Source organism: Neoarius graeffei, chromosome 25 (assembly GCF_027579695.1).
Source record: "Neoarius graeffei isolate fNeoGra1 chromosome 25, fNeoGra1.pri, whole genome shotgun sequence".
Classification (NCBI taxonomy): domain Eukaryota; kingdom Metazoa; phylum Chordata; class Actinopteri; order Siluriformes; family Ariidae; genus Neoarius; species Neoarius graeffei.
In genome coordinates, this window is record NC_083593.1 from 35,853,093 (window position 1) to 36,401,602 (window position 548,510).

General features: G+C 42.4%; 4 protein-coding genes, 1 non-coding gene and 1 pseudogene across 12 annotated transcripts; 4 read left to right on the forward strand and 2 right to left on the reverse strand.

The window, feature by feature from the left end:
* The first annotated feature begins 1,392 nt into the window (after window positions 1-1,392).
* On the forward strand, window positions 1,393-30,178 carry LOC132873640 (long-chain fatty acid transport protein 6). 4 transcript variants are annotated; one of them, XM_060909388.1, is made up of 10 exons: window positions 1,393-1,957; window positions 5,546-5,752; window positions 10,060-10,218; window positions 12,698-12,822; window positions 12,972-13,166; window positions 15,018-15,108; window positions 15,839-16,037; window positions 25,925-26,022; window positions 28,953-29,083; window positions 29,317-30,178. In XM_060909388.1, exons 1-10 carry the CDS (start codon window positions 1,474-1,476, stop codon window positions 29,491-29,493), a joined length of 1,866 nt encoding a protein of 621 aa, XP_060765371.1. In that variant the 5' UTR covers window positions 1,393-1,473; the 3' UTR covers window positions 29,494-30,178. The 4 variants fall into 4 exon arrangements, 2 of the variants coding, with proteins under 2 accessions (XP_060765371.1, XP_060765373.1); XR_009651583.1 differs by lacking the exons at window positions 28,953-29,083; window positions 29,317-30,178 and adding an exon at window positions 16,203-16,448 and having other exon boundaries at window positions 25,925-26,010; XR_009651582.1 differs by lacking the exons at window positions 28,953-29,083; window positions 29,317-30,178 and adding an exon at window positions 16,203-16,471 and having other exon boundaries at window positions 25,925-25,988.
* Window positions 30,179-43,836: 13,658 nt separating this feature from the next.
* LOC132873115 (fibrillin-2) lies at window positions 43,837-214,068 on the forward strand. 5 transcript variants are annotated; one of them, XM_060908370.1, is made up of 65 exons: window positions 43,843-44,122; window positions 50,637-50,719; window positions 54,172-54,270; window positions 54,529-54,624; window positions 56,497-56,592; window positions 67,517-67,714; window positions 72,429-72,554; window positions 79,388-79,513; window positions 86,097-86,249; window positions 86,615-86,842; window positions 88,114-88,251; window positions 90,204-90,323; window positions 91,977-92,102; window positions 93,964-94,086; window positions 96,094-96,216; window positions 98,608-98,760; window positions 108,470-108,523; window positions 108,646-108,771; window positions 111,199-111,324; window positions 120,418-120,537; window positions 121,633-121,770; window positions 122,527-122,577; window positions 124,297-124,422; window positions 126,560-126,787; window positions 127,076-127,201; window positions 128,861-128,989; window positions 129,170-129,295; window positions 133,091-133,216; window positions 144,555-144,677; window positions 145,072-145,197; window positions 145,579-145,704; window positions 148,813-148,935; window positions 149,207-149,329; window positions 149,532-149,657; window positions 150,660-150,782; window positions 150,890-151,012; window positions 152,681-152,842; window positions 152,966-153,034; window positions 153,431-153,556; window positions 154,110-154,235; window positions 156,402-156,554; window positions 156,644-156,715; window positions 156,823-156,948; window positions 164,296-164,421; window positions 172,548-172,673; window positions 173,632-173,748; window positions 175,413-175,541; window positions 175,684-175,803; window positions 177,252-177,377; window positions 178,865-179,017; window positions 179,116-179,181; window positions 184,150-184,275; window positions 184,848-184,967; window positions 185,069-185,191; window positions 186,155-186,286; window positions 187,774-187,899; window positions 189,334-189,540; window positions 191,432-191,557; window positions 191,692-191,814; window positions 194,499-194,615; window positions 194,842-194,970; window positions 206,092-206,211; window positions 206,644-206,875; window positions 209,777-209,948; window positions 213,300-214,068. In XM_060908370.1, the coding sequence occupies exons 1-65, from the start codon at window positions 43,947-43,949 to the stop codon at window positions 213,672-213,674; spliced, it is 8,658 nt and encodes a 2,885-aa protein (XP_060764353.1). In that variant the 5' UTR covers window positions 43,843-43,946; the 3' UTR covers window positions 213,675-214,068. The 5 variants fall into 5 exon arrangements, 3 of the variants coding, with proteins under 3 accessions (XP_060764355.1, XP_060764353.1, XP_060764354.1); XM_060908372.1 differs by lacking the exon at window positions 213,300-214,068 and having other exon boundaries at window positions 43,839-44,122; window positions 206,644-206,900; window positions 209,777-209,849; XM_060908371.1 differs by lacking the exon at window positions 185,069-185,191.
* LOC132873890 (U1 spliceosomal RNA) lies at window positions 66,777-66,931 on the forward strand (annotated as a pseudogene).
* A 9,410-nt stretch (window positions 214,069-223,478) lies between the features above and the next one.
* slc12a2 (solute carrier family 12 member 2) lies at window positions 223,479-393,986 on the reverse strand. Its single transcript, XM_060908373.1, has 27 exons — window positions 393,077-393,986; window positions 305,688-305,807; window positions 302,694-302,769; window positions 297,710-297,805; window positions 290,690-290,829; window positions 288,035-288,145; window positions 287,820-287,928; window positions 287,599-287,723; window positions 287,420-287,504; window positions 284,668-284,828; window positions 284,470-284,577; window positions 280,265-280,388; window positions 280,060-280,161; window positions 267,633-267,788; window positions 265,402-265,501; window positions 255,205-255,316; window positions 252,715-252,852; window positions 252,395-252,501; window positions 251,696-251,775; window positions 251,108-251,230; window positions 244,378-244,425; window positions 240,931-241,053; window positions 240,697-240,808; window positions 236,000-236,086; window positions 233,562-233,697; window positions 233,019-233,086; window positions 223,479-226,585 (listed from the first exon to the last, which is right to left on the reverse strand). Exons 1-27 carry the CDS (start codon window positions 393,608-393,610, stop codon window positions 226,450-226,452), a joined length of 3,417 nt encoding a protein of 1,138 aa, XP_060764356.1. The 5' UTR covers window positions 393,611-393,986; the 3' UTR covers window positions 223,479-226,449.
* On the forward strand, window positions 249,145-249,216 carry trnae-cuc (transfer RNA glutamic acid (anticodon CUC)). Its single transcript has one exon. It is a non-coding gene; the product is annotated as a tRNA-Glu (tRNA).
* A 74,125-nt stretch (window positions 393,987-468,111) lies between the features above and the next one.
* On the reverse strand, window positions 468,112-497,475 carry LOC132872992 (cortexin-3). Its single transcript, XM_060908150.1, has 2 exons — window positions 497,297-497,475; window positions 468,112-470,044 (listed from the first exon to the last, which is right to left on the reverse strand). The coding sequence occupies exons 1-2, from the start codon at window positions 497,325-497,327 to the stop codon at window positions 469,710-469,712; spliced, it is 366 nt and encodes a 121-aa protein (XP_060764133.1). The 5' UTR covers window positions 497,328-497,475; the 3' UTR covers window positions 468,112-469,709.
* Between the last annotated feature and the right edge of the window lie 51,035 nt (window positions 497,476-548,510).

Below are 548,510 nucleotides of genomic sequence, written 5' to 3' on the forward strand. Positions count from 1 at the left end.
CTGTGGATCGCATATCAGCAACGCAGCGGAGAGAAATCAAATTTCATGGTAAGTGATATAATTTTCAGATATCAGTAAAACTGTATTTAGATAGCTGCTATTTCGTCAGATATCACAGCTGTGTATGTGGTATGAGTAGACAAGTCAGTACGTTAAAAAAAATACGTTAGGTATAAAAAGTTGAATCACATTTTGAAAGTAAGACCCTTTTTTGTAAAAGTGTAGTCTGTGGGGTAAAATGCCCCCTTAATGGCGGGGTAAATGGCCCCCAGGGGGCATCGTTTCCTTTTATCATAATTACTGTATTTCATACATTTCTGAATAGCAGATACATAGTTTTTAATAACATCTCGCTTACCTGGTTGAGTAAAGCAAGTAATTTGAACTTAATATTAAAAATAATTGAAATTAAAAAAAAATTGAAATTAAAATGCGAAATATAATAAAATAATGCATCTATTCATTAATTCAGGGATATTTTCTTGTTTCTTTCACATTATAGGCTTACGTAAACACTTTTGCTATCCAAACAGCTTTTTTTGAGTGAGGGGGTCTATTGCCCCACCTCAGGGGGCCTTTTACCCCACTGGGGGGGGGGGGGGGGGGGGGGTAAAAGGACCCCTTGGCACAATGTTTGGTTTTGTTAAAAAAAAAATAAGTATTAACTTTAGGCAGGGCGGCACAGTGGTGTAGTGGTTAGCGCTGTCGCCTCACAGCAAGAAGGTCCTGGGTTCGAGCCCCGTGGCCGGCGAGGGCCTTTCTGTGCGGAGTTTGCATGTTGTCCGCGTGGGTTTCCTCCGGGTGCTCCGGTTTCCCCCGCAGTCCAAAGACATGCAGGTTAGGTTAACTGGTGACTCTAAATTGAGTGTGAATGGTTGTATGTGTCAGCCCTGTGATGACCTGGCGACTTGTCCAGGGTGTACCCCGCCTTTTGCCCGTAGTCAGCTGGGATAGGCTCCAGCTTGCCTGCGACCCTGTAGAAGGATAAAGCGGCTAGAGATGATGAGATTAACTTTAGGTGGCATTATTGTTCATGTCACTGTTGTCAAAACTATGATTAAAACTATCACATGGTTCATTTCAACTTGGAGAAAAACTGAATTTTCCTTAAGGGGGGCTTTTTCCCCCACTCTACTCTATTTTTTTGCATGGTAAATAGAGCTATCACAGGGCTACAATAAACAACCAAGTTTATTTCGTCAAGCCTTTTGATATTGAAGATAATAAGTGTTAAATGTGATTTTTAGCTTGCGTACCCTGATTGTAAAACAACCCCTAATCTAATCTAAGGCTGGAATGTTTTACAGTGGACAGAATGCACACAATGTAACGAGCTCGGCTGTGCGCATGCGCCGTAGCGCGAGACGGCATTTAAATACTGTATACAAACGGGTTGTAACACTGTAACACTCTCTGCAACACAACACAGCAGTCCACTCCACTCCACGCCACTCCACGCCACTCTCTGCAAGGATGATCTCTTGCGCGTTTCTAATTTGGACACTTTTTGCCGGACTTGGCGCTTTGTTGTTCTACCAGAGCCTGTTCCACCCTTACTTTTGGAAGGATCTGATGTATTACTTAAAGGTCCGAAAGGTCGGGAAGGCGACGATGGCGGAGATGAGACGCGGGGTTCTCACCTTCCTCCACCGCTTCGTTGAACAGGCGAAACAGACTCCTGACAAGCCCTTCATCGTGTTCGAGGAGGAGGTGTTGACCTACATGGATGTGCACCTAAGGAGCAACAAGTTTGCGGAGGTTTTCCGCAGTGAGGTCGCAGTGAAACACGGCGACATTGTCGCGCTTTGGATGAGCAACGAGCCCGACTTCGTGTGCGCATGGTTCGGGCTGAGTAAAGTGGGCTGCGAGGTGGCCTTCCTCAACTCCAACATCAGACCCAAAGCTCTTCAGCACTGTCTGCACAGCTGTGGGGCCAAAGTTCTCATCGTGGGATCTGGTATTACAACGCTGAACCGTTTTACCCAGATGTTCAGGGCCAGCTGTCAGTCAGAGAAACACCAAAAATGAGTCCCTGTCTGAACTTCTAGTGCTGTCTGTTGTTGTGTTGTGTAGGGTCTAGGGAGCCATTTGGGTGTGAGTTCTAATCTAGACAGTCTGATTTTCCTTTTCCTACACCGAACAAGTCTGTATAGTCAGAGTTATTTGGACTGAGGATCTTGTTGTATCTTGTAGAGCACCACATGCCAAGCTGCGTCACATGCTTTTTCAACATTTTGTTGGCACTCGTCCATCTATATGGCTTAGAACCTGGGTTTTGACGTTCCCTTAGGATTTAACCCTTTGATGCAAAACATATGCGCACCCCTTCTAATGGGTCAAAAATGACCCGCATTCATTTTCCAGGTCATTTCATGCTGACTGAGTTTTTCTTTGCTCTATCTTTTGAATTCAATTTATTTTATGATTGAATATTCCAAGTATTCTTTAAATATCTTGTTTTTAATTACCACAAATCATTAATTTAATTTTTTCTTTCCTACTTTATGAACAGAAATACTTTTTATATTACTACACATGGGTCATCCAAGTGTGATTTAAAATTAAATGTCTTAATACTATAATAATTTGTTTCAAGTAATTACTTTAGCAGTGAATGGGGCCAGATATTTATTTATTAACTATGTAGTTAGCTAAGCCAACTACAATAAAATTAGCTAACTAAAGTAGAATATGTCAACAGTTCGGTAGCTAATAGTAATTACTTGTAACTTTCTGACAAGTAATCTACTCACTCTCAAGGTAACCTAAACATCATCAATTTTTTTCTAAGGTAATGTTAGAACAATTGAAAAACATTACTTCCATGTATTAGACGGGCAAAGGGCGCTGTGCTGAGCTGTGAAATGTCTGACACAAGCACAATTCACAGTTCCCACCAAACGCTGGAGTAAATGCATGCGGGTCGGTTCTGACCCATGTGTGTAAACTTGATGTAGAATTACAAAAGCTGTGCTTGTTCATAACTTAAGAAAGGAAAAATCAAAATGATGATTTGTGCTAAACAAAAACAAGATATTTACTGCATATTTGGAAAAGTAAATGACAAAATGAATTTATTTCAAAAGTATATCATAGAAACACTCAGCCATACATGAAATAACCTGGAAAATGAATGCAGGTCGTTTTTGACCCATGTTGTGCATTAGAAGGGTAGTGATACAAAAAGGGTCTTTATTCAAAAAGTAAGAAAGGAAAAAATAAAATAAGGATGTATGATGATCAAAAACAAGTTAATTGAGGAGGAATACCTTGAATACTGATTGATGGAATTAATTTATTGCAAAGATATAGAGGATAAAAACTCAGCCGGGTCACTTTTGACCCATGTTTTGCATCAAAGGGTTTTAAACGAGATACACAGAATCTTTTTTTTTTTTAAATATGTTTCTGAGTGGATAGTATCTCCATCCTTGACTCTTGTATGCTGCATAAATGGGAATTAAAAAAATATATTTTTGAGAGATAAAATCGACCGCAAAGTTGGCATTCGAGCTGCCCCGCTGAGCCAGCCAGCCCTGAGTGCGTGACGTCACAGCGGGAACTGTTTTAAGGCCAAGGCCTTTGACAGCTATAGACCAAAGTCATATAAATATTTTTTTTCTGCAGTCCGGTTTCCATCAAATCATACGCTTTGATTGGCTCGTGAGCGGTCTGGAATCCTATGATCCAGACCCCGGTTATGGACCTTTGGCAACTCGGTCATTCACAACAACACCAAACATAAATGCAAAAATAAATGTTGACACAAAATTGCTACTCTCGGTATAACAGCATTAATTTTACAGCATGGATAGCGATAACGACAGTGTTCACAGCAAAAGCGAGTTTTACTACCCTGATGAAGACGAAATGAAGGAAAACATTTCAGGAGAAAGCCGAAAACAAGGTTGTAGCAGGTTTGTTCTAAATATGGTTTCCCTTTCGGGCGCTCTCATTTTCTGTTAGAATTTGGTAAAGAAAAAAAAATTTACCAGCTTAAGGTCGGTCCGTATCGTGAAATACCGATTTTCAAGACCTCGGTCATGGTATTTCACGATACGGACCGACCTTAAGCTAGTAAATAATATATTTCATGAAAGTAAGAAATACCGTTACCGACTTGCTCAACTAAGACTGATTTGACTTCATTGATTGTGGGTTGACTCTCATTAAAACAGGACAGGTGTTATAACTTATGCATAAGTACATGTACATGCATGCATTTTCACTGATAAAACGTAAAAGACTAATTAAATAATCAGATGAACTGAGACAATCACATTCTCAAGCAAATTAAATAATCTTATACCGGTAACTTAAATACACAATACAAGTTACATGTATTAATCTAAATGCAGGTAAACAACGTGTCGGAGCTTACCCGTCTGTGTTCTCGCTTCTTGAAGGCCGATCTTGTGGTCGATTGTTTTGAAACAATCTGACTTTCAATTGTTCGTTCAGTTCTCTGTTCATTCACTTTTTCCATGTAAGGGTGAGATGGCAGCAATATCCAGTTTAGAAATCAGGCGGCTGGTCCACTCATTCTCCATTTTTTTCCATACTGAGTACTCCGCCATTACTGCTTGGCTCAGGCAATTACTAAAACCCAGGATGGGACAGAACGTCACCGGTTTTAGCAACAACCACGGGGAGGTCACTGCCCAAGCGATGATATGTTCCGTCCCAGGTTTTACCAACAGCCCTCAGCTCACACTCCAGGAGAACTGGTGCAACTGAACTCATGTTCCTTCTTTAAAATAAATAAATAAATAAATAAATAAATAAAATACTTTTCTTTTAGTTTTATTTAATTGTTGGTACTGCACCCTCTTTCAATACGGGCTTATAGCCAACGCTCCTCAACAGATCAGAGGTCTCATACGAGTCCTCAGTAAAATGTACGGAGCAGAGGAGAGACCACTTCGTAGGCGCCCAATTTGCCCATGAACTTCTTTCAAAAGGCGTCCAAATCTTTGCGGTTTGAACATTCTTGGGCCATGAATGCAACGTAAATCCACCTTCTGTCATGTTGCTGCACCGGCCAGCAACGCATCTACGTGGCATGGCAATAAATTGGCTCAAAATGGAGGATCGGAGTTGCAGTCAGCTCTGTGTTTTAGTATAGCGGAAATGGCGATGAGACTGATAGACTTCCTGCTGTGACGTTATGGACGTCAAGGTCATTCACTCAGACCGCTACCTATATAAATCGCTTTAATCGTAAAAATTACTATATTAGATTTATTGTTTACGCTTACAACTATTCCTATGCCATTCTTGAGGTCTCAAGGCATTTATAAACGAAAGTGAGACCATGGCTTTACATATCTCCTTTAAAGTTTCCACTCATATCTTTCCTGTAGAAAAATGTAGCACATCATAGGGTTAGAGTATGTTAGACTTTGTAACTACACATTTTAAAACCCAGAATTATACTTTTGCAAAATATAGGCCTATATTTGGGTTGTGCTTTTAGCCTGTATTGTCTAAATATACTGCCATTCTGTTGTGTTTAAAGTGGTGTGTGTGTGTGTTATTCCCATAGATTTAATCCCATTTTTAGATGATGTCCTGCCAGCTCTATTGGATCATGACATTAACGTGTGGGTAACAGAAAAGAGCTGCTCACATCACAGCGTCGGCACCTTGCTAGATAAAGTAGAGCTGGCCTCAGACGAAACACCACAAGTTGACTTTCCCCTGCCAAATCTCACGTCCAACTTTTTGTTCATCTTCACCTCAGGGACCACAGGTACTGCTCAGCTGCTATTCTGTTCATGGGTGGAGAAAGTGGTTAGTGGTGGTTTGGGTTCATGGAGTTTTGCATACTGAAATGTTTTCAGACAAGCTGAAAAATAGCCATGTAGTCGAGCCCACCCTAATCCAAAAAAAAAAAAAGCCTATAAACCTCCCTGCTTTTGTGTGTACTGTTTATATGGCTTTTAACTTATGTTTATTGGCTTATAACTGCACACTTTGTGTGTGTGTGTATGTGTGTGTGTGTGTGTGTGTGTGTGTGTATTCTTTACAAATGTGTTTGTAAGACAATCAGCTTGTATGAGTGTACTTGCACGTATAGTACTTACAGTCAATCATCAGCAATAAACCAAAACAACTTTTATGTTTGACTTTTATTTGCTCGGTAATTGAAGTGATTCTGACCATGTTTGTTGTTAAAGCTAATGAGGTCGATTTTAAGAAATTATAGAAGCAGGCGTTCTTCTATTTGTATCTGTTTAACCCTCATCCTACCATGCTATTTTACACCTTAATCTTACCATGTGGGGTCCGTTTGGACCCCAATACTTTTCTTTAAAATTAAAGCTTATAAAGACAAAATCACCAGATAAGTTTTGTTCAGAACATCTTGTATTAATAACAGCAATACACTAAAGGGCCCAAGGCATAAAGAACACACTTAACCTTCATCCTACCAGCCAATTTTACATACACAAACTACCAGGCGGGGTCCGTATGGACCCCAGGAGGGAATACCTTGAAATCAATGCAGTAAGAACCAATTCAATGCAGCAAACAGACATAACTTTATTGAAGAACAAAATCCACTATGGCTGAATATCAATGATGTATTATAAATGCAATAACATTGCAATAACTAGCATACATGTAGCAAATTATAGCGCCACAAAATAAATTGGCATTATATACATGATTTTTGCAGCTCATGCAGCTGTAAAACATTCTGGATTACAACTTAGGTCTTTTCTTACAGAATTTAAAACAAAAAAGTAATTGTAAAATAATTTCGGGCTTTTGTTTTGCAGCCTGTGCTTATTGCAGCAGTGGGGTCCACACGGACCCCAAGAAGGAATGCCTTGGTAGTTTCATTATGGAACATAAAAGAAATAAAAGAAGTTAACTTTCAGTGTGCTATTCAATTATAAAATGAAAGACAGATAAACTTTACTCTGGGGTCCGGTTGGACCCCAGTAACAAATTAATTATACCTTCACAATGCAAAAAGCTGATCTTCCGGTGCTTTAGTGTTTTAATTAAGACATAAATTCCGACAAATTCGTAAAACGGTGAGGCAGTATGTCACATATTTTTAAAATGGCAAACAAACATATAGGTGCGGGGTCCAGATGGACCCCACTTGGTAGGATGAAGGTTAATGTTTCGGATATATTTATCTGCATCTGTATTCGGATTAAAATCCAAAGTGGCCGTGGCCCAAGCCAGATTTTTATACTTTTTTTAAAATGAAGTAATCGTGGAAAACACTGGGAAAACCCTGAGACAGAATGCACACACTGTCCGCATGGCGTGTGAATTCAGACTTTGACAGTTTGTCAATCTCAGCTCCATCACTCGAGTTAATCAGTGTCAACTAGATTTTGTTTTGTTATGTTGTGCGCGATCCCAGTCCTACAACCAGATTCCCTGTGAACCGTTCTGACAAGCTTTCTTAAAAAAAAAAAGTGCATATTGTGTGGCCTGTTTGTAATTGTATTTATATCTGATTAGATCCGAATAATGTATTCATGTTCAGCAAGAAGGTCCGGGTTCGAGCCCCGTGGCCGGCGAGGGCCTTTCTGTGTGGAGTTTGCATGTTCTCCCCGTGTCCGCGTGGGTTTCCTCCGGGTGCTCCGGTTTCCCCCACAGTCCAAAGACATGCAGGTTAGGTTAACTGGTGACTCTAAATTGACCGTAGGTGTGAATGTGAGTGTGAATGGTTGTCTGTGTCTATGGTGGGGTTTACATTAGACCGTATCAGCGGATCATCAGATTAACGTTTTTAAAACGATTAGTGTGCACACAGCAACGCCAATACACGATTCGCGTGCACACAGCAACGCCAATACACTGATACACTCGGCTCCGCAGGCATCCTGCGCTCCAAATCACTCCGCCCTGAACAGCGAGTGCCCTCTGGAGGGTGCGCACTCCGGCCCTGCGCAGCTCACAGAGCGCGCGAGTGGAGCGCATGAGCAGTAATTCGGGACTGAGCCGCTGTGTGTGTGATCTCAGTGCATATCGGGCATGCGCGTCACTTACCACTTGCAAGTGGAAGGATGGCAAGCCTAAAGACAATCATAACTACACAATGGGCAGTATTTGCATCAGTATTTGCAGTATTTTCATACTTTTATACTCTTTAATGAAAGGTGATACAAGGCGGAAGTCCGCGCCGTTTTTCAGCAGTCGCGTCACATGACCAACGCCAGCGAATCAGGAAGGTGGATGTCACAGTGACGTTGTCCAATGACGACGCCAGCTAGAGCTCAGCACAGCGTATCCGCGTATTCTCAATGTTTACACAGCACCGGACCAGACACGATCTGGATTGAATACGTGGACCCTGGCGGATTCCCGTTTCCCGGCGTTTCCAGGCGTTTTAATGTAAACGGACAGTGCATCCGCGAAGAAAACAAGACAGATACGGTCTAATGTAAACTTGGCCTATGTGTCAGCCCTGTGATGACCTGGTGACTTGTCCAGGGTGTACCCCGCCTTTCGCCCGTAGTCAGCTGGGATAGGCTCCAGCTTGCCTGCAACCCTGTAGAATAGGATAAAGCGGCTAGAGATAATGAGATGAGATGAGATGTTCAGTTATATCCCTATTGTAAACAATTTTCTCTTTGTTTGCTCTTCAAACAGACTAACCTTATACTATCTGAATTAGGGAAAGAGATTAACAGAGATATTGAATTGCTGGGTTTCAGCGTGACGTCACATCCGCCTCATTAGATATTCAAAGCTTTAGCTGGTGGTCTACCAAAGCTCAGTTGACACAGTGTTTGTACGGAGAAGGTGCATTGCTCTCATGAAAAATGCCTTACGCTTGCGTTGTTTTAGGTTGTTTGAATCGATCAAACCGTGAAACTGATAAAAGTTTATTTGGGGTTCCATGTGAACTAATAAAAAATGGTGAACGAACACAGGATTTCATAAAAAGACGTTGAGAAAGGTGGCTTTTGAACCTCTCACTGAAATCAAAGCGAGCCGAGTCGAAGCATGCTCGAGTTTGCAGTGATCAATATCTCCCTCTCAGCTACATCCTTAGTGTTTTCCAAGTACCTTTCTTGCTATTTGTCGTTATTTTACAGCATTTTTTTTAATCACAAAGTGCTAGCTGTTTCTTTGTTTCCTCCTCACTCCTCACAAAGTCCATATGCATGAAGGTCGCGACAAAATTCTTCCCCAGCCGTACAGTTACAATGCGCCGTGATCTCTTCTCTGTCTTGTTTAACTAAGATTCAGGTCTTTAAAGGGGTTTCTGATGACCTTCGTGAATGATTTACCTGAGAGATAAGAGCCAACACAAGTGAGAATCAAGCGAACTGTTTGTTTACACTTCAACTTTCAGCACTTCGTTGTAAAGATGTGAATGAAAAGCTTAACCTCCTAAGGCCCAAGCTGGTTTTTTTACATGCATTTTTTTATTTCTCTTTGCTATTTGGGCTTATTAGAACTTGATTAGAATAAAAACTAAGCATCATCTTTTGATAAGATGTATTTTTAGAGAAAAAGTACGTCCACATATGTGGATTCTTGTTCCGAATTTCCATAAAGTGCTGTCCACGCATGTGACCGCTAAGCCCTAGGAGGTTAAAAAAAAAACATACTTACACGGGCAAAAACAATCCAGGATTCATTCGGCAGTGACTTGATAGCGAGGTCCTTTACCCAGCCACATACAAAAAAGTTGCATGCCTCCATACTCTTCCATGCTTTCATCAGTTTTGCGGTGTAGAAGGACGTCTGCAACACCAGATAGTTCGAGATGTCGGGGAACTCGACTGAAGGGTAGTTTTCGAGATCGTATGACAAATCCTTCTTTCCCAGACTGTAGGGGTCGATTCCATTGCACATAGCAATCTTGTGAATATATCTAAAGCCAGCAGTGGCTTCTAGATTACGAGCGTACTCTGATAACTTATCGCTAGTTGTTTGCACTACGGCAGCCGTTTAGACCACCAGCTATTCACTTCCGGTAAAACCGCTACGAAAAGTCACGTGACTGAAACCCAGCAACAGCATCTTATTGTTACTACTTGATGCCAACAGTATAATCATTTGTCCTCTTTGACACAGGGCTTCCAAAAGCTGCTCGGATCAGTCACATCAAGGCTGTGATGAGCATGGCCTTCTTCCGCATGTGTGGGGCTGATAAAAATGATACCATCTATCTCACCTTGCCACTCTACCACATGGCCGCCTCTCTACTGGGTATTGGCGGTTGCATTGCTCTCGGTATGGAATTTCAGGTTTACCATGTGAGAATGTGAATGACGTCGATGTGAAATAGATTTAGAAATGTATTTACTGTAATGTAATATAATTCTAATAAACAAGCCAAATAGCCCTTTTTAATCTGGACTAGATTTACTGATTTTTTATATATATTTTTTAATTTTTTAAATGTGTCTGGACTGTGTTCAGCATGAGCTATAGCAATACAATGGCGTGTGTAGTTTATGAGGTGTTTCGTTTGAGGCCTACAGGAAATACCTAGCCACGTTGCCCTCAGGAAATGCAGGTATTTATAAAGTGCACAATTCCTGGAAGTTTTTATCTTAAGTTTAGGAAAGGCTGTGAAAATAATTTAAAGTGATAGTTTAAAAAAAAAAAAACACACACACAACCTGAAATATACTCTTATATTGAAGTAATGTTATTAGTGGGTCTTTTGTAAAGGTTTGTACCATGGAATTGCATTTGATAGAAAGCATTAGCATTTGATCAGTTCAAGGTTTCTTTTATATGGGAGATCTCAGGGTAAAGTGGTGAATTTACAGGGCGGGATGAACCCAAATGTGTAGCTTAAAGGAAAACTCCAATAGAACAGGTTTAAGACAGCAGTCTCCTGTGTTGACAGGTTCTTGTACTTCTGAAGATGCATGAACTACTGTAGTTCACATCAGTCGTTTCAAGGACGAAGTCTGCAAACATTAGACTCTGTTCAAATGTTTACTCCAACGGGAAAAATACACAAATGTTTCAGCTTTAAATCTTCATCATTGTTTTGCCGTCTTGGATCACACTCCGCCTTTTTTAATATCCTGAAAGGCACCGCATGGCATCCTTTCTGTTTAGTCCATTTTCATTATCGACCACCACAAGTGCATGAATAGACGAGGCTAAAGTAAATAGATTCTGATTAAAATCATATCCTACATTCATATTATTGATTTAATGTTATAATTACTTTTAGTATAAATACACAGGTGATTATAGGAAATCGCGCACGCTGATTGGTCAAGAAATTCAGGCTATTTCTCGGTAATCACCTCGAGCGACTCGGCAAAATGGAGGCCGATCGATTTGTCACCGGAAGAATTACAAATGATGAAGGAAAATGCTGTTCCTAAAAGCACTAAAGATGCTACGAAGTTTGGTCTAAAACTATTCAAAGGTAAGGGGAATTGTGATTTTATTTTATCCATTTCAAAACAAAGTATTTTATGTGACTCAGCGTAGATAAGTGACAAGTCTGTGCCATGCCTTTATTACATTTGCATGCTGTTTTTGAAGTTTGAAATAAATTATTTTTAATACAACTTTTTTTTAAAAAATAATCGCCTGTGTATTTATACTAAAGCAATTATCCACCTCAGGCTCAGTGAATATCGGTGAATAATAACCTGGATGTCGTCTCGCCTATTATTCACTGATATTCACTTTGTCTTCGGTGAATAATTGTTAAATAACATGAACACCAGAAACACTACAGTCCACTTAATAATGATAAATATAGTGTGCATAGGTGATTCCCTGCATCAGATAACTGTTATTATTCTATACACATTCACTGGATATGAGCAATCGCATGCTCTGATTGGCTACTCTACTACTAGGATATCAGCTCATATACCGTGAGTAGAGAAAAACAAAATGGCGGCGCGTGTTGCTGAGCCAACCGAGGATGAAATAAAAACTACTTGAAAACAAAACCCCAAAAAATACACAAAAAAAAGCAACAAAATATGGAATAAAAGTATTTGATGGTAAGAACATACCTTTTTTAAAAAATTTTCAAGGATTATTATTATAGGATTTTTCACAAATTGCTACTGTCATTTCGCCAGTTTGTTTACATTCTAAGCGGAAATTATTTTGTTGGACGTTTTGTATAAAGTTTTTATTTATCGAATTTGCAAAAAAGCAAAATGCTCTGTTTCTCAAAATCCAGTGAATATGGATAGAATAAAACAGTTATTCCACTCAATCTAGTCGTACACGGCTTATAGCCAACTCAGCGCTCATGTACAACTCGATTTCGTGGAATAACTGTTAGTCAACAACTGAACATAAGTGGACATGTATCCATAAGTAAATATCCTTCTCCAAAGATCTAATTATAAAAATATCATTAGGTCCTCATTTAAGCTTTTCTTGGTGTTTATAAATCCAGATTGCTTCCTGTTTTAAGAGTTCATCAATATTTCTTTCCTTTCCAGATATTGTCATGATATTAATCATAGCATTCCCTAATTGGAATGCATAGGAATTAAATAAATAGTCATCAAACAAAGCAGAGTGAAAATAGACCAATGTGTTGAGGAAAAAAAAAGTTTCAACCAAAAAAGGGAACTCAAATTTGAATCATATAATAATTATTGTGTGTTACTGAAGATCACATGTTGATTATCAGCGTTAATATGCATGTTGTTCAGGACGTTGATTTCCTTTAATGTTACAAAACCTCTTCAGCTTACTTATTTGGTTACAGGAGCTACATGTGTTCTGAAGAAGAAATTTTCCGCCAGCCAGTTCTGGAAAGACTGCATCAAGCACGAGGTGACTGTGTTCCAGTATATTGGAGAACTCTGTCGATACTTGATCAGTCAACCCAAGGTAGATGCATTGCTTTTTTTTTCCTCCTCATTTGCTACCTTTGTTATCAATTCAGTTTTCTTTATTTTAAGACAGCAAGCTATATCTTCTGTTATATAAGAGCATACTCTGATGATGCGTACCTGTTGCTCTTGTTTAATTGTACACAGACTCCAGAGGAGAAGGCACATAAAGTGCGCATTGCTGCAGGAAGCGGCCTGAGAGCAGATGTCTGGAAGGAGTTTTCAAGACGCTTTGGGAAAATCCAGATTTGCGAGGCGTATGGTCTGACCGAGGCCAGCATTGGTTTTGTGAACTACACCACTGAAATAGGACCCATCGGTCGAGCTAGTTATTTCAATAAGGTTAATTTTGATTTTCAAGACTTTGAGGTTGACCATATTTTCCTGGAAAACGTCTTTAAATAAAGTCAGCGGCTTGTGCCTCGTAAATTATAGCATTGATTTATCTGCTGTGTTCATTATAATTTGTAAAATCTACAACCCCGATTCCAAAAAAGTTGGGACAAAGTACAAATTGTAAATAAAAACGAAATGCAATAATTTACAAATCTCAAAAACTGATATTGCATTCACAATAGAACATAGACAACATATCAAATGTCGAAAGTGAGACATTTTGAAATTTCATGCCAAATATTGGCTCATTTGAAATTTCATGACAGCAACACATCTCAAAAAAGTTGAGACAGGGGCAATAAGAGGCTGGAAAAGTTAAAGGTACAAAAAAGGAATAGCTGGAGGACCAAATTGCAACTCATTAGGTCAATTGGCAATAGGTCATTAACATGACTGGGTATAAAAAGAGCATCTTGGAGTGGCAGCGGCTCTCAGAAGTAAAGATGGGAAGAGGATCACCAATCCCCCTAATTCTGCGCCGACAAATAGTGGAGCAATATCAGAAAGGAGTTCGACAGTGTAAAATTGCAAAGAGTTTGAACATATCATCATCTACAGTGCATAATATCATCAAAAGATTCAGAGAATCTGGAAGAATCTCTGTGCATAAGAGTCAAGGCTGGAAAACCATGCCGGGTGCCCGTGATCTTCGGGCCTTTAGACGGCACTGCATCACATACAGGCATGCTTCTGTATTGGACATCACAAAATGGGCTCAGGAATATTTCCAGAGAACATTATCTGTGAACACAATTCACCGTGCCATCCGCCGTCGCCAGCTAAAACTCTATAGTTCAAAGAAGAAGCCATATCTAAACATGATCCAGAAGCGCAGACGTCTTCTCTGGGCCAAGGCTCATTTAAAATGGACTGTGGCAAAGTGGAAAACTGTTCTGTGGTCAGACGAATCAAAATGTGAAGTTCTTTATGGAAATCAGGGATGCCGTGTCATTCGGACTAAAGAGGAGAAGGACGACCCAAGTTGTTATCAGCGCTCAGTTCAGAAGCCTACATCTCTGATGGTATGGGGTTGCATTAGTGCGTGTGGCATGGGCAGCTTACACATCTGGAAAGACACCATCAATGCTGAAAGGTATATCCAGGTTATAGAGCAACATATGCTCCCATCCAGACGACGTCTCTTTCAGGGAAGACCTTGCATTTTCCAACATGACAATGCCAAACCACATACTGCATCAATTACAGCATCATGGCTGTGTAGAAGAAGGGTCCGGGTACTGAACTGGCCAGCCTGCAGTCCAGATCTTTCACCTACAGAAAACATTTGGTGCATCATAAAATGGAAGATACGACAAAAAAGACCTAAGACAGTTGAGCAACTAGAATCCTACATTAGACAAGAATGGGTTAACATTCCTATCCCTAAACTTGAGCAACTTGTCTCCTCAGTCCCCAGACGTTTACAGACTGTTGTAAAGAGAAAAGGGGATGTCTCACAGTGATAAACATGGCCTTGTCCCAACTTTTTTTAGATGTGTTGTTGTCATGAAATTTAAAATCACCTAATTTTTCTCTTTAAATGATACATTTTCTCAGTTTAAACATTTGATATGTTATCTATGTTCTATTCTGAATAAAATATGGAATTTTGAAACTTCCACATCATTGCATTCCGTTTTTATTTACAATTTGTACTTTGTCCCAACTTTTTTGGAATTGGGGTTGTAGAATAATAATTATGCCATTTGGCTGAACATTGGGATTGATTGCTGAGTGTTTAACGTTTATTGTGACTTTTATAACAACATCTTGTTTTTACCGTTTTCTGTATTGCAGCTTAGTTTACCATTCGAATTTTTGAAATGTGACCCGGAAACATATGAACCTATCCGAACAGATAAAGGGCGCTGCTTGAAAGTGAATAAAGGTGAGAAGTCTGGTGTTATGTAAAGAATAATTCCACGAAATCAAGTCGTACATGAGCTGATAGCCGTACGAGGTGTCTAGCGCCGAGTTGGCTGTAAGCCATGTACAACAAGATTGAGTGGAATAACTGCTTTATTCTATCCACATTCACTGGATTTTGAGAAACAGCAGGTTTTGTTTTTTTTTGCAAATTTCATAAATAAAAACTTTATTCAAAATGTCCGACAAAATCATTTCCACTTAGAAGGTAAACAAACCGGCGAAATGATGGTAGCAATTTACGAAAAATGATGGTAGCAATTTACGAAAAATCATAATTCTTGAAAAATAAAGTTACGTTCTTACCATCAAATATTTTTATTCCATATTTTGTTGCTTTTTATTGTATTTTTTTGGGATTTTGTTTTCGAGTAGTTTTTATTTCATCCTCGTTTGGTTCAGCAACACGCTCCGACATTTTGTTTTTCTCTACTCACGATATATAAGCTGATAGCCTAGTAGTAGAGTAGCCAATCAGAGCACATGATTGCTCATATCCAGTGAATGTGGATAGAATAACATGATAAATCATGCTGTTATGTGGAAATAATGCACACAAAGTTAATCTACACAGTCTGAACAGACAGATTCGAGAATGTAACAGTGCTGTGGTATAATAAGTATTTATCTGTAGTTGTTAGATTTTGTAATAAAAAGAAGTTGTATATTGTCGTTTGATTCTGTTGTTTCAGGTGAAGTTGGTTTGCTGGTTGCCCCGCTGTCTTTCACCAACCCTTTTCTTGGTTATGCGGGAAACAAAGCCATGTCGGAAAAGAAGTTGCTGAGAGATGTGTTTAAAGAGGGGGATGTTTATTTCAACACGGGAGATTTGATGCTTCAGGATCACAGAGACTTTGTCTACTTCAAAGACAGGATAGGAGACACATTCAGGTATTACATTACCGTGCATTTAGCTGCATTAGTTACGTGTTGTGTATCTTTCTGGTTGGTCACAATTTCATACAGCTATCAGGTCTAAGGGTAAGGGCCCGATCCCACAACACCTATAACTATACCTATAACTATGACTATCCCTCTGCCTGAATTTCGTTCCAGTCTGGAGCAGTCACACCACAACTATAATCTCGTCTCGTCTTCATCCGCTTATCCGGGGCCGGGTCGCGGAGGCAGCAGTCTGAGCATGGAAGCCCAAACTTCCCTTTCCCCAGACACCTCGGCCAGCTCCTTGGGGAGAACACCGAGGCGTTCCCAGGCCAGCCGAGAGACATAGTCCCTCCAGCGTGTCCTGGGTCTTCCCCGGGGCCTCCTCCCGGGGGGACATGCCTGGAACACCTCCCCAGGGTATAACTATACAACTATACAGGGTACAGCTATAATCCCGACTATATCACTTGGTCCTGCCACTCAGGGAAATAAACGCATGCAACATAGGAAGAGTCAGGGAAGTTTTTCCACGTAGTAGCACATTCTTCCAGGTTGTACTGTACAGCTTGGACTTCAAAACAACCCATGCACACTCTTCCGTGACTGGCAAAATATGTATAGTTCACAGACTACAGAAATATAGCAAAAAAGGATACAAAATACGGACTGGTTACAAATTTTAATACAGATGCATGACGGATGCTAATAATTTACCGATTGGTCACGGACGTTTCAGTATATTACAGATTGGTTACCGATTTCATACGGATAATGCATCATGGATAAAAAATTAAGTCTAAAACAATTAAATGTTTGGACTGCCGAAGTTCATGATTAAAATATCTTACCTGCTTTTATATGTTTATTGATATTTCATGGAAAATCACACACATCCGTGAATAAAAGATCCGTGCTTTGTATTATCTTTTTATTTGTTTGTTTTAAAATTTTCCGTGAATCTGTATTCCGTGATTTCATGATGCAACAAAGATGTACAAAGATGTCCAGGGAAAACAGCACGTGCTAAGACAATGTCACATGTAAACAGTTACCTGATTGGTCAGATGTTTTATCGGATCAGGTCCAGGCCTGGAAAAACTGCTCCTGAAGCAATCTCAGCGATACCAATAAACCCAGGCCTGGGCTAGAGGTATCGTTATTGGTCTGGTGTGACCACCAACCACACAAACTGCAGGGGAAAGATTTATTTATAGTTGTAGTTATATTTCTCGGTATTGTGGGACCAGGCCTTACGCCATGTCTATGACTTTTCTCATATTCTCTCACATTGGACATTTTTCTAAGTTGTTTTTTTTTTTCAAATCTTAGCACCTGGATTCATCTCATCTCATCTCATTATCTCTAGCCGCTTTATCCTGTTCTACAGGGTCGCAGGCGAGCTGTAGCCTATCCCAGCTGACTACGGGCGAAAGGCGGGGTACACCCTGGACAAGTCACCAGGTCATCACAGGGCTGACACATAGACACAGACAACCATTCACACTCACATTCACACCTACGGTCAATTTAGAGTCACCAGTTAACCTAACCTGCATGTCTTTGGACTGTGGGGGAAACCGGAGCACCCGGAGGAAACCCACGCGGACACGGGGAGAACATGGAAACTCCGCACAGAAAGGCCCTCGCCGGCCCCGGGGCTCGAACCCGGACCTTCTTGCTGTGAGGCGACAGTGCTAACCACTACACCACCATGCCGCCCGCACCCGGATTCAAATTCTCTCAATTGCAAGACAAGATTGGTTAATGCAAAAACAGCACACAAATAAATCTGATTTATCTGATCTCTATTGCAGTGTATGAAATGCTTTCTAAATTTAGCACTGGGGGTGGAAGCTTCCCACAACTGAAATCATCTGTTTCTAAGCAGTTAAGGAAGTACTTGGAGAATCACTTCTCAAATTGTGCCTTGTCTTGCTTCACTTTTTTCTGTCCTTGAATAGTTTCTGCACAAGCACACTAAATTATGTGTCATTTACTTTTTATCATTCAAATGAGTTTCTGAATTCAAGATTAATGTGCAGCCATTCATCAAAACAGGCATCAATGTAAATGCTAACACCCTGCTGCATTTGTAATGCTGCTGGTCCTTATGTTCACTGTCCCTGATTCTAGTCTTCATGTGAATGAACTCACCCTGCTGAGAATGCTTCGGCCCGAGCACCTCCCAACCCTCCTGCTTGAGTGGAAACCATGGCAGAGGCGAATAAACACTGGCAGTGTTTCTAAAGAGCCAGGCCAAAAACTAGGCAGCGTTCATTCATGAAAATGCCAGAAGTGACATAAGACTCCTCTTACAAAAGCCAGTTCTGGAGACGGCTTATCAATAGAGAGTAGTGTACTTTCGAAGTAGAGTAAATGAGATCAACCCCAAGGCTGGCTGGGAGATTAATGGAGAAAAAGCTACCATGACAGAAGGATAGGAGGACAATAGTCACATTAGCAAACATGCAATCAGGTCAAATGCTTGGACCCTGTATTGAGGACGGCAAGAAGCATGAGGGCACAAAGGAGCTGTTTGTCTTGCTTAGGTTTGGCAGGTCATGACAACACACTGTGCTAATGTATAAAATCCTGGCCAGAGTTATTGGATGTAGACCAGGCTGATCCTAGAGAGAGGAATTGTCTTATTGGGACCCCCCCAGTGGGAATCGTTTTAGTTCATTAGTAATTTTTCATTTAATTACTGTAGAGAGTGGAGATCGATTAACTAATTAACAGTTATTCCAAGAAATCAAGTCGTACATGAACTGATAGCCAAGTTGGCTGTAAGTCATGTACAACAAGACTGAGTGGAATAACTGTTTTATTCTATCCACATTCACTAGGTTTTGAGAAACAGAGCATTTGTATTTTAATTTTTTGCAAATTCGATAAATAAAAACTTTATACAAAACGTCCGACAAAATAATTTCCGCTTAGGCGGACTTCTTAAAAACCTATCGATGGCTGCACACATTGATTTTAGTGTTTTTTTTTTTTTTATAGAAAGTACTGCCGTGCCAAGCTATAGAATAGCTTTAGACTTTTTTTTTTTTAATTCTTCCTTGGACATTTCAGTTCTGTAATTTTCAAATTTCTTTGCGCTTTTGAACCAGTCTAAAAAAAAAATCAACAAGTTTTAATGCTTAAAGATGAAGAATGTAAACAAACCAGCAAAACGACGGTAGCAATTTGTGAAAAATACGATAATAATATCCATCCATTATCTGTAGCCGCTTATCCTGTTCTACAGGGTCGCGGGCAAGCTGGAGCCTATCCCAGCTGACTATGGGCAAGAACACCCTGGACAAGTCACCGTGTCATCATAGGGCTGACACAGAGACAAATAACCGCTCACATTCACACCTACGGTCGATTTAGAGCCACCAATTAGCCCAAGTCTTTGGACTGTGGGGGAAACCGGAGCACCCAGAGGAAACCCACACAGACACGGGGAGAACATGCAAACTCCGCACAGAAAGGCCCTCGCTGGCTGCTGGGCTCTGTAGGTGCATTTGGGTAATTGAGTGATCAATCTCATTAAATCTGAAGGTTAATAATTAAAATTGAATCAGTCTCATTTGAATCATACCATTGAATCATTAAAATTGAATCAGTCTCATATTATCATTAAATCACTCACGGAATCAGTCTCATTAATTAATACCATTAATTTTGGTGCTTAATAATAAATTACCAAACAGCTAAATTATGGTATATTCCAAATTATTATGATCACTTACCATGTTACATAAATCATATGCACCTTTGAATTCTTGGAGATTGGGGACTTCGAAGATATTGGAACACAAATAAACACACAGTTTCAATAATAAATGAATTTATTATAACAAAGATAAAAAATGGATAATGGCAGTTGAAATATATACAAACAGTGAGATGTGTGTGTGTGTGTGTGAGATGTATGTGTGAGTGAAAGGCCCTATGGCCTGAGCAGAAGGCTAGCGTGGGATGCTAGCTAGGTATGTTCGTGTGTATCCACGTGGTGTAGGGATCACCACGTGGGATTTGAGGAGAACAAAGGAATTAGCCTTGTGTGGCTAAGCTAAGACAAAGGGAAGCTAGCTAAGGTGGGTTTGTGAGACATGTGACCACGTGTGGAGGCCTAGATTAGCCTTGTGTTTAGCTAAGACAAAGGAATGCTAGCTAAGGTGTGTTTGTGTGTGGAGAGAGAGAGGCCTTGTGTGTGGCCTACAAAGCTAACTCCACGTGTGTTTGTGGGGGAGGAGTTGACCACGTGGTAAGGCCTATGGCCTGGCAAAAGAAAGAAGATAGCGTGGGATGCTAACTGAGGTGTGTTTGTGAGGCCAGGTGAGGCCTGGTGACCACGTGTTCGTGTAGGCCTAGATTAACCTCGTGTGGCTAAGCTAAGACAAAGGGAAGCTAGCTCGTAACACTACTAAATCCACTGAAATCTTGATGAGGTCAAGATGTGTGATAAGGAAATTAAAGTGTTAGTAGGAATAGAGAAGCATGCACAGCCTATCTATTAAACAATTGAGAGATTAAAAATAAAACAATAATCAATTCAACACGCTGCGTGTTTACAGTGTAACAAATTAAAACGTTCCGAGTTTAAATTCACACTAGTTCAATAAAAGCTAATTCCTAAGACTAGGTTTTTTGATTATGCCCCAAAATGCCAGTCTTACGCGAGATTATGAGAAGATGTCCCGAGACTTTTGGAGCTTTCACCGTTGTGGAGATCTCTGTGAAGCACAGGAGATTTCTTGGAGAGGCTTAGTTTCACAGGAGCTCGTGGAGCACGTCTGTGGAAAGCAGAGAATTCTTGGTCCGACGCTTCGTAGCTCGTGGGAAGGAAAACTCTGTAGAACAAGGTGTGCAGCGCTTTCAGTTAAGAAACAGAAAGGGTCCAGCCGCTTTCCTATAACTTTGAATTAAAACTGCTTGGGCGGCAGTCGTGAGGTCACTTCTAATACGAATAAAACCGGTTGTAACTCGACTGAGTTAAAGATCGCGCGACTCTGGAGTCTACCTTGGCCAAGGGTAAGAAAGAAATCACGCTAAATCGTGGATCTTGCAAGAAAGAGGTCTTTTTCTGGTTTGCTCGGGTGAGCAGGCGATTCCTCCTTGTGTCCGTGTTGAATTCACGGCGCCGAAAGAGGAGGAGCTAGGAGTTTCCGGGTTTCTTATGCTTTCATGGAGGATGTGACGTTGGTGATCCTGCCCACACGTGACGTAGGTCAACGCGGAAGTTGGCTGATGTGAAATGTAGTTTCTTAAAAGGGACTGTATTGTAGTTTTTAGACGGACTGTGTTACCTACAGCTTGAACCTACCTTCTTGCTGTGAGGCAACAGTGCTAACCACTACACCACTGTGCCACCCACGATAATAATAATTCTTGAAAAATAAAGATATGTTCTTGCCAACAGGTACAATCCTGATTCCAAAAAAGTTGGGAAAAAGTACAAATTGTAAATAAAAACGGAATGCAATGATGTGGAAGTTTCAAAATTCTGTATTTTATTCAGAATAGAACATAGATGACATATCAAATGTTTAAACTGAGAAAATGTATAATTTAAAGAGAAAAATTAGGTGATTTTAAATTTTATGACAACAACACATCTCAAAAAAATGTGGGATTCTAGTTGCTCAACTGTCTTAGGTCTTTTTTGTCGTATCTTCCGTTTTATGATGCGCCAAATGTTTTCTATGGGTGAAAGATCTGGACTGCAGGCTGGCCAGTTCAGTACCCGGACCCTTCTTCTACGCAGCCATGATGCTGTAATTGATGCAGTATGTGGTTTGGCATTGTCATGTTGGAAAATGCAAGGTCTTCCCTGAAAAAGATGTTGTCTGGATGGGAGCGTATGTTGCTCTAGAACCTGGGTATACCTTTCAGCATTAATGGTGTCTTTCCAGATGTGTAAGCTGCCCATGCCACACGCACTAATGCAACCCCATACCATCAGAGATGCAGGCTTCTGAACTGAGCGCTGATAACAACTCGGGTCGTCCTTCTCCTCTTTAGTCCGAATGACACGGCATCCCTGATTTCCATGAAGAACTTCAAATTTTGATTCGTCTGACCACAGAACAGTTTTCCACTTTGCCACAGTCCATTTTAAATGAGCCTTGGCCCAGAGAAAATGTCTGTACTTCTGGATCACGTTTAGATATGGCTTCTTCTTTGAACTATAGAGTTTTAGCTGGCAACGGCGGATGGCACGGTGAATTGTGTTCACAGATAATGTTCTCTGGAAAAATTCCTGAGCCCATTTTGTGATTTCCAATACAGAAGCATGCCTGTATGTGATTCAGTGCCGTCTCAGGGCCCGAAGATCACGGGCACCCAATATGGTTTTCCGGCCTTGACCCTTACGCATTCTTCCAGATTCTCTGAATCTTATGATGATATCATGCACTGTAGATGATGATATGTTCAAACTCTTTGCAATTTTACACTGTCGAACTCCTTTCTGATATTGCTCCACTATTTGTCGGCGCAGAATTAGGGGGATTGGTGATCCTCTTCCCATCTTTACTTCTGAGAGCCGCTGCCACTCCAAGATGCTCTTTTTATACCCAGTCATGTTAATGACCTATTGCTGATTGACCTAATGAGTTGCAATTTGGTCCTCCAGCTGTTCCTTTTTTGTACCTTTAACTTTTCCAGCCTCTTATTGCCCCTGTCCCAACTTTTTTGAGATGTGTTGCTGTCATGAAATTTCAAATGAGCCAGTATTTGGCATGAAGTTTCAAACTGTCTCACTTTGGACATTTGATATGTTGTCTATGTTCTATTGTGAATACAATATCAGTTTTTGAGATTTGTAAATTATTGCATTCCGTTTTTGTTTACAATTTGTACTTTGTCCCAACTTTTTTGGAATCAGGGTTGTACTTTCATTCCATATTTTGTTGCTTTTTTGTATGTTTTGGGGTTTTGTTTTCGAGTAGAATTTTTATTTCGTCCTCGGTTGGTTCAGCAGAACGCTCCACCATTTTGTTTTTCTCTACTCACAGTATATGAGCTGATAGCCTAGTAGTAGACTAGCCAATCAGAGCGTGCGATTGCTCATATCCAGTGAATGTGAATAGAATAATGGTAGTTGTCTAAAATGTTGTTTATTATTATTATTATTGAGATAATCATCAGTCCTGTAACATTTGATGCACTAACATCTCATCTCATTATCTCTCATCTCATTATCTCTAGCCGCTTTATCCTTCTACAGGGTCGCAGGCAAGCTGGAGCCTATCCCAGCTGACTACGGGAGAAAGGCGGGGGTACACCCTGGACAAGTCGCCAGGTCATCACAGGGCTGACACATAGACACAGACAACCATTCATACCTACGGTCAATTTAGAGTCACCAGTTAACCTAACCTGCATGTCTTTGGACTGTGGGGGAAACCGAAGCACCCAGAGGAAACCCACGCGGACATGGGGAGAACATGCAAACTCCACACAGAAAGGCCCTCACCAGCCACGGGGCTCGAACCCGGACCTTCTTGCTGTGGGGCGACAGCGCTAACCGCTACACCACCATGCCGCCCCTGCACTAACATTGCAATCAAAAATCTCTAGCCAAAGAGCCACCTTTATAGTAAGGGCAAAAACTTATTGGTGATTCCAAACTTTTACAAGCCAGTACAGCAAAAACGTGGTGGTGCAGTTGGTTAGCACTGTCGCCTCACAGCAAGAAGGTCCTGGGTTCAAGCCCAGCGGCTGGTGAGGGCCTTTCTCTGTGGAGTTTGCATGTTCTCCCCGTGTCTGCGTGGGTTTCCTCCGGGTGCTCCAGTTTTCCCCAGAGGCCTGTTAATTGGTGGCTCTAAATTGACCGTAGGTGTGAATGGTTGTTTGTCTCTGTGTCAGCCCTGCGATGATCTGGTGACTTGTCCAGGGTGTACCCCGCCTCTCGCCCATAGTCAGCTGGGATAGGTTCCAGCTTGCCTGTGACCCTGTAGGACAGGATAAGCGTCTACAGATAATGGATGGATGCAGCAAAAATGCACTTCTGCTTATTGATGTCGTCTGTGCAAAGGCTTAAATCACCAACATCCTTTTGTACAACTGCAGCTTACCTGACTCAATATATACTATATCACCAAAAGTGTCACTATATGGCCATATGTGAGCCTTCGCCAAACTTTTGCCACAAAGTTGAAGGCATATGGTTGTTTAGAATGTCTTTGTGTGCTGTATCATTACATTTTCCCTTCACTGGAACCATGGGGTCCAAACATGTTCCAGCATGCAGTGACCCTGAGCACAAAATGGGGTCCATAAAGACATGGTTTGCTAAAGTCAGAGTGGAAGAACACGAATGGTCTGCACAAACCCAGAACTCATTCCAACTGAACATCTTTGGGATGAACTGGAATGTTGAATGCACACCAGGCCAACCCCCCCCCCCCCCCCCCCCCCCCCCCCACACACACACACATCAGTGCCCAACCTGTTTTGGGGTTTTGTTTTCGAGTAGAGTTTTTATTTCGTCCTCGGTTGGTTCAGCAGAATGCTCCACCAATTTGTTTTTCTCTACTTGCTGTATATGGTTGTTTAGAATGTCTTTGTGTGCTGTATCATTACATTTTCCCTTCACTGGAACCATGGGGTCCAAACATGCTCCAGCATGCAGTGACCCTGAGCACAAAATGGGGTCCATAAAGACATGGCTCTTCTGGGTGGCACCAGATAGTGGGATTACAAATTGCTACATTATACATGTCAGAAAAAGTAAAGGAAAACTACAGCACCATACATACCGTAAGTGCGCTGAAGTGAACATTTTGTGAATAGGAGTCCTTGGATGATTATCGAAGAGACGTACAAATCTGCACTGTCTAGATGAACTTATCCACTGAAGCAAGGGAGAGCCTTGGGCATATGCTGGTTTTGTTTTGTTTTTTTCGTTCGGGGGAGATGCAAATTGACAGGGTTTTATTGTGGGATCATCCACATGGGTTCCTTATTTCAATGGAATGGCCCTTTTTTTTAAATTCATACTCAAATTTACTTGATGCCAAAAAGCATGTGTACATAAGTAAACAGAGAAATGACGTTTATACTGACACAGGATGAAATGGTTGTGTTTGAGTATCAGCTAGGAATGGGGGAAAAAAGTGCAGTATCCTTTATTATTATATACACAGGACGCTTTTTCGATGGAATAAAAATGTGTTCTATTCCCTTCTAGCAGGTTTCATTCATTTGGTTTGATAGCATGTGATATTGTTAGCATATCGCTTATCCTCTTGTGGCTGAACGGGCAAATCCCCAAGCAACGCTTCAAAATCTAGTGGAAATATTTCCCCAAAGTATGGAGGCTGTTCTAGCAGTAAAGAGGGCCCCGATATCATATTAATGCCATGCCTTTGGAATAGGATGTTCAACAAGCTCTTATGGGTGGCATGGTGAGGTGTCCACATACATTTGGCCATACAGTGTATAAGTCTATGCAGTCATTCCCTCGAACAAAATTCTTTCCAATTGAACCAAAATGCAACCTCATGTCACATAGATGCTTTGTTTAATTGGACACATTTTTCATAAAGTTCTTTGTGATCTTTTTGACTGACTCACAAGACTAATAAAACACACGTGAACACTAAATTTTAAACCACTGGTGTGTAATCAATCATGTTAACAACTCCTGCCATCTTACGTTTCTCATAGGGGTTACAAACTAACCTCAGTGATACAAAATTGTTGCACAGAGGGTATATTTGCTTATTTTGCACACACAAATAACTTAAAAATGATGCTTTCGGTTAATGTGCCAATAATAATAATAATAATAATAATAATAGGTTGTTTTTTCTATATATTTTTACCACTCATATTTTGTTTTTTAAATAATATCTTCATATAATTGTGTATATTTCATGTTTGATTGACAGATGGAAAGGAGAGAATGTGGCCACCACTGAAGTTTCTGAAGTTTTAGGCTGTTTGGAGTTCCTGCAGGATGTAAACGTCTACGGTGTCACAGTACCAGGTGTTTTTTTGTTTTTTTTTTTGCTATTTGACCTTATAATTATATGACTGTGTTCCTCTGAAGTTGAGACAAGCTTCCATACGGTTCTCTTTGACAATCTCCAAAATAATGTGGTTTATTTTAATTCAATTCGATTTTATTTGTATAGCACTTTGAACAATAGACATAGCCACAAAAAGCAGATTTACAGGAATCCAGATGGAGACTTGGATCTCCAACAAACAAGCCTGAAGTGCCAGTGGCAAGGAAAAACTCCTTGTGATGACATGAGAAGAACCAGGCTCTTCTGGGTGGCACCAGATAGTGGGATTACAAATCACTACATTATACATGTGTCAAAAAAAGTAAAGGAAAACTATAGCACCATACTGAAGTGCGCTGAAGTGAACATTTTGTGAATAGGAGTCCTGGGATGGGGGCGGCACGGTGGTGTAGTGGTTAGCGCTGTCGCCTCACAGCAAGAAGGTTCTGGGTTTGAGCCCAGTGGCTGACGAGGGCCTTTCTGTGTAGAGTTTGCATGCTTTCCCTGTGTCTGCGTGGGTTTCCCCCACAGTCCAAAGACATGCAGGTTAGGCTAATTGGTGGCTCTAAATTGACCGTAGGTGTGAATGTGAGTGTGAATGGTTGTTTGTCTCTGTGTCAGCCTTGCGATAACCTGGCGACTTGTCCAGGGTGTACCCCGCCTCTTGCCCATAGTCAGCTGGGATAGACTCCGGCTTGCCTACGACTCTGTAGAACAGGATAAGCGGCTACAGATAATGGATGGATGGAGTCCTGGGATGATTACAGAAGCAGATGTACAAATCTGCACTGTCTAGATGAACTTATCCACTGAAGCAAGGGAGAGCCTTGGGCATATGCTTTTTTTTGGGGGGGGGGTGCGCGCAAATCGTCAGGGTTTTATTGTGGAATCATCCACATGGGTTCCTTATTTCAATGGAATGGCCCTTTTTTTTTTTTTTAATTCATGCTCAAATTAACTCGATACCAAAAAGCATGTGTACATAAATAGACAGAGAAATGACATTTATGCTGACACAGGATGGAATGACTGTGTTTGAGTATCAGCTAGGAATGGGGGAAAAAAAATGTGCAGTATCTTTTTATTATACATACAGGACACGTTTTCGATGGAATAAAAACATGTGTTCTGTTCCCTTCTAGCAGACTGCATTCATTTGGTTTGATAGCATGCAATATTGTTAGCATATCGCTTATCCTACGTGTATTATGTCACTCTACCCAATGGAAAACGAGCATTGAATATGGTTTACGATATTGCATGGTTGTCAAGACAACATGACATCACACATCAGAGACATAAAACTTCCGTGCTAGCGAGCGACTGTGACAATTTGTAAACAAACATGGCCGCCAGGTTTGCTTCATTCAGTATGGAAGATTTTGAAAGATGCATTGAACACCCGAAAGGAATATACAGGGTGTTTCAAAAAAATTTGATATTTTTTGAGATGTAAATATCCCAGAAACTGCATAGTCTGGGCAAATGAAACTGAACAGGCTTAATGTTGAGCAATATAAGATTTCTTCCTCAAAATTTGAATGACTAATTTAAAGGCATGTGGATTCCATGAACGATTTCACAAATTTTCAATATGGGCACCATCTGAGACACGGCACACGTCAAGTCGGTAGTCCAGCTCTTGCCAAACACGCTGCAGCATGTCTTTGGTAACAGTCTTTTCTGGTAACAGTGCATTTTTAGAGAAATCTTTTTTGACTGTGTTCGAGCGTATTCTAACACACAGCACCTTTTCTTTTCCAGCGAATGGCATTTCTATACCTAAAAAAAAAAACAATAAACATAAAATTTTGACCTGTTTCCACACACGCTGTTAAAATTTGAGGTCAGTTGAACGAAAATTGGCAAAGTTATTAGATTGTGAAATGATATCTAATTTTTTGAAATACCCCACAGGGCTGCCGCCAGAAATTTTGGGCCCCATGAAAGATTAGAATTTTGGGCCCCCCAACTTTCCGTTATTAGCAACACTTTAATCTAGCAAACTGTATATGGCGCTCGCTCATTAAAAACTTCAATCCTAAAGCATTTATGGGTTGTATTGCTGCTTACCTCCTTCTCCAAAGGGGGGTTCAGTGGTTTGGTAGGGCGGAGGTCCCCCTGAGGCTGAATCTGTGCATATTTAGGGCACCCCATTAGTTATGAAACTGGTCATTAGCGCTAGTTATTAGCACCAGCATAACGTAATAGTTCATCTTGTTTATCACACAAGTCAGTTCAGTTATTAAAATGGAAAAAATGTCACTGTACAAACTGTAAAAGTGTTCTCTTGATAGGCTAATCCAACCACGTTCATACTGTTCATTTACCATTCGCTAATATTTTGAACACACGTGAGCGATAGCTACCTTTCTTTGGGAAAAACTGAGTGACCAGTTGCCTGCCTCTCCGGTCCCTCTCAGCTTTCAGCTGCCTTTCTTTACGTTTTTAACAGCCACTCTTCATATTTAGCGATCATAGACTGTACGCACTCCACTGCTGGCTGGCTGGCTGCTGCACCGCGACACAGCAGCAAGTAGCGTTGCACTGATCGGCACACAGATTTAATGCATCGCGCGTCTACCAGAACTGGACCGTAACCATTTCGCAAAAGGGGGAGGGTTAAATGACAATATGTTGAAGAACTCAAGAAATAGACAACCTTGTTCAATTAGCTCATTTTACCAGATGGAATATTGCATTGTTGTTATTTCAAAAGTCTTATTAAAATCATTAAAAGCATATTATCAGCCCCTTAAAGGGCCCCATGGCAGTGCTGGGCCCCTAGAATTGTTCTAACCTTTCCCCCCCTGGCGGCGCCCATGATACCCCATATAATGTATCTGTGTATAAGGTGTATATCAGATATATTTCATTCTCTCCATGAACAATCCTTGTTCTTACTCAGGTTACGAGGGAAAAGCAGGGATGGCAGCTGTGGTCTTAAAGGAAGGCCATGACTTGGATGGAAAAAGCCTTTACAGTCGTTTGGTACAGAGCCTTCCAGCATATGCCTGGCCATGGTTTTTAAGAGTCCAGGTAAGAAAATGATAAAGATTAATGCCTAATAGATCAGTGTCACGTTAGGAGTAATTCCTTTTTTTTTTTTTACACATGGTATAGCCTCGATTATCATATTGCGCTTTGCTACAGTTTTCATTTTCCAAGTTTCCACTGTCTTGTTGCTGTAGCTCGTGTAATTTATTATGTCAGGGTTTTTAATGGAGAGAAGACATCTGTTTCAGGACTCCTGCATTCTTTTTCATCCACAGACTTTCTTGGACGTGACCGAGACCTTTAAGCAGCAAAAGAAAAACCTAGTGGAGGACGGCTTCTGTCCTCAGGTTGTCCAAGCTCCACTTTACTTCCTGGATAACGCTAAGAAAACCTACATTCCCCTCTCTCAGAGCGTGTATGATGACATTGTCTCAGGCAAGATACGACTCTGAGCCTGTCATTTCAGGACAAGTGAAGGAATGTGCATCTGAGTTTGAACGCAGCACGTTGATCACCGTTTTGTTATTTTTGCAGGGAATGCTGTTCAGGGTTTGGATTTGAGAACTATTTTTTTTTTTTAAACAATATTTTAACTTTGAGGAAAACACTGGAAATTTCTCAAAAGCATTGTCACTTTTCAGTGTTTTAAAAGTTCTTTTTTCATTTTGTGGTAAATGTTGGAGAACACTGAATTATATTGAGAATATTCCACGTGGAAGCCTATGGGAAGTAATTTCTGCACTACGTCTTGCTTTAGGAGTGCACGTTTCACCTATCGAAATTTTCAAAAACATGAAAAAAAAATATTCAGAGATCCGATTGAAATTTTGAAACGCTGCCATTGTACAAGTCATTTATTGAAGGAAAACATTGGAACTTTCTGTGCATAAATATTTTAAATGTTGAATTCCCCCCCCTTTTTTTTTTAAAAATACAAAGCCAGAAATTAACTTTTTTTTCTTCTTTGTTTTAGGAAATCTATTATGTTGAACAACACTGCCCAGGAAACTGTATTTTACATAGCTAACTATGTAAAAACATGCCATGCTGGATTTCCTAACCCATTTTATTACTATATCATGTGTAGTATATGCTGTTATATAACTTATACAAGTTGTTTATTAAGAATGATGTTATACTGGTTTTTTTTTTTAGGATTTGTTCCTACAAACTTGAATAGTTCTGATGTTTTACATACTTGTAGTAGTAGAACCAAACTCATTTTAATAAAATATACATAATGCTCAAAGTGATAAATGTTGATTTAGTCTAGTATAGTAAGTGTATTTTATTATCACATTCATTCATCCATCCATTATCTCTAGCTGCTTTATCCTGTTCTACAGGGTCGCAGGCAAGCTGGAGCCTATCCCAGCTGACTACAGGCGAAAGGCGGGGTACACCCTGGACAAGTCGCCAGGTCATCACAGGGCTGACACATAGACACAGACAACCATCCACACTCACATTCACACCTACGGTCAATTTAGAGTCACCAGTTAACCTAACCTGCATGTCTTTGGACCAGGGCTTTGAACCAGAATTTTTTTCCTATTGGTTCGTTCCGAACAGAAACGGAATTTTAACGTTTCCGGTTTTGGGTTCCACCATTAAATAGACGTTCCCGAACCAGTTAGAACAAAAAAATTTCGTTCCCGGAACGGTTAATTACATTCCCTGTCAGCTGTTTAACAAATGACTATAAAATTATGTCTCTGTCTCATCCAGCTTAAGCCAAATGTAGGCTAATTCTATTACAACCTTCATTAAATAAGACAAGAAATAATTCAAAACAATTATTATTTCAAATGTTGGCGATTTGGATTCTCAGTATGTCTTCCCATCTACACAAACAGAAAAAGTGCCAAAAATGAAAGATAATTCGTTTAGTGTGTTACCAAAGGCTAGTCAGGCCCTATGCATTGATAGGCTAACAGAGGTTAACGTCATTTAATGTTCACGAGCCTCTCATTAACGTGGACAAATATATTGATATCGTGTTTGAAATTGACGTTTTTGAATAACGATAGACTGCAATATTTACCTCTTAAGATGTGGAGACGTGATAGTAGTCCACCCTCCCGCTCTCTCCATTCAGTCAGCGAACGTCACACAGGAAGTGAACCCCAGTGGGTCATAGAAACTTGCGCAGGAGAAGAATGACTTTTTTTATTTGTAGGCTACGGAAACTTTGAGGAACGAAATAAAAACCGGTATTAACCGGTTACCATTATTTTTAATAAGCGTTTCTGTTCCGGAACATAAAAAATAAAGTTTCTGGTTTCAAATCTGTTCCATGTGAAATAGAAAAAGTTCCTGGTTTTCGTTTCTTGAACCGGTTCAAAGCCCTGCTTTGGACTGTGGGGGAAACCAGAGCACCCGGAGGAAACCCACCCAGACAACATGCAAACTCCGCACAGAAAGGCCCTCACCAGCCACAGGGCTCGAACCCGGACCTTCTTGCTGTGAGGCGACAGTGCTAACCGCTACACCACCGTGCCGCCTAGTTTCATAACTTCCAGGATAAAGAAGAGCGAGATGAGAGAAGCAGAGCCATGTGTGTGTGTGAAAGAATGTAAATGAAAATAAAGTGTGCCCTTAAAAAAGTACCAAAGTCACAACACTGTTTAATCTCTTAAAAACTGAAATATTTTTAATACACTTAAATAATATCTTAAAAATACAGTCCTGGTCTCCATGTATCAAAGCAATAAAAGCTGTGCGAGTGTGAATAAAAATAAATAAAAGTTGTGAGAAGTGTGTAGTCGAATGTAACTGAGTATAAGTACATTTTTTAAAATTATAAACGTACTGAATAAGAGTAAGACGTATTATGTATTTAAACCTCTGGCAGGGATTAAAAGTAGACGGCCTTTCGATTTCATAAAATCGATGAAATTTAGTTCCCTCTGAAATTTGTTCATTGTGATATTTGTTTATTTCTGTAATAAATAAAAACACACAAAAAAACAGGCCGTTCTGTGGCTGGGAAGTTATTTAATTTGAGGGGATTCCCGAACAAATAATGTGCATGAAATTGCTCGCTTCGCGCAGTCAAGCAGACAGAGGAAGTCCAGGTGCACATGCGCAGGTTTACCTTTGACCATACACTGACCGTTACATCATTCTGTCACTAAACGAGCAGCTTATCTACACCGAGGTGCTCGCTGACTGCTGATATTTATTAGTTTAGTCCTGCGTTTCCTTTCCTTCGCAACGTAACGTCTTTTCTTCTCGCTTTCCATTACTGTAGTTGGGCTTTCACGTTTCATTCGTGTCCTCCATTTTCCTCTCCTGTTTCAAATTGTATCCCACAATGCCTTGCATGAAAGGGGAAAGCCCACCACATGATGCATGATATAATATCTTGAATTGGGTCATGGTGAAGCAGGAAAAAATAACGGATAATTTAGGCCACGTGGCCCTAAATTCATTAATTGTTCTATTAAAAAAAAAAAAAAACCTCATAAAATTGGAAGTCTGTGATTCAAATTCAGTAGCTTTCGGTCCACTAAATTAAAATAATTGGGTGTCAGTGAAAATTCTTTTTATGACCTACACTTGAAAAATCTGAAAGGCAGTCTACCTTTAAGCAAATGACAAAACTTCTTGGAAGAAAAATCAAACACTAAACAGGCAGTGCTGATACTGAGTCCATCCATCCATTTTCTACCACTTATCTGGAGCCAGGTTGTGGGGGTAGCAGCCTAAGCAGAGCAGCCCAGACTTCCCTCTCTCCGGCCACCTCCACCAGCTCTTCCGGGGGAATACCGAGGCATTCCCAGGCCAATCGAGAGATGTAATCTCTCCAGCGTGTCTTGGGTCTGCTCTGGGGTCTCCTCCTGGTGGGGCATGCCCAGAGAACCTCACTTGGGAGGCCTCCAGGGGGCATCCTAACAAGGTGCCCGAACCACCTCAACTGACTCCTTTCGATGCGGAGGAGCAGCAGTTCTACTCCAAGTCTCTCCCGAATGACCAAGCAGGAACTCTGGCAAGACTTCGCAAAGACACAGCATATATACAGTGAGAAATTGCTAATGTGAGTTAGTAGCCAGGTGATTGAGAACTGAGTAAAATCCAGACCAGATCACTTGAGGATCTGCGTGTTATAGTCAAAAAACTGCTATGAAGTAAAAGTGATCAAGATGAGTTCAAAAGTTTATGAAAACATCTCTGTGGCTAATTAGCTTGGAGGGGGGCACAGTGGTGTAGTGGTTAGCACTGTCGCCTCACAGCAAAACGGTTCTGGGTTCGAGCCCAGCGGCCGGCGAGGGCCTTTCTGTGTGGAGTTTGCATGTTCTCCCCATGTCTGTATGGGTTTCCTCCGTGTGCTTCGGTTTCCCCTACAGTTCAAAGACATGCAGGTTAGGCTAATTGGTGGCTCTAAATTGTCCATAGGTGTGAATGGTTGAGAGGAGAAAACCTCTATAATAATCCAGTAGAAGGCAATGGGAAACCACTACTATGCGTAATTCTTCCCTAGATACTTGGACCTGCTGTCAGGCAGAAAAATAAAAATTATCTTAGAGACGCAAACATAAAAACACCATTTTAAAAATGACTGGCACCTCTGCAGTTTGCACTTCATTCAACCTGTATTTGTCTTCTGTATAACCAGAGGTGGACAGTAAAGAAGTACATTTACTTGAGTACTGTACTTAAGTACACTTTTTGAGTATCTGTACTTTAAGGCCCGGTCCCACTGGCCAATGGATACAAAACGTATGCAAAAAGGACACAGCGGACGAGCAAAATTTCGGGGGTGGCTCTATCCGTTTTCATCCGCTCCAGAAATGGACAAAATTGGCGAAAATTTGCGAAAACAGAACGGAAAAGAACGGACGTGGGTAGTATATAGCAGGGATGTTAAACGCATGTTCATAGGAAGCCTAGCGGATGAAAGCGGATGGAAGTGGATGACAGCTCTGAAGGGGTTACCGGTGATAACTGAGAAGCGGACGCATAGCAGAAAGAGCGGATGCATAGCGGATGAAGGGGATGCATCACGTACGCCTAACGGAAACAAAGGGGATGTTGCGCGGATGTATATCGGATGCAGACCGTTCACTGCGCATGCGGGGGGTATGAATTGCGTCTGCTCCGTGGATATAAAGGGATGCAGCACGCACGCCGTCAGCATAAAGCGGAAAGACGTGCTGGCGGCTACATCGATACATCTCTACTACATCTCGTTTTTGAAGAAGGCTACTCCCCCTTTTTATACAAAATATCGATTGTCCGCTAGGTGTCCTTCTACATACTCTAGACATACTCCAGACATCCTAAATATACGAGATACATCCCAGATATAAACGCTTTGTCCGTTTTGAATACTTTATATACGAGATGCATACGCTTACATCCTTTCTATTTCCGTGCTACTAATGATGAATAGACGTTTCATGTACCTTATCTTTCCTCCCTCTTTCCGTTTTCAGCTGCAGCGGATGTGAGTTGCGAGGATGCCCAGAGGATGCAGAGAGGATACAGCAGACGTTTAACGGATGATAACGGACATAGAACGTTTGTTGCTCGTATATGTCGCGGATTTACATCGTACACGCCGGAAAGTTCATCCGTTCTAAAAGTTTTGTGCAGCTCAAAACTTTTTGCGCGGATGAAATCACAGTGGACGGATGCTCGATGGATAGAGCGTATGAAGCACGTATGCAATGAGTACACAACGGATGCATAGCATTTTCCAACGGATGGCAAAGATTTTTTTACGTTTTACATCCTCTTTGCATCCGTAAGTGCAGTGGGACCGGGCCTTTACTTGAGTATTCTTTTTTCTGGAAACTTATGACTTTAACTTCACTACATTTGAAAGGCAAATATCGTACTTTTCACTCCACTACATTTCTATCAAGCTCCTCGTTACTCGTTACTATGAAGCAGCTTTGAAAATGGATGTTTTTTTCTTTTCTTTTCTAAAACATGATTGTTTTTTTCCCAGGTGACACTGAGACAGTCTATCAGTAATCACTAGGGTCATGTCACATCCATAGACTGGATCAAATCAAGTTCAGTGATTTCTCAGTAGCATTATTTGAACTCGATCAGTTGATGGCAGAATGGAAGGAGGCGGTTCTTCTGGGGAATGCACGCACTCATGGCCCATGAACCCATGTTTCGGTTTTCTGAAAGGATTAAAGATTCATTTCATTTTAAATGTTTGCTTTGTTTGCCAAAAACGAACCACATCACGGCCTACACAACCCGCCGTCCGACCTGCGGAAGCTTGAGGTATATAAATGTTTTATTCCAAGAGAAAGCTTGCAATGAAGTTGTCTGTGCTTTAGAGCTAGCGATAACATTGCAAACGTAGCTATGCAGTCTGGTTAGTCAAATGACTTTCTATGGATTTTCCCACCAAGTTGCCACGGTCTTGTCCACGGCTAACGTTTACACATAGCTAGTTAACTTGGACACTGTTAGTTAGCATGTAAAAACGGAGTTACGCTAACATGAATAATGCTAACTTATCTGAAGTCCTTTCAGAAATGTTTCAGCATAATCTTGCCAAATAAACAGAATGTAGAAATCTTTCTTTTCTAGTAATGTTAGCTACCCAATATGATTTTGAGTTTGAAAAGAGTTTGCTCGCATGTCAGGTGGAGTTTCACTGACTAGCTAGCTTAACATTAAACCACCATGATGCACAGCATGCGTTCATTTTGTAAATCCAGTCAGTTGCTTCAGAGGCATTAGGTTTTGTAAGCGTTGTGGCAATAATACAACGATTTGTTGACAGAAAATGTACTTTTAATACGTAAGTATTTTTAAAAGCAAGTACTTCAGTACTTTAACTTAAGTAAAAATTTGACTGGACAACTTTCACTCGTATCGGAGTAAAGGCCAATTTATGCTGACAACGCAGTCATCGCAGATGGCGTCTGCGTAGCCCCCCCACCTTCGCAGACGCTCTGCGCGCACCTCCCAAAAATTGTGACCACCGCAGAAGCCTCGCAGACAGCGTCGCAGACAAGAGGGCTCTGACTGGTCCACTCTACATCCGCTGTACATGCGCTTCCCTACTTTCCCGGTTTGTTTTGTTTTCACGACCGCCATTTTTAAAAACACGAGCGAAGATGGAGCAGCACGAAAAGCGGTTGATCGAGGAAGTGAGGAAGTACGTACATCTATACGACTCCAGTTCTAGTCATTATAAGTAACCGGAGGATAAACACTCCACTAACCACACCCACCAACTACTCCTAGCGATTTCGCGACTTCGTGCCCCCTTGCGTTGTGGCGGTGAATAACATCGCGCACGCCTATTACTCCCCGCTCAACGATAAATTACAACTGTCTGCGAAAAGCTATCTGCGAAAGCCTTGTCGCAAGAGCATGCAGAGGCCCTAACATTTGACCAACGGGATCTGTACTTTGACTTAAGTAATGAAGTTGGGTACTTTGTCCATCTCTGTGTAGAAGTCCCATGATGAGCAGAAGCTCCTGGTTGTGTGAATCCTTTGGACAGAAGCCACTAGTTGGGCATAGCTCTGTGCACTGTCTGTAAACTCTAAAAATACCAGTGAAAATAGTACTTTTCCCTCACTAGAGGTCAGCAGAGATATACTGGTTTCTATGTAAACCATCTCGTCAGGCAGTCATGCAGATTTAAGCTTTAAAGTATGGAATGTGTTTAATTTTCTGGCCCCTAGACCCACAGAACTGTTCTTGGCAAGCAGGATGCAGCTTAACTGTTAGCATAATTCTGCAGGGCATCAGAGAGCGCTCAATGACAGATGAGGAAATTACAGATTACACTCTGACACACACACACACAAAACGATATACACTACCGTTCAAAAGTTTGGGGTCACCCAGACAATTTTGTGTTTTTTCCATGAAAAGTCACACTTTTATTTACCACCATAAGTTGTAAAATGAATAGAAAATATAGTCAAGACATTTTTCTGGCCATTTTGAGCATTTAATCGACCCCACAAATGTGATGCTCCAGAAACTCAATCTGCTCAAAGGAAGGTCAGTTTTATAGCTTCTCTAAAGAGCTCAACTGTTTTCAGCTGTGCTAACATGATTGTACAAGGGTTTTCTAATCATCCATTAGCCTTCTGAGGCAATGAGCAAACACATTGTACCATTAGAACACTGGAGTGAGAGTTGCTGGAAATGGGCCTCTATACACCTATGGAGATATTGCACCAAAAACCACACATTTGCAGCTAGAATAGTCATTTACCACATTAGCAATGTATAGAGTGCATTTCTGATTAGTTTAAAGTGATCTTCATTGAAAAGAACAGTGCTTTTCTTTCAAAAATAAGGACATTTCAAAGTGACCCCAAACTTTTGAACGGTAGTGTACATACCCCCTATTCTGTCTTACATTTATGAAAGCATATGTAGATAATAATCTACAATGCCAGTATAAGAGCTCCAGATGTATAGTGTGACAGAGCCAGGATGGATATGAACGTTATGGGGTTGTTGTTGTTGTTGTTTTGGACTTCATCTAAGCCATCTATCAAGGGAAAGGGAACACCATAGGAATATCCCTAATCAAATATTAATGGACAGTGATGTATGATAGTGGTATAGTAGCGTGTGTTGCATTGTTGTGAGTGTGTAATTTGTACTCAGAGTGCGATATTTGAACCTCAGAGAGAGTAAGATGTCAGCGCCCAGGGAGTTTTCTTTTAAACTAAAATCTGTATACAGTATACAGGTACAAATATGAACAAGTGAACACTCGAACATGTCTTATATGGATATTTACTATACCCTCTTACCACAATATTAGTTTTTCAGCTTGTCACATATACTGGTCTTCAGGCTTCACTTTTTCTGTTATCATTTTTTTTGTGGGGAGATATAAGACAGTGAGGAGAGATATGGGACATTATGCTGGGAGACTTGGGACATAGTGGGGAGACATGGAACAAAAATAAAATACCTAGGTCTACATGTTTCATTTTTATTTATTATCAAAACTTGTAACATATGAACTGTATGAACACACAGTGTAGATCTGGAGGGTCCTCAGGCATAGAGTGTTTTGGTAAACTGGGATGTATGGATGCTGTCAGTCCCCCACTCGCTTGCTCAGTCAAGTTTGTTGACGGTGTAGTGGCTGCTGCTTTATGTCCCGGGGCTCCCTCATGCTTGTGTTACCTTCTGGCTCTCCCCTTTTTAGTTATGCTGTCATAGTTCGTTTTGCCGGAGTCCCTGCTTGCACTCAGCGCAAAATGTATACTGTTCCTACTTATTCAGGTGACATTGGGCGTACTAACAACCTGTGTTTTCTCCCCCCCATCTGTCCCTCTGAGTTACATGTCAATCCTGAGATTGGACCTGCCTGATCCATCCTGATGCCCTATGTCTGGCTGGAGTCTCAGCACATCGCTCCTATGGAGGACGGCCCCATATGGACAGTTGAAAATCACACTTGGAGGACGCTCTGGACTCTTACAGTAATGCTTTTATGGCTAGGGACTAGAGTTGACTTGCTAACTTTAGGACTGCAGTTGTCATAAACAGTTTTGCACTCAAGTTTCCATTAATGAAGAGTTTATAACATCAACGAAACTGACTTCATGTTAAAACTGTTAATGTTATAGTCATGCTGTCTGTTGTTGCCCAAATGAGGATGGGTTCCCTTTTGAGTCTGGTTCCTCTTGCGGTTTCTTCCTCATGTCGTCTGGGAGTTTTCCTTGCCACCGTCGCCACAGGCTCGCTCATTGAGGATAGATTAGGGATAAAATTAGCTCATGTTTGAAGTCATTCAAATTCTGTAAAGCTGCTTTGCGACAGTATTTATTGTTAAAAGCGCTATAGAAATAAACTTGACTTGACTTGACAGTGCTGGTACAGTGATAGAAAAATGCCAGTTTACCCAAAATCTGACGAAACAAAACAGTTCCATTCTCAAGAAGGAACAAAATAAGTTTAATCCTCATGCAGGGACACGCCCACATTTTTAACAGATTTTCAAACAATTTTATATTTGTGAACCACAAGAAAAAACCTGCAACATGAACTGTCCTAACCCTCCATTTGGCTCATCTCATCTCATCTCATCTCATCTCATTATCTCTAGCCGCTTTATCCTGTTCTACAGGGTCGCAGGCAAGCTGGAGCCTATCCCAGCTGACTACGGGCGAAAGGCGGGGTACACCCTGGACAAGTCGCCAGGTCATCACAGGGCTGACACATAGACACAGACAACCATTCACACTCACATTCACACCTATGGTCAATTTAGAGTCACCAGTTAACCTAACCTGCATGTCTTTGGACTGTGGGGGAAACCGGAGCACCTGGAGGAAACCCACGCGGACACGGGGAGAACATGCAAACTCCACACAGAAGGGCCCTTGCCAGCCCCGGGGCTCGAACCCAGGACCTTCTTGCTGTGAGGCGACAGCGCTAACCACTACACCACCGTGCCGCCCCCTCCATTTGGCTATTTTGAAAAAATATCCTAAAATGGTGTTTCCCCAGAATTTAAGTTTAAGAAATAATATTATATATTATATGGACACAAGTGTTTTACTGGGAAATATACTGCTCGCATTCTTCATATGAACTACATCTGGGATATGGAGAACCAAAACCGGGCCATAAATCTCTATATGTCACTCGTGAGGATATCCTTGAATTGTTTTGATAAATTTGGGTACTTTTTGTTTGTGAATGTGTCTATATAATAAAAAGAAAATCACACATTGGCTTGAAGATATGAAGCTTATCTTCTTGTGTTGAAAAACTTGCATTTTTTATATGAAACACATTACGGATCTGAGTGACATATTTCACTCCGATGACATCACGCCCAATGTTTTCCTGCTGATTTCCTGCATTGTCAAAATGGTGAACGGGTTCAAAATTAAAATTCTTTTGATTAACTTGTGCATTTTTTGGAATGTGTCCATATAATATAAAGAACATTACACAGTTGCACAAAGATATGAAGTTTATCTTCTCGTGTTGAAAATATTTTCATTTGTTCATTTTGCTCACTCATGAATATGCTCACGACTCAAAGATAAACTTCATATCTTCGCGCAACTGTATAATATCCTCTATATGTTATGTAGACACAAGGGTTTTACTGGGAAATACGCCACTCATATTTTTCATAAGAACTACATCCAGGACATTGAGTGACATATTTAAATAATATTGGCTGGCTTTTTTCATGGTATATCAGATATATTCCATTCAGCAAGCATGATATTGAATGAGTCGAAGAAGAATAGCTGAATGGAATATATCTGATATACCATGAAAAAAGCCAGCCAATATTATTATTGTACATACACATTCAATGGAGCAATTATAGAGTTTACAAAACGTTAAGAACAGGAGGTGACTTACCAATATTGAATTCTGATTCTGATTGAATGTAATTCAATGTTCTGTCAATCCAATGTATATGTACAAAGTCAAAGTTCTAACAATAAAAATGGTACAAGTCCAAAAAGCCTGAACAACAACCCAACTTATATATAAGCTATATACAGGTTGACAGTTCAAGTTCACAGTTACTTTTGGTCGTAGTTAATTGTTACATTGCAGTACTTTGATAAGATAAGTGTAAATACGCATCCTCTTCATGGATTTCTTACACCTTACTCTATATATTCAACACAGCGCCTCCGCAGTAAACATATTGTAAGACCTATCACCAACACAGAACGTTTTAAGAACTGCTATTTTAATAGGCTTATTTTTAGATATAACTTGGGAGTATGATATATGTAAATAGCCACTTGTATATTTCTTGCCTAGCGCAGACGTTTTTTGTCCTATTAATTTTTAACTGTTATTTGTAATGCTTGAAATGTATTTTTTATCTTGCAAATAAAGACACAATCAATCAATCAATCAATCAATCAATCAATCAATCAATCAATCAATCAATCAATCAATCAATCAATCAGTTGTTCAAAACAAAAAGGGCTTTGCTAAGTGAAGTCCTCTTGTAAAAGTCTCCGTCACTTTTCCTCACCTCCAAGTAGAACTTTGACAATATTTCCGCTATTGCTCACTTTTCCAGTTTTTCAATGTCCGTTGGTATGTTTTTCTCTTGTAAATATGCATGAAGAATATCCAGTGAAGTTTTGGTAGACTTTCGGGTGTTCAGTGCGTCTTTCTCTTTCAAAATTCTCTTTCAAAGAAATCTGCTTTTAATCGTCTGCTTTAAATCTTCTGCTTTTAATGAAGCAAACCTTGCAGCCATGTTTGTGTACAAACTATCACAGTCACTCACTAGCGCAGAAGTTTTACATCTCCGACGTGTCTCTTTTCCAGCTTTTCCGTATATTTAACGTGGAAGATTAAATGTGTGAAGAATATCTAGTGAAGTTTTGGTAGCCTTTTGTTTGTTCAGCACGTCTTTCCCTTTCAAAATTCTCTCTAAACTTCCGCTTTTAATGAAACAAACCTCGTGGCCATGTTTTCGTACAAACTGTCACAGTCACTCGCTAGCAGAGAAATTTTACATCTCCGACGTGTCTCTTTTCCAGTTTTTCGATGTCCGTTGGTATGTTTTTCTCTTGTAAATATATGTGAAGAATATCTAATCAAGTTTTGGTAGCCTTTCAGCTGTTCAGCGCGTCTTTAGTTTCACTTGTCAGTTTATTTATTTAGTGCTTAATCTGAGCACTGGATTATCCTCGTCCTCCCTCTCTCCCGGCCAACAAAGAAATTATTGTGCGCATGTGCAGCAGAAAAATTTCGTCATTGGATTTTTGCATCAGTTTCGATATGTGATGTCGTGTTGTCTTGACAATGTGCAACATTGTAACAATATTGCATGCTCATTCTGCATTGGAGAGAGTGGCGTAATACATGTAGGGTAAATTATATGATAACAATATTGCATGCGATCAATAAACCCGCTAGAAGGGAATAGAATACATGTTTTTATTCCATGGAAAAAGTGGCCCGTATGTATAATAATTCCCAATATTTCACTCTGATGATGTCACTCCCTGTGTTTTCCCACTGACTTGATGTGCATTGCTCACTCATGAAATACATTCACCACTCAAAGATAAACTTCATATCTTCGCGCGACTGTTTAATCATGTAATAACACACACAATATATATATATATATATATATATATATATACACACACACAAGGGTAAGTCAAAAAGTTCTAAGCCACATTGAAAAAATCTTTATTTATGAAAATGACAAAGCTATTTCTCTACATATCCTCCATTTAAGTCAAAACACTTCTGCAAGCAGTGTTTCCATCAGAGAATTCCTTCTTTGTAGAATTCTGGGGGATGTCTTTCACACCTTTTGATATTACAACATCTGTCTTAGAACTTTTTGACTTACCCTCATATACATACATACATATATATACTGTATATTTGGGCGGCATGGTGGTGTAGTGGTTAGCACGGTTGCTTCACAGCAAGAAGGTTCTGGGTTCGAACCCAGCAGCTGGCGAGGGCCTTTCTGTGTGGAGTTTGCATGTTCTCCCTGTGTCTGCGTGGGTTTCCTCTGGGTGCTCTGGTTTCCCCCACAGCCCAAAGACATGTATACTTGGGCTGAAGTGCCCTTGAGCAAGGTACCTAACCCCTGACTGCTCCCCAGGCGCTCTAGTGTGGCTGCCCACTGCTCTGTGTGTGTTCACTGCTTCAGATGGGTTAAATGCAGAGGATGAATTTCACTCTGCTTGAAGTGTGCATGTGACAAATAAAGGTTTCTTCTTCTAAATATCCATCCATTATGTGTAGCCGCTTATCCTGTTCTACAGGGTCGCAGGCAAGCTGGAGCCTATCCCAGCTGACTATGGGCGAGAGACGGGGTACACCCTGGACAAGTCGCCAGATCATTGCAGGGCTGACGCAGAGACAAACAACCATTCACACTCATGGTCAATTTAGAGCCACCAATTAACATAACCTGCATGTCTTTGGACTGTGGTGGAAACCGGAGCACCCGGAAGAAACCCACACAGACATGGGGAGAACATGCAAACTCCACACAGAAAGGCCCTCGCTGGCTGCTGGGCTTGAACCCAGGACCTTCTTGCTGTGAGGCGACAGTGTTAACCCTGTGTAGATAAACTCTAGGCTACATACCTTAATTCCTAACTGATCCCGAATTCACCAGCGTACATTACATCATAGAATGGAGGTGGGCTGAAGCAGAAAATACAAGTTTTGGTTGACAAAAATATTGAACTGCTCAAACCTTACTGCAGTGTCCAGCTTAGTCGCTCCAGGTTACTGTAAGGGGCAACATCTAAGTTCTGATGTCATCTAAAACCGGACTGGTTGAAATTAATTTATACAAATGCAAACTGTCCTAAGTCTCCCCGCTCTCCCCTACCTTTAAAGGTTTATTCTAAAATGCATTTCCAGTCCAGGTTTCTGTGTGGAAGATTTTTAAAGGAAATGAAGGATGTACAGTTATTTTCTGGGTGTATGGTGTCTTTTCACTGATGAATGGGGTGGAAGGTGGTTTGAAGGTGAACCGCAGAGAAATCTGTGATCAATTAGTTTCAGCTATAAATTAAAAAACCGCTGGATTTAATGAGTGGGTTTAACCCCCCCCCCCCCGTGGGCGCTGCACGCGGACACCTCGCTCGCGCCGCAGTCCCCGGAGGAGCGCGAGACAGCTTTCAGTGAGGAGCTGCTGGCGGAACAACAAACAACCTCCACCGCTATTCCGCTCCACACCGCTATTCCGCTCCACACCGCCGCTTATCTTTCTTTCTGGGATGTTTGTTGCGGAGAGTTTCTCACTTCAGAGGAGCTGGGGAAGACGCGGAGCGTGAACTCGTTGCAGCCGCAGCATGAGCGCAGTCTAGCCGCTCCTCTCTCTCTCTCTCTCTCTCTCAGGGGCTTTCAGTGTTTTTGCCTCAGCGAAGGTGCGCGTGTGAGGATTTGTGTGAGGATTTGTGTGAGGATGTGCTGTAAGAGGAACTGGAGGTGTTTGGCTGCGTGTCTGGCTCTGCTGGGCGCTCTGCTGGGGAATTTAGCCGGAGAGATGCCCGGGAGAAGCCAGTTTCAGGTGGAGCGCAGCGCACAGCAAGCCGCCCAGACCCGCATCAGGAGACGCGGCAAGCAGGAGTCCCTCAGAGGGTGAGAGAGAGTGGTTAGTGAATGAGTGAGAGGGTGAGAGAGAGAGAGAGAGTGGTTAGTGAATGAGTGAGAGGGTGAGAGAGTGAGAGGGTGAGAGAGAGAGTGGGTAGTGAATGAGTGAGAGAGTGAGAGGGTTAGTGAATGAGTGAGAGGGTGAGAGAGTGAGAGGGTTAGTGAATGAGTGAGATGGTGAGAGAGTGAGAGGGTGAGTGAATGAGTGAGAGGGTGAGTGAGAGGGTTAGTGAGAGAGTGAGAGGGTGAGTGAATGAGTGAGAGGCTGAGAGAGTGAGAGGGTTAGTGAATGAGTGAGAGGGTGAGTGAGTGAGAGGGTTAGTGAGTGAGTGAGAGGGTTAGTGAATGAGTGAGAGGGTGAGAGAGGGAGAGGGTGAGTGAATGAGTGAGAGGGTGAGTGAGTGAGTGATTGAGAGGGTGAGTGAGTGAGTGAGTGAGAGGGTTAGTGAGTGAGAGTGAGTGAGAAAGAGTGAGTGATTGAGAGGTTGAGTGAATGAGTGAGAGGGTGAGTGAAAGAGAGGGTGAGTGAGTGAGTGAGTGAGTGACCGAAAGGGTGAGTGAGTGATTGAGAGGGTGAGTAATTGAGAGGATTAGTGAGTGAGAGAGAGAGTGAGTGAATGGGTGAGAGAGTGAGAGGATTAGTGAATGAGTGAGAGGGTGAGAGAGTGAGAGGGTTAGTGAATGAGAGAGGGTGAGTGAGTGAGAGGGTTAGTGAATGAGTGAGAGGGTGAGAGAGTGAGAGGGTTAGTGAGAGAGTGAGAGGGTGAGTGAATGAGTGAGAGGGTGATTGAGAGGGTGAGTGAGTGATTGAGAGGGTTAGTGAGTGAGAGAGAGTGAGTGAGAAAGAGTGAGTGATTGAGAGGTTGAGTGAATGAGTGAGATGGTGAGTGAGTGAGTGATTGAGAGGGTGAGTGAGTGAGTGATTGAGAGGGTTAGTGAGTGAGAGAGTGAGTGAGAAAGAGTGAGTGAATGAGTGAGAGAGTGAGTGATTGAGAGGTTGAGTGAATGAGTGAGAGGGTGAGTGAAAGAGAGGGTGAGTGAGTGATTGAGAGGGTGAGTGAGAGGGTTAGTGAATGCATGAGAGGGTGAGAGAGTGAGAGGGTTAGTGAATGAGTGAGAGGGTGAAAGATTGAGAGGGTGAGTGAGTGATTGAGAGGGTGAGTGAGTGATTGAGAGGGTGAGTGAGTGATTGAGAGGGTTAGTGAGTGAGTGAGAGTGAGTGAATGAGTGAGAGAGTGAGTGATTGAGAGGGTGAGTGAAAGAGAGGGTTAGTGAGTGAGTGACCCAAAGGGTGAGTGAGTGAGTGAGTGAGTGAGAGGGTGAGTGAGAGAGAGAGAGTGAGTTAGAAAGAGTGAGTGAATGAGTGAGAGTGAGTGATTGAGAGGGTTAGTGAGTGAATGAGTGAGAGAGTGAGTGATTGAGAGGGTTAGTGAGAGAGACTGAGTGAGAGAGAGTGATTGAGAGGTTGAGTGAATGAGTGAGAGGGTGAGTGAGTGATTGAGAGGGTTAGTGAGTGAATGAGTGAGAGAGTGAGTGATTGAGAGGGTGAGTGAGAGAGTGAGTGATTGAGAGGTTGAGTGAATGAGTGAGAGGGTGAGTGAGTGATTGAGAGGGTTAGTGAGTGAATGAGTGATAGAGTGAGTGATTGAGAGGGTGAGTGAGAGAGTGAGTGATTGAGAGGGTGAGTGAGTGAGTGAGTGAGAGAGAAGGTGGGTGGGTGAAAAAGAGAGGGTGAGTGAATGAGTGAGAGAAAGTGAGTGAATGAGTGAGTGAGTTATTGAGAGGGTGAGTAAGTGAGTGAGAGTGATTGAGAGGGTAAGTGAGAGAGTGAATGAGTGAGAGAGTGATTGAGAGGGTTAGTGAGTGAATGAGAGAGTGATAGAGAGTGAGAGAGTGATTGAGAGGGTGAGTGAGAGAGAGGGTGAGAGTGAGTGAATGAGTGAGAGAGTGATTGATTGAGAGGTTGAGTGAATGAGTGAGAGGGTGAGTGAGTGAGTGAATGAGTGAGTGAGTGATTGAGAGGGTTAGTGAGTGAGAGTGATTGAGAGAGTGAGAGAGTGAGTGAGAGGGTGAGTGAGAGGGTGAGAGTGAGTGAATGAGTGAGAGAGTGAGTGATTGAGAGGTTGAGTGAATGAGTGAGAGGGTGAGTGAGTGAGAGGGTGAGTGAGTGATTGAGAGGGTTAGTGAGTGAGTGAGTGAGTGAGTGAGTGAGTGAGTGAGAGAGAGTGAGTGAATGAGTGAGAGGGTGAGTGAGTGAGTGATTGAGAGGTTGAGTAAGTGAGTGAGAGTGATTGAGAGGGTAAGTGAGAGAGTGAATGAGTGAGTGAGTGATTGAGAGGGTTAGTGAGTGAGAGAGAGTGAATGAGAGAGTGATTGAGAGAGTGAGAGGGTGAGTGATTGAGAGGGTGAGTGAGAGAGAGGGTGAGAGTGAGTGAATGAGTGAGAGAATGAGTGATTGAGTGAGAGGGTGAGTGAGTGAGAGTGATTGAGAGGGTTAGTGAGTGAGTGAGTGAGTGAGTGAGTGAGTGAGTGAGTGAGACAGTGAGTGAGTGAGTGAGTGAGTGAGTGAGTGAGAGGGTTAGTGAGTGAATGAGTGAGAGAGTGAGTGATTGAGAGGGTGAGTGAGTGATTGAGAGGGTGAGAGAGTGAGTGAGAGAGAAGGTGGGTGGGTGAAAGAGAGAGGGTGAGTGAATGAGTGAGAGAAAGTGAGTGAGTGAGAGGGTGAGTAAGTGAGTGAGAGTGATTGAGAGGGTGAGAGAGTGAATGAGTGAGAGAGTGATTGAGAGGGTTAGTGAGTGAGTGAGTGAGATGGTGAGTGAGAGAGAGTGATTGAGAGGGTGAGAGAATGAGTGGGTGAGTGAGAGAGAGGGTGAGAGTGTGAGTGGGTGAGTGAGAGAGAGGGTGAGTGAGTGATTGAGAGGGTGAGTGAGAGGGTGAGTGAGAGAGAGGGTGAGTGAGAGAGAGGGTGAGTGAGTGACCTTCTAACGTCCGTTAAAGTGTCTCTGTCCCAAACTGCAGAAAGCATCCTAACTTAGTGCTGTGCTGTTACTATAGTAACGCCAGGTGTTGTTGTTATTACTATTATTATTATTTTAGTATGCGTGCAGGAAAAAGAAGAAAAAAGTAACCTACTCCTCTCTCAGGAGCACATTTTCCCCCTTTCCCTTTTTCTCTTTTCCTTCTTTTTTTTTTAAAAAAACCTTCAGTTAAAGGACTTACCTGTAACTTTTAAAGTATCTCTTGGTGCACATGAGCTACATTTAAAAGTAAATTTAAATAGTCTGTAGCTTGGGGAACATGTAAAGTCCCCCTGTTTCTGATTGTTCTCAGCCATGGAGTCGCACAGTGATTTAGTTTGGTTTAAGATGGAGCTGTCTTTCTTCAACTGTATTCCCAAAATTTCAGTGTACTGCTATCTTTTTGGAGAACCTCAACTTTCATAATTTAAAATGATGATTAATCTGATGGGCGGCACGGTGGTGTAGTGGTTAGCGCTGTCGCCTCACAGCAAGAAGGTCCTGGGTTCGAGCCCCGGGGCTGGCGAGGGCCTTTCTGTGTGGAGTTTGCATGTTCTCCCCGTGTCCGCGTGGGTTTCCTCCGGGTGCTCCGGTTTCCCCCACAGTCCAAAGACATGCAGGTTAGGTTAACTGGTGACTCTAAATTGAGCGTAGGTGTGAATGTGAGTGTGAATGGTTGTCTGTGTCTATGTGTCAGCCCTGTGATGACCTGGCGACTCGTCCATGGTGTACCCCGCCTTTCGCCCGTAGTCAGCTGGGATAGGCTCCAGCTTGCCTGCGACCCTGTAGAACAGGATAAAGCGGCTAGAGATAATGAGATGAGATTAATCTGATTATATACCCATACTGAACTTCTGTTTAATAGAATTCCTGTACTGATTGACCCCTTCCAAGTCCCAAGGCTTGCTTATTTATTTATTTACTTACATTTTTTTTTTCTTTTTTACAATATCGTCTTTTTGGGATTTGACTGATGTTAAAGTATGACAGAATGTGCTGTTATAAGAAAGTAAATCGACGACGGGCTGGTGTAATGTGGCCCAACACGAAGCGGGTGTTATAGTTCCCTATAAGATCACGTCCCCAAATCTTGTATTGTATTATTTGTGAACAGTTACAATTTTGTATTGATTAATAAATGACACATTTCACATTTTGCTTTTTCACTATTTATAGTGACATTTAATGTTGTGGCACATCTTGGAGACAAGATCAGTGTCCCAGGACAAAAATTTATCTTCCTGAGCAACAGGAAAGTGCTCTGCCCTGAACACTGTACTGTGGCAGCAACTCCCTGACATTTACAAAGCACCGACCCTGGAGACTCCTTCTGTAACTGATAAATAAACATCTCATTTGAGAAAGCTTTACCATTATGAACGATTATACGCCTTTGTTAGATGTTATTTTGGTAAATATTTCTAATGAAAAATGAATAAATTTTGTAAAAAACATTTTAAATCATTCGAATGACAGCCGTCGCTACTGTCAGAGCTGCTGTTGTAGCTCATTTGAATACTTGATTCTGATTGGTCAGTTATGGCATTCAGTTGTCTGTTATTTCTTTGTAACAGACTGTTGTTAAATCTAACAGACCGTTGCTATAGACCATGTCATTAGCGGAACCAATAAAATCATCTTTAAATCAATATTTATGGAGGCCACTTACTGCCCACATTACCAGTAAAACTCGATGCCTTTAACTAAGAAGGTCCAAGTTAACTAAGATGGGAGGAACACAAAGGTGCTGTGCCGTACTGTCCAAACCTAGAGTGATGTATTGCTGCTTTTTCATCCTGTGGAAAAGGAGTGGTAGTAAAGAGAAGAAATCTGACTTGATTTCAAGAGCAGTCACGCTATGACAGTGATTAGTACTCAAACACATTTGGATTCAGTTTGCCTTATTTGTTGCAGCAGCTGAGCGCACAGAAATAAACACTGGCCTTTATGGCGGCCTGTTGTCTTATTTCATCTTGAAGCAATTTTACATTCATTGATGTGTTTTTTTTTTTTTTTGCATGGTAGGTGACTAAATACTTGCTGTTGGGTTTCGCAAGGGGAGATCAAATGTTGTCAAACTAATTATTGCAATCTGGTTATTCGGTTTCTAGATATTTACCAACCTGATATTGACGTGCAGTTATTTTTACTGTCTGTACTAGGGTGCATCAGTTGCCCTCACTTTCATAAAATCTGATGCATTTTTGTTTGGGTGTTCCTTTTCACCAATAAAGACATCCTGTAAAATTTTTTGACCATATTCGAAAATCTAATGGTGGCATCATGAGGTTCATTTTTTACCAAAAAACGCTTATTTTATGTTTTCGCGTAAGGTTTGAATCACAATGTTGGACTCCATTTATTGATTTCTTGTGAGCCAGAGATCATGTTAAGAACCTTTGCAAGGGATTGAGAAGCATTAATGTGATTCATAATACATTTGTATTGTTTAAAAGTAGTTGAACAATGATTCATCTCATCTCATCTCATTATCTCTAGCCGCTTTATCCTGTTCTACAGGGTCGCGGGCAAGCTGGAGCCTATCCCAGCTGACTACGGGCGAAAGGCGGGGTACACCCTGGACAAGTCACCAGGTCATCACAGGGCTGACACACAGACACAGACAACCATTCACATTCACACCTACGGTCAATTTAGAGTCACCAGTTAACCTAACCTGCATGTCTTTGGACTGTGGGGGAAACCGGAGCACCTGGAGGAAACCCACGCAGACACGGGGAGAACATGCAAACTCCACACAGAAAGGCCCTCACCGGCCACGGGGGCTCGAACCCAGACCTTCTTGCTGTGAGGCGACAGCGCTAACCACTACACCACCGTGCCGCCACAATGATTCAATGAACAGCTAAAACTCAAACTGTGCTTGATAATATATTTAGAATATGTACTAAAAATGTGTATCTAAGATATTTGGTATACTCTATAAGGTGCCATAATGTTTCATGAAAAGTGATGGAAATTTTGTCATAAAAGTCATAAAATAGCAGCTTTTTCCATAACTTTGAGCTCCTGGTGCCACCATTAAACTTTTGAATTTTGTCAAAATATTTCACCCAGTGTGTTTTCTTACCAAAAGGAACATAAAAACAAAAATGCATCATGATCGGAGGAACTTTTCATTTTTAGAGGGCAACTGATGCACCCTCGTCTATACGACTGAGCATGGGGGATTTTTTAAACTGGTTTATTTATCCCAAGCATGGTCCTCGCATGTTATTCAAACAGTCATCCAACCTAATGCACACAGAAGCTTATAATCACAGGGCAGATTAATCAGAAGCCTGATTCATTTGTTTTAAAAGGATCTATGACTCAGACGAGTCTAATATGAATATGAGAAATATTACAGTACTTTGACACTCATCCGAGTTTTTACAAGTTTAAGTGAAATGCACTTGCCTAAGTGGGCTAACACTGGACTCCTAACCGTGATATTGAGGCAAGGTATGACCATTTTTCCACAGGCCAAATGTGTGTGGATCTCGTTTGCACTCCTACTGCTGTCCAGGTTGGAAGACTTTGCCCGGGGGCAACCAGTGTATTGTGCGTAAGTAATGCGCCAGATGTTACACACAGTAAACTTCTTCAGTAATCTTCTTCAGTCAGATAAAAACACAGATTTTCACTTCCAGTCTCCGAGCTGTTTAATGGAGGCTGCTGATAGCCTCTGGAGTGAAAGAGTAGCAAAGCGCATTTACAAATCACATTTAGAGGTAAACAAGAAGAGCAAATGACACTTAAGGTAGGCTGAAGACCAATATAGAAATACCTAAGGCAGCTGGGCCATAGAAGGTTTACGCTGCACGCTACATGTTCACGTGAAGAACCGGACCCTGGGCCATTAAACTTCATGCTTGGATGTTCACGTGTTGCGTCTGTTCTACTTTGACCGAGTAACCAACAATATGGACTCTTCGGATGACGACGATTGCCTCATTCTGCTTTTACTGAGACAGAGGAAGAGAAAAAGGAACAGAATTTGGAGCCGAGAACACTTCCTTCTGAGAGAAACCCATGGTGAATTTCAAGTCCTCCCAAACTTGTGCCTTCTGGTCCCTGTCTTTATAATCCACCGCACGCGGATCCCATAGCAGGGGCCTTTCTCGAACAAACTCGATCAACTTTTCTCGGTAGTCGTCCATTTTATCTCCCTAGACCCGTTCTGATTGGCTGGCGCGGCAGTGACCTTGGGGTTGTGCATGCATTGACTGGAATTTCCATCTTCACACCTAGAAAAAAGTGTGCATGTTCATTTCTCGCTTCACGTGTGAAGTGTGCAGCGTGCAACGTGAACGCCGTTCTATGGCCCAGAGCAAGTCATGCTACGTTTGTCCACTTTTCTTTACACGCGTGTAGCGTGCAGCATGCAGCGTGAACCTTCTATGGCCCAGCTGCCTAATATATAATATTTCGATATACCAACATTTCAGGACATTTTTATGATTGTCTAAATGACTGATATATTAATTTGCTCAACAGTTATTCTCATGGCTCAGTTCTTCATTCACAAATCTAAACGGACGCATAAATTACCTACTTTTGTCTCGTTTCATGCACCAGTATTTTTTTTTGCTTTTGGTATCTTACATAACAAGCCCTAAATCAACCAAATACCGTTGGAGAAATTCAGAAACTGAAGGTTCTATTATGCTAGTGTGTTAATTTTTCATAAAACGAGCTTGAGTATGCAAACAGTGACTTGTATATTACATTAGATTAATGGCATTTAGTAGACGCTCTTATCCAGAGCGAGGTCCAGCATACCCAGAGCAGCCTGGGGAGCAGGTGCCTTTCTCAAGGGCACTTCAGCTATTCCTGCTGGTCTAGGGAAAAGAACCAGGTTTCAAAGCTACTACTCTAACCATTAGACCATGGCTTCCCCCAGGATAGGCACATACTGTATCTACAGTGGTGTTTGAAAGTTTGAACCCTTTAGAATTTTCTATATTTCTGCATAAATATGACCTAAAACATCATCAGATTTTCACACAAGTCCTAAAAGTAGATAAAGAGAACCCAGTTAAACAAATGTGACAAAAATATTATACTTGGTCATTTATTTATTGAGGAAAATGATCCAATATTACATATCTGTGAGTGGCAAAAGTATGTGAACCTTTGATTTCAGTACCTGGTGTGACCCCCTTGTGCAGCAATAACTGCAACTAAACGTTTCCAGTAACTGTTGATCAGTCCTGCACACCGGCTTGGAGGAATTTTAGCCCGTTCCTCCGTACAGAACAGCTTCAACTCTGGGATGTTGGTGGGTTTCCTCACACGAACTGCTCGCTTCAGGTCCTTCCACAACATTTCGATTGGATTAAGGTCAGGACTTTGACTTGGCCATTCCAAAACATTAACTTCTTTAACCATTCTTTGGCAGAACGACTTGTGTGCTTAGGGTCGTTGTCTTGCTGCATGACCCACCTTCTCTTGAGATTCAGTTCATGGACAGATGTCCTGACATTTTCCTTTAGAATTTGCTGGTATAATTCAGAATTCACTGTTCCTTCAACGATGGCAAGCCGTCCTGGCCCAGATGCAGAAAACAGGCCCAAACCATGATACTACCACCACCATGTTTCACAGATGGGATAAGGTTCTTATGCTGGAATGCAGTGTTTTCCTTTCTCCAAACATAACGCTTCTCATTTAAACCAGAAAGTTCTATTTTCCAATAGCCTTCTGGCTTGTCCACGTGATCTTTAGCAAATTGCAGATGAGCAGCAATGTGCTTTTTGGAGAGCAGTGGCTTTCTCCTTGCAACCCTGCCATACACACCATTGTTGTTCAGTGTTCTCTTGATGGTGGACTCATGAACATTAACGTTAGCCAATATGAGAGAGGTCTTCAGTTGCTTAGAAGTTACCCTGGGGTCCTTTGTGACCTCGCCGACTATTACACGCCTTGCTCTTGGAGTGATCTTTGTTGGTCGACCTCTCCTGGGGAGGGTAACAGTGGTCTTGGATTTCCTCCATTTGTACACAATCTGTCTGACTGTGGATTGGTGGAGTCCAAACTCTTTAGAGATGGCTTTGTAACCTTTTCCAGCCTGATGAGCATCAACAACGCTTTTCTGAGGTCCTCAGAAATCTCCTTTGTTTGTGCCATGATACACTTCCACAAACATGTGTTGTGAAGATCAGACTTTGATAGATCCCTGTTCTTTAAATAAAACAGGGTGCCCACTCACATGTGGTTGTCATCCCATTGATTGAAAACTCCTGACTCTAATTTCACCTTCAAATTAAGTGCTAATCATAGAGGTTCACGTACTTTTGCCACTTGCAGATATGTAATATTGGATAATTTTCCTCAATAAATAAATGACCAAGTATCATATTTTTGTCTCATTTGTTTAACTGGGTTCTCTTTATTACCTCCGCCAAGGAGGTTATGTTTTCGGTAGCATTGGTTTGTTTGTTGGTTTGTCTGTTAGCAACATTACGGAAAAAGTAATGAACGGATTGCTCTGAAATTTTTTTCCAGAGGTGTGACTGGGCACAAGTAACAATCCATTAAATTTTGGCGGCGATCCGGATCACCTTCTGGATCCCGGATTTTTTTAAAGGATTCTTGGCAGAGGTCTGCGCTCTCCGAGTGCTTTTCTAGTCTACCTTTAGGACTTGTGTGAAAAACTGATGATGTTTTAGGTCATATTTATGCAGAAATGTGGAAAATTCTAAAGGGTTCACAAACTTTCAAGCACCACTGTATTTGAGTTAAAGAAACCTCCGAAACATTTTTCTATGATGAGTTTGCATATGCTCAGTAATTAGTTATGAATGGAATAATGTGACTAATCACAACTAATCAACTGTCCTCTGTAGATTCACAGTGCAAGAATGTATAAAGAAAACGATTCGTTAAACTTTCATGCCATACTCGAACTGCTGTGATTTCTACAGCCTACCTGTTTATTGTCGTACTGTTTTTCTTCCCATTTCAGTGAGTTGATGGTTACTGTACTAACACTGCCTCTTCTTGTTTCCACGACAGCTATATGCCGTAACAGCTGTGGTGAAGGCTACTGTTCCAGACCCAACATGTGCACATGCCCCACTGGTCAAATTGCTCCTTCTTGTACTGCCAAATCATGTAAATCTTACTAAATCAGTTCTTTATCCTGAGTGACTTCATGACTTTAGCTGCAGGTCTGAGATGGAAAGTTGTACGATGATTATTTCTCAAACAGCTTTATAATCTTGGCAGCGACAAAGTTTGCTTAATGGAACCACATCCCTTTGGGATCATAAATCGTCATGGAGTTTTAAGAGGGTGCAGAAAGATTTGTATACAGCATCATCAGCATGGATTTTCATGAGTTTACAGTGCTTCTTTTTTTCTGCGCTGCAGCTCAGCAGTGTAGCATCAGATGTATGAATGGAGGTGTGTGTGAGGGGGATCGCTGCCAGTGTCAGAAGGGTTACACAGGAAACTACTGTGGGCAACGTGAGTACATTTAAGGAGACATTTACATCTTGGTGTTTTTTTTTTGCCACTTGCCCATTTTAAAGAGGCTGGAATTTCTCTGTCATGCACTATATGGCCAAAAGTTAATGGACACCCGATCATGTCACCCATATGTGGGTTGACAGACAGTTTGAAGCACACAGTTCTACAGGATGTCTTTGTATGCTGTAGTATTTATGATCTCTCTCCACTGGAGCTTAGGGGCCCAAACATGTTCTAGCACGACAGTGCCCCTGTGCACAAAGCTCAGTCCAGGACAACATAGCTTGAGATTCCAAGGTTGGTCTGGAAGAAATTGAATGGCCTGCACAGAGCCCTGACCTCAACCCCACCGAACACCTTTGGAATGAACTGGAACACCAGCTGTGGCTGAATGAGCACAAATCCCCCCAGGCAGGCTCCAAAATCTAGTGGAACGCCTTCCCAGAAGCATAGAGGTTATCATAAGAGCAAAAGCAACTACATCTGGAATGGGATTTTTGAAAATCATATATGGGTGTGATGGTAAGGTGTCCGCAGACCTTTGGCCATATAGTGTACATTTATATCTGCTGGGCAGTTGTGAAAAGCTAGTACAACGGCGCAGAAAATCATTTCTGGTCTTGCAGCATCATGAATTGCGTCTCTCAACAAAGCCTTCCGGTGTTTACTAGCAGACATTCAGGGCGTGCTCAGTCTATTTCAGAGCTTTAACTTTTATATATCTGGTGAAAACCATCATGAAGATAAAAATGAACAAGAGGTTAAGGGTCTGCATGTTCAAATCTCTTAATGTCTTTCAACCATTCAATTAGATTTTTATGGAATTTGGTTTATGGAGTGGCTCTGTGTGATTTTTAAAGGTTGAAGTGATATAAAGTGAAATAAAACAACGTGTAAGAGGACGAGAAAACTGCCATTTCGTTAGAAATGCCACAGCTATTTATGACCTTTGGGAGGGAAGGATGATATATGGTGCCTCTTTTACACACACACAAATGCAAAACACTTCTAGCATATATAGATAATTATGTGCACTAGGGTGCATCAGTTGCCCTCGCTTTCATAAAATCTGATGCATTTTTGTTCGGGTGTTCCTTTTCACCAATAAAGACATCCTGTAAAATTTTTTGACCATATTCGAAAGTCTAATGGTGGCACCATGAGGTTCATTTTTTGCCAAAAAACGCTTATTTTATGTTTTCGCGTAAGGTTTGAATCACAATGTTGGACTCCATTTATTGATTTCTTGTGAGCCAGAGATCATGTTAAGAACCTTTGCGAGGGATTGAGAAGGATTAATGTGATTCATAATACATTTGTATTGTTTAAAAGTAGTTGAACAATGATTCAATGAACAGCTAAAACTCAAACTGTGCTTGATAATATATTTAGAATATGTACTAAAAATGCGTATCTAAGATATTTGGTATACTCTATAAGGTGCCGTAATGTTTCATGAAAAGTGATCGAAATTTTGTCATAAAAGTCATAAAATAGCAGCCTTTTCCATAAATTTGAGCTCCTGGTGCCACCATTAAACTTTTGAATTTTGTCAAAATATTTCACCCAGTGTGTTTTCTTACCAAAAGGAACATCAAAACAAAAATGCATCATGATCGGAGGAACTTTTCATTTTTAGGGGGCAACTGATGCACCCTAATGTGCACTTACAGTATGGAGACTGGCTAATGTCACTGCTTTTACAGTGATGAGACCTGCAAAATGTTATAAATAAACAGAATATTGACTGCAGGTGTTCTTAACATGACCCTGACCAGCCGCTATAACATTCCTAGGTAAACCCGACAGAAAGAGTTATTTCACCATAAATCATGCAACGACGATAACGCCTTTACGGTTGTGTTTCAGCCGTGTGTGAAAAGAAGTGCCAGAATGGAGGGCGTTGTATTGGACCCAACCGGTGTGCATGTGTGTATGGGTTCACAGGTCCACAGTGTGAAAGAGGTAAGCACAAGCAAACATTTATTCCTCTTTTTCCCCCCACTCATCTTGTCTACTACACTCGTTTGTACTGCGTACAATATGCTGCCCATGTCTGATGGGGACAGAGAATAGTTACCTGGGTGCACGACACAAATTCATCTCCATTCTTTTGCCCTGTTTCCCCAAATATACACTTTTTCACCATGCATATTTTGATAGTGAGCTGCTCTTATGTCAATATTCTGTCAATATCATATTTAAATACTGGCCCTTTTTCTGCTGATTATTTAACAAATATTCTCTGAAGGCGAGGCGAATATTGGTGAATAATAGCCGAGACGAAGTTGAGATTATTTTTCACCGATATTCACTGAGCCTGAGGCGAATAATTGTTTCAGGATAAATACACAGGTGATTATTTTAAAAAATCGTATTAAAAAATAATTTATCTCAAACTTTAAAAGCGGCAAGCAAACGTAATAGGCACAGGTTACATAAAATACTTTGTTTTGAGATAGATAAAATAAATCACAATTCCACCTTACGTTTGAATAGTTTTAGACTAAACTTCGTAGCATCCTTAGTGCTTTTAGGAACAGCGTTTTCCTTCATAATTTGTAATTCTTCCTCACTTACGGTGACAAATCAATTGGCCGCCATTTGCCAAGTCACATTATTAAATGTGAAGTAAGGGCTATGTAATTGCTAGAAATATAAACAAACAAATGGTTTTGATGTCCTGGAGGTTATACAGTCTTTTCTGAAAGTATTGGAACAGCAAGGTGAATTTGCTTGTCTTTGTTATCCACTGAAGACGTTTAGGTCTGATATCAAAAGATGACCGTGAGACAATAGATCACAATTTCAGCTTTTACTTCCTGATATTGACATCAGGATGTGTTTAACGACTTAGAACATGTCACATTTGGTGGCAGCACACCAAATTTTTTTGATGAGGAAAAAGTATTGGAACAGATAGCCTGAAAGTAAATAACACATTTTTTTTCGCAGTCCGGTTTCCCTCAAATCGTGCGCTCTGATTGGCTCACGAGCGGTCTGGAATCCTACGATCCGGACCCCGGTTACTGACCTTTGGTGATTCGCTCGTTCACAACAACAACAAACATAGTAGCAATTTTTTTGTCAACGTTTATTTTCGCATTTCTCAGTATAATAGCATTAATTTTACAGCATGGATAGCGATAACGACAGTGTTCACAGCAAAAGTGAGTTTTACTACCCTGATGAAGATGAAATAAAAGAAAACATTTCAGGAGAAAGACGAAAACCTGTAACTGTTGCTAACGCCGAGCAAAAACATGGCTGAATCCTGAATGACTCAATTTTGTATAAATAGAGGACTACATAAGCAGCAAAATGTAGTTTTTTTCCTGCCATGGAAGTGCACTTGTATACCGAGGAGGAAGCCATTTACGTTACAGCCATGAATGAGGATTCAAAATGCCGGCTCGCCTCTGCTTTGTTTTCCCTTTTGGGTGCTCTCGTTTTCTGTTAGAATTTGGGGGGGAAAAATTATTTACTAGCTTAAGGTCGGTCCGTCTCGTGAAATACCGTGACTTCAGCCTTGAAAAGTATTTTCAAGACCTCGGTCACGGTATTTCACGATACAGACCTCCCAGCTGGTAAATAATATATATACTGTATATTTGGTTGCAGATCCTTTGCTTGCAATAACCGCATCAATCTTGTGACCCACTGACATCACCAAACCATTGCAGTATTCTTTTGTGGTGGTTTTCCGGGCTTGTACCAAAGCTTCTTTCAGTTGTTTGTTTTGTGGGCTTTCTCCCTCCAGTCTCATGTTCTAAAGGTGAAATGCATGCTCAACTGGGTTAAGGTCTGTTGATTGACTTGGCCAGTCCAACACATTCCATTAAGTCCTTTGTTTTGTTTGGGGCCACCTGCTTTTTCTTGCTGTTCCTCCCAATGAAGTCCCTCCCGATTGGATTGGATTGGATGCATTTCTCTGTGAATTGGCAGAAAGAATGTTTCTGTAAAATTCTGAATTCATTCTGCCGCTACCATCATGAGTTACATCATCAATAAAGATTCTCTCTCACTCTGGCATGTCATGATAGTGATGTGGCCGCTCTGATGGCTTTTTCTTCCAGCCGTCAAGGTTTCTAGGGAAGTCAATAAAGCCCAAGTCATGGCACTACCTCTACCATGATTGACCAATGAGCTTGTATGTTTTGGATCATAAGCAGATCCTTCCTTATCCACACTTTGGCTTTTCCATCACTTTGGTGAAGATCAGTGTCTGTATTTGGCTCATCTCTGCATTTCTTTGCAGTTCTTGCCGCTGATGAGTTGTTTGCATCTTGTGATATGGCCTCTATATTTCTGTTCTCAACCTAAGTGGATGTTTGAATGATGGATTGTGATACCTTCACCTGGGTGGCACGGTGGTGCAGTGGTTAGCACTGTTACCTCACAGCAAGAAGGTTCTGGGTTCGAGCCCAGTGGCTGATGGGGGCCTTTCTGTGTGGAGCATGTGACTGTGTGGGTTTCCTCCGGGTGCTCTGGTTTCCCCCACAGTCCAAAGACATACAGGTTAGGCTAATTGGTGGCTCTAAATTGACCGTGAGTGTGTCAGCCCTGTGATGATCTGGTGACTTGTCCAGGGTGTACCCCGCCTCTTGCCCATAGTCAGCTGGGATAGGCTCCAGCTTGCCTGTGACCCTGCACAGAATAAGTGGTTATGGATGATGGATGGATACCTTCACCTCTGCCCTGTGGAGGTTGTTTTTGATGGCACTGATTATTGTATTTGGCTTTTTATTCACAGCTCTGTTTCTGTCATCAACTGCTGTTGTTTTTCTTGGCTGACCTGTTCGATGTCTGTTTGTTAGTACACCAGTGGCTTCTTTCTTTTTCAGGACATACTAAATTGTTGTATTGACTACACCCAATGCTTGTGCAATGGCTCTGATTGATTTTCCCCTCTTTGCTCAGCTTCAAATTAGCTTGCTTTTCTCCCAAAGATAGCTCTCTGGTCTTCATGTTGGTTTATGCTCTTTAATAACAAGTATAGTCTTCACAAGCAAAACCCAGCGCTCAAACCAAGAGTAGACATTCAAAGTAATTAATTGCTTAAACAGTTACAATTCTTGGGCAACAAGAAACCCCATGCTCCAATATTTTTGACCACTTGAAAAATGGGTGGGTTCAAACAAAAGGTACTATGTTCGAATTCGTTTAACACATCTAGATCAGGAAATGAAAACTGAAATACTGATCTATCATCTCTGAATACGGAAGCGTGGCAGGCAGGAAATGCTGTTAACACAGACTTTATTTTTCACTTCAGGCTTGTTTTTCAGCTTTATTAATCTTATTTGCTTGCTCGCTCAACAAACAAAAGAAGAACTGGCCTTGCCATTTCTATACGTTTGGAAGGGGCTGTATTTCCTTGAGGAGTACACGTATAGTTTAATACCTATTTAAAAACAATGTCACTGACAAACAGACACCCACATTCACTGGATATGAGCAATCGCGCGCTCTGATTGGCTACTCTACTACTAGAATATCAGCTCATATACCGCAAGTAGAGAAAAACAAAATGGCGGCGCATGTTGCTGAACCAACCGAGGACGAAATAAAAACTCTGCTCGAAAACAAAACCCCCCAAAAATTGAAAACAAACAAACAAAAAAAAAATCAACAACATATGGAATGAAAGTATTTGATGGTAAGAACGTATCATTTCTTATTCTTCAGGAATTATTATTATAGCATTTTTCACAAGTTGCTACGGTCATTTCGCCGCTTTGTTTCCATTCTAAGAGGAAATGATTTTGGTGGACGTTTTGTGTAAAGTTTTTATTCATCGGATTTGCAAAAATTTAAAATAAAAATGCTCTGTTTCTCAAAATCCAGTGAATGTGGATAGAATAAAACGGTTATTCCACTCAATCTCGTCGTACATGGCTGATGGCCAACTCGGTGCTATGTGCCTCGTGGGCTATCAGCTCATGTACAAGTTGATTTCATGGAATAATTGTATATATATACTGTATATATCTCAGTTATATGTTGAGTTGGATAATTCAGAGGTGTTGTCACTTCCTCAGCAGCAGTGTACCAGGCCTACTCGTGTAAATGATATTTATGTTTGTCAGTTCTCTCTGTGTGAGTGTGTATGTCTGGGAAAGACATCAAAAGTGTGGGGTGAGCGAGAGCAGATGGTGGTGAACTAAGCAGTGTTGAATTTTACAGTTCAGGGTGACGGTGGGAAAACCAGATTCCTGCTTCTTTTCAGGGCTCTGCTGTGCTCTATGTGACAGGTAAAACATTGTAAAGCATCGAAACCACAAATAACCTTTTGCTACAGTATTAATAACTGTCGATGCCAATCCTGTCCAGGCAGGTATATTACCCCATATGTAGAGGATGTCTGTTTTTGGGGTCAGATAATAAGTATCTTTGGCTGACAGGTTTCAGAGGAAGGGGAACAGAATCGTTTTAAAGTTGCACTGGGCTTCTGACCAATTCCAGCGTCTGTCATTAAAGCCCCTGTAATCAAAGACGCAGGAATGCTTTTCAAGTCACTCGCTGATTTGAACACCAGACTACAATCACTGGTGGTGTTTTCTGTTGACAACATTCAGTGTACACGAGTGTTTGAAAGTTTGTGGGAGGGGAAAGAAAAAAAAACAAACTGTGTGAGAGTGAGAACATTTGAAAGAGGTTAAAATAATAGCTTTTTTTTTCTTGATTGTTGAACGTCACTAAATAGTCTTTTTTTTTTTTTCCTGGAATTGATTATTGTCCAACACAAATGAAATACAATATGCTGATTTCAGAATTTAAACACAGGTTGTTTTAGAATCTCATCTCATTATCTGTAGCCGCTTTATCCTGTTCTACAGGGTCGCAGGCAAGCTGGAGCCTATCCCAGCTGACTACGGGCGAAAGGCGGGGTACACCCTGGACAAGTCGCCAGGTCATCACAGGGCTGACACATAGACACAGACAACCATTCACACTCACATTCACACCTACGGTCAATTTAGAGTCACCAGTTAACCTAACCTGCATGTCTTTGGACTGTGGGGGAAACCGGAGCACCCGGAGGAAACCCACGCGGACACGGGGAGAACATGCAAACTCCGCACAGAAAGGCCCTCGTCGGCCACGGGGCTCGAACCCGGGACCTTCTTGCTGTGAGGCGACAGCGCTAACCACTACACCACCATGCCGCCCCGGTGAAATAATGTGAAAACCAAAATGTTTTTAAATAAGTACATATTCTGCAAGGGCGGCACAGTGGTGTAGTGGTTAGCGCTGTCGCTTCACAGCAAGAAAGTCCGGGTTCGAGCCCCGTGGCCGGCGAGGGCCTTTCTGTGTGGAGTTTGCATGGTGTCCGCGTGGGTTTCCTCCGGGTGCTCCGGTTTCCCCCACAGTCCAAAGACATGCAGGTTAGGTTAACTGGTGACTCTAAATTGACCGTAGGTGTGAATGTGAGTGTGAATGGTTGTCTGTGTCTATGTGTCAGCCCTGTGATGACCTGGCGACTTGTCCAGGGTGTACCCCACCTTTCGCCCGTAGTCAGCTGGGATAGGCTCCAGCTTGCCTGCGACCCTGTAGAACAGGATAAAGCGGCTAGAGATAATGAGATGAGATGAGATACCACTACACCACCGTGCCGCCCTTGCAGAATATGTACTTATTTAAAAACATTTTGGTTTTCACATTATTTCACCGGGGCGGCACGGTGGTGTAGTGGTTAGCGTTGTCGCCTCACAGCAAGAAGGTCCGGGTTCGAGCCCCATGGCCGACAAGGGCCTTTCTGTGCGGAGTTTGCATGTTCTCCCCGTGTCTGCGTGGGTTTCCTCCGGGTGCTCCGGTTTCCCCCACAGTCCAAAGACATGCAGGTTAGGTTAACTGGTGACTCTAAATTGACCGTAGGTGTGAATGTGAATGGTTGTCTGTGTCTATATGTCAGCCCTGTGATGACCTGGCGACTTGTCCAGGGTGTACCCCGCCTTTCGCCCGTAGTCAGCTGGGATAGGCTCCAGCTTGCCTGCGACCCTGTAGAACAGAATAAAGCGGCTAGAGATAATGAGATGAGATGAGATAAAGGAACAGCAACGCGTTTCTGTTCTTTCCTGATTTCTCGTCATTGACACATTTGGCTTTGGTTCCGTGTTATTCAGTTCATAACGGTAAGTTCAAACTTAAGTAAATAATTCAAAAAGGATGCCCCTTTCAAAAAATTCCTGAGGCAAGATGGAGAGAAAAAGGATCTTTCAGCTGGAATTGGACTGGCCAGCTCTAGAACAACTCTAAAGACCAAGTTTTTAACGTTTAACATGTTATCAATTCAAATAACAATAGCCATACACAAATATTTTCTTTCCATTCCCTAACACCAACGTCATGCAACCTAATGCACAAAATGCACGCCTGCTAATTCTTATTAAGCAATGAAACCTTAGTCTTTCTAGCAGCTGTGGCTCTTTCTGAGTGACTTCCTGTCTTGGTTTCCAAGTTTTTCTGTAAATGTTTATAAAACAGTTTAAAAGTGGTCTCATAGTGGCAGTGCCTGGACGGTTGAATTATCCCAGTGCAGCTGTATGTCCCCTTACTTGTCATCTGTAAATGTGAATACATGCAGATGAGAAAGAGCTTAGAGATACTGTATGTTTATGCCGGCCCTTGGAGATGGAACCTCGAGAGTAACAGTGATGGATGTGAAGGAAACACGGTAACCAAAACACTCTGATCACATATACATGTACGTACTGTAAGGCTGTGTGTTATGCCAGGGAAAAACCTTTCTAACACAGATTTCAGTAAGTTTAAACTATCGAAGCTACAGTATACCGTCTTGTATTTAAGCTACACACTTTCTTCATTTCCAATATTTTCTACTATACTATTCAAAAAAAGTAGGGGATATTGGATTTACAAGTAGAATGAAATGCAGATCATGAGGTCAGGAAGGAAACAAATGACAGAAAAACATTAAGGAAACATTTGTCAATTTATTCGAAACCCTGTGTACAGTCAGTAAAGGACAGATTCTCCAGAATAAGGGTCAACACAAACACAGGGTCACACAGCAAATTTACCACCATTTTGAAACCGAGTCAGTAGCGGGTAAAACCCCCTCGGTTGGCTAGACAAGCTCGAATTCGGCGTGGCATACTCCTAACGAGACGTCCCAGGTCATTTTGGGGAATGTTATTCCATTCCTGTTGCAATGCTGCAGCAAGTTCTTGGACATTGGCAGGAGGTTGTTGACGTTGGCGTAGCCGCTGTCCAAGCATGTCCCAGACATGCTCGATGGGGGAAAGGTCCGGACTGAGTGCTGGCCATGGTAATCTGGTGATATTCTGCTGCTGGAGGTAATCTGTAACGATCCTGGCCCTATGACATCTGGCATTGTCATCTTGGAAAATGAAATGGCGGCCATAACGACGTGCAAACGGCACAACATGGGGTGCCAAGATGTTGTCCCGGTAGTACTGCCCTGTGACACGTCCAGCAACAACATGCAAGTCTGTTCTGCCGGCAGCAGTGATGCCTCCCCACACCATTACAGAGCCACCCCCATACGGATCATGTCTAATGACGTTAACGTCATGGAAACGTTCGTTACGTCGGCGCCAAACCCTCCTGCGTCTGTCCAGGAAGTCCACAGTGAACCTCGACTCATCTGAGAACATTACGTGGTTCCATCGGCGATTATCCCAGCGTTGATGATGACGACACCATTGGAGTCTGGCCCTAATGTGACGATCCCTCAAACAGGGAATGACACGAGGACGTCGGGCGTGTAAGTGAAATCTGTGCAGTCGATTCCTGATGGTCTGGCCACTCACTACCAAGCCAGTATCCCTTCGAAGTTGAGACCTTATCTGATTTGCTGTTACCATACGATTTCTCAAGGCAATAGTGCGGATGAATCTGTCCTGAGCCTGAGTTGTTGCCCTTGGTCGACCGGATCGTGGTCTATCCTGAACAGACCCTGTAGCACGATGTCTGGACCATGATCTGCTGATGACAGACTGGGAAACATTCAATGCTCTTGCCACAACGACCTGTCTTGTGCCAACCTGTAGCATGCCAAGGGCACGTAACCTCTCATCCTGTGTTAGACGGCGCATGGTCTCTGTTTAATTAACGACTTCAACCACTGATAATCTGATGCTTTCTCTTCAAAATCTTCCTTTGGAGTGGCTCTAACCTTCCAATTCAGAGTCATGCAAATTTGTGGCACGACCCCCTTGATCATCAGTAGCATCCCGTGCTGATCATGAGAGTGTCATTGATGTGTTTGGGTGATGAATTTCTTTGGAAATGCTTCCTCAGTAAGGAACTATACAACATGCTTTCGTATCCCTTTGTATATGTGAAAATTTGGATCTCAAAATAAAATATCCCCTACTTTTTTTGAATAGTATATTTTAGCGTAATACTGAAGATGTTAATGCCATGGACAAATAGTCTGCAGTCTGCAAAATATGCATTGGCCAATAAAAGTGTTAAATAAATCAAAAGTTGTTGGCTTTTTTTTTAAAATATCCATTAGTGTTCTGTCAGTGTTTATGATGGAGCTTTGCACACACTGGGCATTTTCTCAACCAGGATACTTACACTTGTGTTCAAAATAATAGCAGTCCAACACGACTAACCAGATCAGTCACTGTTTTTGGTGGAAATTATATTACTACATGGCAAATAATTTACCAGTAGGTGTAGTAGAGTCATAGAAAACCAACAGACCCAACATTCATGATATGCATGCTCCTGAGTCTGTGTAATCGAATAATTAAGTGAAAGGGACGTGTTCAAAATAATAGCAGTGTGAAGTTTAATTAGTGAGGTCATTCATTCTGTGAAAAAAGAGATGTCAGTCAGGTGGCCCTAATTTAAGGATGAAGCCAGCACATGTTGTACATCCATTTCTCTCTGAAAACCTGAGAAACATGGGTCGTTCCAGACATTGTTCAGAAGAACAGCGTGCTTTGATTAAAACGTTGATTGGAGAGGTAAAACGTATACTGTAAAGAAGTGCAGAAAATGATGGGCTGCTCGGCTAAAATGATCTCCAGTGCTTTAAAATGGACAGCAAAACCAGAGAGACGTGGAAGAAAATGGAAGACTACCATTCGAATGGATCGAAGAATAGCCAGAATGGCAAAGACTCAGCCAATGATCAGCTCCAGGGTGATCAAAGACGGTCTGAAGTTACCTGTGAGTACTGTGACAATTAGAAGATGCCTGTGTGAAGCTAATCTATCGGCAAGAAGCCCCCGCAAAGTTCCACTGTTAAAAAAAAGACGTGCTGAAGAGGATACAATTTGCCAAAGAACACATCGACTGGCCTAAAGAGAAATGGAAAAACATTTTGTGGACTGATGAAAGTAAAATTGTTCTTTTTGGGTCCAAGAGCCGCAGACAGTTTTTCAGACGACCCCCAAACACTGAATTCAAGCCACAGTACACTCTGAAGACAGTGAAGCATGGTGGTGCAAGCATCATGATATGGGAATGTTTCTCTTACTGTGGTGTTGGGCCCATTTATCGCATACCAGGGATCATGGATCAGTTTGCATATATCAAAATACTTGAGGAGGTCATGTTGCCTTATGCTGAAGAGGAAATGCCCTTGAAATGGGTGTTTCAAAAAGACAACGACCCCAAACACACCAGTAAGCGAGCAACATCAGGGTTCCAGACCAACAAAATGAAAGTTATGGAGTGGCCAGCCCAATCCCCGGACCTTAATCCGATAGAAAACTTGTGGGGTGACATCAAAAATGCTGTTTCTGAGGCAAAACCAAGAAATGCAGAGGAATTGTAGAATGTTGTCAAATCATCCTGGGCTGGAATACCTGTTCACAGGTGCCAGAAGTTCTCAGAAACCGTGGTTATACAACTAAATATTAGTTTAGTGATTCACAGGAATACTAAATCCTTAAGATTTTTTCAGTTTATACAGTCAATATTTGGAGTTTGTAATGAAAAATGCAGACACTGCTATTTTTTTGAACAGCCCAATGTTCATTTTTCTTCATTTTCTGTAAAGTAATTAAAATATTGATACATTTTTCTTCATGTTTTGATGTAGAATATAATGTGCAGTGTTCCCAATGCATGGAAATAAAAACTATTATAAGGATTTTGAGCTTTACTCACGTTTTTAAACACACTGCTATTATTTTGAACACAACTGTGCCTGGCAGGGGCAATACCATGATCAAGAAGGTGGTTTGCCCAAAGTGAGACCCAGCCATTACACTCAGGCCTTTGCGAATTCCTCAAATGCAGGAATCTCAACTGCACAATTTCTGATAGTGGGGGACTGCGTGCGCACTCTCCCCTTTCACACAACTCTTTTTGGGCGGCATGGTGGTGTAGTGGTTAGCACTGTCGCCTCACAGCGGCCGAAGGGGGCCTTTCTGTGTGGAGTTTGCATGTTCTCCCTGTGTCTGCGTGGGTTTCTTCCGGGTGCTCCGGTTTCCCCCACAGTCCAAAGACATGCAGGTTAGGTTAACATGGGACGGCCTTGAGCTGAAGTGCACTTGAGCAAGGCACCTAACCCCTAACTGCTCCCCGGGCACTGTAGCATAGCTGCCCACTGCTCTGGGTGTGTGTGCGTGTGTGTGTGTGTGTGTGTGTGTGTGTGTGCATGATTGTGTTCACTGCTTCAGATGGGTTAAATGCAGAGGACGAATTTCACTGTGCTTGAGTGTGCATGTGACAAATAAAGGCTTCATCTTCTTCTCTATTAGGGAGTTTCACCCAACAGGCTTTCAAGTTGGCTCAGCACTTGTTGGCGTCTTCTCCTCAGTTCTGAATGACAACTGTTTGCTTGGGGAAACAGTTTCGTAAATATTCTTTTTTTTTTTTTTTGGTTATGATTTCCAGTTTAGCCTGATGCTACAAACCAATCCACTTTTCTTCACAGATTACCGAACGGGTCCATGCTTCTCCCAGGTTGTCAACAAGATGTGCCAGAGCCAGGTGAGTGGCATTGTGTGCACTAAGATGCTATGCTGTGCCACCATTGGCCGAGCCTGGGGTCACCCGTGTGAGGAGTGCCCTGCTCAACCACAACCCTGCCGCAGAGGCTTCATCCCCAACATCCGCACCGGAGCCTGCCAAGGTCAGCACTTATCTCACAGTTATCATTTAGCATTCAGCTGTTATAGTCTAGTCTATACATTTAAATGGGGGTGGTGGGGTACTGTACTCCTCGTCTTAGAGATATCTCATCTCATCTCATCATCTCTAGCCGCTTTATCCTTCTACAGGGTCGCAGGCAAGCTGGAGCCTATCCCAGCTGACTACGGGCGAAAGGCGGGGTACACCCTGGACAAGTCGCCAGGTCATCACAGGGCTGACACATAGACACAGACAACCATTCACACTCACATTCACACCTACAGTCAATTTAGAGTCACCAGTTAACCTAACCTGCATGTCTTTGGACTGTGGGGGAAACCGGAGCACCCGGAGGAAACCCACGCGGACACGGGGAGAACATGCAAACTCCACACAGAAAGGCCCTCGCCGGCCCCAGGGCTCGAACCCAGGACCTTCTTGCTGTGAGGCGACAGAGCTAACCACTACACCACCGTGCCGCCTGTCTTAGAGATTTACATATAATTATAATTATTTACAGATAATTACTGCAGGGCGGCACGGTGGTGTAGTTTTGGTGGTGCATGTTTCGCCTTGAGCCTGGACTGGGCTTGGCAGCGACAACTGCAACTTGGCTGAATAATTACAAGAATGACTGACTGTTCTCATGCTGTAATATTAAACTGATCATGGTTATTGAAATTTAGAAATCAAATCATAAAGAGAGAAGTTTCTTTCATTCATTCATTCATTCATTCATTCATTCATTCATTCATTTTCAGTAGCTACTTTATCCTGGTCAGGGTTGAGTCTATCCTGGGAACACTTGGTGCAAGGCAGGGATACATCCCAGGGTATCGTGTTTATACACACACATTACATTTGCATGCATATTCATTCTTAATTAGGTGCAATTTATAGTGCCAGCCTAAATGTTTTACTTTGGCGATAAGAGAAGGAGATCCATGTGAACACGTGAGAACGTACAAAACTTCACACAGACAGTAAAGGATCAGACCGAGGACCCTGGAGCTGTGAGCCAGCACCACTACCTCCTGTAATACTATGCTGCCCACAAAGAGATTTTTTTTTAGGACAGGAAGCGTAATAGTTTACAGTAGTTTTGTCATTTTAGAAACAAGAAAACTGAGGATCGAGAGAACAGTTAGCATTATCTCATTTTTATGGATAAACATGCATATACAGTATGAGCAACATTTTTATGCAGTGAATTGATGTAATATATACACAGGCCCAGAATATTTCTGTGAAACCTCTTTAAAGCTTCCACTTGATTCGAGAGAAGGGGAATTCCTGTGTGGTAGCTTGCACCCGAGACATAAGCACAGGCCAGGCTTTGTGACTCCCCTGTGATTGTGCACAACTGGAGTAGGCAGCATGTTGGAGCGAGGCTTAAAAATGTGTCTGATCCTCTGTTGTGCTGGAATGAAGAGGGAGTATTCGCTGCAGTCACCCCACACACAGCACCTGATACAGAACAATCGCTCTATTTGTTGATTATATCTGCCTTCAAAGTGTCTGCCTTTATGCAATGGCCAGAAGGAAACAAACTTTTCGACTTTATGAGTTTTGCATCTGTGCCTGTCATGCTTCTAATGATTGCCTCCAATGAAAAGCCTGGACCTTTGATACCCCCATCTACAGCTTGGCTTGGGTTTCAAAGTGGATGCTCTGCATGCTGTAACGATTTAGCGTATGCTCTACTGCATCCACTGCGATGCTTTTTTCCTTTGCCAAGTCTCAACACCAACACTGGCACCACACGCCCATCTGGAATAAGTTTGTTTGACTTGCATCATATTCAAAAGGGTTAAAACAACCTACAAACAGCAAAAGGGTTTCAGACTCAGTCTATACATTTGCTTTTAATCTACTGTATTATATAGGCTAAATACTTTTACTTAAGCGACTTACGTACTTAAATCACCTTATTTCCATCTCTGCTGAATCCTCCAAAAGCACCTGGATGCCGTAACTTCGCGGAGCGATTCTGATTTGTGAGCTTCATCTTTGCATCTCAAAATATGTCCGAGTAGTGATCCTGCTACATCATGCCACTCTGGATATTTTGCTCTGAGAAACCGACTGACTTGAACGTTTAATTTATCGTTTTAGCACGTCTGGACAGCACATTTCTGAAGACTGAAGTTAAGGATCCAGACTATACAAAGTGAATTTTGAAATAACTCTGAATAATACGGTCTTCACAGAATCGTTCAGTCATCCTTCCTGTTATTTTTCCACTGACTTCATGTCTCTCCTCTTTCTGGTGATTAGAGTATAACTTTTTTTCACTTAGCAGTAGGATTCTGCGGGTGTCGACGTTTCTTTGTAGACAGATTAAAACTAAGCTACTCCCTGACATCCTCATCAGCCGCTATGCAGCTAGAAGTTTCTCTGCAGTCTGTCTACCCACGTTCCTGTACAAGGGACTCTTATTTAAAGGGTTTAGGCAGCAGGCGGATATGTGGGACATGAATGGTGCTACTGTCTCACGCAATATTGTCTCTCGATAGCTCGTATTCTGAATAGTTTGTACTGAAAACATCAATCTCTTTCCATTTAGGACAAACTGGAACCCTGGGTGATCAAATGAATCAAACTTAAGAAAATGTGCAGGTGAACACTATGTATAAGATGAAATAACAGTTAAAGGAACAGTCCACCGTACTTCCATAATGAAATATGCGGCTCGTCTGAATTAAGACGAGCTGCTCTGTACCTCTCCGAGCTTTGCGCGACCTCCCAGTCAGTCAGACGCAGTCAGACGCGCTGTCACTCCTGTTAGCAATGTAGCTAGGCTCAGCATGGCCAATGGTATTTTTTGGGGCTGTAGTTAGATGCGACCAAACTCTTCCGCGTTTTTCCTGTTTACATAGGTTTATATGACCAGTGATATGAAACAAGTTCAGTTACACAAATTGAAACGTAGCGATTTTCTATGCTATGGAAAGTCCGCACTATAATGACAGGCGTACTAACACCTTCTGTGCGCTTCGGCAGCGCATTGATATCTGAGCTCCGTATCAATGCGCTGCCGAAGCGCGCAGAAGGTGTTAGTACGCCTGTCATTATAGTGCGGACTTTCCATAGCATAGAAAATCACTACGTTTCAATTTGTGTAACTGAACTTGTTTCATATCACTGGTCATATAAACCTATGTAAACAGGAAAAACATGGAAGAGTTTGGTCGCATCTAACTACAGCCCCAAAAAATACCATTGGCCATGCTGAGCCTAGCTACATTGCTAACAGGAGTGACAGCGCGTCTGACTGCGTCTGACTGACTGGGAGGTCGCGCAAAGCTCGGAGAGGTACAGAGCACCTCGTCTCAATTCAGATAAGAGCATATTTCATTATGGAAGTACGGTGGACTGTTCCTTTAACATGCCAACAGAAACATAAGAGCAACTTGCAACACATTCAAATTAAGAAATTCAGCTGTGTACTTACAGTAGCATTGGAGTGATACGGGCGTTTAGCAGATGCTCTTATCCAAAGCAACATACAACAAGCACACAGGGCCTGGGTGCCTTACTCAAGGGCACTTCAGCCATGGATTTTCCTGCCGGTCCAGGGAATTGAACCAGCAACTCTTTGGGCCCAAGTCTGCTTCTGTAACCTTTAGGTCATGGCTATAAGTATGATGAGAAATCTTTTAAAATGCTCCCAACTGGCACAACAAGTGTTCACCCTGTCGGTGAGAGATCACAAGGTCGAATCCCAGCAATGTCACAGCCATCTGTAGTCAAGAGAGAGGGAGTAAAATTGGTCACACTGTTTGGGAAGGAGGCATGGCATACTCTCTTCCCTGTCAATCAAAGGAAGTCTGTGAGTCCATGTATACCGAAGAGGCCAACTTTCCTCGGAGTGTGTGATGGCTTGCTTTAGGTACCTTCACCCTCCCCTGTTGGTAGCTGTTGCATGATAGCAGTGAGCTGGCTGATGAATGGAAAATGGCAGGTGACCAAACAGAGAGAAGTATGGGGGGGAAGAACAACTTAGAAGGGAAGGGGTCAAGTGCATCAATTTCCTAAAAATATGTACTTGTTTGTTTGACTTGCTCTATGTCTCGATCCATCTATCCATCCATCCATGGCTCTGTCTGTCTACAACTTGTTTTAAATATTAAAAGGATCCGGGTATTGTGTGTCATTGGAGGAGGGAGACATCCATCCATCCATTATCTGTAGCCGCTTTATCCTGTTCTACAGGGTCGCAGGCAAGCTGGAGCTTATCCCAGCTGACTACGGGCGAAAGGCGGGGTACACCCTGGACAAGTCGCCAGGTCATCACAGGGCTGACACATAGACACAGACAACCATTCACACTCACATTCACACCTACGGTCAATTTAGAGTCACCAGTTAACCTAACCTGCATGTCTTTGGACTGTGGGGGAAACCGGAGCACCCGGAGGAAACCCACGCGGACACGGTGAGAACATGCAAACTCCGCACAGAAAGGCCCTCGTCGACCACTGGGCTCGAACCCAGAACCTTCTTGCTGTGAGGCGACAGTGCTAACCACTACACCACCGTGCCGCCTCAAAGCAGATTAAATATCTCTTATTTTTTGCCATGATCGCTACAACCATTTCACTTTTATTTAATTTCCACTACAGTCCTTTACATGACTTTTATATTATTGCGTGCTTTAATTGTGAAATTTGGAATGGGGCTTTTACACAGTTTAACTATAATTCTTTGTACAGATGTTGATGAATGCCAGGCTGTGCCAGGTCTCTGCCAAGGAGGAAAGTGCATGAACACAGTGGGCTCATTTGAGTGCAAGTGTCCTGCTGGGCATCGCCTGAATGACGGCACAAATAAGTGTGAAGGTAAGCAAATATGGTTTCTTCAGTGGGTTTCTTGTGTCAGGGAGCAGAGTTGAAGACGCGTGCAAGTGCAGATTTGGTTTATTTGCAGTGAAACACACTAAACGCAAAGACCACGAAACTAAAACGAGGACTAGTGAGGCAAGGTAACAGCTTCAGCATAACATGAGAAGGAGAGGGCGACAAATGACAACGAGAAAAGTGAGACAAAGACAGAACTTATGTACTTGCGCTCATTAAACATAAACGAGGATCAGGTGTCAGGATCGTAGTTCTGCGCCATATTCAGTGCAATCATGGCATCTTGTTTAACGCTTTGATGCAAAACATGGGTCAAAAGTGACCCGGGTGAGTTTTTATCCTCTATATCTTTGCAATAAATTAATTCCATCATTCAGTATTCAAGGTATTCCTCCTCAATTAACTTGTTTTTGATCATCATACATCCTTATTTAATTTTTTCCTTTCTTACTTTTTGAATAAAGACCCTTTTTGTATCACTACCCTTCTAATGCACAGCATGGGTCAAAAACGACCTGCATTCATTTTCCAGGTTATTTCATGTATGGCTGAGTGTTTCTATGATATACTTTTGAAATAAATTCATTTTGTCATTTACTTTTCCAAATATGCAGTAAATATCTTGTTTTTGTTTCGCACAAATCATCATTTTGATTTTTCCTTTCTTAAGTTATGAACAAGCACAGCTTTTGTAATTCTACATCAAGTTTACACACATGGGTCAGAACCGACCCGCATGCATTTACTCCAGCGTTTGGTGGGAACTGTGAATTGTGCTTGTGTCAGACATTTCACAGCTCAGCACAGCGCCCTTTGCCCGTCTAATACATGGAAGTAATGTTTTTCAATTGTTCTAACATTACCTTAGAAAAAAATTGATGATGTTTAGGTTCCCTTGAGAGTGAGTAGATTACTTGTCAGAAAGTTACAAGTAATTACTATTAGCTACCGAGCTGTTGACATATTCTACTTTAGTTAGCTAATTTTATTGTAGTTGGCTTAGCTAACTACATAGTTAATAAATAAATAACTGGCCCCATTCACTGCTAAAGTAATTACTTGAAACAAATTATTATTATAGTATTAAGACATTTAATTTTAAATCACACTTGGATGACCCATGTGTAGTAATATAAAAAGTATTTTTGTTCATGGGCGGCACGGTGGTGTAGTGGTTAGCACTGTCGCCTCACAGCAAGAAGGTCCGGGTTCGAGCCCCGTGACCGGCGAGGGCCTTTTCTGTGTGGAGTTTGCATGTTCTCCCCGTGTCCGCGTGGGTTTCCTCCGGGTGCTCCGGTTTCCCCCACAGTCCAAAGACATGCAGGTTAGGTTAACTGGTGACTCAATTGACCGTAGGTGTGAATGTGAGTGTGAATGGTTGTCTGTGTGTCAGCCCTGTGATGACCTGGCGACTTGTCCAGGGTGTACCCCGCCTTTCGCCCGTAGTCAGCTGGGATAGGCTCCAGCTTGCCCGCGACCCTGTAGAACAGGATAAAGCGGCTAGAGATAATGAGATGAGATATTTAAAGAATACTTGGAATATTCAATCATAAAATAAATTGATTTCAAAAGAAAGCGCAAAGAAAAACTCAGTCAGCATGAAATAACCTGGAAAATGAATGCGGGTCATTTTTCACCCATTAGAAGGGGTGTGCATATGTTTTGCATCAAAGGGTTAAATTGTGGGCCTTATGATGATTACTATTAGGACAATTTCAGGTAATGTAAACATGCCTATATAAGCAAGGTGTACATGTTAGTTTCTTGCATTGAAGACACAGAAACAATGTGTTTGCCTGTTAAAAACAAGCTGACGTCATTTATTAAATTATTCTACCTGAATCTAGTTATTATATTTATTTATTATTTGGTTCAGGGAACACTAGCGTAAATACGAACAGTATAGTTACTGTTTAATGCTGTGCTTTGTAATAGAGTACCACTCATTGTGTTTTTATTTGAGCAGTTGAGTTTGCATAACTGAAGTCTGACCCTGTGTCCGAAATCACTCCCTACTCACTATATAGTGAGTTCGCCATTTTGTAGTGCTGTCCGAATGTATAGTGAGAATTATTACACCCTATACAGTATAGTGCACTCAAAGTATCCCACAGTGCATCATGAAAAGTAGTGTACAACCGATGGTCACTAACCAGGCAGTATATCCCATCATGCATTGTGGTCACGCTGAAAGAATAATAATAAAAAATAATAAATTACATTTATATAGCGCCTTTCTCAAACTCAAGGTCGCGTTACATAGGTCAGAGAAAACATACACACAAAAAGAAGAGTTGCTGAAGAGTGGTGAGTTTATGCACTGGTGGAGAAATGTTCATGAAACAGAAAGGTTTTGAGATGAGATTTGAAGAAAGGAAGAGAAGAGCAATCACGGAGGGGTTGAGGAAGAGAATTCCATAGCTTAGGGGCCGTGGCACTGAAGGACCTGCCACCCAGGGTAGAGAGTCTAGTGCGAGGAACAGCAAGTCAAAAAATCAAATCAAAAGCCTCCAGTTTGATTTAATAACATGCAGCGGCAAAGAAGAAAGTATACAGCCTTGATTTAAAAGAACTGAAAGATGCAGGTACTTTGTATTTATTAATGTGGGAAATGTGCTCAGTATAATATGGATTTATCACAAAAATAATGCGTGTATTTATTATTTTGAAAACCCTCCAGCCGACTGATCTGGCACGTTTTAATTGTGCGACAGTAATGACGTAAATAACAGCGTGACAGAGTAGTGTCCGAAAGCGTTTTTTCATTTTATCAATGAGCTCATTATATACAGGTCCTTCTCAAAAAATTAGCATATTGTGATAAAGTTCATTATTTTCCATAATGTAATGATAAAAATTAAACTTTCATATATTTTAGATTCATTGCACACCAACTGAAATATTTCAGGTCTTTTATTGTTTTAATACTGATTATTTTGGCATACAGCTCATGAAAACCCAAAATTCCTATCTCAAAAAATTAGCATATCATGAAAAGGTACTCTAAACAAGCTATTAACCTAATCATCTGAATCAACGACTTAACTCTAAACACCTGCAAAAGATTCCTGAGGCTTTCAAAAACTCCCAGTCTGGTTCATTACTCAAAACCGCAATCATGGGTAAGACTGCCGACCTGACTGCTGTCCAGAAGGTCATCATTGACACCCTCAAGCAAGACGGTAAGACACAGAAAGAAATCTCTGAGCGAATAGGCTGTTCCCAGAGTGCTGTATCAAGGCACCTCAGTGGGACGTCTGTGGGAAGGAAAAAGTGTGGCAGAAAACGCTGCACAACCAGAAGAGGTGACCGGACCCTGAGGAAGATTGTGGAGAATGGCCGATTCCAGACCTTGGGGGACCTGTGGAAGCAGTGGACTGAGTCTGGAGTAGAAACATCCAGAGCCACCGTGCACAGGCGTGTGCAGGAAATGGGCTACAGAGAAGCAGCACTGGACTGTTGCTCAGTGGTCCAAAGTACTTTTTTCGGATGAAAGCAAATTTTGCATGTCATTCGGAAATCAAGGTGCCAGAGTCCGGAGGAAGACTGGGGAGAAGGAAATGCCAAAATGCCTGAAGTCCAATGTCAAGTACCCACAGTCAGTGATGGTCTGGGGTGCCATGTCAGCTGCTGGTGTTGGTCCACTGTGTTTTATCAAAGGCAGGGTCAATGCAGCTAGCTATCAGGAGATTTTGGAGCACTTCATGCTTCCATCTGCTGAAAAGCTTTATGGAGATGAAGATTTCATTTTTCAGCACGACCTGGCACCTGCTCACAGTGCCAAAACCACTGGTAAATGGTTTACTGACCATGGTATTACTGTGCTCAGTTGGCCTGCCAACTCTCCTGACCTCAACCCCATAGAGAATCTGTGGGGTATTGTGAAGAGGAAGTTGAGAGACACCAGACCCAACACTGTGGATGAGCTTAAGGCCGCTATCGAAGCATCCTGGGCCTCCGTAACACCTCAGCAGTGCCACAGGCTGATCGCCTCCATGCCACGTCGCATTGAAGCAGTCATTTCTGCCAAAGGATTCCCGACCAAGTATTGAGTGCATAACTGAACATAATTATTTGAAGGTTGACTTTTTTTGTATTAAAAACACTTTTTTTATTGGTCAGATGAAATATGCTAATTTTTTGAGATAGGGATTTTTGGTTTTCCTTTACTTTTTTGCCAAAATCATCAATATTAAAACAATAAAAGGCTTGAACTACTTCAGTTGTGTGTAATGAATCTAAAATATATTAAAGTCTAATGCTTATGAGTAGATTACAGAAAATAATGAACTTTATCACAATATGCTAATTTTTTGAGAAGGACCTGTAGTCCTCATCTCATCTCATCTCATCTCATCTCATCATCTCTAGCCGCTTTATCCTGTTCTACAGGGTCGCAGGCAAGCTGGAGCCTATCCCAGCTGACTACGGGTGAAAGGCGGGGTACACCCTGGACAAGTCGCCAGGTCATCACAGGGCTGACACATAGACACAGACAACCATTCACACTCACATTCACACCTACGGTCAATTTAGAGTCACCAGTTAACCTAACCTGCATGTCTTTGGACTGTGGGGGAAACCGGAGCACCCGGAGGAAACCCACGCGGACAACATGCAAACTCCGCACAGAAAGGCCCTCGCCGGCCAAGGGGCTCGAACCCAGGACCTTCTTGCTGTGAGGCGACAGCGCTAACCACTACACCACCGTGCCGCCCTATATAGTCCTCTATATACTGTAGTAATTCACTATATAGTGAGTAGGGCGTAGTGAACGAGTGAGCGATTTCAGACGATAACTCCACAAGATTTGCTGTTGAGAGATTTTTTTTCCCATTTTCTCTGGATGAGAACCACTGATATGCCCCTTTGTATAGTAAGTAATTATTGTGTAGTGTCATATTCCCTTTCCTGGCACCATAAACAATTGTCTTTATGAGTTAGTCATTACAACTAAATATGAGATTCACTATAAGTGGACTGAGTGAAATTAAATTTGGATTGTTCTGTATTCATTATAAAAAATAACTTTTTTTTTTTAATATCGTGCTGGCAAAATATCCTCATACACTTTGCCACTTTCCAAATGGACACTACAAGTTGCACGTAACCTCTCCGGGCAAGACTGTTTTAGCTTAGTGTGGTTAGATACTTTACTTTCTGGGAAGTGTTCTCCTTTTGGGGAATGCTGCATGCGAGTGCTGTTTACTTGTAGTTTACTCAGCTAACACTTCACTGCTGAGACCACAGTTCATATGACAAAGGTAAGTTCATTCCACTGCCAGTCTGCTATGTGTGCCAATTCCCAAACTCTCCCAAATTGTCCCAACATGCACCAGGTTTATTTTATTCTCACGCTATCAAAATACTTTTTTGTGTGTGTGGTTTATTTGACATAAACACGCTCATCAATTCCAAATGACACAACAATGAAAATGAAAATAAAACCTTGGATTTGTCTACTCTCAGGCAAAAGGGTTCATTGGATAATAATTGTTAGCTACCCCATTTTCCAAAAATAATAACAGTTATTATTATACCCCTGCTCCGAAGGGGAGGGGCGGGGAATACTGGTTTCCCTCCGTCCGTCCATCCATCCGTATCGCCGTATTTTTCAGTCCATCCGAAACACCCTTTTTCTCAGCTAGACCGTTTTCAGGTCTGTCGCACATCGACTTCCTGTTTACCGACTGAATGTATTTATGAAACATATAGCATGGATTTACACAATTTTCATAACACTTTTCTCAGCAACTACAAATCAGAACTGCTTGATATTTGGTACCGAGCTTCAGCTTGGGGTTCTATACCGTGTGTACCGTTTTCAGGTCTGTCGTACAACGACTTCCTGTTTACCGACTGAATGTATTTACGAAACATATAGCGTGGATTTACAAAATTTTCATAACACTTTTCTCAGCAACTACAAATCAGAACTGCTTGATATTTGGTACCGAGCTTCAGCTTGGGGTTCTATACCGTGTGTACCGTTTTCAGGTCTGTCGTACAACGACTTCCTGTTTACCGACTGAATGTATTTACGAAACATATAGCATGGATTTACACAATTTTCATAACACTTTTCTCAGCAACTACAAATCAGAACTGCTTGATATTTGGTACCGAGCTTCAGCTTGGGGTTCTATACCGTGTGTACCGTTTTCAGGTCTGTCGCACATCGACTTCCTGTTTACCAACTGAATGTATTTACGAAACATATCGGGTGGATTTTGACACTACTTCAAGAAGCAAAATGCTATTTCAAAATGACCGTTTACCAGGATGCGATTTGAAATCCCTGGGGAGAGACACTGCTCTTTACTTACTCGTTTCAGGGTTAATTATTTGTTCAAGTCAACGTTCATGATAAGTGTCCTATTCCTTCGATTGCTTGCATTCTGATATAAACGAGAGCGGGGGGATACGTAAGTGAGCAGTAGCTCATAGTTGATCTTGTTTTAAACAATGACTAATTATTAAACCAGCTGTTGCTGGTTTCCTTTTAACTTTAGGAGGACACACTGTGCTCTTGGTACTTGAATATGAGTAAAGTTTCTCTGTTTCTTTATTTTACATTTTTCTCAGAATTTAGGCAAGTACAATACAAATGTTCCGGTTATTTATTCATTCAAAATGCAGATGAGCTGTCACTAACAAACATCTGCTTGGAAACTCTAGCTCTCATGGTAACAGTGTAAGAATGGAATAAATGTACAGTACATATTATTAAATATGCATATTCCGATTCCAGTTTCATTAAGAAATGCTCAGCCCTGATCACAATACAGGAATCTCTCCTCTCCAATTCTCCCCAGATGTGGACGAATGCTCCACCATTCCACATGTATGTGAAGGAGGACAGTGCACCAACTCGGTCGGCAGCTTCTCCTGCGCGTGTCCATCTGGATATGTGCTGTCTGCAGACAAGACCCGATGCTTTGGTGAGTGTGTACTAGTGGTCGGAAGTTTGCTATGACTGAACCCTGCCCACTACACTAACCCTCTCCAAATGAAATGTCGTGTTTGCATGTGCACATTCACACCCTGTCAATTTCAGAAGTACAAAGTGGCTAGGAATGACTAGAGAGATGGCATGCAGTGTGAGAGTCACCTGCAAAGACTCGCCTGTAGGGTCACCAAATCTAAGCCTCAGACATCTTAAAGGACCCATGGCATGGTGGTTTGTTGATGCTTTAAACGGGCTCGTGGAGGTTTCCGGATGTTATATCCGCAGCCTTTCTCGAAATGAACCCTCGGCACGTAGATATAGCCTCCTGGGAGAAAGCCCCATTTCAGCCCTTTTCCCAGTGCGTCATTTTGCTAATGAGAAGCAGGAGGCGGGGAAGGGTAGAGGGTGGGGGCGGGCCATGGGGGGAGGGGGAGGGGCTTGACCAAGCTGCGCACACACATACTCGCTGCTATCAGCGCCTGTAGCCACACTGCTAAGACAAAACCCCGTTCTCCCTCGGACTCCTTTCGTAAACTCAACATGACACAGAGAACAGAGAGTGAGAGTGTTCGGAGTGGTAGTTTATGAACGTATAATACCCTAGGCTTGAACACGCACTCCATAACCAAAGAGGATAGAAGCAGCAACTACAGCAACATATCGCTTATCCAACAGAAGACATGCATTGCGGAGCAATAGTCAAACATAAGCTCATAAGTTACAGTCAATTTCCAGACTAAACTCAGTTTAACAGAGCATGCTGCATGCTTTTTGGTTTTGTAGCGCAGAGTACCTGGCTAACTGCAGGAAGTGGTTAGCTGCACAGCTAATGTAGCCATTGCAAGGCTAACGCACCGATTTTAAAACACGGCAAAACGACTTAACAGTTATACACTTACTTGTTCGGTGTTTGTGGCTGATGCGGCAGGGATGCTTGGTACGGACCCAGGCTTCAGTGACAGTTGATGTGCAAAACCTGCCCTGTACTGTCCCAAGTTGTGGAAACATTCATCAGGAAAATGCTTCCGACAAACATACACCGTCTTAGGTAGACTCGACGGCGTATTATTGGAGTAAATAAAATTAAGCCACTGCGTCTTCAGGGGCTCTCCCGTCGGCAGTAAAAACAGACTCCTTTCTGTGTTGTCACATCCATGTACAGCGCAATTTCCATGTTTTGCTCGCTTAGGTGGTGCCATGTTGTTGTGTCCTCTATGGTCTCCTCACTACAAAATTGAAGTGACGTATCTATGGTGGCAACTTTTGAGCTGGGCGGGCAATCCATACAGTGGGTGGGAATCCAGAGGGGGGGGCGTGGGGATCATCTCCCTTGCTGACGTAGTCAAAGGAAGAGCCTATCAACGCGCCATTTTGACGCGCCATTCTCAAATGTTGACAAAGGGTGGGCATAGTTTGGTTTACACATTATGACATTTCTAGCCACTGGGGTGACTTAAGAAGGTCAGAGGAACTCATTTTAACGTTAAAAAACCTCAGAAAGTGAAAATTTCATGCCATGGGACCTTTAATGTCATCTCAGCTAATTGAGTCTAATTTCAAAGCATTGATTTATTAACAGATCATGACCATTGGGAGCATAAATGTGTAAGAGTGGGTCAGATGGACCTCTTATGTCCAGCATTTAAAACTTTCCTCTAAATGTCTGTGCGTTGTGTGTGTAATGTGTTATATATTTATGTGCTGCTTGTTGAGACAAGCAGAGAATGCTCAGCTTTGATAGAATGCAATGAAGAAGATCATAGAGTGTCAGTGACTGGACCTCAACCTGCAATTACGTCTCCAAACATCTCTTCATTCCAGCCTGAAAGACAGAAAACATAAGAGAACTCACTGTCATCATACCATCAAGCGTAAATTAGTGTATGTGAAATCCAACCATATTAGTAGTTAGTACATTCACAGCAAGTCATTTTCCACTGAAATTAACACTTGAATTCTGAGCAGCCATCGGTGAAAAATACAACGCCAAACTACAGTATGTTCTCACTTAGAAAGCATTGTTCTTTCTCAAAAAGACATCTGAGATATGAGATAGGTGCAGGCAAGACAGTATCTCCTGAGACTTATTCTCGGTTTTTGTTGTTGGTGAGAGTGTACTGTGAAGTCAATCAATTAATGGTCTTTAATTAAATAAGATAAAATACATATCTTATTTTTAGGGCTGTCAAAGTTAACGCGATAATAACGCTTTAACGCGATCTCAATTTATCGCGATTTAAAAAAATAGTGCCGTTAACGCAAATTCTACTTTGGCCCTGCAAGTCACCCATAGTTCCTGTTGAGGCTTGTCGCGCGCTGCTTCTATTGAGGTATTTCACCTGACGTCACAGGGTCACGTGACGCCCCGGTGTCCGCCATTTTGAAGGTCAAGCTAGCTAATGTCAACAACATAGTAGCTAGTATGTTACTGTAGCAATGTTTACGTTCAGTCATTTGGATGACTGTTAAAACCTTTCAGTCTCAAGTTTTTCCTTTACTGTATTTACTAGTTTACTGTAATTATGATCCGGCAGCTATTTACACCGGATCCAGTGTAAATAGCTGCCGGAGCGCGCTCCGGCTTGCTCCCCCTCAAATTAAGCAGCGCGCTCCGGCTTGCTCCCGGAGTGCTCCGGCCGAGGTTCCGGAGCGCGCTCCGGCTTGCTCCCCCTCAAATTAAGCAGCGCGCTCCGGCTTGCTCCCGGAGTGCTCCGGCCGAGGTTCCGGAGCGTGCTCCGGCAGCTATTTACACTGGATCCAGTGTAAATAGCTGCCGGATCATAATTACAGTAAACTAGTAAATACAGTAAAGGAAAAACTTGAGACTGAAAGGTTTTAAGTCATCCAAATGACTGAACGTAAACATTGCCACAGTAACATACTAGCTATGTTGTTGACATTAGCTAGTGCTAACAGCTAGCTGCTAGTGCACTGCTACAACACAGACACCGACCCTAATAATACAGTTCTTGGTCATTGCCTGGTAACAGCAAATTTATAACGGGCCATGTCTCAACAGACTAAGAAGTTATTTCAATGACATTTAATAACATTTTGTTTATCCTGAGGACCGAAAGTAAATGAAAATGTGAACAAACCTTAGCTGTAATAAGATGGCGACCACCGGCTCCAGGGACGACCCGCTGATGTAGGCATGTTACCCAGCCTGATACAAAATATTTGTAGGCATCCAAACTCTTATACGCTTTCAGATCAATACCTGTGTATGGCGATGGGTTTTTAACGACATAGGTATACAGATCATGTGGGCCGAAGTCAGGTAAAGACGAGGGCTTCGTGTACTTCCGTACGTCAGTGAACAATCCTGGTGGAAGCAGGTAAACGTGGTTCTCTAAGCCTGCTAACCTCAATTTTTGCAAATACCTCTCCCTCTGCTCGCCCTGTAAATGCCCTACGTCGCTGGATAGTGAAGGTGTTTTCTGCATCTCGCTCCTTTTTCTTTTATGTTTTTCGTTTGTCGCCTTCCTCGCATTCAAACTGATTCGAGCCATGACCTCCAAAATGGCAGCCTAAGGATGCATCACATGACTTGGTCACGTGGGTGAAAAACCTCACTGTTAAACGGGAAGTTTCATTTCAAAAGAGGAGTGTGATTGAGTTGGTTTTGGTATGCACTTTGCAGTTCTAAAATACTTCTGTAAAGTGAGATTTCAGTACGCTGTAGCACTGTGATATGACACTAAATGTCTTTATTGAAGTCCAACTGCAATTTATTTTTGTTTGCACAGCACTGTGAAGTCCTATAGGCTGTGACTGAATACAACTCCAGCACAATTGAAGTTTTATTTCATTTTTATTTTCTTTTGTCACACACGTCTGAACTGAGACACAGTAGTATGTGACTCCATGTTTTATATTTGAGACTACAGCTCCCTAATCCATCGCAAAATCCAATTTTGTGTTTTGTATGTTCAGTACTGCCTAGTATGTGAGTGAATAAACTCCCTTACCATTTTTCTCTTGTCCCAGCAGTTTTTAACAAGTACTTTTAGCATAAAATGTGTTCACCATTTTAATTGTAACATTTCACTTTAAAAGCCTTATTCATTTACATAGATTTAAAAAAAATGCGATTAATTGAGATTAACTATATGAAATTCTGAGATTAATCGCGATTAAATTTTTTAATCGTTTGACAGCCCTACTTATTTTACATAGCAAAATGGAAGACGAAAAATATATAATAACAAGTGTTGCCAGGCTAAACAAACCTCGCCCGGTAGCAGTTATGATGAATATGAAGGAAGATATTGTGAAAAAAAATAGGTATCATATGGGTGCATGTGACTACTGCTTATAAATAATTTTCTGATACCATGTCCATACAGTAAATATAGCATATATATATATATATATATATATATATATATGTGTGTGTGTGTGTGTTATTTACCAGCTGGGAGGTCCATATGGTGAAATACCGTGACCGAGGTCTTGAAAGTACTGACCGAGGTCTTTGGACTGAGGTCTCTGGGCCGAGGTCAGTATTCAAGGCTGAGGTCATGGTATTTCACGATACGGACCGACCTTAAGCTGGTAAATAATATGTATATTTTTCTTTACCAAATTCTAACCGAAAACGAGAGCGCCCGAAAGGGAAAACCGAGCTGAGCCGCCATTTTGAATCCTCATTCACGGCTGTAATGCAAATGGCTTCCTCCTCGGTATACAAGTGCACTTCCATGGCAGGAAAAAAAAACTACATTTTGCCGCCTATGTAGTCCCCTATTTATACAAATAGGAATCATTCAGGATTCAGCCATGTTTTTGCTCGGCGTTAGCAAGTTACAGGTTTTTAGCTTTCTCCTGAAATGTTTTATTTTATTTCTTCTTCCTCAGGGTAGTAAAACTCGCTTTCGCTGTGAACACTGTCGTTATCGCTATCCATGCTGTAAAATTAATGCTATTCTCCTGAGAAATGCTGGCAAAAATTTACAAGATTTTTGATAAAAATCTTATAAATAAATCTTATAAAAAAGATAATTGTTGACAAAAATTGCGACTATGTCTGTTGTTATTGTGAACAAGCGAGTCGCCAGAGGTCCATAACCGGGGTCCGTAACCGGGGTCCGTATCGTAGGATACGGACCCCCTCACCAGCCAATCAGAGCGCAGGATTTGATGGAAACCGCACCGTGAAAAAAAATAAATATATTTACTCTATGAGGCAGCAGCCGCAAAAATGAAACGTAATCCAAAAATGAACAATTTAAAAATCAAGAAGTAAAATATACCAAGTGTCTGTACTTTTATATTATTCTACTCTTACCTCTTACAGTTTTCCAAACCGAAACCTCCGAACCGAGGCTGATATGCACACGCTGTCGCCGTGACCCAAACTCTTATTTCCCGGAAATGGCCCGGTGCTAGAGCTCACTTTCCCTCTGTAATAAGTATAAACATGTCTGAAAGCGATTTCTTTAGTCTAGTCTATTTATTTCGAACAGTGGACTGAATTGTATACACTCACCGGCCATTTTAATCGGAACACGTGTATGCACACGTGCAGTGTGCGATTGTTACACTCTTACATTCAATTATTATTTAAAATAAGCGCATGAATATGTAGCTACTAGATGTTGGAGTATCACAGATTAAGTCATATCCTGATGCAGCATGATAAATGGTTCAAGGGTGTTTCACTGCACTTTTCAGTTTGCTCACTTGGATTAAAGCTTGGACCTACAAATAGTCAGCTACATTTAGAAATTGATGTCACCTGCAAAAAAAACAAACCAAAAAAAACCCCCTTCCTTCCAGATCTATTAATATACAATATGTAGACAATAACAACGCTCTTTACACAATAGTCTATTTAGTACTTTTTGCCAATGCAGCACTAAAATTATTTTAGACCGAAGACCTGCTTTGTTTGCTCTTCCTCTTTCCCTTTTTCTCTTCCTTTTTAAATATCGCAATATCTCGTGGATTTGGCAAGGTATATTAGGTAAGGAATAAAGCACAAGAGAGAATTGTTAAGGAAATAATCACTGACAGCGTGGTGTGGTGTGTGAAGTTGATTATTTTCTCAGAGCAGTGCCTTGAAGGGTTGTATTCCTCTTATGCCGCCGCAATCCGCGATCAATTTTTCATTCATTAAAGAATGACAGATTGTACTTTTTATCTATTTATTGTTACATTTAATGTAGTCGAATGTCCTTAAACGAGGCCTAAAAAAAGCCTCTTTTTTTCCCTCTCTTGAAGTATAAAACAACACAGCTTGCCATGATACTGACAAACCACAAAGCTCGATGTACTCTATCAGAAAACTTTAAAGCTACAGCCTTACCTCTGACTGTTACAAAGTGCTGACACTGGAGACTCCTTCCAAGAATTCGAAATAAATGTCACCATAAATGCCTTAATTATGTTTATATGGAGCTTCCATTATACAAGTCCTTGTGTTAACTGTTACTACAGAGACCAATACATGTTAGGACAAGCTCATTAATATAAACCTGTGATTTCTCTTAAGGATTTGGTAAGGATTTAGAAATGAATATTCTCTTGTGATGATGTCAGTAGTGTGTTTAAACAAATTGTGTGTGTTTAAGGCCAGCACACAGGTGCCTGTTTTGTAGCTGTGTTAAGTGGGCGCTGTGCTCACGAGCTGTCTGGGCGCTACACTAAAGTGCAGTGCTGTTGCGACAGAGGCCACTGCTGGGCCCGAGGGACAGTGCCAGAGATATGTCCTACCCGCAGATCTGGTAAGCGCTTTCCCATTTCAATATATTGTTTGTTTGAAGGGGAATAGGGATTTTTGCATTCTTGTGGTCAAATGTTAATAAATGTAGCGTGCAGAATGTTCTGCATGGATGATCACGCTCATGCCGTGCAATACGCAGCCTGTGGACCTGCAGATAGAGTACCTTCCTGTTTTTTGTTTCTTTTTGCAATCACCATAACAAGACAGCTATCACAGATATCTGCATAAATGAGTAAAATAGAAAGAAATCAAGGATAGAGAAGACCTATGTGATAAATAAGAAAGAAGTGATTTAGAAGAATGAAAAGTGAACGCCAGTGTTTGTGTTAGTTATTCATAGGGACTGTATCTTTTTGTACCTCTCAGATGAATACCACAGGATGTGTTTGGAGGGAGGATATCCAGATGTTGATCCTGGCATTAGAGGGGACAGAGTTCCTCAGCAGCCCCATGGACACGATGGCCAACCACTTTATCCAACAAATGGGAACGGTCCTATATATCCAGAGTTTCCACAGAGTTTCCCTCAAATCCCTCATATTCCCATTAATGGACATGGAAATGGCAACGGACAAAGACCACAAGGACCTGTTGGTGAGCTAAAGATTGCAAAACAAAAGTATGACTTAACCCTTTGATGCAAAACATATGCGCACCCCTTCTAATGGGTGAAAAATGACCCGCATTCATTTTCCAGGTTATTTCATGCTGACTGAGTTTTTCTTTGCTCTATCTTTTGAAATCAATTTATGTTATGATTGAATATTCCAAGTATTCTTTAAATATCTTGTTTTTAATTACCACAAATCATTAATTTAATTTTTTCTTTCCTACTTTATGAACAAAAATACTTTCTATATTACTACACATGGGTCATCCAAGTGTGATTTAAAATTAAATGTCTTAATACTATAATAATAATTTGTTTCAAGTAATTACTTTAGCAGTGAATGGGGCCAGTTATTTATTTATTAACTATGTAGTTAGCTAAGCCAACTACAATAAAATTAGCTAACTAAAGTAGAATATGTCAACAGCTCGGTAGCTAATAGTAATTACTTGTAACTTTCTGACAAGTAATCTACTCACTCTCAAGGGAACCTAAACATCAATTTTTTTCTAAGGTAATGTTAGAACAATTGAAAAACATTACTTCCATGTATTAGACGGGCAAAGGGCGCTGTGCTGAGCTGTGAAATGTCTGACACAAGCACAATTCACAGTTCCCACCAAACGCTGGAGTAAATGCATGCGGGTCGGTTCTGACCCATGTGTGGAAACTTGATGTAGAATTACAAAAGCTGTGCTTGTTCATAACTTAAGAAAGGAAAAATCAAAATGATGATTTGTGCTAAACAAAAACAAGATATTTACTGCATATTTGGAAAAGTAAATGACAAAATGAATTTATTTCAAAAGTATATCATAGAAACACTCAGCCATACATGAAATAACCTGGAAAATGAATGCAGGTCGTTTTTGACCCATGCTGTGCATTAGAAGGGTAGTGATACAAAAAGGGTCTTTATTCAAAAAGTAAGAAAGGAAAAAATAAAATAAGGATGTATGATGATCAAAAACAAGTTAATTGAGGAGGAATACCTTGAATACTGAATGATGGAATTAATTTATTGCAAAGATATAGAAGATAAAAACTCAGCCGGGTCACTTTTGACCCATGTTTTGCATCAAAGGGTTAAGTACAGTACTTCGGAATATTTTTTCCTGATACGATGTAAACATGTCCTGGACATAAACTTTATTGATTTGTATTGAGATCAAAAACCTGTGTGTTAAAGCATTTTTATGGACAAATATAGGCTTTATATAAAAATACACTAACAGGCTGTGTGTTTATTTTCCAGTTAGTTTGAATCAGACGACAAACAAATGCCTGCTGATACCTAACTTGTGTCTTAATGGCCGCTGTGTCCCAGTGGGGTTTGGTCACCGCTGTGAGTGTAACACTGGCTACCAAGTGGATGGTCAAACAGAGTGCTCAGGTAATTCATGTTAGAGGATTTTAAATGTTTGAGGATGTTTTGTTTTTTTACACTGTTATGACAGCAGATTTTCTATTCAAATAAACATTCAGTAAGTGTAATGTTCTGTCCAAAATTGGAGAACATTTTGTTTGTGTTAGTGTGGTTAGCACTGTCGCCTCACAGCAAGAAGGTCCTGGGTTCGAGCCCAGCGGCCGGCGAGGGCCTTTCTGTGCGGAGTTTGCATGTTCTCCCCGTGTCCGCGTGGGTTTCCTCCGGGTGCTCCGGTTTCCCCTACAGTCCAAAGACATGCAGGTTAGGTTAACTGGTGGCTCTAAATTGACCGTGAGTGTGAATGGTTGTGTGTGTCTATGTGTCAGCCCTGTGATGACCTGGCGACTTGTCCAGGGTGTACCCCGCCTCTCGCCCATAGTCAGCTGGGTCAACAGGGCTCCAGCTTGCCTGCGACCCTGTAGGACAGGCTAAGCGGCTATAGATAATGGATGGATGGATGGATGGATGGATGGACTGGTAGTACTTACATTAAAGGTGGGGTATGAGATTTTTTTCAGGAGTATTTTTTACCATATTGCTTGAAAAGCTCCTCACACCCATGTTGCAAGCAGTACAATAGAAGGTTTGACCCAAAAACGAAATATTTTAATCCAGTCTACAGTGTAAAATAAAGGAAAAACGCCATCCAATCATATCGAGGTACCACCTCGAAATGATTGGATACTGACACGTCAATCAGACTGAAGCCCGCGAGCAGCCTGTCCCTTCTGTGTGTGTATGTGAGAGAGCGAGCAGAGTGTCACACAGAGCGCAGGATTTTCTCAGTGCGTTCCCTCCAAACAACGGGGATTTACACGAAAACAGAAGGAGATATTCACAAAATTCTTTCACAGTGAGTGCCACAAGGATCTCCTGAACACACTGATGTAATTTTCTTGTCTGTAGTGTAAAAAATGAGGTCACTAGAGCGAGTTAAAAACGAGTGACTTTTCTGTCAAGTTTATAATGGCAGTCTATGTGGCTGCGCGCCTGTCCTCTCCTCACTTTCAGGCTTCTCATTCAAAAACTGCAAGTCCTATCGTGTAGGTAGACACGTTGTGTGAATCAGGACAAGTGTGGCTACTACTTTTGAGAAAATTATGTGTGTGGAGTGAAAATTGGGGCTGAAAACACAGTTTAAATGAGAAAGTTTGAGCTATTTTTCCAAGCTCTCTACACTCTCCACTGGTGTGTAACGCAATAGACACCCATTATAAAGGCTGACTTTCTCAGGCTTTATAAGGGGGAGGAGGGGTGAAGATGCGGGGGGTGGGAGCATGGCGAGGGCAGGCGTGTTTCTTTTCAAAATATGGCTTGCGGGAACCGTTATTCCAAAATCGCATACCCCACCTTTAAGTAATATTTGTTCGCATACATTTATTGGCTTACCGGCCGTAGGGCAATGAGCTACTGACATCACGTGGTGTCCGTCCGTCCACAATTCACAAAAATTGTTACTCCTCCCTGAGTTTTCAGTGGATTTTGATTCTGATTGTTTTGTTTGGAAGATCTAATCAGTCTGCACAAAAGTTACTCCCTGGTTTTGTTGCTATAATTAGGCCGATTAACAAACTTTCAGGAAAATCGTTACTCCTCACTGAGTCTTCAATGGAGTTTGATTCTGATTGTTTTGTTTGGAAGATCAAATTGTTCTCATGAAGAGCAACTTTGGTAATTATAAACAAGTCTGGTTTCTCACGGTACGGCAGTGTGAGCTACTGCGTCGCTGACACTCTGCTTTGAACCGTGTACCTCTTTTCCTGTCCCAAAGGTAGGGGTTAAATGTGCAAAAAGATCCTAACCTCTTGCATTAAGTCATGGGAATTAAAAAAAAAATTCAAACCAAGTTGATTACTGTATAACTACATTTGTAGATTGATGAAATATTTCATTCAATCTGTTTTGTGTGTGTTTTTTAGATCTAGATGAATGTGCTTCTAATCCATGTGCAAATGGAGACTGTGTGAACACTGCTGGCTCTTACTACTGCAAGTGTCATACAGGCTTTCACAGGCCTCCAGGCAAGCAGGCCTGCTTCGGTGAGTCATAAATAGTGTAGCATACCTGCAGTATTAAATTAGATTGGGATGGATGAGGGGCTTTTAATATAAAGGGTTTAAATATTGCATATCTGAAAACAAAAGTCCTTAACTACAGGTTATATCCCAGGGAACCAATTTTGGTTAAAGGTCCCATGGCATGGTGGTTTGTTGATGCTTTAAACGGGCTCGTGGAGGCTTCCACATGTTATATCTGCAGCCTTTCTCGAAATGAACCCTCGGCACGTAAATGTAGCCTCCTGGGAGAAAGCCCCATTTCAGCGCTTTTCCCAGTGCGTCGTTTTGCTAATGAGAAGCAGGAGGCGGGGAAGGGTAGAGGGTGGGGGCGGGCCATGGGGGGAGGGGGAGGGGCTTGACCAAGCTGCGCGCACACATACTTGCTGCTATCAGCGCCTGTAGCCACGCTGCTAAGACAAAACCCCGTTCTCCCTCGGACTCCTTTCGTAAACTCGACGTGACACAGAGAACAGAGAGTGAGAGTGTTCGGAGTGGTAGTTTACGAACGTATAATACCCTAGGCTTGAACACGCACTCCATAACCAAAGAGGATAGAAGCAGCAACTACAGCAACATATCGCTTATCCAACAGAAGACATGCATTGCGGAGCAATAGTCAAACATAAGCTCATAAGTTAGTCAATTTCCAGATAAACTCAGTTTAACAGAGCATGCTGTATGCTCTTTAGTTTTGTAGCGCAGCTTACCTGGCTAACTGCAGGAAGCGGTTAGCTGCACAGCTAATGTAGCCATTGCAAGGCTAACGTGCCACCGATTTTAAAACACGGCAAAACGACTTAACAGTTATACACTTACTTGTTCGGTGTTTGTGGCTGATGCGGCAGGGATGCTTGGTACGGACCCAGGCTTCAGTGACAGTTGATGTGCAAAACCTGCCCTGTACTGTCCCAAGTTGTGGAAACATTCATCAGGAAAATGCTTCCGACAAACGTACACCGTCTTAGGTAGACTCGACGGCGTATTATTGGAGTAAATAAAATTAAGCCACTGCGTCTTCAGGGGCTCTCCCGTCGGCAGTAAAAACAGACTCCTTTCTGTGTTGTCACATCCATGTACAGCGCAATTTCCATGTTTCGCTTGCTTAGGTGGTGCCATGTTGTTGTGTCCTCCCTCTATGGTCTCCTCACTACAACTGGGCGGGGCAATCCATACAGTGGGTGGGAATCCAGGGGGGGGGGCGTGGGGATCATCTCCCTTGCTGACGTAGTAAAGGGAAGAGCTTATCAACGCGCTGTTTTGACGCGCCATTCTCAAATGTTGGGCATAGTTTGGTTTACACATTATGACATTTCTAGCCACTGGGGTGACTTAAGAAGGTCAGAGGAACTCATTTTAACGTTAAAAAACCTCAGAAAGTGAAAATTTCATGCCATGGGACCTTTAAGTGTGTGATAGATTTGAGTTTATTTATTTATTTTTTATTTTTTTTATAGTGCACTCAAATGAACTGAAATGAAGACAGATCTATTGTTTATCTGCTTATAGTAACAAAAATGAATTAAACCTCAACTATCAACTTAAAAAAACCTCACAAGTCTTTTATACCTATTGTCTTTGCACTTTGGTAGCCATGCACATCTTGCTGAAGCTGTGGTGTTGTGTGCTCCCTGACAGACACTGATGAATGCCTGCATAATGGAGTGCTTTGTCAGAATGGCCGCTGTCTGAACATGGTGGGTAGCTTCCGGTGCATCTGCAATGTAGGCTTCCAGCTAACATCTGATGGCAGGAACTGTATGGGTAAGACCTGAACCCCACAGTGTGCCCACATGAGTGTCTGCAGTGTCTGAGAGACTGGAATGAAGACATCAAGCATACATTCTGTTTTTTTTTTTTGTACATAACTACTGATTCTGTCATATGAGTATCACCCAAGGCTTTTGCTTGCATTATCTGGTCATAATTTACCTTATGGTCTCAGAAATTAACATTCCTCTTCTACAGTGGTGCTTGAAAGTTTGTGAACCCTTTAGAATTTTCTGTATTTCTGCATAAATATGACCTAAAACATCATTGGATTTTCACACAAGTCTTAAAAGTAGATAAAGAGAACCCAGTTAAACAAATGAAACAAAAATATTATACATGGCCATTTATTTATTGAGGAAAATGATCCAATATTACATATCTGTGAGTGGCAAAAGTATGTGATTAGCAGTTAATTTGAAGGTGAAATTAGAGTCAGGTGTTTTCAATCAATGGGATGACAATCAGGCGTGAGTGGGCACCCTGTTTTATTTAAAGAACAGGGATCTATCAAAGTCTGATCATGTTTGTGGAAGTGTATCATGGCACGAACAAAGGAGATTTCTGAGGACCTCAGAAAAAGCGTTGTTGATGCTCTTCAGGCTGGAAAAGGTTACAAAGCCATCTCTAAAGAGTTTGGACTCCACCAATCCACAGTCAGACAGATTGTGTACAAATGGAGGAAATTCAAGACCATTGTTACCCTCCCCAGGAGTGGTCGACCAACAAGGATCACTCCAAGAGCAAGGCGTGTAATAGTCGGCGACGTCACAAAGGACTCCAGGGTAACTTCTAAGCAACTGAAGGCCTCTCTCACATTGGCTAATGTTAATGTTCATGAGTCCACCATCAGGAGAACACTGAACAACAATGGTGTGCATGGCAGGGTTGCAAGGAGAAAGCCACTGCTCTCCAGAAAGAATATTGCTGCTCATCTGCAGTTTGCTAAAGATCATGTGGACAAGCCAGAAGCCTATTGGAAAAATGTTTTGTGGACGGATGAGACCAAAATAGAACTTTTTGGCTTAAAGTGTTATGAAGAGAAGTGTTATGTTTGGAGAAAGGAAAACACTGCATTCCAGCATAAGAACCTTATCCCATCTGTGAAACATGGTGGTGGTAGTATCATGGTTTGGGCCTGTTTGGCTGCGTCTGGGCCAGGATGGCTTGCCATCATTGATGGAACAACGAATTCTGAATTATTCCAGAGAATTGTAAAGAAAAATGTCAGGACATCTGTCCATGAACTGAATCTCAAGAGAAGGTGGGTCATGCAGCAAGACAACGACCCTAAGCACAGAAGTTTAACCAAAGAATGGTTAAAGAAGAATAAAGTTAATGTTTTGGAATGGCCAAGTCAAAGTCCTGACCTTAATCCAATCAAAATGTTGCGGAAGGACCTGAAGCGAGCAGTTCATGTGAGGAAACCCACCAACATCCCAGAGTTGAAGCTGTTCTGTATGGAGGAACGGGCTAAAATTCCTCCAAGCCGGTGTGCAGGACTGATCAACAGTTACCGGAAACGTTTAGTTGCAGTTATTGCTGCACAAGGGGGTCACACCAGATACTGACAGCAAAGGTTCACATACTTTTGCCACTCACAGATATGCAATATTGGATCATTTTCCTCAATAAATAAATTACCAAGTATAATATTTTTGTCTCGTTTGTTTAACTGGGTTCCCTTTATCTACTTTTAGGACTTGTGTGAAAATCTGATGATGTTTTAGGTCATATTTATGCAGAAATATAGAAAATTCTAAAGGGTTCACAAACTTTCAAGCACCACTGTACTTAAAAAAAAAAAAAAATCTTAGAACACCATGCAACATTTTTGATGCCTTTTTCCCTACAGACCATGACGAATGTTCCATAACAAACATGTGTTTAAATGGCATGTGCATCAATGAAGACGGCAGCTTTAAATGTGTATGCAAACCTGGTTTCACACTTGCCTCTAGTGGTCGCTACTGCTCAGGTGTGTATTGTTAACACACTTACAATCTTTTAACTCGGGGGTTCCCAAACTTTTCCATGCCAAGGCCCCCTAAACAGCATTAGCTTCTGGCCGGGGACCCCCTTTGCAAACCCACAGACAATGCTACAAAATATGTAAAGAAACATCAACTTTTAGAATGTTTTCTCTTACTTTTATTCAATATTCAATAATTGGTACATTTGTTTAGCATAAGAATATTATTAACTAACATGTTTTCAACACAAATATTTTCGCACTGAACAATAAACTGTATAACCTCCTGTAGTACCTGATTCAACTCTTTATCCATCCTTTTTGCGGCCAGTGCCTCGCGATGGAGCATGCAGTGTGTGGCCACTACATGCGGGGCCTTCTGCTTAATGAGCGCGGTCACTCCACTGATCTTCCCGGTCATTGCCGCGGCTCCGTCCGAACACCCCCCCACACAACGGGCCCAGTCCAATCCGTTAGACTCGATGTAATCGTCCAAAACTTGAAAAATGTCTTTCCCAGTAGTTCTTCTTTCAAGTGCTTTACAAAATAGTATTTCCTCCACAAATCTTTCCTGTGAAATAAATCTGATGTACACAAGCAGTTGGGCCTCGTTGGATAAATCTGTGCTGTCATCCAGCTGAAGTGCGAAGTATTCGCTGGCTCTCACCTGCTCCAACAGCTGAGCAGATACGTCTTGAGCCATGCCACCAATCCGTCGGCTCACGGTGTTATCAGAGAGTGGGACAGCATCGATTTTTTTTTTTGGCAGCATCCTCACCAAGCAATTCTCGGACAATGTCTTTGGTGGCTGGTAAAATCAAATCTTCTCCAATTGAGTGAGGTTTTTTAGCACGAGCAATGTGGTACGAGGCTAAAAATGATGCCTTCAGGGCCCGCTCGGGGACAGTAGCTTGCTGGGTGAATGCAGCAGATTGCCTGACCAAATGCTCTTCTTTGCGTCTGAAGAAATCTACTGTTTCTTCGGCGTCTGTCGGATGTTTTTGTACCAAGTGACGCTGAAGTTTCGAAGGTTTTAAGCACTCGTTTGACAGGGTCTCCAGACAGAGGACGCATTTCGGGCAATCATGGCCATTTTTCTGTATGGCTGTAAAGCCATACTTAATGCATGCTGCCTCATACTTTCGGATTTTAGTTGGCCAGGACTTCTTAGTTTTTTTCGCAGCAGTGTCCTCCACGGCAGGGCTGTTGGTTTGTTCCTTCGGTCTCTTCTTCAAAAACCTGTCCATTTTGCACTAGCAATATGCTAGTTTGAGGAGCAAAGCAGCTTGATAAATGGCGCAAACCGCAACGTCGCAGGCAATCGGAGAGATGAGAATGGCAAACAACGTTTCGATATGATGTATTATTATTAATAATTATATTTTATAATGGCGGCACGGTGGTGTAGTGGTTAGCGCTGTCGCCTCACAGCAAGAAGGTCCGGGTTCGAGCCCCGGGGCCGGCGAGGGCCTTTCTGTGCGGAGTTTGCATGTTCTCCCCGTGTCCGCGTGGGTTTCCTCCGGGTGCTCCGGTTTCCCCCACAGTCCAAAGACATGCAGGTTAGGTTAACTGGTGACTCTAAATTGACCGTAGGTGTGAATGTGAGTGTGAATGGTTGTCTGTGTCTATGTGTCAGCCCTGTGATGACCTGGCGACTTATCCAGGGTGTACCCCGCCTTTCACCCGTAGTCAGCTGGGATAGGCTCCAGCTTGCCTGCGACCCTGTAGAAGGATAAAGCGGCTAGAGATGATGAGATGATATATATTTTTTCACAATTTTTTTGTTATCGTCCCTCCAACTTTCTGAGGCTCCCCTAGCGCCCCCTGGCGGCCCCCCAGGGGGCCGCGGCCCCCACTTTGAAAACCACTGTTTTAACTCATACCAGGTGTACATTACTGATACTCAGGGTACAAAAGTTTGAGCATCAAAACTGTTGCTGAAGTTGTTGGATATGTGAGTTTGTTTTTGAGAAAATTATATACGTTCCAAATTATGTGTGCTCATTCTCATAGATATTGATGAGTGCTTGACCCCTGGTATCTGCATAAATGGGCGGTGTATAAACACAGAGGGGTCGTACAGGTGTGAGTGCTTGGCAGGACTGGCTGTTGGGCCTGACGGACGCTCATGTGTAGGTAAGGACAAAAAAAACCACACTTTTACAAACACTCAGAGAAGTGTAAACAATAGAGGCATGCTATTAAGCATCTGTGCCTGTCACAGGGCTTGTTGAATGAATTAGTTTATGCTTGCGTGGGTTTTGTGGCATCGAAGCTCTAAGTGTATTATATGTAAATACTAAATCATCCAGTTTACCATCAGACGCAACCTCAGCATGAGACATGTTTAAACTCACTATTGTACACGTCGTTGCTACAAACAGGATGATGCAATTAGCACACATGCACACAGTAACTCACTGTCGCTTACGGTACTTGAACCCTTTTTTTTTTTTTTTTACTCTCGAGAACTAGTGGGATATCAACAACCTGTTTTAAATTTAGGCTGAAAACTGAGCCAAGGCTTTTTATTGTCGGACTGCCTGTGTAGCTTTTCACTGTATGACTCACGCTCTCTCGCTGTCCTAATATGAAAGCATTCTCAGGATCCTGATTTTCAGGAAAGACAATCAAGACATTTGTGTGTGTGTGTGTGTGTGTGTGTGTGTGTGTGGGGTGTGTGTGTGTGGGGGGGGAATAAGTATTTGATACACTGCCGATTTTGCAAGTTTTCCCACTTACAAAGAATGGAGAGGTCTGTAATTTGTAGCGTAGGTACGCTTCAACTGTGCGAGACAGAATCTAAAAAAAATAAAATCCAGAAAATCACATTGTATGATTTTTTAAATAATTAATTTGCATTTTATGACATGAAATAAGTATTTGATACAATAGAAAAACAGAACTTAATATTTGGTACAGAAACCTTTGTTTACAATTACAGAGGTCAGACGTTTCCTGTAGCTCTTGACCAGGTTTGCACACGCTGCAGCAGGGATTTTGGCCCACTCCTCCATACAGATCTTCTCCAGATCTTTCAGGTTTTGGGGCTGTCGCTGGGCAACACGGCGTTTCAGCTCCCTCCGAAGATTTTCTATTGGGTTCAGGTCTGGAGACTGGCTAGGCCACTCCAGGACCTTGAAATGCTTCTTACGGAGCCACTCCTTAGTTGCCCTGGCTGTGTGTTTCGGGTCATTGTCATGCTGGAAGACCCAGCCATGACCCATCTTCAATGCTCTTACTGAGGGAAGGAGGTTGTTGCCCAAAATCTCGCGATACATGGCCCCATCCATCTTCCCCTCAATACGGTGCAGTCGTCCTGTCCCCTTTGCAGAAAAGCACCCCCAAAGTATGATGTTTCCACCTCCATGCTTCACGGTTGGGATGGTGTTCTTGGGGTTATACTCATCCTTCTTCTTCCTCCAAACACGGCGAGTGGAGTTTATACCAAAAAGCTCTATTTTGGTCTCATCTGACCACATGACCTTCTCCCATGCCTCCTCTGGATCATCCAGATGGTCATTGGCAAACTTCAGACGGGCCTGGAGATGTGCTGGCTTGAGCAGGGGGACCTTGCGTGCGCCGCAGGATTTTAATCCATGACGGCGTAGTGTGTTGCTAATGGTAATCTTTGAGACTGTGGTCCCAGCTCTCTTCAGGTCATTGACCAGGTCCTTCTGTGTAGTTCTGGGCTGATCCCTTACCTTTTTCATGATCATTGATACCCCACGAGGCGAGATCTTGCATGGAGCCCCAGACCGAGGGAGATTGACAGTCACCTTGAGTTTCTTCCATTTTCTAAAACTTGTGCCAACAGTTGTTGCCTTCTCACCAAGCTGCTCGCCTGTTGTCCTGTAGCCCATCCCAGCCTTGTGCAGGTCTACAGTTTTGTCCCTGGTGTCCTTAGACAGGTCTTTGGGTTTGCCCATGGTGGAGAGGTTGGAGTCTGATTGATTGAGTGTGTGGACAGGTGTCTTTTATACAGGTAACGGGTTCAAACAGGTGCAATTAATACAGGTAATGAGCGGAGAATAGGAGGGCTTCTTAAAGAAAAACTAACAGGTCTGTGAGAGCCAGAATTCTTCCTGGTTGGTAGGTGATCAAATACTTATTTCATGCAATAAAATGCAAATTAATAATTTAAAAATTTCTGGATTTTTTTTTTAGATTCTGTCTCTCACAGTTGAAGCATACCTACGCTAAAAATTACAGACCTCTCCATTTCTTTGTAAGTGGGAAAACTTGCAAAATCGGCAGTGTATCAAATACTTATTTTCCCCACTGTATATATATATATTGTATAATGTGAATTGCAGTGTGGAATTGTAGTGTTTCATTGAGCTAACTACATTGTCTTAAACACAATCCCTCATTGCACTCGCGAAAGCACTTTATACGCACAAAAATAATCACATATTAAACTTCTATAGATTTCACAATTAAAAAAAAATGTTTTCTTAATCAGACTTGTGGTATTGATCATTTTCTGCCGCATCACCTAATTTCTTCCCATCTTTTCATAACCAGACACACACATGCGTAGTACCTGCTATGGAGCTATTAAAAAGGGTGTGTGTGTTCACCCTTTCCATGGAGCAGTCACCAAATCGGTGTGCTGCTGTGCGAGCACAGACTACAGCTTTGGGGAGCCCTGCCAACCGTGCCCTGCCCTGAACTCAGGTACCGTACATCTGAAGGTTTTTTTTCTAAATTACGTAAAACACCCTGCCAAACCCCAAACATGCACAACTTATTACCGCCGTCTTTCTTGATCAAGTAATGCTATTGGTCTGTTTGCTATTTAGTGAGATTATACTGCTTGGAAAAAAGTGGATGGAATTAACATTTTCTTTTTTTTTTTTTAATAATTTGTTTTATTAGGACATAGTTTCAGTGTGCATATCACAAAACAGGAATGGGCATGTCCCATTTTTTCATAAACCATCAGACAACAAGCAAAAACTGACACTTGTACAGAAAAAAAGAAAAGAAACCCTACCCACCCACACTGGTCCATTCCCACACTAAAGCAAAGAGCATGAAGAGTGTTACTGTCTTAAGTTTGTTCTGGTCTAATGTTTTCTATTTGAAATTAAATACTGGAAGTTGTAGACACTTCATCAAAATAAGAGAGGAAAGGCTGCCACGTAATGTAAAACTTCTCAGTTCATCCTCTTTGAGAAAATTTTTATCTTTTCCAATTTCAGGAATGACATCATATTAGTTCTCCAAGCTTGTTGTCCTGGGGCAATTGGTGACTTCCAGTGTAGGAGGATACATCTACGGGCAATTAGAGAGGCAAATGATAGCACATTCAATTTTTGTATGCTGAATTTAGGATAATTCAAAAGGACTCCAAAAATAGCAATAAGTAGACAAGGTTCTATTTCAGTCTCTAAAACTTCAGACATGACTTTGAAAAAGTTCTTCCAAAAACCTGTCAACTTTGAGCCGGACCAAAAGGTATGGGCAAGATGTGATAGAACAGAGGCACATCTATTACAGGCTTCACTAGTACCAGGAAAGTATTTTGCCAATTTGGCTTTGCTTAAGTGCATCCTACAGTGGTGCTTGAAAGTTTGTGAACCCTTTAGAATTTTCTATATTTCTGCATAAATATGACCTAAAACATCATCAGATTTTCACACAAGTCCTAAAAGTAGATAAAGAGAACCCAGTTAAACAAATGAGACAAAAATATTATACTTGGTCATTTATTTATTGAGGAAAATGATCCAATATTACATATCTGTGAGTGGCAAAAGTATGTGAATCTCTAGGCTTAGCAGTTAATTTCAAGGTGAAATTAGAGTCAGGAGTTTTCAATTAATTGGATGACAATCAGGTGTGAGTGGGCACCCTGTTTTATTTCAAGAACAGGGATCTATCAAAGTCTGATCTTCACAACACACGTTTGCGGAAGTGTATCATGGCATGAACGAAGGAGATTTCTGAGGACCTCAGAAAAAGCATTGTTGATGCTCATCAGGCCGGAAAAGGTTACAAAACCATCTCTAAAGAGTTTGGACTCCACCAATCCACAGTCAGACAGATTGTGTACAAATGGGGGAAATTCAAGACCATTGTTACCCTCCCCAGGAGTGGTCGAGCAACAAAGATCACTCCAAGAGCAAGGTGTGTAATAGTCGGTGAGGTCACAAAGGACCCCAGGGTAACTTCTAAGCAACTGAAGGCCTCTCTCACATTGGCTAATGTTAATGTTCATGAGTCCACCATCAGGAGAACACTGAACAACAATGGTGTGCATGGCAAGGTTGCAAGGAGAAAGCCACTGCTCTCCAAAAAGAACATTGCTGCTCGTCTGCAGTTTGCTAAAGATCATGTGGACAAGCCAGAAGGCTATTGGAAAAATGTTTTGTGGACGGATGAGACCAAAATAGAACTTTTTGGTTTAAATGAGAAGCGTTATGTTTGGAGAAAGGAAAACACTGCATTCCAGCATAAGAACCTTATCCCATCTGTGAAACATGGTGGTGGTAGTATCATGGTTTGGGCCTGTTTTGCTGCATCTGGGCCAGGACGGCTTGCCATCATTGATGGAACAATGAATTCTGAATTATACCAGCGAATTCTAAAGGAAAATGTCAGGACATCTGTCCATGAACTGAATCTCAAGAGAAGGTGGGTCATGCAGCAAGACAACGACCCTAAGCACACAAGTCATTCTACCAAAGAATGGTTAAAGAAGAATAAAGTTAATGTTTTGGAATGGCCAAGTCAAAGTCCTGACCTTAATCCAATGGAAATGTTGTGGAAGGACCTGAAGCGAGCAGTTCATGTGAGGAAACCCACCAACATCCCGGAGTTGAAGCTGTTCTGTACGGAGGAACGGGCTAAAATTCCTCCAAGCCGGTGTGCAGGACTGATCAACAGTTACCACAAACGTTTAGTTGCAGTTATTGCTGCACAAGGGGGTCACACCAGATACTGACAGCAAAGGTTCACATACTTTTGCCACTCACAGATATGTAATATTGGATCATTTTCCTCAATAAATAAATGACCAAGTATAATATTTTTGTCTCATGTGTTTAACTGGGTTCTCTTTATCTACTTTTAGGAATTGTGTGAAAATCTGATGATGTTTTAGGTCATATTTATGCAGAAATATAAAAAATTCTAAAGGGTTCACAAACTTTCAAGCACCACTGTATGTAGCACCTTAAACTGTATTAGGTTGAGACGGGGGTGGCACGGTGGTGTAGTGGTTAGCGCTGTCGCCTCACAGCAAGAAGGTCTGGGTTCGAGCCCCGTGGCCGGCGAGGGTCTTTCTGTGTGGAGTTTGCATGTTCTCGCCGTGTCCGCGTGGGTTTCCTCTGGGTGCTCCGGTTTCCCCCACAGTCCAAAGACATGCAGGTTAGGTTAACTGGTGACTCTAAATTGACCGTAGGTGTGAATGTGAGTGTGAATGGTTGTCTGTGTCTATGTGTCAGCCCTGTGATGACCTGGCGACTTGTCCAGGGTGTACCCCGCCTTTCGCCCGTAGTCAGCTGGGATAGGCTCCAGCTTGCCTGCGACCCTGTAGAACAGGATAAAGCGGCTAGAGATAATGAGATGAGATGAGATGAGATGAGGTTGAGACGGGCACAGGATGAAGAATGATTGACTTGTAGTTTGGCTTTATCCCACCATTCATCATGAAACTGGACTTCCAGCTCAGTCTCCCATTCATGTTTGATTTTGTCAAGAGGTGAAGGGTCAGATTTCAGAATGAAAGTGTATAGCTTGGATGTTTGCCCCATCTGATTAAGTGGTTTATCTAGAATATGTGGTGATGTATCATCGGGCAGATATGGGAATGTAGTGCAGTGGTCTTTAACAAAACTGCAAAGCTGAAGATAACGGAAAAAATGGTTTTAGGGGAGATCATATTGGCATGATATGATTTTGAAATCTGCAAATGTGCCATTAAGAAATAATTCTCTGAATGACCTGATACCTTTGTAATTCCAATGTGTAAATGCAGAGTCAAGTTTGGAGGGCAAAAAGTAATGATTATTGCATAATGGTCCAAAGAGGGCAAGATCGTATCATTTAAAGTGTTTGTGAAACTGTGTCCATGTTTTCAAAGTTGACAAAACCACTGGATTCGAAGTATAATTTCTTGCTGGGATAGGTAAAGGGGAGCATGTCAAGGCTACAAGTGAGGTAGTGTGACGAGAGAGAAACTCCATTTTACACTAATCTAAATCCTCCTCATATCTCCAGCTGAGTATTTTATGTATATTTGCTGCCCAGTAAAAAAAAATAAAATTAGGGAGGCCCAGTCCCCCCTCCCATCTCACTGCCTGCAGAGCACTCCTCCTTATTCGGAATTAACATTTTCGCTGAACATAATTCATCTGGAGATCTCTCCAGTGCTGATATATCTATAGCTCAATGGGAAGCCAGATCATACAAAGTCATAAAGTCGTCTAAACATTTTACAGAAAGTTTGTATCAGCGTCTGGCGAACCCAGCAGTATTGTTCTGTTCTCACTTTTTATTTCACTTCAGGCCTGATGGTACTGTATGTTCACACTAAAATGCAGCGAGTGCATTAAAATGACCAGAAGTCTGTCAGGGTGCAGGCATTTACGGATGTATGTGCAGCGGAGAGCGGGGAAAGCAAACTGGAAACAAAGCCAAAACGCAAGACTAGACTCAAGGTCGTGGCACAGGCGAGGGTTGATCGATCGGTAGATGGGGCAATGCGGACAGGGCTAGAGAATAACGAGAAAGACACGAGAGCGAGGGTCGAGAACATAATAAAGCAGGCAGTAGAATAAAGGCTCCATATGATAGGAATGAACACTGAACAATACTTCGCATCGAGTGAGAGTGGGAGAGGTGTTTTATATAGCAGGGGCTGATGAACCAGGAAACGAGTGACAGGTGTATTTAATAAACAGGTGATAGAGGGCGCTGTGGTTCGTGGGTGTTGTAGTTCTGAGCAGCCATGTTTGTAGAAGGGTTCAAACTGGCGCTCTCGACAGCATTACTGACAAAGTCATTAATTTACTATGCGAACCAACATCTTTCCATGGCTAATAGTGGCATGACTGTTGGCAGTGTCTTAGGCAGTGGGAGCATCAGAATAAAATTGAAGTTCAGAATAAAGTTGAAGAATAACGTTAACGTTGAAAGGCAACTTTATGGTAATGAGCAGTCCAACAGCAACCAATCAGAATTTAGAGATGCTCCATTCTAAAGAATACTAGAAAACACAGTCGTCTAAATTTTTGTTCCATTAAAATCTTTCCTAAGTACAAAAGAGGAGAAATGAAAAATTGTGCTGGTGGGTTTCACCATTAATTATGACGTATCCCTGTTTCTGTTCAGGGACATACATTAAAAAAAAACAGACAAAAACCAAATAAACTGTATGTTGAAATTTGACTCAGCACTTAGCATCAACACAAAAGTCACACCGCACAAATGGATTTTAATTAAGCCTAGATTACAGTGGTGCTTGAAAGTTTGTGAACCCTTTAGAATTTTCTATATTTCTGCATAAATATGACCTAAAACATCATCCGATTTTCACACAAGTCCTAAAAGTAGAGAAAGAGAACCCAGTTAAACAAATGAGACAAAAATATCGTACTTGGTCATTTGTTTACTGAAGAAAATGATCCAATATTACATATCTGTGAGTGGCAAAAGTATGTGAACCTTTGCTGTCAGTACCTGGTGTGACCCCCTTGTGCAGCAATAACTGCAACTAAACGTTTGTGGTAACTGTTGATCAGTCCTGCACACCGGCTTGGAGGAATTTTAGCCCATTCCTCCATACAGAACAGCTTCAACTCTGGGATGTTGGTGGGTTTCCTCATATGAACTGCTCGCTTCAGGTCCTTCCACAACATTTCGATTGGATTAAGGTCAGGACTTTGACTTGGCCATTCCAAAAACATTAACTTTATTCTTCTTTAACCATTCTTTGGTAGAACGACTTGCGTGCTTAGGGTTGTTGTCTTGCTGCATGACCCACCTTCTCTTGAGATTCAGTTCATGGACAGATGTCCTGACATTTTCCTTTAGAATTCGCTGGTATAATTCAGAATTCATTGTTCCTTCAACGATGGCAAGCCGTCCTGGCCCAGATGCAGCAAAACAGGCCCAAACCACGATACTACCACCACCATGTTTCACAGATGGGATAAGGTTCTTATGCTGGAATGCAATGTTTTCCTTTCTCCAAACATAACGCTTCTCATTTAAACCAAAAAGTTCTATTTGGTCTCATCCGTCCAGAAAACATTTTTCCAATAGCCTTCTGGCTTGTCCACGTGATCTTTAGCAAACTGCAGATGAGCAGCAATGTGCTTTTTGGAGAGCAGTGGCTTTCTCCTTGCAACCCTGCCATGCACACCATTGTTGTTCAGTGTTCTCCTGATGGTGGACTCATGAACATTAACATTAGCCAATATGAGAGAGGCCTTCAGTTGCTTAGAAGTTACCCTGGGGTCCTTTGTGACCTTGCTGACTATTACAGACCTTGCTCTTGGAGTGATCTTTGTTGGTCGACCACTCCTGGGGAGGGTAACAATGGTCTTGAATTTCCTCCATTTGTACACAATCTGTCTGACTGTGGATTGGTGGAGTCCAAACTCTTTAGAGATGGTTTTGTAACCTTTTCCAGCCTGATGAGCATCAACAACGCTTTTTCTGAGGTCCTCAGAAATCTCCTTTGTTTGTGCCATGATACACTTCCACAAACATGTGTTGTGAAGATCAGACTTTGATAGATCCCTGTTCTTTAAATAAAACAGGGTGCCCACTCACACCTGATTGTCATCCCATTGATTGAAAACACCTGACTCTAATTTCACCTTCAAATTAACTGCTAATCCTAGAGGTTCACATACTTTTGCCACTGACAGATATGTAATATTGCATCATTTTCCTCAATAAATAAATGACCAAGTATAATATTTTTGTCTCATTTGTGTAACTGGGTTCTCTTTATCTACTTTTAGGACTTGTGTGAAAATCTGATGATGTTTTAGGTCATATTTATGCAGAAATATAGAAAATTCTAAAGGGTTCACAAACTTTCAAGCACCACTGTATATCATTTAGTTTCTTTTCTTACCAAACAATCATAATCATCATTGTTCATTATTTTCCTTTCATTTACCTTCACATTTAAAAGATTTAACGAGGTTATCTTATACCTTACTTGTGGTCAGTTGGTACTAAGAAACCGGTCGACGTGTGTTTGCTTTGCAGTTCTTAAAAAGTTTGCATAAAGTTTGTATGACGAAGCATTCTGAATGAACTTGTAGCCACCTATTTAATCTGGGTCACAGAGCGTCCACGAACTTCGACAGCGTCAATGGCAGGGCAGCCAAAGCAAATTTTTAACACTCTAGCCGCTTTTGGTGTGAATGTACCTTTATAGATATTATATAGCGTATAAGCTACTTGCTTTGCTCTTTCGTTCCACTGCACATATGAGAGAATTTGCAGGCAAAAATATGTAAACTCCATTTAACTTCATCAACGTATCTTAGGAATTTTCCTCATTTTTATCTCTTTCTGGCGTTATCCAGATGGACAGCTGTTCATGTCTGAGACTGATGTGATGAGGGGAGCCTTGTGTAGCTCATTGGATATGTTTATTCTCTGTATAAGAAAGTAAACCTTGTGCTATGGGTTGTTTGGAAATCCCGTTTTTTTTTTTTTCAAAATTTTGTATACAAATGCCTGCACATTTATCATTCATACATTGGATCACTGTATGAGCATATGCATTATTTTGGCAGAACAGCAACTGATACATTTTTCAGCAGCAACCTCACAAGCTTTTACCCACAAGACCCGTTTCCTTTTGGAATGGACTCCTGGCTTGTCTGGATTTCTAGCTGAAAGATTTTAACTCAATGCCTTGAATTTAAAACCTATTATTAATATCTATTTTTGTGCAATCCGGCATTTTGAGTTTAACAGTTTCTAATTTTATTGAATATGATAGATATCTATGAAGACAGCTTACACCACTGAGGGTAAAACTATGGTATGAGTATTATATATGAAGCTACGTGTGTTTTGTGGTTTAAGAGTGAATGTGTATTTTTCCAGTTGAGTATACACACTGTAAAAAAAAATCCGTTGTTTTTACGGAAAAACACTGGCAGCTGTGGTTGCCAGAATAATCCTGTTAAAAATACAGTGAAATGTAAACAACATTACAGAATAACTTGTACATTTCACTGGGATTCCATGTACAATTAATGATAACTAAATGTAAATTTTACAGGTATTCAATGTACAATAATCAATACACAACTGTTAATTTTACGGATATTCATTGTACAATAATGATTCAAAATGGTTACAAGCAATGATCTACTAGACAGATATTTTTGGGGGGGCTTTTTTTCACCTTTATTGGATAGGACAGTGTAGAGACAGGAAATGAGCTGGAGAGAGAGACGGGGAGGGATCGGGAAATGACCTTGGGTCGGAATCGAACCCGGGTCCCCAGATTCATGGTATGGTGCCTTAGTCGACTGAGCACTGGCCGTTTTTTTTATTTTTTTAACAGGGCAATGATGTAATTTTAACTATCACATTCTGTTTTAGTATTACAGTTTGTCTGTGTTTAAACTACAACAATTTGTAAATTCTACAAAAAAATATGATCAATTCAACATATTCTTACTGTTAAATTAACAGTGGTATTTGGTTAGGAGTTTTAGAGTATATTGATGTAAATTACACACTGCTTCATTGTTTTTGTATTTACAGTTTTTTTATGTCATGATTTTACATAAATTCACTGTTAATTCTACGGACATTTTTTACAGTGCATCATGTGCACATGCCAGATTATTATTATTTTTTTTTTTTACAAGTTTTTATCCTTCCTATCTATCTATCTATCTATCTATCTATCTATCTATCTATCTATCTATCTATCTATCTATCTACTTTTTTGATCTATTAAGCTGGTTTGGTTCAGAGGTGAAATCCATTTCTCCACTCATTGTGTCACTCTTACAGGCCCAAATTTTTTTTTTCCTGTGCTGTAATTCATCTGGCATTTGTTTGTAATTTAAAATAACAAAAATATATTTGTGACAGCTATGGATTAAAAGTAAAATCTGTTCTAGAGCTCTATCCCAAATATATCTTTTCTATCTATTGCTATTTGTAACCTTTTCGCTGCACTGTAATCTGATGGGTTTAGTCCTAAACTCAAATTTCTGTCTGCGTGGAGTTCATGTTCAGTGCATTTTCTCTCTGTGTTTACATGGGCTTTTTTTTTTCTGGGGTTTCTGGTTTTTGCCCCCATCTCCCAAAAACGGTTAGTAGGTGGATTAAGTGTAATGCCGGCGAGGGCCTTTCTGTGCGGAGTTTGCATGTTCTCCCCGTGTCCGCATGGGTTTCCTCCAGGTGCTCCGGTTTCCCCCACAGTCCAAAGACATGCAGGTTAGGTTAACTGGTGACTCTAAATTGACCGTAGGTGTGAATGGTTGTCTGTGTCAGCCCTGTGATGACCTGGCGACTTGTCCAGGGTGTACCCCTGGGATAGGCTCCAGCTTGCCTGCGACCCTGTAGAACAGGATAAAGCGAGTAGAGATAATGAGATGAGATTTATTTATATATATATATATATATATATATATATATATATATATATATATATATATAATGTGTGAGTGAATGAGTGATTGCATGGGGGATGCGTGGTGGACTGGTGTCCCATCCAGGGTACATTCCCACCCTTGCACAGTGTTCCCAAGATAGGCTCTGGATCCATTGCAATCCTGACCAGGATAAAGTGGTTAATGAAAAGGAATGAATGGATGTATTCTGACTGTAGACTAACACGCAACTCTTGCGTCTTGGAGCTCGTCATTGCTCATTATCCGAGTCTTCAGCTCAGATAGCAGTTAATTTTATTTATACAGTCTTAATAATAGTGCATCCATTGATATTTGCGAACTTTTTATCTCAGGAGTAGGCAGGGTCCTATTTCTTCAAAAAGTCAAAGTCCCTTCCACGCCAAGATCTGGTCTTCCCAGGCAGTCTTCTGTCCCAGTACTAACCAGCTCTTTAAGGTGTATGGGTGCGGCGCCGATGTCAGTTTCGATAGCCCTTGGCCTATCGCCTATACAGCTAGGGTTACAGTAGGGGGCTAGTCCTCTGGTAACTGCGAGAGTTTGGCTTCCGTACTCGCATCTGTATTGCAGCATGCCTTACCAGATGGTAGTAGGTACCATTTTTAGGATGATCTTTGGTATGACCTGACTGTGAGCAGAACTCGCGATCTCCCGGTCGAGAGGCAAACACACTAACCACTTACGGTGTCCTATTTCTTGATCACAATAAATTCATTTCACTGACGACTAAATAACATTTTCTTTCTGTTTCCTAGCGGAATTCAGTGCTTTGTGTCAAAGTGGGATTGGATTTTCAGTTGACGGAGCAGGTAATCTTCATTGCTGTAATTTATAGAATTGTACAGTATAGATTGGCTTGATCCTGCCAGTTCACCTGCACAGAATGTGAAAGTCTGTAAAAGTAATTTTGCAGCTGCTGTTTCACCCACAGATATTAATGAGTGTGCACTGGACCCTGACATCTGCCCTAATGGAGTATGTGAGAATCTGAGAGGAAGCTATCGCTGTGTCTGCAACACAGGCTACGAGACTGACCAGAGCGGCCGGGCCTGTTTTGGTGAGCGGGCATATCGGTCCAGTCACATTAGGAATATTATTTCATCATATTGCATTGATTTATTATAAAGTGTGAATAAACATCCACTGCATAGTGTGTGGATTTTTATTTTATTTTAATAATGTAGTAACTCCGGCTAAAACATGCTGGTTTTTTTATAGACTGATGAAATACTGCTTATTAGGGTTTCTTCTTTCTTCATGCTTGTATCTCTGTCAAAACCAAAGCTGTTCTTTCAGGTCCTTTAAAGTGCATATCACGGGTAAATTCAGGAGCAAGATCAATGGAATTCTCCTATTTTATATTAAACTTTGGTCAAATATCTGTCACATTCTGCATTCTCTGCAATTTTTTTTTACCTTGCGCAATACCAGAAGAATTCAGTTGAAATCAAGCCATTTGAGGCGAATTGGTCCGCCTCTGAAACAACTTGGCGTTTGGATTTCCCGGCAAACATTGATTTTCGTGACGTCGCGTGCGGGACGCCTCCTTCTGAATCCTACGTCAGCGCTGGTTTGTTTATGAGAAAACGACCTGGTGGTTTTCTGCAAATTTCTTCAACGTTATCGCGTGATTATTAAAATGGTTAACAGATGTATCGTAGGCAGGGGCGCCGCCAGAAATTTTGGGCCCCATGAAAGATTAGAATTTTGGGCCCCCCAACTTTGCCCACCCTCGTCACAATTGCACTATTGTCATTATTTGACTTTTGATAGCCCATGGACCTTGAGTTTGTGACTTTATTACATTTTACTGTATGTATTAACGTACCAGGGACTAGATGAAAACTGGTCAGTGACTAATTCTGGTGCATTTACAATCACAAATGAAAATTCAAGATTTTGCCACATGCCTTCTTGTGCTAGGACAATTGGTAGTGAAATGTGTGATGTGACTGCTAATAAATCATAGAAAAAGTTTTCTACCCAGCATCAAAATACCTATGTCAAACACTTGACTGGTGTCCGTTATTAGCAACACTTTAATCTAGCAAACTGTATATGGCGCTCGCTCATTAAAAACTTCAATCCTAAAGCATTTATGGGTTGTATTGCTGCTCACCTCCTTCTCCAAAGGGGGGTTCAGTGGTTTGGTAGGGCGGAGGTCCCCCTGAGGCTGAATCTGTGCATATTTAGGGCACCCCATTAGTTATGAAACTGGTTATTAGCACTAGTTATTAGCACCAGCATAACGTAATATTTCATCTTATCACACAAGTCAGTTCAGTTATTAAAATGGAAAAAATGTCACTGTACAAACTGTAAAAGTGTTCTCTTGATAGGCTAATCCAACCACGTTCATACTGTTCATTTACCATTCGCTAATATTTTGAACACACGTGAGCGATAGCTACCTTTCTTTGGGAAAAACTGAGTGACCAGTTGCCTGCCTCTCCGGTCCCTCTCAGCTTTCAGCTGCCTTTCTTTACGTTTTTAACAGCCACTCTTCATATTTAGCGATCATAGACTGTACGCACTCCACTGCTGGCTGGCTGGCTGCTGCACCGCGACACAGCAGCAAGTAGCGTTGCACTGATCAGCACACAGATTTAACGCATCGCGCTTCTACCAGAACTGGACCGTACCATTTCGCAAAAGGGGGAGGGTTAAATGGCAATATGTTGAAGAACTCAAGAAATAGACAACCTTGTTCAATTAGCTCATTTTACCAGATGGAATATTGCATTGTTGTTATTTCAAAAGTCTTATTAAAATCATTAAAAGTATATTATCAGCCCCTTAAAGGGCCCCATGGCAGTGCTGGGCCCCTAGAATTGTTCTAACCTTTCCCCCCCTGGTGGCGCCCATGATCGTAGGAGGGCGTAGCAACACCAATCTTGATGTGATTAGCACTCATCGTTTCCCACATCGTGCTCAGGTGACAATTCCATATTTCAATGCAAAATCGCTAGCTGCTAAACTTGGTCTACACAGGCTGTGCACTGAAACCGTGCAAGCTCGCGCAGCCTGCTGGCGCTTCCGCAGGTGACGTCACGAATCTGGCTCCAGACTCCCTTGGGATTTTTCCAGACGCGTTTTGTTGTTTTTTTTCTGCTGTAGACAGATGGTCTTGTGCAAAATTACCCTTCTGGATGAGTGTGTAAAGGGACATTCTTTCATATAAAAAAAAAAACAAATTTGTTCCAGGATATGCACTTTAATGGCAGGACATAATTTTCTTTACTGAAGCAGTGGATCTGCTACTTTTTGTTCTGTCTTTTATGGTTTCAAGAGATTCATTTCTAGAATATCAGTTCAATTCGGTGCATTTAGATCATGCTTTCCAAACTAGTTAATTTGAGTAGTTCTGTGTCTTTCTCAAAAAGTAATCGTTGTTTAGTGCCTATGTGGTGGCACTTCTCCGAACCTCTGCAATTTAGTGTCCAGCCGTCTAAATTGAGTGTTGTCACCTATATTTTCTTTGCAGATGTTGATGAGTGCCTGGTGAACAGACTGCTCTGTGATAATGGATTGTGCAGGAACATTCCAGGAAGCTACACCTGTACATGTCCCCTGGGTTATGTCTTCAGACAGGACACAGATACGTGCGAAGGTAAGCTTTAGAGGACACCTGGTGGTGCGCAGTTTCTGTGATAGGTTTCTCGACAGCAACGCTAGACAAGAGTCTTAACTCACCCTGCAGGAGGGCCAGTACTTCTGTGTTCGGCTTGCTCTTATCAAGTTTCCCAGTAAGTCTTGTAATGTCTTTGCCATAACATGTGTTTATTGGCTGCAAACAGTTGCTTTTGGCTGTCAGGGCTCTTATGGTAGCACTTATTAAGGTTGTATTATATACCTTTTTTGCAATTATCAATTCAGTAATCTCAATATAAGTAAATTAAACGTTATTTGCACAGCCCTTTTAACAGTAGACCCTGTCGCAGAGCAGTCTTTCAAAAAATCCAGATGGACAACCCTAATTCCAAAAAAAAGTTCGGAAGCTGTGTAAAACGTAAATTAAAAAACAGAATGTGATGATGTACAGTATGTAAATCATGGAAACCCACTGAAAGTAGTACAAAGACGACATGTCAAATGTTTAATCTGAAAAATCTTATTGTTTTTTGTTTGGGACGGGGCAACAAAAAACTGGAAAAGTTGTGCGTAATGTTACTGACCCGTTGCCGATTAACATGATTAGGTTTAAAAAGAATATCCCAGAGAAGCTGAGTCTCTCCAAAGTAAAGATGGGGAGTGGTTCACCGCTCTGTGAAAGAGTGCATGGGCAAATAATGCAAACAATTTTAGAATAACGTTCCTCAATGTAAAATTGCAACGAATTTGGGGATCACATCATCGATGGTATCATGGTATCATTAAAAGATTCTGAGAATCTGGAGAAATCTCTGAACATAAGGGACAAGACCAAAAACCAACATTGGATGCCTGTGATCTTTGGGCCCTCAGGCAGCACTGCATAAATGGCTGCATGGGCTCAGGAACACTCCCAAAAACCATCGTCTGTGAAAACGGTTCATCACTGCATCCACAAATGCAAGTTAAAACCGGATACAGTGGTGCTTGAAAGATTGTGAACCCTTTAGAATTGTCTACATTTCTGCATAAATATGACCTAAAACATCATCAGACTTTCACACAAGTCCTAAAAGTAGATAAAGAGAACCCAGTTACACAAATGAGACAAAAATATTATACTTGGTCATTTATTTCATTCATTCATTATCTCTAGCCGCTTTATCCTTCTACAGGGTCGCAGGCAAGCTGGAGCCTATCCCAGCTGACTACGGGCGAAAGGCGGGGTACACCCTGGACAAGTCGCCAGGTCATCACAGGGCTGACACATAGACACAGACAACCATTCACACTCACATTCACACCTACGGTCAATTTAGAGTCACCAGTTAACCTAACCTGCATGTCTTTGGACTGTGGGGGAAACCGGAGCACCCGGAGGAAACCCACGCGGACACGGGGAGAACATGCAAACTCCGCACAGAAAGGCCCTCGCCGGCCCCGGGGCTCGAACCCAGGACCTTCTTGCTGTGAGGCGACAGCGCTAACCACTACACCACCGTGCCGCCTGGTCATTTATTTATTGAGGAAAATGATCCAATGTTACATATCTGTGAGTGGCAAAAATATGTGAACCTCTAGGATTAGCAGTTAATTTGAAGGTGAAATGAGAGTCCGGTGTTTTCAATCAATGGGATGACAATCAGGTGTGAGTGGGCACCCTGTTTTATTTAAAGAACAGGGATCTATCAAAGTCTGATCTTCACAACACATGTTTGTGGAAGTGTATCATGGCACAAACAAAGGAGATTTCTGAGGACCTCAGAAAAAGCGTTGTTGATGCTCATCAGGCTGGAAAAGGTGACAAAACCATCTCTAAAGAGTTTGGACTCCACCAATCCACAGTCAGACAGATTGTGTACAAATGGAGGAAATTCAAGACCATTGTTACCCTCCCCAGGAGTGGTCGACCAACAAAGATCACTCCAAGAGTAAGGCGTGTAATAGTCAGCAAGGTCACAAAGGACCCCAGGGTAACTTCTAAGCAACTGAAGGCCTCTCTCACATTTGGCTAATGTTAAAGTGCATATTCTGGACCAATTTTGTGTTTTTTTTATATGAAAGTATGTCCCTTTACACATTCATCCAGAAGGGTAATTTTGCACAAGACCATCTGTCTACAGCAGAAAAAAATAAAAGAGCAAAACTCGTCTGGAAAAATCCCAAGGGAGTCTGGAGCCAGATTCGTGACGTTATCTGCGGAAGCGCCAGCAGGCTGTGCAAGCTTTGCACGGTTTCAGTGCACAGCCTGTGTAGCCCAAGCGCTCCCATTTCTCTCTCATTGTCTGGTCTTTTGGAAAATGACGAGTACTAATCCCATCAAGATTGGTGTTGCTATACCCTCCTACGATACATCTGTTAACCATTTTAATAATTACGCGATAACATTGAAGAAATTTGCAGAAAACCATCAGGTCGTTTTCTCATAAACAAACCAAAGCTGACATAGGATTCAGAGGGAGTCGTCCCACAGATGACGTCACAAAAATCAGTGTTAGTCGGGAAATTCAAATGCCAAGTTTTTTCAGAGGCGGACCAATTCACCTCAAATGGCTTGATTTCAACTGAATTTTTCTGGTATTGCACAAGGTAAAAAAAATTGCAGAGAATGCAGAATGTTACAGATATTTGACCAAAGTTTCATATAAAATAGGAGAATTTCATTGATCTTGCTCCTGAATTTACCCGTGATATGCACTTTAATGTTCATGAGTCCACCATCAGGAGAACACTGAACAACAATGGTGTGCATGGCAGGGTTGCAAGGTGAAAGCCACTGCTCTCCAAAAAGAGCAGTGCTGCTCGTCTGCAGTTTGCTAAAGATCACATGGACAAGGCTATTGGAAAAATGTTTTGTGGAGGGATGAGACCAAAATAGAACTTTTTGGTTTAAATGAGAAGCGTTATGTTTGGAGAAAGGAAAACACTGCATTCCAGCATAAGAACCTTATCCCATCTGTGAAACATGGTGGTGGTAGTATCATGGTTTGGGCCTGTTTTGCTGCATGTGGGCCAGGACAACTTGGAACAATGAATTCTGACTTATACCAACAAATTCTGAAGGAAAATGTCAGGACATCTGTCCATGAACTGAATCTCAAGAGAAGGTGGGTCATGCAGCAAGACAACGACCCTAAGCACACAAGTCGTTCTACCAAAGAATGGTTAAAGAAGAATAAAGTTAATGCTTTAGAATGGCCAAGTCAAAGTCCTGACCTTAATCCAATCGAAATGTTGTGGAAGGACCTGAAGCGAGCAGTTCATGTGAGGAAACCCACCAACATCCCGGAGTTGAAGCTGTTCTGTACGGAGGAACGGGCTAAAATTCCTCCAAGCCGGTGTGCAGGACTAATCAACAGTTACCAGAAACGTTTAGTTGCAGTTATTGCTGCACAAGGGGGTCACACCAGGTACTGAAAGCAAGGGTTCACATACTTTTGCCACTCAGATATGTAATATTGGATCATTTTCTTCAATAAATAAATGACCAAGTATAATATTTTTTTTCTCCTTTGTTTAACTGGGTTCTCTTTCTCTACTTTTAGGACTTGTGTGAAAATCTGATGATGTTTTAGGTCATATTTATGCAGAAATACAGAAAATTCTAAAGGGTTCACAAACTTTCAAGCACCACTGTATAAACAATATCCAAAAACACCGCCACCTTCTCTGGGCCCGAACTCTTTTACGATGGACTGCGGTGAAGTGGAAAACTGTCCTGTGGTCTGAAGAATTGAAAATTGAATTTATTTTTGGAAATCATGGACACCGCATCCTCCGGGCTAAAAAGTAGGGGGACCATCCAGCTTGTTATCAGTACACAGTTTAAAAGCCAGCATCTGTGATGGTATGGGGGCGTTATTGCACATGGCATGGTTAGCTTGCACATCTGTGAAGGCATCATTAACGCTGAATGAGAGCTAAAGGTTTTGGAGCAACATGCTGCCATCCAGATGACGTCTTTTTCAGGGAAAGCCTTGCTTCTTTCAGCAAGACAACGCCAAACCGCGTTCTGCACACATATTACAACTGCATGGCTCTGTAGTAAACGAGTCCAGGTGCTAAACTGGCCTGCCTGCAGTCCAGACCTGTCTCCGATTGAAAAGATTTGGTCTGTTATGAAGTGCAAAATATGACAAAGGAGACCCCGAACTGTTGAGCAACTGAAATTGTACATCAGGCAAAAATGTGACAATATTTCATTTTCAAACTACAGCACTTGGTCTCCTCAGTTCCCAAACATTTACAGAGTGTTGTTAAAAGTAGAGGTGATGCAACACAGTGCTAAATGCCCATGGCCTAACTTTTTTTGAAACGTGTTGCTGGCATCAATTCAAAATGAGCGTATATTTTTCAGAAAGCTATAAAAATTTTTAGTTTCAATTTAGTCTTTATCATTTTCATTGACATATAGGGTTTTCAGGGAACCCTATATTTCCAGCATCCTTTTTGGATTTAGTGCTGCAGATTTAGACTCCTAATGAGCAAGCCAGAGGTGACAATAAGAGCAAAAGCCCTCTGAGATGACATGAGGAAGAAACCTGAGGACCCAGCCTCAAAATGGAACCCATTCTCTTCTTGGCAACACAGATTATTACAAATCATTACAGTGTACAGCTGTTGAGGAGTAAAGGCAGACAGTATGAAGTGTTTTGAAACGATGTTCAGCATGAAGGTATTGTAGGAAGCTAGGTATCGTAGGTAGCTCCTCCAAGGGATAGAAGTCCTTGGATGAGCACAGGACAGTTTTTATGATCACAAGAGCAGTTCTTAGGTACAAACCTACAGTATAACAGTGAGAAGGAAGTGTGAGTGTTGGGCAGAAACTGTTAACTGGTGTCCATGTGGGATGAGCAGCAGCAACGGAAGGTGAGCATTAGGATGATGCACACCAGTAACGACGGCAAGAAGAATCACAGCAGTAGACGTGTGTTGATCTGTGCAGTAGTGGGACGTATCATGGAAACCTGCAGTATGCAGATGAGGAATCTTACAAACCATAGTTGTTTGTAATGTGATCTGTGAGCATCCTGGCTATGACAAAGGTCAAATTACGCAGATCAGTCTTTGAGTCTAACCGTCACTGATTTACCAGTTCCTTGAAGGGCATATCACAATCAATCAGTGTGTAACAGTATGCTACTATTATCCATATTATGAATTCCTGACACTAATAAAAACAGTTAAAAGAGATACGTAGAGCCTTTATTTTTAAATAAATTTCTGAGTGGATAGCATCTCCACCCTTGACTCTTGTATGCTGCATAAATGGGAATTTAAAAAAATATATTTTTGAGAGATAAACTCGACCGCAAAGTTGGCATTCGAGCTGCCCCGCTGAGCCAGCTAGCCCTGAGTACGTGACGTCACAGCGGGAACCGGTTTTAAGGCCGAGGCCTTTGACAGCTATAGACCAAAGTCATATAAATAAAAATTTAAGGTGAAAGTAAGAAATACCATTCCCGACTTGCTCAACTAAGACTGATTTGACTTCATTGATTGTGGGTTGACTCTCATTAAAACAGGATCGGTGTTATAACTTATGCAACATACATGTACATGCAGGCATTTTCACTGATAAAACGTAAAAGGCTAATTAAATAATCAGATGAACTGAGACAATCACATTCTGAAGCAAATTAAATAATCATACCGGTAACTTAAATACACAATACAAGCTACATGTATTAATCTAAATGCAGGTAAACAACGTGTTGTTTTTTTATCCAAATGAGAGTCGGAGTTTACCCGTCTGTGTTCTCGCTTCTTGAAGGCTGATCTTGTGGCCGATTTGTTTTGAAACAATCTGACTTTCAGTTGTTCGTTCAGTTCTCTGTTCATTTGCTTCTTCCATGTAAGGGCGAGATGGCAGGAATATCCAGCGGAGAAATCAGGCGGCTGGCCCACTCATTCTCCATTTTCTCCATACTGAGTACTCCGCCATTACTGCTTGGCTCAGGCAATTACTAAAACTCGGGACGGAACGGAACGTCACCGGTTTTAGCAACACCGGCGGGGAGGTCACTGCCCGAGCGATATGTCCTGTCCCATTCCGTCCCGGGTTTTACCAACAACCTTCGGCTCACACTCTGAGAGAACTGGTGCAACTGAACTCACTTTCCTTTTAAAAAATAAATAAATAAAATAAATGCTTTCCTTATCTTGTTTTATTTAATCGTTGATACTGCACCCTCTTTCAATACGGGCTTATAGCCGACGCTCCTCAACAGATCAGAGGTCTCGTACGAGTCCTCAGTAAAATGTGCAGAGCAGAGGAGAGACCACTTCATAGGCGCCCAATGTGCCCGTGAACTTCTCGCAAAATGCGTCCAAATCTTTGCAGTTTGAACATTCTTGGGCCATGAATGCAACGTAAATCCACCTTCTGTCGTGCCACTGGCAGATCTATGTGGCATAGCGATAAATTAGCTCAAAATGGAGGATCGGAGTTGCAGTCAGCTCTGTGTTTTAGTATAGCGGAAATGGCGATGAGACCGCTAGACTTCCTGCTGTGACGTTATGGACGTCAAGGTCATTCACTCAGATCACTACCTATATGAATCACTTTAATCATAAAAATGACTATTGTTAACGCTTAAAACTATTCCTGTGCCATTCTTGAGGTCTCAAGGCATTTATAAACGAAAGTGAGACCATGGCTCTGCGTATCTGCTTTAAGGTTTATTCTGACACTTTATTGGTGTTTTGCAATAAAGGAGTGGGGTACCTTCCCTGGCTGTACAAGCCTCTGGAGTATTATGTGTTATGTCCACTACATCCTGGTGTTTTACTGAGTAAGAAAATAATTTAGGAACTTTATGGTGCTGGCTAGTAGACCCATTGGAGCTCAAGCTTTGTCTAACTGTCACCAGCTGGAAGGAATCGGGTGCTTGTGCAGTGGCAGGAGGAGTGGGCTTTGGCAAGTATACTGGAGCCACAGGCAGAACAGCTGCATATAGTTTAGGATGAGATGAGTAAGTGCTTGCTAGCGACACAAATATGCAACCATGCATAGTTCTAGTGGCTGTTGTAGATTAAGCGTTTCTCCCAAAATACCCACAGCACAACACCACGTTAAATTTTACATTACCGTTCTCTTTATTTGCCAGTAAAAACACATTTAATTTTCTCTTCTTGTTTCTCGGTCACCTTTTGTAAGTGTCTATCTTGCTCCCATTCTGTCTTTATCTTTCACAATGTTTCACTCAGCAGCTGTGTGTGTGTGTGTGTGTGTGCAGGAGATAATTACTATCATCCGGCTACAAGCGGAATCGCAAAAACAGTTCTTTTTGAATCATGTGCACTTGAGTCACCAGATCTGATTCATCTATGTATCACTGCTACCTCACCAGTTCCCATAAATGTAATCCAGAAGTGTGTACTTTGTGCTGTGCTATTTTTTTTTTTGAGAGAGAGAGAGGGAGAGAGAATGAAATAACAGATAAAGATGTGACATTCTCCAGATAATGACGCTGACTGTTTTTTTTTTCCCTTTCTGGAATGGAGTGACACAATCTTTCCAGGAGTATTTTTAGTGAGGCATTATGGTTGGTTTGAATGTCTGTCCTACTGTTTATACTTTCTGTGCAGAAACTGTAAACTACACTCTACACTCACTGAATACTTTATTAGGAACTCTATACTCACACTGTGCAGAGCCTCCCTTTGCTCTCAAAACAAACTCAGTTCTTCATGGCACGACTTCCACAAGATGTTGGAAACGTTCTGTTGCATGTTGACATGATTGCGTCATACGATTCCTGCAGATTTTACAAGAATCTGAAGTTCTACCACATCCCCAAGGCGTTCTCTTGGATTAATATCCGGTAAATGAAGAACACTGAACTTGTTGTCATGTTCAGGAAACCAGTTTGAGACAACTTTTGCTTTGTAACATGGAACATTATCTTGCTGGAAGTCGCTATTACAAGATACTAAATTATGGCCATGAAGAGATGCAGAGGTCAGCAGCAATACTCAAATAGTCTGTGGCATTCAAGAAACGATTGATTGGTATAAACGGGCCCAAAGTTTGCCAAGAAAACATCCCCCACTCCATTATACAACGTTCACCATTCTGGACTGTTGACACAAGGGAAGCTGGGTTCATGGATTCATGCTGTTGGGGCCAAATTTTGACCCTACCAGCTGTGTGCCTCAGCAGAAATTCAGATTCTTCAGACCAGGCTACATTTTTCCAGTCTTCAACGGTCCAGTTTTGGTGAGCCTGTGCCCAGTGCTGCAGCGCTTTCTGTTCTTGGTTGACAGAAGTAGAACCCAACGTGGTCTTCTGCTGTTGGAGCCCATCTGCCCCGAGGTTCAACATTCTGGTTGTGCATTCTGAGATGCTTTTCTGCTCACCACAATTGTACAGAGTTGTTATCTGAGTTACTGTAGCCTTTCTATCAGCTCAGACCAGTCTGACCATTCACCATCGATCTCTCTCATCAACGAGGCATTTCTGTCTACAAGACTGCTGCTCACTGGAGGTTTTTTGTTTCTTCATTGCGCTGTTCTGAGTAAACTGTCGTGTGTGAAAATCCCAGGAGATTAGCAAGAACAGAAATACTAATGCCATGATCAAAATCACCGAGATCAAAAATTTTACACATTCTTTTTAAATATAATTTTTTGGGCTTTTTTTCACCTTTATTGGATAGGACAGTGTAGAGACAGGAAATGAGCGGGACAGGGAGGGATCGGGAAATTACCTCGGGTCGGAATCAAACCCGGCTCCCCGGGTTTATGGTCTGGTGCCTTAGCCACCTGAGCCACGACATCCCCCCAAAAAAATTTTTCCACATTCTGATGGTTGATGTGAACATTACCTGAAGCTGCTGGCCTGTATCTGATTTTATGCATTGCACTGCTACCATGTGATTGGCTAATGAGATCATTGCATGAATGAGTAGGTGTACATGTGTTCCTAATAAAGTTCTCGGTAAGTGTCTGACTCCATAATGCAAGATTATTTAACATTAAAAGAAACCTGTGTGCATTTAAAGAATAAAAAAAAATGTATATGTAAACACGTACTGTTGCTTTTTGCCTCATGAGCTGAGCGTATGGGCTCTCTGCTAATGTCTGTGACCCTCTGTCATTTTTGTTTCAGACGTGAATGAATGCGAGAGCAGTCCATGTATTAATGGAGTGTGTAAGAACAATGCAGGCTCTTTCTCATGTGTATGTTCTCCCGGCAGCACACTTGATCGGACGGATCTAATTTGCATCGGTAATTGTTTACAGATGTGCATATTACACACAGAAAACACAATGTGCAAATACTTTCATCACCATAGTTGTTTTATGGGGATTCATTTCTTATGTTGTCTAATCATTCACCAACCCCATAAAGTTCATCCATCCATTATCTCTAGCCGCTTTATCCTGTTCTACAGGGTCGCAGGCAAGCTGGAGCCTATCCCAGCTGACTATGGGCGAGAGGCGGGGTACACCCTGGACAAGTCATCACAGGGCTGACACATAGAGACAACCATTCACACTCACATTCACACCTACGGTCAATTTAGAGTCACCAGTTAACCTAACCTGCATGTCTTTGGACTGTGGGGGAAACCGGAGCACCCGGAGGAAACCCACACGGACACGGGGAGAACATGCAGACTCCTCACAGAAAGGCCCTTGTCAGCCGCTGGGCTTGAACCCAGAATCTTCTTGCTGTGAGGCAACAGTGCTAACCACTCCACCACCATGCCACTCCCCCATAAAGTCCTGGCTTATTATTCAGTTCTTCATCTCATTCAGTAACTACTACAAATTATTCAGTAACTACACTGGAACTAAATGGAAAGGAATGTAGTTTTACAAGTATAAAGATTTGCCAAGATGTCCTGGAAATTTAAATAGTTAATAGTAATTCTTTATTTAAACTGAACAATTAATTTTATTAAAATATGTCATAAATAAAGGGCAGCATGGTGGTGTAGTGGTTAGCACTGTTGCCTCACAGCAAGAAGGTCCTGGGTTTGAGCCCAGCGGCCGGCGAGGGCCTTTCTGTGTGGAGTTTGCATGTTCTCCGTGTGGGTTTCCTCCAGGTGCTCCGGTTTCCCCCACAGTCCAAAGACATGCAGGCTAGGCTAATTGGTGGCTCTAAAGTGAGTGTGAACGGTTGTTTTTTCTCTATGTGTCAGCCCTGCGATGATCTGGCGACTTGTCCAGGGTGTACCCCGCCTCTCGCCCATAGTCAGCTGGGATAGGCTCATTACAGATAATGGATGCATAGATGGATGGAGGTCATAAATAAATTGGCAAATGGAATTTTTTGACTTTGTGAATTATTTGCATTTATTGTGAGTGGTTTTTACAGACTCTCTGAAGGCGACATGCTGGATGAACATCCAAGAAGGCCGCTGTGAGATGAATATAAACGGTGCCACGTTGAGATCTGAGTGCTGTGCCACACTGGGAGCTGCATGGGGGAGTCCCTGCGAGCCCTGTGAGAGGGGTATGTCAACCACTGTGGCGATAATATCACTTCAAACATGCATTGATGCACTGATGCATTTTAAATATCCTCCTTTATCCTGCTTATGGGTGAATGTAATGTTTGTTATCTACAAACAGGCTTTTTATTAGTCTCAAGACAACCACAGTAGAAAAATATTTTTAGAATTAATTCCTTGTGGTACTGAGATTTATATAGCTGGAAAAACAACAACTATTATGTCATCCAGTGAACCAGAATGAATACAAACTGACAAGCCTTTGGCCTGGATTTAATCAGAAATGTTGGCACTGCTGTTTATAATTGAAATCGATGCCATCACTGACTGGAGTTGTGAAAAATTTTGGATCTCATTTTTCCTTCTTGTGTGGTCTGACATTGTTCCTGTTTTTCTAAACTTCTGTGTGTTCCTGCTTCTGTCACTTGTTTGAATTCACTCCATCCTATAGCCTCAGTGTTTTTCTGTTGCTTTAACGTTTTATCAGTAATGACAGCACAAAGATGCTCAAACCTACCTGAATTACCAACTTGGCTAGAGCAGTGAAACACCAGTGCAGTTGCTATCAGGACATTTCCAATCTGTGCCCAGAAGCACATCTGTGCAATCTATACGTAATGATTACAATGTTTTCTTAGTATAAAATCAAAAGCCTTAAATCTGGTATTAGCCTGTTTGTGGAATAGAAAATATCAGTACAGCTAGTTGTGTAGAGTTTCCTTTACTTTTAATGTCTTTCTAATAATCTACATTCCCAGATCTGATCTGTCAAAGAGGCTTCACACGACCAAGAGGGACCATTTGTGAAGGTATATCATTAGATCCTGGATTTCTCTTAAAATATGTCTTAAACTTTTAAACGTTTTAAATAATCGTATTCACTAACTACTAGTAATAACTATTTTTTTTTTTTCGCTGTCCGGTTTCCATCAAATCCTGCGCTCTGATTGGCTGGCGAGTGGGTCTGTATCCTATGGTACGGACCCCAGTTATGGACCCTGGTTACGGACCTCTGGCGACGCGCTCATTAACAACAACAAACAACATAGTAGCAATTTTTGTCAACATTTATTTTCGCATTTCTCAGGAGAATATCATTAATTTTACAGCATGGATAGCGATAACGACAGTGTTCTCAGCGAAAGTGAGTTTTACTACCCTGAGGAAGAAGAAATAAAAGAAAACATTGCAGGAGAAAGCTAAAAACCTGTAACTGTTGCTAACGCCGAGCAAGTACATGACTGAATCCTGAATGGCTCCTATTTGTATAAATAGGGGACTACATAGGCGGCAAAATGTAGTTTTTTTCCTGCCATGGAAGTGCACTTGAATACCGAGGAGGAAGCAATTTGCATTACAGCCATGAATGAGGATTCAAAATGGCGGCTCGCCTTGGTTTTCCCTTTCGGGCGCTCTCGTTTTCTGGTCCGTATGGTGAAATACTGTGACCTCGGCCTTGAATACTGACCTCGGCCCAGAGGGCCTCAGTCAGTACTTTCAAGACCTCGGTCACGGTATTTCACGATACGGACCTCCCAGCTGGTAAATTACATATTTATATATATATATATATATATATATATATATATATATATATATATATATATATATATATATATAAATGCAGTTACTAGAGTTAAGCAAACAGTATGTACAGGGTGTTTAAATTTTTTTTTATATCATTTCACAATCTAATAACTTTGCCAATTCTCGTTCAACTGACTTTAAATTTTGACAGCATGTGTGGAAACAGGTCAAAATTTTATGTTTAGTGTTTTTTGTTTTTATCTTTTTAGGTATAGAAATGGCGTTCACTGGAAATGAAAAGGCGTTTTGTGTGTTAAGCCTAGGTCACAACCAGACGTATGATTTTTTGGCCGTGCGATTTTGGCGTTTCCCAAATCGCTGCGTTTTTTTGTACGTGGAGAAAGACGCACATTGGCCGTAAGTTTGTCTTGCAACCTGAAAAAAACGTAAGCGCCCGTAGAGTTTGTTTGACATGACAAAGAACCTCTGCGGCCAGTCTACGGCTCGAAAATCAGCACGTCACACGTGTGCCCTCTGTGCGTTTCTTGCGTTTTTTGCACATAGACCGGCCATAGGAGCACGTACGGCCGGTTGTGACAGAGGCTTATGCTCGAACACAGTCGAACAAGAGAACGAGAGAATTCTCTAAAAATGCACCAACTGCAATGCAGATTTGGACATGGCACAGAAAGTTCAAAGAGGAAGGCTGTCTGTGTCTCAAGCGGCGCGCATATTGAAAATTTGTGAAATCGTTCCTGGAATCTACATATTTGAATTTCTCATTCAAATTTTATATTGTTCAAAATTAAGCCTGTTCAGTTTCATTTGCCTAGACTACGTAGTTTCTGGGATATTTACATCTCAAATAATATCACATTTTTTGAAACACCCTGTATATAGTTGGGGGAGGGGCTGGCAAAACTTCCTTTTCATTCTTAAGTAAATAAGATTAATCTAGAGTGTTGCATAATTCACACAAAATTTCCATTTCTTTCCATTAGATGTTAATGAATGTGAGGTGTTTCCTGGTGTGTGTCTGAATGGACGCTGTGTGAACACACAAGGCTCCTTTAAGTGCCACTGTCCAGAAGGACTGACACTGGATGCCACTGGACGTCTCTGTATTGGTGAGTCAGCTCCTCCCCTGCATGATGAGATGGTGCTTCCCCCCCTCCTTTTAAAGTGCATATCCTGGACCAATTTCGTTTTTTTTTTTTTATATGAAAGAATGTCCCTTTACACACTCATCCAGAAGGGTAATTTTGCACAAGGCCATCTGTCTACAGCAGAAAAAAATAAAATAATAAAACGCATCTGGAAAAATCCCAAGTGAGTCTGGAGCCAGATTCGTGACGTTACCTGAGGAAGCGCCAGCAGGCTGCGCGAGCTTTGCACGGTCTCAGTGCACAGCCTGTGTAGACCAAGCGCTCCCATTTCTCTCTCATTGTCCGGTCTTTTGGGAAACGATGAGTACTAATCCCATCAAGATTGGTGTTGCTACACCCTCCTATGATACATCTGTTAACCATTTTAATAATTACGCAATAACGTTGAAGAAATTTGCAGAAAACCACCAGGTCGTTTTCTCATAAACAAACCAGCGCTGACGTAGGATTCAGAGGGAGGCGTCCCGCACGTGACGTCACGAAAATCAATGTTTGTCGGGAAATTGAAATGCCAAGTTTTTTCAGAGGCGGACCAATTCGCCTCAGATGGCTTGATTTCAACTGAATTTCTCTGGTATTGCGCAAGGTAAAAAAATTGCACAAAATGAAAAATGTGACAGATATTTGACCAAAGTTTAATATAAAATACATTGATCTTGCTCCTGAATTTAGCCGTGATATGCACTTTAAGGGCACATTATGTTAAACCAATGCAGAGGTGAACCCTGTAGTGAGATCCAGTTTGAGGAGCAGTTTTGCTTTGACTCTCTTCCTGTAAAGATCAAGCTGTGTGAGGAGCCAATAACAACACGGTGATAAATGCAGTCAGTCTGCCTAAATATGCTTACACCCTTGCTAGCTGGGTGTGATTTCCTTAGTTACTGTCATGCTTTGATCAAATTATTTAATAGATACGCAGTAGGGTGCATCAGTTGCCCCCTAAAAATGAAAAGTTCCAACGATCATGATGCATTTTTGTTTTTATGTTCCTTTTGGTAAGAAAACACACTGGGTGAAATATTTTGACAAAATTCAAAAGTTTAATGGTGGCACCAGGAGCTCAAAGTTATGGAAAAAGCTGCTATTTTATGACTTTTATGACAAAATTTCTATCACTTTTCATGAAACATTACGGCACCTTATAGAGGATACCAAATATCTTAGATACGCATTTTTAGTACATATTCTAAATATATTATCAAGCACAGTTTGAGTTTTAGCTGTTCATTGAATCATTGTTCAACTACTTTTAAACAATACAAATGTATTATGAATCACATTAATGCTTCTCAATCCCTTGCAAAGGTTCTTAACATGATCTCTGGGTCACAAGAAATCAATAAATGGAGTCCAACATTGTGATTCAAACCTGACGCGAAAACATAAAATAAGCGTTTTTTGGCAAAAAATGAACCTCATGGGGGCGGCACGGTGGTGTAGTGGTTAGCGCTGTCGCCTCACAGCAAGAAGGTTCTGGGTTCGAGCCCCGTGGCCGGCGAGGGCCTTTCTGTGCGGAGTTTGCATGTTCTCCCCGTGTCTGCGTGGGTTTCCTCCGGGTGCTCCGGTTTCCCCCACAGTCCAAAGACATGCAGGTTAGGTTAACTGGTGACTCTAAATTGACCGTAGGTGTGAATGTGAGTGTGAATGGTTGTCTGTGTCTATGTGTCAGCCCTGTGATGACCTGGCGACTTGTCCAGGGTGTACCCCGCCTTTCGCCCGTAGTCAGCTGGGATAGGCTCCAGCTTGCCTGCGACCCTGTAGAACAGGATAAAGCGGCTAGAGATAATGAGATGAGATGAGATGAGATGAGATGAACCTCATGGTGCCACCATTAGACTTTTGAATATGGTCAAAAAATTTTACAGGATGTCTTTATTGGTGAAAAGGAACACCCAAACAAAAATGCATCAGATTTTATGAAAGTGAGGGCAACTGATGCACCCTAATACGCAGAGTAGTGAAACGGACATAATCCTATTTAATGCCGTCTGTAATTGGTTACTGGATGCCAAGGCATAAAAACGTATTTCCGAAGAGGAACAAATGTCAAAATTCCACTTTGTGAAAGAAGAGAGAGTTCCATTTCTTTTCTATACAGACATTCGCTCAGAGCTTTGCTACCTGACCTATGATGAGGACGTGTGTGGTCAGCCAGTGCCTGGAAGATTCAGGCTGGATGTATGCTGCTGCACGGTTGGAGCTGCGTGGGGGAAGGAGTGTGAGGCGTGCCCTGACCCTGGCACACGCGAGTATGAAATGCTGTGTCCCAGAGGACCTGGCTTTGCCAACCGTGGGGACATACTTACGGGCAGACCTGTGTATAAAGGTAAAAGTCACTCTCAAAACGTTATCTCTGCACAGGACATACGTTTCAAACCTCAACGCTCACCTTCCAGAGCTCACCTCCAAAGCTCAAAAGTTTTGGACTGTAGTGTTAAAATGAACAGCAGCATAGGTGATTCAGGAGTAAATCCATGCGTAACAGCAGTGTAAATAGATGCAGTAATGTGTATATAGTGTTATTCAAAGCCCTCTGTTCCTATAGTGGGAATTAAACTCATTTTATCGTGCCTATTCTGCTGTAATATTTTGTTTATCATTTCATCTTTGGCAGACATTAACGAATGTAGAGTGTTCCCCAGCATTTGTACACACGGAATATGCCGGAACACAATCGGGAGCTTCAGATGTCGCTGTAATAGCGGGTTTACTCTGGATATGGATGGACGTAACTGCACAGGTACCTGCTAGGAGTGAAGAACAGGTTCCATACCTGATACCCTTTATGAGCGCAAATTAACCTATAAGACAATAAATGCAATCAATACTATGAACAGATTGAGCATGAACAGATGTAATTAGTGATGTTTTCAGCATGATAATATAGACCCCTTCGCATGTTTGTAAACAAACCGACCGTTGCCAGGATGCGCGCACAGCCTGGACCCAGAAACAATGGCGCTGCCCATAGACCGGCATTATGAGCTGTCAGATTATGCCAAACAATTGTCGTTACAAGATCGAGAATGCTACATGAATAAGTTAACTCTAACAAGTGGACATCGCCTACCGGATCCGCATTTAATTAAAGAGTGGACGGACGATGTTAGTAAGTTCCCTGGTATACAATGGCCAGATATCTACTCGTACCTTATTGACAAGACTTCAGTGTACACCCACGAAAAACTTCGTGCCTACAAGTCTTTAGACGCATGTGATTGTTATGTGCGGGCATGTACAACTTGATTAACAATGGGACATTCATATTCATTTTGTTTTAATCAAATTATGCCAGTGATGTGATGGCAATGTGGCTTTAGCTACAACAGCAAATCCCAACACTAAACAGCAATTTGCAGGAGGGAATGGCATGAAAGGAATGATAGTGTAAAGAGTGCAGCTAAGAGAAATCAGAGCTGCGTAAAAAGCGAGAGGCAGAGAGCAGAAATGAAACTGAACGGGGCGGGAGCTAGGTTAGAGCAGTCAACGCAAGTTGGCATTTAGAGTGAGGGCACACAATTTTACCTTTCCATCCTTGCTTTAAAATTGTGATTTTCGGCATACACAAATAACGATGGCACAAAATCTGGACTGCTTGAGTCAAGCGAGACCTCTCCTACAAACAAAATTGCACGCAAAGCTAAGTTAACATGCTAACAGTGTTCATTACATTGTGTAACTATGACCCAGCTAATCAGACAAACGTTACCAAAGTATTTTGCTACATCAATAAACGAAGACTAGAAAGAATAAAAAAGAAAGATTTAATAAATAGCCTGATCTTACCTGTGATGAAGTGGGCGCTGCAAACCCGCGCATTTTTGATAGCGCTTTCATCCCAGTCTACATGTTTGATAGACGTCGGCGATTTTTTTTGGAATGGGTGAGATCCTGCTGGAATTCTGTACATTTTAACCCCATCACTGCTACGATTCTGACACCCGACAACACAACAACTAGGCATCGCTGAGTCTTTTTTGAGTCCAGGCTGCGCGCGCAATTTCCTCTTACGTATGAATGACGTTTACTGCGAAGGGGTCTATAGGGATGTTAAATAGTTTTATCATAGTACTGTATTTTTTCCAAACATAAAAAGCTTTTTTTTTTTATTAACAAAAATAGCACCTCTCTAAATTATGTATTTGGTAAAATCTCCCCTGGAGAAAATAACAGTACTTAGCCTATTCCTGTTGATGGATAAAATGGATGAAAAGTATGAAATTATATTTATACTCCCAACGGTATCAGTATTTTTTGCCTTTTAGGAGAAGGGATGGCAGTAATTCTGGAGACGGCTGTAAAAGTGTTTACTGTTACTACTGCTAATTATGTTGTTAAAGTCCAAGCACTTAATTAAGCACTTTGTTTCCATTGTTGGCCAATGTGTGTGTGAGAATAGACATTGAGGAGTGTCAGATCTCCCCTGACCTGTGTGGACACGGGACGTGTGTAAACACGCCAGGCAGTTTTGAGTGTGACTGCTTGCCAGGTTATGAGAGCGGCTTCATGATGATGAAGAACTGTATGGGTGAGCACCACAGCCGTCCTTACACTCACTGAAGAAGTAAATGGCTTCCTAAATGGTATTACTATTAAACAGTAGGCTGTGGCTTAACATTCGTCATTGCATTGCAGTGTATGGTAAGTAAAGATTTTAATCCTGCAGTGTGTGTATGTGTGTGTGTGTGTGCATGAATGTGTGCAACAGATATTGACGAGTGTGAACGGAATCCTGCCCTGTGTCGCGGAGGCTCATGTGAGAACACAGAAGGTAGTTACCAGTGTGTGTGTCCACCTGGGCATCAGTTATCTGAGGATGGGGAGGCTTGTGAAGGTGAGAACACAACATGCGCACACTCTTCAGAAACTGTCCAAACCTGTGATTTGTCTGATTAGAAATGCAAGATTCAATGGTTGGTCTGATCTCTGAATAAAACAAAGACCATTACCGTGTAAAACTCCCTAATCGTAGCAGTAGAGAGTTTGTTTTAGGATAATGAACTGAAAAAAATGTTGATAATACTTTATGCCCAGGTCAGACGGCAGGCTGCGCTAGTTTTCAACTACTTGCATCTACCTGCGATGACAAAATCGCAGGTAAACGCAAGACCGGGCTTGCGTCGACACATGACGACGCAGATAATGGCAGTGTTGCAGAGAGTCTTTAGTAGAAGCAGGTTGATGCAAGTGGATCATGATCTGTTCATATTTCAGCTGCGATTCACTTCCAATCGGTGCAAATAGCAGGTTGACGCATGTAGAGGCAGGCGGTCGTGCAACGCTTGAGCAACCAGTCGCGGGTTGAAGCAGTTTGGAGCGTGTGGAGAAGAAGAGAGGAAGGCAAAAACACAAACTCTGGGACTTCCACAATACTCATAGTTTCTTAACTTACAACAGCAAAATTCCCAGAGTTAAACAAAAGTGTTAAAATCAGGGCTGTGAAAAATCCGCAGATCCGCGGAATTCCGTGAATTTGGCCGCAAAAAATATAATTTTAGTAAATCATCTAATTTTGCAAAGGGGCGGCACGGTGGTGTAGTGGTTAGTGCTGTCGCCTCACAGCAAGAAGGTCCGGGTTCGAGCCCCGTGGCCGGCAAGGGCCTTTCTGTGCGGAGTTTGCATGTTCTCCCCGTGTCCGCGTGGGTTTCCTCCGGGTGCGCCGGTTTCCCCCACAGTCCAAAGACATGCAGGTTAGGTTAACTGGTGACTCTAAATTGACCGTAGGTGTGAATGGTTGTCTGTGTCTGTGTCAGCCCTGTGATGACCTGGCGACTTGTCCAGGGTGTACCCCGCCTTTCGCCCGTAGTCAGCTGGGATAGGCTCCAGCTTGCCTGCGACCCTGTAGAACAGGATAAAGCGGCTAGAGATAATGAGATGAGATGAATGAGATCTAATTTTGCAATAACAAATTAGGGGGGTAGGGGTTGTTGTCTACCGACCGCTAGTAGTCTCGTACAGCAAGTGTCACCGAGCCGGTGAGTCTGGGAAAGAGCCTACCGCAAATTGTTCTTTCTGTAACGACATTGTAATTTTTTTGGTATCTTTTTTTCTTTTGCGACAATGACAGACCAGTTTACGGCATTTATGCCATGCTTACAAACCACGGCGCGAATCCTGTGTTCTTTTCGTTTTACCATTGTGCTCTTTAAACACGCTTTCGATATCAAAGGTTTTGAAAAGGAGAATTTCGCGGTATGTCCGCGTCACGGAGGGACATCGTTCAGAGCGAGGACGGTGAGACCGACGATGTCAAAAACATTGACAAGGAAAACGGCATCAAAAATCCATGGAATTGGCGATGGCTGGAGTTTAAAGCCGGTAGTGAATATCTCCATGAGCACATATGGAAGATAAAAGAACCAGGGAAAGCTTACTGCATCTTGTGCCATCAGGATGTGAAGTACGGTTCTGGTGGAAGAACACGTTTGGTTGACCATGTTAAAGGAAAAAACATGCGGAATTGGTGAAATTGAAGCTGTTGAACTATAGATTACCAGGTAGACCATCTTGTTCACATTTATTATTTATGTAGTTTTAACTTATGTTATTGTTCATAATGTTCATTGTTATCATGAATATGTAATGAAAGAGAGACCAAAAGAGCAAGGAAAAGCCGTATAGAAAGTCAGAAAGAAAAGAGTAGGCTTTCTAAGCTGAAGAAACTGCTAACAAAGAAAAGGAAATAAATATAAATATTGACTTGTAAATAGTTGTATATAGTTTTTGACTAGAATCTGTCTAACATGAACAAGAAAGACATTTTGGTATTGAATCAGTTCAAAAACAAGAACATTAGTGACTATTATTTAATAGTCAGTCTAGAACTTCCCCCCTGGAAAAGACATTATGGGACCCAATGAATTGATACAAATTGACACAAGAATATGAGTGAATTTACAATATGAGGTATGTTATTGATATATTTTCATTCTTCAAGTGAACCCTTATCAGTTAAAAGGTAAATCAGTTCAAATTGTAGTATTTCAACATAATAATAAACAGTTCAAATTAAATGGCATGGTTGAGAAAATATTTGCTTTCAGGAGATGCTTCAAATCTATCAATATACACAAAATCTGTTCAGCTTCTGGGGCCCTGCGCCCCCCAGACCCCCTGCTAAAATTGTTTCCTCGGATTTTGTCATTTCTATTTCACAGTCCTGTAAAATATAGAGTTGAAATGACACTGTAAAAAGTTGATTTAACTTTAGGAAGTGTTAAATTAACACTGCAGAGATTAGAACAAAATAAACGCCAGCATAGTGTTAAAATTGACTCTCTCAGAGTTGATTTAACACTATAAAATTCGCTGTGTACACGTCAACCTTTCCATGCCCGGTTGAACGGCTCTGTCTTATCCAGGGCTTTGAACCAGAATTTTTTTCCTATTGGTTCGTTCCGAACAGAAAGGGAATTTTAACGTTTCCGGTTTTGGGTTCCACCATTAAATAGACGTTCCCGAACCGGTTAGAACAAAAAAATTTCGTTTCCGGAACGGTTAATTACATTCCCTGTCAGCTGTTTAACAAATGGCTATAAAATTATGTCTCTGTCTCATCCAGCTTAAGCCAAATGTAGGCTAATTCTATTGCAACCTTCATTAAATAAGACAAGAAATAATTCAAAACAATTATTATTTCAAATGTTGGCGATTTGGGTTCTCAGTATGTCTTCCCATCTACACAAACAGAAAAAGTGCCAAAAATGAAAGATAATTCGTTTAGTGTGTTACCAAAGGCTAGTCAGGCCCTATGCATTGATAGGCTAACAGAGGTTAACGTCATTTAATGTTCGCGAGCCTCTCATTAACGTGGACAAATATATTGATATCGTGTTTGAAATTGACGTTTTCGAATAACTATAGACTGCAATATTTACCTCTTATTTAAGATGTAGAGACGTGATAGTAGTCCACCCTCCCGCTCTCTCCATTCAGTCAGCGAACGTCACACAGGAAGTGAACCCCAGTGGGTCATAGAAACTTGCGCAGGAGAAGAATGACTTTTTTTATTTGTAGGCTACGGAAACTTTGAGGAACGAAATAAAAACCGGTATTAACCGGTTACCATTATTTTTAATAAGCGTTTCTGTTCCAGAACATAAAAAATAATAAAGTTTCTGGTTTCGTTTCTGTTCCATGTGAAATAGAAAAAGTTCCCGGTTTTCGTTTTCGTTCCTTGAACCGGTTCAAAGCCCTGGTCTTATCATACATGAACAAAATAGAAGTCATACGTTCTCTAAACGTTACTCTTGAGTTGAGGAGCGAAAAGAAAAGGAGCTCATTAACGGACACCCATTTCCAGCAAGGTGCACGGCTCGACTAACAGAAAACACAAGCGCGAGCTGATGACGCCGCCTCGCTAGGCAACACAGCATGTCTTAAAAGCACAGTTCACAATTTCGACTGCTACAATGTCTGATCGCAACGAAGGATTTGGTGCAAAACGCCTGCGTCCACTCGCCACCCGACCGATCGCGGGTCGCAGCATGCGTCTTTCTGCCGTCTGACCTCGGCATTAGAAGTTTCATACTCAATTTTATGCTTTCATTTAATCACATGGAATATCATTCCTATTTTGCTTACACTATGTACAGTACATGATAGGTATATGTGTTTGTGTGTGTTCCAGATGTTAACGAGTGTGAACTAAGTGCCACTCTGTGCCCCAATGGGGAGTGTATAAATGTGGCTGGCACTTACCACTGCTCCTGTTTTTCTGGATACCAGTCAATCCCAGACAGAAAGGGGTGCACAGGTAAAACTTGTACACTGAAGCAAACTTAAAAGCTATTGAAATAGTTTCATGGAGGAAGTAATGACCTGGTGTATGTAATTCTTTACTTTGTATAGTATTTATAGACATTACTAATAAAGTTGTAAGCTATTAGTTATTCTAAGCTGTTATTTTTTTTCTATTTAGCGACATAGAGCAGTCTGTTCTAATTTCAACATACAGTACTGTGCAAAAGACTGAGGCACATACAAAGAAATGCTGTAAAGCAACGATGCCTTCAAAAATAATGAAATTAAATATTTCTCCATAAAAAATATCGCATAAAGAGCAGTAAACAGTAATAACCTAAAGTCTAAAATCAAAATCAGCAGTCTCGGGTACACTTTTGGCCCTTTTCCACTACCCTTTTTCAGCTCACTTCAGCTCGCTTCAGCTCACTTCAGCCCGACACGGCTCGCGTTTCGACTACCAAAAAACAGCACGACTCAGCTCGCTTCAGCCCTGCTTAGCCCCTAAAACTCGCACCGTTTTGGAGTGGGGCTGAAGCGAGCCAAACCGTGCCGAGTGAGGCTGGGGGCGTGAGCAGACACTCCCCTGTGCAATGATTGGTGAGGAGGAGTGTCCTCACATGCCCACACACGCCCTGCGAGCACGCTGGGATCTGTAAACACGGCAAACCCGGAAGGAGAATAATTACGAATTATGAGAATTTCTGAAGCCTTATGCGCCTCGCCTCATCTATACGCTCTTGCCAGTATCTGTTGGCGTTGTCGGTGACAACAAGCCACAGCACCAAGACCAGCAACACTAACGACTCCATGTTTATTGTTTACTATTCGGGTCGTGAGACTACCGCTTAAAAGATCACTGATGTCACTGTTTGCGCTGCTTAACGACATCACGTGACGTCCACCCACTTTCGCTAACTCCACCCAATGTGTCCACCCACTTCCAGCCAGCACGGTTCAGCGCGGTTGTAGTCAAAATGCAACTCCAACAGCCTCACTCAGCTCGACTCAGCCCAACTCAGCACGGCACGGCTCAGCCGCGTTTGTCGTGGAAAAGCGGCATTTGTGCAGTTTTAGAAGGAAATTGGCCGGCCAGTTTTTATGAGTATCTTGGACAATCTGCCATAGTTCTTCTGGAGACAATAACTGTCACGCTTGCTTCAATTTCTGCAGATAATCCCTGATCCTTCATTATACACTGCTTGGGCAAAAAAAAAAGTCACCATTTTATTGAAATAAGCAAATGCTTAAAAGACATATGTTATTTACCAGCTGGGAGGGCCATATTGTGAAATACCGTGACCGAGGTCTTGAAAGTACTGAGCAAGGCCCTCTAGGCCGAAGTCGGTATTCAAGGCCGAGGTCACGGTATTTCACCATACGGACCGGCCTTAAGCTGGTAAATAATATATTGATTTTTTTCTTGACCAAATCCTAACAGAAAACGAGAGCGCCGAAAGGGAAAACCAAGCCGAGGTGAGCCGCCATTTTGAATCCTCATTCACGGCTGTAATGCAAATGGCTTCCTCCTCCCTAACTTGGCGTTAGCCAGTTAGAGGTTTTTAGCTTTCTCCTGAAATGTTTTCTTTAATTTTGTCTTCCTCAGAGTAGTAAAACTCGCTTTCGCTGTGAACACTGTCGTTATCGTTATCCATGCTGTAAAATTAATGCTATTTTGAATCCTCATTCACGGCTGTAATGCAAATCGCTTCCTCCTCGGTATACAAGTGCACTTCCATGGCAGGAAAAAATAACATTTTGCCACCAATGTAGTCCCCTATTTATACAAAACAGTCATTCAGGATTCAGCCATGTTTTTGCTCAGCGTTAGCAAGTTAGAGGTTTTTAGCTTTCTCCTGAAATGTTTTCTTTTATTTCTTCTTCCTCAGGGTAGTAAAACTCGCTTTCGCTGTGAACACTGTCATTATCGCTATCCATGATGTAAAATTAATGCTATTCTCCTGAGAAATGCTGGCAAAAATGTATAAGATTTTTGATAATCTTATAAATAAATCTTATTAAAAAAAATAATAAATGTTGACAAAAAATGCTACTATGTTTGTTGTTGTGAACGAGCGAGTTGCCAGAGGTACGTAACCGGGGTCCGTAACATAGGATACGGACCCGCTCGCCAGCCAATCAGAGCGCAGGATTTGGACTGCGAAAAAAATAAATATATATTATTTACCAGCTGGGAGGTTCGTGTGGTGAAATACCGTGACCGAGGTCTTGAAAGTACTGAGCGAGGCCCTCTGGGCCAAGGTCAGTATTCAAGGCCGAGTTCATGGTATTTCACCATACGGACCGACCTTAAGCTGGTAAATAATATATTTATTTTTTTTCTTTACCAAATTCTAACAGAAAACGAGAGCGCCTGAAAGGGAAAACCGAGCCGAGCCGCCATTTTGAATCCTCATTCACGGCTGTAATGCAAATGGCTTCCTCCTCGGTATACAAGTGCACTTCCATGGCAGGAAAAAAAAAACTACATTTTGCCACCTATGTAGTCCCCTATTTATACAAAAAGGAGTCATTCAGGATTCAGCCATGTTTTTGCTCGGCGTTAGCAAGTTACAGGTTTTTAGCTTTCTCCTGAAATGTTTTCTTTTATTTCTTCTTCCTCAGGGTAGTAAAGCTCGCTTTCGCTGTGAACACTGTCGTTATCGCTATCCATGATGTAAAATTAATGCTATTCTCCTGAGAAATGCTGGCAAAAATTTATAAGATTTTTAATAATTTTATAAATAAATCTTATTAAAAAAAATAAATGTTGACAAAAAATGCTACAATGTTTGTTGTTGTTGTGAACGAGCGAGTCGCCAGAGGTCCATAACCGGGGTCCGTAACTGGGGTCCGTATCGTAGGATACAGACGCGCTTGCCAGCCAATCAGAGTGCAGGATTTGATGGAAACCGGACCGCAAAACAAATAAATATATATTATTTACCAGCTGGGAGGTCCGTATCGTGAAATACCGTGACTGAGGTCTTAAAAATACTGAGCGAGGCCTCTGGGCCGAGGTCAGTATTCAAGGCCGAGGTCACGGTATTTCACGATACAGACCGACCTTAAGCTGGTAAATAATATATTTATTTTTTTCTTTCCCAAATTCTAACAGAAAATGAGAGCACCTGAAAGGGAAACCATATGTAGAACAAACCTGCTATAAGCTCGTCAAAAACCTGTTTGACAAGCTACGTCAGCTCGGAATTTTCCAAAAATAAAAAAACCAGGTGCTTCTGCTGTGAACACTGTCGTTATCGCTATCCATGCTGTAAAATTAATGCTATTAAACTGAGAAATGCGAAAATAAATGTTGACAAAAATTTGCTACTATGTTTGTTGTTGTGAACGAGCGAGTCGACAAAGGTCCGTAACTGGGGTCCGGATCGTAGGATTCCGGACCGCTCGCGAGCCAATCAGAGTGCACGATTTGATGGAAACTGGACCGCGAAAAAAATAAGGATTGGATAATTACTGCAGTGATTAACGTTTCAGCTGGCAGCAATTATTTTAACCCTAACTGATACAGTGAATAACTTCTCATTTCTTAAACAGCCATGTCAGAAGACATATCCTGTGGTCATGGAAAAGATGTTACTCTGTTTCAGAAGCGTCAAATTATTGGTCTGCATCAAGCAAAGAAATCAGCGTAGGAGATTGCCGAAATGACTGGACTTGGGTTAAGAACTGTCCAATTAAAACCTGGAAGGATAGCGGTGACCCGTCAACTTCGCAGAACAAATGTGGTCAGAAAAAATCTTGACTGACCGTGATCGGAGTTCACTCAAACTTTTGGTGAAGTCGAATTGTAAAAAATCAACAGTAGCTATGTTTAATAGTGAAAGTAAGTGCATTTCCACACACACAGTGTAAAGAAAGCTCACAGGATTGGGACTAAACAGTTGTGTAGCCATAAGATAACCACTTGTTAGTGAGGCTTATCGGAAGAAAAGGCTTCGATTTGTTAGGGAGCATAAATAGGGCCTCCGATTTTCCGCGATTGCGGAAAACGGACGGAAATCGCGGAAATTGGGGTCAGAAACGGAATTAGTACTCAGAAATGGAATCTACGGAGCCCCTCTGGTGACATGGGTGAAAAAAAAAATATTCCGTGGCCACAAGTTAATAACGCGTGGGAACGAGATCCTATTCCGTGGCCATGACTTGTTTAATGTGTGGGAACGAGATCCTATTCCTTGGCCACGACTTGCTTAATGCATGGGAATGAGATGATTATTGGGTGGCCACGAATTAATAACGCGTGGCCACGAGATGATTCAAGTTCCAGCCTGATGGGATGATGTCCAGTTTTTGAGCAGCCGTCAATTGTGCAATAAATACAGGATTTATCCTGTATGATGAAATCTATAACTTCCTCGAGGTCAGCATATTGTCTACGTTTGAGCCCGTGCTTTTTGAGCAGCCAAATTAAATGTCTCTTGCTCAGAATTACTCCATGTCTAACTGCAAGTGATTTAAGGATATCATTATAATTCATTCCTAGATTAAAATAAAACGAAATCAGATCAAACTTGTCCATATTTGCGGCTGAAGCTACTGATGCCAGAAAGTCAACAGTCTCAGTGATGAAATGACTAACACTTCTCGTGGCCACGCGTTATTAATTCGTGGCCACCTAATACTCATCTCGTTCCCACGCATTAAACAAGTCGTGGCCACGGAATAGGATCTCGTTCCCACGCGTTATTAATGCATGGCCACGTAATATTTTCAAGCACAAAGGAACTCCTAATGCTGTATTATAATGGTGATCTTGAAGGCAGATTTTGAACAGTCAGATTTCCATTAGTACGGTAGTTTGCACCAAGGCTTTTCAGTTTAACATTATATAATAGCAACTGATTATTTTCATGATTTAATGGTTTATGTTCTTAAATAAGAAGTTATGTTCCGAAGAATGATTTTCTATATAAAGAGTTTGAAGACTTGTGCATTATTAAATGAATAATTTACAGGCAAAATGTAAATTAAACTAATAATAGAGTTAATTGTTAAATAATTTGAATAATTTAAAGTATATATTAAATGGACACTGTCACACACTTTATGTTAGACCTGTCGTTGCACTGAAAACATTGTAAGCATAACAACGAATAAAAGTTTGAAAAACATGGATAAAATGATAACTGAGATTGTTTTATTTAAATGTGTGTGACAGTTCGTAGGGGAGAAGCACAGAAAGACGGCAGGCCAGAATTAAGTTCCACAAAAACTCTTTTATTTCAGACTTTTCAGACTCAAAATAACTCTCCAGCTATGCACGCGCACACACACACCAGTCGTCTGGTTGGGGAGAGAGCTCCCTTCCTCTGCTCTCTCTCTCCTTATATAGGGCATGGTCACTGGGGAAGACACACAAACACAGATTAACCAACATCAGGTGTAGTGATTCTGCCACTTACCTTCCCTGACTCCGCCCTCCGGTCACAGACCGACGCTTGACCACGCCCCCACTGCCACATACCGCCACCGCCCGACTCAGGCCGGGCAGCTGTCTGGCCTGCAGCCGACTCCCCCCCGACGGGAGAGGAAGTCCGCCACAACCATCTGCGCCCCCGGCCTGTGGACCACCTTGAAATTAAAGGGCTGGAGTGCCAGATACCAACGGGTGATCCGCGCATTGGCATCCTTCATGCAGTGAAGCCACTGGAGGGGCGCGTGGTCCGAACAGAGGGTGAAAGGACACCCCAGAAGGTAGTAGTGGAGGATGAGGACCGCCCACTTGATCGCCAGGCACTCCTTTTCGATGGTGCTGTAGCGCCCCTCATGCACCGACAGCTTCCTGCTTATGTACAGCACGGGGCAGTCCTCCACCTCCTGGGACAGAATGGCCCCCAGCCCTCTGTCTGATGCGTCCGTCTGCAATGTAAAGGGGAGAGAAAAGTCAGGGGAGTGTAACAGTGGCCCCCCGCACAGTGCAGCCTTCACCTCAGAGAAAGCCCGCTGGCATTGCTCCGTCCACTGGACCGGATCTGGTGCCCCCTTTTTAATGAGATCAGTCAGCGGGCTGGTGATGTCCGAATAATTAGGTATAAACCTACGATAGTAGCCAGCCAGCCCCAGGAACCGTCTCACCCCCTTTTTGGTCTTGGGCCTCGGGCAGGCCGCAATTGCTGCTGTCTTGTTAATTTGGGGACGCACCTACCCGTTGCCCAAGTGGAAGCCCAGATACCGTACTTCCACCCGCCCAATCACACACTTCTTTGGGTTGGCTGTGAGACCCGCCCGTCTCAGCGACCTAAGGACGGCCCTCAGGTGTTGTAGGTGCCGCGGCCAGTCATTACTATAAATAATGATGTCATCAAGGTATGCGGCCGCATAGGTGGCGTGGGGGCGGAGGACCCTATCCATCAGTCGCTGGAATGTAGCGGGAGCCCCAAACAGCCCAAAAGGAAGTGTGACAAACTGGTGTAAGCCGAACGGTGTGGAAAAGGCCATTTTTTTCTCGGGATAATGGAGTCAAGGGGATCTGCCAATAACCCTTTGTCAAATCCAGTGTCGGTGTGGCAGTGGGGGCGTGGTCAAGCATCAGTCTGTGACCAGAGGGCGGAGTCAGGGAAGGTAAGTGTGCCTAGTCGATCGAGCAACTCATCAATACGAGGCATTGGGTACGCGTCAAATTTAGACACCGTGTTGACTTTTCTATAGTCTACACAGAACCGGACCGACCCGTCGGTCTTGGGTACCAAGACCACCGGGCTGCTCCAGTCACTGTAGGACTCCTCGACGATGCCCATTTCAAGCATGGCCTCGAGTTCTTCCCGAACCACTTTTTTCTTGTGTTCGGGTAGCCTGTAAGGGCGGCTGCGCACTACCACCCCTGGGGGCATCTCAATGTGGTGCTCTATGAGGTCGGTGTGGCCGGGCAGGGGCAAGAACACGTCCGCAAACTCGGTCTGCAACTGGGGAACCTCTGCAGGTTGGGTCGGGGAGAGGTGGTCTCCACAGGGGACTGGAGAGGTACACGATGCCCAATGTTCCCTTTTGAACCTCCGGCCCCAGCTCCGCCTTCTCTGGAACCACCGACACCAACGCCACGGGGACCTTCTCGTTCCAGAGTTTGAGCAGATTGAGGTGGTAAATCTGTAGCACCCTACCCCTGTCCGTTCGCCTCACCTCGTAGTCGACGTCCCCGACTCGCCGTGTGACCTCAAAGGGTCCTTGCCACTTGGCGATCAATTTGGAGCTCAATGTGGGCTACGAGTACTTTATCTCCCAGTGTGAACTCCCTAAAGCGCGTACCCCTGTCGTACAGGCGAGTTTGCCGTTCTTGGGCCTGCCGCAAATTCTCCTGCGTTAGGTGTGTGTGTGTGTGTGTGTGTGTGTGGAGTTTTGCGCGCAGGTCCATAACGTATTGAATTTCATTTTTACTGGGTGAAGGTCCCTCCTCCCAATTTTCTTGCAGCACATCTAGAATGCCGCGTGGCTTATGCCCATATAACAATTCGAACAGGGAGAACCCCGTGGAGGCTTGGGGGACCTCTCGCACTGCAAATAACAAGGGTTCGAACCATTTATCCCAATTACATGCATCCTCACTTACGAATTTTTTTAATTATATTCTTGAGGGTGCGATTGAACCGTTCAACTAAACCGTCCGTTTGTGGGTGATAAATGCCAGTGTGGATCGGCTTAATTCCTAATAACCCATACAGTTCGTTCAGTGTACGTGACATAAACGAGGTGCCTTGGTCAGTCAGAATCTCTTTCGGGATTCCAACTCGGGAGATGACGCGGAAGAGCGCTTCCGCAATACTGCGTGCTGAGATATTGCGAAGAGGCACTGCTTCTGGGTATCGCGTTGCATAGTCCACCAGAACTAAAATAAAGCGGTACCCTCGTGTTGACCGATCTAATGGCCCGACGAGATCCATCCCAATTCTTTTGAACGGGGTCTCGATTAATGGGAGAGGGCGCAAAGGCGCTTTTGGAATGGTTGCTGGATTTACTAACTGGCATTCACGGCACGCTGTACACCACCTACGGACATCGCCGCGAATCCCTGGCCAATAGAACCGGGCCATTAGTCGGGCTAGTGTCTTATCCTGCCCTAAGTGTCCAGCCATGGAATTAAAGTGAGCCGCCTGGAATACCAATTCCCGGCGGCTCTTTGGAATCAAAAGTTGCGTGACTTGCTCTTTAGTCTGAGTGTCCTGCGTCACTCGGTATAATCTATCCTTCATAATAGAAAAATAGGGGAAGGACGGGGTGGTGTTTGGCTGGAGCGTTTGACCATCAATTACTCTCACTTGGTCAAACGCATGCCGCAGAGTCTCGTCTTGCGACTGATCTAACGGAAAATCCGCGAGGGATTACCCGAGAGATGGAGGAGGAGCCTGCTGCTCCTCACTCTGACGCAGAGATGACGTAGACGGCTCTGTGACAGCTGCTCCCGCCAATGCGACACCGGGACCTCCCCCTGCTGAACTACGGCAGGACCCACTCTTCACTAGATGGCTCATTAACTCCTCGGATCCCGGCCAATCAGTCCCCAAAATTATCGAGTGGGTGAGGCGAGGATTAACTGCCGCCTTTACTCTAAATTTTTCCCCTCGGAAAAGAATGTGGACCGACATTAAAGGGTGACTGTAAACATCCCCGTGCACACACAACACCTTCACCCCCTGTGCTCCCCCCCAATGCCTCGTCTTGCACCAGGCTTTGGTGAATTGAGGTCTGATTACAGCCAGAGTCCACCAACGCCTGATATGTATCCCCTTGGATACTCACCGGTATGCGATACGCTCCGGCCCGATCGAGGGCGGCTCCTGGCGTGTCGGGGATCCGAACCACCGCGCCCACTTCCATCTCCAAGCACTGCTGTTGGAGGTGGCCCGGCTCCCCGCAGCGCCAGCAAACCGGCCCGGGCTTCCTCTCTGCACCGGCGCTCTGGGGCCCACTCACCTGGGGGGGGGGAAGAGACAGACACAGAAGGGAAAAACGGGAGTGCACCGCGGGTACGATGGGCCGGCTGGGGTGGGGCTAGCCCCCGCCTCCACGGTGGGGGAACGGGGCGAGGATGAGACACGGGGGGAGAGAGAGAAGAGGGAAGAAGAGGATGTCCGCTGTCCTGCCGTCGGAACAGCCGCCAAATGGTCCTCCGCCAACTCGATGGCCTGATCCAGTGATGTCGGGCGGTGGCACTGGACCCACTCCGTGGTCCCCTCTGGTAGGCGGGCGATGAACTGCTCCAGTACCACCTGATCGATGATCCCCTCGGCGTCGCGGTTGTCGGCCCTCAGCCACCGCCAGCAGGCGTCCCGGAGCTGCTGGCCAAACACGAACGGCCAAGGTCCACGTAGACCAGCCGGCGGTCGGCGGGGAGCTGTAGCACGGGCAGCTGTGCCTCGTCCGTTAGCAGGGGGAGGAGGCGCGCCACGCGCTGTTCCACCGGCCAGCCCGAGGCCTCTGCTGCCTGCTCAAAGAGCGTGAGGAAGGCCTCAGGGTCGTCATGCGGGCCCTTCTTAGTTAGGGTGAGGGGAGAAGGGCCCGTGGCGGTGGAGGTGGTGGACCCCGCCGACGCGAGCAGGTGCCGGAACGCCTGTCGGTCTTCCTGCTGCACCAGCACCAGGGGCTCGAACCGGTGCTCCTGCTACTTCCAGAGGGTGACTAGTGCCTGGTGCTGGCTCTGCTGGGCCGTGGCGAGGGCGTGGACCAGGTCTGCGAAGGGGGAGGACTCCATGGGGCTGTTCTTTTCCTGTGCTCGGATCCCAGGTTTCAGCACCACTGTGGCAGTTCGTAGGGGAGGAGCACAGAAAGATGGCAGGCCAGAATTAAGTTCCACAAAAACTTTTATTTCGGACTTTTCAGACTCAAAATAACTCACCAGCTATGCACGCACACACACACACACACACCAGTCATCTGGTTGGGGAGAGAGCTCCCTTCCTCTGCTCTCTCTCTCCTTATAGGACGCAGTCACTGGGGAAGACACACAAACACAGATTAACCAACATCAGGTGCAGTGATTCTGCCACTTACCTTCCCTGACTCCGCCCTCCGGTTACAGACCGACGCTTGACCACGCCCCCGCTGCCACAATGTACGTATAAAGAGTAAGGATAACCATTAAAGTATTAATATACAATATAAAGTTTTAAAGAAAATAGCAGGAGCCAGTCAACAATCAAGTTAACAGCACTAATTAACTACAGTCTTAAATAAATGAAAGAAACACATTTTCAGTAAAGTGAAATTTAGTGTTGATTCTAAGGTGCATTCTAAGGTGCATTAAGATATTAGACTGTGTACAGAAAGTTTAAAGCTTTATATGAAGTTGTACTACAGCAGGCCAGTAAAGCAGGATTACAGGGATAGATGCACAAGGACAACAAACATGCAGATGCCTCCCAACACCAGTTACCTGAAACATAAAATTTCATGCATTTATTACATGTACTTAAGAATTCTGATTCTGAATTATGTATTTTATATGTTGAAAATCTAAAAATGCCAATTTAGTTGTCATTTGAGCATATAACTGAAACAAATTGTCTGAAACGGAATTGAAATGGAATTAGCCATTCTCTGAAACAGAATTTAATGTTTTTTGAAACGGAAAATAGGAGGCTCTACATAAAGATTGGACTCTGGAGCAATGAAAAAAGGTCATGTGGTCTGATAAGTCCAGATTTACCCTAGTTTAGAGTGATGGGTTTGTTGAGGTAAGAAGGGAAGCACATGAAGCAATCATCTTCACCAATTATTAAATAAACATCTCAGCCAAAATTCGTATGAAGTAAATTAGGCTGCCTCAGACTTTTGCACTTTTACAGCTCCATTTTAGGAATGTAGGTTTATAATAGGGCGGCACGGTGGTGTAGTGGTTAGCGCTGTCACCTCACAGCAAGAAGGTCCTGGGTTTGAGGCCGGCGAGGGCCTTTCTGTGTGGAGTTTGCATGTTCTCCCCATGGGTTTCCTCCGGGTGCTCCGGTTTCCCCCACAGTCCAAAGACATGCAGGTTAGGTTAACTGGTGACTAAATTGACCGTAGGTGTGAATGTGAGTGTGAATGGTTGTCTGTGTCTATGTGTCAGCCCTGTGATGACCTGGCGACTTGTCCAGGGTGTACCCCGCCTTTCGCCCGTAGTCAGCTGGGATAGGCTCCAGCTTGCCTACGACCCTATAGGACAGGATAAAGCAGCTACAGATAATGGATGGATAGTCATCGTCATTAGCATGTAGCTCAAGTTTTTTATATATTCATGTTTTGACCTATCACCCACACCTGCTGATCAGATATGAACTCATCCACCAATGAATGAATTGCAGTTTCAGAGCTTGTGCCATATGTGACTGTTTTTCTCCGTTATCTGCATTGTGTTGCAGACATAGATGAGTGCACCATTGAGAATGGAGGCTGTGACTTCCACTGCACTAACTCAGAGGGCAGCTACACCTGCAGCTGTGGTCAAGGCTATGCCCTAATGCCAGATCAGAGAACCTGTACAGGTAAGGAGAGAATCACATTCAGGAGGCTGTAACATAGTCCAGATGTTATTCTAGTTCTGATGCGCTGTTAAAAAAAAAAAAATCAGACTTTTTAAACTGTTCAAGAGCTGAATCTGATGTACGAGAGCACAGAAAACACACGTATGATTCACACGATACACTTGATTCACAACCAGCAAGGATGTGTTCCTGCAGTCCCCTATACACTGTGTCTGCCTTTAGAGGAAATCAGCATGAAATATGGGGGCAATAACTGGCAGATTTCAAAGCATGAATCATAGTAGGGGAATGCAGGGGTTGAAATAGCTGCATTCAAACACACACACACACAGTACGAGTGGAAAGGTAAAGAGCCGCTTACCAGCTGTTGCACTCTGTCTATGTCTTTCTCCAGATGTGGATGAATGCGAAGAAGAGCCTGATATATGTGATGGTGGTCAGTGTACTAACGTTCCTGGAGAATACCACTGTGACTGTTATGATGGATACATGTCATCCATGATCACAAAAACTTGTATAGGTAAGTAGATTTGTAGACGTGTTTATTATAACGTGTACGTTCATCTATTAATATATAGAGTCTATTGACGAAATCCATTAAACATACAAATATAATGTAGAAATAATGACAGGAATGCAGCAGTCTAACTATCAAATAGAATCAGAGTCTAGCTATGAACCATGCATATGACAATGACATTCTTTTCACATGCTCTAAACATTTCCTGCGTTACATACTGTCAACACATTCATCTGACTACAGTAATATGGATTGTTGAGTAGTGGGTCTTTTTGACCATCTGTCAGCCATATTTAGTCAGGGCTTCATTTTTTTTTTTTGTGAAGTATCTTGACATGAGGCTTGGAGGAGGATCACTGCATGCTTGTGTGATATCTCCAGATGTGAACGAGTGTGAGCTCAGTGCCAACATCTGCGTGTTTGGAGAGTGCGAGAACACGAAGGGTTCATTCATCTGCCATTGTGAGGTCGGCTACTCTGTGAAGAAGGGTTCCTCAGGCTGCACAGGTGAGCTGGCTCTGTCTGAAAAAAAAAAAAAAAATATATATATATATATATATATATATATATATATATATATATATATATAAAATTTACCAGCTGGGAGGTCCGTATGGTGAAATACCGTGACCGAGGTCTTGAAAGTACTGAGCGAAGCCCTCTGGGCCGAGGTCAGTATTCAAGGCCGAGGTCACGGTATTTCACCATACGGACCGACCTTAAGCTGGTAAATAATATATTTTTTTTCTTTACCAAATTCTAACCGAAAACGAGAGCGCCCGAAAGGGAAAACCGAGCCGAGCCGCCATTTTGAATCCTCATTCACGGCTGTAATGCAAATGGCTTCCTCCTCGGTATACAAGTGCACTTCCATGGCAGGAAAAAAAAAAAACTACATTTTGCCACCTATGTAGTCCCCTATTTATACAAAATTGAGTCATTCAGGATTCAGCCATGTTTTTGCCCGGTGTTAGCAAGTTACAGGTTTTTAGCTTTCTCCTGAAATGTTTTCTTTTATTTCTTCTTCCTCAGGGTAGTAAAACTCGCTTTCGCTGTGAACACTGTCGTTATCGCTATCCATGCTGTAAAATTAATGATATTCTCCTGAGAAATACTGGCAAAAATTTATAACATTTTTGATAAAAATCTTAGAGAAACAGAGCATTTTTTTTTTTGCAAATTCAAAAAAATAAAAACTTTAGCGTCTGACAAAATCATTTCCACTTAGAATGTAAACAAACCGGTGAAATGACAGTAGCCATTTGTGAAAAATGCTATAATAATCATTTTTGAAAAATAAAAAAGATACAGTCTTACCATGAATTACTTTCATTCCATATTTTGTTTCTTTTTTGTTGTATTTTTTTGGGTTTTGTTTTCGAGTAGAGTTTTTATTTTGCCCTCGGTTGGTTCAGTAACACGCTCCACCATTTTCTTCTTCTTCAGGGTTTTTTTGTTTTTAGCAGTTGGCAAACCAACATAAAGCTAGACTGCCTTTCAGATTTTTCAAGTTTAGGTCATAAAAAGAATTTTCCCCGACACCCAGTTATTTTTGTTTAGTGGACCGAATGCTACTGAATTCGAATCACAGATCTCATCTCATCTCATTATCTCTAGCCGCTTTATCCTGTTCTACAGGGTCGCAGGCAAGCTGGAGCCTATCCCAGCTGACTACGGGCGAAAGGCGGAGTACACCCTGGACAAGTCGCCAGGTTATCACAGGGCTGACACATAGACACAGACAACCATTCACACTCACATTCACACCTACGGTCAATTTAGAGTCACCAGTTAACCTAACCTGCATGTCTTTGGACTGTGGGGGAAACCGGAGCACCCAGAGGAAACCCACGCGGACACGGGGAGAACATGCAAACTCCGCACAGAAAGGCCCTCGCCGGCCACGGGGCTTGAACCCGGACCTTCTTGCTGTGAGGCGACAGTGCTAACCACTACACCACCGTGCCACCCGAATCACAGATGTCGAATTTTATTATTTTTAAAAAAAAATAGAACAATTAATGAATTTAAGGGCACGTGGCCCGAAATTCTCAGCTATTTTTTCTTGCTTCACCATGACCCAATTCAAGATACTACGTCATGCATGACGTGGTGGGCTTCCCTGTTTGTGCAAGGCATTGTGGGATACAAATTTGAAACAGGAGAGAAAAATGGAGGATGTGAGTGTGCGAATGAAACGTAGAAGACCGACTACAGTAACGGGAAAGTGAAAAGACGTTATGTTGCGAAGGAAAGGAAACGCAGGACCAAACTAATAAATATCGGCGGCCAGCGAGCCCTTCGGCGTGATCAGCTGTTCGTTTAGCGACAGAATGATGGAACAGTCAGTGCACAATCAAAGGTAAACCTGTAGATGGCAGTAATGCAACACTGGATGCCACATGATGGAAAACCTAACAGAAGAAGGAAAAGAAGAAGAAGCAGGTAAACCTGCGCATGCGCACACCGGATTTACTCTGTCTTCTTGACTGCGCGAAGCGAGCGATTTCATGCACATTATTTGCTCGGGAATCCCTTCAAATTAAATAACTTCCCAGCCACAGAATGGCCTGGGTTTTTTTTTTTTGAGCTATTGCAGAAATAAGCATATATCACAATGCCCAAATTTCAGAGGGAACTAAATTTCACTGACTTTATGAAATTGAAAGGCCGTCTAGCTTTAAAGGCGCATCATCACCACCGACTGAACTGGAGTGTGGGACAGGAGATATTGGGGGTGGGGGGGAGGTGGAGACTATATTCTTTTAGCTATTTCTGTTTTTTTTAAATACTTGATAAAGTCATATACACTACCGTTCAAAAGTTTGGGGTCACTTTGAAATGTCCTTATTTTTGAAAGAAAAGCACTGTTCTTTTCAATGAAGATCACTTTAAACTAATCAGAAATCCACTCTATACATTGCTAATGTGGTAAATGACTATTCTAGCTGCAAATGTCTGGTTTTTGGTGCAATATCTCCATAGGTGTATAGAGGCCCATTTCCAGCAACTCTCACTCCAGTGTTCTAATGGTACAATGTGTTTGCTCATTGCCTCAGAAGGCTAATGGATGATTAGAAAACCCTTGTACAATCATGTTAGCACAGCTGAAAACAGTTGAGCTCTTTAGAGAAGCTGTAAAACTGACCTTCCTTTGAGCAGATTGAGTTTCTGGAGCATCACATTTGTGGGGTCGATTAAATGCTCAAAATGGCCAGAAAAAAAATGTCTTGACTATATTTTCTATTCATTTTACAACTTATGGTGGTAAATAAAAGTGTGACTTTTCATGGAAAACACAAAATTGTCTGGGTGACCCCAAACTTTTGAACGGTAGTGTATCTGACTTGATGCACTCCACTATTTTGTTTTTCTCTACTCACGGTATATGAGATGATAACCTAGTAGTAGAGTAACCAATCAGAGCACATGATTGCTCATGTTCAGTGAATGTGGACAGAATAATCATGTTTATTATTTGTGTGTACATGCTAGGTCACAATTATCTTTTATTTTAAGAAATGATCATACCCGGCATTAGTATACATGCAAAATGCAATAGTGCCACTGGCAAATGCAATAGAAAACACTGACAACAATGCATTCTTTTAATAGATGTTGATGAGTGTAAGATCAATGCCCACGACTGTGCCGTACATGCCACCTGTGTCAACACGCCTGGAAGCTTCCAGTGCTCCTGCAAAGAGGGATGGGTAGGCAATGGAGTAAAATGTACTGGTAAATATCATGCCCATCACCTCTGTTTGAAAAGGTAGAGAGAGAGAGGGAGAATTTTGTCACTCAATAATGTTTAGCAAATACATTTTTAGCAACTTTTCATTAAAAAAAAAGTTAAACTCACAGAATATAATCATAGTCTGATGTTTATTAAAAATAACCCTAACAGAGGATTCAGCTTACAGCGTCATTTCTGTAGCTGTAAGATGGCTTTTTACCTGCAGACATGGAATCTGCCTTGTTTCATACAGTATGTTTTGGGTCATTTTAGATGTGGATGAGTGCAACAATCAGACCCACAGGTGCAGTCCTAATGCTGAGTGCATGAACACACCCGGCTCTTACCGCTGTGCCTGCTCAGAGGGTTTTATAGGAGATGGCTTTACATGCCAAGGTAAGAGGTAAAAAAGAAGACCACATAGTGTTAGGGAAAGGTGTAGATCTTAAAACTGCGGATACTAATAATTGTTACGTAATCTAAAGTACATTTTTACTGTGTGGTTATAATTAAAATAATTAAAGTTGTAGTATACTGTAAATACAGTGTGAGACATGAACTCGCACCACTCTCTGTTCTTTTCTGTAATGTTATGCAGACATAGATGAGTGCACTGAGAATACTGAACTGTGTGAGAACGGACAGTGTCTAAACATCCCAGGAGGCTATCGCTGTGACTGCGAGATGGGCTTCACTCCAACCCCTGACAGCAGAGCTTGCCAAGGTTGTGCATTCTACACTCACATGTCAGATTTACGACTTTATTCTGTTGTTTACTATATTTCTGTGAGCAAAAATACGTCTCTGCTAAAAACACTTTAAAAGTCTTGCATGAATTAATTCGAAACCATGATCGATCAGCTAGAATTGGTGCTAGGAGATTTGGAAGCATATAAAATAAGTACATAAGCAAAAGTATATCAAAATAAGCAGTGCAGTTTATCTGTGGGAAAAAAAACAAATAAAGTTAACACAAAAAGTTTGAATAAACTACAACTACTAAGAGCATTAGAACATATATATGTGTGTGTGTGTGTGTGTGTTATTTACCAGCTGGGAGGTCTGTATTGTGAAATACCGTGACCGAGGTCTTGAAAGTACTGAGCGAGGCCCTCTGGGCCGAGGTCAGTATTCAAGGCCGAGGTCACGGTATTTCACCATACGGACCGACCTTAAGCTGGTAAATAATATATATTCTTTACCAAATTCTAACAGAAAACGAGAGCGCCTGAAAGGGAAAACCGAGCCGAGCCGCCATTTTGAATCCTCATTCACGGCTGTAATGCAAATGGCTTCCTCCTCGGTATACAAGTGCACTTCCATGGCAGGAAAAAAATACATTTGCCGCCTATGTAGTCCCCTATTTATACAAAATTGAGTCATTCAGGATTCAGCCATGTTTTTGCTCGGCGTTAGCAACAGTTAGAGGTTTTTAGCTTTCTCCTGCAATGTTTTCTTTTATTTCTTCTTCCTCAGGGTAGTAAAACTCGCTTTCGCTGTGAACACTGTCGTTATCGCTATCCATGCTGTAAAATTAATGCAACAAATGCAAAAATATGTTGACAAAAAATTGCTACTATGTTTGTTGTTGTTGTGAACGAGTGAGTCACCAAAGGTCCGTAACCGGGGCCCGGATCGTAGGATTCCGGACCGCTCGCGAGCCAATCAGAGTGCGTGATTTGATGGACACCGGACCGCGAAAAAAATAATATGTCATATTTTGCAGATATCGATGAGTGCTCCTTTCAGCAACTTTGCGTGTTTGGTATATGTAAAAACCTCCCTGGCTTGTTCCGCTGCATCTGTGACGAAGGCTATGAGTTAGACAGATCAGGGGGCAACTGCACAGGTACATGTTATTTCAACACACAGCTTTCATGAAGCTTTAAATCCCTTCTCCATTTGTCTCTTGGGAAGATTTGCCATGTGATCGCTAACCTTTTTGTTTCTGAACAGATGTTGATGAATGCTTGGACCCTATAAACTGTGTGAATGGACACTGTGTGAACACACCAGGCTCTTATGAATGTAACTGCCCTACAGACTATGAACTTAACCCAACTGGAGTCGGCTGTGTTGGTGTGTATGTTTATTGCTGTTGTTGTACAGTGTCTTGCAAAAGTACTCATCCCCCTTGGTGTTTGTCCTGTTTTGTCGCATTACAAGCTGGAATTAAAATGAATTTTTGGAAGGTTTGATTTACACAACATTCCTACCACTTTAAAGGTGCAAATAATTTTTTTAATTGTGACACAAACAATAATTAAGATGAAAAAACAGAAATCTGGCGTGTGCATAGGTATTCACCTCCCCCCAAAGTCAATACTTTGTAGAGTCACCTTCTGCGGCAGTTACAGCTGCAAGTTTCTCGGGGCGTGCCTCTATTAGCTTAGCACAGGGGTTTTCAAAGTGTGGGAGAGTCAGCCCCCCCTCAGAGAGCAAATAAACAACAGCGCCCCCCCCCCTTACAATTTTTGTTGTTGATATACTTAATGTTCCATTCGTATTTTAAAAAATGGTTGTTGTACACATTTTTATTTTTTTCTTTTACACATTTTAAACATATGAGCTTTTTTAAAACCTCTTTTTTTACACATTTTAAACATCTGTGCTTTTTAAAACCTCTTTTTTTACACATTTTAAACATCTGTGCTTTTTAAAACCTCTTTTTTACACATTTTAAACATCTGTGCTTTTTAAAACCTCTTTTTTACACATTTTAAACATCTATGCTTTTTTAAAACATCATTTTTTTACACATTTAAAACCTCTTGTTTTACACATTTTAAACATCTGTGCTTTTTAAAACCTCTTTTTTACACATTTTAAACATCTGTGCTTTTTAAAACATCTTTTTTACACATTTTAAACATCTATGCTTTTTTAAAACATCATTTTTTTACACATTTAAAACCTCTTGTTTTACACATTTTAAACATCTGTGCTTTTTAAAACATCTTTTTTTACACATTTTAAACATCTGTGCTTTTTAAAACCTCTTTTTACACATTTTAAACATCTGTGCTTTTTTAAAACATCTTTTTTTTACACATTTTAAACATCTGTGCTTTTTTAAAACCTCTTTTTACACATTTTAAACATCTGTGCTTTTTTAAAACCTCTTTTTACACATTTTAAACATCTGTGCTTTTTTAAAACCTCTTTTTTACACATTTTAAACATCTGTGCTTTTTTAAAACATCTTTTTTTTTTTTTACACATTTAAAACCTCTTGTTTTACACATTTTAAACATCTCATAGCATCGTTAGCTAGCACCTCTTGGCAGACAACACACTGTGGCAGTGGAGCATCTTCAGATCCAGTCCATGAAAATCCAAACTTTAAATAATCATGGTCATACTTCCTTCTTTTTTTGTTTGGCCCAGACTCCGTCTCCTCACTCACTGTAGATTTAGGTACTAAAAATCGATCCATTTTGTCTCTGGCAAAGGCTAGCTGAAGTTCGCTAAATGTCCGCAATAGTAACTTATTCTGGTTTATTTTTCCTCACGTTGCACCCCCCCTGAAGAACTCTGGCGCCCCCTAGGGGAGGCGCGCCCCACACTTTGAAAAGCCCTGGCTTAGCACATCTAGCCACTGGGATTTTTGCCCATTCCTCAAGGCAAAACTCACGTCTCCACACCTTCAAGTTAGATTATGTAGAAATTTGTAAACCGAACATGAATGCACCGTTATTCTTTTCTTTTAGAATTAATATCTTATTTCTTATTTTCTTGCATTGTTAGACCCACGTGTAGGGACCTGTTTCCTGGAGGTGGTGAACCGTGGGCGCACTGGCCTAGCCTGCAGTGTGGAGCTGGGCGTTGGGGTCAGTCGCTCATCCTGCTGCTGCTCCCTGGGCCGAGCCTGGGGAAACCCCTGTGAACTCTGCCCTCCTGTCAACTCCTGTGAGCACTCTTCTATTATGATATTAAATATATTATCTTATTTAGTATGCCGTATTAGGCATAGATTAATATGGACTAATGAAAAGTGACACCTTTCTTCACCACTATGTCCTATGTTTTTAGCGGACTATAACACACTGTGTCCAGGAGGAGAGGGATTCAGGCCCAACCTAATTACCATTATATTGGAGGGTAACTTTCCGAGCACTAAAGTACCGTAGTATATACTTTGTTTTGTCAAGTTATATGCCATATCACCTGGTTATATAATTTTCAATAAAATTACCAAATAATTTGTTTTAGATAGCACATCACCTGTTTAAATATGAGCTCGATCTGCCACAACTTCAGTGAAATCCTTCTTGTAATCTTGATGTCTCTCACATTTGTTGGATTTGTTGCTTTAATAGACAATTATCATTTTATAATTATGCTTGGTATGCGATGTAAAGTACTACTACTACTAATAATAATAATAGGTTATTAACATGAGTTGCTATTTAACATTAAAATATTCAAACAGGCCTAAGGTGTTCTTTTGATGTCATGTTTATGAGGAATTAAAAATGTTGATCGGTTTGTCTTCAGACATAGATGAGTGCCAGGAGCTTCCTGGTCTGTGCCAGGGCGGAAACTGTATCAACACCTTTGGCAGCTTCCAGTGTGACTGTCCAAATGGCTACTACCTCAATACAAACAGCCGTATTTGTGAGGGTGAGTATGCTGTGCTGACGAGTATATTGCTTGTAGTTTTTTGCTTTTTTAATGAAATTTCACCAAGCAGGGGAGACAGATTATTCTGAGGACATTCAATTCTGGGATGAAAAGTGGTTACGAAAGATAAGTTTTCATGTGTAACAGTAGGTTTTTGTTGACTCCATGCGACTGTCTAAGGCTGAATTAATTACACAACTGACCTTAACAGTGATGTCCTCATTATGTGCGTTCATTTAAATTTGAACCCCACCTCTCGCTCGAAGTCAGCTGGGATTGGCGCCAGCTTCCCCTGCAACCATGACGGATAAGCGGTATAGATGATGGATGGATGGATGAAGTTCATGTTGTGCTTAGAGTTTTTATTTGTTTTCTGTGATTGTTTATGCTAGGAATACATAGGTCCTAAATCTGTAAACTCATGAATATACATTAAATGTCTTTGCATTTGTACAAAGAGGCAAGGTAGAGCTCACTGTACAGGTGGATTAATCTAAAGAAGCTGTGAAGGATTAATACAAGGAATACATTTATTATATTTTTCTATCTGCAGATATTGATGAGTGTTTAGCAAATCCTGGGATCTGTGGTCCAGGCACATGCTACAACACACTCGGCAATTACACTTGTGTGTGTCCTCAGGATTACATGCAGGCTAATGGAGGCAACAAGTGCATGGGTATGTAGCAAAATTATGACGTATTTCTATTGTCATTTGAAAAAACAGTACTTACAGTGGTGCTTGAAAGTTTGTGAACCCTTTAGAATTTTCTGTATTTCTGCATAAATATGACCTAAACATCATCAGATTTTCACACAAGTCCTAAAAGTAGATAAAGAGAACCCAGTTAAACAAATGAGACAAAAATATTATACTTGTTCATTTATTTATTGAGGAAAATGATCCAGTATTACATATCTGTGAGTGGCAAAAGTATGTGAACCTCTAGGATTAGCAGTTAATTTGAAGGTGAAATTAGAGTCAGGTGTTTTCAGTCAATGGGATGACAATCAGGTGTGAGTGGGCACCCTGTTTTATTTAAAGAACAGGGATCTATCAAAGTCTGATCTTCACAACACATGTTTGTGGAAGTGTATCATGGCACGAACAAAGGAGATTTCTGAAGACCTCAGAAAAAGCGTTGTTGATGCTCATCAGGCTGGAAAAGGTTACAAAACCATCTCTAAAGAGTTTGGACTCCACCAATCCACAGTCACAGATTGTGTACAAATGGAGGAAATTCAAGACCACTGTTACCCTCGGTGGCATGGTGGTGTAGTGGTTAGCGCTGTTGCCTCACAGCAAGAAGGTCCGGGTTCGAGCCCCGTGGCCGGCGAGGGCCTTTCTGTGCGGACTTTGCATGTTCTCCCCGTGTCCGCGTGGGTTTCCTCTGGGTGCTCCGGTTTCCCCCACAGTCCAAAGACATGCAGGTTAGGTTAACTGGTGACTCTAAATTGACCGTAGGTGTGAATGTGAGTGTGAATGGTTGTCTGTGTCTATGTGTCAGCCCTGTGATGACCTGGCGACTTGTCCAGGGTGTACCCCGCCTTTCGCCCGTACTCAGCTGGGATAGGCTCCAGCTTGCCTGCGACCCTGTAGAACAGGATAAAGCAGCTAGAGATAATGAGATGAGACTGTTACCCTCCCCAGGAGTGGTCGACCAACAAAGATCACTCCAACAGCAAGGCGTGTAATAGGCGGCAAGGTCACAAAGGACCCCAGGATAACTTCTAAGCAACTGAAGGCCTCTCTTGCATTGCCTAACGTTAATGTTCATGAGTCCACCATCAGGAGAACACTGAACAACAATGGTGTGCATGGCAGGGTTGCAAGGAGAAAGCCACTGCTCTCCAAAAACAACATTGCTGCTCGTCTGCAGTTTGCTGAAGATCACGTGGACAAGCCAGAAGGCTATTGGAAAAATGTTTTGTGGACGGATGAGACCAAAATAGAACTTTTTGGTTTAAATGAGAAGCGTTATGTTTGGAGAAAGGAAAACACTGCATTCCAGCATAAGAACCTTATCCCATCTGTGAAACATGGTGGTGGTAGTATCATGGTTTGGGCCTATTTTGCTGCATCTGAGCCAGGACGGCTTGCCATCGTTGATGTAACAATGAATTCCGAATTATACCAGCGAATTCTAAAGGAAAATGTCAGGACATCTGTCCATGAACTGAATCTCAAGAGAAGGTGGGTCATGCAGCAAGACAACGACCCTAAGCACACAAGTCGTTCTACCAAAGAATGGTTAAAGAAGAATAAAGTTAATGTTTTGGGATGGCCAAGTCAAAGTCCTGACCTTAATCCAATCGAAATGTTGTGGAAGGACCTGAAGCGAGCAGTTCATGTGAGGAAACCCACCAACATCCCAGAGTTGAAGCTGTTCTGTACGGAGCAACGGGCTAAAATTCCTCCAAGCCGGTGTGCAGGACTGATCAACAGTTACCGGAAACGTTTAGTTGCAGTTATTGCTGCACAAGGGGGTCACACCAGATACTGACAGCAAAGGTTCGCATACTTTTGCCACTCACAGATATGTAATATTGGATCATTTTCCTCAGTAAATAAATGACCAAGTATAATATTTTTGTCTCATTTGTTGAACTGGGTTCTCTTTATCTACTTTTAGGACTCGCGTGAAAATCTGATGATGTTTTAGGTCATATTTATGCAGAAATATATACAATTCTCAAGGGTTCACAAACTTTCAAGCACTGTATCTGTTATTTAACTGACCTCACTGTACCATTTGTTTCCTTTCTTGTTTTGCTCTTATTTAAATTCTTCGTCCTCTATTCTAGTCACAACTACATGAGACAGAATTTATCTTATGCTTTCTAGACATGAGGAAAAGCCTTTGCTTTCGCAATTACAATGGCACCACATGTGAGAACGAGCTGGCCTTCAACATTACACACCACATTTGCTGTTGTGGTTACAACATGGGCAAAGCCTGGAACAAACCCTGTCAGGCATGTCCCATACCAGGCACTGGTCAGTCTGCAGAACGCACACTAAAAGTGGCAGATATCTTAAAAAGATGCATGCACAAGATTGAAACTCATCTCTGTTTCTTGCTTTAGAGGACTTTCACACTCTTTGTGGAAATATTGCACCAGGGTTTGAAATTAACATTGAAACTGGAAAACCAGTGGGTAAGGCTTTCACTTTTTAATTGTATTTTATATCAGAGTAATGTTTGTGGTTTGCAGCAGTTTGTATGAACTGACTATATGATTGTAACTGATTGTTTGATATTCAGATATTGATGAGTGTCGAGAGATTCCAGGGATCTGTGCCAACGGTGTATGCATCAACCATATTGGAAGCTTTCACTGTGAATGTCCAAGAGGATTCATCTACAATGATTTGCTACTTATATGTGAAGGTTTGTAACCCCTTCACATCTGTTTAAACACCTAAAATCAAAACAAATATATCTTGCGATGTTGTTTTGTTCTAAGACAAAACTGGATCTATAATTTTAGAACACTTTTACATGCCTTACATTTCTCTATTCTGCTGATCAATTATACATACAGTATGTATACTCACAGGAATGCTGGTATTTTGCCCATGCCCTTTATAAACTTCTCATCTCATCTCATTATCTGTAGCTGCTTTATCCTGTTCTACAGGGTCGCAGGCAAGCTGGAGCCTATCCCAGCTGACTACGGGCGAAAGGCGGGGTACACCCTGGACAAGTCGCCAGGTCATCACAGGGCCGACACATAGACACAGACAACCATTCACCCTCACATTCACACCTACGGTCAATTTAGAGTCACCAGTTAGCCTAACCTGCATGTCTTTGGACTGTGGGGGAAACCGGAGCACCCGGAGGAAACCCACGCGGACACGGGGAGAACATGCAAACTCCGCACAGAAAGGCCCTCGCCGGCCACGGGGCTCGAACCCAGACCTTCTTGCTGTGAGGCGACAGCGCTAACCACTACACCACCGTGCCGCCATTATTATTATTATTATTATTATTATTATTATTCAAACACATTCAATGGAACAATTATAGATTTTACAAAAAGTTAAGAACAGGAGGTAACTTACCAATATTGAATACTGATTCTCATCGAATGTAATTCAATGTTCTGTCAATCTACTGTACATGTACAAAGTCAAAGTTCGAACAGTTCAAGTTCAAAGTTACTTTTGGTCGTAGTTAATTGTTACATTGCAGTTGTTCAAGACAAAAGGGCTTTGCTAAGTGAAGTCCATGAGTGAAGTCCTCTTGTAAAAGTCTCCATCACTTTTCCTCACCTCTAAATAGAACTTTGACAATATTTCCGCTATTGCTCTCTTTTCCAGTTTTTCGATGTCCGTTGGTATGTTTTTCTCTTGTAAATAGGTGTGAAGAATATCCAGTGAAGTTTTGGTAGCCTTTTGGGTGTTCAGTGCGTCTGTCTCTTTAAATCTTCAGCTTTTAATGAAGCAAACCTCGCAGCCATTTTTGTGAACAAATTGCCAGTCACTTGCGAGCGTGGAAGTTTTACACCTCCAACGTGTCTCTTTTCCAGTTTTTTGATGTCCGTTGCTATGTTTTTCTCTTGTAAATATGCATGTTTATATACAGTGGTACGCAAAAGTTTGGGCACCCCTGGTCAAAATTGCTGTTACTGTGAATAGTTAAGCAAGTTGAAGATGAAATGATCTCCAAAAGACAAAGTTAAAGATGACTCATTCCCTTTATATTATAAGCAAAAAGAATTTTTTATTTTCATCTTTTACGTTTTCAAAATGACAAAAAAGGAAAAGGGCCCGAAGCAAAAATTTGGGCACCCTGCATGGTCGGTACTTAGTAACACCCCCTTTGGCAAGTATCACAGCTTGTAAACACTTTTTGTAGCGAGCTAATAATCTTTCAGTTCTTACCTGGGGGATTTTCACACATTCGTCCTTGCAAAAGGCTGCCAGTTCTACAAGTTTCTTGGGCTGTCTTGCATGCACTGCTCTTTTGAGATCTATCCACAGATTTTCAATGATGTTTAGGTCAGGGGACTGTGAGGGCCAGGGCAAAACCTTCAGCTTGTGCCTCTTGAGGTATTCCATTGGAGATTTTGAGGTGTGTTTTGGATCGTCTTATTGTAGGACCCATCCTCTTTTTAACTTCAACTTTTTTACAGATGGTGTGATGTTTGCTTCCAGAATTTGCTGGTATTTATTCAAATCCATGCTTCCCTCGACCAATGAAATGTGCCCTGTGCCACTGACTGCAACACAACCCCAAAGCATGATCGATCCACACCCATGCTTCAGAGTTGGAGAGGTGTTCTTTTCCTGGAATTTGGCACCCTTTTTTCTCCAAACATACCTTTGCACATTGTGTCCAAAAAGTTCTATTTTGATTTCATCAGTCCACAGGACTTGTTTCCAAAATGCATCAGGCTTATTTAGCTGTTCATTTACAAGCTTCAGACGCTGAATTTTGTGGCTAGGACGCAGGAACGGTTTTCTTCTGATGACTCTTCCATGAAGGTCATATTTGTTCAGGTGTCGCTGCATAGTAGAACAGTGCACCACCACTCCAGGGTCTGCTAAATCTTTCTGAAGGTCTTTTGCAGTCAAACAGGGGTTTTTATTTGCCTTTCTAGCAATCCAACGAGCAGTTCTTTCAAAAAGTTTTCTTCATCTTCCAGACCTCACCTTGATCTCCACTGTTTCTGTTAACTGCCATTTCTTAATAACATTACAACCTGAGGAAACAGCTACCTGAAAACACTTTGCTACGTTCTTGTAGCCTTCTCCTGCTTTGTGAGCATCAATTATTTTATTATTCAGAATGCGAGGGAGTTGCTTAGAGGAGCCCATGGCTGTTGATTTTAGGGACAAGTTTGAGGAGTCAGAGAATTTACACAGCTTTGAAATCTGCATCATCTGACCTTTCCTAATGAAGAATTTGAACAAGCCACAGCTCAATAAGCTCATTAAGGTCTGGAACCTTGGTAAAAGCTACCTGAGAACTCAAATGTATTGGGGTGCCCAAACTTTTGCATGGTGTTCCTTTTCTTTTTTCACTCTCCAATTGTACAAAGCAAAAATAATACACAAATCTTGCAGAAAATGCTGAAAAGAAATGTCTCGTCTTTACCCTTATGCCTTTTGGTGATCAGTTCATCTTCTGCTCACTTAACAATTCACAGTAACAGACATTTTCAATAAGGGTGCCCAAACTTTTGCATGCCACTGTATATAATGAAGTTTTGGTAGCCTTTCGGGTGTTCAGCACATCTTTAGTTTCAGTTTATTTATTTAGTGATTAAACCAAGCACTGAATTAACCCCGTCTTCTCTCTCTCCCGGCCGACAAAGAAATTATTGTGCGCCTGTGCAACAGACAAGTTTTGTCATTGGATCTTCACGTGTGAGGTCGTGTTGGCTTGATAACGTGCAATATTCTAACAATATTGCACGCTCATTCTTCATTGGGGAGAGTGGTGTCATACATAGAGGATAAGGGATACAGTCGGAGGAAAATGTTTGTACACCCTTTGGAATTTTTTACATTTCTGCCTAAATTGGTCATAAAACATCATCTGAACTCTCCAGCAATCTTAAGAATGAACAAACAGTGTCTGCTTGAACTAAAACCACCCAAACATTTGCGTTTTATCATATTTTTATTGACCATAAGATGGAATTATTCACAGGATAGGGAGGCATAAGTAAGTACACCCTTTGATTTAGTAGCTGGTTGACCCTCCTCTGGCTGCAATAACTTCAACCAGACGTTTCCTGTAGTTGCAGACTAGACGGGCACAACGATCAGGAGAAATCTTGCACCATTCCTCTTTGCAAAACTGTTGCAATTCAGCAAGATTCCTGGGATGCCTGGAATGGATGGCTTTCTTGAGGTCATGCCACAACATCTCGATTGGATTGAGGTCGGGGCTTTGACTGGGCCATTCCAGAACGTGAATTTTGTTCTTCTGAAACCATTCTAATGTCAACCTGCTTCTGTGTTTAGGGTCATTGTCCTGTTGCAGGACCCATCCTCTTTTGAGTTTCAACTTTTTGACAGATTGCCTCAGGTTTTTCTGCAAAATATCTTGATATACTTGAGAATTCATTTTCCCATTGATTATAGCCAGTTGTCCAGGCCCAGAGGCAGCAAAGCACCCCCACACCATGATGCTACCGCCGCCATACTTGACGGTGGGGATGAGGTTTTGCTGATGGTGTGCTGTACCGAGTTTCCTCCACATCCTCCATGATGTGGTGTGTTCCCCCCAAACAATTCAACTTTGGTTTCATCAGACCACAATATGTTTTTCCAGTGGCGCTGAGGAGCATCCAAATGCTTTTTCGCGAACTCCAAACGAGCAGAAATGTTCTTTCTGGACAGCAATGGCTTCCTCCGTGGCCTTCTCCCATGAATCCCATTCTTGTTCAGTGTCTTTCTTATAGTAGATGTGTCCACAGAGATGTCTGCATGTTTCAGTGATTTCCTCAAGTCTTCAGCGGACACTCTTGGATTCTTTTTTACCTCATTGATGATGACTCGCAGTGCCTTCGGAGTGATCTTCGCAGGGCGGCCACTCCTTGGCAGAGTAACAACCGTTCCAAATTGTCTCCATGTATACACAATTTTTCTAATTGTAGACACATGAACACCAAGGGTCTTAGAGATGGTTTTGTAACCCTTTTTAGCTTTATACAAATCAATTATTTTGTGTCTTAAGGCCCGGTCACACAGCACTCCGCGTCTATATCACGTACAAAAAGATACAAAAATCTGGTGGACGTGGTCGTAAGTGGTAATTTTTGGTCAATTTTGGCTTTGCCGTGCTTTGTACGGGGTATGGCCGTCGGCGGCTGTTTCACTGCTGCAGCACTGCCAAATCACGGGTAACCGCGGCTCAGCGTCGTTGGAAGAGCGGCTTGCTGCGCATATAAAAGCGGTAGGATATGTTGAGCCTGTATCAGTTGGTTCTGTTGGTGCTGGAGCATTAAGATGAGGACATCACAGCGTTGAGGGTTCATGTTCACCCCTTGACATCTAGACTGCAAGTGCCGAGGTCTTAGAAAATTACGGTATTTACATGCCGCAAATCAGAAGTGATGCAGAAGTGATTAGACAGTGATCAATCGAATTTAGAACTTGTTTGAGACGTCGTTTAACGGGCTTAGACAGTGCTATGTACGCGGAAAAATCCATTTCTCAGTGATAAGCCGCTAAACACACGCTATATCCCGTGATACCAACGCGTAACACCCGTCCGATGACCGTGCTCTGCCCGTGATAGACTGCCAAACTTTCGCGTCTTACCACGTCTCCCCAAGTTTTAATAACGGCCGGGACACTGATTATCACGTGTTTTTCACCCGTGTTGCACGTCTTTACCACGTGTGCCGGCCGTGGTTGTCCGCGGTCTAAAGTTTTGAGCAGTCCAAAACTTTTTGCCGCGTCCGACGCCGTTCCGATTTTCCCCTGCGTCCTGTCACGTCTGTATATCGACTGTAACACGTCTTAAGTTCGACATCAACACGAACAATATCGTCTGCTTCACGGGAGAGCACTTTTTGACGGGTTTTGGCCGTGATAAAGCCGTAAAGCGCTGTGTGACCGGGCCTTTAAGTCTTCAGACAGCTCCTTTGAGCGAGGCATGATGCACAGAACATGCCTCTCATCAAAACACACTTTTTAGCTGGTTTTCCAGTGGGGTGGGTAGCTTACGACACACCTCAGTGATTGGACATCAGGTTGGCTCACACCTGAGTCAAATTGTTTAATCATCTAATTAGCTCTTGGATGAGCCTTAGCTAAGGGTGTACTTACTTATGCCTCCCTATCCTGTCAATATTTCCATCTTATGGCCAATAAAAATATGATAGCATGTAATTGTTTGAGTGGTTTTAGTTCAAGCAGACACTGTTTGTTCATTCTTAAGATTGCTGGAGAGTTCAGGCGATGTTTTATGACCAATTTAGGCAGAAATGTAAAAAATTCCAAAGGGTGTACAAACATTTTCCTCCGACTGTATGATGGGAATATTACATGCCATCAATAAACCCACTAGAAGGGAATAGGATACATGTTTTTATTCCATGGGAAAAGTGGCCCGTATGTATAATAATAAGATATATAGTCCCAGTCAAAAGTTTGGGGACACATACTTGTTTGTAGGTTTTTTCTGTATTTTAACTATTTTCTACATTCTAGAATAATACTGAAGATGTCAAAACTATGAAATAACATATGGACCATATACGGAGTTATGTGGTAAACAAAAAAAGTGTTAAACAATATGTTTCATATTTTAGATTCTAGGGGCGGCACGGTGGTGTAGTGGTTAGCGCTGTCGCCTCACAGCAAGAAGGTCCGGGTTCGAGCCCCGTGGCCGGCGAGGGCCTTTCTGTGTGGAGTTTGCATGTTCTCCCCGTGTCTGCGTGGGTTTCCTCCGGGTGCTCCGGTTTCCCCCACAGTCCAAAGACATGCAGGTTAGGTTAACTGGTGACTCTAAATTGACCGTAGGTGTGAATGTAAAGCAGCTAGAGATAATGAGATGAATGAGATGAGATGAGATTTTAGATTCTTCAAAGTAGCCACCGTTTACCTTAATGACAATTTGTACACTATTGGCATTATCTTAACCAGCTTCATGAGGTCGTCACCTGGAATGCTTTTCAATTAACAGGTGCCTCGTCAAAAGTTAATTAGTAGAGTTTATTACCTTCTTAATGCATTTGAAATCAAACAGTAAATAATAAATAATAAAAATACAGTCAGTAGCCCTATTCCACAACTGTAATAATCCATATTATGCCAAGAACCACTCAGCTAAGTAAAGAGAAACAACATCAGTCATTACTTTAAGACATGGTGTCTTTTCATGAATTAAAAGAAAAGAAAAGAACCATTGAATTAGAAGGTGTGTCCAAACTTTTAACTGGTCCTAACAATCAGCAGCTGCAATGCTACAAACTGCTTTGGCAGACTTTACATGTTCTGGTCAATATCAAAAGTTTTAAAAATGAACCCATTTCCAGATGACTGCTGATGCACTTTTTCCCCCTAACAGGCTCTTTGTTTTTATATTGTCTGTTATGTAAATTTGAGAGACCCACAACTGCTTTTACATCTGCTTCTGGTTTTCCACTATCTTACCACATAGTGGCTGAATGAAAAGTGATCAGAACACCAACTCTTTGCAGTGCCGTAGCTATAATGTTTAGTTTTCTTTCTTTCTTTCCCTTGTTTCATTTCTCCTGGTGCACTGGCCACTCCTTCTTTCACCGCTTCTCCAAATATTAGCTCAGTCTGTTTGTGTCCGAGCCAGTCACCTGACTGGGTCAGCTCCACATCCAACGCCATTCAGTATTTAACTTTATCTTCCAGGGCCTCAACCAAATATCCTTTCCTCTCCAGTTGTCTCGCAGATTTCACAATGCTGTTGGCTCTTGCTTGGGAGAATGTGATTAATTTTCTCTTTTAAGTGTCTCCAAGCTGTATGCAGCAGCCATGGGTTAGGCCTTAAAAAGGGAGCTTGTGCGCACAAGAAGTAGCCTCTTTATTAGGAAATGAGCTGAATCCAGCCTGGACTATGAAAACAACTGTCAGGAAATCTTAGTAATGACAAGCATGGCAAACATATCAGCCATGTAAATCTTTGTTGCAATAACACCGCTGATAGTGGGAAATGTTGAATTGGTTATCCATTGTTTTGCCAGTTACCACTGTGTGTGTGTGTGTGTGTGTGTGTGTGTGTGTGTGTGTACTGCAGACAATGATGAGTGTAGTGGTTCGGAGATCTTGTGCCAGAGGAATGCAGACTGTATTAACAGCCCTGGCAGCTATCGCTGCGAGTGCTCGGACGGCTTCAAGCTCTCACCCGTCGGAGCCTGTATAGGTGAGATGACTTCACGTCTAATCATCAGCATGCGAATGCTCTTTTTTTCTTATTGGTATTATTAAGCCGTAAAGTTGGGTAAAATATAGTGGTACTAGAGGCTGTATTCATTTCACAGACTCATTAAAATGTACATCTATTTAAAAAAAATGTACATCTAATCTACTGTATTTAATTGAGGCATAAGTAACTTCAAGAGCATACTAGTTCTTGTGACTGTATAAAACCATATATGAATAGAAAGTTTCATTTTGGGTTTAACCCCTTCAGTGCCCTTGGACGAGTCACGTACGTCATGAAATCTTTTACCGCTGTGCCTTATGACGGAAGAATGTTTTAGGCATTGACTGTAATTCATATGTGCCACTGTGAAGTAAAAGTAGTGTGCCATGTAAGGTACATAAAAGGAGGTGTTTATGATGAGTAGCGTACATCATAAGGCACAGCAGTAAAATATTTCATGACGTACGTGACTCGTCCAAGGGCATTGAAGGGGTTAAAGTGCATATTCTGGACCAATTTCATGGTTTTTTTAATATGAAAGTATGTTAGGTCCATATATATTTGGACACTGACACAAATTTTCTTTTTTTACCTGTTTACTGAAACATATTCAAGTTATAGTTATATAATGGACATGGGCATAAAGTCCAGACTTTCAGCTTTCATTTGAGGGTATCCACATTAAAACTGGATGAAGGGTTTAGGAGTTTCAGCTCCTTAACATGTGCCACCCTGTTTTTAAAGGGACCAAAAGTAATTGGACAATTGACTCAAAGGCTATTTCATGGGCAGGCGTGGGCAATTCCTTCGTTATGTCATTCTCAATTAAGCAGATAAAAGGCCTGGAGTTGATTTGAGGTGTGGTGCTTGCATTTGGAAGATTTTGCTGTGAAGAAAACATGCGGTCAAAGGAGCTCTCCATGCAGGTGAAACAAGCCATCCTTAAACTGCGAAAACAGAAAAAAAACCTCATCCGAGAAATTGCTACAATATTAGGAGTGGCAAAATCTAGTTTGGTACATCCTGAGAAAGAAAGAAAGCACTGGTGAACTCATCAATGCAAAAAGACCTGGATGCCCACAGAAGACAACAGTGGTGGATGATCGCAGAATAATTTCCATGGTGAAGAGAAACCCCTTCACAACAGCCAACCAAGTGAACAACACTCTCCAGGAGGTAGGCGTATCAATATCCAAATCTACCATAAAGAGAAGACTGCATGAAAGTAAATACAGAGGGTTCACTGCACGGTGCAAGCCACTCATAAGCCTCAAGAATAAAAAGGCTAGATTGGACTTTGCTAAAAAACATCTAAAAAAGTCAGCACAGTTCTGGAAGAACATTCTTTGGACAGATGAAACCAAGATCAACCTCTACCAGAATGATGGAAAGAAAAAAGTATGGCAAAGGCGTGGTACAGCTCATGATCCAAAGCATACCACATCATCTGTAAAACACGGTGGAGGCAGTGTGATGGCTTGGGCATGCATGGCTGCCAGTGGCACTGGGTCACTAGTGTTTATTGATTATGTGACAGGACAGAAGCAGCTGGATGAATTCTGAGGTATTCAGAGACATACTGTGTGCTCAAATCCAGCCAAACTGATTGGTCGGCATTTCATAATACAGATGGACAATGACCCAAAACATAAAGCCAAAGCAACCCAGGAGTTTATTAAAGCAAAGAAGTGGAATATTCTTGAATGGCCAAGTCAGTCACCTGATCTCAACCCAATTGAGCATGCATGTCACTTGTTAAAGACTAAACTTCAGACAGAAAGGCCCACAAACAAACAGCAACTGAAAACCGCTGCAGTAAAGGCCTGGCAGAGCATTAAAAAGGAGGAAACACAGCGTCTGGTGATGTCCATGAGTTCAAGACTTCAGGCAGTCATTGCCAACAAAGGGTTTTCAACCAAGTATTAGAAATGAACATTTTATTTACAATTATTTAATTTGTCCAATTACTTTTGAGCCCCTGAAATGAAGGGGTTGTGTTGAAAAAATGCTTTAGTTCCTCACATTTTTATGCAATCATTTTGTTCAACCCACTGAATTAAAGCTGAAAGTCTGAACTTCAACTGCATCTGAATTGTTTTGTTCAAAATTCATTGTGGTAATGTACAGAACCAAAATTGGAAAAATGTCTCTGTCCAAATATTTATGGACCTAACTGTATGTCCCTTTACACACTCATCCAGAAGGGTAATTTTGCACAAGGCCATCTGTCTACAGCAGAAAAAAATAAAATAACAAAACACGTCTAGAAAAATCCCAAGGGAGTCTGGAGCCAGATTCGTGACGTTACCTGCGGAAGCGCCAGCAGGCTGCGAGAGCTTTGCACGGTTTCAGTGCACAGCCTGTGTAGACCAAGCGCTCCCATTTCTCTCTCGTTGTCCGGTCTTTTGGAAAACGATGAGTACTAATCCCATCAAGATTGGTGTTGCTACACCCTCCTACGATACATCTGTTAACCATTTTAATAATTACGCGATAATGTTGAAGAAATTTGCAGAAAACCACCAGGTCATTTTCTCATAAACAAACCAGCGCTGACGTAGGATTCAGAGGGAGGCGTCCCACACGCGACGTCACGAAAATCAATGTTTCCCAGGAAATCCAAATGCCAAGTTTTTTCAGAGGTGGACCAATTCACCTCAAATGGCTTGATTTCAACTGAATTATTCTGGTATTGCGCAAGGTAAAAAAAAATTGCAGAGAATGCAGAATGTTACAAATATTTGACAAGTTTAAAGTGCTGATGACACATTTTTGACATCTTTGGCGATGTTTTCTAACATAAAAAGTAATTCCCGATGATCCATATATTAATTCACGAAGGCGCCTATTTTACAAGTTAAAAAACGCGGCTATTTGGGCAAATTTGACGGGGCTGCAGCACCCAGGAGACGAAAGAGGAGGAGGGGCTATATGACGTCAGGGAAAGAACCTTCCTCCTCACTTACCAGTTTGTTGTTGATGCGAGAGGTGTTCAATTTATCATTATTAGTATTATTATTATACATTATTATAATATATATCTCCTTCTCACCCCCGGCGGGGGGGTGGTATCCATGTCATCCTCAAGCTCGGGTCCTCTACCAGAGGTCTGGGAGTTTAAGGGTTCTGCGCAGTATCTTCAATGTTCCTAGGACTGCGCTCTTCTGGACTGAGGCTTCAGATGTTGTTCCTGGGATTTGCTGGAGCCACTCTCCCAGTTTGGGGGTTACTGCCCCAAGTGCCCCCACTACCACGGGGACCACACAACCCTTGACCTTCCACATCCGTTCCAGCTGCTCTTTCAACCCTTGATACTTCTCAAGTTTCTCATGTTCCTTCTTCCTGATGTTGGCGTCAGCTGGGATCGCCACATCTATCACCACCACCCTCTTCTGCTCTTTGTCCACCACCACTATGTCCGGTTGGTTAGCCAGGATCTGTTTGTCAGTCTGGAAGCTGAAGTCCCACAGAACCTTGGCCCTGTTGTTCTCAGCCACCTTCTGTGGTATGGCCCATTGGGACTTGGGTACTTCTATTCCATACTGGTTGCAGATGTTCCTGTATACTATCCCAGCCACTTGGTTGTGCCTCTCCATGTACGCTGATCCAGCTAGCATCTTACACCCTGCTACTATGTGCTGGACTGTTTCAGGGGCTTCTTTGCACAGTCTGCATCTTGGGTCTGATCTACTCTGGTAGATCCTGGCCTCTATGGCTCTTGTGCTTATGGCCTGTTCTTGTGCTGCCATGATTAGTGCCTCTGTGCTGTCTGTCAGTCCTGCATTATCCAGCCACTGGTAGGATTTCTTGATATCAGCCACTTCCTCTATCTGACGGTGGTACATGCCATGTAGGGGTTTGTCTCTCCAGGTTGTCTGTTCCTCCTCCTCCTCTGCACTCTCATCAGGGTTCTGCTGCCTGAGACATTCACTTAGCAGTTCATCCTTTGGGGCCATCTTTCTGATGTATTCTCGGATTTTCGATGTTTCATCCTGGACCGTGGTCTTGATGCTCACTAGTCCTCGGCCTCCCTCTTTCCGCTTAGTGTATAGTCTCAGGGTGCTGGACTTGGGGTGGAACCCTCCATGCATGGTGAAGAGCTTTCTAGTCTTGATATCTGTGGCTTCTATCTCCTCCTTTGGCCAGTTTATGATACCAGCGGGGTATCTGATGACTGGTAGTGCGTACATGTTGATGGCTCGGACCTTGTTCTTACCATTCAGCTGACTTTTCAGGACTTGCCTTACTCTCTGGAGGTATTTGGCTGTGGTTGACTTCCTTGTGGCCTCTTCATGGTTTCCATTAGCCTGTGGGATGCCAAGGTACTTGTAGCTGTCTTGGATATCACCTATGTTGCCCTCTGGTAGGTCAATCCCCTCAGTCCGGATCATCTTGCCTCTCTTTGAGACCATCCGGCCACACTTGTCCAATCCGAATGACATCCCTATGTCATCGCTGTAGATCCGGGTGGTGTGGATCAGCGAGTCTATTTCTCGCTCATTCCTGGCATACAGCTTGATGTCATCCATGTAGAGCAGGTGGCTGATTGTTGCCCCACTACGGAATCGGTACCCGTAGCCCCTCTTCATGATGATCCGACTGAGGGGGTTCAGGCCTATGCAGAACAGCAGTGGTGATAGCGCATCTCCTTGGTATATGCCGCACTTGATGTTGACTTGGGCAATGGGTTTTGAGTTGGCCTCTAGGGTTGTCTTCCACATTTCCATTGAGTTCTGGATGAAGGTCCTTAGGTTCCTGTTGATCTTATACAGTTCCAGACATTCCAGTATCCATGTGTGTGGCATTGAGTCGTAGGCTTTCTTGTAGTCAATCCAGGCAGTGCACAGGTTAGTCTGTCTCTTCTTACAGTCTCGGGCAACTGTTCTATCGACCAGTAGCTGGTGCTTGGCTCCTCTGGTGTTACTGCTTCTGTGCCTCGCTCATGTATTGAGCCACATGCTTACTCATTTTTGCCGCAATGATGCCTGACAGGGCCTTCCATGTTGTGCAGAGACAGGTAATTGGCCGGTAGTTGGATGGGATGGGTCCCTTCTGGGGGTCCTTCATGATTAGGACTGTCCTGCCTTGGGTTAGCCATTCTGGGTGGGTCCCTTTCCTCAGCAGCTGGTTCATCTGTGCTGCTAGGCATTCATGGAGTGCAGTTAGCTTCTTCAGCCAGTATGTATGGATCATATTGGGGCCTGGTGCTGTCCAGCTCTTCATCTTTGACACTCATTGAGATGGTTACTGGTTCTTGTTCTGGGAGGTTGCTGTGGTCAGCTCTTAGGTCCACTAACCATTGGGCATCGGTGTTGTGATGCCTTTCTTTCCCATATGTCTTTCCAGTATTTTTCCACCTCAGCTCTTGGTGGGTCTGACCGGTTGTTGTTCCCCTGCCACTGAGAGTACACCTTGGCTGGTTCAGTGGAGAACAGCTTGGCCTCTCCCTCCTTGGTGTATCTCTTCAACCAGGTGGCCAGAGCTGTTAATCGCTGTTTGGCAGTTTCGAGTGCCTCTGGTATGGAGAGTGAGTTGTGCCCCTTTATTCACCATGTTCCCTTTCTGTAGTTCAGCTAGCTGTCTAACTTCTCTCCGTGCTGCCTTTATCTTGGCCTCTAATCGTCTCTTACTGTTTGTTATGTCCCGAGCCCACCTTGTGTCCAAGCATCTCCATGATTACTGTTGCTGTACTGTGTATCAGCTTGTTGGTCTCAGTTGGAGAGCAGAATTCACATCTACTAGTAGATCTTCTGAAGGTACTTGGCAACTCAGCTTCGGTATTCGTCGGGGGCTCCAGGTTTCCAGTTGGGTCACGATCTTCCTTCTCAGGAAGCTCGTGTGCAAGCAGCTCTTGTGTTGAGGCTGTTAGCCATTTCTCATCAGTTTGCCCTGGTTCCCTAGCAACTGACGCAGACCTTGTTGGGCAACGTCTGAGCCAGTATGACTCTATCAGTTATGTCTTCACTCATTCCTGAGGTAGGCTGATATATCATGAGGGGTTTGGATGATGTTTTTGGGACTTGGAGCGTTGGATGTTTTTGGGACTTTGGGATTTGGATTGTTTTGACACAGTTTTTGGGATACTGGATGATGTTTTGCCCCGACCGGGATTCGAACCCTGATCTCCTGCATCGTAGTCAGTGAGCGTTACCACTGTACTATCCAGCTGATATATATATATATATATATATATATATATATATATATAGTTATTATGCCTTCGCGTTGTGTTGCCGGCTTTTGCTCCAAAACCCACAAGGATGGGGTAAGTTTATTCAAGTTTCCCAGAGATCTCGAGCTGCATGCGAAGTGGGTGAAGCAAGTCAGGCGCACTCGTGACAAGTGGGAGCCCTCACCAACATCCGTCCTGTGCTCTGAACACTTCGATTTGGATTGTTTTGACACCCTTCCCAGCTTAAAAGAATCTCTTGGGTGTTCAGTTCAGCACAAACGTGTGTTGCTACCATCAGCAGTGCCTACAGTATTCCGGAGGGGGTCTACTAGTAGCTATGCCGGATCCAGCAGTCGCCTGGGACAAGGCGACTCCTCCAAAGACAGTCCAACTGTCAGAACATGTGTTGAGAAACGACATAAGATAAAGGTACGTAGAGCTATAGAGTGCTCCGACATGATGCTAAAAATAGTAACCATGCGGTCTGCGCGGCCATCTTGGAAGTGACTCGCTCCAGAGCGCTCAGAGTACACATCATAGAGTACACATTCATGATAATCATAAATGTAATCATAAAGTCGGCGTGATATCAGTCATGTATTTGCTTGTGAAAGCTTGTTTCTCAAAGCAAATACTGAGGGAAAGCTAACTTAGCCAGACAAGTAGGCTACAGATTGTCATTTGCTTACGCTGATGTAGGTTATCAAATATTTTGCCTCATTCAAGGATAAAACTAAGAAGCCATAAACTAGAAGACGTGCCTGCCAATATTATCCTAAATCAGGGGTGTCAAACCTGATCCATAAAGGGCCGTGTGGCTGCAGGTTTTCATTCCAGTCATGCAGCAGCACCCTGATTTGGCTTATTCAATCAACTGACACACCCACCCTTTAATCAAGGGTGGGTGTGGCTGCAAGTATTTGACTGTATGAAGACAGTTCAGTTGATTGAATGAGCCAAGTCAGGTGTGCTGCTGCATGGCTGGAATGAAAACCTGCAGCCACAAGGCCCTTTATGGATCAGGTTTGACACCCCTGTCCTAAATGTATCACGGATCAGGCATAGTCGTAAGCTTATTATGTTAGCCGTTTGCATGCTCCATTAGGAACTATGTATTCAGTGTAGCATACGGCTTACATGATACTGTATAAGCAGTGGTTACACATGCAAGACAACAATACACAATATTAAAATATTGATTCCGTAACATTTTGAACAAATACGGGTTGACCTACCAATCCTTGTTATCCAACCTTGTGGTGTTCAATGCTGGGCTGTCTGCCTGTCCGCTGTCCATCTCGGAGTCGGAGTCGCTCTCAGATTGCACAGTAACAGGTTCAAACCTGTACGACTGGATGCACCCGTGTTCGTCATCACTTGATTCTTCCGATCTATCCCACTCACAACGCAATTCTAGACTCCCAGAAGAGGAAGAGCTAGAGAGTTCACCAGCGTTTTCATGCGCCATTTCCATTGAGTAGACAGCCAGTGAACCGCAGCGTGTTCTTCCGCTGACGTCACAGCATGGCCGCGAGCCACGGACCCAGTTTTCTTGCGCTGTGCAATTAAAAGTTGGATATTCGCATAACAACAGCTTCTTTTCACGTAATTATAACAGAAATCTAACATGTTTGCCATGTTGTATAGTTTATTTAAGAAATTGCGTAGAGTCATGTTCGTGTCATCAGCCCTTTAATATAAAATAGGAGAATTCCATTGATCTTGCTCCTGAATTTACCCGTGATGTGCACTTTAATTATATTTACTTCACCTTTAAACTAAACATCATGAACTAAAGTACGGGGAAGGGCATGAGAGCAGACTATTGTTTGTTTTTTCTTCAAACTGCCGCTGCGGTCATGCCAGCACCTCATTTTCCCAGTGCATTCTTTGGTAATGTTTGTCTTACTGTCTCTTCTGTTACACATGTGCACACAAATACTGATGGCAGACCGAAACGAGTGTTTGGAAACCCCCAACCTTTGCAGTCATGGCAAGTGTGTGGACATCCAAGGTGGCTATATGTGTACATGCCATCCTGGCTTCATGGCCACCCCCAATGGAAAGATGTGCATGGGTAAAACAAATGCACAGTTTCAAGACACATCATTTATAGTACCACACGAACCACAGTAGCTATGCTAACATTGAAACAGAGAATAATAAAATGTCCACAGAAATACATTATAATTTGATGCTTTATAGATAAAACAGATGTCCAGAAGTTTTATTTCTAAATTTTAATGTTGACCAAAATTGTACTTACTGCATTAGCCTTTATCTGATTAAGGTGAGTGGCTCATCTGTCACTGTTAGATTTATGTTTATCTTTCCATTTATTGAGGACTATTACATATTAATGTTTAAATGTAATAAAATGTAGGTTTGTTGTTCAGGTTTTATTTACACTACCGTTCAAAAGTTTGGGGTCACTTTGAAATGTCCTTATTTTTGAAAGAAAAGCACTGTTCTTTTCAATGAAGATCACTTTAAACTAATCAGAAATCCACTCTATACATTGCTAATGTGGTAAATGACTATTCTAGCTGCAAATGTCTGGTTTTTGGTGCAATATCTCCATAGGTGTATAGAGGCCCATTTCCAGCAACTCTCACTCCAGTGTTCTAATGGTACAATGTGTTTGCTCATTGCCTCAGAAGGCTAATGGATGATTAGAAAACCCTTGTACAATCATGTTAGCACAGCTGAAAACAGTTGAGCTCTTTAGAGAAGCTATAAAACTGACCTTCCTTTGAGCAGATTGAGTTTCTGGAGCATCACATTTGTGGGGTCGATTAAATGCTCAAAATGGCCAGAAAAATGTCTTGACTATATTTTCTATTCATTTTACAACTTATGGTGGTAAATAAAAGTGTGACTTTTCATGGAAGACACAAAATTGTCTGGGTGACCCCAAACTTTTGAACGGTAGTGTATGCACTGAATTTTCTGTGCTATTTCTTGTAGTATTCAAACCTTTTACACCGTCTCTGATGGGGACCCTCAAAAACCAAACTATTTGTCTCCTTCTGCAGACATTGACGAGTGTGTGTCACAGCCCTGTAAGAATGGTACATGTAAGAATACTGTGGGATCCTACAACTGCCTCTGCCACCCTGGCTTTGAGCTCACTCTAAACAACCAGTGCACAGGTCAGTGCCTAAGGTAGCTCTCGAAATACTGTATGCTCCTTTGAAGGCATTTTGAGTTTGCTGTTTGTTGACTTGTGAGCTCTCATGGGTTATGAACAAAATGGGAGTTTGTTAGCCTGGGCCCGCCCATCCTAAGTGTGACGCAACACGGGGGCCTGTTGCGAGCTTAGTCTGGCAAGGCAAGCTATCTCCAGCTCTTCCAAGCTCCCGAAAAATCGGGAGCCAATCAACTTTGAGCATCTCCAACGGCCCTGGGTGTTCAAGGCAGTGACGTAGTAGAACTGCGACCGGAAGCCATAGATTGTTTACAGAATCTATGCCGTAAGCGCTTCATTCACTAGAAACATTACGAACATGGAGCAGCGGCAAGCCTTTAACACAGCGGTAGATGCTGTATTGAAAGCATTCAACGGGACGTTCTCATTGAAAACGGAGCAAAGAGCAGCCCTGGACGTATTTATCTTCTTCCTGTTAAGCTAGCCGCACACTACGCCGATCCATGCGGTACTGAACCGACCCATTTCAGAGCCGACTCCCGACAGGGCACGCACATATCCCCGACTAACTCACGACTGTTGACGAGTGCAGTCGAGATTATGCGAACTAAGCATCATAAACATTTCGCTAAATATCACGTGACAACTTAATAGCTTTGTGATTGGCTATTGGATATAGTTACTGTTAAATCCAACACTTGAAGATGCTACAGGCTGAATTACAAATGACACAACATGGAATATGTAGCGCACTATCTAGGCTGCATGAGCTATTATTTCCAACCTTAAATAGTGCACTTACTGTATATAGGGGAGTTAAAGTGATTTGGAATTCAGCCACACAACTTGAGCAGAGTGGCTTTCCAGCCCACTGTGTCTATGGATAAAGCTTCAGTCTATGGAATTACAGTATATACCTGCATTAGGTGCTACCAACACGTATTTCTCGCGCTAGAAATTGTGTTTAATGATGTCACGTGTTATATGCGAAAGATATGATTGGCTATTGCTAGCGACTCTCGCCGATCAGTCTGGCTCACGATTAGTTTTTCGAATCGGCTGTGAGATGAGTCGGTACCATCGAAAACTAGTCTTTACGCCTGACTCGCGACTTCAGTTGGCTCGGTACGCTGAAAATCGGCGTAGTGTGCGGCGAGCTTTACTCAAGCAGTTTCCGTCGCGTCACATACGTCAGAGGAAAGAGTGATGTGATTGGTTTAAGCTTCGTCACAGCCTTTTCTGGCTTCGACCAGTAGCAAACTGAGGCATTTCAGGGAGGCGGGTCAACCACGCACTTTGGGAAACGGTTGGGCTTAATATCTTTGCCAGACCAAATGCTCGCAGAGCTTTGAAGTTGCGTTAGCCAGACTAGGAGTTTGTACCATCGATCCTAACACTACGTGGGTCTAACAAGGTGTTGATACTCGCTTATAGAGCACTTTTTGTTCTTTTGGATCTGCGTTTGCTCTGTTCACATGCAGGAGAAGTCTTGACCAAATCACATTGCTTCTTTAAGCCACATTGTTTGGTTATGTTGAAGACATGAGATCGCACAAGTGTCATGGATGTTGTGTTGTTAGATATTTACCTAAGTAAATAGTGACATAACTAAATACATTAGCAAAATATGAATGTTCTGTGTTTGTCTGTTGTGTTATCTTTTGTTAGATATTGATGAATGTTCTACAGTATATGGTCAGCTGTGCAGAAATGGACATTGCATTAACAGTATTGGCTCCTTCCAGTGCCTCTGTGAGGATGGCTATGATCTCACCCAGGATGGGAAGAACTGTGTTGGTATGGGTTTGTTTTTGTTTGTTTGGTTTTTTTAAACTAAACTTTCCCCTTGTTATAAAATTTACAGAAACTTTTATATCATTGGGATATCCTAAAATAATCCCCCCCCCCTCTCTCTCTCTCTCATCGGCAATGACTCCAGATGTGAATGAATGTATAATGCTGCCTGGAATATGCGCTCCTGGAACATGCCAGAACTTGGACGGCTCTTTTCACTGTATCTGTCCACCTGGTTATGTTGTACAGAACAATCACTGTGTAGGTATGTGCCTTCCTTTTATCACAGCATTTTTGCTGCAGCTCAGTGCTTATTGTCGTTCAGTGAAAATTAATCTTAGTGTATTTTTTATTCAGGTATTGAGATTATTAAAATGCTTGAGGTATACTATAAAAATGTCCTGAGATGTCAAACGGCGATTAATATTTATCTGCCTAATTTAAACTGGTGATCTAGTACAAGTAATGACCATCCTTTATTTCTTCTTAAAGGAACAGTCCACCGTACTTCCATAATGAAATATGTTCTTCTCTGAATTGAGACGAGCTGATCTGTACCTCTCCGAGCTTTGCGCGACCTCCCAGTCAGTCAGACGCGCTGTCACTCCTGTTAGCAATGTAGCTAGGCTCAGTATGGCCAATGGTATTTTTTGGGGCTGTAGTTAGATGCGACCAAACTCTTCCGCGTTTTTCCTGTTTACATAGGTTTATATGACCAGTGACATGAAACAAGTTCAGTTACACAAATTGAAACGTGGCGATTTTCTATGCTATGGAAAGTCCGCACTATAATGACAGGCGTACTAACAACATCTGCGCGCTTCGACAGTGCATTGATACCTTCACTCCTCTTCGGGCACGGCCAGGCGGGCGAATGCCCTGGTCCGTCCGCCCTGTCTAAAAAAAAACGGTACAACTCGAGCCCCATGGTAAAACTGGGACTTTGTCATTTTTCCGCATGAGACCCATGGTAAAACCACACTTCCAGGAGGGGCTGCCGTCTGCCTCCCAAGCCGGCCGAGAGCGCTCCTCGTCGGGCACGGCCAGGCGGGCGAATGCCCTGGTCCGTCCGCCCTGTCTAAAAAAAAAAATGGTACAACTCCGAGTGCAGGTATCAATGCGCTGCCGAAGCGCGCAGAAGGTGTTAGTACGCCTGTCATTATAGTGCGGACTTTCCATAGCATAGAAAATCACCACGTTTCAATTTGTGTAACTGAACTTTGTTTCATGTCACTGGTCATATAAACCTATGAAAACAGGAAAAACGCGGAAGAGTTTGGTCGCATCTAACTACAGCCCCAAAAAATACCATTGGCCATGCTGAGCCTAGCTACATTGCTAACAGGAGTAACAGCGCTTCTGACTGACTGGGAGGTCGCGCAAAGCTCGGAGAGGTACAGAGCAGCTCGTCTCAATTCAGAGAAGAACATATTTCATTATGGAAGTACGGTGGACTGTTCCTTTAAAAATGTATGTCTTTCAGTGAACATTATTAAGTGTTCTGTCTTCACTCTGGCACTGTTTATCCATCCTGTGCCAACAGTTTGTAATCGGATGACTCTGTTCACTCTGTCATTTAACCTGTGTAAACCCTTTTGTTTTTACTTTACCAGTTTACACAAAAGAGAAGAAAGGTTTTTTTCTATGACGATTTAAATAGCTCTCTTTTTTTGGTTGTGATGACTATCTTGCTGTACCTTCTAACCCTGCCAGATGAGAACGAGTGTGAGGAGGACCCTAACATCTGTCTGTTTGGCTCGTGCTACAATAACCCAGGCAGCTTCGAGTGTGTGTGCAAACCAGGCTTTGTTCTCTCAGAAAGTGGACGTCGCTGTTATGGTAAATCACTCTGATTCAAACAAGTGATGTCGACATGACAGTGCTTTATGAGAATGGTAAACTCATGTTTAAACACAACATAAGAATTTTTCAAACACACGTATATTTATCTACTGTTTACTGTATGAGTATACTGCACTACAGTACATATACAGTAGAGCACAAGATTAATTGAGCGATTTAAATGCCTGAATAAACGTAACAAAATCTACTCCACTGGTTTTAAGAATGATCTCACTGCTGGCTCAGGTATATACTGTAAAGCACACAACATACTGTATATAAATTTAAATATTACACTACCGTTCAAAAGTTTGGGGTCACCCAGACAATTTTGTGTTTTCCATGAAAAGTCACACTTTTATTTCCCACCATAAGTTGTAAAATGAATAGAAAATATAGTCAAGACATTTTTCTGGCCATTTTGAGCATTTAATCGACCCCACAAATGTGATGCTCCAGAAACTCAATCTGCTCAAAGGAAGGTCAGTTTTATAGCTTCTCTAAAGAGCTCAACTGTTTTCAGCTGTGCTAACATGATTGTACAAGGGTTTTCTAATCATCCATTAGCCTTCTGAGGCAATGAGCAAACACATTGTCCCATTAGAACACTGGAGTGATAGTTGCTGGAAATGGGCCTCTATACACCTATGGAGATCTCATCTCATCTCATCTCATTATCTCTAGCCGCTTTATCCTTCTACAGGGTTGCAGGCAAGCTGGAGCCTATCCCAGCTGACTACGGGCGAAAGGCGGGGTACACCCTGGACAAGTCGCCAGGTCATCACAGGGCTGACACATAGACACAGACAACCATTCACACTCACATTCACACCTACGCTCAATTTAGAGTCACCAGTTAACCTAACCTGCATGTCTTTGGACTGTGGGGGAAACCGGAGCACCCGGAGGAAACCCACGCGGACACGGGGAGAACATGCAAACTCCACACAGAAAGGCCCTCGCCGGCCCTGGGGCTCGAACCCAGGACCTTCTTGCTGTGAGGCGACAGCGCTAACCACTACACCACCGTGCCGCCACCTATGGAGATATTGCACCAAAAACCAGACATTTGCAGCTAGAATAGTCATTTACCACATTAGCAATGTATAGAGTGGATTTCTGATTAGTTTAAAGTGATCTGCATTGAAAAGAACAGTGCTTTTCTTTCAAAAATAAGGACATTTCAAAGTGACCCCAAACTTTTGAACGGTAGTGTATTTATTGAGTGACTGAAGAAGTATTATTAGAAGCTTGTATGGGTGGGGAAAAGTACGGTAATAAGCGGTGCTTTCCAGCAGTTTAGTTTTCCTATTTCCCCACTGAACAACTCTTTGGTCTCTGTAAATGACTTACTAAATTCTCAAATCACATGTTTAATCACTGAAGTTAAGCCAGTTTTGAGCAGCCAGGTCAGAGTGATCAGCCCGAATTTAAACATCACGTCTCCATCATCTTTGCAATTTCTAATTTTTTTTTTTTTTTAGACACAAGAGAGAGCTTTTGCTTTACCCGCTTTGAGAATGGAAAATGCTCCAACCCTCAGGCATTCAACACCACCAAAGACAAGTGCTGCTGTAGCACCATGTCCAATGAGGGCTGGGGCTACCCCTGTGAGCTCTGCCCCAAAGAGCATGATGGTGCCTTTTGTTTTGTTTTTTTCCCACATGTTTGTTTTGTATTCATTTCACAAGATTACCTGTAGCATCCACTCATGCCATTTCTTTCTCTGTTACAGCTGGATTTCAGGACCTGTGTCCTTTTGGTTATGGAATCATTCCAGGGATTGGGGACACAATCATTGGTAAGGAAATTACTTTCCTTAAAACAGTCCTAAAGCAGGTTAAGGGACTCCTGTGTTTTACATGGTGGTTTGTAAACAATGCATGTTTTATACAAACACTTGTCAATTTCATTCCAAATGTTTGTGCGCACCTGATCATCATATCCATATGGGGTTCTTCCCCAAACTGTTGCCACAAAATTTGAAGCACACAACTATATAGGATGTATTTGTATGCTGTAGTTTTACAGATTCCTTTCACTGGTACTAATGGGCCCAAATATCCATCCATCCATCCATCCATCCATCCATCCATTATCTATACCGCTTATCTATCAGGTTCACAGTGAAAGCTGCCTGGAGCCAATCCCAGGTGACTTCTAGCGAGAGGTGGGGTTCACCTAGTCTGGTGAACACCAGACCATATCACAAGCATGTCCTCCCACTTAGCCAGGCCTCGGGACTGCCGAACAGAAGCTGGTACCGGGAACTCTTGATAGCATTTTCCTGCTCTGGACCAAGCTTTGCCGCAGAAATCCCGAGATCGCCTACCTCCTTTACCTGGTCTTCCACCAAGGCAGTCAGTGGCGAGACTACCGCAACGACCGGGGTTTGGCTAAACTCCATCTGCTTAGCCACTAAGGGGGCTAGTTGGTCAATGAGACTTTTACCAAACCCTGTCGGGAGCAAGGCAAAGGCATCTGTCTTCGTGTCAACGAAAGACTGTAACGCCAAACGCTGTTCTTTTTTTAAAACAAACTTTCGCTCTAAACTATTCAGAACAGTGTCTAAAGCTTGATCGAAAGTTTGGTTCGTATCGCTCGTCGCCATGTTAAATGCGATCCGTAACAGTCCCAAATAAACTACAAGCTTCCGTTTGTCGAGTAGTACGCGTCACCGTCTTTCCACCCCTCCCCACTCTCTGATTGGCTCCCTAACTCAGGCGAGCCTTTAGACCATAGTTTCCATGCTGTCTTTTCAGATCGGAACGATTGTGCAAAGCAGCATGGGATTTCCCAGGCTAGGGTTCACCCTGGGCAGGTCACCAATCTATCGCAGGGTTAACACAGAGACAGAAAGCCATTCACACCTACGGGCAATTTAGAATAGCCAGTTGACCTAATCCAGCTACGTCTTTGGACTGTGGGAGGAAACTGGAGCACCCAGAGGAAACCAGTGCAGGCATGGAAAGAACATGCAAACTCCACACAGAAAGGGCCCAGTCAACCATGAGGTTTACCTTCTTTCTGTGAGGCAATAGTGCTAACCATTGCCCCACTTTGCCGCCCTGGTCCCAAACATACTCCACCATAACAGTGCCCCTGTGCACAAAACAATGTCCATAAAGATATGGTTTGCCAAGGATTGTGTAGAAGAAGAAAAGAGCTCTAATCCCAACCACACTGAACACCTTTGGGATGAACTGGAATGCTGACTGCACCCCAGTGCCTGATCTCACTAATGCTCTTGCGGCTGAATGGGCAAATCACTACAGCCAAGCTCAAGGCTGGCCATATAGTGTACTTTTCTGTACTAAATCTGTCATCACTAGTGCCTTCTTCCCATTTATGAGGTTCCTCTCTTTCACTCTCACAACACTCATAGCAATTCCAGTTTGGGGACAATTCGAGAAAAAACACATCACTCTGAAATGTTTTTTAATTAGTTTTAACATTTTACATCACATTATTCAAATTCTACTTCTTCTCGATTGCATTAGATTAAATCTTTCAACTCTTCATTTTCCATGGCAACTCTGACTGGGTTGCTTTTTGTGTTTGCATGACACGTCATTGTGAGTGTCAGGAAGTAGCAGCACAGCTTTGCTTCAATTTATACATAGACTTGTGATTAATGTTTCTCATAAATCCATATTTTTCCTTATTTTAGCCTGAGGTCTACATGTTAGAGAGTTCAGACTACATAGAGCAGGGCTTTTCAAAGTGTGGGGCGCGCCTCCCCTAGGGGGCGCCAGAGTTCTTCGGGGGGGGCGCAATGTGAGGAAAAATAAACCAGAATAAGTTACTATTGTGGACACTTGGCGAACTTCAGCTGGCCTTTGCCAGAGACAAAATGGATCAATTTTTAGTACCTAAAGCTACAGTGAGTGAGGAGACAGAGTCTGGGCCAAACAAAAAAAGAAGGAAGTATGACCACGATAATTTAAAGTTCGGATTTTCATGGACTGGATCTGAAGATGCTCCACTGCCACAGTGTGTTGTCTGCCAAGAGGTGCTAGCTAACGATGCTATGAGATGTTTATGTGTAAAACAAGATTTTTTTTTTTAAAAGCACATGTTTAAAATGTGTAAAAAAGATGTTTTAATAAAGCTCGTATGTTTTAAATGTCATGTTTTAGTCTACGTCTAGTTCATATCTAGAGTGTTTATACTGTTTATATTGTCTGTTTGAGTGTTTAGTCTGTGTGTAGTTCTTATCTAGTGTTTACACTGTTTATATTGTTTGAGTGTTTAGTCTATGTCTTGTTTTTATCTAGTGTTTATACTGTTTATTTACACTGTTTATATTGTTTGAGAGGGCGGCACGGTGGTGTAGTGGTTAGCGCTGTCGCCTCACAGCAAGAAGGTCCTGGGTTCGAGCCCCGGGGCCGGCGAGGGCCTTTCTGTGTGGAGTTTGCATGTTCTCCCCGTGTCCGCGTGGGTTTCCTCCGGGTGCTCCGGTTTCCCCCACAGTCCAAAGACATGCAGGTTAGGTTAACTGGTGACTCTAAATTGAGCGTAGGTGTGAATGTGAGTGTGAATGGTTGTCTGTGTCTATGTGTCAGCCCTGTGATGACCTGGCGACTTGTCCAGGGTGTACCCCGCCTTTCGCCCGTAGTCAGCTGGGATAGGCTCCAGCTTGCCTGCGACCCTGTAGAAGGATAAAGCGGCTAGAGATAATCAGATGAGATGAGATATTGTTTGAGTGTTATCTAGTTCCTATCTAGTGTTTATACTGTTTATATTGTTTTTTTTTTCAATTATTCTATTTTTATTCTATTTTTATTTATTGCATTGCCTGTTTGCACCGTGGGTCAGAGAGGACTGAAATTTCATCTGTGCTGTAGGTCGAGCATATATAGCATATTTGACAATAAAGTTGACTTGACTTAAATGTGTAAAAAAGATGTTTTCAAAAAGCACAGATGTTTAAAATGTGTAAAAGGAAAAAAAATAATGTGTACAACAACCATTTTTTGAAATATGAATGGAACATTAAGTATAGCAACAGCAAAAATTGTGTGTGTGTGGGGGGGGGGGGGGGGCGGCACTGTTGTTTATTTGCTCTCTGAGGGGGGCTGACTCTCCCACACTTTGAAAACCCCTGATATAGAGAATTAAAATATACAAAAAAGAAACCAAGAATTTCTCATCTGAACACACACAGGAGTAAAGACTATCAGAAGAACATCAAATAAACCACATATGACAAATATGTGTATAAAGGCAAGTAGAATGTTATACTATTGGTTATTGTGATACTAATGCTATACTAACCACCTAATTCACTCATGACAGCTTACATAGGCCCCAACTGTTGCTGTATTTTCAAATGACAACCTCTACATTAAATAGAAAAGTGAAAATATTTAGTTTATCTACTTCTGGAAGTCTTTTTAACATTGTCATTTTTTTACTATGTTAAATTTGCCTTCACAACTAATGTTAAAAGTTATTTCAGTTATTTCTAGACAAATAATACTGGATCTTCAGATTCAGGCTACGTTTACATTAGACCGTATCTGTCTCGTTTTCTTCGCGGATGCACTGTCCGTTTATATTAAACCGCCTGGAAACGCCGGGAAACGGGAATCCGCCAGCGTCCACGTATTCAATCCAGATCGTGTCAGCTCCGGTGCTGTGTAAACATTCAGAATACGCGGATACGCTGTGCTGAGCTCTAGCTGGCGTCTCATTGGACAACGTCACTGTGACATCCACCTTCCTGATTCGCTGGCGTTGGTCATGTGACGCGACTGCTGAAAAACGGCGCGGACTTCCGCCTTGTATCACCTTTCATTAAAGAGTATAAAAGTATGAAAATACTGCAAATACTGATGCAAATACTGCCCATCGTGTAGTTATGATTGTCTTTAGGCTTGCCATCCTTCCACTTGCAAGTGGTAAGTGATATGCGCTGGGATCACACACACAGCGGCTCAGTCCCGAATCACTGCTTGTGCACTTCACTCGCGCGCTCTGTGAGCTGCGCAGGGCCGGAGTGCGCACCCTCCAGAGGGCACTCGCTGTTCAGAGCGGAGTGATTTGGAGCGCAGGATGCCTGCGGAGCCGAGCGTATCCGTGTATTGGCGTTGCTGTGTGCACGCGAATCGTGTATTGGTGTTGCTGTGTGCACACTAATCGTTTTAAAAACGTTAATCTGATGATCCGCTGATATGGTCTGATGTAAACATGGGCTCAGATTTACCTCTTCAGGACTATAGTGTAATGGTTTGGGGGAGGGGCGGCACGGTGGTGTAGTGGTTAGCACTGTCACCTCACAGCAAGAAGGCCCTGGGTTTGAGCCCAGCGGCCGATGGGGGCCTTTCTGTGTGGAGTTTGCATGTTCTCCCCCGTCTACGTGGGTTTCTTCCGGGTGTTCCAGTTTCCCCCACAGTCCAAAGACATGCAGGTTAGGCTAATTGGTGGCTCTAAATTGACCGTAAGTGAGAATGTGAGTGTGAACGGTTGTTTATCTCAGTGCGTCAGCCCTGCGATGATCTGGCGACTTGTCCAGGGTGTACCCCGCCTCTCGCCCATAGTCAGCTCCAGCTTGCCCGCGACCCTGCACAGGATAAATGGTTACAGATAATGGATTGATGGTTTGGGGGTGTTGAAGACTTCAAGTGTGCCAATATTCATTGTAGGTACAATGGAATAGAATAGTGGCATGGTATAGAAATGAATAGCAAATGTCACATTACTTCTTGATTTGGAACTGAAACTTTTTTTGTTTTTTGTTGTCCCCATGTCCACTGGATAATGCTAGATCTGAATGAATGTGTGGAGAACCCAGGCATTTGTCACAATGGCCACTGCATCAACACTGATGGCTCCTTCCGCTGCGAGTGTTCTACAGGCTACACACTCAATTACACTGGAATGCATTGTATTGGTGAGGAAGCATCTGTCTGCATTTTCTCTAAGCTCAGTATTTACAGCAATAAATTTACTATAACGTGAAGTGTAGAGAGTTTATCAAGAATCAAAGAATCCGTAGCAAAGGTTAGAATTCACCTTATCAAGGGATAACACAGTACAGCTGAACACAGTTAGGTAACAAACCAATGACAGGACAGTGGTGGATACAGAGCAGTTCTGACTAGACCAGAAATCAAAACACGAGCACATGGCATTCGTTACCATGGAAACAGTGACACAAATGGAAAAACCATGACTACTCCATTTAAATACCATTTAACAGCACCGGCCCATTTCTCAAACGTAGACTTGTACTGAGGCGGGTATTTTATGTGTTAAAAGTGATTTGGTGCTCATTTTCATGCTTTTTTTCATTTCTTTAGATTTTGTTGTATTAAAACGAGTACTGTTCAAATCCTAATTAAAAAATTGAAAGCAGACTACGTTGCAACCTTTTTTTTTTTTTTTTCCTGTGCCAAACACACAACAGGAAATAGCATTTGGATTCCGTTTGGATGACTTTACGCATTCATTCTGTTCATGCAGATGTTGATGAGTGTGCAGTGGGGAATCCATGTGGAAATGGTACTTGCACTAATGCGATGGGAAGCTTTGAGTGCAACTGCGAGGAAGGGTTTGAGCCAGGGCCCATGATGACATGTGAAGGTGAAACTCTTTTTATTCATCCGTTTGAAAGCGATTAATTTGTGTTTTTCCATAATACTACATTCAAGTGCGAGTCTGACCGTTTTTTATTTATGGTACAGATATAAATGAATGTGCACAGAACCCTCTGCTCTGTGCATTTCGCTGCATCAATACGTTTGGGGGATACGAGTGCTCCTGTCCATCTGGCTACACACTCCGAGATGATGGGAGAATGTGTCAGGGTGAGACAGCAACTCAAACCTTGGGTTATCTCATCTCATCTCATTATCTCTAGCCGCTTTATCCTGTTCTACAGGGTCGCAGGCAAGCTGGAGCCTATCCCAGCTGACTACGGGCGAAAGGCGGGGTACACCCTGGACAAGTCGCCAGGTCATCACAGGGCTGACACATAGACACAGACAACCATTCACACTCACATTCACACCTACGGTCAATTTAGAGTCACCAGTTAACCTAACCTGCATGTCTTTGGACTGTGGGGGAAACCGGAGCACCCGGAGGAAACCCACGCGGACACGGGGAGAACATGCAAACTCCACACAGAAAGGCCCTCACCGGCCACAGGGCTCGAACCCGGACCTTCTTGCTGTGAGGCGACAGCGCTAACCACTACACCACCGTGCCGCCCCAACCTTGGGTTATATGCAGTCAACATCAATTAAAGTGTTTTGCAGTTCTGTATTTTAACAGTATGTAATTTTAATATCATTTTAAATGTATGGCACGGTGGTGTAGTGGTTAGCGCTGTCGCCTCACAGCAAGAAGGTCCGGGTTTGAGCCCCGTGGCCGGCGAGGGCCTTTCTGTGCGGAGTTTGCATGTTGTCTGCGTGGGTTTCCTCCGGGTGCTCCGGTTTCCCCCACAGTCCAAAGACATGCAGGTTAGGTTAACTGGTGACTCTAAATTGAGCGTAGGTGTGAATGTGAGTGTGAATGGTTGTCTGTGTCTATGTGTCAGCCCTGTGATGACCTGGCGACTTGTCCAGGGTGTACCCCGCCTTTCGCCCGTAGTCAGCTGGGATAGGCTCCAGCTTGCCTGCGACCCTGTAGAACAGGATAAAGCGGCTAGAGATAATGAGATGAGATGAGATTTTAAATGTACATTTAGACACTGTCTTCTACCTTTTCTAACACTAATACTGTAGTCCTTAACACTTTGACTCACTTTTCTGTCTTTCACACTGCAGACCTGGATGAGTGTGCAGAGGGTTTACATGACTGTGACACCAGAGGTATGAACTGCAAGAACCTCATCGGAACCTTCATGTGCATGTGTCCTCCTGGACTGGTGCGCAAGCTTGATGACGAAGTGTGTTATGGTCAGAACTCTTGTTTCTCCTCTGTTAAGTGACATTAATACTATTTATATACTACTAGGTGGATACAGTGCCCTCCATAATTACTGGCACCCCTTGTAAAGGTTAGTTAAAAAGATGAGAGAGAAAAAATCCACCTTTTGGTGAAGTCGCTTCATCTCATACTGAAAAAATGAGAAGAATCCAACGTTTAATTGAAATGAATGTATTCAGAGAAAAACAAATCCCTCATCAAGAAATCTCATCTCATTATCTGTAGCCACTTTATCCTGTTCTACAGGGTCGCAGGCAAGCTGGAGCCTATCCCAGCTGACTACGGGCGAAAGGCGGGGTACACCCTGGACAAGTCGCCAGGTCATCACAGGGCTGACACATAGACACAGACAACCATTCACACTCACATTCACACCTACGGTCAATTTAGAGTCACCAGTTAACCTAACCTGCATGTCTTTGGGCTGTGGGGGAAACCGGAGCACCCGGAGGAAACCCACGCGGACACGGGGAGAACATGCAAACTCCACACAGAAAGGCCCTCGCCGGCCACGGGGCTCGAACCCAGGACCTTCTTGCTGTGAGGTGACAGCGCTAACCACTACACCACCGAGCGGCACATGTGTTTTTGTTGAAAATTTCTTGATGAGGTGGGGCGGCACAGTGGTGTAGTGGTTAGCGCTGTCGCCTCACAGCAAGAAGGTCCGGGTTCGAGCCCCGTGGCCGGCGAGGGCCTTTCTGTGCGGAGTTTGCATGTTCTCCCCGTGTCCGCGTGGGTTTCCTCCGGGTGCTCCGGTTTCCCCCACAGTCCAAAGACATGCAGGTTAGGTTAACTGGTGACTCTAAATTGACCGTAGGTGTGAATGTGAGTGTGAATGGTTGTCTGTGTCTATGTGTCAGCCCTGTGATGACCTGGCGACTTGTCCAGGGTGTACCCCGCCTTTCGCCCGTAGTCAGCTGGGATAGGCTCCAGCTTGCCTGCGACCCTGTAGAACAGGATAAAGCGGCTACAGATAATGAGATGAGATGAGACATGTGCCGCTATTATTGGCACCGCTGCATTTAATACTTTGTACAACCTTCCTTTGTCAGTAAAACAGCACTGAGTCTTCCTCTTCAACTTTTTACAAGGTTGGAGAATACAAAGCAGGGCATCTGTGACCATTCCTCTCTAGACAATCTCTCCAGATCATCCAAGGTCATAGGCCCTCTCTTGTGCACTCTCCTCTTCAGCTCACCCAGGTTTTTATTGAAACAACTAATTATTTCTTGATGAGGGATTTGTTTTTCTCTGAATACGTTTTTTTTTTAATTAAAGGTTGGATTTTTCTCATTTTTTCAGTGTGAGATGAAACGATTTCACCAAAAGGTGGATATTTTTTTTTCCTACTCCTTTTTACTAATCTTGACAAGGGGTGCCAATAATCGTGGAGGGCACCGTATATACTTAAGTACACATGCTGTAAATTGACCTCTTTTTGTATTTCTTCCACTAGATGAGAACGAGTGCCGCACTAAGCCAGGTATTTGTGAGAATGGCCGCTGTGTGAACACTATAGGAAGTTACACGTGCGAGTGTGGAGAAGGCTTCCAGCCTGACTCTACACACACCCAGTGCCTTGGTAAGCTTTTTCCGTTTTTACAAAAAAAAAAAAGCAACAGCAACAAAAAACAACAACCCTGAATCAGTAGAAAGGTGTGCTTCTGGATGCATTCATATTCTTTTTCTTTAGTGTTCTGCCTAATGGCTTCAGCCATCAAAGTTTCTAGGGAAGAATTACAGTAGTGGGTTCCTGTTGTCTTCTGCTGGATTATTATAGAGATTTTCTCCTCTCAACCATTCACACCTCTGGGCAATTTAGAGTCACCAGTTAACCTAACCGCATGTCTTTGGACTGTGGGGGAAACCGAAGCACCCGGAGGAAACCCACACAGACACGGGGAGAACATGCAAACTCCACACAGAAAGGCCCTCGCCGGCCATGGGGCTCAAACCCAGAATCTTCTTGCTGTGAGGCGACAGCGCTAACCACTACACCACCTGCAGTCATATTCATAGTTAAAAATTATTGCCTTTCTGGTGAGAGTGCATTTATGTTCCATCCATCCATTATCTCTAGCCGCTTTATCCTGTTCTACAGGGTCGCAGGCAAGCTGGAGCCTATCCCAGCTGACTACGGGCGAAAGGCGGGGTACACCCTGGACAAGTCGCCAGGTCATCACAGGGCTGACACATAGACACAGACAACCATTCACACTCACATTCACACCTACGGGCAATTTAGAGTCACCAGTTAACCTAACCTGCATGTCTTTGGACTGTGGGGGAAACCGGAGCACCCGGAGGAAACCCACACGGACACGGGGAGAACATGCAAACTCCGCACAGAAAGGCCCTCGCTGGCCATGGGGCTCGAACCCAGGACCTTCTTGCTGTGAGGCGACAGTGCTAACCACTACACCACTGTGTGGCCACATTTATGTTCATTATCATTGAAAGTTTGCACACATCTGTTCCTAGAAGGGTTTTTTAATGTTTTTTTTAAACTATTTTAGAGTAATAATTAATAAATTAATTTAATAAATGAAATACTCTCACTGTTTGGATATGTGCATACCATATATCTCAAAATTTTAACCATAACCTTTTATTTAAAAAATATCTATTCAAAAATTCAAGTTTTGACTGGTAATATACATGCTTGTTGATTTTTCCTTCATTGTTTATGCACTCAAAAGCATTTCTAAACATTTCACAATTTCCTAACCTTTCAAAGACATGCGGTTAGGTTAAAATGGAGTGGCCTTGGGCTGAAGTGCCCTTGAGCAAGGCACCTAACCCCCAACTGCTCCCCGGGTGCTGTAGTATAGCTGCCCACTGCTCTGGGTATGTATATGTGCTCATTGCTCATGCACGTTAAATGCATAGAGGTATTTCACTGCGCTTCAGTGTACATGTGATAAATAAAGTTCTTCTTCAATGAAATAACGAAGGTCCAAAACACATGATCATACATTAAACTCACATCGGCATATCTTACCATGACTTTTCCTAGACTACAGAAAAGGCTTCTGTTTCACTGAAGTGCTGCAGACCATGTGTCAGATGTCCTCTAGCAGCAGAATACCCTGCACCAAATCCCAGTGCTGCTGCAACAGTGGGCGTGGCTGGGGGAACCAGTGCGAGCTCTGTCCTCTGCCGGGCACCATCAAGTACAAGAAACTGTGTCCACATGGGTCTGGCTATGCCACAGATGGCACAGGTCTGCCTGCTCCAGATTTTCTCTTTACTTCATTACACCTAGTGCAGTTCCTTAGTGGTGATGAATTTATGGCTAATCTGAATTATGCCCGAGTCCTTCAATACAAAAGTGTGGGTCAGATGTTTGAGCTTATCACTAAACCTTAAAGGTCAGAGGCAATGGCCGGAGGTGAAACACAGAATATCAACTTTATTGTCTAGAAGAACGACCCAAAAAGCGAATTCAATTTTCCTGGTGTCTAATTTGCACCCTAAAATTGAATAAAACGGTTAAAATATACTGTTTTGACCAATTTCCAAAGGTTTGTTTGCATCTCGCTTATGCGCACTTTCACCGCCAGGGGACCGTCATCGTGACGTCATTCAAGCCAAACAGACCGGGAGCAGTTCTGTGTTTACCTGTGAACCGAGCACACGCGTACAGGCTTTGGTCGTGAGAGGTTGTGTAAAATGTCTGAAAGCGGTAGCGATTTTGAAGTAGGAACTGTCCAAATTGAATATCGAGAGGTGAAACCATATATGTATGAACCTATGGCCGTTGCAAAGCAGTCGGTGAATGTGGCTCACTGGTTTGCCCGTGCGGCCTCGGAATCGGACAGCGACTCGGCCAACTCTGATCGCGGTGACCCCGGACCTCGACAAGACTCGCGCCCAAACGATTTATCCTGGTAGTTATGATAAATTCCTACTTTCGTCGTAATACTAAATAAGAGCCCTTTTGAAGAATAATTAAAGCGCCTTCCCTAGTGGATATAGGGAACGATTACTGGACAGTGCGCCAGTAGGCCACATTAGCCTGCCATCCGCGCTATTATACTATTTATAGCCTACTCTAAGCGAGGAAATATCCCTTTGTCTCAGTTACACAATGATTGTACAGGATCCCTCAGGATTCTTGACTTGTCAGTTGCAAGCAAAGGTAAAAATGTTTACCTCCAATCTTCTCCTTTTTGCTTGAGCGTTGCTGGTCCGTTTCTTCTTTGACTGCTTGATTTTGTTTCACGCGCACAATCCACTCTCTCTGCCTCTTCTCCTCTTTCGGAAAAAGCCAACCCTCTCGCTCCGCCTCTTCTCCTTTTTGGGAAAAAGCCAACCCTCTCGCTCCGCCTCTTCTCCTTTTTGGGAAAAAGCCAACCCTCTCGCTCCGCCTCTTCTCCTTTTTGGGAAAAAGCCAACCCTCTCGCTCCGCCTCTTCTCCTTTTTGGGAAAAAGCCAACCCTCTCGCTCCGCCTCTTCTCCTTTTTGGGAAAAAGCCAACCCTCTTGCTCCGCCTCTTCTCCTTTTTGGGAAAAAGCCAACCCTCTCGCTCTGCCTCTTCTCCTTTTTGGGAAAAAGCCAACCCTCTTGCTCCGCCTCTTCTCCTTTTTCGGGAAAAAGCCAACCCATTTGCTTCGTCTCTTCTCCTTTTTTGGAAAAAGCCAATCCACTCTCTCTGCCTCTTCTCCTCTCTCGGTAAAAGGTAAAAACGTCTTCCTGAACCGGTCCCGTTGTTACAGTTCACTGCACAACAATAAGGCATGTTTTTTTCTTTGGAAATTCCCAAACGCACGTCTGCACTCAAGCCGAACGGCAATGCAAGTAAACGGAAGTGGACTCAACTCGAGCGGTTTGTTTGTCTTAAATGACGTCACATGCTGAGTGGTTACGAAAATAGCTGACAGAAATTCGCTGCGATCCGCGCTAACTTGTTTTAATTATTACTTATTAACAATACTTCTTGGGACCAGAAGAAAATTAGAGGTTTTTTAAACATATAAAGTTTCAAATGTGCATAAAATTAAAACCGTTGCCTATGAGCTTTAAGTTTATCTTAAGTTTTCCTCTGTAATGACTTCATACAGCTAATCTTAATAAACATTTCGAATGTTAATGGTAAACTTTTACATCCACAGATATAGATGAGTGTAAGGTCCTTCCAGATGCGTGTAAGAACGGCCAGTGTATCAACACTATGGGTTCCTTTAAATGTCACTGTAACCCAGGCTACACAGCCACCATTGCAGGCACTACTTGTGTTGGTAAGACTCTTCCATTTACACAAACACCAAATGCATCCAAAAGCACTAAAATAGTACCGTCTTTCTTCCTTTATCCTCAAATTTAAGTCCTGCCTTAAACGGCCATATCAGTTATTTCTCTTTGATATTTTAAGACTTGGATGAGTGTAAAATGTCCCCAAAGCCATGCAACTTTATCTGCAAGAACACAGAGGGCAGTTACATGTGCTCCTGTCCACGTGGCTATATCTTGCAAGAGGATGGAAGAACATGTAAAGGTGAGCTTCTCGCAAAAAGGTTTTCTAATATTTAAGTAATGGAAGTGTCCTATAAAGGTGAGGCAGTCATGGTGTCCTAGTAGACGAGGAATCCTGTCTGTCCTTTAGCTTAGTCATTAGAAAATAGCAACTGGCCACATTAAACAGTTGAGATATGATTAGCTTTTATTGCAGCGTGATGACAGAGAAGTCGTCACCACAGTAACCACTGTCCCAACTGGCCTTCCTGCTCATAACAGAGGACATTCCTCTATGCTGTTACAAAGCCATGTAGGACTTTATTTATAATATATTACATATTATTTTCTGTATTATTCAGTTGGACCAGTATAAATATATTGTGTGTTATTAATATGGACTCCAATATAAACTTTGATGTTAACACTTTGATGCTAGCTTCTACAATGTCACTGGAAACCTCATTATGTATATTAAAACCTAAACACTGCAAAGAGTATCCATATCGCATTGATTCAAGGTGACGGTTTTGGGTCAGAATACGATTTTGTTTAATATTAAAAACGTAATGATGTGAAAGTAAGACCATCTGTTTCCAAACTGAAGCTAAAGCACTAAGATTGCTTGCAGACACTGGAGTCTAAAGTAAATGGGCAAATATATTTTAGACCAAACTATTTTTTAAATGGCCAAGTAATATAAACCCCAGTTTCATACTATTAAAGAACCCCTACCAGGAAGTTTATGGAAAGAAAAAAAAACAAAAACCAAACAGTCACAGAGTTCAAGCTATTTTCTGTGGACGTGGACCAGAATCCTCCCAGAATAGTGTCATGTGACTGATGAGTAAATACAGGGAGTGTTTGGCACTGGTTATTGTGGATAAACTTTACTAAACTGAGGGCAGTTCTTCTTGCGCAGGGTCTTAAACAGTCTCAGATAAATAAATGTTGTATGAAGTCACTGCAATAATGCAGTGTTTGTTGGATTTGATTCATTCAGAATAGAGAAAAAAAAACATGCAGGACATGAATATCAGATCAGGACTAAATACAACCCCGATTCCAAAAAAGTTGGGACAAAGTACAAATTGTAAATAAAAACGGAATGCAATAATTTACAAATCTCAAAAACTGATATTGTATTCACAATAGAACATAGACAACCTATCAAATGTCGAAAGTGAGACATTTTGAAATTTCATGCCTAATATTGGCTCATTTGAAATTTCATGACAGCAACACATCTCAAAAAAGTTGGGACAGGGGCAATAAGAGGCTGGAAAAGTTAAAGGTACAGAAAAGGAACAGCTGGAGGACCAAATTGCAACTCATTAGGTCAATTGGCAATAGGTCATTAACATGACTGGGTATAAAAAGAGCATCTTGGAGTGGCAGCGGCTCTCAGAAGTAAAGATGGGAAGAGGATCACCAATCCCCCTAATTCTGCGCCGACAAATAGTGGAGCAATATCAGAAAGGAGTTCGACAGTGTAAAATTGCAAAGAGTTTGAACATATCATCATCTACAGTGCATAATATCATCAAAAGATTCAGAGAATCTGGAAGAATCTCTGTGCATAAGGGTCAAGGCCGGAAAACCATACTGGGTGCCCGTGATCTTCGGGCCCTTAGACGGCACTGCATCACATACAGGCATGCTTCTGTATTGGAAATCACAAAATGGGCTCAGGAATATTTCCAGAGAACATTATCTGTGAACACAATTCACTGTGCCATCCGCCGTTGCCAGCTAAAACTCTATAGTTCAAAGAAGAAGCCATATCTAAACATGATCCAGAAGCGCAGACGTCTTCTCTGGGCCAAGGCTCATTTAAAATGGACTGTGGCAAAATGGAAAACTGTTCTGTGGTCAGACGTATCAAAATTTGAAGTTCTTTATGGAAATCAGGGACGCCGTGTCATTCGGACTAAAGAGGAGAAGGACGACCCAAGTTGTTATCAGCGCTCAGTTCAGAAGCCTGCATCTCTGATGGTATGGGGTTGCATTAGTGCGTGTGGCATGGGCAGCTTACACATCTGGAAAGACACCATCAATGCTGAAAGGTATATCCAGGTTCTAGAGCAACATATGCTCCCATCCAGACGACGTCTCTTTCAGGGAAGACCTTGCATTTTCCAACATGACAATGCCAAACCACATACTGCATCAATTACAGCATCATGGCTGCGTAGAAGAAGGGTCCGGGTACTGAACTGGCCAGCCTGCAGTCCAGATCTTTCACCCATAGAAAACATTTGGCGCATCATAAAACGGAAGATACGACTAAAAAGACCTAAGACAGTTGAGCAACTAGAATCCTACATTAGACAAGAATGGGTTAAGATTCCTATCCCTAAACTTGAGCAACTTGTCTCCTCAGTCCCCAGACGTTTACAGACTGTTGTAAAGAGAAAGGGGGATGTCTCACAGTGGGAAACATGGCCTTGTCCCAACTTTTTTGAGATGCGTTGTTGTCATGAAATTTAAAATCACCTAATTTTTCTCTTTAAATGATACATTTTCTCAGTTTAAACATTTGATATGTCATCTATGTTCTGAATAAAATATGGAATTTTGAAACTTCCACATCATTGCATTCCGTTTTTATTTACAATCTGTATTTTGTCCCAACTTTTTTGGAATCGGGGTTGTACATTATTTCAGAAAGAGAAAATGATGAGCTGATTGATTTCAAGAGTTGAATTTTATTTTGATGTTTTGAAGATTTGGACGAATGCCAGTTAAAGAGGCACAACTGCCAGTTTATGTGTGTTAACACTATTGGTGGCTTCGCTTGCAAATGTCCTCCGGGTTTTACACAACACCACACTGCCTGTATGGGTAAGCATATAACAAACACAAAACACATATAAATACAGAATGATCTGAAGTTTTCTACTGAATCGAAGTTTACTGTACGGTATGTTGTAAGAACTGGTCAAGAGTCAATAACTTTAACTTATTTTGACACTCTGTCGAATTGTTTACGACACTGAAAATATGAAATAACAAGGAAGCAGTAAGAGCAAAACATCCTGTGCCTTGTTGTGCATTTTACCCCGAACAGATAATAACGAGTGTGCTGCAGAGCCCAGTCTGTGTGGAGTTAAGGGCATCTGCCAGAATTCACCAGGCAGCTTTAGTTGTGAATGCCAACACGGATTTAGCCTGGACTCTACTGGCCTGCACTGTGAAGGTAATGTTGTCTACATATGGCACTGTGTGTGGCCGTCAAAGTAAAGATGTGGCTAGATCTGAGCATTTCAGTCATGTGACTTTTCTGTCGGGGTCATTATATTTGGGACAAAAATTGAAGTGATTATATAGTGTGACGTCCCATGGAACACAAAGGGAGAGGTATTGAAAATATAGTACAACAAGGGTTTGGTACTACAAGGCTATTGGACATAACACAAAAGTGCTTTTTAAGACCCTTTCTCCCTTCTGGATTTCACATAACAGAACTCATAGTCAGGAAAAACAAAGCTGCACTTTTATTAATAAGAATGCTGGTTCCCCTTGTGTATTTTGCAAGACCTTTACATGCTATACATAATAGATTGAAATTGCGCTTATCCTAAATTGAGTGAGTTTGATATTAAAGCGAGATGGCCTTTCGATTTCGTGAAATCAGTTAAATTTAGTTCCCTGTGAAATTTGGTCATTGTGATACATGTTATTTACCAGCTGGGAGGTCCGTATGGTGAAATACCGTGACCTCGGCCTTGAATACTGACCGAGGCCCACCATACAGACCGACCTTAAGCTGGTAAATAATATATTTATTTTTTTCTTTACCAAATTCTAACAGAAAACGAGAGCACCCGAAAGGGAAAACCGAGCCGAGCCGCCATTTTGAATCCTCATTCACGGCTGTAATGTAAATGGCTTCCTCCTCGGTATACAAGTGCACTTCCATGGCAGGAAAAAACTACATTTTGCCGCCTATGTAGTCCCCTATTTATACAAAATTGAGTCATTCAGGATTCAGCCATGTTTTTACTTGGCGTTAGCAGCAGTTAAAGGTTTTTAGCTTTCTCCTGAAATGTTTTCTTTTATTTCTTCTTCCTCAGGGTAGTAAAACTCGCTTTCGCTGTGAAGACTGTCGTTATCGCTATCCATGCTGTAAAATTAATGCTATTCTCCTGAGAAATGCTGGCAAAAATGTATAAGATTTTTGATAATCTTATAAATAAATCTTATTAAAAAAGATAAATGTTTACAAAAATTGCTACTATGTTTGTTGTTGTGAACGAGCGAGTCGCCAGAGGTCCGTAACCGGGTTCCGTAACTGGGGTCCGTATCGTAGGATATGGACGCGCTTGCCAGCCAATCAGAGTGCAGGATTTGATGGAAACCGGACCGCGAAAAAAATAAATATGTTTATTTCTGCAATATCTCACAAAATATCACTCCATTCTGTGGCTGGGAAGTTATTTAATTTGAGGGGATTCCCGAGCAAATAATGTGCATGAAGTCGCTCGCTTCGCGCAGTCAAGCAGACAGAGGAAGTCCATGTGCACATGCACAGGTTTACCTTTGACCGTACACTGACAGTTACATCATTCTGTCACTAAACGAACAGCTGATCACACCGAGGAGCTCGCTGACCGCCGATATTTATTAGTTTGGTCCTGCGTTTCCTTTGCAACATAACGTCTTTTCTTCTCTCTTTCTGTTACTGTCATCGGTCTTCTACGTTTCATTCGCACACTCACGTCCTCCATTTTTCTCTCCTGCTTTAAATCTGTATCCCACAATGCCTTTCGCAAACGGGGAAAGCCCACCACGTGATGCATAACGTAGTATCTTGAATTGGGTCATGGTGAAGCAGGAAAAAATAGCGGGGAATTTAGGGCCACGTGGAGATAAATTCATTAATTGTTCTATTTTTAAAAAAAAAGCTAATAAAATTGGAAGTCTGTGATTCGAATTTAGTAGCTTTCAGTCCACTAAACAAAAATAACTGGGTGTCGGGGAAAATTATTTTTATGACCTACACTTAAAATCTGAAAGGCCGTCTAGCTTTAAAGTGCATATTCTGGACAAATTTTGTGTATTTATTTATTTTTTTATTATATGAAAGTATGTCCCTTTATGGGCGGCACGGTGGTGTAGTGGTTAGCGCTGTCGCCTCACAGCAAGAAGGTCCGGGTTCGAGCCCCGTGGCCGGCGAGGACCTTTCTGTGCAGAGTTTACATGTTGTCCGCGTGGGTTTCCTCCGGGTGCTCCAGTTTCGTCCAAAGACATGCAGGTTAGGTTAACTGGTGACTCTAAATTGACCGTAGGTGTGAATGTGAGTGTGAATGGTTGTCTGTGTCTATGTATCAGCCCTGTGATGACCTGGCGACTTGTCCAGGGTGTACCCCGCCTTTCGCCCGTAGTCAGCTGGGATAGGCTCCAGCTTGCCTGCGACCCTGTAGAACAGGATAAAGCGGCTAGAGATAATGAGATGAGATGAGATGTCCCTTTACACACTCATCCAGAAGGGTAATTTTGCACAAGGCCATCTGTCTACAGCAAAAAAATAAAATAAAATAACAAAACACGTCTGGAAAAATCCCAAGGGAGTCTGGAGCCAGATTCGTGACGTTATCTGCGGAAGCGCCAGCAGGCTGAGAGAGCTTTGCACGGTTTCAGTGCACAGCCTGTGTAGACCAAGCGCTCCCATTTCTCTCTCATTGTCCGGTCTTTTGGAAAACGATGAGTACTAATCCCATCAAGATTGGTGTTGCTACACCCTCCTACGATACATCTGTTAACCATTTTAATAATTACGTGATAACGTTGAAGAAATTTGCAGAAAACCACCAGGTCGTTTTCTCGTAAACAAACCAGCGCTGACGTAGGATTCAGAGGGAGGCGTCCCGCACGCGACGTCATGAAAATCAATGTTTCCCGGGAAATTCAAATGCCAAGTTGTTTCAGAGGCGGACCAATTCGCCTCAAATGGCTTGATTTCAACTGAATTATTCTGGTATTGCGCAAGGTAAAAAAAAAATTGCAGAGAATGCAGAATGTTACAGATATTTGACCAAAGTTTAATATAAAATAGGAGAATTACATTGATCTTGCTCCTGAATTTACCCGTGATATGCACTTTAAGCTTTTAAAATTTCGACACATTGGCATTTATTAAACTTTTTTAAACATGCACGCTGCTGAATATTAGATTTATGTACAGCTTGCAAGCATACACAATATATGTGCATGTATACAAGTACAAAGAAGTTTAAATAGAAGAATGTTTTGTACAGGAATAAAGTCACTTCCTCAAAAAAGGGATGTTATGCTTCAGTCTGCCTGAATTCATTTTTTAATTATAGGTAGTAGACTTCTTCACGTGGCTTCAGTCCTCGCAAAGAACGATAGTGATTATCATTCAGTTACTCCCTTGCTTAGTAATATGACGATTTGTATTTTTTTTTCTGCTTCAGTCATGCACACATTGTTTGACGTGAACCTCTTGACTCCAAAGTTACCAAAGGGAAGTTAATATCCTCCATCATTTGTATAATTACTGACATGTCTTTCCAACTATGATGTCTTCCATTGCACAGAATCTGAAATTATGAAATCATTCACTGCAATAATCATGTGAGAAATAGTCAGTTGGTGTATCACATTAACGAATGCAGGTCACTACAAGAAAGTGTTGCTCCTGTGTTCGGAAGCGTTAAACATCTGTGCAGTCACATTGAGTCGGACAGCTTCTCACACTCATGAACCCTGAGACCTAGAAACGTATTTAGCTGGGCTCATTAAAAGCACGTGACAGAGGAATCCAGCAATATGATTATAGGAGCCAAACAGTTTCTCTGAAAAGCTGAACCAAATCTACACTCACTCTCTTGGCATGTCTAAAGAGTTCAACACAAGTCAAAGCATTTTTTTTTTTTTTGAACGCTCACTTAATTTAGTCATCAGCAATTTGGCAAACTGATTTCAAGCTCCGCTGATATAAAATATCCACTACATTATATAATATTATAAGTGTAATAATTACGTAGTATAAGATTTAAACAGGGCGGCATGGTGGTGTAGTGGTTAGCGCCGTCGCTTCACAGCAAGAAGGTCCGGGTTCGAGCCCCGTGGCCGGCGAGGGCCTTTCTGTGCGGAGTTTGCATGTTGTCCGCATGGGTTTCCTCCGGGTGCTCCGGTTTCCCCCACAGTCCAAAGACATGCAGGTTAGGTTAACTGGTGACTCTAAATTGACCGTGAATGTGAATGGTTGTCTGTGTCTATGTGTCAGCCCTGTGATGACCTGGCGACTTGTCCAGGGTGTACCCCGCCTTTCGCCCGTAGTCAGCTGGGATAGGCTCCAGCTCGCCTGCGACCCTGTAGAACAGGATAAAGCGGCTAGAGATAATGAGATTTAAACAAAAACTGAAATACAGATTTCAGTTTTTCAGATACAGACTTCAGTGACATAGATAAGCTGAACATTTTCTGTGCATCATGCTGCAAAGACGTGCTCGTACAGGATGTGTTTTTTTTGTTTGTTTGTTTTTTTACTTTTATTGCAAAAGGCTGACAGGAACTTTGGAGTCAACACATTGGTTCACCTCAAACAATGTGTGCATGACTGAAGCAGAAAAAAAATACAATTTGTCATATTACTAAGCAAGAGAGTAACTGAATGATAATCACTATCGTTCTTTGCGAGGACTGAAGCCACGTGAGGAAGTCTACTATAATTAAAAGAAGGATTCAGGCAGACTGAAGCATAACTTATCCCTTTTTCAGGAACTGACTTTATTCCTGTACAAAACATTCTTCTGTTTAAGTCAGTGTAAACTTTTATGAACAGTACATATTAGGGTGCATCAGTTGCCCCCTAAAAATGAAAAGTTCCTCTGATCATGATGCATTTCTGTTTTTATGTTCCTTTTGGTAAGAAAGCACACTGGGTGAAATATTTTGACAAAATTCAAAAGTTTAATGGTGGCACCAGGAGCTCAAAGTTATGGAAAAAGCTGCTATTTTATGACTTTTATGACAAAATTTCGATCACTTTTCATGAAACATTACGGCACCTTATAGAGTATACCAAATATCTTAGATACACATTTTTAGTACATATTCTAAATATATTATCAAGCACAGTTTGAGTTTTAGCTGTTCATTGAATCATTGTTCAACTACTTTTAAACAATACAAATGTATTATGAATCACATTAATGCTTCTCAACCCCTCGCAAAGGTTCTTAACATGATCTCTGGGTCACAAGAAATTAATAAATGGAGTCCAACATTGTGATTCAAACCTGACGCGAAAACATAAAATAAGCGTTTTTTGGTAAAAAAATGAACCTCATGATGCCACCATTAGACTTTTGAATATGGTCAAAAAATTTTACAGGATGTCTTTATCGGTGAAAAGAAACACCCAAACAAAAATGCATCAGATTTTATGAAAGTGAGGGCAACTGATGCACCCTAGTACATACAGTGGGGCAAAAAAGTATTTAGTCAGCCACCAACTGTGCAAGTTCTCCCACTTGAATGGGGAGAATGGACAGAATGGGGGGGAAAGAATCCAGGAAATCACATTGTAGGATTTTTAATGAATTAATTGGTAAATTCCTCGGTAAAATAAGTATTTGGTCACCTACAAACAAGCAAGATTTCTGGCTCTCACAGACCTGTAACTTCTTCTTTAAGAGGCTCCTCTGTCCTCCACTCGTTACCTGTATTAATGGCACCTGTTTGAACTCGTTATCAGTATAAAAGACACCTGTCCACAACCTCAAACAGTCACACTCCAAACTCCACTATGGCCAAGACCAAAGAGCTGTCAAAGGACACCAGAAACAAAATTGTAGACCTGCACCAGGCTGGGAAGACTGAATCTGCAATAGGTAAGCAGCTTGGTGTGAAGAAATCAACTGTGGGAGCAATTATTAGAAAATGGAAGACATACAAGACCACTGATAATCTCCCTCGATCTGGATCAAGATCTCACCCCGTGGGGTCAAAATGATCACAAGAACGGTGAGCAAAAATCCCAGAACCACACGGGGGGACCTAGTGAATGACCTGCAGAGAGCTGGGACCAAAGTAACAAAGGCTACCATCAGTAACACACTACGCCGCCAGGGACTCAAATCCTGCAGTGCCAGACATGTCCCCCTGCTTAAGCCAGTACATGTCCAGGCCCGTCTGAAGTTTGCTAGAGAGCATTTGGATGATCCAGAAGAGGATTGGGAGAATGTCAGATGAAACCAAAATAGAACTTTTTGGTAAAAACTCAACTTGTCGTGTTTGGAGGAGAAAGAATGCTGAGTTGCATCCAAAGAACACCATACCTACTGTGAAGCATGGGGGTGGAAACATCATGCTTTGGGGCTGTTTTTCTGCAAAGGGACCAGGACGACTGATCCGTGTAAAGGAAAGAATGAATGGGGCCATGTATCGTGAGATTTTGAGTGAAAACCTCCTTCCATCAGCAAGGGCATTGAAGATGAAACGTGGCTGGGTCTTTCAGCATGACAATGATCCCAAACACACCGCCCGGGCAACGAAGGAGTGGCTTCGTAAGAAGCATTTCAAGGTCCTGGAGTGGCCTAGCCACTCTCCAGATCTCAACCCCATAGAAAATCTTTGGAGGGAGTTGAAAGTCCGTGTTGCCCAGCGACAGCCCCAAAACATCACTGCTCTAGAGGAGATCTGCATGGAGGAATGGGCCAAAATACCAGCAACAGTGTGTGAAAACCTTGTGAAGACTTAGAGAAATGGCCCTTTTCCACTACCCTTTTTCAGCTCACTTCAGCTCGGTTCAGCTCACTTCAGCCCGACACGGCTCGCGTTTCGACTACCAAAAACCAGCACGACTCAGCTCGTTTCAGCCCTGCTTAGCCCCTAAAACTCGCACCGTTTTGGAGTGGGGCTGAAGCGAGCCAAACCGTGCCGACTGAGGTTGGGGGCGTGAGCAGACACTCCCCTGTGCACTGATTGGTGAGGAGGCGTGTCCTCACATGCCCACACACGCCCCGCGAGCGCGCTGGGATCTGTAAACACCGCAAACCCGGAAGAAGAATAATTATGAATTACGAGAATTTCTGAAGCCTTATGCGCCTCGCCTCATCTATACGCTCTTGCCAGTATCTGTCCGCGTTGTCGGTGACAACAAGCCACAGCACCGAGACCAGCAACACTAACGACTCCATGTCCTCCATGTTTATTGTTTACTATTCGGGTCGTGAGACTACCGCTTAAAAGCTCACTGAATCAGTGACATACAGAGCATCGTGGACGAGTTCGCGGAGCGCAAGGCTCGCCGTATGCCCTTCAAATAATGCGCGCAGTAGGCTATTGATGTTTTATTATGAGCCATGTACAGTATGTCACCTAATGTTTTTTTTGTTTCTGAGTTACATGTTCGTTTGAAGGACTTAATGTACAAAATAACATAGTTGCACCCCGGAGTGTTGAAATTGGTAAACACAGTGCATTCAGTGAGGTTTGCACCGCCCTCCTTTTATTTCTGACTCTTCCTGTCACCACTCTGAGCGCTCATTCGTATGCCCTTCAAATAATGTGCGCAGTATAGGCTATTGATGTTTTATGAGCCATGTACAGTATCCTAATGTTTTTTGTTTCTGAGTTACATGTTCGTTTGAAGGACTTGATGTACTAAATAACATAGTTGCACCCGGTAGTGTTGAAATTGGTAAACACCGCAGTTGCGGACATTTTGTAGCCTAAAATGATGTTATGATAAGCTTTAATAAAGGGTCCGGTCATTTGCCCCGCCCCCGGCCCGGCTCTGACTTGTTCCGCCACTGTCACTGATGTCACTGTTTGCGCTGCTTAACGGCATCACATGACGTCCACCCACTTTCGCTAACTCCACCCAATGTGTCCACCCACTTCCAGCCAGCACGGTTCAGCGCGGTTGTAGTCGAAATGCAACTCCAACAGCCCCGCTCAGCTCGACTCAGCTCGACTCGGCACGGCACGGCTCAGCCGCGTTTGTAGTGGAAAAGCGGCAAAAATGTTTGACCTCTGTCATTGCCAATAAAGGGTATATAACAAAGTATTGAGATGAACTTTTGTTATTGACCAAATACTTATTTTCCACCATAATTTGCAAATAAATTCTTTAAAAATCAGACAATGTGATTTTCTGGATTTTTTTTTCTCATTTTGTCTCTCATAGTTGAAGTGTACCTATGATGAAAATTACAGGCCTCTCTCATCTTTTTAAGTGGGAGAACTTGCACAATTGGTGACTGAATAAATACTTTTTTGCCCCACTGTATGAATACGCATATATTGTGTATACTTGCAAGCTGTGTATAAATTTAATATTCAACAGTGTGCATGCTTAAAAGTTTAATAAATGCCAGCATGTCTAAATTTGTAAAGTTTAATATCAAACTCGCTCAATTTAGGATAAGCACAATTTCAGTTTAGTATGGATAACATGGGGTGGCACGGTGGTGTAGTGGTTAGCGCTGTCGCCTCACAGCAAGAAGGTCCGGGTTCGAGCCCCGTGGCCGGCGAGGGCCTTTCTGTGCGGAGTTTGCATGTTCTCCCCGTGTCCGCGTGGGTTTCCTCCGGGTGCTCCGGTTTCCCCCACAGTCCAAAGACATGCAGGTTAGGTTAACTGGTGACTCTAAATTGACCGTAGGTGTGAGTGTGAATGGTTGTCTGTGTCTATGTGTCAGCCCTGTGATGACCTGGCGACTTGTCCAGGGTGTACCCCGCCTTTCGCCCGTAGTCAGATGGGATAGGCTCCAGCTTGCTTGCGACCCTGTAGAGATAATGAGATGAGATGAGAAAATCCAGAAAATGTTCAGCTTATCTATGTGATTGAAGTGTACATGTTCAGCGATATATATACTGTATATCTGAGACATATTCTTATTAAAATGAATTGGGCTTGAATCTCATTTTCTTCTGCTGGCACCGTCTATCAAGCATCTCATGATTGCTAAACAACTCATCTGAGTCCTGGAGAGTTTGTAACCTGTTCCGGATTAAAAAAAGCACTTTTAGGGTTGTGTAGACCTTGTGTACTTTTTAGGGTTGTGTGCTTAACACCTAAACCGTGCACAATTACGTCATAAGTCATTTTTACCAATTTTGCCTGCAGTCTTGAACCATTTTCCTGCTGTTACACCTAAGACCAGGTTGCAGGTATGTCTGTCGTGGTCTGTGAAATGTGTGGGATGAACAATGAACTGTTTAGCAGCAACAGACCCTTAATCCTCTTTAAGTACATCAGAAACTGCTGCACTGTCAGGCGGCCAACTTTCTTCAAGCCAGAGAATCCGGTCCACATTAATATTTCGCTGCAGCAGTGGCTCATGTTATCATGGAAACTACTGCCAGTCTAGAAGTTTTTGAACAAAAAGGCTCTTTTACATTCCCCGAGAAGGTTTAAGTCCCTCGTTAAGTTTCTATGAAGCTGTTACGATACCACGAGCATCTGTGAAACAGGAAAGGAAGTGCTACAGTATTACCACATCACAGACTGGAAAAGGGTCCACGTTGCTGTAGTCGTGCAATAAAGTGTTAGGCTATAATATGAAAGACTGATGGTGTATATAAACGGGTAAATTGGATCATGAGGATTTAATCTCTGATGTGGTACAAGTGTGTTGATGGATATTACTGACAGTCTTTGTTTCTCGTTAAATGGAAGGCAAGGCAAGGCAAGTTTATTTATATAGCACATTTCATACACAGTGGCAGTTCAATGTGCTTTACAGAAGTAAAAGCAGAACAGTAAACAATAGAAAATAAAATTACATAAAATAATTGGGGAAGAAAAATAATAAGAATTAAACAATAGTAGAAATAAAATAATAAAATGGAATAAAGTTCAAAAAAGGAATCAGCCTCGAGATTAATTATTATTATGGGTTTAACTCATAAAGCGCGCTCTTCCCGTGGCTCTTCCACGAGGATCACCAAAAATCGTCCCGCAGACAAAATCTACGAGGATCACCAAAAATCGTCCCGCAGACAAAATCTACGAGGATCACATAAAGCGCGCTCTTCCCGTGGCTCTTCCACGAGGATCACCAAAAATCGTCCCGCAGACACAATCTACGAGGATCACCAAAAATCGTCCCGCAGACACAATCTACGAGGATCACAGTAACAAAGAATTAAAGTAAAAGTAAAATCATTAAAATCCAAGATTAAAAAGAAATTAAAATAAAGTAAAATCATTAAAATCAGAATTAAAAGAAATTATGTTAAAGGAAATTAATTACTTAGGTAAAAATTAATCAAGTGAAAGCATCTGAAAACAGCTTTGTCTTGAGCCTGGATTTAAAACTAACAACAGTAGGAGCATTTTTGATATCATCTGGAAGTTGGTTCCAAAGCTTAGCAGCATAGCAACTAAAGGCTGCTTCACCACACTTCGTTTTGACAGCTGGTATTACTAGCAAGTTTTTCTCCTGTGATCTTAGAGACCTAGTTGGTGCATATAATTGAAACATATCCAGTAGGTAGCTGGGTCCCATCCCATTTAATGTTTTAAATAGAAGAAGTAGTGCTTTAAAGTCAATTCTATAGCTCACTGGGAGCCAGTGCAGAGACCTTAGGATTGGAGTGATATGAACTACCCTTTTTGTTCTTGTAAGAACCCTTGCTGCTGCATTTTGGATTAGTTGAAGCTCTTTGATGGTCTTTTTTGGAAGACCTGTGAAAAGGCTATTGCAGTAATCAACCCTACTGGAGATGAAAGCATGAATAAGTTTTTCTAGATCATGTTTTGACATGAGACCCCTGAGTTTAGAAATGTTTTTTAGGTGATAGAATGCTGACTTTTTTACCACTTTCATATGACTGTTGAAGTTAAGTTCGCTGTCAATAAGGACACCAAGGTTTTTGACAGTATCCTTTGCTTTAAGCCCCTTAGTTTCAAGAACAGTGGCAATCCTAAGCCTTTCCTCCTTTTTGCCAAATATAATTGCTTCAGTTTTATCTGGAAAGCAGTAATACGCAGTAGAGGTATGAGCGGGACTTTTTATTTTAACGTTACAATCCTGCACGCTTTGGCTGAAAGACTGCTCCGTTAATTGTTTTTGCACCACAGTCAGCCTGTCCGGATGAACGAATAAAGAAATGAAGCCCAGTTTAAACGAGACACATGAGCATCTCGCTACATCCAGTATGCTTCCAGGTTGATTAACAGACTTCTCTTTGTCCTGCGAGCTTCAGCTGAATGCCCGCTCACACCCACATGAGAGGAAAAACCACCTACACCTTTTTCCTGACACACACCTTTAGAGTGCAGAGCTGTTCATATTTTTGTCGTTACCGAATTTATTTCTCTTCTCCGCCTTTCGTGTAGATGTCGATGAGTGTAAAAGCAATCATAGATGTCAGTATGGCTGTGACAACATGTTAGGGGGGTACCGCTGCAGCTGCCCTCAAGGCTACACCCAGCACTACCAGTGGAACCAGTGTGTTGGTGAGTAACACAAATAAGTGAAAACTGTGTGCGCGCGCTGATGTTTTATTGCAAAAGGCTGACAGCCATGAATATTTTATTTCACCACTGACTTTAATTTAGCATTCCTTACAGCAGCATGTTTAACATGAGCGTTACTGCAACCATGTTTCAGTCAAGGCATTAGTTTTTTATTGTAAGCATTTGTTTAGAATGGTGCATATTTGTAATTAGGTGGAACAACAGCACCATCTATGGGACAATGAAACTGTGCCTTGATTGTGAAAAAATTCACAAGTCAGTTATGAAACTTCGTGTATGTCATGTCTATCTTTCACAAAGAAGTCCATCTATAATCAGCAAGGAGTAGAATACTTAAAGAAAAAAAAACAATTAAAATGGTGGCACCACATTCACACAGCTCTGTATAAAGCATAACTGTCTGTGCTGTAGATGAGAACGAGTGCTCCACTCCCGGCACCTGCGGCACTGCTTCATGTTACAACACATTAGGCAGCTTCAAGTGTGCCTGTCCCGCTGGATTCAACTTCGAGCAGCTCTCCAGCAGCTGCCAGGATGTGGATGAGTGCACCTCCTTCAAAAACCCCTGCAGCTACGGCTGCTCCAACACCCAAGGAGGCTACAAGTGCGGCTGTCCTCCTGGATACTACAGAGTCGGCCAAGGGTGAGGAGGGCGTGCGGCATGCTAAGTACGCTAAGGGCATCTGGGCTCACGGCGATATTACTAGGCTAGAAAGATACAATATGTACAATGGCAAGTTAGTCCTGATTATTGCTGGTTGTATTCTTTACAGTTTGAAGCACTTTTCATAGCCATGTTGTACCATGCAGATACTGCTAAGAGTAGCGTTACTTTACTGCAGCCCCTTTCACATAGGAAACCCATTAATGTATCGGGTAAAAACAACACGGGATAAGTAACAAATCTTCATTCCCACTCAGTCTTCTGTAACGGTAAAGTAACGGGTGTTGCGTATTCACACCTCGCTGTATTTAAAGGGAGCACGGACCTCCACGGTATGTGTAAAACATGCGAGATCGGACATGACGTATAATTAATTCCAATTTTCTGCCATATCTGGCAATGTTTTCTTTCCTCGTTGTTTTAAATTTGCCGCCGGTCACTTTACAGTGAAGCAGTATGAGTATTCAGATTATGCAGGCATCAGTAATTTCATCTCGGTATCACTGCATCATCATTTATGCAGTATTTCCCACACATACAGTGGGGCAAAAAAGTATTTAGTCAGTCACCAATTGTGCAAGTTCTCCCACTTAAAAACATGAGAGAGGCCTGTAATTTTCATCATAGGTATACCTCAACTATGAGAGACAAAATGAGAAAAAAAATCCAGAAAATCACATTGATTTTTAAAGAATTTATTTGCAAATTATGGTGGAAAATAAGTATTTGGTCAATAACAAAAGTTCATCTCAATACTTCGTTATATACCCTTTGATGGCAATGACAGAGGTCAAATGTTTTCTGTAAGTCTTCACAAGGTTTTCACACACTGTTGCTGGTATTTTGGCCCATTCCTCCATGCAGATCTCCTCTAGAGCAGTGATGTTTTGGGGCTGTCGCTGGGAAACACGGACTTTCAACTCCCTCCAAAGATTTTCTATGGGGTTGAGATCTGGAGACTGGCTAGGCCACTCCAGGACCTTGAAATGCTTCTTACGAAGCCACTCCTTCGTTGCCCGGGCGGTGTGTTTGGGATCATTGTCATGCTGAAAGACCCAGCCACGTTTCATCTTCAATACCCTTGCTGATGGAAGGAGGTTTTCACTCAAAATCTCACGATACATGGCCCCATTCATTCTTTCCTTTACACGGATCAGTCGTCCTGGTCCCTTTGCAGAAAAACCGCCCCAAAGCATGATGTTTCCACCCCCATGCTTCACAGTAGGTATGGTGTTCTTTGGATGCAACTCAGCATTCTTTCTCCTCCAAACATGACAAGTTGAGTTTTTACCAAAAAGTTCTATTTTGGTTTCATCTGACCATATGGCATTCCCCCAATCCTCTTCTGGATCATCCAAATGCTCTCTAGCAAACTTCAGACGGGCCTGGACATGTACTGGCTTAAGCAGGGGGACACGTCTGGCACTGCAGGATTTGAGTCCCTGGCGGCGTAGTGTGTTACTGATGGTAGCCTTTGTTACTTTGGTCCCAGCTCTCTGCAGGTCATTCACTAGGTCCCCCCATGTGGTTCTGGGATTTTTGCTCACCGTTCTTGTGATCATTTTGACCCCACGGGGTGAGATCTTGCGTGGAGCCCCAGATCAAGGGAGATTATCAGTGGTTTTGTATGTCTTCCATTTTCTAATAATTGCTCCCACAGTTGATTTCTTCACACCAAGCTGCTTATCTATTGCAGATTCAGTCTTCCCAGCCTGGTGCAGGTCTACAATTTTGTTTCTGGTTTCCTTTGACAGCTCTTTGGTCTTGGCCATAGTGGAGTTTGGACTGTGACTGTTTGAGGTTGTGGACAGGTGTCTTTTAGACTGATAATGAGTTCAAACAGGTGCCATTAATACAGGTAACGAGTGGAGGACAGAGGAGCCTCTTAAAGAAGAAGTTACAGGTCTGTGAGAGCCAGAAATCTTGCTTGTTTGTAGGTGACCAAATACTTATTTTACCGAGGAATTTACCAATTAATTCATTAAAAATCCTACAATGTGATTTCCTGGATTCTTTCCCCCCATTCTGTGTCTCATAGTTGAAGTGTACCTATGATGAAAATTACAGGCCTCTCATCTTTTTAAGTGGGAGAACTTGCACAATTGGTGGCTGACTAAATACTTTTTCGCCTCACTGTAGGCTGCATCCAGATACTCATACTGCCTTACTATAGTGCGCAAAAAGCAGTATGTTGTAATTCATAAAGTATCCACATCAATGAACTAGATTAATCCAGCTCAGTGGTCCAAATACTCAGTCGGTATTTAGTAGTAGTCGAACAGTACCCAGATCTACTACATCCGTCGTATGCAAACGTGCAGTACAGTAGAAAGGTGAAAATCCCACTGGTGCTAAGACAAAAGATTACTGTTAATGTTACTAGGTTACCAGGGGATGGTTTAACACAGGGGTGTCCAAACTGATCCATAAAGGGCCGTGTGGCTGCAGGTTTTCATTCCAGCCATGCAGCCGCACACCTGATTTGGCTCATTCAATCAACTGATACACCCACCCTTTAATCAAGGGTGGGTGTGGCTGCAAGTATTTGACTGTGTGAAGACAGTTCAGTTGATTGAATGAGCCAAGTCAGGTGTGCTGCTGCATGGCTGGAATGAAAACCTGCAGCCACACGGCCCTTTATGGATCAGTTTGGACACCCCTGGTTTAACATTTCAACTTTACCATTTTGCTCCCATTCCCACACAACAGCATAATAACGGTAAATAAACGGGTTTCAGTGCGAGTGTGATCGGAGTATATGTGGCATGCTAGACTGAGTGATGATCCTGATGTTTAATTTTCAGTGCTCTTGTAAGACCATTCCATTGTAGTCTTAAAATGAAATTTGAGGTTGATGAGGATGTTTGTGTGTGTATACAGGCACTGTGTGTCAGGTGTGGGCTTTGGGAAGGGTCAGCTAGGATCTGTCAGTGCAGCTGGAACAGCGGAGGATAACAGTCTCTCTCTTGAAGGCTGCTATGATTGCGATGTCAAGAGTCCACATAAGAGAGGAATCCGGAAGAGGCACACCATCCAACCAAAAGATCCAGAGGTGGTAAAAGAGATTAAAATATACAGCAGATACATAATAGATATCTCATATCTTCATTTCTCCACTGATGGTTTTGTGAAGGGTTTAAGTCCAGGGCTGTTAAACACATGGCCTGATAAATGTTTTAATCTGGCACATTAAATGAATTTAGAGCGAGTGTTGTAAATTAAAATCATCCTGTGGCTTGTGGGTAAAATAAAAAATTCTGAAAAAGAGCTAATCTGTTATTCCACAAAGGGGCAATACACTCAGGGCCATGAACTCAGCTACTGAAAAAATGTGGTAATCATGTGTAATTCTTCATTAGCAAGCTAAAAAAAATTGACATGTTAATCCAAATTCTATGTCCATTTCAGTTCTAGGTTGTAACCCTCCAAAATGAAACTTTCAAGGGAGGGTGAATATTTATGCATATGGTAAAAGTGCTGAAAAGAATAGTTTTTTTTTTTGTAATGCAGTCTGTTTATCTGTTTAGTAGGTGATATACAATCACTGGCCACTTTAATATGGACAGAGGTGGACAGTAACGAAGTACATTTACTTGAGTACTGTACTTAAGTATACTTTTTGAGTATCTGTACTTTACTTGAGTATTATTTTTTTTTTAAACTTATGATTTTAACTGGCGGCACGGTGGTGTAGTGGTTAGCGCTGTTGCCTCGCAGCAAGAAGGTCCGGGTTCGAGCCCCATGGCCGGCGAGGGCCTTTCTGTGTGGAGTTTGCATGTTCTCCCCGTGTCCGCGTGGGTTTCCTCCGGGTGCTCCGGTTTCCCCCACAGTCCAAAGACATGCAGGTTAGGTTAACTGGTGACTCTAAATTGACCGTAGGTGTGAATGTGAGTGTGAATGGTTGTCTGTGTCTCAGCCCTGTGATGACCTGGCGACTTGTCCAGGGTGTATCCCGCCTTTCGCCCGTAGTCAGCTGGGATAGGCTCCAGCTTGCCTGCGACCCTGTAGAACAGGATAAAGCGGCTACAGATAATGAGATGAGAATGAGATGATTTTAACTTCACTACATTTGAAAGGCAAATATTGTACTTTTCACTCCACTACATTTCTATCAAGGCCCTCGTTACTCGTTACTATGAAGCAGGTTTGAAAGTGGATGTTTTTTCCCAGGTGACACTGAGACAGTCTATCAGTAATCACTAGGGTCACGTCATGTCCATAGACTGGATAAAATCAAGTTCAGTGATTTCTCCGCGGCATTATTTGAACTCAATCCGTTGATGGCAGAATGGAAGGAGGCGGTTCTTCTGGGGAATGCACACATCCGTGGCTTTACCTAGAACCCATGTTTCATTTTTCTGAAAGGATTAAAGATGCGTTTCGTTTTAAATGAAAATTATCTTTCTTTGTCGAAAATGAACCACATCACGGCCGACAAAAACTTGCCGTCCAACCTGCGGAAGCATATCGAGGTATATAAATGTTTTATTCCAAGAGAAAGCTTCCAATGAAGTTGTATGTGCTTTTAGAGCTAGCGATAACATTGCAAACGTAGCTATGCAGTCTGGTTAGTCAAATGACTTTCTATGGATTTACCTGCCAAGTTGCCACGGTCTTGTCCACGGCTAACGTTTACACATAGCTAGTTAACTTGGACACTGTTAGTTAGCATGTAAAAACAGAGTTACGCTAACATTAATAACGTTAACTTATCTGAAGTCCTTTCAGAAATATGTTTTCGCATAATCTTGCCAAATAAACAGAATGTAGAAATCTTTCTTTTCTAGTAGCGTTAGCTAACCAATATGATTTTGAGTTTGAAAAGCGTTTGCTAGCATGTCAGGTGGAGTTTCACTGACTAGCTAGCTTAACGTTAAACCACCATGATGCACAGCATGCGTTCATTTTGTGAATTCATATTTCTGTCTTTGGTAACGGCATTAGGTTTTGTAAGCATTGTGGCAATAATACAACAGTGCATTGACAGGAAATGTACTTTTAATACTTAAGTATTTTTAAAAGCAAGTACTTCAGTACTTTAACTTGAGTAAAAATTTGACTGGACAACTTTCACTTGTATCGGAGTAACATTTGACCAGTGGGATCTGTACTTTGACTTACGTAATGAAGTTGGGTACTTTGTCCACCTCTGAATAAGGACAGCTGCATGCCTGTTCATTCATGCAATTATCCAATCAGCCAGTCAACATCAAAAATGAGCAAAATGTGACTTTTGGCATTGTGGTTTGGTCATTAGGGTCAGGTGAACTTCATGGAGTATTTCAGAAACCGTGTATCTCCTAAGATGTTCCTGCACAACAGTCTCTAGGGTTTATACAGAATGGTGTAAAAAACGATAAATATCCAATAAGGATCAGGTCTATGGGAAATAATGCCTTGTTTATATCAGAGAAGAATGGCCAGACTCATTCAAAGTGACAGTACCTCAAATAACCACTCTTTTCATCCATGGTGATCAGAAAAGCATCTCAGAATGTAGAACTCATTGACCCTTGAAGCAGATGGGCTACAATAGCAGAAGACCACATTGGGTTCTACTCCAGTCAGCCAAGAACAGGAACCTGAAGCTGCATGGCTGAATATTGGAAAAGTATCATTCTCATAATCTCTAGCCGCTTTATCCTGTTCTACAGGGTCGCAGGCAAGCTGGAGCCTATCCCAGCTGACTACGGGCGAAAGGCGGGGTACACCCTGGACAAGTCGCCAGGTCATCACAGGGCTGACACATAGACAACCATTCACACTCACATTCACACCTACGGTCAATTTAGAGTCACCAGTTAACCTAACCTGCATGTCTTTGGACTGTGGGGGAAACCGGAACACCCAGAGGAAACCCACGCGGACACGGGGAGAACATGCAAACTCCACACAGAAAGGCCCTCGCCGGCCACGGGGCTCGAACCCGGACCTTCTTGCTGTGAGGCGACAGCGCTAACCACTACACCACCGTGCCGCCCAAAAGTATCACCTGGTCTTTTTTTTTTTAAATCTTCAACTGCTGTGGTCAAAGTTACAGAGATCAAGATTTTCACAATTCTGATGCTTGTCGTGAATACTAAATGATACTCTCGACCTGTATTTGTCACCTGATTGGATAATTCCATGAAGGAGCAGGTGAATAGATGTTCCTACTGAAATGGGAAGTGAATGTAAATTCAGTCTATTTGTGCATGTCAGGTAAATGCTAATAAATAGAAACACTGAAGAGGAGTTCTTTTTTTTTTTTTTTCCATCGGTCTGTTAAACGTATTCTTGGTCCAGCCAACATAATGTGTGCAATGTGGGCTATCACCTAAAATGAGTTTTACATCCCTGGTTTAATCCATAAGGCAAGAACGCTATTAATTGATTAATTTTTATTTTAATTTAAACTTTACAGGATGCTCCAGTCAGCCTGGACAGTGTGGATATGGAGCAGCCCCTGCTACTGGTACTCAACATATCCCAATGCGCCCACAAAGAGCCCATCCTGGAGCTGGTGCCTGCCCTCAGGCCTCTCATTCATCACGTCACTTATAACATCACAGAGGGCAATCAGGACGAAATATTCCAACTCCGGCAGCATGAGGAGCTCAGCTACCTGCACTGCATGCCTGAGAAAGCTTTTCCAGGGTTTTATATTTTAACGATCAGCAGTTCTCCACTCTATGATCACGCAGAGCTGCTGCAGTTAGAGGACAAAAGGGACAGAGACTACCTCTCAGGTGAGCTAGGAGACAACCTGCACATGCAGCTGCACATTACACTACAGTAAAGCAACACGGTGTGCGTCGCTCGCATACCAAAAACCAGCAGCTCTCATTGTGATGAATACACCAGCAGTAGGTTTGATACATCACTGTTTGGAAGGCAATAAGGTATTTTTGTTTGACGCAAGTTCCTACAGTATACTGTGTTTCATGGTGCTTTTCTAAATCATGAATTAACTCTATTTACGGGTCACATCTTCCCTCAAGAAGGAGCCAAAGCTAAAACTATGGACATGATCTCATCCAAATAAATCATTCTTGTGCAGCTTCAAAATCACCTTTTAATATCAGTTAAAGGCACGTCTTTAAAATGGATGTATTCCTTTTGAAATTGTGACAGTTGTTGATATATAATTGTTATTAAGGTAATATTACCCATAAAAATGAGTCTTGACTTGTCAAAATCATAGTTGTATGTGTTTGACAGTTGAACGCTCCTATTCAAAATGTATATTATATTTTACAGGTAGCTTTTTTATGAAACTTGTTTTATATTTATTATTTTTTTTAAATATATATATTTTGATATTGCCTAACAGAAGTATGGGATGAATGCATAATTGCTGACCAAAGTTATTAGCTATGAAAAAAAAATTACCAAATTTATTATATATATAATAAATAAATAAAAACACTGCTGTGTTAAAGGACAGGTTCACACTTTTTTTTTTTTCCAGATAATGTGTTCATTTTCTAGTTTAATATAAAGGCCAGCAGCATGGGGCAACACGATCTGATTTCCCCTCAAGTTGTGTGTCATTTTTGCATACAGTCCCTTGAAAGCAACTGGAGTCGGAGTTTAAATACACCTTACGCTTTAAACGGTCCGATCCAGAATTAGAAAGGAGGAAATACTGTGATCTCAGTGACTTTGACAGTGGCATGGCTCTTGGTGCCAGATGGACTGGTTTAGAGGTTTCAGGACTTACTGCCCTCCTGGGAATTTCACACAAAATTCTCTAGAGTTTATACCAGTGGCGGCTGCTGGTTTTTAAAACAGGGGAAGCCCATTTTACGCATTCATCGTAAAACCTGTAGGCCGGATATCAAAGCATAGAAAGGTGTGCCCCATTAGCATAGTGAACTAGACAACCCTACCTAGTGGCAGAAAGTATTTTTGCTTGTACATTTCATGTTATAGTCTGGCTTGCCAGGCTAGTGCCTCATATCCTTAATCAAAAATATCAAACATCCAAAAATCACTGGCTATTCAACGAAGAGCCTTGAACATCATGCAACACAGAGTCTTTAACACAACACCCAGCTGTGCAACACATCCTTGAACATCTTCTGCAACACAGTCTGGAAATTCATAACCAGGTAGGCTATGCAACACACAGAACCTTGAATATTATACCCAGGCTGGGTGCGATTTGCTGGGGGGGATGGTGGGGATCATCCCCCCCTCTGGTTTTTATCTCTGCTGAAAAAAAATCCTCGGGGACAACCCCGTCAATAAAACAAACAAACCCAAAAAAAAGTTGATATGACAGGCATGTTGTGACACAGTTTTCTATGGTCTACATTGCACTCACTTTCAAAATGACCCGAAGTGGCAGCTTTGATGTTCACGAACGTCCCCAGCAAATAGATACATTGTAGATAATAACAATATCCAGAGTGTGAACGTAGATTTAGCGCCATGAATCACATCCTTACTGATGAGCGCAACAGAATGAATGTGTATCCACACTGACGGCCTTCTTTTCCTCGCTGTCAATGGGCCAGACGTGCGTTCCTTCCCTGCTGAGAAATTCGCAGAAATGTGGATTAAAGAAGGGCGAAACGCGGCGGATAGCGCACCGACGGGAAAGCAGAAAAGGCCACATGAACTGCGCCATCAGAGCAAACTGTTCATTTAGTATTCATGTATTTCAGTGATTTTCGAGTCACTGTCCATTTAATCCGGAGGGAGAGAAACATCACAGCAACGCGACAAGCAATGCGAACTTTGTTGTGTGTTAGTGTATTTAGTCAGAGAGATAGGAAGATGAATTTACTATCTCTGGTTTAGTGTTGGCGGCACGGTGGTGTAGTGGTTAGCGCTGTCGCCTCACAGCAAGAAGGTCCTGGGTTCGAGCCCCGGGGCCGGCGAGGGCCTTTCTGTGTGGAGTTTGCATGTTCTCCCCATGTCTGCGTGGGTTTCCTCCGGGTGCTCCGGTTTCCCCCACAGTCCAAAGACATGCAGGTTAGGTTAACTGGTGACTCTAAATTGACTGTAGGTGTGAATGTGAGTGTGAATGGTTGTCTGTGTCTATGTGTCAGCCCTGTGATGACCTGGCGACTTGTCCAGGGTGTACCCTGCCTTTCGCCCGTAGTCAGCTGGGATAGGCTCCAGCTTGCCTGCGACCCTGTAGAACAGGATAAAGCGGCTAGAGATGATGAGATGGTTTAGTGTTCGTTTTCATTTAGTGTTTGTGGCACCGGGGGCGTGGTCAAGCATCGGTCTGTAACAGAAAGACGGCAGGACAGAACTGATTTCACACAACTCGCTTTTATTCAGCTTTTCAGCTTCTATCTGCACTCTCACACGCATCAGTCGTCTAGTTGTGGAGAGAGCTCCCTCTGCTCTCGCTCTCTCTCCTTAAATAGGGCGCGGTCACTGGGAAGACACACAAACACATGAATTAACGACAGGTGTAGTGATTCTGCCACTTATCTTCCCTGACTCCGCCCTCCTGTCACAGACCGATGCTTGACCACGCCCCCGCTGCCACAGTGTTATTCATTTGATATCATCGGATGTTATTGAGCTGTTAGCCTATTGTTACCTTAGTTTTGTGACGTTTCATGATTAAAAAAAAAAAACATCCCCCCTTCTGGTTTTTTGACAAATCGCACCCTGTACCCAGGTATAACCTATAACACAGAGCCCACCATTCTCTTAACATTACTGAACAATATACACACTTCAGATTCATGAACATTATATGATGCAGGGCCGGCTCTAGGTCTTTGGCTGCCCTAGGCGAGATTGAATTTTGGTGCCCCCCCAAGGAAAAAAAAACCCTCTAATAACATCTAAATAAATAATCACTATTCTATTACTATTAAACAATGTACGGTGCATGGACAATAAACAAGAAGTCATTTTTATCTTTTTCATTATTGTTATCATTATTAACATAAAGTGTCACAAAGTAAAATGACCACACAAATTCAATACATATCTCCGTATAATGGGCAAAAACTCTTCCGCACCCTGTTCAAAGTGTAGTGCATGGACAATAAACAAGAAATTATTTTTAGTTTCTTTTTTGCTATTAAAAGTTAAGTCATCTCTGAAGAATTAACAAATTAAATGAATAAAAATTTCTACAATTCTAAATTGTGCAAACTTAAGCACCCTGTTAGGACATCAATGGGCTGTATTTTCAAACAAAAGTGCTATTATGGGTACTTTGTTATTGAAGTCTATTGCTGTTTGCATCTAGTTAGCTAGGCAGACATTGATTCAGGCGTCTAAAATATTAATTTGCCACTATAATGGTTGATATGAGAGATTAGATCAGACTTACCTCTATACTTGGCTCTATTTGTTTCTTCCTGTAGCCTTCGTTTGCGCCCTTGCGCACCCGAGAGTTTGGATTTCTTCATTTAAGCACTTGTAGTCTGGGCTACTTTTTGCAGTGGATAGCCATTCTCATTCCCCGATGAGCACCGCTCCCCCCGCCCCCCTTATAACCTATCATTGTGCATTTTTAGTAGGCATAAGGAAATCACCGACCACTACTGCGTAGGCTACACTTGTTTTTTAACCTTTTTGAGCCAGGGCGCACTTTTTTCAATGAAAAAATCTCAAGGCACATCACCAATAGAAAATGTTGACTGAAACTAAAATGCTGTTGCCAATATTTACAATATACAGTCATTCTATAATTTTCCACGGTACACTTGGTGATCTCTCACGGCACACTAGTGTTCCACGGTACTAGAGTTCGGCAGCACAGTGGTTGAAAACACTGTACACCACTGATGCACTTGGTAACATCTCCATTCAATAACTCCATCCCTCCTTTTTGGTGGGGTTTTAGTCGCCCTTGGCGCCCCTGGGCACACTTTGCGCTCTAGGCAATTGCCTAGGTCGCCTGTAGCAATCGCCGGCTATGATTACATGGCCAAAACAGAGAATAGCCGCGGATGCGCACTTGCGCGCCCGAAGACACACTATAGACAGGGCGAACCACTGTTGAGCGCTTATTGTTTCATGATTAACAACCACCACCACACCTCACCCCACCCCACCCTGCTTTTTTTTTGACAAATCGCACCCTGACTACATGCTTTGCTGTACAATTAAATTAGGCTAAGACATTATAATGCTGACTCGTTTTCAGGATAGTGGAAGTCAATTTTTCTCCCCCCGTTTCTGCGCCCCTGGATGGACGCAGCGCCCTTAGCATTTGCCTATATTGCCTATGCCACGGGCCGGCTCTGATATGATGCACACTATTTATACACAAATTCTGCCCTCCGCTCCTTTTCCAGAAAATGGTCTGTGACCCTGTCATACTAGCTGGTTGTGCTTTCCAGAGACTTCACCAATTTCTGTTAGCAGCTAGCACTGCAGATCCCAATAAGGCTCAAGCTAGCCTACAACCAGATTGAACTACAAATGAAATAAATGAGTGAATTCACGAATGATCAAACTGATAGAATGGATGAAAGTTAACGGAGCACAACGAGTAATATTTACATTTATTTACAGAGTAATGTACAGAGACATCAATGAGAAGAACCGTTTATATGAAAAGAAATTCGGACAGCACTTTGGCACACGACTGCACTTTCTCGACATCCGCTAGGGACTGACTGATCATGCTTACCGTGTTCCTCGCCGACGCCGAAGTACAGAGCCCGCCCTCCTCATGTCTTTCAACACCACCTCCAATAATCCTTCATCAGCCCGGCTTCTTGTCCCTCCCACTGTCTCGTTAGTCCCAGAGAAGCCCGGCTTCCCTGGAAGTGACGACTTTGTCGATTTTAACCAATAACAACTAGCCGAAATTGGCTGTTCAGAGCCCTCTCATAGACTGCAACGGATACCCGGCTGCCAGCCATAGAGCCCATTGAAATAAGAAAGGTTACAGCCATTGTTGCCAGATTGGGTAGTTTTAAGTGCATTTTGGCGGGTTTTGAACATATTTTGGCTGGAAAACGTCAGCAGTATCTGGCAACGCTGGTTACAGCCTGGCAGCAAAGGTGATTCTCGTAGTGAATTGCAAGTTCGTCAGACATCACTCAAATAAGTTACAGGATAGTTATGAACGTAAATACAATCTTGGGCATATATTATGTTATGCAAGTTATTGTTTTAATGAGAATTCAACGTCATAGATGCCGCAGTTTGGGGAGAGAATTTTAGGGGAAGCTCGGCTTCCCTTGTTGTCTCTGAGAAATCACCCCTGGTTTATACAGAACAGTGCGAGAAACAAAAACATGCAGCAGTGGCAGTTCTACAGTCAGAAACGCATTGTTGAGGCGAAAGGTCAGAGGAGAATGCTAGACTTGTTCAGGTTTCCGCTAACTCAAATAACCATACTTGACAACAGTGTTGAACAGAAAAGCATCTCAAGAAAGAAAAGGCAATGGGTATTCTAACAATCTTCAACTGTGCAGTTTCAGCAAGTCTGTGCACACTGTTGTCAAAATGCTGGAAGATCAGCAGCTTCTGAAATACTCAAACCAACCTGTCTGGTTATCATATTTTCAGTGTAAGAAGCTAATTAATCGCAAACCTTTTTTTTTTTAAAACCAAGGGTGCCAAAAATTCTGCAGTTGCTATATAAAATAGTAATAGTTTCAAGTGAGTAGTGTGTGAATAAATACAGTTGAGTATACAGTGGAGCTTGAAAGTTTGTGAACCCTTTAGAATTTTCTATATTTCTGCATAAATATGACCTAAAACATCAGATTTTCACACAAGTCCGAAAAGTAGATAAAGAGAACCCAGTTAAACAAATGAGACAAAAATATTATACTTGGTCATTTATTTATTGAGGAAAATGATCCAATATTACATATCTGTGAGTGGCAAAAGTATGTGAACCTCTAGGATTAGCAGTTAATTTGAAGGTGAAATTAGAGTCGGGTGTTTTCAATCAATGGGATGACAATCAGGTGTGAGTGGGCACCCTGTTTTATTTAAAGAACAGGGATCTATCAAAGTCTGATCTTCACAACACATGTTTGTGGAAGTGTATCATAGCACGAAAAAAGGAGATTTCTGAGGACCTCAGAAAAAGTGTTGTTGATGCTCATCAGGCTGGAAAAGGTTACAAAAGCATCTCTAAAGAGTTTGGACTCCACCAATCCACAGTCAGACAGATTGTGTACAAACGGAGGAAATTCAAGACCATTGTTACCCTCCCCAGGAGTGGTCGACCAACAAAGATCATTCCAAGAGCAAGGCGTGCAATAGTGGGCGAGGTCACAAAGGACCCCAGGGTAACTTCTAAGCAACTGAAGGCCTCTCTCACATTGGCTAATGTTAATGTTCATGAGTCCACCATCAGGAGAACACTGAACAACAATGGTGTGCATGGCAGGGTTGCAAGGAGAAAGCCACTGCTCTCCAAAAAGAACATTCCTGCTCGTCTGCAGTTTGCTAAAGATCACATGGACAAGCCAGAAGGCTATTGGAAAAATGTTTTGTGGACGGATGAGATCAAAATAGAACTTTTTGGTTTAAATGAGAAGCGTTATGTTTGGAGAAAGGAAAACACTGCATTCCAGCATAAGAACCTTATCCCATCTGTGAAACATGGTGGTGGTTGTATCATGGTTTGGGCCTGTTTTGCTGCATCTGGGCCAGGATGGCTTGCCATCGTTGATGTAACAATGAATTCTGAATTACACCAGCGAATTCTAAAGGAAAATGTCAGGACATCTGTCCATGAACTGAATCTCAAGAGAAGGTGGGTCATGCAGCACAAGTCGTTCTACTAAAGAATGGTTAAAGAAGAATAAAGTGAATGTTTTGGAATGGCCAAGTCAAAGTCCTGACCTTAATCCAATCGAAATGTTGTGGAAGGACCTGAAGCGAGCAGTTCATGTGAGGAAACCCACCAACATCCCAGAGTTGAAGCTGTTCTGTACGGAGGAACGGGCTAAAATTCCTCCAAGCCGGTGTGCAGGACTGATCAACAGTTACCGGAAATGTTTAGTTGCAGTTATTGCTGCACAAGGGCTTCACATACTTTTGCCACTCACAGATATGTAATATTGGATCATTTTCCTCAATAACTAAATGACCAAGTGTAATATTTTTGTCTCGTTTGTTTAACTGGGTTCTCTTTATCTACTTTTAGGACTTGTGTGAAAATCTGATGACGTTTTAGGTCATATTTATGCAGAAATATAGAAAATTCTAAAGGGTTCACAAACTTTCAAGCACCACTGTACAGAGTGTTTCAAAAAATGTGATCTTATTTGAGATGCAAATATCCCAGAAACTGAGCAAGATAAGATTTATTCCTCAAAATTTGAATAAGAAATTCAGAAGGTATGTGGATTCCATGAACGATTTCACAAATTTTCAGTATGCGCACCGCTTCAGACACGGCACTGAACGAGGTGCAACTTGTAGGGTTTCATCCGCAAACGTTTCCTCAGGACACGCCAAACTGTCGTTGGAGGAATCTGGGTCTCCAGGCTCTCTCTTCTTGGGGCTTCGCAAGAGTTTTTCACGAACCCGCTCGACCGTCTCTTCCGATGCTAGTGGTTGTCCAGGTCCTTTTGCCCTGCACACTTTGAACTTTTTGTGCTGCGTCCAAATCTGCATTGCAGTTGGTGCCACTTTTTTTTTATTAAAGAGAATTCTCTCATAAATGCACGCTGCACAGTCTTGTTCGAGCGTGCTCTAACACAAAACGCCTTTTCTTTTCCAGTGAATGGCATTTCTATACCTAAAAAGATAAACATTAAACCACATTTTGACCCGTTTCCACACATGCTGTTAAAATTTGAGGTCAATTGAACGAGAATTGGCAAAGTTATTAGATTGTGAAATATTTTTTTGAAAAACACCCTGTACCGTATATAGACCAGCGAATAATTGTGGAAGGCTGTCCTTGTTATCAGATGTCTTAATAGATTTAATTTGAAACATAGCAATAATGTTTGATTTAATGTGCATGGGTTTATACTTAAATATTTTTAGATCACAATAAAGGATCCAACAGAAATGAATCTGGCCAACTTCACTGGCCATTTTTAATTGTCAAGTGTTCTATAAATGTTATGAAAAAGCAGAAAAAGATTGAACTCTCTTTTCAGCTATTTGGCTAGCATAAAGTAGAAAAGTCAGATTTACAGGACAGAGGACATTGTGCAGGAAGAAGACCAGAAACAGTAGAAAGTGTGAATAAACGCTTTTCTGTTCTGTTCAATGAAAATATTTAAATGTTTTGAAGCTTTGCAGATCCTTAAAAAAGCTCGAATGAGAACTAAGCTCGACTATATTATTTATTCTGAAAAGAAATGCTTTTTAAAATGAAAATCCTAAACCTATCCTGTGTTATATAACAAGATACAAGGATTACATTGCATTTGACTAGGAGTGTGAGGAAATATGTCGATGTTTCATTTAATTAAGATTATAAATACATTGCTAAAAAATTGAGAGGCTATTTGTCTATTAAGTCAGTGTAATTCACTCAGAGTCCATTTTCACCTAGTACTCCATCCATCCATTATCTCTAGCCGCTTTATCCTGTTCTACAGGGTCACAGGCGAGCTGGAGCCTATCCCAGCTGACTACGGGTGAAAGGCGGGGTACACCCTGGACAAGTCGCCAGGTCATCACAGGGCTGACACATAGACACAGACAACCATTCACACTCACATTCACACCTACGGTCAATTTAGAGTCACCAGTTAACCTAACCTGCATGTCTTTGGACTGTGGGGGAAACCGGAGCACCCGGAGGAAACCCACGCGGACACGGGGAGAACATGCAAACTCCGCACAGAAAGGCCCTCGCCGGCCACGGGGCTCAAACCCAGAACCACCTTACTGTGAGGCGACGGTGCTAACCACTACACCACCGTGTCGCCCATCTTTCCTAATAAATTCATGTAATTATCACCATTTCTAGAAAAGCCAAAATTAACTAACATTTCATACATTTATAAATATGGGCGGCACGGTGGTGTAGTGGTTAGCACTGTCGCCTCACAGCAAGAAGGTCCTGGGTTCGAACCCAGTGGCCGGCGAGGGCCTTTCTGTGTGGAGTTTGCATGTTCTCCCCGTGTCCGCGTGGGTTTCCTCCGGGTGCTCCGGTTTCCCCCACAGTCCAAAGACATGCGGTTAGGTTAATATGGGACGGCCTTGGGCTGAGGTGCCCTTGAGCGAGGCACCGAACTCCCAACTGCTCCCCGGGCGCTGTTAGCATGGCTGCCCACTGCTCGTGTGTGTTCACTGCTTCAGATGGGTTAAATGCAGAGAGGAAATTTCACAAAAGTGTGTGACGAATAAAGTTGTGCTTTCTTTCTTAAATAGCTTGAATAATTTTCTTTGTTAGATTTTTAATACATTCCTCTATTCTATAGCACATCTATGAAATTTTATTTGGTCGTTAACCCATCTGCTGACCAGAAAACTGTGCCGAGTCTCTTAGACTAAAACCCACAGGACTAGCGCACTCTCATTTAGTCTCCATACACTCCTTACGGCTGACGCACTGTCCCTGTACGAGTCCGAAACAGAAGGGTTTGCATCACTCTCTAACACATGATGGCAGCGCTGTTCCACCAACAAAAACACTCATAACCCAGACCTGAATATAAAAACACAGACATTCATTACATCGAGTTTACATTTGATTTTTTTTTATTTATTTATTGCAATAAAGATGTACAAAGTATTGGTAACCTTAAATGGTAAAATGTTAGAAAAATCATTTGTGACAATTAACAGTACAATATATCAAAAAACATTACTCTTCCAACTACGATCCATTAGATCCACCCTTTTTGTTTGAGCAAAAACTCAACCATGTGCCAAATCTCTTCTTTAAAAGGCATATAAAAGATAGAAATATAGACACAAAAAAAGGAAGAACAAAGTTTTTCAAAGTAACCAAAGAAAGAAACAAAATCAACATGCAATTAATTTAAACAAAGGGGAAAAAAAAAATCTAAACTAAAATAAATATTCATTTCTAAAGATTAATTTTGCAATTATTTCTCCACTCCCTTAATTTATCTGGTTAGGCTAGAATGTATTTACAAGTTAGTAAAGAAATACAGTGTGAACTAGACTTAGGAGCTACAAAGCTGACTCCTGCTTTGTGTCATGTGTCAGGACTCCCAGCTTGGTCGGAGTGAGCAGGACTAGGCTTTGGGTACACATGGACCAGTAGGCTGATAGAATGCAGCAACTTCGGAAACACGATCTGAAAGGTCTAGCACACAAACAGCTGTGAAGGGTACATACGACGTGCCCCGTTATCCCATGGTACTGTAGCCTCTACTGCCACAGCAACGTGTAGCTATACATTTAGCACACTTATGTACAAATACACAGTAGGTGATTGGTACATTGTACACGTGTCACACGTACTAAATACAAATTCTGTTTACACACTAGAGTATATATATATATATTTATATATATATAGAGAGAGAGCGAGCGCATTATAAATAGGAGTATATTAATTCAATTGTGCATGGCATATTTCTCACACGGTGATGGGCGATGAACACACATTGTAGAGATGCAGTTGTGTAGGTATTTATAGTACAAAGTGCCCAACAAACCCACACCATTAAGCATGTCTTGTTGCTGGGAAAAAAAAAAAAAATGACTGTGCTAAAATGTGTGGACAGAAAACTTTTTCAGCATTACTGTTAACATTCAAATCACATTTAAAGCAACGAATCACATTTGATGAAGACCGTAAGTGCAGGAAGTTGGAAAAGATATTTGTGTAAATAACCGTTAATTTATTGTAGAATTTCGTTGCATTGTAAGGCAAATTTTTTTTTTTCTTAAATGCCCGACTGGGTAGAACTGTGGTCACAGAATTCGCATCAGTATCTTCAAATCTCAGTTTCGTCTGGTCCCGCTGACAAATGGTAATGAACAATGAATATGTTAAACGCATTGCAGTTTTTTTTTGGGGGGGGGTTTCAATCCTGAGCCTGGATGAGTCACTTTATTACCATCAATGTCATGAGAAATGACTGACTGGGAAACTCATCCTGGTTCACCTGCATAGAGGTACTTCTGCATCCCATCCACCACCGCCACGTGGACAACACTCATTACCTCGGTCAACTCTTCAATACATTCTGAAAACAGTAGAATGGCTTCAAAACAGGCCTCGAGAACTACATTACACTACACAAGACAGGGAAGCCCCTAAATTTACGCTAATATAACAAAATGCTGTAACAATAAAAGGGAGGGTTGGTTTATATCCAAGTTACGACGTGGATATTGATGCGGCTCACTGAAAAGCCTTACTCTTTAGCTACAACTCTGGACTGTACGAAGAACACGGCCCACTCTATGGGAGAAAATTTAAGACAGATTAAGTGGGGAAGGAAGGAAGAAAGAAAGAAAAAAAAAAAAGACAACCGACAATTACACATTCTATATTCAAGCATCTATTGATCCGTCTACATCTGCATTTACCTGCTCATCAAATCATCCAGCCAGTATGGCTTATAAGACAGAAGTAGGTGTTCTGCTTTTAAGGCAAAGTCATCCTCTATAGCAGAACCTGCAGGTTTGTGGAATTAGGTAAATGCATGTTCAAGAGGTTACATCGTATTTGGTTGATTGTTCTTTGAGTGTCCGTCGTTTTATAACAGCTTTGATGCCCCGCTATTTGGGACAACGTCCTTTCAGACAAGAACCTGTCATCTTAAAGCCATAGGCTGTTCGTCTGCCCTTGAGGGATCAAGTTCTACAGTGTTCTGTTTTAGAGTGCCCTTCAACTGTACATTTCAATTCACATCCAGGATTAGTGGCGGGTACTACGCTAAGAACACTAAAACCCATTTCACAGTTTAAAGGAAGACCTGAAATGTGAAAAATAAAGGATAAAAGGCAACAGGGGAGGAGGAGGTGACCTTGTCAGGAAAGAAACCAGAACCTTTTTTTTAAATGCTAAGGAGTGGAAACCAACGCCAATGCCAGTCCACCAGCATCAAAAAAAAAAATCATTGAAATCCCAATTTGAAACGTACCATCTGTATTTGCTTAAGATTACATCAGGGCAAAGTTGAATAATCTAATTTGATTGAACTGGAAGGCACATCTATAAGGCTATAAAAGGTGTTGAAGCATTCTGCATGGTTTTCTCCTAAGTAAGCAAAAAGGAACTTAGGGTGATTATTGCTGCTTCAGAAAGCAAAATATCAATATATTTATAATCTCCACAATTTATTGTAATGATTCTAATGATGCTAATGGTGATCAGAACAATAAGTATTTCATGCTCAGATACCTGTGAGCCAAAGAAACTGTGACCTTAAATCATCGTACAGGTTTCTCGTGTTGTTTTCCGTTGCCTGGATGAAGCATTTCCGAAATTCTCGTTTACAGTCTCCGTGTAATTTCTCAGTGGCAGACGACATCACTGAGTTACAAAAAACGAAGACCTTGCCAAAGAAGATGCTCTCAGTCTCTGTATCATCCACTTGTCCATCACATTCATTACCTGACAGTCCCAGGTAATCTACCTTCATCGTGTTGGTGTGCGTATATTAGGGTTAAGCGTCGGCATATCATCAAGGTGTGCTTTACGAGATCAGTGATAAATCAATCGTTTAAGAGTAGAATGTGAGGACGCTCTGGTGGTTGCCACGAACCAAGAGAATAGGAGGGAGGTCCTTGGACAGGGTGTCCAACCAGGACATGTACAGAGCACTGGACACTGCTCCTTTTCTGGCCAAGGGCATACTCCTATTAGAGAGAAAGAAAAAAAAAAGTGTGCATTTGGTATCAGTCAAATAATACATCCAGCCAAAAATGACATCACGAAAACTTAAAGCAGCTTGAATTATGTAATGCGTTTTTCTTATTCATGTGTAATTACTTTTCCCGCTTTAATTTTACACAGCTCACGCTGACATGGCATTAATAAACCAAATAAAATATTTTCTTAGAAAATGCTTTTTATTCGGTTTCTTCAAGTACTAATGGCCTCATTTAATTAATTTAAAAGTTGTGACTGATCTGGAAAAGATTATCACGAAAAGGAAAATGGTTACGTTAGGAGGCAAGAGTAAAACAAACAAAAATATAAGAAGGTTGAACCAGTCAAGTTTGGACACCAAGTAATGATGTCGTTTCTCTTTACTCAGTCGAGCGGTTCTTGACATATGGATTACTACAGTTGTGGAATAGGGCTGTTTACTGTATGTTTATTATTTACTGTTTGATCTTGACCGCGAGTTGGCCTAGTGGTTAGCGTGTCCGCCTCTCGACCGGGAGCTCGCGAGTTCTACTCGCAGTCAGGTCATACCAAAGACCGTCATAAAAACGGTGCGTACTACCGTCTGGCAAGGCACGTCGCAATACGGATGCGAGTAGGGAAGTCAAACTCTTGCAGTTACCAGAGGACCCGCCCCCCACTGTAACCCTAGCTGTATAGACGAGAGGCTGAGGGCTATCGAAAAACGGAGGTCGGCGCCGCACCCGTACGCCTTAAAGAGTTGGTGAGTACTGGGGCAGGAGACTGCCTGGGAAGACCAGATTCTGGCGTGAGAGGGACTTTTTGATCTCAAACATTAAGAAGGCAAGAAATTGCACTAATTAACTTTTGACGAGGCACCTGTTAATTGAAAAGCATTCCAGGTGACGACCTCATGAAGCTGGTTAAGATAATGCCAATAGTGTGGAAAGCGTCAAGGTAAACACTGGGTACTTTGAAGAATCTAAAATATGAAACATTTTCTTTAACACTTTTTTTTTTCCACACAATTCCATAGTTTTGATTTCTTCAGTATTGTTAAACAATGTAGAAAATAGTCACAATACAGAAAACTCTATGAATGAGTCGGGGGTGCCCAAACCTTTGACTGGTAATATACATTTTATATAAATAAAAAATAAAAACCCACCCCAACACCATATGATGGCCCAAGAAGGGCAAGTTGCCAGTGCTGGGATATCAGTTCCAACCTTCCTATCTGTAACCCAGAGCCTTAACCGCTAATCCATGACTGTCAACCACTTTACGTAATCAAGCATTTTACAGACACGTGATCGACAGGAGCTGGGATGTAGGAGGTGTCCAGTAAAAGAGAACTGAAATCGCACTGCTGTAATGGATTTGTGGTCAGTTGAGAGAAAAGAGAAAGGAACGGCTGACGGCTGTTAGTGAGGAACAAGTTTTCAGTGCGTCACAAGTGTTACAGGTTCTCACACTGGATGTGGTGTAATAGCGTACTGATGACCTTGAACGCCGTGCTCACCACCCTGAACCCACTGTGGCCAGTTCCTTACGACAGAAAAGTATCACTTTCATTCATCACTGAGCAACGTGTTTTAAAGGTCATGTGAATACTACACGAGTGAAATAAAACTGATGGTAACGGTGAGATGATATTAAAAAACAGTTTCTGCCTCTGTCTGTGGGTTCGATCTGCAGTCAATTTAATAAATTAATAAAATAAATAAAAACCTACCTTGATTTAGAGCAGGGCATTTTCTCTCCTTAAGAAGTAATTATTACCGCAGTGTGAATATTACAAGCCGTGAGGGGATGACGTTTGGCTGCAGAGCACTATCGCTATTAAGATTACTAGCTCAGGTTACAGTGCTGCTTGTTCATTAATGACAGACTTGCCCGATACACCGTCTTACAGGTTTAAAAAAAATAAAAATTATATACATCCTTGACTTGCAAGTGACTTCAAAGCCAATTAGAAACCCGGATGTCAGCCATGTTAGTGGATATAGAAATACAGGATCAAGGGACGTTTCATACAAAAACACTAGTCACGTGTGCACAGATCTCTTCGTTTTTTCACTGCTTTAAAAGTGCATATTCCATGGGTGCAAGTATAAAATTTTCAAAAACCTGAGAAGTCTGACAAGGTCAGACGTGCATGGTGCAGCCATGCGGGGGGTGAGCCCCCCCCTTAGGGCTCGAAAAAAAATTTAAATTACAAGTTAAAATGGTTGTCTCTCATGCAATCATTTATATGATTTGCATATTCACATCAAATGTTTAATACATTTCATCAATTCATCTGAAATAACAATATTTCAAGTACAAGGCTTGATATTTCAAAACATCCAGCAACTACTAATTTAAATGTTGAAACAACCATTTTTAATATGCTTTTGCTGTGATACCTTTTTTTACAATGTATACACTGGAACAGCTGTGTTGATTTGGTCGAACAACGTGCTATGTGCGTGAAACATGATATCACACATGTAGAACACCGTGAAACAACGGGATAGTCAGCTAGTCAGGACCGCTCGTCGGTGAGCAGCGTATAAATTGAATGAGGTTTGTGGCGAAGACGAGATGAAAAGATTTGTCTCGTGCAGAGACTGTATCGCAGTAACCCGGTAATACGCTGAGAGTGAGACAGTGAGAGGGCCCCCCCCGAAAATCTCAACGGATTTACACAATTTGGAAAAATGACTTTTTCAGAACCAAAAAAACCCCAAAAAACGGAGCTTCCGGCACATGCTGGAAAACTTGCGCCCATGATATTCTGGACCAATTTCGTTTTTTTTTTTTAAATAGATGAAAGAATGTCCCTTTACACACTCATCCAGAAGGGTAATTTTGCAAAAGGCCAGCCATTTGTCTACAGCAGGAAAAAAAAACGCATCTGGAAAAAAAATCCCAAGGGAGTCTGGAGCCAGATTCGTGACGTTACCCGCGCAAGCGCCAGCAGGCTGCGAGAGCTTTGCACGGATTCAGTGCACAGCCTGTGTAGACCAAGCGCTCCCATTTCTCTCTCATTGTCCGGTCTTTTGGGAAACGATGAGTACTAATCCCATGAAGATTGGTGTTGCTACACCCTCCTACGATACATATGTTAACCATTTTAATAATTACGTGATAACGTTGAAGAAATTTGCAGAAAACCACCAGGTCGTTTTCTCATAAACAAACCAGCGCTGACGTAGGATTCAGAGGGAGGCGTCCCGTACGTGACGTCACGAAAATCAATGTTTGCCGGGAAATCCAAATGCCAAGTTTTTTCAGAGGCGGACCAATTCGCCTCAAATGGCTTGATTTCAACTGAATTGTTCTGGTATTGCGCAAGGTAAAAAAATTGCACAAAATGCAATAGATATTTAACCAAAGTTTAATATAAAATAGGAGAATTCCATTGATCTTGCTCCTGAATTTACCCGTGATATGCACTTTAAGCATTCTTTTAGCTATGCCATATCTTTGCGCTGTATAGAGGGCTACCGCATGACGTCACCGCGCTGCGAGATTTTGTTAGGCGCCATATTGGAAGACCAAGTACATGCACTCACAATATAAAACAAAGTACGAGCGAGAGTGAAGTGACACGATGGATGATAATTCTGGTTATGTGAGTACATTACCAGCTGCAGAAAGGGCACGGTATGTGGAGAAACTGGCTGTGATTGATGGGTTTGACCCATATGATAAGACTCGGGGCAAGGGAGAATGGAAACATAAGGAGGACCGGACACCAATTCTGCCATCTGTTTGCTACCCAGACATTGTAAACTATTTGTTGTTTACACCCAGTGCCTACACTGCTGATGACTTGAAGGCCTACAAAGGGCTACAGGCTTACAATTATGTTGTTAGCGGCTTGGTTCGTGATATTACAGCTGTTATTATGAATAACCTACACAGTCATGGCCAAGGTAATCTTGTTGATATTTATCTTTTAATAATATATCTTTTCAGTTGAAAAATTAATACTTTTTGTTCCTATTAAGGTATCCATAATTTAGATTAATTTATCCAAATTATACATATGTATTTATGATATATGCCTACACAACAACTATGCTTTATTTATATAATAGGAGGGAGAGCAAGCCCCAAACCATCCTAAATTATTATTATTATTATTATTATTAAATTGTAGAAGTCTGGGAGGCTTACTCCTCATACAGTTATCAACTTGGGGCCAATTTAGCATGTTTTAAATCTGAATTTCTTGCGTTTGCTTACCTCAAAGTGTCCGCAGATCATGCACAGACTTATCCATTATATCCACAGTTTTTTGCCAAGTCTCACACAGGTTTCTTTCAAGTCTACTGTTGGGCCAATAAATCATAAATAAAACAGCTCAGATTTGTTTAAGTCGTTTGCCACTGCACTTTATTCTCGTGGGTTCACATACCGCTGCCGTTATTTCCCCCTAATCACGAGTTTGTTGGTCCTCCAAAATGGTTTCGGGTGACGTCAGTGAAATCCCTCTATATGGTTGTAGTCACAACAGTACTTGTGACATTCTGATTTTTTAGAATTCCGTCCGTGATTCGGAAAGAGGGCGAGGAAACTCTGAGGCTTAGTACGGAGAGGAGACGAGCACGGCTGAACAACATCGGCAGATGTTGACGACGATTTAAGAGTCTAAAACCAAAACAACTTGTGTTTGTAGTGATAATTTTTTTTTCTCAGGTGAGATTTAAAAGCTTTCTAAATATCATCACGGAAGAATTTTATTTCAGGTTGCTAGAATTTTGCTATAAAATGAGCGTTCTCTTGTCATGGTTCACTCGGTTGTAGTTATAATTTTAAACATGCTTCTAGGAGTGCCAGCAAAATTATACAATCGGAACAATCCAGACTGGGCACGATAAATAAATTGAAATATGTGATTTGTGAGCCATAAAGCTAAAGACTTGTCAAAATTTCACACTTCGTCTGTTATTTACACGTAGAAGTAAACTAAATGCAAAAGAAGCCCTAACTTACCCTTGTAAGTACAACTGCTTTGTCATCGTTGACTGGTTTAATTAATAAGGTATTTACCCATCCAGAGACAAACAAGTTATAGGCTTCCATGGACTTATAAGCCTTCATTTGAGATTTGTCGACCCATGAAGTCTGCCAAACCAGACAGAATGCGATATCTGGGGACTCGATGGTCGGTAGATGCGTCTTCAGAAAAATCTGACTTTTTTAAAATAATATGGGTCAAAATCACACATCTCTATCTTCTCTTTGTATCGAATCTTCGCTCAATTGTTCAAATCGTAGTAACACTGAGGCTACATCCACACGACAACGGCAACGAGATTTTTTTTTTAGCGGGTAAAAAAAAAATATCGCGTCCACATGGGCAACGGATCAGTAAAATATCAGGTCCGTATGGCAACGCAACGCTTGCTGAAAACGATGCAATACACATGCCACACCTCTACATGCGCTGTAAGACGGTCCCATCAGAGACACCAGAACAATAGAAGAAGTAGGACGCATGCGCATAAACCCCTTCTTCTACCCGGCGTGAAGCACTCACAGGAACAAGCACACAACAACAAGATGGCGGCTGCGACTACGCGAGGAAATCGTGCCTTCTGTGTGTACAAATTAGTTTTATTAGTGTGCATAGTTTTATATAACTTAATTTTCTTATTGTGTGTGAACATTTTGAAAAGCAGTCTTATCCAATAAAAAAAGAAATTCAAGAAATGGTTCAGTTACTTGTTTATTTAAAAGAAAAGCTGTATACAAAAGTGAATGCAATGCAGTGGTTCATACAAAACAGTCTGTTGAAGGGTCTTCCAGGTCTCACCCAAAATCATCATCTTTTGGCCCGTCTAGTTACACGCCGTGGTGGGTTTAAAAGAATCTGACGCGTGTGGTCGTGTAAGCGTCTCTGCCGCTCGCCTAGTTGGTATAACGCCTGTACATTTTGCTTCAATAATGCGAATAAAAACTTCGCAGCGACTGCAGCACTGAAACTACTACTACTACTCTGGGGATCGCCATTGTTGCGGTTACGAATGATGCGCGCGAGAGTGCTGCTTGTTCTAGTCATGTGGTTGTGACGTCATCGTAAACAAATCCGTTCTACTCATCCAGACGACTTCGCAACGGCGCTGTTGCCAGATTTTTCCACTCTGGAACCCGTTCTCAAAAAATATCGTTGTGGGGCACCCAAAACGCCGGTGCCGTGTGGACGCCAGGCCGAAACGATAAACAATTTTATCAGATTCACCTGAATCCGTTGCCGTGTGGACAGGGCCTGAGAAAATTCAGCGTTGTTTACCGACACGCTTTCAGCGGCTGCCATTCTAGTTGCTTTGTATATCCACCATCATGGCGGACGCTCATGACGTAGCGCATTTTGATCACGTGGTTGCAAGTCAAGGACACACACACACCCCTGTTGACTGACTCATTAACAGAGATTGCTCTACTTACATGACGATGAGATTGGCTGTGCTTGAGTGCTCTTTCAAGAGCTCGTTCAGTCTGACTTGACGATTGCTCTGCAAAAACACACACACGGGTTAGTACGAGACATGAGCACTATGTTACAAGCTGAGCACAGTCACCCTTATTTTACCTGCAATCTTATGTAGTAAACAGTGGCTCCTCTTTCTCAAACTCCCAGAACGTCCCCGTGTCCAAACCCGACTGTATACACGTAATTATAACACTGTTCTTTAATGAAAGCACAGCTTACTGTATGTGCAGCACGTTTACTGCAAACGAAGCCCATTAACTCATCTCTCAGATATAGCGTGCGTAAGGTTTTATGAAAATCAATTGGAGGCTTAAGAGTCTGAGACATGAAGGAAAGTCTTTATATTTTGGTGGGGCTGGTCACCCTGAGGAAAATGTGTTTCGTTGTCCTCTCCCCCCCCCAAAAAAAAAATCTGCAGCTTGTATTTGAGAAACTAAAAGAGCCAAAAGGGTTCCTTTTGATTACCGTATGCATGTGTGTTGTGGTCTCATCCTCACCTTGGCCTTGTAAAGCTCCAGCTCATTATCGGAAATTCTCCAAGGCTCATCGGCCTTCAGCTTCTCCGCTGCCTCCTGCTCCATGTCGTCCTCTTTCAGCTTATAAGGCTCGATCATCTGGGAAAATTCCTCCAATCTAAAAAAGCAACCAAAAAACACTATATATTGTACACAATAATTCATGTACCTAAATATCACTTGATTATACTGTACGTTGATTATTCAGGTCACCTTGCAATACATAAGCACCACAGAGGAACATAATGAATCTCACACAGCTACTCTAAATTAAAGTGAAGCAAATTAGGGTAACTAATACGGTTAATGATCTCTAAACAGGGCGGCACGGTGGTGTAGTGGTTAGCGCTGTCGCCTCACAGCAAGAAGGTCCGGGTTCGAGCCCCGGGGCCGGCGAGGGCCTTTCTGTGTGGAGTTTGCATGTTCTCCCCGTGTCCGCGTGGGTTTCCTCCGGGTGCTCCGGTTTCCCCCACAGTCCAAAGACATGCAGGTTAGGTTAACTGGTGACTCTAAGGTGGGGTTTACATTAGACCGTATCAGCGGATCATCAGATTAACGTTTTTAAAACGATTCGCGTGCACACAGCAACACCAATACACGGATACGCTCGGCTCCGCAGGCATCCTGCGCTCCAAATCACTCCGCCCTGAACAGTGAGTGCCCTCTGGAGGGTGCGCACTCCGGCCCTGCGCAGCTCACAGAGCGCGCGAGTGGAGTGCACAAGCAGTGATTCGGGACTGAGCCGCTGTGTGTGTGATCCCAGCGCATATCACTTACCACTTGCAAGTGGAAGGATGGCAAGCCTAAAGACAATCATAACTACACAATAGGCAGTATTTGCATCAGTATTTGCAGTATTTTCATACTTTTATACTCTTTAATGAAAGGTGATACAAGGCGGAAGTCCGCGCCGTTTTTCAGCAGTCGCGTCACATGACCAACGCCAGCGAATCGGGAAGGTGGATGTCACAGTGACGTTGTCCAATGACGACGCCAGCTAGAGCTCAGCACAGCGTATCCGCGTATTCTCAATGTTTACACAGCACCGGAGCTGACACGATCTGGATTGAATACGTGGACCCTGGCGGATTCCCGTTTCCCGGTGTTTCCAGGCGGTTTAATGTAAACAGACAGTGCATCCGCGAAGAAAACGAGACAGATACGGTCTAATGTAAACTTGGCCTAAATTGACCTTAGGTGTGAATGTGAGTGTGAATGGTTGTCTGTGTCTATGGGCCTGTCCACACGAGTACGTGGCCTCACCCAATACGCTGTCGTTTTGAAAAAAAGGTCTCCGTAAAACACGGCGTCATTTCCAGAAATATCTGCGTCCGCACGGATTCACTGGAAACGACCCAAAACGCTGTAGTACATATGCCAGGCCTGTATGTGGCGCTGTGACACCGCCACACCAATACACTAAAACCGGAAGAGAAGCCATGGAGCATGCGTATAAAGGTCACGCGCTGTTTACAAACAAGCTCATAACATGAGAAGAGGACGATCATGGCCAGCGCAACTCTGAGCGGAAAAGGAGAGTCTTTTGTGTGGACCGACAATGAAGTGGAACTTCTACTTCGTGTCATATTGGACGTTTCTGCAGTACGAGCACAAGCCTATAGTCCGCCATTATTGTTACGACGCGTCTAGCGGCAGCGGCTGAGGTTAAAAGTTAGAGAGGCGGGGCTTATACATTATCGTTTCTGAAAAAAATCCGCATTCGCCGTCCAGACGACTCCGGGCTATCCGGCGGTTTAGGATTTTCCCACTCTGGGACCCGTTTTCAAAAAATACCGGTTTCACACCTCGAAAAAGCCAGATCCGTCTGGACGCGAGGCCGAAACGATAAAGTATTTATGCGGATTCGACAAAAATGTACTCGTGTGGACGGGCCCTATGTGTCAGCCCTGTGATGACCTGGCGACTTGTCCAGGGTGTACCCCGCCTTTCATGGTGTTTCACCATGACCTCTAGTTGATCTGCACCCACTCAGAGGACGAGTGGGCTAAAACTGACAGGAACTGTCTCAACACACACTGGCAGCATCCTTAAGGCAAGGGGAGGCATAAACGAGAAAAGAAGTGGTATTTGCAACTAATTTGTGTCTAAAGCTTGTGTAGATATGACACAGAGTTGAGATAAAAGACACAACCTTTCATTTTTAAATGTTTGTTTCGAATGCATATTAATTTCAGTGGTACCCAAGATGAGCAGAGAGAGAGAGAGAGAGAGAGAGAGAGACACCATTAACAGCAAAGATTATTATTCATTAATAATTCAAAAAGGCTACCGTTTTGTTCCCCCCCCCCTTTCCTCCAAATTGTCAAGCCATTTGGGGTTGAGTCATGGGAATCTCAACATATTTGGGCATAAAATCACAAATAAGAGGGCAGTGTGATGAACGGGACAGGAAGTCCTACCTCTCAGTCTTGGGTTTTGTATTGATGTCTCCGAGGACGGTGATATCCGAGAAATCTATCCTGAACTTGCTGAGCAGTGTGGCCATCCTGAACAAAAGTAAAACATCAAAGCAGGTTACTAAACACCTAAGCCATTCTGGGGCAAGAGAATACTGCAAGAACATGAGCTTCAAAATAAAGAATGCAATGATGTTTTGCTGTGGATTTACTGTCAATTCAGAATTAGTTCAAAAATATCGGTCGCTTTGAGACAGATCAGCTGCAGGATTCTCCCTGGAGAGCAATTTCCTCAGGATATGGTGGGTGGGTGGGGGGGACTTCAAAGAAAGGAAAAAAAAAACCCTTCAAAGTAACATGATGGAACAGTCAGCGTGAAGCATTCACCAAAGCTCGACATGTTTGACGATTAGAATCTCAGAAATGCTCTATGGAGATATCGTAGGCGTAATTTTCAGAAACCAGTGACTCATTTTTCAAACAGAACCTGATCTCAGTCAGTCAGTTAATCTTAAAGCAGATACGCAGAACCATGGCCTCACTTTCGTTTATAAATGCCTTGAGACCTCAAGAATGGCACAGGAATAGTTTGAAACGTTAACAATAAATCTAATAGTCATTCATATAGGTAGCGGTCTGAGTGAATGGCCTTGACATCTGTGACGTCACAGCAGGAAGTCTATCGGTCTCATCGCCATTTCCGCTATACTAAAACACAGAGCTGACTGCAACTCCGATCCTCCATTTTGAGCCAATTTATCGCCATGCCACGTAGATGTGTTGCTGGACGGTGCAGCAACACAACAGAAGGTGGATTTACGTTGCATTCATGGCCCAAGAATGTTCAAACTGCAAAGATTTGGGCGCGTTTTGTGAGAAGTTCACAGGCAAATTGGGCACCTACGAAGTGGTCTCTCCTCTGCCCTGGACATTTTACTGAAGACTCATACGAGACCTCTGATCTGTTGAGGAGCGTTGGCTATAAGCCTGTATTGAAAGAGGGTGCAGTACCGACAATTAAAGGAAAAGAAAACTACAAGAAAAGGAAAGCAAGTTCAGTTGCACCAGTTCTCCCGGAGTGTGAGCTGAGGGTTGTTGCTAAACCTGGGACGGAACGGGACGTGACATTATCGCCCGGACAGTGACCTCCCCGCAGTTGTTGCTAAAATCAGTGACGTTCCGTCCCGGGTTTTAGTAATTGCCTGAGCCGAGCAGTCATGGCGGAGTACTCAGTATGGACAAAACGGAGAATGAGTGGAGCAGCCGCCTGATTTCTCCACTTGGATATGCTTGCTTCAGCAGCAATATCTCGTCCTTACGTGGAAGAAGCGAATGAACGGAGAAATGAACGAACAACTGAAAGTCAGATCGTTTCAAAACAAATCAGCCACAAGATCGGCCTTCAAGAAGCGAGAACACAGACGGGTAAACTCCGACTCTCATTTGGATACAAAACAACAAAAATACTCGTTTACCTGTATTTAGATTAATTCATGTAATTTATATTCTGTATTTAAGTTACTAGTATAAGATTATTTAATTTGCTTCAGAATGTGATTGTCTCAGTTCATCTGATTATTTAATTAGCCTTTTACGTTTTATCAGTGAAAATGCATGCATGTACATGTATGTTGCATAAGTTATAACACCTATCCTGTTTTAATGAGAGTCAACCCACAATCAATGAAGTCAAATCAGTCTTAGTTGAGCAAGTCGGTAACGGTGTTTCTTATTTTCACCTTAAATTTTTATGTATATGACTTTGGTCTATAGCTGTCAAAGGCCTCGGCCTTAAAACCGGTTCCCGCTGTGACGTCACGCACTCAGGGCTGGCTGGCTCAGCGGGGCAGCTCGAATGCCAACTTTGCGGTCGATTTTAACTCTCAAAAATATCTTTTTTTTTTTTTATTCCAATTTATGCAGCATACAAGAGTCAAGGATGGAGATACTATCCACTCAGAAATGTATTTAAAAATAAGAGGTTCTGCGTATCTCCTTCAAGGCAATAAATGTTATGGAAAATAGGATAGGTTGTTGAAAAGTGCACTGAAATGGACATTTAGAAAATGAAAAGCACAACGCTGCGTTCTCATGTGATGCCAGAAGTCCATTGATCGACGCTTTCCAACTCATTTCCATTAATCTAACCCATCATGTCCACCAACACGCTATGAAGTATTAACCGGTCACCAATGTCTTTTGAAGGTACAAATAAAAATCACCACCCCGTTCGGCTGCATTTGATCAGCCACTTAATGTAAAATAAAAACAAACAACGCAGGCAGGCGATCAGTTTTATATACAGCACGCAGTTCATTGGGAGCGAGCGAGCAGCCGCCACGCTTCCCCTGGCATGCTGTGAAAAGAGCGAGTGCTGGCACATCGCTAAATTTAGCAAACAAAGGAGCAGCAAGCAGCTGCACAGGACAATGGGAAACATTTGTGTTGGACAAAGCCGCCACGTGGGTTCAGAGCACTCTTCGATACAGACACAGAAAAGGGAATGATGGTGAGGAACACATGACAGACACACTGGATAAAGACAGTTTGCATATTAAGAGAAACATTTATTAAACGTGCCTTAGTTCAGGCCGAGTCTGGAAGATCAGTACTTTGCCCTGAGCAAGCTGGCAACAGAGTAGCTAACCAAATCCTAGCAGGCTTGGACAAAACACAAAAACCCTAGTGCAAGCTGACCGGTAAGATAAGTAACAGCAGCCCTGCCAGCTGTGATGTATAAACGTGCACTTAGTCTTTTCACAAATCAATATCAAAGGAAGAAACTGTAGTGTGTGTATATACAGGGATATACGGTAATCACTGGCTCGATTGCTTTAAGGTGAAATGTAGACACGAAGCATTCACATGCAAGAAAGGTTACAGTAAGTTCTTTCTTATGGTTCTAGAAAAAAAAGTTGTTCTGTCCAGCAATTACCGTATTTTCCGGACTATACGTCGCTCCGGAGTTTAAGTCGCATCAGCCAAAAAATGCATTATGAAGACGAAAAAAAAAATATATATATATATATATATATATATATATACACGTCGCACCGGACTACAAGTCGCACTTTTTTGAAGGGTTATTCTATCCATAGAATCTGTGATTGTATCTGATAAGCGGCGCGTGGTTACTGCGCAACTGCATCGTTTATTTAATAAACGAACAGCTGAGCAGTGATAACGCGCCCTTTGCCCTGTAAGTAGCCTAGTCTGATTATTTTAAATATCTACTACTATCTTTAATACCATCACTATCGTTATTACTAATAGCCCATATTATTATTATTATTATAACTAATATTAGTAGCCTATTACTGATGCATTAATCAGTTTGCTTTTAGAATATTTTTACCCGTAGGGCTTATTATCGCCCCATGGCTCTTTCATCTTTGTTATTAAAAGCTGTAGTCATCATCGAGGAGTGTCATTCTTCATTTTTGTCGAATTTTATTTCATCAAATCAGAGGCGACTTATTAAAAAAAAAAAGTGCGACTTATAGTCCGAAAAATACGGTAATTGCAAAGTCTGTGCGTAAACTTTTCTAGTTTCTACATTTTAACTAAGACAACAGAGACTTTGCACGGTCATACGACCCCATAGCAACGGTAACTATGCCGCCATGACAGGGGTCATGCTTCATTCAGCCAAATTAATTGTTATTGATCAGTATGGAAAGGTTTTACCATGTTTTTGGATGTGCAAATTGTTTTGAATGAAACGAAAACATCAGATAGTTTTTTTTTTTTTAATTACTGAAAGTAATTCATCATCAGGAAAAAAAAAACTAAAGAAATTTCTAAACGTAGAAGGGAAAAAATTATTCAGCGGGACCTGGTGTTGAACAGAGGTCAGAAACCCTATGGTATGCTCACTTCATTTCCTCGAAGATAATCGTAGGAGGAAAATAAAATAAAATCGCAGTTATAGCAATACTCATGCACTGTATTCTTATACGGTGACGCGAACACGAGCAACACAGCGGCTCTGCACAGCCTAACCTTCACTGAGACTTGGTGCATTTACATTCAGGGATCCTTCAGAGCGCCTTGTGCGCACGCTTGGGACCCAGTCATTATGGGAAACACCTGATACTGATTTGAGCACAATCAGCACGTGCACATAAGGACACTTCACAGAGACTTTGTGAAGTCTTCCGTCAGGCATGTGATGATAGACGGGTCCAAGTGCAGGAAGTGTTTTTATCAGCAGGCGTGATCTTTACAAAAACACCACGCAAACGAAACCAAAAGCAGAGGCATAAACAAACGCGACCGTGATAATGATCAGACTTTACAAAAGTGAAAGTAATCCTTCCTGGAAGCAAATGTGCATGTTTTACATCTCGTATCATTTCCCCCCACTTCGATAAATTTGCATTTCAGTTGGGTGAATTTTTATCTGTATTTGGTTTTACTACTGTTTTAGCTGAAGAAGCAGGAAAGTGATCACTGTAACAACGAGTCAAACGAGTGCAAATGCCACAGTAAAAGCGTCCATGTTGGCACCTCTTATAGTGACCATAAAACTTCACACATAATGCGATAATAAGGCTATTAACCAGAAGATTTAGCAGTACACGTCATCCTAAGAAGGAAAATTAAATTTGATCACATTTGCAGCTTGAAAATGACTCAAGTAAATGAATATTTTAAAAAATAAAATAAAAGAAACCCTCCGACGGCAATGAGATACTAACGATCTGCGGTCATGGTCGATCCTGTTGATCTTGCCCCCAATAAACACCCGGATCTTACAATCCTTCCACTTCTTCTTGTTGGTAAGCAGGTACGGAATGAGCAGCGTGAGACCTGCAAAAGCAAAAACAGCACAGCTTAACTGACTGCAAGAGATGGTCACACATACATGTATATATTTTTTTTACTCTTTGAAACATCAGACCAAAGGATAGCTTTGATAATCTGTAACGCACCACCGTCGTCAAACAGCCACCAGACGTCCACTGTTCCTTTTCCCTGCTTCTTCTGAAACTGCTGACTGGCCTCCAGCAGCTTCTGATCAACCACATTCAGCGGTGCAGTGGGACTCGCTTTATCTAAAAATACACACCACCACACACCTCGTTCAGGGAAGCAACGCACAACAAAGCTGTTCCTCTGTATTAAAACCTGACTGCAGGGTGATGCATATCGAAACAGAAAAGAGGAAGAGAGGAAAGTGCAGAGGTTTTATCTTGAGGCACCACAGCCACAGAATAATGAAGTCCCTGAAGAGAGTTTTAAGCCCAGTTACACACCTCCAAGCAAACCCTATGCTGATGTGCATACTATGATTACGCAGCTACTGTTAATCAGAACACATCACATTAGAAGAAGTGCTAGTGTTTGCAAAGAATCTTATTCCCTGTGTCCGAAATCGATCCCTATTCACTATATAGGGCACCATATAGCGGGGACGCCATTTTGTAGTGCTGTCTGAAACCTTCGTGAGGATTATTTACACCCTATATAGTGCATTCATTCAAAGTATCCCACAACGATGCATCACGAAAAGTAGTGTACAACCGATGGTCACTAACCAAAGCAATATATCCCATCATGCATTGCGGTCACGCTGAAAGAAATCTAATTAAAAGTCTCAAATTTGATTTAATAAAAGGCAGCGGCAAAGAAGAAAAGTATTCAGCCTTGATTTTAAAAAACTGAAAGACGCAGGTACTTTGTATTGATTAAAGTGCATATCACGGGTAAATTCAGGAGCAAGATCAATGGAATTCTCCTATTTTACATTAAACTTTGGTCAAATATCTGTCACATTTTGTGCAATTTTTTTACCTTGCGCAATAGGGGAGAGTGGGGTAAGATGAGCCAGAGGGTAAGATGAGCCACCCCCTGTTTCTAAGAAACAGTAAACAAATGTGACCATGTGACCACATTCAAAGGGGGACGGGACCATTTACTTACACTTGTGGAGAGGAGCACCACATGTCAAACTAGGTGAGGGGGATATTTATAAAAATGTGTTTTTGTGCTTTCTAAGTCAATTCCATGTTTGTCCACAGTGAAGATGATTTAGAGAAGACAAAAGTAGAATAATATTTAGACACATTAGGGTAAAGTTAGTGGCTTTCTAAGCTATGATATGAATGCTAATAAAAATAATTTTGATTAGCCTAATCCCCTTTATTAGCATTTTTCTACAAAATGGTGGCCACGGGGTAAGACGAGCCATTAGATGTGGGGCAAGTTGAGCCACTGGCTCAACTTACCCCATTGGTGGCTGAGCTTACCCAATATGGATGACACTTAAGTTTTCACATTTACTGGTCATATATGACAACAACATATATATATATGACATCAGATGAGGAAGACCAGTTGTTAGATGTGGGGGATTATGTTGTGGCAAAATTCACGGGGAAGAAGAAAGTGCATTTCTTCATTGGCCAGATAATCAAATTGGATGTCTTCGAAATAGAGGCAAGATTTGTCAAAAGAAGCCGGTCATGCCATGGCTCTGCAAGAAAGCCGACCTTTGTCTTCAAAGAGAAAAATGAGGCTGTCCTGTCAAGACAGGATATTGTGAAAAAATTGCCCCACCCCTTTACTGTTGGGGGGACAGCACGGAGGGAGAGGCAAATGGTGTTCCCTTGCAATTTGAACGCTTGGAACATTGAATAATGATGAAATGATTGATGGAATGATTGCTGCATGTTTTAGCAATGTTTTAACCTACTGAAAGAAATAAGATTTTTTGGCACTGTTCTACTGTTTTAGTAATTTCTATAATATAGTATATCTCTCATTCCCTCTCTAACCATCCCTCTTTCTATCTATCTATCTATCTATGCATATCTCTCTCTCTATCCATCTATCTATCCCTCCCTATCCCATCTCGTTCTATCACCTCTCTCTTCATCTCCCCTTCTCTATGCAACGGCCCTATCCCCCACTTGATTGACTTGACTTGATTCACTGATTGCATTTCTAATAATAAAAGTTGTTTACTTTGTTAACCTAACACGTTTTGTGTTGGCTCAATTTACCCCACACAGTGGCTCATCTTACCCCGTGCATGGGGTAAGTTGAGCCACTTGACATTTTTTTTTCAAGAGGTAATATCACTCTAACCATAAGAGCTTATCAATTGTTTTTTGCTCAGATAGTAACAGTACACTTTGAAATTTGGTATGGTGTGTAGACTGGAAGCAAAAATGGCTTTAACATGTAGTTATGATGAAAAATGTAAAAAGTGGCTCATCTTACCCCGCTCTCCCCTACCAGAAAAATTCAGTTAAAATCAAGGCATTTGAGGCGAATTGATCCACCTCTGAAAAACTTGGCATTTGGATTTCCCGGCAAACATTGATTTTCATGACGTCGCGTGCGGGACGCCTCCCTCTGAATCCTATGTCAGCGCTGGTTTGTTTATGAGAAAACGACCTGATGGTTTTCTGCAAATTTCTTCAACGTTATCGCGTAATTATTAAAATGGTTAACAGATGTATCGTAGGAGGGTGTAGCAACACCAATCTTGATGGGATCAGTACTCATCGCTTTCCAAAAGACCGGACAATGAGAGAGAAATGGGAACGCTTGGTCTACACAGGCTGTGCACTGAAACCGTGCAAAGCTCTCGCAGCCTGCTGGCGCTTCCGCAGGTGACGTCACGAATCTGGCTCCAGACTCCCTTGGGATTTTTCCAGACGCGTTTTGTTATTTTATTTTTTTCTGCTGTAGACAGATGGCCTTGTGCAAAATTACCCTTCTGGATGAGTGTGTAAAGGGACATACTTTCATATAATTAAAAAAACAAAAACAAAAACAAAAAAAACACGAACTTGGTCCAGAATATGCACTTTAAATGTGGGAAATACGCTCAGTATAATATGGATTTATCACAAAAACACATGCATGTATTTATTCTTTTGAAAACCCACCAGCTGACTGACCTGGCACGTTTTAATTGTGCGATAGTAATGATGTAAATACCAGTGTGACGGACTAGTGTTCGAAAGCGTCTTTTTCATTTTACCAATGAGCTCACTATATAGTCCTCTATACAGTAATTCCCTATATAGGGAGTAGTGAACGAGTGAGCGATTTCGGACACCGGGATAGTTTCATGGATTTTTTTTGTGGAAGCAGATTTAGCAGCGACATGCAGCATGCAACAGAAGGAATCTGGAAGAGAAAGAAAGACGCTTTATTAGAACACAGACATGGAGAGAGACGGATTTCCCAACTACGATGGAGCGCATGGTGCTGTACAGGAAGAGAAGCCAGCAGGGGAGAGGGAAAACAACATGGAGACTGAAGAAAGAGAAGAGTTATTCTTAACCGACAGTCAACTCGGCAGAAGAGATAATGATATGTAGTGAGCGAGTGAGAGAGAACAAAACCTAAGATGCACTGCCTGCCTTTTTTCAACAGGGGCTGTGTAGGAGCTTTACCATCATCGTCATCATCTGGATAAAGAGGGAGAGGAGGAGAAAACAGAGGAGGTTTAATGTTTGTTGCTGTCGTGATGGAAAACACATGCGTCAATAATGAGGTACAATGAGACGGCTGTTCTATTATCATCACATTAGAAATGGTTCTAATCAAACCGGACTCCTCTCCATCGGGGGAAAGAGAAAAAGGAGCTCGATATATACGGAGATGTATATACACAAGTCCATAAACACAATGCGCTTTTTTTTTTTTTTAAACCAACAGGTCTGCCATGAAAAGAAAAAGGAAGAGTTCATTATTACTCATATTGCGCATGTTTCATACAAATATGTTCACATGCACATTACAATACAGCAGCATTACACAAAACTTAACCCCAAAATTACTTAAAAGGAAAACCTACAACACAAGTTATTTCAAAACATCATGATAATAAAACCATCCAAATATAAACATGAATGGTGAAAAGCCTCTTTACAAAGATAAGTCTTCAGTAATTTCTTAAAAATATCTACAGATCCTGCATTGCGAAGCTCCCGAGGTAATTTGTTCCACAGTTTGGGTGCTGCAGCTACAAACGCACGGTCACCCAGTGTAGCGAGTGTTCTAACTCTTGGTGGCTGGAATAATGGCTCACTATTAGTCCTTGGGCTAGAACGTGATGGGGATCTAATAGCAATGAATTCTAGTATAGACCCCTTCGCAGTAAACGTCATTCATACATAAGCGGAAATTGCGCGCGCAGCCTGGACCCAAAAAAGACTCAGCGATGCCTAGTTGTTGTGTTGTCGGGTGTCAGAATCGTAGCAGTGATGGGGTTAAAATGTACAGAAGTCCAGCAGGATCTCACCCATTCCAAAAAAAAAAAAAATCGCCGACGTCTATGACTACAAGCCATCAAACGTGTAGACTGGGATGAAAGCACTATCAAAAATGTGTGGGTTTGCAGCGCCCACTTCATCACAGGTAAGATCAGGCTATTTATTAAATCTTTCTTTTTTATTCTTTCTAGTCTTCGTTTATTGATGTAGCAAAATACTTTGGTAGCGTTTGTCTGATTAGCTGGGTCATAGTTACACAATGTAATGAACACTGTTAGCATGTTAACTTAGCTTTGCGTGCAATTTTGTTTGTAGGAGAGGTCTCGTTTGACTCAAGCAGTCCAGATTTTGTGCCATCATTATTTGTGTATGCCGAAAATCACAATTTTAAAGCAAGGATGGAAAGGTAAAATTGTGTGCCCTCGCTCTAAATGCCAACTTACGCTGACTGCTCTAACCTAGCTCCCGCCCCGTTCAGTTTCATTTCTGCTCTCTGCCTCTCGCTTTTTACGCAGCTCTGATTTCTCTTAGCTGCACTCTTTACACTATCATTCCTTTCATGCCATTCCCTCCTGCAAATTGCTGTTTAGTGTTGGTATTTGCTGTTGTAGCTAAAGCCACATTGCCATCACATCACTGGCATAATTTGATTAAAACAAAATGAATATGAATGTCCCATTGTTAATCAAGTTGTACATGGCCGCGCATAACAATCATATGCGTCTAAAGACTTGTAGGCACGAAGTTTTTCGTGGGTGTACACCGAAGTCTTGTCAGTAAGGTACGAGTAGATATCTGGCCGTTGTATACCAGGGAACTTACTAACATCGTCCGTCCACTCTTTAATTAAATGCGGATCCGGTAGGCGATGTCCACTTGTTAGAGTTAACTTATTTATGTAGCATTCTCGATCTTGTAACGACAATTGTTTTGCATAATCTGACAGCTCATAATGCCGGGCTATGGGCAGCGCCATTGTTTCTGGGTCCAGGCTGCGCGCGCATCCTGGCAACGGTCGGTTTGTTTACAAACATGCGAAGGGGTCTATATCGTCCAGGACTAGGCCTTGTATAGCTGTATAAATTAACATGGGTTTCCCCAAAAGAGTTTTAGCATATCAGGCCTGATACGCTTGCTCTGCCTGCCGATACGCTTAGCTGCTTTAGTTAAAATCCGATACGCTTAGATTTACACAGATACGTTAAAATTTCCTACCCACAAGTAACTAGATACATAGGAGAACAAATAACTGATCCATTTACATATTGATTGATATTTGTGTTAAACAAGCGGCCTTTTTTTTCCCCAATGTTTGTGTTGATTCTGTCAAAGTAATATGTCCGCGTGGTATGATGTAAACAAACTAATCTGTTGGCTACGTCAAGATCACGTGTTCAAACCGTCCAATAAAAATATCGCAAGAAAACGTCAAACATCCTGGAAGTTTCCGATTCATTATAAGCGATCTCATTGGCTGCCGATGTTGTCCCGCACCAGACGGACAAAGCCGACTGACTTTAATAAGCTAGGAGAAGACTCGCTGGACAAATTAATCCACATCAGCATGGATGACAGCGAGATGGACTATGAGAGGGTTGCCCAACATTGGGCCGAGCAAAAGCCAAGGAGAATTAATCTGCTTTAAAGGAGGAGAAAACTTAATTCATTAGTTTGGGTTTGCAGAAAGATTATGTACTTATAAACACTCTCACGAAGTGAAGTTGTCCAAATGTGTCAAATATAGCATCATTTCAAATAATAATCATAAGCATATTTGGCAGTGTGATGTCACTGGGATCCATTTGACAAAAGGCGGCTCCGGATTATTCTTTTGTTAAAGGCTCACAGTGACATCACACTGCCAAATATGCTTACCATTATTATGCTACATTTGACACTTATTAACACAATCTCTTCATGAATGTTTTTATAAATACATAATCTTTCTGCAAACTTAAATGTATGAATTAAGTTTTCTTTCCCTTTAAATATGTTTTAATCTTAATCTCGTCCGTTTAATAAAGTGCCAAAACTTAAACTTTATAATATGCAGTTGCATTACTTTTCTTTTCAGTGCATCTTAGTTCTACATATATTATGGTAATTGCATCAGAAACATTCTAAATCATTACAGTTATAGTAATACAGCAACTTATTTTAAGGTGGCAGGTCTTAGGTTCAGATCCCTTTGTGATCAACAGGAGGTCATGATGATCGATTCTCTTCACTGGATTGCAGAAGCTGGAGCAAACCACTGGTCATATTTTCATGCACATTTTTGTTACATGGCGGCACGGTGGTGTAGTGGTTAAAGCTGTCGCCTCACAGCAAGAAGGTCCTGGGTTTGAGCCCCGGGGCCGGCGAGGGCCTTTCTGTGCGGAGTTTGCATGTTCTCCCCGTGTCCGCGTGGGTTTCCTCCGGGTGCTCCGGTTTCCCCCACAGTCCAAAGACATGCAGGTTAGGTTAACTGGTGACTCTAAATTGACTGTAGGTGTGAATGTGAGTGTGAATGGTTGTCTGTGTCTATGTGTCAGCCCTGTGATGACCTGGCGACTTGTCCAGGGTGTACCCCGCCTTTCACCCGTAGTCAGCTGGGATAGGCTCCAGCTTGCCTGCGACCCTGTAGAAGGATAAAGCGGCTAGAGATAATGAGATGAGATTTTTGTTACAACACCACTTGATCATAGATAATTAAGTGCAAGGGATCCCCGTAGATTTTCAAATCTATCATATACCTCAGTAATCTATAACAAAACAGTTTAACTTGCATGTTGAACTTTAAGGTGAAATTTCAAATGTGTATACATTAATACTATTTAGATCAGAAATCATTGAAGCACTGGTAAAATCCATCCTATAATCATGGATCTAAAACCTCTCAGAGACCCTGAAAATGCACCCGAGAGCATCTATTTTCAAAAAATTTTGTTGGCACTCAATTGTGTGTTTTATCATGCCAGAATTTAGGGCTTTAATTTTTTTCTGGGGAAAACACTGAATTAACAATATCTTAAAATCTAAATCAATGTAAAATCTTCTAGCACTAGCGTAATGTGGTCAAAACGCAAAATGTTACAAATAAACCGAGCCGTTGTATTTCGAGCCCTCGGCAGCTTTTGTCGCCGAGTCATGGGTAGTCCGTAGATGGCCTGATGGTAAGGCCAAGACGAAGTCTCGATTTACTACATGCTTTGGTGCTTTTGAATAAATAAGTAGGTGAAAAGAACATAAAACAATCCATGACGTTTGATTTTGCAGCTTTGTTGTATTTCCTGTTAATAAATGTATTAAAGTAAACCTTTTTTAAACTTTAGTGAAAACAAGAGCCAACAATAGTAATAAATAACGAAGCCATGGCCAAATGGTTAGAGAAGCAGCTTTGGGACTAAAAGGTGACCAGTTTGATTCCCTGGACCAGCAAGAATGGCTGAAATGCCATTGAGCAAGGCACCTCACCCCCAGCTGCTCCGGATGTGTCGTACGTCACTCTGGATAAGAGCATCTGCTAAATGCCTGTAATGTAAACGATTACAATAGTCTCAACAACTGGTTACCAGTGCATTCACTAGGGTCTTTGCACTTAAGAATTTCCCTATTCTCCTAATTTTTATATATTTATTTTTTAATATATATAAATAAAAACCACGAGTTGGCCTAGTGGTTAGCGCGTCCACCTCTTGATCAGGAGATCGCGAGTTTTACTCACAGTCAGGTCATACCAAAGATCATCATAAAAATGGTGCCTACTGCCATCTGGCAAGGCATGCTGCAATACAGATGCGAGTGGGGAGTCAAACTCTCGCGGTTACCAGAGGACCCGCCCCACTGTAACCCTAGCTGTATAGGTGAGAGGCCGAGGGCTATGGAAACGGAGACGGACACTGCACCCATACACCTTAAAGAGTTGGTTAATCCCTGGTGGTCTAGTGGTTAGGATTCGGCGCTCTCACCGCCGCGGCCCGGGTTCGATTCCCGGTCAGGGAACAGAAACCTTTGGGGGCATCGTGGCTCAGGTGGTTAAGGCGCCATACCATGAATGCGGGCGACCCGGGTTCGATTCCGGCCCGAGGTCATTTCCCGATCCCTTCCCGTCTCTCTCTCTCCCGCTCATTTCCTGTCTCTACACTGTCCTATCCAATAAAGGTGCAAAAAGCCCAAAAAAATATCTTTAAAAAAAAAAAAAGAGTTGGTTAGTACTGGGAACTGACTGCCTGGGAAGACCAGATCCTGGCGTGAGAGGGACTTTAACTTGTGTGTATATATATATATATATATATATATATATATATATATATATATAGGGGCGGCACGGTGGTGTAGTGGTTAGCGCTGTCGCCTCACAGCAAGAAGGTCCGGGTTCGAGCCCCGGGGCCGGCGAGGGCCTTTCTGTGCAGAGTTTGCATGTTCTCCCCATGTGGGTTTCCTCCGGGTGCTCCGGTTTCCCCCACAGTCCAAAGACATGCAGGTTAGGTTAACTGGTGACTCTAAATTGACCGTAGGTGTGAATGTGAGTGTGAATGGTTGTCTGTGTCTATGTGTCAGCCCTGTGATGACCTGGCGACTTGTCCAGGGTGTACCCCGCCTCTCGCCCGTAGTCAGCTGGGATAGGCTCCAGCTTGCCTGCGACCCTGTAGAAGGATAAAGCGGCTAGAGATAATGAGATGATATAGATATATATATATATATATATATATATATATAGTAGAACGCAGCCTGACGGCATGAAAAATAATTTGATAAACGCAAAAAGAAAAATGAGAAAGGAATAAAGAAAAAGAAATCTATATCAAGAAAAGAAAGGAGAAGGATGGGATGAAGAGAGAGAAGTTGAGAAATGCGGAAGGAGAATAAGGAGAAATGCAGCAAGAAATACAAGGTGAGGAGAAGAAAAAAAAAGGAAAGATTAAAAAAAAGTGAAATCAGCAGAAGTGAAGAAATGAAGGAGACAGTGTAAGGTGGGGAGGAGAGAAAGACCTACAGTGTGTACACACTGTGTGCGCGCACACATGCGAGAGCGAATCAGAGTTGCTGACTGGTCAGTTGGGAGTTCCGTAGTGACGTCACCAGACCCCGGCTGGATTTCAGCCCTGCTTTACTCTGTAGTTTCTGTAATGCTCTCGGCATCACTCTCCCGTCCCGTCCCTACAGTGACCTCGAGCTGCTGCGTCTCCTTCACTTTAAAGAGACGGTGCAGTTTGTAGCTGGATGTGTAGACAGACTAATGAAGCAGATACCTGACTCTCCATCTGTCTGCTTAATAAGTGTAATCTGACTCGGCCCAAAACCCCGAGAGAGCGCCGATCGTCAGGCGCGTAATCAGTCAGCCACCCTTTCACATGGTGCTCATTAAAGCACTCGCTTGCCTTATGAGAACTTTCTGTCCCCCCTCCCACCCTTGCTTGTGGTCATCCCATACAGCCGAGAGGAGATCGGACCCTTTATAGCGTTTCTCAGTTTACTTGACACAAAGATTTATCATTACATCTCACGAAAATACCGTGATTCGACTGTTTTCCCATCCACACTGCTTCCTGTTTGTGGGAACGAGGTACCAAGTTTGTTTGTCACCCAGCTGTGGGGGATGTGTGTTAGTGACTGGAACACATGGTCCCAGTTGGACAGTCGAGATCACAGGGTTCTGGGTCACACCACTTCCTCTGTGAAGAGCCTAAGCTGTCGTGTACTAAAATGTTATCTCCCTGCGAAAGCCCTTGAGGGGAAAAAATGTTATTTTTAAGAAATGTATACAACAAATAAGTTTTATACTCCACAAGGGGGGGGGAGGAATCCCATGTGGAAAATCATCACTCGGTCTCAATAAAATTCATTTGTTTACTTCTTTAAAAAAAAAGAAAAAGAAAAAGAAAGCACTAACCTTTCTGGACAGCTGGACTATTCTGAACGCTTGTGGTCTTGGATGAGAGCTTGGACGAGTCGCCGTCTGAGTCTTTGCTCATATCGATCGACACCACCACGTCCTTCATGCCCGAGGTATCGTCTTTGGGTACAAAAGCGTCATCTACGTGTTAGTGAGTCATGTTTTATGTTCCTGTGCAAGACACTGAGGTCGAAACAATTACAACAGGAATTTAGCATAAACAGGTTGTTAAGTCTGGTTAACCACCTCATTACAAGCTTATTTTCCTTCACCTAAACATAAGCCAGCTGTCTTTAAAGTGTCAAATTCAATTCGCGCCACTTTAAATTCACACAGCACACATGGCTTTATAAAGTGTGCTTTTTCAGAAGAGCATGTGTGCTGCTCATTATGAAAGCAGGCAAACAAACAAACTAAATAAATTAATTTAAAAAAGGGAAATGGGTAAATAACGGTGTTTTCAATAAGAATCGATTAAGAAGAAATGAGCTGGAAAAGTGCATGCAGATTGAGATTACACTTGGGAAGGGATTCATTTACATCCAACACTCAGCATCATAACAGAAGATATGAAGTGCGCTCTACCTTGGCCTTGAATATGGGAAATATCGAGCCCTTCTCTCAGTCTGAGAATGACCACACCGTACTGGAAGTCAAAAGCATCACTAAAACACACACACACACACACACACACAAATCAGGATTGTTAGTGTCTCATGGGAGGATGTCGGACATCAACCAGACCGGACCACCACACGTTTACGTTAGAGCCGTGTTTTTCCACCAGGTTGGAACAATTAGCGTAAATAGCACAGTGTACACACACAAACAAACGAGCAGGAACGCATGTAATGGTGAAGGACAGGGCAGAACACGGACACGGCTTCGACAGGGATCAGCAGTTGATGAATCATGGACTTTTTTTTTTAAACAAAACAAAACCCTTCTTACCATCAAATACTTTCATTCCATACTCTGTTGATTTTTTTTTTTTGTATTTCCTGGGGGTTTTGTTTTCGAATAGAGTTTTTATTTCGTCCTCGGTTGGTTCAGCAACACGCTCTGCCATTTTGTTTTTCTCTACTCACGGTATATGAGCTGATATCCTAGTGGTAGAGTAGCCGATCAGAGTGTGCGACTGCTCATGTCCAGTGAATGTGGATAGAATAATAATAATAATAATAATAATAATATCTAGTATATACAGGATGCGCAAATTCTATAATGCCACTCGGAGTTTTTAACATCTAAACCCCTGTGTGTGTATAAAGGGACTTGACTCACTGTATCATATTAATGTAGGTCTCGGTGTCTTTCATATCTACATTCTTCCAGTCGTTCTTGAAGCCAAGCACCAGTGTGTTGGGTCTCAGTCTCCCGAGTCCAGCAGCCTAACACACACACACACACACACACACACACACACACACACACACACACACAATCATGCAAGTCCAGAGTTACACCACCATAGATCCACAACACACACACACTAACTGTAAAGGAACTGAAAAAGTTTTAAACATAAAACCTTTTCAACTGCAAAATTCTACATTTTACCAAATAAATAAATAAATAACTGCCTCTCTTAGTCAAACACACACCTGCAGTAGGTACTGGGTGCCCAGACGGAGGTCTTCTGCAATCACAGGGGTGTAAAAAGCTTTGGAGTTGTTGAGAAGCCAGCGCTGGTAGCGCAGCAGGTCACTGTTCCACTCCTTAAAGTTGGGCCTCCGTGAGCTCTGATGACAAGGACATTAAAAGGTTCGTTAAAATGACACCAATGTTCTGCTGACTGATCCGCAAACCACAAGGCTTTCAGCAGCGTTAATCACCAAAGATCAATTAGGAGGTTTTTTTTTTTAAAGGGGTCCCATGACATGAACTGGGCAGAATAATAAATGCAGTGGTACATTTATGACTGACTAAATCCTGGCTGTGTCTAATAAGTGCCAGGAAAACGGACAGTTAGCCGAGTGTTCGGTTTTGTAATGGAAATGGTGCGAGCCAGCGGAAAGGTGCTGCTGTGTTCTTTTGGGTCCAATTGTGGGGAAATAACTGTGTTTTTGATTACTGTGGTCTGCAGGGTCTGGCATGAGAATGGCTGTAAAGTGCTTTTCACGTCGAACTCTTACATCACTGTTGTTCCCAGTGCTGGTATAATGGAAACTTTATTGATCCATGTAGGACTGTTACAATATACAAATAAGCTGTGGGGAACATTTGATATTTAAAAGCGACATAAATGACCAAACACTTATAATTGGAAAAAGTAAACGAATGTGCAACTTTATAGATAAAGCAACAAAGGAGTGCAAAATACTGAAAATATCTGTTGTTGGTAGGGGTGTAATGGTGCACGGATTCATACTGGACCGTTTCGGTACAGTGCAGATGTGTACTCAATGCAATCTAACAGTAATTAACAGTAGGCTGTTTTGCGTGCGCAACATACTTCAAATCCAAGTTCTCACACGAGCATATTAAAGCTAGACGGCCCTTCAGATTTTTCAAGTGTAGGTCATAAAAATAATTTTCCCGGACACCCAATTATTTTTTTAGTGGACTGAAAGCTACTGAATTTGAATCACAGAATTCCAAATTCTATTAGTTTATTTTTTGTAATTAGAACAATTAATGAATTTAGGGCCACATGGCCCTAAATTCTCTATTTTTGCCTGCTTCACCATGACCCAGTTCAACATACTATATCAAGCATGATGTGGTGGGCTTTCTCCGTTCACGCAAGGCATTGTGGGATGCAAATTTGAAAACAGGAGAGAAAAATGGAGGACACGAATGAAATGTGAAAGACCGACTACAGGAACGGAAAGCGAGAAGAAATAAGACGTTATGTTGCGAAGGAAAGGAAATGCAAGACCAAACTAATAAATCTCGGCGGTCAGCGAGCACCTCGGTGTGATCAGAAGTTCATTTAGCGACAGAATGATGTCACCGTCAGTACACGCTCAAAGGTAAACCTGTAGATGGCAGTAATGCAACACTGTGAATGCCAGCTGCTGTAAAACCCAAAGACGACAACGCTGAAAGGTAAACCTGCGCATGCGCACACCGAACTTCCCCGTCTGCTTGACTGCACAAAGCGATCGGGAATCCCGTCAAATTAAATAACTTCCCAGCCACAGAATGGCCCGTTTCCTTTTTTTTTTTTTTTTTGATATTACAGAAATAAACATATAAAATCACATTGACCAAATTTCAGAGGGAACTAAATTTCAGTGGTTTTATGAAATCGAAAGGGCGTCTACTTTTAAGTGGTGGACCGAACGTTTGTTAAGTCTCCGCTTCGCACTTTAAGCGCACGACACACACAGCCAAGCTAGCGAATGTCATGGCTAATGCAAACTAGAAGCCAGAGCTTGAAGACCCGCCCTCATCATTAAGGTCTCCTGTTTAGGAACACTTCGGTCTCCCGGTGAAATACGACGGCGGACAAAAACGGGTGGATAAGACGAAAGCAGTGTGCCGACATTGTTCAGCAGTAATCGGGTATGCTTCTGGCAACACGTCGAACTTGATGACTCGTTTGAAATGGCACCACGCGAACGTGACTATAACCTCCATCCCAAGCAAGAGGGGATTTTCTACAGCTGGAGATATTGTAATTGCCAGCAGGTCTGCCCTTTCAGAGGATAATATGGACAAGGTCATTTTTCTAGAGAGAGAAGGGGGGGAAGGAAAAAGAAAGCTGAATTAATCTGAGTAGACAAGCTGGAACTGTTGACGCTGCACTTCGGTCAACAATATGGAAAAGTTCATGTTGTTTTATTTGAGAATCTTATTTAATCAGAGATGTTATCAGTGGTTTGCATCAGTGTTTTTTAAAATTCCATTTTATTTCCATATATTATTTTTTCATATGTTCACTGAAAATTATATTAAAAAAATTATAAACTGTTGGTGTTTACAAACGCTCATAAAGAACAACCTGTAATTTTATGTTGAGCATTTTTTCCTCTTACTGGACTGAGAATGAAGCGAACCGTGACTTCAAAACCGAGGTACGTACTGAACCGTGATGTGTGTGTACACTTACACCCCTAATTATAAGCATGGGAAATTCAGGAACTTACAGTTCGCACATGGCCGCACACCATCAGGCCAACATTCTTGGTGAAGGCATGAACCAGATGGAGTAGAGCTGGACGAGAGTTGGGGGCTCCAGTCATCACCAAACACTGCGGCCTGGGAAATCAAAAATTAAAATTCATGTTCCTCTGCCATTGTGAAAGCTTAAAAGAAAAAGTTTTCCACTGTATTGCTTAGAAAGCACTTTACCTTAAAGGAACAGTCCACCGTATTTCCATAATGAAATATGCTCTTATCTGAATTGAGACGAGCTGCTCCGTACCTCTCCGAGCTTTGCACGACCTCCCAGTCAGTCAGACGCAGTCAGACGCGCTGTCACTCCTGTTAGCAATGTAGCTAGGCTCAGCATGGCCAACGGTATTTTTTGGGGCTGTAGTTAGATGCGACCAAACTCTTCCGCGTTTTTCCTGTTTACATAGGTTTATATGACCAGTGATATGAAACAAGTTCAGTTACACAAATTGAAACGTAGCGATTTTCAATGCTATGGAAAGTCCGCACTATAACGACAGGCGTACTAACACCTTCTGCGCGCTTCGGCAGCGCATTGATACGGAGCTCAGATATCAATGCGCTGCCGAAGCGCGCAGAAGGTGTTAGTACGCCTGTCATTATAGTGCGGACTTTCCATAGCATAGAAAATCGCTACGTTTCAATTTGTGTAACTGAACTTGTTTCATATCACTGGTCATATAAACCTATGTAAACAGGAAAAATGCGGAAGAGTTTGGTCGCATCTAACTACAGCCCCAAAAAATACCATTGGCCATACTGAGCCTAGCTACATTGCTCACAGGAGTGACAGCGCGTCTGACTGCGTCTGACTGACTGGGACGTCGCGCAAAGCTCGGAGAGGTACGGAGCAGCTCGTCTCAATTCAGATAAGAGCATATTTCATTATGGAAATACGGTGGACTGTTCCTTTAAAGTTTCTGTTCAGTAAAAGTAACTTCCACACTTTTGATACAGCAGTGCTACAAACGTCAAAACTAATAATAAAATTAAAACCGCAAGCGCCAGGACTTTCAGGTTCAAGCACTACTTTATAGACTGGTTCCTAATTAGCGCCTCCACTGAACACTGTTTCATCAAGCGGCCATAAATAACTCACGATTAAATTTGCTGATGAATTTGGCGAATAAATTTAAAACAGCTACATTAAAGTTATTGTTTATCTTTTTTGAGTGTAAGAACTCACACTGTCGGTTCTAAAACACTGGGCATATTTTAGCTACTTTTGCCAAACAGGTTTGGTACGTGGTCTTCAACAGATGTTGTCTTGCTTCCTGATTCCGTACAAGTCTATCCGCAAGACATCTCCTTAATGAGATCATGTCAAACTTGGACAGTGCAAGTTTGACATCAAAACAAAGATATAGATATCATCTTCTTCTGGGGGATTTTTACCCCGTCTTCCCCCAGGTTTGTGGTCATTTTGCCAATTCCCATCCACTAGCTAGATCTTTCCCATCACATAAGACTTACCAACCAAGGATGGCAAAGCTATCCACCAAATCTTTTCAAAGCGCTACTTGAAAGAACGTGCTATCTGCCATCTTCTACATACTTGTACATGAACTCTCAGATGTCAACATTTATCTGGTGTCCGTGTGATTGACTGAGGAGAAGGTAAACCCATCTCCCCCCCAAAGAAAGCACGACCAGCTCTGCTCTCGTAGAATCCTGACCACAGATAGCTGTGTCCTTGTCAGAGTTCTTGCAAAGCTCATGATTTCCTATTGATAGGGTGAGTACATTTCTGTTGTGCCTCTTGGGAGCCAGCCTGATTTCCTTTCCACCCCCCACACCGATTTACTGGAAATTGGACATGAAAAGGTCTTAGTTACCCTGATAGCATGGCACCACATCGCAAACACGGTGCTTGGTGCCAAAAGTTCAAAGTCCTTCCCACACCATGCATGGCGCGTTTGGCAGCACTGATCTCCGTTTCGTAGCCCTCAGCCTCTTTTATATAGCTAGGGTTACAGTGTGGGGCTAGTCCTCTGGTAACCGCAAGAGTTTGACTCCCCACTCGCATCTGTATTGCAACGTGCCTTGCCAGATGGCAGTAGGCACCATTTTTATGATGGTCTTTGGTATGACCCGACTGTGAGTAGAACTCGCGATCTCCTGATGGCACGCTAACCACTGGGCCACTCACCGGCAAGTGCTTGGTGTCAATAAACAAATTAAATATGGCCTCATTATAGTGATAGTGGTCAGAAAATATAGATCTTGAGCGTGATGGACAAAACTCATACCACGTTTGGCATAAATATATAAAAACACACTTGATGGAAATGGTGATTTTTTTTTTTAAAACATGGTGCCTAAGACAGAAAATCCAGTGCCAATAAACAAAGGCATATTTGACATGGCCTCACTTCCTGTTCCTTTCAATATCCTCCAAGAGTAACTTCTTTTTAGGCATGATGCCCAAGATAGGCACAAAGTTTGGTACACATACATCAAAGCATTCCTGAGATATATCTTTATTTCCTGCTTGTTCCTCCTTATATTATTAATAGTACAGGAAATGCCTTGGATACCCAAATGCCTTTGAACCCAAAAGTACCAAGCTCCAGAAACAGAATACCAGTAGATGCCACATTCTCCACTGTTGATAGCTACTGCTGCATCAACATGTCCATGATCTTAGAAGCAGCATATTCTACTGGAAGACAGAGCAGGTGCATGGGGAGATTCACCAACTGCTTCATAAAAACAAGCTTACAAACAAAAATATTGACTGCCAGCAGGCTTGTTATAGATTTGATATAATGTCTTACTGACAAATTCCTCTGAATACAAATTATTGGGCCCAGCATGGACACGTTGCGACTCAGATTCGATGATGATTGGGCAAAACACACGGGTCTTATGGTAGTGCCAGATATATTAAAGGGCAAACCACAAAACTGCACAAACTGTGTGTTGGAAAACACTCCATACCCCATAGTGGGCCAAATTCTATTAAAAAACATGCAATTCTACAATGGCAAACTGTTCCTATTAGAGCTGGGACTTCAGCTCGGCCAAACCTTAGCCAGACTCACTTAAAAAAAAAAAAGCAACAGGGCAAAGGATTTCATAAGGGATTAGCAGCAGGCTGCCAGGTCGCTCTGTTGTACGTAGCTGTCAATATTGATTTTAAAAGTAACAAAATAAATTAGGGTGGCACGGTGGTGTAGTGGTTAGCGCTGTCGCCTCACAGCAAGAAGGTCCTGGGTTCGAGCCCCGTGGCCGGCGAGGGCCTTTCTGTGTGGAGTTTGCATGTTCTCCCCGTGTCTGCGTGGGTTTCCTCCGGGTGCTCCGGTTTCCCCCACAGTCCAAAGACATGCAGGTTAGGTTAACTGGTGACTCTAAATTGACCGTAGGTGTGAATGTGAGTGTGAATGGTTGTCTGTGTCTATGTGTCAGCCCTGTGATGACCTGGCGACTTGTCCAGGGTGTACCCCGCCTTTCGCCCGTAGTCAGCTGGGATAGGCTCCAGCTTGCCTGCGACCCTGTAGAACAGGATAAAGCGACTAGAGATAATGAGATGAGACAAAATAAATTACACAGGAAAATGTAATTTCTGGAGACAGAAATCTTAGGTTTCTTGGTTGTTACCCTGTGCTACTTGCACTCAATAGCACTGGCTTGACCACTTTAACAACATTCGCCAACACTGCTGATGAACGACTTGCGGTTAAGCTCGTGTTGGCCTTCAAGAAGGCCTAGGCCGATATATTTTTGGTCCCACCCACTATAAATCAAAATCTGATTGGTTAATTCATCTGTCACTTCCTATATAAACATGCAGTACACTGCCATGGCCTTCTGTCCCGACAATGAAGTCCTAACCAATGAGTGAGCCGGCTCTAAACTCTTCTCAGCCTAAAGACAACAAAAAATCTCATTGGATAACTCGATTTTAATGTTTTCAGAACAGTAACCCTTTCATTTCTGAAGCAAATAGATAGAAAATGATAGAAAATGAGGCCGAAGTAGAAGAGAATAATTCTTATGAAAGAATGAAAGAAATTAAATATAACATTTGAAATGCTGATATGTTTGGGCCTTCTCTGAAGGCCCTGACGGTTCCCCTCTGCAAGTCTATAGGTTGCCACATACACCTATGGTGGAATAATAATAAATAATAATAATAATAATAATAATAATAATAATAAACAACAACACACCTTTACAAAAAAAAGTTCCAGCACCATGTGATTGCCTTGGACCAATTAGACAATTTTATACTTTCACATGCCCTCTGAAGATCATCTCTTTGGTCAGGAACAGAATGTGAGAAATTCAGATTAACGTACTTCAAAGCACATACTGTAAGATGATGATTATGGCTAAGCAAAGGTGAAGAGTAACTTGGTTGATTATCGTGGCATTATCAGACAGTCCCTAATCCTCCACAGACTTATTGCCATGGCAACACTAACAGGCCACATGCTGATTAAAGTTTCCTCCTTTTCAGCTCCTGTAGAGTGCGCCAGGTGAATACTGGTTCATAATAAATGAGTTTATGGTCATTCTGCTATAATCCAGCAAAGTCTGTCATCCCCCCCAAACTGTTCAAATAACAAGAAACGTTTATAGATCGCAGGATTGAGAATGTGATCAGTGCAGGTGAGTACCTCTGGCAGAAAACAGGTTTGATGTGTATTGAAATATCAGCTTGGGGAAAATGTAATCTGGTTAAACTAAAGTACATATAGTGAGTAGTTGGATTATTGCGCCACGTTATAAAGCGTCCTATGATACTTGATCTAAACTGTTCATCCAGCATTACTTCTATAGATGAACAGTTAAGGCAGCAGCCGCAAACATACCCACATGGCTTTACACCAGGGGTGTCTAATTTTATCCAAGCAGGAGATGTGCCTGATCAATCAACTTAATTAGTTCATCTTGGTTTTCAATCAGGAATCAGGCTCCTGGTTGATTTGGACAGAATGAAAAACTTGGAGCTACACTGGTCCTTCGTGGATAAAATCAGAGACCCCTGCCTTACACTGAACTCGGGCTTTCTCTCTGTAGTCTTGGCTCGGTAGTTTAATTTAACAAAAGGTGAACAAGTCTTACAACATACACATAAGTGACAAATTGGAGGGGGTTGTGCTGTAGAAGGCATTTTTCTGGCATGGTTTGGGTCCACTTACAATGAAACCAGAACCCATCTTCTACTGAAATTGGCTGCAATTCACCGAGAGGGCGCTCATGAGATAGTCCTCAATGAATAGGAGTGAATGAAACTACATGCTAGATTATTTACACCTGCTTCTAGACAAAAAAAAAAAATCCCAAGTTTTATTTTTGCAAATATAGTATCAGTTATACATCAGAACTGAAATGAAGAAAAAAAAAAACCAAACAAAACGGGCGGCACGGTGGTGTAGTGGTTAGCGCTGTCGCCTCACAGCAAGAAGGTTCCGGGTTTGAGCCCCGTGGCCGGCGAGGGCCTTTCTGTGCGGAGTTTGCATGTTCTCCCCGTGTCCGCGTGGGTTTCCTCCGGGTGCTCCGGTTTCCCCCACAGTCCAAAGACATGCAGGTTAGGTTAACTGGTGACTCTAAATTGACCGTAGGTGTGAATGTGAGTGTGAATGGTTGTCTGTGTCTATGTGTCAGCCCTGTGATGACCTGGCGACTTGTCCAGGGTGTACCCCGCCTTTCGCCCGTAGTCAGCTGGGATAGGCTCCAGCTTGCCTGAGACTCTGTAGAACAGGATAAAGCGGCTAGAGATAATGAGATGAGAAATACAAAACGTCCTTTTGTTTTTCTAACAGGGAAAGTGATTTTGTCCATAAAACACTAGCATTCTGCTAATGTACACCGATCAGCCATAACATTAAAAACACTGACAGGTGAAGTGAATAACATTCTCATTACACTGGCACCTGTCAAGGGGTGGGATATATTAGGCAGCAAGAGAACCGTCAGTTCTTGAAGTTGATGTGTTGGAAGCAGGAAAAACTAGCCTGGGAAATCCCATGCTGCTTTGCGCAATCGTTCCGATCTGAAAAGACAGCATGGAAACTATGGTCTAAAGTCTCGCCTGAGTTAGGGAGCCAATCAGAGAGTGGGGAGGGGTGGAAAGACGGTGACGCGTACTACTCGACAAACGGAAGCTTGTAGTTTATATGGGACTGTTTACGGATCACATTTAACATGGCGGCGAGCGATACGAACCAAACTTTCGATCAAGCTTTGTCTTGCACAAACAGCAGTAATCGTTCGGTGCCATTGTTTTCCTATTTTTGTTTTGCCTTCTCTTTCCTTCTCTTCTTCGCCTCTTCGTCGCTCTAACTACGTCACCGGGTACAACTGCCATGATTGGCCATGGGCTACGTATACGCCAAATGATAGACATTCGCAACGTCCAATAAACGGCCGTTGACAATCGTAAACCACACCTCCTCTACGAGAAATTCAATAGGCGGATTCCAGACCATATTTCACTTGTGATATGGTCTGGTGTTAACCAGACTAAGGAAAAACGAGGCAAGCGTAAGGATCTGAGCGACTTTGACAAGGGCCAAATCGTGATTGCTAGATAACTGGGTCTGAGCATCTCCAAAATGGCACATCTTGTGGGGTGTTCCTGGTTTACAGTGGTTAGTACCTACCAAAAGTGGTCCAAGGAAGGACAACTGGTGAACCGGTGACAGGGTCATGAGTGTCGAAGGGTCATGAAGGCTATCCCATATGGTCCAATTCCACAGAAGAGCTACTGGAGCACAAACCGCTGAAAAAGTTCATGCTGACACCTTTCGGTTTTAGTATATCCCTCCCTTTAACAGGTGCCGTTGTAACGAGTTAATCCATGTTATTCATTTCACCTGTCGGTGGTTTTAATGTTATGGCTGATCGGTGTGTCATAATGGACTCTTTTTGACTACAGTTAAAACCAGAAAAACGGAAATATATAATCTCGGTCCCTTATATTGAAAACAATGAAAATTGGCAGGTTTTTTTTTACCCCATGAACATTACATTTTGGGGCCACAGCACCATAGGCCCCCTTTCCTTCTGGACTACTCTCACGTGAGCACCTCTCCACAACAAGAAGTTCTGAGAGTGGGAGTTCTCCCCATTTAGAAACGATGAAACCTTTCTCTCTTCACAGGAGTGGTCTCTTTTCCAGGATGACCCCACCCCCATCCACAAGGCACATGGTTCTGGGGAGTATGAAAATTATGCAAATCATACGGTATGGCCTTCACACTCACCGGATTTCGACCCAATTGAACACTTATGTTAGCTCTCCAGCAGCTGTTTTAATGTTTTTTCCCTTCAATCTGTTGCCCATCTGTATATACACACACACACACACCAAGTGAATGAACACCTAGCCTGTGTAGTTGTGTGGATTAATAAAGTTAGAAATGAGACACGGAAGTAAATCTGACATGCACATGCTCGCCACATGTCTACAAGTAAACCTTGGACAGCTAACAGTCAGATGAGTTGAGTACAAACAATTCTTTAAACCAGATTAAGCCTGATTTACACAGGTAGCCAGTTTTATAGTCAGTCGATCTGCTTAATAGGTCTCTAATGGATAGATCTACTACATTCCTCAATATTTCAGACAAGTCCATTGATGAGCTCCGAGTATTACACTGCCTGGCCCCCAAAAAAGTCGCCATTTGGATTTAAATGAGCAAATACACAAGAGACGCATTGGATAATTACTACGGTGATTATTGTTTCATTAGCCCTGTGATAACCTGGCGACTTGCCCAGGGTGTACCCCGCCTCTCGCCCATAGTCAGCTGGGATATTCTCCAGCTTGCCTGCGACCCCGTACAGGATAAGCGGCTACAGATAATGGATGGATGGATTATTGCTTCAGCTGGCAATATTTATTTTAACCCAAACTGATGCAGTGAGTAGCTTCTCATTTTTGAAACAAGCATGTCAGAAGACATATCCCATGCTCATGGAAAAGATGTTACTGTATTTCAGAAAAGTCAAATTATTGGCCTGCATCAAGCAAAGAAAACAACTAAGGAGATTGCTGAAATAACTGAAATTGGGTTAAGAACTGTCCAACGCATTAGTAAAACCTGGAAGGATAGTGGTGACCCATCAACTTCATGGGAAAAATGTGTTGGGGGGGGATCCTGACTGACCATGATCAGAGATAATTGAGAGTTCAAGCATTTTAAGTTACATGTTTAATAGTGAAAGTAATGCTTGTGTCACACGGTCTCGTATCTTGCCACGTAAGCGGCGTGTGGGTCAAACGGCAAGAAACGAGGCGTATTTTGTCCAAAATTAAAGTCCTATGATGTACACGGTGTATGTGTGGCGTTACTGTGGCATATCCGGGGTTTGTAAGGGGTTCAAGGGATGTAAAGTTATGGCGTACTGAGGTGCAGCGTATGATGCGTTGCCGCGGCGTAACCCTTTCGTTGGCGTGGCGTTTCGTTCTTACGTGTGACGTTGCTGCTGCGTTCACAAGTGGGTATAAAAGGGGGCCCCACACTGCGTTCATTGTCAATCGTCACAGTCAAGAAAGCATCATGCCAGCAAAGAAGTCAGGACTCAAGAAGGGCAAGGGAAGAGAGAAGACATCAGCCTTATCCACCCAGCCAGCTCCGGAGCCACCTTCATCAGACACGTCAACTAAAGCGTTCGCACAGAGTACTAGGTGTTCGAGCAGCGTTCCTGCTGCGTCACTGCTGCGTAGCTTTCGTTTTTACGGCATACACACGACACATCTAAGCTGCTACGTATGTGCTATGGATTTTTAAGTGCGGACTCAAAAATACGCCACGCCCTGGCCTACAAGGAGATCGTGTTACGCATCCTAGAGTATTAGCTATGTAAGCTGGCGATGCTGTGACATCGCTTTCTTACTGCCATGTATCCTGATACGCCGTACATACGCAAGGCTGAAACGCCAATGTGTGAACCAAGCACAAAAGCATTTCCACATCACCAATATGATGCGAACTTGCAGGATTGGGACTAAACCGCTGTGTGGCCATAAGAAAACCACTCAGGAGACAAATTAGGAGAAAAAAGGCTTCAATTTGCGAGGGAGCATAAAGATTGGACTCCGGTGGTCTGATGAGTCCAGACTGACCCTATTCCAGAGCACTGGGTGTGTCAGGGTGAAAAGGAAAGAGCATGAAGTAATGCACACATGCATAGTGGCCACTGTACAAGCCTCTGAAGGCAGTGTGAAGATCTGGGGTTGCTTCGGTTGGTCAGCTGAAGACCTGAACATATTTAAAGACCAGGTTATCACAGCAATCGATTTTTTTTCTTCCTCAATGGCACGGGCATAAATTTAGGGCTCCGATGATTCCTACGTGAATTGGCCACCACACGTAGCTCTACTGAAAGTGCTGGAGAAAAGACTTTACGCAGTGGTCATCAAGACAAGATCTGGACTGAAATAAAAATGTGACATTATACGAGTTTATCGAAACAATTCCATGGTGAATGCATGATGTAATCAAAGCTAAAGGCAGTCCAACCAAATATTCGTGTGCACAATTTTTTTTTTTTTTTTTTAAATGTTGCCTGACGCAAGAGGTTTCTCTTATTAGCTACATACTGAGGATATTCGTTACATATATTTAAATTTATTTTGGTCACAAACACAACCATACAACTGTCCGAGACATAAAAATAGAATTTACATAAGCCAGAATTATTATACAGGTAGATACGATAATACAAGTACTCCAAGGTATTATTAATTACTCTTAGAATCATCTTTAGACTAGATTCACTCCGTGTGTGCGCCGTAGAAAACGGTCTGTAAAGTAGGACACAGGGCACTATGTGACCTTTCAAGCAAAAAATTGGTTGTGAATGGATTTTCCAACGCCAGTATTAAACCGAGCACTGAAAGTCATTCAAAAGTTAAGCCCATTATCAGTGACAAACACAGAGTCGACAGACTTTGATAAAACGTAGTGAACCCAGAATCAACAAACTACAAAGTGACTGACGCAGTTTGACTACACACCTACAAACATTGGAAAAACTGCACATGTGCAAGCAGCCTGCAATCGTTAAAACCTAATCAGGCAACAAGGAAGGAAATGGAACTTCACAAACTCCTGCAACGGGGATTTAAATCAAGTAGAAAATCATCATCATCATCATCATCTTTGTTTTTCATTGACATTTTCGAAGAACTGCAAAACGGGCATTGTTTGTACCTGAAGGTTTTGATGTGATCGGCGACGCCGCAGAGCTGCAGGCTGTGTGTGAGCGCCTGGTGGTAGGTCAGCGCCTGGGTGGAAGAGCCCCAGTTCACATCTGCAAATGGAACACATTTAATGTTGACCCTGTTAGAAACCAAAACACCTGTTCCCCTATTTTATGAGTGATATTTATATAGCCGTGTGTGTGCTTGTGGACTTTCGCATAAAATGACCTTTCCACTGCTTAAGACCACACGTACACACTCGGCTTCCACACGTGTGCACACACGCGTGCGCCACATGGGACGTCTCAGCATCTGTGGCCTCAGCAGGCTGGTGACCCAGAGAGCTGCTGACCCTCAGACTGCCACAGCAGGTGGTACAGGCTGGGTGCCAAACTCCTGCCTTTCCTCCTGTGATAGTCTGCGCCAGGCAGACAGCCCAGCTCCTCTGCAATCATGGACAACTCTCAACACATGAAGTGGTACAAAAACAGCCCAGACTGTTCCTTCGCCATAGAAACACTAGAAATGTTGTCACTGATTACATTTTTTAAAAAAGTCGATAGCATTAAATGATTCATCTCGATTCTAAGATGATGCGTTTCGGGTTTGTGGGTTGGGTTGTACACTTTGCGAGAAAGCGGTCATGTAAAATCAGATCACTATAGAAGTGCATTACATCACCATTAGGCATGACTCATGGTTTTAACCGTCTATGTTCATATCAATTATAGCTACAATGGGTGAATATTATTACTATTATTACTACTCCTCATAAGGGAGAAGCCATGGCCTAATAGTTAGAGAAGCAGCTTTGGGACCAAAAGGTTGTCGGTTCAATTCCCTGGTCCAGCAGGAATGGCTGAAGTGTCCTTGAGTAGGGGACCCAACCCCCACCTGCTCCCCAGGCTACTCTGGGTATGTTGTACGTCGCTCTGGATAAGAGCGTCTGCTAAATGCTGTAACGTAATAATTATTGTCTCATTTTCCTAGCAAATTTTTTGGAGAATTCAGTCAGCCCGCTTATTTTACAACCTTTTCTTACGTGGAAATTAAGTAATCTATTTTTGGTTTTGGTCACATTCATACTTTTTAATTTTTTTTTTTTTTTTAAAAGTTTGAACATTTTTAGTTGAAATATTTTTGACAAAATGTCTGCCGGTGATGACGGGGTTTACAGCTGACCAATCCAATTACATCATGCACATGCTCCGCCTCAATGACGTCTCACACGCTCTGCTATCGTGACTTTTTTTTAATAAATCTTAAAAAAAAAAAAAAACCCTAAACACCCCATAACTAAGTAATCCCATTGTTTCTATAAACACAAAGTTAAAATTACATTTAAAAAAAGGGGGGGGGGGGGATTTTTGCTTCATTCATATTCATTCATTCTTCATTTTTTTAATGATTCATATTGAAGAATCCTTTATTTTCACATATACATTAAAGCACAATGAAATTCATTTCTTCACATATCCCAGCTCGTCAGAGCACAGGGACAACCATGATACAGCGCCCCTGGAACAGAGAGGGCCAAGGGCCTTGCTCAAGGGCCCAACAGTGGCAGCTTGGCAGTACTGGGACTTGATCCCGATCAGTAACCCAGAACTTTAAATCTTAAGCCACTACTGCAGACTATATATTTATATCCATTCATTCGTAAATTAATTCATTCATTCTCATTCTTTGTCATTCATCTTCCTCTCCTCTTGGTTTCATTCATGTATTTATACATCCTGAATAAGAGTACATAAACTGCTGTGTGTACAATGAGCCTATACTATATGAACAGTTTCTGTCCCACCCCTGGCTGCGTCTCAACCCAAAAATAGCACATCAGCTCCACTGCAATATGTGTAAGAGTGCCGTGGTGCTGCATTGAGATGCAGCAGATCACAGTGACACCCATATCAGCCAGAATGAAACAGCCTGATGCATCAATATGCAGTTTGAAAGAAGAAAAAGAGAGAAAAAAAAAAAAGAAAGCCTGTGCTCAACCTCAAAAACTGCCCGTTTAAATAACTTCCAAAGGAAAGAAATGACCAGAACCTGTTTCCGTAAAATCTCACGTATACATGCCGTACTACAGCTGACCCAATTCAGATTAAACAATGGGAAAAATCAACAGAAACGCACACTGGAAAGAGGGACGATATGGATAATTAATCCACAAGGAAATGGCTTCATTATACTGCTGATTTTTAAGCATGTGGAGAAAAATAAATAAATAATTCGACTGACCTGGCTTCTTGTAGTTGACGTAGATGTAGAGGGATAAGACGATGACGTTGGTCAGGAGGGCAGCCCACCAGTTGATGACGAACATAACTACACAGCAGAGCACAGCTCCAGCCAGAGACACCCACATGTTGTAGTACTTAAAGCTGGGCCTCCATCCTGGCCAACACATGCACCAGTCGACAGTTAGAGACTCAGAAATGCATCGGACCTCCTCATGAGTTACTATCGTGTCATTTTCTGTACAGTGTTAGAAATACGAAGACCTAGACCTGTTATCCTGTGTAGGTTTTATTAGATTACTAACCCACCACTCAAATTAAATAAGTTATTTATATTGCTTGCTTTGTGCTGTACACAATTATATAACTACTGTAATTGAATAAATGTATAATTGTAACTGTGCACATATAACTATACCTGTAGAAATTTATAAAAAGCATAACTGTAACCAGCTACACAATTTTTTTTTTAAAGCATGACTATATAAATGACTAAATAACTACCTAGCCATATAACTATTTGTATAACTAACTGAATAAGTATAAACTTAGTGTATAACTGCATAACCATGCAACTATATAAAAATGTACAGTGCCTTGCAAAAGTATTCATCCCCCTTGGTGTTTGTCCTGTTTTGTTGCATTACAAGCTAGAATTAAAATGGATTTTGGGGGGTTAGCACCATTTGATTTACACAACATGCCTACCACTTTAAAGGTGCACATTGTGTGTTTTTTTTCTTTTTTTAAATTATAACAAAAAAAATTTAAGATGAAAAAACAGAAATCTGGAGTGTGCATAGGTATTCACCCCCCAAAGTCAATACTTTATAGAGCCACTTTTTGCTACAAATGCAGCTGCAAGTCTCTTAAAGTATGTCTCTATTAGCTTAGCGCATCTAACCACTGGGATTTTTGCCCATTCCTCAAGGCAAAACTGCTCCAACTCCTTCAAGTTAGATGGGTTGCGTTGGTGTCCAGCAATCTTCAATTTATGCCACAGATTCTCAATTGGATTGAGGTCTGGGCTTTGATTAGGCCATTCCAAGACATTTAAATGTTTCCCTTTAAACCACTCCAGTGTAGCTTTAGCAGTATGTTTAGGGTCATTGTCCTGCTGGAACGTGAACCTTCGTCCCAGTCTCAAACCTCTAGCCGACTCAAACTGGTTTTCCTCCAGAATTGCTCTGTATTTAGTGCCATCCATCTTTCCTTCAGTCTTGACCAGCTTAACTGTCCCTGCAGATGAAAAACATTCCCACAGCATGATGCTGCCACCACCATGCTTCACTGTAGGAATGGTGTTCTCAGGGTGTTGGGTTTGCACCACACATGGCGTTTCCCATGATGGCCAAGAAGATCAATTTTAGTCTCATTCGACCAGAAAATCTTCCATGTGTTTGGGGAGTCTGCCACATGCTGTTGGGCAAACTCCAAATGTAATTTAAGCAATGACTTTTCTGGCCACTCTTCCATAAAGCCCCACTCTGTGGAGTGTACGGCTTAAAGTGGTCCTATGGACAGATACTCCCATCTCCACTGTGGATCTTTGCAGCTCCCTCCGCGTTATTGTTGGTGTTTTTGTTGCATCTCTGATTAATGCCCTCCTTGCCTGGTCTGTGAGTTTTGGTGGGTGGCCTTCTCTTGTCAGGTTTGTAGTGGTGCCATATTCTTTCCATTTTGCTATAATGGATTTAATGGTGCTCAGTGGGATATTCAAAGTTTGGGATATTTTGTATAACTCAACCCTGATCTATACTTCTCCACAACTTCGACCTGCTGAGTGCTCCTTGGTTTTCATGTTGTTTGCTTAGTAGTGTTGCAGAGTCAGGGTCCTTCCAGAGCAGGTTGATTTATACAGACATCATGTGACAGATCATGTGACACTTTGATTGCACACAGGTGGATCTTAAATCAACTAATTATGTGACTTATGAAGTGAATTGGTTGGACCAGCTCTTATTTAGGGGTTTAATACGAAAGGGGGTGAATACTTATGCACACTCCAGGTTTCTGTTTTTTCATCTTAATTATTGTTTGTCACAAAAAAAGAAACAAAATGTGCACCTTTAAAGTGGTAGGCATGTTGTGTAAATCAAATGGTGCTAACCCTTTAAAAATCCATTTTAATTCCAGCTTGTAATGCAACAAAACAGGACAAATGCCAAGGGGGATGAATACTTTTGCAAGGTACTGTATAACTAACTGTATACCTGCATAACTATAACCCAGTAACTGTACAACTATATAGTATTGTGCAAAAGTCTTAGGCATCCTATTTTTTCCCCCAATACAAACTTTGTTATAGATTTCTATTTTATGACTTCTACATTATCGAGTCAGTACAAAACACTTTCGAGTCCAAACATTTGTTCTCCAGCACAAAATTAAATGTTACAGAAAAAAAAAAGTTTGTATCTGAGCAGCATATTCCATAAGAGAGCACGTTTCAGATTAAAAAAGAAAACATAATGAAGGCTGCTGGGTTTTTGGTGCAAAATGAAGAAGCGAATGTGACAGTCAGTCAAAGCATTCAGAAGAACCGTGGCTGGTTCTGTAAGATGCCCAGTAAAACCTACAGCTCATTTCCTTATAAAACTGCACTCACTGTACCCGAGACTAATAATTTTTATCCCCCGCTGGCTGAACGGCCCGAAGAGGGATTATGTCGTGGCAAAGTCCATCCGTCCATCCATCCCAAAGAGGGTTCTCACCTTCTGAAATCAACTCCTCTCACAATTTTTGGAGGAATTTCACGAAACTTGGGAAAAGGCTTTGTTATAGGACAATAATACGTATATCGCAATTTCGTTTGCAATATACTGTAGCGGGGGATATTGTGCTCTCAGAGCACTCTTGTTTTTAAAGCAAAGGGTCGTCTCACACCAGATACTGACTTTCATTTATTATGGATTACTGCTGTTTATAGGTGTTTTTTTTTTTTTAAATGTTGAAACATTTTCATTATTTTTAAGCAGGGCTTTGAACCAGAATTTTTTTCCTATTGGTTCGTTCCGAACAGAAACGGAATTTTAACGTTTCCGGTTTTGGGTTCCACCATTAAATAGACGTTCCCAAACCGGTTAGAACAAAAAAAATTTCGTTTCCGGAATGGTTAATTACGTTCCCGATCAGCTGTTTAACAAATGGCTATAAAGTTATGTCTGTCTCATCCAGCTTAAGCCAAATGTAGGCTAATTCTATTACAACCTTCATTAAATAAGACAAGAAATAATTCAAAACAATTATTATTTCAAATGTTGGCGATTTGGATTCTCAGTATATCTTCCCATCTACACAAACAGAAAAAGTGCCAAAAATGAAAGATAATTCGTTTAGTGTGTTACCAAAGGCTAGTCAGGCCCTATGCATTGATAGGCTAACAGAGGTTAACGTCATTTAATGTTCGCGAGCCTCTCATTAACGTGGACAAATATATTGATATCGTGTTTGAAATTGACGTTTTTGAATAACGATAGACTGCAATATTTACCTCTTATTTAAGACGTGGAGACGTGATAGTAATCCACCCTCCCGCTCTCTCCATTCAGTCAGCGAATGTCACACAGGAAGTGAACCCCAGCGGGTCATAGAAACTTGCGCAGGAGAAGAATGACTTTTTTATTTGTAGGCTACGGAAACTTTGAGGAACGAAATAAAAACCGGTATTAACCGGTTACCATTATTTTTAATAAGCTTTCTGGTCCGGAACATAAAAAATAATAAAGTTTCTGGTTTCGTTTCTGTTCCATGTGAAATCGAAAAAGTTCCCGGTTTTCGTTTTCGTTCCTTGAACCGGTTCAAAGCCCTGTTTTTAAGCCAGTTTTAGTCTACAACATTTCATTACATGTGCCTAAGACTTTCGCACAGTACTGTATAAATGTACAACTCTGTAACCATAACTAACTGTATAAAGGTATAACTACACAGCTCATTAACTGTACACAAATATATAATATATAACCAAATGTGTAAGCGCACACATGTATAACTACTGTATAACTAAAATGTATAGCTACATAGCTAGAACTGTATAATTAACTGCATAAATTATTAAACAAATGACTAATACAGCCTAATAATATTGCTTGCTAGGTTTTCGCAGTAAGAAAAGATATTTGCTAAAGCGATGAACATGTTCATGGTCTTCCTAAATCACTTGATATAAACTGCTCATTTACTTTAGACGGCTTCCGTCTTGTACAACTTTCTAAACCACGTTCAGACGTCTTTCTTTTCAAATGTTTTTCCCTTATTATCGAGGACACTAACTACTGCAACCCAATCCAACACTGCTAGCAGACGGAGTCTTATAAGAATAGATTCAGATGATATAATCTTGTATTTCATTACCTGTTCCAACAAATGTGTCATCAGACGGAGACCGTGTAATGCATCAGTGCCACAATTTGCATAAGCATGAATACGGATTTGGATTAAAATGAGTTAGCATCAGTTAGGATACATATGAGAGGAGGTTACAATAAATAAATGGGTTTCTTTGACAAGGAGCTAGTACGAGGCTAATGGGATTTTTAGTAAGGTCAAGTAATTACACAGCTGAACTGTTACACAATAATGCTACAAAGGATACATGACATAAAGGGTACATGTGGTCACTTTATTTATTAAAACAAAAAAAAAAAAAACACTGAATGAGAGCCAGAGCTACTGTTCTCTAATAAACACTGTGTCTAAATAAACAAACAGATAAAATGTACCCTTTATGTGCATGAAACTGTGGACATATAAACGTCAGAGGTAGATTGAAGATGTATACCTGGTGGTCTTCTAGAGCTTTGGTATTGGAGGAAGAACAAATCTCTTTACACAAGGAATAAATGCGTACTTAAAATATGCTTGAAAGACAAATACATTTTTTGACAGCCATTATTTTATGATACTGTGAAAACCTCGCCTATGCCAACATTAAGGATGGTTTATACTCAGCAGTTTAAACAATCAATATTATAATATATTCCATTGATAAAATACTGTCATTGGGTCGACGGTTTTGTTTTATGATGATTGTACAAATGTTAATATAACTAGTGAAAACATTTTGGTAAAAATATTATTGTAATTTTCAAGACTATAGAAAAATATAATAAAAAGACAACATATGATGAACATTGCACTGTCATTGTATCATGTGCACTTTCTTTTGCTATGCACAATGCCTGAAAAATGTACTCGTATGGTAGATAAGGCAAGGCAAGGCAAGTTTATTTATATAGCACATTTCATACACAATGGCAGTTCAATGTGCTTTACAGAAGTAAAAACAAAAACAGTAAACAATAGAGAAATAAAATTACATAAAATAATTTTCTCTTTATTCTAAAATAATTAATTAAAATAATTAAAAGAATTAAAAGAAAATAATAAAAATTAAACAATAGTAGAAATAAAATATTAAAATGCCAAAAAGAAAAAGAAAAAGGAGAAAAAGAAAGAAAGAAACTAGCAGAATAAAATAGAATAAAGTTAAAGTAAATTTAAAACATGCAGAGAAAGTAAAGATTATAAAAAATGTAAAAATATTAATTATTTAACAGAAAACATCTGAAAACAGCTTGGTCTTTAAGCTAGATTTGAAGCTGCCAACAGCAGGAGCATTTTTAATGTCCTCTGGCAGTTGGTTCCATAGCTGTACTGCATAGTAGCTAAAAGCTGCTTCACCACACTTTGTTTTAACAACTGGTTTTAATAGTAAATTTTTCTGTTGCGATAAGGGCTGGAGAATTAATATATTAAATAAGGTCATGGATTTTCAAAATCTGTTCATATTCTTCATGCGTTGGATTTAGAGAACACATGCTTTATATAATCCGACCTTTTAATACGAGCAATCCATACAGGAATACAGTGATACACTTAAACAACTTAGTACGAGGCAATTATATTACCGGTACATACAGGGTATTCCTCATGGCACAAAGTTGGACACTAAACTATTAAATGATAGAAATTTAATTGAATGTATTTTCCAATATGCACAATATATCAAGAACAAATCATTTACTAATGGTGTATTACTGCAAATATCATAAATATACTGTTTTATTATTATTCCCCCCAGAATATAAAGATATCCTAAGTTACGATAACTTGAGTTAACAAAACCTGCAATGTTCACTTTACCTTAATTTCATAAATTAAACAACATTCAAAGTAACAGATACCCGAGAACGAAAGCAATTCTAGCTATAATTTAATAAAAAAGTTAATAAATAAATAAATAAATAATAGATAAATGAGAAAAAAAAAAAAAAACAGCCCACAACCACAATCCTAGCAAATTTAATCACCAGCTATTTGAGACTACACTGACTAAATCAATTTGGTTTTGGATCTAAGGGCATTTTATATTATAACCCTAATTCCAAAACACGATTTGCAAATTATGGAAACCCTATATTTCAACAAAAACAGTACAAAGACAAGCTCTGAGACTGAGAAATTTATTTATTTATTTAAAGCTAGACTGCCTTTCAGATTTTAAGCGTCGGTCATAAAAAGAATTTTCCCTGACACCCAATTATTTTTGTTTAGTGAACCGAAAGCTACTGAATTCGAATCACAGACTTCCAATTTTATACAGTTTTTTTTTAAATAGAACAAATTAATGAATTTACAGCCATGTGGCCCTAAATTCTCCTCCATTTTTTTCCTGCTTCAGCATGACCCAATTCAACATACTACATCATGCATCATGTGGTGGGCTTTCCCCGTTCGCACAAGGCATTGTGGGATACAAATTTGAAACAGGAGAGAAAAATGGAGGACACGAGTATGCGAATGAAATGTGAAAGACCAACTACAGTAACGGAAAGCGAGAAAAGACGTTATTTTGCGAAGGAAAGGAAACGCAGGACCAAACTAATAAATATCGGCGCTCAGCGAGCACCTCAGTGTGATCAGCTGTTCGTTTAGTGACAGAATGATGTAACGGTCAGTGCACGGTCAAAGGTAAACCTGTAGATGGTGGTCATGAAACACTGTGGATGCCAGCTGCCGTAAAACCCAAAAGAAGAAGAAAAAGGAGGTGGTAAACTTGCACATGCACACACTGACTTACTTGGTCTGCTTGACCGCGCAAATCGAGCGATTTCATGTACATTATTTGCTTGGGAATCCCCTCAAATGAAATAACTTCCCAGCCACAGTATGGCCTATCCTTTTTTTTTTTTTTTTGAGATATTGCAGAAATAAACACATCATAATGACCAAATTTGAGAGGGCACTAAATTTGACCGATTTTATGAAATCAAAAGGCCGTTTAAAAAATATAGCTTTAAAATTTAGCTTTAAAAATATGCTCATTCTGAATTTGATGCCAGCAACACATTTAAAAAGTTAGGCCAGGGCCATTTACCACTGTGTTGCATCACCTTTACTTTTAACAACACTAAGTGTTTGGGGAACTGAGGAGACCAAGTGCTGTCATTCTGAAAGTGAAATACTATCCCATTCTTGGCAGATATACAATTTCAGTTGCTCAACAGTTCAGGGTCTCCTTTGTCATATTTTGCACTTCATAACGCACCAAATCCTTTCAATGGGAGACAGGTCTGGACTGCAGGCAGGCCAGTTTAGCACCTGGACTTGTTTACTACAGAGCCATGCTGCTGTAATATGTGCAGAAAGTGGTTTGGCATTGTCTTGCTGAAAGAAGCAAGGCCTTTCCTGAAAAAGACGTCATCTGGATAGCACTATGTTGCTCCAAAACTTTTAGATATCATTCAGCATTAATGATGCCTTCACAGATGTACAAGCTACCCATGTCATGTGCACTAATGCACCCTCATACCGGTACCATCACAGATGTTGGCTTTTGAACTGTGCACTGATGACAAGCCGGATGGTCCCTCTCCTCTTTAGCCTGGAGGACGTGGTGTCCATGATTTCCAAAAAGAATTTCTACTTTGATTCATCAGACTTCAGGACAATTTTCCACTTCGCCTCAGTCCATTGTAAAAGAGCTCGGACTCAGAGAAGGTGGCGGGGTTTCTGGATAGTGTTTATATCTGGTTTTAACTTGCATTTGTGGATGCAGTAATGAACCATTTTTCACAAATGATGGTTTTCTGAAGTGTTCCTGAGCCCATACAGTGATTTCCACTCCAGACACATGTCTGCTTTTAATGCAGTGTCGCCTGAGGGCCTGAAGATCACAGTGTTGGTTTTCAGCCTTGTCTCTTGCATACAGAGATTTCCCCAGATTCTCTGAATCTTTTAACAGAGATGCCTACCCCAAATTTTGAATTTCAGTATTCTTGAAAACATTTTTCAGTATTTTGGAATGACTTTCAGTAACATTAATTTATGTGCATTTCCATTATAAAGAGGTGTATATACCAATATGTTTAACATTTAAATTATTAAAAAGTACTGTTTTGTGTGAATTGAATAAACAAAACACGAGCAGCCATCTCAATTGAATTTCCACTCAACAAATTTCTAGAGCATACAATTTCTCACATTTTTATAAATACAATAGTGTTCCCTGTTTGCAGACATTACAGTTGACTACCAATCATTGGTATTGAATGTAACTCCTCAAAAGTATTATATTATATTGCCTGGCAAAATGTTCTACCTGTTAACGGATTCTAATAAAATTTAAAAATAATTTCTTATTTCATGCCAAAGAGAGTCCAACATTGTTATCTTAATGCCCCAATATATAAATACTTCAGCATAATGCTTCAGAAGAGACATTGAATAAAATGACATTTATAATTGTATTTAAAACAGTGGAATGATCAATTTTTTGCCACAATCCCAACAGCACTAATCATAAAATTCTGTTTTTGATCATACTACATGTACACTTGTACTTGCAACACTGAAAAGACTTTGAATTAAAGAAGTACAGCCAGTGTTTGATATTTCAGTGAATAAAAATCATACATGTAAAAAGAAACTGAATAAGTTTAACTCACATTTCATGGCACTAATTGGCAAGTTCAACTCCAAGCACAGGTCAACCATCACCGCTTCAGCACGCGTCACGTTCCGTGTCTTTTCATCCACAGATTTCGTAAAAAACTGCTGGATACCCCCAGATTTACTTTCCGCCTGACTCGCCATTTCAGCATACTCCATATGTTTTTTTTTTTTGGAGTTGACATGCCGCGTGCAGTCATCGCGACCACCATGAGTGATGTTAATGTCAGTTCTACACAGTTTGCAGTGCGCGTATCCATTGCCCTTTTGACTGGGTGTAATGCACGGCCATTCTACCGTATATCGTGGGAGGTACACCTGAGACCTGTGTTTCACTTGTCCCGATACTGAGCGTTTCATTTCCACTATTGAGAAGCAGCACCATGCGTGTGTGATGTCGAGTGAAAATAGCGCGAACAAATGTGCGGTATCTGCGCATGCCACGCACAGCATGTGCGGTATCTGCGCATGCCACGCACAGCATGTGCGGTATCTGCGCATGCCACGCACAGCATGTGCGGTTGTCGTAAAAATAAATAGCCGTGAATCGCGTATGGATTGAAAAAGTCGCTTGGACATTTAAAAACAACTCACTGGAATTTAAGACTTTATAATAATTCCGTACAGAATAACACTGTTTGCCGTAACATCGTCTTTACGTAACTTTTCTGTACAAAATACGGCCAATCCGTACTAGTAGGCATCTCTGTTTTAATGGTATTATGCATCATAGATGTGATCCCCAAATTCTTTGCAATTTTACATTGAGGACCGTTAAATTGTTGCACTGTTTGCCCACGCAGTCTTTCAGAGTGGTGAAACCCTCGCCATCTTTACTTCTGAGAGACTCAACCTCTCTGGGATGCTCTATTTATACCCAATCAGGTTACTGACCTGTTACCAATTAACCCAATTTGTTATTATTTTTTTTTTTTTCCAACACTGCATACCTTTTCCAGTCTTTTGTTGGCACAGTCTCAAATTTTTTTTTTAACTTGTTGCTGGCACTAAATTCAAAATGAGCATTTACTTAAACCTCTCCCCTAAAATCTCTCAGTTTCAGCATTTGATGTTTTTGTAACATTTTGACATCATGTTGTATTTTCAGTAATGTACAGGGAAATCACATTGTTTTTATTTAGTTTACACAGCATCATTTTTGGAAATGGGGTTGTGTTTATTTAAACGAATAAGCACATTCTAAGAGGGTCATTAGTTACTAGAGTACAAGCCAATTTACAAGGACTCAACACTCCAAGTAAACAAAATGTTAAAGCTTTATATACAGTGCTGAGCGTAAATGAGTGCACCCCCTTTAAAAAGTAACATTTTAAACAATATCTCAATGAACACAAACAATTTCCAAAATGTTGACAAGACAAAGTTTAATATAACATCTGTTTAACTTATCACGTGAAAGTAAGGTTAATAATATAACTTAGATTACACATTTTTTTCAGTTTTACTCAAATTAGGGTGGTGCAAAAATGAGTACACCCCACAACAAAAACGACTACATCTAGTAGTTTGTATGGCCTCCATGATTTTTAATGACAGCACCAAGTCTTCTAGGCATGGAATGAACAAGTTGGCGACATTTTGCAACATCGATCTTTTTCCATTCTTCAACAATGACCTCTTTTACAGTAGTGACTGGATGCTGGATGGAGAGTGATGCTCAACTTGTCTCTTCAGAATTCCTCATAGGTGTTCGATTGGGTTCAGATCAGGAGACATACTTGGCCACTGAATCACTTTCACCCTGTTCTTCTTCAGAAATCCAACAGTGGCCTTAGATGTGTGTTTAGGATCATCGTCATGCTGGAAAAGTGCACGACGACCAAGGGCACGGAGTGATGGAAGCATCTTCTCTTTCAGTATAGAGCAATACATCTGTGAATTCATGATGCCATCAATGAAATGCAGCTCCCCGACACCAGCAGCACTCATGCAGCCCCACATAAGGACACTGCCACCACCATGTTTCACTGTAGGCACCATGCATTTTCCTTTGTATTCCTCACCTTTGCGACGCCATACAGTTTTGAAGCCATCGGTTCCAAAAACATTTATCTTGGTTTCATCACTCCAGAGTATAGAGTCCCAGTAGTCTTCATCTTTGTCAGCATGGGCCCTGGCAAACTCTAGGCGGGCTTTTTTGTGCCTGAGCTTTAGGAGAGGCTTCTTTCGTGGACAGCATCCATGCATGCCATTCCTCTGCAGTGTATGCCGTATTGTGTCACGGGAAATAGTCACCCAGTTTGGCTTTCTACTTCTTTAGATAACTGCAGTGAACTTGCATGCCGATTTTCTTCAGCCCTTCTCATCAGAAGACGCTCCTGTCGAGGTGTTAACTTCCGTGGACGACCTGGACGTCTCTGTGAGATGGTTGCAGTTCCATCTTTAAATTTTTGTACCACTTTTGCTACAGTATTCTGACTGATAAGTAAAGCTTTGCTGATCTTCTTGTAGCCTTCACCTTTGTGGTGTAAAGAAATTATTTTCTTTCTCAGGTCTTGTGTCATTTCTCTTCCATGTGGTGCCATTACTGACAGCATGAAATGGGAAGGGGTTTTCTTTAAGTAACACCCTTTTATAGTCAACTGTCTGCTGGACACCTGCGTAATGACTAATTAGACTCACCTCTGATTGTATTCTTGTTAAATTAGACATTTGTAATCTACAATTTCGCTTTGCTCCAGAGACTTTCAGTGGGGTGTACTCATTTTTGCACGACCCTAATTTGAGTAAAACTGAAAAAATGTGTAATCCAAGTTTATATTATTAACCTTACTTTCACGTTATAAGTTAAACAGATGTTATATTAAACTTTGCCTTGTCAACATTTTGGAAATTGTTTGTGTTCATTGAGATATTGTTTAAAATGTTACTTTTCAAAGGGGGTGCACTCATTTACGCTCAGCACTGTATAAGAGATTTAGAATTTGTTCATTTAGATTTTTTTTGGAAGGAAATCCCAGTCAGAGCTAAAACCGTTCCTTTAAGCTTTCCGACATGGGCAAGTTTCTTGCCAATATGATAAGCTGCCTTTTTTTTTTTTAATCTTAACTTCAAGAGAAATAAAAAAGGGAGCGACTGTTTATAACTATTATAATGTAAATGATAACGGAAACTAACTTGTTTTGCAACATTAAATCATAACTATAAATGGATAAAAAATTTTTTATTCATTTACAAATAAAAACTGTTAGCATTAATAAATTTGCAGTAAAACACTTCAGGATATGCTGTTATTGGAAAATAATAATCTATATCAGTCTAGTCCAGTCTTGTTTTATCCCTTACATGTTTATTTAAAAAATAAAAACCACTACCTTATGTAATCAATAATAGCAACTTAAGATTTTCCTTTGTCTTCGCAATAAGCTGGTGAAATTTTAAGACACTGACTTTTCAGTGTCACTTTAATAAAAAAATTTTAAAAAATAAAACACTGTGTGCTTAGCAAGCCTTACCAGGGGAGTTTGCCAAAGAGGCGTGGAACACTGAGAAATTGATTAGGGCATAGGAGGCCAAGAAGAAGTTAGAAATGATTGGTGCGATGACATTCAGCTCAGCTGGAGAGAGAGGGGAAAAAAAAAAAAAAAAGACACTTTTAGAAGATATTTTTAAACATGAGGCTTATATTGGCAACCCTAGTCTTGGAAACTATTTACGTACCAATAAGGATGAAGGCCAGGGCGATACCAAACGTGAGGAAGTAGCCACGCAGGGGTTCGTTGTTCTTGCCGTAGCCTTTCCCAAAACCAGCAATGCCAGGGTAAATGTTGTCTTTACATAAAGCCTAAAGAAACAGGAGCATCAGTTTGTGATATTAAAACCTGAGAACCTTGGAAACAAACAGATGGAAGCTGTAAGAAAGATTTTGATCAAACAGATGAATGGCAGGCGGCACGGTGGTGTAGTGGTTAGCGCTGTCGCCTCACAGCAAGAAGGTCCGGGTTCGAGCCCCGTGGCCGGCGAGGGCCTTTCTGTGTGGAGTTTGCATGTTCTCCCCATGTCCGCGTGGGTTTCCTCCGGGTGCTCCGGTTTCCCCCACAGTCCAAAGACATAGGTTAACTGGTGACTCTAAATTGACCGTAGGTGTGAATGTGAGTGTGAATGGTTGTCTGTGTCTATGTGTCAGCCCTGTGATGACCTGGCGACTTGTCCAGGGTGTACCCCGCCTTTCGCCCGTAGTCAGCTGGGATAGGCTCCAGCTTGCCTGCAACCCTGTAGAACAGGATAAAGCGGCTAGAGATAATGAGACGAGAGGCATTTTTTCAACTTTACGCTTTTAAACTTGATTATATATTTCGCAGAACCTTGAAATATATAGGGTTATGTATAGAATGTGTGTATTCATTTATTTTTAAGTCCATTTTGTCGGAAAGCGGATTTGTGTAGAGTGTACCTTGCTGCTGTTCTTGTCTCTATTCATGTTGTCGTACTGTGTATTGCGTAATTGTGTTGTTTGTTTTTGTTGGTTCTGTTAATCTCCTGGATTTGTGAATAGTGATGCTGTATTTGTCCTTAATTTCTGTAGTGCTGTATATGTATCTCGTTCTGTTTTATGTTACCTGCCTAGGGACTATGGATGAAAATTAGCAATTATGCTAACTCCGGCATATTTACATTATGTATTTTATACTATTGTTCATGAATGTGCACAGTCCCAATCAAATAAACTAATAAATATTTATTGCACAAAGTAATGCAGAGACTTTCTGGTAATTGAAAGGTAACTGAGCATTTTCATTACAGGTTCAAAAACATTTAGCTGCTAAAATTTCCATCATGGGTCGGGTCAAACACAAAGCTGACAAGCAGTTTACATGTAGCTTACAGGTGTAAGCCTGAGAAAAGCCTTTACAAATGTCAAACTTTGACAATTTCTAATACACAAGCTTCTACAAGTTTTCCTGAATGGAAACGTGTTTCTCTTTTGCATGCGTCTCAACCAGAAGTAAAAGTTGCGTCATACTACATTCAAAAATTCCAGTAGGATGTGATGTTTTTCTGGTATCCGATTAGCGCACCACTAACGAACAACTTGATCAAAGCCAGAAATTCACCGTGAAGTCACAGAAGCTGAAAATATACTTAAATAAAAACACTTCTTTTTCCTGATAAAAATACACCGGTCCTTGAAAGTTTGTGAACCCTTTAGAAATTTTCTATATTTCTGCATAAATATGACCTAAAACATCAGATTTTCACACAAGTCTTAAAAGTAGATAAAGGAGAGCCCAGTTAAACAAATAAGACAAAAATATTATACTTGGTCATTTATTTATTGAGGAAAATTATCCAATATTACATATCTGAGTGGCAAAACTATGTGAACTTCTAGAATTAGCAGTTAATTTGAAGGTGAAATTAGAGTCAGGTGTTTTCAAATCAGGTGTGAGTGGGCACCCTGTTTTATTTAAAGAACAGGGATCTAGCAAAGTCTGATTTTCACAACACATGTTTGTGGAAGTGCATCATGGCACGAACAAAGGAGATTTCTGAGGACCTCAGAAAAAGCGTTGTTGATGCTCATCAGGCTGGAAAAGGTTACAAAACCATCTCTAAAGAGTTTGGACTCCACCAATCCACAGTCAGATTGTGTACAAATGGAGGAAATTCAAGACCATTGTTATCCTCCCCAGGAATGGTCAACCAACAAAGATCACTCCAAGAGTAAGGCGTGTAATAGTCGGTTAGGTCACAAAGGACCCCAGGGTAACTTTTAAGCAACTGAAGGCCTCTCTCACATTGCCTAATGTTAATGTTCATGAGTCCACCATCAGGAGAACACTGAACAACAATGGCATGGCAGGGTTGCAAGGAGAAAGCCACTGCTCTCCAAAAAGAACATTGCTGCTCATCTGCAGTTTGCTAAAGATCGTATGGACAAGCCAGAAGGCTATTGGAAAAATCTTTTGTGGACGGATGAGACCAAAATAGAACTTTTTGGTTTAAATGAGAAGCGTTATGTTTGGAGAAAGGAAAACACTACATTCCAGCATAAGAACCTTATCCCATCTGTGAAACATGGTGGTGGTAGTATCATGGTTTGGGCCTGTTTGGCTGCATCTGAGCCAGGACGGCTTGCCATCATTGATGGAACGCTGAATTCTGAATTATACCAGCGAATTCTAAGGGAAAATGTCAGGACATCTGTCCATGAACTGAATCTCAAGAGAAGGTGGGTCATGCAGCAAGACAACGACCCTAAGCACACAAGTCATTCTACCAAAGAATGGTTAAAGAAGAATAAAGTTAATGTTTTGGAATGGCCAAGTCAAAGTCCTGACCTTAATCCAATGGAAATGTTGTGGAAGGACCTGAAGCGAGCAGTTCATGTGAGGAAACCCACCAACATCCCAGAGTTGAAGCTGTTCTGTACGGAGGAACGGGCTAAAATTCCTCCAAGCCGGTGTGCAGGACTGATCAAGTTACCAGAAACATTTAGTTGCAGTTATTGCTGCGCAAGGGGGTCACACCAGATACTGACAGCAAAGGTTCACATACTTTTGCCTCTCACAGATATGTAATATTGGATCATTTTCCTCAATAAATAAATGACCGAGTATAATATTTTTGTCTCATTTGTTTAACTGGGTTCTCTTTATCTACTTTTAGGACTTGTGGGAAAATCTGATGATGTTTTAGGTCATACTTATGCAGAAATATAGAAAATTCTAAAGGGTTCACAAACTTTCAAGCACCACATATGTTTTTATTAACGCTGCAGTGATTTGATTTCCCCCCGGCTGTTCACCAGAAATCCTAGCTACAGTAACACCTGCTGGGTTTTCACAGACCACAACATACTGTATTTCCAATCCCAAATTGTAGATTTCTTCAACAATTCTGATCTGGAGTTGCTTTGGATTATTGCACCGATGACGTAACCTTGTGTTACAGGAGCACGACCTCGACATCGTCATGTTAAACTCTGATACTGTGCAGATGCTTCCTGTACTGAAGGCAAGTCTGTCAGGTTGTGATGCAACACAGTGTTTCCAAAAAGGACACTTCCGTCACTGTCTTGCTGCTGACGTGACTTTTGGAGCGGGCTGAAATCCGTCACTAGCATTTGGCCAACTTAATGTCAAACTGTAAGGCAAATTATATTTAGCAGATATCTGACTATTCACCAATGTGAACTACACTAACAGCTGAATTTACTTGAACAAAACGATTACTTTTGCACACCAAAAACTGGAACAATTCCATTTTCATGGCACTGTGTATATGCGCATGAATATATTATATGTGCGTGCACACACCTGTGCAAAAGTCTAAGGCACCCTATTTTTTTAATACAAACTTTTAGACTTCTGTTTTATGACTTCTACATTATCGAGTCAGCACAAAACATTTCAGAGAGAGTCCAAACGGTTTTTTTTTTTCCCCAGCACAAAATTAAACGTTATAGGGGGGAAAAAAAGTTTGTATCTGAGCAGGATATTACATAAGAGAGCACTTTTCAGATTAAAAAAGAAAACATAATGAAGGCTGCTGGGTTTTGGTGCAAAATGAAGACGCGAGTGTGACAGTCAAAACATTCAGAAGAACCGTGGCTGGTTCTGTAAGATGCTCAGTAAAACCTACAGCTCATTTCCTTATAAAACTGCACTCACTGTACCTGAGACTACTATTTCTTTTTTAAAAAGTAAAGGGTCGTCTTACACCAAATATAGACTTTGTTTCATTTATTATGGCTTACCGCTGTTTATAGTATTTTTTTAAGTTGAAACATTTCATTATTTCTAAGCCATTTTTGGTCTGCAGCATTTCTTTGCACATGCCTAAGACTTTTGCACAGCACTGTGTGTATATACAAAACTAAAGAATGAAGACAAAGTATAGCAGCAGGGAAGTTAGACACCCACCTGGAACACTTTGGGGGCGCTGACCAGAGAGGCCAAGGCAGACGAGAGGGTTGCAGAGAAGACCCCGGCTGAGATGAGGGGGCCGAAACCTGACACCACACTCATAATCTTTGGGAGGCGAAAGACAGTGGTATTTAGTTCCATCTCATGTAAACAGATTTTGTTTCCTTTGCACCAGTATACTTAGCATAATCTTACCTGAAAGTCATTGTGGAGTCCATATTTACAATTGGACTCCGTTTTGTTCACAGGTTTGCAGGCAGAGAATTCATAACCAAGACTGCATTCAAGTCCCGTGCAGTTTTGCCCTAAAGTCTCATTGATCTTCGATCCTGTGGTATCCCGCACAATACAGGCTCCTTTTAAAGGACAGAAAATAAACATAGCTGAAGATGAGACATTATATCAGAATGGCAATTTCTGGAGCTCCAAACTGTATAGTGCTGTTAACAATGGACAAAAAGCAGCTTTACACAAATCTGGAAATAAACTGACAATTTATACATTTATTTTAGGACTGTCAACGTTAACGTGATGATAACGGGTTAATGCAAATTCCTTTTAACGCCACTAATTTTTTTTGATGCGCGATTAACGCATGCACCCTCTGTGTCCCCTTCCCTGTAGTTTGGGAAATCAGGAAGTGACGTGGCATGAGTGAGTGATGTAGCGAGTAGCTGGTTGGCTGGCAAAAGTCGTGATAAAGTGCACCTATGTACAGAATCAACTTACATTATTGCATTCTGATGGTTTACAAACATTTTATTTTTTTATATGCTTTTGATGGTCCAGAGGGGAGAAAGAAAATGTGTTAAGCTCCAGGTATATATATATATATATATATATATATATATATATATATATATATATATATATATATATATATATATGTGTGTGTGTGTGTGTGTGTGTGTGTGTGTGTGTGTGTGTGTGTGTGTGTGTGTGTGTACACACCAGACGCTCAGATTATGGATTTTGAGTTCTACCTGCTGCATTAAACTACCAAGCTTCCGTATGCAGGAAATACAAACCCAAGTGAAATTGGACCAAGGGAAGTTACTGTAAACCTGACATGAAATCATGTGCGCACAACCCAAAATGGTCCATTTTCCAAGCAGAAAGCCTTCAAAATGTCCATGATGTTTCAGCTAGATCTAAAAAGTGTATTTTTGGACCAGAATGACACTACTTCTACTCTGGATTTGCAAAAACAGCTATAGGTAATTTAATCTGATGCCTCATTGATTGCTTGGCACTGTGCCAAATTCATTTTTGGTGCTGTGCCAATGATGTCAGAATATTAGTCGCCGATACTCTGTTTCTAACAAGGGACCGACTTTAACCCGTACAAAATGTTAGCAACGAAGCTAGAACTCTTGTTGATACAAGAGAGTCATAAAATGTGTTTTTTTTTTCCCCCCTTTCTAACCTCGGAACATGCAGTGTGGAAAACATGGAGACCAGGACTCAGAATCAGTCAGTACATGTACAGTGAATGGACGCTGTCGAGTGTTGACTCATTTCCGGTTCTGGACAGTAACTACATGGTAGTCATTTAAAACGAGTCCCTGTTTCAAGTCCTTTAGAACCAGCCTCAGTCCAACACCGTCGTGGATGATGTTAAAAGTGGTAAATGTATCCTGTAGGGGCGCTACTGAGGTGATTGTTACTGATCATCCAATAAATATTGCACGCTTTTCAACACCGTTTCTACACACACATGTATATATGTGTGTAAGCACACAGGCTGTGTGGAATGATGTAAAAGTGTTTATAAAAGCAGTTTTTGCTCACCAATGTACTGTAGATTTCCCAGTGAGTTACTGCATTTTACTGGAAACCATCTTTATGAGCTGTGTGCCTTAACAAAACATTTATTTGGGTTTTGTATTTTTACTTTCCTTATTTAAATACAGCCACTCCTGTTGTCCAGAGTCCACATCACCGAGTTTGTTTGGTTTATTTTTTTGGCATTAGTTTGAGGCTGGAAGTTAAGCCCAGAACTAGAGGAAGATACTACATTGTATTGTTCAAACGGAATTGTTCTAAACCCTCAAAATTATAAAGTTAACGTGCCTTTTTTTTTTTTTTAAATGCAGTGAGGGGATCAAATGCCCACAAAAATCATTTTTGCTGTGTCCAGCCTTAAGCTTCCTGACCTGGCCACATACATTTGCATAAAGCAAATGTACTACTACAAAGCATCCCTTTAAGGTACATTTAGAGCAGATAAAAAAAAAAAAAGTGAGATTAATTGCGAGTTAACTAGGGACAACGAGACCAATGACACCGTAGCTCACTCCGGTCCCGTCTAGTCCAGAAAGAACGATCTAAAGTGGGCCACGTTGTGCAATAAATGTTGCAAGCTATATACAAGATATATATAGAAGCTATATACACCCTAGGAATACCTACCTACTTGCCAGAAAGAATCCAAAACGGCAAGGAATTGACCGAGAAGAAGCGATTTTTGTTGAACTGCTCATTAAGGCTTAATTAATCCATAACTTCATTAATAATTATAAATCTGGCAAATCTGGGTAGAAGTTATATGCACCCTAGGTACTCCTACCTTCATGCCAGGAAGAATGAAAAAATCGGTCAAGAATTGAGGAAGTAGCAGCGATGTGTGTGGAAACTGCTCGTTAGGACTTAATTACTTCATATCTTCATTATTAATTGCAGTTATGCAAATTTGGGTAGAAGCTATATGCACCTCAGGCAGACCTACCTTCCTGCCAAAAAGAATAAATATCGGTGAAGAATTGAGAAGTGATTTTCATGAAATGTGGATGACGCCAGACAACACATGATGGCATAAACTCATCGCCTGTTGACCAGATAAACTAATAATGCGATTAATTGCAATTAAATATTTTAATACATTGGCAGCCCCAATTTATTTAAACATGTGGAAACAGTACAACACACTCTACTCAAAGCCATTTACCTGAACTTATAGCAACCCCTACGTAGACGATGCCTGTGATAAGAATGGCTAAAAGGGTTCCTCTTGGGATTGCCATTTGTGGATCCTAAAAGGAAAAAAGGAAAAAAAATAAACACAAATACATGGCTAGGTCTTTAGCAGCACCTCTCGTATTTTGTCTAGTCGTTTTTCAGACTCACCGCAAGGTCTCCGGAGATGTTCGCACCAGCCAGAATGCCAGTAGCTGCAGGGAAGAAGATGGCAAAGACGGAGAAGAAGGTCTCGCCTCTGAAGTCCGGTAATAAATTCTCCAATAAGATGGCAGCTGAACAGGACGGTAAAAAAGTCACATGAACATGCATCAAACAGAAAACCTCTGATCATTACTTAGAGCTGCATTTGGAGAAAACGACAGTCATACAATCATAACCGAAGAATCCTTGCTCTTGCTTTGATTCAATGGGGATGAACGAGCCGATAAAGTAGTTGAAGATGGCAGTGATCAAGATGAACAGCAGGAAGATCTGAGCCTGCGGGTGAAAAAGCATCACGTTAAGCGTTCGTTTCCTCATCCGTGCCCTTTGGGGCGTTTTAGGGTAAATCAGACGACCAAAACTACACAATAAAAGGTCTCACCTTGGCCTCCCATTCCATGCCTGCTACAGAGATCCCAAGTAGGATAATGACGGTGATGACTCCTACAATTCGGATGTCATTAAGGTAATCCAGCATTATGAGCTCAGAATCCTATGACAAGATTACACCAATTAATAACAAATAAGTCAATCCCTTATCCATCCTTGAGGGAGGACGCTCACATACATGTGCTAACACTTGACGATGGGCGTGGCTGATGCTTGGGCGTGTCTTTTGCTGGTACGATAGTCATAACCACCAATTACGCTTTCCTGCTTGGGACACACAACATAGCTGGCTGCTCCCCCTCCACTCTCTCAGGATATTTGCACTTATTCTATCCATGTTCACTGGATATGAGCAATCGCACGCTCTGATCGGCTACTCTACTACTAGGCTATCAGCTCATATACCACGAGTAGAGAAAAATAAAACGGCAGCGCGTGTTGCTGAAGCAACCGAGGATGAAATAAAAACTACTTGAAAATAAAATGCCAAAAAATATAAACAAATTATGGAATAAAAGTACAGGGTGTTTAAAAAAAATCTGATATCATTTCACGATCTAACAACTTTGCCAATTCTTGTTCAATTGACCTCAAATTTTAACAGCATGTGTGAAAACGGGTCAAAATTTTACGTTTAACGGTTTTTGTTTTTAGGTATAGACCCCTTCGCAGTAAACGTCATTCATATGTAAGCGGAAATTGCGCGCGCAGCCTGGACCCAAAAAAGACTCAGCGATGCCTAGTTGTTGTGTTGTCGGGTGTCAGAATCGTAGCAGTGATGGGGTTAAAATGTACAGAATTCCAGCAGGATCTCACCCATTCCAAAAAAAAAAAATCGCCAACGTCTATGACTACAAGCCATCAAACATGTAGACTGGGATGAAAGCGCTATCAAAAATGCGCGGGTTTGCAGCGCCCACTTCATCACAGGTAAGATCAGGCTATTTATTAAATCTTTCTTTTTTATTCTTTCTAGTCTTCGTTTATTGATGTAGCAAAATACTTTGGTAACGTTTGTCTGATTAGCTGGGTCATAGTTACACAATGTAATGAATACTGTTAGCATGTTAACTTAGCTTTGCGTGCAATTTTGTTTGTAGGAGAGGTCTCGCTTGACTCAAGCAGTCCAGATTTTGTGCCATCATTATTTGTGTATGCCGAAAATCACAATTTTAAAGCAAGGATGGAAAGGTAAAATTGTGTGCCCTCACTCTAAATGCCAACTTACGTTGACTGCTCTAACCGAGCTCCCGCCCCGTTCAGTTTCATTTCTGCTCTCTGCCTCTCGCTTTTTACGCAGCTCTGATTTCTCTTAGCTGCACTCTTTACACTATCATTCCTTTCATGCCATTCCCTCCTGCAAATTGCTGTTTAGTGTTGGGATTTGCTGTTGTAGCTAAAGCCACATTGCCATCACATCACTGGCATAATTTGATTGAAACAAAATGAATATGAATGTCCCATTGTTAATCAAGTTGTACATGCCCGCACATAACAATCATATGCGTCTAAAGACTTGTAGGCACGAAGTTTTTCGTGGGTGTACACTGAAGTCTTGTCAATAAGGTACGAGTAGATATCTGGCCATTGTATCCGTCCACTCTTTAATTAAATGCGGATCCGGTAGGCGATGTCCACTTGTTAGAGTTAACTTATTTATGTAGCATTCTCGATCTTGTAACGACAATTGTTTGGCATAATCTGACAGCTCATAATGCCGGGCTATGGGCAGCGCTATTGTTTCTGAGTCCAGGCTGCGCGCACATCCTGGCAACGGTCGGTGTGTTTACAAACATGCGAAGGGGTCTATAGAAATGCCATTTACTGGAAAACAAAAAGGCGTTTTGCGTGTTGGAGTACGCTCGGACAAATTTGTGAAATCGTTCATGGAGCCCGCATACCTTTTGAATTTCTCATTCAAATTTTGAGGAATAAATCTTACATTGCTCAACATTAAACCTGTTCAGTTTCATTTGCCTAGACTGTCGTTTCTGGGATATTTACATCTCAAATAATATCCTTTTTTTTTTTTTTTAAATCACCCTGTATTTGCTTGCAAGAACGTATCCCTTTTGTATTTTTCAAGAATTATTATAGCATTTTTCACAAATTGCTGCTGTCATTCCGTCGGTTTGTTTACATTCTAAGAGGAAATGATTGCCAGATGTTTTGTATAAAAGTTTTTATTGATCAAATTTGCAAAAAATAAAAATGCTCCGTTTCTCAAAATCCAGTGAATGTGGATAGAATTAAAAAAAAAAAGTTATTCCACTCAATCTGGTCGTACATGGCTTATAGCAGACTATACGCTCACGTACGACTCAATTTCATGGAATAACTTCTACACATGATTTGACTGGCTCGCCTCTGCACTGGAAGATCTGCATATATGCGATTTGTTTGGCTGGCACCTGCGCTGCTGCTTGAAGAGTTGAACTTTTTCTACCGCAAGTGAAGCGAAGCAACAGAACCACAATGCGCGTCGGCAATGCGTGACGTCACTCCATTCAAAGTGGATGAGAAGCGTCTCTGTTGAAACCTCCAACATGTACGTGTGCGCTCCCTTACGACTTTACATTTGTACAGTTAAACAAACACAACAGGTCAAACAGTACAGAGTAAGAAATCATCATCATACTCATCTTACATGAAGAAGCTGAACGACCGTCTCAGCAAAGCCCACGACGTACATGGCCACTGCCACAGCGTTGGCAAATGCGAAGATGAGGCCAATCGAGCCACCAAACTCGGGGCCTAAACTTCGAGATATCAAATAATACGCCCCTCCTGAAGACAAAGCAAAAAATGGTAAGATATTTCAAACAATTTTCACCCGACGCTGAGTTTTGGAGTTGTGCTTTTACTTGGAAAGTTTTGAGAAACTATTTCTAAATGAAAAAAGTTTATTGGCACGTCGATTAAGACAAAGTCCAATAGAAAGACAGGGAAATTTCTGGAACATAAAAAGATTAGGTTCTGCTGGATTAATAGCTACAGCAATGTCAGGACGTGTTATCATACCGTACGCCATGTGATCAATACTTCCTTCAGTCAAATTTATTTTGTGGTGCAGTTTAAGAAAAGCTTCCCTCTACAAGCGCCATCAGTTATCAGGCTGCACGTGATCGCCGTGACTTCAAGTTGATTACACTGTAACTCTGCTACTGTCCTTCAACTTTACCGAGGGCTTTAATATCTCGCACAGTGAAACGTTCTAGACAAAACAAACAGTACCGGTTAAGTTTCTGTTCCTGACTTGAGTCAGAAACTGGTTCTATGTATACAACACCTGACCTGATTGGTAAACTGACTGTGCAGTAATCTTAGAAAATATAAAGATCCCTGCAAAGATACGATTACGCTTCCATGTCGACAGCGAACGTTCAACAAAAACAAAGATGTCAGGGAGCGACTGGTATCGGTTTCAGAGTTCTGCAACAGAAGAAGTTTGGCAACACCCCCATTACATTTTCCCACAACCTAAAAACCATGTGCTTCCTTTTTCCTCCAGCCATAATGATCGAGTCACAGGCTGGGCCATGAGCCGAGGGTCACGAGATCAATAATTCTGGTTACGCCGAGCGTGCAGAAAGACGAAACTGGAGCAGGCTGCAGCTTGACAACAGACTGACACCCGATACTAGTAGTAGTTCTAGAAATTGGTAAACTCAATCCTCTGTCAAATCGTGAGAGAAGAAAGGCAAGTGAACTGAAGTCCTGGCTATAACGAATGAAGAAAACAAAAAACCCACAAACACTGGTCATTGTGCAGAAGAGAAATCTGCCACTCAGGGTGGTCAATATACAGACGTACAGCTTTCCTTTTTAAAACCTACATAATGTTTGTCCTCAATTTCATCTCAAGTGCTATTCAGATTGAACCATGTTTACAGGAACATTTTGTGGGAGACTTCTGGGATTTGGGTCCCGTCTAAATTGGTCATGTCAGTAAATTTTTTTTTTTTTTAATAAAAACAGATTGCACAAGCAGACATGTGCTACAATGATAAAATTTTTCCTGAAATAAAATGACTCCTAGGAATAACCCTAGGTTAAAAAGATATATCACACCCCACCTCTCGCCCATAGTCAGCTGGGATAGGCTCCAGCTCGCCTGCGACCCTGTAACAGGATAAGCGGCTACAGATAATGGATGGATGCATATACAAGTGCTCCCCCCCCCCCAAGTTTTTTTTTTTTGTCCTTCCCCGTGCCATGTGGCGCATCGGGCGGTGCCGGTCTCCGTTTCTATAGCCCTCGGCCTCTCGCCTATTACATAGCTAGGGTTACAGTGGGGGGCTAGTCCTCTGGTAACCACGAGAGTTTAACTCCCCACTCGCATCTGTATTGCAGCGTGCCTTGCCAGATGTTAGTAGGTACCACTTTTATGATGGCCTTTGGTATGACCCAACCATGAATAGAACTCACGATCTCCCGATCTAGAGGCGGACACACTACCACTAGGCCACTAGCCGGTCCCCCCCCCCAAGTTTACTGATTTTTTTTTTTTAATTGCTGGATGAGGATGGTCACCTGCAGGACCCTTCCCTGCGGCTCCTCTGACAGAGCATTTCGACCTGAACAAACAGTTAAAAGAGTCATATTTAAAGCTAGACTGCCTTTCAGATTTAAGTGTAGGTCATCTCATCTCATTATCTGTAGCCGCTTTATCCTTCTACAGGGTCGCAGGCAAGCTGGAGCCTATCCCAGCTGACTACGGGCGAAAGGCGGGGTACACCCTGGACAAGTCGCCAGGTCATCACAGGGCTGACACATAGACACAGACAACCATTCACACTCACATTCACACCTACGGTCAATTTAGAGTCACCAGTTAACCTAACCTGCATGTCTTTGGACTGTGGGGGAAACCGGAGCACCCCGAGGAAACCCACGCGGACACGGGGAGAACATGCAAACTCCACACAGAAAGGCCCTCGCCGGCCACGGGGCTCGAACCCGGACCTTCTTGCTGTGAGGCGACAGCGCTAACCACTACACCACCGTGCCGCCCAGTGTAGGTCATAAAAAGAATTTTCCCCCGACACTCAATTATTCTTGTTTAGTGGACCGAAAGCTACTGAATTTGAATCACAGACTTCCAAAGTTTTTTTTTTTTAAATAAACAGAACAATTAATGAATTTAGGGCCACATGGCTCTAAATTCTCCGCCATTTTTTCCTGCTTCACCATGACGCAATACAAAATACTACATCATGCATCACATGGTGGGCTTTCCCTGTTCGCGCAAGGCATTGTGGGATGCAAATTTGAAACCAGAGAGAACAATGGAGGACGTGAGTGTGCGAATGAAACATGAAAAAGATTGACTACAGTAACGGAAAAGACGTTACGTTGCGAATGAAAGGAAACGCAGGACCAAACTAATAAATGTCGACGGTTAGCGAGCACCTCCGTGTGATCAGCTGTTCATTTAGCGACAGAATGATGTAACCGTCAGTGCACGGTCAAAGGTAAGCGTGCGCATGTGCACATGGACTCCATCCGTCCGCTTGACTGCACGAAGTGAGCGATTTCAGGTACGTTATTTGCTCAGGAATCCCCTCAAATTAAATAACTTCCCAGGCACGGAATAGCCTGAGTTTAAGATATTACAGAAATAAACATCTATCACAATGACCAAATTTCAGAGGGAACTCAATTTCACTGATTTTATGAAATCGAAAGGCCGTCTAGCTTTAAGTCTTCACATTTATTTTAGAACAATTTTTTACAACAGAACTGCACTTTTTTTTTCTCAGATCTTAAAGTGTGTGCGCGCACGTGCGTGGGGGGGGCGGCAATATATTGGTAAGTGAAACACTGATGTATGCTGTTCGAATTGCCATGGTGGTAAAGACTTTGTTGTAGCCTGTGGTTTTGTGCTTTATCTGTAGAATAAAGTCAGTCAGGACGCATGCTTTCCCATCTGCTCCTGCCAAAACCGAAACGAATCCAAGTTAAGAATGCAGCCCAATAAAAATCTCGAGGGACACCTCTGAAGGTTTTTGATCAAGTCGAGTTCCTCGAGTTCACAGGTAAAGCCCTTATACATGTTATGGTCATGTTTTAGCATGACGACATCATGAAGATTTACACAAAGGTCGCTTATCCCGTGAGAATCGATCGAAATCCTCGAGCAACGCTATTTACTTTGCACACTGTACATCTGGAAATCTTATCCAATATAAAACAGTACAATAGAGATGCTCACATGGCTGCCTCTGTCGTATGGTCCGGTATATCGGAGGTCACCATGCCCTTCATCATCTCCCCATTAGTGCAGTGTTGGCCGGGCTCATCCCTGACCCGCTCCCCTCTCATATTTCAACCCTGTGCCACCTGCCCAGTACTTTTTCTCCTCTGGAAGCCGAAACACTTCCTCAGTTAATACGTTGCCTTATGAAAATATCCTTATCACATGCTCTAAAGTAAACGTACACTTGACCCAGGCTCTGTCCGTCACCACAGCGGCAGTGTAATTTGGAGCAGTATGACCTTGTGCGTATGATGTATGAAGGACACATCAGCTACAGAGACAGTGTCTTATTAATACTGTACGTGACCTTAGACACCCAACGCTGTTGCTTATGCAATACCCTGACCTACCTGGAGGACATCTTGACATGCTGGTTTACAAGAAGGTATAAATAATTAAATTTAATGGATTACATAAAAATGGGGCAGAGGTGTTTTTTATATATTCAGAAACAATCCAAAACACAGTACGCATGTTGTCTAAATGTCCCGTTAAATGTAGCAGGCGTTTTAATTTGACAAAATGTTTGTGCTACCTCGATAATGGTCTCATCTCATCTCATTATCTGTAGCCGCTTTATCCTGTTCTACAGGGTCGCAGGCAAGCTGGAGCCTATCCCAGCTGACTACGGGCGAAAGGCGGGGTACACCCTGGACAAGTCGCCAGGTCATCACAGGGCTGACACATAGACACAGACAACCATTCACACTCACATTCACACCTACGGTCAATTTAGAGTCACCAGTTAACCTAACCTGCATGTCTTTGGACTGTGGGGGAAACCGGAGCACCCGGAGGAAACCCACGCGGACACAGGGAGAACATGCAAACTCCACACAGAAAGGCCCTCGCCGGCCCCGGGGCTCGAACCCAGGACCTTCTTGCTGTGAGGCGACAGCGCTAACCACTACACCACCGTGTCGCCCCCTCGATAATGGTGCTTCAGAAAATCCTACTTGAGTAGTTTGACTTCCCCCAGAAAGCAATATTACAATAATAACTGCTGCTAAAACAAAATAAATACATCATAAATACCAAAGTATTCACTCAAGTGACATCATGTCTTGCAGTCTAGAAAATAAATTCACATATAATAGAGATGAAAGTGGAGCAAAGAAAAAAATCCTGAAATATGGGGGGGGGGGGGGGGGGGGGGGGGGGGCAACATCCCCCGAAAATATTTTAAGAACACGCAAAACCCTGCATTTTAGTACAGTGCATTGATATCTGAGCTCCGTATCAATGCGCTGCCGAAGCGCGCAGAAGGTGTTAGTACGCCTGTCATTATAGTGTGGACTTTCCATAGCATAGAAAATCGCTACGTTTCAATTTGTGTAACTGAACTTGTTTCATATCACTGGTCATATAAACCTATGTAAACAGGAAAAACGCGGAAGAGTTTGGTCGCATCCAACTACAGCCCCAAAAAATACCGTTGGCCATACTGAGCCTAGCTACATTGCTAACAGGAGTGACAGCGCGTCTGACTGCGTCTGACTGACTGGGAGGTCGCGCAAAGCTCGGAGAGGTACGGAGCAGCTCGTCTCAATTCAGATAAGAGCATATTTCATTATGGAAATACGGTGGACTGTTCCTTTAAGCCTTTTTCTTTCATGTACATTAATGATTAACATGTCAAAAATATCAAATTTACTCCCCCTAGTTAATGAGTAATTTTCAGGAGCGCATTTAGAAAACGCGGTGATTTTCCTGCTACACAGTTCATTACTTTGGAAAATAAAAAATAAAAATCAGACAGTTGAAGGTAAACTCAGCAAAATTTCAAAACAGTCCTGTTAAAAAGTAAAGGTCTGTTAGAGTTTCTAAAGCTTTCAGGTTTCAATGTTGGGGACATTGAGCCTCGTTTATCAATCTTTTAGTCGAGTTGTGCGTTTGCAGAAGCTAAAGTGAACTAAACATTTCCAATTCATATTTATGCGAGTTGAAGCCAATTGTTTACATTAGTTCGTATTGTCTGTAAATTTAAACACACCAATGAATACCAAATTTCTCATGTAAATCAGGGGTGTACGGTGTGTGTGTGTCACACACTGACTGGCAGCCTGAGTACATTATGTAACAAAAAATAATTACCATTGCTAGTTTTAGGCAGCTTAGAAACCGGCTCTTCCATTATTGCGGTTTCTTCCACGTTTTCTTGATGCGTTCTGGAAACGGCACTAAAACTCAGCTTCGAAACCACAAAATGCAACTTTGATGGGGAAAAACGTCGAAAGAAGGAGGAAAGTTTAGCTTGTTTTGACATGGCGAATTATTAACACGAGAAAATACTCGTAATTCACAACTAAAAAGACTGCAGCTACACTGGCAGCTTGAACATGCTTTCTAGTGCGATTGTGTTGCGCTTGCGCAGAACGGTGACAGTCCTGCGCGCCTTAGCACGTGCACCTGAAAGCGCGCCTTGGGCGCGCGCACCTAACGAGCTCTGGCACACGCGCCGTTAACAAAAAACACCTGTCTTTAATCACTGAACTGTGTTTGGGCTATTTAAGGACCGCGCCCATGCAAGGACGATGCGAAGTATTACGCCGCGTCTAGGAATGCGAAAAATACAAATTTCTCCATTCGGAAAACCGGTTGTATCAAATATCCGGATTTCCGGGTCATTAGCGGAAAAACTCCGGAGCACAATCTAAAAATCCAGAATTCCGGGAAAATCCGGAACACTTTCATGACTGATATAAATAGAGAACGTTTCCGAGGCCGCGTTCATGCATTTCCCCCCCCATTAAAATCAGCATACGTTTTGCATGAAATCCTGCAGGAGAAAGCGATACTGCCAGCGTGAGCTCTTACAGTAGAGCAACGAAAAAGTTTCACTTTTCAGAAAAGTACAGAATGACGTCAAATGCTTTTGCCGTTTATGTGCAGCCTGCACCAAATCAGGTCTCAGATCATGGGGCCAAATGAAAAACAACAGAGATGGAGGACAGTGGGTAGGAGAAATATTAATATTTAAATATATAGACCCACAGAGCGCTGAAAAACTGGCAACCTGCCCAGGATGTACACCGCCTCTCACCTGAAGTTCGCTAGAACTGGCGGCTCCAGTTTCCCACGCAACCCTGATGAATGAGCGATATGGATGGATAGACAGACACACCTCTACACAGTAATAAATTGTGTGCACAAAAGTATCCGCTTGGATACGTTCCTTGATCATGATCCACGACAGTAAAAGATGAGAGACCTGAACACTGAGCCATCATTCGAAAGCCCTGAGCAGCATGACTTTTATAGAGCCTTAGTGAGGACAGATTCGACAACCATGACCTTCTCTATACGTCTCGTGTAGTGCACGACCTCATAGCGTGAAATAGTGAAATAACATCCTGCTGCTCGTACGTCATGTCAAGCCTGATGTGATTGCTCTGTGAGCTTACATACCTCCGCGTACAAAACCATTGGTTGCTATGGCTGAGGTGGAGCAACCCGTGATGGTGGTCACAACGGTCGCCATGGCGATGATGATGCAGGAACACACTGTGGGGGGGGGAAGCAACATAGTCATACTAGTATCTTAAAGCATGGAGGGGAAAGTCCTGTCAAAGAATGTTTAAGCATTTTAAAGGAGTAAATCAACTGACATAATGGAACGCGTTTGTCTAACTGCATCTAATGTCCTTTATTGGAGTGTGTGTGTATATTTTATATATATATATATATATATATATATATATATATATATATATATATATATATATATATATATATATATATATATATATATCTCACACACACACACACACACACCATTATCAGCACCCCTTGTAAAGATTACTAAAAAGGGTTAGACAAAAACAAAATCCACCTTTTGGTGAAGTCACTTCATCTCACTGAAAAAATGAGAAAAATCCAACTTTTAATTCAAGTAAATTAAGAAATAATTATTTTCAACAAAAACACGTGCCACCGTAATTGGCACCCCTGGAAATTATAATAAAACGCAATGTAACTGAAGCACGTTTCCCATTTAAATTGTACATGTCTGAGTTGATTGGAGTGTGGAGGAACTTTCTATCTGTAATCCATGACTTCCTGATTAAATGGGGAACAAAGATGAGGGGACACAGAGGCCAAATTCCCTTAGTCATCCATCAACATGGGAAAGATAAGAGAACACACAAACCAAATGAGAGAGAAGTGTGCTGACATTCATAAGTCAGGGAACGGTTATTTAAAAAAAAAAAAACCCACACTCCTGAAAACTGTCCATCTCTACTATTAGAGCAATAATAAAAAAGTGGACACCTATTGGAACTGTTATAAACTTGCCTGGAAGAGGACCCAAGTTTATTCTGCCCTCACATACAGTGAGGAGGATGGTAAGAGGAGGCAAAACATCCCCAAGGATCACTGTTGGTGAATAGTAGAAAAAGTAAAATCTTGGGGTTTCCAGGTCTCCAAAACCACCATCAGATTCCACCTCCATGCCAATAGATTATTTGTGAGGCTTTTCCACTACCAACGTGGCCGAGTTGGGCTGAGCCGTGCCGTGCTGAGTCGGGCTGAGTCGAGCTGAGTGGGGCTGTTGGGGTTGCATTTCGACTACAACCGCGCTGAACCGTGCTGGCTGGAAGTGGGTGGACACATTGGGTGGAGTTATCGAAAGTGGGTGGACGTCACGTGATGTCGTTAGGAGGCGCAAACAGTGACATCAGTGACCTTTTAAGCGGTAGTCTCACGACCCGGATAGTAAACAATAAACTGGCTGGCCTTTCCTCACTTGGGTTCGTCTTCCATCTTCTAGTTTTCTGATCTTCTTCGTCGTCGTAATTCTTCTTCTTCCGGGTTTACGGTGTTTACAGATCCCAGCGTGCTCGCGGGGCATGTGTGGGCATGTGAGGACACTCCTCCTCACCAATTAGTGCACAGGGGAGTGTCTCCTCACACCTCTAGCCCCACTCAGCTCGGTTGGGCTCACTTCAGCCCCACTCCAAAACCGTGCGAGTTTTGGGTGCTGAGTAGGGCTGAAGTGAGCTCAGTCGTGCTGCTCTGAGGTAGTCGAAATGCGTGCCGTGTTGGGCTGAAGTGAGCTGAAAAACGGTAGTGGAAAAGGCCCATTGGAAGGTTTGCCGGGGGGGGGGAGCAGAGAAGCCTTTGTCAGTTAACCACAAACATAAGCACCTCAAGTTTGCCAAATGCTACTACAGCTTTGACTGGAACCTTGTTCTTTGGTCTGATGTAACAAAAAAAGAGCGCTTTTTTGGCGATAAACACTTGAAGTGGGTTTGGTGTAAAAAGAAGGATGGCTGTAATGAAAAGAACCCGATCCCAACTGTAAAATATGGTGGAAGTTCTGTGATGTTTTTGGGGCTGTTTTTCCTCCAAAGGCCCTGGAAACCTTGTTAGGGTACATGGCATCATGGACTCCATGAAATACCAGAACGTTTTAAATCAAAATCTGGCTGCCTCTGCCAGGAAACTAAAACTGGGTCGTCATTGGATCTTCCAGCAGGATTTGTATGAGCCAAAGCATACATCCAAATCAACACAAAAATGGTTCACTGAGCACAGACTCAAGCTTCTGTCATGGCCATCTCAGTGCCCCGACCTGAACCCCATTGAAAACCTGTGGGGTGAGCTGAAGAGAGCCCAAGAAAGGGCCAGGGACGCTGGATGATCTGGAGAGATTGTGTAAAGAAGAATGGTCTCAGATGCCCTGCTCTGTCTCTCCAACTTTATAAAATGTTATACAAGACTCAGTGCTGTTTTACTGGCAGACAAAGGTTGCACTAATTAATTAATTTCAATCAAAGGTTGGATTTTTCTCATTTTTTCAGTGCGAGATGAAGCAACTTCACCAAAAGATGGAATTTTTTTTCTATTTTTTCTTTACAAGGGGTGGCAATAATCATGGAGGGCACTGTATGTGTATATATTATAGCGGAGCTCCCAGCAGAGCACCATACCCGAGAAAAAATGGTAAACCCATCGAGTCGATTTTTTGTGGTTTGTCCGTGTACCACCACAGGAAGCCCAGTTTTGCTTTCGAAAAGTTTGCAAACGAAAAGGATTGAGAATAGTCGTTCTGTGTTGGTCCAAGTTAAGACCAGGGAATTCAAAGCCAGCAAATCATTGCAAAGTGTTTGCAAAAAACAACCAACTTTGTCAGCGTTTGTAAATTTCGAACGGCTGGGTGCAAGTGGCCGGTTAGTTGACTTGATGGGTTTACCATTTTTTCTTAGGTATGGTGCTCCGCTCGCGCAGGCCAAAATAAATAATAGCTTCCAGTTTAAAAATATATGGAATACATCTGGAAATGACGGCAGAGGAGAACAAAGGGAAAAGAAAACGAATTTTAACAGAAGAAGAAAAGCTTAGAAGACGGGAAAGTGAAAAAGAAAGACTATCGACCAATCACAAAGTGAGAAAATTAATTGACAACTACCTGGTAGATGATTCTATGAGAGCAGTTAAGTATGACGTCACTTGTAAGGAAAATTGACTTCCGGGTCCAAAATCAAAAGCTAAAACAAAAAAGAGACTGGCTACGATATAAGAAAATTCTACAACCCAGAAACAGATGGGAGCTCCGCTTTTAGGCAGTGTCTAAACCTATACATTATTATTCTATCCACATTCACTGGATATGAGCAATCGCACACTGATTAGCAACTCTACTACTAGGCTATCGGCTCATATACCGTGAGTAGAGAAGAACAAAATGGCGGCGCGTGTTGCTGAACCAACCGAGGACGAAATAAAAACTCTACTCGAAAAACAACCCCCTCCCACCAAAAAAGCAACAAGATATGGAATGAAAGTATTTGATGCCAAGAACATCTCATCTCATTATCTCTAACTGCTTTATCCTGTTCTACAGGGTCGCAGGCAAGCTGGAGCCTATCCCAGCTGACTACGGGCGAAAGGCGGGGTACACCCTGGACAAGTCGCCACGTCATCACAGGGCTGACACATAGACACAGACAACCATTCACACTCACATTCACACCTACGGTCAATTTAGAGTCACCAGTTAACCTAACCTGCATGTCTTTGGACTGTGGGGGAAACCGGAGCACCCGGAGGAAACCCACGCGGACACGGGGAGAACATGCAAACTCTGCACAGAAAGGCCCTCGCTGGCCCCGGTGCTCGAACCCGGACCTTCTTGCTGTGAGGCGACAGCGCTAACCACTACACCACCGTGCCGCCCTGCGAAGAACATATCTTTTTATTTTATTTTTCGAGAACTTTTTCACAAATTGCTACTGTTATTTCTCCAGTTTGTTTACATTCTTCATCTTTAAAAATGTTTTGAATTTTTTTAGACTGGCTCAAAAGCTCAAAGAAGTTTGAAAATTACAGAACTGAAATGAGGCGGCACGGTGGTGTAGTGGTTAGCGCTGTCGCCTCACAGCAAGAAGGTCCGGGTTTGAGCCCCGGGGCCGGCGAGGGCCTTTCTGTGCGGAGTTTGCATGTTCTCCCCGTGTCCGCGTGGGTTTCCTCCGGGTGCTCCGGTTTCCCCCACAGTCCAAAGACATGCAGGTTAGGTTAACTGGTGACTCTAAATTGACCGTAGGTGTGAATGTGAGTGTGAATGGTTGTCTGTGTCTATGTGTCAGCCCTGTGATGACCTGGCGACTTGTCCAGGGTGTATCCCGCCTTTCGCCCGTAGTCAGCTGGGATAGGCTCCAGCTTGCCTGTGACCCTGTAGAACAGGATAAAGCGGCTAGAGATAATGAGATGAGATGAAAACTGAAATGTCCAAAGAATTAAAAAAGGTACCTAAATCTATTCTGTACCTCGGCACGACAGCACTTTCTACCAACCCCCCAAACACACACTAAAGTCGATTCGTGCAGCCATCGATAGGTTTTTAAGTCCGCCTAAGTAGAAATGATTGTCAGGCATTTTGTATAAAAAGGTTTTATTTATCCAATTTGCAAAAAATAAAAATGCTCTGTTTCTAAAAATCCAGTGAATGTAGATAGAATAACACTTATTCCAATCCATCTCATCGTACATGGCTTGTAGCCAACTCCGTGCTACCTACCTCATCGGGCATCGGCTCACGTACGACTCAATTTCATGGAATAACTTAATTATATACAGCCTGAGACCGGTATAACCTTCATGTCCATCAACCACAAATAATGACAAATATCATGGGGAAGAAGGCCAGTTTTTCATTCCTGCATCATACAAACACTCAAACTTGTACCGCTTCCAGTGATTCACACCTTTCTGAGCTGCTGCGTCAACATTTGGAATGGTTTCTGGAAAATGGCTGTGTGTTTGACACTTAGCTGCAGGTGCCAACATTAGCATGGGAATGCTGAATAGCGACAGGGTGATGGAAGGCCATGCAGGTTGCGTGAATTAACACGATAATTCACATGAGCTGCACAGAGACAGCGAAACCTACCAATTCCAGCCTGGCCCACGATCCATGTCATGCGGATGAAGAGCATCACACCCCAAATGTTCAACATGCAGCGGACCTGCGCAGAGGAAGGATGGCCGTTAGGTTTTTAAATGCAGACAACCGAGCAAAGCCCTTTTCCCCCAAAACCTGAACATGTGTAATCTACACTCCATACTGCGCTGCGCTTGGAATGGAACGATGCCCGACATCAGATATGGCATGAACACTGTCTGATGCACCAAATACTTTCAAATATATGTCTTGATTTCCCCCCCCCATGCCTTGATCTGGTATCTGGCTTTTGTGTTCGAGTGAGTAGGTGGAAATGAGGATGTTATTAACAAGAGGAAGCATGGCCTGCAAATGTCAAAAAAAAGACAAAACCCAGAGATTATTCCTGCACTTAACAAGTTGAGCTCGAGGTGAAAGTATACTCTGCTTTCTCTCTCGGTCTCTCATAAACAAAGGATTTTGCTGCTTTCAAACCTATTAGTCGGTGGAATTGATATTTTGTCGTCTTTCGCCATTTGGTTTGCTTTACTTTCACAGTGCCCATAATTAAACAAACCAAAAAGGGGGCGGAGAGGGGGGGGATGCCGCCTGAGGGACATGTGGGCCTGAACATGTACTCATAAAACTTTATTCATTACAGCAATGGAAAAACATAAACAAACCTTTGCCAAGTGCACATAAAAGCATATGGCTGGCACTAAATAACTGATCACAAAATTATGCAAATAACTAGTTTAAAAACGTTTAATGCTTTGCATGATTTCTCCCCCCCCGCCCGTTTTTTGTTTTTTTTGTAGGACAAAACATCCATAAACACCTGGCATTTCTGTAGCGCTACAGCGCTGTCCTTTGGCTCAGTTCAGCAGCTGGCATCTATTTTTTCTTCTTTTCTTTTTTTTTTAAAGGCTGCTTACAACCCAAAACACACCCCATGTTTGCTTTTCTTCCTGCAGGTGGGTCGATGAAGGGTCAAATCTCCTTGCTCAGACCGTCTCAGACCATTTGTTTTGGTCTGCACTTGAGTGTACCAGACTAAACGATGCGTGTGTACAGATTCCCAATAGCACCACCTTCCTGAACAATTCGCAAGTTTAAAACAATAACACAAATTAGCATTAGCTCCAGGCAAGATGGAACAAGTGGGAATAATGAGTAGTGTAATTCCCACCAGAGGCCAAAATCCTGAGTGGAGTGCGACTCACTCATTCATATCTCCTGCTTTGAAACGAGCAAAAGCGAGAGAGAGTGAGAGCTTTCCAAAGCACCTCTTCTACAACTACACAAGATCAAGGATAATTTTATCATGAGTGTGAAATATACTAATCCAGGGGTTTTCAAAGTGTGGGAGAGTCACAGCGCCCCCCTACAATTTTTGTTGTTGCTATACTTAATGTTCCATTCGTATTTTTAAAAAATGGTTGTTGTACACATTTTTATTTTTTTCTTTTTCACATTTTAAACATCTGTGCTTTTTAAAACATCTTGTTTTACACATTTTAAACATCTCATAGCATCGTTAGCGAGCACCTCTTGGCAGACAACACACTGTGGCAGTGGAGCATCTTCAGATCCAGTCCATGAAAATCCAAACTTTAAATAATCGTGGTCATACTTCCTTCTTTTTTCAGTCCCCCCAGGATTCCGCGGGCCTTTTTTGTGATTGTTGCGGGCTAAAATGTCTGATGTTGCGGGGGGTTTTTCAAAAAATTGCGATGAAAGTTGCGGTGTTTTTTAGGTTTTTGTTGCAATTACATTGCGGGAGGAAGTGAAAGTTGTGAGAAATTGTTGCGATTTTCTCTTTTTGTGATTAAAATTGAGTGATAAGTTATTACCGAAAAACTATTGATTAAAAGATTACCAGGACTACAAAAATGCAGAAAAATAGGCTTTACTTATCCAAATGCACCTGTTGGTTCAAAAGTTAAAGTGCAGAGAACCTCACAGCACAACATGAAGTTACCTTAAAATATAATATAAATGCCTCAGCTTTCATGTAAGAAAAAAAACACTATTAATACTAGTACTGTGTGCAGGCAGTCTCTCCTGAAGACTAAATTAAACAATAATTATAAACTAATAAAATAAATGGCTCAGGCTTCATAGAAGAAAAAAAAAACAAACAATTTGAACAGAATCTCACAGTATGATGCTGAAGCTGCCTAAACAATGGAAAATAAAATACCATTTTGGCAAAAATGTTGGCATCCATTAATTTCTTGTATTAAGTAAAAAACAATAATGTAAAGTGCACACAGTCCTTCACTGTAAACATAACACACTTTCAGTAACAGAATTTAAGCCTACATAAACACTGACTCGCACATCATGCAATGTTGCCAGATACTGCTGACGTTTTCCAGTCCAAAATATGTTCAAAACCCGCCAAAATGCACTTGAAACCGCCCAATCTGGCAACACTGCGCACATGCTGCTTCTCTTGAACGTATACACGGAAGTAAGGCAGAAGGTAGTTTGTCGACGTCACCTCAAGACGACGCCAACGATTGGTCAAATTTGTGGGAAAGTTGCGGTGATTGGATACAATTGCAACACCGACCTGAATTCGCGGGGATTGGTTGAATTTGCGTTGAAGTTGCAAATCGCAGCATCCTGGAGGCTCTGTTTTTTTTGCTTGGCCCAGACTCTGTCTCCTCACTCACTGTAGCTTTAGGTACTAAAAATCGATCCATTTTGTCTCTGGTAAAGGCTAGCTGAAGTTCGCTAAATGTCCGCAATAGTAACTTATTCTGGTTTATTTTTCCTCACGTTGCACCCCCCCCTTAAGAACTCTGGCGCCCCCCGGGGGGGCGCGCCCCACACTTTGAAAAGCCCTGTACTAATAGAATTACAAAAAACAGATCACACAAGTGGCCTGGGGAGAGAGGGAAAAAAATTATGAAGACATCAAAGCTTTCTTCAGCTCTTCTATGCCTTTCTCTCTTCACAGACACTCTTGGAAGCCAAGTTGATAGAGACATTTACCAGCACTCCTTTGACCCATCCGAACTTCACAACCCCTTTGGGCTCCGCTGCCTCTTTGGCTGCAGCCTCTTCAGCAGGAGTCAGGTCCTCGCCATTGGCAAATCCATCCTCAAATGGCTCCTGTAATGAGAAGGGGGTCCATTATTAACAACACGTCAGAAAACATGGAACTACAGCACTGCTGATGGAGGTGATATGGGTGGCATGATGAAGTAAAGACAGTAAAAGTAAAGGTGGTACACTCAATTAGAGTTTGGTGTGCATTAGGACTGGAGCCTGATGGACCCAAGCAAAGGTCATGTTCATGAACGTGAGGGTGTATGTGGTGCCTGTGTTGTGCTGCATCAAGCATTTACTGCTGACATTCATTCAGCGACATCAGGAGGGTCATAGTAGTTTAAATTTACTCATTTGTTTAGATTTGGACAAATAGCATCAACCAAGGTCATCAGAAAACATCACAGGACAGGCCGGTACGAACGAGAACTGTGCAAGTGGCAAGCTTGTAGTACTCAAGTCCAACTCGTGCATTAACTGCATTCGGACCGGTAAATTGGAGATGAGGACTTGGATTTTTTTCTTTATTTTTTTGTAACACGCCATAATAAGTTGACAAGATATTTATATCTAAATTTTTTTACACTAATTTCGTGCAAGAGAATGCACATTCACCTGTTCATACGTCATGTTCAGGAACAAACTAACGTTAATGACGCTAAAATGCCTGGAGAGAACGCCCCAGGATTGTCCACTTTGCTTATACAGACTTCTCATGCAGTTGGGGGGGGGGGCTGCTGTGTGTTCCATATGCAGAAGAACTATCGAGGAGACGACGGGGACAACCTCAAACTTCAATCGTCATTTGGTAAGACTCCACCCAGAGAAGGACGTGACATGCTATGGTCATTGCCCTGTTGATAGTGGGCGGGGCTTGCTGAGCAATGAACAAGCTTTATCTGTAGCGTATTAACTAAAATGGGGCAGTCGAGCAGTAACGTTAGCCCAACACAGTAGCAGAGATGGTTTCACATAAAGGCAGCAACAGCCACCGTCAAATGGTGCGGATGGAGTCTTGTTCTCGGACTCGAGTCGCGGGGGGGTCCTGCACACACTTACCCTCAAGGTTAGATATCTTGTATAAATATATTTTTAATATATACATCTTTTCAACTCCAAAAATGAATACATGCACTTACATTGATTTAAGGTATGTAACTGGACCTTAAAACTAGACTGCCTTTCAGATTTTTCAAGTATAGGTCATAAAAAGGGCAGCACGGTGGTGTAGTGGTTAGCACTGTCGCCTCACAGCAAGAAGGTTCCGGGTTCGAGCCCCGTGGCCAGCGAGGGCCTTTCTGTGTGGAGTTTGCATGTTCTCCCCATGTCCGCGTGGGTTTCCTCCGGGTGCTCCGGTTTCCCCCACAGTCCAAAGACATGCAGGTTAGGTTAACTGGTGACTCTAAATTGACCGTAGGTGTGAATGTGAGTGTGAATGGTTGTCTGTGTCTATGTGTCAGCCCTGTGATGACCTGGCGACTTGTCCAGGGTGTACCCCGCCTTTCGCCCGTAGTCAGCTGGGATAGGCTCCAAGCTTGCCTGCGACCCTGTAGAACAGGATAAAGCGGCTAGAGATAATGAGATGAGATTTATTTTTTAAATAGAACAATTAAATGTATTTAACCTTTAGGGCCACGTGGCCCTAAAGTCTCCGCTATTTTTTCCTGCTTCACCATGACCCAATTCAACATACTACATCATGCGTCACATGGTGGACTTTCCCCGTTTTTTTTGGACATTGTGGGATACAAATTTGAAACAGGAGAGGAAAAAAAAAAATTGGAGGACGTGAGCGTGCGAATGAAACGTGAAAGACCGACTACAGTAACGGAAAGCAAGAAGAAAAGGCGTTATATTGCAAAGGAAAGGAAACACACGACCAAACTAATAAATATCGGCCGTCAACGAGCACCTCGGTGTGATCAGCTGTTTATTTAGCGACGGAATGATGTAACCATCAGTGCACGGTCAAAGGTAAACCTGCACATGAGCGCACGGACTTCATCTGTCTGCTTGACTGCGTAAAAGTGAGTGATTTCATGTACAGTATTTGTTAAGGAATCCCCTAAAATTAAATAACTTCCCCGCCACAGAATGACCTGATATTTTGTGAGATATTACAGAAATAAACCTGCATCATAAGGATCAAATTTCAGAGGGAACTATTGCCGCTTTTCCACTACAAACGCGGCTGAGTCGGGCTGAGCCGTGCCGTGCCGAGTCGAGCTGAGTGGGGCTGTTGGAGTTGCATTTCGACTACAACCGCGCTGAACCGTGCTGGCTGGAAGTGGGTGGACACATTGGGTGGAGTTAGCGAAAGTGGGTGGACGTCACGTGATGTCGTTAGGTGGCGCAAACAGTGACATCAGTGATCTTCTAAGCGGTAGTCTCACGACCCGGATAGTAAACAATAAACATGGAGGACATGGAGTCGTTAGTGTTGCTGGTCTTGGTGCTGTGGCTTGTTGTCACCGACAACGCCAACAGATACTGGCAAGAGCGTATAGATGAGGCGAGGCGCATAAGGCTTCAGAAATTCTCGTAATTCGTAATTATTATTCTTCCGGGTTTACCGTGTTTACAGATCCCAGCGTGTTCGCGGGGCGTGTGTGGGCATGTGAGGACACTCCTCCTCACCAATCAGTGCACAGGGGAGTGTCTGCTCACGCCCCCAGCCTCACTCAGCTCGGTTTGGTTCGCTTCAGCCCCACTCCAAAACCGTGCGAGTTTTGGGTGCTAAGCAGGGCTGAAGCGAGCTGAGTCGTGCTGTTTTGAGATAGTCAAAACGCGAGCCGTGTCGAGCTGAAGTGAGCTGAAAAAGGGTAGTGGAAAAGGGCCATAAATTTCACCGATTTTATGAAATCAAAAGGCCGTCTAGCTTTAAGGACCAATTGTGTACCTAGTAGGACTTATAAAGAACTTAAGATTTAGCGTTGCACTAGGGGAAAAAAAAAAAAAGAATAGAAATTAAAAAAAAATAGTCAAAAGGTTTAAAAAAGAAAAGAAAAAAAGGCAACAAGTGATAAGGAATGCTATAGTCCATATCTTTTTTTGTTGTTGTTGCTGCTGAAAATACATGAGGACATGATCAATTAATTGTAGGGTTTGAAATGTTACATTACTGGCTTTTAGCAGATGCTCTTATCCAGAATGACGTACAACATACCCAGAGCAGCCTGGGGAGCAGTTGGGGGTTAGGTGCCTTGCTCAAGGGCACTTCAACCATTCCTGCTGGTCGAGGGAATTGAACCACCAACCTTTTTGTCCTAAAGCTGCTTCTCTAACCATCAGGCCATGGATTCCCTTGTGTGAAAGACGTTGTGCTCAAGGAACCTAGAAAAAGTTCTCATCTGCTCAATGAGGGAGTAAAATTATCTGGGACCCCCCAAATAAAAAAAGGTGATCCACATTAAAATCACAGCAGACAGAACCATATTCATATTCAGTGGATTTTCTAGATCAGATTAAACCTAGTCTTAGACTAAAAGGCATTTTAAATGGAGGACACAGGAATTCAGCTCGCACCAGAATCAGGCTTGGTTTGTGTTGTTTAAACATGACCCTTATAACTCCGAGATTCTTCTCATTCTCTCACAGCTTCCTCAGTCTCATTCCATCCACCCGCTGCCACTTCCGTCCTGCTTTCTTAGTCACCCACACACCAAACCCCACACACGTGCACAGTTATCCGTCCTTGGATCTGCAGAAGGTCAAACACAGGAAGACTCCCTCCTGTGTAGGGACAATGCGCTGACGTCGGCAGCGGAGCTTCCAGTCCCTCTGGGAGCGCTGCTGTATGCAAGTGATGATAGCCCTGTACTCCTCCTAAAGCTGTCTCATGGCAACCCTACGGAAGAGGACACCTCTTTTACAAATCACACTAAAATTAAAGTTTGTGTCTCAGGCTCATAAAAACCTTGGACAATGAGCCAAAACACAGAGCACTGAACTCATGATGGCTTCTCACGGCGATCGGTTCTGCCACCAGCCCAACAACACACACGGCTACATTTGACAAAAGCAATCAAAAGGAAAACCGCTCTATTGTTTCCATGAATGTCCATTCAGCAATGTGTCAAGATTTTTAAAAAATTTGCAGTTTTAAAAAAAAAAAAAAAAAAGTGGAAGGAAACATGACTACTAACTAGCAGATGATGCAAATGTGCCACAATGGCCTGGAGGACGTATCAGCATTTGTTGCCATGGTTCAATACCAGCGTGTGGCGTAAAGGACAAACTCGAGTGTACTGCTCTAAAAAGTACACCATCACAAGAACAGCTCTTTTCCCTCCACACCATTTCATTTAAAGGAAGTTGGCAAGCCAATTGGCAGTACTTTCTCATCGGCCTTCCAGACCACCATTACACAGTGATGACACCTGCTATTTATTGCAGATACCGATGACCTTGGTAAAGACGTGCACTTACTGGGTTTGGCTGTTGGCTGGATGCTGAGAAAATATCACTGTACTAGACATTTTGACATTCTCTTCAGCAAACTATAAATCAGCGATGCAGCATTTCTTAGCTACAGCACCAATCAAAAGTTTGGACGCACCTTCTAATGCAATGTTTTTTCTTGACTCTTATTAAATAAAAGGACACTTCACGTCTTAAAGTAACGACGGATGTCGTTTCTCTTCACTTAGTTGAGCGATTCTTGGCATAATGTGTCCAACTACAGTTGTTGAATAGGGCTCATCTCATCTCATTATCTGTAGCCGCTTTATCCTGTTCTACAGGGTCGCAGGCAAGCTGGAGCCTATCCCAGCTGACTACGGGCGAAAGGCGGGGTACACCCTGGACAAGTCGCCAGGTCATCACAGGGCTGACACATAGACACAGACAACCATTCACACTCACATTCACACCTACGGTCAATTTAGAGTCACCAGTTAACCTAACCTGCATGTCTTTGGACTGTGGGGGAAACCGGAGCACCCGGAGGAAACCCACGCGGACACGGGGAGAACATGCAAACTCCACACAGAAAGGCCCTCACCGGCCACGGGGCTCGAACCCAGACCTTCTTGCTGTGAGGCGACAGCGCTAACCACTACACCACCGTGCCGCTTGAATAGGGCTATTTACTATATATTTATTATTCACTATTTGATCTCAAACGCATTAAGGAGGTAACTGCACTAATTACATTTTACGAGGCACCTGTTAATTGAAAAGCATTCCAGGTGACGACCTCATGAAGCTGGTTAAGGTAATGCCAATAGTGTGGAAAGTGTCAAGGTAAACACTGGCTACTTTGAAGAATCTAAAATATGAAATATTTCATACAGTTGTGAAGTCTTCAGTATTGTTCCATCCATCCATTATCTGTAACCACTTATCCTGTGCAGGGTCGCAGGCAAACTGGAGCCTATCCCAGCTGACTATGGGCGAGAGGCGGGGTACATCCTGGAAAAAGTCGCCAGATCATCGCAGGGCTGACACCGAGACAAACAACCATTCACACTCACGGTCAATTTAGAGCCACGAATTATCCTAACCTGCATGCCTTTAGACTGTGGGGGAAACCCACACAGACACAGAGAGAACATGCAAACTCCACACAGAAAGGGCCCCCCCCGTCAGCCACTGGGCTCAAACCCAGAACCTTCTTGCTGTGAGGAGACCGTGCTAACCACTACACCACCGTGCCACCAAGTATTGTTCTACAATAGTCAAAATACAGAAAAACCCATGAATGGATAGGGGTGTCCAAACTTTTGACTGGTACATATACCGTACAGTTCCTAAAAACCTCAGCTTTCAATCAGAAAACAGAAAAATCACCAAATCATCTCATAATTCTTCTTTGCTTAAGGTTAAAGTTTCACATTTCAGTCAAAATTTGAAGAATCCATCCATTTTTATTTTCTTTTTCAGGAATTTATATCCTGCCCAACCTACTGTAAAGATCACTGCATGCGAGATTAACTGACTGCACAAAAGGACAGCACTGATCCAACAATTTTATTTTCTAATATTGATCTCACTCTGAACATTCAATCCAGCTGACCTTTACACAACCAAAAAGATCAACCCGGCTTTCATTTTTCCTTCATCCAAAACATCTTTCCATTCTAAATCCTGTAAATCAGAGTATTCATCTTTTTGAGGAATCTCAAAAGGCCTGTGCTTGGAACTGTGAAAAGGCAGCAGAACGAACATGGCTAGCAAATCTAAAATACATCAGACGTGGGTTTAGGTAGACAAAACAGTTAGAAAACCTTCACTTCCAGTTCTGAGGACTGATGTACTGCTCAGATCTGATTATCTTTCCCCCCGGAATCTTCTAGCCTTGGCTACAAATCAGAAATAGAAACTTGATTCACTGGAAGAGCTCAGGACTTTGACTGTGGTGTGGTGTGGTTGTTGGTGCCAGATGGACTGGTTTGAGTATTTCAGAAACCGCTTATCTCCTGGGATTTTTCACAAAGAACAGTCTCTAGAGATTACACAGAGTGGTGGAAAAAACAAAAAATATCCAGCGAGTACGAGATCTGCACATAGAAACAACTTCCTGATAAAAGGTCAGAGGAGAACTGGTTCAAAATTGACAGGAAGGCTACAACAAAATAGCCACTTTCTACAACTGTGGTGAGCAGAAAAGCATCTCAGAATATACCATACAATGAACATCAAGGTAGATGGACGATAACAGCAGCAGAAGTTTACATCAGGTTCCACTTCTGTCAGCAAAGAACAGGAATCTGAGGCTACACTGGGCATAAATTCATCAAACCTGGAGATTTGAAGGAGATTAAAGACCAGGCAATATTTTTCCAGTGCAGGGGCAGATCACCCAGTAAAGCCGGGGTGGCTCCCAGAAGCGCTGCAGTTCTTAAATGCCCGGAGATGCATTTTGAGCTGTCAGAGAGATACATGTTGTAAATGAAATCTCTTCCAGAAAATTACCATATCAAAAATATATACGTTTTAAAAGTAGGAACTTTCAAAACCATTTTATTCGTCGTCACTGAAAATGACATTGTCAGAGTTGCGGGTATATGCATAGAACCAAATTACAACTGATATATGGTAATATTTATGAAAGTTGTATTGTCATATAATGCATTACCACATGACACTACAGTGTAGTACACGGACCACAAAACACCTTATATATCAATAAATCATTACCGTTTTAGCAACTGCAATCTGAGCTCCAGCTCAGGACATTCAATGTACATATAAGACAGACAGTGAATATACCCAGGTAAACTGAGGGAATGTCATTGGCCACTTAAGACAGAGCTTAATACCGAGATAACTATAAACAAAGACTGCAGGAGTTGCATGTCTATAATACAAACTCAGTAACTGCAGTCTGAGCTCCTGAGTCTAATAGACTGAGATAATGATGCAATGATTGTGTGAGCTGCATATAAACAAGTCTTCGTTCCCAAGACTTGGGGGATTTCAAGCATAGCCGCTGCAAAAAATCGATGTCTCTCACAGACCTATCCAGCCGCTGTCGTAAAAATCAAAAAGTGAGGCACACCCCCAAAACGGCACGTGTCCCATGTACATACGCAGGGTATAGTGAGTACAGGGATACCCTATTAATGAACACGAGCAGTAGCCGGACAGCCGACACGTGTGTGTACGCAGTAAGCCTGCTGCAGCGTCTTATTTTGGCTTGTGAACATGCGTGTTAACGATACCATAAACATAAAAGGATGGCGCACAGCCTTTACATGGAGTCTACAGTGCAGTCTGGGAACACAGCATGTCATTATCTTTATTATTTCATCACAAGATAAAATATACACGTTACAAAATATAATATAACTTCAATAAAAAAAATGAATACAATGTACTATATATATATATATATATATATATATATATATATATATATATATATATATATATATATGTGTGTGCTGTCAAGCGATTAAAATATTTAATCGCAATTAATGTCACGACAGTCATAGTTAACTCGCGATTAATCGCAATTTAATCGCACATTTTTGTCACATAAAAAACCATTGTAATTCTCTTATCAGCATAAAAAAGTGAATGGGCTTGCTTTGTACCAATGGGGTTTTTTTTATTGCAAAGCATAACACGTCTTGACACAGCCACTGCAAAGTGAAACCTAAGCCGAGCACCAGGGCTAGCAAAAGAACCATGAGTGAAATGATCTACTGTTTGAGTTAGTCTACAACTAAAGAGAGATAGGTTACACAGTGATGGTAGGCTTGACATGCTTGATTATAATATAAACTACACTATTATATTAACTTTAAGTTGTTCGTTGATAAATATTGCATTGAATCTGATCTTTACTGTTTCAGCTCACTTAACACATTTTGTACTTTTACACTTTCTGCCTGTTGATGCGTCGCGCTGTCCAATCAGAGGCGGCCAAATTTGCATATTACAGGAAGGATTTCTGGGATAGCATTGAGTTTACAGTTCAGAGGGATCTGGCTTCTTTAGACGCTGTCTTCTTAAAACTGAATAAATATTTAAAAAGAGCCAAATGAGCCAGTCTTTTGAACGGCTCTTTTCAAAGAACGGATCACAAAGATGCGGATCCCATCAAAGAGCCATAAATCCCATCTCTACTAGCGCGCCCTGCCCGCGCTGGTTCTTGGGGGGGGGGGGCAGAGGACTCTGGCTGTGCGGGGCGTGGCATTACAGTCTAGCTGCTATCGGTTTTCTAACCAAAGTCTCTGTTCCAAGTTTCTGGCAGTTTCAAAAGCTTATGAAAAACCTACATCATGCCACAGAGCGTTAATCTCGCGATAAAAAAAAAAATTATCGCTGTTAAAATTGAGTCAAGTTAACACGTTAATAACGCGACATTTTTGACAGCACTAATTATATATATATATATATATATATATATATATATATATATATATATATATATATATAAAAATAATAAAATTGAAAAAAAGAATCTTTTAGTGCAAGATCATATCTAAAAATTACACAATTTATATAAAGACTTCTTAAAACGATCAGTGTTAACTTCTGGGTGGCAGCTGGAGTTCTTTCTACAACTGTACTTTATTCTCTTTTTCTCTGGCATCAATTCCCTTAGAGGGTGTCGGATTAAATACATTACTTTCTTAAAAATTCTCTTGTCCTGCCTTTCTAATAATTCATGCACATTAAAAGCTCTTGATGTACATTTACATTTATAGCATCTGTCCAAAAAACACTGTACAGTTGTTAATTCAGCATCGGACGCGCCATAAATAGGAAGGCCATGAGTGATCTTGGGAAGGACGATATTAGTGAAAAGGTGATCAATCTCTAACTGATTATATCCTTCCTTACGTAATGACCTTAAGATAAAAAGGCACTTGTTGGCCTTAACAAGCTTTTCAAGAATATGAATATCAAATCTACAAAGCTCACTGGTCTGCAGTATACCCAATACCATTGGGAATTCCTCCGTACAACCTCTCTTCAGTAAAATCAATTCCTTACACTTAGTCGGGTTACTAGACATACTATTATAACTAGACCACTCCTTAAACTGATTTACTAAGGCCTCAGAATTGTCTCTACCTTTCCACACAGGTGATACAATACTGGTATTGTCTGCATATTTAAACAATACAGGCTTACTATCTATGCTCATCTCCAGATCATTGAGAAAAATTGTGGACAAATGCGGGCCACTAACGCTACCTTGTGTGGTCCCCTTATTAACGTCTTTCCATTTCCCCACACAATCTCATCTCATTATCTCTAACCGCTTTATCCTGTTCTAGAGGGTCGCAGGCAAGCTGGAGCCTATCCCAGCCGACTACGGGCGAGAGGCGGGGTACACCCTGGACAAGTCGCCAGGTCATCACAGGGCTGACACATAGACACAGACAACCATTCACACTCACATTCACACCTACGGTCAATTTAGAGTCACCAGTTAACCTAACCTGCATGTCTTTGGACTGTGGGGGAAACCGGAGCACCCGGAGGAAACCCACGCGGACACGGGGAGAACATGCAAACTCCACACAGAAAGGCCCTCGTCGGCCACAGGGCTTGAACCCAGGACCTTCTTGCTGTGAGGCGACAGCGCTAACCACTACACCACTGTGCCCCCCCCACAAAATCATTGGAAACAATTCTCTGCTGTCTACCTTCCAAAAAGCTTAAATACCATTTAACAATATGGATTGAGGCTGAGCTGCTTTAACTTTACCGACAACAAATCATGTTTAACAGTATCAAAGGCCTTACTAAAATCCATTGCAAACAGGAGAACCGCCTTACACTTCGGATTATCGAGGAATTGATTGACCATATTTTGGATGGCAATCAAGGCATCTGTCCAGCTACCCCCATGCCTATATGCAAATTGGGAAGCTTTGAGATGTTCTTCCATTATATCCCATGCATGAGCAAGCAAGACCACTTTCTCAAACACTCTAGCTATAACCGGGGGTCACATTAATACCTCGATAATCATTGTTCTCCAGTGGTACTTCAACTTTCGGCAGTGGATTAATGTTAGATCTCTTCCATGACTGCGGCCAAGTATGTGTTTTTAAAGACAAGTTCCAGACCCTAGTGATCACCGGAGTTAATAGTTCAGCGTGATCCTTCCAGATGGTGTAAGGAATTCAATCGGGACCTGTGGCTGTCTTTTTTTTTTTTTTTATCCCTTGAAGAGCATTCCACACTTGATGCTCTGTGACTACATCTTCGCCGATTTCCATGAGTGCTGGTGCAGTATACGCTTCATCTGTACACAGGTTACCGAAGTATTCATTCAACTCCCAAAGGGAACTCTCGTCAAGAGATGGTGAGGCCACTGGCCGATGACGCTGGGAAATATTATCGACCTTTTTCCACCAGTCACGGGTCCCAATAGCTGCAACAAAATCTTTTCTGTTCTCACAGATGAGTTCCGAGAATCTCTTATTCAGTACCTTTTAAATGATCCTCGTTACCAGCGGAAATGTGCGATTTCACCCGAAGCATGGACTTAACAAGTGGGGTCATCCAAACTGGATCACATGACGACATTGTCACTGTTCTTATAGGCATACACTTGTCCAAATGACCGAGAATAATCGCCTCCATCAGACTTACAGCTTGATCTACCCCCGTGGCCTGGTAAACTTCTCCCCAATCCTACTCAGCTAACGCCAAGTACAAATCATGCTTCCTGTGTTCCCTTTGGTCATGGATTTTAACTTTGCGGCGAACTGGGCGAAGCTTTATTCCTGCTGGCAATATCGCACCAGTATGATCAGACTTTGTTAGCATTCGGAAAGGACGACACCTTCCAAAAAGGTCTGAGCGGTTCATTAAACAAATCAGGGTTCTCTACGAATGGTTTTAGAGGTGCGGGCCGCCCCCCTTTCTGTGATTCCTGCCCCTGTTTAATTTCTGCCGCCCCTTTACAAAAGGAAGAGACGTCCCTTTGTTTTCTTTGTGACAGATAGCCTTTCTCTGTTGGAGTACCGACAACACCCGAGTGTGAAACTCATTTACCAGCAGACTAGTTTAGTCAGTCTGACGATTATAGTCTAAGAAAAGCGTTTCACACTTCGGCGTTTTTGACACATTGTTCTTGCGCCGGGAGATAACACGCCTTTATAATAACGTGTGAATCGACACCAAGTTCAAGATAACTGATTGTTATTGTCGGCAGAGAAATAAAGGATAAAAACAAAAAGTTCAAAGTTGGTGCGGCAAGCGTGATATTGCCTATAAAACCGTGAGGATATAACCTGGCTGTCAGTGTTACTGTAGCTCTTGAAGTGCGTACACTCTGTCGAAATGTCTCTCGAGCGATTCGGTTTTACGCGCAAGTGTTCCACTGTCGACATCGAAAACATCGATCTAAATTGATTTTGTATCGGTCCAGTTGATTCCTCTATTCTAAATGGTTACTATTTGAGAGTATTTTATGCAAATCTAATGCAAATGACATATGTAAATTTATGCAAATTTGTTTCAAGGTCATCCGATTGACCCCCACCCCCCTATATTTTCAATCCGTGGAGAACCCTGCAAATTATCCAACTTTGAATCTCTATGTGTAGGAAAATCAACCAAAGCATTCCAGCCAGATAAATATCAATCATTTAGAAGAATTAGCTGATTCAAGGTCACCACCACAAACAACAACAGTTATGCTGATGCATGAAGTTCCCACGCCCTGTTAAAATCCAACAGGACTCACCCAGCTTGCTTTTCACTGCATTCATGTCATGAGCGGGGGGGACCCTGAACTAGGGTCTACTATTAAAGGGCTGATGACACGAACATGACTCTATGCAATTTCTTAAATAAACTATACAACATGGCAAACGTTAGATTTCTGTTATAATTACGAGAAAAGAAGCTGTTGTTACGCGAATATCCAACTTTTAATTGCACAGCGCAAGAAAACTGGGTCTGTGGCTCGCGGCCATGTTGTGACGTCAGCGGAAGAACACTGCGGTTCACTGGCTGTTCTACTCTGGTTCTACTCAATGGAAATGGCGCATGAAAACGCCGGTGAACTCTCTAGTGCTAGCTCTTCCTCTTCTGGGAGTCTAGAATTGTGTTGATCTCTTCCGAATAGAATCTATGATAGCCTACCCTCTTTACCCTTTGCCTCTCGTTGCTAGGCGGCAGTTACATGAAAGCCGCAAGCAAATACATGACTGATATCACGCCGACTTTATGATTACATTTATGATCATCATGTAGAATCTATAGCTCTACCTACCTTTGTGTCGTTTCACAACACATGTTCTGACAGGAGGACTGTCTTTGGATCCGGCATAGCTACTAGTAGACCCCCTCCGGAATACTGGCAGTGTTGCCAGATTGGGAGGTTTCCCGCCCAGTTGGGCAGTTTCAAGTGCATTTTGGTGGGTTTTGAACATATTTTGGGCTGGAAAACTTCAGCGGTATCTGGCAACAGATACTGCTGACGTTTTCCAGCCCAAAATATGTTCAAAACCCACCAAAATGCACTTGAAACCGCCCAACTGGGCGGTATTCCTCCCAATCTGGCAACACTGTGTAGGCACTGCTGATGGTAGTAACACACGTTTGTGCTGAACTGAACACCCAAGAGATTCTTTTAAGCTGGGTGTCAAAACAATCCAAATCGAAGTGTTCAGAGCGCAGGACGGATGTTGGTGAGGGCTCCCACTTGTCACGAGTGCGCCTGACTTACTTCACCCACTTCGCATGCAGCTCGGGATCTCTGGGAAACTTGAATAAACTTACCCCATCCTTGTGAGTTTTGGAGCAAAAGCCGGTAACACAACGCGAAGGCATAATAAATATATATAAATGTATAATAATGTCTAATAATAATACTAATAATGATAAACTGAACACCTGCCGCATCAACAACAAACTGGTAAGTGAGGAGGAAGATTCTTTCCCTGACGTCATATAGCTCCTCCTCCTCTTTCGTCTCCTGGGTGCTGCAGCCCCGTCAAATTTGCCCAAATAGCCGCGTTTATCATAACTTGTAAAATAGGCGCCTTCGTGAATTAATATATGGATCATCGGGAATTACTTTTTATGTTATAAAACATCGCCAAAGATGTCAAAAACGTGTCATCAGCACTTTAAATAGAAATGTATACCATCAACTCTTCAGCTCAAATCCCACAATGATTTATTTATTTTTAAACTTTAGTAATTACATTTTTTAAAAATGGCAGACATGACACATCTCAGTATCTATAATACTAATTTTTTTTTTGGACGAGGTGGGCACACACTGGGTGCCCCCCTCCCTTAAATCCGCACCAGCGGTGTTTATCTGTCCTGTTCAGGTGAGCCTGTGCTAATATTCAGTGTAAACCGTGTATTTTAAGTACATCCAAAATACAGCAGCAGCAGAGCGATTACTTCTATCGATTACTGCAACAAAATAAATCGCCAGAATTATTGCTTGCTTTCCGTCATAGAGAAAAGCAGGCTGCAAACAGGTCTGCAGATCAAGTGTGCTGCAGAAACAAAAAGGTGGATGAATTATAAAACATGGCGTCTTTGGCATGGGCCCCAGCGTGTGGCTGGGGCACTGGGGCGCATCATCACCTGAGCCATCTGTCTACATGAGTCTGTACCTGCATGCATAACGTCACCAACAGACCCACCAAGCTCCCCTTACACCAGGGACACTGGGCTATTAAGAGAGGGGGAAGCAGGAAGAAAGAGCTGCTTTGTTATGGCTTTGGAGCTCGTCAACACCACGCCATTGGCATCAGGCGAGGAGGGGAAAGCAGCAACAGTACACAGCACAGGTACAAGGCTTGACAAGACCTGAAGGCGAAACTCTGTCAAACGTTGTAATCAACGACAAAATGTCTCGTTAAAATAAGCAGACCGCAGGTACTTGGTTCCAATCTTCCAGAAACTAACTAACCGTTAATTAGAGAAGGTGTTTAGGCCTCTCAGATTGGGAAGAACATTTATTTATGCCCAAAAAGAAGCAGAAAAACAAACACAAGTGTGCCTTTGTGAGCACTTGCATCTCTTGTGCAATGCTTGGCCTGCCCCAGAGGATATTTACACTGATTTTGCAGCTGCCTGAAAAGTTCTCAATTTAAACCCGGTCTTAAACTTGCATCATTCCTTATTCTGTCAAACAGCATTCACCATATGAGGGTGGAGAGAAAAAAGTGTGAGGTTTTTTTTTTATTATGAGTAAATCTTGTAGTGTGGGAGCTGATGACTGGCGTATGAGCAAGGACAAAAACATGTCCAATCTGTCACTATATCTGGGGTGTCTCATTTTCCACATCAGTAAAGACCATATAAATCTCAGGAACGGCTGGTTATGAGATTATACGTGAGGGGGATCATCTAAAATCTAGCAAGAGCTCAACAATAAATCTATTAGGGTTGAGCAGTGCATTAGATCATGCTTGCATAATCACCAATTGCGTAATAAGAACGATGTGGGGCAAACTACCACCAACACACACACACACACACCCGTAAGGTAGATCATCTGCTTCATTCATGATTTCTATTGGTTTCGTTTGGCATTTTTCATTCGCATCTGCAGTGTAGTAAACAGAAAAGTGGCTTTTGTTCAAACAAAAGAAACCCAGACGAAACTTATAGTTGTGTCATTTTGTTTTATTTGCACTTCAGACAATGTGCGCTTCATTTCATACTCTTTAGTTCCTCTGTTGTAAATCGTAGCGGAGCTCCAGCAGAGCACCATACCTAAGAAAAAAATGGCAAACCCATCGAGTCGATTTTTTGTGGTTTGTCCGTGTACCACCAGTTAGAGCCCTGCACTCCCGCGGGAGTCCCGCGGGACCCGCCGCAAAGCAGTGCGGCGCGGGACAAATTTTGAAAGCTCATTGCGGGCGCGACCGGAAGTGCACATATGCGCGCGTGGGCGGGAGCGGGAGTGCACATATGCAGCGCGGGTGGGAGCGGTGATAAGCTGCAGTCCCGCTAACTAAAAACGTGCTTGAAATAAAATTTGTAAATTATTAATTTATGTCCATCATATATAATTTGTGCTGGATATTTTATTTGGCATTAATAAAAACAGTTTAAGATGCCGCCAGATTGAGTGAGAAATGGCATCTTAAACTTGCCATTGATCACTCTAACGGGAAATCCTTTGATCACTCTAATGACTCACAGTTCACACCCAGCTAGCAAGAGAACCATGAGGGAATTGATTTTCTTGTTGCGTTAGTCTACAACTTTAGTCAGAGAGACATGTTACACAGTGACGGTAGGCTTGACTCAATGCTATCCCAGAAATCCTTCCTGTAATATGCAAATTTGGCCGCCTCTGATTGGACAGCCAAATTTGCATATTACAGGAAGGATTTCTGGGATAGTATTGAGTCAAGCCTACCGTCACTGTGTAACATGTCTCTCTGATTAAAGTTGTAGACTAACGCAACTTTAATCAGATCAAAATCAGATTTTGTTCAAACAAAAGAAACCCAGATGAGCTCTGCTTTGCAATAAAAAAAATAAAATAAAATAAAATAAAAAAAGAGACTGGCTATAATATAATTCTACAACCCAGAAACAGATAGGAGCTCAGCTTTTAGGCAGTGCCTAAATCTATATATTACTTCTAGTAACTCTGTCGCTGATAGGCTGCATGAAGCTACAAGTCTGGGCTAGAAAGAAATCAGCCCCAGACTCATTTCTCCAGCTCATTTGATGCATTTTTGTACAACCTTTGGTGGAGCTTTTGCATTTCACCTCATCATCTCTAGCCGCTTTATCCTGTTCTACAGGGTCGCAGGCAAGCTGGAGCCTATCCCAGCTGACTACGGGCGAAAGGCAGGGTACACCCTGGACAAGTCGCCAGGTCATCGCAGGGCTGACATATAGACAGACAACCATTCACACTCACATTCACACCTACGGTCAATTTAGAGTCACCAGTTAACCTAACCTGCATGTCTTTGGACTGTGGGGGAAACCGGAGCACCCGGAGGAAACCCACGCGGACACGGGGAGAACATGCAAACTCCACACAGAAAGGCCCTCGCCGGCCACGGGGCTCGAACCCGGACCTTCTTGCTGTGAGGCGACAGCGCTAACCACTACACCACCGTGCCGCCCGCTTTTGCATTTGGTTCCACAAAAAATAAATAAATAAAATTATATATTCTCAAGAGTGCTCAGAGAGCACAATATCCCCCACTGGAAATTACATCTATGCTATAGATCAGACCTGGGCATTTTACGGCCCGCGGGCTGCATCCAGCCCTTTGGTTCATTCTGACCGGCCCGCGTAAGGTTAATTAGAAATTACAAAATAAACGTATTTTCTAATTTTACCTCATGCATGGACTGAATGTGCATTGCTTTTATTTTGAAGTTGTGTTCAACAAAAACACAATGCGCACGACATGAACATGACATGAAATCCCACGAAACCTAATCCCGCGATAACTACTTCCGCAATTTGTCCAGACCAACCACAAACTTGTACGTCATCCTTCAAACGGTCCAGCCAATCACATCGTGTGACGTCACCAGCAGGCGCCGGAGCCCGAGCCGATCTGTAGATCTGATTCCTACACCGAATCGACTGATGATCATCTGTCAGCTGTGCTTCGCATCTCCACCTCAGACATTCAACCTGACTCTGATGCACTCGTTAAAGACCAACAGAGACGAGATTTCTCACTGAACAAATAAAAAACACCAAATGAGGTGATTAGCCTACAAATGTGGACATCATTATTATAATATGATGTATCTTGCTTGATATTTGGAGTAGAAAGACAATATTGTGATGTCTTTATTGTGTTTTGGGGTGAATGTGACTGAAAAAAAAAAAGGTACAAGCGTTCACCTTTTGTTAACCATTGTTTTGGGAAATTTGATTGAATAAATGACATTTTTTGTAAGGCAACCTCGTTTCTTCCATACTCTTACCAGTCTTAGCAGCTTGTAAAAACAATGTTATTTATTGCTTTATATAAAGAAATACAATTAATATTATGCAGAATTTAGTTCAGCCTTTTGGTCCGGCCCTCCACAAAATTTTTTGTTTCTCATGTGGCCCCATGGAAAAAGTAATTGCCCACCCCTGCTATAAGTGCTTAATACACCCTCATGAAATTGTTTAAGTACAAGTTTGGTAATCAAGAGCTGTAACTTTAGTAAAATGCGACTGAATTGAGTGAAATTGCAATATGTGTATTACCGACATATAACAAAGAATCCTGTCAAGTTTCATGAAATGCCTCCAAAAATTGTGAGAAGAGTCGATTTCAGAAGGCAAGTACCCTTCCCGAGACTGATGGAAAGACAGACGGACGGACGTCACCACGACATAATCCCCCTTCGGGCTTTTCAGCCAGCCGGGGATAACAAAAAGAAGGAAGTAATTTATTGATTTTTTTTTTTTTTAATTTGTAAGACAATTTTTTCATAATAATGCATTGATATAATCTCATCTCATCTCATTATCTCTAGCCGCTTTATCCTTCTACAGGGTCGCAGGCAAGCTGGAGCCTATCCCAGCTGACTACGGGCGAAAGGCGGGGTACACCCTGGACAAGTCGCCAGGTCATCACAGGGCTGACACATAGACACAGACAACCATTCACACTCACATTCACACCTACGGTCAATTTAGAGTCACCAGTTAACCTAACCTGCATGTCTTTGGACTGTGGGGGAAACCGGAGCACCCGGAGGAAACCCACGCAGACACGGGGAGAACATGCAAACTCCACACAGAAAGGCCCTCGCCGGCCCCGGGGCTCGAACCCAGGACCTTCTTGCTGTGAGGCGACAGCGCTAACCACTACACCACCGTGCCGCCCTTGATGATATAATAATAATAATAATAATAATAAATTATCATTATTATTATAAGAAGAAGACGACCCACCCCACCACGAATCTACATTAAGACATTTATTCCAAGCAAACAGTCGGATGTGGATGCCAAATATGAAATTTAATACAGAGGTCTTTATATCTTTCAAAAGACAAGAGGCTTAGCTGCGCCAGTTCATTCACTCCAACCGCCCCTGAGGAATCTTGCAGCACGGTCCAGACATAAGCCGATAAAATGTACTTTTCTTCTGCATCATGTGTCCATTTGAGTGGTTCTTGGAGTGAGAGAATGGCTCAGGTCTCACCAGGGTGAAACGGATTTACCCTGCTCTACCAAATGCAAGAATGCACCATAGTGGAAATCACGGCGTGAACATCAAACACACGGTTCTCAACTCCAGTCCATCACACTCTCCCAGCAATGGCCACCGCAGCCATGCATCTCAGTGGTCACACCAAGTGTTAACAAGCAAAAGAACAAGTGTTACTGGGACTCTTGCGTACTATAGCAGAGATTACGCTAAGCCTGTGGACTGAAACAGGACGAATTCACGCTTCGTGTGACACTGACGGGCAGTGCCTTGGGAGATCAGGGTGATCTGCAGTGCATCTTGAACAGCTGGGAAAACAGACAGCGAGGGGGGGGGAGGAGGAGGAGGAGGAGGAGGAGGAGTGTGGCCTTTGTGCTAAGCAGTCAGTTCTGCTCTTAAGTAATGAGTGTAGCTGAATGATAATGTGAAGGTGTTTAGCAGGACAACTGATCCACACTTGTTCCATTACGTATTGCCTTACAAACAAAACAGTCAAATCAAATCAAAGGCACCTCCTGTTCTAACGGAACATGGTGAATTATCGATGAGCCAGAACATACAACCGTGCTTATGTTCACTCTCGTATTATACACACTCATTTCATGAGTGGTAGCTGGAATTAAATTTTTAAAAACCACTTCATTTTAAATTGATTTAATATCCTTAAAATTACCACTAAAACATGCTCCAAGGACAAAAATTAATATTCTGGCTCGGAAAATGAGTACAACCCAGTAAGGATGAGCAATACGACAATATATCGATATCACAATAAAGTATGTCATAGTACACAGATATCACGATGACTTTTTTTTAAAAATAGTAATTACAAACAGGCGGCACGGTGGTGTAGTGGTTAGCGCTGTTGCCTCACAGCAAGAAGGTCCTGGGTTCGAGCCCCGGGGCCGGCGAGGGCCTTTCTGTGCGGAGTTTGCATGTTCTCCCCGTGTCCACGTGGGTTTCCTCCGGGTGCTCCGGTTTCCCCCACAGTCCAAAGACATGCAGGTTAGGTTAACTGGTGACTCTAAATTGACCGTAGGTGTGAATGTGAGTGTGAATGGTTGTCTGTGTCTATGTGTCAGCCCTGTGATGACCTGGCGACTTGTCCAGGGTGTACCCCGCCTTTCGCCCGTAGTCAGCTGGGATAGGCTCCAGCTTGCCTGCGACCCTGTAGAAGGATAAAGCGGCTAGAGATAATGAGATGAGATGAGATGAGATGAGATGAGATGAGATGAGATAAATAAAATCACACTGTCCTCACACACACACACACAAATTGCAATATCCAAAAAAAAAAACCCTGAATTCGCTGTGTGCTGCTGTGCTCAAAGGAAGGATGATTTAGAAATCGTTTGACAAGATTGGAGTGGAAGAGCTCGAGCGGCCGACACAAAGCCCGGACTTCAATCCCTCTGAACACCTTGAGGATGAACTGGAACAGAGCGCACCCCAGGCCTCCCCACCCAACATCAGTGTCAGACTTCACTAATGCCGCTTTTCCACTACCAACGCGGCTGAGTTGGGCTGAGCCGTGCCGTGCTGAGTTGGGCTGAGTCGAGCTGAGTGGGGCTGTTGGAGTTGTATTTCGACTACAACCACGCTGAACCGTGCTGACTAGAAGTGGGTGGACACATTGGGTGGAGTTAGTGAAAGTGGGTGGACGTCACGTGATGTCGTTAGGCGGCGCAAACAGTGACATCAGTGATCTTTTAAGCGGTAGTCTCACGACCCGAATAGTAAACAATAAACATGGAGTCGTTAGTGTTGCTGGTCTTGGTGCTGTGGCTTGTTGTCACCGACAACGCCAACAGATACTGGCAAGAGCGTATAGATGAGGCGAGGCGCATAAGGCTTCAGAAATTCTCGTAATTCATAATTATTCTTCTTCCGGGTTTACGGTGTTTACAGATCCCAGCGTGCTCACGGGGCGTGTGTGGGCATGTGAGGACACGCCTCCTCACCAATCAGTGCACAGGGGAGTGTCTCCTCACGGCCCTAGCCCCACTCGGCTCGGTTTGGCTCGCTTCAGCCCCACTCCAAAACCGTGCGAGTTTTGGGTGCTGAGCAGGGCTGAAGCGAGCTGAGTCGCGCCGCTCTGAGGTAGTCGAAACGCGAGCCGTGTCGGGCTGACGTGAGCTGAAAAAGGGTAGTGGAAAAGGGCCATAAAGGCCCTGTGGCTTAATGAACACAAATCCTCACAACCATGCTGCAAAATCTAGTGAAGCCTTCCCGGAAAAGTGGAGGTTATTAGAGGAGGAAAGGGGGCCTAATCCCGAATGAGATGTTCAACAAGCACATCTGGGTGTGATGCTCTGGTGTCCATATAACTTTTGGCTTTTCCATATACTAAATGCGAATTCTCATGATACCAGGTTGTGGTTTGTTAAAATGTGTGCGCGCATGCACTAGGTCCCCTGAACTGGAACGGTCAACCAGTGCAATAAAAAACCTGATACAGCAAAAAGCAAGCAGCTCTGCTTCCTCTCTGTTCTTCTGCACAAGAGCACTTTCGCACGTCTCAATCTGACGTGTCCGATGAATGAGAGCAGAAGTCGCTGAACTTGAACTCCGACGCAGAAATTCGACACGAGCAGGCTTGGATCTGATCACAGCTGTGCACAGTCCCACCACTCCACATTCCTTTACCTCAGAGAACATACTTTGTGCACGTTATTTCACCCGTACGCTAATGGAAATGAGGAACCGGTATAAGGCTCACAACACACAAGTACTCACTAATGAGTGCAGAGGTGGACAGAGTACCCAACTTCATTACTTAAGTCAAAGTACAGATCCTACTGGTCAAATGTTACTCCGATACAAGTGAAAGTTGTCCAGTTAAATTTTCACTTAAGTACTGAAGTACTTGCTTTTAAAAATACCAAGTATATTTCCTGTCAGTGCATCGTTGTATTATTGCCACAACGCTTACAAAACCTAATGCCTCTGAACCAACTGACTGGATTTACAAAATGAACACGTGCTGTGCATCATGGTCAGTGAAACTCCACCTGACATGCGAGCAAACTCTTTTCAAACTCAAATCATATTGGGTAGCTAACGCTACTAGAAAAGAAAGATTTCTACATTCTGTTTATTTAGCAAGATTATGCTAAAACATGGGTGGCACGGTGGTGTAGTGGTTAGCGCTGTCGCCTCACAGCAAGAAGGTCCGGGTTCGAGCCCCGGGGCCGGCGAGGGCCTTTCTGTGCGGAGTTTGCATGTTCTCCCCGTGTCCGCGTGGGTTTCCTCCGGGTGCTCCGGTTTCCCCCACAGTCCAAAGACATGCAGGTTAGGTTAACTGGTGACTCTAAATTGACCGTAGGTGTGAATGTGAGTGTGAATGGTTGTCTGTGTCTATGTGTCAGCCCTGTGATGACCTGGCGACTTGTCCAGGGTGTACCCCGCCTTTCGCCCGTAGTCAGCTGGGATAGGCTTCAGCTCGCCTGCGACCCTGTAGAACAGGATAAAGCGGCTAGAGATAATGAGATGAGATGCTAAAACATTTCTGAAAGGACTTCAGACAAGTTAAATGTTGTTAGCGTAACTCCATTTTTACATACTAACCAAGTGTCCAAGTTAATGTTAGCCGTGGACAAGGCGACGGCAACTTGGCGGGCAAATCCGTAGAAAGTCATTTGACTAACCAGACTGCATAGCTATTGCAACGTTATCGCTCGCTCTAAAAGCACAGACAGCTTCATTGCAAGCTTTCTCTTGGAATAAAATGTTTATATACTTCAGTATGCTTCCGCAGATCGATCAGTGAGTTTTTGTAGGCTGTGATGTGGTGCGTTTTAGGTAAACAAAGCAAAACATTTAAAACGAATCTTTAATCCTTTCAGAAAACTGAAATATGGGTTCTAGGTATAGAACAGTGTGTGTGTGCATTCTCCAGAAGAACCATCTCCATACGTTTCTGCAGGTTGGACGGCGAGTTTTTGTAGGCCGCGATGTGGTGCGTTTTCGGCAAACAAAGTAAACGTTTAAAACAAAATGAAGCTTTAATCCTGTCAGAAAACTGAAACATGGGTTCTAGGTAAAGCCACGGGTGCGTGCGTTCCCCAGAAGAACCGCCTCCTTCCATTCTGCAATCAACTGATCGTGTTCAAATAATGCTGCGGAGAAAATCACCGAACTTGATTTTATCCAGTCTATGGACGTGACGTGACCCTAGTGATTACTGATAGATTGTCTCAGTATCACCTGCGAAAAAAAACAAATCACGTTTTAGAAAAGAAAAAGAAAAAAATTAAATAAATTTTAAAAAATCCACTTTCAAAGCCGCTTCATAGTAATGAGGACTTTGATAGAAATGTAGTGGAGTGAAAAGTACGATATTTGCCTTTCAAATGTAGTGAAGTTAGTCATAAGTTTCCAAAAAAATAATAAAATAAATAATAATAATCGAGTACAGATATTCAAAGTGTACTTAAGTACAGTACTCAAGTAAATGCCAAGTTAAGTTTATTTCTATAGCGCTTTTAAACAAAACATTGTCGCAAAGCAGCTTTACAGAATTTGAATGATTTAAAATATGAGCCAATTTTATCCCTAATCTATCCCCAATGAGCACACCTGTGGCAAGGAAAAAATCCCTCAGACAACATGAGGAAGAAGCCCCGAGAGGAACCAGACTCACAAGGGAACCCATCCTCATTTGGGCAACAAGACATGACCATCGCATTAACAGTTTTAACATAAAGTCAGCTTCGTTGATGCTATAAACCCCCCACTGACGGAAATCCGAGCGCAAAACCGTTCACGACAACCGCAGTCCCAATGTACTTCATTACTGTCCATCCCTGAATGAGTGTAGCTGCACTATTTAAATCATGAAGACAATTCAGTTTGTGAGCACAGTGCATGTCCTCTGAAAGACTAAGAAGCAGATCTTACCAAGCCAAATCGCTGACGAGTGAAGGAAATGGATTTTTCAACTATAATTTAAAAAAATGTTTAAAAATCCTTCCCTCGGCCCTTTGCCGGTTACATAGCTAGGTGTTACAGTGGGGGCTCGTCCTCTGGTAACCGCGAGAGCCTTCCACAAAAATATACTGCCTAGCTTTGCTTACGATGCGCTTTCGCTGTGGCACTGCTGACAACCTTATGCAACATCACACCTTTCATTTCCATCCAGGAGTTGCATTAATTTTTCCAGAGAGATTTTGTCTTGACAACGGGAGTCTCGAACCACTCAAGTCTTCTCCAGCACATCCCAAAGACTTTCAAATGGGGTTAAGGTCAGGACTATGATGTCTAATTCATGTGTGAAAATGATTCCTCATGCTCCATGAACCACTCACAATTTGAGCCCTAATTTTACGCTTGTGCCATCAGGGAAGGAGCAGGGGGAAAAAAAAAAAAAACACAATGCATTGATGTGATAACCTGGTCATTCAGTCAGTCAACGGCCTTCCTTTAATTACCACATAACATTACTGAGCCTTAACCTGACCAACCGACAACCTCAGATCATAACACTGCCTCCAGAGGCTTGCTCCCAGTGCCCACTATGCAGGAGGTGTGCTTCACTTCATGCTCTTTCCTTCTTACCCTGACACACCCATCACTCTAAACAGGGATAATTTGGACTCCAAGCACTTGATCTTTTTCCATTACTCTAGAACCCAATCTTTATGCTCCCTAGCAAACAAACTTTTTCTTCATATTAGTTTCACTAACAAGTGGTTATCTTATGGCCACAGAGCCGCTTATGGCCCTTTTCCACTACCCTTTTTCAGCTCACTTCAGCTCGCTTCAGCTCACTTCAGCCCGACACGGCTCGCGTTTCGACTACCAAAAACCAGCACGACTCAGCTCGCTTCAGCCCTGCTTAGCCCCTAAAACTCGCACCGTTTTGGAGTGGGGCTGAAGCGAGCCAAAACGAGCCGAGTGAGGCTGGGGGCGTGAGCAGACACTCCCCTGTGCACTGATTGGTGAGGAGGAGTGTCCTCACATGCCCACACACGCCCCGCGAGCACGCTGGGATCTGTAAACACCGTAAACCCGGAAGAAGAAGAATTATGAGAATTTCTGAAGCCTTATGCGCCTCGCCTCATCTATACGCTCTTGCCAGTATCTGTCCGCGTTGTCGGTGACAACAAGCCACAGCACCAAGACCAGCAACACTAACGACTCCATGTCCTCCATGTTTATTGTTTACTATTCAGGTCGTGAGACTACCGCTTAAAAGATCACTGATGTCACTGTTTGCGCTGCTTAACGACATCACGTGACGTCCACCCACTTTCGCTAACTCCACCCAATGTGTCCACCCACTTCCAGCCAGCACGGTTCAGCGCGGTTGTAGTCGAAATGCAACTCCAACAGCCCCGCTCAGCTCGACTCAGCCCAACTCAGCACGGCACGGCTCAGCCCGACTCAGCCGCGTTTGTAGTGGAAAAGCGGCAATAGTCCCAGTCCTGCGAGTTCTTTATCACATTGTGCATGTGGAAATGCTCTTACTTTCACGATGAAACATACACTATATTGCCAAAAGTATTTGCTCACCTGCCTTGACTCACATATGAGCTTAAAGGAACAGTCCACCGTACTTCCATAATGAAATATGCTCTTATCTGAATTGAGACGAGCTGCTCCGTACCTCTCCGAGCTTTGCGCGACCTCCCAGTCAGTCAGACGCAGTCAGACGTGCTGTCACTCCTGTTAGATATCAATGCGCTGTCGAAGCGCGCAGAAGGTGTTAGTACGCCTGTCATTATAGTGCGGACTTTCCATAGCATAGAAAATCGCTACGTTTCAATTTGTGTAACTGAACTTGTTTCATGTCACTGGTCATATAAACCTATGTAAACAGGAAAAACGCGGAAGAGTTTGGTCGCATCTAACTACAGCCCCAAAAAATACCATTGGCCATACTGAGCCTAGCTACATTGCTAACAGGAGTGACAGCGCGTCTGACTGACTGGGAGGTCGCGCAAAGCTCGGAGAGGTACGGAGCAGCTCGTCTCAATTCAGATAAGAGCATATTTCATTATGGAAGTACGGTGGACTGTTCCTTTAAGTGACATCCCATTTCTAATCCATAGGGTTCAATGTGACGTCGGTCCACCCTTTGCACCTAGAACAGCTTCAACTCTTCTGGGAAGGCTGTCCACAAGGTTTAGGAGTGTGTTTATGGGAATTTTTGACCATTCTTCCAGAAGCGCATTTGTGAGGTCACACACTGATGTTGGACGAGAAGACCTGGCTCTCATGGTGCGTTCATGTGCTATGGGAATTATGGTAAATACCAAATGCCGACATGGAAAGCACACATGAACGCCCCCTCTTGTGGTATTTTCCACTAGGCAACTCGTAGAAAATTTTGATACGCGAGTTGCCGAGATGAGATGAACTTTAACCTTTTCAACATCGCGGCGAGCGGTACAAGACACTTGAATGATAAGCATTGTACGCTACTAAAGTTTTTTTTTTTTACTAGTACTAGTGGGTAGTTTTTGGTGTCTATGCAATGTTGTGTCATTAACAAGTGTAATATAATACGTTAGAAATCTGTTTCCTTTAAAAACGTGTTATGGTTTGTTTTTACCTATCCAGAGCAGACGCTATTGCTAACGATAGCTAACTAACTATTGCTAACTAGCAGTCTGCGTCCTTTGTCAACAACAACAAAAGCATGTGAACACAACACACTGGTAAATACCACTTCCCAACTGGAAAATATCATCTTCCCATAACACATGAACGCATCATCAGTCTCCGCTCTAATTCATCCCAAAGGTGTTCTATCGGGTTGAGGTCAGGACTCTGTGCAGGCCAGTCAAGTTCATCCACACCAGACTCTGTCATCCATGTCTTTATGGACCTTGCTTTGTGCACTGGTGCACAGTCATGTTGGAAGAGGAAGGGGCCAGCTCCAAACTGTAAAAACAGTCTGCATGCCTAAGTGCTTGATTTTATACACCTGTGGCCATGGAAGTGATTGGAACACCTGATTCCGATAATTTGGATGGGTGAGCAAATACTTTTGGCAATATAGTGTAGTTATGAGTTCTACTTCTACAATTCGACTTCAAGCGATTAAGTGATCTCCGATCACGGTCAGTCAAGATTATTTTTTCCGACCACATTTCTTCTGCGAAGTTGATGGGTCACCATTATCCTTCCAGGTTTTAATAATGCGTTGGACAGTTCTTAACCCAGTCATTTCAGCAATCTCCTTAGTTGTTTTCTTTGCTGAATACCAGAGGTGGACAATAATGAAGTACATTTACTTGAGCACTGTACTTAAGTACACTTTGATTAAGTATTTTTTTTGGAAACTTAGGACTAACTTCACTACATTCAAAAGACAAATATCGTACTTTTCACTCCACTACATTTCTATCAAGGTCCTCGTTACTATGAAGCAGCTTTGAAAGTGGATGTTTTTTTTTTTCCTTTTCTTTTCTAAAACGTGATTGGTTTTTCGCAGGTGACACTGAGACCGTCTATCACTAGGGTCACGTCACGTCCATAGACTGCATAAAATCAAGTTCAATTATTTCTCAGCAGCATTATTTAACACCATCGGTTGATGGCAGAATGGAAGGAGGCAGTTGTTCTGCGGAATGCACACACCCACGGTTCTACACCTAGAACCCATATTTCAGTTTTCAGAAAGGATTAAAGATTAGTTTTAAATTTTTAAAATCACAGCCTACAAAAACTCGCTGTCCAACCTGCGGAAGCATACTGAAGTATATAAACATTTTATTCCAAGAGAAAGCTTGCAATGAAGTTGTCTGTGCTTTCAGAGCTAGCGATAACGTTGCAATAGCTATGCAGTCTGGTTAGTCAAATTACTTTCTATGGATTTACACACCAAGTTGCCGTAGCCTTGTCCACGGCTAACGTTTACACATAGCTAGTTAACTTGGACACTTAGTTAGCATGTAAAAACAGAGTTACGTTAACATGAATAACGCCAACTTATCTGAAGTCCTTTCAGAAATATACAAGTTTTAGCATAATCTTGCCAAATAAACAGAACGTAGAAATCTTTTTCTAGTAGCGTTAGCTATCCAATATGAGTGAGTTTGAAAAGCATTTGCTATCATGTCAGGTGGAGTTTCACAGACTAGCTAGTTTAACGTTAAACCACCATGACGGCACAGCATACGTTCATTTTGTGAATTCACATTTCTGTCTTTGGTAACGGCATTAGATTTTGTAAGCGTTGTGGCAATAATACAACGATGCGTTGACAGGAAAAGTATTTTTAAAAGCAAGTACTTCAGTACTTTAACTTAAGTAAAAATTTGACTGGACAACTTTCACTTGTATCGGAATAACATTTGACCAACGGGATCTGTACTCTGACTTAAGTAATGAAGTTGGGCACTTTGGTGGTGTTTACATTAGACCGTATCCGTCTCATTTTCGTCGCGGATGCACTGTCCGTGCACATTAAAACGCCGGGAAACGACTCCACAGGCGGAACAACTTGAATCCGCCAGGGCCCACGTAATCAACCCAGTTCGTATCTGATCTGGTGCTGTGTAAACATTGAGGAACGAGGAAACGCAGTGCTGAGCTCTAGCTGATGTCGTCATTGGACAACGTCACTGTGACGTCCACCTTCCTGATTCGCTGGCGTTGGGATCACACGCACACAGCGGCTCAGTCCCGAATCACTGCTCGTGCGCTTCACTCGCGCGCTCTGAGCTGCACAGGGCCGGAGTGCGCACCCTCCAGAGGGCACTCGCTGTTCAGGGCGGAGTGATTTGGAGCGCAGGAGGAAGCGCTGAGCCGCACTGAGGTTTATTTACACATTTCAACTTATTTACCTCCTTCAGGCGCTTAAACTCAGTGAGAACATGAACATCACAGCCAGGTGTGTTTATCTGCTGGAGAAGGTGTTCGCTTGCCATCCTTCCACTTGCAAGTGGTGAGTGACTTGCGCATGCCCGATATGCACTGGGATCATGTGACGTGCCGTCTAATTAGTCATGTGATTAGCGTATCCGTGTATTGGCGTTGCTGTGTGCACGCGAATCGTTTTAAAAATGTTAATCTGATGATCCGCTGATACGGTCTAATGTAAACACCACCTTTGTCCACCTCTGCTTGATACAGACCAATAATTTGACCCTTCTGAAATACAGCAACAGCTTTTCCACAGCCACAGGATACGTCTTCCGACATAGTTGTTCAAGAAATGAGAAGCTACTCACACTGCATCAGTTCGGGTGAAAAGAAATGTTGCCAGCTGAAACCATAAAATCACTGCAGTAATTATCCAAATCAAAGGCACTTAAGTATTTGCTCATTTATATCCAAACAGCAACTTTTTTTGGCCAGGCAGTGTATACAAGCTTACAACATAAATATTTTTATCCACCAGAGATTAGATTTTCACAAATAACTCTTGTCTAGTGGTTCTCATAGGCTGGTCTGTGAAGCATAGACATGGGTACTTTTTCTAATTAATTTGCTACAGCAATAAATATCACAACCCACCATTATTACCTCGCCCGGGACGGAGTCCACCAGGGGGCGAGGGATTGTTTTCGGTGGGGTTTCTTTGTTTCTTAATGATGTTACCGGAAGACGGCTGGACCAATCTTCATGAAACTTTCAGGATAGATGGGCATCGGTCTCAAATAGAACCGCCAACATTTTGGGGGTCATCCGGTAAAGGTCAAGGTTTGTGTGGCTCCTGCTTCATATAGAGGTGGTAGCCACTATGTCATCGTGCTGTAAGAACGTCACAATCGTGCAGTACGGTGTGTTCTGATTGGCTGAAAGCAGCCAAGAATCAGAACTTATTATATTGGCCAAGTATGTTCTCACACACAGGGTCAAAAATCAAGGTCAAGGTTACCAAAAAGGTCAAAATCTTTTTTTTTTTTTCGCGATCTCTTCCTTCATATTCATCATAAGTGCTCCCGAGCGAGGTTTGTTTTGCCGGGCAACACTCGTTAAATTTTCTATTTATTCCGAGTTTAATAAACAATAAAACTTATAGCCTTGGACGTAGCATGTTCTATAAGTGGAAAGCTGGGGAATAAAAAGCTCCTCTGGCTCTAATAAATAGATAAAGTATTGCTCACATCTGAATAACAAGCCTATTGCTCAGTCCTATATTCGTAATGTTTCAGAACATTGAACGGTTCATAAAATAAATCCGTGCTGACAGGCCATGTGGATTTTTTAAGTCTACTCCATAAGGGGTCCCTGGCTGCAAAACATGAGAAGCCCTGGTTTAAACAGCAATAACACAGCTCATAAAATGATCCTATGGGCTGATTAACCCCCCACTTCTGTGAACGGCAACATCATTTCTTTAAAAATACAGTAGGTTTTTGTTTGTTTGTTTTTTTTGGGGGGGGGGGGGGTGCTTATTTCAACTTATGAACTCTGTGCTTTAGTTATTTAAAAAAAAAAAAGCCAACTTTCAGTTTCTAGCTTTAAAAAAGGGTTTACTCCATGAGTCACACTTTAAAGCTGCGCAAAGCTGCTCTAACCACCGCTACTTCAAACATATTTGTGTTGACTGTAATGCGTCTTTAGCCGGGACTTCCTGTCTCTGCGGCATCTCTCGGAGAGGACTAATGCCATTTAGACATGCGCGTTTTCAGGATTTGTGCATAATACGGTCATCTATTACTGTTTATGTGGCTTATCAGTAGACTCAAAGTATACAACACCATCATAATATATTCTCATTATAGACTTTACATTCATTACCCAGCCAGCTTAGAGCTGATTAGTTTAGATCACTTTAAATCTGCTTTGAAGTCACATTTACTTAGGTCAGCTTATGATTTATGGCATTACTGTTCATTATTTCCTTTAAATAATCAATCATTCATTCATTTTAGGATGGTCTACATAGTACATACACAGTGTGGGGAAATAAGCCCAGACCTGTGGACATTGACTGGTAATTTTTGCATTTGTCCGTCTGTATTTCTAAAGCATCAAACCGGATGGCCCGTGAAAAATTGTAAAGATATGGGTCTAATCTATTCGTTTTCTTCCAAATGTTACACTGGGGCGGCACGGTGGTGTAGTGGTTAGCGCTGTCGCCTCACAGCAAGAAGGTCCGGGTTCGAGCCCCGGGGCCGGCGAGGGCCTTTCTGTGCGGAGTTTGCATGTTCTCCCCGTGTCTGCGTGGGTTTCCTCCGGGTGCTCCGGTTTCCCCCACAGTCCAAAGACATGCAGGTTAGGTTAACTGGTGACTCTAAATTGACCGTAGGTGTGAATGGTTGTCTGTGTCTATGTGTCAGCCCTGTGATGACCTGGCGACTTGTCCAGGGTGTACCCCGCCTTTCGCCTGTAGTCAGCTGGGATAGGCTCCAGCTTGCCTGCGACCCTGTAGAACAGGATAAAGCGGCTAGAGATAATGAGATGAGATGTTACACTGGGCGAATACATTATTACCGTAACACAGCCTGTGATTGGCTGATAGCAGACAGACATCGAGAGCGTCTGAGATCAAGTCGCCTTTCATCAGCGAGGAGGAAAGAGTGCATTCTGGCTGTCCACCACGCGACGCTGTCATCAGCTGGTAGGTATAGACCCTTTGCTCATGACGTCACGCATCACATGATAATTACACCTCGGGATCAAACAGACACTGTCCCTGTGTCCAAAATCGCTCAGTCCTCCCTATATAGGGAATTACTATATAGAGGACTATACAATGAGCTCATTGGTAAAATGAAAAAAAAAAAAAAAAAACGCTAGTCCATCACACTGGTATTGACATCATTACCATCGCACAATTAAAACGTGCCAGGTCAGTCGGCTGGTGGGTTTCCAAAATAATAAATACATGCATGTATTTTTGTGATAAATCCATATTATACCGAGTGTACTTCCCACATTAATCAATACAAAAGTACCTGCGTCTTTGAGTTCTTTTAAATCAAATCAAGGCTGAATACTTTTTTTTCTTTGCCGCTGCCTTTTATTAAATCAAATTTGAGACTTTTAATTTGATTTCTTTCAACGTGACCGCAATGCATGATGGGATATATTGCTTTGGTTAGTCACCATCGGTTGTACACTACTTTTCGTGATGCATTGTGGGATACTGTGAGTGCACTATGTAGGGTGTAAATAATCCTCACTAAGGTTTCGGACAGCACTACAAAATGGCGTCCCCACCATATAGTGCCCTATACAGTGAGTAGGGAGCGATTTCAGACACGGTGTCTTTCACGTAAGCAAGGCTTAATCGGTCTTCAAGATGGTTCGTTTTTGCGCCGTTTTGGTTGGTCAAATAGATAATTAGATGAAAGGTATTACCGTCTCTCTGCAATCAAGAAAAATGTTAACAAAAGAGAAGCAAATGCTTCAAAAAACAAAGAAGAAATGAGTGGTTAAGGAGAATATGACGAGAGAAGCCAAGCCTGAAAACTCCAGAGAAATTTGCGACTGTATTTAAAATGTATTTTAAAAATAGAAAGTCGGAAGTGAGTATCGAAGAGCTTGCTCAAGAATCTCGTTTTATTTTTTCTGCTCGCATTCGAGTTAGCTTCTTCATGAAAGTGTTTGATTTTCTTCCAGGTGAAGCTGCTTCCTTATTCGACATGGAAAGCACAGACTGGTTTCAAACAACTTGGACACAGCTCAGTAAAAAAAAACTGAACAAGGAGCGGCGTGCGCAATACATCCTGAAAGAACAGAAGAGACTAGAAAGAAGAGAAAGAAAGAGTGCGCTGGAGCTTTGTTTCCGTTATCAGAGGAACCCAGTCCTGTGCAAAATATCCCCATGGAGCCAGAGTGGAGAAATGAACCTACAGTTCAAGCGAGTTCTACACAAAAACACACTAAACTTTACAACAGCTGCACGCATGCGAAATGGAAATAAATCGACTAAGGCAGGAAAAAAACTATTTTGGATAAAATTGTTACTGTCCGTTACGCACTAATCAACCTGTGTGACTCAGATGTACCTTTTGAATAGAGAATAAATGAAGAGGGAACTGAACATTAACCGTTTATTGAAATTATTATTATTGCATAAATGATTATAGTTAGGGGCGGCACGGTGGTGTAGTGGTTAGCGCTGTCGCCTCACAGCAAGAAGGTCCTGGGTTCGAGCCCCGGGGCCAGCGAGGGCCTTTCTGTGTGGAGTTTGCATGTTCTCCCCATGTCCGCGTGGGTTTCCTCCGGGTGCTCCGGTTTCCCCCACAGTCCAAAGACATGCAGGTTAGGTTAACTGGTGACTCTAAATTGACCGTAGGTGTGAATGTGAATGGTTGTCTGTGTCTATGTGTCAGCCCTGTGATGACCTGGCGACTTGTCCAGGGTGTACCCCGCCTTTCGCCCGTAGTCAGCTGGGATAGGCTCCAGCTTGCCTGCGACCCTGTAGAACAGGATAAAGCGGCTACAGATAATGAGATGAGATGATTATAGTTACTATACGACTACAGCTACAACTGGAATGTGCCGATTCTGTTAGCGTTTGTAATTACTGTACCATCCACTATTAGGTAAGATTTTAATTTTGCAATATTGTTTGAAAGTCTAGATCAAGCTATTTTGTTATTTTACAAATAACACGTCAGATATTGTTTTAGCAATAATAAGCTTCAGTGTATAAATGGAGAGTGCAAATAGCTCTAACTACATGTCCTTGGAGTTGTTGAGACACGGAGGAGAAGGAATACCCCACAGTTGAGGTCGGAGCCCTTTGAGAGTAAATGCTTTGGCTTTCAGAACATTCTGTTCCCAAAAGCGCGCATATATATATATATATATATATATATATATCTCTGCACTGTCACTCCAGTCATTTCGAGGAATTTTGTACGGATCATAACTGTTGTTAAACTAATTTCAGCGTACATCTATCCTTCACTTCTTTCTGACTAAGATTAACCAAGTAATCCGGTAGTATTAGTGCTGTCAAGCGATTAAAATATTTAATCGCGGTTAATGTTGCGACTGTCATAGTTAACTCGCGATTGATCGCAATTTAATTGCACATTTGTGTCACATGAAAAACCATGTAATTCTCTTATCAGCATAAAAAAGTGAATGGGCTTGCTCACCGTTCGAACTACGGGGGTACTCGGGGGATCCGAGATCCCCTGAAACAGACATGAGATCCCTTGAAAACATGATTTGGGAAATGTTGGGGGGTCTCTAAAATATTGGCAAAATGATGTTTATTGACATAGCAATCGTGTGTAACGGGAAGCATTTGCATATCCGAAGTGAGCGCGCGATGGAGATCCGCGCTCTGAGACAAGCGCAAGCACCCCCCCCCCAAGGGAAAAAAGGGACCCCCCCGAAAATATCGGCATAGTTCGAACACTGGTTGTACCAATGTTTTGTTTTTTTTTATTGCAGAGCATAACACGTCTTGTCACAGCCACTGCAAAGTGGGGCTGGAGCCGCCGATGGGAAAACGAAACCTAAGCCGAGCACCGTGGCTCTTCGGGGGAGGGCAGAGGACTCTGGCTGTGCGGGGTGCGGCATTACAGTCTAGCTGCTATCGGTTTTCTAAGCAAAGTCTCTGTTCCAAGTTCCTGGCAGTTTCAAAAGCTTATGAAAAACCTACATCATGTCACAGAGCGTTAATCTCGCGATAAAAAAAAATTATCGCCGTTAAAATTGAGTCAAGTTAACGCGTTAATAACGCGACATTTTTGACAGCACTAGGTAGTATAGTTTTTTTTTTAAGCTGTAGTTTTCTTTGGACAACAGCAACCGACACCGGACATCTTCGCTTGGCTTCAGTATGTGAACAAAGTTTGCTTGTCCCCCAGGTATAGGGTAGCGGCGGTTGCGAGTGTAAATGTGACATCAGTGCAAGGGGATAGATAAGACAGACATTTTGGACCCTGACAGGGTCCCCCATCGTATTTTAACCCTCTGGGGTCGTGAGCTTCCCTGGTGAAGCTCGGCAGGTTTAGAATGAGTAGGTCATGTGTTTAGATAAATAACTTCTGAGTTTTTAAAATCATACAAGCATGATAAGCATATTGACAAACTTTATACTTTCCTTTATACCTGCTGCCAAATAATATATATATATTTTTTAAAATTACCTAAACGAGATGAAGCATAAAACTAGTCCCCTTACTCAGTCACACCGGAGTCAGGGCACTGAGCACACACTTACTGTACGCGTTCATAAAAGACCATCATGCCGTTACCATGTGAAATCACTTTCACTCTTTCGGTTTCGATTGGTTTCTCTTTCACGGTGTTTTCTTCTATTTTCTAAAAGTTCTAGTCCAGCAGATTTGAGTCTGAATGCCAAATGATATCACCATGTCTAGTTTTGAGTCATTTTGTTACAAATACTTGGAATCTCGTCTTCAAAATTTAAACGCTCATGTAAGAATAGTTGTATTGTTAATTACTAAATTTATTACAGACTTATTATAAACATAGTATAAAAATAGCCATTATAGACAACATTCCATGAGGTCTTATCGTACCTGTATGTGACTGCCAGTAAGTTGTAACCGATTGGAACATCCTTACCCCTCATACTTTTTTCTAGACATGGAACTGACCTGTATGAGCGACTGTTTTCTTGGGTAGAACTTTAAGTGTGTTTTTCTTGAATCTGACATTTTCTTGGAAATTATATTCAATGTATAGGATAATTTGGCCTTTGAAGATCACACACACACAAAAAAAAAAGTGCCTGGAAATAGCTGAGAAGCCATCTCCAGGCATCTAAAGCCCTTCAGCTTCTGGGGCCCTAAGGCAGGCTCTGGAGCCCTGGCCACGTTGCTCTGGACAGGCTGGAATTTGGACGGACAGACAACATTTCAGACTTGTCTGTCCAGTGACCGTCTGCTTAAAATTCCTCATTTCCCACACTTCTGACCCCCCCACGAGATATATATATATATATATATATATATATGCACTCATAAACATGAACATTTCTCTTCTTAAAAATCAACCTAAACACTTCACAGAATAGAGGGGGGGAAAAAAAAAAAAAAGGGAAACAAAACCCATTTGCTGCATTACTTACATAAACAAAAATGCAAGAGGACTGAAGTGAGATTAATGAAGCAAAAACATGGACAGAAATTCCAGACAGATTTTGTTTAAAGCTGTCCGAACAATTAAACTCCAACAAGCTCACTTTAAGCTCAGAATAATAAAACATGGACCATGATTAAAATGACTGCTCAGATGCCTGTCCAAATCTTCTGTTTCACTCAGAAATACTATTAAACTCTGCCATTACGCGGGTTTGTTTTGGTTTTGGTGGGAGAAGAACGCACGCCTGGAGTGTCGTACACTTCCCCCACAACAGAGAATATAATTTCACCAGCATGTCAGTTTGGATAGGATGCATTTTACCTTCTGGTTCTTATAACTAAGTCCTATTAAAGATGGTAAAAAATATGCCATTATCTTTCCAGACCTGTGCACGCACATACGTAACAAACCTGGATTTGTACAGGACTAAAATCCCAGGGATATTCTAGTAACAATTATCTTAACTTACCTCCCCACACACTCCGAAAATAAAGTACGTTATGGGTTGTTTTACAATCAGGGGACAAAGTTTGTGTCACAGGGGTCCAAAATTCAAATTGATTCAAACTGGTTCTTGTACCAGTTAAGTGAAGGACAAGTTAAAGAACAGATAGGCATGTGTAATAGTTTATTATAACAAGATGAAGTGTAGCTTTAAGCAGGGCTGGGAGAAACAAATGAAGTGATTCTCGCAGAGGACATTTTTTTTTTTTGACAATTCAGAATCCACTACTTCCATAGTGCTTTTAAATACAAGGCTGTAAGCTTTGTGTTAGTTGTCTCTAATATTTATGTCCCAATATCTTGACCACATTTTAGGATGAAAATAATCATTTTAGATATGTTATTTTATATTGAAAAATTAGCTGTCTCGGAGAGGACTTTTTTTTTTGACACAATTATATACTAATTTGATCAAAATAGTCTGAAAACTTACTGGCATTCAACATTAAAACTTAACTATGTTTCCAATGATATGGAACCAAATATTTGTTTTATGGTATAAAGAATGATTTAACTTAAGTGCATCCCTTTTGGAGCTACCTGTGGTCAAAAAGCACTTTTTCTAAATGACACGAGTAATTTTGCTAAATATGACATATATTGCCATACATTCACCAAAAATAACGTTATCACCAAATGTTTTTTGCATGGTAAATAGAGCTATCACAGGGCTACAATAAACAACCAAGTTTATTTAGTCAAGCCTTTTGATATTGAAGATAATAAGTGTTATATGTGATTTTTAGCTTGCGTACCCTGATTGTAAAACAACCCTTATTGTACTTTCAGGGGTCATCACTGAAGCAGTACCTTTTAAGGTACTCATTTGTACCCTTTATATACTGCTTGGGAACATACATGTACCTTTTTGGCCCTAAAAAGGTACACACAGTTACCTTAAAAGGTCCAATAATGGGCCCTAGGAGGCATTTTAGTGTAGACTGTACCTTGGGGGACAGAAATGGACTCCTACTGTACCCCTATTTCTGACCGTGCACGCAAAACTCATCCAGGGCTGAAGAATTTCGTCTTAAGTAATTAATAGAGTTTCTCAATAATACTGGAACTGCATTATTATTATGCAAATGACTTCAAGTTTGATCAGCTTTCCTGGACTGACGTGCACATTTAGAGATGGTACATATCCGTATGACTGTGGTTCAAACTCGAATTGAAGAAGTGTCTGGTTAGAGGTCATTTCTTACTGTTTAGACTCCAAGGAACTGTCAGATAAGTACTGAACGTGCTGGTGTTAAGATTTTTTTGGCCTGTAAACATGTTGGAACAAGGTCTGACTAATGACCATTTCTTCAAATCGGACTGCCATCTTGACTTGACTTTTGCTTTATCCTCAGCTATAAGGTCCGAAACAAGTTAAAACATCAATAGCATTAATTTGGCTTCATGTTGGAGGTAAACGTGCAGTTTATTTGCTTTTTGAAAGATTTGTGAGCAGGAAGAAACAGGGGTGAACGACTGCCTGAGCATGATTGGCTTACAAGTTCCGTAATACATCAGAGAGGATCATAAATCCAGTCTAGTGGAACAAAAACAACATTTCTGAATTCAGACCAAACAGAACAGTGCTGTGGATGAGGAGTTCTTGATGAGGAACACAGATTTATAATAAGAAAACAAAACAGTCAGCTATATCCCCCACCCTATATACCAAGTTTCAAGATATTATTTGTCACATTTTCCAAGTTCTGCTGCAGGAAACCAACCCTACCTCTTTACACTGACCTCAGCAGCCCATGGCATAAACCCACCGGACCTTTGGTCCAGGTGAGCTAAAAATTAAAATCTTTCACATTTCTTAGTATCAAAAGGCACATATACACATTACTTACTCAACACGTATACCAACTTTCAAAGACCATAGCACTCAGTTTTCAAGTTCTGCTCCGGAAACAAAACCTACTGTACCCCCAAGACTAACCTGAGAGACCAAGTCTGAAATTGTTTCCATGGAAATGTGAAAAATTAATTTCTCAAATTTCTTAGTATGAAAAGGCACATCTATATCACCTTGTTAACATGTCTACCAAGTTTCAAATCCAGATCATGAACAGTTTTGGATATATGCTCCGGAAACAAACATTGCTCTTAGAAACTAAATCAAAATCTATTTTCTAGGTAAAAATTTGAAAAATTTTTCAAAAATCCAAAATCGCAAAAGGCACTAGTTTACATGTTGCTTGATATGTATACAACGTTTCACAAAGAGATCTTCAGTAGTTTTAAAAATACGGCCCGGAAAGAAAAACATGACAGGATGGACAGAACCTGTTTCCCCTGCAAAACTTCGTTTGAGCGGGGGATAATTATAACCAGGGCAGGAATTCCTCGTGCCCTCTCAATTTGGCCTTGTGCCCTTGGAAAAAAATATATATATATCTCTGCCGTACGGCCACAGTGGCCTTGATGCCCTGCGGTTTTGTAGTCTGCTTCGTGACTACCAATAGGCTTTAACATCACCTGAGTCTATTGGGATGGATGGATGCATGCATGCATCTTTTGATGACATTCTGGATTCTTATTGGGCAACTCAGTGGTGGATCGGACTTGAGCTTGGCATGAACCGCTCCAACATGCTATAATGACACCAGAGACTTAATCAAACGCATCCCCCGCCCACTTGTGTCCGCGTCTGAGACGTTGAATTTTCACAGAAGGAGGGAAGAAGTTGACTGAGGTAAGACTGTGTGATAATTAACGAATGAATAAGATAGGAATTTCAACATATAGGGCTTAAGTTTGTTACCGTTAAATAAGCAATGCTTGTACAGTACAGTAACGTTATGTCGTTACAACGTTGACCCACTTTTAAGGTGCTGAGTACCGACTGTAGCCAGTAACAAATGCTAATTAGCTTGCTGTCAAGTTTTTCCTTTGTCGAGCTTTAAGCGCAAGGTCATGGATGTTACTACTGCTTGTTCCTGCCGTAATATGACATGTGATATGTGCTGTTGTCTGTTCATAGCCACTTTTTTAATCTATGCAGTTAGCATTGTTTTGTTACTAGTATTGTATGTTTCTTTTTGCTGTTTAACCGAAGTGTAACTGCTGACATCTTGACAAGATCACCATTGCAAGAGATTCTCTCGTTGTTTTTGGCGTCATTACAACATTAACATTTACTTTAATTCATTTTCATATACATTCTAGTATATGTTCCATTTACGGTCACACATTTTGATGTACTCCAGGGTCAATTTTGATTCATCAAAAATCTGCGTAGTAGTACAGTCTGAAGATGCTCTTGCACATTCGGTGTCAACTGAACAAAAATTACGGGAGGATATAGGTTTAATAAGTTTTACAATTTTTGAAGTGAGTGATGGATTGATAAGTTTAGATGTGTTCAATATTTTCTTATATTCAGACATAATAGTGTAGGAGATGTTTCTTTACCTGCTTGATAGTTTCGACTGAGACTCCAATCTTCCTCAGAAGACTCATTAGTCCTTAAATTAAATTCATTACAGACGTGAACTTAAAATCATGGTCTTATTTTATGGCCTTGGTGCCCTGGCTTTTGGCCTTCGTGCCCTCAAAAAATTGACAGCACAAAAGGCCAAGTGGCCCTGCCCCTAAAATGACGAAATTCCAGGCCTGATTATAACCCACAGCAAGTTGAACAAACTAGTATGAAAACGTGTTTGTGTGTAAGGTCAGATCTTGTGTATACATTTTGCAATAAAAACAGGAGATGAGGTAATGGACATGAATCTGTAACGAATTGCGCAGGTATTTTGAACTCTCCAGTATTAACAGACACTTCCTGAAAGCCACTCCCCATTCATGTGTTCCCATCTACATTTGTGGGGCGTATTTTCTTTCAGTCAGAGAAATATATATATATATATATATATATATATATATATATATATATATATATATATATATATATATAAAAAAGAGAGAGAACACACAAACGGATGGATGAATGACTGACTATGCTGGTTCGGCCAGGTAACAAGATCAAATGGGCCATCAATCCTTCAGGGGACCGTCAAAGGAAAAATGACAGCAGGGAAGGCAGAGGAAGAGATGGACAGATTTCACTGACTGGACTGAAATGACTTTTGAAGCTACCCAGACCCTCACTAACAGCCGTAAGAGGCGGAGTCCACTGGTGTACCGCTCCTCAGTGCAGTGCCCCATGACCCCGATGGGTTTCGAGACCAGTCATAATGATATACATATAGTTCTATTAGTGATGCCACTGAAATATTTGGGGGGGGGGGGGGGTTGTTGGTACTCATCCCCCCCCCCCTTTCCTGCACCAGTCAGTGCTCAGACATATTAAAACAATTTGAGTAGCAGATCAACAGTGGAAATGTCAACCCTGTGGACAGTCTGCAACCGATTTGTAAAAAGATTCTCAAAAAATAAAAAATTATGGGTTTTATTTATTTAACTGTACATCACCTAAATATCCACCATTCAGCAAATGCCACCGCCAGCAAGCAGTTCCCGACTGCACATCTGGCAATATTACTCCCCAAACCTACTTGCTTTCGTAACTTTATTTGGGCTATTGGTAAAATCAATATCACAAATCTCAAAAATCTCATTTTTTCATACTTCAGCCAAAAAAAATAAAAATAAGTCCAATAATAGTCCTGGCTCTTCCAGACAACCAAGTTTGATTTTCTTGCTCAGAGATGTTTCATCATGCCTCATGCCTCTCTGCAAGAACTGACAACTCATCTACAGGGATGCTTGAAAGTTAGAATTTTCTATATTTATGCAGAAATATGACCTAAAACATCATTGGATTTTCACACAAGTCCGAAAAGTAGATAAAGAGACCCCAGTTAAACAAATGAGACAAAAATATGATACTTGGGTCATTTATTTGAGGAAAATGATTCAATATTACATATCTGTGAGTGGCAAAAGTATGTGAACCTCTAGGATTAGCGGTTAATTTGAAGGTGAAATGAGAATCCGGTGTTTTCAATCAATGGGATGACAATCAGGTGTGAGTGGGCACCCTGTTTTATTTAAAGAACAGGGATCTATCAAAGTCTGATCTTCACAACACATGTTTGTGGAAGTGTATCATGGCACGAACAAAGGAGATTTCTGAGGACCTCAGAAAAAGCATTGTTGATGCTCATTAGGCTGGAAAAGGTGACAAAACCATCTCTAAAGAGTTTGGACTCCACCAATCCACAGTCAGACAGATTGTGTACAAATGGAGGAAATTCAAGACCATTGTTACCTTCCCCAGGAGTGGTCGACCAACAAAGATCACTCCAAGAGCAAGGCGTGTAATAGTTGGCGAGGTCACAAAGGACCCCAGGGTAACTTCTAAGCAACTGAAGGCCTCTCTCACATTGGCTAACGTTAATGTTCATGAGTCCACCATCAGGAGAACACTGAACAATGGTGTGCATGGCAGGGTTGCAAGGAGAAAGCCACTGCTCTCCAAAAAGAACATTGCTGCTCGTCTGCAGTTTGCTAAAGATCACATGGACAAGCCCGAAGGCTATTGGAAAAATGTTTTGTGGACGGATGAGACCAAAATAGAACTTTTTGCTTTAAACAAAAAGCGGCATGAAAAAGAAAAGAAAAACACTGCATTCCAGCATAAGAACCTTATCCCATCTGTGAAACATGGTGATTGTAGGATCATGGTTTGGGCCTGTTTTGCTGCATCTGGGCCAGGACGGCTTGCCATCATTAATGGAACAATGAATTCTGAATTATACCAATGAATTCTAAAGGAAAATGTCAGGACATCGGTCCATGAACTGAATCTCAAGAGAAGGTGGGTCATGCAGCAAGACAACGACCCTAAGCACACAAGTCGTTCTACCAAAGAATGGTTAAAGAAGAATAAAGTTAATGTTTTGAAATGGCCAAGTTAAAGTCCTGACCTTAATCCAATCAAAATGTTGTGGAAGGACCTGAAGCGAGCAGTTCATGTGAGGAAACCCACCAACATCCCAGAGTTGAAGCTGTTCTGTACGGAGGAACGGGCTAAAATTCCTCCAAGCCAGTGTGCAGGACTGATCAACAGTTACCGCAAACGTTTAGTTGCAGTTATTGCTGCACAAGGGGGTCACACCAGATACTGACAGCAAAGGTTCACATACTTTTGCCACTCACAGATATGCAATATTGGATCATTTTCCTCAATGAATAAATGACCAAGTATAATACTTTTGTCTCATTTGTTTAACTGGGTTCTCTTTATCTACTTTTAGGACTTGTGGGAAAATCTGATGTTTTAGGTCATATTTATGCAGAAATATAGAAAATTCTAAAGGGTTCACAAACTTTCAAGCACCACTGTAATCCAAGAGCAAGGTCCCAATTTACCCCAGCACCTTTCCCCGTGTGATTCCAACCACCACTATGGAAAAATAGTGCACTCCCATTTGGCTATCTGTAGAAGCTTCTCTGCCAGGTTGAGTTTTATTTCTGACTGCAACAGAGTGACAGCCAGACTCGTTTCTAAACAGGAAAAGGGCACTTTCTCAAACTCCATCAGCAGCCACAAACAGAAGCCCCTCGGCGTATTTTCATAAACAAGCGTACATGAATAGTTCACCTTGAAGAGAGGTATAGGTGGAGATCAGTCCCTCCCTCAAAACTCAAAGAGGCTTTTGTTCGGAAAATGCAATTTGGACTGAGCGTCGCACAAGCAGCCAGTGCCTCATGAAATGCACTTTGTTCACGATAACCTGATACAGGAGCACTCTTGGAAGTCAGCTGCTTCTGTTCTCGGACTCTGACTGGGTTTCAACGGGGTATGTTAATGAAACGGCACGATTCTTTCAGAGATTGTGCGTGTTCACGGTGGTCTCATTTAGATCGCAGTAATTTTCCTTGTTCTATCTGTGGAAGATATCTGTGGCGCCAATTTACTCCGATTTATTCCGGGGAACGAACGTTCTTCCTGCGCATGTTTGTTTCTTGGCACACCACACACACACACCCCTACCTCTTAAATAAATAAATAAGGCCATGAGACTTCACACATCTGTTAACCTGTTAGTGGAATATTCCTGAATGAAATGCTCTGGATGGGCTGTATAATCAAAATCATTTGAAACAGTTATGCAAAATTTATGTCATCTGTATTTCCATACAGACATCAGGTTCCATTCTCAGTCCTAATGCACAAGCTGTGCCAGTTTTAGCAAATCGCCTGCACTCCTGATGGATGTGGACAGCATCCTAAACAAGCAAGGGCCAAGATAATTATTCGTAGTTGGTCACAGTTCCTGCACTCACCAAAATACTACTTCTGCATATAATTAGCACTCTCAAACAAATATGCACGTTTATTCCAGGGACCCAGGCTAGTGATTGGTCCCCACCCTGCTCATGTCAAAGAAGGCCAAACTCCTGTTTTCCGAGTTTTGAGTAAACAGATTTCAACCGGGGGGGGGCTAAATGTAATGAGCGTCAAAGTGATGCAACACACCTCCATACTGTAAGTACAACACACTACTCGGTTTGAATCCCACCACCTGCTGCACTACACACAACAGCCGAGGTGTGATGTCATTGTTTTTTTTTTTTTTGTAATTCTATTATTATTATTATTGGCAGCACGGTGGTGTAGTGGTTAGCGCTGTCGCCTCACAGCAAGAAGGTCCGGGTTCGAGCCCCGGGGCCGGTGAGGGCCTTTCTGTGCGGAGTTTGCATGTTCTCCCCGTGTCCGCGTGGGTTTCCTCCGGGTGCTCCGTTTTCCCCCACAGTCCAAAGACATGCAGGTTAGGTTAACTGGTGACTCTAAATTGACCGTAGGTGTGAATGTGAGTGTGAATGGTTGTCTGTGTCTATGTGTCAGCCCTGTGATGACCTGGTGACTTGTCCAGGGTGTACCCCGCCTTTCGCCCGTAGTCAGCTGGGATAGGCTCCAGCTTGCCTGCGACCCTGTAGAAGGATAAAGCGGCTAGAGATAATGAGATGAGATTATTATTATTCTATCCACAGCTTGAAATTCGCGGTGGTCTGGTCGCCCAAGGCGACTTAATTTGTCATTTTGCGGGTAATGCCTGTCACTAGCCAGCCTGGCTGGCTAGTTGAAAATAAAAATTATATATATATAAAAAATATGAAGCGAAGATTCAGACACACCGTCAACTAAAGCCGCCACATATTAAGCGTGTGCCGTGTCTGTGTTAATCGATGTGTTTATCGGCAGGACGGAAAATACCGAAGAATTCCGAATCATATGTATCGTGTACGAATCAGGCTGTCGGTTTTTTTCCACTACTGCGCATGCATATAAACGCATCTCGCTGAATATCGCGGTAATCACGTTATCAAATTCAGTAGAAGTGGCCACATTATCGCCCATTTAAACACATGTTTTTGTTGTCGTTTACATCTACATCTGCCAAAACTACGTTGCGATGTGGAATTTTCTGAGAGGTGTACAGAAACCGCCAGAGACGGGGACAAAGCGACCTCGGTCTGAAGAGGAGAAAAAGGCCGCCGATAAAGCGTACGAGAAGGAGAAACGACAAAGGACTTATAAGCAAACGTGGGAGCAGGGTAGGCCTTGGCTGCGATACGATTTTTATGGAATAATTAATTTTTTTCAAGTTGATTCCTAGTCAATATGAAGCTCCTAATGCTTTCTCTCTCATAAATGGTTAAATACAGAAAGCATGTTGGACATATTTTGGGTGCGATAGTCATGATAGTAAGTATATTTGTTTTCAATACTCATACACCAAGTTGCCAAGTTTTCCGATATATTATTATTTGTTGATATTATATTATGGTGCTCTGTGTTGTTCTCATTTATGTATTTAACAACAGTATCAAAATACTCGGGTCTTGAAATAAATGCACATTAGTCATGAACAATGGTAACGACTCTCTTTTGTGTTATTTTTGACAAGTAAAATTCATACATGAACAAATTTTGGTGAGTTGATTTTCTGTTTGGCGAGTTACTTTAGAAGGTAACTAGTCCGGCTGGCTGGTGAAAAAAAATATATGAATTTCTAGGCCTGCTAGCCACATTCACTGGATATGAGCAATTGTGTGCTCTGAATGGCTACTCTACTACAAGGCTATCAGCTCATGTACCGTGAGTAGAGAAAACTAAAGCTGTGTTCACAGTTATACCGGTACGAAAGTGGTATAACTGTATCGATACAAAGTATACCGGTACAGTTTAGTGCATCTGTCCACACTAGCGAGAAATGTTTGCGGTTTTCTTTTACGGTAGTTGAAATGCACGTGCGTGAAATGTTTCCATGGTTACCGAGTAACTTCCTTCCAAGAATATGGCGGATGAAACAACGCGTGTGTGCTTTTTGTTGTCAATGTACAGTCTGTATTTCAACACTTATTTTCTATCGGCACTGCTCCGGAGTGCGACCGGCCACATCTTCGTCCATGAAGCGGCGGCGATCACTCGACAGTTGTCTGTACACGTCGATATTTCGATGTGTACCCCTCAACGGTTCCTGGCATCGCTCGTCTCCCCAAAGCTCCAACAAACACATAACTTCGTCTTTGCTCCATGTAGCTCCACGGTCGTTTTGAGCCATTTTGACGTTTTATTTACAGCTGGAAAGCACGCGTGCATTGAATTGTATGAATAACCCGGAAGAAGTAGGAATGGTTCATTGCGCTTGCGCATTATATTTGTATCAATACAGAACCGCTTCATCTGTCCACACTACAGCGAAGCGCTACAGTACCGATACTGTACCGGTACGAAACCCATACATCTGTGGGTTTCGTACCGATAGTTATACCACTACCGTACCGGTATAGTTGCTAGTGTGGACAGGTGTTGCGGTACGAAAGTAGTATCATATCGGTACAAAATCCCTAGTGTGGACAGGATAAAAATGGCCGAGCGTATTGCTGAACAAACTGAGGATGAAATAAACACTACTCAAAAACAACCCCAAGAAAAAATACAAAAAAAAAAAAAAAAAGTATTTCATGCCAAGAACGCATCTTTATTTTTCAAGATTTATTATTCTAGCATTTTTTACAAATTGCTACTGTCATTTCAGTGGTTTGTTTACATTCTATGCGGAAATGATTCTGTATCAAGTTTTTATTTATCGAATTTGCCAAAAATAGTGTTTGAGTTCCTAAAATCCAGAGAATGTGGATAGAATTTAAAAAATTTAAAAAAAAAAGTTATTCCACTCAATCTTGTCGTACATGGCTTACAGGCCACCAGCTCATGTACGACTTGATTTCGTGGAATAACTGTTGATTATATGAAGAACTGCTCAACTAAGTAAGGGGGGAGACAACCCCACCCTAAACAGCCTGTATAACGATATTCGCGGTATTAAATGCCACAAATGTGGTTCAGCCAGCAAGACTGGGAAAACAATAATCACAGCCTGTGACGAGACAGATCGACAAATTCAAAACAGTGGTAAACCAGCTGGCTGCAGAGAAACCATGTAGAAACACAAACACACAAAGCGGTGAAACCTCTGTCTAACCGCTCAGGCCTCACCCACGGCTGCTAGCACAATCCAGTGTGACTGAATTAAGACAGAGAGCATCGGGCCAGTCACTGAGGTCACAACAAACAAAAGGGCAGCAGATCCACACCCACCCACCCACCCGTAAACACACACTCGTGCACGCGACCAGACAATCTGTGAAAAGTGTGTTTATGTTTCGAAAGATTCATTGTTCACAATGAATCACCTGACGTCCTGTGAAGGTCTATAGCTTTGTAAAAGGCAGTGGGGTGGGGGTGTCTTTCTGTATTAAAACTCTGGACAATTCTGTCCGAGTAGGCCGATACAAACAAGTTGAGCTTTAAGCTGCATTTTGGATTAGAAGACAATTTATTTAAAATACCTTTTCAGAACGGGGGGGGACAAAACACATGGTTTAATGTTTTTATTTGGGAGGATTTAAAAAAAAAAAAGATTGAAGCATACGGCTAGTACAAGTGAAAAGGAAGGAAGGAATGAATGGAAATACCACATGGAAAAAAAACTGCCAAAATAACTGTTCAAGTTAAAAAAAAAAACAAAAAAAAAAACACAACACGCAATACGACCTCATGTCTCTCACTGATAATCAGGCTTCCTCTCTAAGCAACAAAGCCTCTCATTGTTACTGCATGTTCACTCATCCCTGGCTACAGAGCTGGGATCAAACCCCTCACTCAAAACGATTCAAAAGACCCAAAAAAATAAAAAATCAGTAACATGAGGCAAGAGATTTGAGCTTTCCAAGAGCTGAATGAAGGGAGGAATTGATAACCTGCTGCCTTTCAGCAGACACGATCTCTAAACAAGATCTTACCGTCAGTTTCAAAAAGTGTTAAAATAACCGGCTCAAGTTCTCAAAAGAATGAGTAGCGCATGCTACTTTGTTTTCTTGTAAGAAAAGGAGAGAAAAAGCATTCGCCCATTATCCGAGAGAACTCCTAACCAAACACATGACCGCAGCCAGCACCAGTCAACAGCAACCGAGCTTCCGTCAAGGTCACAGACTGTTTTTGTGCTTGGCTTGGTTTGGATGTCCGTCAAGTTTCAAGGAATTACCTCGCTAAGATTTTAAAAGTAGCCGATAGGAATATACACAGACATATGATATGATGTATGATAAGTGACCCTGTTCAAGCCACCAGATATGGAAAACATCCAGAAAAGTAAAATTACTATTCATTACATTAAAGAAATGCATCCCCAAAACCAGAAAAACTTCGGACGGTATGTTTTAATTTAAATTAAAACTGAAAATGCTTTGCAAATAATCTTTGACTTGGATTATACTCAAAACAATACATGGTCACGTTCATTATGTCTCATCTCATCTCATTATCTGTAGCCGCTTTATCCTGTTCTACAGGGTCGCAGGCAAGCTGGAGCCTATCCCAGCTGACTACGGGCGAAAGGCGGGGTACACCCTGGACAAGTCGCCAGGTCATCACAGGGCTGACACATAGACACAGACAACCATTCACACTCACACTCACACCTACGGTCAATTTAGAGTCACCAGTTAACCTAACCTGCATGTCTTTGGACTGTGGGGGAAACCGGAGCACCCGGAGGAAACCCACGCGGACACGGGGAGAACATGCAAACTCCGCACACAGAAAGGCCCTCGCCGGCCACGGGGCTCGAACCCGGACCTTCTTGCTGTGAGGCGACAGCGCTAACCACTACACCACCGTGCCACCTGAACAGTGCCGTATTATGTCTTCTTATTAAATCAAGTCATTATTTTTTTGTTACAGACATGTAAAAGTTTTTTCCTTTACCTGACATGTTTCGACGGTGTAACTTCCGTCTTCATCAGAGGGTCACCCGGATGTTGGTGTGTGACGTGCTGATGTTACGGAGGTGTGCCCTCCCTGTCAATATTGACAGGTCGGTCACACCTCCCGCTGTCAGTGTTGCCCCCTCAGGACAGCGCTCCAGGTGTGGAAGAGCATGTATGCCCCCTCATCCCTGTTTATTGTTCTTGGGCTACGCTTTCTGATTTCTATTGACTCCTTAACCCATTGACGCCGGATGCTGCGTCGCGCAACATTGCCCCTAGCGCCGGTTGTTGCATAACGCAACATTGCCCCAAATGCTGGTTCCTGCATTACGCAGCATTGTTGATTTGTCATTATTTTCAAGATGCATGCCAGATTTTTTTTTTTTTATAAAAATGTGTTCGTGTTAATGCTGAATGAGCATGATCCAATAAAAGCAGAGAATTTTATCTTTTAAATGCAACTTATTTCATGTCTTTATGTGCTTCAGAGGCTGAGATATTGAATTTTTCATAGGCGTTTTCAATTAATTATTTTTATTTCAGAAAACCCTCAGGCAGATGGGGACCTTTTCTAAAAACTGGCTTAGGCATTTGCAGACGTTTTTTTTGCAGGCGTTTCAGGCGTCAATGGGTTAATCCAACAATGGTATCTGTTGTTTTCTTGTTGTATGATCTGAGCATTGTCCCAGTCCATTATATGTTTTTCCCTTCTGCAGTGGTCCGTTATTACTGATTTGAGGTTCTCTTGCGTGGCTTTATCTTTTTTTTGCTCTTGTCTGTTCCGTTTCTTTTTCACATTCCTTTTTATGTTCCTTTTTTCATGTACTAAAGCTCCTTCCTGTCTCCCCAATGTAAGTTTTATTGCATGACTGGCATGGTATTTCATACAACATTGCATTTATTGAGTTGGTCGATTTTGTCCTTAGGGTGAACTAGTAGCTGTCGTAGTTTGGTGTGTGGTTTCACGGGTGTTTGTATATTGTGTTTTTTCATGGCTCTTTGGATTCGTTCTGTAACTCTTCTGACATACGGTAGAGTCACTACTGCTTTGCTTTCCTGTTTTCTTCCTTTTTTTGTCTGTGTCTTCTTTTGTTTTCACTTGTCGTGCGCCTTTGTGTATGGCCCATGGTGGATATTGATGTGATCAAAGCTTGCCATATGTGTTGTTCTTCTGTTGCGCGTTCTGTGGGATCGGTTATGATTATCATATAATGGACTGGGACAATGCTCAAATCATACAAGAAAACAACAGATACCATCGTTGGATTAAGGAGTCAATAGAAATCAGAAAGCGTAGCCCAAGAACAATAAACAGGGATGAGGGGGCATACATGCTCTCCCACACCTGGAGCGCCGTCCTGAGGGGGCAACACTGACAGCGGGAGGTGTGACCGACCTGTCAATATTGACAGGGAGGGCACACCTCCGTAACATCAGCACGTCACACACCAACATCCGGGTGACCCTCTGATGAAGACGGAAGTTACACCGTCGAAACATGTCAGGTAAAGGAAAAAACTTTTACATGTCCGTAACAAAAAACTAATGACTTGATCAAAACAATACAACGGCACATTACAAAATTATTATATAAATTTTGATTCTTGAACAAAAAAAGTTGGGACGGTAAAGCATTTACCACTTTATAATGTTGCCATTCCTTTTCATAACACTTAAAAGACGGGACTGAAGACACCAAGTGATGAAGTGTTTCAGGTGATATTTCGTCCCATTCTTCCTGCAAACAGATCTCAAGGGTGTGTAAAAGTACAGGGTCATCGTGGTCATATTTTCTGTTTCAAAATTCACCACACATTCTCTATTAAGGACAGAGTGGACAGGCACCCTCTTCTTCCACAGCCACGCCTTTGTAATGTGTGCAGAATGTGCTTTTGCATTTGACATTCTGCACTGAAATCTCTCTGGAAAAGATGTCGTCTTGAAGGCAGCATATGTTGCTCCAAAATCTCAGTGTACTTTTCTGCATTAATGCTGCCACCACAGAAGTGCAAGTTACCTTTGCCAAGGGCATTGACCAGGGCTTTGAACCGGAATTTTTTTCCTATTGGTTCGTTCCGAACAGAAACGGAATTTTAACGTTTCCGGTTTTGGGTTCCACCATTAAATAGACGTTCCCGAACCGGTTAGAACAAAAAAATTTCGTTCCCGGAACGGTTAATTACGTTCCCTGTTAGCGGTTTAACAAATGGCTATAAAATTATGTCTCTGTCTCATCCAGCTTAAGCCAAATGTAGGCTAATTCTATTACAACCTTCATTAAATAAGACAAGAAATAATTCAAAACAATTATTATTTCAAATGTTGGTGATTTGGATTCTCAGTATGTCTTCCCATCTACACAAACAGAAAAAGTGCCAAAAATGAAAGATAATTCGTTTAGTGTGTTACCAAAGGCTAGTCAGGCCCTATACAGGGCTACCGCATGACGTCACCGCGCCGCGAGATTTTGTTAGGCGCCATATTGGAAGACCAAGTACACATCTATGCAAGTACATACATACATAAAACAAACTACACCTGAAATGTAGCCAGGGCCGGTTCTGCCCTAATCTGGACCCGGGTGCAACATCGCGCAACCCCCCCCCCAAAAAAAACAGTCTAAATCAGGACAACCATCACATAACTATAAACATTTTATATAAACTATTTTAACTAAATGGGCTATAATAAATAAGCCTGCAGGCAGCCACGGCGGGCTGCCTCAGAAAACTAACCATTTGTCCTACCTTAAAACTCGTTTTGCATTTTCTGCCTCCTTTTTTGTATTTTCGACCCTCCGTTTATTTTCTTTCCTTTTCTGAAAACCTGATTTGTATCCAGACATTTTGTTCTGCTACCAACGAACTAACTCGTCAGGTCTCGTCTCTCGAGCCCGCGATGATTCCCGTGGGAAGGGCAACAACTGATACATTTTTACAAACAGCCAATAGGGAGGTTGCAATGTTCAGGCTCTTCTTTGCTCAGACACTCAGTAATGCATTTACTCACTAGCAGTCCACCTTCCCGCTCTCTCCATTCAATCAGCGAACGTCACACAGGAAGTGAACCCCAGCGGGTCATAGAAACTTGCGCAGGAGAAGAATGACTATTTGTAGGCTACAGAAACTTTGAGGAACGAAATAAAAACCGGTATTAACCGGTTACCATTATTTTTAATAAGCGTTTCTGTTCCGGAACATAAAAAATAATAAAGTTTCTGGTTTCGTTTCTGTTCCATGTGAAATAGAAAAAGTTCCCGGTTTTCGTTTTCGTTCCTTGAACCGGTTCAAAGCCCTGGCATTGACACAACTCCATACCATGACAGACCCTGGATTTTGGACTGGGAACAGTCTGGATGGTCCTTTGGACACAGTTAACACAAGGCTTTCTTTCTGCACAGTAAAGTTTTAACTGGCGTTTGTGGATGTAGCTCAGTATTGTAGTGTTTGATAAAAGTTTGCCAAAGCAATCCTGAGCCCATGTGGTTATATCAGCTATAGATGAATGACGGTACTTGATGCAGTGCCGTCTGAGGAATCGGAGATCATGGGTGTTCAGCTTAGGCTTGTGCCCTTGCAGCATCGAATTTCCTCCAGATTCCTTGAATCGTTTAATGATATTATGCACCGTAGAGGGTGAACTATCCAAATCTCTCTGTCTTTCTTTGAGGAACATCATTTTAAAAAACATTTCAATTTTTTCATGCATTTAATAACAAACTGGAGATCCTCAGCCCATCTTTGCTCCTCAAAGACTAGGCCTTTCTTGGATACTGATTTTGTACAAAAACAAAATTACAATCACCTGTTTCAAACCACCTTACCACTTCGCCCGGGACAGAGTCCACCAGGGGGCGAGGTATTGTTTTCAGTGGGGTTTGGGTATTTTTTTTTTTTTTAATTAACGATATTATGGGAAAATGGCTGGATCAATCTTCATGAAACTTTCAGGATAGATGGGCACTGGTCTCAAATAGAACCTCCAACATTTTGAGGGTCATCCGGACGGTGGTGTGGTGATTAGCACTGTCGCCTCACAGCAAGAAGGTTCTGGGTTCGAACCCAGCGGCCGGCGAGGGCCTTTCTGTGTGGAGTTTACATGTTCTCCCCGTGTCCGCGTGGGTTTCCTCCGGGTGCTCCGGTTTCCCCCACAGTCCAAAGACATGCAGTTAGGTTGACATGGGGCAGCCTTGGGCTGAGGTGCCCTTGAGCAAGGTACCGAACCCCTGACTGCTCCCCAGGCGCTCTGGTGTGGCTGCCCACTGCTCTGAGTGAGTGAGTGTGTGTGTGTTCACTGCTTCAAATGGGAAGTGTGCATGTAACGAATAAAGGTTTCTTTCTTTTCAAGGTCACCAAAAAGGTTAAACCTCCCCCACTGAACTCAGCACTCCTGCGGTCTGCCTCAGAAAGACTCCTCCCACAGACACGCTGATTGGCTCACTACCTGCCTCATTTGCATACACTGTGCTGTCATTGGATGGTCTCTTGGGTCATTTACATACACAAAGAAAGGGGTTTTGGCCACGACCATTTTTAAACCCCGCTGATAACTTCCCCGCTCTATTGATTTCTTATTATAAATAAATGGACTAGACTAAAGAAAATCGCTTTCAGATATGTTTATGCTTATTACAGAGGGAAAGCGTGTTCCACTGAGCTCTAGCGCTGGGCCATTTCCAGGAAATAAGAGTTTTGGTCATGGTGACAGCGTGTGCATGTCAGCCTCGGTTCGGAGGTTTCAATTTTGAAAACTGTAAGAGGTAAGAGTAGAATAATATAAAGTACAGACACTTGATATATTTTACTTCTGTGATTTTTCAATTCTTCATTTTTGGATTACACTTCATTTTTGTGGCTACTGCCTCATGCTATATGGACATGGTATCAGAAAACTATTTTATTTATAAGCAGTAGCCACATGTACCCATAGGGTACCTTTTTTTTTTTCCACGATATCTTCCTTCATATTCATAAGTGCTACCGGGTGAGGTTTGTTTTGCCTGGCAACTTATTTAATTGTTTTACCTCATTATTAGCCCTAAACAGCCCCTGTTCCAAGTTTTGTTTTTTGGAATGTGTTACAGGCCTGAAAGGCAGGGATGGATGTATTAATTAACAAATGAAATGAAGTTGGCCAGACAAAATATGAAATCTCAGGATCATTCAGTCTATAATGAAATACAAATCAAAGTACATTTAGGAAAAAAAAAAGTTTGTTTTTTTTTTAATTTGCATTTTCCATACTGTTCCAACTTTTTCCTGATTTTGGGCTGTAAATCAAACTATGGCCCAGACAAAGTGAAATTATTAAAAATAAATTCATAAAGAAATAAATACAGCAAAAGTACTCACGTAAAGCACAGAGTGCACTAAATTTTCCAGTAATGCAGCTCAGCCAGCGCAGTGCGTCAGCGTCCATAGACTCAGCCTTACTTAATAAAAAGACACCTTTTTTTTTTTGTCCTAACTTAAGGGCTTATTTTATATACATCTCAATTTATAGATTTCTTCGTTTGCCTTCTTTCAAGACATTAACGCAAAAAAAAAAATTTATTTTTGCCCTACAAAAACATTCACACGTTTACTCAAAGATTGATAAAATGGACAGAGTTTTCATTACTTTGTCATACACAAGCTTTCTTGTACAGAAACCTTAGTTTGCACACAGATTCTGCAGTAGGAAAAAAAAAAAAAAGGGGTCTTAAACCTTGATGCTCAGTGCGAGAAGCCATCTCCAAAATGCCCTTCATAAATCTCATATCATCTCTAGCCGCTTTATCCTTCTACAGGGTCGCAGGCAAGCTGGAGCCTATCCCAGCTGACTACGGGCGAAAGGCGGGGTACACCCTGGACAAGTCGCCAGGTCATCACAGGGCTGACACATAGACACAGACAACCATTCACACTCACATTCACACCTACGGTCAATTTAGAGTCACCAGTTAACCTAACCTGCATGTCTTTGGACTGTGGGGGAAACCGGAGCACCCGGAGGAAACCCACGCGGACACGGGGAGAACATGCAAACTCCACACAGAAAGGCCCTCGCCGGCCACGGGACTCAAACCCGGACCTTCTTGCTGTGAGGTGACAGCGCTAACCACTACACCACCGTGCCGCCCGCCCTTCATAAATGTTTTCCAAAAAGTGTTTACACCAGACCTGGGCATTTTCTGGCCCGCGGGCCGCATCCAGCCCTTTGGTTCATTCTGACCGGCCCGCGTAAGATTAATTAGAAATTACAAAATAAACGTATTTTCTAATTTTACCTCATGCATGGACTGAATGTGCATTGCTTTTATTTTGAAGTTGTGTTCAACAAAAACGCAATGCGCGCGACATGAACATGACATAAAATTCCACGAAACCTAATCCTGCGATAACTACTTCCGTAATTTGTCCAGACCAACCACAAACTTGTACGTCATCCTTCAAACGGTCCAGCCAATCACAGTGTGACGTCACCAGCAGGCGCCGGAGCCCGAGCCGATCTGTAGATCTGATTCCTACACCGAATCGACTGATGATCATCTGTCAGCTGTGCTTCACATCTCCACCTCAGACATTCAACCTGACTCTGATGCACTCGTTAAAGACCAGCAGAGACGAGATTTCTCTCACTGAACAAATAAAAAACTGAAAAACACCAAATGAGGTGATTAGACTACAAATGTGGGCATCGTTATTATAATATGATGTATCTTGCTTGATGTTTGGAGTAGAAAGACAATAGTGTGATGTCTTTATTGTGTTTTGGGGTGAATGTGACTGAAAAAAAAAAGTATAAACGTTCACCTTTTGTTAACCATTGTTTTGGGAAATTTGATTGAATAAATGACATTTTTTGTAAGGCAACCTCGTTTCTTCCATACTCTTACCAGTCTTAGCAGCTTGTAAAAACAATGTTATTTATTGCTTTATATAAAGAAATACAATTAATATTATGCAGAATTTAGTTCAGCCTTATGGTCCGGCCCTCCACAAAATTTTCTGTTTCTCATGTGGCCCCATGGAAAAAATTGCCCACCCCGCTTTACACAGTACCAGCTTCAGCTTGCTGTCAAATCTCAAATCTCATTCAAACATGGCAGATGTGAGAGGAGGCCTGTGGCCTTCTGCCTTCCTGCTTCTGACAGCAGACTGCAAGCGGTCTCGTAATGGCAATATGGGCCGGGGGAGGGCGAAAGATAAACACTGAAGCATGCTGAGTGCAGCCATGATCGGCTTCGTTTACAGGCCCTTCTCCTGAGTTGCCTAAGCTCAATGGCTTACACACTAACCACTCTGCTGCAGTCAGTATTTACTCAGGAAACATTAGCATTAAAGAGATAAAACCTTACGAGCCCATACTGATTATGATCGCGCTTCCTTTTAGGATAACCCGTGCGACTTCTTTCACCTCAGGATGGCATCACTACTCCTGTGGAATTCAACACAACCACCACCGACCGAAGACAGCCACAATCTCAACATTAAAGAAATGCAGTACACAGATTAAGAACAAGACGATAAATAAATTAGAGTCAACAACATGAGCATTAACATGAAAACACAAGGTGGAGGATGTTGCACTCAAAGGTAGATCAGACTACGATATAATTAGGTCACAAGTACTGAATTATTTGCGATGTTCTTTGTGATTCTGGTGTTAATGATTTCGTTTACGTGATAATTTACAAGTTAGTGGTTGTAAGTTGTGCAGATGTCAACACTAGCACATTTACAATCATGTTTTTTTTTTAATTAAAATATTTCAACAATCTGGGGCGGGACGGTGGTGTAGTGGTTAGCACTGTCGCCTCACAGCAAGAAGGTTCTGGGTTCGACGAGGGCCTTTCTGTGTAAAGTTTGCATGTTCTCCCCGTGTCTGCATGGGTTTCCTCCGGGTACTCCAGTTTCCCCTACAGTCCAAAGACATGCAGGTTTGGCTAACTGGTGGCTCTAAGGCCCTGTCCACACGGCAACGGATTCAGGTGAATCTGATAAAATTGTTTATCATTTCAGCCTGGCGTCCACACGGCACCGGCGTTTTGGGTGCCCCAAACCGAAATCTTTTGAGAACGGGTTCCAGAGTGGAAAAATCTGGCAACGGCCCCGTTGCGAAGTCATCTGGATGAGTAGAACGGATTTGTTTACGATGACGTCACAACCACATGACTGTCAGTGCTTCACGCCGGGTAGAAGTGTAACGAACTCGATCCGAGTCGTCAACAAATCCTATAACTAGTCCAAACACTGCGGAAGCAGTAACCAAAACCGCGCACCACCCGTGCGCTTTCCAAAAACAAAACCAATCCCGCCAGCAAAAATAGGAAAAAAAAGGAGCGATCTCACCTCTTCAGATGTTGGTTTAAGTCCAACAATACATTCCTCAAAAAGGGCGTAGAGGAACAAAGTAATCCATCAACGTGTAGCATTCAATTTATTCCGGACCATTAAAGAATTCTGGAGGATATCAGAAATGTTGGCGTACCGGCTTCCATCTACCCCCATTCATTCCTCTCTCTCCATCTACCCCCATTCATTCCTCTTTCCGCGTCTTTCGTTTTACATTACTGATTAATAATCAAAACTTTATGTGGCTAATGCTACAGAAGAAGGGGTTTATGCACATGCGTCCATTTCTTCTATTGTTCTGGTGTCTCTGATGGGACCGTCTTACAGCACACGTAGAGGTGTGGCATGTGTATTGCATCGTTTTCAGCAAGCGTTGCGTTGCCATATGGACCTGAAATGTAACTGATCCGTTGCCCATGTGGACGCGATCTCATCTCATCTCATTATCTCTAGCCGCTTTATCCTGTTCTACAGGGTCGCAGGCAAGCTGGAGCCCATCCCAGCTGACTATGGGCGAAAGGTGGGGTACACCCTGGACAAGTCGCCAGGTCATCACAGGGCTGACACAGACAACCATTCACACACACATTCACACCTACGGTCAATTTAGAGTCACCAGTTAACCTAACCTGCATGTCTTTGGACTGTGGGAGAAACCGGAGCACCCGGAGGAAACCCACGCGGACATGGGGAGAACATGCAAACTCCGCACAGAAAGGCCCTTGCCGGCCACGGGGCTCGAACCCGGACCTTCTTGCTGTGAGGCGACAGCGCTAACCACTACACCACCGTGCCGCCTGTGGACACGATATTTAAAAAAAAAAATAAAAAATCTCGTCACCGTTGTCGTGTGGATGTAGCCTAAATTGACTGTAGGTGTGAATGTGAATGGTTGTCTCCATGTGTTAGCCCTGTGATGACTTGTCCAGGGTGTACCCCACCTCTCGCCCATAGCTTGCCCACGACCCTGCACAGGATAAGTGGTTATAGATGATGGATGGATGGATGGATGGATGGATGGATTTCAACAAACAAGTGATAGACAGGTTTTGCTGTTAGCTCAGTGAAGTAGCGATCTACAAGATGACCAGAAGGTGGTGTTGATTGAGGACAGTGAGATTATGAAAGTTAAAGCTTCAGAGGATGATCAGTTTGAGCAGAGCGTAAAGAGGAGGAGGTAAGAGAGCTGGGCAGACTCGTAATTTCTGACCTCCAACTGCGGGGGGGGGATGGAATAAATAAATAAAATCCTACTTGGTAACTTGGGATGATCACAACCCCGAGTTCAGTACATGAGTTCAAATCATCAAGACTGCTCACTGCATCAAAGTAGCACTTTTCTTTCACACCTTTCGCTTTAACTATACATTTACCTCCTCACAGCAGTGAACTGTACAGTACCAAGGTAAAAGTTTGTACACCCCTACTCATTAACGTGTTTTTTTTCTTTGCGTTGTGACCATTTTCTACATTGAGCAATACTGAAGACATCAGAACTATGAAATAACATATGGAACATGTATGGAATTTTGTGGTAAAAAAAAAAGTGTCAAATAATTTTCCATATTTCAGATTCTTCCAAGTAGCCACTGTTTACCTTGATGACGCTTTGCACACTATTGGCATTATCTAAAGGCCCAGTCCGACAATACTGATAACTATAACCGTAAATAAAATCTTTCCCCTGCAGTTTGTGTGGTTGGTGCTCACACCAGACCGATAACGATACCTATAGCCCAGGCCTGGGTTTCTTGGCATCGCCGAGATTGCTTCTGGAGCGATTTTTTCCAGGCCTGGACCTGATCCGATAAAACATCTGACCAATCAGGTAATTGTTGTAAACTTCTCTAAAATTCTCCCAGCTTCTCTCTGTGCTTCAGGATTTCATACACCCAGATTCTCCTTCTGTGCAAAACAAGCATCAAACCAGCTCTTCCTCACCCCGTCGTGTGCTGCTGAGTGCACTGGGTGTGCACAAACCGCATACAATCATGACATTTTCCCGTGAAAACCAACAATCACGTATATTTATTTACCTGAGTGGCAGGACCAACCGATATTATAGTTGTGGTGCGACTGCTCCAGACTGGAACGAAATTCAGGCAGAGGAATAGTTCGATATCGGTGTTGCGCTGACCGGGCCCTTCACCAGCTTCATGAGGAATGCTTTTCAATTAACAGGTATGCCTCATCAAAAGTTAATTAGTGCAATTCCTTGCCTTCTTAATGTGTTTGAGGTCAAATAGTAAATAATACAGCAAACAGCCCTATTCCACAACTGTAGTAATCCATATTATGCCAAGAACCGCTCAATTAAGTAAAGAGAAATGACCTCCATTACTTTAAGACGTGAATTGCCTTAATTAATAAAAATAAACAAAAAGCAATGAATTACGGTAAAAAGATGGTGTCCAAACTTTTAGGCTGGTACTGTGCATCACCGTTAGCTGGCTATTTTGCTGCTAACAAAAGGCAAACATGGAGGTGTTCATGGTTCATGGCAGGCTTGTAGTACTCAAGTCCAACCCGTGCCCTAATTTTAAGGACTCGTGACTTGACTTGGACTCTGATTTGTGCATTCGTACTCGTAAATTGGAGACGAGGACTCGGATTTTTTCTTTACTTTTTGTAACATGCCAATTTCACATAAGATATTTATATCTACATTGATTTTTATAACTACTAATTTCATGCAAGAGAATGCACATTCACCTGTTCATACGTCATGTTCAGGAACAAACTAATGTTAATGGCGCTAAAATGCCTGGACAGAACGCCCCAGGATTGTCCGCTTTGCTTATACAGACTTCTCGTGCAGTGGGGGGGGGATAAATAAATTTAAAAAATATATATATAAACCACACACACTGCTGTGTGTTCCATATGTAGAAGAACTATCGAAGGGACGACGGGGACAACCTCGAACTTCAATCGTCATTTGGCAAGACTCCACCCAGAGAAAGAAGTGACGTACTATGTTATTTGCCCTGTTGATAGTGAGCGGGGCTTGCTGAGCAATGAACTAGCTAGTGTTAACCCACTCATGTTATTTGCCCTGTTGATAGCAGGGCTTGTGTGGACTCGACTCAGAGGAGTCTTGGACTCGACATTTTCTTTAAATGACTTGGACTTGACCTTGAACACTGGGGACTCGAGCCTGGACTCGGGGTTTAGTGACTCGAGTACAACACTAGTTCACGGTCCCACTCCACCCCATAATTCCGTACCCTGAACACAGAGGTCAAAATAACAATTCGAATTTCCAGCTTCCAACTTTTGAGGTGAGCCAAAACGCAGCATAGATCCCACTGGCTCACCATCAGCAAGCAGTCGAACGGCAGTGTGGGTAATATCGGAAACTGTTCAAACTGAAAACAGAAAACTATAAAAGTCAACTCTGAACGTCATAATCAAAGACGACGTTTAAAGATCCCAGATTTATTCCAAAAATCAACATCCGAGTTGTTCAGCATGGATTTTAACAGCTGAGGTCACATTCAGTAGATGAGATGAAGAGCGACTGTGCCCGCTGCTCTTGAGCTCGCTTTCAGAAAGCTCGAGTGACAGAGAGCAGACAGCGTGTGTCACTCCACAAAGAAAGACAGACAGCTGTCGTGCTGCAAGCCCCAAGTGCCAACAAATCCGCTGCTTCACACGTCATATCCAGCCACATGAACTCTGCCCCAGCGCCGCAAGCCAACATTTAATGATCGGCTTCTGGATTCGGATTATTAGATCATTCAGGATCCGGTGTGGATCTTTGATCATTACAGAATTACGAGACTTTCAAAACAAAAAAAGTCATCCTGTTCCTAAAATTAGATTCCAGCTCCAGCTGTCTAGATGTTGATGTTGAGACATCAGGCATTTGTAGTGCTGAATTTTTCAATCATTGTGCCTTCAAGAAGAATTTTCCTAATGTTTAGGGCAGAGACTCAAACTAAGCTACACAAAAAGCACCATGTGCCTCAAAGCTGTGGTGAGAGTATGGCAGTGAAACACACCTGCTTACATGCATGATTTCAAGTCCCTCAAATGGAAAAACACCAAATATTCAGAGTGACCCAAAAACTGCTACACTACATTCAACTTCAACACCTGGATGTGATCTCTTCAAGCAAAAATCTCCAAAAGATCAACAAGTCATCAAGTTATATTGATCTGTATTTGGCTTGCCCACTGGAGGCTTACATTCTGCCCACTGTACACGCTTTCCTCTCATCTGCCCAAGACACTGGCATCGCTATGGAGACATGGAGCACTGGGCGCTAGGAAACCACAGCTTTTTTTTTTTTTATAAATAAACCTCCACCCTTTCCGTCTGGTCTGTTGTTTAATAGCACACCTGGTACACGCCGCTCTGTCAGTGACAGATAGACAAACAACTGCCAGAGATAACACTGTGTACTCAAACTTTCAAGCAGAGGAGAAAATCATACAATAAAATATTTGCCTGCCTATAATTTACAAGGGATTATCAAGTACACATAACAGGCATATACGCAAACATGAGCACATGACGGTGCTCTGAACGGCGTGAGCAGCGCAAACTGTAGGATAGTTTTAGCCAAAATAAAGGAGGAGAGGTTGATGAATATCTGCTTATTAAGCCAAATATAGGAATGTCTTTTCTTTAAAAACAAAAATGCTAGGCCTTGGTTCAACAAGTCTTCGTGGAAATAATCAGCAACATTCGCAAGAAATATTTCGATACCCTTCAGCTTTAAAAAAAAAAATTAAAATGAGATCCAACTGCTTTCAAGGAACAAGTCCAATCAAAATCAACACCATCCAGGGAAGAAAGGACGTGAAGAGGGAGAAAAAGCCCCCCACAAACACTACAACATGACCCATAGCAGAATGAATAAATCAAATGTCATCAGATGATGACATGAAACCCCACTCCAGCCCCGACATGAAACCCCACTCCAAATTGCCATGGGGGGGATTCCTAGTAGTTCGAGTTATACTCTGGAAAATAAAACGTTTATAGACGGACAGAGCAATAGCTATATCTCCCTGCATTATATGCCAAGGTGATGATAATTTGTGTATTCCTGGGCAATATGATGATATCATTATAAAATATCTTGCAGTTTGATGTTAAAATTCTGTACGGAATCTATAAGGTTATAAACACACGTATTGGTATTAATCAAATTTATTAAAATTATTAGAAATGTACGAACTTCTTCCCTGGTTCTCAGTTTTAGCTCATTAAATTTAATTAACAGTAATGTCTCATCTCATCATCATCTCTAGCCGCTTTATCCTTCTACAGGGTCGCAGGCAAGCTGGAGCCTATCCCAGCTGACTACGGGCGAAAGGCGGGGTTCACCCTGGACAAGTCGCCAGGTCATCACAGGGCTGACACATAGACACAGACAACCATTCACACTCACATTCACACCTACGGTCAATTTAGAGTCACCAGTTAACCTAACCTGCATGTCTTTGGACTGTGGGGGAAACCGGAGCACCCGGAGGAAACCCACACGGACACGGGGAGAACATGCAAACTCCACACAGAAAGGCCCTCGCCGGCCACGGGGCTCGAACCCAGACCTTCTTGCTGTGAGGCGACAGCGCTAACCACTACACCACCGTGCCGCCCAGTAGAGAAATGTCTCATCTCATCTCATTATCTCTAGCCGCTTTATCCTTCTACAGGGTCGCAGGCAAGCTGGAGCCTATCCCAGCTAACTACGGGCGAAAGGCGGGGTACACCCTGGACAAGTCGCCAGGTCATCACAGGGCTGACACATAGACACAGACAACCATTCACACTCACATTCACACCTACGGTCAATTTAGAGTCACCAGTTAACCTAACCTGCATGTCTTTGGACTGTGGGGGAAACCGGAGCACCCGGAGGAAACCCATGCGGACACGGGGAGAACATGCAAACTCCGCACAGAAAGGCCCTCACCAGCCACGGGGCTCGAACCCGGACCTTCTTGCTGTGAGGCGACAGCGCTAACCACTACACCACCGTGCCGCCCAGTAGAGAAATGTTTCACTTGAAAATCATATTTTAAAAGATCAGGAGTTTATAAAAAAAAAAAAGTATTGAAGATTAGCATCAACTGATACTCAAGGTTTCAGAATTGCATGCATGCATGCAATTCTGAAACCTTGAGTATCAGTTGATGCTAATCTTCAATACTTTTTTTTTATAAACTTTATAAACCTTGAGTATCAGTTGATGCTAATCTTCAATACTTTTTTTTTTTTATAAACGTATGTATGTATGCATGCATGCATGCATACGTTTTACTGGGAAACACGCCACTCATTTTTCATACGAACTGCATCCAGATGGCAACTGGGACATAAATCTCTGTCAGTCGTGAGGAAATGAAGGAATTGTTTTGACAAATTTGGGTACTTTGTTTGTGAACGTGTCTAAAAACAAAAAGAAAAATTACACATTGGCATGAAGATATGAAGTTTATCATCTTGCGTTGAAAAGCTTGTATTTTCCCCATACGAAATACATCATGGATCTGAGTGACATAGTTAAATAATATTGGCTGGCTTTGAGTGGTATATCAGATATATTCCATTCAGCTAGCATGATATTGAACGAGTCGAAGATGAGTAGCTGATTGGAATATATCTGATATACCATGAAAAAAAGCCAGCCAATATTATTATAATACATACACATTCCTTTTGGGTGTTCAACACATCTTTTTCTTTCAAAATTCTCTCAATTTTCCGTATTTAATGACGCGAACCTGGCGGCCAGGTTTGTTTACAAATTGTCAGTCACTCGCTAGCGTGGAAGCTTTACATCTCCGATCTGTGATGTCTTGACAACCATGCAATATTGTAAGCCATATTCAACACTCATTCTCCATTGGTAGAGTGACGTAATACACGTAGTATAAGCGACATGCTAACAATATTGCATGCTATCAAACCAAATGAATGAAACCCACCAGAAAGGAATAGAACACATTTTTATTACATCGATAAAGTGTCATCTTGGATATATAATAATTTCCGATATTTCACTCTGATGATGTCGCTCCCAGGGTTTTCCTGCTGAATAGATGTTCATTTGTCAAAATGGTGAACCAGTTCAAAATTAAATTTTGCTTAACTTGCATTATTGTTATTTTTTTTTTGGTGGATACGCTCATATAATATAAAGAACCTTACATGGCGGCATGAATATATGAAGTTTATCTTCTGGTGCTGAAAAAATTATATTATAATCACTGTTTGCTTCGCTCACTCATGATGTATACGTTTATACTCGAAAATAAACCACATCTTCACACAACCATGAAATATCCTCCATTTTTTTCGCGGTCCAAATCCTGCGCTCTGATAGGATACGGACCTGCTCGCCAGCCAATGTTACGGACCCCTGTTATGGACTCTGGCGACTCGCTTGTTCACAACAACAAACATAGTAGCATTTGTCGTCAACATTTATAAGATTATCAAAAATGTTATAAATTTTTGCCAGCATTTCTCAGGAGAATAGCATTAATTTTCCAGCATGGATAGCGATAACGACAGTGTTCACAGCAAAAGCGAGTTTTACTACCCTGAGGAAGAAGAAATAAAAGAAAACATTTCAGGAGAAAGCGAAAGACCTGTAATTTGCCAACACCGAGCAAAAACATGGCTGAATCCTGAATGACTCCTATTTGTATAAATAGGGGACTTTAAAGGTGGCAAAATGTAGGTTTTTTTCCTGCCATGGAAGTGCACTTGTATACCGAGGAGGAAGCCATTTGCATTACAGCCATGAACGAGGATTCAAAATGGTGGCTCGCCTCGGTTTTCCCTTTCAGCGCTCTCGTTTTCTGTTAGAATTTGGTAAAGAAAAAAATAAAATATATTATTTACCAGCTTAAGGTCGGTCCGTATGGTGAAATACCGTGACCTCGGCCTTGAATACCGACCTCGGCCCAGAGGGCCTCGCTCAGTACTTTCAAGACCTCGGTCATGGTATTTCACGATACGGACCTCCCAGCTGGTAAATAACATGTATATAACGTTCAAAAATAAACAGTTACACTGCAACACCTCTAGAACAAACTCTTACAGCAAACTTTCACATATAATGAACCAAGTTTGTCCCCCCAACAAGGAGTCACACAGTCTTTAACCCCCCCCAACACTACACATCTCTGAGCCACACATTCCTCTTCCCCAGAGACAAACAAAAAGTAAACTAACGCCCTGTCCACACGGCAACGGATTCAGGTGAATCCGATACAATTGCTTATCGTTTAGGCCTGGCGTCCACACGGCACCGGCGTTTTGGGTGCCCCAAAACGCAATCTTTTGAGAACGGGTTCCAGAGTGGAAAGATCTGGCAACGTTGCCATTGCGAAGTCGTCTGGATGAGTAGAACGGATTTGTTTACGATAACGTCACAACCACATGACTGTGAGTGCTTCACGCCGGGTAGAAGTGTAACGAACTCAATGCGAGTTGTCAACAAATCCTATAACTTGGTTCATGAAACGCACTTACAAAATATTTTCACTGTGAATATTTATTGTGTAATGGTGCAAAGTGAGAGAGAGAGTGCGAGTCAATCCCGCCAGCAAAAATAGGGAAAAAAAAAAAAAAAAAAAAGGAGCGATCTCACCTCTTCAGATGTTGGTTTAAGTCCTACAATACATTCCTCAAAATGGGCGTAGAAGAACAAATTAATCCATCAACGTGTAGCATTCAATTTATTCCGGACCATTAAAGACACCGCCTTCCGCATAGAATCATACGTCATCCTCGCCGCCATATTGGATAGGTCAAAGCGGAGAATAAAGATGCCTCATTCATGTGCTGCGTTTAACTGTACCAACAGGTTTACCGTCCAAACGAGATCACATGGGATTACCTTTCACAGGTGAGACTGGAAAAATACTTTTCATTGTATTTGGTCATTATAATGTAATTTTATGAACAGATTTTCCTGACTTTGTGGCTAATATGAAGTCTCGCGCATAATAGTTTATGCGCATGCGTCCTTACTTCTATTGTTCTGGTGTCTCCGAAGGGACCGTCTTACAGCGCCCCTAGAGGTGTGGCATGTGTATTGCATCGTTTTCAGCAAGCGTTGCGTTGCCATATGGACCTGATATTTTACTGATCGTTGCCCATTTGGACGCGATATTTTTTTAAATAACATCTCGTTGCCGTTGTCATGTGGATGTAGCCTTAGTATGCAGTCAAGTTAACAACACGTCTTAAAGCCATAAAAACAAAGGCTTAATGAGCCTCGCTGAGGTGTCAATTGCTAACAATTATCAAGAACAGCAATCACTGACTTAAAAAAAAAAAATCCTTGAAATTTTACGAGCTACAAGCATGTTGTCATGGCTACTCAAACACGAGATACTCTACTTTATATCTTGGACTGTTTAAAACGTGGTGAGAAAGGAACGAATTCGTCAAAAGAATATAGTATCCCGAAAAAAAAAAGCTATGGACGAAGTCTCAGAACTACAATCAACATGATGGGCTGAAAAGAAAGATACGTCAAGCAAACGACAGCAAGTGTGACTTCTTTCCTTTACTTCGTAAATATGCAAGTGAATTAAGCACAAATATAAATTAAACATAGTTGGCCTTGTTTTACAGCGAGACAAGTGGGTCCATTATGGACTTTTCGGTATCGCAAACTATTTGGACGTCCCTCAAGGAGTTCGTTACAGCTGGCTTGCGGTGCGTTTTTATCCGTCTTTTCCTCCATTCTCATTATATTACACCCAGCCCAGGGGTCTTCATGAACATAAATTCTACAACTAAACTGAACTTTAGTTTTCCCAAACTTCAAATGTTTTCATGTCATCTTGTTTAGTTTCACGTTTTGAGTTGCATCTAGCAAATTAACTGCCGGAAAATTAAATGAATGAATTTTCAGGTTTCTCAGGCCTCCGTGTTACCATCCAAGCAGCAAGTATATGACGGAGTAAAGGTTTTGAGCACCTCTGGGCAGAAAGAAATCATAAAGAATGACTAAAGCAGACAAACTAACTGGTAAAACAATTCGAGCAGTGACTGGTAAAGTAATCCATCAGCTCCACTTGCCAAAGGAACAGTGCAGAAGAAGTGAAATCTACCAGATGTAGTGAATGAGATACTCCATCAGTATAGCTTAGCTGGCAGTGCAACACTTCTACTCGTGTAGCTCTTCTCACAATATAAATCTGCCCGATTTATCCCGAGGCTCCCATTCTGCTTAGAGCATCTGCACTTGTGATTCATCTTCGGCTGCTGTGGACACGCCCACATAGAGACCCTGATTATCTGCACTTCTTAAAAACAGTTTCTGCCGAGTTTCAGTCCTGCATCAGTGCACAAGCTCACCTGGGTACCCGAGACATACAGCGAAGAACTGCGGCTATAAATTAAATTATTCGCCAAAGGCAAAGTGAATAACAGAGATGAAGTAGTGTTAGTATAAAATATACAGGTGATCATTTAAAAAAAAAAAAAAAATGTATTTCAAACTTCAAAAGCAGCATGCAAATGTAATAATGGCACGGCGCAGACTTGTCACTTATCTACACCGATTCACATAAAATACTTTGCTTTGAAATGGATCACAATTCCACCTTACCTTTGAATAGTTTTAGCGGCGAGTGGCCTAGTGGTTAGCGTGTCCGCCTCTCGATCAGGAGATTGTGAGTTCTACTCGTGGTCGGATCATACCAAAGACCATCATAAAAATGGTACCTACTGCCGTCTGGCAAGGCACGCTGCAATACAGATGCGAGTGGGGAGTCAAACTCTTGCGGTTACCAGAGGACCGGCCCCCCACTGTAACCCTAGCTATGTAATAGGCGAGAAGCCGAGGGCTACGGAAACGGAGATCGGTGCCGCCACATGGTGTGGGAAGGACTTTGAATAGTTTTATACCAAACTTCGTAGCATCTGTAGTGCTTTTACGAACAGCATTTTCCTTCATAATTTGTAATTCTTCCTCACCTATGGTGACGATACACAGGGCAACATTTTGAGCATCTGCGCTTCGACACTTTCCCATCAAGCCTGGGCAACAAATTCTATTTGAATTTCTACCATTTTGGGCAACTTTTTAAGATCATCCAATCAGAGTGCTAGCAGTGAATCACATGACCACCTGAGAGCTTCTGAAATTGGAGTGGAGAGAGAGGGGAAAAAAAAAAAACAAACTTGCATCTTTTTATGTGGCCAAGTTGTTCCGTGTAAACCCAAAATGGTGAATTTACCATCTTCAAATACTTAGAAAACCAACAGACATCTATTTCTATGTGCTCAGGTTGCAATTAAGACATTTTTTTTTTCCAGCCAAGTGTAAAGTGCCGTTAGCTAGCCATCACTCCATAGAACCTGAATAGGATTTAGCCAGGCTCATAGTACTCGAGTCTGACTCGTGCTCTAATTTTAAAGACTCGTGACTTGACTTGAGCACTGATGACTCGGACTCGTGTGTTAGCTGCATTCGGACTCAAATTGGAGACGAGGACTTGGATTTTCTCTTTTTTTTTGCAACATGCCATAATACTTTGGCATATTTATATCTACATTAATTTTTATACTAATTTCGTGCAAGAGAATGCACATTCACCTGTTTATACGTCATGTTCAGGAACAAACTAACGTTAATGACGCTAAAATGCCTGGAGAGAACGCCCCAGGATTGTCTACTTTGCTTATACGGACTTCTCGTGCAGTGGGAAAAATACACTGCTGTGTGTTCCATATGTAGAACTATCGAGGAGACGACGGGGACGACCTCGAACTTCAAATCATTTGGTAAGACTCCACCCAGAGAAGGAAGTGACGTGCTATGTTCATTGCTCTGTTGATAGCGGGGCTTGCTTGCTGACTGAGCGATGAACTAGCTAGTGTTAACCCTCTCTCATGTTATTTGCCCTGTTGATAGTGGGTGGGGCTTGCTGAGTGATGAACAAGCTTTTTCTCTGTAGCGCATTAACTAAAATGGGGCCATCGAACAGTAACGTTAGTCCAACACAGTAGCAGGGACGCTTTCACATAAAGGCAGCAACAGCCACCGTCAAATGGTGCGGATGGAGTCTTGTTCTCGGACTCTACTTGAAATTTTCTTTAATGACTCGGACTTGAACACGGGGGACTCGAGACTGGACTCGGACTCGAGGTTTCGGGACTTGACTTACAACACTGGGTTTAGCTAACAAGCGGTGGTTTTTGCTAACTTTCAGCTAACTATGTTATTGCTAGCTATGTAGGGATAACGTTAGCTCTCTTGCGTCAAGTTAAAAGTTATGGGCAGCTCATGACTTGAGTTGGAATAGAGCTTGTTTAACTTAGCTGATCTAATTCAGGAACCACAGGGTGAAACAGTACAAACTTCAGGATCTTTTAAAAAAAAAAAAAAGCCTTTCAAGGAGCTCCATCACCCCATTTTCCTCCTCAGCAGCCATCTCCTGGTCCATGTCCTTTTTTGCTGAGATGAGAATTAAACAATTATGTTTTTGTGATGTACGTGTGGGCGGCACGGTGGTGTAATGGTTAGCACTGTCACCTCACAGCAAGAAGGTCCGGGTTCGAGCCCCGTGGCCGGCGAGGGCCTTTCTGTGCGGAGTTTGCATGTTCTCCCTGTGGGTTTCCTCCGGGTGCTCCGGTTTCCCCCACAGTCCAAAGACATGCAGGTTAGGTTAACTGGTGACTCTAAAAATTGACCGTAGACACATATCCATGTGTCAGGCCTGTGATGACCTGGCGACTTGTCCAGGGTGTACCCCGCCTTTCGCCCGTAGTCAGCTGGGATAGGCTCAAGCTTGCCTGCGACCCTGTAGAACAGGATAAAGCGGCTAGAGATAATGAGATGAGGTACGTGTCAGTTATTAGTTATAGCATGTGATTGAGGCTAGTAGTATTTTTAAAGAGATTTTTTAAAAAGGTGTTTATTATTAATGTGGTTATTTTGACTTATGTTAAAATAATGACAAATTATCTTTTGAACGGAGTATCTATGAGTTTGGTTCCCGAAGTGATCCTTACTTGAGCGAAATAAAGGCTGAAGCCAAGACAAAAAAAGTGAGCGCTGTAAACGTTTGTGTCCATCTTTGCAGCGGTGTCCGTCTCTTTCGCAATAGATTTGCTTTTATCTGATTGGTTGCCGCCAATTGTCTGTTGCCCTGTGTCTCACCTGCTTGCCTGTTGCCGGCAACATTGCCCAAAAAGTTGCCCTATATAATCACCACCTTTACGGTGACGAAGCGATTAGCTGCCATTTTGCCGAGTCACTCGGGGTGATTATTGAGAATCAGTCTGAATTTCTCAATCAATCAATCAGTGCATGTGATTTCCAATATATATATATATATATATAAAAATAAATAAATAAATAAAAAAAAATCACCTGCATATTTATATTAAAATCATAAATATTGTCCTGTGCTCATCTCAGGACTCCATACTAAACATCATTTCACCAAATTCAGAACTGCAATTCATGGCATGTTCATGCAACAGTCGCTTAGCGGCGCCAATAGTTCACCACGCGTTTTCTTAACCTCCCGAGCAGTATTTTCTGGTCTGTTTCTCAACAAATCTGGGAAATTCACTAAGAATCTACAGTCAGGATTGTCTCCTGATGGATTCACAAGGTTCTGTATCGTCTGTAGTCACTGCCGGGAAAAGGGACCATTTTGGGTTGTGCACACCCAAAATGACTTCAGATTTACAGTAACTTCCCTTCCGAATTTCACTTTGGTTTGTGTTTCCTGCATACGGAGGCTTGGAGTAATGCAGCAGGTATAACTCAAAAGCCATAATCTGAGCATCTGGTATGAAAATCTGGTGGACTGATAGTGTCTTGCAAAAGTATTAATCCCCTTTAGTCACATTCCAAGCTGGAATTAAAATGGATTTTTGGGGAGTTAGCACCATTTGATTTACACAACATGCCTACAACTTTAAAGGTGTTTTTTTTTTATTTTTTTTTTTATTGCGACAAACAATAAGGCAAAACTGCTCCAACTCCCAGTTAGATGGGTTGTGTTGGTGTACAACAATCTTCAAGTTATGCCACAGATTCTCAACTGGATTGAGGTCTGGGCTTTAATTAGGCCATTCCAAGACATTTAAATATTTCCCTTTAAACCACTCCAGTGTAGCTTTAGCAGTATGTTTAGGGTCATTGTCCTGCTGGAACGTGAACCTTCGTCCCAGTCTCAAACCTCTGGCTGACTCAAATAGGTTTTCCTACAGAACTGCCCTGTATTTAGTGCCATCCATCTTTCTTTCAGTCCTGACCAGCTTGCCTGTCCCTGCAGATGAAAAACATCCCCACAGCATGATGCTGCCACCACCATGCTTCATTGTAGGAATGGTGTTCTCAGGGTGTTAGGTTTGTGCCACACATGGCATTTCCCCATGATGGCCAAAAAGTTCAATTTCAGTCTCATTTGACCAGAGAATCTTCTTCCATGTGTTTGGGGAATCTGCCACATGCTGTTGGCCAAACTCCAAACGTGTTTTCTTAAGCAATGGCTTTTTTCTGCCCACTCTTCCATAAAGCCCCACTCTGTGGAGTGTACGGCTTAAAGTGGTCCTATGGACAGATACTCCCATCTCCGCTGTGGATCTTTGCAACTCCTTCAGTGTTATCTTTGGTGTCTTTGTTGCATCTCTGATTAATGCCCTCCTTGCCCGGTCTGTGAGTTTTGGTGGGCGGTCTTCTCTTGTCAGGTTTGTAGTGGTGCCATATTCTTTCCATTTTGCTATAATGGATTTAATGGTGCTCCCTGAGATATTCAAAGTTCGGGATATTTTTTATAACCCAACCCTGATCTATATTTCTCCACAACTTTGACCTGTTGAGTGCTCCTTGGTTTTCATGTTGCTTGCTTAGTAGTGTAGCAGAGTCAGGGTCCTTCCAGAACAGGTTGATTTATACAGACATCATGTGACAGATCGATTGCACACAGGTGGATCTTAAATCAACTAATTATGTGACTTATGAAGTGAACTGGTGGGAGCAGCTCTTATTTATGGGGGTGAATACTTATGCACACTCCAGATTTCTGTTTTTTTTCCATCTTCTTGTTTGTGTCGCAATAAAAACAATTTGCACCTTTAAAGTGGTAGGCATGTTGTGTAAATCAGATAGTGCCAACCCTCCAAAAAAAAAAAAAAAAATCAAATTTTACTTCCAGTTTGTAATGCAACAAAACAGGACAAACACCAAGGGGGATAAATACTTTTGCAAGACACTGTACATGTTGTCAAACTGCACTTAGATGGATAAGCATAGCGAGCAAGGTTTTTTGTGGTCAGATATTTTCACCACGATCATGCCTGTGAAACTTAACATGCCACGGAGCTAGTAACATTAACCGTCTTCTCTTCATCCAGAAGAAGGAAAGATGAGCTTCATTATCAGACAGTCATGCTTTGTGTCATGTAATCATCAGCAAATGATTTGTAACTCCATAGATGTCATTCGGATGAAAGTGAGAACAGTCTGGTCATTTAACTGAATTAAAGGATAATCACCATTAGAGAGAGTCTCTCTCTCTTTGTGCTCCTTCTTCTGGATAGATCTTATCCTTATCAACTCAACTTCTAAAGACTTTGAGCACAAATGTAAGACGCATACGCGTAAAATAATACAGCGTAAAAATAATGCTTAAACGTATAAAAACCTGTTATGTCCTGTAACGTTCTACTCCTGAGAACCCTCTACAACACAATATGATGTTTATACAGGGATCCCAGCAGTAATTGAAAAAAATAAAGGAATGTAAGAAACTATCACCGGGCGGCACGGTGGTGTAGTGGTTAGCGCTGTCGCCTCACAGCAAGAAGGTCCGGGTTCGAGCCCCGTGGCCGGCGAGGGCCTTTCTGTGCGGAGTTTGCATGTTCTCCCCGTGTCTGCGTGGGTTTCCTCCGGGTGCTCCGGTTTCCCCCACAGTCCAAAGACATGCAGGTTAGGCTAACTGGTGACTCTAAATTGACCGTAGGTGTGAATGAGAGTGTGAATGGTTGTCTGTGTCTATGTGTCAGCCCTGTGATGACCTGGCGACTTGTCCAGGGTGTACCCCGCCTTTCGCCCGTAGTCAGCTGGGATAGGCTCCAGCTTGCCTGCGACCCTGTAGAAGGATAAAGCGGCTAGAGATAATGAGATGAGAAGAAACTATCAGCAGGGGTCAAGGGGGCTGCCTGAAGCTGTTGAGATTTTAACATTTAAAGATGCCATAGAACACATTTTTTACATAGATTTAACATAGAAAAGCAACAGAATTTAACCATAATGTGTATCTATTTGATGCCATATTTTGTAATCAATTACATAAGTGGCAAAATAAAAATTATAAAAATTAGACGAAAATGTAGCTTTGAAGAATATACTTGCCTAAATATTCCACTGATTGTTATAACAATAGTATCCATAGTTCATCTCATTTGTTTATTTTTTTTTTGTTTCAAGTCAATGTCAAAACTAGGTCTAATAAAAGCCACATTCATTTTTCAAAAATCATGAATATGAGCAGAAATCAATGATTCAGTAATATTAGATATATACATATGTACAGCAAATACTGGAGATATTTGATTTAAACCTCTCTCTTTTTGAAAGGTTTCACTGCAAAGAAATGTAATGCTCTTTTCTGGGGTGCATTCTGTCTTTCCTCCAGTTTTCTCTGCTTTTGTTTCTCTGATCTTTCCTTCTGCTTTTCTGATGTTCCTGCAGTGCTCTGAATTAAGTTCAACGCATTAGAAACAAAAGCACGAATGGAGTTAAAACATGTTTTCTAGCAAATGGGCGCAGGCATATTGTTTTCTTGTTCTATCGCGTACAGTCTCGCGGTCAGTGTTGCCAGATACTCCTGACGTTTTCCAGCCCAAAATATGTTCAAAACCCGCCAAAACGCACTTGAAACCCCCCAACTGGGCGGGGAACCGCACAATCTGGCAACACTGCTCGCAGTATTTACATCAATTTAACTTCCGAGTGTTCCCGAATGTCAACGAGAACAAACGAAGCCGACGAAAACAAACATCGCTAAACAAGCAAACCAAATCAGAACGTATTCTGCTGGTCATTTTACTTAAACATATTTTTAATGGATATACAAGAGATTTAAAAAAAAAAGAAAAAAAAAAAAAAAAAACACTTTCGCTAGAAAATAGCGGAATTCCGCTAAATAGCGGACGTCTGGGATCCCTGTTTATAGCTGGTAGCCAGGTTCGAGTACCAGCAGTGTCATGTGCCCTTTAATACTGAACTACTGTAGAAAGGGTAGAGAAAGAAGGAAGGGTCCATCCATTGCTTCCCCATTCAACCCAGCTGGGCAGGTGTGTGTGTGGCCATGTGGTAGAGTCGAGTTTCGCAGCATGTCATTCTCTTCAATAGAAGGAAGTCATCTGTAAAATCTAAAGAAGCTTAGATATCACCTCTGCACCAGGCCCTGAAAAACCAGGATGAAAAGGCATAAAGCTACCAATCAGCACAGAGGTTTCGAGTGCAAAATGCTCCAGCAAACTGGTAGCTCTTCACTGATCATCAGATGCTTGTTGCTGATTGGTTACAGCTCACGTCATTCTGAGAGTCTGCAGGAAAAGGAAAACTGCGAGTGAAAGAAAGTACAAGTTGAAATTAACGTACTGATAAAGTATCAGGGTTCTTCCGGAAAATCTGAAATAGCCGACTTAAAAAAAAAAAAAAAAAAAAAAAAAAACATAGTAGTAGGTGGTTCTGGAACTTGCGGCATGGTCTGGGGGCACGCCTCCTCAGAAAATTTTGAAATTTACAAGCCTTCTGGTGCATTCTCAGCTAATAAATTACTAACCATTTCCCTGTAAAATACTTGCAAAACAAGCATGAAATTTCCCTCCAGATGTGCACGCATGCTTGGCTTTCTCAGTTCCCCTCTGTAGTATGCTGCCTGGCTCTGTAACATAACTATATACGCTATGGCATGGTCACATGGTCTGGCTCAGCCAATCAGAGCACGAGACTCGATCAACAAATATGGCGTCACTTCCGATCATGACCCGAATCAAAGACAATTTTGTGGTGAAATAACTGGATTTGCTGAAAATTATGGACAGTGGAGACGATTTATAAAAAAAAAAAAAAAAAACCACCACACACCCTTGAACTACTGAAAGGAACTTTTTTTTTTCCCCCTGGGACTGAGTAGCCGGCGTAGACTGTCTGTGTAGACGGAGAAAAACGCCAGTCGCCAGCGCTTGTGCACATCTGTTTATTTGTGCTTATTTTTATCCAAAGAGATTCAAGTGATTTTTCACTGCATTAACTGAAAGTGTATCTAAAATAATACGAGTGCGCAAACGCACAGAAGCCAGAAAGCTAAAGGCATGCTCTTGCGACAAGGCTTTCGCAGATAGCTTTTCGCAGACAGTTGTAATTTATCGTTGAGCGGGGAGTATAGGCGTGCGCGATGTTATTCACCGCCACAACGCAAGGGGGCGCAAAGTCGCGAAATCGCTAGGAGTAGTTGGTGGGTGTGGTTAGTGGAGTGTTTATCTTCCGGTTACTGAGCAACAGGTCATTCAACACCGCTGTCCTTATAATGAGCTGTCCTTATAATGACTAGAACTGGAGTCGTATAGATGTACGTACTTCCTCACTTCCTCGATCAACCGCTCTTCGTGCTGCTCCATCTTCGCTCGTGTTTTTAAAAATGGCGGTCGTGAAAACAAAACAAACCGGGGAAGTAGGGAAGCGGAAGTGCGTGTACAGCGGATGTAGAGTGGACCAATCAGAGCCCTCTTGTCTGTGAGGCTGTCTGTGGTGGTCACAAATTTTGGGAGGTGCGCGCAGAGCGTCTGCGAGGGGGGGGGGGGCTTCGCAGACGCCATCTGCGAGGACTGGGTTGTCAGCATAAATTGGCCCTAAAGGAAACCGGGTTGTTGAGAAAAACGAACGACACCTCACTAAAAGAACATGATTACAAATTAAATTGTTTTTGTTAGACTGACTGAATAACAGATTGAAAATGTACAATTCCTTTTCCATGTGAAAGCCAATCAGGAGCGAGTGTGTGATGTTCAATAAGCCCTTTCTTTTCCGTTTGGAGTTCATGTTGATCCATCCATTATCCGTAACCACTTATCCTGTGCAGGGTCGCGGGCCAGCTGGAGCCTATCCCAGCTGACTATGGGTAAGAGGCGGGGTACACCCTGGACACATCGCCAGGTCATCACAGGGCTGACACAGACAACCATTCACACTCACATTCACACCTACGGTCAATTTAGAGCCACCAATTAGCCTAACCTGCATGTCTTTGGACTGTGGGGGAAACCAGAGCACCCGGAAGAAACCCATGCAGACACGGAGAGAACCTGCAAACTCCACACAGAAAGGCACCCGTCGGCTGCTGGGCTCGAACCCAGAACCTTCTTGCAGTGAGGAGACAATGCCAACTGAGTTCATGGTGTGCTTGGCCAAATCAGACACTATCCAAGCACAGCAACATGTTCTCCAGTGTAGCACATCTTTCCCCCCCTCACAGATCTTCAAACGATGGAGAAATGTTCTGTGTACAACATATGTCCCTTAACACCACAAATCATAGACAGCTAAAAAAAAAAAAAAATCCAACACCCAAAAGAATACATAAACTAGGAAAAACTACTAAAGGTATGGCGATTATGTTGATCAACACTGCATATCAAGAAAGCAAAATATATTGTCGAACTAGTCAGGAAAGCGTAGACCCAGACAGCCAGACATTGAGCGGAGGAAGATTTCTGGCCTATTTTGAGCCATGACGCAGTCAGAGGACGAGTAATCTCCAGGAACACACTGCTCTACCGGAATCTTACTGAACAATATAAACACACATTAACACGCTCAGTTTTACAACTGATATTCGGAGGAGTTCAACTCAAATCGAGCACAACAGCCCAGTGGGTCAATTAAATCTTACACTAATCTCACCCACAGCTAAGATTTGATTACCTTGTACAACATTCAGTTCCAAGCGGGGAGCGTTCTGGGTTTCCATCAGAACAAGACTTGCGCTACGTTCACACTGCAAGGCTTAATGCTCAATTCCGATTTTTTTGTGAAATCCGATTTTTTTGTGAGGTCGTTCACATTAACAAATATATGCAACTTGTATGTGATCCTCAGTATGAACGAAAAGCGACCTAAAAGTGTTCCGCATGCGCATTGCAGGATACGACGACGTCACACGCAGTGAGCATGGCCAGTGTTTACGGAAGTAAAACCGCCCGGTTGCGGTATGACCCATCCAATCTAGCTTGAATAGCTGCATCCCCCCAAATGGAAATCAGCTCCCTAACCTCTGTGTCCTTCCATTGAGAAGATTCAGAACCTTCACAGCCCGAAGCGTCCCTCGCATTGATGTCATGCGCAGGGGCGCAGATACGTTTTTTTGAACTGGGGGGGACAAAAAAAACTGGGGGGGACAAAGCTGCCAGCAAACCAACCCCAACCCCGATATGCCTGTCAAACTTGTTGTTAGTAACCATAGCAACCAAGCTCGAGCTCGCAACCTGTGCAGTCTGCGCAGCTCAGCCAACCGAATATCAGTCTTTGTTTTATGTGAATTGTTGCAACTATGTATACACTGCTGTGCACCTCAATAAACCGAATGGTAATTAGTCTTTTGATTTTTCCGTGAGGTTTGCCTTATGCAAAGAAAGACAGCATAGACGTTTTTTCCTCCCTATAAGTGGGGGGGACCGAGCGAGGTGAATTTAAATCTGGGTGGGACGAGTCCCCCCCCATCTGTGCCCGTGATTATGCGCCATGTTGTTGTAACTTTTTTTGAGAGACCCGCCGCCTACTTCAGTGCAGAATAGTGACGTTTGTGGCTTGTTGATGACGTGTAAGTCGGATGAATGCGACCTGGCGGTTCAGACTGAAGTCGCATATGAAAAGAGCGGATAGGGATCGGAATTAGGACCACATATCCAAACGGCCTGGGTCGGATTTGAAAAAAATCGGATCTGTGTCGTTCATATTGTCAATAAAAGATCGGATACAGGTCACATATGGGCGAAAAGATCGGATTTGAGTCACTTCAGCCTGCAGTGTGAACGTAGCCTTATTTGTTTCGATTTTTGATTACTGTGCCCTGTGTAATAAGGGGAAGGAGTATGTACATTCGAGTAGTAAATCTGTAAATTGCTCATCCTCCTGCGTTAATTTCACAGTCTTTAGAATGGCACTCATGGGAGGAGCGATTAGATTTACTAGCTAGCTGTCAGGCAAGTAAAAGTGTCCCAGGCTTTAGTGCTTGGAAACCTAACTGACTAGCTAATGCATGGGCGAGTCAGGCGAAGGGCATTAACCCAGACAGAGAAATAAACACGTATATAAATCTACCAAAGTTGCTAACGGAGCGGTTTCTGCCCTCGACAAACGTCTTTGGCCAAGGTTTCAGCCATGAGGGTTTTTTTTTTGTGTGTTCTGCTCTCATACAAAATATTATTCAAGCCTGATAGCATCTTTATTTTCCCTTGAAATGTTTAATGGTGAGGTGAAGTATTGTGCATGTTGTAGTCAGAGAGTTATCACAGCTTTGCATCAAAATGTTTCCCCCCCCCCCCAGTTGGTTTCGGTGGTGTTTCCTGACGCGTCACTTGTGCGCACTAATCAACCCACGTCGTGAAAATTATCCTGCAGTCAGTCAAGCAGATCAGATCACACCTCAGCTGAAGGGAGTAGTGCAGCAAATGAAACTTTGCACAAAATTACAGTCTACAAATGAAAACTTGTCGATAAAAGGATTTTGGTTTTTTTTTTTTTCTGGTTGTTGAAGTTACTTCTTCGAGCAGCTACAATAAATAAATAAATAAATAAATAAATGCAGCACAGTGGTGTAGTGGTTAGCGCTGTCGCCTCACAGCAAGAAGGTCCGGGTTCGAGCCCCGTGGCCGGCGAGGGCCTTTCTGTGTGGAGTTTGCATGTTCTCCCCGTGTCCGCGTGGGTTTCCTCCGGGTGCTCCGGTTTCCCCCACAGTCCAAAGACATGCAGGTTAGGTTAACTGGTGACTCTAAATTGACCGTAGGTGTGAATGTGAGTGTGAATGGTTGTCTGTGTCTATGTGTCAGCCCTGTGATGACCTGGCGACTTGTCCAGGGTGTACCCCGCCTTTCGCCCGTAGTCAGCTGGGATAGGCTCCAGCTTGCCTGCGACCCTGTAGAAGGATAAAGCGGCTAGAGATAATGAGATGAGATGAGAGAAGTAAATAAATAAAATAGCCCCAAGTGTTGCCAGGCAAAACAAACCTCATCTGGCAGCACTTATTTTATACCTACAAGTTGATAACGGTAATATTTCTCAATCATCAACTGTCAGGTTCTCATCTCATCTCATTATCTCTAGCCGCTTTATCCTGTTCTACAGGGTCGCAGGCAAGCTGGAGCCTATCCCAGCTGACTACGGGCGAAAGGCGGGGTACACCCTGGACAAGTCGCCAGGTCATCGCAGGGCCGACACATAGACACAGACAACCATTCACACTCACATTCACACCTACGGTCAATTTAGAGTCACCAGTTAACCTAACCTGCATGTCTTTGGACTGTGGGGGAAACCGGAGCACCCGGAGGAAACCCACGCAGACACGGGGAGAACATGCAAACTCCGCACAGAAAGGCCCTCGCCGGCCACGGGGCTCGAACCCGGACCTTCTTGCTGTGAGGCGACAGCGCTAACCACTACACCACCGTGCCGCCCAACTGTCAGGTTATAGTTTAAAAAAAATAAAAACCCTCCTATTTTTATATACTGTATATTACAGAGAGAGAGAGAGAGAGAGAGAGAGAGAGAGAGAGAGAGAGAGAGAGAGAGAGAGAACACGCCCCAGATTTAGAATCAGAATCGTGTGTTTGTGAAAAAGGCATTGCAGTCAGAACCAGAATCACGTGTGCTTGTGAGAAAGTGAATCAGAAGGACATTGGGACTAGTCTGGTTAACACCAGACCATATCACAAGTGAAATATGGTCTGGAATCCGCCTATTGAATTTCTCGTAGAGGAGGTGTGGTTTACGATTGTCAACGGCCGTTTATTGGACGTTGCGAATGTCTATCATTTGGCATATATGTAGCCCATGGCCAATCATGGCAGTTGTACCCAGTGATGTAGTTAGAGCGACGAAGAGGCGAAGAAGAGAAGGAAAGAGAAGGCAAAACAAAAATAGGAAAACAATGGCACTGAACGATTACTGCCGTTTGTGCAAGACAAATATGAGAGAAGCTGGTTTGGTTAGTTTGGTTCATATCGCTCACCGCCATGTTAAACGTGATCCGTAAACAGTCCCAAATAAACTACAAGCTTCTGTTTGTCGAGTAGTACGCGTCACCGTCTTTCCACCCCTCCCCACTCTCTGATTGGCTCCCTAACTCAGGCGAGTCTTTAGACCATAGTTTCCATGCTGTCTTTTCAGATCGGAACGATTGTGCAAAGCAGCATGGGATTTCCCAGGCTACATTGGGACACCATTTGCAGCAAAAACGATTTTGACCTTTTTGGTAACCTTGACAAAACATTGGAGGTTCTATTTGAGACCAAGGCCCATCTATCCTGAAAGCTTCATGAAGATTGGTCCAGCCGTTTTCCCGTAATGTTGCGGGAAAAAAACCCCACACAATTTCTCATTACGTCTAACCCTTGACAACTTCATAAATCCACTCTATGCTCATGACATTTAAAAATTCATAAATAAAATTAAAAAAAAAAAAAAAAACCATCAGCTGTCTTCTCTCTCAGCAGTGACAGCAGAGAAGGCGTCAATATTTCAGCACAATCTGTTTCGGCTCAGCTCGGCTGCGCCACACTGAATAAAGCTGCTCGGTCAGGGTTTCCCTCTGGCTGGTCAATCTCATGCAGAACCTCATGCAGCTCCTCCACACAATCCGTCACCAGCATCCTGCTGCCACACACCGAACCAAGCAATGCACACTGTTCTTTGCCAAAACATGATAAATGTGCCATTATAACGTTAGCCATCACGATGGGAAACCTCAGCCGTGAGCAGGTAAACATTAATGACAAGTGACATGAGCTCAGTCCCAGTTAATAGGCTATACCCAACTGTATTGGCACATGCATTGATTTCTGTTTAAGATCCACTCAGGGCAAGAGGAACTTCCATTGCGTCATGGATTTGTAGCGCAGTAACAGCTGGCCAATGAGTACAGTAGGAAAATATGGTTCTATCAAAAAAAATGGGGCAGCGATTCACACTGGAACGTAAATTCAAGCAGCGAGCTTATGTAAGAAGTGATCAAGTACCCTTTCAGCGCTGACCAGATCGTGCAGAAGGATTTAGGCGCATAAAGCTCCTGGAGAGGAGATCGGGGGTTTTTTTGGTAGCAAGAAAGGATTGGTAGCAAATTAGAGCGGAACAGACTTAAGCGCACAGTGAAATTTAACATCTAACTTTAACCCATCTGAAGCAGTGAACACACACACACACACACACACACACACACACACACACACATACCCAGAGCAATGGGCAGCTATGCTACAGCACCCGGGGAGCAGTTGGGGGTTAGGTGCCTTGCTCAAGGGCACTTCAGCCCAACCTCAGGCCATGGCTGTCCCATGTTAACCTAACCTGCATGTCTTTGGACTGTGGGGGAAACCGGAATACCCGGAGGAAACCCACGCAGACACGAGGAGAACATGCAAACGCCACACAGAAAGGCCCCCGTCAGCCACGGGGCTCGAACCCAGAACCTTCTTGCTGTGAGGCGACAGTGCTAAGCAATACAACCCAGCAAAAGATGCCCAACAGTTTGGGGACTTGTGACAACATGAACTCACAGATTTGTTCAGTAAATGGACGCAGCCTCATCAAGCATTCATTTCTTAAATCAATCAATGAAAACGCTGTTAATCAGAAAACACGTTTGGCAAGATTCCAATAGACTAAAGTAGCAGCAACTGTGTGTCATTTCAAAACACATGGTATTAGCCTAGAGTGTCTAAACACTATCAGGTTACGAACAGCTGTGACACAAGAGGCCAAAAAAAGGTACAAAAACGATGACGGCCTTGTCCTAAAGCGCTGAGAAAGTGAAGGACGGTCGGTCCGGAGTTATAACGCTAGCAAAAGAGTGCAATCCCATAATACTAGAATAGACTTGACTGGTCAGTCACACCCAGGTGTGCCCTATTTTGTGTTCATTACGTTCCACGTGAGGACAGCATGGTATGTTCATCAGACACAGGCGAGCTACAGCCTCCAAAATGCCGTACGTTCAGGCTAGACAGTTTACACCCTTGCAAAGAATCATGAACTTAGAACAAAGTATGCGTCTCGGTTTTTACTTCATCAGTCCTGAGATTGCATCATCTCTGTGGCAGGTTAGTTTTCCTGGTTTCACTAATGAAAAGAAGAGAAGAGACTTATAGCAGGAAGCACTAAGAAAGGAGAGGAAAAAGAGTCAGACAGATATGCAGACATTCATAATTATTCTTCCTCGCCTCAACTGCAAAACAAAACTTCAGCTGGAATGTCAACATTGCACGACGTTGCCATTACTTAAACAAGAACATTCAACGGTCTAAAATCCAAAACTGGCATTCTTACCAAACTAAAACCAAAGCCAGGGGAATACTAATATTTAAAACGACAGGACTCAGGCTCTCTCCGTCTACCTCTTCATTTTGCCGGGATCCAAACTGTGTAAAGCTACAAGTGAAAGCGTATATGAACTTCGAAGACCCCAACACCCTGTGTGCTTCGTCCCGGACACTCAGCCAAGAGTGCACTTACAGACGCTTACCAAATAAACGGGTTCTTCCGTCTTTTACTAAACTTCAAATTTATCCCGGTACCTATTAAAGGAGAACTGAAGGCAAATTTTCATTATCAAAATTCTATTTCTCTCATTTTATTAAATATAGGAACGCATTTCTGACAGCTATTTTGTCGCTGCTATAGCAAGTTATGAGTGTTTTGAAATATGTTCTTTAATATATCCGTCCATGTGTCAAAGCGATGTCCGTAAACGAGATTCGTTGAGACCTGTGCGAGACATCGTAGGACGGAAGTAAAGCGTACAGCGGAAATCAAAGTCACTGACATCTGCCAACGTTGTCAAAAGACGCGCGCGCCCTCTTTCGAATGCTGATGTAATCAAGCCGGAAGTTTTGTTTGTTTTGATAGTTTGAAAAAAGTAAGCAGTAATCGTCATTTAAACTCGCTTTTGTGCAATATTTCATTTGGAAAACAGTTTTCAAAATGGTGGCACTAAGGGCCTCTGCATGCTCTTGCGACAAGGCTTTCGCAGACAGTTGTAATTTATCGTTGAGCGGGGAGTAATAGGCGTGCGCGATGTTATTCACCGCCACAACGCAAGGGGGCGCAAAGTCGCGAAATCGCTAGGAGTAGTTGGTGGGTGTGGTTAGTGGAGTGTTTATCCTCCGGTTACTTATAATGACTAGAACTGGAGTCGTATAGATGTACGTACTTCCTCACTTCCTCAATCAACCGCTCTTCGTGCTGCTCCATCTTCGCTCGTGTTTTTAAAAATGGTGGTCGTGAAAACAAAACAAACCGGGAAAGTAGGGAAGCGGAAGTGCGTGTACAGCGGATGTAGAGTGGACCAATCAGAGCCCTCTTGTCTGCGACACTGTCTGCGGTGGTCACAATTTTTGGGAGGTGCGCGCAGAGCGTCTGCGAAGGTGGGGGGGCTACGCAGACGCTATCTGCGAGGACTGGGTTGTCAGCATAAATTGGCCTTAACACTTCACGTTTCGAAGTCTCGTGAAGATCGTGCGGATAAGTGACGCCTGCCGTGGACCAAACGAACCAAATTCGACGTGGCTAAAAACCGAATAGGCCGATAAGTATAATATTGAATTGCAATTAGTTGCCAATGCGAGTCACGATATAAGGTTACTAAAACGATTGAATAACACGTTAAGAAATAAAACCAGTTTAAAAACGACTTCAGTTCCCCTTTAAAAAAAACAAGCAAGCTAATTACTGAAACAATAACAACAACTTTACCTTTCCCACCTGGATGTGACACACAGCTGGATTTCTGAAGCCCCACAAGCAAAATCACATGCTTTGCATGCCAGAGCTGTAGGTGGTTCTGTTACAAAAAGTCCCCGCCATTGCGTGCTGTCAAAACACCAGTAAGCGCAGTAATTCTTTCGAAGAGATATGGTTAAGTTGAAAAGAGGTGCCAAAACATATGCAGCCTGCAGTAAACACCGAAAGGAATTCAAGGACCTGGTCACTTGACAAAATCTAAAATTCACATATGAAGCAGAGGCTTTCATAATGAGTTAACGGCTAAAGTGTGCGACTGTTGGCGGTCTTCGAGAGATGGATCACTACTGGGAACTACTTTAAAAGGTTAATAGTTGCTATTTTTCCCCCCCACTGGTGAACAAATGTCCCATCCTCACAGAGCTGATCTGCACCTATAGTCGATACAAAAAAAAAAAAAAAAAGACATTAGATTGTTTTCAATACACTAAAAATAGACCTTTAACACTTTATACAAATTTGAGAAAATGTTGCACATACTGTATGTCTCGAAGAAAGTACCAGAAATTGGGAAGTTGCTCAAACGGTCAGTACATGGCTATAACTGTCAGTGTGTCAGGTTTTTCTTTTTTTTTTTGTGCACGTGTGTGTAATAGTTAGAGGAGCAGCTTTGGGACAAAAAAAAAAAGTCGCCAGTTTGATTCCCTGGACCAGCAGGACTGGCTGAAGTGCCCTTGAGCAAGGCACCTCACCCCCCCCAATTGCTCTGGGTAGATTGTACGTCACTCTGGATAAGAGCATCTGCTAAACACCTGTAAAGCCTTGGTCACAACCGGACGTACGATTTTTTGGCCATGCGATTTTTGGTGTTTCCCCAAATCGCTGCATTTTTTTTTTGTTCGTGGAGAAAGACGCACGTTGGCCGCAAGTTTGTCTTGCAACCTGAAAAAAAACGTAAGCGCCCGTAGAGTTTGTTTGACATGACAAAGAACCTCTGCGGCCGGTCTGCGGCTCGAAAATCAGCACGTCACATGCGCGCCCTCCGTGCGTTTCTTGCGTTTTTTGCATGTAGACCGGCCGTAGGAGCACGTACGGCCGGTTGTGACCAAGGCTTAATGTAGAAACGTGCATATGCACACACACAAATATAGTCACTGGATATGAGCAATCGCACGCTCTGATTGGCTACTCTACTACTAGGCTAATCAGCTTATATACCGTGAGTAGAGAAAAACAAAATGGCGGAGCGTGTTGCTGAACCAACCAAGGATGAAATAAAAACTACTCAAAAACAAAACCCCAAAAAAATACAAAAAAAAAAAAAAAGAGGCAACAAAATATGGAATGAGAAGTATTTGATGGTAAGAACATATTTTTTTCTCCCCCAAGAATTATTAAAGCAGCATTTTTCACAAATTGCTACTGTCATTTCACCAGTTTGTGTATATTTTAACTGGAAATAATTGTCAAACATTTTGTATAAAGTTATATGAGGAAAAAATTTAGAAATAAATTAAAAAAGCTTCGTTTCTCAAAATCCAGTGAATGAGTGGAATAACTTATTCTATCCACAATCTCATCATACATGACTCATAGCCAACTTGGTGCTACGTGCCTCGTCGGCCATCAGCTCATGTACGATTTGATTTTGTGGAATAACAAACATAGGGTGTTTCAAAAAAATTTGATATCATTTCACAATCGAATAACTTTGCCAATTCTCGTTCAACTGACTCAAATTTTAACACCATGTGTGGACACAGGTCAAAATTTTATGCTTAATGTTTTTTGTTTTCATCTTTTTAGGTATAGAAATGCCATTCACTGGAAAAGAAAAGGTGGTGTTGTGTGTTAGAGCGCGCTCGAACAAGACTGTGCAGCGTGCGTTTATGAGAGAATTCTCTAAAAATGCACCAACTGCAATGCAGATTTGGACACAGCACAAAAAGTTCAAAGAGGAAGGCTGGGTTAGGGTTGGGGTTAGGCGCGCATATTGAAAATCTGTGAAAATCATTCATGGAATCCACATACCTCTGAATTTCTGATTCAAATTTTGAGGAATAAATCTGATATTGCTCAACATTAAGCCTGTTCAGTTTCAATTGCCTAGACTATGTAGTTTCTGGGATATTTACATCTCAAATCATATCAAATTTTCTGAAACACCGTGTGTGTGTGTGTGTGTGTGTGTGTGTGTGTGTATTATATATCACACATACAGAAAATCTGAGCGCATAGCTTTCAGATGTGTATAAATAGATTACACTGAAATAAATATTTTAGTGTAATCTACAATACACGTTTTTTTTCCACAAATACCATCACCATTATTCCCTTAATGCTCGTATTAATACTGTGACAAAAGTCATTTGTTTCTATTCATGACAAATTGTGTGACCCTTCATGAAACTACATTACATAACCAAAAGTTTGTGGACACCTGACCCTCACACTGATGTGTGCTTATTGAACGTCCCGTTCCAGATTTAGTCCCCCTGTGCTGTTACAATAATCTCCACACTTCTGGGACGTGTGGTCATGCAGCCACAAGAGCATTACTGAGCTCAAGCACTGATGTTTGGTGATGAGGCCTGGGGTGCGGTCAGCGTTCCAGTTCATCCCAAAGGTGTTCCGTAGGGTTGAGGTCACGACTCTGCGAAGGTCACTCGAGTTCTTCTACACAAACCATATATTATGTTCAGAGGGGCACTGTCGTGCTGGAACGACTTTGGGCCTTGAGATCCAGTACAGGGATCTCTACATTTACAGGATTTCCATCCTGTAGATGTTTTTACAGGATGGAAAGACATCCTATATGGGGTCAGGTGGCGAGAAACTTTTTGGAGTCAGAGAAAGAAAGAAAGACAGAAAGAAAGAGTTCTTCTACACAAACCATCTCATTATGTTCAGAGGCGCACTGTCGTGCTGGAACGACTTTGGGCCTTGAGATCCAGTCCAGGGAAATTGTAAATGTTTTTACAGCATGGAAAGACATCCTATATGGGTCAAGTGGCGAGAAACTTTTTGGAGTCAGAGAAAGAGAGAGAGAGAAAGAAAGAGCGAGCTCTTCTACACAAACTCTCATTATGTTCAGAGGGGCACTGATCCAGTACAGGGATCTCTACATTTACAGGATTTCCATCCTGTAAATGTTTTTACAGGATGGAAAGACATCCTATATGGGGTCAGATGGCGAGAAACTTTTTGGAGTCAGAGAAAGAAAGAAAGAAAGAAAGAAAGAAAGAAAGAAAGTTCTTCTACACAAACCATCTCATTATGTTCACAGGGGCACTGTCGTGCTGGAACGACTTTGGGCCTTGAGATCCAGTCCAGGGAAATTGTAAATGTTTTTACAGGATGGAAAGACATTCTATATGAGGTCAGGTGTCGAGAAACTTTTTGGAGTAAGAAGAGACAGAAATAAAGAAGAGACAAAGAAATACAGAAAGAAAAAGAAAGAAATACAGGAGACAAAGAAATGAAGAGAGACAGAAAAATAAAGGAGACAAAGGAGAGAGAGAGAGAGAGAGAGAGAGAGAGAGAGAGAGGGGTGGCCAGATTGGTGACTGCACTGCAATGCTGAGCTGATTTGATGTTTTAGGAGCTTAATGCAAAAGTTGTTTTTTTTTTTAAAGGCAGTGCAAATCTGGCAACCTTGCAGCTGAGACCTATAGTCGGGTTATACCAGCAGTGCTGGGAACAGCTGTGATCTCTCTCACCTTATCCAGCTCATCATGCAGTTCAGACAGGGTGGGTCTGATGAGTTTCTCGCCCAGTGGTGCCGCAGTCTGCCGGTAGAAGTCGATCTTGGGCACGGCGTCGATGGTGTTGTGGCCGAAGGTGCGCAGGTAGTAGGTGTTGGTGTGCGTGTCGTAGTGGTGGTGCTGCTGGCCGCCGGTGGAGGAGTGAATGCTGCCTTCACTCAGTGCCGTGTCGCCGTTCTGCAGGCCGTCACCGGGAGCCGCGTCCGGACTCGGGGCCCCGCCGGCGTCCGCGAAGTTCACCACGCGGAAGCGGCCCTTCGCCTCTTCATCAGCGCGCGCTCTGCCGGTGTCCTCATCCTCCGCGTGCGGGGACGGAGCGCCGGTCTGATCGCTGCTGCCGGCCGCCTCGGCTACCAGATCGACCTGAAAGCGGCTCTGACTCGGGGTCGGACCGGACGCTGCTTTGTCGCTGTTCGAGCTCAGGAAGTCCATCTCCTGCTGCGGGGCTTGTGCCGGTGTCGGAGAGGAGGAGCCGGGCAGCGCGGACATGGCTACCGGGCCCGGGGGAATGCGGGGATGCTGCCACGCGCTTCGCTTTTATCACTAGAGGCAGCTCGCGCGCGCGCGCGCTCACTACTAACGTACAGAGTGAACGGAAAGACTCGTCCGGTTTCCGCTCGCGGGTTCAGTCAGTCAGTCAGTCAGGCTGTGACTTCACACAAATCCAGATTACCGAACCCGCGAGGGAGGCATGAGCTCGTGTTTAACGGAGCGCCGCTGAGGTACCGGATGCGGTTCGGAGTGATGATCTGATCGCTAGCTAGCTGCGCGTGATGCTCGAGCGACCTTGTGCCAACTCCGCCTTCTGCTTTCACTGCTATATACACGCGCGCGCTCTCACAACTCTCTCACACACACACTGCAATACGGCATCGCTTCAGGGGCGGGATGACAGCAAGTCTCGCGAGATTTCCGGTAGGTAGCGTGTTCAGGGTGGAGGCTACAGCAGTGTGAAGCGACTGAATGGAGAGCTCAGGCAGTCTTGGAGATTTTTCAAGTGTTGGTCATAAAAAAAAATTTATTTTTGTTTAATGGACTGAATTCGACAAATTTTATTAGTTTTTTTTTAAATAGAACAATTCATGAATTTCAAAGGCGGGACGGTGGTGTAGTGGTTAGCGCTGTCGCTTCACAGCAAGGAGATCCCGGGTTCGAGCCCAGCAGCCAACGAGGGCTTTTCTGTGCAGAGTTTGCATGTTCTTTCCATATCCGCATGGGTGTGCTCCGGTTTCCCCTACAGTCCAAAGACATGCAGGTTAGGTTAACTGGTGACTCTAAATTGACCGTAGGTGTGAATGGTTGTCTGTGTCTATGTGTCAGCCCTGCGATGACCTGGCAACTTGTCCAGGGTGTACCCCGCCTTTCGCCCGTAGTCAGCGGGGATAGGCTCCAGCTTGCCTGCGACCCTGTAGAACAGGATAAAGCAGTTAGAGATAATGAGATGAGATGAGACAGTGGTGTAGTGGTTAGCACTGTCGCCTCACAGCAAGAAGGTTTTGGGTTCGAGCCCAGTGGCCGGCGAGGGCCTTTCTGTGCGGAGTTTGCATGTTCTCCCCGTGTCCGCGTGGGTTTCCTCCGGGTGCTCCGGTTTCCCCCACAGTCCAAAGACATGCAGGTTAGGTTAACTGGTGACTCTAAATTGACCGTAGGTGTGAATGTGAGTGTGAATGGTTGTCTGTGTCTATGTGTCGGCCCTGTGATGACCTGGCGACTTGTCCAGGGTGTACTCCGCCTTTCGCTCGTAGTCAGCTGGGATAGGCTCCAGCTTGCCTGCGACCCTGTAGAACAGGATAAAGCAGTTAGAGATAATGAGATGAGATGAGACAGTGGTGTAGTGGTTTGCACTGTCGCCTCACAGCAAGAAGGTTCTGGGTTTGAGCCCAGTGGCCGGCGAGGGTCTTTCTGTGTGGTGTTTGCATGTTCTTTCCGTGTCTGTGCGGGTTTCCTCCAGGTGCTCCGGTTTCCCCCACAGTCCAAAGACATGCAGGTTAGGTTAATTGGTGGCTCTAAATTGACCGTAGGTGTGAATGGTTGTGTGTCTCTATGTGTCAGCCCTGTGATGGCCTGGCGACTTGTCCAGGGTGTGCCCCGCCTCTCACCCATAGTCAGCTGGGATAGGCTCCAGCTTGCCTGCAACCCTGTAGAACAGGATAAGCAGCTGCAGATAATGGATGGATGGAATTAATGAATTTTGAAGGTGGCACGGTGGTGTAGTGGTTAGCACTGTCACCTCACAGCAAGAAGGTTCTGGGCTCGAGCCCAGCGGCCAACGAGGGCCTTTCTGTGTGGAGTTTACATGTTCTCCCTGTGTCTGTGTCGGTTTCACCTACAGTCCAAAGACATGCAGGTTAGGTTAACTGGTGACTCTAAATTGACCGTAGGTGTGAATGTGAGTGTGAATGGTTGGTTGTCTGCATCAGCCCTGCAATGATATGGCAACTTGTCCAGGGTGTACCCCGCCTCTCGCCCATAGTCAGCTGGGATAGGCTCCAGCTTGTCTGCGACCCTGTAGAACAGGATAAGCAGCTACAGATAATGGATGGATGGATGAATTTCGAGCCACGTGGCACTAAATTTTTTTCCTGCTTCACCATGAACAAATTCAAGATACTACGTCATGCATCACATGGTGGGCTTTCCCGTTCGTGCAAAGATACAAATTTGAAACAGAAGAGAAAAATGGAAGACATGTGGAGTGTGCGAATGTAACGTGAAAGACCGACTACAGTAACAAGAAGAAACGACGTTATGTTATATACAAAGGAAAGGAAACACAGGACCAAACTAATAAATATCGGTGGTCAGCGAGCACCTTGGTGTGATCAGCTATTCGTTTAGTGACAAAATGGTGTCACTGTATTTCCTCTGTCTGCTTGACTGGGCGAAGTGAGTGATTTCATGCACATTATTTGCTCGGGAATCCCCTCAAATTAAATAACTTCCCAGCCACAGAATGGCCTGATATTTTGTGAGATATTGCAGAAATAAACATATATCACAATGACCAAATTTCAGAGGGAACTAAATTTGACGATTACTGAAACCCAAGATGGGACAGGATGGGACATATTATCGCTCATGGTCAGTGACCTCCCCATCCCGAATAATTGTCACGGACATATTATCGCTCACGGACATTAAACTCTTGTCACGTCACGTCCCATCCCAGGGGATCTTACCTTAGCTGGTCTGTCACGTGTCATGGTATAGTTTGGATAACAACATACGATAGTTTTCATTGTCACAGTATAGTTTGGATAACATGCTCTAGTTAGTTAAGAATAATCAAAATAAATAAATAAATTAGTATGTGTTAATATTTATTTATTCTTTGGTCTTCACATCCCGGTATTACAATGGCAGGATGACTCATAGATTACATGAGTATGACATGAGAAGAAGAAATGACAAGTCAACGCAAGAATTTTTCAACAAATGATTTATTAATTAACAAATTAGATCCCATCACTGACAATAAGGTAGGTGTCCCGTCCCGTCCCGTCCCATATGTCATGGGTCCGTCCCATCCCGTATTGCGGGGAGATCACTGCCCGAGCGATAATGTCACGTCCCGTTCCATGTCATGAGTTTTAGCAACAACCGCTAAATTTCACCGATTTTATGAAATCGAAAGGCAGTCTAGCTTTAAGGACACTTGATGGTGATTATCATTCTAAGCCTGATGTATAATTTATAGACCAGTTTCACAAAGTGGCACAAGAGAAAAATGCCTAAAACAACCCGTGCAGGAACTTCATATTTGCATACTTCACCACATGCTAGAATCAAACTATACAACATCCCCTAAATTCCAGTCTTTCATGATGGTCACTACGTCAGATTAGGCAATCATAGTGCCATAAATTCTTGGCATGTCTTGGTCAGAAGACTGGCAACACTACAAATCTGGCTCTGACCAATCATTGTATAAGTCCTTGCATGTCATCAGGGAAGAGGGTCAAGGGCCATCATTGTCAATCATGGCTACCTAGGAGATGTCAAACTGAGTCAGAAAACAAAAAAATTCTGACATGCTAGACTTTTCGTTGGCATTTTGTGGGACATCCCAGACATCACATCACTGTTCTTCAATTCTTCTTCTTCTTTAGTGTTCTGCCTAATGGCAGATCTGGCTCTGATGGCCATCAGAGTTTCTATGGAACATCACTGTAGTGGGTTCCCGTTGCCTTCTAATGGATTATTATAGAGGTTTTCTCCTCTCAACCATTCACACACATAGACAATTTAGAGTAGCCAGTTAACGTGACCATGTCTTTGGACTGGAGGAAAAACTGGAACACCCAGAGGAAACCCACACAGACACGGGGAGAACATGCAAACACCACACAGAAAGGCCCCCTGACAGACACTGGGCTCGAACCCAGAACCTTCTTGCTATGAGGCAACAGTGCTAACCACTACACCACCATGCCATGTTCTTCAGTTACGGCACACTAAAAAGCCTGCTTGTCATCCCTGATGTTCGTATTCAGGCCCGAAGCTCAAACTGTGTAGGCCATGACAAAATCATGTCAAAATCAGGCTGAATCTATGTAGTCTAATCCCGGCATTAGATAAAGTGAACTCTTAAAACTGGTCGTGTTGCTGTGTTTTTTGCCCTTCTTGTTGTGGAGCCACTGCACCAAAAGACCTACATACCGGTATGTGTAGGTCTTTTGGGGGAGTGGTTCCATAACAATAAGGGCAAAAAACACAGCAACACAAGCAGTTTTAAGTGTATTAGGGTGTATTAGGGTTCTTCTTTGTTCTTTTCTCTCAGAGTATCCATCCATTATCCGTAACCACTTATCCTGTGCAGGGTCGCGGGCAAGCTGGAGCCTATCCCAACTGACTATGGGTGAGAGGCGGGGTACACCCTGGACAAGTCGCCAGATCATCACAGCCTTAATCCAATAATAAAGCAACTAAAGTAAAATCTCAGTTCATTAACTCATCCTCAATAACTGCTTCATACTGGTCAGAGTTGCAGTGGATTTGAAGCCTATCCCAGGGACATTGGGTGTGATGTGGGAATACACAATGGATAGGACACCAGTCCAGCACATGGTCTCATGCATACACATTCACACACTCCCTCAAGGCCAATTTATGCTGACAACCCAGTCCTCGCAGATGGTGTCTGCGTAGCCCCCCCACCTTCGCAGACGCTCTGCGCGCACCTCCCAAAAATTGTGACCACCGCAGAAGCCTCGCAGACAGCATCGCAGACAAGAGGGCTCTGATTGGTCCACTCTACATCCGCTGTACACGCACTTCCGCTTCCCTACTTTCCCGGTTTGGTTTGTTTTCACGACCGCCATTTTTAAAAACACAAGCGAAGATGGAGCAGTACGAAGAGCGGTTGATCGAGGAAGTGAGGAAGTACGTACATCTATACAACTCCAGTTCTAGTCATTATAAGTAACCGGAGGATAAACACTCCACTAACCACACCCACCAACTACTCCTAGAGATTTCGCGACTTCGCGCCCCCTTGCGTTGTGGCGGTGAATAACATCGCGCATGACTATTACTCCCCGCTCAATGATAAATTACAACTGTCTGCGAAAAGTTATCTGCGAAAGCCTTGTCGCAAGAGCATGCAGAGGCCCTCACACTTAAGGGCAATTTACAGTCACCAATCCACTTACCAACATGTTTTTAGAAGGTGGGAGGAAACAGGAGAACCTGGAGGAAACCCATGCAGATCCATTCGAAACTCCACACAGACAAGCGATTCAAAATAAGGATTGAGCCAGGGATGTTGGAGCTGTGACCCACTGCACAAAATAAAATGTAAAAACTCCAGGAAACGTAGAAGCAGCTTCACAGGAATGTCATATCAGATCAGCAAAGCAGAGATGATGGTGGGAAGATAAAACTCCCTGAGACAATATAAGGAAGAAACCTTGAGAGGAACCAACATCTAAAGGGAACCCATTCTCTTCTGGGTGATACTATAATAGTGGGATCATACATTATTCGTTACTGTTCAACAGTCAAACAGTACTGTGTGTTGAAAGGATGTTCAGTAAAAGAATATTGTGAATGAGTCCTGGGATGAGCAGCAGTTCTCAGGCATTTCAAAGTGTATTAGGGTTCTTCTTTGTTCTTTTCTCTCAGAGTATCCATCCATTATCCGTAACCACTTATCCTGTGCAGGGCAGCTGGAGCCTATCCCAGCTGACTATGGGCGAAAGGCGGGGTACATCCTGGACAAGTTGCCAGATCCTCACAGGGCTGACACATAGAGACAAACAACCATTCACATTCACATCTACGGTCAATTTAGAGCCACCAATTAACGTAATCTGCATGTCTTTGGACTGTGGGGTAAACCGGAGCACCTGGAAGAAACCCACGCAGACACGGAGAGAACCTGCAAACTCCACACAGAAAGGCCCTCGTTGGCCACTGGGCTCAAACCCAGGACCTTCTTGCTGTGAGGTGACAGTGCTAACCACTACACCACCGTGCCACCTCTCTGAGTATGGCATGTAAAATTGAATGCTAGATCTTCGGCACCAACCAAGACATCATCCTATCAGTTATTCTAGCTATGGTGTTAAAAACAGGAAAGTGCTATGAGGTCAATCAGAAAGTTGACCCAAAAAAAGGCCAAGACAGATGATCTCATGTTTCAATTCTTCCCATCATCTGAGATTTTGTACATTTCTATAGAGTATCCTGTTTAAACCTGGCGAAACTTCCTAATACCATCTTCTAAGACCAGACTTTCCTGAAAATCTATTCACTCAGTCACTTTTCCGGTTATGCAGTAAACAATAGGTCCCTCTCATCATATAATGAAAGAAACCGACAATGCAGTCATAATCTTGCCCATCAGGTAAAGCAAAATTTTGGTCATTTTCTTCAAGCGACCCAATTTTCCTTTTTTCCGATCTGTTTTCTACCAACTGTAAATTGTCTATAATGCAATGAAAGTCGACTGTACTGATTCACTTATTACCATGATAAGAAAGAATCTTATCACATGATTTCATTTTAGCAATATAAAGATCCTTTGTTTAAAAGATTACAGTCCTCTGAAGGCCAGTGAATGTGTGTGTTTATGTTCAGGCGGATGGCACGTGGTGCTTTGCTACATTTCTCCAGCGTGCAGTTATTCCTGCTGTTGCTGGGGTAGTGTATAAAAATAACTTGACAATGTTTGTATTGTCGGATTTAACTCTTCAGTAAACTCTAACCAAGCAACTAAATAAAAGAATGAAACGTATTGAAGTTGCATTACACTTGCTCTATACACTTTAGGTAGAATGATCATAAAGCACCACCTTTAAGACGTGTTGAAAAGTTTGAAAGTAGATGCATCATTTACTGTACGATCTGCAAAGCTGACAATGTGCTTCAGTGAATCATGCTGTTGCTTCAGGTTGGTTGAGGTGGATTATCTGGTGGTTAGACTTCAAGAGTCTAAAGTTTCTCCTCCCTCTCTTCCTCCATCTTTCTGTCTCACACTCTCACCATGCTCTTTCTCTCCATTCCCCTTCCCCTCTTTTTGAAAGAGGGCCCTCTCTCTTCTTCTTCTTCTTCCTCTTTTGCACTTTCTCTTTCTCCCTCTCTCCTTCCCTCTCACTCTTTATCCATTACTCTCTCCCTTTCACTCTTGACTCTTGTTCAACCCCTCTAATCAACTAGAGCTCAGTAATCCTATTAATACTATTGGGATCCAGCAGGGAATTTATTAGGTTTCCAGGTTTCCATTTCTGCAATGCCACCCTCACATAAAACAACAAGTCCTATAAGCTCATTTATTCACTTAACACAAAGGAATTGTTATAACAACACAAAACACCAGCTTCATCCATTTTTTAAATTCCTTTCCAACTTGCTGTCTACTTTTAAGACCACATGTTTGGCACCACTTTAAAATATCATATGTAATGGACTGCTGAGGCATTAAGGAAGTCCAACTGGCATGAAATTAATGAGTAGTGTAAATGTCCAATCTGTCCATTATAGCATATTTTATCCATACATACATACATACACTATGATATGTCGCGACATCTGTACATCATTTTGATTATAGTGATGCAAGCTTGTACGACACGTACACCACTCTCTAAGGCCCTGTCCACACGGCAACGGATTCAGGCGACTCCGATACAATTGCTTATCGTTTAGGCCTGGCGTCCACACGGCACTGGCGTTTTGGGTGCCCAAAACGCAATCTTTTTGAGAACGGGTTCCAGAGTGGAAAGATCTGGCAACGTTGCCGTTGTGAAGTCGTCTGGATGAGTAGAACGGATTTGTTTACGATGACGTCACAACCACATGACTGTGAGTGCTTCACGCCAGGTAGAAGTGTAACGAACTCGATGCGAGTTGTCAACAAATCCTATAACTTGGTTCATGAAACGCGCTTACAAAATATTTTCACTGTGAATATTTATTGTGTAATGGTGCAAAGTGAGAGAGAGAGAGAGAGAGAGAGAGAGAATAGCCCTTAGGGCAGAGTCAATCCCGCCAGCAAAAATAGGGAAAAAAAGGAGCGATCTCACCTCTTCAGATGTTGGTTTAAGTCCTACAATACATTCCTCAAAAAGGGCATAGAAGAGCAAATTAATCCATCAACGTGTAGCATTCAATTTATTCCGGACCATTAAAGACGCCGCCTTCCGCGTAGAATCATACGTCATCCTCGCCGCCATATTGGATAGGTCAAAGCAGAGAATAAAGATTAGCTGCGTTTAACTGTACCAACAGGTTTGCCGTCCAAACGAGATCACATGGGATTACCTTTCACAGGTGAGACTGGAAAAATACTTTTCATTGTATTTGGTCATTATAATGTAATTTTATGAACAGATTTTCCTGACTTTGTGGCTAATATGAAGTCTCGCGCATAATAGTTTATGCGCATGCGTCCTTACTTCTTCTATTGTTCTGGTGTCTCCGAAGGGACCGTCTTACAGCGCCCCTAGAGGTGTGGCATGTGTATTGCATCGTTTTCAGCAAGCGTTGCGTTGCCATATGGACCTGATATTTTACTGATCGTTGCCCATTTGGACGCGATATATTTTTAAATAACATCTCGTTGCCGTTGTCGTGTGGATGTAGCCTAAGTTTCCATGATAATAATCCTGTGACAAGCATGAGCAAGATGACTGGTATCATTCCAACTGCAGGTTTTGGCTCAGAGTTTCCCTCTCCAAGATGGGTTGTCGTCACCTTGACTAAGGAGCCCCATCTGCCCTGGTTTTGAAATCAGAGTGAACCTTCTCCTAGAGAGATTGCCAGACCAGTGCTAACAAGCTCTTTCCACCTAGAGAAACTGGTTTTAAGGCGCCAGTAACTCGCCTTCGCCCCTACTCCTAATTGGTCCCAAACATCTCCGCCATGAGAAGGCCAGGAGCTGGACTTCGGCTGTCAGAGGCTATTGGAGACGCATGCCATTTGGGATATTTCTAAGGGGGTAGATTCTCAGGCCTGCCACCTATCCTGGCAATGACAGCCTTCGGAGCCTACATACACTACCATTCAAAAGTTTGGGGTCACTTTGAAATTTCCTTATTTTTGAAAGAAAAGCACTGTTCTTTTCAATGAAGATCACTTTAAACTAATCAGAAATACACTCTATACAGTACATTGCTAATGTGGTAAATGACTATTCTAGCTAAATTCTACTCAATGTCTGGTTTTTGGGGTAATATCTCCATAGGTGTATAGAGGCCCATTTCCAGCAACTATCACTCCAGTGTTCTAATGGTACAATGTGTTTGCTCATTGCCTCAGAAGGCTAATGGATGATTAGAAAACCCTTGTACAATCATGTTAGCACAGCTGAAAACAGTTTAGCTCTTTAGAGAAGCTATAAAACTGACCTTCCTTTGAGCAGATTGAGTTTCTGGAGCATCACATTTGTGGGGTCGATTAAATGCTCAAAATGGCCAGAAAAATGTCTTGACTATATTTTCTATTCATTTTACAACTTATGGTGGTAAATAAAAGTGTGACTTTTCATGGAAAACACAAAATTGTCTGGGTGACCCCAAACTTTTGAACGGTAGCGTACATACATACATACATACATACATACATACATACATACATGTTATATACTGACAAAAATGTCACATCACAATGTAACATGTTACATGACGTTAGATAAACTACCCATACAAAATCTGGACATAGTTTGAATATATATTTTGGAGTGTCATAAAGATATTTTGATAAAGGTTGAATTGGGTTTTTAACTCAAATGTAAATAGTAAAGTTATTGCACATGTATGAATTTATTTCTAAATCAAAATGTATTTTTAATAAGTAACTTTCACATAAAGCAAGTAGTTTTCATTAAAAGTTAATTGTTTCCTTAGACACATACTTATGATTTAGAAGAAAAGGCCAACAAGTTCTCAACCAAGTGCTATTTGGAAAGCCTGGGTTAAAATTACAAGAGTGAGCAAAACTCCATCAGGAATACTGTTAAGAATTTAAAATATAAAATAATCTTGATTTCATATTTAATATTTTAATATCTTTATAATTCATACCTATTCTAAAATTTCAAAAAAGAAAAGAAAACCCCTTTCTACTGGTGGTGTCCAAACTTTTGGCTGCTAGTATACTTTGACTCTGGTCTAATGACCATTATTCTATCCATATTCACTGGATATGAGCAATCGCGTGCTCTGATTGGCTACTCTACCACAAGGCTATCAGCTCATATACCCTGAGTAGAGAAAAACAAAATGGTGGAGCGAGTTGCTGAACCAACCGAGGACGAAATAAAAACTCTACTCAAAAACAAAACCTCAAAAATACAATCAAAGCAACAAATTATGGAATGAAAGTATCTGATGGTAAAAATGTATCTTTTTTATTTTTCATGAATTATTATTATAGCATTTTTCACAAATTTCTCCTGTCATTTCGCCAGTTTGTTTACATTCTTCATCTGCATTAAAATTTGTTAGACTGGCTCAAAAGCTCAAAGACCTTTGAAAATTACAAAACTGAAATGCCCAAGGAAGAGTTAAATAAATGTCTAAAACTACCGTATCTATAGTTTGGCCCGACAGCAAGCTGGCACTTTCTACAAAAAAACCACTAAATTCAATTCGTGCAGCCATCGATAGTTTTTTAGGAAGGCCGCCTAAGCAGAAATGATTTTGTTGTTTTGTATAAAGTTTTTATTTATCGAATTTGCTAAATATAAAAATAAAAATGCTCTGCTGCTCAAAATCCAGTGAATGTGGATATAATAAAACAATTATTCAACTCAATCTCATCGTACATGGCTTATAGCTGACTCCGTGCTACGTGCCTCGTCGGCTATCAGCTCATATACGACTCGATTTCATGGAATAACTGTTAATTATTTGCGAGCTATACAATAATGTGTAATAACTATTCAGTGAACTATAGTCAAACAAGAAAGAAAATGATGAGTCTGTGAGGCTACCTGAAGCTGCCATTCTCACTTCTCACTTCCAACACATATTCAGAAAGTCATTTTCACCCTTCAGTCAATAATCACAGCTTGTCTCCACTACAGCCTGAGCACATATCTGCCTGGACTTCAGTCTAACCTCACATGCCACAGCACGTACACTACCTGGCCAAAAAAAGTTGGCATTTAGATATAAATAAGCAAATACTTAGAGCCTTTGATCAGATAATTACTACAGTGATTAATATGTTTCAGCTGGCAACAATTATTTTAACCCTAACTGATGCAGTGAGTAGCTTCTCATTTCTTAAACATCTATGTTGGAAGATGCATCCCGTGGCCATGGAAAAGATGTTACTGTATTTCAGAAGGGTCCAATTATTGGTCTGTATCAAGCAAAGAAAACAACTAAGGAGATTGCTGAAGACTGAGTTAAGAACTGTCTGATGCATTATTAAAACCTGGAAGGATAGTGGTGACCCATGAACTTCGCAGAAGAAATGTGTTTGTAAAAAAATCTTGACTGACCGTGCTCAGAGATCACTTACATTCTTGGTGAAGTCCAATAGTTAAAAAAAAAAGACAGTAGAACTCAGCTGTGATTACTAGTGAAAGTAAGAGCATTTTTACATGCACAATGTGACAAGAACTGACAGGACTGGGAATAAAGAGCTGTTTTGGCCATAAGATAACCACTTGTTAGTGAGACTAATCGAATGTATGCATCATGGACAGTGGCAACTATACAAGCCACTAGAGGCAATGTGAAGATCTGGGGTTGCTTCAGTTGGTTAGGTCGAGGCTCAGCAAATTTATGTGATAATAAAATTAAGTCTGCTGATGACCTGAATATACTGAATGACCAGATTATCCCATCAATGCATTTGTTCTCTGACAGTCCGGAGGGCATAAAATTAGGGCTCAGATTGTGAAAGAGTGGTTCAAGGAGCATGAGGAATCATTTTCACACGTGAATTAGACATCACAGAGTCCTAACCTTAACCCCATTGAAAGTCTTTGGGATGTGCTGGAGAAGACTTTACAGAGTGGTTAGACTCTTCCGTCATCAAGACAAGATCTCATCTCATTATCTCTAGCCGCTTTATCCTTCTACAGGATCACAGGCAAGCTGGAGCCTATCCCAACTGACTATGGGCGGAAAGCGGGGTACACCCTGGACAAGTCGCCAGGTCATCACAGGGCTCAAGACAAGATCTCTCTGGAAAAATTAATACAACTCTGATGGAAATAAAGGTTATGATGTTGCATAAGGTTGGTGAAACAATGCCATAGCAAATGTACGCCACCATCAAAGCTAAAAGTATGTGAGATTTTCTTTTTGGTCGGGCAGTGTATGATTTCCAACCAAACAGCACATATTATTTATAACCAAAGCTGAGGTGTGTGATTTTCTCCAGTTGTTTTTTATTTTTTATTTTTAATTAGGGCCCGAGCATCATTCGGTGCGAGACCCTATTGTTTTTCGAAGGATAATTATTATTATTATTATTATTATTAGGGCCCGAGCACCGAACGGTGTGAAGACCCTATTGTTTTTCAAAGGATTATTATTATTATTATTATTATTATTATTAGGGCCCGAGCACCCTTCGGTGCGAAGACCTTATTGTTTTTCGAAGGATTATTATTATTATTATTATTAGGGCCCGAGCACCATTCGGTGCGAAGACCCTATTGTTTTTCGAAGGATTATTATTATTATTAGGGCCCGAGCACCGTCCAGTGCGAAGACCCTATTGTTTTTCGAAGGATTATTATTATTATTATTATTATTATTATTAGGGCCCGAGCACCGTTCGGTGCGAAGACCCTATTGTTTTTCGAAGGATCTCATCTCCTCTCATTATCTCTAGCCGCTTTATCCTGTTCTACAGGGTCGCAGGCAAGCTGGAGCCTATCCCAGCTGACTACGGGCGAAAGGCGGGGTACACCCTGGACAAATCGCCAGGTCATCGCAGGGCTGACACATAGACACAGACAACCATTCACACTCACATTCACACCTACGGTCAATTTAGAGTCACCAGTTAACCTAACCTGCATGTCTTTGGACTGTGGGGGAAACCGGAGCACCCGGAGGAAACCCATGCGGACATGGGGAGAACATGCAAACTCCACACAGAAAGGCCCTCGCCGGCCACGGGGCTCGAACCCGGACCTTCTTGCTGTGAGGCGACAGCGCTAACCACTACACCACCGTGCCGCCTTTTCGAAGGATTATTATTATTATTATTATTATTAGGGCCCGAGCACCGTTCGGTGTGAAGACCCTACTGTTTTTCGAAGGATTATTATTATTATTATTATTATTATGCCACGTTTGGCTTTACTTGAGGCATTTCCCATGCATGAAAACTCATGAAATTTGATACACACATCAGTCATTGTCATTGCTACTCAGCCACAGACTTTTGGCCCCGGGCATGGCCCAGGGACTTCATAGCGCCCCTTTTTTCCATTTCCCATTGAAATTAATGGGTAGAACTTTGGAATGATGACGTCATAAGGCCATTTGAAGTGAAATTACACATGGTCATTTCTAATGTACTCCTCCTAGACGGTTCATCACATTCATGTCAAACTTGGCAAACATGATGCCAAGATACTGCTGAAGTTGAATTGCTAAGGGATTTTTGATATATTGTAATATGTTGAAATATTATAACATATAATATGCCAAGATATTGCTGAATGTTGAACTTGATATCTTGTAATATGATTCTGATTCTGATTCTGATCCTCTTTAGCCATTATGGGCTTGTCTGGTATAGCGCCACCAACTGGCCAAGGAAAGAATAGGGTTTTGAATATGTGTGTTTTGACACATGATGAATTTTAACATGCTCCTCCTAGACGGTTCCTGAGATTCATGTGAAATTTGTTATACGTGATGCCAAGATGTCACTGATATTAAATTGCGAAGGGATTTTTGATATCTTCTAATATGTTGAAATGGCCTTATGATTTTAATATCTTGCCACATAAACAGGAAACGTGTCAGCAAGCCACAGTGCATTGACTGTTTGGTCGGACACTTCTTACTTCATAGATATTATGATTATTATAATAACCTGATGCCCAATGGGCCTGCCTGTTATAGCGCCACCACCTGGCCAAGCAGGAAATGTGCCAGAAATTGGCAATGCCTTAACTGATTGATCTGACACTTTACAAAATATTGTGTATTATGATTGCGATGATATTCACATGTGTAATTCAGATGCCTAGCACAGCGTCACCATCTGGCCAAGCAGGAAATGGGGAAAAATGTTCAATTCATTGATGGATCGATCTGAAACCTTACAAAATATTGGATATCATGAGTCTGATGATATATACAATTCTGTGCACACTCATACACACACTCACAGTCATATGCATATTTATGCATACACACATACACTCTCACAAATATGCACTCACATGCACACGCAACATCTATGAGCACACTTTCACACACACTCTCTCTCTCCTTCTGACAAACAGACACACACACACGCACACACAATAATAGCGGAGCTCCAGTGGAGCACGATACCTAAGAAAAATGGTAAACCCATCGAGTCGATTTTTTTGTGGTTTGTCCGTGTATGTGTACCACCAGTCATACACACCGCCTAGTGGTCAGTGTTAGTAATTACCAGTCATACACACCGCCTAGTGGCCAGTGTTAGTAAGTACCAGTCATACACACTGCCTAGTGGCCAGTGTTAGTAATTACCAGTCATACACACCGCTTAGTGGTCAGTGTTAGTAATTACCAGTCATACACACCGCCTAGTGGCCAGTGTTAGCCAGTCATACACACCGCCTCGTGGCCAGTGTTAGTAAGTACCAGTCATACACACTGCCTAGTGGCCAGTGTTAGTAATTACCAGTTATACACACCGCCTACGGGCGGCACGGTGGTGTAGTGGTTAGCGCTGTCGCCTCACAGCAAGAAGGTCCGGGTTCGAGCCCCGTGGCCGGCGGGGGCCTTTCTGTGCGGAGTTTGCATGTTCTCCCCGTGTCCGCGTGGGTTTCCTCCAGGTGCTCCGGTTTCCCCCACAGTCCAATGATATGCAGGTTAGGTTAACTGGTGACTCTAAATTGACCGTAGGTGTGAATGTGAGTGTGAATGGTTGTCTGTGTCTATGTGTCAGCCCTGTGATGACCTGGCGACTTGTCCAGGGTGTACTCTGCCTTTCGCCCGTAGTCAGCTGGGATAGGCTCCAGCTTGCCTGCGACCCTGTAGAACAGGATAAAGCGGCTAGAGATAATGAGAGGAGATGAGATGAGACACACCGCCTAGTGGCCAGTGTTAGTAATTACCAGTCATACACAGCGCCTAGTGGCCAGTGTTAGTAAGTACCAGTCATACACACCGCCTAGTGGCCAGTGTTAGTAATTACCAGTCATACACACCGCCTACGGGCAGCACGGTGGTGTAGTGGTTAGCGCTGTCGCCTCACAGCAAGAAGGTCCAGGTTCGAGCCCTGTGGCCAGCGGGGGCCTTTCTGTGCGGAGTTTGCATGTTCTCCCCGTGTCCATGTCGGTTTCCTCCGGGTGCTCCGGTTTCCCCCACAGTCCAAAGACATGCAGGTTAGGTTAACTGGTGACTCTAAATTGACCGTAGGTGTGAATGTGAGTGTGAATGGTTGTCTGTGTCTATGTGTCAGCCCTGTGATGACCTGGCGACTTGTCCAGGGTGTACCCCGCCTTTCGCCCGTAGTCAGCTGGGATAGGCTCCAGCTTGCCTGAGACCCTGTAGAACAGGATAAAGCGGCTAGAGATAATGAGATGAGATGAGATGAGATGAGATGAGATGAGATGAGACACACCGCCTAGTGGCCAGTGTTAGTAATTACCAGTCGTACACACCGCCTAGTGGCCAGTGTTAGTAATTACCAGTCATACACACCGCCTAGTGGCCAGTGATAGCCAGTAAAGAAATAAAACAAAAGAGACTGGCTAGGATATAAGAAAATTCTACAACCCAGAAACAGATGGGAGCTCCGCTTTTAGGCAGTGCCTAAATCTATATATTAGTGACCTGCCATCATTGTGCATTTTGTTGCAGACATATGAAAACTCTGCATGTACACACACACACACACACACACACACACACACACACACACACACACACACACACATACACACACACTGCAGACACAGGAAAGCTAAGATGACTTAAGATTACAGCATGAGATAGAGATAAGGAGGAGACACGTATATTTTTGTACATATATAAATGTACATTTTCACACCACAGAAACACACACACACACACACACACACACACACACACACACACACACACACACACACACACAGTCTTTGTCTGACTATCTCTCATCTGTCATGGCATTTGCAACATGCACATCACCTTTGAACATTTGATGAATATATGACATGTGACTGTTTTGTTGGGTGGTGAGATGTCCTGGGTTGCGGAACCACACGTGCGAGGGCCTGTCAAGGCCGCTAGCGGCTTAAATTTTTTATTATGTCTGCTCCAAACATATCATAAACTTTCAGCTTGTGGCCTAAGTGGACTGAGCAGGTCCTCAGAGTTTTTAGATTTCAGCAACTAAAGCAAAGCAGAGAACATGCTCAGTCTGTCATTTGGACTGAAAGGCTCCTTTGAGCAGTTGTGGAAGAGAGAGGCCAGCTAGGTGCTCTGACCCGAGTCGATGAGGGCCAAAAAGAGAGGAGTTTGCGTTAACAAAGCCTAACCACTGTGACTATACAGTACAAGTCATTTCCTGGCTTTACTCTTTCCCACAATTACTAGCTTTCCAGCAGTGTAATTGAGATGATCTCTTTATGCTCTGTCCAAAGAGTTTTCATCAGTGATACCACACGTGACTAAAAAGTAAACTGTTTTGCAGCCAAAGCACCTTTTTTGTTATTCTCTTAGTACTTTGTTCTTTCCCTTGTTATTTGTACTTTTGCATGAAATAAATATGGAAATAGGCTACAAGAAAACACTGCATGAGCTACCCCAAAACAGCCCATAACATGTTTGCTTACTCTTGTCTCTTTAGGTATGAGGTAAAGTGAGACACTTTTTTAGCTGGTAAAAGCACATACTATGTCTATACATGTGTGCTGGGTCATCCACTGGTATAGTGCAGCTGCAGACCCAAAACTGTCACTTGTTCAGTTCTACTTCTTCCTCATAGTTGATACTAAAAAAGGAACTTGTTTATTTCCTGCAGAATTCTAGGCAGTACTCTTGTGTAACATGTCACATCAAGCTGAAAACATATCACATTCCCAATCCTGGTCTTGGAGAACCCCTAGTCCTGGCCATTTTATGTTTTCCCTGCTCCCACCACCAACTATTCAACTAACTAGTAGACATTCATGAGTTGGAATAGGTGTGTTAGAGCACAGAAAACACTACAATATACAGGACAGGGGAGTCCTCCAAAATTATGTTTGGCAGCCTGTACGACAGTATTCCATGTAAACTAGTCTTAAAATATTTTTAATTATTATGAAAGGTTAATAGATGCTTCTAAAATGTCTGTTAGACATTTTGTCACTGTAAACATATTGAAATGCAGCCAGAATGTCATTTGCACAATCGTTAGGTTAATCTAGGAGCTGATCAGTCGCCACTTATGCCATATGAATGCACACAAACTGCTCTTTAAAAAGTACCACGCTCCATTCCACTGAACTCTGGCATAGACAAAGCTGTCTCTGGTTAAAATGTTTTTGAATTATGTAATCTGGTGGAACAATTAATCAACGGTAGTCTCCGAAGTGTATAAATACAAAGCAGTGGAGATTTGTGTCTGGACAGCCATGTGGAGGACATTATAGAATGAAATCATAAGTAGTGGAAAATGAAGCTCTCTGGGTTCAAACCTGGTCGTTCCAGCCAATGAGGTCAAAGCAGACACAGAAGGATCACTTTATACAAACAAAGAGTTTGGTTAAATTTAGAAACTATTGTCTTACAACTGCATGCCTGATTAATGTCAAAGTATCATTCTGGAACCATTGTAATATAATTCTCTAAATTAGAACCCAAAGCTCACCTTGTTTTTATCTATCTATCTATCTATCTATCTATCTATCTATCTATCTATCTATCTATCTATCTATCTATCTATCTATCTATCTATCTATCTATCTATCTATTGTTGTGGTCAGACATTTACATACAGTGACATGAATGTCATCTTGGATATGAATGTCATGGCAATATTTGGGCTTTCAGTAATTTCTTTGAACTAGGGTCAAAATTATACACACAGGGTCAAAAATTTACATACACTCACTTAGATTATTCATTCAGAGGTGCTGAAACTTCCAAAATGTCTCTTATCTTGCCAAGGCCGAGGTCTCTTAACTTTCTGTTAGTGATCATGATTGACTACATCTGGTAGCTTCTCTGTGCCTTCATAAAAAGGGTTTGTTTGCAGCACTCATTGGATTGACTAATGCACAGTAAAATGGGAAAGTCCAAGGAGCTCTGTGCAGATCTGAGAAAGAGGATTGCAGATATACATAACTCCGGAATGTCTCTTGGAGTCATTTCTAAAGAACTGCAAATTCCAAGATCAGTTCAAACAATTGTATCCAAGTTATTGTGAGATGTAGTCACTTTGCCAAGCCACTTTGCTTCAAGAAAACCCAAACTGTCACCCTCAGCTGAAAGGAAATTGGTTTGGATGGTCAGGAACAACCTGGAAACCACCATGGCACAGCCCTGCCATGAAATGGAAGCTGATGGATCACTGTCTACAGTTCAGCTCACCGTGGACTGAGAGGCTGCTATCCAAGAAATAACCCCCTGCTCCAAAATTGACACCTTCAAGCTTAACTAAAGTTTGAAGCTGAGCACACGGGCAAAGACAAAAGCCTTCTGGAGGATAGCTGTATGGTCAGATGAGACAAAGATTGAGTTGTTTGGCCACAATGACCACCATGCACTGAGGGACACTGTACCAGCTGGTGGGTGGTAGGATCATGATGCTCTGGGGCTGTTTTGCTGCCAGTGGAACTGGTTCATTGCACAAAGTGGATGGAATAATGAAGAACAAGGACTACCTTAGAATTCTTCAGCATAAACCATCAGAAACTTGAACATGACTTGGGCCTTGGGACACATTGTCACAGGACAATGAACCCAAACACGCATCAGAGCTGGTCATGGAGGATAAAGCAGGCTAACATTAAGCTTAAAACAAGCCCTGACTTCAACCCTATTGAAAATATATGGACCGTGCTTATAAGTCGAGTCCATGCCAAGAAAAAAAAAATTTAATTGAACTCTACCAATTCTACCATGAAGAGTCGTGAAATATCCAACCAGAATTCTGCCAGAAGCTTGTTCATGGTAAACAAAAATGTTTGGTCAAAGTGAATCTTGTGAAGAGACATTTTACCCAAATATTAGGTGTGCTGTATGTATATTTTTGAACCTGTGTTGATTTCAGAAAACCCAAAGAAAATTAAATCTTGTGCACCAAATTCTAATGTTTTTTTAAATTAAAGATGTATGCTGTACATTCTGCCACAGAAAAAGAACAGTTCAAAGAAATTACTGAAAGCCCAAATATTGCCATGACATTCATATCCAAGATGACATTCATGTCACTGTATGTAAACTTCTGACCACAACTCTATCTATCTATCTATCTATCTATCTATCTATCTATCTATCTATCTATCTATCTATCTATCTATCTATCTATCTATCTAGTCTGTAATGACCTTGACAAAACATGATGCTCTAATCTGGCCAAACACCTGAAGGTAAAACTATTCAGGGGTGGCTTTCCCAAAAGTCTCTTAATGCTAAGAGCAGCTTAACTAGGAGAGAGAGCATTCATTGTGCTGCTCGTGCTACCATTTAACAATGATCTTTGTGCTGCAATGCTTTTGGGAAACTCGGGCCAGATCGGTAGTGGAACCCATCCTCCTGTAAGGTGCCGAGACATGGACCATGACGTTCAAACAACAGCCGAGACTAGATGGACCTTATACCAACCTCCTACATTGGGTTCAAAACCTCCATTGGTCTACCCATGCCACTTTGGAGGAGATATACAGGAACTTGCCGCCGCCAGACACAATAAGACACAAATCAAGAAGAATCCTCTTTGCAGTGCTCTGTTTTATAGCTGAGGGGTAGGTGATATCTCGTCTTCTCCTCTGGAGCCTGGAGCACTGCCCAGCGAGGTCAAGAAAGTTAACCTACCCCTACTTAATATCAAGGGACACTGGAATTGGGGTACAGGACCTGAAATTTGCAGTGGCTGACAGAAATGTGTGGAAGAACGTTGGGTGATTTATCTCGGCCAAGGCCGAAGGATGATATCTATCTATCTATCTATCTATCTATCTATCTATCTATCTATCTATCTATCTATCTATCTATCTATCTATCTATCTGTCTGTCTGTCTGTCTGTCTGTCTGTCTGTCTGTCTGCTAGTTGGCTACAATATCCCATAAGCAATATCCCATAAGCAGTACTTTTTCTAGTAAAAACATTTCACCAAGGATTTATTAAAGATGACACCTCACTCTTTGGCGATGTAGTTCTATTTTTCACCCCCCACAAAACTCTTGCCCTTTCAGCTTACAGTAGATTATTAAGATTCACAGTGTGTTCCCTTCTCTTTGGCAAATGGAACATGTTAAATTAAGGGGACAGTGTAAACTGAGGACTGTGTGTCAAATTTGTAGGTCAGGCTCTTAGATGAATTGACACAGTGTGAAGAAGACAAACATGCCCCAATGCCATCTTTCTCAATATCGACCCTAACCGTTAGTCCTCAATATACAAGAACAGACGCTGAGGCGGAATCTAATTATATCTAATTAATCATATTAAACGTCACAGTCACCTGTAAATTATGTAAAGTGTTTTCTCAAAACATTTGCCTGATGAAGTTATCTATGTCAGTTTGAAATATACATTTTGTTTGTCAGCACATGTGACGCCTGGGAACTAGTCATACATCATGCAGTTCATACGTTAAGTTGTACATTTTTGTTGTCTATATATGTTTAATATTGATTAGCTGTCAAATGTGTAATGGATGTTCTTACTTTTGATTTGGGACTGAACCTAGTTTATAGAACTGGTTTATGAAATTAAAAAAATTAAATCATCTGCTGTCAAGAAAAAAAATTAAGGTAAATGCCGCACACTTCAATGTTGCCTGGAAAGAAGAATTGCTACAGTTGATTTCCAGAATTATTTTCACCCTTAAAAAGAACAAAAACTTCCATCCATCCATTATCTATCCCACTTATCCATCAGGGTCACAGGGGAAGCTGGAGCCGACTGCAACTGACTTTGAGTGAGAAGCATGGTTCACCCTGGGCAGGTTGGCAATCTATTGCAGGGCTCATACAGAGACGAACAACCGTTCACACTCACATTCACACCTATGGGCAATTTAGAGTAGCCACTTGACCTAATCCATGTGTCTTTGGACAGTGGGAGGAAACCGGAGCACCCAGTTAGCTGCAAGGTTTGAACCCAGGATCTTCTTGCTGTGAGACAATGCTAACTACTGTGCTACTCAGAACAAAAACGAATTTTATAAATTCAGTTAAAGGGGTGGTGTAGTGGTTAGCACTGTTGCCTCACAGCAAGAAGGTTCTGGGTTCGAGCCCAGTGGCCAGCGGGGGCCTTTCTGTGTGGAGTTTGCATGTTCTTCCTGTGTCTGTTTGCTCCGGTTTCCCCCCCAGTCCAAAGACATGCAGGTTAGGCTAATTGGTGGCTCTAAATTGACTGTAGATGTGAGTGTGAATGGTTGTTTGTCTCTATGACTACGTTTACATGCACATCCAAATCGAGCTGCTGTCGGTAATCGAGCTGAAGGTCCCAGCAGGGTGCCAGAGAAATCCAATCGTACATGCACACAACTGAAATCGGGCTATTGTGTGAGGTGCATTGTGCACCCAAGCCACAGGTGGCGCAACACGCCCCATCGTGTTGGTACACTTCCGGTTGTCGTCATGAAGAAGAGCTATTCAAGAGTGTAAACAAAGTTATCAGTTCCGTGTTCTCCATTGCGCGTTTTTCTCCCGTCCATGAATTTTAATATATTCAACTCCTTAAGCTGAATGAGCATGAACTCTGTCTCCTCATTGCTCCAGAAGTGCACGTTTCTGCTTGCCTGTGGCAGTGGGGGCGTGGTCAAGCGCCGGTCTGTGACAGGAGGGCGGAGCCAGGGAAGGTGAGTGGCAGAATAACTACACCTGCCGGTAATTAACCTGTGTTTGTGTGTCTTCCCAGTAACCGCGCGCTATTTAAGGAGGCAGAGGGAGAGCAGGGGGGACAGCTCATCCCGGGACTAGAACACAGCGCGCGCGTGTGTGTGTTTTTTTCTCTCAAGAATAAAAGTAGGCTGTTAAACTGAAAAGTCTGACAATAAAAAGCCTATTAGTACCAGAAGCTTTGTCCTGCCGTCCTCTGTGCTCCACCCACACTTCAGAGAGCTCTACATCGCCATTTTCTCTTCTTCGTTTGTTCCTCCTGACCTCTTCTGCTGCTCGCTACTACTGTTGTCATGCCGACCGAGGCTGTTGTGTTTCCCGCTTGTGGTCTCGTCACTCGTCACTTCCGGAAGTAGCTCGACAACTAGCTCGATAGGGTTTACATGCACAAAGTAGCTCGGCAGAAATCGCATAAACTAGGTCGTGTAGCTCGATTCCGAGAAATCAAGTTCGGTTCAATTTCAGCCGAATTAAGGTGTATACATGGCATTTTGAACTTCGATTTCAGTCGAACAACGGCAGAAATTCGATTCTCTCTATGTGCATGTAAACATAGTGTATGTGTCAGCCCTGCAATGATTTGGTGACTTGTCCAGGGTGTACCCCGCCTTTCGCCCGTAGTCAGCTGGGATAGGCTCCAGCTTGCCCATGATTCTGCACAGGATAAGTGGTTAAGAATAATGGATGGAAATTCTGTTTTATTTGTATCACACTTTTAACAAGAGACATTGTCACAAATCAACTTTACAGACTTTTGCACAAAGCAGGGGAGGAACTACAAGCCCCTCAATATCAATGGAAGAGAGTGGACAGCTTTTGGTACCTGGGCATTCACATCACATAAGACCTGTCATGGTCCTGCCACATCACTGCCCTGATTAAGAAGGCCCACCAGCGTCTTTTCCATCTAAGACATCTCAGAGACTTCCGTCTTCCGCCAAGGGTGCTGAAGAACTTTTACTCCTGTACCATTGAGAAGATCCTGACAGGAAATATCGCCACTTGGTTTGGGAACATCACCAAGCAGGACAGACAGGCTCTCCAGAGAGTGGTGTGATCAGCCGAATGCATCATCCACACCAAGGTCACTGGTCTGGAATCTATTTACACCAAGCAGTGCTGGACCAAGGCCAGGAAGATAATAAAAGACCTCACCCACCCCAATCACGGACTTTTCTCTCTGTTGAGGTCAGGGAAGCACTTTTGCTTCCTCAAGGCCAACACAGAGAGAGTGAGGAGGAGCTTCTTCCCTCAAGCCATTCGGGCTCTTAATCAGGACAATAACAGACCATAACAATAACAAACAATAAAGGACAACAACGGACAACCACTAAGTATTGTCACCACTTCACCCCCATCTCTTACATCTTTTACACCTCTTCATGTAATTTCATCTAACTTAAGTACAATATATACAGTATATTTCTATGCAAACTAATTACAGTGCAATATAATTTCAATATACCCATTACAGTGCAACATATTTCTATTTATACATCTCATCTCATTATCTGTAGCCACTTTATCCTGTTCTACAGGGTCGCAGGCAAGCTGGAGCCTATCCCAGCTGACTACGGGCGAAAGGCGGGGTACACCCTGGACAAGTCGCCAGGTCATCACAGGGCTGACACATAGACACAGACAACCATTCACACTCACATTCACACCTACGGTCAATTTTTTAGTCACCAGTTAACCTAACCTGCATGTCTTTGGACTGTGGGGGAAACCGGAGCACCCGGAGGAAACCCACGTGGACACGGGGAGAACATGCAAACTCCACACAGAAAGGCCCTCGCCCGCCACGGGGCTCGAACTCGGACCTTCTTGCTGTGAGGCGACAGCGCTAACCACTACACCACTGTGCTGCCCCTGATTTATACATAATCTGTATATTGTATATTCTACAGTGTATACTGTGCATACATATATACACTGTATATTCTGCAGAGCACTCCATCATCATGTTCTTATTTTCTTTTTATTGTATTTATTACATTCCATTTACTCCCTCTCCTTTTTTTCCCCACCCCCCAATTCAAAATTTGAATTTGAACATATAAATTACTAATATACATTTTAAATATCTCATCTCATCTCATCTCATTATCTCTAGCCGCTTTATCCTTCTACAGGGTTGCAGGCAAGCTGGAGCCTATCCCAGCTGACTACGGGCGAAAGGCGGGGTACACCCTGGACAAGTCGCCAGGTCATCACAGGGCTGACACATAGACACAGACAACCATTCACACTCACATTCACACCTACGGTCAATTTTTTAGAGTCACCAGTTAACCTAACCTGCATGTCTTTGGACTGTGGGGGAAACCGGAGCACCCGGAGGAAACCCACGTGGACACGGGGAGAACATGCAAACTCCACACAGAAAGGCCCTCGCCCGCCACGGGGCTCGAACTCAGACCTTCTTGCTGTGAGGCAACAGTGCTAACCACTACACCACTGTGCTGCCCCTGATTTATACATATTCTGTATATTGTATATTCTACAGTGTATACTGTGCATACATATATACACTGTATATTCTGCAGAGCACTCCATCATCATGTTCTTATTTTCTTTTTATTGTATTTATTACATTCCATTTACTCCCTCTCCTTTTTTTCCCTACCCCCCAATTCAAAATTTGAATTTGAATATATAAATTACTAATATACATTTTAAATATATGAATTTATAAATTTATCCCAGATGATCAAGCCTGAGGTGATGATGGTGAGGAAAAACTTCCTGAGACCACATGAGGAAGAAACATTGAGAGGAACCAGACTCAAAGGGGAAACCATCCTTATTTGGGCAATAACGGATGGCATGATTATGAATAATTTGCTTATATAACTGTCCTATATGGTCAAAAAGTGCAAATGTGAACCAGGAAATTCATTAAAGTTTTGACATGAAAGATATTTTGTTGAAATTATCAGTTGTTTCCTAAAGGAGACTTGAGTGCATAACTGTTCATAGCAACTGCAGTCCTAAAGTTATTGTTGCAATTGTTGTCCAAAGCCATCATCGTAAAACTGTTTGTATTAACTGTCCAAAGTCATCTTCTAAGTGTATCTTTAGGGTCTCTATATGGGGGCTTCCTCCACAGGAGCAAACTGATGAGAACTCCAGCTAGAAGTAGGGACTCATGATGGATCAGGCAGGTCTGGAGAGCAGGAGAGGTCAGCATCACTGGTATCAGGAGTGGCATGTGAAGCTCAAGTGAGCGAGCAAGAGATAGAGAGAGAAAGAGAGAGAGAGAGAGAGTTAGGCATGCTCATTGTCACGTAATAGTTAAGAACAGTGTGTACTGAGTGCAAGCAGGGACTCTGGCAAGGGTAAATATGACAGCAGAATTAAAGGAAAGCCAGAAGGTAACACAGGCATGAGGACACCCTGGGACATAAAGTGGCCAGCCACTCAAAAATCAACAAACCTGAGTGATCTGAGTGACATGTGAGAGTTGGGGGTGACAGCATCTCAATATCCCAGTTTACCAAAACACTCTATGCTTGAGAACCCTCCAGAGCTGTTCTTTGGTCTAATAAAAGGCTATTAGCAAAGAGCTTGACTAAATAAATATGTTTTCAGCCTAGACATAAACACTGAGACTGTGTTCGAGCCCGGAAACCTAATTGGAAGGCTATTCCATAACTGTGGGGCTTTGTAAGAGAAGGCTCTGTGCCCTGCTATAGACTTCACTGTTTGATCTACCAACAAATAGCCTGTACCTAGCCTGATCTACGGTAAGTAGGCGTGTTGGGTCATAAAAGACTAGAAGTTTGCTCAGGTACTGTGGCGTAAGACCATTCAGTGCTTTATATGTCAGTAGTAGTATTTTATAATAATGCAACATTTGATTGGGAGCCAATGCAGTGTGGATAAAATAGGGGAGATGTGGTCATATCTTCTGGTTCTAATAAGGACTCTCGCTGCTGCTGCATTCTGAACTAACTGGAGCTTGTTTATGGACCGGCTAGAACATTCAAACAGTAAGGCATTACTAATTTAACCTAGAGGTAACAAAAGCATGAGCTAGTTTTTCTGATTGTGTAGTGGCATCATATTGCTTATCTTAGCAATATTTATGAGATGAAAGAAGGCTATCCTAGTAATATTATCTACATGAGTTTCAAATGAAAAACAGAAGTCAATAATTACTCCAAGGTCTTTTACTGCTGCACATGACGAAACAGAAAGGCCATCCAAAGTTACTATGTAATCAGAATGTTTACTTCTATATGCATGTGGTCCTAGTACAAGTATTTCTGTCTTGTCACGATTAAGTAGAATGAAGTTAATAAGCATCCAGTGTCTAATGTCCTTTAACACATTCCTCAATTTTATTAAGCTGGTGTCTCTCATCTGGCTTTGCTGAAACATATAACTGTGTGTCATCAGTATAACCATGCAAGCTCATACCATGCTTACGAATAATATTACCCAGAAGTAACATATATAAAGAAAAAAGCAATGGGCCTAAAACAGAACTTGTGGAACACCAAACTTTACCTTAGTATGCATAGATAAGGCACCATTTACATCTACAAACTGATAATGATCAGTTAAATACAACCCCAATTCCAAAAAGTTGGGGCTTTGTGTAAAACGTACAATAAAGCAACGCGATGATTTGCAAATCACAGAAACCCTATATTTCATTGAAAGTAGTGCAAAGACGACATATCAAATGTTGAAATTGAGAAATTTTAATGTTTTTTTGAAAAATATTTGCTCATTTTGAATTGATGCCAGCAGCATGTTTCAAAAAAAGGTGGGACAGAGCCATGTTTACAATGGTGTTGCATCACCTCTACTTTTAACAACATTCTGTAAATGTTTGGGAACTGAGGAGACAAACTGCTCTAATTTTGAAAGTGAAATATTGTGCCATTCTTATCTGATATACAGTTTCAGCTGCTCAACAGTTCAGGGTCTCCTCTGTTGTATTTTGTGCTCCATAAGGTGTCAAATTTTTTTTAAATGGGAGACAGGTCTGGATTGCAGGCAGGCCAGTTGAGCACCCAGACTCTTTTACTTTGGAGCCATGCAGTTTTAATACATGCAGAATGCAGTTTGGCATTATCTTACTGAAATAAGCAAGGTCTCTCTTGAAAAAGATGTCATCTGGATGGCAACATGTTGCTCCAAAACCTGTATATATATCATTCAGCATTAATGGTGCCTTCCCAGATGTGCAAGCTAACCATGCCATATGCACTAATGCCCCCCATACCATCACAAATGCTAGCTTTTGAACTGTGCAGTGATAGCAAGCTGGATGGTCCCTCTCCTCTTTAGCCTGGAGGGTACAGTGTCCATGATTTCCAAAAAATTATTTCAGTTCATCAGACCACATGACAGTTTTCACCTCAGTCCATTGTAAAGGAGCTCAGGCCCAGTGTTTCTGGATATATTTTATATATGGTTTAAACTTGCATTTATTGATGCAGTGACAAACTGTGTTCACAGATGATGGTTTTCAGAAGTGTTCCTGTGCCCATGCAGCAATTTTCACTACAGAGTCATGATTGTTAATGCAATGTCGCCTGAAGGCCCGAAGACCATGGCCATCCAGTGTTTGTTTTTGGCCTTGTCCCTTGTGTGCAGATATTTCTCCAGATTCTTTGACTCTTTTAATGATATGTACCGAAGATGATTTGATCCCCAAATTCTTTCCAATTTTACATAGAGGAATGTTTTTAAATTGTTGCGCTATTTGCCCAGTCTTTCAGAGAGTGGTGAACTGGATCATCTGAGAGACTTAGACTTTCTCAGATGCTTTTTATTTTTTTAAATACCCAATCATATTACTGACCTATTCCCAGTTCACCATTTTTTTTACACTGCACATCTTTTCTATTCTTTTATTGGCCCTGTCCCAACTTTTTGAAACATGTTGCTGGCAGTAAATTCAAAATGTCTATTTAAAAAAAAAAAAAAGATTTCTCAGTTTCAACATTTGATTAGATTAGAGTAGGGGTGGGCAAACTTTTTGGCTCAGGGGCCACATTGACTTTTGAAATTTGCCAGGCGGGCCGGGCCAGCACCAAATTCAATGCAGATCAGATTGACATTTATTTTAGTTCTCAGTCAACAAAGGCAGAGCAGAAAAATGTTTGCAGTTCAATAGATTGGCACTGGATCCATCCAGAAAAGTAACACACACACACACACACACACACACACACACACACACACACACACACACACACACACACACACACACATGTGACAGTAAGAAAAGTAGCACACTTAATTCTTAAATTACATCTTTGAGCTGCCAGGATGAGTAGGATGCCAGTGTATTTGTGTATTTGTATCATTTTATACATACAACTAAATTGCATATCATTAAATTGAACTAAATTACATATCAGTACATATCATTTTTGTACATTTCACTGAACTCATAGATTTACACCTGAGTTTTTTTTTTTTTTAACCGTCCACTTCCAGCCTGCCAGTACAACCAACCACCATTAGTAGGAGAGGTACCACACCATTCCAAAATGTTTGCAGTTCAACAGTTTGGGTACCACACCATGCCAACATGTTTGCAGTTCAACAGTTTGGGTACCACACCATGCCAACATGTTTGCAGTTCAACAGTTTGGGTACCACACCATGCCAACATGTTTGCAGTTCAACAGTTTGGGTACCACACCATGCCAACATGTTTGCAGTTCAGTGGTTTGGCACTGGATCCATCCAGCCCACAAAATCAAACAAAACAGCTCAAGAAAGCAAAAAACTCCAAACTGGTTTTCAGGTTCAAAGTCACTCACTGAAATATTTCCAGTCCTCAAAAAATCAAAACACAGGTTCCAAGCAGGTTTTCATATTCCAAAAGGCCACTCATAGATCAGAATAACCTCCACAGGCAAAAGTCCAGGAACAGGTATAAGCAGAAGCAAGGTCAGCTGCTCATAATAGACAGGGACATAAATGAGGGGCGGAGCAGACACCCAAAAGCACATGGTACTTAAGCCTAGGTCACAACCGGACGTACGATTTTTCGGGCGTGTGATTTTTTTTGTTCGTTGAGAAAGACGCGCGTTGGCTGTAAGTTTGTCTTGCAACCTGAAAAAAACGTAAGCGCCCGTAGAGTTTGTTTGACATGACAAAGAACCTCTGCGGCCGGTCTGCGGCCAGTCTACGGCTCGAAAATCAGCACATCACGCGCGCCCTCCGTGCGTTTCTTGCATTTTTTGCACATAGACCGGCCGTAGGAGCACGTACGGCCGGTTGTGACCTAGGCTTTAAAAACAAACCCCAGCACTACAGCAGCCACCCACGACAACCAAAATTTATACTTTTTATATAATTTATACTTTTTATATTATTATTGTCTGTAAACATGTGACTACCATCTTATTACAGCTCCAACATAGTTTTAAAAAGAGAAAGTGTTAATACTCACATTCACTCAGCAACCGCTGAGCTGTATTCGTCCGTGCTTGCGCTGACTGGTTGTTAGCATAATTAGCATGCTTGGAGGAAAAGTGCCGTTTGATGTTATATTCCTTTAAAACTGCAACGGTTTCTTTGCAAATAAGGCATACAGCCTTTGATCGGACTTCAGCAAAAAAAAAAAAAATTTAGTTGTCCATTCTTTATTGAACACCCTGCACTCACTGTCCACTTTTCTTTTTTGAGGACCACTCACTGTAAAGTTTTATCCTGTGTTCTCGAGATCATCAGTGGCACGGGCGCCAGAATGATTTCCATGGCACGTGCTGCACCACTCTGCAAATGTAATCTCGCGTGAATACGACTGACTGGAAAGACGGATCTCTAGAACACCTGTCTACGTGATAACACTGAAGCTTATAGTTTATAGATCTGCTCAATCACGTTTACAGTATATGATTGTCTTCCGCGGGCCGGATTAAAAACGACAACGGGCCGGATGTGGCCCGCGGGCCGTAGTTTGCCCACCTCTGGATTAGAGAAAAGATTAGACAGAACTTTATTGATCCCTTTGGGTGGGTTCCTTCAGGGAAATTAAGATTCCAGCAGCATCATTACAGGATAAACAGAGAATAGAAAATAGAGAAAAAACTTCTAGATAAATTAAATTAAATTAAGTATTTACATATACAAATATGGCGGCACGGTGGTGTAGTGGTTAGCGCTGTCGCCTCACAGCAAGAAGGTCCTGGGTTCGAGCCCCGGGGCCGGCGAGGGCCTTTCTGTGTGGAGTTTGCATGTTCTCCCCGTGTCCGCGTGGGTTTCCTCCGGGTGCTCCGGTTTCCCCCACAGTCCAAAGACATGCAGGTTAGGTTAACTGGTGACTCTAAATTGACCGTAGGTGTGAATGTGAGTGTGAATGGTTGTCTGTGTCTATGTGTCAGCCCTGTGATGACCTGGCGACTTGTCCAGGGTGTACCCCGCCTTTCGCCCGTAGTCAGCTGGGATAGGCTCCAGCTTGCCTGCGACCCTGTAGAAGGATAAAGCGGCTAGAGATAATGAGATGAGATGAGATATACAAATATAAAAAGAATAAGATATGGGGAAGAGAGGAAGGGGGGGAAGGGGCCAGCAGGAGAGATATTGCACTTTATATTGCACATTGTCCAGTATTGCTTATTGCTAGGCTACTGCTCCTTCCCGTCCTCTGTCCTCCTGTTACCCCTCCTCCCCCCCAGAGAGGAGTTGTACAGTCTGATGGCGTGAGGGACAAAGGAGTTTTTAAGTCTGTTTGTCCTGCACTTGGGAAGGAGCATTCTGTCACTGAACAGGCTCCTCTGGTTGCTGATGACGGTGTGCAGAGGGTGACTGGCATCGTCCATGATGTTCAGTAGTTTGTCCATAGTCCTCTTCTCTGCCACCGTCACCAGAGAGTCCAGCTTCATGCCGACCACAGAGCCGGCCTGCCTGATCAGTTTGTCCAGCTTGGATGTGTCCTTCTTGGATGTGCTGCCCCCCCAGCACACCACGGTGTAAAACAGGACACTGGCGACCACAGACTGATAGAACATCCACAGGAGTTTCCTGCAGATGTTAAAGGACCACAGCCTCCTAAGGAAGTATAGCCTGCTCTGTCCCTTCCTGTATAAGTGATTGATGTTTTCTTTGTACTATTTTCACCAAAAGTTTCCATGATTTGCAAATCATTGCATTCTTTTATTTACGTTTTACATGGCATCCCAACTGTTTTTGGAATTGAGGTTGTAAGGCCTGAGCCAGGAGAGGGTGTTCCTTTAACTCCAGGAGCATATTCTAGTCTATCAAGGATAATAGTATGATCAGTGGTGTCAAAAGCTGCACTAAGGTCAAGCAACACCAGCAAGGAGACACAACTCTGATCAGAAGTCAGTAGTAGGTCATTTACTACTTTAACCAGTGCTGTCTCTGTGTTATGATGAGGCCAAAATCCTGACTGATATATTTCATTATTTTTTATTCCTATGTAGGTATGAGCATAGCTGCTGTGCCACAGCCTTTTGTATGATCTTGGAAATAAAGGGGATGTTTGCTATTGCCCTATAGTTGGACAGCTGACAGGGGTTGGGTTTTTTTTTAAAATCATGGGCTTGATAACTGCTAGTTTAAAGGATTTATAGCCAGTGATAAGGGAAGAATTGATTATTATTTAGAAGAGGTTCAAATGCATCTGGTAGTATCAGTCTGAAGAAGCACGTAGGTAAGTGATCTAGTACACAAGTTTAAGATTTTGATGAGGAAATAAGTGAAATTAGTTAGGGGATTAAAACACTCTGATATACACACTGATCTGATATATTGTTATTTTCAGGGTTAGTTATCAAATTGTCTGGCCTTAAATTAATAGTCTGAATTTTTTTGCTTGATATTTTCAATTTTGCTAGTGGAAAAATTTATGAAGTCATCACTTCTACATATTGATGGTGTGCATGCTATTGTGGTGGTCTTATTCTGCGTTACTTTTGTTATCTCCTATATGAATAAAATAAACATTATAAACACACAAATCAAACTTTCCATTCAAACAATTGGACAAAATACTTACCTTTCTGTAACACAAAATTCTTTTTGTGTGATCCAGTTTCCCCCACAGTTCAAAGACGTGCGGTTAGGTTAACATGGGACGGCCTTAGGCTGAGGTGCCCTTGAGCGAGGCACCTACTCCCCAACTGCTCCCCGGGCGTTGTTAGCATGACTGCCCACCGCTCTGAGTATGTGTGTGTGCTCGTTGCTCATGTGTGTGTGCACTGCTTCAGATGGGTTAAATGCAGAGAGGAATTTCATAAGTGTTCGTGCGATTAATAAAGTTGTTTTTGTTGTTGTTGTTCTTCTTCTTCTTTTCCACCTTTAGAATATTTGGCATATATACAATTTGTCATAGTGCTTTTTGACTGTTTATGGTTATATTTAATGTTATGGAATGTCTGTGAGACATGTTCATTCCTATTATCTTTTGTTTGCTTTCTTGAAATTAATAAAAAAAAGAAAAAAAGCAGCTTGCTATGTGACTGAGTGCCCAGAAAGCAGAAATTTACTGACTGTTACAAAGCACTGACACACGTGACTCCTTCCATAAATGCTATAAAGTTACCACATTAATAATTATACATTTTTCTTTGTTAAAAAACAACCTTTTTTAGAATTAATTTATTATTAAGCTTAGATAATGTGCAACGTCCACCAACTAATATTAACATAAACCTATCATTTATGTAACACCCGGCGCCATGCTGTTATAAAAAATGAAGCCACACCTTCTGACCAATCAGATTCAGAAATTCGACAATATTGTGAGATAATTAGCTTAAAATTCTTACAGAGAAGCTGAAACTACAGAGGCTGGTACTGTAGGTGAAACAAGAAATCACTTCAGAACAGTAATGTATGGTAGGTTTCACGTTTTAATACAAATCATACCACATTCAGTTTGACATCAGTACATTTTAGTTAATAGCAAGGTGTTTTGAGGAGAGTGTAGAGGGGCCTTGATTTGGTTTAGTCAACAATACCATCACTGTTTTAAAGTTCATAACGTACCTGTTCTGTCACCTGACTGTGACAGACATTGGAGCGAAATGTGTTACAAGCCTTCCTTTATAGCCACTTGGCACACACTGGTATTCTGACCAGATCTTTGATCACTGGGAAAATACTGTAATGCATTCAGAATGCTTCGGAGGTACTCAGTGAAACATGCAAGCTATTTGTTAAAGCCAAGAAACTGTTCAGGAGCCATTTGTTCCACATTAATACACTCAAACTACTCCTTAAGTGCCACAGTTTGCTTCAATTCAGTGAACTCTGGTAGCAAGACAGGCATGTTTCAGCTTTGCTGTCTTATGTTGGAGGCTGAAAAGGCCTTATTGTTGACTTTATCAAGATATCCACATGTACGTTTTAGAAATGTCATCTGCTGGGCAATGACTCGTAGAGAATTGAGTAATGAATTGTCGTCTATGAGACTACAGATATAAACATATTAAAGGTGAACTGGATTGGTTAACATTTCTCTTGTGTTCCTAACACAATTGCACATCTTTCAGATTACCAAAGATCACAGGCATCTACACAGTTGATCAGTGGTGTAGGTTGAATTGGGATTAATTAAATTATAAATTATGTAATAATTGATAATTAAATTAATCAATTTATAAATAAAGATCAGTCTCATAAAATCTTAAATTATTAATCTTAACACTCACCGTGAATGGTTACATTCAAGATTAATGGTAGCTCTGTATTAGATGGGAAACCCAGTTGTATACAAAAGCTAAATTCTGAAGGAAAAAGGAGTTCTAAATAGTTGACCTTGTGAATAAACAACAGGAACAAGTAAAATGCAATTCAACTTTATTAGCTTTTATTTGTCTACTACTCACTAATAATAATAAACTCAAAATACATTCAATGTCAGCAAAGGTAATAACAAGACAAAACAATGGAACAATTACACCTGGACTATAAATTTGAGGGAAAGAGAGAGAGAAAGAGATAGAAGGAAAAAGAAAAGAATCCCTTGTGTGTGCGTGTGTGAGGCTAGGGCAAGCCGATGCGTGTGTGTGTGTGTGTGACCTAGCTTGTCGTTAGCTAAAACAAAGGAATGTTAGCTAAAACAAAGGAATGTTAGCTAAATAGAACAAAGGATTAGCTCTGTGGCTAATGTGTGCTTTGTGTAGGTATCTGTGGGCAGATGCTAATGACTAGCCACTCTGGCAATGCTTAAACAAAATGGCGGTCAGTGCCTAGGTGTCGTATCACAGGTAACTCAATGAGGAAGGTATCAAAATGGCGTCGGAAAAATGGCGCCTGCAGGCCTAGTCGAGAACACAAGCCTACCAGCTAGCGTATCACCCTGAGGTAGCTAGCAATAAGTTGCTAAGGAGAATCTGACCACGCTACAGCTGGATCCAAACACTGCACTTAACAACAATTTCCAACAGACTATCTAGGCAAAGAACTCAACGCGAGAGAGAGAGAGAGAGAGAAAGAGTGTGAGAGAGTGTGTATATGTGTTGGATGGAGAGAACTAGGCCTTGTAGCGGTCTAGCCTCGGAGCTTAAAATAACAAACTTGTCGCTGCGCTGCTAATCAGATAGGGAAGCTAGCAATGGAGTTAAGGAAAGATATCATGCAAGATACCCTGTCTAACAAGTTCAAAGAAAAAAAAACAGAACCAAAACAAACAATAAAAACAAACAAACAAACAATAAAAACAAACAAACACCTTCCGTGTCTGAGCGGGTATGCTAAACAGCTCAAAGCTTAAACATGACCCTAACAACCATCTGAATAAGCTACAAATTAAAAATTTGCCCAAGTGCCTACTCAATGCGATGGAAGTTCTTTCTCCGATGTCCGCGCTGAGGGTCGCAGTCCGAGGAGAGGAGGTTAGCGGCGCGTTGCGTCCAACCGCGGCTAACGAAGCAGGGAGATGAAGGCCTAGCTGGCCCACGGTGCTTCAGGAGAAACCTCCGGTGATGCGTCGACGAGAAAAAGGCTGAGAGGAGCGAAGCTGTCCGCAAATGCCTCTTAGCGTGGAAAACTACTTAACTGTAGTTAAACTTTGCAAAGGTTTAGAATCGAAACCACTATATCGCTGAAACTTAGCGGGTCGTTCAAAAGTTCGGCCGAAACTAATTTGAACAGGCTGTTCTCAGACAATAGCGGTTAGTCTCAACACTGTAGGCGAGCGTGCCTACAGTCCGTCCGACCACTCCAGTAGTCAGAACATGAGAGAGCGAATCGAGGCGCTCTCGATACAGTTAAAGCAGTTCCACTTCACGTCACATCCGGGTGGAGCGCGCAAGGAAATTGTGGGATCGTTATAGGGGGCGCTGGCGAGTTACCAACATTCCCCCCTTGGCCATAGGCGCTGAAAGGAGTGATACCCTATGGGCACATGGTGTTTAGTCTGCGACCCACGGTCCCTAGTAATCCACAATGAGGTAGTTCCACAATGAGGTAGTTCCACAATGAGGTAGTTCCAAGGGTCCTTTCTGTGAAAAGTCTTTCAGACACAGTTCAACAGTTCAATTCATTTCATACAGTCCATAAGATGCATAGGCACTTGGGCATGAAAGCATAGGCACTTGGACATGAAAACAATTACACTATGGCTACTTAACTGCCTTCTACATACAATATTTCACACAGCAAACAAAAAGAATCAAAACTCCATAAAGGAAAATGGAAAAGAGGGGTTAGTTAGCGTGTTAGCAAGCCTACTCTTCAAGAAAGTTAGTGGAGGCCTTAGGCCTGATGGAGAATCGGACAATGCCACGATCTAATTTCTCAGGTGCGTAGATCGTTTTGTCCAGTTTGCGGTGTAGTGTCAGTATGTACCTATGTAGAGTGATGGCTATGAAGACTGTGATAACCCAACCGCTAGTTAGAAATCCCAGCGCAATTCGGCTTATTAAAGATCCTTGATCGGACGAAGGGTTTGCGCGGTTATTCAAGAAAGTGGTAGCGATGCCAGTGGGCTTAAGATCGAATTGCACGGTTTTGGTCCCTTCCAGCAGTAGTTGTGCTTGGAGGGTGGAGTTTATCTCAAGTTCGTGACCTGGGAAGGCATCGGGCATTTCTATCTCGGTCTCATACTGGTCAGCGCTAAGGTGATGGAGGGTGATGTCACCCACGTGAACAGTGGCTCCAAGTGGGACACTTAGGAGAGAGGTTTCGTTAGGTATCTTCATTCTAGTGGCAGTGTTATGTTGATCATATGATACCAGAATCTCAGTTTGGGGAGTGTTGATTAGCCACCGATTACCAGCTCTTTCTACTCTAGTTCCTATTCCTTCATCTTTAATAGACAATTTGCCTGCACACTTCTGCTCGGGGACTTTTGTCAATCCACAGAGACGGTCTGTGGTGTCTCGGATAAAGGGATTGCTGGGGCAGACCCAGTGGATATCTTTGGTAGAGATGCACATGTCTAAGTTAGGGACGAGGTAGATAGAGGGGTTGTCATCGTGATAGGCTATGGTGGGAGGTGTCTGCAAACGTACGTGTACGTCGTTGTTCCAGAAACCTACATTAAGGACAGATTTGATTCTGTATATGTTTTGCCGTTCAATAACGGGGAGATTGAGGATGAAGCCTATTTCTAGGTTTTGAGGGTTCACAAAAATGGGGATAGCACTGCCAAGACTATAAGCCAGATGAATCTGTGATGAGTAAACGTTAGTCGTGGTAGTAGATCGGAGTATGCTGTCAACCATGCTGAGGGGTATCAAATATGGTGGGATTTTACCTCCACTCAGGGTGCTGAGAGAGCTACTTACTTCTCTCATCAGGTCCTGCATTAGGTCTCGGATTACTCGGACGTACTTGACTTCGCTTCTCATGATTGTCGCTAGCCTGTCTACGGCATGTACTGTGTTCTTGATTAATGTAGAATGCATGTTAACGGTTAGTATGGTTCCCTGCAGGGTTTTGCCTAGGCCCTGCAGCTCCTCCTGTTGAGTTAGTAGTCTACCCTGGATTTCTGGCATTTCTTCCTTAAGAATGTTCATTTCTCGTTTGACCGCGGTTAGGCTAACGGTGTTAACGGCAGAGAGGCCCATTGAGAACAGAGAGCCAATGGCGGATGCAGCAGTAAGTAGTCCTCCGAGGAACCGTTTAGGGCGTGTTTTGCCGCTGAGTTCCTCCTCAGTGACTATGAACTTCTGTAACTGTTCGAGCATGTGAACTGTGGTACGCTTGGCGTGTTCGATGTTGGACCCAATCTCGGAGTCAGGCCCGGTTTCGAGGTTTGTTTGTGTGGGCGATCTAAAATGCTTACGGTACACGTCCCAAGGATCGAGGCGGGTGTACACGCGCTGGGTATGGACGCGGCAATTGGTGAGGAGCAGTCCTGGGGCATCTTGGAGAACAATGCCACTCGGCGGACCTGGTTCCACTATGTTACCGGCCAATGTGGTCTGCAGGACTAGGAAGATGCCGAGGATCCAGAGAGGGGCCATTCTGCAACATACAGGAGTTTGTTATTCCGATTTGAGTGATAACGAGGGTGGTTACTTATAGATGCACGCTTATGGATTGAGAGGCATGCAACTAAGTTGGGCAGGCTATAACTTACTGTTTGTCCACCCCCCTATGGAGTGTGGACTGCTCAAAAAGCTTTATTTGGTTGCTATGGACCCATCTATACGAAGGCGCCTGGCTGGGCTTCGAAGTTTTGATGCGGTAGGCGACGGGGGACAGTTTACCGACGATTTCGAAAGGGCCGGACCAACGGGGTAAGAATTTCCTGGCTACTCCTACCGGTTTGGTGAAATTGAAGTATAGGACTCTGTCGCCTACTTCGTACTCACGGTGTGTCGCCTTTCTGTCGTAGTAAGCTTTCTGTCCTTTTGCACTCTTTTCGAGGTGTTCCTGGGCCCACGCAAATGTGGCCTGCAAGTGGCGTTGCAAGTCGGTGACGTACTGGTGTGCGGTGTACGCAGTGGCAACGCTTAGGTCCTCTGGTCGGTAGAGGAGGTGTAAGGGAAGAACCATTTCACGGCCAGTCATCATTTCGAACGGGGTGACTCCGGTGGTGCGGTGAGGAGTGGACCGAATGGCCATCAGCACCAGAGGGAGTTTGATGTCCCAATCTTTGCCATGGTGACTCACATACTTGCGAAGCATGCTCACGATGGTTTGGTTGGCGCGTTCGACCTGACCGGAAGACTGAGGATGATACGCGATGTGGAATTTTGCCTCGACTCCGAGCATCTCCCACAACACTCTCATGACCTCTGCGGTGAAATGAGTACCTCGGTCGGAATCAATGGATAGGGGCAAGCCCCAACGGCTGAACACATGGTTCATAAGAAGGAGAGCGGTGGTCTCTGCGGTTTCGTTTGGGGCGGGCAAGCATTCCACCCACTTCGTGAACGCGCAAGTGACGGTCAGGAGGTACTTATTACCTCGAGCTGATTTCGGCACCGGTCCGACCCAGTCTATCTGGAGATTAGACCAGGGGAATGAGATGCCTTTGCTTTGCAGTGGGGCGCGGTTCAACGGTTGGGCTGGTCGGAATTGGCAGCAAATCAAGCACCCTTTAACATACTCGGTAACGTCCTGAATCATGAAGGGCCAATAGACAATCTGTTGGAGTGTCTGGTAGGTCGCCTGAGCGTTCCTATGGCCCCCGCACGGGCTGTCGTGAGCGTACTGCAACATGACCCCCCTATGATCTGTGGGCACGACCCACCGGGGAGGTCCCTGGTTGCGTGGTGTGTACACCAGGAGTCCTTTCTCGAGTTTTAAGCCGTTTTTGAGATTGTGAAGGTGGTTTAAGTCTCGGGACTGTTGCAACTCTTGTGGGGAAATTGGGGACGCCACGGGGTCCGCAAGGAACTTACGGATTTGGTGGATCACGGGATCCCTTTCCTGCATAGACACCAGGTCGGCGTCCTGGGGCAGTCGGCCGAGTTGCACGGTTCCTGCTTGGGGTACTGCGTCAGTTTGACCTGCTCTAGCCTGTCGGCGAGTAATCGCGGTTACGTTATGGCGTGGCGTCTCGGGAAGCCATGACGGCTGGAATTCCCAAAGGGGGCCGTCCACGGCTCCCGCTTTGGCGAGGCCATCTGCCTCATCGTTACCGACTTTGTCAGGTCCTGGGACTTGAGAATGTCCCTTCACCTTCTTCCAATAGACGCACATTCCCTGTTCGGTTACGAGTCGATCGCATGCTAGGAAGAGTTCGGAGTGTTTCACTTCCTTGCCCCTTGCGTTTTTCATGTCCCGCACCTTCCACGAGGGAAAGTGTGAGACGAAGCTATGCCTGGCATAATTTGAATCAGAGCAGAGGACTAACCGCTTGATGTTCTCACGGGCAGCTTGTTGCAGGACGATGAGCACGGCTGCTACCTCCGCATATTGGCTAGTCTTAGCCCCGAGTCGATGTTGGTATTTCCCTTGTATAGGGCCGTTCGCCCATACGATACCGACACCGGCTTGGACTTTGCGTTCATGATGGAATGAGCATCCATCTATGTAAGCGGTGGGGAGGTCTTTGCAGACGTTCTCGTCATAGTAGTGGTGGTCGGAGGGGAGAGCAGGTACGGTTGTTAGTTCGGTTTGATCCGGACTATTCTCGCAGTCGCAATGCTGGCATTCCGCCAGGCCTCGGCCAAGCGCCATCTTGTGGTTCTGGGCGTACTTCACCTCGACGTCGTAGCCCTGTAGTGCCATCATCCAAGCTGCGATGCGACTGTTCGAAACTCTTCCCTCTCTCAGCCTCTGGCTGTTCAAGAACGAGACCGGTTGATGATTGGTCTCTATCACCGCCTTCTGGCCACCAATGTAACTGCGAAAGTGTTCAACGGCCCAGACCGTGGCCAGCAGGGCTTTTTCGCAGTCTGAAAATTTCAACTCCACAGCACTGAGGGGCCGACTGGCGTATGCTACGACACGGCGATCTTTGTCATGCTGCTGTGACAGTGCAGCGCTCAGGCAGTGGGTGGAGAAACTAGCCTCCAAGAAGAACGGTTTGTCTTTGTCGGGATACGCGAGGCAGGGAGCAGAGCAGAGCTTCTGCTTCATGCTCTTGAACGCGAGTTCTTGAGGCTCACTCCACTGGAAGGGTTTATCCTTCCGGAGGAGCTCGGTGAGCGGTCGTGCTATCTCCGCGTAGTCCTCGATGAACTGTCGGGAGTAGTTGCAGACCCCTAAGAAGCTCCTGAGTTCGGGTACGTTGGATGGGGCTTTGATATCTTGGATAGCCCGCACCCTCCCTGACTGGGGTTCAATGCCATCTGGCCCGACGCACAGTCCAACGTATTCAACTTTGGTGCGACACCACTGCCCTTTGGTGACAGAGAGCTTCGCTCCTGCTCTGGACAGCTGGGACAGAACATGGCGTATCTCTTCGAGGTGTGCATCAAAAGTCTGTGACCTAATGAGGATGTCATCGACATAGATCAAGTTGCCACGAGCTGCGGCATCGCTCATTGCCTTATGCAAGAAGATGTTGAATTCAGCGGGGGAGTTCGCGTAGCCGAACGGACATCGGTTGAAAGTTAGCTGGCGGTTCCCAAAGGAAAAGGCCAGCTTGTGCTGGTCAGCTGGATCCACGCGCATGGTCCAGAATCCACTCGCCACGTCGGCGGTGGAGAAGAACTTTGCACCCTTCACCTTGGCAAGTTCTTGATCCAGATGGATCATGGGCCATCTTGACAAGGGCACTTGCTTGTTCAGCTGCCTATAGTCAATGGTGAGACGCCACTTGCCGTTCGGTTTCAGCACTGGCCATAAGGGGGAGTTGTAAGTCGAGTTACACTCACGAATGATCTGCTTTTCCAGCAGAGTGTCCAGTGTTTCTTGTATTGAGTCGTATGCGGCTAACGGGATTTTGTATTGCCGCACGAACGTCGGTGGAGCGTTCGGATCTGTTGGGATTCGGACGGTGTGGATGTCCGTGACTCCGCAGTCATTGGAATCTCGCGCCCAGATCGCCTTGAAGTCGTAGAACAGTTCACGGAGCTGTCGTCTCTGGGCATCCGTGGTCAGGCTGTCAGCTTTCACCAGCTGTTGTTGAACTTCTCGTTCAAAGCCTGGGTACGGTTCACCTAGAGCTGAATCAACGACCTCAGTTGCAGGGGTGTCGTTGCTCGATTGCGTGGCAAGAGCATACACCAGCATGTGTTTCGGGGTGTCAGTTCTGGTCATGACTATGCGCTCGTCGCGAAGCATGTCGTGAGGTTCGACGTGGATCATGTGGAAAGGAAGAGTGATCCAGGGAGGTTCCACTGGATCGGAATGAGTGTCCGGCGTTGGCAGCTCACCAATGACTGGAATGGTGAGTTCAAAGTCATGGAATGCCTGGTCTATCAGAAGGCCTAAAGGCCGACGGGCGGGGATCGTGATGGCGTCCCGCGTGGAGTTTTGAACCAGGAGGTAAGCGGAACGATGACTCACTTCAAGCAGCGGAGTCCCACACACGGCTAAATCGAGCTCCATGAAGAATCTGAGAGGCTGGAAGAACGCCTGGGAGCTACGAAACTGTTGGTCTTTCATGATGACCAGCTTAAGAGGGGAACCAGCAGTCCTAGCGGGAATGACAATGTCAAATTCGCTAGCGACATGGCAGGCTTGGGGAATCGTTTGTCCTGACCGCATTTGTTCCAGGTCAGCTTGGAACGGGTGCTTAGCAGCGTCGGCTTGGGTCCAGATGACCCGGTTGACTAGGTCCAGTTGGGCTCCCAGTCTGACCAAGATGTCTGCCCCAATGACCAGTGGGTCAGGAAGTCCGGGGATGACACTCAAGAAATGAAGGAATTCTCTCTGACCGATGGCGAGCGACACGGCGCAGACGCCTGTGGCTTTGATGGGGCTCTGGGGTTGTTCGGCTGACAGTAGCCGGTGGCTCTTCTGCACAAAGACAGGGGAAGGAGTGCTCTGACGCACTATGTCGAACCACGTTTGGCTGATGGCTGACTTCTCTGACCAAAGCGCTAACCTGACGCCAGGTGCCGTGACGCCGTTGACAATAATGTTGCCAGATATCCAGGGGTAGTACCTGGTTGGGGCAGATTCACCAAGAAAGCAAAGGAAAGACGGGTGGCCATCAAGCGCGTTGCGGTTGAGAGGAGTGTCGGTTGAGTTTGGTGCGTCTTGACTCGGCTCAGGGTGGAGCGGAGTGGTCTCGAGGTTCTCGGGGACCTGCCCTGACTCAGCTATCGGTGGAGTAGCCTCCACCCTAACTTCATCGCAACAGGCTCGATCGTGACGACGAGGATCTGGGGTCTGTGGGGACGCGACCTGGGCCCACAGTTGCCCACGACGACAGTCAATGAGGGGCGCTAGCCTATCTAGTAGGTCTTGGCCAATGAGGAACGGTTCTACACCAACAGAGCAGATGTAAGTGGGGTGAGTGATGGACATGCCCTGGAAGGTGAGTTCTAACCATGCAATGGTTGTTACTGGGGCTTGATTCTGGGTGAAGCTAACCAACTTGACGTCACAACGTTCGGTTCTGATGGGTCTACCTTGCGCGCGCCGCGCATCAGAAACCTCTGCGAAGACTTTGGAACACATCAGGGTGATTTCTGACCCAGTATCCAAGAGAGCTTGGAGGGAAACGTTGCCTTCTACCACCACTGGGGTATAGATACGCTTGGCGTTGCCTTTCCTAACCAAATCTCCAAGAAACTGCGTCAGGGGTGCATCCTGCGGGTCAGGCTTCACTAACGGAGGGGGTGGTTTCAACTCATCGCTGCCTATTGGGCAGGGGTCCTTTCCCCACCCCACGAGGTAGACACGCGGTGGTGGTGGGGATGGGTCCCGGCCTAGTCATGCTGACGGTTCGTCCCTGTCCTTGCTCGGCTTACCCTTCCTGTTCTTATTGCTCAGCAGTTGTTTAACCCGTGCTAATTCGGTCCTCAATTCTGCCATCCCAAGCGGCTCTTGGTTGGCTTGTTTAATCCGTGCTAATTCAGCCCTCAGTTCTGCCATCCCAAGTGGCTCTTGGTTGGCTTGTTTAGCGGTAGCTAGCTTAGGGCTCCGCTCCCTTCGAGAGGAGTTGCGATGGGGCCTTGACTGTCCGCTATTCTGAGATTTAGGGCCGTGACTGCCAGGTTTGCGGTTACCTTGTCCTTTGGCGTTGGGGCCCTGTTCCCCCTTGGCTCCAGCTTGTCGAACTTTCCAGTTACCTTTGGGTTGACTCGACGTCTGGTGGCCGGGGTTTGGGTTCGCCCAAGGGGGCCCGCGGTTTGGGGCTTCACCCCCTTCTAGGCCTAAGGACTGATCTTCCTGCTCATATAGGCTGAGGACTCTGGGATCGTCCTCGTGGCGGTCTGTGGGTCGGACGAACGTCTCCCACGTTAGTTGTGCGGTGCGACGCATTTCTCTCATAGTATGGGGGCGCTGGCGACACGCGAGTGTTACTTGGTTACGGATGCACGGGTGAAGGTTATGGAGGAAGAGGGACTTGAAGTTGCGATCTTCCTCTAGCCCGGGCTCGCTTCTGCCCTGAAAGTACGCTGCACGGAGCCGACGGTAGTACTCGCGAGGGTGTTCGCTTCGTTTCTGTCTGATCAGAATGGCACCCATCGTCGCAGCAGTCTCGTCCTCGTACAACGAGTATTCCTCTTTCAAGTACTTGCGTATCTTCTTGTAGTTGTCGAGGACTGACTGCGGTAAGGTCTCAACGAATGCTCGTACGCCGCTACCTAAAGTTTTCCAGACTAGTCTGGCCTTTTCATGCGACGTAGCCTCTGGCAGGTCCAGGAGGCTACGCTCGATTTCCCGGAAATAATCATTAACGCTTCGGTGTCTATGATTTTCCGGCTCAAAACGCTCTATGTCTTTCGCAAGGACGTCGATTTGGCGGATCCTAGTTTTGCGTTCTGCGACGAGGCGTTTTGATTTTGACCCGTAGGGGTCCTCGCTGTCTTCGCTATTTGAGCTGCTCTCATATCGCCTATGTCTGCGTTTCGGCTTGTAGGCGGCCTCTCCGTCAGAGGAGTCTGAGGGTACGTAGCGCGGCGTTTTCTGCGGGCTAGAGGCTGCAGCGATATTGAAGCGCGAGGGGGTGTAGTGGGGAGTAAAGTAAAAACTCCCAGCGCCACGAGGTGGCGATCGCGCGACTTTCACGCGAGTTGAGCTTGAGTGCGGTGTCTGATCTACCGTTCTAAGCTCAGGTTCTTCCTCCTCCAGAGCGGAACTCTGTTCTTGGGAGGGTTTGGCCGATCCCTCATCTGAGCGACGTGCTTGCGTCACTTCTTCTCTGAGGTATTCTATTTCGCGCTTTAGTTCATCTTGTGTGGCTCTCAGGCCCACGAGGCTACTCTCCGCGCTTTCTGCTCTCCTTTGAGCTTCGGCCAGTTGTCGTTTTAGTGTTCTTTTCTCTTGTTCGAGGGTCATACACACATGTTCCATTTCCTTATAGTAGATCATGAACAATTTGGGTAGCCCTTCTGGGAGAGTCATAGTACGCTCCTTAAGTTCCCTAACGGCTATGTGTATTTCATCAAAGCGAGCCTTTTGGTCCAGATCACAGAAGTAATTTCTCCTATCCTCCGGGACTTGGCCTAAATCGCCTACAACGTCGAAGAGAGAGAGGAGGGGCCCTTCTGACTCCCTTGATGGGGAACGCGACATTTTGTTCGAAATGTATTAATTAACTTAAAGGAAATTAATACTAGGGGTTGATTAGGTTAGAATTTAATTTAATCCAAGTTGCTAAATAATTGATGTGGTTTCTTAGCTACTTTGTTTTCACTAATGTTTCACTTGTATTAATTAGCTCAATTAATAATTAGTTAACAATAATGATTATTATTATTAATAATATTAATTAAGTACTTGGATTAGATATTACTCTAATGTACTAATCAATTAAACCAGTTTATCAGCTAACTGTGGTTGGCAGCTGAATTTCAGTTCTGTGATTAACACACTGTTAATGATTCACCATTAAAGTCATCTGTGTTATACCTTGGCAGTTGATTTTGGGTATACAGCAGTTTACAAGTTATTGTTGAGAAATTCACAAGGTCATTAAACTATGCCTCACACGGGGCACCACTTTAATGTAGGTTGAATTGGGATTAATTAAATTATAAATTATGTAATAATTGATAATAAATTAATCAATTTATAAATAAAGATCAGTCTCATAAAATCTTAAATTATTAATCTTAACACTCACCGTGAATGGTTACATTCAAGATTAATGGTAGCTCTGTATTAGATGGGAAACCCAGTTGTATACAAAAGCTAAATTCTGAAGGAAAAAGGAGTTCTAAATAGTTGACCTTGTGAATAAACAACAGGAACAAGTAAAATGCAATTCAACTTTATTAGCTTTTATTTGTCTACTACTCACTAATAATAATAAACTCAAAATACATTCAATGTCAGCAAAGGTAATAACAAGACAAAACAATGGAACAATTACACCTGGACTATAAATTTGAGGGAAAGAGAGAGAGAAAGAGATAGAAGGAAAAAGAAAAGAATCCCTTGTGTGTGCGTGTGTGAGGCTAGGGCAAGCCGATGCGTGTGTGTGTGTGTGTGACCTAGCTTGTCGTTAGCTAAAACAAAGGAATGTTAGCTAAAACAAAGGAATGTTAGCTAAATAGAACAAAGGATTAGCTCTGTGGCTAATGTGTGCTTTGTGTAGGTATCTGTGGGCAGATGCTAATGACTAGCCACTCTGGCAATGCTTAAACAAAATGGCGGTCAGTGCCTAGGTGTCGTATCACAGGTAACTCAATGAGGAAGGTATCAAAATGGCGTCGGAAAAATGGCGCCTGCAGGCCTAGTCGAGAACACAAGCCTACCAGCTAGCGTATCACCCTGAGGTAGCTAGCAATAAGTTGCTAAGGAGAATCTGACCACGCTACAGCTGGATCCAAACACTGCACTTAACAACAATTTCCAACAGACTATCTAGGCAAAGAACTCAACGCGAGAGAGAGAGAGAGAGAGAGAAAGAGTGTGAGAGAGTGTGTATATGTGTTGGATGGAGAGAACTAGGCCTTGTAGCGGTCTAGCCTCGGAGCTTAAAATAACAAACTTGTCGCTGCGCTGCTAATCAGATAGGGAAGCTAGCAATGGAGTTAAGGAAAGATATCATGCAAGATACCCTGTCTAACAAGTTCAAAGAAAAAAAAACAGAACCAAAACAAACAATAAAAACAAACAAACAAACAATAAAAACAAACAAACACCTTCCGTGTCTGAGCGGGTATGCTAAACAGCTCAAAGCTTAAACATGACCCTAACAACCATCTGAATAAGCTACAAATAAAAAATTTGCCCAAGTGCCTACTCAATGCGATGGAAGTTCTTTCTCCGATGTCCGCGCTGAGGGTCGCAGTCCGAGGAGAGGAGGTTAGCGGCGCGTTGCGTCCAACCGCGGCTAACGAAGCAGGGAGATGAAGGCCTAGCTGGCCCACGGTGCTTCAGGAGAAACCTCCGGTGATGCGTCGACGAGAAAAAGGCTGAGAGGAGCGAAGCTGTCCGCAAATGCCTCTTAGCGTGGAAAACTACTTAACTGTAGTTAAACTTTGCAAAGGTTTAGAATCGAAACCACTATATCGCTGAAACTTAGCGGGTCGTTCAAAAGTTCGGCCGAAACTAATTTGAACAGGCTGTTCTCAGACAATAGCGGTTAGTCTCAACACTGTAGGCGAGCGTGCCTACAGTCCGTCCGACCACTCCAGTAGTCAGAACATGAGAGAGCGAATCGAGGCGCTCTCGATACAGTTAAAGCAGTTCCACTTCACGTCACATCCGGGTGGAGCGCGCAAGGAAATTGTGGGATCGTTATAGGGGGCGCTGGCGAGTTACCAACAGTGGCAGAACTAAAAATTCATTTAAAATAAAGAGGAAATTGGGGTGGTGTAGTGGTTAGCACTGTCGCCTCACAGAAAGAAGGTTCTGGGTTTGAGCCCAGTGGCCGATGGGGGCCTTTCTGTGTGGAGTTTGCATGCTCTCTGTGTGGGTGTGCTCCCCCCACAGACATGTGGTTAGGCTAATTGGTGGCTCTAAATTGACTGTGTGAATGGTTGTTTGGCTCTATGTGTCAGCCCTGTGATGACCTGATGACTTGTCCAGGGTGTACCCCGCCTCTCGCCCATAGTCAGCTGGAATAGGCTCCAGCTTGTCTGGACAGGATAAGTGGTGATGGATGGATGGATGGATGGATACATTTTTATGGTCAAAATTATATGAAAGCCTGTCCATCACACCTATATGTGCTTTTTGAACATCCAATTTCAGATTTAGTCTCCATTTGCTATTATAATAACCTCCACTCTTCTGGAAAGACTTTCCACTCAAGTTTGGGGCATGGCTATGGGGATTTGCGCTCATTCAACCACAAGAGCATTAGTGAAGTCAGGCAGTGATGTTTGACGAGGAGACCTGGGGCGTAGTTGGCATTACAGTTTATCCCAAAGGTGTTCAGTGGAGTTGAGCTCAGGGCTCTGTGTAGGTCACTCCAATTCTTCCACGCCAACCTTATTAAACCAAGTCTTCATTGACCTCACTTTGTACACAAGGGCATTGTCATGCTGAAACACATTTGAGCCCCTTTATTCCAAAAAAGGGGCGGCACGGTGGTGTAGTGGTTAGCGCTGTCGCCTCACAGCAAGAAGGTCCTGGGTTCGAGCCTTTCTGTGTGGAGTTTGCATGTTCTCCCCGTGTCCGCGTGGGTTTCCTCCGGGTGCTCCGGTTTCCCCCACAGTCCAAAGACATGCAGGTTAGGTTAACTGGTGACTCTAAATTGACCGTAGGTGTGAATGTGAGTGTGAATGGTTGTCTGTGTCTATGTGTCAGCCCTGTGATGACCTGGTGACTTGTCCAGGGTGTACCCCGCCTTTCACCCGTAGTCAGCTGGGATAGGCTCCAGCTTGCCTGCGACCCTGTAGAAGGATAAAGCGGCTAGAGATAATGAATGAATGAATGAATATTCCAGAAAAGGGAAATCTTAATGCTACAGCATACAAAGGCATTCTATACTATTGTGTGCTTCCAACTTTGTGGCAACAGTTTGGAGAAGAACCACATATGGGTGTGAGGGTCAGGTGTCACAAAGATTTGGCTATATAGTGTATGTTAAATAAATTCACAGCATGATCTGTACAATTAAATTGATAAATGCAACACTCTCATGTATTTTTAGTGGATACCAAAAGGTTGTAGAAACAGCAGTGGTATTTAGAATTGGTCTTTTAACTGTTTTAATGCACAATCTTTAATAGACATGGGAAATATAGTATGTTAGTTTACGTTAGTTCCAATGACAATGATTAAAAGAACATGATAACGATATGGCAAAATGATATCATATCTTATAAACCAGATCTACCCTTCTTTCTTTTTTTTTCCTGAAAAAAACTTCCACTACTTCATCAGCAGTCACCTTGAGCTAGCTCATCCAAATCAGTTAATCCTGTTTCTCTCCATGGCAGCTGGCAGCCAATAAAATGTTATTAAAACAAACTAAAAGACATGTCCAACTGATGTCTGCTGCAATTAAATACGGAGGAATCACGGCAATGAAGCATTGACATGTATATAATTAGCTGCACAGAAGCTTTTATAACAGTTCCAAATGTTTATTTTCAGGGGGTTAATAAACATTTGGAGCTGTCATAAAAGCCTCTGCAGTAGATATTCCTTTATTGCTGTATTTTACGCATGAGCTGTTATTATGAACATGGCAGGGAATGTTTCGGTGGCAAGCTGTTGAATGCTAAAGTTCCAGGAAAAAAATTAACACGTTATTAACATGCTAATGTTTGTTCTTCAATTATGGAATGTATTTTGTCCAACCTGAGACGTCATTACCACCGTCATGGCATTCAATTAGAACCACAGGAGCATGGCACAGTCTTGAGAAATGCTGAGTAACACAAATGAGAAAAAGCTTTCCAAAAAGATAAGTACTTGCAATATTAGCTCTCCTCAATCCTTCTGGAAAAGGGGTTCAGATACAGGACATGACCAGTCCTGTTTTCTCTGTTAATAAGATGTTTTTTTTTTTTTTCCAGTGGATTGTCATATACATGATGATGGGTGGCATGTACTGATTAGTAATCTGTTTGTTTTTTTGTTGTTTTTTTTGCGTGAACTTATGGTGTGAGGAAAGGGAGTGTTTAAACATTACAACCCCTCCAGGTGTGAACTGTAACCCCTGACTGCATGTGATCTAACCTGATCTAGGCTGCTAGTGTCGATTTACGCTACACTTAAAATGACTAGTACATTATTAACTTGAACACACAGCACATGATGTATCCCAGATACAGTAGAATAATTTAGTAGACTAATTTGGAATTTTTAAAGCTTTTTTTTTTTGTTGTTCCAAAACATGTACTATGTTGTATATTGAGTACTTTAGAGGTTAGTTTATTAAACACAATATATTCAATTCAGAGATCTTTCTGGGCTGAATGTGGTGTGTTAGAAGAGGGAAAAACAAACATTTATTCTTTAACTTTTCTATCAGCCAATTTTGTGATATGATACGTATTTCCCATAGGGTGGCATGGTGGTGTAGTGCTGTCGCCTCATAGCAAGAAGGTTCTGGGTTCAAGCCCAGTGGCCAACGGGGGGTCTTTCTGTGTGGAGTTTGGATGTTCTCCCCGTGTTTGTGTGGGTTTCCTCCGGATGCTCCGGTTTCCCTTACAGTCCAAAGACGTGCAAGTTAGGCTAATTGGTGGCTCTAAATTGACCATAGGTGTGAATGATTGTGTGTCTCTATCAGTGCGTTTACATGCACATAGAGAAAATCGAATTTCTGCTGTTGCTCGACTGAAATCGAAGTTCTAAATGCCATGGAAACACCTTAGCTAGGCTGAAATTGAACCGAACTTGATTTCTCGTAATCGAGCTACACAACCTAGATTATGCGATTTTTGCTGAGCTACTTAGTGCATGTATACCCTATCGAGCTACGTAGTTGAGCTACTTACTTCAGCACTGCCCCTTCCGGAAGTGACGAGTGACGAGACCACAAGCGGGAAACACGACAGCCTCGGTCGGCATGACAACAGTAGTAGCAAGCAGAAGAAGAGGTCAGGAGGAACAAACGAAGAAGAGAAAATGGCGAGCAGAAACGTGCACTTCTGGAGCAATGAGGAGACAGAGTTCATGCTCATTCAGCTTAAGGAGTTGAATATATTAAAATTCATGGACGGGAGAAAAACACGCAATGGAAACACGGAACTGATAACTTTGTTTACACTCTTGAATAGCTCTTCTTCATGACGACAACCGGAAGTGTACCAACACGATGGGGCGTGTAGCGCCACCTGTGGCTCGGGTGCACAATGTACCTCACACAATAGCTCGATTTCCTTGTGTGCATGTAGGATTGGATTTCTCTGGCACCCCTGCTGGGACCCTTTGCTCGATTATCGACAGCAGCTCGATTTGGATGTGCATGTAAATGTACTGTATGTGTCAGCCCTGTGATGATCTGGCGACTTGTCCAGGTGTACCCTGCCTCTTGCTCATAGTCAACTGGGATAGGCTCCAGCTTGCCTGTGACCCTGCACAAGATAAGCGGTTATGGATAATGGATGGATGGATGGATATTTTCCATGTATTAACACTTACATGGAAACAAACATTAATAACCTTTTTATTGTTTAAACCTTAAACTAGATGTATGGTGTATGTGTACATATTTGCATATATGTAATTGTCACTGTGTTAGGTGCCAAAGCATTATACAGTTTTATGCAATAGTTGAGGCACCCTTGGCCAAATTACATATCTTTTTTTTTTAAGTGAAAAGAAGCAAACACAACATCTGCAGCAACTACTTTTTTCAGAAAACAGTAATAATTTTTTTTCCTGCAAATACTAATGCACAGTTACTTCAAATTTAAAAATTATAAAAATTTAAATAGTAATTGTGGAATGTGCATAAGTTTGGACACCCTACTAAGTCAGTATTTTGTAACACCCCCTTTGGCAGATACCATGGTTTGCAAACATTTTTTGTAGCCAGCTAGGAATCTGACTTTTCTTGTTTAATAAATGTGAAGAACATGTGAAGGTTCTCAGTCACCCAGGTCATAGTAAATCGTAGGTGCTAAAGGAGGACCTGTACATTGGGGAAACGAAACAATCACTTCACAGGCGCATGGCTCAACATAGGAGAGCCAGTTCCTCAGGCCAGGACTCTGCAGTCTATCTTCATCTCAATAACAAAGGACACTCATTTCAGGACTGCAATGTACGCATTTTAGCCAGAGAAGACCGGTGGTTTGAAAGAGGAGTAAAAGAAGCCATCTTCATCAACCTGGAATGACCATCACTGAACAGAGGAGGTGGTCTGAGGCTACGTTTACACTAGACCGTATCTGTCTCGTTTTCTTCGCGGACGCACTGTCCGTTTACATTAACCCCCCTGAAAAAGCGGGGAAACGGGAATCCGCCAGCGTCCACGTATTCAATCTAGATCGTATCAGCTCCGGTGCTGTGTAAACATTGAGAATACGCGAATACGCTGTGCTGAGCTCTAGCTGGCGTCTCATTGGACAACGTCACTGTGACATCCACCTTCCTGATTCGCTGGCGTTGGTCATGTGACGCGACTGCTGAAAAACGGCGCAGACTTCCGCCTTGTATCACCTTTCATTAAAGAGTATAAAAGTATGAAAATACTGCAAATACTGATGCAAATACTGCCCATTGTGTAGTTATGATTGTCTTTAGGCTTGCCATCCTTCCACTTGCAAGTAATAAGTGATATGCGCTGGGATCTCACACACAGCGGCTCAGTCCCGAATCGTGGCTTGTTCACTTCACTCGCGCGCTCTGTGAGCTGCGCAGGGCCGGAGTGCGCACCCTCCAGAGGGCACTCGCTGTTCAGGGCGGAGTGATTTGGAGCGCAGGATGCCTGCGGAGCCGAGCGTATCCGTGTATTGGTGTTGCTGTGTGCACGGCTAACGGTTTTAGTGTCAACGCGAATCGTTTTAAGAACGTTAATCTGATGATCCGCTGATTCGACGTAATGTAAACGTAGCCTGAGACACCACTTGTCAGCCATATACAATGCACTCCTTGGCACACTTCCCAGAAAACTGAATACACATCCACACCAAGACTCCGCTGACTTCAATGACTCACATGATGGCAGAGAGCCACAGATCACCCTAACAACCCTCTAGGCTGCTAACACCATTCACACCCGGCCTCCAGTGACCCTAACACCCACAGGATGACTGAGAGTGTCAACGACCCATGTGACCTCAACAACTCTCCTTAGGGTTGCTTTTAGTCCACTAGAGAATAAATACTTGGAACTTCCCACTAGTCAGACAGAACTGAAGAGTCCTTTTGGATGAGAGGTGAAACATCTTCAAAAATTGCAAACTTTTTAAATAAATGTTCATCTACTTTTCCTTGCAGAATGTTTCTAGTTCTGAGATAATCTTGGGTTCTCTTGCATGCACAGCCTGTTTCAGGTCTATCTACCGGTCTTCTTCTCAGTGATGTTCAAGTCAGGTGGCTGTGAGGGTCATTCTTTGTTTGTTAAAGTTGTTCATGGTGGATTTTGCGCTATGTTTTGAATCTCTGTCCTTCTGTAGAAGCCAACCTCTTTTCATCTTCAGTCTCTTCTGTCTGTGTCATATTTGCTTTCAGAGTTTGCTGATATTTACTGGAATCCATTCTTCTCTCTACTTATGCAATGTTTCCTGCATCACCTACATAACCCCAAATTATAACAGATTAACTCCCATCCTTAAATTTTGGCAAGGTTTTAATTTCATCAAATTCTGCTCCTTCTGGCACAGTGATGTAGTGATTAGCACTGTCACCTCACACCAAGAATGTTCTGGGTTTGAACCTCGCGGCCTACTGGAGCCTTTCTGAGTGGAGTTTGTATGTTCTCATCGTGCCTGTGTGAGTTTCCTCCGGATGATCCAGTTTGGCAACTTGCCCAGGGTATAGAGATCTTGCATGTGACGTCACAGCCGATCCAGATTGTAACAGACGCCATCTTGTCGGTCAAACGCCATATTTCCGCCTTCTACTTCTGGTTCTACTTCTACCTTTTCTAATGGAAAACCCTACTATATACAATTCCACTACAATGGCTGCGGCTACAAGCTCTCCCTACCTGTGCACGTTTTTTATGTTTTTTGTGTGTATTTTTGCGTGTTGTTCATCTGTACCAGACTTCAATATCCACTACAACCGTATGGACTTACTGGACATTGGTTTCCAGCAGAAAATGACGGTTTGTAGCGATTTCCATCGCATGCACAACGTTCCAGACAAGATAGCGAGACCAGCGGGGTCTCCGTGGATTGTTATCGGGTCTGGCAGGCGAAGGAGGCGGCGTCGGGAGAGGAAGCAAAAGCGAGGCTGCAGAGCCGGCCTATTGATTAAGCTCAGAAAACAGCCACTCAAATCTCCACTGCCAAGCCTCTATCTCTCCAACGCCAGATCCATGGTAAACAAGACGGACGATTTGGAATTACAGCTGGAATTACCTTATTCTATTCTATTCTATTCTATAATCGGTTGGTCAGTGCTATACTAGATACTACTGATATATCTAGTGTCAGTACTAGTAATACTTAAGTGACTTACCCGTCCAATGAGGATTGTTATTTTCTTGTTTACAAGATGCCACATCTGAGGGCGGCTGACAAATCCTGAATTTCTGTAAAGATAACTGTCCAGAGATTTATAAGCACGCAGTGCTTCACCACTGAACAGCGAGGGAAAGTTAATGAGGTAATTATACACGTCTGGGTATTCCACCTCTGGCAGTTCAATATCCACTGACACGGTCGTGAAAACTCCGTCCGGTAATCGATAAGGGTCACTAATCTGTAGGTCGTTTATTTTAGACATATATCTAGTTATCTGTTCATTAGAAAAATGAGCCGTGTAGTCCGTCGGTTGAAATTTATCCATTTTGTACACGAGTGCAGCAGTATTCAGTGGTGTTTTTTACTGACAAGATGGCGGCTGTGTACTTTCCGGTCATGTGACTGCAAGATCTCTATACCCCATCTTTTGCCTAAAGTCAGCTGGGATTGGCTCCAGCTTCCCCTGTGAGCCTGAGCGATAAGAGGTATACAGGATGGATGCTGCTCCTTTTTTTCCTCCAAATGTACCTTTGGTGATTGTGGCAAATGGTTATATTCTTACATCTGTCTAAAGCACTTGTTTCCAGAATGCCTCTGGCTTATCTATATGTTGTTTTGCATACATCAGTCATTAACTTTTGTGATGAGGTCACAGGTAAGGTTTCATTCTGATGACTCTTACATGCAGACCATGTTTGTGCCACACTGCAGAGTAGAATGGTGTACCAACAATCCTGTGTCAGCTAAAGCTTCCTGCATGTCCTTAGGGTAGTATCTCACTGGGCTGCAACAGCTTGCGACAAATTGCAAACGTCATTCGCGAAAGTGTTTCAAAAGTGTCTTGAAACATTCGTGGGGCTTCTCAATTTCCTTGCATGAGTCGCAAAGTGTCACTCCTTCGTCGCTGAAATTTTGAACATGTTCAAAAAATTAGTGCGACAAAATTTCTCTCAAAATAGCCGCAAATGCGTCGCTGGTGTTGCAAAGCCGTCGCGAACCCTTCTCAAGTCAGTTTCCGTGAGGCTTCCTCTACTTCCCTGCCTGCCGAGGGAAAGCCGGGCTGCGACAGCCTGCGACTAGTTGGAGACACAACAATTGCGGTAAAATATGCGAATATCAATTCAATGTGATTCCAAGTGGAAATTGTTGCTAATTCGCATATTTTATCGCAATTGTTGTGTCTCCAACTAGTTGCAGGCTGTCACAGCCCAGTGAGATACTGGCTTTAGTGTCATATTGGGGTTTTGCTTTGCCTTTCTTCCCAGCATATGTGCAGTTCAAGCTGAAATATTTCTTGGTCTTCCAGATCTTGCCATGATTTCAAGAGTTCCCCTTAACTGCCATTTCTTATTGACATTTTGGACAATGGAAATTATGAGTTGGATGTGCTTTGATGTCTTTTATAGCCTTCTTTTACTGTGTAGGCATCAATTAAATTCATTTTCAGATCCTCAGTCAGCTGCATAGAAGAGTTCATGGTTGTTGAGAGTTAGTATAAGGTTTGAAGAGTCAGAGAATTAATTACGCACTGTCATTCCTAATGATGATTCTTGAACTGTCTAACAAGTCCAATGAATTAATTAAGGTCAAGTGAGTTCATTAACTTATAAGACTTTATTAGAAGTGTGTCCAAGCTTTTGTACATGCCACAATTAGTATTTTTTTTATTTTTAAGTTCAACATAATAGATAATTAAAATGTGCATAAAAACCTGCAGCAGTTGTGTTTTTCTTTTTCTCATTAAAAAAAAAATCAACAAAATATGTAATTTGCCCAGAGGTACCTAAACTTTTGCACATGACTCTTGTTACACTTATTGACATTCTTGTCAGCTTAACTTTCCATATGAGTGCATTTTGAAGGTTTACACTTTCTGGAACTTATTAAACGGTCAATAGCCTTTCATTAACCACTTTATCCTGGGAAGAGTTGCAGTGGCTCTGGGACCACTGGGCGTGAAGAAGGAACACATCCTGGATGGGATGCCAGTCCATCCGATAGACCATGTACAAAACACATTCACACCTAGGGGCAATTTATCCTAGCCAATTCACCTACTGGCATATTTTTGAGAGGTGGCAGGAAACTGGAGGACATGGAAGACACCCATATGGACAAGGGGAGAACAAGCACAATAACTCAACACAGACCGTCAACAAAGCTCAGGATCAAAGCAGTGACTCTGGAGTTGTGAGGTGGCAATGCTACCCTCCATGATGCAACCTGCCGTACCAGTATGGCGCTACCCTCTGCACTGCCATGATTCTACCTGCTACACCATCATGCTGCCCAGTTTCTCATTTTAGTAAAACTGTAATGGGGGAAGCCATGGCCTAATGGTTAGAGAAGCAGCTTTAGGACTAAAAGGTTGCTGGTTCTATTCCCTGCACCAGCAGGCATGGCTGATGTGCCCTTGAGCAAGGCACCTCACTGCTCCCTCATATGTTGTATGTTGCTCTGGATAAGAGTGTCTGCTAAGTGAATTAATGAAATGTAATAATAAACATTTCCTGATTTGTTTATACCTTTTTTCATTTTAAAGCATTTACTATGAGATCATTTAAGCAAAACATGCTACAAAGTAGGGCTTCAAATCTTTGGACACTGTCATTGGTGAGAACACACCACTTGAGGATTGACTCACCACTAAATGGCACAAAAAAAAAAACCCCAGCATGACCTCAGATAGGCTTTCACATGTTACTTGAATAAAATAAATTTGTAATGGTACTTATACAAACTCCACTGCCATGTCTGAGCAGCTCTTTAAATAAAACAAAATTCCAACTCAGATGTCATATAATTAATTTTTGTTCATTATTATAATTCTTTTATTCTTTATTTATCCCTGTAGGGGGCAGCACGGTGGTGTAGTGGTTAGCACTGTCGCCTAACAGCAAGAAGGTTCTGGGTTCAAGCCCAGTGGTCAGCGAAGACCTTTCTGTGCAGAGTTTGCATGTTCTCCCCATGTCTGCGTGGGTTTCCTCCGGGTGCTCCGGTTTTCCCCACAGTCCAAAGACATGCAGGTTAGGTTAACTGGTGACTCTAAATTGACCGTAGGTGTGAATGTGAGTGTGAATGGTTGTCTGTGTCAGCCCTGCGATAACCTGGCGATTTGTCCAGGGTGTACCCCGCCTCTCACCCATAGTTAGCTGGGATAGGCTCCAGCTTGCCTGTGACCCTGTAGGACAGGATATGCAGCTACAGATAATGGATGGATTATAATTCTTTTATTCTTTATTTATCCCTGTAGGGGGCAGCACTGTGGTGTAGTGGTTAGCACTATCGCCTCACAGCAAGAAGGTTCTGGGTTCAAGCCCAGTGGCCGGCTGGGGCCTTTCTGTGTGGAGTTTGCATGTTCTCCCCGTGTCCGCGTGGGTTTCCTCCGGGTGCTCCAGTTTTCCCCACAGTCCAAAGACATGCAGGTTAGGCTAATTGGTGGCTCTAAATTGACCGTAGGTGTGAATGCGAGTGTGAATGGTTGTTTGTCTCTATGTGTCAGCCCTGTGATGACCTGGCGACTTGTCCAGGGTGTACCCCGTCTCTCGCCCATAGTCAGCTGGGATAGGCTCCAGCTTGCCTGCGACCCTGTAGAACAGGATAAGCGGCTATAGATAATGGATATATATATATATATATATATATATATATATATAGTGTGTGTGCATTATTACTATAATTCCTCTGAAAACAGTGTGGGGTTTATAGATGGATTAATTTTGAGGGCACTGCTGGCCTGTTAGGGCGGGACGGTATCCATCCCACTCAGGAAGGTGCTCCTCTCATTTCTTGCAGCATAGCTCATAGTCTCAGAACAGGTCTAGTTAACTTCTGACAATCCAGAGCCGAGGCCAGGGAGCAGCCAAACAGGCTAAACCGAGTGTCTGCTAGCTGCACAGAGTCGTCACTCAGGGTCCACTACATCGAGACTGTGTCTGTTCCCCGAGCTCAACAAAAAAGTAGAAATACTCAGAGTTTGTTCCAGTAACCTAATCAATATAAAATTAAACTAGACAGGGAGACTCTAACGAGTGCAAACCCCGCCTTTTCCCTATTAAAATACATTGGGCGAAAATTTCGAAGTTCTGCCATGACCTTGACCTTTGACCTTTGACCTCCAAAATTTAATGGTTTCCTTCCTGGGTGATTGGCAACACATGTACAAAATTTGGTCCAAATCGATCCATTGGTTCTTGAGATATCTTGCAGACACACAGACAGACAGACAGACAGACAGACAGACAGATACACACACACACAGACTGACGCAGGTGAAAATAATAACCCCTCCGACTACTGTCGGCGGGGTTAATCATACTGACTGTACAGCCGCTGCCAGCACCTTTGGTCCAAATATTAAATATTAAATATTAGCTCTCTTACATCTAAAGGGCTAACTGTTAATGAACTTATTACTGATCAGGAGTTTAATGTACTGTTTAACTGAAACATGGATTAAGCCAAATGAATATATAGCATTAAATGAAGCGAGTCCTCTTGGATACAATTATATACACCAGCCTCGTCTAACTGGCAGAGGAGGAGGCGTCGCGGTTATTTATAAAGATTATCGAGGTGTAACACAAAAACCTGGTTATGAATTTAATACATTTGAAGTTCTTCATACTAATATAATGTATGTAGCCTTGAAAAATAAGTTTACCCAGTTAATTCCGTTACTTATTATTTACAGGCCCCTGGGGACATAGTTCAAGTTTCTTTCTGAATTTGCGGATTTTATCTCAGATCTGGTTATTTCCTTAGACAAAGCTTTAGTTGTCAGAGATTTTAATATTCACTTTGATAACCCAGAAGACTCTTTGAAAACAGTGTTTGTGTCCATTTTAGATTCAGTAGGGGTTAATCAGAGTGTCATAGGACCGACCCATAATGGTGGTCACACTCTTGATCTAATACTAACATTCAGGTTAAAAATAGAAAATATAGTCATACTTCCACAGTCTGAAGTTATCCCAGATCATTATCTCATCTCATTCAAAATATGTCTGAGTAATAACATATGCACCTCACCACGCTACTGTATTAAACGTACATTCACGGCAACTACTGCACAGAGCTTTATAAATAATCTCCCAGAGTTATCAACTTTGATTGGGTCACTGTCAGCCCCCACAGAACTTGATCAGGCAACTGAATGATTAGCGTCAATGTTCCGCTATACTTTAGATAATGTAGCTCCTCTTAAAAGGAAAATGATGAGAGAGAAAAAATTAGCACCCTGTATAACGATGACACCCGCACTTTAAAACAGACCACTCGAAAACTGGAACATAAATGGCGTCAAACAAAATTGGTAGCATTCAAATTAGCGTGGAAGGAGAGCTTCCTGAAGTATAGAAAAGCTCTTAGTGCTGCTAGATCAACATATCTCTCCTCCCTAATAGAAGATAACAAAAATAATCCTAGATTCCTATTTAATACTGTAGCAAAATTAACCAGGAATAAGACCACTATAGAGACATGCACACCTGAAGTATGTAGTAGCAACGACTTCATGAATTTTTTCAATGACAAAATTGAAAATATCCGACAAAAGTACTAATTTAAGGTTAGACAACTTAAGTAACAATTTAAGTAACCCTGTAGTTAACAATATAGCTGTATCAGATCAGCAATTAGAATGTTTTACTTCCCTTGGAGAAATTGCACTTTCATTGATCTCCACATCAATATCCTCAACTTGTGTACTAGATCCCTTACCTACACATCTATTCAAACAGATAGTACCTGAAGTAATTGAACCATTTCTAAAAATAATAAATTCTTCTCTTAGTATTGGCTATGTACCCAAATCTTTTAAACTTGCAGTTATCAAACCCCTGATTAAAAAACCTGACCTTGATCCCTGTCAGCTGTCCAATTATTGGCCAATATCAAACCTCCCCTTTATCTCCAAGATCCTAGAAAAAGCTGTGGCACAGCAGTTATGCTCATATTTACATAGAAATAACAGCCATGAAATGTATCAGTCAGGATTTAGACCTCATCATAGCACAGAGACAGCACCGGTTAAAGTAGTAAATGACCTACTGTTGGCATATGATCAGGGCTGTGTCTCGCTGCTTGTGTTGCTTGACCTTAGTGCAGCATTTGATACCATTGATCATTTCATTCTTCTGCATAGACTAGAAAATGTTGTGGGAGTTAAGGGAATGGCCCTCTCCTGGCTCAGGTCTTATTTAACTGATCGCTATCAGTATGTTGATGTAAATGGTGATTTTTCTAGACATACTGAAGTAAAGTTTGGTGTTCCACAAGGTTCTGTCTTAGGCCCACTGCTTTTTTCTTTACATATGTCACCTCTGGGTGATATTATTCGTAAGCACGGTATTAATTTCCACTGTTATGCTGATGACACACAGTTGTATATTTCTGCAAAACCAGATGAGAGACACCAGCTTAATAGAACTGAAGAATGTGTAAAGGACATTAGACACTGGATGCTTATTAACTTCCTTTTGCTTAACTCTGACAAGACTGAAGTACTTGTACTAGGACCACATGCAGCTAGAAGTAAGTTTTCTGATTACACAGTAACTCTGGATGACCTTTCTGTTTCTTCACGTGCAGCAGTAAAAGACCTTGGGGTGATTATTGACCCCAGTCTTTCATTTGAAACTCATATTGATAACATTACCCGGATAGCTTTCTTTCATCTCAGAAATATTGCTAAGATAAGAAATTTAATGTCACTACACGATGCAGAAAAACTAGTTCATGCTTTTGTTACCTCCAGGTTGGATTATTGTAATGCCTTACTGTCTGGATGTTCCAATAAGTGCATAAACAAGCTCCAGTTAGTTCAAAATGCAGCAGCAAGAGTCCTTACTAGAACTAGAAAATATGACCACATCACCCCTGTCATATCCACACTGTATTGGCTCCCAATCAAATTTCGTATTGTTTATAAAAGTAATTGGAAGTTGATTATGGTTCAAAAGGCCAGTGTAGACTTGTGTTAACAGAACTGGAAGTTTATATAAGTGTTATGTAAATATATCTTTATTTTCTTTAATATTGTGTGTTTTATAAGAACAGATCGAAATTGCACAGTTGTCATTCTCTTCCCCAAAGAACACCCACGACAATGGTATTTGCCTCCATATTCCCACTTTTCTTACATGCTTTGTTTTGTATTTTATTTTTCTGTAGTGTATATGTACTGTATGTGCAATTTGACTTTACAATAAAATGACAAAATGTGTCACGTCATTTACACATGATGTGTGTCATATATTACACTTGAAAAAAAATCACGGCTCAACATAATTAAATTAAGGGTCGAATTTCCACTTACAAAAAGTAAATCTGGAAATAATGTTAAAATAAATTATGTTAAACCTACTAAATACAAAATATGCACACTTACTAACTTAGTTTATTGTTGTAACATGAACATTATATTAATATTATACAACCTCAATTCCAAAAAAGTTGGCATGCTGTGTAAACTATAAAGAAAAACAGAATGCAATAATTTGCAAATCATGAAAACCCTATATTTCATTGAAAATAGTAAAAAGATAACATAGCAAATGTTGAAGCTGAGAAATTTTATTGGTTTTTGAAAAATATATGCTCATTTTGAATTTGATGTCAGCAACACGCTTTAAAAAAGTTGGGACAGGGGCATGTTTACCACTGTGCTTCATCACCTCTACTTTTAACAACACTCTGTAAACGTTTGGGTACTGAGGAGACCAATTGCTGTAGTTTTGAAAGAGAAATGTTGTCCCATTCTTGCCTGATATACAATTTCAGTTGCTCAACAGTTCGGGGTCTCCTTTGTTGTATTTTGCACTTCATAATGTGCCAAATGTTTTAAATGGGAGACAGGTCTGGATTGCAGGCAGGCCAGTTTAGCACCCTGACTCTTTTACTATGGAGCCATGCAGTTTTAATATGTGCAGAAAGCAGTTTGACATTGCCTTGCTGAAAGAAGGAAGGCCTTCCCTGAAAAACATTTTGTCTGGATGGCAGCATATTATTCTGAAATGTGTATATATCATTCAGCATTAATGATGCCTTCCCAGATGTACAAGCTACCCATGTCATGTGCACTAATGCACCCTCATGCCATCACAGATGTTGGCTTTTGAACTGTACACTGATAACAAGCCGGATGGTCCTTCTCCTCTTTAGCCTGGAGGACTTGGTGTCCATGATTTCTAAATAGAATTTCTACTTTTGATTCATCAGACCTCAGGACAATTTTCCACTTCGCCTCAGTCCATCATAAAAGAGCTCGGGTCAAGAGAAGGTGGCAGTATTTCTGGATATTGTTTATATCTGGTTTTAACTTGCATTTGTGGATGCAGTAATAAACTGTTTTCACAGACGATGGTTTCCTCAAGCATTCCTGACCCCATGTAGTGATTTCCAATGCAGACATGTGTCTGCTTTTAATGCAGTGTCTCCTGAGGACCTGAAGATCACAGGCATCCAATGTCAGTTTTCAGCCTTGTCTCTTGTCTACAGAGGTTTCTCCAGATTCTCTGAATCTTTTCATGATATTATGTACCATAGATGATGTGATCCCCAAATTCTTTGCTATTTTACATTGAGGAGCGTTATTCTTAAATTGTTGCACTGTTTGCCCATGCAGTTTTTCACTGAGTGGTGAACCCCTCCCCATCTTTACTTCTGAGAGATTCAGCCTCTCTGGGATGTTCTTCCCCAATCATGTTACAGACCTGTTGCCAATTAACCAAATTATTATTATTTTTTATCATTACACAACTTTTTCAGTCTTTTGTTGCCCCTGTCCCAACTTTTTTGAAATGTGTTGCTGACATCAATGTCAAAATGAGCATCTCATCTCATCTCATTATCTCTAGCCGCTTTATCCTTCTACAGAGTCGCAGGCAAGCTGGAGCCTATCCCAGCTGACTACGGGCGAAAGGCGGGGTACACCCTGGACAAGTCGCCAGGTCATCACAGGGCTGACACATAGACACAGACAACCATTCACACTCACATTCACACCTACGGTCAATTTAGAGTCACCAGTTAACCTAACCTGCATGTCTTTGGACTGTGGGGGAAACCGGAGCACCCGGAGGAAACCCACGCGGACACGGGGAGAACATGCAAACTCCGCACAGAAAGGCCCTCGCCGGCCACGGGGCTCGAACCCGGACCTTCTTGCTGTGAGGCGACAACGCTAACCACTACACCACCGTGCCGCCCCCAAAATGAGCATGCGGTATATTTTTCAAAAAACAATGAAATTTCTCAGTTTCAACATTTGATATGTTGTCTTTGTACTATTTTCAATGAAATATAGGGTTTCCATGATTTGTAAATCGTCATATTCTGTATTTATTTATGTTTTACACAGTGTCCCAACTTTTTTGGAATTGGGGTTGTACTTCTGTTGACCTTTAAAGCACTGAATGGTCTCGCGCCACAGTACCTGAGCGAACTTCTGGTCCTTTATGACCCGCCACGCCTACTTAGATCAAAAGGTGCAGGCTATCTGCTGGTATCTCATAGAGTGAAGGCTACATCAGGGGGCAGAGCCTTTTCTTACAAAGTCCCACAGTTATGGAACAGCCTTCCAAGTAGTGTTCGGGAATCAGACACAGTCTCAGCGTTTAAGTCTAGGCTGAAAACATATCTGTTTCGTCAAGTCTTTTGTTAATTTTATTAGATAAAGGACTAGATCTGGAGGGTCCTCAGACATAGAGTGTTTGGTAAACTGGGATGCATGGATGCTGTCAGTCCCCTACTCGCTTGCTCACTCGAGTTTGTTGACGGTGTAGTGGCTGCTGCTTTATGTCCCGGGGCTCCCTCATGCCTGTGTTACCTTCTGGCTCTCCCCTTTTAGTTATGCTGTCATAGTTAGTTTTGTCAGAGTCCCTGCTTGCGCTCAGAGCAAAATGTATACTGTTCCCACTCATCAGGTGACATTGGGCATACCTAACAACCTGTGTTTTCTCTCTCTTTCTCTTTTTCTCCCCCCCTCCCCTCTCTGTCTGTCCCTTTGAGTTACTTGTCAATCCTGAGATCGAGATGCTAACCTCTTCTGCTCCTCGGACCTGCCTGATCCATCCTGATGCCCTATGTCTGGCTGGAGTCTCATCGCATCGCTCCTATGGAGGATGGCCCCATATGGACAGTTGAAAGTCACACTTGGAAGATGCTCTGGACTCTTACAGTAATGCTTTTATGGCTGAGGACTACAGCTGACTTGCTAACTTTAGGACTGCAGTTGTCATGAACAGTTTTGCACTCAAGTTTCCATCAATGAAGAGTTATAACATCAGTGAAACAGACTTCATGTTAAAACTGTTAAAAATGTTATAATCACATTGTCTGTTATCACCCAAATGAGGATGGGTTCCCTTTTGAGTCTGGTTCCTCTTGAGGTTTCTTCCTCGTGTCGTCTGAGGGAGTTTTACCTTGGCACTGTTGCCACAGGCTTGCTCATTGGGAATGGATTAGAGATAAAATTAGCCCATGTTTAAAATAATTAAAATTCTGTAAAGCTGCTTTGCGACAATGCCTATTGTTAAAAGCGCTATAAAAATAAACTTGAATTGACTTGACTTGATTATAAGTCAGCTGACTGACTAGCTATTGTAATAGTCATCTTTGAGTTCTTTGAAGGCATAATGATAGATTGGATATGTTGGTTTTTGCCAGCTAAAGCTAATTCAGCACCATGTATGACTTAAAATTCTAGGGGAACCCCCCCCCAACTTTCTTTGTTCATACCCCAGGTTATTGTCAGCCAATACCTTTGAGAACTGTAGTTTCAGAAAAACAACAAACAGAAAAACAAACAGGGCGGCACGGTGGTGTAGTGGTTAGCGCTGTCGCCTCACAGCAAGAAGGTCCTGGGTTCGAGCCCCGGGGCCGGCGAGGGCCTTTCTGTGTGGAGTTTGCATGTTCTCCCCGTGTCCGCGTGGGTTTCCTCCGGGTGCTCCGGTTTCTCCCACAGTCCAAAGACATGCAGGTTAGGTTAACTGGTGACTCTAAATTGACCGTAGGCGTGAATGTGAGTGTGAATGGTTGTCTGTGTCTATGTGTCAGCCCTGTGATGACCTGGCGACTTGTCCAGGGTGTACCCCGCCTTTCGCCCGTAGTCAGCTGGGATAGGCTCCAGCTTGCCTGCGACCCTGTAGAAGGATAAAGCGGCTAGAGATGATGAGATGAGATGAGAAAAACAAACAAACAAACAAAAACCCCATTCAAACCTAATCTTCAGTAGTATAGGTGATACTCCTGATGTGCCCACCACAAGCTTAGTTTTTAAATTATTGCACTTTCAGTAAGAATAACTGACTCTGTTGGGCTTTCTGTAACTTTAGAAAAGGCACTGTTATGTTAAATGTGAAATGTTACATACACAAATTTCTCATTTTCATAATTAGGCACCATTAGACACTTGTCAAGCAAGTGCGCCTAGTGAGCCAGGTTTTGCTTTGCCCCCACATGCTATACCATTTAAATAAGGTTTGAAGGCTTGCTCTCTGCAGATCAAGTTAGTTCCAAAGGGGTTTTATCAGCAATAACCAACACAAATGTCAGCTGCTTAATGTAACTAACACTAGTTCAATTTGTTCTAATTAAAACACAGAACTGCTTGGAAGTCTTTGTGTACTCAGTGCTTTAATCCCATTTCTAAACACGTGTAAATAAAAATCTCCATTATGTAGATACCGGTGGCATGGTGGTGTAGTGGTTAGCACTGTTGCCTCACAGCAAGAAGGTTCTGGGTTTGAGCCCAGTGGCCTACAGGGGCCTTTCTGTGTGGAGTTTGCATGTTTTCGTGTCTGTGTGGGTTTCCTCTGGGTGCTTTGGTTTCTCCCCACAGTCCAAAGACATGCAGGTTAGGCTAATTGGCAACTCTGGATTGTCCATAGGTGTGAAAGGTTGTTTGTCTCTATGTGTCAGCCCTGCGATGATCTGGCGACTTGTCCAGGGTGTACCCTGCCTCTCGCCCATAGTCAGCTGGGATAGGCTCCAGCTTGCCTGGGACCCTGTAGAACAGGATAAGCGGCTACAGATAATGGATGGATGCTGTAGATACTTCCTCACAGTTAGTCATTCTCACTCGAGTTAATAATAATAATAGTCAGTTGGAGACTTTTTTCTTGTTTGTTTTACACTGAAGCCACCATTTTACTGACACTACATTTCTCCTCAAAGTCTTTGGCTGACAATAACATTGAGACATGGAGCAAAAACAAAGAGGCTTTTCTTTCCTCTTGCTGTTGAATAGCTCGAGGTGGCAACGCATTGCTCTAGGTGGCAGGAATCTATGATAAATTCAAATCTCAAAATATGAAAAAACATGAAATATGAAAAAACACAGGTGAAAATATTAGCAAGACTAAACTATAGCAAGATCCTTTCTACATGCCTTATCTACATGTATATCACAAATCTCAAACAGTGAACAGTAATAAATGAAACAACGTCAATATTTGGTGTGATAATACTTTGCTTTAATAAGAAATAGTTGTCCCAGGTGCAATGAGAGCAGTTTTATAAAGAAATGAGCTGTAAGTTTTATTGAGCATCCTGCAGAACTAGATACAGTTCTTCCAGAGACTTTGTCAAGCTTGCTTCTTATTTTTGCAGTAAAACATAACAGACTTCATTTTTTTTTTTTTTTGTGTGTGTGTGTGTAATATGCTGCTTTCTTTACTGACATACATTTTTGGGTAACATTTAATTTTGTGCTGGAAAACTATCCATCCATCCATTATCTGTAGCTGCTTATCCTGTTCTACAGGGTCACAGGCAAGCTGGAGCCTATCCCAGCTGACTACGGGTGAAAGGCGGGGTACACCCTGGACAAGTCGCCAGGTCATCACAGGGCTGACACATAGACACAGACAACCATTCACACTCACATTCACACCTACAGTCAATTTAGAGCCACCAGTTAACCTAACCTGCATGTCTTTGGACTGTGGGGGAAACCGGAGCACCCGGAGGAAACCCACGCGGACACGGGGAGAACATGCAAACTCCACACAGAAAGGCCCTCGCTGGCTGCTGGGCTCGAACCCAGGCCCTTCTTGCTGTGAGGCAACAGTGCTAACCACTATGCCACCATGCCACCCTCAATAAGAAGTCATAAAATAAAAATATATAAGAAAGTTTGTATTTTAAATAAGGGAGTGCCTAATACTTTTGCACAGTACTGTATTTGCTACAACGTAAGTGACTTTGCAAATACAAAGCAAAATGAATTAATATTTCCTAGTAACAGTAACTCCACTTTATGTCAAGCTGCATAATCCCCACCCCATTGAAGCCAAGAAGCCTTTATTTATTTGTCACATATACACTCAAGCACAGACTTAAGCACACAGTGAAATTTAACCTCTGCATTTAACCCATCTGAAGCAGTGAGCACACACAAGTGAGCAATGAGCACACACACACATACCCAGAGCAGTGGGCAGCTATGCTACAGCACCCAGGGAGCAGTTAGAGGTTAGGTGCCCTTGCTCAAGGGCACTTCAGCCCAACCTCAGGCCATGGCTGCCCCATGTTAACCTAACTGCATGTCTTCGAACTGTGGGGGAAACCAGAGCACCCGGAGGAAACCCACACAGACACAGGGAGAACATGCAAGCTCCACATAGAAAGGCCCCTCTCGACTGCTGGGCTCAAACCCAGAACCTTCTTGTTGTGAGGCGACGGTGCTAACCACTACACCACCATACATGGTGTGTAGATTGTTGATTATTTTCCAATAACAGTACACCCCAAAGTGTTTTATTCCTTACATAATTTGCTTACACATTTCCAGAAATCATTAACTATACTAATCAACAAAATAATTAGTCATTTAAATAATCAGGTTAGCCCACTTCTAAAATCTATGTACTGTACCGGTCTGTAAACCTGGAACTGAAATAAGCACTTTTCTGGTCTCTTAAAAAAAAATCTGGGAAGAGAAGTATACTTTCTCACACATTTTTCCTTCCTTGGTGTTTTTGGATTATCTGTATTAACAATCTAGCTACTATCTAGCATGTCTTGCCTGAAGTATTGAACTTTAGCTGTAGTATTGATTGAGTAGTCAAATATTTAGCTTTTAGAATAAATATTAAATATTTTACTGTAATAAACTCTACATTGATGCTAACTAACATCTACTAAAGTTATAATTCAGAAAAAATAATCTTAAAGGGCTTACCCTTGCCCAAATCCAATTCATTGGATTTAGCAAGGGTGACACGGTGGTGTAGTGGTTAACACTGTTGCCTCACAGCAAGAAGGTCCTGGGTTTGAGCCCAGCGGCCGATGAGGGCCTTTCTGTGTGGAGTTTGCATGTTCTCCCCGTGTCTGCGTGGGTTTCCTCCGGGTGCTCCGGTTTCCCCCACAGTCCAAAAACATGCAGGCTAGGCTAATTGGTGGCTCTAAATTGACCGTAGGTGTGAATGGTTGTTTGTGTCTATGTTTTGGCCCTGTGATAACCTGGCGACTTGTCCAGGGTGTACCTTGCCTCTTGCCCATAGTCAGTTGAGATAGGCTCCAGCTTGCCTGTGACCTTGTAGAACAGGATAAGCAGCTACAGATAATGGATGGATGGATTTAGCATTTGATGTTTTGGAAGCATGTGAGCGCTACTGTGTTAGCTCTTTGTGCAGCAAAACCTTTGCAGATTCACTGTTAGTGATTGCTTCAAAACCCATCTCAAACCTTTTCTTCATGTACGTGTCATACATGGACATTTTTGGCAAAATATGCCTTATCATTTTTTTCCCCTTTGCAGCCACCTGCAAAACAATCGAGGCTGGTTCTGGTTCATTATGATGGAATAAGTATACAAAATGGAATGGACTTGTCGAAATAATTTAAACTATAGATACTTTGACAAAATATCTTCAGTTTCATGTTACAATTTAAGATCTACGACCTAGGACATCGCCGAATTGTTATGGATTGTTTTGCTAGCATGTGGATTGAATATCACTAGCATTGAAAATGGCGATTTGTCACTTGGAGCAGAGGATTCTGGGAAGGGTGAGGGAGCTGTCAAGGGAAATGGCATAGGGGAAGTTAAAGTGCATATCACGGGTAAATTCAGGAGCAAGATCAATGTAATTCTCCTATTTTATATTAAACTTTGGTCAAATATCTGTCACATTTTGCATTTTGTGCAATTTTTTTTTACCTTGCGCAATACCAGAAAAATTCAGTTGAAATCAAGCCATTTGAGGCGAATTGGTCCGCCTCTGAAAAAACTTGGCATTTGGATTTCCTGGCAAACATTGATTTTCGTGATGTCACCTCCTTCTGAATCCTACGTCAGCGCTGGTTTGTTTATGAGAAAACGACCTGGTGGTTTTCTGCAAATTTCTTCAACGTTATCACATAATTATTAAAATAGTTAACAGATGTATCGTAGGAGGGTGTAGCAACACCAATCTTGATGGGATTAGTACTCATCGTTTTCCAAAAGACCGGACAACGAGAGAGAAATGGGAGCGCTTCGTGCGAGGCACCCGGAAGCCGAGGACCAAGCAGAGCCGAGAAAAAGACCAAGAAAATCGGCGATTCACAAGTTGACTGTTGCCAGGGTAAGAAATAATTCTGACATCTCATTACATTCTTCATCCAAAGGTGAAGCAACATTGCGTTCAGGTGACAATTCCATATTTCAATGCAAAATCTCTAGCTGCTAAACTTGGTCTACACAGGCTGTGCACTGAAACCGTGCAAGCTCGCGCAGCCTGCTGGCGCTTCCGCAGGTAACGTCAAGAATCTGGCTTCAGACTCCCTTGGGATTTTTCCAGATGCGTTTTGTTATTTCATTTTTTTGGTTAGCGCTGTCGCCTCACAACAAGAAGGTATGGGTTCGAGCCCCATGGCCAGCAAGGGCCTTTCTGTGCGGAGTTTGCATGTTCTCCCCGTGTCCGCGTGGGTTTCCTCCGGGTGCTCCGGTTTCCCCCACAGTCCAAAGACATGCAGGTTAGGTTAACTGGTGACTCTGAATTGACCGTAGGTGTGAATGTGAGTGTGAATGGTTGTCTGTGTCTATGTGTCAGCCCTGTGATGACCTGGCGACTTGTCCAGGGTGTACCCCGCCTTTCGCCCGTAGTCAGCTGGGATAGGCTCCAGCTTGCCTGCGACCCTGTAGAACAGGATAAAATGGCTAGAGATGAGATGAGGTTAGAATCCACTTGTGTCAGTGAGGAGTTGTACTACAGTGTTGTGCTCCCACCTGGTGGTCAAAGTCAGTGTTTACATAGTGGCACATAATTAAATTCACTCTTTCACAATGCACTGTAATACTGCTGACAAGATTTTATAACCAGTAGTCAATGGTTTAAAAGATTTTTTCTCCTGATCAGTCCATAGTTTCATTAAATTTATTATCTGTAACAAAGGTGGCAGGGTGGTGCTGTGGTTAGTGCTGTTGCCTCATAGCAAGAAGGTTCTAGGTTCAAACCTTGTGGCCTTTCTTTGTTGAGTTTGCATGTTCTCACTGTGCCTGTGTGGGTTTCCTTGAGGTGCTCTGGTTTCCTCCTCCAGTCCAAAGATATGAGGATTAGGTCATCTAGTTACTCTAATTTGCCAATAAGTGTGAGTGAGTGTTTGTCTCTGTGTTAGCCCTGCAGTAGGTCAGTGACCTGTTTAGGGTGCACCCTACCTGCCTCTTACCTGAAGCCAAATAACAAATATTTCACACACTTCTCTAAAATAAAACAGGCAGCATAGTTTGAATGCCAATAAGGACCAGTACAGGTTATGTATAGAATCTGAAGAGCATTTCACACACGCACAATTTGTGTCATGGGTTCCTGCCACATTTTCTCTGAATACCAAACATGGTAAACAGAAACACTGTAACTCTTTCATTCAAATAAATAAACAAACTAACACCCCATGAAATTATAGCTCCGTTGTCTGTCCTATGGACGTTTTGGGCTTTCTCTAGCTATGTTTCATTTCATGTGTGCTTTTGTAATCACTACTTCTGTCAACTATGTTGGAGGAGGTTATGTTTTTGCCAACTTGACTCAAAAAGTCAAAGTCCCTCTCATGCCAGAATTTGGTCTTCCCAGGCAGTCTCCTGTCCCAGTACTAGCCAACTCTTTGAGGCCTATGGGTGCGGCACCAATCTCTGTTTTGATAGCCCTTGGCCTCTCATCTATACAGCTAAGATTACAGTGGGGGGCTAGTCCTCTAGTAACTGCAAGAGTTTGACTTCCCCATTCGCATCTGTATTGCAGCATGCCTTGCCAGACGGTAGTATCATCATTTTTATGATGGTCTTTGGTATGACCTAACCGCGAGTAGAACTGGTGACCTCCTGGTCGAGAGGCAAACATGCTAACCACTAGGCCAGCTCATGGTTTAACTAAAAAATTACTGAATGGATTCTGATAAAATGTCGAGGAAAAGTGGGTCATGGGCCAAGGAACAATTGATTAGATTTTGATGCGAATTTGAATATGTGGCTTGGCAGAGGTATGCACTCTACCAAGTGCCCTTCTAATTGAAAATGTGTTAAGGATGTGTCAGTGAAGTGTGATGGAAAAATAACAGCCCAAATGACCAAAACAAAGTTATGGGGTGTTTAACTTGGGTAAACATTCCATAAATTTGGTAATCATCTGACATGATTGTTACTTATAAGCTGCATGAATCTGCAGTCTGGGCTAGAAAGAAATCAGCCATAGCCCACTTCTTAATCTCTTCATTCTGTGTATTTTTCTTATGAGCATTTGTAGTATTGTGGTGTATGGTTTCACAAAAGTCCAAAATCCACTTTAAAGGTAGGGTAGTAGGATAGGCAGCATTGGAAAAACCAGCAAGAGTCTGGTAGAATTTGAAAGGATTCAACTGAAAAATCCCACCTCCTCCCTTCAGGCCTTCCTCTAAAGCCACTCCTCCAAAACACATGAATGTGTATTGCCTGATTACTGCTGGAGTATGAATGCATGAAAGAGAGAACACTGGGGAGAGGTGTCAGGAATGCAGGGGATAGATGGACATAAAAGCAGCAGAGAGTTTATTAAGGCAAAGCTGGCAGACAAATCTAAATTGTACCACGAAGGCAGAGTCAGTAAACAGGCAATGGTCAGGCGAGGCACAGACAGGATATCAGAGGCAGAGACAGAAATCAAAAACCAATGTACAAAATATATCAACAACCAGAAAATCAGCACAAACAAAAGGCTTGGCAAAGTAAGGCAAGGGAACACTGAGCGTTTACTTTGCAACATCTTTGAGAACTGAGAATCCCTTTATACACAGCAGTGATGAGGCTGTCATCATTAACAGATGTGTGTGATAATCAGCATTCCGGAGACTGACAGCAGTGCGGTGCAGGATGGTTGTTGTAGTCCATGGCAGCCATATTTGAAAGCCGCTGCAAAATCTGGGAAGTGGAGTTTTGAGTGTGAGCAGGTGCAGACGTAACAAGAGGCACATAGTGCTTTGTTTGTATATATATGGTTTTTAGCAGACACTCTTATCCAGAGCGACAACATACCCAGAGCAGCAGTTGGGGGTTAGGTGCCTTGCTCAAGGGCACTTCAGCCATTCCTGCTGGTCCAGGGAACCAAACCAGCAACCTTTTGGTCCCAAAGCTGCTTCTCTAACCATTAGGCCATGGTTTTCCCATATCCTACTTCCTTATGTCTAATTCACAGAAAATAAACCACGAATGTTATGTGTAACTGGAAATTTTGGCTTTCCTTTCACTGCCATTCTTATGCAAATAGTTCACTAACTTTAGCTATAAGTCTGCAAGCCTTATGGAAGATTCCACTCATGCGCAATGAGCGGATGGACAGAATGCAGGCAGGTAGGTAGGTAGACAGACAGGTAGGCTGTCCAATCATTTTATACTGACCGAATGAAATGACTGGACAGGTGCTTTATAGCCCGCAGATGATGGATTTTTTTAATTTTTATTGTTGGAGCATTTGATTTGTTCATTACTGTCAGGATGTCAGGAAAGAGAATTTCAAGAAATATAAAATAATTATGCTTATAAAATATATTGCCTACCCTAGCTCTACAACAGCAAATAATATGATATGGATGCCAAAAGTGAAACATTTGAAACACACATTGATGTCTTTTTTTATGACTGAAAGACAGGAGCTTAGTCTTGCTGGTTCATTTATAACCGAGCATATAAGACAATGTATGCCATTGTAGTAGATTAGGTTATTCATCTGAATACACACCATTTTCCAAGAAAGATCTGATTTATACATTTTTCTTTGCTGGAGGACGTATTGGCAATTTGTCTCTTTCACACAAACACTGACCTCTAAATCTCTCAGATCAGTTTTGTAGTATAAGTTATTGATTAAAATCAAGGCGGAGGCTTGTGTGTTTCATCATCCTGAAAGGAAAATGAAAGCTATAGAAAAGTTAAATGGTTAAAGATTGGTACTTATTGATTTATTGTGTGTGGGCCATTAACTGTCCTCTGTGTTTGCATCTTATTGGTGGACAATATTTGTTTCAGAAAAAAAAAAAGATACATTCAATATGAATAGACCTAATGTATCAATGGTGATGGGAATTTAGGGAACACAATAGTGGGAATAAATGAATGAATGAATCGCCTCGCAGCAAGAAGGTTCTGGGTTCAAGCCCAGTGGCCGGCGAGGGCCTTTCTGTGCGGAGTTTGCATGTTCTTCCCGTGTCCGCGTGGGTTTCCTCCAGGTGCTCCGGTTTCCCCCACAGTCCAAAGACATGCAGGTTAGGTTAACTGGTGACTCTAAATTGACCGTAGGTGTGAATGTGAGTGTGAATGGCTGTCTGTGTCTATGTGTCAGCCCTGTGATGACCTGGCGACTTGTCCAGGGTGTACCCCGCCTTTCGCCCGTAGTCAGCTGGGATAGGCTCCAGCTTGCCCGCAACCCTGCACAGGATAAGCGGCTACAGATAATGGATGGATGGATGGATAATAATAATAATAATCTTTATTGAGCATGCCAACATCACAGAGTGATTTACAGAAGGGTCCTTAAAAAGAAAAAAACTTAAAAACTATAATAGTGATGCAAAATAAAATATGAAAAACACATTAGTAGAGTGGTTTACATCAACCCAGGAGATAAAGTGTAACTATGAATAAAAGTGAAAAAAAAAAAACAGGTCTGACCAATCAAGTCAGCAGATTAGAGAGCACTGAAAAAAAAATTCTACAACTGAAGTACAGTAAGCTAAAAAGGATTAACTTAGATTTCAAGGGTTAATGAAAATCATTCCACTAAAAATAATAATATATTTATGAGATAAAATAAGTTTTGGGTTTTTTTTTTTTAGAGAGAGAGAGAGATTATTTCAGCAAAACATGCTAGAAAACTACTTTACAGAGGCCTTTTTAAAACTTTCTTAATGATGTCACTTCCCTCAAGGACTTATTTAACTTGTTCCAGTCGTCTACAGCAACATTTGTACATGTCCACAAGCCCCAGTTTCTATTGGCTGTTGTATTTCGAATATTGCTGTTAAATCTTGTTTTATAGTTGTGATAAGCCTTATTGAAATGAATGACTGAAAGGACAAATAATCATGTCACTAACGATATGACCACACTTGATCATGAGGCAATTCTGAGATAGAAAACAAATATAAACTGAAATCACATTCAAATTCTACATTAAACTGTGACATAATCAATATAATAACACGAGACACACCACAAACCAAGTTATCAGCAAATAAGAAGAATCAAAAGGAGAGTCAGTTAATGATTTTGGTAAGAGTTTATTTTCATCCCTCTATAAGACAAATACAGGTGTAATTGTATGAACCATGTGTCTGAATCCCAGCTATTCAGCTTCATAAGCAATACACTATTGAAAACCTATAACCTCCTTTTTACAATCTCATTATTCCTGTCTTGTTCTAACAGTATTTAGGTCTAAATATCTCCGAATCGAATCGAATCGAGAGTTTCTACTGTTTCTTTCTTATTTGTGCATTGGTGATAAAGCATCCTCAAGGTTATTCACAAAGAAGTGAAGCAGATCCTCACAGTGAACTCATCTTAACTGACAGTATCATTTGCATTGAAAACATCTATCAAGTCCCATTGCACTACTCAGTGCTTTTAAGTTTCTCGTACACATTCATATGTGGCTTTGTGCATGCAAAACAGTGGCAGTCGTAATCAAAGTCACTGGCAGTTCAACTCATTCCTTAAGTGCTCTTAGTTTCTCATTGGCTCATTCACAGTGGTGAGACAACACAAAAGTGCAAAGGAACATCATTTGGCAGGCTGATGGGTAAAAAGACTAAAAGCGCTAAAAAAGGAGAACGACTCCAGTGCAATTAGGCCAAATTCTGGACGAATGTGACAGACATTTTTATCACCATATGGATGATTAAGGAGACGCCTCTGAAAAGTAGCCTTTCTTCATCATTTGCTCTTAACGATTAATTTTCTCAAGGCAAATTAGTGATTATGGCTCCTGCGGCTACGGCTTCAAATGGAAAGGCTGACAAAGCGAATAAGGGCTGACCGGTTATTAAAATGGAACCGATCTAAATTCAATTTCTTGTGCTAATGAGGCAGTATATGCTGACTGTAGCCTACGATCACTTCTTAAACTACTGTTGTTTTAATTACATACAAGAATCCAATTGTCTTTAAGGTTCACACTGGGCTACAAACTCAGCCACAGGTGCTGTCTAGAGTACTTGCCTATGTCAAAATGAGAATAATCGAATAAGTGGTCCTTTATGAAGCCATAAGCACTGCACAAACACATCCTAATTGCTAAGTCTGACTAAACTAAGCTGCATTGATAACAGTGCATACCTTAAGGCTTACTTTTATTGGCAAAAGCATTCACCTATGTAGTATTTATGAAGTGCTTATAAAGGGTCTTCAAAAGGACATATCATCTAAAGATGTCTACTTGGCAGTATACAACAGTGCAGATACCAATGGTGTCGGTGAGAAGAGGAAACGAGTGCTGGGTGTTTGCAGGAAGTTGAAGGAGCAGCACTTGGGTTACCCTGTACGAGTGTCACCAGGCTTACAGCGGCACAGAGGGGCACACGCCAGTCCGAAACTGCCTCTGGCAGCACTCACAATCCCTGACTGCTCCTTTCAGAAAACACCGTGTGTGTGTGTGTGTGTGTGTGTGTGAGAGACTCAACGTTTTTTATTTTTGTCAAGCTTGACATTTTACTAACCATGCACCTATTTTTTTTTTTTTTACTTTATATTGTGTCACATTTAGTCTCCTTACCAAAGTGTGTGTATATAGTATTTTTAGACATGTGTAATATACATCACATGATGTCTGCATGTAAATCATTATTTACTTTAAGGTTGTCTATGATTCATTTCACAAGGTGTTTTGTGTGTGTGTGTGTGTGTGTGTGTGTGTGAGTGAGAGAGAGAGAGTGCGCACGCCTTCCTTATGCTAGTGTGTAATCAAACTGGCCCTTCTCAAGGCCATCGAGGCCATCAGCCCAGGTGGAGGTGGGCATGCTGCGGTAGGGGTCCAGCAGGATACGGAAGCAGCGCACAATCAGCATGCAGAGGAAGACGAAGAGGAAGATGACAAAGGCGAAGGTGGTCTTCTGCTCGAGTGTCATGGCTGTGCCGGGCATGGGACCACCTGCCTGCACTGACGATGTGAACGACTCGGCCTCCATCAGCCACGAGAAGTGCAGAGGGTCGTCCCACAGTAGCCCCTCACCACGCATCCTCACGGCACGCAAACGTCCCGGCTCCTCCACATGGACCTCATCTATACACACACACAGAATAAGACACAAAAATCTTTTCACTTCTTTTTGCTGATGCTATGGTTTATAAAGTGGCTTATTATTAAAGTTGGTTTTCCAACTGTGGGAAGAACACACACTTTTAATCTAAGTAAAGTGCTTTTTGGTGCAGCAATATAGGCTCATCCTTCAGGAACACTCAAGTCTCATTTATTCATCATTCATTGATTCATCTTCAGTAAAGACTTTATCCTGGGCAGTAGCTCTAGAGCCTATCTTGAGGACACTTGCCATGAAGAAGAAGTACATACAGTAAATAGGTAGTTTTTAGAACTCAGAGGAAACCCATGCAAACACAAGGAGAACATGATAAACTTCACACAGACAGGATCGAACAAGGAACGCTGGAGCTGTGAGATGGCCAATATGGATTTTGATCAATTATGTCAGAATATATTACATCACATTACATTTAAGGATTTATTAAATGAGGAGGATCCAAGAGAAAAAAGGTCAGATTCGTTGGAGACAGCAAACCAGGAAGCAGAGTTGGTTAGTAAGGATGAGGTGGGGGCAGCCATGAAAAGAATGAAGACTGGGAAAGCAGTCGGACCAGATGGTATCCCGGTTGAGGCTTGGAGATGTTTGGGTGAGACGGCTGTGGAGTTCCTAACGAGATTGTTTAATAAGATCCTAGAGAATGAGAAAATGCCAAATGAATGGAGAGTGTGCTAGTCCCAATATACAAGAATAAGGGAGATGTACAGAGCTGCAGTAATTACAGAGGAATAAAATTGATGAGCCACACCATGAAGTTATAGGAAAGGGTATTGGAGGCGAGATTGAGAAGAGAGGTAGCAATCTGTGAACAGCAGTACGGGTTTATGCCAAGTAAGAGCACGTCGGATGCAATTTTTCCTTTAAGAATGTTAATGGAGAAGTACAGGGAAGGCCAGAGAAAGCTACATTGTGTGTTTGTAGACCTGGAGAAGGCATACGATAGAGTGCCGAGAGATGAGTTATGGTATTGTATGAGAAAGAGTGGAGTGAATGAGAAGTATATTAGAGCGGTGCAAGACATGTATGAGAACAGTGAAACAGCAGTGAGGTGTGCAGTTGGAATGACTGAATGGTTCAAGGTGAAGGTGGGACTCCATCAAGGATCTGCTCTGAATTCTTTCTTGTTTGCCATAGTGATGGATAGCTTGACGGACGAAGTGAGGCAAGAGTCACCATGGAACATGATGTTTGCAGATGATATTGTGATATGTGGTGAAAGTAGAAAGGAGGTTGAGTTGGGTTTGGAGAGATGGAGGTATGCATTGGAACGAAGAGGAATGAAGGTGAGCAGTAGCAAAACAGAATATATGTGCATCAGTGAGAATGGGGATGAGAGTGTAGTGAAGATGCAAGGAGTAGACAAAGAAAGTTGGTGAATTCAAGTACCTGGGGTCAACTGTGCAGGAAAATGGGGGCTGCAATCGTGAGGTGAGAAAGAGAGTGCAGGCAGGCTGGAGCAGTTGGAAAAGGATTTCGGGAGTCATTTGTGATAGGAAAGTCCCAGTGAAAGTGAAAGGTAAGATGTATAAGACAGTAGTGAGGCCAGCTGTGATGTATGGATTGGAGACCGTATCCTTAACGAAGAGACAGGACGCAAAGTTGGAGGTGGCGGAGTTGAGGATGTTAAGGTTTGCGATGGGAGTGACGAGGTTGGACAGGATAAGGAACGAGCACATCAGAGGGACAGCACATGTGGAGAGCTTGGGAATTAAGCTAAGAGAGATGAGACTGAGATGGTATGGGCACATCCTGAGAAGAGATGCAGAGCATGTTGGAAGGAGAATGTTGAGGATGGAGCTGCCAGGCACACGAAAACGAGGAAGGCCAAAGAGGAGATACATGGATGTGGTGAGGGAGGACATGAAAGTGGCAGGTGTGGTAGAGAAGGATGCGGAAGACAGGGAGCAATGGAGACGAAAGATCCGCTGTGGCGACCCCTAATCAGGAGCAGCCAAAAGAAGAAGATATTACATTACCGTCATTCAGCAGATGCTCTTATCCAGAGCAACGTACAACATACCCAGAGCAGCCTGGAGGTTAGGTGCCTTGCTCAAGGGCACTTCAGCCATTCTTGCTGGTTCAGGGAATCAAACCAGCAACCTTTTGGTCTCAAAGCTGCTTCTCTAACCATTAGGCCATAGATTCCCCAATACACATACAACTCGACTTTCTAACACACACCAGTACTTCAAGAAACAAATTACTAAACATTTACTATGCCTTCTTGTCCCTGTTAAAAAGCTATTTTTGTGTGTAAAACTTTTTCTTTTATCTAATATGTTAGATATATATATATATATATATATATATATATATATATCTTTAAAATGCCTTCAAATATTGTGATATTTTATTGTTCATATCATTTCACACAGCCCAGATACTGACTATATTTTGTCCTTATTAACATTATTTGTAATGTAAGCAATATTTAAGGACACAGACATATCCTTTAACATGCCTCATGATGTTAGGTGTGTATAATAAGAGATGGGGGCTACTGTGATATTACAATTACTTGTAATTTAAAATATTACATTTCTGTTCCATATTTACAAAAAAAAAAAAACAGTCTTCCATACAGTGAAACACACACACAGTGCAGCATGGTGGTGGTAGCATTGTGTTCTGGGATGCTTTTTTTAATCAGCAGGGACCAGGAAACAAGATGAATGGAGCCAAATACAGGGCAATCCTCGAAGAAAACCTGTTTGGGTCTATAAGACAGAGCTTGAGTCATTGTTCCAAGAGGAATAGACAAAAACTTCAGGGTCCAAATGTGCAAAGCTGATAGAGACACACCCCAGAAGATTTACAACTGTAATTATAAGCCAAAGGTCCCGTCTCCCCCAAGTATTGAACTAGAGGGTGAATACTTATTCAAATAAAATATCTGGGATTTTTTTTTTGTCCAATTAAACTTTAAAAAATATTTTGCATGTACAAATGTTAGACGTCATGCAAATAAAATGGTAAAAGTCCCTCTTAAATTAATCTCAGTTCCATTTCAATACTTATGCGAGGAACGGATTGTAAAAAAATTAAAATGCAGTAGCGATAAAAAGACAAAAATAAAACCATGACAAAATTGATAACTTTGACCCTAAAAGGGGGTTAAATAATAATTTAAAAAAAGTATGATGTGTAAAATGACACCACAGCAGCATCTGTGATATGCACGGTGATAATTAACTCCCTCACCTTGGCTCGTCTAAATAGTGTCACAATTCCAGAGCTGGGAAATAAACAGACTCACGGTAGAGCGTCATGCAACTCTCAAAACTGGTCAGGAAATGGTACTGCATCTGTCAAGCTGAATCAAAATGAATCTGGGTACCCAATTTCAGGTTATCCCCTTGGCTAAAGCTGCGCTGAATTTTTTTTTTTTTTATGTTTAAAGAAGCCATTTGTGTGACAGTGTATCTGAATTCTCAAACAAATTTTTACCAACACAACACATAATGTATAGTTTTATCTGGTGCGGGTTGTTCAGTTTTAAATAAAAGCATCGGTCAGGTTGATGCTTGGTGTGATGTTTCAGTGCTTTTCCACACCTTGCAGTCCGTTTCGTGAGACATGGAGCAGACGGGGCCCTGCTGTCATCACAAAGCATGACAGCTGTACTGACACTCCATCGATTTAGCAGTTCAAGATACATGCACTGCCATGATTCAACCCTTCACTGCAGAATATGATAAAGACAGGAATTTGAGATTCATTCCACTGCAGTGAGCAAAGTCAGCTCTTTACTGATGCTCAAGAGCAATGGCGAACCGTTACTATTAGAGCTGGGACTTCAGCTCAGCCAAAACATAGCCAGAGACACCAAATAAGCAACAGGGCAAAGGATTTTGCAAGGGGTTAGCAGCAGGCTGCCAGGTCGCTCCGTTGTGTGTAGTTGTCGATGTTGATTTTAAAAGTAACAAAGTAAATTATACAGGGAAATGAATACTTAAGTTTGAGTGAAAAATACTGTAGTGAGTGTGCATGGAAGAAAAGTCTGGAGACAGAAATCTTAGTTTCTCGGCCGTTAGCCTGTGCTACTTGCTCTCGATAGCACTGGCTTGACCGCTTTATTAGCATTCGCTAACACTACTGATGAACGCTACACCGGCTGGAAGGTGACTTCACTGCTGCGCTGATTTGCAGTTAAGCTCGCGTTGGCCTTTGAGACGGCCTAGGGCAATACATTTTTGGTCTCTCCCTCTCATTAGAAATCAAAATCTGATTGGTTAATTCATCTGTCACTTCCTACCGGTACATAAACATACACTGCCATGGCCTTCCGTCCCAGCAATGAAGTCCTAACCAATGAGTGAGCCAGCTCTAAACTCTTCTCTGCCTAGCGACAACAAACAAACAAAAAAATCTCATTGGATAACTCGATTTTAATGTTTTCAGGACAGTAACCCTTTCATTTCTGAAGCAAAATTTGATAGAAAATGAGGCCAAATTATGTTGTCTAGGCTTTGTGTATTGTGCACAGTGCTAGAGATGCAAAAGAAGGCAAAATGATGCTTAAAAATACATGTCAGGGCTTTTTAAACCTGAACATTACATGAACAGTACATTGTGTCATGTTCAGTCTACATCTGTGATCAAGAATATGATCATTGGCATGGCAGTCACACGCTGTAACTGTGTTTCAGCAGCAGTTCATGACCGGAGAATTTAGTATGTGGCTGAAGGACATTAATAATGACATAGGCTCAAACAAAATTAAGTCAAGAGGCTATTACGTTTGATTTATGTGATAAGCTACTATCTAGTGAATTTTTAGACGAAGCCCATAATAGGCAGTCATCCAGAATCAGACTAGCAGCTTGTTTTGAGCAGGATTAGACATACCTTTGTTCAAATGTGTTCACAGTAATAACATTAAGCATGGTTTACAGGTTTCAGCAAAAGTTCAAGCCTCGCTACATCTCAAAAACCGCACATAAGACCTGAAACCTGCCCAGAACAATTGAGCACTGAAAAAGGGAGATATGTTTCTTCTTTTTCTCAGCCTTTGCATGGGGAAACAAGTATTTCTCATGTTTTTCTGATGTACGGACATTACCCACTCCATTTCCCTTTTCCCACTTCTAATCTTTGCAATATATCTCATTATCTCTAGCCGCTTTATCCTGTTCTACAGGGTCGCAGGCAAGCAGGAGCCCATCCCAGCTGACTACGGGCGAAAGGCGGGGTACACCCTGGACAAGTCGCCAGGTCATCACAGGGCTGACACATAGACACAGACAACCATTCACACTCACATTCACACCTACGGTCAATTTAGAGTCACCAGTTAACCTAACCTGCATGTCTTTGGACTGTGGGGGAAACCGGAGCACCCGGAGGAAACCCATGCGGACACGGGGAGAACATGCAAACTCCGCACAGAAAGGCCCTCGCCGGCCACGGGGTTTGAACCTGGACCTTCTTGCTGTGAGGCGACAGCGCTAACCACTACACCACCATGCCACCCCTTTGCAATATATCATACAGGAGAAATAGTTTTGTACATCATAAACACACTGTCTGCACTTAGACTTTTTTTTGGAGAAATGTATTAGCTTTAAGTTCAAGTTCAAAGTGTTTGTCATACGCACAGTAAGGACATATCCTCTTGCACAATGAAATTCTTAGTTTGCGGTCCACCATGAATGCCAATTACATCTCATCTCATCTCATTATCTCTAGCCGCTTTATCCTTCTACAAGGTCGCAGGCAAGCTGGAGCCTATCCCAGCTGACTACGGGCGAAAGGCGGGGTACACCCTGGACAAGTCGCCAGGTCATCACAGGGCTGACACAGACACAGACAACCATTCACACTCACATTCACACCTACGGTCAATTTAGAGTCACCAGTTAACCTAACCTGCATGTCTTTGGACTGTGGGGGAAACCGGAGCACCCGGAGGAAACCCACGCGGACACGGGGAGAACATGCAAACTCCGCACAGAAAGGCCCTCGCCGGCCACGGGGTTCGAACCTGGACCTTCTTGCTGTGAGGCGACAGCGCTAACCACTACACCACCATGCCACCCCTTTGCAATATATCATACAGGAGAAATAGTTTTGTACATCATAAACACACTGTCTGCACTTAGACTTTTTTTTTGTAGAAATGTATTAGCTTTAAGTTCAAGTTCAAAGTGTTTATTGTCATATGCACAGTAAGGACATGTCCTCTTGCACAATGAAATTCTTAGTTTGCTGTCCACCATGAATGCCAATTACATATACAAATAAATAAATAGGCGGAAGAAATAATACAAAGTAAAGACAATGTAGTGCAAAATAAAAGCCAAAAAAAACCCCCCAAAAAACAGTATAGTACAAAATAAAGGTAGTGCAAAATAGGCAGTATAATACAAAAATAAGGCAATGATCAGACATAGCAGCAAAAAAGGGCAGTAATGTGCAAATATGTGCAAACAAATGTAAACAGATGTAAACAGTCCAGGACAGTTTACAGGGAGGTAGTCCATGGTTATAGACTCCCGTCAGCTGTTCAGGAGTCTGATGGCGGTGGGAAAGAAAGAGTTCTTTAGTCTGATAGTCTTACATTTTACACTTCTGTACCTCCAGCCTGAGGGTAGAAGTGTGAACAGTCCGTGCTGGGGGTGGGTGGGGTCTTTGAGGATGAAGGCAGCTCTCCTGTGGACTCTGCGGTGGTAGATGCTCTGCAGAGAGGGCAGTGGAGTTTTGGTGATCCTCTCAGCAGTCTTCACCACCCTCTACAGGCGTTTGCAGTCCATAGCTGTAGTGCTGCCGTACCACACAGTGATGCAGTTGGTCAGGATGCTCTCAATCACGCAGCTGTAGAAGTTGCTGAGGATCTTGGGTGACATACCAATCTTCCTTAGCCTCCTCAGAAAGTACAGTCGCTGTTGAGCCTTCCTAACCAGCTGTGTGGTGTTTGGTGTCCATGTGAGGTCCTCACTGATGTGAACACCCAGGTATTTGAAGCTGCTCACCCTCTCCACCTCAAGCTTCTGGATGAACAGTGGCAGATGAGGTCTCCTCTCCTTCCTCATGTCCACTGTCATCTCCTTCATCTTGTCCATGTTGAGGGTGAGGTTATTGTCCTCACACCATGACACCAGACTTAATTTAGTTTATCATCTTCTTCTCCCTTGTCCAGCATTGTTGCCAGGTCGGGATCCATGTGGACCCTATTGATCCACATGTCATACCAAAAAGAGCATAGGTTTACGTCAGATGCCCTTCCTGCTGCAACCCTTCCCATTTCTGGACTTGGGAAACAACCGTTCACACACACATTCACACCTATGGACAATTCAGAATAGCCAGTTAACCTAACTGCATGTCTTTGGACTATGGAGGAAACCAGAGCACCTGGAGGGAACCCACGCAGACACGGGGAGAACATGCAAACTCCACACAGAAAGGCCCCGGTCAGCCACTGGGCTCAAACTCAGAACCTTCTTGCTGTGAGGTGACAGTGCTAACCACTGCATCACCGTGCCGCCCCATTAGCTGTAATTTGGTTATTTACCATAAAAGAAAAACTGAGTATTTTTTTAAAACTAGACCAGTTTGTCAACCCTGTCATTAACTGTTCTATCCAGTGCTCCTTACTCTATCATGGGGCAGCATGTGTCTTGCCCCAATGTGTCTTTCTTAACACTTGTTGCAGTTCTCATTTTTGACCGCTAATAATCATGAAAACTAAATGAGCTTGCCACCCCATGATTGCATCTAGAAAGGTAAGCATATCAACTAAATATATGCTTATATCTGTCAAAAATATTTTTCACTGGTTGCTCAAAATCAGCAATTTCAACAAAATTGAAAAGATATGAAGTTGTGAATGAGGACTTTATTATGCTTAATATTTGTTGAACCACTGATATAAACACCACTATAGCCAAGCCACCACTGTTGTGTTTTATGATGTAGTCACTGTCTTGGTTAAAAGAATCAAAGCAAACAAACCTACCAATAAATTTACTACAAAATAGAGGCTTTGCACCATCACGTGACCCCATAGGAACGGTAACTACGCCACCATGACAGGGGGCACGCTTGTAGTGCTTCATTCAGATTAGTTAGTTGTTATTGATCAGTATGGCAAGGTTTTGCTACATTTTGAACGAAACAAAGACATCAGATTTTTTAATTTACCAAAAGTAATTCATGATCAGGGGAAAACTAGAGAAATTTCTTAATGTAGAAGGGAAAAATGTAGAAAGGAAAAATCAGCTTCAGGTATTTCCCATAATAACTGGGTCCCAAGCATGTGCACAATGTGCTCCGAAGGATCCCCGAATGTAAATGCACTTTTTAAATCCTGGCGAAGGTGAGGCTGTGCAGAGCTGCTGTATTGAGGCTCAGTGTTCACTTCACTGTATAAGAATGAGCACCACGCTGCAGTTGTGAACTTTAATTTTTTTTAATTCTTACTTTCATGGAAATGAAGTGAGCATACCATAAGGTTTTTGACCTCTCCATTCGACACCGAGTCCCGCTGAATGTTTTTTCCCCTATTTTTCCCTTCTACATTTCGAAATTTCTCGATTTTTTCCCCCGATGATGAATTACTTTTGGTAAATTAAAAAAAAAAAACTGTTGTCTTTATTTCGTTCAAAATGATTTGCATATCCAAAAACGCAGCAAAACCTTCCCATACTGATCAATAACAACTAATTTGGCTGAATGAAGCACTATAAGCATGCCCCCTGTCATGGCGCCCTAGTTACCATTGCTATGGGGTCACATGACAGTGCAAAGCCTCTATTAAACTCTTCAACGCTGTTAACTGAAACAAAACATATATGTTTGTATTTTTCAATTACGACAGACATCTTTATCCAGAGCAACTTACAGTTACCTCATTTTACTACTGAGCAGGTGAGGGATAAGGGCCTTGCTCAAGGGCCCAGCAGTGACAGCTTGCCAGTGCTGGGATTTGAACTCACAACCTTCCAAAAAGAAGCCAGATGTCCTATTTACTGAGCTACTAATGTTATTTGTGCTTGTTTCATCTTTTCCAAGTCTCACAAATGATACACTATTAAAGCTGACATGCTGGCTGAGGTTCATTCTAAAACTAACGACTATATCCTCACTAAAATCTACTTCAACTCATGGAATTATCACATCATGATCATATATGGTTATATTTGACAAACTTCCTGTAGGAATTCATTCAGATCATTCACTTGTGTGCATACAGTATAATTTTGTGTTAAAACCCTGTTAGGCGAATGAGGACACAGGACACTCTTGATGGAGAAAGTGATGTTGACTTTTTCCCCCTTTTCTGAATGATTTTCAGCACTTCACTAAGCAAACTGCAATCAATACTAAAAAAAAAAAACCCTCATCGTCATGGGTCTGTTCATCACTCTGTCTGCTCTCCCAGCATCAGCTCTCTCTTGTGGGTCAGACACTCACTGCAGCAAACAACCTATAAATACACATCATTCTTAACCATAAACAGGTGTAACAATTCACTATATACCCACTCGTTCTCTGTAACGTCTTCTCTTATCCACAGCCTGTGCTTGGCCACACCCTTGCTGCTGGACCCTTCGAAGAATTTCTTGAAAGATTGCAAATTTGCATGTAAATCATATCTTGATTTGATAATGTAGGTAATCAAGAACTCCATTTTCCATGGCTGCATATATGACCTATGTTCATTTATTGTTTGAGGCTAGTCCTGAAAAGTCACACCACTGCAGTGTGTAGAGTTTCTCCGGATTTAAAAGTAGACAGTGTTTCAATTTCATAAAATCGGTGAAATTTAGTTCCCTCTGAAATTTGGTCATTGTGATACATGTTTATTTCTGTAATATACACTACCGTTCAAAAGTTTGGGGTCACCCAGACAATTTTGTGTTTTCCATGAAAAGTCACATTTTTATTTACCACCATAAGTTGTAAAATGAATAGAAAACATAGTCAAGACATTTTTCTGGCCATTTTGAGCATTTAATCGACCCCACAAATGTGATGCTCCAGAAACTCAATCTGCTCAAAGGAAGGTCAGTTTTATAGCTTCTCTAAAGAGCTCAACTGTTTTCAGCTGTGCTAACATGATTGTACAAGGGTTTTCTAATCATCCATTAGCCTTCTGAGGCAATGAGCAAACACATTGTACCATTAGAACACTGGAGTGAGAGTTGCTGGAAATGGGCCTCTATACACCTATGGAGATATTGCACCAAAAACCAGACATTTGCAGCTAGAATAGTCATTTACCACATTAGCAATGTATAGAGTGTATTTCTGATTAGTTTAAAGTGATCTTCATTGAAAAGAACAGTGCTTTTCTTTCAAAAATAAGGACATTTCAAAGTGACCCCAAACTTTTGAACGGTAGTGTGTGTGTATATATATATATATATATATATATATATATATATATATATATATATATAAATAAAACCCAGACCATTCTGTGGCTGGGAAGTTATTTAATTTGAGGGCATTCCCTAGCAAATAATGTGAATGAAATTGCTCGCATCACACAGTCAAGCAGACAGAGGAAGTCTGTATGTGCATGTGCAGGTTTACCTAGTAGCTGGCATCCAGTCTTGCATTACTGCCATCTACAGGTTTACCTTTGACCGTGCACTGACGGTTACATCATTTTGTCACTAAACGAACAGCTGATCACACTGAGGTGCTCGCTGATCACCGATATTTATTAGTTTGGTCCTGTGTTTCCTTTCCTTCGCAAGATAACGTCCTTTCTTCTCGCTTTCCGTTACTGTAGTCGGTCTTTCACGTTTAACTCACATCCTCCATTTTTCTCTCCTGTTTCAAATTTGTATCCCACAATGCCTTGCGTGAACGGGGGAAGCCCACCACCTGATGCATGACATAGTATCTTGTATTGCGTCATGGTGAAGCAGGAAAAAATAGCGGAGAATTTAGGGCCATGTGGCTCAAAATTCATTAATTATTCTATTTTTAAAAATCTAATAAAATTGGAAGTCTGTGACTCGAATTCAGTAGCTTTCAATCCACTAGACAAAAATAACTGGGTGTCAGGGAAAATTCTTTTTATGACCTACACTTGAAAAATCTGAAAGGCCGTCTACCTTTAGTTCCCCTTTATTCAAGTCATCAGCTTATTCCCAAGACATTCTGTTGTAATTTTGGGGTGTTAATGTTGTGTACATACTAAACTGTGCAGTGCTGCGGGACTCCAGGTCAGTAGTATGAGACACTTGATTTAGTGGAGATTAAATACAGATTGCGGTGTCTTGGCAGTGGCTAGTGCTTTTAAACTCATCAATATGTCACTGTCTATCAACTGAAGTCTAAAATCAAACTGCTTGTATGCGGAATGCCAGAGGTTTTTTTGCGATAATGACTGAGCGGGTACTTTAATGTGTGGTGGAGGTTAGCATGGATAACAAGGGCTATGAGCAAGTCTGAAGATTTCCTCATGAATTCTCTCAAAGCACAAATATTTTGAAACTGCACAATGTCCCAAGAGTTGTCTTTCTACAGACTGGTGTATTTTTTTTTCTTACATTCATAGCACTTTTCTGAGATACTATGTAAAGTTAGTTTATGTTAAACATCCAGTGAAATATCAGTCAAGGTTCTAGACATTTATGAACATGACTTTAAAATCATCTGGTTAGCTCATGTCAGCTAATATTATGAACATTTATATATAATGCTCAACAATCCTGTTAAGTTAGCTCATATTAGATAGATTCAGCATTATCAGTGAAAATAAGTATAATAAAAACAGCATTTATATCAAATACGATATCATACAGTTATTTGTGACCATGTTGAAGTTCTTGGCATGCGTGTGCACATGCGCAAGGAGATATCCAGATGGTATTTACCACCCTGGTGAATAGGAGCGTGAATTAGAAATTTCATTTAGTTAACGCACACGGACACACATCACACAAAAAGAAAGGCTTTAGTAATGGCGTTATGCAATAATCGGGCAGGAATTAAAAGTCCCGTTCCTTTTCCTTCATTTGATTTTTTTTTCTCCTGCACTTTTTACTCTCTTAATCTCTTATGTAGTCCTATAAATGACATAATTTATGATCAAGTTGCTTACGTTCAAAGTGAAAAACATGAACGCAGTTTGTATATTTCATCCTGATGGTTCTTAGCCTGACCTCACATTTAAATCTGACTTGACATGATACAAACAACACGCCATCATGATTAAGGGGCCGAGGAATAGGAGTCCCGAATACAAAATAAATCTTAAATATCATTTATCCACTACAAATGACCCAATCATACCATTCAAGGGAATTTGGGACAACTTCAGAATGAGATATTTACCCTGTAGGCATGACTTAAACAGCTTTTATATTTATTCTGACCTTGGAATTAGATGATTTGGACTTTTTGGCAGAGGTATGTCTCACACACACACACACATTTTTTATCTATCTATTAATACTATTTATTTATTTATTTATTTATTTCACCAGTCACTTTAAAGGTAGACTGCCTTTCAGATTTTTCAAGTGTAGGTCATGAAAAGAATTTTCCCCGATACCCAGTTATTTTTGTTTAGTGGACCGAAAGCTACTGAATTTGAATCACAGACTTCCAATTTTATTAGGTTTTTTAAAAATAGAACAATGAATGAATTTAGGCCCACGTGGCCCTAAATTCTCCGCTATTTTTTCCTGCTTCACCATGACCCAATTCAAGATACTATGTCATGCATGACGTGGTGGGCTTTCCCCGTTCGCGCAAAGTATTGTGGGATACAAATTTGAAACAGGAGAGAAAAATGGAGGATGTGAGTTAAACGTGAAACGAAACGAAATACGTAAAACGAAATGGAAAGCGAGAAGAAAAGACGTTATGTTGCGAAGGAAAGGAAACGCAGGACCAAACTAATAAATATCGCCCGTCAGCGAGCACCTCGGTGTGATCAGCTGTTCGTTTAGCGACAGAATGATGTAACTGTCAGTGCACGGTCAAAGGTAAGCGTTCACATGCGCACACGGACTTCCTCTGTCTGCTTGACTGCACGAAGCAGGCGATTTCATGCACATTATTTGCTCGGGAATCCGCTCAAATTAAATAACTTCCCAGCCACAGAATGGTCTGGGTTTTTTCTCTTTTTTTGAGATATTACAGAAATAAACATATATCACAATGACCAAATTTCAGAGGGAACTAAATTTCACCGATTTTATGAAATTGAAAGGCCGTCTCGCTTTAATAGGAACACCTGTACCCCGGCTCATTCATACAGTTATCCAGTCAGCCAATTACATGGCAGAAGTGCAGTGCATAAAAACATGCAGATACAGCTCAAGAGCTTAAGCTAATGTTCACGTCAAACAGCACAAAATATGATCTCAGTGACTTTGACTGCAGCCTGGTCCTTGGTGCCAGACAGACTGGTTTGAGTATTTCAGAAACTGCTCATCTCCTGGGATTTTAATCTAAAAATATTCTCTACAGAGAATTTACACAGAATTCCATTAAGGGGCAGTTCTGCAGATGGAAACTCTTTATTATTAATGAGTGAGGTCAGAGGAGAAAGGCTCCAGTAACTCAAATAATCATTCTTTATCACAGAACACACAATACGCCAAACCTTGTGGCAGATGGGCTACAACAGTAGAAGGATCAGGGACGTAGCTAAGATTTTTTCAAAGGGGGATGTCACACACTGACTGGCAGCCTGAGGACATACCCGCAGGCTTGTAAATGAAAAAATACATTGAATACATTTGAGAAAATAACGCGGTCTTTGCATCATTCTTTCATCTCATGTTGTGAGCTGTCGGACAATGATTAGGCCAAATTAGCTTTATCCGGCAGTGTATGGATAGCGGCTCGACATCTTACCCTAGTCAACCGATGCAAATCTCTCTATTCTTGTTGTCTTACTGCTCATCGGCCAAAATGTTTCTAAGTAAAAGGCGTCGTGGATGACGAATGGCAAAGATGTCAATGATCTTGTCAATGTCGATCGCTCTGTCATAGTGTATGTTCATCAACGCCAGTCCCAACTATGAAAAATATGTAACAAAAAATAATTACCATTGCTAGTTTTAGGTAGCTTAGAAACCGGCTCTTTCATTATTGCTGTTTCTTCCACGTTTTCTTCACTTAGCTCCGAAGCCACAAAATGCAACTTTGATGGAAAAATATCTATAATAAATTGCTTACCTCTTTTCACGTCGAAAGGAGGAAAGTTTCGCTTGTTTTGACATGGCGAATTATTAACACGAGGAAATACTCATAATTCGCAAATAAAAAGACTGCAGCTACACTGGCAGCTTGACCATGCTTTCTAGTGCGATCGTGTTGCGCTTGCGCAGAACTGGGTTTTCACACCCAAACCTCAGGAAGTCCATACAAGGTTATAGAAACTCTAATGAGGCTGAGGTGGCAATCTAGTTGAAAAAAAAAAAAAGTTAGAAAAATTACAGTGGGCGCTTTCCTAATATTCTTATGCGGCTATTGAAAAAATGTATGTCCGACAAAAGGGGGGGTCACAGGCACCCCAGGACCTCCCCTAGCTATGCCCCTGAGGATACATCGGGTTCCACGCCTGTCAGTCAAAAACAGGATACAGTGGCAGAGTTTCACCAAAACTAGACTGTGGTAGATTGAGAAAACGATACACAATTCACCTTCTTAAATAATGTAACAGGTCACTCCCTAGTGAGAAATAGAGAACAGATCAGGCCAAGGTACCGTAGTTTATGTTTATGCATGGCTTGTACAGAACCAAAAGCTATATCATAGGTTTGTCTGATGAATAAGATGAAATCAAACTACTGTAAATGCTATCATAACGTAAAAATATCATATAGACACGAGTGTTTTACTGGGAAATACAGCACTCATTTTTCATATGAACTACATCCGGGACATTGAGTAACATATTTTTCAATATGTCACTCATGAGGAAATCGATGAATTGTTTTGATAAATTTGGGTACTTTTTGTTTGTGAATGTGTCTATATAATAAAAGGAACATCACATGTTGGCTTGAAGATATGAACTTTATCCTCACGTGTTGAAAAACTTGTATTTTTCAGACAAAATACATCGCAGATCTGAGTGATATATTTAACAGTTATTCCACAAAATCAAGTCGTACATGAGCTCAGTGGCGCAAAAACGGGGTATGCTCTATATGCGGTGCATATGGGTGCTCCGCCGGGGGGGGCGCCAAAACAAGGGAGGGACAAAAAATCATCATGCTATGTTTTAAAACTACTCTTGTGCTTTTAACTCTTGGCTATGCTCAAAATATTCTGCTTAAAATAGTAAAGAAACGTCCAACGTCCCTTTACTTTCCACAGCTTAGGCTACTCACTGTGGAAGAAGGGGGGAGGAGAGGAGGGGGGAGGAGAAGTGTGTGTGGGGGGTGCTGCTGAGCGCTCCATACAGTAGCTGTCGCCCATAGACCGGGTGATTGTTTAAGGCTACGTTTACACTAGACCGTATCTGTCTCATTTTCTTTGCGGATGCACTGTCCGTTTACATTAAACCGCCTGGAAACGGGAATCCGCCAGCGTCCACGTATTCAATCCAGATCGTGTCAGCTCCGGTGCTGTGTAAACATTCAAAATACGCGGATATGCTGTGCTGAGCTCTAGCTGGCGTCTCATTGGACAACGTCACTGTGACATCCACCTTCCTGATTCGCTGGTGTTGGTCATGTGACGCGACTGCTGAAAAACGGCGCGGACTTCCGCCTTGTATCACCTTTCATTAAAGAGTATAAGAGTATGAAAATACTGCAAATACTGATGCAAATACTGCCCATTGTGTAGTTATGATTGTCTTTAGGCTTGCCATCCTTCCACTTGCAAGTAGTAAGTGATATGCGCTGGGATCTCACACACAGCGGCTCAGTCCCGAATCGTGGCTTGTGCACTTCACTCGCGCGCTGTGTGAGCTGCGCAGGGCCAGAGTGCGCACCCTCCAGAGGGCACTCGCTGTTCAGGGCGGAGTGATTTGGAGCGCAGGATGCCTGCGGAGCTGAGCGTATCCGCGTATTGGCGTTGCTGTGTGCACGGCTAACGGATTTAGTGTAAACACGAATCGTTTTAAGAACGTTAATCTGATGATCCGCTGATTCGACGTAATGTAAATGTAGCCTAAGGCAGGATGGAGAAAGCGAAAAAAGTTATCAGGTGCCCAAGTTAGGAAGAGAAAGAAAGAAAAGGAGAAGGCATGTGAGGGGATGCGCCAAAAAATGTTGACGTGGATGAAAGACAGTAGCGGGTATGGACTATGATGGAAACAGATCTTGTGTTCAGGGTCAGGGATTAGGCTATGAAGTTCACAGAAGACTAGATAGTGCTGCACTGGCCTGGCTAGCTGAAATTGTATAGCGATTTAGCATATTGCATAGCTGACCCTGATGCACACAGGCTATGGGCAAGGATTTAGTACCCGTTTGTCAAACTGATTGAAATGTGGTGTCTGCGTGAATGCAACAATCGTTAATGTCGGTCGGACAAGCACCTGATTATGCAATCACCATTCATGGATAGCTAGCTAACTCTGGCTTGTGTAACAGAAAGTCAGATTAGTTCATTTCCATAATAAATAATCTGGCGCGGTCTATTTCCTTTGATTCTATACTTGACAAATGGGCGAGTGCCAAGGCGCGGCATGTTACAATTTAGTTCCTTCCTATCCTTTGGCCAGTGACGGACTGGATAGTAACAAAATACTTTTAGTACAAAGCATAATTAGTTGCTGTTTAGTTTTGTACAAAGTAAAATTAGTTGCTGTACTAACTTACCTTTTTGAAGTATTTGTATTTTACTGAAGTAGTTGCATTTTGGTACTTGAACTCTACTACATTTGGGTCAAAGATGAAATATCTTACTTTTTGTTTTACTCCATTTTCTTACTTTTTCCTTTTAACACCCTGACTGGTGTTCTGGACATTGTGTAAATGTTTTGTGCTATGAGTACCTCAGTTGTTATAGTAAGATGTTTAAATAAACTTCAGTGAACTGTAAAATGTGCATATATATAGGCACAGTGGTGTTGTGGTTAGCGCTGTCGCCTCACAGCAAGAAGGTCCGGGTTCGAGCCCCGTGGCCGGCGAGGGCCTTTCTGTGCGGAGTTTGCATGTTCTCCCCGTGTCCGCGTGGGTTTCCTCCGGGTGCTCCGGTTTCCCCCACAGTCCAAAGACATGCAGGTTAGATTAACTGGTGACTCTAAATTGACCGTAGGTGTGAATGTGAGTGTGAATGGTTGTCTGTGTCTATGTGTCAGCCCTGTGATGACCTGGCGACTTGTCCAGGGTGTACCCCGCCTTTCGCCCATAGTCAGCTGGGATAGGCTCCAGCTTGCCTGCGACCCTGTAGAACAGGATAAAGTGGCTACAGATAATGAGATGATATATATGTGTGTGTGGGGGGGGGCGGCGCCAAAATTGTTGCTGCATACACCCCAAAAAGTGGGTAGTTGCGCCCCTGCATGAGCTGATAGCCGATGTGGCGCGTAGCACCGAATTGGCTATAAACCATGTATGCTGAGATTGAGTTAACTGTTATTATATCCACATTCACTGGATTTTGAGAAACAGACCATTTTTATTTTTTGCAAATTCAATAAATAAAAACTTTATACAAAATGTCCAGCAAAATCATTTCTGCTTAGCAGACACGTGACAAATTGCATACGTGTAATTTAATGCTTAAAGATGAAGACTGTAATCAAACCAGTGAAATGACAGTAGCAATTTGTGAAAAATGCTATAATAATAATTCTTGAAAAAAAAACCAAAAAAAAAAAAAAAAAACATTCTTACCATCAAATACTTTTTCCATATTTTGTTGCCCTTTTTTCTTTTTTGGGGTTTTGTTTTCCAGTAGAGTTTTTTATTTCGTCCTCGGTTGGTTCAGCAACATGCTCCGCCATTTTGTTTTTCTCTACTCACGGTATATGAGCTGATAGCCTAGTAGTAGAGTAGCCAATCAGAGTGCGTGATTGCTCATATCCTGTGAATGTGGACAGAATATTTCCCAAAATTTCAATCCGATGACATCACTCCCAGTCTTTTCCCACTGAAGTGACACACGCTGTCAAAATGGCGAACTGGTTCAAAATTAAAATTCTTTTGATTAACTTGCATATTTTTTGTGAATGTGTCCATATAATATATAGAACATTACACAGTGGTGTGAAGATATTAAGTTTATCTTCTTGTGTTGAAAAATATTTCATAAAAATATCCATTCACCACTCAAAAAATAAACTTCATATCTTTACGCCACCATATAATATCCTCTATTATATATAGAATATATTTTGTGTTGGCCCTGTGATGGATTGGCAACCTGTCCAGGGTGTACCCTGCCTCTTGCCCAATGTCAGCAACCTGCGATGGATAATCAGTATAGACAATGAATGAATGAATAGAATATATTTTGAAGTTTATACAGTAAATATTATATCCACGAATACTTTCACTAAACTAGAGGATCAACCACCACTCATACATACAGATTATTAAGAAGAAGTGAAACAGAGAAAGAGCGAGTCAGATTATTGGTGAGGTTCCACCCGAGAAGGCTCAATATCAGTCACTGATCCAGCCCACACTGCATCTGGCTCTGGACTGGGACTATTCCTGATCCTCCACACATCTGTTTCAATGCCCCTTGTGCACAAGTATACTGCATTATGTAGCCCGAATTCATTCGTCCTTATATCTTGTGTTCTCCAGGTCAGGTCTTTGCCTGGCTCTGTTCTGGTGTATTATCATGGATTTCATATTCACTGTTTCAGCAGGTACAAACAATGAATCCTAGATAAGCACAAATAATACAGCATTTACTGCATGTACTTTACAACCTCCGATCCTCGATCTGGATCAAGACAGACAGATGGACAGATACAGAGAAGCACGATGAACGACTAGCAATCAAATAACAAGAACAGTTACCCTGTAAACTGTCGTGTGGTGTGTTAATGAACATTAAGGTACAGCATCGAGGGAAGGCTTTTGTGACATGCAACAATCAACAGTGACAGCTGCATCCGCAGAGCTCTGAAGATGTGCTGCAAAACACTTACATATCCCCAAACCAGTATTGTCGCATCCTTGCTTAGATGTGTACCAAAGAACTGCTGCTGTAATCATAAAGCCTGTCCTGTGATCGTTCCAGGATTCATTTACAATGTGCTCACACTGGACAACAAACCTAGTGGAGAGCTGTAGAAGGGTAGGGATTTATAATATCACCATCTGGTGCCACCCAGAAAAGGATGAGTTTCCTTTTGAGTCTGAGTTATTTTATACATGGCTTAAAGGACTTTTTCAACATTGTTCAACACGACCTCTTCTGCATATGTTTGATGAGACATACAAGAATTTTTTTCCATCTTTCCCTATATGAATAAAGGAATATAAACCCATTTAAACTGAGATTTCAATGAAAATTATAAGGGCAGTTGTGGAATGCATCAATAAATGTATATTTGAACACTGTTTTACTGAATTATCCAGTCAAAGGTATTTAAAATTGTTAAGTAAATTCTAAACGAGATCATTAATGATGGCATAGTTCACTCCGGCCCCGTCTAGTCCAGACGGAACGATCTAAAGTGGGCCACCTTGCGCAATAAATGTTGCAAGCTATATACACTATATACATGCTACATATAAATGCTATATACACCCTAGGAATACCGACCTATTTGCCATAAAGAATCCAAAATGGCGAGGAATTGACCAAGAAGAAGCGATTTTTGTTGAACCGCACATTAAGGCTTAATTAGTCCATAACTTTATTAATAATTGTAATTAAGCAAATCTGGGTATAAGTTATATGCACCCTAGGTACCCCTACCTTCATGCCAGAAAGAATCAAAATCGGTGAAGAATTGAGGGAGAAGAAGCGATTTTTCTTGAACTGCTCATTAGGACTTAATTACGCCATATCTTCATTATTAATTGCAATTATGCAAATTTGGCTAGAAGCTATATGCACCCCAGGCAGACCTACCTTCCTACCAAAAATAATAATAATCAGTGAAGAATTGAGAGAGAAGAAGTGATTTTTGTGAAATGTGGATGACGACGGATGACAGACAACACATGATGGCATAAACTCATCACCTGTCGGCTGGATGAACTAATAAAGGGCTATAATTTTCTAAATCAAAGTATACTTTTTCCTTTCAGAGATGAAACTATTACTTCTGAGTGAAGAATATGCAGTTATGTGTTACAAATGTAGAGTTTTATTGTTTTCTTATAACCTTACACTCTAATTGTTGTAACTTTGAATTCATGTTGTAGTCAGATTTCTAAAATGTTTACTGTCATAATTCAACAACTGTCTTAGATGTGAGTTTTGTGGAAATTCTTTACACTTTACAATAAGTTTATTTAATTAATGCTTAAGCACTAACTAACTGCGTAGTAAGCAATCAAGTGGTACCATAGTAGTTCTTAGTGTTGTAGGACTTGAGACCAATCTCAAGGCCACTTCTTGAACGTCTCAGTCTTGTCACGGAATCGACCGCATTTATACTCGGCCTTGTCTCAAGCTCAGACAGAGAGGACTCGGGATTTTATTTCAAGACCAGTCAATACCACAACTGTGGGGATTTCATGAAATTGCCTTTGCATTGTCTGATTTATTTGTCAACACTGTTACTGTGATTGGATGTAAAATTTCCTGCTTCAAATGTGACCAGTAACGTGACTCATTGCTAATTTGAAATTTTAGTTCCTGTTAATGGCTGTCACTCCTCCCCGCCCCCTTTACACACACTGGTCCGGTCCTGGTCTTGACTCGGTCTCGCCCTGCTTTGGTCTTGGTCTTGACTTGATCTCAAGCCCTCAAAGTCTTGGTCTTGCAGCAGACTCAGGACTTGAGAAAATTTTGCGTCATCCTACGCATTTGGGGAGCCATATTGCAAATATTTCCAATATAATAACCTCTCTTCAGGAAACATCATTAGATGGGCTAAGAACTGCATGGACTGAAGAACTTGGTTTTGAGATTCCTGGATATTTCTGGGAATGTGCTCTGGAAAGAATTAATGGAACATCGTCCTGTGCCCGGCTTAGCCTGATACAATTCAAAGTCTTTCATAGAATTTACTACACTAAATCTAAACTTTCAAAAATTTATGACAATATTAATGACAGGTGTGAGCGCTGCAATTCTGCGCCAGCAAATATGACTCATATGTTCTGGACCTGCCCTAAGTTAATTGAATTTTGGTCATCTATCTGTAAAACACTAAATGATGCATTTCACACTAAAGTAAAACCATCTGCAGATATGGCCATCTTTGGAGTATTGGTTGACGAGCACACACTAACCATTGACAAGATGAATGCTTTTGCTTTTGCATCTTTGATAGCCCGCAGGAATATAGTTTTACATTGGAAAACCCCTGAACCACCTAAAGCGTCTGTCTGGCTCACTGAATTAATGTTTTTCTTGAAATTAGAGAAAATTAAATACTTTACTAGAGGTTCAACAAGACAATTTCACAAGACATGGGACCCTTTGATTGAGCACTTTAAAAATCTTAAAACCCTTCCATAAACCTATGAAGCCCTGAGATATACTATTGATCCGGCCTAACTAATGACATGTTTATGAATAGGTAATGACCCAATTGTCTGTCATTATTATCCTAATTTATTTTTTATTTATATTATTATTTTGTTTTTAGTATTATTATTATTGACAATTATATGTTTCTTGTTTGTTTGTTTTGTTATTATTATTTATTTATCTATTTATTTTCTCAAGTTATTTATTTAACTTTTTGCACAGTCAGTGTATTCTATTTAACTTGACATTCTATACTTATGTGTTTCTTTTTGTCTTTCACAGCAGTATACGAGTGTTGTGAGTGGGGTTTGGTTGTTGGGGAAAAAAAAAAAAAAAAACGAATCTAATTCAAGATATTGTAACTAAATGCATATCACTTCAGCTTTCTTGAATAAAAAATATAATGCAAAAAAAAAAAAAAGTCTTGGTCTTGATACACTTTGCTCATGATTTAGTCTCGGTTGAGGTGGTCTTGACTACAACACGAGTAGTTCTTGACTAATTATTGATCACTATAATAAACTACTATGTTGACTACAGTAAGTAATTAATGACTGTTACTCTATCCACATTCACTGGATATAAGCAATCCCATGCTCTGATTGGCTACTCTACTACTAGGATATCAGCTCATATACCGTGAGTAGAGAAAAACAAAATGGCGGCGCGTGTTGCTGAACCAACCAAGGACGAAATAAAAACAATACTTGAATAAACCCCAATAAATACAAAAAAAAGCAACAAAATATGGAATGAAAGTATTTGATAGTAAGAACGTATCTTTATTTTTCAAGAATTATTATTATCGCATTTTTCATAAATTGCTACTGTCATTTCGCCGGTTTGTTTACATTCTAAGCAGAAATGATTTTGTCGGACGTTTTGTATACAGTTTTTATTTATCAAATTTGCAAAAAAATGTAAATAAAAATGCTCTGTTTCTTAAAATCCAGTGAATGGGGATGGAATAAAACAATTATTCCACTCAATCTCATCGTACACGGTTTATAGCTCATATATGATTTGATTTCGTGGAATAACTGTTAAATATTACATTACTATGCTGAAAAAAAACCCCTAAGGAGTTGTTATCCAATTTTGAACCGCTGTGTGATTTACATGTATCAGTGTTGGACACTGTCTTTATTTTGTCATTGCAGAAGTATTAATGACTGAGACTTTAATATTAACTATTATTCTTTGTGCCACTACAAGTAAAATGATAAATCGTGCTTTAATGATCACTAATTGACCTATAACTGTGTGTATGTCTGCTGATTATTTCAGCGGCATACGTGAATCTTTGGTGTTGCAGTGCAGTTGTTAACCCCAGGTATGGGCAAGGGTGATGATAAATGACCACCTTCTACACACTCAGGACTGAAACTAGGTGCAAAGTTGTATATGAGACCACATCTCTTGACAAAACCATCCGTTATTTCTTCTTAACAATCAGAAGGCAAAGATATTGTGGCTATCTGACTATACACCCATCCATTATCAGTAGCCGCTTATCCTGTCCTACAGGGTCGCAGGCAAGCTGGAGCCTATCCCAGCTGACTACGAGCGAGAGGCGGGGCACACCCTGGACAAGTCACCAGTTTATCACAGGGGCTATCTGACTACTATTTTTAAAAAAGGACAGAAAACAAGGGCGACACGGTGGTGTAGTGGTTAGCGCTGTCGCCTCACGGCAAGAAGGTCCGGGTTCGAGCCCCGTGGCCGGCGAGGGCCTTTCTGTGTGGAGTTTGCACGTTCTCCCCGTGTCCGCGTGGGTTTCCTCCGGGTGCTCCGGTTTCCCCCACAGTCCAAAGACATGCAGGTTAGGTTAACTGGTGACTCTAAATTGACCGTAGGTGTGAATGTGAGTGTGAATGGTTGTCTGTGTGTATGTGTCAGCCCTGTGATGACCTGGCGACTTGTCCAGGGTGTACCCCGCCTTTCACCCGTAGTCAGCTGGGATAGGCTCCAGCTTGCCTGCGACCCTGTAGGACAGGATAAAGCGGGCTAGAGATAATGAGATGAGATGAGGACAGAAAACACTCTCTCTTTATCAATGTCAATATTTTTACTCTTAAAGTATATCCATGACTGATATCGCATAATCAAATACATTATTGTTAAAACCTGAGAGCCGTCATCTGGAAGCAGTTTCTCAGCATGCCTTTCGTTTGTCACCTCTATCTGGTCTAGTTAGTGCAAAACTGCATAGCATGCACACTGAGCTGCATCACAGATACCCGGGTCCATGTGAATACCCCCCTTGAAGAACGGGCCACCCGAGGTGGGAGCGAGCAGTTGAAAGTAAGCATTCGCTACAAAAAGTGCACACGCTCGCATATAACATGGAACAGAGGCTATTTACAGTATGTGTATGGCATGGATTTTAGGCTTTAATGAATATAAAGACAGCTGGGAGTCTTATGATATGACAGTGTGCTCGGCAACATGTAGGACAGCTGGCAATTTAATAAGATAAGCATAATCCACATCAGAGGCAAATAAAGTACTGAGTGTGTGTGATTCTGGTCTGTTCTATTCTTGGTTTTGAGATTTCGTGTTTATTAGGATGTCGCAGTGTTCTCAAACAGACAACAGCAGAAATAACGTCGATCTATCTGTATACCGCAGCTCAACATGTCTATAGGTTTGAGACATTTTGTCAAAATCGCTGACTAATAATGTTACATGAGAGCAAAATCATATTAGTGTACCCGGTGTGTAAAAGATGATGAATTGCCAGGACTCAAACAAATCTTGTTTGAGAAAAAAAAAAAAAAAAAAAGAAATGTAGGCATGGCTGCAGTTCAGAATAGGTGGAAGTGTATAATATAATATAATATAATATAATATAATATAATATAATATATCTCATCTCATCATCTCTAGCCACTTTATCCTTCTACAGGGTCGCAGGCAAGCTGGAGCCTATCCCAGCTGACTACGGGCGAAAGGCGGGGTACACCCTGGACAAGTCGCCAGGTCATCACAGGGCTGACACATAGACACAGACAACCATTCACACTCACATTCACACCTACGGTCAATTTAGAGTCACCAGTTAACCTAACCTGCATGTCTTTGGACTGTGGGGGAAACCGGAGCACCCGGAGGAAACCCACGCGGACACGGGGAGAACATGCAAACTCCACACAGAAAGGCCCTCGCCGGCCCCGGGGCTCGAACCCAGGACCTTCTTGCTGTGAGGCGACAGCGCTAACCACTACACCACCGTGCCGCCCATAATATAATATAATATAATATAATATAATATAATATAATATAATATAATATAATATAATATAATATATTTTGTGTATGTCTGTGTGTATTCCAAATATTCAAAGTACATCAAATTACTGTATACTGTGACCCTTGTAACAAAAAAAAAAGTGTTGTTAGTAAAGGCCAAAATGATAAGAGAAAGAAAAATCCATTGAGCTAATGCAATTTGGTAATAAATAAATAAATAAATAAATGTGTATCAAAAACCAACAAGACGACAGCAATATTTAGTGGATTTAAATTTCCTCCACGGGACTGGTAAGCGAGTGCAGAACTTGCTGCATTGCGTGGGTGCTCACACATAATATGAAAGAAAGAGGGAGACAAATGAGTTGTCCAGCAGTTCAGTGCATTCGGGGCAATGAGCGAGGGACATGCTTAATTCTCATGCTTCATTATTGTATGGAAAGGCAGAAGAGGAGCTCATTCCATGTAGCTCCGACTGCCAATGTTATGCAAATTAGCGTGAGCTTGGACGTGTCAGAAATTGGCAGAGGGTATAATTATGCTGGCTTCAGTTTACCTAAAAAACCTCGACAATGGAGCTGCCATGCCCACACGATCTCAGAACATGTTTTAATTACAACTGACAGCACGCCATGACAAATAACAGCGACTTACTTTTCTGCTGATGTCTTGTTTTTGAAATTGGACCACTCCATATCATATTAGACTGAAAAATCTGAGCAAGTGAATGACATGATTCCAGAAAGCATCCTCATCTCAGTATCGGCCTTGATACTGAAATGACCAAACCATTAATAATGATCAAACAGTGAGCTGCAATTAAAGTTATTACTTGCTGATGATCTAACAAGAAATACCTAATAATCTTTTCTGAACTGAAAATGAACACAAGTTTTAAACCCTTTAAAACTCAATGCTAAAGACGAATCTGGTATTTGCCACATTTCAAAATGTCACATCACTGTATGGACAGGGGCTCCAAGAAAAAAAAAAAAAAAGATCATACTTTGAAAGCAGAATGTCAAGGTCAAAATCAGAGAAATCATAAATAGTGATGGCTCAGTTAACACTTACACTGCTTGCTACATTACATGACTTGTTTCAAGGCGCTGCAAAGGCTGATATTTTCCACGCACATATCACAGATAACAGAATATAAAATTGTTCCATAATCATTATGTTATCAAGTATAGTCCATGCTATCAATCAAAAATTCTTGGAGATGATCTGCAAATCCAAGTGGATTTTAGTGAAGATGATGCACATTAAGGGTGTTGTCTGTACTACTGCATACAATAAAGTGCTGTTGCAGTGCTATATGAATTACATGATATAATCCTTTTCCTGCAAGACACCCCCCCCCCCCCCCCCCCCCCCCACCCCCCCCCCCCCCCCCCCCCCCCCCCCCCCAAGCAAGATCAGGTCATATGTTCAACAGAATCACTGTGTTAAATAAAGACATACAGCGGTGCACGATATGCATACGATGCAGCCAGATGTACTTCTGTGCAATTTGTAGGATTGTTTCTAACACTAATGCCCATACTCACAAAATATTCACTCGGTACAGTTCCAAAATAGTGTTTCTAAGAGTAAAAGTCATTGCAATATAAGATACACCACTTCTTCTTTCTATAATAAAAGATTTGGATGCTGAATGTATGCGCACCCTTGAATATGCAACAAATAGCATCACCTGCAATGGCTGGAAACATGATTTGCTTCATTGTGACACAAGCAATATGCATGAATGAAAATAATCCTTTGAGTACTAATAATTCATCCAAAGTTGTGAAATGTGGTCTACCTGGTTCTGGAGGATAAGTTGTGGGTTAGTTTCACACTGGGTTTGGGAAAAATAGTAATGTAATAATAATAAAGTATGCATGAACTGAACTGCAGGTTCACGCCTTCAGACTGAACAAGAAGGCAAAGCTTCACTGCAGGAAAAAAGAGTCAGACTGGTCCATCACAGATGCCAGGATGCATCGTGATGTAATGCAGTCGATTAATCGTCAGATAACCTGAGCAGGTTGCTGCATTAGTGCACTAGTGAAAGTGCGTTTCTTCTAATCCAGCTCGTAGGATTGAGTGCATGCCCTGGTGCTAATACTTTTTTTTTTTTTCCCCCTCCCGTCGCCATGGCAACATCCTAGCACGTAATCAAACCTGCAGCAGGAACCGGTTATCTTTATCGAAGGAACGATTAATAGGAGCACCCAAATACAGCATGGGTTCCCCTTCAGTGCACCCACTGCAGTCACCTTGCGTTTTCACGCTCGTGTTCACTCAACAAGTGCAAATAGCAGCTGAGACTCCGTGGGTGGACACGGAGGTGTCGCGCGCGCGCGCTCAGTAATATTCATGCACGAAGTATTGACACTACACACGGTGCGAGAGGAAGCATCTGGGGTTCGTACCTTTGTCTCCCCGCGGGAATGTGGGCTCCATTTCCAGAGTTACAGTGGAAACCGGAGGGATTCGCCCATTCTACCGTCAGCTCGCGCCTTCAGCTCCGCCGCACGGAGACGCAGACTGCTTCAGGAGATAAATCTTTGGCGTAAAAAAAGAAACACAAACACGCACAAAGCTTCCCGGTTTCCTGTGTGCGCATGAACTCGTGCGTGTGTGTGTGTGTGCGCGCGCCCAGACGCGCCTAAGCCGTGAGCGCGCGAGCTACCGAATGACAGCGCGGGATTTTCTGGAACTGCAAAAAAGGGTGTCCCCGCTTCCGCGTCATTATCATTCTACCTGCACCGACCGAGGTTAGAGAGCCGATTTAGCCAGGACTTCAGCAAGCTATTTCGTAAATGTCACCTTATATAGCCTCCTACTTGTTGAAATATGATAACCGATTATTCCCCTGTGAGCTGAACAGTCAGGATATCACCACCTCAGAGAAGGGAGTCCCTGTGGTTAATAATAATAATAATAATAATAATAATAATAATAATGGGGGTGGCATGATGGTGTAGTGGTTAGCACTGTTGCCTCACAGCAAGCAGGTCCTGGGTTCGAGCCCCGTGGCCGGCGAGGGCCTTTCTGTGTAGAGTTTGCATGTTCTCCCCATGTCCGCCTGGGTTTCCTCCGGGTGCTCTGGTTTCCCCTACAGTCCAAAGACATGCAGGTTAGACTAATTGGTGGCTCGAAATTGACCGTAGGTGTGAATGTGAGTGTCTATGTGTCAGCCCTGTGATGACCTGGCGACTTGTCCACGGTGTACCCTGCCTCTCACCCATAGTCAGCGGGGATAGGCTCCAGTTTGCCTGCGACCCTGTAGGACAGGATAAGTGGCTACAGATAATGGATAGATGGATAATAAATGGCTTTTTTTTTGCCAGAATTATCCCCTTGATGGGGCGGCACAGTGGTGTAGTGGTTAGCACTGTTGCCTCACAGCAAGAAGGTCCTGGGTTCGAGCCCAGCAGCCGGTGAGGGCTTTTCTGTGTAGAGTTTGCATGTTCTCCCTGTGTCCGCCTGGGTTTCCTCCGGGTACTCTGGTTTCCCCTACAGTCCAAAGACATGCAGGTTAGGCTAATTGGTGGCTCGAAATTGACTGTAGGTGTGAATGTGACTGTGAATGGTTGTTTGTCTCTATCAGCCCAGGGTGTACCCCACCTCTCGCTTATAGTCAGCTGGGATAGGCTCCAGCTTGCCTGCGACCCTGTAGGACAGGATAAGCGACTACAGATAATGGATAATAAATGGCTTTTTTTTTGCCAGAATTATCCCTTTGATAGGGGCGGCACAGTGGTGTAGTGGTTAGCACTGTTGCCTCAAAGCAAGAAGGTCCTGGGTTCGAGCCCAGCAGCCGGTGAGGGCTTTTCTGTGTAGAGTTTGCATGTTCTCCCTGTGTCTGCGTGGGTTTCCTCCAGGTACTCTGGTTTCCCCTACAGTCCAAAGACATGCAGGTTAGGCTAATTGGTGGCTCGAAATTGACTGTAGGTGTGAATGTGACTGTGAATGGTTGTTTGTCTCTATCAGCCCAGGGTGTACCCCACCTCTCGCTTATAGTCAGCTGGGATAGGCTCCAGCTTGCCTGCGACCCTGTAGAACAGGATAAGTGGCTACAGATAATGGATGGATCCCCCTGATACTAAACCTATATACTGGACATCAGGTTGGGCCTTGGGAATCATTCAAACACCTATACAGCCATCCATTATCCATAACCACTTATCCTGTGCAGGATCGTGGGCAAGCTGGAGCCTATCCCTAGTTGACCATGGACAAGTTGCCAAATCATCACAGGACTGATACATAGACAAACAACCATTCACACTCACATTCACTCATATAGTCAATTTAGAGCCACCAAATAGCCTAACCTTTGGGCTATGGGGGAAACCCATGGAGACATGGGGAGAACATGCAAACTCCACACAGAAAGGCCCCCATCGGCCACTGGGCTCAAACCCAGGACTGTGAGGTGACAGTGCTAACCACTACACCACTGTGCTGCCCTACAGCCAATAGAGATTACATGAATTTCACATGTGAATTTTTAGATGTGCATGTTCTCCCTTGGTAGCATGGTGGTGCAGAGGTTAGCACTGTTGCCTCACAGCAAGAAGGTTCTGGGTTTACAGCCGACGAGGGCCTTTCTGTGTGGAGTTTGCATGTTCTCTCCATGTCTGTATGGGTTTCTTCCAGATGCTCTGGTTTCCCCCACAGTCCAAAGACATGCAGGTTAGGCTAACTGGCTACTCTAAATTGTCTATAGGTGTGAATGGTTGAGAGGAGAAAACCTCTATAATAATCCAGTAGAAAGCAACAGGAACCCACTACTGTAATTCTTCCCAAGATAACTTTGATGGCTGAAGCTGTCAAAATAAAGAACACTAAAGAAGAAGTCTCTTTGGGTCTTGGGAATCATTCATACACCTATACAGCCAGTACAGATTACATGAATTTCACATCGATTTTTAGACGTGCATATTCTCCTTAGGAGGCATGGTGGTGCAGAGGTTAGCACTGTCACCTGTCACCTCATAGCAAGAAGGTTCCGGGTTAGAGCTGACTGGAGTTTTCTCTTCTCTTCTCTTCTCTTCTCTTCTCTTCTCTTCTCTTCTCTTCATGCCTGTGTGGGTTTCCTCCGGGTGCTCTGGTTTCCTCCCACAGTCCAGAGGATTATGTCAGCTGGCTCCTTTAAATTGGCCATAGGTGTGAATGTGATTGTGAATGTTTGTTCGTCTCTGTGTTAGACCTGTGAACTGCCAGGGTGTACCCTGCCTCTTGCAAGAAGTTCACCTGTGACCTGCAATGAATAAGCAGTGTAGATGATGGATGGATGGATGTTCTCCTCTTGTTCATATGGGTTTCATCCTGGTTCTCTGGTTTCTGCCCATCTCCAGAAAACATGCACTTAGTGGCTTGGATGTGGTAAATTTTCACTAGGTGTGTGTGTGTGCGCGCGCGTGCATGTGCATGACTGGTATCTCCAGAGTGTATTTCCACCTCATACTCAGTGTTCCTGAGATAAGCTCCCGGATCCACCATGACCCTGACCAGGTTGAAGCAGTTACTTCTTTCTTTTTTCATTTAAATTTAGAAATAAACATAAACTGCTGAAAAAGTTAAGGCTGACTAAAACAGGAAAGTGTCAGCATTAACTTTTTCAGCAGTTTGTGTTACAGTAGCTCTTCTGTGGGATTGGACCATATGGGCTTGCCTTCGTGCCCTATACGAATCAGTGAGCCTTCAACACCCAAAACCCTGTTGCTGGTTCACCGGTTGTTGTTCCTTGGACCACTTTTGGTAGGTACTAACCACTGCATACCAGGAACACCCCACAAGATGTGCCATTTTAAAGATGCTCAGACCCAGTCATCTAGCCATCACAATTTGGCCCTTGTCCAAGTCACTCAGATCCTTACGCTTGCCCATTTTTCCTGTTTCCAACACATCAACTTCAAGAACTGACTGTTCTCTTGCTGCCTAATATATCCCACCCCTCTTGACAAGGTGCCAGTGTAACAAGATAATCAGTGCTGTTCACTTCACCCGTCAGTGTTTTTAATTTTATGGCTGATCGGTGTGTGTGATATTGACCCTGTTAACTGGTTTGTACAGGTGGTCAGGTTTTCCTCATATCTAATTTCTTCTGTGTTGAGATGACACTCTGATGGATTTGATCTAAAGTGCATGATATGATTTTGCACAAACTTGTGGAGTCCATGCCAGCTCAAGTGCACACTGTCATTAAAGCAAAAAAATTTGACAAACCAAATACTCTAAAATTCATGTAAATATTTGAAATATTCTACTTTTCACTCAAGTTGTTGTCAGTAATATTAGTTATAATGAAAATGTTGTATTAAATTAGAAAGGAATGAAAACTAGAAGGGCGGCACGGTGGTGTAGTGGTTAGCGCTGTCGCCAGCAAGAAGGTCTGGGTTCGAGCCCCGTGGCCGGCGAGGGCCTTTCTGTGTGGAGTTTGCATGTTCTCCCTGTGTCCGCGTGGGTTTCCTCCGGGTGCTCCGATTTCCCCCACAGTCCAAAGACATGCAGGTTAGGTTAACTGGTGACTCTAAATTGACCATAGGTGTGAATGGTTGTCTATGTGTTAGCCCTGTGATGACCTGGCGACTTGTCCAGGGTGTACCCCGCCTTTTGCCCGTAGTCAGCTGGGATAGGCTCCAGCTTGCCTGCGACCCTAGAACAGGATAAAGCGGCTAGAGATAATGAGATGAGATGAGATGAAAAATAGAACTATTTTCACTAATGATCTAGTAGACTTTCTGAATCCACTGTAAGTCTAAGGGCAGGTCCTAATGCAGTCAATAAGCATTATGGTGAAGTGGAGAATTTTTGTAGAATACATTAATAAATTGCTCAGTCAAGGATATTTGTAAATTCAGAAAAAATAGCCAAGGTAACTGCACAAGGGGGCTACTTTTTTTAGAGGAATATCCATCCATCCATCTATTATCTGCACTGCTTATCTATCAGAGTCATGGGGAAGCCAGGTAGGTCTATTACAGAGACAAACAATCATTCACACCCATGGGCAAGTTAGAGTAGCCAGATGACCAAATCCATGTCTTTGGACTGTTGGAGGAAACCCACACAGGAACAAGGAGAACATGCAAGCTCTGCAGACAAAGACTCCAGTCAGCCACAGGGATGGAACTGGGAACCTTCTTGCAGTGAGCCAACAGTGCTAACCACTGCATCACCATGCTGCCCCTTAGACGAATGAATTTGTGCTCCCTGGTTGCTGTAGCATAGCTGCCCACTGCTCTGGGTATGTGTGTGTGCTCATTGCTCACGTGTGTGTTCACTGCTTCAGATGGGTTAAATGCAGAGAGGTATTTGACTGTGCTTCTAAAGTGGAATAAAAGCTAACATGGCCCATTATGAAATGCAAAACTGTCACTACACAAACTGGACTCATGTTGACTGTGATCTGCACTAAACTAGTGATTATATAAAGACTGTTCATAAATATCACAAATTCTTAGTATTGGAAATTAGCTCTACCCTGGTAGAGCTCTGCTCCTCCACTCCTTTCTCTGCTGGACTGGACCACTGCTGGAAGATCATTAACTGTTTAGCTTGTTAGTTGAAGAAGAAGAAGAAGAAGAAGAAGAAGTTATTTGTCACATATGCATTACATCCATCCATTATCTACAGTGGATATAAAAAGTGTACACAGCCTGTTAAAGTGATAGGTTTTTCTGATGTGAAAAACTGAGACCACAATAAATAATTTCAAACTTTTCCCAGCTTTAATGTGAGCTATAACCTGTACAATTCAGTTGAAAAACAAACAAATCCGTTAGGGGGAAAAACATAAAAATTAAAAAACGTACAATAAGCTGGAGGGCGGCACGGTGGTGTAGTGGTTAGCGCTGTCGCCTCACAGCAAGAAGGTCCTGGGTTCGAGCCCCGGGGCCGGCGAGGGCCTTTCTGTGTGGAGTTTGCATGTTCTCCCCGTGTCCGCGTGGGTTTCCTCCGGGTGCTCCGGTTTCCCCCACAGTCCAAAGACATGCAGGTTAGGTTAACTGGTGACTCTAAATTGACCGTAGGTGTGAATGTGAGTGTGAATGGTTGTCTGTGTCTATGTGTCAGCCCTGCGATGACCTGGCGACTTGTCCAGGGTGTACCCCGCCTTTCGCCCGTAGTCAGCTGGGATAGGCTCCAGCTTGCCTGCGACCCTGTAGAAGGATAAAGCGGCTAGAGATAATGAGATGAGATGAGACAATAAGCTGGTTGCACAAGTGTGCACACCCTTAAACTAATACTTTGTTGAAGCACCTTTTGATTTAATTACAGCATTCAGTCTTTTTGGGTTCACACCAGCCATCAATTAAAATGACTCTGATGAATCCCAAATAAAGTTCAGACATTTACTCAGTTGCATCCTCCAGCAAAAGCCAGGGTTTGCAGAGAGCTTACAAAAGCATCAAAGGGATTTCATTGTTGAAAGGCATCAGTCAGGAGAAGGTACAAAAACATTTTCCACAGCATTAGATATACCATGAAGACAGTCATCAAGAAGTGGAGAAAATATGGGACAACAGTGACATTACCGAGAACTGGACGTCCTTCCAAAATTGATGAAAAGACAAGACGAAGACTGGTCAGGGAGGCTGCCGAGAGGCCTACAGCAACACTGAAGGAACTGCAGGAATTTCTGGCAAGTACTGGTTGTGTACTACATGTGACAATAATCTCCCATATTCTCCGTATGTCTGAACTATGAGATAGGGTCAAAGAAAAACATCCAGGGCTGGCTAAATTTTGCAAAAAGAAAAAAAACCCATCAATTCTTCCAAAAGCATGCGGGAAAATGTGTTATGGTCTGATGAAACCAAGGCTGAACATTTTGGCCACAATTCCAAAACGTATGTTTGGCACAAAAACAACACTGCGCATCACCAAAACAACACCATACCCACGGTGAAGCATGGTGGTGGCAGCATCATGTTTTGGGGTTGTTTTTCTTCAGCTGGAACACGGGCTTTAGTCAAGGTGGAGGGAATTATGAACAGTTCTAAATACCAGTCGATTTTGGCCCAAAACCTTCAGGTGTGTGCTAGAAAGCTGAAGATGAAGAGGAATTTCATCTTTCAGCAAGACAATGACCCCCAAAAAGTTTTGGAATGCCCCAGCCAGAGCCCAGACCTAAATCCAATTGAAAATCTGTGGGGTGACCTGAAGATGGCTGTGCACAAGAGATGCCCTCACAATCTGACAGATTTGGAGCACTTTTGCAAGGAAGAGTGGGCAAATGTTGCCAAGTCTAGCTGTGGCAGGCTGATAGACTCCTAACCAAAAGACTGAATGCTGTAATTCAATCAAAAGGTGCTTCAACAAAGTATTAGCTTAAGGGTGTACACACTCATGCAACCAGCTTATTATCTGTTTTTTTAAATGTTTTTCCCCCTAAAAGATTTGTTTGTTTTTCAGTTGAATTGTATAGGTTACATTAGAGGTGAGAAAAGGTTTGAAATTATTTATCGTGGTCTCATTTTTTTTACATCAGAAAAACCTATAATTTTAACAGGGTGTGTATACATTTTATATCCACTGTATAACTGCTTATCCTGTGCAGGGTTGCAGGCAAGCTGGAGCCTATCCCAGCTATGGGTGAGAGGCGGGGTACACCCTGGACAAGTTGCCAGATCATCGCAGGGCTGACACCTGGAGACAAACAACCATTCACATTCACACCTACAGTCAATTTAGAGCCACCAATTAGCCTAACCTGCATGTCTTTGGACTGTGGGGGAAACCGGAGCACCCAGAGGAAACCCACACAGACATGGGAAGAACGTGCAAACTCCACACAGAAAGGCCCTCGTCGGCTGCTGGGCTCAAACCCAGAACCTTCTTGCTGTGAGGCGACAGTGCTAACCACTACACCACCGCCATATACAGTACAGCACAGTGAATTTTTTTTCTTCACGTAGCCCAGCTTGTTAGGAAAGCATCATGTTTAGTTTGTCACACTTTGGTTTCCCTGGTGGTTTATTGCCATCGCAATAAAAGAAAGCAGGTGGTACTACTCATCCATGCATTAGAGCCAATGATTTCATTTCCACCCCTCTGTGAAGTAGACATGGGGCTGGTGATGGAAAGCCAAGCAGGATGCAGATAAGAGCTCAAGTGATTTTGTTGCAAACAAGTTAGTCTGGTGGACAGACACTAACAGGAAGTGAAATCTGGCCTTCACGCAATAGTATACAAGCTGAAATCTCATTTACAATCTGTTTTGCACAACCGTCTAACAGGCATCTCAGACTTCATATTGGACTTCAGAGCCACCATAATTCTGATCAGGATTAAGGACTTATGAAAGGTGAACGAATCAGGATATGAATGAAAGGTTTCATCTGTATATCTGAGTGACAGATATTACCAGAGCACTTCCAGTGAACCCTAATCCTTTTTTCCCCTCATCTGAATGCTTTAAACTTACTATCACAGAATCATCAAACAAATCTCTATCGAGAATATCTTATTCTAGCACACTCATTATTAAAGACATATTTTTCTACTCAGGAAATCCCTTAGAATTTGTGCATAAACTAAATTTACTACCAAAGTTTGCATCACTTGCAGAGCTATTTGTGTTTTTCAATAAAGTTTTTATTGTGTTCAGGTTGGTGTACGTCTAAAGCCTGAGGGAAATTCTGTCCCAGTGCCACATGCTGGATTTGTGATTATGGTGACGGAATTTAAATGTACAGCCACTGGCCTGTGAAATCTCCATTTTATAAAGCTATGTGTGGCTCAGCCAAGCGACTGGCCATTTACTTAAATTAATATTAGTTTGAATGCTATTTTACAGCTTAGAGCAAAGTTCTTCCCTGTCAGTTAGGATTATAGACTTTAGGTTACTTCTCAACAATGCAACACATTGATCATGCCAATTTATAGGAATGTCTTTGTATATTAATAACTGATACATTCTATTACTTGCGCAGTGAAGTCAGTATATGAAACACAATAAAATTTAAGGCACTCCTCAAGAAAATAATCAGAAAGGATGAGAAAATAAACATTAAATAGTAAGAGTTAGGCGGGACGATGGTGTAGTGGTTAGAACCGTCGCCTCACAGCAAGAAGGTTCTGGGTTCGAGCCCAGTGGCCGACGGGGGCCTTTCTGTATGGAGTTTGCATGTTCTCCCCATGTCTGCGTGGGTTTCCTCCGGGTGCTCCGGTTTCCCCCACAGTCAAAAGACATGCAGGTTAGGCTAATCGGTGGCTCTAAATTGACCGTGAATGTGAGTGTAAATGGTTGTTTGTCTCTATGTGACAGATGATCTGGCGACTTGTCCAGGGTGTACCCTGCCTCTCGCCCATAGTCAGCTGGGATAGGCTCCAGCTTGTCTGCAACCCTGCACAGGATAAGCGGTTATGGATAATGGATGGATGGACAGTAAGAGTTAATTTTATAATCCAACTACTGAAGAAATAATGACTTTCTGCTCACAAAAATAACACCTTTTTCAGATTTTCTTAGATGGAGCAGAATTTCTGTATCACAGTTCGATTTTGAGCTTTGATCCTGGTTTCTGTCTGTGCAGCGTTTCACATGTTCTTCCCATATCCATGTTGGTTTCCTTTAGGTTCTTCAGGTTCATGAACACATGCATTCACATCTAGGGGTAATTTGTCTTAGTCAATCCATGTCCACACTGACACCTAACCAGAGCCCAGGTTTGTTCCTGGGATGCTGGAGTTGTGAGGCAGTAATGCTACTTGCTGCGTCACTGAACCACCCAAGGAAAAACTGAAGAGATTTTAATTCATATGAGACATATTGTGGGGCAGCACGGTGGTGCAGTGGTTAGCACTGTCACTTCACATCAAGAAGGTTCCGGGTTTGAGCCCAGTGGCTGATGGGGGCCTTTTTGTGTGGAGTTTGCATGCTCTCCCCATGTCTGTGTTTCCCCCACAGTCCAAAGACATGCAGTTAGGTTTAAAAAATGCAGTTAAGTTAACTGGCTACTCTAAATTGCCCATGAGTGTGCAGAAAGGAACTGGCCACCCTACTGCTGCAATTCTGGCCAAGTCAACCAAACACGGTTTGCCTCAAGCCTGGATCAGGTTCGGCTGTGACGACAAGACATATTGTTAACAATGGTACATAATCATAGATGTTGGAAGTAGGGGTGTAGCCCCACTCCACAATGACAGTTTCCCTATACTGCAACAATTTTTTTTAAAATAAAGTGCTTAAATTTGTCACTTTCATTTCTGCCTTTCATATTTCCTTAAAACATAAAGAATATATGCTTTCATATATTCAAGTGATGTGATTGTCAGAAATGAAGAACCTCATGTAGATGTCACATATTGTATGTTAGAACTTGCACATGCGTTCTAGCCTGGTTACGTAGCAAGTGGGGTCAAATTAGGCTAGCAGCTTGAACAGCAATGTCACAAATGTGTATATTAGATTACTTTTAAAATCTCCCTCTGAACAATTGCTGGGTTTCAGTCACGTGACATTTCTTAGCAGTTTTACCGGAAGTGAAATAGCTGGTGGTCTAAACGGGTGCTGTAGTGCAAACAACTAGCGATAAGTTATCAGAGTACGCTCGTAATCTAGAAGCCACTGCTCGCTTTAGATATATTCACAAGATTGCTATGTGCAATGGAATCGACCCCTACAGTCTGGGAAAGAAGGATTTGTCATACGATCTCGAAAACTACCCTTCAGTCGAGTTCCCCGACATCTCGAACTATCTGGTGTTGCAGACGTCCTTCTACACCGCAAAACTGATGAAAGCGTGGAAGAGTATGGAGGCATGCAACTTTTTTGTATGTGGCTGGTTAAAGGACCTCGGTATCAAGTCACTGCCGAATGAATCCTGGATTGTTTTTGCCCATGTAAGTATTTTTTAAAGCTTTTTGTTCGTGTCTTTACAACGAAGCGCTGCAAGTTGAAGTGTAAACAAACAACAGTTCGCTTGATTCTCACTTGTGTTGGCTCTTATCTCTCAGCTAAATCATTCACAAAGATCATCAGAAACCCCTTTAAAGACCTGGATCTTAGTTAAACAAGACGGAGAAGAGATCACGATGCATTGTAACTGTACGGCTGGGGAAGAATTTTGTTGTGACCTTCATGCATATGGACTTTGTGAGGAGTGAGGAGGAAACAAAGAAACAGCTGGGGACTTTAGCGCTTTGTGACTAAAAAAAAGTACCGTAAAATAACGACACATAGCAAGAAAAGTACTTGGAAAACACTGAGGACGTAGCTGAGAGGGAGATACAAACCTTTCACCAAGTGATCACTGCAAACTCGAGCATGCTTCGACTCGGCTCGCTTCGATTTCAGTGAGAGGTTCAAAAGCCACCTTTCTCGACGTCTTTTTGTGAAATCTTGTGTTCGTTCACCATTTTTTATTAGTTCACGGGGAACCCTGAAGAAACTTTTCAGTTTCATGGTTTGATCGATTCGAACAACCTAAAACAACGCAAGCGTAAGGCATTTTTCATGCGAGCAATGCACCTTCTCCATACAAACGCTGTGTTAACTGAGCTTTGGTAGACCACCAGCTAAAGCTTTGAATATCTAATGAGGCAGATGTGACGTCACGTGAAACCCAGCAATCGAGAAAGACAGATAATACCCCAGTCCACTCAGTAGTACTATTCTTCCTTCCCCCTCTCAAAAGGCAGATGCCCTTCCAGACCACCAGAGAATTATGCGTCCCTTTCCGAACATTCACTATGGAGGGCTTCACTCACTCCTGCAAAGCCACATGGTTCAAAGAGTGGCATTAGCCAGAATACACTGCAGACAGTGACAGTGGCATTATGTGTAGTGGTAGCAGGCCAGTGGTGGAATAGAACTACATGTAAAGTACATTTATTCAAGTACTGTACTTAAGTACAAATTCAAGGTACTTGTACTTTACTTGAGTATTTCAATTTTATGCAACTTTATACTTCTACTCCATTATATCACAGAGACAAATATTATACTTTTTACTCCACTACAGCTTTAGTTACTAGTTACTTTTCAGGATTATTTTATTTTTCTTGGATTAGCTGGAAAATTCATTGCCACAAAGATAAAAAGAGGGCTGTTTTTTCTCAGCTTATGAAAAGCTGACTTTTAGAGATACATGGTTCCCACATAACAGTGATGCTATAAAAATATGATGATCTTGTAGGACATGACGCTTTGCTGTAGATACTCAACAGTATATAAAGTAATTAAAATTAGCTCAACCTTAAACAGCTACAGCAGGTAATTGCAACATACATCTTAATGCAGTCATATTAATCCAAAAACATCATATATACAGTATTGTGCAAAAGTCTTAGGCACCCTATTTTTTTTTGATACAAACTTTGTTATAGATTTCTATTTCATGACTTCTACATTATCGAGTCAGTACAAAAACATTTTAGTGTCCAAACATTCGTTTTCCAGCACAAAATGAAATGTTATCAAAAAAAAGTTTGTATCTCAGCAGGATATTACATAAGAGAGCACTTTTCAGATTAAAAAAAGAAAACATAATTAAGTCTACTGGGTTTTGGTGCAAAATTAAGAAGTGAGTGTGACAGTCAAAGTGTCCAGAAGAACTGTGGCTGGTTCTGTAAGATGCTCAGTAAAACTTACAGCTCATTTCCTTATCAAACTGCACTCACTGGACCTGAAACTGCTATTTATTTTTTTTTTTTTTAAAGCAAAGGGTTGTCTCGCACCAAATATTGACTGTGTTTCATTTATTATGGCTTACTGCTCTTTATAGTATTTTTTTTAATGTTGAAACATTTCATTTCATTATTTTTAAGCCATTTTTGGTCGACAGAATTTCTTTACGTGCCTAAGACTTATACAAATATAAGTCTTTATAAAGTTACTGCACAATAAGTACTTGTACTTTTGATACTATAAGAACATTTTGCTGATAATACTTACATACTTTCACTTAAAGTGAGACGGCCTTTCGATTTCATAAATTCAGTAAAATTTAGTTCCCTCTGAAATTTGGTCACATGATATATGTTTAGTTCTGTAATCTCTCACAAAATATCAGGCCATTCTGTGGCTGGGAAGTTATTTAATTTGAGGGGATTCCCTAGCAAATAATGTGCATGAAGTTGCTTGCTTCATGCAGTCAAGCAGACAGAAGAAGTCTAAATGAACAGCTGATCACACCGAGGTGCTCGCTGACGGCCGATATTTATTAGTTTGGTCCTGCGTTTCCTTTCCTTCACAACATAATGTTGTAGCGCTTTCGAAGTGTGGGTGGAGCACAGAGGACGGCAGGACAACACTTTGGATGCAAAAAAAGGCTTTTTATTTCCCAACTTTTCAGTCTAAATCGCCAATTCCTAACATGTGGCGTAACACACACACACACCCACACACACACTCTGTGTTCTTGTCCCGGGATGCGCTCCCTTCTGCTCTCCCTCTGCCTCCTTAAATAGGGAGCGGTTACTGGGAAAACACACAAAACACAGGTTAATTACCGTCAGGTGTAGCGATTCTGCCACTCACCTTCCCTGGCTCCGCCCTCCTGTCACAGACCGGCACTTGACCACGCCCCCGCTGCCACATACCCCCACCGCCCGACTCAGGCCGGGCGCCCGTCCGGCCCGCAGCCGACTCCCCCCCCTTGACGAGAGAGGAAGTCCGCCACGACCATCTGCGCCCCCGGCCTGTGGACCACCTTGAAGTTGAAGGGTTGGAGTGCCAGATACCAACGGGTGATCCGCGCGTTGGCATCCTTCATGCGGTGGAGCCACTGGAGGGGCGCGTGGTCTGAACAGAGGGTGAAAGGGCGCCCCAGCAGGTAGTAATAGAGGGCGAGGACTGCCCACTTGATCGCCAGGCATTCCTTTTCAATAGTGCTGTAGCGCCCCTCACACACCGACAGCTTTCGACTAATGTACAGGACGGGGCGATCCTCCCCCTCCACCTGCTGGGACAAAACGGCCCCCAGCCCTCTGTCCGGCGCATCCGTCTGCAACATAAAAGGGAGAGAGAAGTCAGGGGAGTGTAAAAGTGCCCCCCCACACAGTGCAGCCTTTACCTCAGAGAAAGCCCGCTGGCACTGCTCCGTCCACTGGACCGGATCTGGTGCCCCCTTTTTAGTGAGGTCAGTCGGCGGGCTGGTGACGTCCGAATAATTAGGTATAAACCTACGATAGTAGCCAGCCAGCCCCAGGAACTGCCTCACCCCCTTTTTGGTCTTGGGCCTCGGGCAGGCCGCAATCGCTGCTGTCTTATTAATTTGGGGACGCACCTGCCCGTTGCCCAAGTGGAAGCCCAGATACCGTACTTCCACCCGCCCAATCGCACACTTCTTCGGGTTGGCAGTGAGACCCGCCTGCCTCAGCGACCTAAGGACGGCCCTCAGGTGTTGCAGGTGCCGCTGCCAGTCATTACTATAAATGATAATATCGTCCAGATAAGCGGCCGCATAGGTGGCATGGGGCCGGAGGACCCTGTCCATCAGCAGCTGAAACGTAGCGGGCACCCCAAACAGCCCAAACGGAAGTGTGACGAATTGGTGTAAGCCGAACGGTGTGGAAAAGGCCGTTTTCTCCCGGGATAATGGAGTCAAGGGGATCTGCCAATATCCCTTCGTCAAATCCAGTGTTGAGTAAAAGCGAGCCGTGCCTAGTCGATCAAGCAGCTCATCAATATGAGGCATTGGGTACGCGTCGAATTTAGACACCGCGTTGACTTTTCTATAGTCCACACAGAACCGGACCGACCCGTCGGCCTTGGGTACCAAGACCACCTGGCTGCTCCAGTCACTGTGGGACTCCTCGACGATGCCCATTTCGAGCATGGCCTGAAGTTCTTCCCGAACCACCTTTATTTTGTGTTCGGGTAGCCTATAAGGGCGGCTACGCACTACCACCCCCGGGGGCGTCTCTATGTGGTGTTCTATGAGGTTGGTGCGACCGGGCAGGGGCGAGAACACATCCGAAAACTCGGCCTGCAACTGGGCGACCTCCGTGAGTTGGGTCGGGGAGAGGTGGTCTCCACAGGGGACCGGAGAGGTACGTGATGCCAATGTCCCTTTTTGAACCTCCGGCCCCAGCTCCGCCTTCTCCGGAACTACCGACACCAACGCCACGGGGACCTCCTCGTTCCAGAGTTTAAGCAGATTGAGGTGGTAGATCTGTAGTGCCCCCTCCCTGTCCGTTCGCCTTACCTCATAGTCGACGTCCCCGACTTGCCGTGTGACCTCAAAGGGTCCTTGCCACTTGGTGATTAATTTGGAGCTCGACGTGGGCAACAGGATGAGTACCTTATCTCCCGGAGTGAACTCTCTAAGGCGCGTGCCCTTGTTGTACAGGCGGGCTTGCCGTTCCTGGGCCTGCCGCAAATTCTCCTGAGTTAGGTGGGTGAGCGTGTGGAGTTTTGCGCGCAGGTCCATAACGTACTGAATTTCATTTTTACTTGGTGAAGGTCCCTCCTCCCAATTTTCCCACAGCACATCTAAGATGCCGCGCGGCTTACGCCCATATAATAATTCAAACAGGGAGAACCCCGTGGAGGCTTGGGGGACCTCTCGCACTGCAAATAACAAGGGTTCGAGCCATTTATCCCAGTTACGTGCGTCCTCACTTACGAATTTTTTAATTATATTCTTGAGGGTGCGATTGAACCATTCAACTAAACCGTCCGTTTGTGGGTGATAAATGCTGGTGCGGATCGGCTTAATACCCAGTAGCCCATACAGTTCGCTCAGTGTTCGTGACATAAACGAGGTGCCTTGGTCAGTCAGAATCTCTTTCAGGATTCCAACCCGGGAGATGACGTGGAAGAGGGCCTCTGCAATACTGCATGCTGAGATATTGTGAAGAGGCACCGCTTCCGGGTATCGCGTTGCATAGTCCACCAGAACCAATATAAAGCAGAACCCTCGTGTTGACCGATCTAATGGCCCGACGAGATCCATCCCAATTCTTTCGAACGGGGTCTCGATTAATGGTAGGGGGTGCAAGGGCACTTTTGGAATGGCCGCTGGATTTACTAACTGGCATTCGCGGCACGCTGTACACCACTTACGGACGTCGCCGCGAATCCCCGGCCAATAGAATCGGGCCATTATCCGGGCTAGTGTCTTATCCTGCCCTAGGTGTCCAGCCATGGGATTAAAGTGAGCCGCCAGAAATACCAATTCCCGGCGGCTCTTTGGAATTAATAACTGTGTGACTCGCTCTTTCGTCTGAGTGTCCTGCGTCACTCGGTATAATCTATCCTTCATAATGGAAAAATAGGGGAAGGACGGGGTGGTGTTCGGCTGGAGCGTTTGACCATTGATTACTCTCACTTGGTCAAACGCATGTCGCAGAGTCTCGTCTCGCGATTGTTCTAATGGGAAATCCGCGAGGGATTCCCCAACAGAAAGAGGAGGAGCTGGCGGCTCCTCGCTCTGTCGCGGAGATGACGTAGACGGCTCTGCGACCGCAGCTCCAGCAAAGCGACACCGGGACCTCCCCCTGTCAAATGGCAGGACCCACTCTTTACTAGGCGAGTCATTAAACCCTGAAATCCCGGCCAATCAGTCCCCAAAATTAAAGAGTGGGTAAGGCGAGGATTAACCGCCGCCTTCACTATAGATTTTTCCCCTCTGAAATATATGTGGACCGACACCAAAGGGTATCTGTGAACATCCCCGTGCACACACAACACCTTCACCCCCTGTGCTCCCCCCAATGCCTCGTCTTGCACCAGGCTTTGGCGGATCGAGGTCTGATTGCAACCAGAATCCACCAACGCCTGATATGTAGCCCCTTGTACACTCACCGGTATGCGATACGCTCCGGCCCAATCGAGGGCAGCTTCTGGCGCGTCGGGGATCCGCACCACTGCACCCACCTCCATTGCTGCGCACTGTTGTTGCAGGTGGCCCGGTTCCCCGCAGCGCCAGCAAACCGGCCCGGGCCTTCCCTCTGCAGCTGTGCTCTGGGGCTCACTCACCTGAGGGGGGGGAGAGACAGACACAGAAGGGAGAAACGGGAGGGCACCACGGGTGCGGTGGGCCGGCTGGGGTGGAGCCGGCCCCCGCCTCCGTGGTGGGGGAATGGGGCGAGGACAGGACACAGAAGGGGGGGAGAAAGAGAGAGAGAAGAGGAGAGAAGAGACGACGTCGCCGGCCGTCCTGCCACCGGAACAGCCGCCAAATGATCCTCCGCCAGTCCTACGGCCTGATCCAGCGACGCCGGGCGGTGGCACTGGACCCACTCTGCGGTTCCGGCTGGTAAGCGGGCGATGAATTGCTCCAGCACCACCTGATCGATGATTCCCTCGGTGTCCCGATCGTCGGCCCTCAGCCACCGCCAGCAGGCGTCCCGGAGCTGCTGACCGAACGCGAATGGCCGGCCGACTTCCTCCAACCGCAACGCGCGGAAGTGCTGGCGCTGTTGTTCGGGTGTGCACCCCATGCGCTGGAGGACAGCCCGGCGAAGGTCCGCGTAGGCCAGCCAGCGGTCGGCGGGGAGCTGTAGTGCGGCCAGCTGCGCCTCTCTCGTCAGGAGGGGGAGGAGGCGCGCCGCGCGCTGCTCCATCGGCCACCCCGAGGCTTCGGCGACCTGCTCGAACAAGGTGAGAAACGCCTTGGGGTCGTCCTGTGGGCCCATCTTGGTCATGGTGAGGGGATACGGGCCCGCGGCCGGGGCGCTAGTGGACCCCGCCAACGCGAGGAGATGCCGGAACGCCTCACAATCTTCCTGCTGGGCCAGCACCAGGGCTTCGAAGCGTCGCTCCTGCTCCTTTCGGAGCGTGACGAGTGCCTGGTGCTGGCTTTGCTGAGCCGTGGCGAGGGCATGGACCAAGTCCGCGAACGGGGAGGATTCCATGGGGCTGCAAGGTTGGTGCTCCACCTTTGTCCCAGGTTTCAGCACCACTGTAGCACTTTCGAAGTGTGGGTGGAGCACAGAGGACGGCAGGACAACGCTTTGGATGCAAAAAAAGGCTTTTTATTTCCCAACTTTTCAGTCTAAATCGGCAATTCCTAACATGTGGCGTAACACACACACACACACACACACTCTGTGTTCTTGTCCCGGGATGCGCTCCCTTCTGCTCTCCCTCTGCCTCCTTAAATAGGGAGCGGTTACTGGGAAAACACACAAAACACAGGTTAATTACCGTCAGGTGTAGCGATTCTGCCACTCACCTTCCCTGGCTCCGCCCTCCTGTCACAGACCGGCGCTTGACCACGCCCCCGCTGCCACAAACGTCTTTTCTTCTCACTTTCTGTTACTGTAGTCGGTCTTTCATGTTTCATTCGCATGCTCACATCCTCCATTTTTCTCTCCTGCTTCAAATTTGTATCCCACAATGCCTTGTACAAACGGGGAAAGCCCACCACGTCATGCATGACGTAGCATCTTGAATTGTGTCATGGTGAAGCAAGAAAAAATAGCAGAGAATTTAGGGCCATGTGGCCCTAAATTCATTAATTGTTCTATTAGGGAAAAAAAACTAATAAAATTGGAAGTCTGTGATCTGAATTCAGTAGCTTTCAGTCTACTAAACAAAAATAATTGGGTGTCGGGGAAAATTCTTTTTATGACCTATACTTGAACTTTTTCCCATTGCTGTTCTCTTTGTATTGTCATATAGGGTTGTCTATTTTATTTTTAGATATAGAAGTATTCATTGGTACGGCATGGTGGTGTGGTGGTTAGCGCTGTCGCCTCACAGCAAGAAGGTTCTGGGTTTAAGCTCAGTGGCCGACGGAGGTCTTTCTGTGTGGAGTTTGCATGTTCTCCCTGTGTCTGCGTGGGTTTCCTCTGGGTGCTCTGGTTTCCCCCACAGTCCAAAGAAATGCAGGTTAGGTTAATTGGCAACTCTGGATTGTCCATAGGTGTGAATGGTTGTTTCCTGGGCCCAGAAATGGTCAAGATGGGTTGTGGCAGGAAGGGCATCCGATGTGAAACTATGCTCCAATTGGTGTGATGTGTGGATCAGTTGAATCCACATAGACCCCGACCCAGCAATAGTGCTGGACAAGGAGGAAGAAATATTAGTTGATTCAGGATTGCATGGAGGTGTAGTTGTTAGCACTGTTGCCTCACAGCAAGAAGGTTCTGGGTTCAAAACTCATGGTCAACTGGGGCCTTTCTGTGTGGAGTTTGCATGCTCTCCCTGTGCCTGTGTGGGTTTCCTCCACCAGTCTAAAGACGTGGTTTTTCCTGCAATAGATTAGTGACCTGCCTTGGGTGTACCATACCTCTCATTCGAAGTCAGGTGACAGATAAGTGGCATAGATAATGAATGGATGGATGGAAAGCCCACCACGTGATGCATGACGTAGCATCTTGAATTGTGTCATGGTGAAGCAAGAAAAAATAGCAGAGAATTTAGGGCCACGTGGCCCTAAATTCATTAATTGTTCTATTAGGGAAAAAAAAACTAATAAAATTGGAAGTCTGTGATCCGAATTCAGTAGCTTTCGGTCCACTAAACAAAAATAATTGGGTGTCGGGGAAAATTCTTTTTATGACCTACACTTGAAAAATCTGAAAGGCAGTCTAGCTTTAAATAAGTTTTTGAATGCAGGCCTTTTACTCGGGACAGCACAGTGGTGTAGTGGTTAGCACTGTTGCCTCACAGCAAGAAGGTTCTGGGTTTGAGCCCAGCAGCCGGCGAGGGCCTTTCTGTGTGGAGTTTGCATGTTCTTCCCGTGTCTGCGTGAGTTTCCTCCGGGTGCTCCGGTTTCCCCCGCAGTCCAAAGACATGCAGGTTAGGCTAATCGGTGGCTCTAAATTGACCATGAGTGTGAATGGTTGTTTGTCTCTATGTATCTCTGAGATGATCTGGCGACTTGGCCAGGGTGTACCCCGCCTCTCGCCCATAGTCAGCTGGGATAGGCTCCAACTCGCCCATAACCCTGCACAGGATAAGCGGTTACGGATAATGGCTGGATGGGACTTTTACTTGTAGTGGAGTATTTTATAGTGTGGAATTAGTACTTTTACTTAAGTAAAGCATCTGAATATATCTAACCAAGGATCTGATTATATGAATAGCCAGCCTACATTCAGAAGTGGTCTCTCAGTCAAGTAAGCTACAAATATTTGTATCTTCAAGAGCTTATGATTTGCTTAATGACTTTTGATTTTGAACTTTTTCTTTAGGGATTTTATGAAGGTTTCATGATTGATATGAGCATGCATGACATAGACTTCTTTGGTATGAACCAATTTTTATTGTCTTAATATTAAAAATGCTTAGTAAACATCTAAATCATACTTCCTAGTTTTGTTAGTAGCTGTATGCTTCTCAAAAACCTTGGGTCAGACTCATTAACAGCTCAGTCTAATCAGCACTGCTGTGTTGGATAGCATTGTCCAGGGTAGGGCACCGTGAAAGATGTGATAACGGTGTGAGGGCAAAAGCAATATATGATGTGCGACAGGTGAAGTAGTCCATGGCCCATGCCCCCACCATCGGCTGCAATATATGGGACCCTCATCTCATCTCATTATCTCTAGCCTCTTTATCCTGTTCTACAGGGTCGCAGGGAAGCTGGAGCCTATCCCAGCTGACTACGGGCGAAAGGCGGGGTACACCCTGGACAAGTCGCCAGGTCATCACAGGGCTGACACATAGACACAGACAACCATTCGCACTCACATTCACACCTACGGTCAATTTAGAGTCACCAGTTAACCTAACCTGCATGTCTTTGGACTGTGGGGGAAACCGGAGCACCCAGAGGAAACCCACGCAGACACGGGGAGAACATGCAAACTCCACACAGAAAGGCCCTCACCGGCCACAGGGCTCGAACCCGGAACCTTCTTGCTGTGAGGCGACAGCGCTAACCACTACACCACCGTGCCGCCTATATGGGACCCTATCCTAGAAAATAGTTCCAATGTCTCTGTATGTAATCAGTTGAAATATCATTACGTACAAAAAGTGTCATCACAAAAAGTTTTTTAAAAAATCAGTGCAAATTTGCCAGTAATTGGACCCATGAGCCTACTTTTGTGAAGACTGATGGCATCTTGAATTTAACTAAGTGCCTCTGCAACAAGGTTACACCTTGTCTGAAAAATTGAGCTTTCAAGAAGATAATAACCCTAAAAATGCTTCCGAAGGAGGAAAAAAAAATGTTTCCAGGAGCGCAAATTCAATGCTTTGCAAAGTTTACATTTATATCTTCAGGCTAGAATAAAAAGACAGATACATGCTCGGATTCCGAGTCAGACAGAAATCCACAGACATACCAAGATAGATGTTGGTTATTAAAATTGTCCAACAAAGTTGAAACTCCACTTTTGTGAGTGCGCCTGGATGACTTTTTGGACAAACAAGCCCTCTGCAATGGCCTGAGAAATCAATCATGATGGATACTTGCACACATTATCCTCCAGGCCATGATGTGAATCAATGATAAAGGGACTCTATGTATTTCCTCTGGTGGAGAGGTAGCTTTCATCTTGTTTTAATGCAATTCATGACGGTTAGTCCTGTGCCTATGAAATTGTATAACTCATAAGCCATAGCGATAAACTTTACTTCAAAACCCAGCATTTCAATACGACGTTCTTGTTTGTCAGGTATTTTCAGCATGTGCTTTTTCATGTTCATGTGTCGCCTAAGGACGTCCTTTTTTCACCCTCCTTAATTGAAAAGCTCTAAGAATAGACTTCATAAATGTTTCTTTCTAACCTCTCTGACTTGTTCCTTGCTTCCTGTATAAGCTTTCATGATTAAAAAGCCCCCATCAAGGAATTACTTTATATGCTCCCCTGCTCTAACTTGTGTATGCGCATATTAAATATTAAAGACTTATTATCAGAACTGATTTCTAATATTCTGTGGCAGAGGGACCAGGAGATATGCAATGAATTAATGGGGTCTATAGTCAGGGAAAACGATCAGGGACGTCCTATAGTTAATATGCATAACATGTCCATTTTGCAGCATTTGGGACTTATTTCAGTGGCATAGAAATGCTGGAGCATCTCTTTGCATTCCTGATCAATATTATCAAGCAACACACTATATCCCAGTGGAGTGAGTGAAAGCATCAAAATTAATTTTGGTCAAAACATCATTAATTTTTAATGAAAGCATTGCGTTGGAATAATCAGTGCTTACAATAAATATCATTTTCAAACTAATGGGCAATAAAAGCCTGCTGCCTGATTCAATGATGTTAATTATGAAACCAGTAGTTTTCCCATTGCTGTTCTCTTTGTATTGTCATATAGGGTTGTCTATTTTATTTTTAGATATAGAAGTATTCATTGGTACGGCATGGTGGTGTGGTGGTTAGCGCTGTCGCCTCACAGCAAGAAGGTTCTGGGTTTAAGCTCAGTGGCCGACGGAGGTCTTTCTGTGTGGAGTTTGCATGTTCTCCCCGTGTCTGCGTGGGTTTCCTCTGGGTGCTCTGGTTTCCCCCACAGTCCAAAGAAATGCAGGTTAGGTTAATTGGCAACTCTGGATTGTCCATAGGTGTGAATGGTTGTTTCCTGGGCCCAGAAATGGTCAAGATGGGTTGCGGCAGGAAGGGCATCCGATGTGAAACTATGCTCCAATTGGTGTGATGTGTGGATCAGTTGAATCCACATAGACCCCGACCCGGCAATAGTGCTGGACAAGGAGGAAGAAATATTAGTTGATTCAGGATTGCATGGAGGTGGAGTTGTTAGCACTGTTGCCTCACAGCAAGAAGGTTCTGGGTTCAAAACTCATGGTCAACTGGGGCCTTTCTGTGTGGAGTTTGCATGCTCTCCCTGTGCCTGTGTGGGTTTCCTCCACCAGTCTAAAGACATGTGGTTTTTCCTGCAATAGATTAGTGACCTGCCTTGGGTGTACCATACCTCTCATTCGAAGTCAGATGACAGATAAGTGGCATAGATAATGAATGGATGGATTCATCCATCCATCCATCCATTATCTGTAGCCATTTATCCTGTTCTACAGAGTTGCAGGCAAGCTGGAGCCTATCCCAGCTGACTATGGGCGAGAGGCGGGGTATACCCTGGACAAGTCACCAGGTTATTGCAGGACTGGCACAGAGACAAACAACCATTCACACCTACGGTCAATTTAGAGTCACCAGTTAACCTAACCTGCATGTCTTTGGACTGTGGGGGAAACCGGAGCACCCGGAGGAAACCCATGCAGACACGGGGAGAACACACAAACTCCGCACAGAAAGGCCCTCACTGGCCGCTGGGCTCGAACCCAGGACCTTCTTGCTGTGAGGCGACAGTGCTAACCACTACACCACCGTGCCGCCCCTGGATGGATTAATTGATACAATAATTTGAACAAATTAAGTAATCAAATTGTGTCCTTTGATTAGAGGTATTCATATGCTGCCTATGAAGCTACAGTACTTCATTATAATAATTATAATTATCAGTGAAAGTCACATTCACTCATGTCCAACACAAACATTTATTTTATATCAGGTATTAGATAATCATCTCAGTTACAATAAAGCAACAGAAAGACAGAACCCATTCACTTGTTAATGGCAGCTGTGTGTGTGTGTGTGTGTGTGTGTGTGTGTGTGTGTGTGTGTGTGTGTGTGTGTCCCTAAAAAAAAGACACAACAGGAGCAGTAGATTTATTTGTGGTCAGATGATAAATAAATCGCAAGTATTACTCCCTGTGACCAAAAGCAAAAGATAAAAACAACCTAAAATCTTGATATATAGATGATCCATACCAATTAGCAAAACAATCGCAGGGGATATGCATTGATTACACTGTACAGAAGACAAGAAATGTGACAGGAACTAAAATCCTATCTGATCAGACATTTGTAATATTTCTATTTCACTTCACATTTCTTACTGTTATGTAATATTTCATATGTGGTGGCCTGGGAAACCCCTTCATAAGGTGAAACTGGCAATTTCTACCATGCATAGTTCTGAGACTTTCCTGAACCAAACGTTTCTCATTTGCAGGGATTTCAATCCGCAGTAAAGTTATATCATCTTAAAATCTGATTACCTCCAATAGTATAAAGTAGAAAAACGCATTTAAATATTCCATTTCTGACTGCAGTACCGGAACATTGAGAACTTATCATTTGATAGCTGAATTGATTAGGCTTTTTTCTTGCTTTCTATGTCACATCCAACATCTCATCTCATCTCATTATCTCTAGCCGCTTTATCCTGTTCCACAGGGTCGCAGGCAAGCTGGAGCCTATCCCAGCTGACTACAGGCGAAAGGCGGGGTACACCCTGGACAAGTCGCCAGGTCATCACAGGGCTGACACATAGACACAGACAACCATTCACACCTACGGTCAATTTAGAGTCACCAGTTAACCTAACCTGCATGTCTTTGGACTGTGGGGGAAACCGGAGCACCCGGAGGAAACAGGGAGAACATGCAAACTCCACACAGAAAGGCCCTCGCCGGCCCCGGGGCTCGAACCCAGGACCTTCTTGCTGTGAGGCGACAGCGCTAACCACTACACCACCGTGCCGCCCCCCACATCCAACATCTTGATTAAAACTGTACAGTTGAAGACTGGAAAAATGTAGCCTGGTCTGATGAATCTTGATTTCTGCTGAGGTACACAGATGGTATGGCCAGAATTTGGAATCAGCAGCATGAATCCATGGACTGAATCTGCCTTGTGTCTACAGTTCAGACTGGTGGAGGTGGTGTAGGGGAGAGCGGGGTAAGATGAGCCAGGGGGTAAGATGAGCCACCCCCTGTTTCTAAGAAACAGTAAACAAATGTGACCATGTGACCACATTCAAAGGGGGGCGGGACCATTTACTTACACTTGTGGAGAGGAGCACCACATGTCAAACTAGGTGAGGGAGATATTTATAAAAATGTGTTTTTGTGCTTTCTAAGTCAATTCCATGTTTGTCCACAGTGAAGATGATTTAGAGAAGACAAAAGTAGAATAATATTTAGACACATTAGGGTAAAGTTAGTGGCTTTCTAAGCTATGATATGAATGCTAATAAAAATAATTTTGATTAGCCTAATCCCCTTTATTAGCATTTTTCTACAAAATGGTGGCCACGGGGTAAGATGAGCCATTAGATATGGGGCAAGTTGAGCCACTGGCTCAACTTACCCCATTGGTGGCTGAGCTTACCCAATATGGATGACACTTAAGTTTTCACATTTACTGGTCATATATGACAACAACAACAACAAATAAACAAATAAATAACATGTTAATATAAATAATGTGTTTAAAAGGTTTTTAATAAATAAAATAATGCCCTCTGTTATTACAGGTGTGCATGATGCCACACTCATACAAAAGAAAAACAGACAGGGCCGCACAATCCCGTGCAGTTTTGGAGAGAGCCGCAGAGGAAGTCAGGAAAGGCAGGCCTATTCGGGCTGTGGCGAGGGATATGCATTTGGACAGGATGACTCTGACTAGGTTCATTGAAAAGATAAAGAATGGAGAGGTAGAGACCAAGTTGGTGAAAGTGCATTACTTCATTGGCCAGATAATCAAATTGGATGTCTTCGAAATAGAGGCAAGATTTCTCAAAAGAAGCCGGTTATGCCATGGCTCTGCAAGAAAGCCAACCTTTGTCTTCAAAGAGAAAGATGAGGCTGTCCTGTCAAGACAGGATATTGTGAAAAAATTGCCCCGCCCCTTTACTGTTGGGGGGACAGCACGGAGGGAGAGGCAAATGGTGTTCCCTTGCAATTTGAATGCTTGGAACATTGAATAATGATGAAATGATTGAATGATTGATGGAATGATTGCTGCATGTTTTAGCAATGTTTTAACCTACTGAAAGAAATAAGATTTTTTGGCACTGCTCTACTGTTTTAGTAATTTCTATAATATAGTATATCTCTCATTCCCTCTCTAACCATCCCTCTTTCTATCTATCTATGCATATCTCTCTCTCTGTCCATCTATCTATCCCTCCCTATCCCATCTCGTTCTATCACCTCTCTCTTCATCTCCCCTTCTCTATGCAACGGCCCTATCCCCCACTTGATTGACTTGACTTGATTCATTGATTGCACTTCTAATAATAAAAGTTGTTTACTTTGTTAACCTAACATGTTTTGTGTTGGCTCAATTTACCCCACACAGTGGCTCATCTTACCCCGTGCATGGGGTAAGTTGAGCCACTTGACATTTTTTTTTCAAGAGGTAATATCACTCTAACCATAAGAGCTTATCAATTATTTTTTGCTCAGATAGTAACAGTACACTTTGAAATTTGGTATGGTGTGTAGACTGGAAGCAAAAATGGCTTTAACATGTAGTTATGATGAAAAATGTAAAAAGTGGCTCATCTTACCCTGCTCTCCCCTAATGGCGTGGGGAATGTTTTCTTTGGACATTTTGGGCCTGTTAATACCAATCATCAGTGCTGACTGTGTGTGTATCTCTTCATGGCCACAGTTTACTATCTTCTAATGGCTGCTGCCAACATGATAATGCACCATGTAGCAAAGCAAAATCCATCTCAAACTGGTTTCATGAACATAACAGTGAGTTCAGGGTTCTTCAGTGGCCTTCTCAGCCACCAGATCTGAATCCAAGAGAATCCTTTTGAATGTGGTAAAACAGGAAATTCGCAACATGAAAATTCATCTGAAAAATTTGCAGGAACTGCGTGATGCAGTCATGTCAACATGGACCAGAATTTCAGTGGAATGTTTTGAACATCTTGCGGAATCCATGCCATGAAGAATTGCGACTGTTTTGAGAGCAAAGTGAAGCTCTACACAGTATTAGTATAGACCCCTTGCACTGATGTCACACTTACGTTAGCAACCGTTGCTATTCTTGTCCTTGGGGACAAGCAAACTTTGTTTACATACTAAACACAAGCGATATTGAAGATGTCAGACATCTGTAGTTCAAAGAAAACTACAGCTAAAAAATGCTTTACTATCAGATTACTCGGATAATCTAAGTCATAAAGAAGCAAAGGATTGATAAATGCGGAAATTAGAGTTTATTAGTGGTTATGATCCATACAAAATTCCTCAAAACGATTGGAGTGATGATGTAGATTTGTGGCCTAGCATTACCTACACAGATATTGGAACGTACCTTGTCATTGCATTTTCTCTGTTTTAATTAAAAAAAATAATTATTGTTTGCTGGCAAAGAAGAATGGGAAGGATTGAGAATTGAGCGGCTGTGGTTTGTTTACACTTGATACTAATTCTTGTAGCGTCCTAACAACCATTGAAAAGATGCATACAAAAAGCCCCAAAATGCCTACTTACCTGGGTAAAAACGATACAGGATTTCATCTCATCTCATTATCTCTAGCCGCTTTATCCTGTTCTACAGGGTCACAGGCAAGCTGGAGCCTATCCCAGCTGACTACGGGCGAAAGTCGGGGTACACCCTGGACAAGTCGCCAGGTCATCACAGGGCTGACACATAGACACAGACGACCATTCACACCTACGGTCAATTTAGAGTCACCAGTTAACCTAACCTGCATGTCTTTGGACTGTGGGGGAAACCGGAGCACCCGGAGGAAACCCACGCGGACACGGGAAGAACATGCAAACTCCGCACAGAAAGCAGCGGTCTCAAAAGTAGCCGGTCACCGGCGGCAAATCGCTGGCTATGGCTTGTTATGCCGCCGGCTATTGTCAGTCGAGTCACAATTTAATATTAAATATTTCTGACAGCAAAAAATGTTGTGAACATAAATTACATCCACTATGTCATGTATGTCCGTTGCCGTGTCAACTGTGTTTACATCCTCGACACGACTGCAGCCATTACTGCCGCCTGTGTTGCCAGATTGTGTTTACAGCCTCGACATGAGTGCAGCCATTACTGCCCCTGTGTTGCCAGATTGCGTGTTTTCCCGCCCTATTTGGGCGGTTTTAAGTGCATTTTGGTGGGTTTTGAACATATTTTGGGCTGTAAAACGTCAGCAGTATCTGGCAACATATTTTTTTTACTTAATACAAGAAATTAATGGATGCCAACGTTTTTGCCAAAATGGTATTTTATTTTCCATTGTTTAGGCAGCTTCAGCATCATACTGTGAGATTCTGTTCAAATTGTTTTTTTTCTTCTAGGAAGCCTGAGCCATTTATTTTATTAGTTTATAATTATTGTTTAATTTAGTCTTCAGGAGAGACTGCCTGCACACAGTACTAGTATTAATCGTGTTTTTTTCTTACATGAAAGCTGAGGCATTTATATTATATTTTAAGGTAACTTCATGTTGTGCTGTGAGGTTCTATGCACTTTAACTTTTGAACCAACAGGTGCATTTGGATAAGTAAAGCCTATTCTGCATTTTTGTAGTCCTGGTAATCTTTTATATTGGTAAAGTTGTTTATAGGACCATTTCTCAGTGTCTGTTTTTTTAATCAATAGTTTTTCAGTAATAACTTAATATTTAACATATCACTCAATTTTAAACAACCCCCGCGCCTCCCCCATGGCTTGCCCCCATAGTCTCCAAAATTTCTGTGGGAAACACTGGTGTGTGTAACAACGCTAATCAAGCTTAAGCTAGACGACCCGCCTCAAATACCCGTCCCGGGTAAATGTTATCCCAATTTTAGATGGCCTGTTCCAAACCATCCCACCCCATGAAAAATTCGTACTTGCATATATCTATCTATCCCTGCACGCTTTGCGTGCATTATGTCTGCCACTGGCAGACATTTTACCATTTTGCACCCTGCTGTAAATTATTTGTACCCTGCTATTCTCCCAAACTTTGAAGCCCCTGAGAAAGGCCCTCGCCGGCCACTGGGCTCAAACCCGGATCTTCTTGCTGTGAGGCGACAGCGCTAACCACTACACCACCGTGCTGCCCGATACAGGATTTATCTTGTATAAATATCTTGTGTGTTCCAGGGAGACGGTAATACCTTTTACCTTTTTGTCTATTTAAACGATTGGAACAACCAAGAACAGCGCAAAAATTAGCCATATTTAGGACAATATTAAGCCTTGATTACAGGAAAGACAGTGTCTCGGTGTCCCCTTGGAGAACTTATCATGTGATGCGTGACATCAAGTTCTATCAAGTTCTAATTAAGTGTTCGATGAGTGTATATTTATGGTTTCTTGCTCAAAACTAAATTTTTTGGCTGTTTGGCCACAGCGACATCCAACGTATTTCCCCATACCACTACACATACCGCTATATATTTTATTCACCCAGAATGTCATAAATATATATAGTTTCTAGTGATGTACATTTGCACTCTATTCCTATTGATCAGTTATAATGTGCTATGACCTGTGATAGTGGTGTTTCTGTGGATTTGGTTGCTTTTAGGTGTCAGGGTCTATCAGAAGCTTACTGCATCAGGCCATGTGAGTACAATATATCCTCCTCACCCACTGCTGCCAGTGGAAAATCTTATCTGCAGATTCGGGCTGTGACCTTCTGTCTCTTCCATAGGAGTTTAAAGCCCAGTATACCATCCCAATATCAGCATCAGCTCATTCTCTCTGTCCACTCGTAAGTGTGTGTGTGTGTGTGTGAGAGAGAGAGAGAGAGAGAGAGAGAGAGAGAGAGAGAAAAAGTGCATGCAAGCATGAAAGGAAGTTATAACACATTAAAGGAAGCGCACAAGCTCAAACAGATTAAGACACACAGTCATACCACCTAAAGTACAGGCAAGCAATGCTGAGGAAATGGTGGATCTCACTGCAGAATTCAAACTCTGGGGAATATACCGTATATATATATATACAGTTAGGTCCATAAATATTTGGACAGAGACAACATTTTTCTAATTTTGGTTCTGTACATTACCACAATGAATTTTGAACAAAACAATTCAGATGCAGTTGAAGTTCAGACTTTCAGCTTTAATTCAGTGGGTTGAACAAAACGATTGCATAAAAATGTGAGGAACTAAAGCATTTTTTAAACACAATCCCTTCATTTCAGGGGCTCAAAAGTAATTGGACAAATTAAATAATTGTAAATAAAATGTTCATTTCTAATACTTGGTTGAAAACCCTTTGTTGGCAATGACTGCCTGAAGTCTTGAACTCATGGACATCACCAGACGCTGTGTTTCCTCCTTTTTAATGCTCTGCCAGGCCTTTACTGCAGCGGTTTTCAGTTGCTGTTTGTTTGTGGGCCTTTCTGTCTGAAGTTTAGTCTTTAACAAGTGAAATGCATGCTCAATTGGGTTGAGATCAGGTGACTGACTTGGCCATTCAAGAATATTCCACTTCTTTGCTTTAATAAACTCCTGGGTTGCTTTGGCTTTATGTTTTGGGTCATTGTCCATCTGTATTATGAAACGCCGACCAATCAGTTTGGCTGCATTTGGCTGGATTTGAGCACACAGTATGTCTCTGAATACCTCAGAATTCATCCGGCTGCTTCTGTCCTGTGTCGCATCATCAATAAACACTAGTGACCCAGTGCCACTGGCAGCCATGCATGCCCAAGCCATCACACTGCCTCCGCCGTGTTTTACAGATGATGTGGTATGCTTTGGATCATGAGCTGTACCACGCCTTTGCCATACTTTTTTCTTTCTATCATTCTGGTAGAGGTTGATCTTGGTTTCATCTGTCCAAAGAATGTTCTTCCAGAACTGTGCTGGCTTGTTTAGATGTTTTTTAGCAAAGTCCAATCTAGCCTTTTTATTCTTGAGGCTTATGAGTGGCTTGCACCATGCAGTGAACCCTCTGTATTTACTTTCATGCAGTCTTCTCTTTATGGTAGATTTGGATATTGATACGCCTACTTCCTGGAGAATGTTGTTCACTTGGTTGGCTGTTGTGAAGGGGTTTCTCTTCACCATGGAAATTATTCTGCGATCATCCACCACTGTTGACTTCTGTTGGTGTCCAGGTCTTTTTGCATTGATGAGTTCACCAGTGCTTTCTTTCTTTCTCAGGATGTACCAAACTGTAGATTTTGCCACTCCTAATATTGTAGCAATTTCTCGGATGGGTTTTTTCTGTTTTCACAGCTTAAGGATGGCTTGTTTCACCTGCATGGAGAGCTCCTTTGACCGCATGTTTTCTTCACAGCAAAATCTTCCAAATGCAAGCACCACACCTCAAATCAACTCCAGGCCTTTTATCTGCTTAATTGAGAATGACATAATGAAGGAATTGCCCACACCTGCCCATGAAATAGCCTTTGAGTCAATTGTCCAATTACTTTTGGTCCCTTTAAAAACAGGGTGGCACATGTTAAGGAGCTGAAACTCCGAAACCCTTCATCCAATTTTAATGTGGATCCCTCAAATGAAAGCTGAAAGTCTGGACTTTATGTCCATTATATAACTATAACTTGACTATGTTTCAGTAAACAGGTAAAAAAAACAAAAATTGTGTCAGTGTCCAAATATATATGGACCTAACTGTGTGTATATATATATATATATATATATATATATATATATATATATACGCACACACACACTGCAATTCATTAAATTTGTATGCTTTAATGAAGCCCATAACTGTGAGTCATATTCCATCTCTTTATGCTTTCTTTATAGATCAGTAAAGCCCAAAAAGAAAGTGTTAAGTACTATATTTCTGAAGATCAAATGAACCATGATCACATTTTCCATCAGTTTTTCATGTCTATATTCAGACATTAAAGTGAAATAATTTCCAAATGGAATATCAAAATAGCCAGAGTGACAGCACTGTGCCCTGGGCATGTCTTCTCCCAGTCTGACCAAAAATGTTTCTCAAAGAAAACATTCCATCAGTTTAAAACAGTTCATGATCATATTATCACAACACTACTTCAAACAGAGGATACTGATGTCAGTTATTATGATGTCGCCTCACAGCAAGAAGGTCTGGGTTCGAGCCCCGGGGCCAGCGAGGGCCTTTCTGTGCGGAGTTTGTATGTTCTCCCCGTGTCCGCGTGGGTTTCCTCCGGGTGCTCCGGTTTCCCCCACAGTCCAAAGACATGCAGGTTAGGTTAACTGGTGACTCTAAATTGACCGTAGGTGTGAATGTGAGTGTGAATGGTTGTCTGTGTCTATGTGTCAGCCCTGCGATGACCTGGCGACTTGTCCAGGGTGTACCCCGCCTCTCGCCCATAGTCAGCTGGGATAGGCTCCAGCTTGCCCGCGACCCTGTACAGGATAAGCGGTTATGGATAATGGATGGATGTTTAATCCATGCAGCAATCAATATAACACAAAAAGTGCAAAGCTCTGAAGGCTTGTAGTGCTGATTCACCAGTTTGTATATTATTTGAAAAGTGAGGGAGAAATTATTCATCTTTTGCCTTCTATTTCCATATTAGCATGTTAGCACTTTCCTCCGAGTGTGTACAGCTGCCTTTTTATGAAGCATAGGCAACAGCTTGAAAATATGCAATGTGCAGCTTGTGTTAGTTTCTCACCCTTTCCAGTCGATAGCGTGGTAACTGCTGTGTAACAGGAGACAGCTATCCAGTGGGAAGGAATTAGGGAAATGACCACATTGGGAGAAAAATTGGCAAAAAATAGAGATTATAATCATAGCCTATAGAATTGCTTAGTCACACAAACAGCCCCATTATCAGCTCTGGCTCAAGAAAATACCTATTTTTCTCTTGTATCACCATGATTTAACCCTCTACTACATAATGTTATCATGTAGCAACATACCATTTTGATGAAAGCTAACTGAAGCTTGGCTGCAGATGCTCCAACACCGACTGTACACTTATTGCACTAACTATTTTACTAACGTGTATACACACGTTTATGCACTTACTCACTGTGCACTCAGCTTTTGTGGTGCAAGGTATAGTCACAGTAACGAAAAACTTTTACTGCATTACGTCTTTAAAAGTTATTTCAAAATTTAGTTTGAAGCAGTTAGTAGCGAGTAAACAGGATACCTTTTATGTTTGCTGACAGACTGCAGGAAAATTCACTTGTTGTTGGTCATTTGCAAGGTCAGTCAAACGGTTTATTCCTGTGAAAGTAGGTTATTGACAATGTTTATTGACTAAAAGTCCCAGGCTTTCTAGCGATAGCTAGAAGTCTGGCTTGCAAGACTACTAAAACTCAAAAATCAAACAAATACTTCAGCGTTCCCTCCAAAGCCATCAATCCGTAAAGCTGGAGCACCTAATGCTAATGCAAGAAAGAGCTTTCTGAACTGACAGATAGAACTGACAGTCAGATTGAGACATGGTTGGATGTTCTTCATCCACATAATTTGTTTTTTCTCCTGTTTTCAGGGCAGCACAAAGACCTGGGTTTTCTCTCTGGGCAGATATTTAATTGGTAACTGGTGGAGAACGTGGTGGAATGTTCCGACTTCAAAAATCACTGACCCCACCTTTAAGCAATATGGCACCAATGTATGTATTGGATAGAAGATTAGTCATTATTTTTATAGTTGTATCACCTAATGCAGTGTTTCTCAACCACTGGGCCATGGCCCATTAGTGGGCCACTAAGTGCCATCTAGTGGGCTGTGAATTTTTTTCAAGTTTGAAGCCAAATACTAAATTGTTTAGGATGTCGTAGTGTCCCAAATCCAGTAGCTGGGTTGCTGAACGCTTTTCTAGTGGAATAAAAACAGTTGTGGGTAAATTAAGAAGAATAAGCCTTTATTTTTGTCACATTCCTCCTCTGCATTTAACTAGCGCATGCATGCATGCACAGAGAGAGAGAGAGAGAGAGAGAGACACACAGCAGTAGGCAGAATAAATAAATACATTTGTGGTAAATTATATGGATCTGTGATGCCTGCATGATGCCTCTGGAAGAGAAAAGCAGGGCGGACTGTGGTTTATTTACACCCGATACTAAAACTTGTAGCATCCTAGCAACCATCACAAAGAGACGTAAAATAAAAGCCCAGAAATTCCTCCTTACCCAGGCAAAAACAATACAGGATTTATTTTGTAGTATCTTGGTTCACAGATCTTTAACCCAGCCACATATAAAAAGTTGTACTCCTCCATGCTCTTCCAGGTTTTCATCTGTATGTCCATGTAGAACGATGTTTGAAGCACCAGGTAGTTTGAGATGTCGGGGAATTCAACGGATGGATGATTTTCCAACTCATAATGAATGAATGAATGAATGAATGACTTTATTTAAACACAATAAGTTGATCAGCAGAGCTGGTGGGGTCGTGCATGTACAGATACAAATAATTACAAATACAAAAGACTAAAAATAAACACGATCTTTAAAAAAACCCTTTAAATTCTTTAATCCCTTTTGACTGAGAATGTCCTGCATGCAACGTTTGGCTTTTGGCACATCCATGCAGTTTTAAATACAATACCTACATTAAAACAAACAAAAGTTTATATTGCATTTATTTAATTCCTGGGCTCACATCTGTAACAGAGAGTGATGTTGCATGCCATTAATACACTTTACAATAGATTATTAGATTATAATAGAATAGATGAGCCAAAATAATTGGGGATCTTTTTTTTTAATGGGCCTTGATTGTTACAAGTATGAATAGGTGGGCCGTAAAGCAGAAAAGGTTGAGAACCCCTGACCTAATGGATACAACATCCCCACTGCCATGATGAAATTAGGCTTCATTTATTTTGTTTTCAGTTAAAGTAATTATAGCCATGAGAAACAGCTCCGAATTTTGAAACTGATTGCAATTTCACAATCATTTATACTTAGATAGAGGTCAAAATACTATTAGAGCCAAAGACATTCTCTCCCTCTGTCTGTGCTCGGGGAGGTTTATTTGACAGGGTGAGATTGTTGAGGACGTGTATATTTGGGTCACAACATCCAGTCTGCCAGAAGGATCTGACACTCAGAACGTGGAGAAGTAGCTGCTAGCTAAAGAACCACCATTGGGAGCGCATCTCACAGCAGTATACTGGCAGAAAAAGGTGTTTCCTTCCTTCATCTCTCTGTGAGACTGATCGGTTCATCTCGCCAGACAAATAGCTTTTTTCTGCAAACGCAAAGGGCTGCATATGAAGAGGAAAAGGGTGAGAGCAGTATCTTGCCAAAAGAAAGTTTATTGGAGGTTTTTTATTCACTTTTCAATTTTGTTCTTCCCAAAATGGATTTGAGCATCTATTTCCAGCCTATTGCAGTACAACCTGATAGATATAACATTACAAATTCTCAACTGTAAGCAAGTATTTTAAAGAAGTGATTTTGCTCATGACTGCACTTGCAATAATGTAATAGGACAAAGCATTTTTAGAGCCCTTTAGAGATTAGCAGCTGATCTTCTTTAAAGAAAATATCTCGCAAATAAACAAATTGAGCTAAAAGTCAGTCCTTATGTCTGTCCTTTATAGAAAAAAAGCTGCATGTTGAATTTGTTCTTAACGATATAATCACTAAAGTGATGAAAATAGACAGGACTATTTTTGTCAGGGAGGCCGCTATAACTCCGGCATGCATGATGCCATTTTCCGCGAGCACAGCGGAAGTGTACAAGTGCATGCTATATTTTTTATATATATATACAGTGGTGCTTGAAAGTTTGTGAACCCTTTAGAATTTTCCATATTTCTGCATAAATATGACCTAAAACATCATCAGATTTTCACACAAGTCCTAAAAGTAGATAAAGAGAACCCAGTTAAACAAATGAGACAAAAAATATTATACTTGGTCATTTATTTATTGAGGAAAATGATCCAATATTACATATCTGTGAGTGGCAAAAGTATGTGAACCTTTGCTTTCAGTACCTGGTGTGACCCCCTTGTGCAGCAATAACTGCAACTAAACGTTTGCGGTAACTGTTGATCAGTCCTGCACACCGGCTTGGAGGAATTTTAGCCCGTTCCTCCGTACAGAACAGCTTCAACTCTGGGATGTTGGTGGGTTTCCTCACATGAACTGCTCGCTTCAGGTCCTTCCACAACATTTCCATTGGATTAAGGTCAGGACTTTGACTTGGCCATTCCTAAACATTAACTTTATTCTTCTTTAACCATTCTTTGGTAGAATGACTTGTGTGCTTAGGGTTGTTGTCTTGCTGCATGACCCACCTTCTCTTGAGATTCAGTTCATGGACAGATGTCCTGACATTTTCCTTTAGAATTCGCTGGTATAATTCAGAATTCATTGCTCCATCAATGATGGCAAGCCATCCTGGCCCAGATGCAGCAAAACAGGCCCAAACCATGATACTACCACCACCATGTTTCACAGATGGGATAAGGTTCTTATGCTGGAATGCAGTGTTTTCCTTTCTCCAAACATAATGCTTCTCATTTAAAACAAAAACTTCTATTTTGGTCTCATCCATCCACAAAACATTTTTCCAATAGCCTTCTGGCTTGTCCACATGATCTTTAGCAAACTGCAGACGAGCAGCAATGTTCTTTTTGGAGAGCAGTGGCTTTCTCCTTGCATGTCCACCATTGTTGTTCAGTGTTCTCCTGATGGTGGACTCATGAACATTAACATTAGCCAATGTGAGAGAGGCCTTCAGTTGCTTAGAAGTTACCCTGGGGTCCTTTGTGACCTCGCCGACTATTACACGCCTTGCTCTTGGAGTGATCTTTGTTGGCCGACCACTCCTGGGGAGGGTAACAATGGTCTTGAATTTCCTCCATTTGTACACAATCTGTCTGACTGTGGATTGGTGGAGTCCAAACTCTTTAGAGATGGTTTTGTAACCTTTTCCAGCCTGATGAGCATCAGCAACGCTTTCTCTGAGGTCCTCAGAAATCTCCTTTGTTCGTGCCATGATACACTTCCACAAACATGTGTTGTGAAGATCAGACTTTGATATATCCCTGTTCTTTAAATAAAACAGGGTGCCCACTCACACCTGATTGTCATCCCATTGATTGAAAACACCTGACTCTAATTTCACCTTCAAATTAACTGCTAATCCTAGAGGTTCACATACTTTTGCCACTCACAGATATGTAATATTGGATCATTTTCCTCAATAAATAAATGACCAAGTATAATATTTTTGTCTCATTTGTTTAACTGGGTTCTCTTTATCTACTTTTAGGACTTGTGTGAAAATCTGATGATGTTTTAGGTCGTATTTATGCAGAAATATAGAAAATTCTAAAGGGTTCACAAACTTTCAAGCACCACTGTGTATATAAATATATATATATATATCTAGCCGCTTTATCCTTCTACAGGGTCGCAGGCAAGCTGGAGCCTATCCCAGCTGACTATGGGCGAAAGGTGGGGTACACCCTGGACAAGTCGCCAGGTCATCACAGGGCTGACACATAGACACAAACAACCATTCACACTCACATTTACGGTCAATTTAGAGTCACCAGTTAACCTAACCTGCATGTCTTTGGACTGTGGGGGAAACCAGAGCACCCGGAGGAAACCCACGCGGACACGGGGAGAACATGCAAACTCCGCACAGAAGGGCCCTCGCCGGCCCCGGGGCTCGAACCCAGGACCTTCTTGCTGTGAGGCGACAGCGCTAACCACTACACCACCATGCCGCCCCATATATATATATATATATATATATATATATATATATATATATATATATAAAATTTGCCAGCTGGGAGGTCCGTATCGTGAAATACCGTGACCGAGGTCTTGAAAATACTGAGCGAGGCCTCTGGGCCGAGGTCAGTATTTTCAAGGCCGAGGTCACGGTATTTCATGAAACGGACCGACCTTAAGCTGGTAAATAATATATTCATTTTTTTCTTTCCCAAATTCTAACAGAAAATGAGAGCACCCCAAAGGGAAACCATATTTAGAACAAACCTGCTACTCAGCTTTCTCCTGAAATGTTTTCTTTTATTTCGTGTTCCTCAGGGTAGTAAAACTCACTTTCGCTGTGAACACTGTCGTCATCGCTATCCATGATGTAAAATTAATGCTATTATACTGACAAATACGAAAATAAATATTGACAAAAAATTCCTACTATGTTTGTTGTTGTTGTGAACGAAGGAGTCGCCAAAGGTCCGTAACCAGGGTCCGGATCGTAGGATTCTGGACTGCTTGCGAGCCAATCAGAGTGCATGATTTGAAGGACACCGGGCCGCGAAAAAAATAAAATCATTATATAGTATAATTTTATGGTCTAGCGTGACTTCTCTGTGAATTTGTTTGCATTTCTTCACAAAAAATATGGCAATACAGTATTAGAAAAGAAATCAAAATAAAGTAGTGGCTAGTTTACTGCCTGTTTATTTAAAAAAACCCAACATATTTACCTGCTTATATTCCATCCGTTTAATGCGTCACACAGTGTGCTGTCGTGCTGTCGGTTTTGGTATTTTGCAGTGAAACAAAGTCGGGATCGCGTCTGGCTTCAGTTGTCGTTTCTGCCTCGTGTCTCGCTTCTTCCCAGTGATTTTTTCATACAAGTCCTCCACAAAACAATCTCCTGTAAAATGCTCACTGCACAATTTGATGCCTTTTCCAGGAGTAAAGTTTTCTCGCTTTACTTGATGAAGGCACTCGGCCAAACATCTTGGATCCAGTACAGAATGAAGAAGACGTGTGGAATCCTACGTCACACAGCGCCACCCTTGTTTTCGTCTCCTAATACATCCATGTATCTGGCTAATCCAGTATGGCTGCACCCAGGGAAATGGCCCACCGGACTGATGTTACAACTTAAAAAAATTTTTAAGCTAAAGTCCACGTAATTTTTCGTCTAGAACATCTTGTATTAATGTATAATGATGACATTTCATAACCCTGTAATTTCAAAATTTCCTGGTTAATCGCTTTCAGGTTCGCTACTTGAAAACGACTTCATATACAGTCACCATTTGCTCCTAAAAGCTCCTGAGGAATTGCAGTGCGTGCAATATTTTGGTGAGAGTCTCTCTCACAAACACATACACACAATTTTATATAAGATAAGAATCCTGCAGGTTTACCGTTCGGAGTGAGGCATATCACTACTTCAGTCTAGCATTCTGTGAAGTCAGGGAGAGATTAAAGCCAGTTTTTTCTCAAATCGACAGAGGTAAAGTGTGCTGTTAAAACAGCACAAGGCAGAAAAAAGCCTATGATCCTCTATTCTCCAACAATCCGGACACAAACAAATGCCTGCATTCTTTTGGTCTTAGGCTTAGATTTCTGAACAGAAACAAAAATGCAAATGGATTCAAAATCTACACTGCTCATTTAAAGTTTTGAAGGTACATAATACAGCCTAAACAAGCATTTCGTCCTGGGGCTGAAGATCACTGGATCTGGAGAGTTACTGCCGAGCCATCCAGAAATGCTTTTGAAATTGCACTTTGTAAAGTTGAGGAAAAGAAATATTATTTCACGTACATTTTATTGTAGTATTTACAGTATTTGAATAAAAGTGGATTTATCTGCCCAGAAAACATGTGACTGTTGAAGCACAGTCAGAGATCCTAGCTTTGCATCCTGTCCTAAGCTCAGCTCAAATAAAGCAACCGTGTCCTGGACAAGGCATTGCACTGCAACCAATTCAGTCCAAACCTCCATTAATGCAGCAATACCCCACTGAGACAGTGCACTGATTTGCAGTGATGGCCGACTCTCAGAAATACTGTATATGACAAGTTCTGACATAAAATTCACCAAAGAGCAAAACAAAATCTCATCTCATTATCTGTAGCCGCTTTATCCTGTTCTACAGGGTCGCAGGCAAGCTGGAGCCTATCCCAGCTGACTACAGGCGAAAGGCAGGGTACACCCTGGACAAGTCGCCAGGTCATCGCAGGGCTGACACAGACACAGACAACCATTCACACTCACATTCACACCTACGGTCAATTTAGAGTCACCAGCTAACCTAGCCTGCATGTCTTTGGACTGTGGGGGAAACCGGAGCACCCGGAGGAAACCCACACGGACACGGGGAGAACATGCAAACTCCACACAGAAAGGCCCTCGCCGGCCACGGGGCTCAAACCCGGACCTTCTTGCTGTGAGGCGATAGCGCGAACCACTACACCACCGTGCCACCCCGCTTGTAGTATTCTTCTTTTAAACTAAAAATAAGAGAGTATGCTTTCAGCTTACTTTTTAATTTACTTATCAGAGATACATAAGTATACTTGGCTTATACTGAAAAGTATATAGAAAAGTCTAAGTATTATTAAGCTTATACTTAAACTTTTGATCAAGATATACTTAACAAAAGTGTAATAAAGTATTAAAATATTTCTGCCTTATGTTTAAGTGGACTTGCCTTGTAGTTGTGCTTCAGCATCGTTGAACCTTAGGTTTGTCTGTGGTTCCATATAAGGTTTGTCATTGCCATGTTTTTATACTTTGGCATTTAATACAATGCTGCTTTAAATTTTGATTTTTAAAGAAAATGAATATGTTCTTAATCCTGAGTATCTGTTGTTATTTTGTGAATTCTTACCTTTATAACTTCATTGTAACTTAAGGTACAAAACACTTAAGTTGTCTACTGGTAGTGTGCATGAGGTAAGGGTTAGGGCTAGAAAACTAATAGTATACCTAGAAGGATAATTGCAGTATACTTCAAAACTAAAAAGTGGACTAGATGCATATAACCAGTAACTAATAGTATATTTCCAATATGCTATAAAGTATACTTTAATAAAGTAAAAAGTGGACTAGAAGTGTATAACGAGTAAACCAATAGTATATTTCCAGTATACTACAACGTATACTTTAGTAAAGTACAAAGTGGACTAGAAGTATAAAACGAGTAAACTCATAGTATATTTCCAGTATACTATAAAGTACGCTCTTGTAAACTAAAGAGTGGACTACAGGTATAGAACTACTAAACTATTAGTATATAAAAGTTTCTTTGTGGTTTACTTGCAGTACAAAATAAAAAATACTAGTTGTATACTCAATGTTTACTTCTCTTAACCTTAAAGTATACTTTTTCAAAAATAAAAGTGGGCCAATTTAGTCCCAAGAAGTATTAGATTAGTTTTCCTACAAGTATACTGTAAGTACATTGATATCAGTATACTTGGTACACAAGTATACTTAAGGAAATATACTTTAACTTTACTTAATACTTAATAAAATGAAACTGAAGTATACTTCTTTTTGATAAGGGAGGCAGCACGGTGGTGTAGTGGTGAGCACTGTTGACGCACAGCAAGAAGGTTCTGGGTTCGAGCCCAGTGGCTGACGAGGGCCTTTCTGTGTGGAGTTTGCATGTTCTCCCCGTGTCTGCATGGGTTTCCTATAGGTGCTCCGGTTTCCCCCAAAGACATGCAGGTTAGGCTAATTGGTGGCTCTAAATTGACCATGAGTGTGAATGGTTGTGTCTCTCTATGTGTCAGCCCTGTGATGACCTGGCAACTTGTCCAGGGTGTACCCTGCCTCTCACCCATAGTCAGCTGGGATAGGCTCCAGCTTGCCTTCGATCCAGCACAGGATAAGCGGTTATGGATAATGGATGGATGGAAGAAACTGGGCATCTAAAAATGTTCGTTCTTTGTCGACAGTCAAAACCCACTGTGGTTGAATTTCTCCAGCTTTATAACCTTACATGGGATAAGTATGATATACACTATACACTAAATGTTTGTGGACACCTGACCAATCACACCCATATGTGCTTTTTGAACATCCTACTCCAGCCTCCTTTTAGCCTCTTTTTGCCATTATAATAACCTCCATTCTTGGCCTTCCTGGGAAGCCTTTCCACTAGATTTTGGAGTGTGGATGTGGGGATTTGTGCTCATTCAGCCCCAAGAGCATTAGTGAGATCAGCCACTGATGATGGACAAAAAGGTCTTGTATGCAGTCAGTGTTCCAATTCAAAATTCAAATTCAGTAGGGTTGAGGTCAAACATGGTTGCAAACCATGTCTCAGTGGAGTTTGCTTTGTGCACAGGGGCATTGTCATGCTGGAACATTTTCAAGCCTTAACTTAACTCAAGTGAAGGAAACTTCTTAGTGATGCAACATACAAAAACCTTCTAGACAACGTGTGCCTCAATATTTGTGACAACAGTTTGGGGAAGACCCTAATATGGGTATGATAGTCAGGTGTCTACAAACCTTTGGCTACAGTGGGGCAAAAAAGTATTTAGTCAGCCACCAATTGTGCAAGTTCTCCCACTTAAAAAGATAAGAGAGGCCTGTAATTTTCATCATAGGTACACTTCAACTATGAGAGACAGAATGGGGGGGAAAGAATCCAGGAAATCACATTGTAGGATTTTTAATGAATTAATTGGTAAATTCCTCGGTAAAATAAGTATTTGGTCACCTACAAACAAGCAAGATTTCTGGCTCTCACAGACCTGTAACAACTTCTTTAAGAGGCTCCTCTGTCCTCCACTCGTTACCTGTATTAATGGCACCTGTTTGAACTCGTTATCAGTATAAAAGACACCTGTCCACAACCTCAAACAGTCACACTCCAAACTCCACTATGGCCAAGACCAAAGAGCTGTCAAAGGACACCAGAAACAAAATTGTAGACCTGCACCAGGCTGGGAAGACTGAATCTGCAATAGGTAAGCAGCTTGGTGTGAAGAAATCAACTGTGGGAGCAATTATTAGAAAATGGAAGACATACAAGACCACTGATAATCTCCCTCGATCTGGGGCTCCACGCAAGATCTCACCCCGTGGGGTCAAAATGATCACAAGAACGGTGAGCAAAAATCCCAGAACCACACAGGGGGACCTAGTGAATGACCTGCAGAGAGCTGGGACCAAAGTAACAAAGGCTACCATCAGTAACACACTACGCCGCCAGGGACTCAAATCCTGCAGTGCCAGACATGTCCCCCTGCTTAAGCCACTACATGTCCAGGCCCATCTGAAGTTTGCTAGAGAGCATTTGGATGATCCAGAAGAGGACTGGGAGAATGTCATATGGTCAGATGAAACCAAAATAGAACTTTTTGGTAAAAACTCAACTTGTCGTGTTTGGAGGAGAAAGAATGCTGAGTTGCATCCAAAGAACACCATACCTACTGTGAGGCATGGGGGTGGAAACATCATGCTTTGGGGCTGTTTTTCTGCAAAGGGACCAGGACGACTGATCCGTGTAAAGGAAAGAATGAATGGGGCCATGTATCGTGAGATTTTGAGTGAAAACCTCCTTCCATCAGCAAGGGCATTGAAGATGAAACATGGCTGGGTCTTTCAGCATGACAATGATCCCAAACACACCGCCCGGGCAACGAAGGAGTGGCTTCGTAAGAAGCATTTCAAGGTCCTGGAGTGGCCTAGCCAGTCTCCAGATCTCAACCCCATAGAAAATCTTTGGAGGGAGTTGAAAGTCCGTGTTGCGGAGCGACAGCCCCAAAACATCACTGCTCTAGAGGAGATCTGCATGGAGGAATGGGCCAAAATACCAGCAACAGTGTGTGAAAACCTTGTGAAGACTTACAGAAAACATTTGACCTCCGTCATTGCCAACAAAGGGTATATAACAAAGTATTGAGATGAACTTTTGTTATTGACCAAATACTTATTTTCCACCATAATTTGCAAATAAATTCTTTAAAAATCAGACAATGTGACTTTCTGGATTTTTTTTTTCTCATTTTGTCTCTCATAGTTGAGGTATACCTATGATGAAAATTACAGGCCTCTCTCATCTTTTTAAGTGGGAGAACTTGCACAATTGGTGACTGACTAAATACTTTTTTGCCCCACTGTATATAATGTATTTCTTTAAGTAATCAACATGAAAAAATGGCATAATCCAACATGGTGCTTGCAGATCTTAAGTTCGATAGAGATAGGGTTTCTGAGTTATCTTTGATAGCTCCACAAACATATCAGCATCTTCATGGCATCCTTTCATGTGAAGAGGGTGTAGGGATGGATTTAGTTGATATTTTTAGTTTCATAGACACTTAGTCTTCCTGACATCTCCAGATAAGAGCGACATATCTTCTGGGTAAGTGATCATGCTCAAGGGCTTAGGTGTGAGCTGAGAGCTGTGTGACAGGTCATTTTTTGCGTACATTTTGTCACTGGAATCTATTCTTCATCTCATCTCATTATCTCTAGCCGCTTTATCCTTCTACAGGGTCGCAGGCAAGCTGGAGCCTATCCCAGCTGACTACGGGCGAAAGGCGGGGTACACCCTGGACAAGTCGCCAGGTCATCACAGGGCTGACACATAGACACAGACAACCATTCACACTCACATTCACACCTACGGTCAATTTAGAGTCACCAGTTAACCTAACCTGCATGTTTTTGGACTGTGGGGGAAACCGGAGCACCCGGAGGAAACCCACGCGGACACGGGGAGAACATGCAAACTCCACACAGAAAGGCCCTCGCCGGACCCGGGGTTCGAACCCAGGACCTTCTTGCTGTGAGGCGACAGCGCTAACCACTACACCACCGTGCCGCCCGGAATCTATTCTTATTCCTATGAATTATAGTATTATAAGTTCAATAAGAAAACTGCATCAAAGTGTAGCAGCCGTAATTGTATATGTAGTGTGAACATCAAACAGAATTTGCCGCATAAGTGTCATATGGATCAACAACAAAAGAATAGCCACGGGTTATCCATTTCTTTTTTGTGTTTGAGGGAACCACTGCTTGACGACACTGCAGAGCTGTGCGCGCGCGTGTGTGCGCGCGCATGTGTAAGCAGCTCAGCTCTTGAGCCTGTTTCCATGGCAATGTTAAGCACAGGTCCACTATGCAGAACTCATGGTCAATGATCCTCCTCTAAAGTGAAATCTTTACATTTATTCAGCATCTGCCCAGATGTGCATATAGTGTTGAATTCAATCAGTTTAGATGGATTTTTATTTTCAGCATGTTTGCAGGTCAGAACAGGATGGTCATGTCAAAGAGATAAACATTCGGTGGGATAATTCCCTCTAGTAGAGACAGTGGATGGCCATACTATGTTATATTAAGACTGTGTAAAATAGTAAGACTCATACAATACAGCATTGACACTCATCAGCCACTTTAATAGGAACATCTGTCCCCCTGCTAATTCATACAACTATTCAATTAGCCAATCATGTCGTAGCATCCCAGTGGATAAATCCATGTAGGTCAAAAAATTTCAGTTGATGTTCACATCAGATATCAGAATTGAGGGGAAATGTGATCTCAGAGACTTTGACTGGTTTAAAGGGACCAGCTCACCCTTCCCAGAATCCTGTGCGCCAAGTACCGAGTCTCCATTTTCGATGCTAGCGATATTCCAAAATCAATCTGCAACAATTCGGTGACATCCTAGGCCAGACCTGGGCATTTTACGGCCCGCGGGCCGCATCCGGCCCTTTGGGTCATTCTGACCGGCCCGCGTAAGGTTAATTAGAAATTACAAAATAAACGTATTTTCTAATTTTACCTCATGCATGGACTGAATGTGCATTGCTTTTATTTTGAAGTTGTGTTCAACAAAAACACAATGCGCCCGACATGAACATGACATGAAATCCCACGAAACCTAATCCCGCGATAACTACTTCCGTAATTTGTCCAGACCAACCACAAACTTGTACGTCATCCTTCAAACGGTCCAGCCAATCACATAGTGTGACGTCACCAGCAAGCGCCAGAGCCGATCTGTAGATCTGATACCTACACCGAATCGACGTTGTTGCGAGCAGGTCACAGGAAGACTTTAGCCCCCAAAATGTCTGCAAAAAGAAGAAAGTTAGATGCCGAATGCAGGGCTTTCAACAAAACATGGACTGCTAAGTATTTATTTACTGAAGTCAGAGATAAAGCTGTGTGTTTAGTTTGCGGAGAGCAGATCCGAAAAACTGAAAAACACCAAATGAGGTGACTAGACTACAAATGTGGGCATCATTATTATAATATGATGTATCTTGCTTGATATTTGGAGTAGAAAGACGATATTCTGATGTCTTTATTGTGTTTTGGGGTGAATGTGACTGAAAAAAATGGTACAAACATTCACATTTTGTTAACCATTGTTTTGGGAAATTTGATTGAATAAATGACATTTTTTGTAAGGCAACCTCGTTTTTTCCATACTCTTACCAGTCTTAGCAGCTTGTAAAAACAATGATATTTACTGCTTTATATAAAGAAATACAATTAAATGTTATGCAGAATTTAGTTCAGCCTTATGGTCCGGCCCTCCACAAAATTTTCTGTTTCTCATGTGGCCCCATGGAAAAAATAATTGCCCACCCCTGTCCTAGGCTGTACAGGTGCTGGTCATATAATTAGAATATCATGAAAAAGTTGATTTATTTCAGTAATTCCATTCAAAAAGTGAAACTTGTATAATGTATACATTCATTCCACACAGACGGATATATTTCAAGTGTTTATTTCTTTTAATTTTGATGATTATAACTGACAACTAATGAAAAGGAGGACAAGACACAAAAGGTCATTGCTAAAGAGGCTGGCTGTTCACAGAGCTCTGTGTCCAAGCACAGTAATAGAGAGGCGAAGGGAAGGAAAAGATGTGGTAGAAAAAAGTGTACAAGCAATAGGGATAACCGCACCCTGGAGAGGATTGTGAAACAAAACCCATTCAAAAATGTGGTGGAGAGTCACAAATGGCCCTTTTCCACTACCCTTTTTCAGCTCACTTCAGCCAGACACGGCTCGCGTTTCGACTACCTCAGAGCGGCGCGACTCACCTCGCTTCAGCTCTGCTTAGCACGCAAAACTCGCATGGTTTTGGAGTAGGGCTGAAGCGAGCCAAACCGAGCCGAGTGGGGCTAGGGGCGTGAGCAGACACTACCCTGTGCACTGATTGGTGAGGAGGAGTGTCCTCACATGCCCCGCGAGCACGCTGGGATCTATAAACACCGTAAACCCGGAAGAAGAATAATTACAAATTATGAGAATTTCTGAAGCCTTATGCGCCTCGCCTCATCTATACGCTCTTGCCAGTATCTGTTGGCGTTGTCGGTGACAACAAGCCACAGCACCAAGACCAGCAACACTAACGACTCCATCTCCTCTATGTTTATTGTTTACTATCCGGGTCGTGAGACTACCGCTTAAAAGATCACTGATGTCACTGTTTGCGCTGCCTAACGACATCACGTGACGTCCACCCACTTTCGCTAACTCCACCCAATGTGTCCCCCCACTTCCAGCCAGCACGGTTCAGCGCGGTTGTAGTCGAAATGCAACTCCAACAGCCCCACTCAGCTCGACTCAGCCCAACTCAGCACGGCACGGCTCGGCCCAACTCAACCGCGTTGGTAGTGGAAAAGCGGCAAAAGAGTGGACTGCAGCTGGAGTCAGTGCTTCAAGAACCACCACGCACAGACGTATGCAAGACATGGGTTTCAGCTGTCGCATTCCTTGTGTCAAGCCACTCTTGAACAAGAGACAGCATCAGAAGCGTCTCGCTTGGGCTAAAGCCAAAAAGGACTGGACTGCTGCTGAGTGGTCCAAAGTTATGTTCTCTGATGAAAGTAAATTTTGCATTTCCTTTGGAAATCAAGGTCCCAGAGTCTGGAGGAAGAGAGGAGAGGCACAGAATCCACGTTGCTTGAGGTCCAGTATAAAGTTTCCACAGTCAGTGATGGTTTGGGGTGCCATGTCATCTGCTGGTGTTGGTCCACTGTGTTTTCTGAGGTCCAAGGTCAACGCAGCCATCTACCAGGAAGTTTTAGAGCACTTCATGCTTCCTGCTGCTGACCAACTTTATGGAGATGCAGATTTCATTTTCCAACAGGACTTGGCACCTGCACACAGGGCCAAAGCTACCAGTACCTGGTTTAAGGACCATGGTATGCCTGTTCTTAATTGGCCAGCAAACTCGCCTGACCTTAACCCCATAGAAAATCTATGGGGTATTGTGAAGAGGAAGATGCGATACGCCAGACCCAACAATGCAGAAGAGCTGAAGGCCACTATCAGAGCAGCCTGGGCTCTCATAACACCTGAGCAGTGCCACAGACTGATCGACTCCATGCCACGCCGCATTGCTGCAGTAATTCAGGCAAAAGGAGCCCCAACTAAGTACTGAGTGCTGTACATGCTCATACTTTTCATGTTCATACTTTTCAGTTGGCCAACATTTCTAAAAATCCTTTTTTTGTATTGGTCTTATTCTAATTTTCTGAGATACTGAATTTGGGATTTTCATTAGTTGTCAGTTATAATCATCAAAATTAAAAGAAATAAACATTTGAAATATATCAGTCTGTGTATAATGAATGAATATAATATACAAGTTTCACTTTTTGAATGGAATTACTGAAATAAATCAACTTGTTCATGATATTCTAATTATATGACCAGCACCTGTAGATCTTAAATTGTAGCATGAAATTGACAGTATTTTGTCAAAATATCTATATTTTAAATTATTTTGAGAGCTCTATTCAGTTTTTGTATAGTTATTCCATTGAAATAGACTAGAACCTGCCTCAACCATCTCAGGGGTGGCTGCGAAGGAAAGAAAAGACAAGGCATATTTTGTTCAAAGCTTCCATGTATGACAGATAGACCAAGAAAAGGTTTGAGATAGGTTTTGAAGGGAATACTAACAGTGACTTTGCGGTGGTTTCGTGCACAAAGAGCTAAAAGAGTAGTGGTCATGGATGTAAACAAAAACAATGAACTGGATTCTGGGAAGAGTGAGCTTGCCCCTTTAAATATTTCAGAAACTGCTGAACTCCTGGGATTTTCAGACACAATATACATCCATGGTCTTTACTGCTTATCCATTGTGGGTCACAGGTGAGCTGGAACCAATCTCAGCTGACTCTGAGCAAGAAGCAGGGTTCACCCTGGACAGGTCACCAATCTACTGCAGAGCGAACACAGACAGACAGACAGCCATTCACATTGACATTCACAACTATGGGCAATTTAGGGTAGCCATTTGACCTAATCCCAGACTGTGGGAGAAAACCAGAGCACCCAGAGGAAACCCATGCAGGCATGGAGAGAACATGCAAACTCAACACAGAAAGGTGTGGAGTCAAACTCTCGCGGTTACCAGAGGACTGTCCCCCCACTAACTCTAGCTACCGGTATGTAATAGACAAGAGGCCAAGAGAAACAGAGATCAGTGCCACCCAGTGTGCCTTAAGGGCCTGGTTAGAGACTGTCTTGGAAGACCAGGTCCTGGCACAGGAAGGTCTTTGACCCACTCCTTCCAGCTTGTCCCACTTATGTGTGTGGGGTCACTGCCATGTGGACCCTATTGATTGGAGCATAGTTTTATGCCAGATACCCTTCCTGCTGCAACCCTCCCATTTCCAGGCTTGTGAAACAATTGAAATGGAGCAAACCCACACAGATACAACATGCAAACTCCACATAGAAAGGTCCCTTGCAGCTACTGGGTTCGAACCCAGAACCTTCTTGCTTGTGAAGCAACAGTGCTAACTACTGCACCACCCCATGGGAAGGTCTTTGACCATATATGAGTGATTCCACGCTTATGGGTACTGAAATGGGGACATGAACTTATTTTTAAAAATTCACCTAAAACCATTTCTTTTTTTACCATCAGGTCACAAAACACGTAATCTTTAATGAATGATATGTTAAAAGATAACTTTAATTTTCTGAGATGTAATAAAAACATATTTATATGCCAAAGTCAAGCCTATGAGTTCCAAAATGATGTCTGTTACATTACTTCTGTTACGATTGTCCATCTCGCGTCTGTTACAAATTAATTACAATCTAGCTATATACCATGTTAATCTTATTGAAAGAATGTGTATGTTTATTCTACTACACATGTTTATTAATTATATTTGCTAAAACATCACCTTCCTATGTTTCAAAAAGTAATTCTACATTGTTAAAATTGAGAATATATATGTCCACAACACTTCTGTTACGTTCTGACTTTGGCATATAAATATGTTTTTATTACATCTCAGAAAATTAAAGTTATCTTTTAACATATCATTCATTAAAGATTACATGTTTTATGACCTGATGGTAAAAAAAGAAATGGTTTTAGGTGAATTTTTAAAAATAAGTTCATGTCCCCATTTCAGTACCCATAAGCGTGGAATCACTCATATCCATATTTAACCAAGTGAAGCATTTTGCCTATATGTAGGCTTACTAACGGTAAAATAAATAAATAAATAAATAAATCCTTGGAATTCAATAACACTTTTTTTCACCATCTGCAGAAACAAAGTCACACAAAAATGTGGGAAAATAAAACATCTAGCCAAAGCATTAGCTAGCTTAGTCTTATCATTTAAATTATACGTTCAGATTAAATTCACTTACCACATCATCTGACTCATGTCATCGAGGTTACTATTACAGAGTTGCTTAAATATATGACATTAACGCCAACGTATTTTGTTACTAGCTACCTTGCAGCCCTAATCTATATTATTCATCATGTCACATTTCTGGCATTCAAAGTAAAGCTTAATTGCACTATGAAATAGTCACACAAAATGAATTCCAATATAAATAAAAATAAAATAATAATAATAATGTTGGGTGGCACGGTGGTGTAGTGGTTAGCGCTGTCGCCTCACAGCAAGAAGGTCCGGGTTCGAGCCCCGTGCCCGGCGAGGGCCTTTCTGTGCAGAGTTTGCATGTTGTCCGCGTGGGTTTCCTCCGGGTGCTCCGGTTTCCCCCACAGTCCAAAGACATGCAGGTTAGGTTAACTGGTGACTCTAAATTGACCGTAGGTGTGAATGTGAGTGTGAATGGTTGTCTGTGTCTATGTGTCAGCCCTGTGATGACCTGGCGACTTGTCCAGGGTGTACCCCGCCTTTCGCCCGTAGTCAGCTGGGATAGGCTCCAGCTTGCCTGCGACCCTGTAGAACAGGATAAAGCGGCTAGAGATAATGAGATGAGATGAGATAATGTTTCTACCCAGCATCTGCACTATTCATGTACAGCAAGAATTGTTTATCTGTGAGCAAGACATGAAAGGAAATGAGATGTCAATAAAATAACCATAGGAAATTTCAGAGAGAGTTTTCAGTTTGACTTTCACTAAGCTGACTGAAAGGGACTCGTTCCTTCAGAGAACCAAAGTCTAACCTGGAGCCTGGGCTTCTCTTTCAGTCAGTCGAATCACACAGCTCACACTTTAGGGATTTCAGTGATAGACCGGAGAATATGAGGCAAACTCCATCTGCCAACCACAATTCTTTCAATAATGCCCCTGTGGTCTCATTTACTGCAGTAGAGAAAACATGTACTTGAGAATGGGTGGCTGTGTCTTTGAATCTGCAGGCAAACTTAAGCTTGACTACAATCGAGTGAGACAAAGCCAGGCTCTGAAATAGACCCATTCTTCTTCTTTAAAGGTAACTCATCCTATTTCTAGCCTATTTTAGGAAGCATGTTAGTTGTAGCATGCTATTCTAATGTATTTCTTCTGCTGGGGGGGGAGGAATATCGTTTGTACATGCTGTTCATTTTTCACTTATTGGGGAAAGTTTTGGGAACAGGTGGCGTCCTGGGTAGGAGGGGTTGGCAAGCATCATTAACAAGCACTTCTGCAGATATCCAGTGGAGAAGATGTTACATTCATTCATCATTGCTTATCCTGTGCAGGGTCGCAGGCAAGCTGGAGCCTATCCCAGCTGACTATGGGCGAGAGGTGGGGTACACCCTGGACAAGTCGCCAGGTCATCACAGGGCTGACACATAGAGACAAACAACCATTCACACTCACCGTCAATTTAGAGCCATCAATTAGGCTAACCTGCATGTCTTTGGACTGTGAGGGAAACCCACACAGACACAGGGAGAACATGCAAACTCCACACAGAAAGGCCCTCATCAGCCGCTGGGCTCGAACCCAGAACCTTCTTGCTGTGAGGCGACAGTGCTAACCACTATAGCACTGTGCTGATGTTACATTCAGACATTCATTTATCTTCAGGAAGTGTTTTATCATATTCAAGCCCATGAATGATCCT

What these genes read in the sequence shown, in the direction of transcription:
- LOC132873640 (XM_060909388.1), top strand. Translation starts at nt 1,474, where the DNA reads ATGATCTCTTGCGCGTTTCTAATTTGGACACTTTTTGCCGGACTTGGC. An exon ending in CTGCTTGAAAGTGAATAAAG is followed by an intron (nt 15,109 to 15,838) that starts GTGAGAAGTCTG and finishes CTGTTGTTTCAG; the next exon opens with GTGAAGTTGGTTTGCTGGTT. An exon ending in AGGATAGGAGACACATTCAG is followed by an intron (nt 16,038 to 25,924) that starts GTATTACATTAC and finishes TTTGATTGACAG; the next exon opens with ATGGAAAGGAGAGAATGTGG.
- LOC132873115 (XM_060908370.1), top strand. Translation starts at nt 43,947, where the DNA reads ATGTGCTGTAAGAGGAACTGGAGGTGTTTGGCTGCGTGTCTGGCTCTG. An exon ending in AGGCAAGCAGGCCTGCTTCG is followed by an intron (nt 90,324 to 91,976) that starts GTGAGTCATAAA and finishes GCTCCCTGACAG; the next exon opens with ACACTGATGAATGCCTGCAT. An exon ending in GGATGGAAGAACATGTAAAG is followed by an intron (nt 191,815 to 194,498) that starts GTGAGCTTCTCG and finishes GATGTTTTGAAG; the next exon opens with ATTTGGACGAATGCCAGTTA.
- slc12a2 (XM_060908373.1), bottom strand. Translation starts at nt 393,610, where the DNA reads ATGTCCGCGCTGCCCGGCTCCTCCTCTCCGACACCGGCACAAGCCCCG. An exon ending in GATCACATCAAAACCTTCAG is followed by an intron (nt 255,317 to 265,401) that starts GTACAAACAATG and finishes TTGATTTCCCAG; the next exon opens with GCCGCAGTGTTTGGTGATGA. An exon ending in TGTGCGGCCATGTGCGAACT is followed by an intron (nt 252,853 to 255,204) that starts GTAAGTTCCTGA and finishes CCTTGTCATCAG; the next exon opens with AGCTCACGGAGGCCCAACTT.
- LOC132872992 (XM_060908150.1), bottom strand. Translation starts at nt 497,327, where the DNA reads ATGGAGCCCACATTCCCGCGGGGAGACAAAG. An exon ending in ATTCCCGCGGGGAGACAAAG is followed by an intron (nt 470,045 to 497,296) that starts GTACGAACCCCA and finishes GTGTGTGTATAG; the next exon opens with ATGAGGTCCATGTGGAGGAG.